This window comes from Geotrypetes seraphini, chromosome 1 (genome assembly GCF_902459505.1).
Source record: "Geotrypetes seraphini chromosome 1, aGeoSer1.1, whole genome shotgun sequence".
NCBI classification, from domain to species: domain Eukaryota; kingdom Metazoa; phylum Chordata; class Amphibia; order Gymnophiona; family Dermophiidae; genus Geotrypetes; species Geotrypetes seraphini.
In genome coordinates this window covers 524,945,952-525,360,827 of record NC_047084.1, presented here as the reverse complement: position 1 = coordinate 525,360,827, position 414,876 = coordinate 524,945,952, and the positions used below count along the sequence as shown (strand labels likewise).

At 43.7% G+C, this 414,876-nt stretch overlaps 1 protein-coding gene across 8 annotated transcripts; it reads left to right on the top strand.

Moving 5' to 3' along the window:
• Positions 1-18,575: 18,575 nt before the first annotated feature.
• On the top strand, positions 18,576-294,817 carry CSNK1G3 (casein kinase 1 gamma 3). Of its 8 annotated transcripts, none has more exons than XM_033928997.1 (14): positions 18,579-19,186; positions 61,976-62,400; positions 76,190-76,230; positions 135,911-135,980; positions 158,772-158,920; positions 182,108-182,342; positions 205,831-205,916; positions 214,856-214,940; positions 220,613-220,761; positions 235,620-235,700; positions 237,702-237,791; positions 262,546-262,652; positions 263,414-263,437; positions 293,515-294,817. In XM_033928997.1, the coding sequence occupies exons 2-14, from the start codon at positions 62,223-62,225 to the stop codon at positions 293,567-293,569; spliced, it is 1,350 nt and encodes a 449-aa protein (XP_033784888.1). In that variant the 5' UTR covers positions 18,579-19,186; positions 61,976-62,222; the 3' UTR covers positions 293,570-294,817. The 8 variants fall into 8 exon arrangements, with proteins under 8 accessions (XP_033784892.1, XP_033784890.1, XP_033784888.1 ...); XM_033928996.1 differs by having other exon boundaries at positions 18,581-19,186; positions 237,702-237,797; XM_033929003.1 differs by lacking the exon at positions 61,976-62,400 and adding an exon at positions 119,769-119,882 and having other exon boundaries at positions 18,583-19,186; positions 237,702-237,797.
• Positions 294,818-414,876: the final 120,059 nt, after the last annotated feature.

Sequence of the window (414,876 nt, the reverse complement as noted above, 5' to 3'; positions counted from 1 at the left end):
TGAAGGGCATAGAGATAGTAGAGAGGGACAGATTCTTCAAACTTTCAGAAAATAAAAAAACAAGAGGGCATTCGGAAAAGTTGAAAGGTGACAGATTCAAAACGAATGCTAAGAAGTTCTTCTTTACCCAACGTGTGGTGGACACCTGGAATGCACTTCCAGAGGACGTTATAGGGCAGCGAACGGTACTGGGGTTTAAGAAAGGATTGGACAATTTCCTGCTGGAAAAGGGAATAGAGGGGTATAGATAAAAGATTACTGCACAGGTCCTGGACCTGATGGGCCGCCGCGTGAGCGGACTGCTGGGCGCGATGGACCTCAAGTCTGACCCAGCGGAGGCATTTCTTATGTTCTTATGTTTTTATGTTATGTAGTAATGTTTGGTATGAGTCAGAAAATATATTTGAATTGAAAACTTCAATAAAAATTATTAAAACAAGAAAATAGCTGCATGCTAATAACAACATTAGTGCATGGCCATTCATGGAAAAAAAAAAGAAAACCATATTTATGGCTGCAGTATACAGGAAAGATCCATGCTATGGCCACTCTTTACTGTAAAAGGACCCCTAAACGTATAATCTGATTCCACTGAAACAGATACCCAGCAATGGCATTTGCACCATATAAACACTGAAAAAAATATTGATTATTTGGTACTCTCACATTCTAATTATTTGGAAAATAAACATCTAGAGGTCAATATTCAAAGTGTTTTAACTGGCCATAAACATCTGCATTGTTAAATTGCTTGTTTGGGGTTATCTGGTCATTTTCAGTGGCATTTAACTGGTTAGTGCTTAAAGCAATAGTGGCTACTTTGGTGGTGTTCCAGGTAGGGTTACCATATGGCTCCAGAAGAAGGAGGATGGATTGAGACATCCAGGTTTTACTTCCATTGAAAGCAATGCCGATGACAGTCAACAAAACACTGAGTACCGTCAGCTGAATATTAACCTAAATGCACAATTTATACAGTTGTGCTTATAAATTTACATACCCCACGCAGAATTTATAAGATGTGTCCCATTTGTGGAAAATATGAGTGATCTTGCAAAACACTATTATTTAATTTAGGAATGTTGATCAGGTAAAGCAACCATCACAGAATTGTGTGTGTCCTTTAGTAATCATAATGATAACTGAACCCACACAGATTGTCCTGATCAAAAAAGGTTTACATACTCTTGAGTGTTTGGGCTAATAATATACACTCAAGCTGACACATACAGGTTGAGATGGCAGTGAAGGGTAAGTATCCACACCTTTGCCTTGTTTGATTGTAATTAGTGTCTGTGTGTAAATAGTCAATGAGTTTCTTAACTCTTGAGAAACTCTTGTGCATTTCATCCAGAGCTGCACTGACTTTGCTGGTTAATAAACAATGGGAAAGCAAAAGAACAGTCAAAGGATCTGCAACAAAAGTAGTTAATGAGGATATACTGTAAAAGATCGTACCCAAAGATATGAAAATGCCAATCTGATCAAGAAGTAGAAAATTATGGGTTCTGTTAATACCAAGCAATGGTCAGACACCCACAAGCAACTTCTACTTGAACAAAAATGGGCTGCATGGTAGAGTTGGCAGAAAAAAAAAAATTGCTGAATCAGCACCACAACACAGCCTGCTTAAAATATGCCAAACAACGCCTACGTAAAACCAACTTTGTAAATAAGCCTCAAAAGTTCTGGAGCAAAATAATTTGAAGTGATGAGACCATAATTTAATTTTATGGTCACAACCATATATGCTGTGTTTGGAGAGGAGTCAACAAGACCTATGAAGAAAAGCATACCATCACTACCGTGAAGCATGTAGGTAGATCTATGCTGTTTTTTTTGAGAGGGTGAACTACAGCAGCATGGGGAATTTAGTCAATATTGATGACAGGATGAATGTAGCATCTTATCAGAAAATACTGGAGGAGAATTTGCATTCGTCAGTCAGGAAGCTGCACATGGGGTGCACTTGGACTTTCCAACCTGACAATGATCTGGCACATAGGCCAACCCTTTCAGTGGCTGCAGCAGAAAAAAGTGAAGGTTCTAGAGTGGCAATAGGTCTCCTGGTCTCAACATCATTAAGCCACTTTGGGAAGAACTCAAATAGGCAGTTCATGCTAGACAACAAAAGATTTTACAGGATCTGGAGGCTTTTGCCATGAAGAATGGGTAGCTTTAATACATGAGAAAATAAAGGACCTCATTCACAACAATCAGAAAAGACTACAAGCTATCATTGATGCAAAAAAGGGCAATACAGGCAGTCCCTGAGTTACAACTCGTACTTAAGGACGTGATTGTGGCTTCATTTGATTTCACTGAGCAGTATTTCCTCTGGCATAGAGTCCTACACTTCTGTAGCAAATTCAGGAATGATGCATGGCCACATTAAGAACAATATGTGGTTGTACATGCTGTACCTTAGAGGGAACACTGGTCCTAGGGACAATTTGTCCTTTTGTCAGCTGGGAGCAGAGGAAAGCACCAAGAATCTTAAAATCTACAAGTTCTGAGTTACATACAAATCCAGCTTAAGATCGTTCTTAACCCGAGGACTTCCTGTACATGATATTAAAAACTAAGGCTATAAAAACTTTTGAAAAACCTCATTTTATTATTCTTTTAATACTATGGTTTGTTTAATGATTTTGCTACTCTGTGATGCATAATAATTTAATCTGAAACACAGTAAAAATAAGGGAAATGATTGTACACATCTTAGACAAATTTTGCCAGGGGTAAGTAAACTTATGAGCACAAATGTAAGTAAAACTAAAAGCCCAATGTAAAATGTCTCATCCTAGATGCTGCACTCAAGTCACATTTTTCTTCTACCAGCCCTTTTATTACCTCATACAGTTCTGGGAAAATCATTGAAGAGTCAAAAAGACTCTACGCCATGTCTAGACAGTCTTGTACAAGTAAGCTTACAAACAATTAAAAGAAAGTTACTAGTTCCTTTTGCATCAATGTTAGGAATGTACAAGGTGAGAGTGTATATATGATAGCTATTAGAAACACTTCCCATGAAACAAATCAATATAAAAATAATGAAGTTGTCTGCCAACAGAACATTTTGGCATCTGCACATAATCACTTAAAAGTATTAGCACTCTTCAGCAATAAAAATGACCTTGTAAGAGACTTTCGGAGAAACATAATCAGAAAAAAAATGTTTGCTTAGAGCAAGAGATTTTTATTTTATAAGAAGTTGTTCTGCTAATTATACAGATGGGCAAGGACAATAATAGACAGCAGCATTAGAAGAAAATTAATTTGTTCTACAATATATCCTGTATACTTGAATATAATTTTTTTTCAAAATCATTTTTATTGAGTAATTATTTTGCCTGTATAGAAGACAGACATTCCAAAATGTTTACCTAGATATTAAAGAGGAAAGTGCTAGAGCTTTAAGTGGCAATATTTGCCCCGAATTGCAATTTAAAGGGCTCTAATGCAGCTTGACTTATTTTACTGTGGCAATATTCCTATAAGCATTGGGAGCAGCACAGAGCAGTGCGCCGGCCTGCGCTAGAAACCAGTTCTGCAGTTTTGTAAAAGGGGGGGAAGGGTTAAAGCAGTTCATTACTATGTAAAATCCCTTATGCAACACCACAAGTCATGTTGTGGCCCATAAATCACAGTAAATCACATCTATTTTACTGTTGTGGCCCAATACTTCCAGGCCAGCAGAGCAACCCCATTACTTACTACTTATCACTTCTATAATGCTTCCTTCCCTACCCCTTCAATGGCTCCAGGATCCCCACTCCCAAGGATTCAGAGCCTCTGAAAGGGTCTACCATTTGGATCATTGGTGGTCCATGGATGATTGAGTAGGAGGAATGCTGAGTCTGGCACTGGTGCAACTACTACTAGAGGTGACATTTTTTATTGATGGCATCAGACTGGGCAGGAGATGTTCCAATCCCTCCTGGCAGAACCCAATACCCGCAAACCCTCCCCCGAACATTGCCGGCAGGAGGGATGCCCAGTCCCTCCTGCCGCCACCAAAGTCCCTCCTGCTGCGATTGTTCGGTAGGGGGATGTTTCGGCAGGAGGGACTGAGTATCCCTCCTGCCAGCGATGTACTGGGGGGGACGGGTTAGCTGATGAAGCAGCAGAAGAAGCTGCCCTGGAATCAGAGGAGGTGACTGTGTACTTTAACCCCTAGAGTACCAGATTGTACAGTCCACTCCTATATTTACAAGTAAAGAGGAGGAAGAACTGACTAAGTTAGGGGCCATTAAAACAAATGAAGGAAATGGGTGTTACCAAATGGAAGACAAATGTTGAACAAACAACTTATGTGGGCAGTATTATCAGTACTACATAAAGGGAGCCATTGGATATGGATGCTAGGGATTTACTTGGTAGCAAAACAGATTTGTAACCGCTGTGTAATTTGTAAAAAGGTAAATAAGAACGTATTGCAGAGGCAACCTTTGGGAGGTCCGGCAGCCAGGACTGCGGCTCTTTCACTGCATCCAGGTATACTTTACTGAACTACTTCCTGTAGGTAGGCTCATGTACATGTTGGTGCTAGCAGATCATTTAACAGGATGAGTGGAGGCCTGTCCCATGGCTACAGCCACAGCAGGAGGGGTGGCCAAAGTTATCTTAGAACAACTTGTTCCACAATATGGTATAGTGGAAAATGTAGATTCAGATCAGAGAATTAATTTCACTTCCCGAGTGCTTCAAAATATCATGACAGGATTAAGTATTTCCTGGGAATTCCATACTCCCTGGAACCCACCCTCTTCAGGATGAGTGGAGCGAATTAATCAGACAATAAAGAGGCAGTTGGCTAAATTAATTATAGAACCCAAATTGCCTTGGACCAAGGGTTTGCCATTGGCCATCTTAAGAATCCAGACAGCTCCATGAAAAGATATAGGTGTGTCTCCTTATGAGATGCTATTTGGTCTACCCTATTTGGGCACTACGGGGTGGGGTCTTCCATTGTTGGAGACAAGTGATCAGTTTCTTAAGAAATATATATTTCCTCAGATCCAAAGGACTTCTGGCCCAGATACCACCCTTGGAGTTCATGGTCCATGGTTTCAAGAATGGGAACTGGATCTTGGTAAAAATATGGAAGGAAACAAAGCTACAGCCTGAGTGGGAAGGCCCATTACAGATATTGCTCACTACAGAGACTTCTGTGAGAACACAAGAAAGAGGATGAACCCATCATACCAGAGTCAAGGGACCAGTTGAGTTAAGCTCCTACTGAGTGGCGTGTGCAGCAATCAGAAGATACTCTTCGTATAACACTGAAGAGACATATGGACTAACAAGCGTGATCCAGCATTCCTTTGGGATATCCTTTGAAAACTGTGATATTTTGAGTACTGCTTTGATTTTCTTGGTTTCTGCTTTAATCCATTTTTGGACACTGTTATTCATTTTGTGCAATTCCTCACTTTCAGTACATATCTGGGACTTGGGGATGTGGAAAGAAAAAGTGGTAATTACTGAAGTGCTCATTTTTATATTAGTGGGGTTAGGCTTATTGATACTCTGTTTGTTTGAAAAAGAGAGATTTTGTGAAAGGCCAAGACTTGAAGAAGATGATGATTGCACTGATGTTGTTTTCCATGCTGGAGTGGAATCAAGCTTGCATTGCTGCTCCAATGTCCATTGCTGCTCCTCTCATAGGAGGGGCCTTAAGCACTTGGGCCAATCATGGCCTTAGGCCCCCATCCCAGTGCATCCTGGGATACACTAGGAGGAGCCTAAGACTATGGTTGGTTAAGGCCCTTCCTATGGGAAGCATCTGTCCTTAGCATATCTGTTGAACTTCCAGGACTGTGTAGGATATTCCCCAATACTATGCCAAAGGTACTTTGTTAATCTCAAGTATTGGTATTTTAATGTCTTTTGTTAAGCCGAATGACCAGGAGCCATTCAGTCTATCTGCACTAACATTCACAGGGTCACATTTGTTTAATATACTAGGGTGAATCAAAAATTAAAGCCAATTATTAAAATACACAATAAACAGAACAGAGCTAGTGAAATGCAACATATGCACTCATACATTGCCTGTTGGATAGTTTGCCCATGCACAGTGCAGTGCTCAGCCTTTAGTCGTGTGGGAGCCATGAGGTCAGAAACATGAACACTCCATTGGAAGATTGCACCATCGAAGAACGTGCTGTAGTGTGCTTTATTTGGGCAGAGGGAATGAAATCTGTGGAAATTCACCATCAGATATTGACTCAGTATGGACATAGCACCATGAATCAACAAAAGGTTTATGAGTGGGTAAAAAGGTTTAAAGCAGGAAGAACAGGTATAACCGACGACGGTCGTTCTGGTTGTCCATCAACATCAAGCACACAAGAGCACATTGATAGGGCAGATGCCTTGATTAGAGAAGACCGATGGATAATAGTGTCTCAATTGGATGCAGTTTTGGATATCAGCTATGGATCTGCAATTGCCATAATGCATGATGACTTGAGATACAGGAAAGTCATTTGCAACCTTACAATGTAGTTGGCATTTTGTGATATATGTGCTGTAAAGAGATGTACATATTTAATTTTGCATCATAGGAAAATCATAATACATAGCAACATTTGTACAATAATTAAGATAATAAGAACACTGAAGACATGATTGGCAGTAAGTGAATATCCAAAGTTCTTAAACAGAGCCATGAGCATCTCAGAGAAAATTTTCCAACAGTTTGTGCAATCTGTGATTCACTTCTTTGGAGGTTCTCTTAAGTTGTTCAATATAAAATGGAATCCTGTAAAGTTCAGCAACTTATGAAATGCCTCAGTCTCCATGTGTTGTGCCTTTGGCCAGGGTATAGCGAACGTAACAGTCTGTATTGAAGCATGCTGCTTCTGATTTTAACTTTGTTTCAACTCTGTTATACCAAGAACATACGTGGGCACATCCTGTACTGTTTCATGTCTGTGTTCAACTTTGTCTCAACTCTGTTATCAAGAGCATATCCTGCTATAGTTGAAACTAAGGACACAGAATCTGAAAACCACCTGCATGTGAGACAGACTTGCAAAACAACTTGTAATTGTAAATTAAGCATTTTTCATGCTATATAATACTGAGTCACATCCTAGACTTTGAATCCAGCTGCAGCCAAGAGAAGCCCGTGTACTGTATCAACCCATCAATCGACTGGGTTCACAATTGTGAGGGCAGACATGGCAGACACGGTGATGTTGTTAAATCTATATATATAAAATCGGAGGTATGTATGTGTGTATGTATGTATGTGTGTGTGTGTGTATGTGCCGCGATCACGCAAAAACGGCTTGACCGATTTGAACGAAACTTGGTATGCATATCCCTCACTACCTGGGGTGATATGTTCTGGGGGTCTCGCGGCCCACCTGCACACGTGGGCGGAGCTACAAACAGAAAATCGGATTTCACCCATTCATGTCAATGGAAAAAATGTAAAAAGCTGCCATTCTCACAGTAATTCAAAAACGACTTGACCGATTTGAACGAAACTTGGTATGCAGATCCCTCACTACCTGGGGTGATATGTTCTGGGGGTCTCGCGGCCCACCTGCACACGTGGGCGGAGCTACAAACATAAAATCAGATTTTAACCATTCATGTCATTGGAAAGGATGTAAAAAGCTGCCATTCTCACAGTAATTCCAACTATAAAACACTTTCTATGACACTGTAACCACTAGGGACATCGTTTCTATTCTACCACGGACACCATACATATAGAGTTTGTATGTTCTAACTGTGTTTGTAACTGTTTCCTTCATGCACCCCAGTTCATAATGTTATTACATTACATGAGTACTCACATATGCTGAACTAGGAACACAGGTTCCATTCTGAACCGGGAAAAAACTGCATGGAGTTTCTTTTCAACCTGAGTTTCCACATATTGAGTTGTTTAAATCAATACTGAAACTTTTGGATGCCACTTATTCCAACAGATCTTCCTTTTCAGTTTACGAGATTGCAAATTCCAGTGAGACTTGCATTCTCTATAACAACCAACAAATCACAGGGACAGACTATTACATACTGTGGAGTGGATTTAAGATCCCCCTGTTTTTCCCATGGACAACTCTATGTTGCTTGCTCAAGGGTGGGTTCACCCAAGAATTTATATGTTCTTGCTCCTGGAGGTGAAACTAAAAATGTTGTTTATAATCAAGTTTTGTGTTAGTTGTATTGTATTCCCTGCATCGAGAGAGGAGCGTGGGAGCCCTGCTCCGCCCCCCTCCCGACACAGAGGAGCCGACTTTTGGACAAACTTTGCCACCGGAGAGCCTGCCTTCTTTCCAGTACTCCCTGCATCGAGAGAGGAGCGTGGGAGCCCTGCTCCGCCCCCCTCCCGACACAGAGGAGCCGACTTTTGGACAAACTTTGCCACCGGGGAGCCTGCCTTCTTTCCAGTACTCCCTGCATCGAGAGAGGAGCGTGGGAGCCCTGCTCCGCCCCCCTCCCGACACAGAGGAGCCGACTTTTGGACAAACTTTGCCACCGGAGAGCCTGCCTTCTTTCCAGTACTCCCTGCATCGAGAGAGGAGCGTGGGAGCCCTGCTCCGCCCCCCTCCCGACACAGAGGAGACGACTTTTGGACAAACTTTGCCACCGGAGAGCCTGCCTTCTTTCCAGTACTCCCTGCATCGAGAGAGGAGCGTGGGAGCCCTGCTCCGCCTCCCTCCCGACACAGAGGAGCCGACTTTTGGACAAACTTTGCCACCGGAGAGCCTGCCTTCTTTCCAGTACTCCCTGCATCGAGAGAGGAGCGTGGGAGCCCTGCTCCGCCCCCTCCCGACACAGAGGAGCCGACTTTTGGACAAACTTTGCCACCGGAGAGCCTGCCTTCCTTCCAGTACTCCTTGCATCGAGAGAGGAGCGTGGGAGCCCTGCTCCGCCCCCCTCCCGACACAGAGGAGCCGACTTTTGGACAAACTTTGCCACCGGAGAGCCTGCCTTCTTTCCAGTACTCCCTGCATCGAGAGAGGAGCGTGGGAGCCCTGCTCCGCCCCCCTCCCGACACAGAGGAGCCGACTTTTGGACAAACTTTGCCACCGGAGAGCCTGCCTTCTTTCCAGTACTCCCTGCATCGAGAGAGGTGCGTGGGAGCCCTGCTCCGCCTCCCTCCCGACACAGAGGAGCCGACTTTTGGACAAACTTTGCCACCGGAGAGCCTGCCTTCTTTCCAGTACTCCCTGCATCGAGAGAGGAGCGTGGGAGTCCTACTCCGCCCCCCTCCCGACACAGAGGAGCCGACTTTTGGACAAACTTTGCCACCGGAGAACCTGCCTTCTTTCCAGTACTCCCTGCATCGAGAGAGGAGCGTGGGAGCCCTGCTCCGCCCCCCTCCCGACACAGAGGAGCTGACTTTTGGACAAACTTTGCCACCGGAGAGCCTGCCTTCTTTCCAGTACTCCCTGCATCGAGAGAGGAGCGTGGGAGCCCTGCTCCGCCCCCCTCCCGACACAGAGGAGCCGACTTTTGGACAAACTTTGCCATCGGAGAGCCTGCCTTCTTTCCAGTACTCCCTGCATCAAGAGAGGAGCGTGGGAGCCCTGCTCCGCCCCCCTCCTGACACAGAGGAGCCGACTTTTGGACAAACTTTGCCACCGGAGAGCCTGCCTTCTTTCCAGTACTCCCTGCATCGAGAGAGGAGCGTGGGAGCCCTGCTCCGCCCCCCTCCCGACACAGAGGAGCCGACTTTTGGACAAACTTTGCCACCGGAGAGCCTGCCTTCTTTCCAGTACTCCCTGCATCGAGAGAGGAGCGTGGGAGCCCTGCTCCGCCCCCCTCCCGACACAGAGGAGCCGACTTTTGGACAAACTTTGCCACCGGAGAGCCTGCCTTCTTTCCAGTACTCCCTGCATCGAGAGAGGAGCGTGGGAGCCCTGCTCTGCCCCCCTCCCGACACAGAGGAGCCAACTTTTGGACAAACTTTGCCACCGGAGAGCCTGCCTTCTTTCCAGTACTCCCTGCATCGAGAGAGGAGCGTGGGAGCCCTGCTCCGCCCCCCTCCCGACACAGAGGAGCCGACTTTTGGACAAACTTTGCCACCGGAGAGCCTGCCTTCTTTCCAGTACTCCCTGCATCGAGAGAGGAGCGTGGGAGCCCTGCTCCGCCCCCCTCCCGACACAGAGGAGCCGACTTTTGGACAAACTTTGCCACCGGAGAGCCTGCCTTCTTTCCAGTACTCCCTGCATCGAGAGAGGAGCGTGGGAGCCCTGCTCCGCCTCCCTCCCGACACAGAGGAGCCGACTTTTGGACAAACTTTGCCACCGGAGAGCCTGCCTTCTTTCCAGTACTCCCTGCATCGAGAGAGGAGCGTGGGAGTCCTACTCCGCCCCCCTCCCGACACAGAGGAGCCGACTTTTGGACAAACTTTGCCACCGGAGAACCTGCCTTCTTTCCAGTACTCCCTGCATCGAGAGAGGAGCGTGGGAGCCCTGCTCCGCCCCCCTCCCGACACAGAGGAGCTGACTTTTGGACAAACTTTGCCACCGGAGAGCCTGCCTTCTTTCCAGTACTCCCTGCATCGAGAGAGGAGCGTGGGAGCCCTGCTCCGCCCCCCTCCCGACACAGAGGAGCCGACTTTTGGACAAACTTTGCCATCGGAGAGCCTGCCTTCTTTCCAGTACTCCCTGCATCAAGAGAGGAGCGTGGGAGCCCTGCTCCGCCCCCCTCCTGACACAGAGGAGCCGACTTTTGGACAAACTTTGCCACCGGAGGGCCTGCCTTCTTTCCAGTACTCCCTGCATCGAGAGAGGAGCGTGGGAGCCCTGCTCCGCCCCCCTCCCGACACAGAGGAGCCGACTTTTGGACAAACTTTGCCACCGGAGAGCCTGCCTTCTTTCCAGTACTCCCTGCATCGAGAGAGGAGCGTGGGAGCCCTGCTCCGCCCCCCTCCCGACACAGAGGAGCCGACTTTTGGACAAACTTTGCCACCGGAGAGCCTGCCTTCTTTCCAGTACTCCCTGCATCGAGAGAGGAGCGTGGGAGCCCTGCTCTGCCCCCCTCCCGACACAGAGGAGCCAACTTTTGGACAAACTTTGCCACCGGAGAGCCTGCCTTCTTTCCAGTACTCCCTGCATCGAGAGAGGAGCGTGGGAGCCCTGCTCCGCCCCCCTCCCGACACAGAGGAGCCGACTTTTGGACAAACTTTGCCACCGGAGAGCCTGCCTTCTTTCCAGTACTCCCTGCATCGAGAGAGGAGCGTGGGAGCCCTGCTCCGCCCCCCTCCCGACACAGAGGAGCCGACTTTTGGACAAGCTTTGCCACCGGAGAGCCTGCCTTCTTTCCAGTACTCCCTGCATCGAGAGAGGAGCGTGGGAGCCCTGCTCCGCCCCCCTCCCGACACAGAGGAGCCGACTTTTGGACAAACTTTGCCACCGGAGAGCCTGCCTTCTTTCCAGTACTCCCTGCATCGAGAGAGGAGCGTGGGAGTCCTGCTCCACCCCCCTCCCGACACAGAGGAGCCAACTTTTGGACAAACTTTGCCACCGGAGAGCCTGCCTTCTTTCCAGTACTCCCTGCATCGAGAGAGGAGCGTGAGAGCCCTGCTCTGCCCCCCTCCCGACACAGAGGAACCGACTTTTGGACAAACTTTGCCACCGGAGAGCCTGCCTTCTTTCCAGTACTCCCTGCATCGAGAGAGGAGCGTGGGAGCCTAACATAACATTTAACATAACATAACATAACATAACAGAAAACTAACATAACATTTAACACAGGAAGGAACTACAACAACCAGCAGACATGAAGCTCTTATTGATTCTATTGATCTATCTATTAAGCAATAACGTTAGGGACGTTATCTCACTCTATCCAAAACCTTACTCCGTTCACTACCCTGACACACCCATTAGGCTGCTAACTAACCAACAGGAAGAAAGAATAAATCATATTAAAATAATCACAAGCAACAGCAGACCTCACCGCACCCTCAAAAAAGGACAAGGGAAATAAAACCCATCAAAATCACTACACACACCTTAACCATCACTACTACCTCTGTTCCCTGCGCCTACCTCAACACCAGATCAGTAAGGAACAAAGCTTTCTTAATCAAAGATTGTATCATCAGCAAGAAGTTAGCCTGCCTCTTTCTAACGGAAACATGGCTACTGTCAGAAGAGGATCCAATACTTAATGACCTAATACCAGATAACTACAAAATTCACATGTTAAATCGTGAAGACAGAAGAGGGGGAGGACTGGCTGTCATCCTTAAGGAAGAACTTGAACTTGAATTAACAGACTCCAAGATAACCAACCAATTAGAAACACTAGCATGCAAAATTAGTAAAAAGGATCTAGAAGAATACCTCTCCTGCATTCTATTTTACGTCCCACCAAAAAGCTGGTCAAAGGCCAGAGAGGACTTCTACGAATTCATCTTACATAACTCAATTACCCCGTCATAATATTATAGCAGGAGACATAAACCTACACTTAGAGAACGAGGACAATCCTGACACAAAAGATTTTAAAAACTTCCTATCCTCACTCAACTACAATCTCCCTTCATCCACACAAACTCATGAGAAAGGCCATCAGTTAGACTTGGTATCTATGTCCTCAAAAGAAATCCTAAATCCCACTATTTCTATATCCGACGGCTTCTGGTACCACGACATCTGGTCCGATCACTTCACCTACTACTTTAACTTAATCTGGAATCAACCAAAAGAAAAAACTCACCCAAAGATAAAAATAAAAGAACATCTCACAAGGGGCCACATTAACCCAGAGGAATACTGGGCACACTACGAATCGCGCGAGGAGATAAATGAAGGGGATGAGTTCTGGGAACAGTGGACAAAAACAAGCACATCCATCTTAGATAAAATAGCCCTAAATGGGCTTCTGGGTCTCAAGGGTGAACAGGATTCCCTTCCTCCTGATCATTCCTGTGTCTCTCTGATACACCATGATACTTCTCCCCGCCCTGACTTGTCCTCTACCCCTCTCCCTGATGCTTCCTCCATTTTTGTTGATGGTTCCTGCTCACGCCCTAATGACAATACCTTCCACACAGGATATGCTGTGGTTGAACTCCCTGACATTATCTATGAGGCCTCTTCCCTTCCCTATCCCTCGGCCCAGGCTGCTGAACTCATTGCCCTTACTCGCGCCTGTCACCTTTTCTCTGGTGAACGCGTTAACATTTACACTGACTCCAAATATGCCTTTGGTGTTGTACACGACCACGGTGTTATCTGGCAACGTCGTGGCTTTGTGGCAGCCGATGGAAAGCCCATTTCCCATTCTTCCCTTGTTTCGGACCTTCTCTCTGCCTTACTCCTGCCTGCTTCAGTTGCTATTCTTCATTGTCGTGCACACACTGGTCTCCAGACTGAAGTTGCCAGAGGTAATGCTCTGGCCGACCGCGCTGCTAAACAAGCTGCTTTGGACCCCCCTCCCTCCTTTGTTCTTCTTCCTCTTCTTTCGCCTCCTGCTATTCCCCCTTCCTCTCTTTTTTCTCAGCTTCAGTCCTTTGTTACCCCCTCTGAACTTGATGCCTGGCATCTGGCCGGTGCCCAAAGCCGCCCTTCGGACGGACTTTGGTGCAAAGAGGGGAAACCCTGTGTACCAGCCACTAGCTCCCCCTTATTCATTGCCCAATATCATGGCATTGGTCACCGCAGTGCTCTCTCGACATTTCAACTTCTTGCCAGTGATTTTTTCATTCTTGACCTTCGCTCCCTGATACAGACATATATAGCTCGATGTCTAACTTGTCTCCGTGCTAATCCTAACATACCCCATAAAGCACCACACCAGCACCTTACTTACCCCACTTCTCCTTTTACACACTTACAGATTGACTTTACTCATATTCCTCATGCCACCGGGACCCGCCAGGATTACGCCCTTGTTATTGTTGACATGTTCTCCCAATGGCCTGAAGTTTTCCCCACTACAAATGAAACTGCTCAGACAGTGGTGAACATTTTACTTCGCGAAATCATCCCTAGGTGGGGATGTCCCACACACATCAACTCAGATAATGGTCCTGCTTTCACTGCCAGAGTATGCAAAGATTTAGCTACCGCACTCTAATTTTGAGTGGAAATTTCATCTCCCATATCATCCACAGAGTTCCGGTATTGTCGAACGCATGAACAGGACTATTAAAGACAAAATCAGGAAAGCCACAGCTGGCACTTTTGTGAATTGGAAAAAATTCCTCCCTATTGTTTTAGCTGAAATTAGGATGCAGCCTCACAGCACTCTCCCTTTGAAATTCTCATGGGACGACCTTTCCCCGCCCCGTGGGTAGACAAACCCTCAATAGTTGAGAGTAGTGATCTCCCCTTGATACAGGAAGAATACGTCCAAAAGCTCATCGAAACTTTAGGGCATGTTGAAAGAAATGTGTCTTGCACTTCTCCTTTCTCTCCACAGATTCCTACCCATTCCTTCCAGCCTGGTGATGAAGTCATCGTCCAGAAGCTTTCCAAGGATAGGAAGCAGACGGATTTCCCCTTTGGCCCTCCCACCATTGTGATCGCTGCGACCAGGACCGCTGTACTCACTGAGGAGTCTCCTGTTTGGATCCACGCAAGTCGCTTGAAGAGGGTTAACTTAAAACCCTAGAAGCAAGTCTTCCCTGCGCAGATTTCACCTCCCCCAGTAGAACAACATGATGACCTCATCGCAGCTTTCTACCAACTTTATCATTCTCCTACTGGCAACGTTGCTGCTAGTTTTTCTTCCTGTATGGATCATTTCCAACTGTGTCTACAGGAATGATGTGTCCTGGGTCCACGACACTTTCTGCCCACACCCATCTGTAAATGACACCCCTGCTATAAGCCACACCCCAGGCACCTCTTTGCGAACACGACTTCAAGCTGGACTTTCTCCCAAGGGCTGCCCTCAATTGGAATCCAGAAAGATAGACAGTATACTACTCTTTGGTATAATTCCAGCAGTGTGCACGTGGCCACTTTCACTTTTGAGTATTGTGACATTGTGGACTGTTCATCAATTGATGTCACATGGCTGTGCCATTGGTCCTCTGAGATTCCTAAAACTAAAGACATATACATATGTGTTACTGATTCACGTTGGGGGGATAAGTGTGCATCCTGGGGAGTGGTAGGGTAGAACACTGGCACTGACTGGGCTTATAAACCAGAAAGTGCTCAGAAAAGAGTGGACCAAAATGGTAAATCTCTGCTTAGCCGTATGACTCTTCGAAAGGTTGGAAACTGTTATAGGAAAAGTGTTCCTGAACAAATTATTAAGCTTTCTCTTACCATTGAAAACCCTAGACCAGGGGTGTCCAATATCGGTCCTCGAGGGCCGCAATCCAGTCGGGTTTTCAGATTTCCCCAATGAATATGCATGAGATATATTAGCATACAATGAAAGCAGTGCATGCAAATAGACCTCATGTATATTAATTGGGGAAATCCTGAAAATGCGACTGGACTGCGGCCCTCGAGGACCGACATTGGACACCCCTGCCCTAGACCTACTGATGAAGGTATGTACGTTATGGGCATGTGGTTTAAGGGTGGGTCTAGCTATCTGCCCCGCCAGTTTTTCTTACGGGATCTATCTACCTCCACTCATCCTCTCCCATCATTTTGTGGGGCCCCAAAAAATACTAATCCACTAGCCCCCAAATTAAATAAACTTACTGACATGATGGCTATTGCCAACCCCACCTTTGAAGATACTATGGCTGTTGAGGTAGGTTTTTCAGAACGTAACCTTTGGTTAGAATGGATGAAATTCACTGCTGATCAACATAATAAGAGTAATTGTTACATATGTGCTCAAGCTAGACCCCATTTAGGAACTGTACCTTTGGACCTCCCTCCTGGTATCCAACCATGCTTTTTTGGGTTATTTACCAATACCTCCTCTAATTTTACCGATCCCCTTTGTACGCTGTGGCATTCCAAATACCCTTTGCTGCCTGGACAGAAAAAGCTTGACATAGCTGTTACCATCTATAAGGGTAATTACACATGTCATGTTTCTAATCTGACACAGGGTAGTTTTTTAGGCAATTTTCCCCCTGTCCTGGATTATAGGTATGCCCCACTGTTGCCGCATCAGATTTTCACTTTAGGTGATATTTACTGGCTCTGTGGAGACCTTCGGCTCCGTGTTAAACTACCCAGCCAGTGCGCTTTAGCTAAGGTTATCATGCCCCTGCATATCCTTTCTGAAGGACACCCTTCCTATTCGCATGCTTCCCATGATTTCTCCTCCCCTTTGCCTAGACATAAACGTGATCTCCTTGGTAATTTTGATCCGCATGTATACATAGATGCTATAGGGGTCCCAGATGAATTCAAGGCCCGAGACCAGGTTAAGGCTGGGTTTGAGCCCCTTATTCCTATCAATAAGAATGTTGATTGGATTAATTACATTTATTATAATCAGCAACGCTTTGTGAATTACTCTAGGGACGCCTTGCAAGGTATTGCTGATCAGTTAGGCCCCACTTCTCAGATGGCTTTCCAAAATCGCATGGCCCTGGATATGATCCTTGCAGAGAAGGGGGGTGTCTGTAAAATTCTCCCCAGTACTTTATTCTGTTGCACCTTTATTCCTGACAATACAGGTCCCACGGGTAAAGTTACTATGGCCATTAAAAAATTAGAAGACCTCTCTGCTGAATTTAAACATAATTCTGGTTTATCTAATCCTTGGGATCTGTATTTTAGTTGGATGCAGGGCTTGGTGAAATACCTTCTTATTGTTATAATCTTTATTATTATCTGCACTCTTGTTGCTTATATAATTTTTAGACTGTTCCTGCGCTGTTTGACTCATCTTACAGCTCCTAAAACCCCTCCTTAAGAGACATATCTAGAATATCTCTCCCTCCACGCTCATGCTGTGCATTTATGATGTCATTTTCATGACGTAAGAGGGGATTGAAAGGACACATTTAAAAGAACACACATATCTTATGTCTTTTGTCTCTGTCTGTGCTGGAGGTAATCAAACGCAGACTGTTCGTGTTTACTCTCTTGATGGTTTGGGAAAAAGTCATTTAATTTTGTTAAAGAAGTTATCTGTTTGAAACAATGGAGGTTTGACTCCCCACCGCCATGTACCGTTTGAGAGTGATAAGGGAAGCTTTTAACACCTTTAGATTTAAACAATGAAGTACATATCCTGCTCATGCACCCCCTCCCCTCTCTTGTTCAACCCCCTTTTCCTGTGATAGTTACCACTGATCCATGTAAAAAGATATATAAATGGATGTACACTGATAATAAAACAGGCAATCTCTTTGGGACTTCTGTGAATCCTTCTCACCTAAGGAAATTGCCTCCAGATATCTGACCAGGCGATAGGGTGTGTGTAGGGCAGTTTTGGGACCAAGAAACAGACCTCATTCATTTCACCTTAGGCACCTGAGCCAATCAGGACCTTAGATGCCCTCTCAGTGCATCCCAGGATACACCGAGAGGGGGAAGGGCTGCCATTTTGAATAGGTGACCCTTCAAGGCAGGAGGGAGTGGGCATCCCTCCTGCTTGATTTTCGACAAAAGGTACGGAATGTTGTCATTGGTGGAGGGTCCTCGAGCTGGGTAGGGGGGTCTGACCCAACCTCACCCCCCTAGGATTTTGTTTTGGGGTGGTGGGAGTGGTCGGGGAAATCAGAAGGGGGGGTGCTTATTGATGGGTGTGTCAGGGGATCCAGTTTTAGGGCCCCCTGCCAGCAGGGCTGCGTGCCAGTGTTGTGTGTGTACACACAACACACGCACAATAGTTACCTGCAGCTCCAGAGCTTCCGGTAATTGGCAACTGGAAATGAGTGTGTGTGTGTGTGTGTGGGGGGGGGGGGATTCCCTTTTGTGCATCGCTCGAACTCATTTAAATACTACTGTAATGAGCTCCTAGCATGCGTGCACATGCATGGTGGGGGTGGGGGGCGTTGAAGTGCGCCTCCGCCCTGGGTGCCCCCTACTCTCGCTATGCCACTCCTCCTGATACAGGTTATGTAGCCGAAACAGGTCCGTTTTTCTAGTTTCACTTCCTACTGGTGACATTTAAAGCTTCAGTTTGAAGAACTGGTCTACTCTGCTTTGTTTATCCATTTAGTTTTGTGCAGAGTTTTGTCTTCTTTTTTGTTTTCGTTTCTATTAAGACTATCAGTACAGATCCGTGGGGTGAGAAACCGCAACAAGTGCAGCGTGCGGTTAAGATCCGTAAAGTCCGAGAGGTTCGCGTTTTATTCAGTCCCATCATTTTTTTCTGCTTTAGATAGGGGGGCCCTGGGCAATTATTCTTTTTCCACAATCCACACATTTCCAGCTAAAAACTTGCTTGTCTCTTACTTGCTCCTGCTCCAACCCTGCAAACGTATGATATCATTAGTTCGAAAAAAACCAAAGAGATTAGATCTGAGAATCCCTTTCTAAAGTGACTGCCTGCATCAGTTCAGCTCGATCACTACAGTTCACAGTGACCAATCCACACACAGCGTCGCTTGCCGTTACGGAGCAACCACAACCACAAACAGCTCATTGGTTGATTCCTGTTCTTAGCTCCACCCAAAATACTTGACTACAGTATTGATATTGCTGGACGTCGAGCTTTGCGTTCCTTGCTGCCCTTTCCTCCAACGCCCAGTCCGGCGCTCTTCCAGGAAGAAAGAGTGAAATGCGAAAGGCTCGGCTGCTGAAGGGGTTCAACTGCTCCGCCCACCGAGTCAATCAACCTAGCCGCGATTGGCTTATTGTGGACGTCAATCAAGGCGACCGTCTCCTGAGTAGCCGTTCCGTCATCCGTCACTTAACCTGTTCCCACCTTCCTCCGAGTCCCTACCACCGCCAGCCTCAGCTGCAGAGGAGGAGGAAGAGGCGGAGGAAAAGGGAGGGCCTCTGCAGAGCCGTCTGCTCTCTTGGCCGCTTGAGGAGGGAGGGGCAGGGCTGGCTTCCGCTCCGGGTTCCCCTCTGACTCGGAACGTTTTCCTGTCTAAACCCTCCCACCTCTGGCCATCTTTACATTCATTTACCACAAGCGGAGAGAGAGCCTGGTGGAAAAGATAAGATAAAATAAAGAACACCTCAGGGAGACAAGAGTGGGCTTCCCGTGTTTATGGTTAAGTGGATACACCGAGGGCTGGCCGCCAGACGGAAGAAGAGAGGCTGAAGCACCTGCTGACGCCGCCGCACTTTGTTTCGGACCTCTTAACACGCTGCAGGTAAATCTGATGAGGGCTGTATAAAGTATCTGAGGACGGGCAGAGCAGAGAGTGGAGCTACAGTTGACGACTGTGTGTCATTATGAGGCGGGAGGCATTGTGTGACCGACCGGCTCCCCAAGCTCCTGCTCATCCTCTTCACTGCCCGTGTAGGCCAGATGTATTGAGTTATTCTCGATTTTGAGTTTGATTTTTATCCATCTCTGTCCTACATGGCAGAGTGGGAGACGAGCCTAATTAAAGCGGCCCTTTGTGTCCCTGGGAAATGCACTTGGTTATATACCTGTGAAATGCACTGTGTATGTATGTGACATTAACTATACGTCTCTGTATGGTTTCATGGCGGTTATGAGTATGCTGGATGTAATATGGCAGTCATCTTTTTTTTTAATAAACATTCTGTGTCATTACGACCTACAGCAGAAGATGACAGGCATACAGCTTTTGTTTTGTTTTTGAAGGCTGCACGTTTTCAATGAGTAATGAATGATAATGAGATACCAGGAAAAGCTGCATGCGGAGGACTTTCTCGGTGTGTACCATAGCATCCTCGGCACTTAACTTTCTGAGGCCCTTTGTTTTTCTGTTGGATTATCTCTGGTCGTTGAAAGTTGTGCTATCCCCGCGGTTAACCAAAGGAAACTGTCTCCATGCCATCCTTTAAGGCAGGGGTCCCCAAAGTTTCTCCAGTCGGGTTTTCAGGATTTCACCGATGAATATGCATGAGATCTATGTGCATGCACTGCTTTCAATGCATATTCGTTGGGGAAATCCTGAAAACCTGACTGTATTCGGCCCTCAAGGAAGGACTTTGGGGACCCCTGCTTTAAGAAGAGAAAGAAGAATCCGAGTATGAATGGGCACAGCCACAGATCCTCAAGCCTTGCATTGAAGAATGCTGGTGTAGTAGGGCTGAGGTTGAGATAGACATTAAAGAATGATACGTGATGCTTTTCGGTGGTTATCCACCGAGACAGGGACAAATTCTGTCTTGTGTCATTCTCTAGGTTTGTTTATGTTTATTTAAAGCTTCTATACCGCTAATTATGACTGGGGAGTCAAGTCAGAGTGGTTTACATGAACCTCTGTAATGGTGTTGCAATACATGAGCTTCTGTAAAGTTGTTAAGTACAGAGTTAGCATTTTCTAAGATGCTTTTCAATACAGACATAGTTATACCATAATCAATCATCCTACTCATATGTGCACATTTATACCATAAAGTTTGCGAATAAGGCCATTCATGAATGTTGCTGGTAGATGTTTTTTTGTTACACATGTCCTTGACAGTTTACTTGGGTTATTATTTGATAGCTCTTTATTTTGCTTGTATTAACTTGAGATAGTCAACATTGACTGTTTCGCTGTGAACACTACCTGACCTTTGAGGGTGATGTTGACCTCGAAGTCTTTCAGTTTTGTTTTATTAGCAGTTACATGTTACCAGGTGCATGATACTTAACGTGACCATTTATTTTTTTCATCAAAAGGGGACATCTATTAATTGTCAGTCTGGTCCCCAATCCTGCCCTAGCCCCCCCCCCCCCAATTTCTTCCATTCATTTTTCATGTACACATTATATCTTATTCATAATGGTAACCATAAAATTTTTTAAAAAACTACAAAGCACACTATACGCAGAGAAAATGTTAATTATCATTTATCTTGGGGGGTTTCAAAGATGTCAAGGCAGATAACTTTAAAATATGCAATGTCACCTCATTAACTATAAAAAATAGACAAATATAGTGAAAATATAGATAGCAGATAAAAATTCTCAAACTGACACATTTTGATCACTAAACTGAAAATAAAATAATTTTTCCTACCTTTGCTGTCTGGTGATTTCATGAGTCTCTGGTTGCGTTTCCTTCTGACTGTGAATCCTTTCTTTCATTTCTTTCTTTCTGCACTCAGGCCCAACAATTGTCCCTTTCTATTCTCTCCTTCCTTCCCATGGCCTTAGTGCCCCCAGTGCCTCCTTCCTATGGCCTTAGTGCCCCCAGTGCCTCCTTCCCATGGCCTTAGTGCCCCCAGTGCCTCCTTCCCGTGGCCTTAGTGCCCCCAGTGCCTCCTTTCCGTGGCCTTAGTGCCCCCAGTGCCTCCTTCCCATGGCCTTAGTGCCCCTTCCCATGGCCTTAGTGCCCCCAGTGCCTCCATCCCGTGTCGTTAGTGCCCCCAGTGCCTCCTTCCCGTGCCCTTAGTGCTCCCAGTGCCTCCTTCCCATGGCCTTAGTGCCCCTTCCCATGGCCTTAGTGTCCTCAGTGCCTCCTTCCCATGGCCTTAGTGCCCCCAGTGCCTCCTTCCCATGTCCCCCTCACTGCCTTTCAGACTTTGTGTCCCCCTCCGAAGCCTGCCTACCTACCTCCTCCCTGCTGCGCCAAAGCCAGCCAGCTTGCCTGCCTCCCTCCTTTCTGCGCGCGCAAAAAAAAAGCATCCCTCCAGGCCCTATTTAAAAAACCCCTGGTCCCCTGCTGCTCTGCTTATCTCTGGGCTGCTAATCACGCCCAGAAGCCTCCCTGATACCAATTTTGATGTCCGAGAGGATGTTCCGGGCTAGCCAGGCAGCGATTGGCTGGCCCGGAATGTCCTCTCCGACGTCAGAATTAACGTCGGGAAGAAGGCTTCTGGGCACGATTAGCAGCAGGGAGGTAAGCAGAGCAGTAGTGGTGGCGGACCGGGGTGGGGGGGGGGTTAAATTGGGCCTGGAGAGAGGCTTTTTTTTTTTTCTGGGTGGCAGGGAGGGACAGGAAGCGATCGCCTGTCCCGTTGTCCCCGCGCACCAGCTTCGGGACGCTGTCCCTAAAAATGGGACATTTTGGTGTCCCGAAGCTGTGTGTGGAGACAATGGGACAGGGGATCCAAAAATGGGACGGTACCATTCAAAATGGTCATCTTAATGATACTTAGCAAATTTCTGAATAAGTCACAGTCCTGTAATTAGTACCTGATCCTGTAATTCTCCTGGAAATGTCCAGCTTACCTCTTTTGTAATCTGCCTAGAACTGCAAGGTTAAGGCTGAATAAAAGTCACTAATGTAATGTAATAAGACTTAAACTAATTGTTGTTCTTCTGCATTTGTGTTTGAAAAATGTGAGTTATGTGAGCTTGTATCCAGGGCTTTATTCACAAAAACTCTTCTCTCAACAGAACTGTAGAGAAAGCCAGGCCTATATGTGAGCTGCACTTCATTTACTTCTTAATTAATGTTGGAGTAAGAGAGTGGTGGTACTTGAATTATAATTTAATAAGGAAAAGTAAAATAAATAGCTTATTTTGTAAAATATCCAGCAATATTAAAACTTTTGGTGCACTGTTAAGTGTTCTATCTTAGTTAACAGAGCGACCAAGATGATATAGGGGATGAAACTCCTCTCATATGAGGAAAGACTAAAGAAGTTATGGCTCTTCAGCTTGGAAAAGAGACAGCTGATGGGAGATATGATTGACATCTACAAAATCGTGTATAGAACGGGTACAAGTAAATCAATTTTTTTTTTTTTACTGTATCAAGATTTTTAAAGACCTGGGAACACTCGATGAAGTTACAGAGTAATACTTTTAAAACCAATAGGAGGAAATATTTTTTCACTCGGAGAATAGTTAAGCTCTGGAATGCATTACCAGAGGGTGTGGTAAGAGTGGTGTTAATGTAAGAAAGGTTTAGACATGTTCCTGGGGGGAAAGTCCATAGTCTGCTGTTGAGACAGATATGGGAGAAGCCATTGCTTGCCCTGAATCAGTGGCATGGAATGTCGCTACTATTTGGGTTTTTGCCTTGTACTTGTGACTTGGATTGACCTCCGTGAAGATGGGATACTGGGCTAGATGGACCATTGGTCTGATCCAGTAAGGCTATTCTTATGTTAACTTCTAGCGATGAGCAAGGCTAATTGGAATTATAGTACAGCCAGGATGTTCACCAGATTTTGCAAACTACAAAGAGAGCTGCTGTTATAGAAAACCAGCTTTTTTTTCTTGTTTAGAAAAAAATATATATATACAGTGGAACCTCGTTTTGCGAGTAACCCGGTTTGTGAGTGTTTTGCAAGATGAGCAAAATATTCCCGCAAACCTTAACTCACAAAACAAGCACTGTCCCGCTAAACGAGCACCCCCCCCCCCACTCAAACCGGCATTGCACCCCCCATGAGAACCGCATCGCACCCCCGTGCTGGAAGCGGCATCTGCCCGCCCACCCAAACAAGCTCCTTGCCCCATCTGCTGCTTGCCGGTGCCAGTTAAGGAAAGATCCCGGAGAGAACGAGAGCCAGAAGGCCTTGAGCATGCGCAGATGCTCAAGACCCAGCCCAGGCAAGAGGCGGGATCTTTCCTTAACTGACACCGGCAAGCAGCAGATGGGGTAAGGAGCTTGTCTGGGTGGGTAGGCGGATGCCGCTTCCAGCACGGGGGTGCGATGCGATTCTCGCGGGGGGGGGGGGGTGTTCACGGGCAGGGGGTGCGATGCCGGTTTGGGGGGGGGGGGTGATGGAGCAGCGCCGGTAGCCTTGGGGGGGGGGAGGAGGAGGTGGAGCGAATCAAAGCGAGTTTCCCTTATTTCCTATGGGAAAACTCGCTTTGATATATGAGCAATTTGTGCTTCTGGAACGAATTATGTTTGTAAACCAAGGTTCCACTGTATATGTATATATGTAAGTATAATTTTGATTCTGGCAAAGGATTGAACAACTTTACAGACTGGTGGTCTCTAGTTTGAGGTGTTAGAACCAATCTCCACATACTCCATTGCATATCAAGTAGTACTGTACAAAAGAAGCTCTGAGGTGTAGAAACTATTCACTAAGGTGCTGATGCAAAAAGCTATCAAAGGCAGCAGCATGTGGTTAAAGTGTGTGTGTGTGTACTCTATGTGGAAAAAAATAGAAATGGGTTCAACAAGGGAGTTAGCTTGTGTAGTAGACATCAGCACACAACATATCAAAATAAATAGTGACTAGGTTATTAGTTATTCCACCCCAATGAGGAGAAGTTTATAAGGGAGCACAATACAAGAAATTTGCTACCAGATCAGAGACAGCGAAGAACAGTTATTTCTACCTCTGTATTATTACTACTACTGCTACTACTATTTATCATTTCTATAGCGCTGAAAGGCGTACGCAGTGCTATACATTTAACATTCAATAGATGGTCCCTGCTCAGAAGAGCTTACAGTCTAATTTGGACAGACAGGATATCTTAGGGTTGGGATGTTTCTAGCAGAAGGAATGATACGATGCGTAAAGATAACTGACAGTGAGTGAGTTAAGAGTTGAAATCTGCTTCAAAAAAGAGGGCTTTTAGTTTGGATTTGAATAGTGCTAGAGACGGAGCATGACGTATTGACATTGGCAGCTTGTTCCAGGCATAAAAGCAAATAGTTGATTCTGGGCTCCCTAGACATTCAATCCTCCGGTCATTCACTTCCTGGCTTCCCTGCCCCCAACTTAAAAAATTAAAAGCTACTAGCTTAGTGCTCTCCCCACCCCAGCATATCTATGAGGCAGGAGTAAATACCCACTTATGCCTCCTTTTCTGCCACCATCTTTGCAGGATGCATTCAACACATTGTTCAGAGTCAGCTTTCTATGTGTAAATCATTTTTATTAAACACCGCAAAGGGTAAACAAAGCGCAACAGGTCACATTGTTATAAACAGAATACAACACCAATCCCCACCCTCCCAACCATCCACCCCCCAACCCCCCCTCCCACCCAGGCAGCAGCGGTAGCAGTAATTCAAACAAAGTGAAAGAATAATGTAAGAGGCAGACTAGTTAAATTTCCCAGATTTGGTTTTGAACGTAAGGAGTAAAAGTCAAATTAAAAGGGTACCAACAATGAGAAAACAAGCGTCCAGCTTTGGTTGACATATCCACAATAGCACGTCGTTCCAATAACATTTGATGTAACATTAATGCCCTCTATTGAGGTATAGTCGGAGGCTGTGGCGATAGCCATTGTGATAGAATACATTTCCGTCTCAGCAACACAGTTTTTTGAAGGAAGGCTGCGCAACCTGGTCTAGGTGTGTGAAAACGAATCTGTAGGGTGAAGAGAAAACTGGGGTGCAATCTCCAAGAACATCGCCAAAGTCGTGCCACCACAGTCACCAATTGTATCCAGAAAGAAGATATCAAGGGGCAAGTCCAGAACATATGTCCAAAAGATGCTCGAGGAGAGGCACACTTCCCACAACAATGTCCCACACTGATCCCCATCACATGCACTCTCTTAGGTGTGTAAAAAGCACGTAACAGGAATTTGTAATTTCTCTCTCTCTCCACTGATGACCAGGTGGAGGCATTTCCCAAACGAATACTTTTACGAATCATATCAGCCGAAATAGGTAACTGGAGATCAGTTGACCACTTCTGGGCCAAGGTGAGAAAATCCAAGTCGCCAGCCTGTTCCTGCAACTACTTATGATAGAATCTGAGTGGTATGGGCTCCTGCGCTGTGAGGGAGAGCGCCTCCTGTAATCTATCCTGATCATCCTCCTGCAACACTGGTGGAGTCAAGGTTTGGAGATAATGTTGAAGTTGTCGGTACGCAAGCCAATCCGTGGGCAAGAGACGGAACTTCATCTGCAGATCATTAAAAGAGACAGCAAGACCAGTATGTTGCACAGCCTGCGACACATATTGAAGGCCCGCACTGGCCCAACGCTGGAACACTCTAGAGCCCAAGCCCGGTAAGAAGTCTCCATTACCAACTATAGGAAGGCAGGGTGTGGTGCGTGGAGAAATCTGTAACATCTTACACAACAGCCTCCAGGCTTTACGCATAGCAGGTAAAAGTGGGTGGGACTGCAAGTGAGGCAAGTCTGGCAGCTGGAGAACATGCAGAAGATAGCTGAAATGGTAAGGCTGAAAATAAAAACATTCAATCTCAGGTAATGAAAAGTCAGTAGTATTACAAAACCAATCATGAATGTGACGTAATTGACATGCAAGGTTGAACCTAGACACACATAAAAGTCCTAACCCCCCCTGAGGAATGGGAAGCATCAACTTAGCCAAAGAAATCCTAGCTCGTTTACCCTGCCACAGATATGCAGATAGATGAGACATATGTAGTGATAGATGATGTGCAGTTAACATAATAGGAAGCATTTGCAATAGATATAGCCATTGGGGCAGTATCAGCATGTTATAAAGAGCTATGCGGCCAGAGAGAGAAATAGGGAATTTGCGCCAGTTATGTAACAGACTTGAAGTTCGATGAAGCAAAGGCAAAATATTAGCTGTATAAAGCCTATTCAAATTTTGGGGAATAATCACCCCTAAATACTTCAACTGAGAGGGGGCCCACTGCAGAGGAAACTCACCAGGCCAAGTCAGTCGCACCTCAGAGATAGTGGGAAGCGCCAAAGACTTCTGCCTGTTGAGGAGTAAACCTGAATAAATGTGAAATTTATCTAAGAGTTCTAAGGCTCGTGGTAATGATCTATGAGGATTGCCCAATGCTAGCAAAAGATCATCTGCAAAGGCTACGGTAGTACTCTTAATTGCAAAGTACCTTCAGATAGACCCATAATCTCATCATCTCTCTGAAGTGTGCGTAAGAATGGATCTAGATATAAAAGAAAAAGAAGAGGGGATAACGGACAGCCCTGTCTAGTCCCTCTACCAATAAAAAAGGAGGGAGATCTCACTCCGTTGACCAACACCGAGGCCGTTGGTCCAGAGTATAGCGCCTGTACCGATGCCAAATAGCTGACTGGCATCCCTATGTATTTTAAAACCTGAAATAAGTAATGCCAGTGAACCTTATCAAAAGCTTTTGCTGCATCCAACCCCACAAGCAGACCAGGGCATTGTGTCTGTTGAGCACGAGAAAAAGCTAGAAGAACCCGTCTAACATTAAGAACCGATTGACGATTCCGAACAAAGCCCACCTGTTCTGGTACAATAATAGAAGGCAAAATTGGGGCCAACCGATCCGCCAAAATTCTAGCAAATATTTTAATATCAACATTCAGTAATGATATCGGTCGATAGGATTCTATGTCAGTTGGAGGTTTAGATGGTTTTGGAATTAATGTAATCAGGGCGTCATTGGAATAACGGGGGAATACCCCTTGTTCCTGAATAGCCAAATAATAGTCTAACAGAGAGTCACCCAGGGAAGAGGATAAGATCTTGTAAAACTCTGGTGAGTAACCGTCCGGTCCCGGGGCAGTGCAAGGTCTCAATTTTTGAATCGCGTGCATCACCTCTTGTAAATGTAAAGGCCTATCTAACAATGATACCTGGGTCGCCGTCAGCCGAGGTAACCCGGCATCCTCTAGGTAATCACAGACATCAGGACCTGTGTAAGGACCAGGGGACTCATAGAAGGCCTTAAAATAAGTCTGAAAGCTAGCCGAGATATCTACTGAAGAAGTTAAAAGCCTCCCCGAGCTTTCCTGTATCATGGAGATATATCTAGATCCTGTCCAGCTTTTAGTTATAGACGCTAGTAATTTACCGGCCTTATTGCCATATTTGTAAAAGTGGAATTTACGAAAAAACAACAGCTTCTTCGTGCGTTCATGAATAAGAGAGTTTAACGCCACCAATACCGCCTTATACGCCTCTCTATTAGCTTCAGAGGGATCATGTAGTAAATCCCGTTTCAATAACCCCAGCTGGCGTTCGAGTTGTACTATGCAATGCGCTATTCGACGGGTTCTAGCAGTCACATAGGCAATGATATCCCCACGTAATACTGCTTTGGCTGTGTCCCAAAACAAGATAGGCTGGTCTACGTGTTGGGCATTGTTACAGCAATACTCCTCCCACTTCTCCGTCAAAAATTTCTGGAAATGAGCATCCTTATGTAAATAGGAGGGAAATCTCCAACCCGATCCCGGGCCTACTGGACCACCCATCGCTACATCAATCCAAATCATGTTGTGGTCCGATATTTCAAGGGGGCCTATTGTGGCTTCAGAGACCCGAGCAAACAATGTTTCAGAAGTTAAAATGTAATCAAGCCTAGAAAAGGAACCATGTGCTCTAGACTGGTGGGTGTAGTCTCATTCGGTGGGATGCAGCAATCTCCAGGGGTCTACTAGCCCCAATGCTCGACAAAGATAAGGAATACCTTTAGTGTGCTTTACCGTCACCACTCCAGAACTCCCAGAGTGATCCACACCGGCATCTAATACTTGATTCAAATCGCCCACCAATATTAATGGGCAATCAACTTCTTGTAGGCAAATATTAACCAAATTCTGAAAAAAAGAATGCTGATAACCATTGGGACCATATCCCACCAACAATCGAAATGTCCCACCAGGTCCAACCACCCTTACTAAAAGGTAACGGCCCTGAGGGTCACGTCGTAAGACCTGTATCTTGCATGGGAAACCTTTGCGAATCAGTATCGCTACCCCAGCCTTCCCTGGTGAAGAGGCATAGTGTAGCTCCCCCACCCAACCTTTCCTAAGTTTCTGATGTTCTAAATCAGTAAGCCTAGTCTCCTGGAGACAAGCTATATCTGCAGAGTGATGTTTCAACTGAGATAGGATTTTAGTACGTTTAACCAGGGACGTGATTCCCGATACATTCCAGGATAGTATACGTATCTTACGATCACCCATAAGGAATCTTGTCGTGACTGCTAAAGCGCTTAATCCGTAGAATAAGAACTGTCCCAGGGCGCCCAGCCTCACCCCAAGACATCACAGACATACTCCATTCATTCCAAGTAAGTAAGTCTATATAGAGAAACCCCAAACAGAAAGCAAAATAAAACACAATATATCCATACCATACCGCTGCTGCCCCCCAAAATAGAACCCCCTCTCAATATTCCCAAACTCCCCCATCTAACCCAATAACCCCCATCCTATGGAGGAAATGTGGTCCAAAAAACATCTTTCCCAGGGCCACCCTAACCATCAAAGAATAATGCCTCAAATGGCCGATTAGACTAATTCCCATCAATAGTGCAATACAGAACTGTCATATCCCACCAACTAACCCCTCAACATAAAGGGGGTCTCATCGGTCAAGTTGCTCCAGATCAAGTTGCTCCGGCAAGCTGTTTAATGTATTCCGCTGCTACCTCCGGGTTCTGAAAGGATTTCCAGACTCCATTACAATGAATGCGTAGCAAAGCTGGGTAATTAAATTGAAAACGCTGTTTAAGTTCGGTTAATTGTGCACAGATGGGGTAAAACGGTCTCCTCCGCTCCTGGAGTGCCACAGAAAAGTCCTGGCTCATACGGATCAAATGTCCATCATATTTTAATCCATCCTTCCTGGCTCGGTATTGTTGCAATAGTTCCATTTTGTGCCTGAAGTTTAAAATCTTCAGGATGACCACCCTCGGACGCGATTCCAGACCAGGGCGAGGGCCCAAACGATGCGCCCGTTCCAGACGCAAAGGCCCCACCGAGGTCGAGAGAGGGAACTCAGCCTGCAGCCAGCGTTCCAATACTTCCAATAAGAGCCGGTCAGCAATCGTTTCTGGGATCCCTATCAAGCGCAGGTTAGAGCGTCTGGACCTGTTCTCCAGATCGTCTAATTTTTCCGCCTGAGCCCGTACCTGCGCTTGCAATGCTTTGAGGTCTGTGCCACGTGTTGTAGAGGAGTCCTCCAAGTCAGAAACTCGTTGCTCTAACTCTGCCGTGCGAGCTGTAGCAGCGGCCAGCAAGAGCTCAATATTTGAGATTTGTGCTGTGAGCGTTTCCATTTTAGGTCCGAGCACTTGCAACAATACCTCCTTGATATCACTGAGCGCGGTCTCAGTAAGGTGGGAGACCGCCGCTGCGGGGCTCGTCGCCATCTTAGTGTCCAGCGGCCGTGCTCGCTCACGATCTTTCCGCGCCGATTTCGGTAACATGTGGTCTCGGGACCTAGTTAAATATCTGTCCATGCAGGTATAATATCTTCACAGTAAATCTCACTCTCGGAGGCAATCGGGAAAAAGTCTGTAAATGTACAAATTAGGCAGGGTAGCCCCGGAGCGAACGAGGAGACGACTTCACTCGTTCATGACATCACATGACTCCCCAGAGTCAGCTTTCTAAATACGAATTTTAGTCTAGGCACACTTGGTGGGGTGGACGGGGTGGACAGCAGGAAGTTAGAGGATGCTCAAGGGGTTTGTGGAGCAGAGTACATTAGAATACTAAGGCTATATTTTAAAAGTGGAAGGGCATGAGGGTTTCAGGAAAGAGAAGGGTTTAAAAAATGTAAAATTATGCCCTACCTGTTAATTTTCTTTCCTTTAGATGCAGCAGATTAATCCAGAGCCCCACCTGGGCTAGATTCTGTGGTTACTCCCCTGGTGGGGAGAGTACTGGGGATTGGTGTTAAATTAGCTATTGTTTTTTGATTGGCATTCTGGTTCTCTTATGGGAAAGTTTTCTTGAGCTGCAGCTGCATTGTCCCAGATACTTGAGCAAAAGCAATACTGATTGACAAGAGGGAGTTCCATCCAGATATACTCCTGAAAATCAGGGCTTTATCTCCACCTGCTGGTAGGTATGTGCTATCCCACTGGTCTCTGGCTTCATCTGCTGCATCTAAAGGAAAGAAAATTAGCAGGTAGGAAATAATTTTGCATTCCTTTGCGCCGGCAGCAGATGATTCCAGAGACCAGTGAGATGTAGCAAAGCCAATTCATACTGGTTGGGACTTAAGATGTGGCCTCTGCAATGACAGAAGCCCCGAAAGATGCCTCTGTCCGCTCAGCCACATCCAACTGGTAATGTCTAGAGAAAGAGCTAGAGGAGGACCATGTGGCCGCCCTGCAAATATCCAGAGAAAAACCTCTGGACTCAGCCCAGGACGTAGCCATTGCCTTGGTCAAGAGAGCATAGAGGACTTCCGGTAGCCGTTTGCCTGCTACCAAATAAGTAGAAGCAATAGCCTCTCGGACCCACTGAGCTACTGAAGCTTTTGAGGCCGCCAGGCCCTTCCTAGGTCCTGAAAATAGAACAAAGAGATGATGTGACTTCCAAAAGTCATTAGTAACTTGAAGATAATGCAAGAGAATTCTAAACACATCCAGCAAATGTAAAGACTGAAATCGCGACCCACACTCTTCTTCCCTAAAAGCCGGAAGGAAGACAGCCTGATTGACATGAAAAGGCGAAACTACCTTAGGAGAAAAGAAGGAATCATCCGAATTGAGACCCCTGATTCCGAAAAACGTAAGAACGGATCCCTGCAAGACAGAGCTTGCAAATTTGACACCCGCCTCGCCGAGGCCACAGCCACCAGAAAAATTGCCTTCATGGTAACATTCTTGATCTTTGCCGTACTCAAAGGTTCAAAAGGAGTTCTATCAACCCCCCCAAGAACCACCTTCAAACTCCAATCGGGACATGGTTTCCGCAGCGGCGGCCTAATCCGGTTTACCCCCTTAATTAACCTCACAACATCTAACTGAGACCCTAAAGAAGAATTAGACACCTTATCTCTGTAAAAGGCAATAGCCGCCACTTGAACTCGAAGGGAATTGCACACTAATCCTTTGGAAACCCCCTTCTTGCAAAAAAGAGAGAATATGAGACAAGGAAGCTTGAAAAGGTGACATCTCCATTTTACAACACCAAGAGTCAAACACTTGCCAGACCCTAGCATAAGCCGTAGAAGTAGACTTTTTCTTTGCCTGCAGAAGAGTAGAAATAACCTGCTCAGAATACCCCTTCCGCCGTAGCCCTGACCTTTCAATAGCTGGGCCATAAGACTAAAGCAGGAGGGATCTTCCATCTGCACTGGGCCTTGTGCAAGTAAGTCTGGTGTCACCGGGAACCGAAGTGGAGGGCCATGCGAAAGCTTCATCAGATCCATATACCACAGACAATGCGGTCAATCCGGGGCAACAAATGCCACTGATCCCGGGAAGTGCGCAATCCGATCTAATACCCGGCCTGTCATCGACCAGGGAGGAAATGCATACAGCAGATTGTGCGGAGGCCATTGAAGAACCAACGCATCTACCCCTTCTGAACTCGGTTCTCTACGTCTACTGAAGAACCTGGGGACTTTGGTGTTGCAGTCCGAGGCCATAAGTCTATCTCTGGGAGCCCCCACTTGTGAACAATGAGCTGGAACGCTTGTCGAGACAGTTTCCATTCCTTGGGATCCAACCGATTCCTGCTGAGGAAGTCTTCCTGAATGTTATCCTTGCCTGCAATATGCACCGCTGCAGCAGCGGAAGAAACATCTCTGCCCAAAGCAGAAGAATATTTACGTCTCAAGCCAACAACCGGCTCCTCGTGCCCCCCCTGTCTGTTTATATAGGCAACAGCTGTGACACTGTCTGACAGGACTCTGGTTAGTTTGCCCTGAATCAGTGGCTGAAACTCCTTCAGAGCCAGCCTGATCGCCCTCAACTCCAGAAGATTGACAAACCAGTGAGCCTCCTCCTGGCTCCAACTGCCCTGCACTGAGGACTGGAGACACCGAGCCCCCCCAATCCGGTCAGGCTGGTATCCATTGTAACTACTATCTAGTCTGGAGATGCCAGCGGCATGCCTTTGAACAGGTGTTCCTCCTGTAGCCACCAATGCATAGCTCCCGAGGCTGAATGGCTCCAGCCTAATCTGCGTTCGTAATCCTGAGACATCGGAGACCACCTGGACAGGATGGACTGCTGTAATGGCCTTAAATGGAACTGAGCCCAAGGAATCACCTCTAGAGTTGCTACCATGGAACCTAAGACCTGAACATAATCCCAAACTTTTGGCTGGGGATTCTGTAATAGAAGACGGACCTGGGCCTGCAATTTCTCGCCCCTGACTCGAGGCAAAAAGACTTTGCCCTGGACCATGTCGAAGAGGACACCAGATGTTCCAACACCTGCAACGGAACCAAGGAACTCTTTGGAAAATTTATCACTCAACCTAGGGACTGCAGAACCGAAATCACTTTCTCTCTGACCCTTAAGCTTTCCTGATGGGATGAAGCCCGAATCAACCAATCATCTAAATATGGGTGAACCTGAATGCCCTCCCTGCGAAGAAATGCCGCCACTATCATCATCACTTTCAAAGATATGCAGGGTGCTATGGCCAAGCCGAAGGCATTGCCCGAAACTAAAAATGTTGCCCTAGAATCGCAAAGCGAAGAAACTGGTGATGATGAGGCCAAATAGGAATATGTAGTTACACCTCCTTGAGGTCTAATGCTGTGAGAAACTCCCCTGGCTGAACGGCTGATATGACTTACCTCACTGCTTCCATTCGGAAATGTCTGACATTGAGAAACTGATTTATTCTCTTGAGGTCTAGCACAGGTCTGACTGTCCCTCCTTTCTTGGGAACCACAAAATAAATGGAATAGTGACCCAGACCCCTTTGCTCCAGAGGCACCGAGACCACTGCCCCCAGCTCTAACAACCCCTGGAGTGAACTTCTTACTGCCTCCATTTTGTCCCCTGAACACCGGGACTCCAAGAAAGAATCTATGACGGGACAGAAGAATTCCAACTTGGAACCTATGCGAATAATGTTGAGGACCCATTGATCTGATGTTATCTTGGCCCATTTCGCCAGGAAGGAGGAAAGCCACCCCCCTATATGACCGATGGAAGGCGCCAACATCCCTTCATTGGCCCGGACGAGAGGACTGAGGACAGGCACCCTGGGAATAAGCGGGCTTGACAGGATGAAAGGACTGCTTTTGAGAATGCCTAGACTTAGAATTATAAGATGCACTAAATGAAGCTTTGTACTCCTTTCCTGGCCTTCATTTCCTGGCATCCCTAAAGCGTAGCCTAGCGGAGGACGATTTACTCACTTCCCTAGGCCTGTCCTCCGGCAACCGCTGGGATTTGACATCACCAAAATCCTTCACCAGTTTATCCAGGTCTGCACCAAACAACATCTGGCCTTTAAAGGGAAGCCTCACTAAACGAGATTAGAGGCGGTGTCTGCTGCCCAATCTCACAGCCACAAATGCCACCTGGAGACTACCAATAGAGCCATTTGTTTAGTTGAGGCCCTGACCATATCATATAAGGCATCTGTCAGATATGCCAGCCCTGACTCCACGTCCGGGAACTCCCAGGGGCAAAGAGTCCCCTGATGCCATCAAACCATCCGTGACCTGGTGGACCCACTGAAGACAAGCCCATGCTGCGTAAGAACTGCACATGGTTGCCTGTAGAGTCAGGGCTGCCACCCCAAAGGATGCCTTCAAGGAAGCTTCAATTCTCTTATCCTGAGGATCTCTAAGTGCCACTCCACCTTCTGCATAAAAGATATTGGGTAGTAAGGCCTTATCTATATATCAACCCTGTATAAGTAATCAAATAGATAAAGGGAAGATAACCTATTAAGTATATGGGATAATTAAATAATTAAATCTATATCATTCAAAATAAAATACAATTGAAAGCCACTATAGCTTATAATTTAATTTAATTCTTATATACCGCTAATAACCGTGAGGTTTCTAAGCGGTTTACAAAAATGAATGCATTAAAAGATACAATAAATAAAAATAAATAAGATAGGTACTCGGAAATTCCTGAACTGTTCCAAAGGCTCACAATCTAACTAAAGTACCTGAAGAGACAATTTATGAAAAATAAAGATAAAATTTAAAGACAGAGATAGAGATAGAAACGAATATTTCACCAAGTAATGAATAAATAAATTTATAGATAATCTGAATAACCTAAATCAAAATAAGAATGAACAAAGTATAATTGGAATCAAATTATAATTCTAATTGAGTATATAAGTGTTTAAAAAGAACCGTGGTGGACATATCATAAATTATACAGACTTCAATCTTTGGAACCTCTTATGATATATACCATTCCAAGTCCCAGTCTTGTATATTGTTGTAATCATCTATGTCCAGCACCTCCTACCAATTAAACATCTTTTTAAATTTATTTAAATACTTTTATATTAATCACATTAAATAATTATAATTACTTAATTTATTGGATTCACTACTGTTATAAATGCTGGTTTTAAGTACTTGTAAATTATTGAAAAATAAAAATCACATGTATGAAAATACTAAGTGGAATTTAAATTTTAATGCCTATTCCAGTTCCCATGCTATAAATATTTAAAAATCTAAAGTGCAAAAAGTGCATATATGTAAAATCTAAATAATTAATTAATTTAAGTAAATTTGATAATTGTGGACAGAACAAAATATATAAATTTGAAGGTTTAAAGTGCGAAGGTGCATATATATGAAGTCCAAATAGTTAAATAAATTAATTTGAGTTAAATTTGATAATTATAAACAAAACTAAAAAGATTCCTAAACCATGCTTATACTTAAATCCTTATTGAAGACTGTGAAAAATAAATTATGAACTGCATAACTAATTTATTGAAAAGGCAACACTTAGCTTGTTGTATGGTGGAGTCTGCCACCGTCAACCTTGATATGATAAACGAACTTCGGACCTGCAGCGCCGGAACCGAGGCATCCCCTTCCCCTTCTCCCTCTTTACCGGAGTTAGTCTTCTGTAACAAAAAGGCTTTGTGCATTACATTGACAAACTCCGGGGAGAAAGGCAGAGAACCAGATTGCCAACCTTCCAACCCCGGTTCGCTCTGCACCTTCCCTCCCCCCACACTATCGGACTCGCTAGGGTTTACCATCATCGCTGAAGAGGCCCGTTCCTGTAATGGAGCTTTGAAATCAGCAGCCACGTCGGACACTGTTATGCCTATGGCCAGGGGGTAACTGAAACTCAACATACTACGTGATATGTCTCCTCAAGTCTGCTTATCTGACCTCCGTGACCTCTTTGACCTAGGGGTTGCCCAAACAACATCAAAAGGACAGTAAAACCAGATGGGAAGCAGGTTTCTGCAACAAGTATCTGCTATCTTGACCTCTTTGACCTGGGGGTTGCCCAAACAACATCAAAAGGACAGTAAAACCAGATGGGAAGCTGGTTTCTGCAACAAGTATCTGCTATCTTGACCTCCTTGACCTGGGTGTTGCCAAAACAAAGAATAAAAGACCAGGACCGGATGTGCCTGAATCGCTGGTTACTGCAGGACCAGCTGTTTAGCTATGAATTCAGCAGCATTCACCCTTTATAAGGACGGAACTCTGCCCCTAACATTAGAATCCAAGACGTCTAAAGGGATAGTCTCCCGTGTCCACCCACCTATCAATTGCAGGGATTCCCAATTGTGAAGGAGGTCGTTGCCTGGGATTGTGGTGAAGCTTTTTTATTCTTATATTCATATATATATATATATATTCTTATATTCATATATATATATATATATAAAATAAAGGATTATTGTTTATGCTTTTATATTGTCTGTGTGCTTTTCTGAGTGTCACTGATCATCCCATCTGACAGAAATAAGTGGCGGAACATATTGGTACCAGAAGTGGGGTGATCAATGTGGTCAGAAAAGCTACCCAGAAAACAAGGGGTTGAGGAGCAGGTTCCCAATCCCTCCATTCCGGATTGGAATGACAGTATAGGTAAATTAATGGCCACTGAGTGGTCTGTAGAAGCAGGATTATGTGAATCCTGTACTTTTGGAAGTGGGGATCCACATGAATTATGTGCCTCCTTACAAAAGGTGAAAATCTTAAAAGGAGAAGAGCAAGAAGGAATTTCTAGACAAGGAAGGATGATTTTGTTAGACTGGAGGAATTTGCATGAAGCTAAACATGAATTACAATTGAAATTAGGAGAGCTGGAAAAGAAAAGGTGTAATCAACTGCATGCCATTAAAATGCTACAATGTCAGAATAAGTTGTTAATGGATAAGGTAGACACCTATCAAAATGTAACAGAATAGACAGCTGTGTGATGTGCACGATATAAAAACAATAAACAGAGGCGGAAAGTGAGTTACAGAAAAGTTAAAATCTTAATTTATCATCTACCGGATGATTGGAATCCAAACAAACGGGATGGGGATATTTGGGATTCAAAATCTAATAACAGTGAGGAGGATATATGTGTTGAAGGAGAACAGGCAGAAAGTTTAGAAGCAAAGCCTGTGAGGAGACAAAGATTACAGGGAAATCTGCAGAGAGGAGAAAATCTGACTAGAAATAATGTTATGGAGGATGTTACTCAACAAGAAGTCATGGATATGATGGCACGCTTTACACAGCAGCCTGGGGAACCACTAATACAATGGGTAATTCGGGTGCAGGAGCTGGGCGCAGCAGGGATTATGTTGGATGCCACAGATGCCCCTAAATTTGTTCAAATTAGTCAAGAAGTAGCAGTACAAAATGCGTTAAGGGAGGATCCTTATCCTGCAAAAAATGCCCAATGGTCTTTATTAGAGATAATTAGTAGGGGTGTCACGAGGCTATATCCACTTGAATCTGATTGGCCCTCAAATGATAAAATTTGGTATACATTAAAAGATGCTCAAATGAGAATTAAGGAGGAGGCTATGAAGGTAACCTTAGTAATAGGTCACGCTGACACATATATGTCATTACCTTTTACAGTGTCCATGAGAAATAAAATTATCAAGTATGCTGCATCGGCATACAAACAGGTAATGATAACTTTGTTGATCAATCAAATAGACAGGACTATTTTGGAAGCCTTAGAAGCGGTCTGACAGTTAGGAGATCTGGGGGACTGGGGACCTCAAAATACTTTTGATAAAAAGAGAAAAGGACAATCCAATTCAAACAGGGCTAATCGGGTGTCTCGGAGGAATATGTTTTTGGCATTAATAAAAGATGGTGTAAAGAGGGAAGAAATAGATGGGAAAGATACAGGGACGTTATGGGAAATGTACAAAAGTAGAGGACTGGGGAAGAAATCTATGTCTCAAGCACAAGTGAACAAAGGAGAGAGGGAGGATATTTTGGTGCCAACGGCTCCTCCTGAGGAAACTGCTTCCATTCTTTATCCTGATTTAAAAGGGTGGAAGTGTTGGGAGGATCAATGATGTGAATGCCAAGCCTCAGTGTTTGCCTGGACCCAGGGGTGTCCAATGTCGGTCCTCGAGGGCCGCAATCCAGTCGGGTTTTCAGGATTTCCCCAATGAATATGCATGAGATCTATTAGCATACAATGAAAGCAGTGCATGCAAATAGACCTCATGTATATTTATTGGGGAAATCCTGAAAATCCGACTGGACTGCGGCCCTCGAGGACCGACATTGGACACCCCTGCCTGGACCAAATTAGAACAGCGTCCGCATGTAGAGATAAATATATATTGGAAATCTGGGGAGCAAAAGGTACAAGCTGTAGTGGACACTGGGGTGGAGGAATATAAATATCAGGGTGGGGGGAAAATTATACAAGCGGGAAGAAAAAAAAAATTTTTTTTACAGATTTTAAAATTGGACAATTACCAATTTGGGAATATACTGTATTGATCAATGAGATTCCTTAAAATATAATAGGGCTAGATATCCTAAAAGGGTTAACATTACAGCTTTCCGATGGAATCTATAGTTTTGGTAAATTGCCAGACATTCCTATGAGATCAGTAGTGGTGGGGAAATTATCCAAACCAATAGTAGTACCGATCTCCACTAAAATTGTAAACATGAACCAATGCATTTTTTTTTTACTATTCCTATAGTGGAGCAATGTCCAGAACAATTTGCATTCACTTGGCAGGGGAGGCAATATACATCTACCAGACTACCACAAAAATACTTACATAGTCCCACTTTCTATCACAAGATTATAGCAGAAAGTGGGCAAAAGGATGCCAAGAGGTGATAGAGAAAGTTAAACAGAAGATTGTAAACTTCCCTTCTCCCCAAAGTAAAAAACAAACTTGGGCCTTTTTGGATTCTGGAGGCAACATATTTCACATCTGGGGTAACATATGGGGTAGGTTGGACAGTAAAAGAGTAGAAATATTGCTAAGTGACCTTTATAATGTGTAAAGTTTTGTTAGATAGTATAAGGAAGTTGCACTCCAAGTGATTTTGCAAATGTGTCTTTTACCTCAAACACTAACATTGTGAACCTGCACGTAAACCTCTCTTGTATGTTTTATAGATTAAAACGTCCCTGCTTGCATTCTCTTATGATTGTGTGACAGAGCTTTGAAATGGAAGAAGATAGAAAGGAGACCAGCAAAACTATAGAGCAATTAACTTAAGTTTCTATCTCTCTTTCTTTTAGAAGCTTAGCATCCAGACATGGTCATGAGAACCAATTTCACTGTGCAATATTTAAAATACTTCCAGCACTGTGACCTGATAGTGGGAATCCAATGGATACCAAATTTGTTTATGACTCTTTTGATTAATAGTGTGCTTATTTACAGATTTAATTCAACCCTGAATCATTGCCGATGGAAGAAAGCATGCCGGAGCTCTGTGTTTGTCTGTTTCTGTTATGTGTTGTCTGTTTTAGCTTATGGGGTACCCCAATAAACATCGCACATTGGCCATTCCCAGAGTTTTTCCACCCCTTCTATTAGTTCAAATGGTACCATATCCCTTTCCAAAAAAAGATTCCCCCACATACAAGAAAGTTTCTTATGAAAACCATGCTCACAATGATTTTATGCTATGGCTCATACAGCCCAATTATAATTTAGTTAGGGGTTATATTATAAGAGGATATCTGAAGAGAAAAAATTAGAAAGCTTTATACCTGGTAAAATGGTGCTCATTGGTATTTGATATTTGCTAAATAAAATAAAAAATGGTCTCTCTTTATTTAACTTACCAGGTATAAACAGTGCAGTGCACATCTCTGACATAAGTTATTTTGGTATTACCATCAGTACTTGTTTATGGTCTCTCTTAAGTGACATAATAATTATGTCCAGAACATAAAAAGGACATTTTCTGAATGTCCTACAGAATACCTTTTAAGTGCATTAGTGTTGTTTCTCTTATCTCAAACAAATACTACCTTACACACCAGTATTGTGTCACATGTTATCACATTCTGTACATAAAGTGGTTTTTCTTCTTTTTCTTATCTTCTCTTATCACTAGGGGTGTTTATTGTAACTAAAGCATTGAAGCTAAACAGTCATGATGAAATATTTTCCTTGGAAAATCACGTACTGGGAAATGTTATTCCGTATAGACTTTCATCCCTTTGTGATAGAATTGGTCAGCTCTGCTCTCTTATTCTTATGATTTGGCTAACATGCTGGGTTAAGAGAAAATTTCACCAGATCGAGAAGATGATGAAACGCAACCAGACATACAGTGCCGTGCCATGACGCTATTATGTGGCACCGACTTGGGAATAGAAGTGAGCCTATATCCTGCCACTTCACATTAGGGCTGGTCTCTGGGGGTGGTGCACTTGACTCTTACGTGAGTGAAGGCATGTGAGTGGCATAGCAAGCCTATTGAAACTGGAGCATAGCCAGACCCTAACCAAAGCTGCTAAGAAAAACGGGATACCAGATAACTGCAGTGATCGATGGTGAATATGAAGCTACCCTAAATGTATGTAAGCCATGAGTAAGAGCACAAATATAATATTAATAAGATTTATAATATTTATAATATTTCCATGATTCCCTATACGTGATTTATAAAATTATAATATTTCCATGATTCCCTATACGTGATACTTTCACGTAAAATGCCTAATTAGCAAGAAATATTAGGGAATGCAAGAATACCAGGTTTAGAACATAAGGAAATAATTTATGAATGGAAAATTAATTTTCCCATTTTACCTTTACCTAAATGTAGAACCTGAGGTATAGTAAATACTATTGTTTCTGAAATACTGGCTGGCAAACAAGCATATTTTGGCTCCAGAGTAGCAGATGTATTTAGATGGGAAGGTGAATGGGTGCCAAATACTGTACATAATCATGAACTAACACTACGATATGATCAGTTAATGTTACATGTCGTCAATGATAACTGTGTTTTGTTTTTTTACCACAAAGAATTAACTTTATCTCATTGATTTAAAACCACGCCCTTAGATAGAAAATGGTGTAATTTTGAAATGAAACAATGTGTCCTTTTACGGTGATACCTTTGACATTGGGACCCCAATTAGGGTTTCCCACTTATCATGGGCAACAAAGAGATGAACAAAATAAAACAAACGTGTCATCTATGAACCATGTTCTTTACAACATACCTACAATTTGTGCCAAAGGACCATTCCACCGCAAGGCTATACCTTTATACAAGAAATATCACATAAAAATGTTTGTGTTGCTAGCAGTACTGTTGAACTTGTGATTCCTGCTATTCAAGCTCCCTTTTCAGTATGTTTATATCAAATGTAAATATTAATTTTTCTTTTGCCGAGGTACTTACTCCAATTATTTTATTGCCATCTATAAAGAAAGCCATGCAAAATATAGCAATTCTAAATAAAGCAAATCAGCAATGTAACCTTACTTTGCTACAGCATAAAATAGATACTGAATTTTGAAACAGATGTTTTTACTAGAGGGAGTGCTATGGCACAAAAGGTGTTTCTTCATTCCTTACACTATATTTTTGTTTAACTATCCTTATGTTAACATTTCTTAATTGTGGGTTTACCTATTGTGTATACAAACGGACACTCTCTCCCTTTATTCGGATGATTTCTTATTGGGAGGTGCAGACTTGAGGATCCAGGGGTGGACTGTTATGCCTATGGCCAGGGGGTAACTGAAACTCAACATACTACGTGATATGTCTCCTCAAGTCTGCTTATCTGACCTCCTTGACCTGGATGTTGCCAAAACAACATCAAAAGGACAGTAAAACCAGATGGGAAGCTGGTTTCTGCAACAAGTATCTGCTATCTTGACCTCTTTGACCTGGGGGTTGCCCAAACAACATCAAAAGGACAGTAAAACCAGATGGGAAGCTGGTTTCTGCAACAAGTATCTGCTATCTTGACCTCCTTGACCTGGGTGTTGCCAAAACAAAGAACAAAAGACCAGGACCGGGTATGCCTGAATCGCTGGTTACTGCAGGACCAGCTGTTTAGCTATGAATTCAGCAGCTTTCACCCTTTATAAGGACGGAACTCTGCCCCTAACATTAGAATCCAAGACGTCTAAAGGGATAGTCTCCCGTGTCCACCCACCTATCAATTGCAGGGATTCCCAATTGTGAAGGAGGTCGTTGCCTGGGATTGCGGTGAAGCTTTTTTATTCTTATATTCATATATATATATAATAAAGGGTTATTGTTTATGCTTTTATATTGTCTGTGTGTCTGCTTTTATATTGTCTGAGTGTCACTGATCATCCCATCTGACAGAAATAAGTGGCGGAACAGACGCACTACCAAACTTAAACCCACATCCCCTGCACAACCAGCCACATAAATTCCCATCAGCATCCTCTGCTTCCCACAGTGGGAACACCTCTTAACTGCTTCTGCTGCCATACGCTCCCCCTTCAGTCAGAAACCCGTTACAAAAAATAACAAGAAATACTCAAATTACTCACGTGCTCCTTATCTTACTGAAAGGCAAAAGGGAGAAGCTTGTGCTGCAGCGGCCAGTGGATCCTGGCACCCAGGGTCGGGGTTTTTTTTTTTTTGGGGGGGGGGGTTGGGTTTTTTTTTTTCTTTATGGGAAAGGAACCTCTGACCCCCCCTTCAGCTTCTCTATAATGATAGGGAGGGTGGGCCAGGGACCCGGGTGGGCCCAGGTGTTGCCCCCAAAGTTGGCCCAGCTCAGCCAACACCCCAAGGCTCAACTGAAGCTGCAGCAACAGGAACAACAAGCCTTCTGTCACCAGGAGCAGGAACCAGAATGATAGCCACCATCCAACCTGATGGAGATAGAGCATACTGATTGGCAAGAGGGAGTTCCATCCAGATATACTCCTGAAAATCAGGGCTTTATCCCCCTGGTTTCTGGATTCATCTGCTGCCGACACTAAGGAAAAATATTAGTGGGGATGGTGGATGCAGACCTTCTGACTTAGAGAAGGGTGCGGCTTTTTTTAAAATAACAATACATCATTTTTGCCAGTTGCTACTCATAAGTTGAAAGGAAGAGGGATACATTTTAGCAATATTTGTGGATTACTGTCGTGATCTTAATGTGGTAGTAATGTGCATGCTCATTAATTTCTGTGTTACTATGGTATATTTTCTCACAAATTTCTTGGTAGAATCAGCATATTCCAGCTATGGCTATGCATCATTTAATGAGGGAGTAATCTCAAGCCTTTTATTCAGGGGTATTTTAATTCTTGATTTTGATAATAACTGCTTTGATATAAGTGGGATATCAAATGCGAATTTATAATCCATAAATTGCACAGTTTTCAAAGGGAAATTGTGTAGATCGTTTCCTTGAAACTATACTGTATATACAGAACATACTTATTCACCTATTTAGCTTGTACAATATATATATTTTAAACTTATGTGCATATACTTAACTGTGTGAAAGTTCAAACTGAAGGTATGCGTGAAGTTGCATAATGTGCACTTTTAGCTGCGTACTTTGTCAGACCTCAGATGCACTCCAAAAGTTCTTGTATACACCTAGTAGTATCAAAGAAATCATACACACACCATCCGAGCAGCGATAACTTTTGTTTATCCAGGTTATCTGATATTCTCACACACTCATAGGAAAGGAGAAATGTTATACAAGAAATATGGAGCAAAAAATAGGGAACAGAAACCCCACGTATAATCAAACAATAGAAGAGCCTTGGGGTAGACAATTTTTTTATTTTTTAAATTTCTTATGTACATCATTTCTATGTAACTTTTTATGCATCTTACTTTCATGCACTTTGCTGTCAACTTCACCACATATAAGGTCTTTTATTTTTAACAATTGTTTGTTTGATAATTCCTTTAATTTCGTTTGCTTCTTTATGATACACAATCTTATATATATATGTATATATTTATGAAATATATTTTAAATGTGGGTCATGTCCCCCTTCATTACAGATATGGTTTTATTTATATATTTGTGCAGTAACTTGTTTTTATAAGCTTTTGTTTTGATCCATTTGTTTATATTATGGTATGGTATTTTACCTTTTTGAGTGTATTTTCATGTATGCGTTCTTGTCCTTCTCACTTTATACTTTCTATGTGCAATGTATTCCTTTAGACCAGGGGTGCCCAACGCGTCGATCGCGATCGACCAGTAGCTCAGGAAGGCAACTCGAGTCGATCGCACTCGTGTTGCCGTCCTGATCTACGGGCCGATCAGCCTTTCTCTCCAGTGTTCTCCCTAGGGCCTTTTAGCTGGGCGGTCCGCCCAGCTGTCATCTGCCGCTGCTGAACATTAAAAAACCCCCAAAAAACCGGCTTGGAGATTTCAGCCCGTAGCGAACTTATGCTCCGGGCTCTAACGTGTGCGTGCCGGCTTCTCTTCTCTTCCTTCCGAAACCGGAAGTTATGTCCAGGGGGGGAGGGGAGAAGGGAAGCCGGCACGCACATGTTGAGAGCCCTGAAGCAAGCGTTCGCTACGGGCTAATGCGGGAGACAGGTTAGTGAAGCATTTGTTCCTGCCGGGTCCTGCCTACTTTCTGTTTCCGCAAAGGCAGGACCCGGCAGCATTTCCCCCAATAGGTTGATCACGATCTTGGGCTGATCAGCCTTCCTCTTCCCGACGGCTGAATTGACGTCGGGGAGAGGAATGCTGGTTGGCCGAAGCAGGGAGAGCTTGGGGCCTGTTATTGGTGGCGTTTGAGTCCTGGTCCCCGATGGTAATGGCAGTGGCAGTGGCTTGGGGGAGGGCAGGGAGAAAGAAAGAAAAAGGGCAGGCAGGGAGACAGAAGGAAAGAAGAGAAACAGAAAAAAAAGAAAGGGAGGCAGAGAGAAAGAAAGGGCAGGGAAGAGGAAGGAAAAGTTGGGGGAAGGAATGAGGTCTGGAGGAGAGGAAGCATACAGGCTAAAAGAAGGGAAGAAAGATTGGATGCACAGTCAGAAGAAGAAAGTGCAACCAGAGACTCGTGAAATCACCAGACAAGGTAGGGAAAATGATTTTATTTTAAATTTAGTGATCAAAATGTGTCTGAATTTATATCTGCTGTCTATATTTTACACTAAGGTCCCCTTTTACTAAACCGCAATAGAGGTTTTTAGCGCAGGGAGCATATGAGTGTCGAGAGCAGCGCTGGGCATTCAGCGCAGCTCCCTGCGCTAAAAACTACTATCGTGGTTTAGTAAAAAGGGAGGGGGTATATTTGTCTATTTTTGTATGGTTGTTACTGAGGTGATAGTGCTTAGAGTCATCTGCTTTGACCTCTTTGAAAAACCCTGGAATAGGAATGATGATTAACATTTTCTATGCATACAGTGTGCTTTGTGTTTTTTTTTAATTTTATTGTTGGTAGATCATTTTGACTTGGTCATTTAAAAAGTAGCTCGCAAGCCCAAAAAGTGTGGGCACCCCTGCTTTAGACCTATATACTATACCCCTGAGGCAGGCCTCCATGCAGAGGCCGAAACATGGACTGTGTCGGGTCGTTGATAACATCATTCAAAACTAGGACTTTTATTTATTTGGACTTTTTAATGTTTATTTTAATGTGTAGTTATGTGCATTATCATTGTGAACTGATTTATATAAATAAAGATTGTCTACCCCAAGGCTGACATGGTCTATCCCACTCCCCACATACAAGAAGTATGAACAATAAGACTTTTATAAAATAAATTCTTATACACAAAGCTCTAAGATAAACAATTACAAATGCAAATATTTATATGCAAGACAGGACAGCACTAACAAAAAACAAACCAGACATTTTTGGGGGAGTCTGCCCTACTGATTGGGCAACATAACCCTTGAAACCAGATTGGGACAGAGTCCAGTTTGCTTGCCTGCATCAGTTCAGCTCGATCATTACAGTTCACAGTGACTAATCCATACACAGCATTGCTTGCCGTTATGAAGCAACCACAAACAGCTCATTGGTTGATTCCTGTTCTTAGCTCCACCCAAACTACTTGACTATTGATACTGATGGACATTGAGCTCAGATTTTATAGGTATTTTGTTGCATATTCCTTAGCTTGTATGACCCAGCAGTCGAGCAATAAACTTTGTTTTGTGCTTTTCATGTCTTTCAAATGTTTCTTTTTCAGTTGGAGTACGTCATATCTTTTAGAAATAACAGCCTTTTTAATTGGATGAAGGAAAATTATTGGCAAGGATATGTATAGCCAGGATAGCAGTAAAAGAAAATATTGTTCACATGATGCTGACCAAGTATTAATTGGAAGGCAAAAGTTTAATTGGAAGACTGTAATTGATTTTTGGCTATAGTATGTTTTTATGTTTCAGATGTCCCCGTACTCAATTTCATATCATGTAACTTCCTGTCAAGGAAAAAAAACAGAAGTGCAGAACCAACGAGACAATGATTTAAACCCATAAGCAATAGCATCTAAGCCCAAACAAGAGGCTTTAGGCAATTATTTCTTAGCAGAGAAAAAGAGGGCTCTCAAAAAAGGAATGCAGGACCTAATTAATGACAATAACAGATTTACAGAGTGGACAGCATAAGAAATAAAAAATAGAAATAAAAAAATACTTATGAAGCCCATATAAATATAAAGTATTCTGTGTTATTCTGCGCGAGAATTAGTTTATTCCGTACCTTCTCATTGCTGCGGCTCGTGTGATTTATTTTTTCTTCACAGTCGCTGCAGTGCGCATTAAAAAAAAAAAAAAAAATGACTTTTAAACTTTTTTCGGTCGTGTCACGGTGGGGCATGCTCAGCGACCTCAGTCTGTGGGCTTCGATTTTAGCCGCGGCCGTTTTCCATTCCATGTCCCGGCTGGTTACAGGGTTCAAGAAATGTAGCCAGTGCCAACGCGCGATTGCTATCACTGACCCACATAAGTGGGGTGTTCAGTGTTTAGGACCGGATCATTGTCCAGAGTCGTGCACTCGCTGTGCTACACTTCAGAATCGAGCCCTTAAACGCTGTCAAGTTCAGATTGAAAAAAATTTTGGGGGGCATGGTTCTCCCTCCAAAAATCTCAACTCTGACCTCGACTGAGGCTTTAAGGACTTAAAGCCTTGGCCTCGCTAAAGCCTCCCTCGATGGGGAACTCTTTATTTTCGGGGAAATCAACAAATTCGTCCGACGGAAGGGCCGCTCTCCTCAGTGTCTCTCTCAGGTAAGTTATCGAAGCCAGCCCTTCAGGAGTTTCAGCCCACTCCAGCAACAGCCTCTGTGGGAACCATTGCTTCGAGGCTTCCCAGGAAGCATGTCTCCAAATCGAGGAAGCACTCGTCTTTGAGGTCGTCTTCCTTGGAGTCTAGCCATACCAATCGTATCAGCTCCAGTGGTCTCGGTGCCGGCTCTGCAGAATAGTTTTATTAGGAGTTTGGTAACATGCTTGCTAAATTGACTCATGCCTCCACTCTGCTTTCTGCAGTCCAGCCTGAGCTTTCAGTATTACAAGGAGTCGAGTCCATGAAAGTGCCTCAAGGTCAATCTGAGCACTCTATACAAGGAGCCGAGTCCTTCCAAGTGTCTCGACCTCGATCTTCAACTGCCAGTCCTACCTCACAGCATAAGGCATTCCTCATTGAGGCTGGATCCATCTCGATCAGTGCCCCGATCTTTGAGGCATTGTCCATCTCCTCACTGTCTCTCGAGGCATTCATCTAGACCCAGGTCTTCTTCCTGAGACAGACCTCGTTCATCGAGGTATCAAGATTCCTCGATGCCTCCAACTCCTTTATCGAGGAAATTGGTTGTGGAACCTCAGATCCGGACTACACAGGTCTCTCGTCAGTAGAGTTCCTCTCCTGCGAGGTTTTCTTTACTAGCTGGTTCTTCCAAAAGAAAATGTCTGCTTCTCCTACTCATTCCAGAAGTGGACTTTCATCTTCATCTTTACCTATGGATTCAGATCTGTGGTACCAATATTCTAGAGAGGCTTCACCTTCTTTCTCTGCTGTAAAAGGTACCTTGAGGGGCTCGTACATCTCAACGATGTCATCCCTCTTCAGATCCGGTATCATTTACTAAGTTCTTATGCCAAATGAGTAAAGATCTCAACATTGTCTTGGAGTCTATTTTTATCTTTATTTTAGTATTTTACTGTAAACTGGCTAGATACTCGTTGATGGTCGGTATATTAAAGCCAATAAACTTGAAACTTGATAAACTTGAGTCTGATTCAAAATACTCTAAGGAGTATTTGGAAGAACTGGGTATGCTTAATCCTCCTAGGGATTCTTTAAAATTACCTATGAATGGCATTCTTTCTCAAACTTTCAAGAGGAGTCTAGATATACCATACTCCATTCCTGTTGTGCCAGCAAAGCTGGAATCTCGATATAAGACGGTTCATTGTAAGGGATTTGAGAAGTCTCAACTATCCCATCAATCTCTTCTCGTGGAGTCTTCTTTAAAAAGAACCAATCCTGCCAAAGTTTATGTCACAATCCCTCCTGGCCGAGAGAGCAGGACTATGGACAAGTTTGGCCGTTAGCTGTATCAAAATTCTATGATGACAAATAGGATTTAAACTATAATTTTGTCTTCACATCATATCTGAAGCATTGGTCAACGCTATGCCTGCTTTTTTTTTCTAAGTATATCTCAAACCATCAGTTATCAGAGTTCCAGCATATGCATTCTACTCTAGGTCAACTTTGCATGCATATGGTTCAAGCTGCGTATGATGCTTTTGAAATGTCCTCCAGGGTCACTGCATTCTCGGTAGCTATGCATCTAGCCTGGATGAAATTGTGAACATGGATCCAAACTTACAAGACCGACTTGCCAACATTCCATGTCAGGGCAATGAGTTGTTTGATGACTCCATTGAGGCAGCCACAAAATGCTTATTTGAGCATGAGAAATCGTTTGCCTCTATAGTTTTGCCGAAGTCTTCCACCGCTAAGAGTTATAGACCTCCTCCATCTTATCGGAGGCGTTATCCTCAGAAGTCAGCACTTTATTCAAGGCCACCTCCTAAGAAACAGAAGCAACAACGGCAGCGTAAACCTCAGGCCCAAGTCCACTCAGCCTTTTTGACCATCTAACACAGAGCATAACATCAATCTTTCTGCCTCTGTCTTCCCCTCTTCCCATTGGAGGTCGTTTTCATCATTTTTATCAACGATGGGAACTGACCTCTGGGTCCTCACAATCATCAGGGAGAGTTACTCTCTTCAATTTCTGCAGGTTCCACCAGATCTTCCTCCAAGAGAGTGTCCAGGCAGATTTTTACAAAATCTATTATGAATTGCCAACACTTCCACTATCCCATTCTGGTTAGCTTGGAGGTCACCCATATAAGAACATAAGCATTGCCTCTGCCGGGTCAGACCAGGGGTCCATCGTGCCCAGCAGTCCGCTCCCGCGGTGGCCCCCCAGGTTCGTGACCTGTAAGTCCTTACCTAAATTCTTTATTCCCTATTCATTAGTACCTGTATAGTTACCCTCTATTTGTACCCTTCAATCCCCTTCTCCTTCAGGAAGTCATCCAATCCATTTTTGAAGCCCAATATTGTACTCTGCCCTATCACCTCCACTGGGAGCGCATTCCAGGTGTCCACTACCCTCTGAATGAAGAAGAACTTCCTAGCATTCGTTTTGAATCTGTCTCCCTTCAATTTTTCTGAATGCGCTCTTGTTTTTGTTGGCCCTGCTAGTCTGAAGAATCTGTCCTTCTCTACCTTCTCTATGCCTTTCATGATTGTATAAGTCTCTATCATGTCCCCTCTAAGTCTCCGCTTCTCCAGGGTAAAGAGCCCCAGCTTCTCCAACCTTTCAGCATATGAAAGGTTTTCCATGCCCTTAATCATCCTTGTCGCTCTTCTCTGGACCCTATCGAGTATCGCCATATCCTTCTTAAGAATATGCTGCCTGCTTGTCCTGAGTTATTTACCGTAACAGGTGTTATCCAGGGACAGCAGGCAGATATTCTCACAACCCACCCACTTCCCCTGGTTGGCTTCATAGCTAGCTATCTGAACTGAGGAGACGTGCACCCTTTGTTGGCGGGAAGGCACTCACGCATGTGCAGTGCGGCATTCACAAACTTTCCAAAAGTTCTTCAAGCAAGTCTGCTTGTGAAGCTGTCCACATCAGGGCTCCATGGTTGACGTCACCCATATTTTGAGAATATCTGCTTGCTGTCCCTGGATAACACCTGTTACGGTAAGTAACTGTGCCGTGTGTCTTTCTAGACAAGCGGGTTATCTCCCTATGGCTGTGAGCAATCTCCAGAATCTGGATTTTTTTCTGTGTCCTTCCTACTTCACTGTGAGCTCTATTGCCACCTGCAGTTTTTTTCCCTTCTGCAAGCGAGCCAGAAGGAGTATTTCTGTTCTCTCTCTTTTTTTTTTTTTTTTCTTATTTTATATGGTGTTTTTGACCTTTATTCGGTGTTTTCCTTACTCGGAGCTTTCACCTTGGTTTTAGCTCTGCCTGTGTAGAGAAGAAGCAGACTCCGGTCTACTGCTGACAAGCCGATCCCAGGTGGTACCTGTTAGCCAGCCTGCACAAGTGTTTTTTGGAGCTCGGGGTTGTCTCCACATTTATTTCTCACCTACTGCTTTGTAGGGGTTTGAATGCATGATGTTAGGCACCCTTAGGAGTCTCAGTGGTATCTCACAGGGTGCCAGCTGTGTTTTTCACCGCTCCCTTATGTAAACACACCCATCGGTCAGTGGGGGTGGAGGTGCTATCAGGCTCTGTCTGGCTGGCAGCCCAAAGATCAGCTTTGGAGAGGCATTCTCAGCTTAAGGCAGTGATTCTTCTTTCCAGCTACTGTAAAGGGCTGAGGCAGGCTGCAGCACTTGTTCAGCACAGGTCACAGTGTGGAAGACTAGTACTACCTGATTCAGGAAAAATATTTTGATTTGATTCAGCCTATTGAATCGATTTTTTTCAATTCGTTTTTCCTGCCCAATTGGGTGTTTTTGTCAAATATCCTAGTGGATTTATTTTATAGCCTCTTCACCCACCCTACCCTCTTTGTCATCTCCTACCCACATTGGCACTGTGGTGTAAACAACCCCCCCCCCAAAAGAATTTTCCTCTCTATTAAATCCTAGTTCACGTTCACGGTGTAATACCAGCTCTGGCAGGATTCGCATTTCAAATCTGACATATTGTAATCACAGAAAACATATCTGACATATTGTAAAAACAGAAAATAAAATTATTTTTTCTGCCTTTTGTTGTCTGGTTATTATTCAAATCATGTTGGTCCCAGGATCTGCGACAAATGTCTTTTGATAACTCGCTTGCCAGGGTCTCCTGCCCATTTGTCGTTTTCTTCTTTCTTCATGCTAACCATCCATCTTCCATCTCTGTCTTCCCCTTCCGTTTCCCTTCCCTCCCCCAGAGGTCTGGCATCTTTCCTTTTTTTCATCTCCATTCCTGCAGCTGCAGCGATGGACCCCACCATCCCCAGATCCACCATCTCTCTTTTTCTCAACTACCGTTTCATTCAGCACATCTCCCTCCTTCCCCACCCTCCCAGGATTCACCAGTCTTTCTTTTTCTTCGGCTGTTCACCACCACCCCTTGCCTGCTCCCCCTGTCCATTCTCCCTTTCTTTTTCTTCGTGGGCGGAGCTACAAACAGAAAATCAGATTTCACCCATTCATGTCAATGGTAAAATTGTAAAAAGCTGCCATTCTCACAGTACTTCAAATACGGCTTGACCGAATTGAACGAAACTTGGTATGCAGATCCCTCACTACCTGGGGTGATATGTTCTGGGGGTCTCGCGTCCCACCTGCACACGTGGGCGGAGCTACAAACAGAAAATGAGATTTCACCAATTCATGTCAATGAAAAGGATGTAAAAAGCTGCCATTCTCACAGTAATTCCAACTATGAAACACTTTCTATGACACTATAACCACTAGGGACATCGTTTCTATTCTACCACGGACACCATACATATAGAGTTTGTATGTTCTAACTGTGTTTGTAACTGTGTTTGTAACTGTGTTTGTAACTGTTTCCTTCATGCACCCCAGTTCATAATGTTATTACATTACATGAGTACTCACATATGCTGAACTAGTTACACAGGTTCCATTCTGAACCGGGAAAAAACTGCATGGAGTTTCTTTTCAACCTGAGTTTCCACATATTGAGTTGTTTAAATCAATACTGAAACTTTTGGATGCCACTTATTCCAACAGATCTTCCTTTTCAGTTTAAGAGATTGCAAATTCCAGTGAGACTTGCATTCTCTATCACAATCAACAAATCACAGGGACAGACTATTACATACTGTGGGGCAGATATTCCCACACATTGGTGAAGTCACCGATGGAGCCCCGCAGCGGACAGCCTCGAAAGCAAGCTTGCTTGAAGATCTTGAGCTTTCGAGTGCTGCACCGCGCATGCCTTCCCGCCCGAACTAGGGGGCGCATCTCCTGTGAGGATCCTCAGTTCAACGTTTTCCGCGGAGCTGAGAAGACTTGTTCCTCTGGCTCTGCAGCGTTGTGCCTTCTCTTCACCGCGGCTGGGATTTTTTTCACAGTTGCTGTGTGCATTTGATTCTTCTTCTTCTTCTTTATTTAAAAAAAAACAAAAAAAACCCCAACTTTTATTTTCTTTTGTGTTTGGCCGGGTTTGGAGGCTTGGGACCTAAGCCTCTCTCCCTACTTCCCAGGACGGACTTTGTATTTTCTATGTCCCGGCCCTTGACCGGGTTTAAGCGTTGCTACCAGTGCAGCAGGACAATTTCTATCACCGACCCTCATAGTCGGTGTATGATCTGTTTGGGGGACAGTCATCGACCCGAGGACTGTGTCCGCTGTCTCACCCTCCAGCCTCGTGCTTATTGCCGCCGCTGTGACAAGTTTCTTGAACTTTTCCCGCTTATGGAGCCGGAGAAAACCTTGACCTCGGTCGAGGCGCCGTCCAAGACCTTGACTTCGGGGGCGTCCTCGAGTGCCAAAACCTCGACCTCGCCTCTGGTGCCGGCCTCGGCCTCGAAGATCTCCAGGTCTTCGGCCTCGAAGGCCTCATCGGTCTCGTCCTCGAAGCCTACGACTGAGGGTAAGTCTCCTGCTTCTTTTTCAGGTGCCATCCCCAAGAAGCCACCAGAGTCTCTGTCCATGCAGCCCGGGGCTCCGGGTCTGACTCCGCCCTCGAGACCGTCTGCTAAACGTGCCTCCAAGTCTCGGGAATACTCTCATTCAAAGTCGCCCTCCTTGGAGCGCACGGGAGCACCTACGAGACTGAGTCCTTTGGTCTCCGTGCCCATGTTTGAAGATATGCTCAAGTCCATCTTGACCACCCAGATTTCTTCTATTGTAGCTCAGTTGGTTCCGTCCTCGACTTTGTCTTCGGGGGCCCAGCCTGAGCAGCAGTCTGCGACCCTCCTGCAGCCTCCACGGGGCAGGTCTCGACAGAGGGTTTCCTCTTCGGACTCCTTACCGGATCTTACTTCGAGAACCTCTTTGCCTCGTCCAAAGCATCGATCGAGACCATCGAAGCACATTTCTTCTAAGAGCTCGAGGCCTTCAGAGCTGTCCTCAGGGCAGACGCCTCGCTCTCACGGCAAGGTCGCCTCCTCGTCTGTATCCTCGAGGCATTCGAGGTCGAGGACTCCTCCCTCGAGGCTTTTGCCCCGAGACTTGTCTCCTCCGATTTCCAGACATTCCACACCTCGGACTCCGAGGACATCGCCGTCGAGGAGTCTCAAGAGGAAACATTCTGTTACCCCGCCACAAACTGGGAGTGAAGCTTCTTCAGTGACAGTGCACTTGGAGTCCGAGCCGGTGTCTCAGTACTCCCGTGAGGCTTCCTCATCTTATTCGGTGGTTCCTCGATCCCGTTCTGCTTCTCCCGAGGAGGCTTCGACTTCGAAGTCCTCTTCATTTGCCAAGTTTGTCTTTGACATGGGGCAGGCTCTTCATCTGGACTTGCACTCAGATTCCAAATACACCCCGGAATGCTTGGCAGACATGGAACTCTCACGTCCTCCCAAGGAGACTTTGCGGTTGCCCATGACTCCAGTCCTTAAACAGACCTTCATGAGAAATATGGAGACTCCTTACTCTGTCACGGCTATTCCATCGAAGTTGGAGTCTAGATATCGCACTGTCCCCTGTCAGGGCTTTGAAAAATCTCAACTCTCCCACCAATCCTTAGTAGTTGAGTCCTCCCTGAAGAAGGCTCACCCATCTAAGATTTCTGCAACAGTTCCCCCTGGCCGAGAGGGTCGAACCATGGACAAATTTGGCCGTAGATTGTACCAAAATTCTATGATGCTAATAGGATTTTGAACTACAACTATGTTTTCACATCTTATTTCAATCATTTCTTGAAACTGTTGCTATCTTTCTATCCAGACTTGTCCAAAGCCCTTCTGCTGGAGTTTAAGCAAATCATTCAAAGTCTGTCCCAGTTGCGGCTTTTCATGTTGCAGGCATCTTATGATGCGTTTGAGCTTTCTTCCAGGGTCTCGGCGTTTGCGGTAGCCATGCGTCGTCTAGCCTGGCTCAGGATCGTTGATATGGACCCTAATTTACAAGACCGTCTGGCCAACTTGCTGTGTCAAGGCAATGAGCTTTTTGACGATTCAATTGAGGCGGCCACGAAGAAGCTCTCTGAACACGAGCGCTCTTTTGCTTCTCTTCTTCGGTCAAAGCCAAAACCTTCTACGACTCGAGCTTACAAGCAACCTGCTCGTCGCTATCCTATGAAAACCACTCCGGTTTTCTCTCGTCGTCCACCTCGGCGTCCTCAATAACAACGCCCTCAGAAGCCTCAGACGTTTGCTTCTGCGAAACCGGCTCTGTCTTTTTGACGGTCCAGTCCTGAGCATTCCAACCTCCTTGCATCCAAATTCTTCCCTGCCCATAGGAGGTCGTCTTTCCCTTTTTTTCTTTCAGTTGGGAAAACATTACATCGGACCTCTGGGTTCTGACCATCATCCACGAGGGATACTCTCTGCGCCTCCTTCAGGTGCCTCCAGATCACCCTCCAAGAGAGTGTCATTCCAGTTCCTCGCAACTCCCCCTTCTTCTTCAGGAGGCTCGGGCGCTTCTTCGCCTTCGAGTGGTGGAGGAGATTCCTCCTTTCCAGCACAATCTGGGGTTCTACTCCAGATATTTCGTGGTGCCAAAAAAGACGGGGGATTTGCGACCCATTCTGGATCTTCGAGCCCTCAACAAATTTCTAGTCAAAGAGAAGTTTCGCATGCTCTCGTTGCTGATCCTATACTCCCTCATGGATCGGGGAGATTGGATGTGCTCACTGGATCTCAAAGAGGCTTATACTCATATCCCTGTTCATCCCAACTTTCGAAAATATCTCAGATTCAAGGTGGGGAATCTTCATCTCCAATACAGGGTTCTTCTCTTCGGTTTGGCAACCTCTCTCAGAGTGTTCACAAAGTGCTTGGTTGTAGTGGCTGCGGCTCTACGGTCTCGAGATCTTCAAGTGTTCCCTTACCTCGACGATTGGCTTATCAAGGCCCCTTCTCTTCCAGAGGTTATTGCAGCGACCCATCAGACTATTACATTTCTTCAAAGTCTGGGTTTCCATGTCAACTTTCCCAAGTCTCAATTGATCCCTGCCCTGTCTCTGCAATTTATTGGCGCAACTCTGGACACTGTCGCCATGAGGGCCTTCCTTCCATTGAATCAACAAGAGACCCTCTTTCGACTCTGCCAACAGGTGTCTTGTCTTTCCACCCTCTTTGCCCGTCAGATGATGATTCTACTCGGTCACATGACTTCCACGGTTTATGTCACTCCTCTTGCCAGACTTCATCTTTGCATTCCTCAGTGGACCCTGGCGTCACAGTGGCAACAGGCACTAGACCCGCCTTCTCGCCGAATAACGGTGACTTCTTTATTGAAGAGTTCTCTCCGCTGGTGGATGCTCTCTTCTAATCTTTCCAGAGGTTTGCGTTTTCACGATCTTCCTCCACAGAAAGTGCTCACGACCGATTCGTCCACTTAAGCGTGGGGAGCACACATAGATGGTCTCCGTACACAAGGGTTGTGGACTTCCACAGATCGCCGGTGTCATATCAATCTGTTGGAACTCAGAGCGATTTTCCTTGCTCTCAAAGCTTTTCGCCATCTTCTTCATGACCAAGTGGTACTTGTTTGGACAGACAATCAAGTAACCATGTATTATGTCAACAAATGGGGAGGGACGGGATTTCACTCCCTTTGTCAGGAGGCTCTTCGATTATGGCATTCGGCGATTTCTCACAACATCTTTCTCAAAGCTGTCTACATTCAGGGTCACCAGAACTGTCTGGCAGACAAACTGAGTTGTCTGCTGCAGCCGCACGAATGGACACTCAATTCCCCCACGCTACGTCAGGTGTTTCTTCGAAGGGGGACTCCTCAGATAGACCTGTTTGCGTCTCCCAACAACTTCAAACTGCCTCTGTTTTGTTCCCGCATTTTCTCGCCTCATCGTCTCGAGGCGGATGCCCTTCTTCTAGACTGGAGGAATCAGTTTCTTTATGCTTTCCCTCCATTTCCTCTGATTCTCAAGACTCTTGTCAAGCTGAAGTCGGAGCATGCCTCTATGATTCTGATAGCTCCTCGGTGGCCCAGGCAGCCATGGTACTCCCTTCTACTTCAACTCAGCACCAGGGAGCCTCTACTTCTACCTCTTTTCCCTTCCCTGCTCACTCAGAGTCAAAGGTCTTTACTTCATCCCAATCTACAGTCTATTCACTTGACAGCTTGGTACCTTTCTACGTAACAGACTCTTCTCAATTTTCTCAATCTATTCAAGATGTTTTCCTTGCTTCCAGGAAGCCGTCCACTCGTCAATGTTACGGTCAGAAATGGACTAGATTTTCTGCTTGGTGTTCCTCTCATCAGCTTCATCCTATGTCTTCCTCTTTACCATCGGTTTTGGACTATTTGCTTCACTTGTCCCAATCGGGTCTTCAATCTACATCTATTCGAGTCCATCTCAGTGCTATTGCTGATTTTCATCAGCCTCTGGATGGGAAACCTCTTTCTGCACATCCCATGGTTTCCCAATTTATGAAAGGGCTTTTTAACCTACATCCACCTCTTAAACTGCCGCCGGTGGTTTGGGATCTTAATGTTGTTCTGGCTCAACTGATGAAACCTCCCTTTGAGCCTATTGACCAGGCTCATCTCAAGTACCTTACTTTGAAAGCTGTTTTCTTAATTGCCCTCACTTCGGCTCGCAGAGTCAGTGAGTTGCAAGCTTTGGTTGCAGATCCACCTTTCACGGTCTTTCATCATGATAAGGTAGTTCTTCATACTCATCCTAAATTCTTGCCTAAAGTTGTTTCGGAATTTCACATCAACCAATCTATTGTTCTGCCAGTCTTTTTTTCCAAGCCGCATTCTCATCCTGGAGAGGCGGCACTGCATACGTTGGATTATAAATCCGCCTTGGCTTTCTGCCTCCAACGCACTCAACCTCACAGAACATCTCCTCAACTCTTCATCTCTTTTGATCCGAATAGGTTGGGGCGTCCTATTTCGAAGCGTACCATCTCCAACTGGATGGCTGCTTGCATCTCTTTCTGCTATGCTCAGGCTGGTCTTCCTCTGCACGGTCGAGTGACGGGCCACAAGGTTCGAGCTATGGCGGCGTCTGTAGCTTTCCTCAGATCAACTCCTATTGAGGAAATCTGCAAGGCTGCCACTTGGTCCTCGGTTCATCCGTTCACCTCTCATTACTGTCTGGATACTTTATCCAGGAGGGATGGCCATTTTGGCCAATCTGTTTTGCTAAATCTTTTTTCTTAAATTGCCAACTTCCCTCCATCCCTTTTTGCTTAGCTTGGAGGTCACCCATGTGTGGGAATATGCTGCCTGCTTGTCCTGGGATAAAGCACAGTTACTTACAGTAACAGTTGTTATCCAGGGACAGCAGGCAGATATTTCCACAACCCTCCCACCTCCCCTGGTTGGCTTCTTGGCTAGGTATCTGAACTGAGGATCCTCACAGGAGATGCGCCCCCTAGTTCGGGCGGGAAGGCACGCGCGCATGCGCGGTGCAGCACTCGAAAGCTCGAGATCTTCAAGCAAGCTTGCTTTCGAGGCTGTCTGCTGCGGGGCTCCATCGGTGACGTCACCAATGTGTGGGAATATCTGCCTGCTGTCCCTGGATAACAACTGTTACAGTAAGTAACTATGCTTTTCCATGTCTTACCTTCCCTTCTATCTCTCTCTTCTTCCGTCCCTATTTCCATGGTCTGACATCTTTCTTTCCTTTCTCTCCTTCCCTCCTTCCTTTCCCCTGGTCTGGCATCTGTCTGCTTCCCTCCCCCAACTTTTTATTTCTTTCACCCTGTCCCCTTCTTTCTTTCTCTCTCTCTCCATGCCCCCTTTCTTTCTTTCTATTTTCTTTCTTCATGCCCTTTCTTTCTGTCTTTCTCTCTCCATGCCCCTTTCTGTCTGTCTTTTTTTCTTTCTGTCTCCCTGTCCCCCATTGGGGAACAGGCCGCCACCGCCACAATTGGGGAACAGGCCAGCGCCGAGGTCTTAGCTCTCCCTGCTTATCTTCCCTGGTGCGGGGCTGACCAATTCTCGCCACCCGACGTCAATTCTAACATCGGAGAGGAAGTTCCGGCCCAGCCAGGCAGCGATTTGTTGGCCCGGAACTTCTCTCCGACGTTAGAATTGATGTCGGGTGGAGAGAATTGGTCGGATCTGAGCTGGGAAAGAAGCAGGGAGAGCTAAGACCTCGGCGCTGGCCTGTTCCCGATTGCGGTGGCTTAGGGGAGGGCAGTGAGACGGGAAGGGAAGCAGATTGGGGACCCCTGCTTTAGGCGAGCCATTTGCCGACATTCCCTCCAGAGAGACTTCTACAAGTCCAATTACAGCAGTTGCGGTCTGTACATGATTGTCCTCCACAATCGGAAAACTTGTGAAGTGGAGAGGACAGTTTGCGGGCTGCAAAATAGTCCCTGGGGGGCCGCGTGTTTGAGACCGCTGGATTATGCCATCCTCCAGCCACTCTATTCTTAGGCTGCTTGTTTTTCTCGTTGACTTATATATATATATATATATATATATATATATATATATATCATCATCAGACTTAAATTAGAATTTTTTAAAGTGCTCTGTGCAATTCATGTGTAAAATTCATTATAAAAAGTCAATCTTGTATATTCAAATTAATGAAGTAAAAAACTTTGTACTTAGTTTCTTAAAATTGATTTTTGATTTTTCAACTAGCTCTTTGAGCCTCGGGTGGGACCTATGGGTTCAACATGTTTCGCCTGAAGGCTTTCTCAAGAACGAGTCCCCCCTTTTAGTTTTCTCCGCAGCATCAGGACAAACTCTCTTTATCTTTAGAGGGAGCTGACTGAAGATGACTGCCACATCGATCACATAGCAGACTGGTGGTTGAAGAACATTATCTTGGGCCCAATGCATGTGCCGGCCCTGTGGACCAGCAGGAAATTTCTTCGGACTGACACCGGCCCACGGACAGGCAGTTGAAGAACACTGCACTAGATAGCAATCCCTAGACTGCATTTGGACCAGCAGACCCCTTAGCTCTATTTCGGGTATCCAGGATCACAGACAAGATCCCTGTCAATCCTAACAATTTGTTCTGAGGTTATTACTGATGTGGAATTACTAGGACTTATAGTTGGAAAAAAAAAAAGAAAAAGGTTAATGTAATTTTTTTGAAAGTGTGAAGCTATTTTCTGGTTGCCTGTATGCTATCTTAATTAGAGCCTCAAATTAAGAATATTGGAGAATATGGTTCAAATAGCAGTTTTAACTGTATACATATTTATTTTGACTACTTTTATTCTTCTTGTGTGTTAAAATTTCCTTATGATTTGAATTTAGTTGTCTATTGACTCAGCTGGTTCCTGTTTTGCTTATCCCTTCTGTGCTCCATGGTAATCCTTTTTTTTAAAATAAAAATTTATCTGAATAAGAACTCAATGAAAACTGTCTTAAATTCTTTATTTTCCTTTTCATCGTTCTGTATGTATATCTTACTGAAAAGTACTAGCACACCATTTATGTAAATTTTATTTATAACTCTACAAACTGATACAATGAACATCCACAACATCCACTATCTTGGTGTCTCTCAAACTTTTTCCACCGTGGCACACTATACTCGAGGTCGTGTCTACAGTGCCTCTGAGCATGCTTGGACATCGACCGGTGATGACATATACATGTGCTTGATGTCATCATGTCTATGTCCATGTATTCTCAGAGGCCCTGTAGACATAACTCTGAGCTCAGAGGCCTTCCAAAACCCGGACAAACTGCACTATCTCCTCCTCTCCCTAAGAGATCCCACATGCAATATCATGCTTTCACATGCTACCTCTACCAGGGGACTATTCCATGCATGTTCCACCCTTTCTGTAAAAAAATTATTTTCGTAGATTATTCCTAAGCCTATCTCCTCTTAACTTCTCATTCCAGAGCTTCCATTCAAATGAAAGAGACTCCTCTCATGCGCATTTATGCCATATAGATATTCAAATATCTCTATCATAGCTCCCCTCTCCTGCCTTTTCCTCCAAAGTATACATATTGAAATCGTTAAGTCTGTCCCCATATGTCATGTTACGAAGACCACCAACCATTTTAGTAGCCTTCCTCTGAACTGATTCCATCCTGTTTATATCTTTTTGAAGGTGCAATCTCCAGAATTGTGCATAATATTCTAAATGAGGTCTCACCAGTCTTATACAGGGCATCATTATCTCCTTTTTCCTACTGGCCGTACCTCTCCCTATGTACCCCTAGTATCCTTCTAGCTTTTGCCATCGCTTTTTCAAATAACTAGAGCAACATAAATAAAATAAAGCCTGGCCTCTAACATCAAAACAAACTTTTCTAAAAAGCCAAAACTACACCTAAAAGCTGATAAATGAACTAATTCCAGGATATGCTTATATATAATATTGCATATGGTAGACCACCATACAATAAACTCTTTTGCTATTTTTCATAGCAGTATCTTGTGAAGTAATCATAATAAGAAACAAGTGATAAAGGTTTCAGAGATGAGTTAGGAGCTTTCTGGTGCTGCATAGCTTTCTGTAAGTAAGAACAGTTCCTTTTTTGGCAGGACACATGGTAGAAAATGACCTTTAGTTTAGGGTAGGATGCTTCTATATTAAAGGGAAAAATCTTAGGGTTTTTTTTTTTTTTTGTGTGTGGTTGCATTCATTTACTGAAGGGCTCTTTCACCAACTGGGGAAAGAGATCAAACATGGTATAGAGAAGGGTCTTGAAATTTAAGGCAATTTTATTGAAACTTTCTAGACAGAGTGAAGGCATTTATTAGGATAGATATTGGTAGTATAACAGTGTATTATAATTTTAGTGACATTTTAGCATTTATTCCTGAAAGCAACATATATAGAGGTCAGTCACTAATTAATCTATTTTATAAAGTGAAAAAACAGTTTCAGTATAGCAGTGGTAACTTATCTTAATTTCTATATTCTCCTTTTCATCGTTCTGTATGTACATCTTATTGAAAAAGTACTAGAATACCATTTATGTAAATTTTTATTTATAACTGTACAAACTGATTCAATGTACATAATACATACAATACTGTATACCATAAACACAACCATGTAAAATGTAAAGTAACCAATTACTAAGAAAACATATAAAAGCGGTGGACACATCATTTAGGAAGGGATGCATGATTTTCATTGATCAGTTAAAAGGGTGTGGGGACCCAAGAAAAGGTTAAGAACCCCTGTCTTAGTTGTTTAGATTAAGTGCTTGCTGAGTGCTGAGTGCTGAGTGCTACATGGTTCATAGGTATAGATTAGGATGTGCACTGTCTGTCAATGCAAGCTAAGATGTGGTGAAAGGGTGCCTAAATGATGATTCTTAGATTATTCTCAACATAATAATATTTAAGATATAATGTATAACAAATCCTGTAGCTTGGTGAACTGTAAGAACATAAGAACATATTCCTTTACTTTTTTCTCTTTTCCTTCTAAGGTTTTACGGCTTCCCTTATATCAGAAAGCCTTGCTGGAAAGGATATCTGCTGAAGATCTAATTTGCTGCAAAGAAGACCAACAAAACATTTTGCGAATGGGATGAATACACTGATGTTCAGCATTTTTCTTTCCTCTGAATAACATCCATCTGGAAAACTTATGTAGTTATGTTTCCATTTCTACAATACCCCATTTAAATTTGCTTGTTTGCAAGATAATTCAAAGTGGAGTACCGCAAACTTGATATGGATAGTAAAAGGAGAGAGAAGGAAAAATTTGATGATAGAATGGCAAGGCCTAGTAGTAGAACGAATCACAACCCACGTGGGTCTGGAACATCGAACTCGGGTGTTTTAATGGTTGGACCTAACTTTAGAGTTGGCAAAAAAATTGGAAGTGGTAATTTTGGAGAGCTCAGATTAGGTAAGATCTATACTTTTTGTGTTTTTCCTACTTGCTGTATTGGTAAATGTGATCATGATCTTCTACATCCTGAATTATAAAATTAGTAACTATTGGAGTTGTTTAACCTAGTTAAAGGCCATGACAAAGCAATATCTTTGCAATGATAAAAGGACATCGAGATGGAATCTTGCTGCTATACTTGAGCAGTGTTCTCCCTAGCGTCTTTTAGCCGAATGCTCCTCCTTGCTAATTTAGGTGAGCACCTTGCTGTCATCTCACATGACATTGCTAGATGACAACCGCAGATCTACAGGCACAGGCATATCTAATGATCTACAGAGATGGCAATGGCAAGGGACGAGCGGGCGGGTGGGCAAATATTTTAGAAGCAGGATCGCAAGTGGTGAGGAGCAAGACAGGGCAGGATGTTGCCGAACACTGGATGCTGAGCAAGCTAATAGCAGGGACAAGGCAGAGCGGAGTTCACAAGCAAAGAGTATGAGGAGGTGGGCAGGTGAGAGGGGGCTGTATATGGTAATAGCGGGGGCAGAGCACCTTAATATAGTAGGAAGGAGTATGGGGAGGTGGGCGGGCGAGAGGGGGCTGTACATGCTAATAGCGGGGGCGGAGAGGCAGTTCACAAGCAAAGAGGATATGGAAGTGGGCGGGCAAGAGGAGGACTGCTGTGATATGTTAATAGAAGGTGTTACAAACCTAAAACACCTATTATTATTCATGATTACAGTGTATGCAGAATCAGTATAAATAATAGATGAAAAGACTAGTGGAACCAGCCTGTCAGATATCAGAAAAAGGGCGCCTGGAAGCGACTTCTCTGTGCTCAGTGTTAGTGCAGTCTGTGTAGTGGTGCTAGGCGTACAGCTGCTCTCTTCTTGTTCAGTACATAGCAAACCAATATACAGTGGTACCTTGGTTTACGAGCATAATCCGTTCCAGGATCATGCTCGTAATCCAAAATGCTCGTTTTTCAAAGCAAAGTTCCCCATAGGCTTTAATGCAAACTCAGAAGATTCGTTCCACAATGGACGTCCTGCGTGCTTGTACGTGGTGAGCGTGTTGTCGGGGGAGCGGCTGCCTTAGGAGAGAAGAAAGAAGTCGCGCGCATGCTCATTCAGGATGGCCAGTTTAGATGGGAGCCGGGAGAGCGCTGACGGACGGCAGAGGCATCGCAGAAGCAGGAGGGCAGCCGTATGGGGACCCGAGGAAGGAAGGCAACACTTGGAATTGCTGTGCAGCACCCGCAGGCAAGTTCTTACCCCTGGGCCACCATTGCTGAGTGCTCATTTATCGGGGCAGTGCTCGGTTTACAAAACAAAAGTTTGCTGAGTGTTTTGCTCTTCTTGCAAAACACTCACAAACCAGTACACTCGTAAACCGAGGTACCACTGTATATACACAGTTGTTTAAGCATTAGATGTGTTCTGTCTGCAAAAATCCTTGTAGCACTTGCTGTGATTCCTGTTAGTGACTCCCTGTCGTTTTTATATTTGCTCATACTGAGGGTTTTGTTAAAGTGACCCTATCTGTTGTTCTTATATTTGCTAATATTTGGACCTGCGTCCATATTGTAAGTGTGTAGAAACCCTTGCAGCACACACTGTTTCTGACCAAAAGGTTTTTTTCTGCATTACAGAGGGTTTTGTTAAAGTGACCCCCTCGTTATAAAATCATCCCTTTTTGTTGCAGGGATAAAAGAGGGGGAGGAGTTGCTATCATACTACAAGAGGATTTTAATTTTAGTATTAAAAAATGACTTGGAAGTTCTATCCTGTACTCTGAATACAAAGGATTTACATGATTCTCTTAATTGTATACTCTGTTATATACCACCTGGTCACTGGACTTTGTCCAAGGAGTCTTTCTATGATTTTATATTTAATAATTCTCTTGTCACCTCCCAAAGTCTATTATTAGGCAACATTAATCATCATTTGGAATTAGAGAATAACCAAGAGTTGAATGATTTTAAGGCTTTTTTAACCTCTTTAGATTATTTGTTGCCACAATTCCCTAAATCTCATATAGGAGGCCACCATTTAGATTTAGTTTCGCTCGCCTCCAAATCTGAAATTGCAACAAAAATCAAGTTGAAGAATGGCAGGTGGCAATGTACTCCTTGGTCAGACCATTTTATTTACTATTTTAATTAGAATTGGGCTAAAAATTCTATTTCTGAGCCTAAATTGACATAACAAGAATTTTCAACAAGAAAAAGATTAGAAACAACTAAATTTTGGAAACATGTAGATTTAACTCCATTGGGTAATGTTAATGAATTTCCAACAGAATGGAAAATTTTATCAAACTCCGTCTTAGATGAAATTGCCCTCAAACATACCATAAAAAGACACTTAGCTGATGGAAATAAATGGTATGATGCTGAATTATTAGAAATGAAACGGAGAGTGAGACAATGTGAAAGAAAATGGTTAAAAATCTAAATTGCAGATAAAGAAATATGGCAAAAGGAGGCAGGAATCTACAAATTAAAAATAAAAGAGAAACAAAGGGTCTACTATTCAAATCAGGTCGACACTACTAACATTAATACTAAATAATTGTTTAACTTAGCCCCTCTTCTACTAAACTGCGCTAGTGGTTTTAGCGCCTGGAGCCGCGCTGCTCCCGACACTCATAAGAACTCTTATGAGCATCGGGAGCAGCATGGGCCATTCAGCGCGGCTCCCTGCGCTAAAACCGCTAGTGTGGTTTAGTAGAAGAGGGGGGTTAGTCAACAAGGTGTTTGATACGACAAAAAATTTACAAATATTTCAAATGTCACTACCGATTGCAAATGACTTGGCAACATTTTTTAGTTCTAAAATCACGGGTCTACGAACCTCATGCCCACCAAGCCTAGGAAGTATAAATAATTATTTGGAGAAAGCACAAGATGAAGTTCCAGTCGACCTAATATGGTCCTCTTTTGACAACCCAGATTGAACAGATTTCTCCAAATTATTTTCCAAATACTCTAAATCTTACTGCATGTTGGATTCTTGCCCTGCTAATCTTGCCATGTTTTGTGCACCTCTGGAATTTAAAATGAAAGTGCTAGAATGGATTACCGACTCTTTAGATAAAGGTATTTTTCCACGAGAAGAGTGTATATAATCATCACAACTATTATTAAAAATAATAAGGAATCACTTTCCCTACCCTCAAACTATAGACCGATAGCGTCCATCCCCTTTTTTACAAAAATCATGGAGGGGATGGTACAAATTCAACTAACAAAATATTTAGAATCCCATTCCCTTTTGCACAATTCTCAATCAGGTTTTAGATCCCACTATAGTACAGAGACGGTATTAGCTACATTATTGGATTATTTGAACAGCCTTTTAAACAAAGGTAGCAACGCACTAGTACTTCAGTTTGATCTGAGCAGCGCTTTTGACTTAGTAGACCACTGCAAATTGTTGGGACTTTTGGATTCTTTGGGATTCCATGGTAAAGTATCTTCATGGTTTAAAGGATTCCTTGAATCAAGGCTCTTATCAGATTAAATTTAAGGATACATTCCACGCCAATCACGATCAAATGGCATTGTGTAAGACTTGCTTGACCCCATTTGATCGTGATTGGCGTGTGTTTGTTACCTTAACCACCATGGACCCCTGAGGAAGGCGTGTTATCCGAAACACGGACCGTTTCGGTTCCCTTGGTTGGCTATAAGGTTGTATATGTTACTGCATTTATTAATAAACAACGCCTGCATCTTGTACATTATCTGCAGTCTGTTCGTTGTTTTCTGCTTGCTGTTGTTTAAGGCAGACTACGTTGGACTTTCTTTCTCCCTTTTGTGCATCGACTTTATTTTTCTGTGCATTTAACTGTTTCCAGGGCCTTCTTGTCCTTTGACTGTTTTTCTCTCCGTCTTCACTTTCTGCCTTGCATCTATCTTTGGCATTAACTTAATATTCAATTTTTCTGCTTTCTTTTCAAAATCTATGTTTCCATGTCATCCCTTCCCTTCTATTTCTCTCTTCTTCTGTCCCTATTTCCATGGTCTGCATCTCTCTCTTTCCTTTCTCTCCATCCCTCCTTCCTTCCTTTCCCCTGGTCTGGCATCTGTCTCCTTCCCTCCCCCAACTTTTTATTTCTTTCACCCTGCCCCCTTCTTTCTTTCTCTCTCTATCCATGCCCCCATTCTTTCTATATGTCTTTCTTTCTCTCTCTCTCCGTGCCCCCTTTCTTTCTTTTTTTCTTTCTCCATGCCCACCCTTTCTCTCTCCATGCCCCTTTCTGTCTGTGTCCCGTTTCCCTTCTTTCTTTCTGTCTCTCTGTCCCCCCCTTTCTTTCTTTACTTCTCCCTGCCCTCCCCCAAGCCGCCACCATTGGGGAACAGGCCGCCACCGCCACAATCGGGGAACAGGCCAGTGGCGAGGTCTTAACTCTCCCTGCATATCTTCTCCAGCACGGGCCAACCAATTCACGCCACCCGACGTCAATTCTAACGTCGGGGAGGAACTTCCGGGCCAGCCAGGCAGCAATTGGCTGGCCCAGAACTTCCTCCCCGACAGAATTGAACGTCGGGTGGCGAGAATTGGTCGGTTCCGAGCTGGGGAAGATATGTAGGGAGAGCTAAGACCTCGGGCGCTGACCTGTTCCCCGATTGCGGTGGCTTGGGGGAGGGCAGTGGGGAAGGGAAGCAGATTGAGAACCCCTGCTTTAGGCAAGGACAGATTGCAGGCCGCAAAATAGTCCCTGGGGGGCCGCATGTGGCCCGAAGCCGCGTGTTTGAGACCGCTGGTATAGAGGTTTAAAAAAGGGAAACGCGTTAATGAAATCATTAGGTTCAATCTAGCCATTTATTTCTGCATGAATTTAAACAACTAAAAAAAAAAGATAAATATAGCTCATCCAGTCATACAAGAAACATCTCTACAGCACCTCTAATAATATTTTGATCACTATATTCCTTCCTGAGGTCTCACTGAGGATATGAAATAGATGCGATCCCCACTTCCAAACCTCTTCCACATAATTTATGGAGAGGTGTTACTGAGCCTTGAAGGAGACCTGTGTGATCGCACTACAGCAAAATTAAAAAGTAGCAGATAAAAATCAAAGTGAGAACTAGGCAAAACAGTTTATGTAAAAATGCAGGTAATAATTAGCAATGTATTAAAAATATTTTATTTTTATTTGCTTATAATGTCATTTGAAAGCAGTTTGATGTTAATACAGCTTTAATTTAATTCATTATAGTGTGTGTGTGGGGGGGGGGACAACACCTACATCAACAGTAAAGTTAGCATAGGGTCATTAAATCCAGTGGCGTACCTAGTATATATTTGACAGCCAGTGCTGATCATTTTTTAATAACCCCCACCTCTATATAAAAAAAGTTATTTTTAGTAATAATCCATGAGTTACACAACAAGGGTGCACCTAGGAAAAGGCAGCATCTTAAACACTGCAGTGAGCACTAGAACACCAACACATGCATTGTAAAACTAAACAAGCCAGATCCTGCACAGTCAATTGATCCTGTACAGTCATTGCTAACAGAAAGCCATGTCCTTTTCAAACACACAGAACAGATACACCCTCGCCTAATATGGAATAATCACAAACTAAAAATAGAAATATGTAGACAAAAGTTAAACTGAAACGCCAATAAACCAGACTCTGCATACAATGCAACACCACAGAAACAGTGACACGTACCCTAATACTGTGCAAAATATAAAGACAGTAGATGTAAATTTGAAAAAACTGCTACATAACAATCACCACTTTACAAATTAACAAATATAAATAAAACAGGGAAGAGAGAAATAAGAAAATACCATTTTATTGGACTAATCCATTTTTCAATTAGTAGTAATTAGGTTTCAGAGGCCAAATCTTTCTTCAAGACAGTACAGTATACTGCTGTTATGGTATCCTGTCCTGACCTGAGGAAAGGGGTTTAGTCCCCAAAAAACTGCCTTATTTCCATTTTCTATTGATAAACTTTAATCAATACAGTTACAATACTACTTGATTCTACGTAAAACAACAACAAAATTTTTTTTCCACCTTTTGTCGTTTCTGCTTTAATCATCTTCTCTTCACTCTCTTTCTATTCAGCATTTGTCCTCGCTCCCTTCCATGCAACATCTGTCCTCTCTCTTTGCCCCTTCCACCCAGCCTCTGCCCTCTCTCTCTCCCCCTTGCATCCACTGTCCACCCTCTCTGCCCTTTCCTCTGCCCCTCTCTGCCAGTGTCCTCCCTCTCTCTGTTCCATATGGCATCTTCCCTCTTTCTATGTCCCTTCAATAAACTGTATATCCTTTGCCCTTTCTCTCCTTTGTACTCTGTGACCTTTGTACTTTGTGCCTTTGTACTCCTGTGCCCTTTCTCTCCATTTCAGCTTCACCCCCTCTCCATTTTTTTTGTCTCCACCACTTCCCCTATGCTCTGGCACCTCTATCCCCTTCTCTCCCCCCATGCCCTGGCATCTCTCTCCTCTCCTTCCATCTCCCCCTTCCACTCCATTATCTGGCATCTCTTCTCCTTCCTTTCTCTCCTTCCTTCCTTCCTTTCACCTGGTCTGGCATCTGTCTCCTCCCCCTTCCCCCATATGCCCTGACATCTCTCCCCCCTCCATGGTCTGGTAGCTCCTTTCCTTTCCCTCCCTCCTATGGTCTTGGCATCTATTTCCTCTCCTCTCCCTTCCCTGGTCTTCCTTCTCCCCTCTCTCTCACCAATTGTGTGCAGCAGCAGCAGCACTTCTCTTCCTCTCCCCCCTCCCCAATTGGATGTTGCAGCAGCATTTCTCTTCCCATCCCTCCCCTCATGCCCTGGAATCTCTCTCCTCTCCTATGTCTCCCTCTGCTTCCTTGCTCTGGCACCTTTCTTTCCTTTCCCTCTGGTCTGGCATTTGTCTCCTTAGTTTCCCTTCCTTCCCCTCCCCCATGCCCTGGCATCTTCACTCCTCTCCCCTACCCCCTCCATTATCTTGCATCTCCACTCCTTCCTTTCTCTCCCTCCTTCCTTCCTTTCCCCTGGTCTGGCATCTGTCTCCTTCTCCCCACCCATAGTCTGGTATCTCCTTTCTTTTCCCTCCCTCCTATGGTCTTGGCATCTCTTTCCTCTCCTCTCCCTGGTCTTCCTCACCCCCCATTGGGTGCAGCAGCAGCATTTCTCTCCCCCCTAATTGGGTGCAGCAGTAACAGCATTTCTCTCCCCCCATCACTTCTCCCCCCCCCCGCCTCGGTCGGCAAATTCGCTACAGGCTAAGGCAGGAGATAGGTCAGCGATGGAGGTAAGCTTACAACTTTGAGCTCTTCCTTGCTTCGGGCCTTCCTCGCTGCTGGGTCCTGCCTTCATGGAAACAGAAAGTAGGCAGGACCCGGCAGTGAGGAAGACCCGAAGCAAGCAAGAACACCAAGTTGTAAGCTTTCCTCCCTGCCCTATCTCCCGCCTTAGCCTGTAGCGAATCTATTTCTCGGACCTACTTCATTTCTCTTAGGTACCTTCTCCCTCCGTTAGCCAGCAGCAGTTACTGAAGCACGCAGCTGCGAGCTTCCGCCTCTCCTCTTTCCGATTGGTTTCGCTTTGTGCAGGAGCGTCTTGTGCGATAAGCTGCAGAACAAAAGTAAACACGACGTCGGGGTTCTTCCTGTTTGTGCACTGGGTCATAATGAGCCTGCAGCCCCTGCCTCCAACTGCGACTGTAAAAATCGACCAGCAGTAGGAAAATTGTTTAAAAAAGCAAAGCGGTGCTTTTAAAAAAAAAAAAAAAAAGTCAGGCGGAGGCGAATTTGCAGCCAAGATGACAGCCGGGTGCTCACCTAATCTAGCTGGGCGGGGCGCCCGGCTGAAAGGCGCTAGGGAGAACACTGCATTCTCAACTATTTGGAAAAACCCGTGTGGAGTCCCGCAAGGCTCCCCACTTTCTCCTACACTTTTTAATGTGTACCTTCTTTCATTAGGCTATTGGATGAGCAAATTGGGTGTGAGGTTGTTAAACTATGCTGACGATATTACAGTAGTCATCCCTTATTGAATCTGTGCTAAACATGATGGAATCCTGGATGCAGGAATTTAAATTAAAATTAAATCTGGAAAAAACAAAATTTTTCCTTGTCATCACAAAAGATCACTTTTGAACCAATAATTAAGATCAATTAAATATCATATACAATAAGCCCTACAATTAAAATCTTGGGGGGAGTTCTTGATCAGTGCTTGACCATGAAAAATCAGATAGACGCAGTGGTTCAAAGGGATTATTATACCTTATGAAAATTACATACCATCAGATTCTATTTCGAAGCCACTTTTATTATTTTAGTGCAGACATTGCTTCTGAATATCCTGGACTATTGTAATATTGTATATTTGACAAGTACTAAAACAAATTTGACTAGATTGACCCTGGTTCAGAATACAGCAGTAAGAATGATTTATGGTCTGAGGAAGTACGACCACGTAACTCCCTATTACTGTGAGCTACATTGGCTTCTGGTTGAGGCCCGGGTGATCTCTAAGTCGAGATGTTTATACTATAAAGTTGCTTTAGGTATTGCCCCATTATATCTTGCCAACAGATTTGTTATTGTGGCACATGAGAATAGTAGAAAATCTAGTAGAAAATCTCATGCCCTATTTACGTTCCCTTCAATGAAGGATTGTAAAAGTAAGAAACATCATGGACATTGTCTTTCCTACCAAGCAGCTTACTATGACAAAGATTTCCGTCCATTATTAATTAGATCTACGTCTTATGAACATTTCAGAAAACTCTTGAAAACTTATCTCTTTAATAAATTTCTGATTAATTAGATTTCTGTTCTGTATATCATATTATTCTTGTATTCTTTCCTAGCATAATCTTTTGTTAACCGCATTGAACTTACGGCTATGCGGTCTAGAAATCTGCTATTATGTCATGTTATCTGACATTCTTATATTTGCTAACTTTTGGACCTGCGTCCATATTGCAAGTGTGCAGAAACCCTTGCAGCACACACTGTTTCCAAGTTGTTGTTTTTTCTGCGTTACTGAGGGTTTTGTTAGTGACCCATCTGCCATTCCTTTTTTGTTCATATTTTGCTCTGCCGTAGTACAAGTGTGCATTGAATATCCAACAGGCTCTCACTTTCCCACTCAAAAGTCTAATTCATAGGTATATTTAATTTTTTCCAAACATTTTACCAACATCTTATATAATAAAACGCTAGCCGCGCATGCACACTCCTATCAGCGTGCTTCCATGATCAGTAGGTCTGTGGCCGCAGGAGTGCGCATGCGCGAATCCCCAGCACCTACCTACACTTGCTGGAAGGACTGGACCCCAGCGCTGGACATCCTGCTCTCCTGTCGGCTCCTCTCACGAGCTGCACCAGCATCGGAGAAGGCTTCTGACGCTGGCGGGGATCGAGAGGAGCTGCGGCGACACCTCAAGGGGCGGGAAGGGAAGCGCCGAAAAAAGATTCCAGCAGCTACTTTCTTCACGGTCCCGACTGCCCCGCACTCGCGGCCCTCTTTGCATTCCAGTGGCAGCAACTGAGTGGTGGAGAGCAGCCCCGCTCCACCCGTGGACCCTCCAAAACCTCCCGGCTCCAGCAGCGTAGGCAGCACTTTAAACACGCTGCTTCGCGCCCTTCTACTGCTGATTTCCTCTGCCGCGTCTCTGATGACATCATCGGAGACAGAAGCGGGAGAGGAAATCGGCAGTAGAAGGCCGCGAAGCAGCGTGTTTAAAGTGCTGCCTACGCAGCTGGAGCCGGGAGGTTTGTCGGCGGTGGGAGGGTCGGATGGGAGGGTCAGGAGCAGGCCAGATCGAGCAGGACAACGCAGTAAAAGAAGGGCGAGGGGACGAACGGAGCAGGCCAGATCACGGTAAGAGAAGGGAAAGGGGGGGTGGAAAATGCTGCTACTGCTACACAGGGACCTGGAGGGGAAGGGAAATACCGCTGCTGCTTCTGCACAGGAAAGGGGGGGGATAGGAGGAAAATGCTGTTGATGCTGCATAGAGAAGTGGGATGGAAATGCTGCGGCACAGGGAAATGGGAAAAAATGAGAGGGAGACAGAAAGAAAGAAAGACACAGGGGCAGGGAGAAGGACAGACAGAGAAAGGGGGCCAGGGAGAGAGAGAGAGAGTCAGCGGGAGGGAGACAGATAGACATATATTCTAGCACCCGTTAATGTAATGGGCTTAATGACTAGATAAAACCCTAAGCAGCGCATGCGCACTCCTACCTGCATGTTCCGTATGTCCGTGGCCGGAAGGAGTGCGCATGTGCACCTACAACTGCCCCACACTCGCGAAGGGAGAAGATACAGAAACAAAGAAAGACTGACAGACAGCCAGGGAGAGAGACAGTAAGACAGGGGGCCAGGGAAGAGACAGACACACAGGGGGACAGAGACAGAAAGAAAGGGGGGCAAGAGAGAGATAAAAAACATAAAGTAAGAAAGAAAGAAACACCTCAGCGACCCATTGTGCTAAAAGTCTACACATCTATTCTAGCACCCGTTAATGTAACGGGCTTAAACACTAGTGAGTAAATAAAGGTGTTCAGAAAACACTGTTCAGTTATTTCAGAAAAGAGGCACCACAAACTAATGATTGTCCAGCTCTCTTCTGTGTTAACTGCCTAGAACAGTGTTCTTCAACCTTTTTACACCTGTGGACCGGCAGAAATAAAATAATTATTTCGTGGACCGGCAAACTACTAAGACTGAAATTTTTTAAAAAAAACCATCGCCGCCCCGTCCCCGCGAGGTCGGTCCCACAAACCATCTGATCCCATCCGCACAAGCCTCAAATAGTTATGATTTTATATTGAACATATTTTATTAAAGTATAAAAAGAAACAATATTCTATACAATTGTCATTTTATAAATACAAATAATACAGGGCAAAGATCAACAAAACCCCTGTCTCCCCTCCCCTTCACATATATCCCCTCTACTATCAAGAAAACTGAATAAGCCAAATTATTACAGAATGCTACACAAATATCAAGTAACAGAATACCACAGTCACACATGACAGGAATGGTGTTAGGGGAGTGGAACTAGGGCAACTGTCCCCTGGTCAGAGAGAGCCCTAAGCCAGCTGGAAGCTAAAGAAGCACTACCTGGGCTTTGCACTCCCCAGTTATGTCTAGCAAGATACATATTTCAAATCTGATATATTTGAATCACAAGATAGAAATAAAATTATTTTTTTCTACCTTTTGTCGTCTCTGGTTTCTGCTTTCATTGCCTTTTCACTCTCTTCCAGCCAGTGTCTGCCCTAAGAACATAAGAATTGCCACTGCTGGGTCAGACCAGAGGTCCATCATGACCAGCAGTCCGCTCACGCGGCGGCCCTCTGGTCTAAGACCAGCACCCTAACTGAGACTAGCCCTACCAGCGCACGTTCTTGTTCAGCAGGAACTTGTCTAACTTTGTCTTGAATCCTTGGAGGGTGTTTTCCCTTATAACAGCCTCTGGAAGAGCGTTCCAGCTTTCTACTACAGAACTTCCTTACGTTTGTACGGAATCTATCCCCTTTCAACTTTAGAGAGTGCCCTCTCATTTTCCCTGCCTTGCAGAGGGTGAACAATCTGTCCTTAGCTACTAAGTCTATTCCCTTCAGTACCTTGAATGTTTCTATCATGTCCCCTTTCAATCTCCTCTGCTCAAGGAAGAAGAGGCCCAGTTTCTCTAATCTTTCGCTGTACGGCAACTCCTCCAGCCCCTTAACCATTTTAGTCGCTCTTCTCTGGACCCTTTCGAGTAGTACCGTGTTCTTCTTCATGTACGATGACCAGTGCTGGACGCAGTACTCCAGGTGAGGGCGTACCATGGCCCAGTACAGCGGCATGATAATCTTCTCTGTCTCTTCAGTCCAGCATCTGCCCCTTCCATTCACTGTCTGTCTTTCCCTGCCATCTCTCCTCTTGACTCCCCCCCCCCCCAATTTGGTCTGGCATCCATCATCTTCCTTCTGTTCCCCTCATGGTCTGGCATCTCTGTCCTTCCCTCCCCCCTGTGGTTTTTAGCATCTCTCTCTTCTCATTTCCTCCACTCAGATCTGATATCGTTCTCTGCTCTCTCTTCCCTTTTCTTCTCTGGTCTTCCTTCTCTATTTTCTGCCTCCATCTAAATTAAATTCTTTCTTACTATTTAGTCCTGTTTCCCTCTTTTCACTGTGTCTACCCACAGCTTGTCACCCCTTTCCCTCACCCCTCCATTATCTTACTATTTTCTTCCCCCTTTATTTATCTCCTCCTTCCATCCAATATGTGTTCTTTTCCCACTTCCATTCAGCATCTGCTCTCCCCTCTCAACTGACATCCATCTGCCTTCTGCTCTCTCTCCCTTCTTCTCACTTCCATCATCTGTCCCCTTCTCTCTCTCATCTCCTCCTTTCCATCATCTGCCCCTTCTCTCTCTCTCTCTCCCCCCCAACTTCCATAATCTGCCCCCCTTCCCTTCACCTTTGCGGGTCACTTTCTTTCCCCTGAGGGTGGCTCATGTCAGAGGGGAAGCTTTGGCTGAGCAGAACCGCTTGCAAGGAATAGTGGAACTTACTTGATTGATGTCGATGCTGGGGCCCGTTGCAGTTTGAAGGAAAAAAAAAGGGACCTGCAAAGGCGAGAAGAAGGGAAACCTCCAGGACAACTGCTCTTTGCCCTCATTCAGCGGCCCAAGAGTCCAGAGCACCAGCGGCAGCTCTGTGTACTTTTAACTTCGGCACAGAGCTGTCCCTAAGCAGTAGTTTAGCGCGGTTTCATGAGGCAGCCTCGGGGCCTTTGCTAGGCTGGCCCGCTTCGATGATGCAATGTGGGCCGACCTAGCAAAGGCCCCGAGGCTGCCTCATGAAACCGCGCTAAACTATTGATTAGGGGCAGCTCTGTGCCGAAGTTAAAAGCACACAGAGCTACCGCTGGTGGTCTGGAGGTGTGGAGACAAGGCAAGATGCAAACGCGGTGGAAGGCAGAAGTCCCGACACAGCGACTGCAACAGGAAGTTGCAAGTCAGCTGACGCCGGCCTTTCGTTGCGGCGGGGACTGAATCCTTTGCGGACCAGCAAGAATTTTTTGCGGACCGGCGGTTGAAGAATTGTGGCCTAGAAATCATTTGATTGTGGCAGTATAAAAGAAAAGTTATGTTATGAAAGTGCAGCGTTAACTCCTGATGTGGCAATTTCAGACAAAGACATTGCAGAGGCTGGTCCATCAGAGGAAATCTCTTCAGCACACACTCTGCCAATTGATAAATCTAAGCACCGCTTATCCGGTTTAAAGATTTTGATTGGCTAATGATAAAAGAAAATGGTATGTGGTGCTCATTGTGCATGAAATATTCAAACAACCCCCCCCCAAGGGTAAATGTGCTTTTACAAGAATTCGAAAAGAAAGCTTGCTGGACCATGAAAAAAGTAAAATGCACATTGAGTCTTCTGCTGACCTAATCAAATCAGTTTATATTTGAGTATATAAGATATTTTTTTTTTTGGGGGGGGGGGGGATTTTTTTTATTAATGGTCATATACTAATGTTAACACTAGTTCACAGCTAGAAATAAACAGGGGGGGGGAACCCTTTTTTATGGCCACTCTAGAAATGAGCTTAGCGCATCCTTAACGTGTTTTTTTTTACCTTCTGCAAAGCTCATTTCTTGGATAACCTAGTAAAAGGGATCTATCATGCCTTCAGCAAATGACCACAGTAGAACTTCATGAATATTTTATGTGAATATAGCCTTATCTAATAATTGTGTATGCCAATGTAGTGCTTCAATATCACTAGCACAGTGTGACTTTATTTTTATTTTTTTCTTTCTTTAAGGAAAAAATTTGTACACAAATGAATATGTGGCAATTAAACTGGTAAGTTTTTTATTTTCTTGCTTTGAGCTTAAATTGCTATGTTTACTTACAATTTTTAATCAAAATTTTTCTAATTCTATAGTTATTCTGCAATAAAATGTCAGGTTTTGTTTGTGAAACCAGCTGAGAAATAATGTGATTTGTAAGTTGGTGATGCATAAATAAAATAAAATTTTTTAAAAAAGTGGAGAAAGCATGTAGTCCAAAACCCTCTGCATGTGTATGTTGGTCTGTGACATGGATGGGAGAGAGGAAGGACAACTTGAGTAGAGTGGTTCTAAAACATTATTTTGATTTGTTTTTTTATAATTCTTTATTCAAGTATTACAAAATACAAAAAATTTAAAATCTTGTTTCGAAACAGTAATACACCTGATTATAGTAACAGCAATTAACCCCTTCCTTCCAAGCTTTTCAGCCAATACCTTATTATAATATCAAACAATAAAAAAGAAAAAAGAGACAAAAGCAAGAAAAATACAACTAAGGTAATCAAAATCACATTCTTTCCTAATATTACTTTGATTTGGAAAGAATAATGAGTCTAACATACCTATTAGATGCTATATCAACAGATTTCAAAGGATGCATTTTACAGTTTGTTTGTTTTTTCCTTTTTAATTTTAATAGCAATACAAAAAGGATATTTTGGTAAATTTCAGAAGATATGGGGACCATTAACAGATTTTTGTAATGAATGATAAACTTTTCCCAAGATAAGATATTTTATTAGAGGGGAAATATGGGGGGGGAGGGTTATTTTTAGTATTTCATAATATATGATTATATCAATAGTTTCATTGTAATGGTACTTGTATGTAATATTGTGATGGGAGGGATGGGAGGGGAGGATTTTCTATTTAATAAGAATAGTTTAAATATTAGGTTTATTACATAATATTCAAAATATTATAGAATATTGATTTGTAATGAAATGTTATACTTAAAGTGTTATATGAGAATTAATCAAGTGTGTATTTATAAGTTCATATGAGTTTATCTGCTACACTTGTAATGTGCAAAAATGAATGAAGAATTTAAAACCTTTTTAATTTGTAAACCGCCAACTGCAGTAGATCAAATGTGATGAATGAATAAATATACTAAGGCAAGAGCACCTTCAGGAGAAGACAGTAGAACAGTAGTAACAAACGAAACAATTTAGTCACGATATTATTCTTCATAACCATTAAGAAAGCTATTTATTTATCATCTAGGCCAATGTTCTTTAACTGCTGGTCCACGGACCGGTCCGGTCAGTCCGCAGAAATTTTCTGCCGGTCCGCGCTCAATACTTGCCTGCAACACCGCCAATAGTGTCAGTGCAGCGATTCGCTTAGGCAGCCTTGGGTCCTTTGATGGATCGTGCTGCCTCTGAGGAAAGAGGAAGTTGCATCATCAGAGGCGGCCCATGACTCGGCAAAAGCCCCAAGGCTGCCTAAGTGAATCACGCTGACGCTACTGGCGCTTCTGCAGGCAAGTACTGAGGGGATTGGAGGGAAGGGGAGGAAGCCATTGTTGGAAGCTGGATAAAGGGAGAGCTGCAACTGGATGTGGAGGGAGGGAGGGAGAAGGAGCGATGCTGTTGGGAGGGGAGGAGGGAAGGGTGGAGAGTTACTGCTGGACAGGGGAGGAGGAAAATAGGAAGGAGACAGCTGGCAGGGAGATTAGAGGAGGGGAAGGGGTCAGGATGGAATGAAGAGGTCAGATGAGGGAAAGGGGAGAGACAGAGGAATGAGAAAGTAGAGAGAGATTGATGCTGGGAAGGGGGTCAGCAGAGAAATAAGGAGAGATGCTAGATCTGGTGTAGGAGAAAGAAAAATGAAGAGAGCAGAATGAATCATGTTAAAGGGAGAGAAGGGGTGCAGGCTGGATGGAAAGGGGAGAGGGACATAGATACCATATGGAAGGGGCAGATGCTGGATTGAAGAGACAGGGCAGATCCTGAAAGGAAGAGAGTTAAAAGAAGATGAAAGCAGAAACCAGAGACAACAAAAGGTAGAAAAAAATCATTTTATTTCTATTTAGTGATTATCAGATTTGAAATGTGTATCCTGCTAGAGCTGTTGTTAGACATAACTGGGAACTGCAAAGCCCAGGCAGTGCTTCTTTAGCTTCCAGCTGGCTTGGGGCTCTCTCTGACAAGGGGGCAGTTGCCCTAGTTGCACTCCCCTAACACTGTTCCTGTCATGTGTGACTGTGATATTCTGTTAGCATGATATTTCTGTGTAGCTTTCTGTAATAATTTGGCTTATTCAGTTTTCTTGATAGTAGAGGGGGATATATGTGAAGGGGAGGGGAGATGAGTTTTGTTGATCCTTGCTTCATATTATTTGTATTTATAAAATTACAATTGTTTCTTTTTATACTTTAATAAAATCAGTTCAATATAAAATCATAACTATTTGAGGCTTGTGCGGATGGGATCAGAAGGTTTGCGGGGACTGAGATCGCGGAGACGGGGTTTTTTATTTCAGTCTTAGTAGTATGCCAGTCCACAAAATAATTATTTTATTTCTGCCGGTTAATAGGTGTAAAAAGGTTGAAGAACACTGATCTAGGCAGTACTATCCTTAAAAAGCAAGTGGTGGTCTTTCCTGCCAGCCGAGGGAGGTAGGAAAACTGATCTTTCCTAGAGACATCCTGATTATAACCTGCTGGTGGTCATATAAATAGTGGAATTTTTCTCTACCTCCAGAAGAGGATAGGATGTTCGATCTTAACTAGGGCTTATTTTGGGGGTAGGGCTTATTAGGACCATCTTTAAAAATCATGCTAGGGCTTATTTTCGGAGAAACAGGGTATTACTACTATTGAACATTTCTATAGCGCTGAAAGGCATACGCTACGCTGTACATTTTGACATTAGATAGACAGTCCATGCTTGGAAGAGCTTACAATCTGGTCTTGGACAATATCATCCACCTGGAATTTAATATCCATGTGAATTAGAGTGTATACCCCTATAATGTGTAGTGAAAATTATTTAGGGCACAGTAATCTCTTCCCCCTATTATTAAAATGTGTTCCTTGTAGATATATAACTTGTAAATTGACTCTAGCAAGTTCTTTTATGTAACAACTCATTTCCTGGGAGAGTTAAGCCCCAAAATATTAAAGGTTCCTACCCTCAATCTCACATCATTTTTATATAAAATACAATAGTATTACAGCTATTTTACATAGTAACATAGTAGATGACGGCAGATAACGACCCAAATGGTCCATCCAGTCTGCCCAACCTGATTCAATTAAAATGTTTTACATTTTTTTCTTCTTAGCTATTTCTGGGCAAGAATCCAAAGCTCTACCTGGTACTGTACTTGGATTCCAACTGCCAAAATCTCCGTCAAAACCTACTCCAGCCCATCTAAACTCTCCCAGCCATTGAAGCTCTCTCCAGCCCATCCTTCCCCAAAAGGCCATATACAGACCGTGCAAGTCTGCTCAGTACTAGCCTTAGTTCAATATTTAATATTATTTTCTGATTCTGGATCCTCTGTGTTCATCCCACGCTTCTTTGAACTCCGTCGCCGTTTTCTTCTCCACCACCTGTCTCGGGAGCGCATTCCAGGCATCCACCACCCTCTCTGTAAAGTAGAATTTCCTAACATTGCTCTTGAATCTACCACTCCTCAACCTCAAATTATGTCCTCTAGTTTACCATTTTCCTTTCTCTGGAAAAGATTTTGTTCTATGTTAATACCCTTCAAGTATTTGAACGTCTGAATCATATTCCCCCTGTCCCTCCTTTCCTCTAAGGAGTGCTTCCAGTCTCTCCTCATACGTCTTCTGGCACAAGCCTCCTATCATTTTCGTCGCCCTCCTCTGGACTGCTTCAAGTCTTCTTACATCCTTCACCAGATACGGTCTCCAAAACTGAACACAATACTCCAAGAGGGGCCTCACCAATGACATGTACAGGGGCATCAACACCTTCTTCCTTCTACTGGCTATGCCTCTCTTTATACAGCCCAGCATCCTTCTGGCAGCAGCCACTGCTTTGTCACACTGTTTTTTCACCTTTAGATCTTCGGACTATCACCCCAAGGTCCCTCTCCCCGTCCATGCATATCAGCTTCTCACCTCCCAGCATATACAGTTGCTTACGATTATTAATCCTCCAATGCATTACTCTGTATTTTTTTTGCATTGAATTTTAGTTGCCAGGCATTAGACCATTCCTTTAACTTTTGCAGATCCTTTTTCATATTTTCCACTCCTTCTTAGGAGTCTACTCTGTTACAAATCTTGGTATCATCTGCAAAAAGGCACACTTTTCCTTCTAACCCTTCAGCATTGTCATTCACAAACATATTGAACAGGATCGGCCCCAGCACCGAAGCCTGAGGGACTCCCACTACTCACCTTTCCTTCCTTCGAGCGACTTCCATTAACCACCACCCTCTGGCATCTGTCCGACAACTAGTTTATAACCCAGTTCACCACTTGGGGTCCTAACTTCAGCCCTTCAAGTTTGTTCAACAGCCTTCTATGAGGAACTGTATCAAAGGCTTTGCTGAAATCTAAGTAAATTACATCTAACATATGTCCTCGATCCAGCTCTCCGGTCACCCAATCAAAAAATTCAATCAGGTTCGTTTGGCACGATTTACCTTTTGTAAAGCCATGTTGCCTCGGATCCTGTAACCCATTAGATTCAAGGAAGTACACTATCCTTTCTTTCAGCAAGACTTCCATTATTTTTCCAACAACCGAAGTGAGGCTCACCAGCCTATAGTTTCCCGCTTCATCCCTGTGACCACTTTTATGAATAGGGACCACATCCACTCTCCTCCAATCCCCGGGAACCACTCCTGTCTCCAGAGATTTGTTGAACAAGTCTTTAATAGGACCCATCAGAACCTCTCTGAGCTCCCTCAGTATCCTGGGATGGATCCCGTCTGGTCCCATCGCTTTGTCCACCTTCAGTTTTTCAAGTTGCTCATAAATACTCTTCTCCGTGAACGGCGCAGAATCTACTCCATTTTCTCATGTAACTTTGCCAGACAATCTCGGTCCTTCTCCAGGATTTTCTTCTTTGAACACAGAACAGAAGTATTTATTTAGTACATTTTACAAATACAGCTGACAGCCTCTCCTCACTAGCAAATACCCTTCCTACCTCCTTCCAACCCAACCAACCTCCCACACACACACACACCTGAGTCACAACTAGTGCTGCTCGATTCAGGGAAAAAATATTTTGTTCGATTTGGCCCATTGAATTGATTGTGCAGGAAAAGTGAATCAAATCGATAAATTGGTTGGGGTTTTTTTTTCCAAATGTCCTGGTGGGTTTATTTTGTAGCCTCTTCCCCTTTTGCCTTCTCCAATCCCATGCCAGCACTGAGGTGTAAACAAAAAAGACTTTTCCTCTCTCTGTTAGAAAGCGAGTGTGAGCTAGGACCTAACACCAGCTCTGGCAGGATCCACATTTCAAATCTGATATACAGTAATCACCAACTAGAAAATAAAATTATTTTTCTACCTTTTATTGTCTGGTCATTTTAATTATTCAAATTATGTTGGCCCCAGGCTTTGTTTTCTGTTTCTGTTAACTCGCTCACCAGGATCTCCTATCCATTTGAAGTTTCTTCTTTCTCCATGCTCATCTTCCATCTCTGTACCTTTCCTTCTACTGCCATATCCAATATTTGTTTCTTTCCCACTGTTTGTCATCTCTCTCTCTGGGTGCCCTCTCTCTCCTCTTATGCCCTGTATCAAACCTCTCTATTCCCCTCCATGCAGTATCTCTCCCTTCCTCCCCTACATTATCATGTGCAACATTTCTTTCTCTCTCCAAGCACCATCTCTCTCTGCCCTTCACTCTATGTCCAACATTTCTCTCTATGTTCTCCATTCACTTCTCCTTCCCTCCCCTCCACCATGTGCAGGATTTTTCCCTCTTGCCCATTTCTTACTCTTGGTTGCATTTCTCCCTTCCTCTCCTCCACCCCATGTCCAACAGCTTTCTATCCATCCTATCCCCCTGTGCAGCACCTCTCAATTGATCCCTTCACTATGAGATCTGACATATGGGCCTCCTAAAGTAGCAGCAGCGGTTGCAGTGGCCGACAGGAAGAGGCAACGCTTGAAAGAGGCTGCTTCTGGCCTGCCCTGCCTGGGCTTCTTTCTGCTGTGTCGTCAATGATGTCATCAGTGATGCGGCAGAGTGAAGGCCTCAGTGGGGCAGGCCAGGAGCAGCCTTTTCTGAGAGCTGCCTTTTCCCGTTGGCTACTGCCATTACTGCTGCAGCTTTAGGAGATCTGGAGGTATGTCGGAACTCACTGAATCAGTGAGTCTCTTTTTATTTTTTTTTTTTTTTAAGTGAATTGATTCAAATCAGCGAATCGGGCAGCACTAGTCACAACCACACAAAGTGGCCTAAATGCCAGAAAGTAGTGGATATTAACTCAGCTATGTAAAAAAAAAAAAAAATCTTCCCTCTAGGTATAACAGTAGAAACAATACAGGCACATTCTACAAAATATTGGTAATTCGTGCAAAAATATTCTCAATTAGACAATACTGTGACTGCTACCAGCTGTATCACTTAATGCAGGGGTGTCCAATGTCAGTCCTCGAGGGCCGCAATCCAGTTGGATTTTCAGGATTTCCCCAATGAATATGCATGAGATCTATTAGCATACAATGAAAGCAGTGCATGCAAATAGACCTCATATATATTCAATGGGGAAATCCTGAAAATCCGACTGGACTGCGGCCCTTGAGGACCGACATTGGACACCCCTGACTTAATGAAACCAAATATAGAGCACAGGTCTCCCATACTAAAAAGGAAAGTACCATATATACTCAAATATAAGCTGAGGTTTTTGGGCCCAAAAATAGCTCAAAAATGGGAGTCTCGGTTTATATTTGAGTCCTCTGATGTGCTCTTCTGTCCCCTTCCTGGACCTGTTGCATGCCTTCTGCGGGCCTGCCTGAAGCCCTGATGGTCCAGCAGTGAGCTGGGATTGGAGCAGTCCTTCCCGTGTCCTGTCCTAGTCTAAACCACCCCACATCCCTCCTGCCTCCCTGATTCTTCTAGACCTTTTCTTTAAAGCCCTGGTGATCTAGTGATGAAGTGGACAGAAGCCATCTTCCTACACTCCTGCCCTGTGAGATCTGCAAAATAAATGGCTGCTGCGAGTTCACAGTCAAGTAGTACCTAATAGTTTTTACCATGATGGACTGATTATGTATTTTAGAGATGAAGGTAGCAGTATCTATTCCTGAGAACCATATTACTTTACATTTGGAGGGATTAAGAAAGAATCCATGATCTAGTCATTGCTTTATATGTTCTCGTTCAAAGGTAGCTGAAAAGCTCTGTCCCATGAATTGTGGGCAACAACTAACTATGGCCCCCTTTTATCAAGCCTTGTTTTTATTGCTGACCACTGTGGTAAAAGCTCCAATGCTCATAGAATTCCTATGAGTGTCGGAGCTTTTACTTCAATGGCCAACAATGAAAAAACCCTAACATGGCTTGATAAAAGGGGGCCTATATCATCTGTAAATAGGTGAGCGTGTATTAGAGAATGACACGGTGGCGGTTTACCCGCGGCTACTGCGTTTAGCCGTGGGTAACCCGCCAAAAACGGGGAATGAAAATTAGCAGCCTCTGCGGGGATGGGGACAAGGCCATCACCGCCCCGTGGAGCGGTGAATGGTCTTGTCACCGCAGTGAGGCATAAAAGATCGTGCGGTCCCCGCACCCCCATCCGCCCACCCGCACGCCGGCTCGATCGTTTAACCAGCTTCCTCTCTCCACCTCACCTTAGTTTGCCGGCTTTCTTTTTCGGCGACCGGAACGCTTTCAAAAGAGCCGCGCACGCGCGGCTGCTCAGTATTCAATCTTCTGCCGGAAACAGGAAGTTGCAGCAGAGCAGAAGATTGAACTTTGAGCTGCTGCGCGTGCGCGGCTCTTTGAAAGCGTGCCGGTCGCCGAAAAAGAAAACCGGCAAACTAAGGAGAGCTGGAGAGCAGTAGCGTACCAAGGGGGGGGGGGGGGGGCGGGAGGGGCTAAAAAGGTAATGGCGCCAGGCCTTGGAGCACCGAGGCAGACCGCTTCTCCCCCCTCCCAGCCGAACCCCCGCTGACCCTCCTATCTCCCCCCCCCAAGTGAACCTTTCCGGCCCTCCCAGCGAAAGCAGCAAACCTCCCTCCAGTAGCGTAGACTTTCTCCTCCCTCTGCCGCATCACTGATGATGTCATCAGTGATGCGGCAGAGGGAGGAGAAAGCCGCGAAGGAGGTTTGCTGCTCTCGCTGGGAGGGTCGGAAAGGTTCACGGGGGGGGGGGGGAGATAGGGGGGGCAGCGGGGATTCGGCTGGGAGGGGGGAGAAGCGGTCTGCCTCGGTGCTCCATTACCTTCTTCGGGCAGCAGCAGCGTTTACAATTCGCTGCTGTTGCTGGCTTCAGGCCTTGTTCTCTGCCGGGTCCTGCCTACTTCCTGTTTTCATGAAGACAGGACCCGACAGAGGAAGGCCTGAAGCGGGCAACATCAGTGAATTGTGAATGCTGCTGCTGCCCGATGAAGTTCAGGACATCAGGACATCGAGGAAGGAGCAGGGTGAAATCGGCTGCTGGCTTGGGGGTGAGGGTAGGGAAAGAATCGTGGAAGTGGAAAAATTGGCACGATGGCTTTGTGGGGGCTAGGGGGAGAGAGAAAGAAAGGAAAAAATAAAGAGGGGGGCAGGGGGAGAGAGAAAGAAAGGCAGAAATAAAGAGGGGTCAGGGGGAGAGAGAAAGAAAGGCAGAAAGAAAGAGGGGGACCAAGGGGAGAGAGAAAGAAAGGCAGAAATAAAGAGGGTGTCAAGAGGGAGAGAAAGAAAGGCAGAAAGAAAGAGGGGAGCCAGGGGGAGAGAGAAAGAAAGAGGGGGGGGGGCAGGAGAAGAAGGATCAGAAGAAGGACCAGAGACTCATGAAATCACCAGACAAAAAGGTAGGAAAAATGATTTTATTTTCAACTTAGTGATCAAAATGTGTCCGTTTTGAGAATTTATATCTGCTGTCTATATTTTGCACTATGGCCCCCTTTTACTAAAACGCAATAGCGGTTTTTAGCGCAGGGAGCCTATGAGCGTCGAGAGCAGCGTGGGGCATTCAGCGCAGCTCCCTGCGCTAAAAACCGCTATCGCAGTTTAGTAAAAAGGGAGGGGGAATATTTGTCTATTTTTGTATAGTTGTTACTGAGGTGACATTGCATAAAGTCATCTGCCTTGACCTCTTTGAAAACCCGCGCAATATAAATGATAATTAACATTTTCTCTGCGTACAGCGTGCTTTGTGTTTTTAAAATTTTATTGTTGGTAGATCATTTTGACTTGGCCACAAAGGTAAAGGGGAGGGAGGGAGGGGAGCTGCTGAAAGACATCTAGTAATCCTTGCAGGCTTGACTGTGCAGGGAATTATTTTTGTAAAATCATGTTTTGTGACTGGCATTATCTAGACTTTAATTTCTATGAATGAATAGAATGAAAATGATATAAAATTACTTGCTTGCGGGGACCGCGTGTTCCGGCTCACACAAGGAAGGAGGGGGTGAAAGGGAAAAAGTTTCTCTTCCTTGGAAATAGATTCTGAAGTGACCTCATCAAAGAAAACCAGCACTAAATGTACAAGAAATCCCTTAAACAATGTCAAAAGAGCCCAAAATAGAAAACTGCTACTGCCTTGAGACTCCATTATTGAAGGAATCAACTTGAAATCACAGAAGAGACAGGAAAAGGTTAAATGCCTCATGGAATCCTCAGGTACAAAACACAAACCAAATTGTGAATGAAATCAGAGCAGACAGTAAGAATTATAAAATTGATGTCATTATCCATCTGGAAAAAAAGGCGTACTAGAAATAATGCCTCAGCAATACAATTTTCAGAAGTTCTATTTGCTCATGGTAAGGGAGAAGAGAGACTGCTAGTGATGGTGGGGGGACTGATAGAAGATATGAAAGAAGGGTGGTAGAAAGGAACAGATGGTAAAGGAGGGAGGGAAGGGTGGTGGTGGAAAGGAATAGAACAGACATTGAAAGAGGGTAGAGAGGAACAGACCCTGAAAGGAAATGTGGAAGGCAGAGTGGGGAGAAGACGCTGGAAGGGAAGAAGACAGATGCCAGACTATGGGGGAGCGGAGGGAAGAAAATGGGTGCTAGACGGGGACGGTGACGGGGCGGTGAATGGGATGGCAGTGGCGGTGACGGGGCGGTGAAAGGAACGGCGGTGACGGGGCGGTGCAGAGGATGGTGGCCGGGGACGGTGCAGTGACGGGGACAGATTTTTTCCCCGTGTCATTCTCTAGCGTGTATGCTAAGTCTTGAATCAGTAATGCCAGAGGGGCAAGAAAAATGTTAAAAAATAATTGGATGGCAGCTGTGTGGTTAGGATAAAATTCTTTTTTAAAAAATTATAGAGTATATAGTAACATTGGAGATAAAGACCTGCATGGTCCATCCAGTCTTTCCAACAAGATAAACTCATAGCATATGTTATAATGTGATATAACTTTTGCCTAATTGATCTTGACTTGTTGGAGCACAGACTATAGAAGTTTGCCTGACAGCGGACTTACTTCCTAACTACTGGAACTTCCATCAAAGCCCCTTCTATAGTTGATACAAATCTGTCTAGCCATAATCAGGGCATAGACCATAGAAGACTGCTCAGCTATGGCATTATTTCCCAATTACTGGAGTTTGTCTAAGCACCACTGTTTATTTTGCTTCCATTCTCTTTCCATATAGAAATCCTTTATTTGTTTATTTACCACCTTCATGAAGAAATTCACCCAAGGTGATGTACAGTAGGTATACTTTAACATAAAACTTACAGTTTTGCTAACAGCATAACGATAGTAAAAAGACCAAATATAAATGCAATGAATAAAGTAGAGTTAAAATCAGTAAATTGAACTTAATAATAGTACTACCATGAAACAGTTTAATTGGGAATTGGTGGATGCTGGATAACTTTTTCAGGTTGACTGAGAGTTACTGTAAAAAAAATACTGTAGCAGCAGGCAGCCTTTCCTGACAACACTCCTCCTTCCCTCTCTCCCTCCCCCAAAGCAGCAGAACTGGTACTGACAACACCCCACTGCCTCCCTCTTGGCCTGATGCAGCAGCAGCATCCAATCCTGCTAACTCCCTATCCTTCTGTTGGCTCCGAAGAAGTGTCAGCCGATCCTGACAGCCCCCCTCTCCCCCTTACTGAATCAGTAGCGGTAGCTGTTGAACAGAAGAAGCACCATAAATGGGCTGCTTCTAGCCAGCTCCGGCAGGGCCTTTCTTCTGTTGTCTTGGAAGTGACATGGCAGAGGAAATGCTCTTCTGGAGCTGGCTGGAAGCAGCCTCTTTACTGTGCTGCTTCTGTTCACCAGCTGACGCTACTGCTTCAGTAATTGAAGGAGGGAGGGGAGTTGTCAGGATCGACTGCCACTGCTGCTTCAGGGCCAAGAGAGGGAGGTGGGGGTTATCAAGATTGGCTGCCGCTGCTGCTTCAGAGCCAAGGGAGGGAGATGGGGGGTTGTCAGAATGGCTGCTGCTGCTTCAGGGGCTGGAGGGAGGGAGATTGTGGCTGCCTGCTGTTTCGGGGGCTTGAGGGAGGGGGGGTTGTTTGGAGGTTGTCTGAGGAGTGCGGAAGACTTTTAAAAAAAATTTTTTTAGCCAGCAATATTTTTGACATTTGATTGAGAGTGCCAGTTAATTGAATGCTGGTTAGCTGAGATTCTACTGTATTAACAGCATGAAAGAAGGTGGAAAGAAAAGGAAACGAGAGCCAGCATGGTTAAAAGGTGAAATGAAAGAGGATATTAGAGCCCAAAAAACATCCTTTAAAGAATGAAAAAAGGATCCGAATGAAGAAAATAAGAGAGACAAGCACTGAAAGTTAGATGCAAAGCATTGATTAAAAAAGCTAAGCGAGAATATGAAGAGAAACTTGCAAAAGAGGCAAAAACTCATAATTTTTAAAGGTAAATCAAAAGCATAAAACCTGTGAGGGAATCTGTGGGACCCTTTGGATGATCAAGGAGCAAAAGGGGCGCTCAGGGAGGATAAGGCCATAGCGGAGAGACTGAATGAATTCTTTGCTTCGGTCTTTACGGAAGAAGATTTAAGAGATCTACCTGAACCGGAAATGGTTTTTGAGGATGATGATGCAGAGGAACTGAAAGAAAGCTCTGAGAATCTGGAAGATATGTACTAAGCCAAATCGACAAGTTAAAAAGTGATAAATCGTCTTAACTGGATGGTATACATCCCAGGGTACTAAAAGAACTCAAACATGAAATTGATGACTTGTCATTAGTGATCTGTAATCTGTTGCTAAAATTGTTATGTTATGCTGATTTTTAAAAGGGTTCCAGGGGCTTCCTGCCTTGACACAATATGCTTGGCTGTTCAAATGTTATTATCGGGTGCTTTTGAGGTGTTATTATTCCCAATGTCAGTTGTATTATAGTGGGGGAATAGCTACAGATGTTTGTGTGAAGTGTGGAAGGGACCGCAATACTTTAAAACAGTGTTCTTCAACCTTTTTACACCTAAGGACCGGCGGAAATAAAAGAATTATTTTGTGGAATGGCAAACTACTAAGAATGAAATTAAAAAAAAACCCATCTCCGCCCCATCCCCGCAGCTCGGTCCCCATCTCCATCCTGTGTAAAGGAAGTGGGGAAAGAGATCCATGGTGCATCTCTCCCACTCCCTCTACTGCCATATCCAACATTTTTCCCTCTCTCATCCCCCGGATCATGTGCAGCATTTTTCACTATTGCCCACCAGCCCCATGCCCAACATTTCTCCTTCTATCACCCCTCTCCAGCACCATGCCACACCTCTCCCCCAATCACTATCCAACATGCCTCCCCCTTGCATCCCCTTCAATCTATCCCTATGTTCCCTCTCCACCACCATATCCAACATTTCTCTCTCATCTTTCTCTTTCTCATGTATCTCTTCCTCACTCTTCTCTCTCTATATGCCCAATAACTTTCCTCTTTCTTCCTTTCCCCTTGTGTACCATCTTTCCCTCTCACTTATACACTCATTCCCAACAATTCTCCCTTTCTATCCCCTCCCTTGTATCCTAAGTTCATGCCTCCTCTCTTCCTTCTGTGTCCCGAGTTCAAGTCCCTCCTCGCTGCCTTCCAACCTTTATCCCAAATTCATGTCCCTCCCATGTCGCAATGCGCTCCTCTCTTCCCCCCCCCATTTTCTCCCTTACTTGTTTAGGACCATCTAGCTTCTCTCCTTTACTTGTTCAGGACTGTCCAGCCTCTGCCAGAGCCAGATCAGTGCCTCTGCAAGCGAGTGCCTGTCTTCCTTCCGGCTTAGCTGCTCCTTTTATTCAGCGCCAGCTGCACTCGTTTGCCGGGACAGCGCGCAGTGACTCTTGCACGTTGCATGCTGTTGACCCGGTTCTAGTTCCGGGTCAGCCATGTACAGCGTGCAAGAGCCAATGTACGCTGTTACAGAAAACAAGTGTAGCTGGCGCTGAAGATAAGGAGCAGCCAAGCCGGAAGGAAGATAGACACGCGCTTGCAGGGGACACTAATTCTTCACGGACCAGCAGGAAATTTTTGTGGACCAGCGGTTGAAGAACACTGCTTTAGAACATGCCTTTTGGCAGTGTCATTGTATTAGAATATATTGGAAACGTATTGTGGAATTTATGTGGAGAACTCTCCGTCATACGGTTGAGGGCAATATATCCCAGTTGGTACTGGATGTCCCAAAAGCCTTTGGGCCTTTGCTTGTGGCTCAGATTCTTTTATATAGGAAAATGAGTCTGGTGGCGCGTAAGTGCATTTTATAATACTGGACATCCAATACTGTGCCGACTTATTGGCATTGGCGCAATTTATTGCATCAAATTAGTAAGCTGGGAAACTAGGTATGTTCGTGGACAATGAAAGGGGAAGAGATTGTATTTAAAGATCTGGGGTCCCTACTTGGCACAATTGCAGCCTAGGGGCCGCAGTCATCTTCTTATTGAGCTTTAATATTTGATTTCTATGCCTTTTGGCAGAATCCTTGTTTATTGTGTGTTTTACTCCTGGATGGGGGATGGAGTTTGGAAGTGGAAGGGGGAGGGTTTGGGATGTGAGGGAAGGTTTCAGCCTTGATAGTGTATACTTTGATGACTTTGTTGTGTGGCATTTTGTATTCAGTTGTATTCAGTTTTATTGTGATTTGTAATCAATAAAAATTGTTTGAACATAAAAGGGTTACAGGGGAGATCTGGGAAATTACACACTAGTAAGCCTGACTTCAGTGCTGGTCAAAATGGTAGAAACAATTATAAAAAATAAAATTGTGGAACATGTAGACAAACATGAATTAATGAGTCAGCAAGGGTTCAGCTGAGGGAGATCTTGCCTCACCAATTTGCTTGACTTCTTTGATGGTGTGAATACACATGTGGATAAAGGTGAGCCGATTGATATAGTGTATCTAGATTTTCAGAAAGCTTTTCACAAAGTTCCTCATGAGAGGCTCCTGAGAAAATTAAAGAGTCATGGGATAGGTGGCAAAGTCCAGTTGTGTATTAGGAATTGGTTATAAGATAGGAGACAGAGGGTAGGTTTAAATGTTAATTTTTCTCAATGGAGAATAAACAGTGGAGTGCCGCAGGGACTGGGACCAGTGCTATTTAACTTATTTATAAATGATCTGAAAATTGGAACGAAGAGTGAGGTGATTAAATTTGCAGATGACACTAAACTAAATTGTGACTCCTAAATATTTTAAAGTTGAGACTAGAGGAGTTCTCTGTCCTAAGATATAAATTTCCTCTTTGGTTGAGGGGAATGACCTGTAATCCAGCAAGATGTACATTTTTTGACATTCAAGATTAACCTCTGATTGTTAAGCCATTCATTGATAAGCACTAAACCATCTGTGATAGGGTTCAGATCTATATAAGATGTTAGTTTTAACCACCAACAAAATATCACCTGCATAACAGTATATTCTGAATCCTAACTCTTGAATAACCGAGATCAGTGGAGAAATTAAGATATTAAATAGTATTGGGGACAAAGCTGATCCCTGTGGTACCCCGCATGACAACTGAAAAGTTCTTAAGATCCCCTTTTTTCCTTTGACTGAAAAAGTCCTAAATTGTAGGTATGATATTTCAACACCGTGGTGGATAACTCAATGTTATGTAGTCTTCTGAATAATAAATCATGATCCACTAGGTCAAATGCTGCTGTCAAGTCTAGCGATGTCACCATTATCCATTATCCAGGATATCCATTATCCAGGATCTCTCTAATGTTTCACTAAGAAAATAAGCCATAAGTGTTTCCGTATTATGGCATTTGCGGAAACCTGCTTGTCTAGGATTGAGTACATTAGTCTTCTCAATGTAATCCAGGAGCTGTCCTACAACTATGTTCTACGATTTTACTTAACAAACAGAAGTTGGTAATTTTTAAGATCTAGACCGGATCCGATTTCTCTGATTTCTGTATAGGTGTTGTATATGAATGGCAACTAAAATTCAATGCAAAGAAATGCAGAGTAATGCATTTGGAGATTAATAATCGGAAGGAGCTGTATATGTTGGGAGGTGAGAGGCTGATATGCACAGAAAGGGAGAGGGACCTTGGGGTGATAGTGTCTGAATATCTAAAGGCAAAAAAACAGTGCGACAAGGCAGTGGCTGTTGCCAGAAGGATGCTGGGCTATATAAAGAGAGGCGTAACCAATAGAAGAACGAAGGTGTTGATGCCCCTGTGAGACTCCACTTGGAGTATTGTGTTCAGTTTTGGAGACCGTATCTGGTGAAGGACACAAAAAGGATTGAAGTGGTCCAGAGGAGGGCGACAAAAATGATAGGAGGTTTGCACCAAAAGACATATGAGGAGAGACTGGAAGCCCTGAATATGTATACCTTATAGGAAAGGAGAGACGGGGGAGATATGATTCAGAAGTTCAGAAACTTGAAAGGTATTAACGTAGAACAAAATCTTTTCCAGAGAAAGAAAAATGGTAAAAACAGAGTACATAATTTGAGGTTGAGCAGTGGTAGACTCAAGAGCAATGTAAGGAGATTCTTCTTTACGGAGAGTGTGGTGGATGCCTGGAATGCGCTCCGGAGAGAGGTGGTGGAGTTCAAAAAAGCATGGGATGAACACAGAGGATCTAGAATCAGAAAATAATAGTAAATATTGAAAAACTAAGGCCAGTACTGGGCAAACTTGCATGGTCTGTGTCTGTATATGGCTATTTGGTGGAGGATGGACTGGGGAGGGCTTCAATGGCTGGGAGGGTGTAGATGGACTGGAGTGAGCTTTGACAAAGACTTCAGAAGTTGGAACCTAAGAATTGTACCAGGCAGAGCTTTGGATTCTTGGTCAGAAATAGCTAAGAAGAAGAAGAAACCCCCCCCCCCAACTAATTTTTAGATTGAATCAGGTTGGGCAGACTAGATGGACCATTTGGGTCTTTATCTGCCGTAATCTACTATGGTACTATGTTACTATCAGGAAATGTTCCCTTCTTTAAACTTTGGTTGACCATTAATAATAATGGTATCAGACAATGATGATCCAACTTAATCCAGGTGAGTGGCATTGGATCGTGTAGAGAGCATACATTCTTGATTTTATTTATCACTTTGGATAAGTTGAATTAATGAACAACAATTAAATGATTCCTTAGATTGTTCCTGAGCCTATCACCTCTTCGCTTCATCCTATGCCCTCTCATTCCAGAGCTTCCTTTCAAATGAAAGAGTCTCTACTCAAGTGCACATCACATAGGTATTTATGTTTAAATGATTTTTATTATTCCAGCAGTAAGAAGCAAATACAAACAGTAGTACCATTCAGGAAATAACATTTTCAACAATATAATCAGTTCTCCTCCCATTCCCCCCCTCCCCTCCCCAAGAATCCATGGCCAGTCCAACAGCTGAGAGTGGGAATAAAATCTTAAAAATTCAAAAGTCTACTGCAAGCACGCGGTGTGAGGTCCTGCCAGAAGTGCTCCCACACCTGACAAAATTTGCGACCCAGGCCAAGAGTCAAGTCTCTCACCATGTGTCTCTCCAGTGTTACGTGCACTATCAATAGGGATCTCCATTGTGCATATGATGGAGGATCACGGGAGAGCCAGTTGGTGAGGATGGCTTTTTTTCCCATCAAAAGGGCTCTGGAGATAAATGCTGACATTCCTCTGGGTTTGGGCGAGGCTATATTATAAAATCCAAATAACGCCCTCGGTTGCGGAAGCCATCGCCTTCCCCAAAGTGATGTGGTATATAGGCCAAGATGTCTCCAAAACTGTTGGATTGTGGGGCAGGCCCAAAACATGTGACTCAAAGATGCGTGAGCCTGATTGCATTTGGGGCAAGAATGTTTCGCAGTAATCCCCATCCGGGCTGCATGTTCCGGTGGAATGTAAAGTCTAAGAACAATTTTCAATTTCATTTCCCAGTGAATAATATTGGATGACACCTTCTGAATGTTCTTCAGGACCCGTTGTAACTGTTGAGCAGTCAACTGGCAATGCAAGTCCTCAGCCCACGCTGTTGCTAATATATCCAGATTCGTACTTGGTTGGCAATCCCGGATCCCCACAATATGAAATCGTAGAGGAATCCTCTGTTGGGCTGAAAGGCTGAAGAGTTCCGAAAGCGCCTCCCTGCAGACTTCAGTAAAGGCAGCCACTGGGAGGGACTGAACATAGTGACGGATCTGGTAATAGGCGAAGAGATCATTAGCCTGTAGGTCAAAAGTTCGTTGCAGCTCGGCAAATGTGACCAGGCTCCCCTCCTCTGAAAACAGGTGAAAAAGATATTGTAGACCTTGTGCTTGCCACCTAAGAAAGGTGGCATTTTGCATGCCCGGCTGGAAAGCTCCATTGCCCTGTATAGGCAAATATAAAGACACCCTAGAAGACAATTTGGCTGTTTTACAGACCCATCTCCATGTCCTTCTGGCCGGCGTAAAAATGGGGTAGTGAGACACCAAAGGACGCATCCTCAGATCCGCCACATGTAGAAAATAGCTCACATGGAACGGAGCCAGCAAAGATAACTCCAGTGTAGAGAGCTGCGCGGGAACGGGGACGACGGGAATCCCACGGGACCCGCGGGCATCCCGCGGGTTCCCCCTTCGGGTCATGGGGATCCCGTGGGGACGCCCCCTAGGGTCGCGGGGATCCCGTGGGGACGCCTCCGAGGTTCGCGGGGTTCCTGCGAGGCTGGATGTACTAAGTCAGGCGGCTTTTCTCCCTACCTGCTCTTCTTGCAGCACAGAGCCGAACGGAAGTCTTCCCGACGTCAGCGGGGAGGGAGGGCTTAAACAAAGCCCTCCCTCCCTCCGACGTCAGCACTGACGTCGGGAAGACTTCCGTTCGGCTCTGTCCTGCAGGCAGGGTAGGTAAGTAGCCTCGCGGCTCGAGTGGCTACCAAGGAGGGGGGCGGTCCGCCCCGCCCCGGGTGCAGCACAGCCGGCCAGGTCCCCTTACTTTTGTGGCATTTCCCCGACCGACCGACAACAGCCCTGGTCCGACAAACCTCCCTGCCCTTAACCGCAAATCTAAATTACCTTCTTACAGCAGCTGTAATTAGTTGTGTTGATAAAAATTTATAAACAAAAGAGGCTCTGGTAGAAACCCGTTTACAAAGTATGTATTCTTCCCAATTAATATTTCCAAATTAATAAAGTCTTTTTGCTTATTTGTAAATGGGTTTCTACCAGAACCTTTAATTCAGTAGCATAATTAAATGAAATAACTATTTCTGAAGTTTATAGGGACGGACGGAGACAGAGGGAAGAGAAACAAGATTCACATAGTAGTATGGCAAACAAAAATGCTATATTGATGACTAGATAAAACCATGACCAAGAACCTGAGGCCACATTTTGGCAATCACTGGCTTCAGAGGTGTAGTGATGTCTGGTAAAACATAAATATAACAATAATAAAATGCAAATGAATTAGATATAAGATGAGAAATTAATTGTCGGTTGAACATATAAACTATATCAAAAACCATACTAGTAAGGATAATAAAACAATGTGTAAATAAAATCAGTGTTGTCATTCTTTTATTTTAGTCTGTGCACAAGCATTAGCTAATAAAACCCCCCAATAAAAAGAAAAAAACTTTGACATACGATGTGTATATTCAGAAAAAACCATGAAACAGCTTTTATCTTGTATAAAATGAAATCTGAGAAAAGGAAAACATAATTGCTCCAAGCACTGTAAGTGAACTAATCAATAAAGTTGTCACAGAAATCTAAACTGAGCAAAAATAACAGTAGTTGTAGAATAACAATAACTAATAATCTTTGGAGCAAGTACACACAGGAAATTAAGTACAATAGCATTTAACTTTAAAAAAGGAGACTATGATAACATGAGGAGAATGGTAAAAAAGAAACTTAAAGGAGTAGCTGCAAAGATCAAATGTTTACATCAGGTATGGATGTTATTCAAAAAGACCATCTTGGAAACCCAGATCAGATAGTCCATGTTTTTAAAAAAGAAGGAAGACCAAATGGCAACCGTTGTGGCTAACAAGTGAAGTGAAAAGCTATCAGAGCTAAAAGAAAATCCTTCAGAAAGTGGAAGAAGGAACCAACTGAGACTAATAGGAAACATTATAAGAGATGGCAAGTCAAATGAAAGGCACCGAAAAGAAAAGCAAAAACAAGATTGAGTTGGAGGCAAAAGCACACAGTAAAAACCTTGATATGCATATTAGAAGCAAGAATCCAAGAAAAGAATTGGTTAATCTTCACTGAGAAAGATGTGGGAAAGATACCAGTGCCTAAAACAAATTTTTGTAACACTAGAATATGTAATAAGGACAATTTGACAAATTGAAGAGTAGCAAATTGCCTGGATCAGATAGTATACATTGCAGAGTTTTGATAGAATTGAAAAATTAACTTGCAGAGCTATTAATAATAATAATAATAACAGTTTATATACCGCAATACCGTTAAGTTCTATGCGGTTTACAAAAGATTAGTAGAGTACAAGTTGAGTTGACGTACAAATTGAGTTAACTTAAGGGATGTGGGAACAATGGGGAGAAAGGGCAAGAGAGGGGAAAGAGGGAAGTGGGTCAGCTGTCTAGGTATTTCAGGAATAGGTGAGTTTTGAGGCGTTTCCTGAATACCTCATAAGTGGTGGGCAATAGGAGTTGTTCTAGGTCTTTACCCATAGAGCAGCCTGATGTGAGAGAAGATGCTCATGGTGTTTTTTTAGTTTGCATCCTCTAACCGGGGGAGAAACGAAGTGAAAGTGGGAGCTTCTCTTGTGTTTGTTGGCTGAGAAGAAGAATAGGTCAGTGATGTATTTAGGGGTTAGACCATAGAAAACTTTAAAACAGAGGCAGGCGAACTTAAACTTTACACGAGCTTCCATCGGCAGCCAGTGTAGCTGTTTGAAGTATGGCGTCACGTGATCGAACTTCTTTAGACCGAAAATAGTCTGACCGCAGTGTTTTGCATTAGTTGTAATCATCGCATATTCTTTTGGGGGATGTTACAGTAGTCGAGTTGACTTAATACGAGGGATTGTACCAAGATTCTGAAGGCAGAGTTATCAAAGTATGCTTTAATGGATTTAAGTTTCCAGAGGGTGTAAAAACTCTTTTTGATTAGCGAGTCCACCTGATCTTTCATGGTGAGGCATTGGTACAGAGTTACACCCAGTATTTTAATGGTGGGCTGTATGGGGTAGCTATGTTTGTTGATGTTTAGTGGGGTTTTGGTGTCAAGAGAGCGCGGTGAAGCAACAAAGAATTTTGTCTTCTCAGTATTGAGCTTGAGTTTGAAGTCTGTCATCCAATGTTTCATCAAGTTTATGGCTTCTGATGCTTTTGGAATTGTTTCCGAGATGGAGTTGACAAATGGGATAATAATTGTGAAGTCATCAGCGTAACTGAATAATTTTATCCCCAGCTGGGTTAATTGGGTAATTAGTAATTTATCTTTAAAATCTACCATGGTACCAGAAGACTGGAGGATAGCCAATGTAACACCAATTTTAAAAGAAAAAGAAAAAAAAAGAGTTCCAGAGGTAATCTAGAAAATGAGAGCAGTGAGTCCGACTTTGGTGCTGGGCAAAATGGTGGATGCTGTAATATGAAGAACAAAATTTACAGAGCATATACATAAGCATGAATTAATGAGACAAAGCCAACATAGATTTAGTCAAGGGAAATCTTGCCTCACCAAGCTACTACTTTCTTTGAAGGAGTGAATGAGCATGTGGATAAAGGCGAGCCAGTTAATATTGTGTATGATTTTCAAAAGGCATTTTACAAAATATCTTATGAAAGACATCTTAGGAAATTAGAAAGTCATGGGATAGGTGTTAATATCCTATTAAGGATTAAGAACTGGCTGAAAGATAGAAACAGAGTAAGATTAAATGGTCAATCTCAATGGAAAAGGGTATCGTGCATTTCTAAGTGAAAAACTCCTAATCCACAAACTCAAGGGACCAAAAATACTCGAATCTCCTCAACCCTTGAAAAATATATAACCCTTCCTGTATAAGGTATTAATTCTACTATTTTCGGCTCACAATAGGTTGTGAGCCAAAGATAGTAGAATTAATACCTTATACAGGAAGAGTTATATATTTTTCAAGGGTTGAGGAGATTTAAATAGTGCATTTCCCTAGCTGTCTGTGCTGGGACTGCTGCTTTTTAACTTATTTATCAATGATCTAGAGATGGGACTGACTAGTGAGATAATTAAACTTATTGATCACACAAAGTTGTTCAAAGACGACTTGTAAGACTAGCCATCAAAATGGCAGATGACATTTAATGTGAGGAAGTGCAAAGTGATGCATGTGGGAAAGAGGAACCCGAACCATAACTGCGTGATGCAGGGTTCCATGTTAGGAGTCTGCGTCCAGGAAGAGGATCTAGGTGTCATAACTGAAAATACATTGAAACCCTTAGCTCAGTGTTCAGCAGCTGCTAAGAAAACAAGTATAATGTTAGGAACTATCAGGAAAGGAATGGAAAACAAAAGATGAGAATGTTGTAATACCCTTGCATCGCTCCATGGTGTGACCACATTTCGAATACTTTGTACAGTTCTGGTCACTGCATCTCAAGAAAGATATAGTGGAAGTGGAATTGGAAAAAGTACAGCGTAAGGTGATGAAATGATTTCTCTATGAGGAAAGGCTAAAGTGACAAATTTTCTTCAGCCTGGAGAAGATGGCCCAGAAAAGATATGATAGCTGTATATAAAATACTGAGTGGAGTGAAACAGGTAGGTATGAATTGCTTGTTTTTCTCTCAAGTTCAAGTTTCAAGTTTTATTATTTTTTGATACCCCATAAATCACAATATGTCTAAGCAGCTTACAATATAAGTTATATAAAATAAAAAATTGTTTATAACTTTACAAAACACAAATGGGTAGAGGCAGCGGCGTACCTAGGGTATGTGGCACCCGGGGCCCATCATTTTTTGACAACCCCCCATGTAAAAAAATATTTTTTGTAATGACCATGAAACGAAATAAATGGTCAGAATAGAAACAGGCAGTGAAAATTTTCTTATATTCCAAACATAACATAACATAAATTATGTCTGAATTGTCATGACATCAGAAGTACATATGGAGTAGTTGCAGGTGATGCTTGGGACAGTTCTGATTGTGTTAGTTCGGTTTTATGTGTTTTTTGAATAGAAGGGTTTTTATTTCTTTTTGAAGGTTTTGCAGTCTGTGGTCGATGTCAATTGGTTGTAGAGTTGGGGGTCGAGTGTTGCAGCTCGAATGGCTAGGAGGTTGTCGAACAGTTTTTTTCTTTTGACGTTTTTGGTTGGAGGGTATGTGAATAGTGCGTGAGTTCTCCTATGTCTGTTTGAAGTGGATTGAATTATTTAGCTGAAGAAATTAGTTACCCCCTCATCCCACACACATTAATTCTCTTACATTTTTATTCCCATTATAAAAAACACTGATAAGTTCCCAGAAAAAAAATACATTAAAATAAGAAGTGAAAACAAAGGCCCCTACAGATGAGAACATAACATAAGAATAGCCTAACTGGGTCAGACCAATGGTCCATCATGCCCAGTAGCCCATTCTCATGGTAGCCAATCCAGGACACTAATACCTGGTCAAAACCCAAAGAGTAGCAACATTCCATGCCACCGATCCAGGGCAAGCAGACACTTCCCCCATGTCTTAATAACAGACTATGGACTTTTCCTCCAGGAATTTGTCCAAACCTTTCTTAAAATCAGCAATGCTATCTGCTTTTACCATAACTTCTGGCCACTTAATTTTTAAGTTTAGATCTTTCCTTTCAAACAGAGACTTTGCTAGATGTCAAATACAGCACAAGGTAACTTCACATGGACTTAACTGTGCAGGAAATGTGAATCTCCTCATACACCCACCATATAGTGCAAAAATGTGCAAAGGTCTGTTTTTTTCTTTCGATCACTACATAGCCTAATGCTACACAAGCAGCGCTGTTACAAACATATTCTGTAGGTCAATGCTAAGGATAACAAAGTTTCCTTCCTTGGACCAGAAGGAGATACTGAGAAACCACTGGAAGAGATCCCAAAACAACACCCAAAGACCTACTCAGTGTGTGAACCAGTTGAGTGGAGTGGACTAACTGGGGGGTGGAAATGGGCCCGGAGTTTGCTCAGCAGAATTTCCCAGACCACCTCTTCCTCTCAACACATTGACACGCTGCCACCACCACCACTAGAAACACCTCACTGGGTAGGCCAGCTATGCTATAAACTTTATAAAACACATTATTATATTTTCTTATAAAGCACATATTTTAACTGAACTCTCTGACATCCTCAGCCTTTCCATTCACAAAAATAGAAGGAAGAAAAGTTCCCATTTCCTGCTGTTTCATGTCCCCGGCCTATACAATATTTTTTTTCTGCAGACCCTTCAAAAGTCTGACCAAATCCTCGTTTCACTTGCATTATAAAGTACTGAGGATGCCATCTCTCCCCAATCCCAGGTCCTAAAGTCTAAGACAGTAGCGCAAACTAATGCTGCCAGATTCAGGAAAAAAAATTTCGATTCGATTCAGCCTATTGAATTGGTTTTTCAATTCGATTTTCCTGCCCAGTTGGGTGATTTTTTTCAAAACTCCTGGTGGGTTTTATAGCTTTTTCACCCCCTTTGGCTTCTCCTAACCAAACTGGCGCTGTGGTGTAAATAAAATAAAGAAACAAAAAGGACTTTTCCTCTCTCTGTTAAATCCTAGCTCACGTTTGCAGTCCAACACCAGCTCTGGCAGGATACACATTTCAAATCTGATATATTATAATCACAAAACAGAAAATAAAATTAATTTTTCTACCTTTTGTTGTCTGGTTATATTTCAAATCTTGTTGGTCCAAGGCTCTGGTTTTCTTCTGATAACTTGCTTGCCAGGGTCTCTTTCTTTCTTCATGCTAACCATCCATCTGCCAACTCTGTCCTCCCTTTCCATTTCACTTCCCTCCCCAGGATGTCTGGTATCTTTTTCCTTTTTTTCATCTCCCTCCACAGATCCACCTTTTCTTAACTACCCTTTCATCCGGCATCTCTCCCTCCTTCCCCACCACCCCAGAGTCCACCATCTCTCCCTTTCTTTTCCCAATTACCCTCCTATCCAGTATCTCTATCCCTCCTCCACACCATCCCTTGTGTCCAATTTCTCTCCCTTTCTGTTCATTTCCTCCCTAAATCCCATGGTCCATCATCTCTCTCCCTCTCCTCTATTTTCAGACCCATTATTTCTCCCCCCCCCCAAAGTTTGGCATATGCACTTCTCTTTGAAAACCCCCTTCCCTTTGTGTACTTCCTAACCAGGGTCCCCCCCCAAAGGCCTGTCCCCCCTTAAAGGTCTGTCTGACCCCCCTTGAAGGCCTGTCCCACCCCCTTGTAGGCCTGTCCCCCCCCCTTGAAGGCCTGCCTGCCTGTCCCCCCCCGAAGGCCTGTCCCCCTTTGAAGGCCTGTCCCACCCCCTTGTAGCCTGTCCCCCCCTTGAAGGCCTGCCTGCCTGTCCCCCCCTTGAAGGCCTGCACCCCCCCAGAAGGCCTGCACCCCCAGAAGGCCTGCACCCCATGAAGGCCTGCACCCCCCAAAGGCCTGCACCCCCCCTTGAAGGCCTGCACCCCCTTGAAGGTCTGCATCCCCCCGAAAGCCTGTCCCACACCCTTGTAGGCCTGTCCCCCCTTTGAAGGCCTGCCTGCCTTTCCCCCCCTTGAAGGCCTGTCCCCCCCTTGAAGGCCTGCAGCACCTTGAAGGTCTGCACCCCTCCGAAGGCCTACACCCCCCCGAAGGCCTGCACCCCCCCGAAGGCCTGCACCCCCCCAAGGCCTGCACCCCCCCTTGTAGGCCTGTCCCACCCCCTTGGAGGCCTGTCCCACCCCCTTGGAGGCCTGTCCCACCCCCTTGGAGGCCTGTCACACCCCCTTGTAGGCCTGTCACACCCCCTTGTAGGCCTGTTACAACCCCCTTGTAGACCTGTCCCCCCCTTGAAGGCCTGCCTGCACCCCTTGAAGGTCTGCACCCCCCCGAAGGCCTGTCCCCCCCCTTGAAGGCCTGCCTGTCCCCTTGAAGGCCTGCCTGTCCCCCCTCCTTTGATGGCCTGTCCCCCCTTGAAGGCCTGCCTGTCACCCCCCTCCCCCTTGAAAGCCTGCCTGCCTGCCCGCCCCACCCTGAAGGCCTGATGCCCCGACCCACCCCGAAGGACCGCTCGCCCCACTGACCTTCCTGCACCACCTATGAAGCAGCCGCAGCAGGATCGCGACGTCAGCGATCCCTGCGCTGCTTCCTGCGCCGCGGTTCCGCCCCTCCTCTGACATCAGAGGAGGGGCGGGACCGCGGCGCAGGAAGCAGCGCCCAAGCAGCTCAGGGATCGCTGACGTCACGATCCTGCTGCGGGCTGCTTCACAGATGGTGCAGGAAGGTCAGTGGGGCGAGCTGTCCTTCGGAGGTGGGGGGGGACTGAACGGCAAGGCCGGGAGCACCCCCTCAGGGCTGGCACCCGGGGCGGACCGCCCCTCCTGCTCCCCCCCCTTGGTATGCCACTGGGTAGAGGGGAGGAACTACAATTTATGATGGGAAGGCAAAAGGGAAGGATAATGCAAAAGGACCAAAATAAATAAAGAGTCTTATTAGTCCCCAGCTGGATTATTGAATGATAAATAAAGGTTTGAAAGGCTGTTATCTATGAAAAGGCATCAGTGAATAAATATGTTTTTATATCTTTCTTGAAAATGTTAAGAGAAGTTTGAAGTCTTAAGATTATGTGGAAGCAGTTTCCATAGTTCAGGACCCTAAACAGAGAATATAGAATTGCGTATAGAATCTAGAAATATCTCTCTAAATGATGGGACTACAAAATGGTTCTGATTAAAAGATCTAAATGCACTAGAGGGAGTATAGGTTGTTAAGAATTTACTAAGAAATAATGGAGTATCTGTAGAATGAATTTTAATAGCTATTAATAGAATTTTATCAGTAATACAGTGAGATATAGGTAGCCAGTGACCTGTTAATTGGTTTTATTGCAATATTTTGGATTAATTGGGGTCTCTTTAGTTGTTTTACCTGTATGCCTTTATATAATAAGTAGCATTAGTCCAGATGACTAATAACAAGAGAATGGACGAGATATTTAAAGCTGAAGGTTGAAGTAAAGATTGGATAGAACTTATCCATCGTAAATTACACTTTTCCCTCCGTATTCGCGGTTTCAGCATTCGTGGTTTCGATTTCACGTTTTTTAGCTTGCTGGCTCCCCCCAAATTACATCAGCTTGCATAGAGAAATTGCTGATTACAAGCGTTTACAGATAAAATTGCTGATTCGCAGCACTTTCTTCACCGTGTTTTGCCTCTTCTTCAGGAACAGGCCAGGTCTCCCAACATGTTATTTGCGGTTTCACCATATTCATGATGGTTTTTAATAGAAAACATCAAATAACATATAAAAAAGTTATTCATGGTTTCTCAGTATTTGCGGTTCTGTTAATCCCCTATCACAGCGAATACAGAGGGAGAAGTGTGTAAAAACTGCGTACAACTTAAGATATCTATGTTGTGTATGAGAGAGAAGAATCCAGTATTATGCCAAAAATACTAGGACTACGGAGCCTGCAATGAAGCTATTAAGTAAAACAAATAGGAAAAAATTTTTCTTCACTCAACATGAAATGGTATGGTGGCCATGTTAGTCCACTCTTCAAGATATTATGTAGAAATAAAACAAAAACATAAGGAAAAAAATACCTTTCTTATTGAACTAGCTTACCCCTTCTTTTACAAATGCATAGTGTGGGTATTAGCGCTGGCAGCGGCGGTAACTGCTTCAACGCTCATAGGAATTCTATGAGCATCGGAGCAGTTGCTGCCAGTGCTAAAACCTGTGCTGTGCGTTTGTAAAAGTGGGGGTTAATATAATTTATCCTATATAATAAAACGCTAGCCGCGCATGCGCACTCAGACCTGCGTGATCTCTAATCCCTGATCCGTAGGTCCGTGGCCAGAGTGTGTATGCGGCGGACAGATCGGGAAAGCACAGCACAGCCGACTACTCCCCCCTCCCGCCCTCACTCACTGCCAAAACCACCACCTCCTCCTCGCCGGCTCACCCGCTTCACTCGCTTTTAAATGAAGAGAAAAGCGCTGCACTGCACTAACGCTGGCTTTGCCGTCTTCTGTCCACTGCGGCCCGCCCTCTCTGACTACTTCCTGTTTCCGCTAGGGTTGGCCGCAGTGGATAGAAGACGCCGAAGCCAGCGGCTGTAGCCGCCGATCTCCGTTCCTCAGGGGGGGGGGGTGTCTGGGAGGAGAGGGATCGCGGCCACTCTGCGCCCCCACCGAGGAGCCCAGCAACTTTTCGCTGGCCGAGACCCGAGTCATTTGCCGACCCCCTTCTTCCCTTACTGCGGGCCTGACTGGCAATTTAAGCAGCATGTGCAGCAGTCTTCACACGCTGCTTCGGGCACTTCTACTGCCCTGATTTGCTCCGGACGTGCCAGAGTAAATCAGGGCAGTAGAAGGACCCGAAGCAGCGTGTGAAGACTGCTGCACACGCTGCATGAATCGCCATGTGTAGTCGGGTCCGCGGGAAAGGAAGGGAAGGGGGGGCGGCAAAAGACTCGGGCCCACGTTTGTAGTCGTGACTGTGGGAAGGGAAAGGGGGGTAGAGGAAACGCTAATGCTGCTGCACAGGGAACTGGTGTGGGGGGAGGGAAATGGAAGGGGGAGGGAATGCTGCTTTGCACAGACAGACAGAGGGAGGAAGGGAGACAGAAAGACAAGAAGAAAGACACAGGGGCAGGTGCACAGGGAACTGATGTGGGGGGAGGGAAATGGAGGGGGAGGGAATGCTACTTTGGACAGACAGACAGACAGAGGGAGGAAGGGAGACAGAAAGACAAGAAGAAAGACACAGGGGCAGGTGCACAGGGAACTGGTGTGGGGGGAGGGAATGCAGCTTCGGACAGACAGACAGAGGGAGGAAGGGAGACAGAAAGAAAAGAAGAAAGACACAGGGGCAGGGAGATATACAGAAAGACAAACAGACAAAGGGGGCCAAGGACAGAGACAGACAGACAGAAAGACAGCGGGAGTCGCGTCAGGAGGGGTGCGGGATGCCGCAGAGGGAACTTTTCCAATGGGTGCAACTGGGCGGCTTTCGGGAGCCTCTGATCAGGGGCAGAGCAAGGTAAATGTATCATAGGGATAAGAAGGAGGAGGGGGGAGAAAAAGGAAGGGACGCCTACTGCTGGACAGGGGGAGAAGGAAAGAGGTGCTGATGGACAGGGGGGGTGTAGAAAAAGGAACGGAGGCCTAATGTTGGACAGGGAGAGAAGGAAGGTGCTGCTGGACAGGGGGGAGGTAAAACAAAGGGAGAAGGGTTGCTGCTACATAAGGAGAGCTGTGAAGGGGTGGTGGTGGACACGGGGGATGTAAAAGGAAGGGAGAATGGACAGAGAGAGCAGGCAAGGGGTGGTGATGGACAGCCAAGGAAAAAGAAAGACAGAAAGAATGAAAGCGGCTAAGGAGAGAGAGAGAGAGAGAGAGAAAGAAATAAAGAGAGACACACACACATATATTCTAGCACCCGTTAATGTAACGGGCTATAAGACTAGTAGTTTATAATTATCTTTTGAAGTAAGCCCTTCTTCCTCAGATCAGAAAACATGTACTTAAATTCAGAATTTGTTGTTAAAGAATGTTATAAAAGCTTATTAGGGTTTAAAAAAAGGTTTGGATAACTTCCTAAAACAAAAGTCCATAAGCCTTTATTAAAGTGGACTTGGGGAAAATTGACTCCTTATTCCTAGGATAAAAGCAGCATAAAATCTTTTACTACTTGGGAGCTAGCTAGGTACTTGGGCCACTGGTGGAAACAGTATACTAGGCTTGATGGACCTTAGGTCTATCTCTGCAAGGCAACTTTGATGTTCTTAAAAGATTAAAAAAATAAATAAATAAATAAATATATATATATATATATATATATATATATATATATATATATATATATAATATACAGCATATACAGTATTTTTTGCTCTATAAGACACACCTGACCATAAGACACACCCTAGATTTAGAGTAGGAAAACAAGAAAAAAACATTCTGAACCAAATTGTGTACTAATATATACCAGGCTCTGCACACAGGCCCCCCCTCACTACCTGCCAGGCTCTGCACCCTGTCTCCCCTTCCCTGCCAGGCTGTGCACCATGTTCCTCTCATTTTCATATACACACAGCAGATATAAATTCTCAAAACTGACACATTATGATCACTAAATTGAAAATAAAATCATTTTTCCTACCTTTGTTGTTTGGTGATTTCATGAGTCTCCTTCCTTCCTTCCTTTCTTCACTCAGGCCCAACAATTGTCCCTTTCTATTCCTTCCCTCCCATGTCCCATGTTCGTGCCTCTTCCCCCTCACTGCCTTCCAAGCCTTTGTCCTTAATCCTCCCTCCCTCCCATGTCCCGAGTTTGTGTCCCCTCCCCCTCACTGCCTTCCAGCCTTTGTACTTCGTCCTCCCTCCCTTCCATGTCCTGAGTTTGTGCTCCCTCCCCCTCACTGCCTTCCAGCCTTTGTCCTATGTGCCCCCTCCCCCTCATTCCTCCCCCTTCCAGCCTTTGTACTTCATCCTCCCTCCCTGCGGTGCCAAAGCCTACCTTCCTCCTTTTCTGCGGTGCCAATTCCTCCTCCCCTGCTCTCGGTCCGCCGCCGCTCACTGCAACTCCAGGAAGGGAAGGGAAGGGCCAGCATGCAGCGATTGCATGTCGCCGGCCCACAAGCCTTCCTCAGTTCTGATGGGGGAAGGCTTATGGGCGGCGACATGCAATCGCTGCATGCTGGCCCTTCCCTATCTGGAATTGCGGCGCAGCGGCAGAGAGCAGTGGCGACAGGCAAGTGGGCAAGAGCAGCAGTGGGGGGGGGAGGGTGGAAGTTAGCCCGCGTACCCCCAACAACAGGACATTTTAAAAGGTAGGTGGGGTATTTTAAAAAATTACCTTCGCTGCATAAGACGCACCGATGTTTCCACCTACTTTTGGGTGGAAAAAAGTGTATCATATGGAGCAAAAAATACGGTATACCGTATGTATGTATGAACTGCAAAATGGGAAAATATAATTTAAATATTAATACTAAAAAAAAACCCTACTAATCCTGTATCCAATTTAAATAATTTTAAATAATAAATAAATGCAGACTAGTGAAAGTCACAAAAACTTAACAATGTAAACAGAATTTCTAAATAAAAACTGAAAGTAAACTAGTGATGTACCAATAACTAAAAAAGTTATAAAACTGAATTAGTTTTTGTTGAAAACAATGAGAAAAATGAATGAAGATTACAAGAGAGATGTGTTCCAAGTGGATTTGACAGCAATTGCAGTAATCGCAAAGCAAAGCACGTGCCAGGCAAACTTGTACAGTGTGTCTTATAAAAGGCTCGGCGAGGTCTCACAAGGTGCCAACTTCGTCGTCGTGTCTCTGGCTGTCCTGGTGCACATCCGTTGGTCAGCAGGATGGAGGTGTAGTCAGACATAGAAGTCTGACTGGCAGCCTGAAGATCAGATTTGCAGAAGCATTCCCAGCATTGTGGCAGTGAATTTTCTTATCCAGCTACTGTGAGAGAGCTGAAAGCAGGCTGCAGCACTGATCTTGTCAGTGCACAGTGAGTACACAGGCTGACAACCTGTGAGAAACATTGGGGGAGGTTGGAAAAGGAGTGTTTTAAAAGTTCTCTGATTTTTCCAAAATCGTGGGGGTTTTTGCTTGGAAAACTGCTGAGATGGAATCTTTAAGCTCTCCTTAAGTGGATTCTTGCCAGAATTGCACAAATTTAGCACTTTTGGAGCGTCCTTGTGCCATGTGGCGCAGCTGGAGGGGGGCTGCAATGCCCAACTTAGCTCCTCCCCTGCAGAAGCAGGTGTCCCAACGCTCCCAAATGCTCAACTAGCCTGGCGTGGCAACAGTTGTTATTTTCGGGGCTTGGCACGGCTGGTAATTTGATCAGCCAGGCTGTGGACTTTTCGCTGCCAAAAAAATGCACGATTATAGCAGGCTATAGGGAACCAACCTCTGAGCTAACTCAGATACAATTACAGTGCCTAACCAAACTTACCTGCTATAGGGCACTAATCTCTGATTGTGAGTTCACTCAGATACATCTACAACACCCACACAATCTGCCTTCTATAGTGATCTAACCACAATGAATTGGTATGTCATAACAATCTTCTGCCTACTGATCAGCTCCAGACGAACCCAAGCCTACTCCACCCCTCCCAACAGAAGATCAGATAACACCTCAGAACACACAGTCTCATCATGGAGTTACCTTATGATAAACTCGCCAGCCACATTCAACGGGTAATCCCAACCTAGATTATCCTGTCTCTTTGTTACTGAAACATGGCTTCTGTCTAACGATGACCCTATCATTGGCAATTTATTCCCCTCTGGTTACAAAATCATTCCATTGTGTCGCAATGGGAAAGAGGGGGAGGGTCAGCCATTATATTAAAGGGTAATTTTGAATTAATTGTTCAGGATTCTAAGATAAATAACCACCTGGAGATCATTTTGTGTAACTTGAATAGAGGTGATTTATTAGAATCTCTGTCTTGCATTTTATTTTGTATTCCTCCAGGAAGCTGGACTAAAACAAGAGACAATTTCTATGAGTTTATTTTGTTTAACTCAATTTCTACACTTCAAGTTTCAAGTTTCAAGTTTATTTATTCTTGATGAATCGCCTATTTAAATTGCTAGGCGATGTACAATAATATTAACATATATTAATAAATGAAACAAGCACAATATTAATGGTGACATAAAAACAAATTTGTTGTTAGTTAAAATTTAACACACTTAAAAACTGAGTGTAAACATAAGTTAAAAATAATTTTGTGGGTAAAACATACAAGACATGTGTGGTTAAGAGGGGGAATAGTTACAATTTTTGATAGAAGAGAAGAAGAAACATAAAAGGGAAAAACAAATAGGGAGGTTATAATGGTTGTTTAAAAAAAAATAAAAACAACTAGAAAACTTGGTAACGGTATAAAGATAATAGATTTTTCTTTATCCTAAGATCCATACGCATCTTTAAAGAGGAAGGTTTTTAACGTTTTTTTAAACAGTGTTAAGTCTTTTAGTTCTCTAATGTATTGTGGTAAAAGATTCCAAGAATGTGGGGCCATAACTGAGAACATGTCTTGTCTTCTAGTTCCTATCATTTTAATAGAAGGCACAGAAAGAAGATTAAATGAAGTAAACTTCACAGTTTACTTTTAGGGGAAATTAATTTACACTTGGAGGAAGATGATAATGCTGATGTGAAGGAACTTAAAACTTTCCTATCTTCTTTAGATTATACTGTTTTGCCATTCTCGCAATCGCATGATAAAGGTCACCAATTAGATCTGATTTCCTTTTCATCAAAAACTGATTTGTCATCAAAAACCTGACTCTTTGGTTTGACCATTTTACTTGCTATTTTAATTTATCATAGTCCTTAAAGCAAATTGATCTTTCTATGTCAAAACAAAAAGTCCTCTCCAGAGGTTCACCTGATCCAATTTAATTTTGGAAATGATTTGAGTTAATTCCAGTAATAGAAGACACGGTAGAATTTTCAAAACATTGGGACAAAGCGTGTAATCTTATTCTTGATGATATAGCACCGAAGCATCCTTTTAAGAAATGTACAGGCAAGTTTAATGAATGTTTTCATACAGAACTTCATATTTTTAAAACAATCAGTCAAATGCTTGGAGAGAAAATGGTTGAAATCCAGAACAAAACTTAATTATGATATTTGGTGTAAAGAAGTTCACAATTATAAATTGTTGTTCAAGGAAAAACGGAAAGTATTTTACACAGCTTAATTAGGGTTTATCTGCAACCAATACAACAAAAATTATTCCAAATAGTTTCCAATGCTCTAATGTGGCCAGACATACACAATCATTACATACTAAGGTGCGCTAGCATTTTTAGCGCATGCACAAAATTACCGCATGCTACACTGCACGGCATGCTTCTAGAATAACGCCAGCTCAATGCTGGCATTAAGATTTAGCGCATGCTATTCTGCATGTTAAGGCCCTAAAGCACTTTAGTAAAAGGAGCCCTAAAATTCCAACAGCAGTTGAACTTGCAAACTATATTAGCTCAAAAACTACTTCTCTGAGATCCTTTTGTAGTCCTTGGGACAACTCTCAAATTTTTTCTTGGGTAAATGATGTCATCCATGCAGAGCTTAGTTGGACATTTTTTGATAAACCAGATTGGAATCATTATATAAAGTTATATAATAAATATATAAAGTCCTACTGTATTTTGGATGATTGTTCACCTACCATTATGAAATCGGCACCACCAAATTTTAAGTTGGATTTATTCAATTGGCTGTCTTACCTCTTGGACAATGGAGAATTCCCATCAAGCGGAAGTCATATTATTATTACACCAATTGTTAAGAACTTCAAAGAATCTATCCCATTTTTCACCAAAATACTAGGACTGGTCCAAATAAAGTTATCACACTATTTGGAGGCTCATTCTTTATTACATGATCCCCAGTCTGGTTTCTGGACTCAGTATAGTACAGAAACAGTACTATCTGCAATTTTGGATTTTCTTCATAAACAATTCAGTAAAGGCAATAATGCCCTTCCTTATTTTGCAATTTAATCTCAGCAGCGTCTTTGATCTGGTAGGTCATTCTAAACTTTTGGAATGCTTGGGTGTATTTGGGATCCAAGGCAAGGTACTGGCCTGGTTTTGGGGATTGTTGGCATCACGTATTTATCAAGTCCATATGGATAATGTTTGTTCAGCTGAGTGGAAAAATCCTTGTGGTCCTTCAGGGGCTCCCCATTGTTCCCTCTTTTATTCAACATATATCTCTCATCACTGGGTACCAGATTAGATAATCTTGGAATAAAGCTATTTAGCTATTCTGATGATATCATTGTAATTATTCCATGTCCATCCTCAGTTCTTAACATTATTGATACCATCGAAGAAGTAATTGGATTGATTGAAGCCTGGTTGAGGGAATTCATCTTAAAACTGAATTCTGATAAGACAAGGTTTTTCTTTGCTTCACCATGCCAGGAACCTTCAGAGGCTTCCATTACCGTAAAAACTCTACAATATCCGAACCACTCCTCTGTCAAAATATTAGGAGTAATTCTTGATCAAACTCTGACTATGCAAAACCAAACCAAGTTAATTCGGTACTACGTAAAGGTTTCCAAATTTTATGGAAACTGCGCACCCTCAGAGCATACTTCGATTTCTTGGCATTTAAGCTATTATTCCAATAACTGGTATTGAGTCATCTTGACTATTGTAATATTGTCTACCTGGCAGGAGTTAAAAAAAACTATCTCCAGACTGCGAATTACCGTATTTTCACATAGATAATGCACACCTGTGTAAAACGCGCACACGGGTATAGCGCGCGGAAAACACAAATCTATGTACAGAAATTTTTATATACCGCACATGCTGCCCGACTCTCCTTTCGCCCGCCCCGACTCTCCTCTGGCCACCCCGACTCTCCTCTCCCCCTTGAAGTCCTGTCCCCACCCTGAAAGCCTGATGTCCCCCCCCAACGGCCGATTCACCCCCCCCCCCGCAGGACCGCTTGCACCCCCACCCCGAAGGACCGCTCGCACGCACTCCCACCCGCACCCCCACAGCCTCCCGACCCCCCCCATCATGTAGAAGCTCCTACCGGTGTCCTGCTGCTTTCTCTTGGCGGTCCCGGCCCTTCCGTGAGCCCTGCGCCTGCGCTGCTTCCTCTTCCAGCGGTTCGCCCTTTCTCTAACGTAAAGCCCTCTTGCCCCGCCGACTCCCCGACACGATCGGGGCAAGAGGGAGCTCAAGCCCTCTTGCCCCAGCCAACCGCGGCACCCCCGACACGATTGGGGCAAGAGGGAGCTCAAGTCCTCTTGCCCCCCCAACTCCTCGGGGCAAAAGGGAGCCCAAGCCCTCTTGCCCCGCCGACTACCCAACTCCCCGACAATATCGGGCCAGGAGGGAGCCCAAACCCTCCTGGCCACGGCGACCCCCTACCCCCACCCCGCACTACATTACGGGCAGGAGGGATCCCAGGCCCTCCTGCCCTCGACGCAAACCCCCCTCTCCCCAACGACCGCCCCCCCAAGAACCTCCGACCGCCCCCCAGCCGACCTGCGACCCCCCTGGCCGACTCCCACGACACCCCCACCCCCCCTTCCCCGTACCTTTGTGTAGTTGGCCGGACAGACGGGAGCCAAACCCGCCTGTCCGGCAGGCAGCCAACGACGGAATGAGGCCAGATTGGTCCATCCGTCCCAAAGCTCCGCCTACTGGTGGGACCTAAGGCGCCTGGGCCAATCAGAATAGGCCCGGGAGCCTTAGGTCCCTCCTGGGGGCGGGGCATTGGGCACATGGTCGGGTTGGGCCCATGTGCCTCAGGCCCCGCCCCCAGGTGGGACCTAAGGCTCCCGGGCCTATTTTGATTGGCCCAGGTGCCTTAGGCCCCACCAGTAGGCGGAGCTTTGGGACGGATGGGCCAATCTGACCTCATTCTGTTGTTGGCTGCCTGCCGGACAGGCGAGTTTGACTCCCGTCTGTCCGGCTAACTACATAAAGGTACGGGGAAGGGGGGTGGGGGTCAGGCAGGGGGGTCGCGGGTCGGCTGGGGGGGCGGTCGGAGGTTCTTGGGGGGGCGGTCGTTGGGGAGAGGGGGGTTTGCATCGAGGGTAGGAGGGCCTGGGATCCCTCCTGCCCGTAATGTAGTGCGGGGTGGGGGTAGGGGGTTGCTGTGGCCAGGAGGGTTTGGGCTCCCTCCTGGCCCGAACAACTAGTGGGGGGGGGAGGTCACCAGGGCCAGGAGGACTTGGGCTCCCTCCTGGCCCGATATTGTCAGGGAGTTGGGGAGTCAGCGGGGCAAGAGGGCTTGGGCTCCCTTTTGCCCCGATCGTGTCGGGGGTGCCACGGTTGGCTGGGGCAAGAGGGCTTGAGCTTCCTCTTGCCCCGATCGTGTCGGCTGTCGGGACCGCCAAGAGGAAGCAGCAGGACACCGGTAGGAGCTTCTACATGATGGGGGGGGGGGTCGGGAGGCTGTGGGGGTGCGAGCGGTCCTTCAGGGTGGGGGTGCGGGTGGGAGTGCATGCGAGCGATCCTTCGGGGTGGGGATGCGGATGCGGGTGCGGGTGCGTGCGAGCAGTCCTTCTGGATGGGGGTGCGAGCGGTCCTGCGGGGGGGGGGGGTGAATCGGACGTCGGGAGGGGGGAACTATGTAAAAAAAATTTGTACAACGCGCTCACGCGTATAACGTGCAAGGTTATGCTCGGTTTGTAAAAACACGTATAACGCGCGCGTTATATGCGTGAAAATACGGTATATAGAATACCATAGTTAGACTTGTATTCGGATTGAATAAGTTTGATCATGTCACTCCCCTGTTAAAGGAATTGCATTGGCTACCGCTCTAGGCACTTATTGTCTTCATGATGTGTTGCATCTATTATAGAGTCCTGATGGGTCAAGCTCCGCTATACTTGATGGATTTATTTTTAGCATCTACTCAAAAATTCTCTCGTAAAACTCATGCCTTATTTCTCTATCCATCAGTGAAGGGTTTCAGGTTTAAAAGATATCATGAACGTATGCTCTCGTATCAGGCTGCCATTTGGATAAAGATTTCAAGCAATTGCTTACCATTTCATTTTTCTATCTATAATTTAGGCGACACTTGAAAACCTGTCTGTTTTCTAGCTTTTTAGGCAACAAATTTCATTCTCATCCCAAATTGTTACATTTTATTAGTCTTTTGTAAACCACATAGAACTGTAAGGTTATGCAGTCTAGAAATTGATTTTATGTTTGTTTAATAGTGAAACAAGAGGATTGTAGATTTGAAGATTGAGTGAAAGTGTTCTGTACCACTTCTATTTTATTTTCGAAGTAGTTTGCCAGGTCTTGAACTAATGGGTGGTGAACTTTCTGACAGCTGACACCCTCCCAGTGGACACCCCCAAGGATCCCCACTCTCACCATCCGTGTTCAACCTTCTAATGAAGGCCTTGTGAAGCCAACCTAGATCTTGCATGAAGAAAATATTTCACCTGTGCAGACAATTATGCTATCTGTTATGGCTGCATTAGCCACCCTCACCACTGTCAAGAAATGTGCTGAGAGTCGAGTCGGTTCAAAGAATGGCCACAAGGATGGTCTCGGGGCTTAGGGATCTCCCGTATGGGGAAAGGCTGAATAAATTGCAGCTGTACTCACTCGAGGAATGTAGAGAGAGAGGAGACATGATTGAGACATTTAAATATATCACAGGCCGTATCGAGGTGAAAGATGATATCTTCTTTCTTAAAGGACCCTCGGCCACAAGAGGGCATCCGCTAAAAACCAGAGGAGGGAAATTTCATGGCGACACCAGGAAGTATTTCTTCACCGAAAGGGGTGGTTGATCATTGGAACGAACTTCCACTGCAGGTGATTGTGGCCAGCAGCGTGCCAGATTTTAAAAATAAATGGGATACACATGTGGGATCTCTAGGGGGGTAAAGTCGAGGGGGTGGGTCATTAGAGTGGGCAGACTTTAGAGAGGCCCTTTTCTGCTGTCATTTTCTATGTTTCACATCATAGAAAACTGGACCTCAACCCACCACTTCAAACTAAATAAGAACAAAACCAAATTCCTTTAACTTGGACCCTCAACTGACCCATGCTATACTCCAAGGATTATAGTAGACGTCACAGACTTTCCATTAGAAATACAACCCTGAATCTTAGGAGTAGAAATTGATAACCACCTATCCATGAAGAGCCATGTACAATCAATAATAAAACAATCTTTCTTAGTGATGAGAAAGCTAAGATCCGTCAGAAAATAGTTTGAAATAGAGGCTTTCTGAATTTTAGTGCTATCCCTAATCCTATTTCAACTAGTTTACTGTAAGGTAACGCTAGTTCTTTGCTCTATCTTGTCTACAACTAGTTCAAAATGCAATAGTAAGACTCCTATAAGGACTATGAAAATTGGAACACCTATAGGCCTATTATATGAAACTACATTGGTTACCCATAACTTCAAGGATCAAGTTTACATTAGGCATCACTGTCTAAGATCCTGAGAGGGAATGCCCCCAACTACCTAACAGAGTTGGCCGTCCTACTCCAGGGTGCCTCCAACAGATATTTCACCAGAAATCTTTTCTAATTAAAATTCCCAGCATGCAACAATATAAATTCTACCATGCAAATTACTTTATCAATCCAATATCAATTAGCAAAATGCTGGAACCAACTACCACTTACACTACGATCTTATGACCACTATCTCAGATTCAGAAAAGTTTTAAAAACATTTCTGTACCAAGATAGGAAACCAACCCTGAAGTAACTGAAATGGTAATTGTAAAAATCCATTTCTAAACTGTAATGCAACTCCTGGGACATAATGAAGAGCCAGCTCTGATCTACTTGAACTTGTAACTGTGTATTTGTAACTATGACCTAACTGTATTAATAACTGTACTGATCTACCTTTATTAGCAATTCTGTTGAATGTCCATGTCAAACTGTCCATTGTAACTTCCTGGATAACTGACCCAACCTCTAGTATTGTAATCTGATCTTGAACTGAATACCGTATATACTCGAATATTAGCCCAGGCAACCTTCCCCCCCCTAAAAAAAAGGAGGTAAAAAAGGTTAGCTTGAATGTAAACCAGGTTGGGGGGAGGAGGTTTAATATTCAAGTACCTTGCCCTGCCAGGCTCTGCACCCAGCCCCCTTCCCTTCCTGTCCTGTCAGGCTCTGCACCTTGCCCTCCCTCCCTTCCTGCCCTCCCAGGCTCTGTACACTGTCCCCCTTCCCTGCTCTGTATCCTCTCCCCTCCTTCCCTCCCAATGCCTTATAGACCTCTACTGTGCCAGTCAGCTGAGACAGGAGGGATCCCACCTGCCTCCTATCCCAGCTGACTGTTAAAACTTTTACCTTTCTTTCCTCCCTGGCAAGATAGTATGTTTCCTAGGCTGCAATGATGAGCAGCAAGGTGTGAATGTCAAATCAGTTTGTTTGAGGCCATTTGAATTCTGCTGTTCCCTATGCTTGCTGCTTCTTCCTTTCTCCCCTATCCTTCCATTTGATACAGTGATGTGAAAAAGTCCCCCCTCTCCTGATTTCTCCTATTATGTATAATAAAGAAAAGAACCCATGAGTTGTTATATGTATTTATATCAACAATGAATTGTTTCTGATCTTTAAATAAAATATATTAGACAAAGAGAAACTGAATAAATACACTTTTTCAAATTTATTACTTCATTTATTTAAGGAACAGTTATCTAACACCTATAGCTCCCATGTGAAAATGTAACTGCATCCTGAACTTAATAACTGGTTGCTCATCTTTGATTACAATTATTGCTGTTAAACATTTCCTATAATTTGATATCAGTTTTTCACATTACTGTTCAGGATATTTAGCCCAAAGAAAACTTCTTTGATTCAAACACATTAATTTCAGGTCCTGCCACAGTATCTCTATAGAGTTCAAGTCAGGATTTTGACTAAACCAATCCAAAACTTTGTTTTTCCTCAGCCATTCATAAGTAGACTCTGTTTTGTGTGGGTAATTGTGTTTTTGCATTGCCAAATTATAGTTCAGCTTCAGCTTGCAGACAGATGACTGGACATTTCCCTTACGAATTTTCTGGTACAGTGCATAATTCATGGTTCCTTCAATAATGACATTTTTTACATCCCGAGGCAACAGGGCATCCGCGTTCCATCACATTACCACTACCATGTTTGACTGACGATATGATGATCTTACTGTGAAATGCTGTATTTGCTTAATGTCAGAAATAATGGGACCAGTGTTGACTCATGGAATGTTATCCCAAACGCTGGAGGATCATCTGGACGTGCTTCTTGTAAATGAGAGAAATGCAAGGATGTTACTGTTGGGAGTTCCTTTCTGGCTTTTAATTTAGTCTTTACACTGCTTTGACCTTTTTGGAAAGGCAGTATAGCAAGTTTTTAAATAAAACAAACAATAGCAGTTAATTCCACCTTGCTACTTTCCTACGAATCCCATTTTTGCCCACTTTTTCTTATTGTGAAGTCATGAACACTGAACTTAGCTGAGGCTAGAGAAATCTGTAGCTCTTTGGATGATAATCTGGGATGTGTTTGGACGTCTGGATTTTGTTATGGCATATTAGCCTCTCCTGGGAAGATTCACCAGTGTTCCAAGTCTTCTCCATTTGGAGAAGTGGCCACCCCATGGTAGTTTGGTGGACTCCCAGAGTTTTAGCAATGGCTTTGTAATTCCTTCCAGACTAATATTACAGTAGAATCTCAGTTAATCAGTACTCGGTTAACCGGCACTCTCACCCAACTAGCAAAAAAAATCACCGGGGAAATAAGGCCCCAAAGTGGCAGTGGGTCCTGTGCTGCGAACCCCCCTCCCTCAAGCCCCAAAGCAGTAGAAGTAGCAGCAACCCTGAGCTGCGAACCCCACCTCCCTCCTGACCTGAAGCACTAACACAGCAGCAGTCCTAAGCCGCAAATCCTCCCACCCTCTTGCCCCGATGCACCAGCGTGACAGCGGTCCTGAGCCGTAAAGCCCCCTCCCTTTTTTAAACCTCGAAGTAGCAGAAGCAGGCAACCCCCTCGCTCCCTGGTCAGCAGAAGGGAGGGAGCGTGGGTGTTCGCTGCCTGCTTCTGCTGCTTTGGGGCTTGAAGGAGGGAGGAAGGCTTTGCAACTCAGAACTGCTGTTGCACTGTTGCTTCGGGTGGGAGGAAGGGAGGGGGAATTGAGATCTGTGTTAGACAAGGTTTCTACCACAGCACTTTCAATCAACCAGAAAAAAAAGTTATCAGGCAATTATCCACCAGTCCCCATAGGTGCTAGATAACTGAGATTCTACTGTACAACATCTTTTTATCTTCTCATCTCTTCTGGAATTTCCTTTGATTGTGGCTTAGCATTCTTGTAGAAACTTTGTGGTGACTACTTGATTCATGTGCTAGATTTTTCAGCTGAATCTAATTATCAATGAAATTTGGCCATTTGGTTGACGAGCAAGGGGGCAAGCACTTTTTCACATGCCTTATGAGTATTGGATAATTTTGATTTTTAAATGAAGCAATAATTTAAAAACTGTTGTATACTAGGTTGCCTTTATCTAATTACCGTATTTTTTGCTCCATAAGATGCACCCTAAACTTAGAGGAGGAAAACAAGAGAAAAAAATATTCTGAACCAAATTCTCCCTGCCAGGCTCTGCACCCAACCCCATACTCCTTGCCAGGCTTTGCACCCTGTCCCCCCTCCCTGCCAGGCTTTGTACCCTGCCCCCCCCTGGTGGTCTAGTGGTAGGCAGGGACAGGGCACAAATGTCAAGGCAGATGACTTTTTTAAAATATGCAATGTCACCTCAGTAAAACTATAGAAAAATAGACAAATATAGTTCAAAATATAGACAGCAGATATAAATTCACAAAACTGACATTTTGATCACTAAATTGAAAATAAAATAATTTTTCCTACCTTTGGTTGTCTGGTGATTTCTTTCTTTCCTTCCTCAGGCCCAACAATTGTCCCTTCCTTCCTTCCTTCCTCCTATGTTCCCTTCACTACCTTCCAGCCTTTGTTCTCCCCCCCCCCCCCCCACACTCAGGCCCAACAATTGTCTCTTCCTTCTTCCTATGTTCCCCTCACTGTCTTCCAGCCTTTGTCCTCTTCCCCCTCCCCCCCCCACTCAGGCCCAACAATTACTGGTATTCCTTCCTCCCTCCCTCCTATGTTTCCCTCACTGCCTTCCAGCCTTTGTCCTCTTCTGCCCCCCCAAGCCCACACACCCGCTGAATTCAATTGCCTCCTGCTGCTGCCGCTGTGAGGATACATCAACGAAGTAGCAGCGGCGGGGGGTTTGGACTCCTGGCTCAGCAGCGGGTCGAGGGAGCTGGCATGGAGCGAATTGCTGGGAAAGGTCAGGCGGGTGCAGCGATTGCATGCCCCCGGCCCAGAAGTCTTACCCCATGTCGGACTGAAGGTCCTCAATCTGACGTCAGAATTGATATCGGGGATAAGGCTTCTCGGCCGGCGGCATGCAATCGCTGCACCCGCCTGGCCTTTCCTGTACTCTACTTACGCGGGCAAGAGTGGTGGCAGGAGCAGCGGCAGTAGGCGGTGGTCGAAATAAAATAACAGCCATGGGGGAGGGGTGGGAGTTGTATTCGCTTCATGGGATGCACCCTTTTTTCCACCCACTTTTTTGGGGGAAAAAAGTGCATCCTATGGAGCGAAAAATATGGTATGTAAGTATCAGAGACCATTTAGTGTAATATGCAACAATAGGGGAACTTTTTTTATTTTTTTTTTTGCATCACTGTACCTGAATTCGATGTTCTATACCTTTAACTTGTCTGGACCTCCCTTTAACTCATGTTAGTAGAAGAGTCTATAAGTTTTACTCTTGAGACAACAAGAGGGTTAAGACTTACTTGCCCAGGATCAACGGTAGAATTTGGACCTTAGCTCTCCTTTTTTTCAGTCTTCTGCTCTTACTAATAGACTACACCTCCACTTCTGTAGATGGAGTTTACCATAATTTCAAATGTTTTGACAACTTTGTTTATTCCCCATAAAAATTTAAATTGCAGGTTACTCAACAATATCATTGTAAACCAGTGGAATCTAAAATAGACATTGCTCTCAAGTTCTGCATTCTTTTCCACTTCATAAACCATGTTCCTCTTGCACAGAGGTGGAGAATTTCACCCCTGAGATATATCTGATGAGGACGTGTGGTGGTTTCTTTTAGTTGTATGTAAAATTATGTGCATAAATTTGAGCTTAGATGCATAATGAATTTAAAAAAAAATTTTTAAAACAATAAAGCAAATTAGGGGCTGCTTGCCTCTGTTAGCCAAATCATTTCTTATGGTTTGACACATTTTTAATATTATTCATATTTTGACAGTTATGACTGGAGATAGGAGAGAAAGTCATAGCATTGATTGGGCAAGGCTTGTTTTGTGAAAACATTTCCAGCTCCGAAAATGAGAATATGGACATGCTGTTTACCAACTTTAAGGTGAGGAACTGGGCTACCAAACCTACAATAGAAGTCTGTTACATAGAAATATAAAGAAGATTGTGGATAAAGACCATATGGCCTCTCTAGTCTACCCATCCAAACCAACTACTAAACTCTATAAACCCTTCCTCTCCCTTTGAGATCCCCTCTGCTTCTTCCTTTTTCTTGAATCTGTATATAGTCCTCTAATTAGGTTCAGTATTGTGGATAAAATGCTGTAAAGACTTAAATGCCGAAAAACTGCTTTGAACTGTATATTGCTGTACTTAAGCCACATAAATATTTTAAGCCAATTGTAGATTTGTTGGCCAACTTATTCCTTACCATATGATGTACTGAGTTTCCAAATCTGAGCAATGCTGACAAATTATGAATGGTCATAGGTAATGTATTCACACCATTTATTGACAAAAATAGGAATCCAGGCAGTGTGAAAATCAGTCTATTGAATAAATTGGTTTCTGGTAATTACTTTTCATAAAGAGTAGCAAGTGTAAGGAAATTATTCAGTAACAGGGTTAGAACAGTTGATGACTTGACAGCTATAGGTTTTATTTGGATTAAATGTATCTTGCTGTGCAGCTTTTTTGCTTCCACTAGTTATCTGTGATCCACCAAGAATTGTAGATTGAAAGGACTATAAATTTCTTATTTATTTATTTAAGTTATTTATAAACCACCTATTAATTGTCTAAGCGGTTTACATTAATATACTTAGTCATTTGGCCTTGTCTGTCCCGGTAGGCTCACAATCTATCTAATGGAGGATTGAGTGCCCTGGGTCACAAGGAGCATCGTGGGCTTGAACCCAACCTCAGGGTGCTGAGGCTGTAGCTCTAACTATTAGGCCACTCCTTCCTCCTTAAGTAAATAATTCCAGGTAGGTAGTACAAATGGGCGATAACCTTTTCCAAACATCAAATTACTCTTTTTCCAGGCTGAGCTTTGTATAGAAGGGCCAATACCTGTGAGCATTTCATCACTTCTAGCTAGATTTTTGCCTGTTGAATAGCATGTTCTACATGGATTCCAAGAGATGCTTTCTCCTGGAGGTAGCAGCTACAGATCCTTTGTGATGTTAGTTAATAGGTGTAGCATGATATGGATCTCACATGTCCAAAATACTGAAAATATGTGTGACATAAATTTTCCTACAACTGAATAATGTATATATTATTATCCCAGGACAAGCAGGCAGGTATTCTCACTAGTGGGTGATGTCATCAGACAGAGCCCCGGTACGGACGTCTCACAAGCACGTGTTGCTTGTAGAAACTTAAAGTTTCTAGATGCCCGCACCGCGCATGCGCCTTCCTACCCGGAGATCCGGGCGTGTCTCCTCAGTTCTTTCTTTTCCGCGGAGCTGAGAAGTTCAACTTCTTCATGCGCTAGCTGAATTCAGTTAAATTTGCCTTCCTTGTCCGCGTTTTCGTTTTCGTTTCTTTTAATTACTTTAACAGTTCTTTTCTTTTTCAAAAAAAAAAAAAGGAGAAGATTATTTCCTCCGGCGGGTCGAACGGGCCGGCCACGTGGCTCAGGCCCACGGGCTTCGACCTCGCGGCAGAGATTTTCCGGCCTATGTCCCGGCCAATCACCGGTTTTAAAAAGTGCAGCAAGTGCCAACGCGCGATTTCACTCACGGACCCTCACTGGCGCTGTTTGCAGTGTTTGGGCCCTGACCACATCCCGAAATCGTGCGGGCCTTGCTCTACCCTTACGGCACGCTCATTCAAGCGGCCCTTACCCCCCCAAAACAAAATGTTTGTTATGACTTCTTCCCATGGACATGAGGTAATCATTATTACATAGAAACTTAGAAACATAAAAGCAGATGAAGGGCAAACGACCCATCCAGTCTGCCCATCCACAACATCCACTATCTCCTCCTCTCCTTAAGAGTTTCCACATGCGTGTCCCATGCTTTCTTGAATTGACGCAATCTTTGTCTCCACCACCTCTACCAGAAAACTATTCCACACATCTACCACCCTTTCTGTAAAAAAATATATTTCCTTACACCTGAGCCTATTGCTCTTAACTTCACCCTCTCATTCTGGAACTTCCTTTCAAATTAAAGAGATTTGCCTCATGCGCATTTATACCATGGAGGTATTTAAACTTCTCTATCATATCTCCTCTCTACCGCCTTTTCTCCAAAGTATACATATTGAGATCTTTGTCCCCACACATCTTATGATAAAGACCACCGACCATTTTAGTTGCCTTCCTCTGGACCGACTCCATCCTGTTTATATGTTTTTGAAGGTGTGGTCTCCAGAATTGTACACAATATTCTAAATGAGGTACCACCAGAGTCTCTTATACAGCGACATAAAATACCTCCTTTTTCCTACTGGCCATAACTCTTCTATGCACCCTACTATCCATTTAGCAAATTGCCTTTTCAACCTGTTTGGCCACCTTAAGATCATACTATCGCATCCAAGTCTCCCTCTTTCGTGCACAAAAGTTCTTCACCCGTAAACTGTACCATTCCCTTAGATTTTTGCAACCCAAATGCATGACCTTGTAGGTATCAAGTTTCAGACCATTTCTCTCAAGCTTCACAAGGTTCTTCCTCATGTTATCCACACCTTAACTGTATCCATGACATCCTGTTTGTCTTGTCTGTTTAGATTGTAAGCTCTTTTGAGCAGGCTCTTTCTTCTTTATGACTTTGTACAGCGCTGCATACGTCTGGGAGCGCTATAGAAATAATTATTAGTAGTATTGCAGATTTTGGTATCATTTGCAAAGAGGCAAATCTTACCTGACAGCCGTTCAGCAATATCGCTTACAAAAATATTAAAAGAACAAGCCTAAGAATCGAACCTTGAGACACACCACTTTTGACATCCTTTTCTTCAGAGAGTTATGACGCAATGACAGAATTCATCACCGTTCCCATCTTCGGATAACCGTGGGAAACAATCCCATGTCATTCTTTAGTGTCTATCTCAACCTCAGTCTTTCTACGCCAGCATTCTTCAATGCAAGGCTTGAGAGTCAGTGGTTTTGCCCATTCATACTCTGATTCTTCCCTCTCTCCTTAAAAAAGGACATGGAGATGGTTTCCCACGGTTATCTGCTGGGACGGGAACGGTGTCAAATTTTATCATCATATCATTCTCTACACCCGTCACCACTAACCTTTTGTCGCCTTCCACTCTACTAGTTCCTTATGCAGTCCGTCACTTTGGGGCCCATCCAGAGGGCACTTAGTTTATTTATTAGACACCTGTGTAGAACACTGTCAAAGGCTTTTTAAAAATCTAAATACAAGTCCTCGTCGACTTATGACCGCAATTGGTTCCGACTGACAGGTCGCAAGTTGATCTGGACGTAAGTCAGCCTATGTTAATACAGTATGTGTATCCCGCACAAAAATAAGGTGATACCCTCTTTTTATCAAACTAACTTAGTATTGTGCAGGATTGGTGGAGTTAAATAATTTATAAAACTAAGTATTTTTTACCCCTCCCCATGTACCTTTTCCCTGGTGGTCCAGCTGTGTATCCTGCACTGAGCCCCTCCTGCCGATGTCAGCGGTCAGAAGCCAGCAGTACACCCAGGCCGGCACGCGCAGGAGCAAGCTTTTGGAGCTCCTGCCTGGCCCTAAGCAGCTTTCTGAATGGCTGCCGCGAGAACCACAAGTCCCTTGAGAACTGTCAGCAGTGTTTCAGTGAGCAGCGCGGGGGGGGGGGGGGGCGAATTTCAAAAGCTCACTCCTGGGTGTGCCAGCCCGGGTGCGCTTCTGACCGCTGACATCGGCAGGGAAGGACTCAGTGTGGGATACACCGCTGGACCACCAGGGACAAGGTACGCAGGAAGGGGTAAAAAATAGTTAGTATGGGCTGGGATGGGAGACGGGGGAAACACATCGTAAAGTCGAACCGTCCTAAGTTGAAGAGGTTGTAAGTCGACGAGGACCTGTACTCCACATCTAGCGCATTTCTTCTACACTATTCTCTGGTCACCCAGTCAAAGAAATTGATCAGATTTGTCTGACAAGACCTGCCTCTAGTGAATCCATGTTGCCTCGGGTCCTGTAATCCACAGGATTCCATAAACATTACTATTCTCTATTTTAAAAGCATTTCCATTAATTTGCTTACCACAGAAGTCAGATTTGCTGGCCTGTAATTCCCTAATTTTTCCTTACTGCCACTTTTGTGGAGAGGGATCACATCCACCCTTCTTCAGTCCTCCGGTACTACTCCCAATTTTCTAGAGAAGTATTGAAAAAGTCAGCCTGTGGAGCTACCAGATCTTCTCCAAGTTCCTTCAGTACCCTCGGATATACACCATCTGGCTCCATCCTTTGTCCACCTTTAGTTTAACTAGCTCCTCACAAAGCAGCCTTCTGAAAATCAATCAGGGTCTACCACAGCTCCATCCCTACTTGCATTTGTCTTCCGAGATTCCACTCCTGGTGCTTCAGCTGTGAACCCAGAACAGAGATATTTGTTAAACAATTCAGCCTTAACAGCTTCTACATATTTCTCCCCTTCACCTTTGAGTCTATCAATGCCATTTCTTCACTTCTTCCTATCACTAATATACCTAAATATGTCTTGTCCCCTGGTTTACTGTGTCGGCTATTTTTTCTTCCATTTACATCTTTGCTTTCCTGACTATTCGACCAACCTCTCAACTTTTCCAAATATTTTAACCTGTCTTCCTCCAACCTCTCAACTTTTCCAGATATTTAAGCCTGTCTTCCTCTTTCTGCGATCTTTTTTAGTTTGAAAGCTAACCTCTTTTCCCTTACCTTTTCATCAACTACTTTTGAGAACCAAATCAGCCTTCTTTTCCTCTTACTTTTACTTACTTTCCTTACAATCACTTTTTTCAGTTTTTCCCACTGCTTTCCTACTTCCAGATGTTCCCATTCAGGCAATAATTCCTTGACATAAGCCCACGTCTGAACAAAGTTACTTTTTTAGTCTAGAACTTTTGAATGGGCCGTCTCTATACCTGTCTTAATATTAAACCACACCATGCAGTGATTACTGGATGCCAAGTGATAACCCACTGTAACATCAGAAACACTTTCCCCATTTGTCAGTACAGAGTAGAATCCCAGTTAACAGGTACTCAACTAACCAGCAATCTAAACTAACTAGCAGAAAAATTGCTGACAAAAAAAAATTGTCTCCTTCGCTCCTCACCCGACAACCTCTAAAGTCGTGTGCTCCAGACCCAACAACCCTCCTCCCTCCCATCAGCGGCAGCCGCAAATCTCCATCCCTCTAGCCTCAGAAGCAGCAGCGGCAGCCACAATCTCCCTTCCTCCAACTACTAAAGCAGCAGCAGCAGCTGGTCCTGACACACCCCTCCCTCCGGCCTCTGAAGCAGCAGGTAGCCAGTGCTAACAATTCCTTCCCTCCCTATGGCCCCCGAAGCAGCAGTTCCTGTACTGATACCCCACCCTCCCTCCCCTAGTTAACTGAAGCAGTAGCGGCAGCCGATGAACAGAGGCAGTGCCGTAAATAAGCTGCTTCTAGCTAGCCCTGGCAGGGCCTTTCCTCTGATGTGTTACTTCCGACATGGCAGAGGAAAGAAGCAGCCTGTTTATGGCACTCTCTTTGTTCACCAGCTGCTGCTAATGCTTTGGATAAGGGAGGGAGGGGGGTATTGTCAGGACTGGCTGCCGTTGCTTCTTTGGGGACTAGAGGGAGGGAGGAAGATTTGTGGCTGCCGTTGATGCTCCAGGAGAGCTGCAGGCAAGTAAGTGGGGCCAGACCTGCGCTGAGGGAGACCCGGCAGGGTTGGACCAAAAGTGGAGGGAAGTGGGGGGGGAGGGACAAGGTTGCTGGACCTGCAGGGTGAAGGGCATGGGAGGGGAGCTGGATGGATGCTGGAACCATAGGGTGGGGTGGGGGGTGGAACGAAAGTGACCTAGACCAGAATGGAGGGTGGGAAGGAAGGAACAAATGCTGGACCTACAAGTGGGGGTGGGGGATGAGAGAGAGGGACCAGAAAGAGGAGGTGGGCAGGGAGATAAAACTGCAGTTGGAATGAAAGAGAGAATGGAGGAGGCTTGAATCTGAGAGGGAAAAGGCAGGAAAGGAATTTCAGGCCTTAGGATAGGGGAATTCTTTGCTTTTATTTACTGCATTTCAATATTAATATCAAAGTCAATACTGAGTTTATGGTATGGTATAGGCTATAGTATTAGTTAGGTTTGTTATTAATGGTAACTTAAGCAACCAGGAATTACATTTATACCACATCTACCAATCCCCATGGGTGCCGGATAACCGAGTCTAAGTCCAGTACTAAGTCCAGTATTGCCCCATCCTGCATGGGTTCCATTACCAACTGCGGATGGCCACTAGGATGATCTCGGGGCTCAAGGGTCTCTCGTACGAAGAAAGACTAAACAAATTGCAGCTCTACACTCTAGAGGAGCGCAGGGAGAGGGGAGACATGATTGAGACATTTAAATACATCACGGGACGTGTCGAGGTGGAAGAAGACATCTTCTTTCTCAGGGGACCCTCGGTCACAAGGGGACATCCATTCAAACTCAGAGGAGGGAAATTCGATAGTGACATAAGGAAGTATTTCTTCACAGAAAGGGTTGTAGATCACTGGAACAAGCTTCCAGAGCAGGTGATCAAGGCCACCAGCGTTATTGACTTTAAGAATAAATGGGATGCCCTAGTAGGATCCTTACGAGGGTCGAGTTAAGGAACTAGGTCATTAGTACTCAGACTTAATGGGGTGGGTCAGTAGAGTGGGCAGACTTGATGGGCTATAGCCCTTTTCTGCCGTCATCTTTCTATGTTTCTATGCTGGAACAGTTCTCCTGCAATAGGGATACCCCAATCAACATCTGGCATGTTAAAATCACCTATTAGTATTCAGCTATATTCTGAATGTCTACTATTAAATCTCTTTCCACTTCTGCCTGTGAAGGAGGCCTGTATATTACACCAATGTAAATACATTTTCCATTCTCTCTTTCAAGACTGACCCACAGTGCCTCTTTCTTACCCTGCAGATCCTGCAATTGTGTGGCTTTAATGTGATCTTTAGCAACAAACCTCTTGCACATGTAGGTACAAGAATAAGTAGAGTTGATGAAATGAATGCTACCAGGTTTATTATAAACATCAAACATAAAATATTAATACAATCAAATGCAACAGATAATGTCAAACAAAAATCAAATAGTCTCTGATAAATGATGGTCCATATGGCAAATGGCCAAAGCTTGTGTTTGGGATACAACCAAAGAGTCCCAAAATGTTGCTGGTCTATAAGGCAATAATGCCTGTATTTGCCAAAATGGTCCTGGGGTGCAGAAAACCAAATATGAAAGTATTCATCTTGCCTCAGCTACAAATTGTGCATTTTTTAAATTTAGTCCCAATATTGTGGAATAGTCTATCTGTGGAATTGAGGAAGGAAGAATCATTTAAAAAAACAACAACAATTAAAGCATATTTTTTTCAATTGGCCTTTTTAAATGGATGAGATCGAACCAGGACTGCAGTCTGCATTTACATTTGCATTTATATATTTCTAAAGTAAGGGCTAGCGGTTTTAACGCACGCACCGGATTAGCTCACGCTAGCTGAAAATCTACCACCTGCTCAAAAGGAGGCTGTTGCGGCTAGCGCACGCGGCAATTTAGCGTGCATTGTTCTACGCGTTAAGGCCCTAGCGCGGCTTTGTAAAAGGAGCCCTAAACTGGTATTAATAATTTTTAATTTTATTATATATTAGAAATTTTGGGCTTTTTTTTCTCTTTTTCTTTCCTATTTTAAAATGGAGTTCCTTTTATATATTTGAAAAAGTTACATTGTAAACCGCTTTGAACCTTTTTGGCTGTATATGCGGTATATAAAGATTTTAATAAACATAAACATACTCTGTGGTGGTGATATGAGGCTGAGATGTAGGTAGGACCCTACATGGTTTGTGTTTTGGCGTGTGAGAATGCCTTCATCAGGGGTCCTGTAAAGAGAGATCTATATGCATATAGAGGGCTGAAAGGAGAAAGTGAAACATGCCTGCCCTGATAAGGGCAATGTTATATTTATTGTGCAAGGGCACTTATATTGGCATTTTAAAGTGATACCAAGGTATGTTATACCAAGGAAAGACTTGGCATGCACATAAAAGAAGTGAAAAAGAATATGAGAGAGGAATGAGTGAGTATAGAGCTTTGGATTGTGCCATAATTTGGATTTTTAGGTCATAAGCCATGCACATGAAAGTGTAGGATATGAAGGGGTGTTGGAGGACATAGAGAGTGAGACCAAACCATCCTGGAGTGTTGTGTGAAAATGTGAATGTTAAGTTGTATGAATATACCATTGTTGAAAGAGAAATGAGCCTGAGACATACATAGCACTACAAGTAAAGAAGAAAATAAAATCAGCATAAAATGTAACAACTTTAAAATAAAAAGTGTCAAAAAATGAATGTAAAAAAAATGAACACCCTTACTCAGTTTGTGGGGATAGATAAGCAGAAGCCTTTAGAAGTATGCTTTAGATTAACTTGGGGGATGGGGGGGTGGGAGGGGGAGAGGTGAGAGGGCAAGAAGCCTGAAAGATATTTGAGGGGGAACAGGGCTCACCTTAGGCATTTAATACTCTTGTACTGGCCTTGACTTAGTAAATTCTTTACAGCCTTGGAAAAATATTAACAGTGGCATTCAGTGGGTTATATTTTTGTAGTCTAGTGGTTTGAGAGATTTTCCATGTTTCAGCTGCGTTTTCTTAGGAAGTACAACAGTAAAATCAAAACACCTATGTATGTATGTATATATAAATGGCTTGAACTTGTTTACAACTTTCAAATGCATCAAAAACAGGAAGAATCAATCTTGTGCCAGTCTCTTCATGACTTCCCTGAGAATATGGAGGAGGTCTTCGGAATAATATTCATTTGTTCTTTTATTTCTTTATTTTAGTGAAAACAATCTGCCATTCCAGTGCTGCAGGGAGTGTTTCATGCACCGGAACTTCACACATCTGTATCATTCAGCCACCACCTGTCTCACATTAAGCAACCAAGTGAATTTGATATATCATCTATCAGTTACTTACATGATTTAAAATAAAATAAGAGTTAACAATAGCTTAAAAAAACACCAAAATAACATAATAAATTAAGCTATGTTAAATTATCTGTAAACAGAGTTGTAAAATTAACTTTAAAACTAGTTACTAGGAAACTGAAGAAGTGGGAATGAAAAGAAACAAGGCTCCATTGCTGTGTATCGGGCAGGCAGTACTCTGCCTGTTAACCCCACTACCGAAGCTAATGCTGAGAGAACACATCTTACGATGCAAAGGCCAACCTCTCATAAGACCTGTACAAGTGTCTGTGCCTCTCTCCAATCTTGTAAACAGTCGCATAAAAAGGCGAAAGTAAAAATTTGTGAACTAAAAACTCTCACTGCAATTTGTAATCTTGATTATAATGTCAGATAATTTCAAAATTTCTGCTTGATTCTATCCTTCCAACTCCTGAGGCAAATTAGAAAAGATCTTCTAGAAAGAGGCTGGATGTAGTTGATATAGTTCCAAGAGTATTATACAATATATATATATTTTACTGTACTTCATAATGGTTTTCTATTATATTTTTGGAGGCATGTTGATGCCCTTTCTTGATACAGGTTTCTATATTTATGCCATAAATAGTCATCCAGATACCAAAAAGGTTTAACAATAGGGAGAAAATATTGGTAAAAAACTAACTGATATGATTGGCCACCATGAGAACGGGCTACTGGGCTTGATGGACCATTGGTCTGGCCCAGTAAGGCTATTCTTATGTTCTTAAATTAAATTGCATATTAAATGGACCCTTTTACAAAGCCGTGATAGCAATGCTACTTTGGTAAATGCACCAAAGCCCAATGAGTGAAAAATGCTCAGTTAGTGTTGTCACTCACAAACTGGTTAGATGACTTCAATATACTGTATATCACCACACTTGTCATATTGCTAATGCAGCAAAGGATCCAAATGTAATCATTCTATATGTGCAATATAAAAAAAAATATAATATTTATCTTTAGAAGAAAAGCTCACTATAGGCAAAATAATTATCAATACAACATAAATCTTTATTTATATACTGCAAAAGCCTTTCGGTTCTACAAAAGAGGTGAGGCTGACCAAAGTCGGCGAACTACAGCATAAATTGGTAGGCAGGTAACAAAGGAATTTACAATATGGTAATAAGCAGATCTTTACAAAGAGGAGGGATTTAGAAAGAGGTAGAGATGACCAATGTTATTGAGTTACAACATAGATTGGAAGGAGCAATAATAATGGTCTGATCCAAAAGCGGCAATTCTTATGTTCTTAGGAGTCCTAGGAAAGACTGCCGAATTTGGAGAAGAGGAGTGTTTTAAGAGCCTTCTAAAGTGCCTATAAGCGGTTGATGCTCTGACAAGTTGGTTCCATTCTGAGTCTCTGAAAGTGGCTTGATAAGAGTCTGTTGATGAATCTTTCTGAGTGTAGCCTTTGAGGAGAAGGTGAAGAATGATTGACACGTCCAGGTCCAATGAATAGGAACTGATTGGTAACCTTGCAGTTCTAAGCGGATTATTCTGTAATCCGCTTAGAACTGCAAGGTACAGGCGGAATAGAAGTCACTAATGTAATGTAATGTAATGTAATGTAGATCAATAATGCTTTTGTAAAAGAGACAGCTGAGTTTGAAGAGCACTCGGCCCTCTTTCGTTAGCCAGTTCAGTTTTTGATAGAATGTAGTTGAATTTTTTTAGATTGAAGATGAGCCTCACTGCAGTATTTTGGATGGCACTTAGGCCCAAATTCTGTAACCACCGCCTAAAGTTAGGCACCTATTTTGGAGGCGCCCACTTAAATAGGTGCCTATCTAAATTGAATAACAAGCTCAATTAAGCTTTTTAATCAGCACTGATTGAAACATAGGTGCCTATCAAGAAAGCGCGATTCTGTAACAAGGCGCCTTAAAAAATTTAGGCGGCCTTAAAAAAAATAGGCACTATGCATGTTGGGCGTGGCTACATGTTAGGCACCTTGTTGCAGAATCACTACTCTTAAGGGTGCTTAAGCGTCAGCTAGGCGCCTAACTTTTAGTTGTACCTAGAGCTGGCCTATTTCTTGGGTACCTCCAAAATAGGTTCCACTCAGCGTGATTCATTAAACAGCACCCAATTTTACTTAAATTGCACTGAACAGTGCCTAATTAGGTACCCAACTTTTGGGCTTCTTATAGAATTTGTCCTTTAGTCTCTGGAAATGTTTGTGTAATCCTGCTAAGTAGACAGTGTTACAGTAGACTAGGATGCTTATGACTAGTGCTCAGACTAGGAGTTGGAATGGCGCCAGTTCAGTATTTTCTTATGGATCTAAGTTTCCAGAGTGTGTTGAAACTTTTGCGTACAACATGGTCCACTTGGGCTGACATGGATAGTTGTTTGTCTAGATGTACACCCAGGATTTTGATTGTAGAGGAAATAGGGAAGTTGTTTCCTTTTAGGTTTAGGGAGTTCGCTGTAAAGTTAGTGGTTGTGGTTATGAAGAATTTTTTTTTTTCGGTATTCACTTTTAATTTGAAGTGGGCCATCCAATCTTCTATGGTGGATAGGATAGGGTCAATTCTATGTGTCTCTGAGCGTCAGGCAGGTAACAGGGAGGACAATCATGGTGTCGTCAGCATAGCTATAGTGGGAGATGTTTTGTCTGCTTAGACGGTCTCCTAGGGAGGCTAGGTAGACATTGTGCATGGCTTGTGCATGCTGCACGTGGCTGACCGGAACTAGAACCAGGTCAGCAGCATGCAACATGTAAGAGCCGCTGTGCGCTGTCCCAGCAAACAAGTGCTGCTGCGCTGAACAAAAGGAGCAGCCAAGCCGGAAGGAAGATTGGCACGCGCTTGCAGGGGACACTGATCGGCTTCAGCAGAGGCTGGACAGTGCTGAACAAATAAGGGAGAGAAGCTGGATGGCCCTAAACAAGTAAGGGAGAAAATGGTGGAGGGGGAGAGGGAGAGGAGCGCGTTGGGACATGAGAGGGGCATGAATTTGGGGTAAAGGTTGGAAGGCAGGGAGGGGGAGACATGAACTTGGGACACAGAAGGCAGGGTGGAGGCATGAACTTGGAACATAAGGGAGGGGATAAAAAGGGAGAATTGTTGGGGATGAGTGTGTAAGTGAGAGGGAAAGATGGTGCACATGTGGAAAGGAAGAAAGAGGAAAATTATTGGGCATAAAGAGAGATAGAAGAGTGAGGAAGAGATACATGGGGAAGAGAAATTTTGGATATGGTGGTGGAGAGAACAGAGGGACAGATTGAAAAGGATGCAAGGGGGAGAAATGTTGGACATAGTGATGGAGGGAGAGGTGTGGCATGGTGCTGGAGAGGGGTGATAGAAGGAGAAATGTAGGGCATGCGGCTGGTGGTCAATAGTGAAAAATGCACATGATCCGGGGGATGAGAGAGGGAAAAATGTTGTATATGCCAGTAGAGGGAGTGGGAGAGATGCACCATGAATCTTTCTCTCTTTCCCCACTTCCTGTACATGGGATGGAGACGGGGACCGAGCTGCAGGGATGGGGCGGAGACGTTTTTTTAAAATTTCAGTCTTAGTAGTTTGCCAGTCCACAAAATAATTATTTTATTCCCGCCGGTCCATAGGTGTAAAAAGGTTGAAGAACACTGGCATACACCAACTCTACTACTCTTTATTGAGTGAGTTTTAGAAAAAGCTATCACCACATCAGACAGACTCGATAACTCTATTCTCATTTATAGAACATGCAGATTTTCCTCTGCATGCAAGGCAAGCTGCTGTGCTAAATGGAGTTTTGTGTTGCTAGGTTTTGAATCCAATTGATAAGAGCATCTCTGATAAGGTACTATAGAATAACTTGTCACTTAGACATTACTAAATCTGTCAGCTGCCATCATATCTACTCTAGGACTTATGTATTTATTATTGTCCATCCCACATCTTGGATTGCTATAATTTTAGGGATAAATCGTCCTCTCTATAGATGCTATCCTCAATGGTAATACAGCATAACAGGTGGAATGCATAACAGATCCATACTATAAGACTGACTTTTCTCTTCATGGTAGTAATTTTGGAAGTATTGCTATCATAGTAACAAGTATGTAGATTTCAATTAGGCAGTTTTGGCTTATGGGAGAGGTATTGGTTTCTACATAAAAAAAATTCACATATGAAACGAGCTTTCTGTCTTCCTCATATGACAAAGTGCTTTCTATGAACAGAAATGCATCTTGGATTCTATTTTAAAAATTGTATAATTTAATGCTGGATGTTGTCTTTCATAAAATGTCTTTATGTTACAATTAGAAATTATTTGAAGGGTGTGACTGATCGGCAATGCTGTCCTACTATAGTTATAGAAGTGGTGTGATGGTCTCTCCTTTTTTGCTCACAACTTTGTCAGTATTGCTGAGATTAGAACAATCTCTAGAAATAATTTGGCTGGCACATTTGCAGCTGGCTTCAATTAGTTGTGTTGGGTGGGTAAAGCAATATCTAAATAAACAACAAAAAACATTTTAACATTTATTTCTGTTGTAGCATTTCATCCATTCAGCATAGATATCGCTTTTCTTATATCTGGTAGCCCAGTTCTTTACCTTAATTTTGGATCATTAATTTTAGATCTATGACTGTTTTGACAAGTATGGCCTTACCTATACCATTTAGTAACTTTGATGTTAATCTTTAGTGTTGCTTTTGAGCATATCATCCATTCATAGTCTGATTATACAACTGATCTAGTTTTGGTGACACTTTTTAACAGATCAAGATAGCTTTTTTTCCCATTAAATGTATTTCTATATAGAATATAGAACAGTAAATAGAAGAGTGGCTGCTCTAAGTCCCACTTTAAAAAAAAAATTATCCCAAACAATTAAGTACCCTCTGTACTTGCCTATCCAGTACACATGATAAGAGACTCTTCAGGTTTCACTTTTGTCATATATATACTGTGTGTATATTTGTATATATATATATGTGTGTGTGTTTGTATGCACTTTTTTAGGAAATGTCAGGTTTCTTGTAAAGCTCTTTTTTTTGTTTAGAGAGGGGGAGGTTAATTATTAGGCTGAGGGCTTTGTTCCTTAATTACTAGACCTAATATTTAAAAGATCTATTCTCTTAGCTTTTGAGAATTATGATCCTGAATTGACCTATTTGAAAATGAGACTAGGACTGAGTACTTGAATCATACTCAGAATCTCACTACTCTTAAATTTAGGAGTATAAAAAGTGGCTGGCAAGAGGGGCAGATTTAGGGTGGCAAAGAAAGCTTAGCACTGATTTTTATTTTTAGCCCCTAGGCCAGTGGTTCCCAAAAGCTTTCTTGGGGAAACCCTAGCCAGTCAGATTTACAGGATACTTGCATAAATATTAACGAGTTAGATTTGCATGCAGTGGAGTCAGTGTATGCTTGTCTAACTCATGGATATTCATTGCAGGTATCAAAACTTGACTGGCTAGGGTTTACCCAGGACAGGTTTGCACACCACTCTCATAGGCTCATAAATTAGTTATATAAATCTAGGCAAAGAAATGTATTCCTAAATTTATAAACGTTACTTTTAAACCCTAAATTTAAGTTGATTTTTCAGCTGAAAATAGGGTACAAATTTAGGAGCTCAACTTTTTTTTTCTTTTTTTTTTTTTGGGGGGGGGGGAACACTGCCTACTGATGTGCCACATGTGGGGAAGAAAAATAAGGGTGAATGGCCCTCGATATTGGCTCAGAGGGGTCTCTTCCTGAAATTAATATAACCTTTTAGCATTCCTTTCTGTGTTCTTTGTACTTGCACAGTCATACACAGTCAAAGGGCTCCTTTTACGAAGCCGCGTTAGTGGTTTAACACGCGTAATAGCGTGCGCTAATTTTCCGGCCGCGCTAGCCGCTACCACCTCCTCTTGAGTAGACAGTAGTTTTTCGGTTATCGCGGGGGTTGCGCGCTAAAAAGGTGCATGTGATAAAGCCACTAACGCGGCTTCATAAAAGGAGCCCAAAGTTTCTGAAAATGACTGTTTTAGGTAAATTGCACATATATATTTTGAAGTGTTGTCACTCTTGTTTAAAATTGGCAATACACAGAAATGAAATGTGGTATTAAATTTTGTCTTTAATTACTTGAGGGGATCTTTTACTAAGCTGCGGTAAAAACAGGTTTTTCCTATGCACTAAGGCAATTTCCACTGAGCAATAAAAATGCTTTTTTTTCTTCCTATTTTTAGCTTTAATGGCCATGTATTAATGGTGCTATTAGCATATGACCATATTTAAATATTACTGTGGGAGCACTTACTGTCTCCTGTTTTGTAGCTGGCGAGGGCTCCTGCATTTTGTGCACTAACCAATTTGCTTACAATACTGTAATTTAGATGTGCCAGCTGATTATTACAGGAGTGCCCACTCTACCCCAACCGTCTAAAAATTTTTTTTAGTGTGCAGTTAATGCACATAGCTTGCAACATTACCACAAAACGCCTGTATCCTGCGATGCTTTATTTTTTACTGCGTTAGTCATAGTTAGCACCTAACTCAGCCTACTAAAAGGGCCCCTGAATTTGGTATGTTGAAAAGTATGAACTTTGCTTGTCTTTTATTTATCACATCTGTTTGAAAGATGGAGGGAGTTAATGCCACATAATTAACCATTTTATGGGTCTAGAAAATTGTTTGAAAAGCATTGTTCTCCCCAGGACCTTTTGAATGGGTGCATCACCCAGCTGATGTTATTGTCCATCCTGCTAATTTAATAGAAGTGTATAATAATAATAATAATAATAATTTTATTCTTATATACCACCAAAGTCACTATACAGTGCCCCCTGCCCCCACTGAGCTGCTCCTTCATACCACTTAGCTGGCAAAATTTCTAGGGAGAACGTGAAAAGAACTTTGATTTGAGATGTTTTGAATTTTAAAAAATTAAAATCTTTTTTTGGGGTGATTTGATTTTTAATTTCAAAATTCTTTTGTTGCTTTACATCAGGAACCAGTGAAGTCTAGAGCACCACAGCTACACCTGGAATACAGATTCTACAAGCAGTTAGCATCTGCAGGTGAAACCTATCCTTTCTTTGGTACTGTAATTTTATAAGAAGTTGGTCCATGTGTTAAGCATTTGTTATTTATAAAACAAATATTGCAACAAAATATAACAGATCTTTATATTATGAAAACTACTTTACATATAACTATCTGAAATTCAAACACAATTACCGAATATAGGCGAATATAAGCTGTGATTTTTGAGCCATAAAAATGGTCCAAAAATGGGGTCTTGGCTTATATTCAGATTGGCGCCTACCCATCTCCCTGCTGGACCTGTTGCAGGCCTCCACCAGGCCTGTCGTAAGACCTGGTGGGCTAGGACAGGAGGGATCCCTCCTACCTCCTGTCCCAGACAACTCAAAAAACTTTTGCCCAGTTTCCTGCCTCCCCCCGCATACCTTTAAAATCCCAGGTGGTCTGGCGGTAGGCTGGGGCAGTAGAGAACTCACGGCAGCCAATCACTAGGGCTCTCCATGGGGCAGGAGTGCAGGAAAGCTGCTTCTACTCCGGTTCACTGCTCAGCCACCGGGGATTGTAAAAGGTACTTGGAAAAGGCAGGAGGGAGGTAAAGGAAGGCACAGTCAGCTGAGACAGGAGACAGAAGGGATCCCTCCTGTCCCGATCCACCGCTGGACCACCAGGGATGTTAAAGGTACGCGGGGGAAGCGGGAGGCTAGGTAAACGTTTTTTGAGTTGGCCAGGACAGGAGACGAGAGGGATCCCTCCTGTCCCAGCTCACCGCTGTCCTAGCAGGTCTTACGGCAGGCCTTCAGAGGCCTGCAAGGTATCTGGAGGGAGGGAGGCAGAGGATACAGGGCAGGGAGAGAAGAAGGGGGGACAGGGTGCAGAGCCAGGCATGGAGGGAGGGGGGCTGAATGCAGAGTCAGGGAGGGAGCTGGGTGCAGAGACTGGCAAGGGCAGGAAGGAAATATAAGAATAGACTTACTGAGCCAGACCAATGGTCCATCAATCCCAGTAGCCCGTTCTCATGGTGGTCAAATCCAGGTCCCTAGTACCTGGCCAAAACCCAAGGAGTAGCAACATTCCATGCTACTGATCCAGGGCAAGCAGTGGCTCCCCCCATGTCTTTCTCAATAACAGACTATGGACTCTTCCTCCAGGAAACTGTCCAAACTTTTCTTAAAACCAGCTATGCTATTCGCTCTTACTACAACCTCTGGCAGTGCGTTCCAGAACTTAACTATTCTCTGAGTGAAAAAAGGGAGGCTGGGTGCAGAACCTGGCAGGGAGGGAGGGGGGGGCTGGATGCAGAGCCAGGCAGGGTACTTGAATATTAACAACCCTCCCCCCTACCGGTTTATATTCGAGTCAACCTTGTTTTCCTCATTTTGGTTGGGGGGAGGGAAAGTTACCTCTGTATATATTCGGGTTGGCTTATATTCAGGTGTATAAAGTATATATTAACTGGTTGTGAGGGCAGACTAAAAATGATCTGTATAGTGGTGACATTCAGCCACTGTACGGATAGGTTACACATTTAGTTTAGGCCTACTGAATGGTATACCCAGATAGATAGTACTGGTGCAGTCACTACACTGTCGGCATATTTAGTGCTACTAATTATATGGATTTAGTTAAATACTGGTGCTGGCACTTAACTTCAGTTGATGACCATCCTATCTCAATTTTGACCCCAAAATTTGCTTTTTCTATGTAAGCAAGTAATTTCAAACTGCAATATTTATTAAACATTTATTCTCTCTCTTGGCATTATTTTTTCTGTAACGCATTTGATTAATTTTTAATGGATATAGGTTTATTTACTTCTTAGAAAACAGCTTAAGGCTTGTTTATTTTGTCAGGCCTATGATTAATATTTGTAGTTTAGTTGTTTTATATTTTAAAATTTTATGTTAGTACAGTGGTACCTTGGATAACGAGCATAATCCGTTCCAGGAGCATGCTCGTAATCCAAAATGCTCGTTTATCAAAGTGAGTTTCCCCATAAGAAATAATGGAAACTCGCTTTGATACGTTCCCACCCCCCAAGGCCAGCGGCGCTGCTCTATCCCCCCCCATGAGAACCGGCATTGCTCCCCTGAAGGCCCCCCCTGCGATCCGGCACCCTCCCCTCCCCGCGATCCGGCACCCCCCCAGCGATCCGGCACCCTCCACCCCGCAATCCGGCACCCTCACGCCACGATCAGGCACCCCCCTGCTGCTGCTTATTGTCATCTGGGCACCGGCACCGCCATGTCCTGTGCGTTGGTGCCTGTGCCCGAAGATCGGCCTCCTCTTCTTGCTGGGCCTTGAGCATCTGCGCATGTTCAAGGCCCAGCAAGAAGAGGAGGCCAATCTTCAGGCACCGGCACCAACGCACAGGACATGCCGGTGCCCAGATGACAGTAAGCAGCGGCGGGGGGGGGGGGGGGTTGCCGGTTAGCGGGGAGAGGGTGCCGGATCGCGGGGGAGGGAGGGTGCTCATAAATCGAGCCATGCTCAGTTTCCGAGATGCCGATTTTGCGAATGTTTTGCTCATCTTGCAAAACACTCACAAACCGGTGCACTCGTAAACCGAGGTACCACTGTATTTACTTTTGTAAACCTCTTAGGGCTTGTGATAGTGCAGTATTTAATGGTTATAAATAATTGAATAAATATATATACAGGTAATAGTTAATTCAGCTTAAGTTATAAGGGTTAAAATAAATAACTTGATAAAGTGAGATGCATGTGTAAGGTGTTTAAAACTGATCAGTTTAGACATATCGTTTTCTGTTAAACAGGATTGATCAGGCATGCATGCAGGTGATATAATCTGAAGGCATGAGGTTGGAACAGCTTGTCCCAGAGCTCAGAACCTGCAATGGCCCTTCCTTTATGCTCCATGTGTGTCAGTTTTGATTCCATCACCCCCTCTTGCTTTGCTAAATGAGATGTAAAAAAATAAACTTTTAATAGTGTGCGTTCCTGACATTTTCATCAGCTCCCCACCCAAAGAAAAGGTTTGTCCTCCTTTTTTTTTTTTTAACATATAAAACATATAGAAACATGACGGCAGATAAAGTCCAAATGGCCCAACTGGTCTTCCCGTCTGCAGCATCCACCATTTCTTCCTCTCCCTAAGAGATCCCCAGAAGAGCCATCCAATCCACCCACCTCCCCTCTCTGCACCCCTGTCCCATACTATCTCATACCCCCACTAAGCTTCTCTCCTAGGCTGACCATTTGAGAAGTGTCTAGAAATGCTTATTATTGTATTTGTAAATCATTAAGGACCAAACCACGCACATGAAGAGAGGTTTTGTATATGTGACTCCTATATTGATCAAAACCAGTTTTTTTACATTTAATTGCAAGCAGGCATCGTGGTCCTCCCACATCATTAAAGCAAGAAATGCATTGCGCTATTGCCAAAAGGATGAGGAGTGAACAAATATCCAGTTCTGCAATGCAGTTTTCCCCCATAATATAAGCCTTAGTTAAAAGAAAATGTCCCTTCATTTATTTATTATTTTAAAAATGTATATCCCGCTGGTTCCACTAAAACATATATAATCAAATTATGACAAAATAAACAACATATTAAGTAAAACTGGAGAGGATCATAATAATCTAGTTTCCCAAATTGTGAGGAAAGTACTAGGTAACTATAAAATATGTTCCCCAAGAATGTCAGTACTTGGCAGGGTGGATAAAAATCAATGATTTAAAAAAATTTGAATTTTTAAAATGTTTTTTTGAGGAAAAATCTATCTAAAATTAGTTTTTGTTTGATACATTAAAGTCCAAAAATTGTTTATCTTAAATAAGGATTAGTTTTTAATTATAGAAACATGACAGCAGGTAAAGGCCAAATTGCCCATCTAGTCTGCCCATCTGCAGTAACCATTATCTCTTTCTCTCTCTGAGAGATCCCACGTGCCTATCCCAGGCCCTCTTGAATTCCGACAATCTCTGTTTTCACCACCTCTTCCAGGAGACTGTTCTACGCATCTACCACCCTTTCCATAAAAAAGTATTTCCTCAGATTACTCCGGAGCCTGTCACCTCTTAACTTAATCCTATGCCCTCGCAGAGTTTCCTTTCAAATGAAAGAGACTCGACTCATGTACATTTATATTATGTAGGTATTTAAATGTCTCTATCATAGCTCCCCTCTCCCGCCTTTTCTCCAAAGTGTACAGATTAAGATCTTTTAAGTCTGTCCCCATAACACTTATCCTGAAGACCACACACCATTTTAGTAGTCTTCCTCTGGACCGACTCTATCCTTTTTATATGTTTTTGAAGGTGCGGCCTCCAGAATTGTACACAATAAATGAAGTCTCACCTAGAGAATGACACGGGGAAAAAATCTGTCCCCGTCACCGCCCCGTCCCCGGCCCACCATCCTCTGCACCGCCCCGTCACCGCCATTCCATTCACCGCCCCGTCACCGCCACTGCCATCCCATTCACCGCCCCGTCACCGTCCCCGCAGCATCCATATAAGCCTTAGTACTCTAATATTTAGCGTATCTTTTGGGATCTTTAACTCATCATCGCTAGGACTCGAATCTGAGTCCGTGGCACCTAACATAGAATGGAATTAGTATGGCAAAGTAATGAAGAATGATCCAGCAGCCCCTACCCTCCCTCCACCTCACCTTATATTCGTTCCGAGTTTGCCGGCTTCCTTTTTCCCTAGCCGCACGCGTTCAAAAAGCCGTGCATTTAGCCAGCTCCCTCCCTCCACCTCACCTTAAATTTCGAGTTTTCCGGCTTCCTTTTTTCCGGGCCGCACGTGTTCAAAAATCCGTGCACGCGCGGCTGCGCGAGTCAATCAAACTTCTCCTCTCCTGCAACTTCCTGTTTCCGGTTGCGTCAGAGGAGAAGATTGATTGACTCGCGCAGCCGCGCATGCATGGATTTTTGAACACGTGCGGCTCGGAAAAAAGGAAGCCGGAAAACTCGAAATTTAAGGTGAGGTGGAGGGAGGGAGCTGGCTAAATGCTACGGGCGGGCGGGCGGTGGCTGCGGGGACCGCGCGATCCTTGATACCTCACTGCGGAGACAAGACCATTCACCGCCCCGCGGGCGGTGAATGGCCTTGTCCCCGTCGCCGCAGCGACTGCTAGTTTTCTTCCCCGTTTTCGGCGGGTGACCCGCGGCTAAAATGCGGTGGCCGCGGGTAAACCGCCACCGTGTCATTCTCTAGTCTCACCAGAGTCTTATACAGAGGCATCAATACCTCCTTTTTCCTACTGGCCATACCTCTCCCTATGCAACCTAGCGTCCTTCTAGCTTTTGCCATCACCTTTTCAACCTGTTTGGCCACCTTAAGCTCATCACATACAATCACAACCAAGTCCCACTCTTTCGTTGCACACATTAAGTTCTTCACCCCCTAAACTGTATCATTCCCTCGGGTTTTTGCAGCCCAAATGCATGACCTTGCATTTTTTAATATTAAATTTTAGCTGCCAAATTTCAGACCATTCTTCAAGCTTCGCCAGGTCTTTCTTCATGTTTTTCACACCATCCGGCGTGTCTACTCTATTGCAGACTTTGGTATCATCTGCAAAGAGGCAAATCTTACCCGACAACCCTTCAGCATTATCATTTATAAAAATGTTTAAAAGAATAGGCCCAAGAACAGAACCTTGAGGCACACCACTTGTAACATCCCTTTCCTCAGAGCATGAGGCTGTATATTCATACAGTGTTTAAATTTTTTGGTAAATGAATCCCATTAATCCATTCATAATGTCACAGGCAATTTTTCTATCTAGAAGATATCACAACTGCTTGGTTTTGCATTTCTCAGAACTGTTAATTTGTGTCTGCGGAGACAACTTGTTTTAAAACAGCGAAGATGTTATAAAATATACAGTGTTGAGAAAAGACCCTAGCCCATTGTTCCTTTGCAAATTGATGTACATAGAATCAACCCCTTACCTCTTAAGTGCTAAATTTATATATCTGCACAAGAAGTTAAGTGTGAGGCGGGAGGGGCAATATAAGTGAAATATTTTGAGCAGAATACTCCACGAATCTTGTGATCTTTTTGTGTATAGCCTGAGGTTTAACATATTCGCTTATTGGAGGAAAAAACCTATAATGGCAGCAGGCCGTAAAAGAGACCAAGTTTGGGAATATTTTAATAAAGTTTCTCTACCTATGGGTAAGGCAGGCATGTGTGCAAAATGCAAACACTGCAACAAAGAAGGCCTGGTGGCCTGAATGAAACATTATGAGAAATGCTTTCATGAAGATGAAAAAGGACCATGTTTGAATAGGCAGGATCTTTAGGTTGGTAAATACTGTGTTTCCCCAAAAATAAGACCTACCTCGAAAATAAGCCCTAGCATGATTTTCGGGGTAGGTCTTTAATATAAGCCCTACCCCTAAAAATAAGCCTTAATTGCTGGCAGCAGCGCCTCCCCCCCCCCCCCGCTGACCCTTCCATCTCTCCCCTGCCAACTGCGAGACCAAAATACCTTGTAACAAATGCAATGTCGGCAGCAATCTAGACAGGCTGCTTTGCGGCCTTCTCTCACCCGGGTGTTCGTGTGCCACTTTGCTGATAACATCAGTGATGCGGCAGAGGAACGCCTGGGTGAGAGAAGGCTGTGAAGCAGCCTGTCTAGTTTGCTGCCGACGTTCCGTTTGTTACATGGTATTTCGGTCTAGTGGTTGGTAGGGAGAGATGGAAGGGTCAGCGGGAGGAGGGGGGTTGAGCGGGGGAATGGTAGAGAAGGATAGAAGCTGCAAGGGTTCTGCTGCACAAGGGATGAACCCAAAACCAGTCCCCCCCTACCCCCCACTCACTCTGCTGCAGATATATAGCGCAGAAAGCATTAATCATGTATCATTGCTCAAATGATTTCCACAGTCTGTTAAATTTACGCCATTTGTGAAGCTTCAGTGTAGTCAATCTATAAAGCATATGCCAATTAATTAATTTATAGATTATCAACCTCCGGTCCGGGATAGTCTGTAAATTCCCAAACTGTGCCGCTACCACTTGAGCAGTCGTCGAGTAATTTAGAAAAGGCCATCTCCCCCTCTTCCCAGGTGTAATCATATAGATGGAGAAAAGTCATTTCCACGGAGGGAGGGGTAGGAGTGCCCAATATATCTGACAAGAACTGGAATACCAAAGCCCAGTATGGGAGAAGTGGTGCACATCTCCACTACATATGAAAGTAAGTGCCAGGTTGCCCACACCTCCTCTAACAATCCCTCTGATCCCCCCTTTTCAATTTAGTAAGAAGGTCCGTACATTCAAGCACTGATATTTTTGATTTGGCCCCCTTTTGTACATTCGGCTCTAAGAGTTGTTTTCCCTTGTATAAGCTCCTGCAGCATCTTGGAAGTGAGAATGTAATGCTCGACTTGTAAGTATGGAAATTAATCCCAAGGATCCAACCCATAAGCGTCCTGTAGTTCCCCAAATGGTCTAATATTTCTCTAGATGTTATCCACCAGATGACTCACACAAATTAATTCCTGTCTAGCCCAACTTGCAAAAAAACCCCTGTCTGTCCCATGGGACAAATTCTTCATTAAATTGAATTTTGGTATACTAGGAATACTTGTGATCCCCCAACAGGCAACCTTGAGTTTCACTCCACATGCACAAAGTAGTGGTGACTGCCTCCAGGCCACTCATAGACCTAGCCCTCCCCTGCAACAATGGTAAATGCATAAAAGGAAGCCCATTCCCTTCCACCTGCTCAATCATAATTCACAGTTTACAATCTTGAGCTTGCAATTCCAATACTGTTTTAAGTTGTGCTGCATAGACAGAACCAGTTTTTTTAAATTATTTTCTCTAGTGTATGCTACAACTTATTTTTTGTTCTTTAATTATTTTTTGTATGTCTTTTGCTAAATAAGAAAATCTCAAAGAGCACACCAAATCTGGAGTTACTCTATCTGTAAGGCCAGCTAGTAATATTACTTTGTTTTTATAACGAGCCTTATTATAACTACCATATATACTCGAATATAGGATGAGATTTTGGGGCAAAAAAAGGCCAAAAAATGGGGGTCTCGTCCTAAATTTGGGTCATCATCCAGTGACCACCTGACACTCTTCTGGACTTGCTACAAGCTTGCTGTTAGGCCAGGACAGGAGGGATCTCTCCCATCTCCCATTCCGGATGATACTAACCATTTTTTATTTCCTCCCTCCCCTGTGTACCTTTTTCCTGGTGGTCCAGCGGTGTATCCTGTGCTGAGCCCCTCCTGCTGATCTCATGGCCAGCAGCTAACGGCGTACCCAGGCCGGCATGCAGGAGCAAGCTTTTTGAGCTCCCGCCTGTCTCTGCACTGCTCCCTGAAAGGCTGCCGCCAGTTCTCGCAGAACTTGGCGAGTCTCACGGCAGCCATTCAGGGAGCGGCGCAGGGTCGGGCAGGAGCTCGAAAAGCTCACTCTTGCATGCCAGCCCGGGTGCGCCACTGGCTGCTGGTCGCAAGATTGGCAGGAGGGGCTCAGCGCTGGACCACAAGGGAAAAGGTACGCGGGGGAGGAGTGTGTGTAAAAAAAAATTGTTAGTATTGTTAGTATGGGAAGCGGGAGGGATCCCTCCTGTCCCGGCTTACCACTAGACAACTAGAGGAGGAAGACGTAGAAGTAGAAGGTGTAGAGCCTGGCAGGGAGGGGGGACAGGGTGTAGAGCCTGGCAGGGAGGGGAGGAGAGGATGCAAAGCCTGGTAGGAGTGAGGGGGGCTGGGTTCAGAGCCTAGTAGGGAAAGGGCTGAGTGCAGAGCCTTGCAGGGCAGGGAGGGAAGGGGGCTGTGTTCAGGGGAGGGTGTGAGGGAGGGGACACTGGGTGCAGATCCTGGTAGGGCATGGCACTTGCATATTAAGCCCCCGTCTTTTATTCAGTCAACCATTTTTCCTCATTTTTGGGAGGGAAAATGGGGGTCTCGACTTATATTCGGATTATATGTCTTTAACCACTGAAACGCAGTTCTTATAAGGAGAGTCCTCCAGGGTGCCATGACCTCTATTGCATCTCCTAGTTTTGATGTTATCAACTCTGTCTCATAAAGCTCTGAAGTCATTGCCCTGAGATTCATATGAGGAGCACAGGTTCTCTACGTGGTCCTTGCAGGCAGCCAGCCTATCCTCCATTTCTTCTTGCTTGGCCCCAATCTCGAAGATCTCTTTTCTTCTTTTTTTATATCAGCAAGTTTAGCTTGCTTGTCCTGCCGCACTAGTTGAAACTCTGATTTGAGGTTGGTAAACCACTTGCACATCTCCCTTCTGATATGTGCATGTTGTTCTCCTTCAAAGTCTAAGGCTGATTCCTCTTCCATTTCCTTATCTTCTTCTGTCGCCGCCATCTTGGCCAGATTGCTTTCTCCAATTCGGTGATTATTATCCACTTTATTACATTGCGAGACAGTGGATTTTCTCATTTCCACTCTGCTTCATGAAACCATATGCTCTGACAAATTCTCGGCCAAGGTGCTCACAGAATGTGCATAATGACTTTGATAAGATGAATTTAAAGACTAATTCCTAAAGGAGCTTCAGCTTCAAGCTGCCATTCCCTTCCTCTCCTGGATAATATTCTATGGAAGACAAGTGAAAAGTGAAATTTTTTGAACACATTTGCCCATTATGTGGTAAAGCAAATACAGCATTCTACAGTACAAATATACCAACAGTCAAACGTGGTGGTGGTATTGTGATGGTATGGAGATGCTTTGTTGCCTAGAGACCTTTAAAATTTGTTGTCTTTGAAGAAACAATTCTGCACTGGATTAGACACTCTTCTTAAGAATTTGCTAGTTATCTGTACATGAGCTGAAGATGAAATGTGATTGGATTATGCAACAAGACAGGGATCTACAACACAAAAACAAGTCTATATCTTGCTGAGGAGACACAAAATTAAAGTTTTTGGATTGACCAAATCAAAGTCCTAATTTGAACCCAATAGTGATGCTGTGGTAGGACCTGAAATAAGTGATTCATGCATAAAAACCTTTATGTATGTCTGAATTAAAGTGGTTCTACGAGAAACTGCCTTGGATACCTAGCTGTTAGCTACCTTTTTTTTCTCTTCAATTGTTCTGTGCTTCAAGCTCCCAGGTGACCTTTGGAGGGCCGCTGCCTTACCTTAGCCCAGATTATCTTTTGCAGTAGTAGCTCCCACCTTGTGGAATGCTCTGCCACAGCTACTCCGATCCAAAAATCAACTCGATAAAATCAAGATAAGTTTGAAGACCTTCCTATTTAGCGATGCTTTCTCCTGTATTTAGATTTTCCTTCAAATACATATAGTTTCTTTTTTTCCTTCTCTCCTTATTTCCTTTCTTCATCTTTTTTCTTCCTTTCTATATTTAACCAACCGCTTTTACAAAGCGATCCCATCCTATTTGTTTTATCCTCTTCCCTCTTTCTCCTTTCTTCTCTTAACATGTAACTTTCCCCCCATCCTTCCCACTTTCCCTCACCTTCAAATTTGTCTAGTTAATGTCCTCAGTGTACAACTCGATTATTCTTAAACTATATATTTATTTTTCCTTCAAATTTTTATTGTAAACCGGCCAGATACTTGCTGATGGTCGGTATATTAAAAGCCAATAAACTTAAAACTTGAAACTTGGCCCTCTGCCCACAGGTGACCTCACTCAGAGGGGTGAGGAGAAAAAGGCCAAGTCAGTACCGGAGGCAATTAGTGCCTCCTTGTCGCGCTGACAAAGGAGCAACAAAAAAGGAGCTCCTTAGGGTGCTCCTTTGGAAGAATTTTGGGAGATTTTGGACTGTATTTTTTTTGTTTGTTTGTTTGTTTTAAATAGTGAAGTGCCCAAGTTCTCTGGGATCCATGATGGTTAAGTATCTGATGCCTGGGAAATCTCATTTAAATATTTTTCTTTGAGGTTGTTTTTTTTTTTTTCTTACTATAATGCTGAAGTGGCTGGGCAGAAGTGCTGCTGGAGCTTCATGGCGCCCTGTACTCGCTGTTTCGGGTTCGTTAGATAATTTTTTGACAAGACTTCAGAATGTTTTATGACGCCAGCAATTAGCGGTGGTACTGCAGATCTCCTTGGGTTTGAAACCACCTCAAGTCCCGATGCCAGAGTTCCTCCTTATCAGCCCTAGATTATCAGCTCCCCGAACCGGGTTCAGGAAGCGCCAAATTGTATGACATTTCCTATCTCGGAGACTCCCATGGTAACAACTGTGGACTTAGATTGTCCCTGAAGTGAGGGATTTCCATTTAAAGAATGTGCAAATTTATCAACTGCTGAATTGGAGCAAAGTCCAAATGGAGGTATTCAGGAATAAGGACAGTGTGGTGAGCAACAAATAACTGTGCAAATGCAAAATTTTCCTTTGAACAAATCCCCTGAAGTTACTCTTGATGCTTTATGAGACTTAGTGGTAAATTTGGGTAAATCATTGTATCCTCAAATCCAGAGTCTTGAAGGAAGAATTAAAAAACAAGAGGATGAAGTGAAAGAATTAAGTGTTGAAATGGGATCTTTAACTCCATGATTGGATAAATTAGATAAAGACTTGGTGAAATATGTCAAAGGAGAAAGGTTGAGGTATTAGAAAATAATGTACAAAATAATTTTGCAGTTTTTAAACAGGTGTTTTTAAAAAGGTGTTTACAGTAACACAGAGGGAAATAATTGAGAAGATATTTCTTAGAATTTCTTTTGGTTCCAGAAGTATCAATTCCTCTTTTCTCCCAGGTCTATTACTTTCCAATAAAAAGCCTACAAGACCAGCCAACTCCTGATAAAAATAAGGGTGGAGAACAGCTGGACATGTCAACTATTTTGGAGACCTCTGATTGCTATACCCTCTTTGTTAGTGGTTTCGGTGGCACTTTTGCCAGATAAAGGGCTCCTTTTATGAAGCCACGGTAGCAGTTTAACGCGCGTAATAGCGCGCGCTAAACTGCCGGCCATGCTAGCCGCTACTGCTTCCTCTTGAGCAGGCGGTAGTTTTTCGGCTAGTGCAGAGGTTAGCGCGTGATTAAAAGTCGCGCACATTAAAGCCGCTACTGCGGCTTTGTAAAAGGAGCCCAAAATGTGAATTATGAAAATGTTCTTCCAAAATAGACATAATGAGTTCTTGGGGTTTAAGATCCAGATTTCCACAGATGTCTCACGAGATACTCAAAAACAAAGACATCAGTTTTTGCTTTTGAAGCCAGGAGTTTTTCTTACAGGAGAGAGTTGCTATTTGAAATATCCATGCAAATGTATAGTGAAATATAAATATTTGAAATATGTTTTCTTTGAACCTTCTTGCCTAACTGCCTTTCTGTCCCTGAAGCGCCTTGAGGGAGTATAAAGTTTGAACTCTTAAAGGGACCTCTTAAAGGGAACTCTTAAAGGGATGGCATCCATCCGAGGGTAATCAAGGAACTGAAAGGGGCTATAGCTGAACTGCTTCAACTAATAGCCTATCTGTCAATCAAATCAGGAAGGATTCCGGAAGACTGGAAAGTAGCAAATGTTACGCTGATCTTCAAGAAAGGTTCAAGGGGAGATCCAGGAAACTACAGACCAGTGAGTCTGACCTCGGTACTGGGAAAGATGGTAGAGGTGCTGATAAAGGACCGCATCATTGATCACCTTGATGGACACAATCTGATGAGGACCAGCCAGCACGACTTCAGCAAAGGAAGATCTTGCTTGATAAACTTGCTGCACTTCTTCGAGGGAGTAAACAGGCAGATCGACAAGGGGGCACTCTCTAAAGTTAAAAGGGGATAGATTCTGTACAAACGTAAGGAAGTTCTTCTTCACCCAGAGAGTGGTAGTAAACTGGAATGCTCTTCTGGAGGCCGTTATAGGGGAAAACATCCTCCGGGGATTCAAGACAAAGTTAGACGAGCTCCTGCTAAACCAGAATGTACACAGTTAGGGCACTGGTCTTTGACCTAAGGGCCGCCGCGTGAGCGGACTGCTGGGCATGATGGACCACTAGTCTGACCCAGCAGCGTCAATTCTTATGTTCTTATGTTAACCTAGGTATTGGAACTGAATTCCTTAAAATTTGTTTTTCTAGGTAATCTAGTAGTATTTTTTCCGCTTATGTAATCATGGATCTATCACTATTATCAATTTGGACTTGAGAAGGATTAGTTTATAAATGTTTCTTAGTAGTATCTTTTATCCCAGGACAAGCAGGCAGCATATTCTTAACGCATGGGTGACGTCACCGACGGAGCCCCGGTACGGACACTTTTAACTAGAAAGTTCTAGTTGGCCGCACCGCGCATGTGCGAGTGCCTTCCCGCCTGACGGAGGAGTGCGTGGTCCCCAGTTTCTTCATTTCCGCGGAGCGAAGAAGTCGCATGTGTTTCAACGGCTGTTGAAAACTTAGTTCTGCCTTCCCGCTCGCGTACTTTTTTCATTTTTTCAGTATTTTTCCTTTCGGATCCCGTTAATTTTCTTTAAAAAAAAAAAAAAAACCTCGTCGAGTTTTCGTTATTTTTTCGGGCCGGCCCAGGTGGGGCCTGTTGCCACCATACAGGCCTCCGGTTTTGATTTTGTGGAGGCCGTGTTTCCCTTCATGCCCCCTCAACCGGGCTTTAAGAAGTGCCAGCGGTGTGCACGCCCGATCTCTCTCACCGACCCGCACAATTGGTGCCTGCAGTGCTTGGGTCCAGAGCATCGGGCTGACACCTGCACCCGCTGTGCTACGCTTAAAAAGCGCACATTAAAAAATAGGCAGATCTAGCAAAATATTCTGTTCGGTACCGGATCTGCCATGGAATCTGCCGCGACGTCGACGGCACCGCAAAAGTCGACACCGACTACTTCGACTCCACCGGATTCTTCTTCGGGGTCGCTGGCCCCAGGTAAGCCGGCTAAGAAGCCTTCCACTTCCCTTGAGTGCCCTCCTGCCACGGTTGCGACACCGGCAACCCCGGCACCGCACCGACCCCGCAAACGCTCCGCTCCGATATCGGTGAGTGCCTCGTCATCGGCCTCCTCATCGCCGGAGCGTAGAGCGGCACCTATGGTACCGTAGAAGAAAAAAGCAGTACCGGTGCCCCCTCTGGTCGACCGCATTGCGGCCATACTCCAAACCCAGTTACAGGAGCAGCTGCAGCAACAACTCCAACAACTGTTGCCGGCGTTACTGGCCCCGCAACTTCCGGTACAGGACCGGTCCGAGCCTCGCACCGTCCCATCGGTGTCGACCCCCTCGGTACCGCTCAACACTTCCATGCCGGTCCTCTCGGCTGAGCCACATCTTTCCCAGCCTGCGGTACAGACCCGCTCCGATGCCGATCCTTCTCGGTACCAGGAACGGCACCGGTCTTCCTCTCCCGGTACCACCTCGGTCCGCTCTGGCAAGTCTCTCTCCAAAACCCGCCATGCCGAGCCCTCCACACCAATGTCCCGCCATGCACACCCCGACATCAGGGACCCAGACTTATCGGAAGAATCCCCACCCGGTACCGAGGAGGACGCTTCCTCGATGGACGAGGAACCTTCAGTGACTGATACCGTTTCAAAACCTGAACAGTCCTCGTTCACCAAATTCCTCAGGGAGATGTCAGCTGCTCTTTCTATTCCCTTAGAGTCCGACTCTAAAAAGTCACAGGCCTTTCTCGATGCCCTAGACTTTGAGCAACCTCCCAAAGAATTCCTTAAGTTACCCGTACATGACATCCTATGGGAAACTTTTTATAAGAACTGGGAGAACCCCCTCACTGTCCCTGGGGCCCCTCGCAAATTGGATAGCTTGTATTGGGTCATTCCCATCCCAGGATTTCACAAGCCTCAATTGCCCCATGAATCTCTCCTGGTGGAGTCCACCTTAAAGAAAACTCAGGGCTCCAGTGTCTATGCCTCCACCCCTCCTGGCAGAGAGGGAAAAACTATGGATAAGTTTGGCAAGCGCCTTTTCCAGAATGCAATGCTGGCCAACAGGGCAAATAATTACACCTTTCACTTTTCCTTCTACATGAAGCATCTGGTGCATCAACTCTCCTCCTTACAAAAATACATCCCTGAACGTAAGGTACCTCTTTTTAAACAACAAATTTCCAGTCTGCTCCAACTCCGCAAATTCATGGTGCGCTCCATTTATGACTCATTTGAGCTGACCTCTCGAGCGTCTGCCATGGCTGTTGCCATGCGGCGTCTGGCCTGGCTGAGAGTTTCTGACCTCGACATTAACCACCAAGACCGCCTGGCTAACGCACCTTGTCTTGGTGATGAACTCTTCGGGGAGTCCCTGGACTCCACAACCCAGAAACTCTCGGCTCACGAGACCAGGTGGGATACTCTAATAAAACCTAAGAAGAAGACTCCACCTGCTCGCCCCTACAGACAGCAGTCTTCCTACCAACGCAGGTTCTCGGCCAGACCTCTCAACCCGCCCCAACAGCAGCCTCGCTGACCTCGTCAACAGCATCAAACTCAGGCTCGCTCACAGTCTCACCAACCTGCCAAGCCTCTCCCTCCGTCAAAACCATCTCAGCCCTTTTGACTTTTTTCTCCAGGGCATAGCCAGTCTCCCACCATCATTGCCTCTTCCTCAGCCTATCGGAGGTCGCCTCCAACTCTTTCTCAGCCGTTGGGAGGTCATCACATCAGACCAATGGGTCCTCAACATCATTCGCCACGGCTACTCTCTCAACTTCCAGACTCTTCCACCAGACAATCCTCCCATAGAGTCTGCTTCTCACTCCTCCCAATCCCCCCTCCTCCTGAGGGAGGTCCAATCCCTCCTTCTTCTCAATGCCATCGAAGAGGTGCCCTCAGACCAAAGGGGTCAGGGATTCTACTCCTGCTACTTCCTGGTTCCCAAGAAGACAGGACACCTCCGTCCCATCCTCGATCTCCGGGACCTCAACAAGTATCTGGTCAAAGAAAGGTTCAGAATGCTCTCCCTTGCCACGCTTTACCCTCTTCTTTCTCAACATGACTGGCTATGTTCCCTGGACCTCAAAGACTTCACGTCGCTACCTACGGTTCCAGATTCAACACCGTCACTATCAGTACAAAGTGCTACCCTTTGGCCTCGCATCATCACCCAGGGTGTTCACCAAGTGCCTTATTGTGGTGGCGGCCTTCCTCAGGTCTCACGACCTCCAGGTGTTCCCCTATTTGGATGATTGGTTGGTGAAAGCGCCTACGTCTCCGCTCGTGCTACAAGCCACTCATCACACCATCTCGCTCCTCCATCTACTGGGATTCGAGATCAACTACCCCAAGTCGCACCTACTTCCCACACAGCGACTTCAATTCATTGGCGCAGTTCTCGACACCACTCTGATGAGGGCGTTTCTCCCCTCCGACCGACACCGGACTCTGCTCCACCTCTGTCGTCAAGTGCTCCTTCATCAAACCATCCCAGCTCGGCAGATGATGGTCCTCCTGGGCCACATGGCCTCCACGGTCCATGTCCTTCCTCTGGCACGACTCCACCTCAGGACACCTCAGTGGACCCTAGCCAACCAATGGTCACAGACCACGGATCCTCTTTCTCATCCCATCTCTGTGACATCGTCTCTTCAACAATCTCTTCAATGGTGGTTGAACTCCTCCAATCTTTCCAGGGGTCTACTCTTCCATCTACCCCCTCACTCCATGATTATAACCACAGATGCCTCCCCCTATGCATGGGGAGCTCACATGGGAGACCTTCGCACCCAGGGACTCTGGACCCCTCAGGAGCGTCAACATCACATCAATTTCCTGGAACTGAGGGCCATGTTCTATGCTCTCAGGGCCTTCCAGCAACTCCTCTACCCGCAGGTTCTTCTCCTGTGCACAGACAACCAGGTCGCCATGTACTACATAAACAAGCAAGGCGGCACCGGATCTCCCCTCCTCTGTCAGGAGGCCATCCGCATCTGGATCTGGGCCACGGCCCACAATCTCTTCCTCAAGGCTGTCTATATCCAGGGCGAACAGAACTCCCTGGCCGACAATCTCAGCCGCATCCTTCAACCTCACGAGTGGACTCTGGATCCTCCCACGCTCCACTCCATCTTTGCTCGGTGGGGTACTCCTCAAGTAGATCTCTTTGCAGCTCCTCACAACCATCAGCTGCCCCAGTTCTGTTCCAGACTCTTCTCCCCTCATCGTCTGGCCCCGAATGCATTCCTGCTCAACTGGACGGATCAGTTCCTCTATGCCTTTCCTCCACTGCCTCTGCTGTTACGGACATTATTCAAACTCCGCAGGGACAGAGCCACCATGATTCTCAACGCCCCTCGGTGGCCTCGCCAACACTGGTTCTCCCTCCTGCTCCAGCTCAGCTCCAGGGAACCCATTCCTCTTCCTGTGTTTCCTACTCTACTTACACAGCAGCATCAGTCTCTACTGCATCCCAATCTGTCTTCGCTCCACCTGATAGCTTGGTTTCTCTCGGGCTGACCTCTCCAGACAACCTGTCTCAGCCTGTCCGTCGTATTTTGGATGCCTCCAGGAAACCGGCCACCCTCCAGTGTTACCATCAGAAGTGGACCCGGTTCTCCTCTTGGTGTCTACTACATCACCACGATCCCACCTCATTGGCGGTGGAAACTGTTCTGGACTATTTGCTCTCTCTGTCCGACGCTGGCCTCAAGTCTACCTCAATCAGAGTCCACCTCAGTGCTATCACTGCGTTTCATGAGCCTATCCTCGGAAAACCTCTCACGGCTCATCCACTGGTTTCCCGGTTCATGAGAGGCCTCTTCAATGTCAAACCACCTCTGAAGCCTCCTCCAGTCGTCTGGGACCTGAATGTGGTTTTATCAGTCCTCATGAAACCTCCTTTTGAGCCTCTTGCCACAAACTCGCTCAAATTTCTTACGTGGAATGTGCTTTTCCTCATTGCCATCACCTCTGCCAGGAGGGTTAGTGAGCTGCATGCACTGGTTGCCGACCCACCTTTCACTGTTTTTCACCATGACAAGGTGGTTCTGCGTACCCATCCTAGATTTCTTCCCAAGGTGGTCTCGGACTTCCACCTCAACCAGTCCATTGTCTTGCCTGTCTTTTTCCCGAAGCCCCATTCTCATCCTGGGGAACAGGCGTTACACACGCTGGACTGTAAGCGTGCCCTTGCATACTACCTTGACCTTGCATACTACCAGGGCTCATCGCTCATCCCCTCAGCTCTTTCTGTCCTTCGACCCCAACCGTCTAGGTCGTCCTGTTTTTAAACGGATGCTTTCCAACTGGCTTGCTGCCTGCATTGCGTTCTGTTATGCTCGGACCGGTCTCTCACTGGAAGGTGCTGTCACGGCCCACAGGGTCAGAGCTATGGCTGCTTCTGTGGCTTTCCTCTGCTCCACGCCCATCGAGGAAATCTACAAGGCTGCCACTTGGTCCTCAGTTCACACGTTCACTACTCACTATTGTCTGGATGCCTTCTCCAGACGGGATGGACACTTCGGCCAATCTGTGTTACAAAATTTATTTTCCTAATGGCCAACCATCCCTCCTCCCCCTCTGTTAGCTTGGAGGTCACCCATGCGTTAAGAATATGCTGCCTGCTTGTCCTGGGATAAAGCACAGTTACTTACCGTAACAGGTGTTATCCAGGGACAGCAGGCAGATATTCTTACGTCCCACCCACCTCCCCGGGTTGGCTTCTTAGCTGGCTTATCTTAACTGGGGACCACGCACTCCTCCGTCGGGCGGGAAGGCACTCGCGCATGCGCGGTGCGGCCAACTAGAACTTTCTAGTTAAAAGTGTCCGTACCGGGGCTCCGTCGGTGACGTCACCCATGCGTTAAGAATATCTGCCTGCTGTCCCTGGATAACACCTGTTACGGTAAGTAACTGTGCTTTCTGTACAAGGCTAACACTTGAAATGTAATTGAAACTTGAATAAAAATTTAAAAAAAGTAGCTCTGCAAAGAGTCCCGCGAGAACTGACAGCAATCATTCAGAGAGCGGCGCAGGCCCAGGCTGGAACGCGAAAAGCTCGCTCCTGCCTTGTGCGCCACTGGCCCCAAGATAATGAGGAGGAATCCATCAAGCGAGGAAGGGGCAGGAGTGCGGAAAGCTCTCTCCTCCCGATACACTGCTGGACCACCAGAATTTAAAGGTGCCGGGGGTGGGGGTGGGGCTGGTACTGCCTAACACTTAGACCTGTCCTGGCCTACCACTAGACCACCAGAGGGGGTACAGAGGGCAGAGTGTGGGGACAGGGTGCAGAGCCTGGCGGGAAAGGGGACTGGGTACAGAGCCTGGGAAGGAGTGTAGGGCTGAGTGCAGGGGCTGGGTGCAGAGCCTGGTATATATTAGTACACAGTTTGGTTCAGAATGTTTTTTTAATTGTTTTCCTCCTCTAAATCTAGGGTGCGTCTTTTGATCAGGTGCGTCTTATAGTGCGTAAAATAAGGTAATTTTCTGTCCTAAATTTAATGGAATTCCTTTTTTATTGCTTTTCCTCTTTTAAAATTACAGTATTTTATAGTGTGAACAGTTTTACTGTCACATATGAGAGGTCGGTATATCAAACAGACTTGGTTTATGGTTTATTATATATATCTCATGGTGAAATCAAAGTATGGGTGAACCAATGAAGTTCCCTCCAAAGTGTGTGTAAACATTTTTTAATTCACTAGACACCAACAACTGAAAGATTTGACATGGACTGGGTTTTCAGGGGTGAGCCACCTGCCTCAGCGGTCACAATACAATGAAGAGATAAGACGATGTGCAAAATCCAAATTCCTATCTAACAAGTAGCTACTAATGGCAAAAGTGAAATGTTCCTATAGTTTCTCATTTGGGTTTTGCACAGTAACAGCCAGTGAACAAAAAGGAACTTATTGAGTTTTATTGCTGTCTGGAACTGTCATCATTTAGGAACAACTCCTGAAGCTGGTACACTCCATGCCAGAGAGATTCTGACAGATAATTGGCCAGCCTTTGTTTTTTTAAGTACTAAGACCCGGATTTTCTAAATGGTGCGTATATTGCGATGGTGTCATTTAGAGCAGTGGTTCTCAACCCTGTCCTGGAGGGATCACCAGGCCAATCGGGTTTTCAGGCTATCCCTAGTGAATATGCATGGAGCGTATTTGCATGCCTGTCACTTCCATTATATGCAAATCTCTCTCATGCATATTCATTAGGGCTAGCCTGAAAACCCGATTGGCCTGGTGATCCCTCCAGGACAGGGTTGGGAACCACTGATTTAGAGAATCACACCTCCGGGAAAGATAGGCTTCAGAAATGACCAGGGTTTTCAAGGCCTACATTTCCAGTGCTTATCTTTGCCATGAATCACGCCTATATAGGTGCTTTACGGTGCCTAACACCACTTCCGGCATTAGATACACCTATAGTGCTGTTAGTCACTGGTAGGTGCCTCTGGAAGCATGCTGATAAGTGCTTTAAATTTGATATTGCTTTCCATTTCAAACGGTGTTTCCCAATTAACTTAGGTGCCGGTAGAGTGCCTAAGTTAATTAACAGGTACCATTTATAGAATTTCTCTTTAAAAGTACAAACTGTTCAAATAGTCCTTTTCAGGGTCACTTCAACAAATAGAAAGTACTGTAATTCTTAGAAGAGATTAAATAATAATAATAATAATAATTTTATTTTATATACCGCCATACCCAGAGAGTTAAAAATCGAAATACAGACATTGTGAATGTTGAAGTTGACAGGTTATAAGCATATAATATAAGAAAAGGGAAAGGAAGTAATTACAGGCCATAAGTGGACGGTTATAACAATCTTAATGGAAGTAGTAATGAGGAAAAGGTAGTAAAGATAGTATAGATAAAATGCATTAAGAATTCAGTCTGTGGAATAATTGTGTTTTGAGCTGCTTTCTGAACTCAAGATAGGAAGAGGCCCCAAGCACAGTTATTTAGCCAGGTATTTAGTTTAGCCGCCTGAAAAGAGAAGGTTTTTTCAAGGAACCTTTTGAAATGGCATAATTTTAATGAGGGAAAAGAAAACAGGTGTATTCTGCGGGAGCTCTTATTGTTGTAATTTAAATTGGAGTGTGGGTTAAGATAATTCGGTAGCATACCAAATACTGTTGTGTAGCAGATGCATGAGAACTTGAACAGGACTCTGGATTCAAATGGTAACCAGTGTAATTCAGTTTGGCTATAGTAGTTATTTAACTGCAGTTCCAATACATTCATGTGTATTACATTACACAAGTCTCCCACCTCCTCTCTCAGAGCAAATAATATCTTAGTTGATGTTATGGTATAAATTTATAATCAGAAAAAATGCACAATTGAATTTTGATAGAATGCATTGCATTGTCTTGAAATTCTGGAAAAGAATTTGCCATACATGCACACAATTCTAGAAAGTTAGTTTTATGACAGTGCTAAAGTGTATGATGATAGATGTGGGAAAATTTTTCAAACACCCTATATTGAGTATACAGGTCTAACTTAATCTGTTTGTTATATTAGAGTTGATTCATGGTATTTACCCTCTTATAAATGATAGATCTATTTGATTTGTTTTATTTTAATTTTATAAATCCAACTATAGTTCTAATGCAGTAGGTAGCATTCTAATTTCTTCTAGTAATGATAAAATTAGTAAAAGGTTGCATATACAAAATATTTTTTCCATAGAATTTTATCTTTTCAAGCTGGATCAAGGGACAAACCCTTTTCTGTCCTGATAACAAACTCCAACTCCTAGTTTTACTTTAGAAAAATGCTAAAGACCTATTCATTTGACAAATTCTTCTGAATGTGATTATAATACATTGTGCTTAGACAGTCTCTTGATTGCTATTAATCACATTGAACTGAGAGGTTACTGCGGTATTTAAATGAATTTGTTGGGTTATGTTAAATAATAATCCTATATAATAAAACCCTAAGTGCGCATGCGCACTTAGGGTTTCGTGTTCCCTGCCGCCTTGATCTCTGTTCCGTGGCCGGATTCTATTTTAGAACCCGGCGGCAGGGAACACTCTGGCGACTCCCCTCCTCCCGCCCTCACTCACCAACCGCTGGAGGAAGTGCAAGCAAGCTCTCTCCCTGTCCGCATCCTCGCTGCCCCGATTGCCTTTTGTGGCTGTATTTGTCGGCTTGAGGCACTTGAAAGGTGGTGCGGAGCGGCGCTGGCAGCGGCTGCCGGGAGGAGGGCTTCGAGCCGCTGAGGGTCAGGCACTGCTCCCATGAGAATCGTGGCTGGCTGTACCAAACTTCACAGGCCGCACAGCACCTCAGTAGAATGTTTCCTCTGACGTGCGCGATCACATCAGAGGGAACGTACTTCCAAGGTGCAGAGCGGCCTACAAGGTTCGCAAAAGCCTGCCGCGATGCTCACAACGCTGCATACTGGACCAGGGGAGCAGGGAAAAGGGACAGGGGGAGCAGGGAAGAGGTGCTGCTGGATGGGGGGGAGCAATGAAGAGGGACAGGGGAAGCAGGGAAGAGATGCTACTGGGCCGGGAGAGCAAGGAAGAGGGACAGAGGGAGCAGGGAAGAGGTGCTACTGGACCGGGGGAGCAGGGAAGAGAGACAGGGGGAGCAGGGAAAAGATGCTACTGGGCCGGGGGAGCAATGAAGAGGGACAGAGGGAGCAGGGAAGAGGTGCTGCTGGACAGGGAAGTAGAGTGGGGATTGAAATGCTGCTGGTGAGAAAAGGGGGCTCGGGCTGAAAGGAGAAGGGGGCTGGGGGGTTAAAAATGGGTTTGGAGCTGGGGCTGAAAATAGGGGACATGTGAGGAAGGAGGCTTTACTAGCACCCGTTAATGTAACGGGCTTAAACACTAGTAGAAGATAAAACAAGAGTCTCTTTATAATATTTTTAAGCATTACAGAAGTGGAATATCTTTCAGCAGTTGTCAGAGTAACTTGCTACTTAATATTTTTCTTACTTTTTCTACTTATATATTGTATTTCTCTTTTTCAGATGGTATACCTCAAATTTACTATTTTGGTCCTTGTGGCAAATACAATGCCATGGTGCTAGAACTTTTGGGACCCAGTTTGGAAGACTTGTTTGACCTCTGTGATAGAACCTTTTCACTTAAAACTGTTCTTATGATAGCCATACAACTGGTAAGTTAATATCTACAGAAAAGGTATTCATAGGAGAGCATCATAGTATATTCTTCTGGTATTTCAAATATGTTTAGATTGCATTTAAATTATTGATTAAATTGGATATCAGTAAAAATCGTTCTTAGGCCAGTCCTCAGTACACTTTGCTTGAGATAGATTTGCTTACAGTGGAGATAATGCATCCATATTCGTTGTGTATATCACAAAATTTTTTAAAATTTCTATACCGTTTAAAACCTAAACGGTTTGCATAATGTTACATACATAATTCTATAAAACAAATAAAATCAGACAAGCATAAACAAATAATCCCCTCAGAAAATCCAACTGACTGAGGTGTACCCAAGGATTGGATTGCAAACAACTATTATAAATAGGGACAGGCATTTAGTGCACTATTAGTTTGACTAATTTTGTTAAAATTTTAAATACAATTACATTTTTTTAACTTTGACCAAAAATTTTAACTTTCTTCCATGGTATGGCAGCTTTTCCCTCACCCCTGCATTTACTTTAACAGGCCTGGCTCTTCATAGAGTTGCTGGCAGAGACAGTAATTCCCACATGCTGTCTGCAGCTGAAAAGGAAATCTTCATATTCCCATTTTTACAGCTTACAGAAAATATCTGAGATTCCATGTTCTGCAGAGACATTCCAGTTTGTGGCACTGTGTTTTTGATTGGCCACTGCCCCAAGCCCCTTCACTAAGGTGATGGTGGTGGTAGCGGCTCACCTTTACAAGAGGGATATACAGGTTCACCCATACCTGGACGATTGGTTTATCAGAGCCCCTTCCAGACAGGAAAGCACACACAGTGGTTGATTTCCTCCAGGCACTTGGGTGGATAGTCAACTTCAGGAATCGTCAGCTATAGGCGACTCAGTGCTTGGAGTATCTGAGAGTGCACTTCGACACAATGAAAGGCCATTTCTTCATTCCCGAGCCACACAAACAGAAACTCAGAAAGCAGATGACAAGAGATCCTAGTGATGCTGAAGCCCATGGCCTGGCACTACCTTCAGGTACTGGGCTCAATGGCGGTCATCCTGGAAGTTGTCCCCTGGGCGAGAGCTCATATATGGCCACTCCAGGATTCCCTCATCTCTAGGTGGTCCCTGCAGCGACATTCTTTTCAGATGCAGCTCCCCTGGTCATGAGAGGCAAGAAGAAGCTTAAGTTTGTGGCTCCAGGAGGCCATTGTATCGAGGGCATGCACCTGAGAATCACCTCATGAGTGACATTCACGACTGACGTCAGCCTGAGTGACTGGGGGGGCCCATTGCTGTGGTCACTCTCCCAGGGTAAGTGGATACCATCGGAAAGCAAGTGTCCATTAATCATCTGGAACTGAGAACCATCGTTTGGCGTTGAAAGTATTGAAGACTTCCCTGGTAGGAAAGATGGTCAGAGTGTTCTCCAGCAATGCCACCATGGTGGCCTATGTGAACAGACAGGGAGGCACCTGAATGCCTCAATGTGCCTGGAGGCACAGATGCTATTCAAGTGAGTGGAAACTCACAGGAGCTCTCCTCAGTGCATGTGGCAGGAATAGAGAACGTCCAGGCCGACTTTCTAAGCCAGCAAACTCTGGAACCAATGGAGTGGTCCCTATCCCAAAGTGTGTTCAACCTTATTGTACAGCGCTGAGGAAGACTTGAGATGGATCTCATGGCCTCAGTCAAAAACATAAAGGTGAATGCTACTGCAGTCGAAGAGCAGAACCAGGAAGTGCAGAACTGGATGCCCTGGTTCAGACTGGCCCACAGAGAGTCTTTTCTATGTGTTTCCACTGCAGGCTATGGTGTGCCAGATCATTTGCATGTGTATTTGGTGTGGCTGCAAAGAGGCAGGTGTCTCAAGCTGCAAGTTCATATAGGGCTCCTCAGTCAGGGCCCAGTTCCTAAGGAGAATCCAGAGCTCTTTGGTTTTGGCTCTTGAGCGCACGACCCTAACTTGTAAGAGTTACTTGACGGTAGTCATGGTGACTTCTTAGATCAAGAAGCCTTCAACGTTTCCAGCTTACACCAAGCTCAGGAAGGCTTTCTAGCTATGGTGCACTAAGGAATAGGTAGAGCCTTAGCAGGCACCAATTTCTGTGATCCTGGCATTTCTGCAAGCCGGGATAGATAAAGGTCTAGCAAGCCGGGCTAGATAAAGGTCTAGCAGTGGCAACTTTCAAAGTTCAGGTGGCAAGGCATCTCGTGCTTTCTGGCTCAGAGAGGTAAGTGGTCATTGGTGTCTCATCCAGATGTCATTCAGTTTTTGAATGGGGTGCTCAGATTGTGTTCTCCATTGTGCCAGCCTTTTCCATCATGGACGTTACTATCATTTTGAAGGGCTTCTCTCAGCCTCGGTACGAGCCTCTGCAACATGCATCTCTTTGGACCTTACAGTCAAGAAAGTATTTTTGATGGACATAGTGTCTGTGAGGCAGATTTTGGAATTACTGGTGTTTCACTACGGTACCTTCCTTTCTGCTGAAAGTGGTGTCAGCCTTTCACATCATTCAAGAGTTTTGTTTGCCCGCTTTTCATCCTATGGGTTCAGCTAAACAGGACAGAATTTTGCAGAGGCTGGATGTGCTCAGTTTTATTTTTCTACCTGGAAAGGACCAATGATTTACGTTTTTCTGACCATCTTTTTATGCTGACCAGTCAATCAAGACAAAGCAGACCAGCTTTAAAGGCTTTGATTGCCAGATATGATGCAACAATACAATACAATACAGTGTCTTATATATAGCACAATGTTCTACAAGGAATCTGGAGATTCACATGGCAATTTCTTCTTCCTGTATTGCTTACAGCAAACAGCCACCTATCTCTCTCACTGCACATTTGCTGCCTCTTGGGCAGAGTCCCAGGCTGTTTTACCAGATGAGAGCTATAGAGTAGCTACTTGGTCTACTCTCCATACTTTTATGAGGTTCTACAGTGTGGATGTGGTGGCTTGAGATGATGCTGCATTTGGGTCCTCTGTGCTGTGGGCAAGCTCATCTGCGAATGTTACGCCGATCTTCAAAAAAGGTTCGAGGGGAGATCCAGGAAACTACAGACCGGTGAGTCTGACCTCGGTACTGGGAAAGATGGTACAAGCGCTGATAAAGGACCGCATCATTGATCACCTTGACGGACACGATCTGATGAGGACCAGCCAGCATGGTTTCAGTAAAGGCAGATCTTACCTGACGAACTTGCTGCACTTCTTCAAGGGAGTAAACAGGAAGATAGACAAGGGCGACCCAGTTGATATTGTATATCTGGATTTTCAGAAGGCGTTCGACAAAGTTCCACATGAACGACTACTTTGGAAAATTGCATATCATGGAATCGAGGGTGAAATACTAATGTGGATTAAAAACTGGCTGGAGCATAGGAAACAGAGTGAGGGTAAATGGACAATTCTCAGACTGGAAGAGCGTCACCAGTGGGGTGCCGCAGGGCTCAGTGCTTGGACCTGTGCTCTTCAACATCTTTATAAATGATCTGGACATTGGTGCGACGAGCGAGATGATTAACTTTGCGGACAATACGAAGTTATACAGAGTAGTGAAGACACAGGGGGATCGCGAAGATCTGCAATGGGACATAATCAAACTCGAGAAATGGGCATCGACATGGCAAATGAGGTTCAATGTGGATAAGTGTAAAGTGATGCATGTCGGGAACAAAAATCTCATGCATGAATACAGGATGTCCAGGGCGGTACTTGGAGAGACCTCCCAGGAAAGGGACTTGGGAGTTCTGATCGACAAGTCCATGAAGCCATCTGCACAATGTGCTACAGCGGCAAAAAGGGCGAACAGAATGCTAGGAAAGATCAAGAATAGGATCACAAACAGATTCGAGAAGGTTATCATGCCACTGTACCAGGCAATGGTGCACCCTCACCTGGAGTACCGTATTTTCACGCATATAACGCGCGCGTTATACGCGTTTTTACCTACCGCGCATACCCCTCGCGCGTTATATGCGTGAGCGCGGTATACAAAAGTTTTAAAACATAGTTCCCACCCCGCCCGACGCCCGATTCACCCCCCCCCAGCAGGACCGCTCGCACCCCCACCCCGAACGACCGCTCGCACGCGCTCCCACCCGCACCCGCATCCACGATCGGAGCAAGAGGGAGCCCAAGCCCTCTTGCCCGGCCGACTCCCCGACGTCCGATACATCCCCCCCCCCCGGCAGGACCACTCGCACCCCCACCCCGAACGACCGCTCGCACGCGCTCCCACCCGCACCCGCATCCACGATCGGAGCAAGAGGGAGCCCAAGCCCTCTTGCCCGGCCGACTCCCCGACGTCCGATACATCCCCCCCCCCCCGGCAGGACCACTCGCACCCCCACCCCGAAGGACCGCCGACTTCCCGACAATATCGGGCCAGAAGGGAGCCCAAACCCTCCTGGCCACGGCGACCCCCTAACCCCACCCCGCACTACATTACGGGCAGGAGGGATCCCAGGCCCTCCTGCCCTCGACGCAAACCCCCCCCCCCCCCAACGACCGCCCCCCCCAAGACCCTCCGACCGCCCCCCAGCCGACTCGCGATCCCCCTGGCGACCCCCACGACCCCCCCACCCCCCTTCCCCGTACCTTTGGTAGTTGGCCGGACAGACGGGAGCCAAACCCGCCTGTCCGGCAGGCAGCCAACGAAGGAATGAGGCCGGATTGGCCCATCCATCCTAAAGCTCCGCCTACTGGTGGGGCCTAAGGCGCGTGGGCCAATCAGAATAGGCCCTGGAGCCTTAGGTCCCACCTGGGGGCGCGGCCTGAGGCACATGGGCCCAACCCGACCATGTGCCTCAGGCCGCGCCCCCAGGTGGGACCTAAGGCTCCAGGGCCTATTCTGATTGGCCCACGCGCCTTAGGCCCCACCAGTAGGCGGAGCTTTAGGATGGATGGGCCAATCCGGCCTCATTCCTTCGTTGGCTGCCTGCCGGACAGGCGGGTTTGGCTCCCGTCTGTCTGGCCAACTACCAAAGGTACGGGGAAGGGGGGTGGGGGGGTCGTGGGGGTCGCCAGGGGGGTCGCGGGTCGGCTGGGGGAGCGGTCGGAGGTTCTTGGGGGGGGCGGTCGTTGGGGGGGAGGGGGGTTTGCGTCGAGGGCAGGAGGGCCTGGGATCCCTCCTGCCCGTAATGTAGTGCGGGGTGGGGTTAGGGGGTCGCCGTGGCCAGGAGGGTTTGGGCTCCCTTCTGGCCCAACTACCAAAGGTACGGGGAAGGGGGGTGGGGGGGTCGTGGGGGTCGCCAGGGGGGGTCGCGGGTCAGCTGGGGGAGCGGTCGGAGGTTCTTGGGGGGGACGGTCGTTGGGGGGGAGGGGGGTTTGCGTCGAGGGCAGGAGGGCCTGGGATCCCTCCTGCCCGTAATGTAGTGCGGGGTGGGGTTAGGGGGTCGCCGTGGCCAGGAGGATTTGGGCTCCCTCCTGGCCCGATATTGTTGGGGAGTCGGCGGTCCTTCGGGGGGAGGGATGTATCGGACGTCGGGGGGGGGGCATCAGGGTTTCAGGATGGGGACAGACCTTCAAGGGGGGACAGTGCACGGAAGTCAGGGGGGGGTGAACGGAGAGTCGGAAAGTCAGGGCGGGCGAAAGGAGCGTCGGGCAGCATGCGCGGTATACCCGTGAGCGCGGTATACCAAAGTTTTTGTACATATCATCGTGATTTCTGCGCACTATACCCGTGTGCGCGTTTTATACGGGTGCGCGTTATTTGCGTGAAAATACGGTACTGCTTCCAGCACTGGTCCCCGTACATGAAGAAGGATATGGTACTACTCGAAATGGTTCAGAGAAGGGTGACTAAAATGGTTAAGGGGCTGGAGGAGTTGCCATACAGCGAGAGATTAGAGAAATTGGTCCTCTTCTCCCTTGAAAAGAGGAGACTGCGAGGGGACATGATCAAAACATTCAAAATACTGAAGGGAATAGACTTGGTAGAGAAAGACAGACTGTTCACCCTCTCCAAGGTAGGGAGAACGAGAAGACACTCTCTAAAGTTGAAAGGGGATAGATTCCGTACAAACGTAAGGAAATTCTTCTTCACCCAGAGAGTGGTAGAAAACTGGAATGCTTTTATGGAGTCTGTTATAGGGGAAAACACCCTCAATGGTTTCAAGACAAAGTTGGACAAGTTCATGCTAAACTGGTGAGACTGGATTCATTTGGAGCACTGGTCTTGACCTTGGGGCCGCCCCGTGAGTGGACTGCTGGGCAGGATGGACCATTGGTCTGACCCAGCAGCGACAATGTCCCTCCCTAGATGTTTGGCATGTCTTTGGTACACCAGCTTCCCGAAAGAATGCTATGTCTTTGTAACAGAATGGATTCTTATCTTGGTAATCTTCTTTCTGTTATAAGACTGATGTGTTGCTTTGCCGCAAATGAGCCTGGGGGTGGCAGCCTATTAAAAATGGACAGGTATGTGGTGGAATGGGCAAGCATGAAATAAAAAAATAGCCACTATACTTTCTTACCATGGCTCAGGATTTATTAGTTAGGGATTGATTGATAAGATAAGGACTTACCGTATTTTCTCGCATATAACGCGCGCGTTATACGTGGTTTTTACGTACCGTGCATACCCTTGCGCGTTATACGCGTGAGCACGTTGTACAAAATTTTTTTTACATAGTTTCCCCCCCCGACGTCCGATTCCCCCCCCCCCCGTAGGACCGCTCACACCCCCACCCCGAAGGACCGCTCGCACGCACCCGCACCTCCACCCCGAAGGACTGCTCACACGCACTCCCACCCGCACCCCCACTCTGAAGGACCGCTCGCACCCCCACAGCCTCCCGACCCCCCCCCATCATGTAGAAGCTCCTACCGGTGTCCTGCTGCTTACTCTTGGCGGTCCCGACACCCAACACGATCGGGACAAGAGGGAGCTCAAGCCCTCTTGCCCCAGCCAACCGCGGCACCCTCGACACGATCGGGGCAAGAGGGAGCTCATGCCCTCTTGCCCCCCCCAACTCCCCGACACGATTGGGACAAAAGGGAGCCCAAGCCCTCTTGCCCAGCCAACTCCCCGACAATATCGCGCCAGGAGGGAGCCCAAGTCCTCCCGGCCCTAGCGACCCCCCCGCTAGTTGTTCGGGCCAGTAGGGAGCCCAAACCCTCCTGGCCACGGCGACCCCCTACCCCCACCCCGCACTGCATTATGGGCAGGAGGGATCCCAGGCTCTCCTGCCCTCGACGCAAACCCCCCTCCCCCCAACGACCGCCCCCCCCAAGAACCTCCGACCGCCCCCCCAGCCGACCCGTGACCCCCCTGGCCGACCCCCACGACACCCCCACCCCCCTTCCCCGTACCTTTTGTAGTTGGCTGGACAGACGGGAGCCAAACCCGCCTGTCCGGCAGGCAGCCAACAACGGAATGAGGCCGGATTGGCCCATCCGTCCCAAAGCTCCGTCTACTGGTGGGGCCTAAGGCGCCTGGGCCAATCATAATAGGCCCGGGAGCCTTAGGTCCCACCTGGGGGCGGGGCCTGAGGCACATGGGCCCAACCCGACCATGTGCCCAAGGCCCCGCCCCTAGGAGGGACCTAAGGCTCCCGGGCCTATTCTGATTGACATAAGCGCCTTAGGCCCCACCAGTAGGCGGAGCTTTGGGACGGATGGGCCAATCCGGCCTCATTCCGTCGTTGGCTGCCTGCCGGACAGGTGGGTTTGGCTCCCGTCTGTCCGGCCAACTACACAAAGGTACGGGGAAGGGGGGTGGGGGTGTCGTGAGGGTCGGCCAGGGGGGTCGCGGGTCGGCTGGGGGGGCGGTCGGAGGTTCTTGGGGGGCGGTCGTTGGGGGGAGGGGGGTTAACGTCGAGGGCAGGAGGGCCTGGGATCCCTCCTGCCCGTAATGTAGTGCGGGGTGGGGGTAGGGGGTCGCCGTGGCCAGGAGGGTTTGGGCTCCCTCCTGGCCCGAACAACTAGCGGGGGGGGGGGGGGGTCGCCAGGGCCAGGAGGACTTGGGCTTCCTCCTGGCCCGATATTGTTGGGGAGTCGGGGGGCAAGAGGGCTTGAGCTCCCTCTTGTCCCGATCGTGTCGGGGGTGCCGCGGTTGGCTGGGGCAAGAGGGCTTGAGCTCCCTCTTGCCCCGATCGTGTCGGGGAGTCGGGACCGCCAAGAGGAAGCAGCAGGACACTGGTAGGAGCTTCTACATGATGGAGGGGTCGGGAGGCTGTGGGGGTGCGAGCGGTCCTTCAGGGTGGGGGTGCGGGTGGGAGTGCGTGCGAGCGGTCCTTCGGGGTGGGGGTGCGTGTGCGTGCGAGCGGTCCTTCGGGGTGGGGGTGCGAGCAGTCCTGTGGGGGGGGGTGAATCGGACGTCGGGGGGGGGAGCATCAGGCTTTCAGGGTGGGGACAGGACTTCAAGGGGGAGAGGAGAGTCGGGGCAGGCGAAAGGAGAGTCGGGGTGGCCAGAGGAGAGTCGGGGCGGGAGAAAGGAGAGTCGGCCAGCATGCGCGGTATACGCGTGTGCGCGGTATATAAAAACTTCTGTACATAAATTTGTGTTTTTCGCGCGCTATACCCGTGTGTGCGTTTTACACGGGTGCGCATTATCTACGTGAAAATACGGTAATCCAAGAGCTGAGGAGAAGGTTTTATGAGTGGCTATATAAAATCACAATTGGATAAACCAGAACACAAACCAGGTAGACAAATATGGGATTGGATGTGAATGAGGAGTGTGGAGCATCGCTGGAAGCGGTTTGGGAGGGGTTAAAGGCTACCCTTAGGGGCAGATTGATTGCTCTGGCTTCTGCCCGGCAGCGCAAACGGAGGGAAGATGCGGCGGCTTTGCTGATTTTGATTGGCAGGTTGGAGAGGTTACATAAGCGTAGCCCTTGGGATATAGAGCTGCGTGAGCGATTGTTTCAAGCACGCCGTGATCTCCAAGCTTTAGACTTGGAGCGTTTGCGACTTAATCTGCAGCTCCTACAACAGAGATATTTTGAGTTTTCTAATAAAGCTAGTCGATTGGTGGCCCATCGTCTGAAAGTGCGGCCGACGCGCAATCAGATTCTGTCGATTTGGGCGGCTTCTGGAGAGTTGCTGCGGAAAGAAGATGCTATTCGTGCACGTTTTGTGGAGTTCTACTCCCATCTCTACACTCCGGAAGCTCCTGGGTCCTTGCAGGACCTGGATGACTATTTAACTTCGGCGGCACTGCCCAAGATTGCGCAGGATGATGTGGCGCGGTTGGACCGTCCTCTCACGTTGGTTGAGGCGCGGGGAGCGCTGCGCTCTATGAAGCTTGGTAAATCGCCTGGACTGGATGGCTTTACTGTTCGGTATTATAAACGCTTTCAGGATCTTTTGTTGCCTCCTTTGTTGCGCTTTCTTAATTCTTTGCAAGATAATAGTGCCCTTCCCTTCTTCATGCGATTGGCGGGTGTTACGGTGTTGGCTAAGGAGGGAAAGAATCCCCTTCAGTGTGCTTCCTATAGGCCGATTTTGCTGTTGGGGGTTGACGCTAAGATCTTCACGAGGATTTTGGCGGATAGATTGATGAGCTGGATTCCCCGGTTGATACATCCTGATCAGTCGGGTTTTGTAGTGGGTAGGCAAGTGGGTGATAATACTCGTCGGGTCTGTAACTTGTTTGAGCGGGCTGGGGGGGGGGGGGAGCGGGAAACGGTATTTCTATCTATCGCTGAGAAGGCTTTTGATAGGGTCTCCTGGCCTTTTCTGTTTCGGGTCTTGGATTCTGTGGGTTTGGGTACGCGCATGCGGGACTGGATTCGGGTTCTGTATACTAGTCCTCTCAGTTGTATTAAGGTGAATGGGGGTTATTCGGAGACCTTTTCTCTAGCACGGGGAACTCATCAGGGGTGTCCTCTTTCCCCGCTCCTCTTTGCCCTGACGGTAGAACCCCCTGGCGCAGCGGGTGCGGATGAATCGGGATATTAGGGGGGTTGCTGTACCGGGTGGGGACTATAAGTTGGCTCTGTTCGCGGATGATCTTTTGTTTACGGTGGAGGATCCTGAGAGTTCTTTGCCTGCTATATTACGGGAGTTGGATGATTTTGGTAAGGTGTCGGGGTTCCGCGTTAATGTGGGGAAATCTGAGCTCCTTAATATTAACTTGTCCATAGACAAAGTGACTTACCTCCGGGACCGGTTTTCGTTTCGGTGGGTTCAGCATTCTCTACGTTACCTCGGGGTTTATTTTGGACCGCCGGGAGTGGATCTTTATGATCTTAATTTCCCTCCGCTTTTTCGTCGCATTCGCCAGGATTTGGTTACTTGGAAAGATCTGTACTTCTCATGGTTGGGAAGGATGGAAATTGTGAAGATGATGATCTTACCTCGTCTCTTGTTTTTATTTCAGGTGTTGCCGCTCTGAGTGAGCAGGCGCACGTTAGAGGGAGTTCAACGGCATATTTTTGATTTCATTTGGGCCGGCCGGAGACCTCGAGTGAGCAGGAAGGTCTTATGTATGGGGAGGAGTGATGGGGGGCTGGGGGTTCCCAATGTGGTAAAATATTATCAGGCGGCTCAGTTGCGGGCTCTCTTAGAGTGGCAGACGCAGGTATCGAAACCGTGGGTGGAGATGGAGCAAAGTTTAACTGATGGGGTGCCTTTGTTACACTGGCCATGGTTGCCTGGCAAGGTGCGGCCGGTGGGTGAGTTGTCTTCAGTTGGAACTTCTTTAAGGGTTTGGAATCAGACCCGAGGGGGTTTATTGTTGGGCAGATGCCATTCCTGGTATACTCCGTTGAGACATAATCCGGATTTTATACCGAGAAGGGGTGAGGGAGTGTTTGCTATTTGGGAATCTCGTGGCTTGGTTTGTGTGGGCCAATTGTGGGACCCGGTTTTGGGCCGTATTCGACCCTTTGCAGAGCTCAGGGGCAAGTTTGGCTTTGAGGTACGGGATCTGTTTCCTTACCTACAAGTGGTTCATTATATCCGGACCTCGGGCCATCTGGGGGACTTAAGGGGTGGCAAGACTCCTTTTGAGCTGTTGTTGGGTCCGGTACTCCGGAAGAGAGCTTTGTCTGCTCTATATAGGTGCTTTAATTGTCGGGGGGCCCCGCATCCCTATATGATGGCTTGGGAGGGGGATTGGGGTTCTGCTATTTCCTGGGACACCTGGGGGGATATCTGGAAGGAAGTTTCCTCGGCGGGTATTGCTGCTTTGTTGATTGAGAATGGATATAAGGTCCTTTTTCGTTGGTACTATACTCCTCAGGCAGTGGCTCGTTGGCAGGGGGGTGCGAGTGTTCTTTGTTGGAGGGGCTGTGGGGAGGTGGGTACCTACCTGCATATGTGGTGGCAGTGTAGGCAGGTGCGTGGGTTCTGGACTAGGGTTTTCTCTCAGGTGTCCCAGATCCTTGATTTCCAGATTCCTGTTGATTGGCGACATGCCCTATTATATTGGCACCAATTAGACCTAGCCTGGGGAGATTCTTTGTTTTGTAAGTTGGCATTCACAGCTGCCAGGTTGGCTTTAGCCTCCTTATGGAACCAAGTGCTCCCTCCCACGTGGGCAATGGTGGAGCAGCGCTTGCTTACCTGGCAACTTCTTTACTACTTCACGGCCTTACGGCATGGCAAACAACATGGCTATGCTCGTATTTGGCGTTGATTTTGGGCTTCTGTGGGGGTTTGTAGTAGAGGGGGAATGGGGCTTTGAGTTGAGTTTAGGGCTGGACTGGGGGAGCTTGGATTGGGGGGACCCTATTACCGTATTCCCCTTCCATTCTTTTCTTTGTATGGGGTTGGATGGTTCTCAACCTTATCGGGTGCTGTGGTTCTTGTATTTCGGCCCTGGAGGGAGGGAGGTGGGGTGTTTGGGCTGTGTTTTGGTGGGTATTGTAGTTTACTATTGTTAGTATATCGGGATTGCACAGGTCTTTTCTAGTTGGCAGCATTTCTGCTGTTCTCTTGAGTGCACTGAATTGCTCTTTGTTTTACTGTTGCTGCATTTCATGTGTATATTTTGTACTTGGTGTATATCTCAATAAAAGCTTTTATTTGAAAAAAAAAAAAACCTAGGCTTTTCTTCTACCCTCACTTCACAAAAGGGGTAACAAGTTACACTCTTCAGGTATACTATATACTCAAATTGTTATCAGCATTAATGTTGTTTGAAAGGTTAATCAAAAATCTCCAAGTCACATATTACTCATATCTTAATAGAAATTAGTTTTATTTCTTGCTCTTAATTAGTACTTTAATCCCTTCAATTAAAACTACTAAGCAAGCATTTTTCTACACAACAGATATGCAAAATATGTTCTTAAACCTGAAAAGATATGCTAAATCACTGTATTCTCCAATAATAGATGAGGAAGTATATTGAGCTACACTCACAAAAGGAATCTGACCAGGATCTTCGATATCACATAAGAGTAACTACCTACTCTTTATTTTCAGAACAAATAAAAGAAAAACAGGGTTGCAATCTTGGTAGGTTTTGCTTTTTCTACCAAGAGGTTCAAAAAGCTCTTTAGTTACAGTATGGGTAAGAAACATCATGGTTCCAAAGATGCTAACTCTGCTGCTTCCATTACAGCTTTTGGATCAGTGCATACTGAATGCTTCATCCAAGATTGAGGGACTAGTTTCATGTGCAATTTGTATTCATATTGAATCTCTCATGAAATAATTACAAGAACTAAGAGATGAGGTGGGAAGACTAAGAGACATCTGTGATAATCAGAATTCCATTCCGATATGCATTTTGATGCATCGGGGATCTCCAATAAAGGGGATGGAGACATTGGGCTAAAAGAGGATGGCTATGTGCAGATCACCAGACCCTGCAAAGTGAACCTCACTGCTTGATCTTCTGTTGAACTGAAGAACCAGTTTTCAGCCCTGGAGTTTACTCGGAGGAAAACAATGTTTTAGTGGATTGCTGCAGGGATCTGTCCTTGGGCCAGCTCTTTTTTTAACAGTTTTGTGAGTGATATTGCAGAAGGATAGTCTGGTAAAATTTGTATTTTTGCAGATAATACCGAGCACTGTAATAGGGTAGACACCCCGGAGGATATGAATAACATGAGGTAGGATCTAGCAAAGCTTGAAGAATTGTCTGCTAATTGACAACTAAGATTTAATGAACTAGATCAATTCTGGTCTCAAACTTTGACAGACCTTACCTCAGAACACCTGTGCCTACTAACCAGTTCTTCTACCATTCACTGCAGATATGTTAATACCTATTCGTGGCTCTATGATTTATTTTCTTAGATTCTGCAAAGCATATGTTCTTAGATTCTCTATAAGTTGTAAGTTATTGATTCTATAGCTTTGTGCTTTGATCCTGTAGCATGTTATTGACTGTAATGTACGTATCTCTGTTCCTGAAAACTTTGTATATGTATTCTTGTAACACGTTCTGGGCTCCTGGGGAGGACGGGCATTAAAAATGAATAAATAATGCTAAAAAAATGTAGGGTCATGTACTTGGGCTGCAAAAATCAGAGCGGTATAGTTTGGGAGGCAAAGTATTGGGTATGAAAGAAGAGCGGGACTTGGGGGTACCATATTTTTCACACTATAAGATGCACCCTAGATTTAGAGGAGGAAAACAAGAAAAAAAACATTCTGAATCAAATTGTGTATTAATATATACCAGGCTCTGTACCCAGCCTCCCTTGCTCCCTGCCAGGCTCTGTACCCAGTCCCCCTGCTCCCTGCCAGGCTCTGTCCCAGCCCCCCTCGCTCCCTGCCAGGCTCTGTACCCTGTCCCCCCTTCCCTGCCCTCCCACCTCACCTAGTGGTAGGCTGGGACAGGAGGGATCCGTCCCAACCAATTAACAATTTTTTCTTCCCCCCCCCCCCTCGGTACCTTTTTAAATCATCCCCCCTGTACCTTTTTAAAACACCCCCGTACCTTTTTTAATGCCCCTTATAGCCTGGTAGTTCAGCGGTGTATTGGCTGGCAGGAGCGAGATTTCCACGCTCCTGCCTGGGCCTGCGCCGCTTTCTGAATGGCTGCCCTCACTTCTCGCAAAGCGGCGTGGACCCAGGCAGGAGCACAGAAAGCTCGCTCCTGCCGGCTGATACACCACTGAACCACCAAGCTATAAGAAGCATTTAAAAAGGTACGGGGGTGTTTTAAAAAGGTACAGGGTTGTTATGATATGCAGTATTTTCCTTATCAGGTATTCAAAGAAGACAAATTCTCCTTCAGCTGGAATAACAACTGCAGACTACCCCAGGGCTTTTTGTTATCTCCGACCCTATTCAACATCTACCTCATCTCATTGGGACACCTGCTACAAAGCCTAAATCTCTACTTCCACATTTACGCTGACGATATCACTGTTGTGCTACCACTATCCGGTCTGTCGCCAGACTTCATTAATCTCCTATCCAATACCCTAAATCAGATAGAGCTTTGGATGAAGGTCTTCAAACTAAAACTGAACACAGAAAAAACTAAATTTTTCCTGGCATCTCCTAATGAAAAGATAAAAGACAACACGATTCACGTGAATGGCCGAGATTACGAAATTGACCAAACTATAAAAATACTAGGAGTTACCTAACCCTGGAAAAGCATACAGATCTAATGTTCAAAAAAAGTGTTTCAGCCCTATGGAAGCTCCGCACTATCAAAAAAAATTATTTGATGAATCTTCCTTTCGATTACTTGTACAATCATCCATCTTGAGCACACTGGACTACTGCAACATTATATATCTGGGAGCTTATAAAAAGACACTTCACAAGCTAAAATTAATCCAAAATACCTAACCCTGGAAAAGCATACAGATCTAATGTTCAAAAAAAGTGTTTCAGCCCTATGGAAGCTCCGCACTATCAAAAAAAATTATTTGATGAATCTTCCTTTCGATTACTTGTACAATCATCCATCTTGAGCACGCTGGACTACTGCAACATTATATATCTGGGAGCTTATAAAAAGACACTTCACAAGCTAAAATTAATCCAAAACACTGCAGTCCGACTCATCTTTGGATTAAAAAAATGGGAACATATCACCCCATACTTCCAAATACTCCACTGGTTGCCGGTGGAATCCAGAATACTCTTCAAGCTTGCCTGCATCAGCTACAAAGCGGTCTTTGGGATGCTACCAACTTACCTCACCTCCCAATTCTTCCTCAACTGCCCTAATAACAGCTCTCGCAGAATAAATCTCTTTAATTACCCATCTCTGAAATCATGTCACTACAAGAAGTTCCTTGACAGAATGCTATCATTCCAGGCAGCCAAACTGAACACATGGCTAGTAAAACCCATACTCGAGGCCGCGTCATACGTCGACTTCAGAAAATCACTGAAGACTCGCCTCTTTAACCCAATTTGAGTTTTCTACCATTGACAATTCTGTATCCCTGAAAGTTCTTTCTCTTCCCATCACCCCCCTTATCCCCATTGCATGTATATTGTTGTAAACCCATTCTCATCACTTGCATTTTCTCTTAAACTGCCCCGAGCTCATGTATCCTGTTGTAAACCGCTCTGTACTTCTGTATCCGGCTGTAATCATTGGTTTGTAAACATCTCGTATTCTCATTGCATATACCTTTTGGAATTCTCCTCTGACTGATAAATTCTATGAAATATCTATGGGTGACTCTAGATTTCCAGCTTTCTTTTAATCCACATATTTCCACAGTTGTAAAGTCCTGTTTCGCCTCTTTCCACTATTCACTTGTTGTGTTGCTGCCTACATGACAATGCTTGTGTTACAATTCTATACTCGCATATAACATCTTGGCTTGATTCTCTGTTTTCCACGGTGGTGTTCTAAAATGCCTAAAAGTGTCCAAAAACATTGCAGTTTGGCTTCTCTCCCATATCCATTAGTTTGACCAAGTTAGCCCCACCCCTCTCTATTTATGCCCTATTACCTTTCTGAAATGATATGAGTTGCATCAGGGAAGAGAGTTCTAAACTCTGCACACAAATCTCACGTTGGCACAGTATTGAAGATATTTCTGAAACAGCAGATGAAGGAAAGCTTTGCAAAGAAAGCCCAGCCCTATACCCGGCAAGGCCTTGAGTACCAGTGCATGCACTTGGACATAAGCATGTGTCAACATGCAGTACAGAAGAAAAGACTCTTAGTATCGAAGCACTTTGCTTCCACCTCCTTCTACCATCCAGGGTAAATGGCTGTCGATCTGTTGAGCTTTCTAAGTGGTCCTTATTTGCTGCCCTATTCTCTTCCCTAATAGGGACAATGCAGCTCTACTTTGCTGTATAGTTTTACAATTGTATCCTGTTAAATATGTTATGGTGGTCTGTATTACAGGTCTCTCTCCATGTAATTATTATGGAACACTTGCGAATAACCAAAGTAGTGAATGCTGAACCCATGAATATGGAGGGAGACCTGTAATCTTTGCATTACTGGGGGGAGGGGGATGCAGAAAGCTATCATGAGCCTAACCATGTGGTTACAATGGGGGGGGGGGGGGGGGGCTGTGGCGGCGGCATGCAGAAAGCTACCATGAGTCTAACCATGTGGTTACTATGGTGGTGGGGTATGCAGGGAGGGCTTGAGCACGTGAGCTAACTCGCACAGAAGATATGGTCATATGCTGTATTCAAATGCATAGTAAATTGCTCATTCATCAATCCTTACTGTATTACATCCTTTAGGCAGCTGTTTTTGGATATTTACAGACACTCTAGTTTTTCTATAATGGCTCCAACTCTCTGGAACTCCTTCCCACTATATTTGCAAACAGAAAAATCCCTGAAGTCATTTAAGTCTCACTTAAAGGCTTATTATTTCAAAATGACATTTGAACCTAGTTCTTAATAGTTTGTTACTTTGCAACTTTTGCCATGACTTGAGACTAGGGAGTCTTTATCTCTGCAATATTTCCCCATAATTCTGACTAGGTAGTTAATTTTCTTGTAATGTTTTCATATTACTTGTGATCAGGTAGTCACTGTCTTACACTTATCTTTTCTTTTTCTTATTCTTTCTATATCCTACCCTCTTGTTCCTATCCTGCTTGGTTCTTTTCCTTAAGATATTGTAAACCTTTCCTGCCTTTTTGTCCTTTTGTTTCTAGTTTGGTTAATTTGTTTGTATACTTTCCCCCTTGTTATGTTTTTATTTTAAATATTGCTTTGTTTTTATTTACTGTACATCTCTTTGATTGCCCATTGTTTTTATTAATTTTTATACCGCTTTGATTTGACTTTTTGTTAAAAATGGTGGTATATCAAATAAAATAACTGTATAACTGTATTATCCCAGGACAAGCAGGCAGGTATTCTCACTAGTGGGTGATGTCATCCGACAGAGCCCCGATGCGGACGTCTCACAAGCAAACTTGCCTGAAGAAACTTCAGAAGTTTTGAGATGCCCGCACCGCGCATGCGCGAGTGCCTTCCCGCCCGATGCACCGGGCGTGTCTCCTCAGTTCTTTTCTTTCCGCGGAGCTGAGAAGTTTGCTTCAACTCTCTGCGCTGAGTGAACCTGTGTTCTTGCCTTCTAGTGCCGTGGTTTTGAGTTTAATTTCTCTTAATCGTGTGTTTTCTTCTGTCGTTTTATTGTTTTAAAAAAATAAAAAAATTTTTTCCGAAGATTCGACCGGGTCGGCTGCGTGGCTGGGGCCCCGCTCCTTTGATCTAGCGGCGGAGCTTTTTCGGCCTATGTCCCGGCCTATTACCGGTTTTAAGAAGTGTATCAAGTGCCAGCGTGCGATTTCGTTGACGCTGTTTGCAGTGTCTCGGGCCTGAACATCTTCCGAAATCGTGCCAGCCTTGTTCCACTCTAACAGCACGTGCTTTCAAGCGTCCACTCTAACAGCACGCGCTTTCAAGCGTCACTGTTTCCTGTGGGAGTCGATGTTCGCGATGGAAGCTTCCAAGGAATCTTCGACTTCGACCAGCGTTTCGCCTTTACCTGCGAAGTCATCATCTACTCCTTCTGCATCGGGTCTTTTGATGCCGGCCTCCTTCGTTCTGGCTTCGACCCCGCCTCCTGCTACGGTGCCTTCTTCGGTCTCCTCAGATCAGGTACCTCCTCAGACCGTTCCCCCGGTGGTTCTTAAGGTGCCTAAGGCTTCTAAAGCTAAGCACTCGACCACACAGGTCTGTACAGGGGGTCCCACTTCGAGTGCGGCTCCCCCCTTGTCGGCTTCGCTGCGGTCGATCATGGAGGCCCAATTCCTTGAGATCATGACTACCATGGGGCCCAAGTGGCTTGCCACAATCCAGCATGGGCATGCGGAACCTCCTCGTGGGGTCGAGCCGCCCCCTCCTCCGCCTCGCCGCTCGCTCTCACTGCTAGGGGAGGAGGAGCAGCGCTTGGCCACCAGTTCATCGAGGCGTGCTTCGTTTAGTGAGATGCCGCCTCTGGAACCCATCCTCGTCCCGGGCGAGGACAATTGGGATTTGCCTTCGCGTAGTCTGAGCCCTGGGCGTCGTCAGGAGGACTTCTTCCGGAGCCCCTTCCCTGCCAAGCCATCTCTCGTCCCATGAAATGCTGCTCGAGAGGCATCGGCCCATCCTCCTCTTCGCTCTACGGCCTCCAGCCCCATCTATTCATTGGAGGCCTCTGCGGAGCCATCTGGGTGTCGCCGTTCCAGATCTCCTTCGAGGCGAAGGGAGGGGCACCGTTCCAGGCATTCTTCGAGACATTCGTCTAGGCATTCTACATTCTCGCCTCAGAAGAAGCTTCCTCGTGTGGGGTATTCATCTTCGGATATCTCCCCTCCTCCGGGCCTGGAGTTCGAGGATGCCTACAGGTCGTTCTCTCTTTGTAGATCCCATGTCTCCTTGGATCAGGAGGCCTCGACTTCATCAAGTCCGTTTCAGCGTCCTGTCTTGGCGGACCAGCTGCCTTTTTCATCTTTTCTACGGCAGATGGCGGATGATCTCGACATCACCTTGGACTCGGGTTCCCGCTACTCCAAGGAGTACCTTGATACCATGTATCTGCCTCATCCTCCTGCTGAGTCTCTTCGCCTGCCTCTCCACAAGCTCCTCAACCAAACCTTCATGCGTTGTTTTGAAACTCCATACTCCATTCCTGCAGTTCCTGGCAAATTGGATGCCCGGTATCGCACGGTGCATCCTGAAGAAGTTTGAGGGCTCCCAGCTCTCCCATCAGTCACTGTTGGTCGAGTCCTCCCTCAAGCGATCTCATCCATCCCAGGTGTATGCCTCGGTGCCACCGGGCCGAGAGGGAAGGACCATGGATAAGTTCGGGAGGCGCATCTACCAGAACTCGATGATGGCTTCCCGAGTTCTCAATTACACCTTCCATTTTGCCACCTATTTGGAGTTCTTCCTTCCAGTGCTTTGGAGGTTTATGCCTTACATCGAATCTCAAGCTCGTTTTGAATTCGAGGAGGTCGTCACCTCTGCGTCTTCAATTGATGCAATCCTCATATGATGCATTTGAGCACTCGGCACGGGCTGCCGCCTTTTCCGTGGCCATGCGTCGCTTGGCATGGCTTCGAACCATTGACATGGACCTGAACCTCCAGGACAGGCTGGCCAACGTCCCATGTGCAGGTGCGGATTTGTTTGATGAGTCTATTGAGACCGTGATGAAGAAGCAGTCGGACCATGAAAAGTCATTCCAGTCCATCCTTTGTCCCAAGCCTAAACCTGCTCAGTCTCGACCTTCTCGACCGCCCTTGATATATCAGCGGCGTTACACTCCCAGGCAGGCTCCTGCTGCGAGGCAACCAGCGAAGAGACAGCCGCCGCAGAAGTCTCAACAAAAACTTCAGCCTTCTGCTGTTCCCAAGGCTCCTCAGCCTTTTTGACTCTCTTGTCGGGAGCATAACCAATACCGTTCTGCTTTCCCCTGTCTTTCCAATTGGGGGTCGCCTCCATCATTTTTACCATCGATGGATGGCTATAACCACTGACCTTTGGGTCCTTACCATCATCAGGGAAGGATACTCTCTTCAGTTCCATCGGGTCCCCCCGGACCATCCTCCAAGAGTGTATCCTTCCAACTTGACCCAGACCGCCCTTCTTCTTCAGGAAGCTCAGGCTTTGCTCCGGCTCCGGGCCATCGAGCCGGTCCCTGTGGACCAACACAACCGGGGGTTTTACTCCCGGTACTTCCTTGTTCCGAAGAAGACGGGCAACCTGCGTCCAATTCTGGACCTCAGGGTGCTCAACAAGTTCCTGGTCAAGGAGAGATTTCACATGCTGACCCTAGCTTCTCTCTACCCCCTCCTCGAGCAGAACGACTGGTTATGCTCTCTGGATCTCAAGGAGGCCTACACTCACATTCCCATTCATCCGGCCTCTCGCAAATTCCTCAGATTTCGGGTGGGACATCTGCATCTGCAGTATCGAGTGCTTCCCTTCGGCCTGTCCTCGTCTCCCAGAGTCTTCACAAAGTGTCTGATGGTGGTGGCACTCCGGAACCATGGTCTTCAGGTGTTTCCCTACCTCAACGACTGGCTCATCAAAGCCGCCTCGGCTCCAGGGGTCATCTTGGCGACCCAAAGGACTATTTGGTTCCTGCAGAGTCTGGGGTTCGAGATCAACTTCCCAAAATCTCATCTGCAACCGACCCAGTCTCTTCCCTTCATCGGGGTGGTTCTCGATACTATTCAACTCGGAGCATTCCTTCCTCCTCAGCGCCTGGATGCTCTGCTTCATCTCTGCCAGTCAGTGTTTTCTCACCAGTCCATCTCAGCGAGACACATGATGGTTCTCCTAGGCCACATGGCCTCTATCGTTCATATGACTCCTTTTGCCAGACTTCACCTCAGAATTCCTCAGTGGACCCTGGCTTCTCAATGGACACAGGTGTCAGATCCTTTGACTCGTCACATCCTGGTCACTCCTGCTCTTCAGCAGTCTCTACGTTGGTGGATGATCTCTTCAAATCTATCCAGAGGTTTGCTGTTTCACACTCCTCCCCACCAGAAGGTTCTCACGACCGATTCCTCGACCTATGCATGTGGGGCTCATCTGGATGGTCTTTGCACTCAAGGCTTCTGGACCAGTGCGGACCGGCTGTGCCATATCAATCTTCTGGAACTCAGGGCGATTTCCAATGCTCTTCAGGCTTTTCAACATCTGCTTCATGACCTGGTGGTCCTCATTCGCACGGACAATCAGGTCGCCATGTTTTATGTCAACAAGCAGGGGGGCATGGGATCGGCCTCCCTCTGCCCGGAAGCTCTCAGAGTCTGGGATTGGGCGATTCGCCACAACACCTTATTCAAAGCTGTCTACATTCAGGGGGCGGACAATGCCTTGGCGGACAACTTAAGTCGTCTCCTCCAGCCTCACGAATGGACCCTCCATTTCAAGCCCCTTCATCAGATCTTCTCTCAGTGGGGGACGCCTCAGATAGACCTCTTTGCGGCTCCCCACAACTTCAAACTGCCTCAATTCTGCTCCAGGATCTACACTCCTCATCGCCTCGAGGCAGATGCCTTTCTTCTGGACTGGAGGAATCTCTTTCTATATGCGTTTCCTCCGTTTCCTCTCATTCAAAAGACTCTGGTCAAGCTGAAGTCAGACCATGCCACCATGATTCTGATAGCTCCTCGGTGGCCCAGACAGCCTTGGTACTCCCTTCTACTTCAACTCAGCAGCAGGGAGCCATTCCTTCTTCCAGTGTTTCCTTCACTGCTTACTCAGCATCAAGGATCTCTGCTCCATCCCAACCTGCAGTCTCTCCACCTGACAGCTTGGTTCTTCTCATCGTAACTCCCCTCCAGTTTTCCAAAGCAGTGAGGGATGTGTTGGAGGCTTCCAGGAAGCCTGCTACTAGACAATGCTACTCCCAAAAATGGACTAGATTTTCTACCTGGTGTGTTTCTAATCGTAAGGAGCCTCAACGAGCCTCCCTATCTTCTGTATTGGACTATCTTCTACACCTGTCTCATTCTGGCCTCAAGTCTACATCGATACGAGTCCATCTGAGTGCAATTGCGGCTTTCCATCAGCCTCTGCAAGGGAAACCTCTCTCTGCTCATCCTGTGGTTTCCAGATTTATGAAAGGACTTTTCCATGTCAATCCTCCTCTCAAACCTCCTCCAGTGGTTTGGGATCTCAATGTTGTCCTTTCTCAACTTATGAAACCTCCTTTTGAGCCTCTCAACAAGGCTCCGCTGAAGTTTCTCACTTGGAAAGTGGGTTTTCTTGTTGCCCTCACTTCTGCCCGCAGAGTCAGTGAGCTTCAGGCCTTGGTGGCGGATCCACCTTTCACAGTATTCCATCATGACAAGGTGGTCCTTCGCACTCATCCGAAATTCCTAAAGTGGTCTCAGAATTTCATCTCAACCAATCCATAGTTCTTCCTGTGTTTTTTCCAAAGCCTCATTCTCACCCTGGAGAATCAGCTCTTCACACTCTGGACTGTAAACGTGCTTTGGCTTTCTACCTGGATCGCACCAAGCCACTCAGAACTGCTCCTCAACTTTTTGTCTCCTTTGATCCGAACAAGTTGGGACGCCCTGTCTCGAAGCATACCATCTCCAACTGGATGGCGGCTTGCATCTCTTTCTGCTATGCCCAGGCTGGATTACCCCTTCCCTGTAAAGTCACAGCCCATAAGGTCAGAGCAATGGCGTAACCTTCCTCAGATCGACACCGATTGAGGAGATTTGTAAGGCTGCCACTTGGTCCTCGGTTCATACCTTCACCTCTCACTATTGTCTGGATACTTTGGCCAAACAGTATTACAAAATTTATTCTCCTAAGTTGCCAACTCTCCCATTGAGGTTAGCTTGGAGGTCACCCACTAGTGAGAATACCTGCCTGCTTGTCCTGGGATAAAGCAATGTTACTTACTGTAACAGTTGTTATCCAGGGACAGCAGGCAGCTATTCTCACGTCCCACCTACCTCCCCTGGGTTGGCTTCTCTGCTAGCTATCTGAACTGAGGAGACACGCCCGGTGCATCGGGCGGGAAGGCACTCGTGCATGCGCGGTGCGGGCATCTCGAAACTTCTGAAATTTCTTCAAGCAGGTATGCTTGTGAGACGACCGCATCGGGGCTCTGTCGGATGACATTACCCACTAGTGAGAATAGCTGCCTGCTGTCCCTGGATAACAACTGTTACGGTAAGTAACATTGCTTTCTGTGCAAGGCAAAGAGGATTCTACTCGGTGCAGACAACTTTTGCACAATGTGAGAATTTTTTACAAAATATTTATTTAGCTTATAGTTTGCTATGAGATAGTGTCCATCTAGTATGTTTTCTTGTGATGGCTTTCCTTAAACCTTAACTTTTTTATTTTTTATTTTTAAATTAAAGATCTCTCGTATGGAATATGTACACTCGAAGAACTTGATATACAGAGATGTAAAACCTGAGAACTTCTTAATTGGACGACCAGGAATCAAAACCCAGCAAGTTATTCATATAATAGATTTTGGCTTGGCAAAAGAATATATAGATCCAGAGACCAAGAAGCACATACCATATCGAGAACATAAGAGCCTTACAGGAACAGCTAGATACATGAGTATAAACACACACTTAGGAAAAGGTATGTGTGTATTTCAATGAGTTTTTTTTTAATTTGTTATTTTATTTAGGGTCTAAAATAAATAATGCTATATTTAAGTGCTTTTTAAATTAACCTGTTTATCATACTAGATGTTTGTGTTGAGGTTAATTGTAAATAATGTGTTTTGTCTGTTTAGTTTTGTAGAGGCAGTAAACACATGCTTAATCTAAAGTGGGTTTTTAAGACCATACCATCAACTGCATGGCAGTGCTAAATGCTACAATGCAGTTGATTTTGGGCTTTGATTGCCAGTTTTTGATATTAAGGTTACTGTCAATTGTATGATGAAAATGAGAATTTTCAGTCCAGTAAGAGCTTGAATGTTTACTGTTTTCATGTCAGTTACTTGTCAGCTTAGGTAGCACTGAATCACAGGAATCTGCATTGGTATCTGGTCTTATGCCTAGAAATAAGGGAAGATTGACCAGAGGCAGAATATAGGGTCTTAATTGGGCTAAACTTCGAAATGAGCTGAACTTCGAAATGAGCTGCAGTGGAATTAGAACAGGGCTCTCCTAATTCTCAGTCTGTTGCTCTAACCATAAATTAAAATAATGGTTCTATCTGAGAAGAAAACACAAATGGAAAAAAATCATGCATATGATAAACACTACTATCTTCTACTTGATTATTGCCTCATTCTATGCTGTTGCTCCTGCTCCTTCTATCATCACTGCTCAAGAGCTCTCATTAAGTCATACTGATTTTATACTCCTGTGCTTTTCTCATAGCTGTGAAAACACAGGAGTAACATTCATATTCAGACACATGATGAACAGTAGCACATTTATTAGAACAAGAGTAGGAAGGCAGAATGAGCAAGAGCACTGGGTGAGGAGTATAGAGAGATGGAGTGGAAACAGATTATAAAGTCTACAGTTTTGAGAGTCTCACATCTTCATGAAATTCTAAATTGCCATATATACTCGAATATAAGTCGAGACTCCCATTTTCCCCCTCAAAAAGGAGGACAAATTGTTGACTCGAATATGACGGGCTTAATATTCAAGTGCCCTGCCAGGATCTGCACCCAGTGCCCACTCCTTGCCCTGCGGCCTTGAACGGAGCAGGAGAGCCCGAAGATCACTCCGGCTCTGTGAACACTGCACCAGCTGGCTACTTGGGAACCGAAAGGAACGCGGGGAAGTGGAATCAGCCAGTGGCCTCGAATGGAGCAGAACGTCAGGAAGATCGCTCCTGCTCCATGCACTGGCTGGCTACGTGGGACCTGAAATGTACGTGGGGAAGGTGGGAGGAAGGCGTGGATGTCCAATTTTGGCAAGCATAGGAGGCAGAAGGGATTCCTCCTGTAACGTCCACAGCGAGACTGTCGGGGGAGGGGGTATGTGCACGAGGGGTGCGCAGGTGAGGTGGGGGTTTGAATTCAGCCATGTCGGGAGGGGGGCGGGTAGGTGATGACCGAATATAAACAAAGACCCCAATTTTTGGGCCCAAAATTCTCAGCTTATATTTGAGTATATATGGTAGTTAATAAAATATAAACACCAGAAGACAAGTTTGTAATAAATCTTTTCAAAAATACATTATAAGCACAAAGCCTATTGAAGAGGCCTGGGTTGGCGTATACTACGCAAAAGTGTTAGCAGGGCGTGACAGAGACCTCCCTAGTTCTGATCAGAGGGTCTTATATACATGCAAACACATTTAAAACTTTGAAAAAGTCAGGATAATTAACAAGATACCAGGAAATCGGTGTGTAGCGTAGGAAAATGGGAATTTCATATTTATGTGAATTGTTCGGTTAAGCCAGATCATAAAGGAAATCAGGATATATATAATAGATGGAGGTATGAAACTGCCTCCATGATTTTTTCTTCCTCTCTCTAGCTCTCTCTCTGTCTGGTTCTTTGTTTAGCTTGCCACCTTTAAACCTCGTGGTTCTAATTGATACCAGATGTGCCTTAGGCTGGTTAGGAAGAACATATTCGTTTCTATATTCCAAACTGAGATATAACATGTATTAAGTGTGTTGGATGGATGAAGGGGCCCCGACCGAATGAATGAAGGAATGATTGATATATGAAAGAATGGTGTGTACTTAATTTCTAATATTTTATATATTTTAAACCTGAAAGAACATTAAGGAAAAATCCTAAGGCAACATCTGGAAATAATTAGTCAGAAACTGCTGTACCAGTCTCCAGCAAAGGAAGGTTTCTGAATCTGGGTGTCAGTGTAACTTGAAATTGTCAGTTTCTGTAAAGCTCAGCGCAGGAGGGGGGGAACAGCCCCTCCTTTTTATGGTACTAATAGGGACATGAAGTTTTTTAGCACTTCAAATGCAGGTTCTTTGGAAACAGATAAGCAGTTTTAGATTTAACGTTTCTTTGGCTATGTTATAAAATGTTAATGTATATTCAAGGATGAATGTAAACAAAAAATATGGTTTGTGGAACTTTTATTCCATGTTAAAGAGAAGTAATTTGTCCAAATTTAAGGACAACCTCTTTTAATGGATTGGCTGACAGCCAATGATGTCATGCAGGACAAAAGGTATATATTGGGGAGCAACGAATTATCGAGTTGAGATCTTTATCAGAAGGCCAGCGTTTTGGCACTGTAAAGATTTCCCAAATGACACAACTAATCTTTTGAGGTCCATGATGGAAATAATAAAGGCAATAATTATTTTGATATAATACTTGCGTCATGTGTCATTTTCCATGTATTTTATTTTTTTACACACCTTGAGTGAAAGCTAGCAGTTCAATTGGCAGCAGCTGCATAAAGAGTACGCTGGCATCCACTTATCCATGCTCACTGTGTAGTGCCAGTAGGTCCATTGGATACTCAGGAATATGAAAGGGGTCATTGTAGTAACTCTCCAATTTACTGATCTCGACCGCAGACTACAAAACCGTCAAAAAAGAAATAAAAACCGCTATTCCAAAACTACATAAAGACAAACTGACACAGCAAGATCCATCTCAAGCCCGATTTGCAATCCACTTCACCTTTTAGCATCTCTGAAAATGTCCAGACAACTCATAATGTACTCCTAAATGTCCTGACAACTCATATGTAATCTGTCTTGAACCGCAAGGTAATGGCGGAATAGAAATCACTAATGTAATGTAAATAAGACTATAGCAAAGATGACTGAATTATTTGATTTGCTGTCCGTTATGAGCAAGGGACATCGACGCCTTTGTGAAAGCTTCAGGTTTGAAAATAATAATACATGCAAAATGACACCAGCACAAGGTTTTTTAAATTATAACCAAGATTTATTGAATTATTGTTTCTATTTTTCCATTATGAGATCAAAAGCGTCAGCATAATTATTGCTTAACAGTTGCGCTAATGGGAGATCGTCATAGTGGCCAAATGCTGGCCTTCTCATAACGGATTCGAACTCATATCTCTGGTCATTCTATTATATAACTTTTGGCTTAGTGACATCATCAAGTTTGACAACCAATAACAATTCACCAAAGAGGTGGTCTTAAAAGTTTATACAAAGAAAAATAAATCCCTCCATGTTTCCATGTTTAAAAGTTTAAAACAGTACATTTGATTTCTGAATTAACATTATAACGTATTCAAGAGAATCTACAATTATTAACATGGTGCTGAGAAATTCTCAGCCCTTTCATGCTGACAAGTTCTTAGCCTTAAAGGAAAAAACTCTCGGGCTGCCTGAGCTGACAGTCTCACACACAAAGAGCAGGAGTAGTCTCTGACCTAATCACTCCCAGATGTTGCCTCAGGATTTCTCTAGGCAAATATATTTTATGTTTTTCAAACCCTATGCTTTTGTTCAACACAGTCATACATAAATCACTCCAGTCATATTCATTTATACTTTGCTTGGCCAAGCCTCCCATATATCCATTCATTCAAAACTATATTTAATTCAGTTTATCTTTCTTTACCAGTCTAAAGCAAGCACATGTGGTATTAATTAATACCATGAGGCTGGGAGCGGGAAAACTCAGAGAGGACAAAGAAGACAGAATACTATTCACTGGCACAAGATGGTGTCCAAAGACAGGACAGATATAGTACAAACAGAGAACCCAAAATGGATTCCATGTAATCATGTAATCATGATTTCCACCATGATTTGGCTCAACCTCAAGTACATAAACAGATATTATTATGCTTTCCCTTATATTAATCCTTAGTGTGTTTTTTCTTCTGGCCTTAGCTACATTTTATTTAGATTTTTATTATTCACCCGTTTTTCCGTACACTTCTATTTGGGCGTGGTCCTTAACTGACACAGATGTATCTAACTAGAATTACCCAGAATCATACAAAAAACAGGCGCTTTTGTAGAAAAAACTCCACAAAAAAAATACTGCACTTATCATGTCCTGACATCCATTCCCATTACCGTCCCATAAAAAGCACCCCCTGCTGGCCACAAGCCATTACTCCTCAGTTATGAAGGTTGTTTTAGGAGGGGTCTTATTTCCAAACCAGAAATGTCATTCTTGGAGGATAAATCTGTTGCATGTTTTTATTCAAGTTGTAATAGCATATAACTAAGAACAAGTGCTATTTTTAAAGAAATTTAAGTATCATATTGAATTTCTGCATTGAACTAAATGTAAGTTATCACTAAAACAGCTAGAGTAGCATTTATTACTCCTGGCGGAATGCTATGCAAAAATTTTGAAAATTCTGCGCACAATATTTCAAAATTCTGCAAAGTTTATTTGTAGTGTTTTGTGTAGAATTCTCCTATCCTGAGGCCTGAAATTCCTTCCTGCCTTTTCCTTCATCAGGTTCCAGCCTCCTCATTTCCCTCTCTCATTCCAACTGCAGTTCTGTCTTCCTCTAAATCTCACCACTCACTACCAATGTTTCCTCTAAGGATTGATGAGGTGTGTGCATGAGCGACAAATTAAATACTCCACAAATTTATGAGTAGGTGCGGAGGACGCATTTTTAAACAAATGTAGTTTATCCTTGTACTCCTTATGTATTTTTAATCATCTATGGATATGTTTATTGTTCAAATGGTTTTATTTATTTCCCCAAATTTATTTTTGTTATACGCATTGAAAATATTTGATATTGCGTTTAAATCAAAATCTCAGTAAACTTGAAACGAGTGCCCGTGAGATTGTGGGAGGGTTAAATACTCAAAACTTAGAAGAATAACAATATACTTAAAGTTTTTGCTTCGCCAGCTTTCTGGTATCTTTAGATACAGTGGCATACCTAGCATATGTAACACCCAGGGCCCATCATTTTTTGGCACCCCCCCCCCCATCTCTACGAAAAACATGATTTTTAGTAACAAGCCACGTCACACATGAGTACCTAGGAAAAGGCAGCATCTTACATATTGCAGTGAGCAGTACATCAATACACCCATTGTAAAACTAAACAAGCCAGACCAGCACAGATCAATCCTACACCGTCAATCCTAACAGAAAACCATGTCTTTCGAACACACAGAACAGAGAAAACACCTTCGCCTAGTATGGAATATGTCTTCACAAACGAACCCCTCCCCTTTTTACAAAACTGTAGTGTGGATTTTAGCCACGGTGGTAACAGCTCTGACGCTCATAGAATTCTGAGCATCAGAGCTGCTACCACGGCTGGCGCTAAAAAACGCTCCACAGTTTTGTAAAAGGGGGGATAAAATAGAAATACACAGCTTCAACGCTCTAGCTCACAGGTGCCCAAACTTTTTGGGCTTGCGAGCTACTTTAAAATGACCAAGTCAAAATGATCTTCAGCAAATATGCAACCTATCCCTAAAAACAGGAGAGATCCTGGAGGACTGGAAAATAGCTAATGTCACGCCCATCTTCAAGAAGGGTTCAAGGGGCGACCCGGGAAACTATAGGCCGGTAAGCCTCACATCGGTCCCGGGAAAGATGATGGAGGCGCTGATTAAGGACAGCATCTGTGATCATATCGAAAAAAATGGACAGCTAAGGTCGAGCCAGCATGGGTTCTGCAAGGGTAGGTCGTGCCTCACAAACTTGTTGTACTTCTTTGAGGGGGTAAATAACCAGGTGGACAAAGGTGAACCCATAGACATAATTTACCTAGACTTCCAGAAAGCCTTCGATAAGGTACCACATGAGCGGTTGCTCAGGAAGCTATGGAATCACGGGGTGCGAGGAGAGGTCCACCGATGGATCAAAAACTGGCTGGCAGACAGGAAGCAGAGGGTTGGTGTAAAGGGCCACTACTCGGACTGGCAAGGGGTCACGAGCGGGGTTCCTCAAGGGTCAGTGCTGGGACCGCTCCTGTTTAACATATTCATTGACGACCTGGAGGCGGGAACAAAATGCGAGGTCATCAAATTCGCAGATGACACCAAACTATTCAGCAAGGTTGAAACCACGGTAGATTGCGAGGATCTCCAAAGGGATCTTACGACACTGGAAGAATGGGCGAAAAAGTGGCAAATGAGCTTCAATGTAGGGAAATGCAAGGTCATGCATATAGGGAGAAGGAACCCGATGTTCACTTACAAAATGGGGGGATCAATGCTAGGGGTCAGTAAGCTGGAAAGAGACCTGGGAGTGATGGTGGACATGACATTGAAGGCGTCGGCACAATGTGCCACAGCCTCGAGGAAAGCAAACCAAATGTTAGGTATCATTAAGAAGGGTATCTCGACCAGAACGAAGGAAGTCATCCTGCCACTGTACCGGGCTATGGTGCGCCCGCATCTGGAATACTGTGTACAGTACTGGTCACCGTACCTCAAAAAGGACATGGCAATGCTTGAGGGAGTCCAGAGAAGAGCAACTAAACTGATTAAGGGTATGGAAAACCTTACATACACTGACAGACTGAAGAAGCTGGGGCTGTTCTCCCTGGAAAAGCGGAGACTCAGAGGAGATATGATAGAGACCTTCAAGATCCTGAGGGGCATCGAAAAGGTTGACAAGGACAGATTTTTCAATTTGAAAGAAACCACAAGAACAAGGGGTCACTCGATGAAATTGAAGGGGGACAGGTTTAAAACAAACGCAAGGAAATTCTTTTTCACACAGAGGGTGGTGGACACATGGAACACCCTTCCGGAGGCCGTGATAAGAAATAGCACAGTACAGGGTTTCAAGGAAGACCTGGACAGGTTCCTGGAGGACAAAGGGATTGAGGGGTACAGATAAGAACAGTGGAAGATTTAGAGATAAGTGTAGAGGTAGGTATAAAATTAGTCAGGGACCGCTGCTCAGGCAATATGCCTGATGGGCCGCCGCGTGAGCGGACCACTGGGCTGGATGGACCTCTGGTCTGCCCCGGCGGAGGCGACTACTTATGTACTTATGTACTTATCTACCAACAATAAAATAAAAAAACACAAAGCATACTATACGCTGAGAAAATGTTAATTATCTTTCCTATTCTGGGTTTTTTTCAAAGAGGTCAAAGCAGATGACTCTATGCATTGTCACCTCAGTAACAACCATACAAAAATAGACAAATATACCCCCTTTCCTTTTTATTAAACCACGATAGCAGTTTTTAGCGCAGGGAATTGCGCTAAATGCCCAGCTCTGCTCTCGACGCTCAGAGGCTCCCTGCGCTAAAAAACACTATTGCGGTTTAGTAAAAGGGGGTCATAGTGCAAAATATAGACAGCATATATAAATTCAGCCACTAAATTGAAAATAAAATCATTTTTCCTACCTTGTCTGGTGATTTCATGAGTCTCTGGTTGCACTTTCATCTTCTGACTGTGCATCCAATCTTTCTTCCCTTCTTTCAGCCTGTATGCTTCCTCTCCTCCAGACCTCATTCCCTCCCCCAACTTTTTCTTCCTCTCTCCTTGCCCTTTCTTTCTTTTTTTTCCTCTTGATGCCCCCTTTCTTTTTTTCTGTTTCCCTTCTGTCTCCCTGCCTGCCCCCTTTCTTGCTCCCTACCCTCCACAAAGCCACTGCTGCCACCATCGAGGGAAACAGGCCCCAAAGCCACCGCCGCGGCTGGCCCAAGCTCTCTCTGCTTCCCCCGATGTCAATTCTGCCGTCGAAGAGGAAGTTCCGCCCAGCAAGGCAGTGATTGGCTGGCCCGAACTTCCTCTCCGACTGCAGCCTTAGGGGATGTGCACAGCCGGAGTGGACCGCCCCCCCCCCCCCCCTTGGTAGCCACTGAAGACGTGGCAGCGGCTCCTCTCACGAAGTCCGATGCAGTCGGGGATCTTGAGAGGAGCCGCCGCTGCATCTTTCAACTTTGGAAAATGCTGCTGCTGCCGCCGCTTCCTCTCACCTCCCTCGAGTGAGCGACAGGGGAAAGCGTATGAGCGACGCCACTGAAAATAGTGAGCGATCGCTCATGCGCTCACCTTAGAGGGAACACTGCTTGAATTCCTTCCTTGGCTCCCATAGTCTGGCATTTCTCTCTCCTCTCTCCACTGGTTAAGAATCTCTCCCTTCCCATCCCATCCCTTTTCTGGTCTTGGTCACTCTCTCTTCCATTCCCCCACTCCCGCTTGCAGGTCTAGCATCAATGTTCCCTCACCCCACCTACCACCTCTCTCACTTGCACCTTGAATCTCTTCCCTATTCTCCATGGTCTGGCATTTCTCTCTCCCGCTGCATCCATATCCTCTCCTCCCCCCCCCCCCACTTGCAGTCCAGGATACATGTCTCCTCTACTTCCCCCCACACTTGCAGTTCAGGATCTATGTCTCCTCCTCTCCCTCCCACCCCTACTTGCAGTCCAAGATTCATGTCTTGTCCTATCCCCCCTCCCCACTTGCAGACCCATGATGCATGTCTTTTCCTTCCCTCCTCCCCATTTGTTGTTGGGGGAGTTATTACTGTTGAAGTTATCAAATCTTGGTGTCCGTGGTTTTCTTCCTATTTGTTAGGACGATCCTTTTGTGATTGTAATGGTCAATTGGTATCTGAAAGAAAGATAATGAAAAAAGGTATCCCCCCAAGGATCTGTGCTATCTGTGTTGCTATTTAACATTTACATAGCTACATTAGGAAAAAGATTTTGAAATTTAGGCATAGATTATAGGTTGTACATGGACGATATTTTGTTCTTTTTTTCTATGAAGAGGCACTACCAAGAAGTAGAGATAGATTTGAATAACTACATGAGAAGTGAATGCTTGGATGCATGATCATGGTTTGCAATTGAATGTTGGTAAGACTGAGATTATGATTGTGAGTGGTGAAGACTAGAGAATGACACGGGGAAAAAATCTGTCCCCGTCACCGCCCCGTCACCGGCCCACCATCCTCTGCACCGCCCCGTCACCGCCGTTCCCTTCACCGCCCTGTCACCGTCACCGCCATCCCTTTCACCGCCCCGTCACCGCCACTGCCATCCCATTCACCGCCCCGTCACCGTCCCCGCTGCATCCATATAAGCCTTAGTACTGTAATATTTAGCTTATTCCTTTCTTATAAATCAAAGTTCCTGCTGCTGAACTAGAGAAAGAGATGTTCAGCTGGCAGGGCTTTGTTTATAAATTTTTATCAACACAACTAATATACTATTTTATCCTAAAGCAAAAAATAAATAAATAAATATAATTTTTTTTCTACCTTTGTTGTCTGGTTTCTGCTTTCCACATCTTCTCATTGAATTCCTTCCATCCACTGTGTGTCTTCTCTCTGCGTCTTCCATTTGCTGTTACTGTGCCTCTCCCTTAACCCCCCCCCCCAATTGGTCTAGCACCCATCTTCTTCCCTCCGCTCCCGCATAGTCTGGCATCTGTCTTCTTCCCACTCTGTCTTCCACATTTCCCTTGGGGGTCTGTTCCTCTCCACCCTCCTTCAATGTCTGTTCTATTCCTTTCCACCACCACCCTTCCCTCCCTCCTTTACCATCTGTTCCTTTCTACTACCCTTCAGCTCCTCTCGCGTGGCCTATCTACCTTCCTTCCTCTTATTTTCATGGCACGTTACAATGTAATTTGTGCAAGCCACTGGAGCCTGCAAGCTCGGTCCCTGTCCCATCCCCACAAACCATCTCGCTTCTGTGCTCCTATTTTCTCCATTTCTAATATCTCCCCTATGTATCTGTCATTGCCCCCCCCCCCCCCCCTGTGTCCATATACCATCCCCATGGCATGTCCCCTTTATGTCTCTGTCCCTATTCCCCATGCACATAATTTCCCCTCTTTCTGTTACCTTCCTGTGTCCAGATTTCCCCTATCTTCCTCTTCCATACCAGTGTGTCTCTTCTTTTCAACCCCATCTAGCTTTTTTCCCTCTTTCTTCCCCCCCCCCCCCCTGCTTCTAGCATCTGGCTCACCTGCCAATCCTTCCCTTTCTTTCCTGCTGTGGGTTTTTCTTTCCGACTTCATCCCCTTGGCCCAGAATCCTTTTCCCTTTCACTCCCTCCTTCCAATTTGAGCCGGGAACACTAGCGATCGCACGGTCCCCGCAACCACCACCCGCCTGCCCAATCGATCCTAGTGTTTAGCCAGCTCTCTCCCTTCTCCTCACCTTAGTTTATAGGTTTTCTTTTTCGGCGACCTGCACGCTTTCCCAAAGAGCCGCGCACGCGCGGCTGCTCAGTGTTCAATCTTCTGCTCTGCTGCAACTTCCTGTTTCCGGTTGCGTCAGAGCAGGAGATCGAAACTGAGCAGCAGCGGGTGCGCGGCTCTCTGATAGCGTGCGGGTCGCCGAAAAAGAAAATCTACAAACTAAGGTGAGGAGAAGGGAGAGAGCTGGCTAAACACTAGAATCGATTGGGCAGGCGGGTGTGAGCTGCGGGGACCGCGCGATCCTTCATGCCTCACTGCGGGGACAAGACCATTCACCGCCCCGCGGGCGGTGAATGGCCTTGTCCCCGTCGCCGCAGCGACTGCTAGTTTTCTTCCCCGTTTTCGGCGGGTGACCCGCGGCTAAAATGCGGTGGCCGCGGGTAAACCGCCACCGTGTCATTCTCTAGTGAAGACCATGAGAGATTTCCTGAAAGATTTACTGCTATGGGAACACAATTAATGGTGAGGAAAGATGACAATCCTGGGTATTTGCTTGGATTCTTCTCTCTTAATGGGGAAGCAAATCCTTAAGGTTGTTCAGGGAGGGTATGCACAATTGCATATTCTATACAGACTGAAATCAATGCTCTCATTATGTGATTTTTTAATCTGTGGTTCAAGCATTGATATGGACTAGATTGGATTATTGTAACATGCTTTACCTTGGTTTGACAAAGACAAAATCCAAGACTTTGCAGTAATTGATGAATTCTGCTACAAGGTTGATTGCTGGTATTTCTAAGACAGCACACATCATTCCAGTTTTGAAACAATTACACTGGCTCCCACTGCAACAGTGAATATATTACAAAGTGCTTTCGACTGTGCACCAAGTTATAGATTGGTCTGTCCCATCATGTTTTCAAAATCTCTGGAAAATCTATCAATCAGGTAGAAAGTTGAGGTCCAATGGAGGGATGAAATTGGTTACCGATAAGGAGGATAGAGTTCATTATGTAAGATCGAGAGCTTCTATGTTTTCTATAGCTGGAATAAAACTATGGAATTCTCTTTCCCAGAACCATGAGACTAAGCATGGATCACTTGACCTTTAAGAAACTGTTGAAAACTCAATTATTTGTGGACGCTTTCATGTAATATATGATGGGAGGACATTGATCTTGATATGGTGACCTTGTAATTATAAGATTTTGTTAGATGTAAAGAAAGGGAAGACTTTGATTTTGATATAGTAACTTTAAATCATGTTAATGAGAAATGTAAAGCATTACTGTAATTGATATAACCTGTGCTATATGTAATCAAGTTTCAAGTTCAAGTTTTATTAGTGCTTGATAAATTTCTTATTGAATATCTAAGCGATGTACAATTCAAATAAAATAGAAAGACAAATACAATGACTTTGAATAACAACATACTGGGTTAACATACATGAATCGTGAAGAATGGGGGGGAAGTTACAATATGTTTGTAGAAGAAAAATACATTAAAGGGAAAATAAGGACGGGGGGGAAAAAAATAACTGTTTTAACATTATGTATGTTCTTATGTAAATCACTTAGACTTAAGCAGTCTATAAATTTTTGAAAATAAATTTGCGCAGTTAGAAAGTACTCAGACACCCAGATGGGCTGATAGCATCTTTGTGGCAAACTTGCCCAGATCACGACCCAAAATGCGGGTTTCATATTATTTTGGGTAGCCGCTCAGTTTGGGAAGCTGAGTTAGAAGTTTAGAAGATTAACAATATAACAAACACTGTTTAAAAAAAATATATTCTGGAGAGAAGTACTGGCAAATCTAACGTGTGTAAATTAGTTTATTCTAACTTAATTTGTAGTTAAAAAATTAACAAGTCTCATAGGGAAATATATGTTGAATAGGGATTAACAGGGCTTTGGTAATGGGAAGGTTTGCTTCATTAGTGTTGGTATTTTATATCTGTACGTAGATATAGAAGTTAGATCTAATATAGAACCTACAAGTGTGTTCATTCTGTTGCCCTTCAATATCTCTCCTCGCTTCTCTCTCCTTATATACCTCCCAGAGAACTCCGTTCCTCATAGAAACATAGAAAATGACGGCAGAAAAGGGCCACGACCCATCAAGTCTGCCCACTCTAATGACCCACCCCCCTAACTTCTTCCCCTAAGAGATCCCACATGCCTATCCCATTTTTCTTAAAATCTGGCACGCTGCTTGCCTCAATTACCTGCAGTGGAAGTTCATTCCAATGATCAACCACCATTTCGGTGAAGAAATACTTCCTGGTGTCGCCATGAAATTTCCCACCCCTGATTTTCAGTGGATGCCCTCTTGTGGTCGTGGGTCCTTTAAGAAAAAAGATATCATCTTCCACCTCAATACGGCCCGTGATATATTTGAACGTCTCAATCATGTCTCCCCTCTCTGTACTTTCCTCAAGTTAGTATAGCTGCAGTTTACTCATATGGGAGATCCTTGAGTCCCGAGACCATCCTGGTGGCCATTCGCTGAACTGATTCAGCTCTCAGCACATCTTTTTGGTAATGTGGCCTCCAGAATTGTACACAATATTCCAGATGAGGTCTCACCATGGATCTGTACAACGGCATTATGACTTCGGGCTTTCAGCTGACGAAACTTCTACGGATACAACCCATCATTTGTCTAGCCTTGGATGAAGCTTTCTCCACTTGATTGACAGTTTTCATGTCTTCACTAATGATCACTCTAAATCACGTTCTGCTGCAGTCCTAGCTAAGGTCTCACCATTTAGGGTGTAAGTTCTGCACGGATTTCTGCTGCCAATGTGCATGACCTTACACTTTTGGGCATTGAAGCTTAGTTGCCAAGTCGAGGACCAATGTTCCAGTAAGAGTAGGTCCCGTGTCATACTGTCAGGCAATGTGCTTTGCCTACTATGTTGCATAGTTTGGCGTCATCGGCGAATAATGTTATTTTACCTTGAAGTCCCTGAGTCAGGTCCCTAACGAATATGTTAAATAGGATCGGGCCCAAGACTGAGCCCTGCGGCATTCCACTGATCACCTCCGATGTTTCGGAGAGGGTACCGTTAACCACCACCCTCTGAAGTCGACCGCTTAGCCAGTCTTTGACCCATGCAGTTAATGTTTCTCCTAATCCCATCGAACTCATCTTGTTCAATAACCTGCAGTGTGGGACGCTATCAAAAGTTTTACTGAAGTTCAAGTACACGACGTCCAGGGACTCTCCCATATCCAGCTTTCTTGTTACCCAGTCAAAGATGCTGATTATATTGGATTACAAAGGCGTACAGGGACTCATATATATAAACACTAGTCAGTAAAATAGTTATGATATTAATAAGAGACTGACTATAATAGTAATAATTACCAGTAGGGAGAGAGCAAATGACTTCTAGAAAAATGCTCAGAGAAGTGAAACTCTGAAGGAGAGGTGGAAACCTCCCCTTAGGGAAAGAGTTTACCGTCCAGTCATTGCATTTACTTTACAAAACGTCACTCTCTGACCACTGGTAAAAACTTAGTTGTTTGAATAGTACTTGAAAAATCAACATAAAATGTTCAAAATTGTTATGCACAAGGATCTCTTGCTAGTTGGAAAAAAGATACCATACACTTATCTGTGCAAACTTTTAAGGCTTGTGGTTGTTAGGACTCTTTGGGGTCTCAACGTGGCCCCGTTTCGAATATCTGCTTCAGGAGACCCAATTCTCCACCCTTTTTAACCCTCTGTGCAATCGTATCATTCCAAGAGATGATCGTTTACCAAATTCAAAGATTCCAAACGACCAAACGTCATTTGGAATCTTTGAATTCGGTAAACGATCATCTCTTGGAATGATACGATTGCACAGAGGGTTAAAAAGGGTGGAGTATTGGGTCTCCTGAAGCAGATATTCGAAACTGGGCCACGTTGAGACCCCCAAGAGTCCTAACAACCACAAGCCTTAAAAGTTTGCACAGATAAGTGTATGGTATCTTTTTTCCAATGAGCAAGAGATCCTTGTGCATAACAATTTTGAACATTTTATGTTGATTTTTCAAGTACTATTCAAACAACTAAGTTTTTACCAGTGGTCAGAGAGTGACGTTTTGTAAAGTAAATGCAATGACTGGACGGTAAACTCTTTCCCTAAGGGGAGGTTTCCACCTCCTCTTCAGAGTTTCACTTCTCTGAGCATTTTTCTAGAAGTCATTTGCTCTCTCCCTACTGGTAATTATTACTATTATAGTCAGTCTCTTATTAATATCGATTATATTGGATTGGCAGGACCTTCCCTTTGTAAATCCATGTTGATGGGGATCAAGTAGATTCTCCTCGTTCAGAATCGTATCTAATTTATGTTTAATTAGTGTTTCCATAAGTTTACTCACTATTGATGTGAGACTCACCGGTCTGTAATTCGCAGCCTCTGTCCTGCATCCCTTTTTGTGGAGTGGAATGACGTTAGCTGTTTTCCAGTCCAACGGGACTCTTCCAGTATTTAGGGAAAGATTGAAGAGTGCTGATAACGGTTCCGCCAGGACATCACTCAACTCTCTAAGCACCCTGAGGTGTAGATTGTCTGGTCCCATGTCTTTGTTCACTTTGAGTCTTGATAGTTCACAGTAGACGCTGCCGGGCGTAAACTCAAAATTCAGAAATGGGTCTTCCGAGCTTTCCCTTGTGGACTGGACCCCGGTGCCTCGCAGGTAAAGATGGAGCAGAAGTATTCATTTAGTAGTTCGGCTTTATCGGAATCCGATTCTACATAATTCCTGTCTGATTTCCTAAGGCGGACTATACCATCTGTGTTTCTTTTTCTGTCACTAATATACCTGAAGAAGGATTTATCCCCCTTCTTAATGTTCTTTGCTAGATTATCTTCTATTTGGAGTTTGGCCTCTCTGACTGATGTTTTGACAGCTTTAGATTTGGCCAGATAGTCTTCTTTTGTCTCCCTTTTTCCTGATTGTTTGCAGGAGATAAATGCTTTTTTCTTCTTTTTAACAAGGTCCGAATTCTCCGCAGTGAACCACTGAGGTTTATTGTTTCTCCGCTGTTCACTCTTAGCGTTACCCTTCTCCTCCACTGCCAATTCCATATTTCATTCCTTTCATCTAGCTGTCCCCTATGCCTGGAATAAATTACTTGAGTTTGTCCATCAAGCCCCTTCCCTTGTTTAAAAGCAGACTGAAAACCCACCTTTTTCATATAGCTTTCAATCCTTAACCCTACTCCTCTGCCCTCCAACCTAACCCTACTCCTCTGCCCTCCAACCTAACCCACTGATTAACCGTTCCCCTTAACTGTATCCATGACATCCTGTTTGTCTGTTTAGACTGTTTAGATTGTAAGCTCTTTTGAGCAGGGACTGTTTTCTTACTCTTTGTGACTGTGCAGCGCTGTGTGTGTCTGGTAGCGCTATAGAAATAATTAATAATAGTAGTAGTAATTCTAACATTCTTTCAAGAAACTTCTAATAGATTTGTTACAAAAACTCTCTATGAAAGTAAGAGGATAATTTTATAATAGGGCACGTGGGCACGCCATCCCTCGGAATGCCTATGTGTATATTGTATATAATTATTTGAATATATAAAGCCCATTCTACATGCTGAAGTCCCTTATAGAATTATCCCTAAATTGTCATGAGCTAGGAAAAAGCTATTGCACAAATATACATCTGGTTGAAAGATAGGAAAGAGCAAAGAATGTTAAAGTTAAGAAAAACAATCCCAGTAAGCTGTATTTGAAAGTATATTCACAGAGTTCATCATTAGAATAGCATTTAACTTTTAAAAAAATGGAGGCCTTAATAACATGAGGAGAATGGTAAAAAAGTTTTTTAGAGGAGCAGAAGCAAAGGTAAAAAATTTAGATTGGGCATGGATATTATTAAAAATACCATTCTGGAAGCCCAGACCAGATATGTTCCATATATTAAAAAAAGAGAAAGGAAGTCCAAACAGTAGCTGGCATAGTTGACAAGTGAGGTGAAGGAAACTATGTTATTTGATCATGCATTGGAGCTTTTACTGCTTGCCATACAACAATCTCAGGGTATTCAAGGCATTTGCTATGAAGATAATCAGTATACATTTTCTGACCAAACCAGATATTACACTCCCTAACCTGCTTAAGATCATTGCCAAATTTAGTAGTTTCTCAGGATACAAGATAAATTGGTCTAAATCTGAAATACTTCCATTAAATAAGTTCACTCACAAAGTCAAGGTATTAAATATTTAGGCTTGAAGCTACTTCCCTTGTTTAAAGAAACAATTACTATTAATCAGCAAATTGTAATAACCAAAGTTAAAGAATTATGTCAGAAATGGAAACCGAAGTGGCTCTCATGGTGAAGCAGACTAGAAATTATCAAAATGTCTATTGTATGCTCCTATGCTTTTTTCAACACTCATTCTATAAAACATTACATAAAATTATTCCACTTCTTGTGAAATGGCAAATCTCACAAAATAGCGAAAGTAAAATTATTTCAACCTAATGAGTATGGAGGGGTTAACTTTCCTAATTTATATTGTGACCGGGCCGGTTCCAGAGTAGGTGGGAAGCCAGGCTCGGACCACAGGCAGATTTATTGTAGCGCCTTTTATATGGCTGGGTGAAAGAAAAACCCGGATGATGGATTTTCTAGGAACTGGATGCAGGTTTATTAAAGTTTTCAAAAACAAAGCTTGTTGGAACATATAATTAGTTCTTCACATTCTCTCCCCTAGCATAACATGTGCTCCAGTCCTTGTGCCCCGCCTGGAGCTTCCAGGTCCAGTAAACCGAGCAAGTTGATACACAAACCCAAAACAAAAACAAAAGGTTTGTAGTCCAAATCCCCCATATACAGGATGTGTCCTTAGTAGCTGGCCGTAGCCAGGCACCACCTGGGCTAACTTCCAGGGGTTTCTTACACCAGTTCTCCAGAGGTCAGGCAACTCAAAACCTCTGGCAATGACTTTTCTCAATTGTGCAGGCAGGCCCCGGCCCTGCCCCAAGCTCTGCTTGTGTCCAGGGTTTCAATTAACCTGGACTGGATTTCTGGGAGGATTGGCAAGACCTCTTATACCTCATTCTCCCTTATCCATGTCTTCCTCGGGCCCGCTCTCCCCAGGAAAGCTGGGCATCTCCCAGTCATTGGACTCATGGCCCAGGCTGCCTCTCCACCCGTTAACCTCAAGTGGCTCTTCCCAGCCCCCTCCTTGCCTGTGGGTTAGCTCCTTGCTAATATGTCCTCTCCAAGGCCAGTCATTTGTTTCACCCTCCCAGGGTTTGTCTGCCAGGGCAAGATAGCGTCCAGGGATTCCAATTTCCCTCCGGCTGGCCTGCCTCCTCAGTAGCCTACGGGACTGGGGCACCGGAGCTCCTTGGAAGCTGCACTCCCTGCTGGTGGCTGGCTGATTGTGATTAGCACCAGCTGAGCTCCTTTGCTGACTCTCCCTGTTTCTTATTTGAGGCTGTCTGACCTGCACACCCTGAGTGCTAACTCCACCCACTCCTGGGTGGGTTCTAGGTTTCAGAGCTGGAGGAAAGGAGTAATAGGGGGAAGAATTAGGTTCTAGTGCCCTCCCCTTCTGGCTCTTGGGCCTTTTCCTTTCCCTTCCTAGCTGTGCTGGCTGCCCGGGTTCCAGACCAGGTTTTCCAGGGACCAGGACCAGGTGCTTGCTGGGTTTAGTAGTCCTTTTAGCTGGAACAGGAGCTTCCCTGCCACAATATACAGTGTTTCTTTGAAAATAAGACCTATCCTGAAAATAATCCTTAGCATGATTTTTAAAAATGCACCTAATATAAGCCTTACCCCAAAACAAAGCCATAGTTAAGCCCTGAAGCCCCTCCCCCCAAATGTCCCTGACTCCATCCCTGCATGATTCACTGAAAAAAATTGGACTTGTCGATTCAGCAACCCCCACCCCGGTGAGACCTGACATACCTCCACTCTTAAAGCAGCAATGGCGGTAACGCTCTGAACGGGCTGCTTTGCGGCCTTCCCACTGGGACGTTCCCTCTGCCGCGTCACTGAAGTAGTGAAGTATGAAGATAAACTTGAGAACAGGTCCGGAAGAAATAACTTGAAAATAGTAGGGTTATTGGAATCACTGGGGAGGAATTGCTGCAGGGCTTTCTGGAGTACTGGCTAGTTCAATCACTTCAGCTCTCAAACCGTTTAGGTCTCCTAAAAGTGGAAAGAACCCAACAGGTGAGTGTACATTAGAATAGCCTTACTGGTTCAGACCAATGGTCCATCTAGCCCAGTATTCTGTCTTCACGGAGGCCAATCCAAGCCACAACTACCTGGCAAAAATCCAAATAGTAGCAGCTTTCCATGCTACCGTCCCATGTCTATCTCAACAGCAGACTATGGACTTCTCCTCCAGAAACTTATACAAACCTTTTTTAAAACCAGCTACACTAACTGCTCTTACCACATTCTCTGGCAACGCGCTCCAGAGCTTAACTAGTCTCTGAGTGAAAAATATTTCCTCCTATTGGTTTTAAAAGTATTACTCTGTAATTTCATTGAGTGTCCACCTAGTCATGTAAATCTTGATGCAGTAAAAAATCGATCCACTTGTACCCATTCTACACCACTCAGGATTTTGTAGACTTCAATCATGTCTCCCCTCAGCCATCTCTTTTCCAAGCTGTAGAGCCCTAACCTCTTTAGTCTTTCCTCATGCGAGCCATAAAGCCTAGAGTTATTATCTTTAAAGTATTAAACTTTGCTCGCAAAGCTGCCATTCTGTTAAGTCCCTTCTGGATTCCATATGCTAGGTGTTCAATCCCAACACGCAGTCTGGGTATTGCAGAAATCAACAACTTTTATGAACACATGCTCCACCCCCCTTAGCCTGAGAGCTAGGAAACAAATCCAGTTACAATTTCTGCAAGCAGTCCATGCAGAAATTTTTTTGCGGTAGCTCTCCTTGTTTTTATTTTACTATTAAAGTTCATTTCTCGGTGGCTTCAGTGCCATGAGAACCCTCCCTGGTGGTCCTCTGTTAGAGAAAAGGACACAGTCCTGTGGTGCCAGACTGCAGCTTCAAAGAGAAACTCTAGAGTCTAGAGCAGGGGTGCCCAATACGTCGATCGCGATAGACCGGTAGCTTAGGAAGGCAACTTGAGTCGATCGCTAGACTCGTGTTGCCGTCCTGATCTACCGGGCCGATCAGCCTTCCTCTGTGTTCTCCCTAGGGCCCAGATGTCATCTGCTGCTGCCGCCGCTGCTGAACATTAAAAAAAAACCTGGCTTGGAGATTTCAGCCCCGTAGCGAACTTATGCTCCGGGTTCTAACGTGTGCGTGCCGGCTTCTCTTCTCTTCCCTCCGAAACCGGAAGTTATGTCCGGGGGGGGGGAAGAAGGGAAGCCGGCACGCACATGTTGAGAGCCCTGAAGCAAGCGTTCGCTACGGGCTAAGGCGGGAGACAGGTTAGTGAAGCATTTCTTCTTCTTGCTGCCGGGTCCTGCCTACTTTCTGTTTCCACGAAGGCAGGACCCGGCAGCATTTCCCCCAATAGGTCGATCGCGATGCTGGTCAGCAGGGAGAACTTGGGGCGCGTCGGCTTTCAGGCCTGTTATTGATAGCGGTTTGGGTCTTGGTCCCCGAAGGCAGAGGCTTGGGGGGAGGGCAAGGAGAAAGAAAGAAAAAGGGCAGGCAGGGAGACAGAAGGAAAGAAGAGAAACAGAAAAAAAGAAAGGGAGGCAGAGAGAAAGAAAGGGCAGGGAGAGAGGAAGGAAAAGTTGGGGGAGAGAATGAGGTCTGGAGGAGAGGAAGCATACAGGCTAAAAGAAGGGAAGAAAGATTGGATGCACAGTCAGAAGAAGAAAGTGAAACTAGAGACTCATGAAATCACCAGACAAGGTAGGAAAAATGATTTTATTTTAAATTTAGTGATCAAAATGTGCCTGAATTTATATCTGCTGTATATATTTTACTCTAAGGTCCCCTTTTACTAAACCGCAATAGAGGTTTTTAGCGCAGGGAGCCTATGAGCGTCGAGAGCAGCGCTGGGCATTCAGCGCAGCTCCCTGCGCTAAAAACTGCTATTGTGGTTTAGTAAAAAGGGAGGGGGTATATTTGTCTATTTTTGTATGGTTGTTACTGAGGTGATAGTGCATAGAGTCATCTGCTTTGACCTCTTTGAAAAACCCTGGAATAGGAATGATAATTAACATTTTCTATGCGTACAGTGTGCTTTGTTTTTTTTTTAAATTTTATTGTTGGTAGATCATTTTGACTTGGTCATTTTAAGCTCGCAAGCCCAAAAAGTGTGGGCACCCCTGGTCTAGAGGATCTGTGGAGCTAGCCTGCTGTGTGCCGCCTTCTTGCCGTGGGAGTCTGCTGGCTGGTGACCCTGTCACAGGTTTCTAGTGCAGGCTGTGTACATTTGGATGGAAGCCCACTTGGGTTTCAAAGTGCATGATGCTTTTCCCGCCCCCGACTGAGTGGCTGAGAATCCATGGGGGGCTGGCTGACAGTCCGAAGATCTTCCATTCTATGCATCTTGGGCTGGGGAGTTGGCCTGGGTCCATGCATTCCGAAGAAAATCTTGTCAAGAGGCTGTTCTGGAGTCTAGCATAGCACATCTGCATTCTGAATCTGGGGACTCTTGATGCGATACATGTACCTCAACAGAGCCCTGCCATGGTTACAAAGAGGGCCTTTTCACCAGATTTTATTCAGCTCCTCTGAACAGCGTATCCTCAGACCCCGCACGTTTGACGCAGTCGGTGGGCGCGTCAGGGCTTTTTCGGTCTGTGATGAAGCTCTCGTCTGGCTGTGCCAGACCTTGATTGCAGTAGTTTCCATATAGATTTTATGGTACTGTCTCCTGCCACTGTTTTTTTAATTTGGATCTGGCTGATGCTTTTGTTGCGACTGGTCTCCTCGGCCACCCTGAGCATCTGGATTTGGAGGTGCTGATTCTTCTTCACATTTTAAGCAGGCTTCTGTCCACCTCTTTCCAGATGATATCCTGACAGAGTTCCATTTGGATTTTGTGCAGCTATCGTCATTATAGGTGTGATTGTTCAGCACAAAGAGGCATGATTCTCCCCCCCCCCCCCGAAATAGTAGCCCCTGCAGTACCATCACAAAATGTTAATGTAGTAAAAAGTTATTAGAAATTAAATAATTATTTTCCATAATGAAAGAAGCATGATCATAGATTTTTTTTTTTTTAATGCAACTTATATTTAGTTGTGCCCTATCTTAATGGATATATATTAAGGAGGGAAGTTCCTCAGTCACAGTCAAATGTGTAATTTTACTGTAGCTTAGTATACCAAAGGAGTCACTAAATTATAGTACCGTATTTGCCGGCGTATAAGACGACTTTTCAGTACCTTAAAATCCTCCCCAAAGTCGGGGGTCGTCTTATACGCCGGGTACTGTTTACATGCCCTTACTTTACATGCCCTAACATCTCCTTCCTTACCTCCTTACGGTGCTTACGGTACTAGTAAACCTGCCGGGACATCAGCGGGGCCATGGCGGGACATCAGTGTGACAAGGGTGCCAGCTCCTTCATCCTGCGCAGCGGGAAGCAACGGCGCCCTGGCCCCACCCCTTTTCTCTTTACTACGTCTCTCGCACATGCGGCCGTGTGTGGAGTCTAGCCCTTAAGGAAGTTGCGGGGGCGAACAGGAGGCTTTTGAAGGCTTTTAAAGGGAAACTGTCATGCCAGCAAACTTGCTAGGGACTTGCCCGGCACTTGCTCTCTCCCTCTATGTGTTATCTTCCTTCTATCATTGACAGTTTCAGTTTGGTTAACAGTTTAGAAAACAAATAGCATGGCAGCTCCCATGGGTTTATTGTTCTATTCAGCTTTAGTGAATTAATTAAAATTGTTGAAATAAATTCTGATGTTCTTTTAAGTTTTATTTGTTGTGCAGAAGGTGTGCGGAAGAAGGGGTAGTCTTATACGGCGAGTATATAACAAACTATATTTTAACTGTAAAAGTTGGGGGGTCATCTTATACGCCCAGTCGTCTTATACGCCGGCAAATACGGTAACTTGCTACCTCAAGTTAGTGATTCCTGTAGTAAATGAATAATGCAACTTGTGATCAACTTCATAAAGGGGCTGAAGCTTTTCAAAATGAACAGTGCCTCCCTCCTGAAGACACCCCTCCCAATATATATATGGCAGTTAAATGGTACCATCACTTTTAGTGGTAGTGTTGCAAAAGTACTGCAAGACTACCACTATGGATCATTGGTACTATTTTAAACCTAGTTCCAGTAGGGATAGGCAGTAGCATAGCAAGGGTGAGAGGGGCTAGGGGTAGTGGTGCTCCTCCCCCACCCTCTCCTCCACCCTCTGCTCCTACCTGTACCTCTTTTAATTTCCCTGGCTCGTGCAGCAATTCCAACCTGCTGCTCGCACCAATGTTGGCTTTCCCTCTGACCTCATTTTCTAGGCACGGGACCCGGAAGTGATATCAGAGGGAGAACCGATGCTGATGAAGAGATAGAATTACGGTGGGTGTGGAAGTGAAGGTGCATACATGGTGGGGAGAGGAATCGGAAAGAGCAGGGTTCAGAGAGGAGGAGAGATGCTGACGCCCTCACAAAGATGGCTCCCCCCCTTTTACTATGCCACTGGCGGTAAGAATGACTGAAATTGCTCCGGCTCCAAAATCCTCAACTAACATGGATTGGTAGAGGGTGAGGGAAGAAGCACTGTTACTTTGGAAAAGCTCTGGCCCCTTTAAGATGGCGTTGAGGAGTTACCAGGAGGCTGATGTTACTAGCTGGCATTATTTTTCCACAAATAATGAAGCTTATGTAGTTCAACACAAGCTGTTGTTTAATTTGCATAATAATAAGGTGCTTTGAAGCAATTGCATGCTTTCCCTCTTATTTTACAACCCACATTGTAGCACATATTAGTATAACAATATGGTTTTCCTATTTAACACACATTACCTGGCAAAACTCATGTGTTGCTCTCTTAGCCCACAATAGAAACAGTTGTATTGCTTTCTTAGAAGTGATAGCACAGATCTTAGAGGATTATTTTGAAAAAAAATAATGCATTTTTATTTTAAAAACATTATCTTTCACATTGCAGAACAAAGTAGAAGAGATGATTTGGAAGCTTTAGGTCATATGTTCATGTATTTTCTAAGAGGCAGCCTTCCTTGGCAGGGCTTAAAGGTATAGTATTTTTATATCTTCTTTAAAAATGACTTTTTCTAGAAGAACTTCTTTTGTTGGGGATGTTTTTAATTGAGTGGTTAGAGCAGGGAAATATTAGCCAGGATTTCTATACATTGTTCTTGATGTTTAATTTTACTTTTATGGAATGGGTTTCTTGAGTGAGTACATTTTTTGATTGATAGTGTTTGTAGATGTAATTAAAAACTAACTGGGAAGAATATTTTTTTCTATAAGGTAAATGACTGTAAAAGAGCAGAAGGAAAAGCAGACTTGGCAAAGGATATGTGTGCTTCTATAATTATAATGAAACATCAGGTTTCTAACAGTATGGGCTCATTTTACAAAGGTGCGCTAGCTTTTTAAGCGCACGCACCAGATTAGTGCGTGCTACCTGATAAACTACCGCCTGTTCAAGAAGAGGTGGTAGCGGCTAGCGCGTGCTATTCCGCACGTTAAGGCCTTAACGCACCTTTGTAAAAGGAGCTCAATATATAAGACATTATATAAAATAGTGTTGTGAACCGCTACTGAATTTTTTACCTCCTTAATAGACTGTGAGAGTTTTTTTGTTGTTAGGTGCCTTCAGCTCATGCTCGCGTCCTAGTGACTTCATGAATTGTGGATTTAAAATGAAATTAGTTTTGTGCTGGTCCGAAAAGGTCCTCCAGCGTCACGTGAGGATCTTACATGATTACAGCAAGAAGGCATATGAATTATTTTATTAAGCTGCATTAGGAGCTACTGTGTGTCTAACAAAGCAAAAAAATGGAGTACTGAGGGATATGCTTAGGTGTTCTGCAGTAACTTCAAAATGTGTAAGTGCTAAAATATTTTTCTGGGGGTGTTTTAGGGGGCATGTCAGGGGCAGAGAGTAGGTGTTCTTGCTCACCAGTGAACAAATCTACATTATTGTGCACTAATAACTGGTTAGCACAGGGATAATACATACACCCTTCTTACTTACAAAATAGGTGGTGGTAAGTGCTCACATGGTTATTTTTTTTTTTTTTTTTAATGGCCACAGGCTGGCAACATTAGCATTTGGCCATTAACACAAATAATAAAAAAATTGGCTACTTCAGAACAGTTTTTAAAAATGGTTTTAGCATGTGGGAAAGACCTGTGCAAGTTGAAGATATTTTTCTGATCTGCATTAAGTTTATTATTTTGGGGGGTTTTATTATCCACTTTTCAGAGGCCTTTCAATGCTGTAGAGGTCTAAGTTATCTGGATCAGTTCTGCCAGGGTGGAGACACAGACTCTATGTCTAAGATCTACATAGTAACATAGTAGATGATGGTCCATCCAGTCTATCCAACCTGATTCAATTAAAAAATTTTTTTAATTTTTTTTCTTCTTAACTATTTCTGGCCAAGAATCCAAAGCTCTACTCGGTACTGTGCTTGGGTTCCAATTGCCAAAATCTCAGTTAAAACCTACTTCAGCCCATCTACACCCTCCCAGACATTGAAGCACTCCCCAGCCCATCCTCCACCAAACGGCCATATACAGACACAGACCGTGCAAGTCTGCCCAGAACTGGCCTTAGTTTAATTTTTAATATTATTTTCTGATTCTAGATCCTCTGTGTTCATCCCACGTTTCTTTGAACTCAGTCACAGTTTTACTCTCCACCACCTGTCTCGGGAGCGCATTCCAGGCATCCACTACCCTCACCGTAAAGTAGAATTTCCTAACATTGCCTTTGAATCTACCACCCGTCAACCTCAAATTATGTCCACTGCTTTTACTGTTTTCCTTTCTCTGGAAAAGATTTTGTTCTACGTTAATACTCTTCAAGTATTTGAACATCTGAATCATATCTCCCTCGTCTCTCCTTTCCTCTAGGGCAGGGGTGTCAAAGTCCCTCCTTGAGGGCCGTAATCCAGTCAGGTTTTCAGGATTTCCCCAATGAATATGCCTGAGATCTATTTGCATGCACTGTTTTCAATACATATTCATTGGGGAAATCCTGAAAACCCGACTGGATTGCGGCCCTTGAGGAGGGACTTTGACACCTGTGCTCTAGGGTATACATATTCAGGGCTTCCAGTCTCTCCTCATACGTCTTCTGGTGCAAGCTTCCTATTATTTTCATCGCCCTCCTCTGGACCGCTTCAAGTCTTCTTAAGTCCTTCGCCAGATACGGTCTCCAAAACTGAACACAATACTCCAAGTGGGGCCTTACCAATGACCTGTACAGGGCATCAACACCTTCTTCCTTCTACTGGCTCCGCCTCTCTTTATACAGCCCAGCAAACTTCTGGCAGCAGCCACTACCTTGTCACACTGTTTTTTTGCCTTTAGATCTTCGGACAATATAACCCCAAGGTCCCTCTACCCATCTGTACATATCAGCTTCTCACCTCCCAACATATACGATTCCTTCTGATTATTAATTCCCAAATGCATTACTCTGCATTTCTTTGCATTGAATTTTAGTTGCCAGGCATTAGACCATTCCTTTAACTTTTGCAGATCCTTTTTCATATTTTCCACTCCCTCTTCGGTGTCTACTCTGTTACAAATCTTGGTATCATTTGCAAAAAGGCACACTTTTCCTTCTAACCCTTCAACAATGTCACTCACAAACATATTAACAGGATCGGCCCCAGCACCGAACCCTGAGGGACTCCACTACTCACCTTTTCTTCCTCCGAGCGACTTCCATTAACCACCACCCTCTGGCGTCTGTCAGACAGCCAGTTTCTAACCCAGTTCACCACTTTGGGTCCTAACTTTAGCCCTTCAAGTTTGTTCAACAGCCTCCTATGAGGAACTGTATCAAAGGCTTTGCTGAAATCCAAGTAAATTACATCTAGCATATGTCCTCGATCCAGCTCTCCGGTCACCCAATCAAAAAATTCAGTCAGGTTCGTTTGGCACGATATACCTTTTGTAAAGCCATGTTGCCTTGGATCCTGTAACCCATTAGATTCAAGGAAGTACACTATCCTTTCTTTCAGCAGCACTTCCATTATTTTTCCAATAACTGAAGTGAGGTTCACCGGTCTGTAGTTTCCTGCTTCATCCCTGTGACCACTTTTATGAATAGAGACCACATCCGCTCTCCTCCAATCCTCAGGAATCACTCCCGTCTCCAGAGATTTGTTGAACAAGTCTTTAATAGGACTCGCCAGAACCTCTCTGAGCTCCCTTAGTATCCTGGGATGGGTCCCGTCTGGTCCCATTGCTTTGTCCACCTTCAGTTTTTCAAGTTGCTCATAAACACTCTCCTCCGTGAACGGTGCAGAATCTACTCCATTTTCTCTTGTAACTTTGCCAGACAATCTCGGTCCTTTTCCATGATTTCCTTCTGTGAACACAGAACAGAAGTATTTGTTTAGAACATTTGCTTTTTCCTCATCACTCTCCACATATCGGTTCCCAGCATCTTTTAGTTTAGCAATTCCAGTTTTCGTCTTCCTCCTTTCATTAATATATCAGAAAAAAATTTGTCTCCCTTTTTTACATTTTTAGCCATTTGTTCTTCCACCTGTGCTTTCACCAGATGTATCTCTCTCTTGGCTTCTTTCAGTTTCACCCTGTAGTCCTTTCTGCACTCCTCTTCTTGGGTTTTTTTATATTTCACGAACGCCAACTCTTTCACATTTAATTTCTCCGTCACTAGTTTGGAGAACCATATCGGCTTCTTTTTTCTCTTGTTTTTATTGATTTTCTTCACATAAAGGTCCTTAGCCATTTTTATCGCTCCTTTCAGCTTTCACTGTCTTTCCACTTCTCTTATGTCCTCCCATCCTAACAGCTCTTTCTTCAGGTACTCTCCCATTGCATTAAAGTCCGTACTTTTGAAATCTAGGTCTTTAAGTAACGTGCGGCCGCTCTCCACTTTAGCTGTTATATCAAACCAAACCGTTTGATGATCGCTACTTCCCAGGTGAGCACCCACTTGAACATTAGAGATACTCTCTCCATTTGTGAGGACCAGATCCAATATCTCTTTTTCCCTTATGGGTTCCGTCACCATTTGTCTGAGCAGAGCCTCTTGAAAGGCATCCACAGTCTCCCTACTTCTTTCTGATTCTGCAGCTGGGAGGTACATCCAGTTACAGGGCACATTCCTAACCAACTTGCATTAACACTTTTGTGGCTAGGGGACCGTTTCCCTTGTAGTGGAGCTTGCTCCTGGTTAATACCAGAGCTTGAGCATAGGCTGTTTGGCGTCTGTGTTAGTCCCTGGAAATTTATCAGTTGCTGGCTACCTCCCCCTCCCCTTGAAGAGGTGTGAGGAACTGTAGGCGTCTTTATATTCAGGTTCTAACCTCTTGTCTGAGGTAATAAGTCTTCACCAGCTTCTTTTTAAGCTGAATCGGGCATAGCAGCATAGTGAGTACTGACCATTGTAGCCTTTGGGACACATTGGAGAAGGGGGTGTCTTTAATTGCTGTTTTGGCGGTTTCTGATTTTGGATTTAGGCTCCTTACCTCCAAAAACCCCTTTCCCATATTTTTTGCACTTTTATTTAGTTGTTCCGGGCCATGTTGCACCAAAATGCTGCTTTGGTGGCCATCTTGGATTTTCAATCTGTGTTTAAAAGCCTCTATTTTCCTCAGAAACTCAATTTTTATTAAGATTGATAGATATGAACTCCTCAGGCTGTTTTACCCCTAATTCATGCCAGATTTGCCCTGCATGGCCATCTGAGGAGTGTCCTTTTTCCACGTGCTATGGAGCACATGAGAGGGGTGGGTATAGTGAGCATAGTGCTCTCTGGTCCTAAGTAGCTCAGCTTTTGGGGAAAACCCTGTCCCTGGTGCTCTCGGACAGTGACTCTGCATCATCTGCAAAGTTTCTAGGCCCACAAGAAGGGGAGTCCCTGGAGGTTAACTGAAGTTCTCCTGTTCTGGGATTTACCCCTGATTTTTTCAGGCTTATGTTTGAAGCCTATAAAGGCTATCGGGGCTCATCTTTCCCATCTGTGGTCACGCCAATTGGCTTGCACAGAGGTTTTCCTCACAGAACATAGCTATCCCCCCCCCCAGGAGTTCAGCATCAGAAATCAAAGGTCTAGTCAGAGAGAGACCGGGATGGCTTGGGGGGTCTGAGTTCATTCCCCTTACTCAAGGGTAATCCTTGATTTTAGAGGATGCAGTGGAGCCCCTGCAGACCTCCACTGCTCAGCATTTAGTTATGAGCAGTTCCAAGCCCCAGCCCACTTTCTTTCCTTTGTATCCGGACATTACTATGATACAAAAGGAGCACTGGGAGTCTCCAGAAGGTCCTTTGAGGGTTAAATTTTCAGGAGCTATTTGTCCTACCTAAGGTGGATTCCTTGGTTGTACAGGTTACCAAATGCACCTCTCTGCTTAGTGAAGGCAGGGTGATTCTAAAGGATGTGCCGGACTGCAGGGTGGATTTGGTCCTAAAACAACAATTTGAAGCTTTGGCACTGGGGTTGAAGGTGGTGGAAGCAGCTTCCTTTGTAGCATGCATTTGTCATACGATACTGTGTCAGGCTCCTACAACAGGAGGTGGATTATATAGCCAATGCTCTCTATGATATGTTGAGGGTCATGAGCAATGTCTCGGCCTTCTCAATTTCCGCCCATTAGATGCTCTGGATTAGACAATGGGCTGGAGATTTTACATCTAAGGTTACTATGAGTAGCTAGCTACCTTTCAAGGATCACCTGCTCCTTGGTAAGGAATTAGATGATCTTATGGCCATTGTGACGGATTGTCAACATAAGTCTTTCCCAGACAGATGACCACATATCCCTGGAGGGGTGGGTCATGGTTCTTTTTGCGGGTCTTGACGTTTTCATCTGAACTCCACTGTGTTTTCCACTCAGAGGTTGTTTCAAGGCTCTAAACAGGGTTTCTTGGCTCCAGGCAAGCTCAGCCCCCAGCTTTGCACCCTGCAGCAGCCTCCGTTAGAGGTTCCATGTATTGGATCAGCATTTTCTGTTCTCGGCACTCCCATTTGATCTAGCAATGGTGTCTTGCACCTTTACAAAGGTTATGGTCATTGCGGCTGCACATCTGGATTGGCTGTTCAGAACGCTGTCTAAGGCAGACTGAGACATGACAGAAGACTGTGTTTCTCTATCAGAGTTACACAAACTGCAGCTCAGAAGCCAGATCATAACGATGCAAGCTCCCACTGCTTGGCACTATCTTAAAGTGCTATGGTCAACGGTGGCATCCATAGAGGTTGTCCCTTAGGCAAAGGCTCACCTCCATCGCCTGCAGGATGTGCTTCTGTCTCACTAGTCTCCATAGATGGATTCTTTCCAGATTCCGCTGGCATTGATGTTGGAGGAGCACCGAAGCCCGCTTTTGTGGCTCTGGCTGGAGTCCCTGTCAATGGGCTTATCTCTGCATTTCCTTCTGGGTGATCCTGACGACGGATGCCAGTCTCTTCAGCTGGGGGTGGGGGTGGGGGACATTGCAACAGCCACCTGTTTCAGGGCTGCTGGTAGCCCCCTCAATAGAAATAGATTGGAGTTGTGCGCCATTCATCAGTAAGGTAAAGCAGTTGAGGTATTCTTGGACAATGCTACAGCGGTAGCATATGTCAAAAGGTGTGTGTGTGTGTGGAGGCACCAAGAGTGCTCCATTAGCACAGGAAGCCTAATTGTTTTGTTGGCCAAAGTCCACCTGCAAGCACTGTCTGCAGCACACATGGCAGAGGTGGAGGATGTGTAGGCTGACTTTCTCAGCAGGCAGCCACTGAATCTGGAGGAGTGGTATCTCTCCTGGAAGGCTTTTGACATCATTGTGAGCTGGTGGGTATCCCCCGATGTTCAATCTGATGGTGTCTGTGTGCAGCAAGAAAGCATGTCACTTCTTCAGCTGAAGATCCAAGCCTGGAAGTGCCGGTGTCTAGTCTAGTACAACCTTAGTCCCAGAAGGAGCTGCGCTATATCCCCCCCCCCCTCTTTCTTGACCTATGGTAGGCAGAGTCATTCAAAGAATAGCAGATAATCTGGGGTTGGTGATCCTGGTTGCCCCAAGCTGGCCTTGTGTCCATGGAACACAGATCTAGTGCATCTCCAGAGGGACTGACGAATCAAGCTGCCTTTTCATATGAATCTTCTTTTGCAGGGCCCAGTGGCCCTAGAGGATCCAGAATGCTTTGGGCTTAAGTCATGACTCTTGAGCAAGTCACTTAATCCTCTATTGCCCCAGGTACAAAACAAGTACCCGTATATATGTAAACTGCTTTGAATGTATAGCCCCAAAAATCAGTATTCAAGTCCCATTCCCATTGGACGCATGGCCTTAGCACGCAAGGGCTATTCAGAGGTAGTCATGGCCACTCCAAAGATCTAAGAAGCTGGCAACAGTTTCTGCCTATGCTAAGGCTTAGAAGTCATTTGTGTTGCTGCTCAAAGGAAAATGTGGAGCCAATTTATGCCCCACTTTTGGTGGTCCCAGTTTTTCTTCAGGACGGACTAGTGAAAGTTCTAGTAGTTGATTCCCTCAGGGTACTGGTAGCAGGCTTCTCATGCTTTAGGGCTCAATTGAAGGAACTCTCCCTGGCTTCCCATCTTGATTTTGTCAGATTTTTGCATCCATCAGTGCAGCAACCTTTACCATCTTAAATCCTACAACTTTGTCCTGCATTCTCTGAGTAAGGCTCCATTTCAGCCTTTGTAGGAAGCAATCCTGATGGATCTTACTATCAAGATTGTATTTCTGGTGATTATCACCTCAGCAAGGAGGGTTCTAGAGCTTCAAGCTCTGTTCTGCAGAGAACTGTTCCTCAAGTTCATGGAGGCCTGCGCCCAGTTCCCTCTTTCCTGCCGAAGGTGGTCTTGGTTTTCCACTTGAATCAGGAAGTTAGGCTCCTAGCATTCCATTCCACATAGCCGTAGAAAATAGACATCTTGGCATCACTGGATGTTCAAAGAGCTCTTATCCGTTACCTCGAGGTGACAAATGATTTTCGAATATCAGATCATCTCTTTGTGTTAACAAATCCTAGCCAATTGGATAAGCTGACCTCTAAGGCTTCCATTGCACAATGAAAGCAGCCACTGATTATATTAAGGGCACACGCTAACAGGGTTTGGCTTCTTTATGGGTGAAGTCCCTGGTGGTGCTGGCTGAGGAGATTTGTAGAGCAGTTACTTTGTTCACCCTTCATACTTTAATGAAATTCTACAGGGTGAACATTGTGGCGCATACGGACGCTGCCTTGGTTCCCCTGTATTAACAGCAGGCTCATATGCATCGCCTTAGGCTTGGGAGACTGCTTTGGTTCCACGGTTCAAGACTCGTACACTTTTTGCACTAGAAGAGAAGATTAGGTTTTTACCTCATTAATCTTCTTTCTAGTAGAAAGGCCTATCAGTCTTGATGGCCCTCCCTGTCAGATGTTGTTTTTGCCTGTTCAATGTCTCAGACGTTTATTTTATTTTTTTTTCTTAAGCTTGACCTGCTGTCAAAAGGTCTGAAGAGTGATGAATACCTGGAAGTTTTCTACAAGGTCCAAGGATGAGCCTCCTAGAGGGGAGGCACCATGTGATTGACTTTCTTCTGATTTAAAAAAAAAAAAAAAGTGTTCATACTGGAAGTTACGGGAGTCACATCATTGTTAGTGCTGGTTGCCCTCAGATAGTTGGCATGTTCAGTTCTTAGTTACATGTTTGATAATTGTTTAATTTGAAGTCAGAACAGACTGGGGCTAAGTAGGGGAGTTCCCCATCCCCCTTCTTATTTTTCTATTTGTAATGCTTCTCAACTGCTTTGGTACAAACTGAGGGGCACAGAGGAGGGGAAGCTGAAAAATGTAGATGGCACCTTCCATACAGATTTGCAAGTAGAGGCACATAACCCACTGGTTAAAGACTCATGCCTTTCCAATAGAAAGAAGATTATTGAGGTGAGAACCTAATCTTCCCATTCTGTTGCATTTTGTTACAAATGCGCTTTTGAACCTGAAACAGTCGTATATTTTTCTCTCCTAGGCTGACACACTAAAAGAAAGGTATCAGAAAATTGGAGACACAAAACGATCTACTCCAATAGATGTACTATGTGAAAACTTTCCAGGTAACAACTGCTTTTTGTGACAATATGAAGCTTACTGTAAGTGAGCCTGAAAATCCAGTTATATGCAAAACTTTAGATACCCTTGGTCAAATTGTATTTAACTTCCTGAATTCACATATAAATGACAGCATGCAAATAGTACCAGGTAACTTTTCCAAAGAAGAGGACCAGCTGCAGACAAAATGTTATCAGAAGAATCAGTGGATCAAATGAGCAGATAAACATTTTAGTTATGGAATAGCAACATAAATGTTTGTGTGCCAGAACATAAGCATCATCATTTTGCTTTTGAGGGAGGCATCATCCTACTGGTAGTTTGAGAAAGCACCTTTCCTGAATCCTTCCAGTGGAGCGCTGCTCAATACAAGCACTTTCTGAAACCTGGATGTTGCAAGTAGCAGGTGTACAGTCTATTTGGACATAAATGTACATGCCCCTTTTTAAATGGGGAATGCATGGTTTTGTTTTTTGTTTTTTTTTGTTTGCTTTTTTTAGGCCTGCCCAAGGTACGCCTAGAGCACGCCCCCTTGCTAGATATATATTTTTTAGTTTTAGACATGTTTAGTCCAGATTTATAAAATCAGTATTTAGACATTTATGCAATATACACATTTACATTGTGCACATCTAAAGCCTAAATAGTGCTTTTGAAATTGTCAGTTTGTAATTTAAAAATTTTGCCTTAAACATAGACTACCCTATATTTGCTGAGAAAATAATTTTTTTTCTGGTATAATTGAGATGCAACAGTTAAAATGGTTTTGTTTACTTGTAACCCGTTCTAAGCTCTCTTGGGGGGATGGGATATAAAACCAAATAAATAAATAATAAAATAATTACAAGGGATCCAAACAATAGCAGGTTGGTTCCTAATGCTTTTCATTGTAACAACATAAAAATGAGAAAAATTGTATGTTATGAGGTTTTACATAGTAAAGCAGATAAAGACCTGAATGGTCCATCCAGTCTGCCTAACCCTACATGCTCCATAAAAATCAATCATTTAATTAAAATTATCCTTTTTCTTAGATATTTCTGGGCCAGAGACCCAGAGCCCTACCCGGTAGTGTGCTTAGGTTCTATGCCTGGTAGTGTGCTTAGGAGCATATGCTCTTGATCCAGTTCTCCGGTCACCCAATTAAAAAATTCAATCAGATTTGTTTGGCACGACTTAACTTTAGTAAAACCATGTTGGCTTGAATCGTGTAACCCATTTGATTCAAGGAATTTCACTATCCTTTCTTTCAGCAACGCTTCCATTATTTTTCCAATAACTGAAGTGAGGTGTACCGGTCTGTAGTTTCCTACTTCATCTCTGCAACCACTTTAGTGAATTGGCACCACATCTGCTCTTCTCCAATCCCTAGGAACCACTCCCGTTTCTACAAGATTTGTTGAACAGATTTTTAATAGAACCCGCCAGAACCTCTCTGAGCTTCCTCAATATCCTGGGATGGATTCCGTCCAATCCCATCGCTTTGTCCACTTTAATAAAAACATAAGAATTGCCGCTGCTGGGTCAGACCGCTCACGCTGCGGCCCTTAGGTCAAAGACCAGTGCTCTAAATTAATCCACCCTCACCTGCGTACGTTCCAGTTTAGCAGGAACCTGTCCAACTTTGTCTTGAATCCCTGGAGGGTGTTTTCCCCTATAACAGATTCCAGAAGAGTGTTCCAGTTGTCTACCACTCTCTGGGTGAAGAAGAACTTCCTTACGTTTGTACAGAATCTATCCCCTTTCAGCTTCAGAGAGTGCCCTCTCGTTCTCCCTTGGAGAGGGTGAACAATCTGTCTTTATCTACTAAGTCTATTCCCTTCAGTATCTTGAATGTTTCGATCATGTCCCCTCTGTCTCCTCTTTTCAAGAGAGAAGAGGCCCAGTTTCTCCAATCTCTCACTCTTCCAGCCCCTTAACCATTTTAGTCGCTCTTTTCTGGACCCTTTCGAGAAGTACCGTGTCCTTCTTCATGTATGACGACCAGTGCTGGATGCAGTACTCCAGGTGAGGGCGCACCATAGCCTGGTATAGCAGCATGATAATCTTCTCCGATCTATTCGTGATCCCCTTCTTTATTATTCCTAGCATTCTGTTCACCCTTTTCGCCTCCACCGCACATTGCACGGACAGCTTTATCGACTTGTCAATCAGAACTCCCAAATCTCTTTCCTGGGAGGTCTCTCCAAGTACCGCCCCGGACATCCTGTATTCGTGCATGAGATTTTTGTTACCAACATGCATCACTTTACACTTATCCACGTTGAACCTCATTTGCCATGTCGTTGCCCATTTCTCGAGCTTGATTATGTCACATTGCAGATCTTCGCAATCCCCCTGTGACTTCACTATCAGATATGAATATTTTGGGTGGGTTTTTTTTTTCCAGTTTTGCGACATACATAAAAGCTCAGATAAGGTCTTATAATTCATGAATTTGGAAATATTATGTCTCATGGTTTTATGTCCTACATCAAAAAATCTGATGTCATTCTGAGAGCAAGACTTAACTTGCTCTTCTCCAAAGAGGAGGACTATTAGATCTAACTATCAGTTTTGATTAGCACATAAGAACATATGCGTTGTCATAGTGGGATAGACCGAAGCCCAGTATCCTGTATCCCAGTGTTTCTCAACTTATGGTACGTGTTCCCTTGGGGGTATGCGGGACACTTGTTGAGGGTAAGCAGCATGGCAACTGCAGAGAATATTCCCTGCCTGCCCGTCTGTTGGGGATCCCTCCTTCATGCCCATCCCACCAGCTGAACCTGCTGCCGGGGATCCCTGGATCTGGGTTGGAGGGCGAGGTTCCCAGTTACCTTCTTGCCACACACTCCTACCTTTAGCAGCTTATTAGGGGGATGCGCAGCCAGCAGCTGTTCACACACTGCACGTAGCTGACCCGGAAACCTTCTCTCTGACATCAGAGCTGACATTGGAAGAAAGGCTTGTGGGTCAACCACATGCAGTGTGTGAATCGCTGCCTGAGCATCCCTGCCAACAAGCTGCTGAAGGCAGATGGAGCGAGGGTGGATTGACCCAAGTAAGGGGACATGATCTTTCTGAGACAAAGGAAGAAAAGAGGTGGCGAGGAAGGAGCATATTGGGGAATTGGAGGGGCACGATTCTGGGATAATGCTGGAAGGCAGGGAGGGGGCATGAACTCGACTCAGAAGGAAGGGAGGTGGCATGAACACGAGACACAGAAGGGAGGGAGGAAGGGGGCACTAACTTGGAACACAGGAGGGAGGGAATAGAAAGGGAGAATTGTTGGGCGTGTTTGTGTGAGTGAGAGGGAAAAAGATAGTGGCACATGGGGAAAGGAAGAAAGAGGAAAATTAGGCATAGAGAGAGGAGAGAGGTAGAGATGCATGGGGAAGAGAAGGATGAGAGGAAGAAATGTTGGATATGGTGGTAGAGAGGGACAGATTGATGGGAATGTAAGGGGGAGGAATGTTGGACATAGTGATGGAGAGAGATGTGGCATGGTGCTGGAGAGGGGTGATAGAAGGAGAAATGGGCATGGGGCTGGTAGGCAGAGGTGAAAAGTGCTGCACCGATCCGGGTATGAGAGGGAGAAATGTTGGACTCATGGAGGGACAGAGAGAAAGATGTTGGTTGGGGAAGGGAATGAGGTCTGGAGGAGAGGAACCAAAGAAGGAGGCAGAAAGAAAGAAATTTTTGGATGTACAGTCAGAAGGAAGTGCAACCAGGGATTCGAGACTCATGAAATCACCAACCAACAAAGGTAGGAAAAATGATTTTATTTTCAATTTAGTGATTGAAAAGTTTTGAGAATTTATATCTGCTGTCTATATATTCCACTATATTTTTCTGTTTTCTATAGTTGTTACTGAGATGTCATTGCATATTTTAAATATACCTCTAATGGCTATACATGAAAACTGGATTTACTTCGTAGATTAAATATCAAAAAACATCCGGTTGAAATAATCTTCACACACTCATAAATAGGTGCTCATAAAGGAAATACTTTGATACTCGATCCTCAGAGGGTAAATCTCCCGTTGGCTCAAATGGACAAAGCCCACCGAACCCGATCTTCATAGGATCTCATAGGATCAAAATATATCACGTATTTTTTGTCTACTCTTTTTTTATATATCTATAAATTCAATAGTTTGCATATAAATAGTGAATATAAAACTTTCACTTAGCTTGTGAATTTTATTTTAAAGAGGGGAGCGCCTCCACCAACATGTCCATGTTTCACATGCTTTCCTCAGGGTCGAGGCTCCCTTAATATATCTGCAAAATATTTAACATATTTAAATATCAAGCATTCACCCATACCCATTAATTTTAACCATTTAATAAAATACTTTCAACGGCTAACCAAGCTCCTATGATATTATTAACTTTCAGCTTACTGTGTTACTCCACCGAAAACGCTCCATTTGTTGTGCTATCATACTGATTTTAGAGCGTCTGTCGTATATATATATCAGAGTAGTACTTAAGATTGTATAAATTAAAGATTCATAAATATAACAGAAAATTGATCCTGTGACGATTGAGGTTTATGTTATATTTTGCATAACCTACAAAAGCATACGAAGAGACCACTGAGGATCTACAGAAATATAATTAATACGCATGTGGCACATCTTTCAACTGAGTGGAAATTCCAGAGAGAGAGGGCATGAGATGAAGAGGCGATAGACTCAGGAGTAATCTAAGAAAATACTTTTTTACAGAAAGAATGGTAGATACGTGGAACCGTCTCCCAGTAGTGGTGGTAGAGACAGACTGTGTCCGAATTCAGGAAAGCGTAGGACAGGCACATGGATCTCTTAGGGAGAGGAGGAGATAGTGGATTCTGCAGATGGGCAGACTGGATGGGCCATCTGTCATCATGTTTTTATGTTTATGCCCACATTTCCTTATATGTATTCTTAACGCTTCTCTATGCATATCTCACATATGATCAAATTCAATCGGATTTGAATTCTATCAGTCATATATTAATCTTTCCATAAAGAAGTATTTCCTCTGAGCCTTTCTTCATCTTCTCCAACTTAATTTCATGACCTTCTCTGGAAAATTATAGTGCCTTATACTTTTGAAACCTGCTAAGATCTTGGACACTGGCAGATGTTTTTATTTTGCTTACTGTTTAGCTGTTTTTTATATTTGGTATTTATGAATGAATAAAAACATAAATAGTGAGTAAAGCAAATTGAGGGAAAAATTTACCTTCATCAGTAATACCTTCTCATGTAAGATTGACAATAAAACATTATCTTATTTTTGCAGTTTTTCTGAATGAGAAAACACTTTAGCGCTGCTCAGTAATATACACAGATATTTTTAAAGAATGAAAACTGGCTGAATTGCTAGAAAACACAAATTTCCTATCCAGGATAGAACGTAGGACTTGTCATGTATTTTTATGTTGCTACCTAAGGGTTTTTTTTTTACTAAGGCGCTCTAGCCAATATAGCATATGCTAAATGCTAACGTGCCCATTATATTCTATATTAGCATTTAGCGCGCTCTAAATCAGCTAGCGTGCCTTAGTAAAAGACCCCCTAAGTGTAGTACTGTAAAGCCATAGTTCATCTGTAAAACACTGAGAGATTGGGCAAGTTTGTAATTGATATTTTATCCTAATGAAAAAGAAATGTAATTGTCATGAAACGTCTTGTTTATGTAGAAGAAATGGCTGCATATCTACGCTATGTAAGGAGGCTAGACTTTTTTGAAAAACCAGACTATGACTACTTAAAGAAGCTGCTCACGGATTTGTTTGATCGAAAAGGCTATATGTTTGATTATGAATATGACTGGATTGGCAAACAACTGGTAAGTACAATTACTGTAAGACTTTGTCAGAAAAAAATGAATTAACTGGGTTTTTTTTTTCTAAATTACAACAACAAAACAAAAAGGAAGACCCAATGTTCTACAGTAAAAACAATCCAAAGATAGAAACCAAAGACTGTGGATGTTCTGAAAGATGATTTATTATTCGCTCTTCACAATAAAAATACAATTAAAAGTCTGAATTAATAATACACGTATGATTGTCCTGACGGACCCTACACAGTCCGTATTTTGACGAGACCGCCTTCCTCAGGGGACCGTATGATGTAGGGTACACAGATAAAAATATGAGCTAAAAACAATGTACGTTGTTTCAAGCCATTTTCTGCTCAAAGACACGTACATTATTTTTAGCTCATATTTTTATCTTGCGGGACCTGGTGGCAGCCATTCAACTGGTGGCGCAGGGCTGCGCGGGAGCTCGAGAAGCTCGCTTCTGCATACCTGTGTGTCACAAGCCCCGATTGGCAAGTCCTGAGCCCAGAAGGAGGTATGCAAGGCAGGAGCATATATCTCTAGATCACCAGGAATAACTGACAAGGTACGCCGGGGGGGGGGGGGGAAGGGTAGGAAAAAAAAGATTTTTATCGGCCGGGACGGGAGACAGAAGGGATCTCTCCTGTCCCGGCCTACCACTATACCACCAGAAGTGAAGAGTAGGTGGGACAGGGTGCAGTGCAGAGCCTGGCAGGGAGGGAGGACAGGGTGCAGTGCAGAGCCTGGCAAGTAGTGAGGGGCAGGGAGGGAAGGGGCTGGCTGCAGAACCTGGCAAGGAGGGGGGCTGATTGCAGAGCCTGGCAGGGAAGGGCGTGAGGGAGAGATCACTGGATGCAGATCCTAGCAGGGTATGGCACTTAAATATTAAGCCCCCATCTTATATTCGAGTCAACCATTTTTCCTCCTTTTTGGGGGGAAAAATGGGGGTCTCAACTTGTATTCAGATCGACTTATATTCGAGTATATACAGTATGTCGTGAAAGGTAAGGCAGAAGAAACAATGGGAATAAGGTCAGAGTGAAACTGATTAGTAAAACTTTGTGATTTTAGGAACTAAAGGAAATGAGAGCAGTTTTAGAAAAACTTTCTAGATACAAGACCTAGTTTTACATGTAGAAAGCAAACAATGCAGAGTTTACTACCCAGTTTAACTGTATAAGCAGAAACTGTGTCTAAAGTAAACAATTCCAAAGCAGAGTTTAGATTTTCTAAGGGTAACTTTTATAGAGTAATTTTTGTGCGTATATGGCTTGCTATAAAAGTCTGATCAGTATAAAGAGTACACATTGACACAGTGGCATGTATGTGATTGGTAGGTATGAACAAGGACAGTTGCAAATTACATGCCTAGATTATAAAATACACTAATTTTATGTGTGTATTTAGATAATCTAGGCATACTGTAGATGTCTATACCTGCTCTTCAGCAAATTGTTTAATGTCCACATTTGCAGTGTAGGTATGATTTTTATCACTTATGCTAGTAACATAGTAAATGTTGACAGCCAAATACCTGCACAGTCCATACAATCTGTCCATCAGACTGGCCAGAGTTGAATCTGGCACTCTGCACAGGTTTCACTTCATGATTTTATAAAGACACACAGGAGCCTATGTTTTTATAAAGCTGAGATTTTTGTGCCAAAAATGGGGGTCTCTGCTTATATTCGGATCAGCATCCACCTGCTGTAAGACCAGTGTTGGGCCAGGACTGAGAGATCCCTCCTGCCTCCTTTGCCAGCCAACTCAAAAAACTTTTACCCAGCCTCCTGCCTCTCCCTTGAGTCATCTCCATCCTCACACCCCGTGTAATATTTCTCTTGCTTCCTCCTTTCTTTCTGTCCCCTCCCAGTCCAACATTTCTCCCTCCTTTCCCTCCACCAGTCCAACATTTCTTTCTTTCTGCCTCCTGCACATTTCCTCTCCTCTGGTCCATATTCCCTCCCCCAGCGAACATCTCTCTCTCTCCCTCCATGAGTCCAACTTTTCATTCTCTGCCCTCTCACCCTTCCTCTGAGTGCAACATTTCTCCTTCCCTCCTTTCTGCCCTCCCCATCCAACATCTCTCCCTCTCTCTTTCCATGAGTCCAACACTTTCTGCCTCCTGCACACTTTCTTTCTCCTCACCCCTTCCCTCGAGTGTGACATCCCTTCTTCCTACCCCCAGTCCATATTTCTCCAATCCCACTCACAACTAACTCTCTCTCTTCATGTACCATTTCTCAGTCTCCTCCACTCCATGTCCATTTCTCCCTCTCATTACTCACCCCTCCTGCAACAATTTGCCTTCCTTCTTTACCCTCAAACCCACTCACAACTAATGTGCTCTATCCCCATGCACCATCTCACCCTCCCCTCCAGCAAACAGCACCTCTCCCTTCCCTCCTTTTCTCCTTCAAGTCCAGGAGCACCTTTTCCTTCCCTTCCCCTTCTGCCAGGTCCAGCAGCACCTTTTCTCCCTTTCCTTTTCCTCCCCCTATGTCCAGCAGTACCTCTTTTCTTTTCCCTTTCCCTCTTCCCCTGTCCAGCAGTACCTATCCCATGTCAAGCAATATCTCTTCTCCCCCTAGCAGCAGCTCACTCTGTGCTTTTAACTTCCCAACACAGTTGCTGCTAGCATTAATTTAGCCATGGTTCCATCAAGCAGCCTCGAGGCCTTTGCTAGGCCAGTCTGCCTGTGATGATGCAACTTTCTCTTTTGTCGCAGCAGGCCAGCCTGGCTGCTTGATAGAATCGTTGGCTAAACTAATGCTAGCGTCAGCTGTGTGAGGAAGTTAAAAGCACACAGTGAGCTGCTGCTGCTAGTCCGGGAGATGGAGGGGGGTTGCTGGGAGAGAAAATGAGATATGTGATACAGAAGAAGGCATACAGTGCCGACGCTGCATACCCTCTGGGGTACGCATATCACATGTCGAGAGCCTCTGCTTTAAATAATCTTTTCTTAAAGGTCTTATTTTAATAGCCATGTATTACAAATTTTCCCTAAGAGCATATATTCTGTCACAGCAAAAAGAAGTTGAGGAAGGGGGAACCACTACCTTACTCTCTAGTGTGTGCAATCAAGAGAGACAGGTGCGTGCGACAAAAAACATTGCTAAAGCAGCTTTGGTTTCTAAGGCAGCTGCATCAAAGTTTCCTGAGGACCACATCCACATGGTGTTCCTGCATATCCTTTAGCACCACACCACTCTCACTGGGTAGAGAGGTGTGTTTAGATACCTGCACCACCAAAGAATCTACCCAGGGCTGACCCAAAAGCTGCTGACATTCCTGTGCTAGGAGATACAAGCGTGACATTGCTCTAGCAATTTTAAAAGCATCCTCCAGAGAGCCAAACTGCTGCAAGACCAGAACGCTCATATCAAGCTGCCAGGGAAAGGTAGCAGACTGCGAGCGCCATCACAAAGCCAGGAGGAAGAAATGGACAGAGCCGGCTGAGTGACAAAGTTCAGCTCCTGCAAAGATTTAGAAATAAGGTCCGGCAGAGATGCAAACTTAAATAAATTCAGGACAGTAGGATCATCCCCAGAATCCAAGACCCCAGAGAAATCCACAGATCCAGCACACAGCCCCCCTGATCGTCAGTTCCGGGAAGCGCTGTACCTACAAACAAAGAATCAGCAAGCAAAACATCTGCATCAGGGCCTCTCCCCCCCCCCCAGATCAGGGTCAGATAGTGTGAAAGCAACAGCAGGCTGGACATGTCCAAAGGTACACCACCACTAAGACATGCTGTAGAGGCGGATTGGGACTGCTCAGGGGGAAAACACCTGTTCTGAAACTCGGATAACAAAAATGTTATAAATTTGGAAAAAGTGTCCAGCTCCTGGGGCATAGTTACCCTTAGATGAATTAAATTTGTGTTTCTTAGGCTTCGGGGGGTCCACAACCAGGCGAACGGAACTACCAGCCGAGCCAAGCTCCAAAAACAATGACGGCCACCCTGCTGGGCTAACAGAATGTTTGATCACCTGCTTCAGCACAGCAGATGGTAATTTGTAACAACAAGACAGAACATCTTGAGCAGCGTACTATTAAAACAGGATATTTAGGGAGTCCCGGTAGAGAGATTCCAATAATGGTGAAAGAAAGCCAGGAGGGTTTAAGAGGAAGGCAGAGTAAAAGACTCAAATTTTCCCTGTCTTCTCAACAGCCTGTAGTTGCAAGGAAAAAGCACAATTTTAAGTGTTTGTATGCAAATGCTAGAAGCCTAAAAAATAAAATAGGAGAGAGTTAGTCAGTTGCAGCACAGTGAAAGCGAAGAGAGATCAAGTCGTCCCCCTTCACTGCACTGAAGGGCAGATCGTGTTTTGGCGGGAAATCCCACCCCCAGCAGCCGTTTCTTCACTTGGCCTGCCTTCCAGCCTTCTTAAGGGCTCAGCGAACCAGGCCAATCCCTCGTTACCCGGTCCGCCTCCCAGCCCTCTTAAGGGATCAGCGGTCAAGGCCACCCCCCTTTCTCCCGGCTCACCTTCCAGCCCTCCTAAGGGCTCAGCAGACCAGGCCGCCCCCTAAAAAACAAAAGCTTACTCCTAATCAGCTCCTTAGCCAGCGCCCCTACCCTACTTTTTACCGGTCTATTTACCTTTCTGTTATCTAGCAGCTTCAGATCAGTCCCTGTGGTTTCCGTTAATTTTCAACATGAAGCCACCCCCTTAGTTCCTTTTTCTCTTACTCTGTTCATTTCTCAATACTACTCACTTCATAAAACCTCTTTCCCCCAATTTATTTGACTCCACTAGTGATAGTGAAATCTGTCTTGGCCTCAGAATCCCCGTGCTGGTGCACACCAGAAATTACTAACCCTATCCCAGTAGACAGATTTGGGACAGTCTTTGAGCATGTATCCGAAGCTCAGGTTTCAAAATTGTGCCACAAATTTAAGATCTAATCTAATCTTTGATTTATATATGGGTCATCTCCCAGTGGAGCTCGATTCGGTTCACATATAATTAAGACTAGAGTACATAGCAGAAAACATAAGAGAAGGAAGTACTAATTAAAAACTAAAGTACATAAGAAAAGCATAAGAAAAATAACTATAATATGATTTTGTTGAGGCTGTAGTTAAACCATTAAAAAAATTGCGAGAACAAAGTTTTCAGGAATTTATGAAATAATTGCAGCTGACCTAAAAGCCTAATGAAGTCAGGAAGTTCATTCCAGATCTGTACAAACTTGAAAACAAAAGATCTTGCAACTGTGACCTGGACCCGTTTCCTTTTTACCTATATGAGAAAATTCCCACGCAGGCTATTTCATCTCTCACCAGACTTATAAACTCTGCCCTACTATCAGACCTATTTTCTGTAGAAATGGGACACATCGCCCTGACCCCATTACTGAAAAAAGCCGATCTAGACCCATCTTCACCATCTAGCTATCGTCCTATAGCGAATATTCCTCTCCTGACCAAAATGCTAGAGTCTATCATATTTACTAAGCTCTCATCTTATTTAGAAAGATTCTCCATTCTTTTACTTTGCCAATATGGCTTCAGACCCAATTTCAGCATCGAATATCTACTGGTCTCATTAATTCAAAGGTTCAACAATTACACTCTTGTAATAAGTTTGCAATCATAAGAACATAAGAATTGCCGCTGCTGGGTCAGACCAGTGGTCCATTATGCCCAGCAGTCCGCTCACGTGGCGGCTCTCTGGTCAAAGACCAGCACCCTAACTGAGACAAGCCCTACCTGCGCACGTTCTTGTTCAGCAGGAACTTGTTATAGGGAAAACACCCTCCAGGGATTCAAGACAAAGTTAGACAAGTTCCTGCTGAACGCAGGTAAGGCTAGTCTCAGTTAGGGCACTGGTCTTTGACCGCGTGAGTGGACTGCTTTGCACGATGGACCACTGGTCTGACCCAGCAGTGGCAATTCTTATGTTCTCTCCTTCCCATAGCCTGGAATCTCTTCCTCTCCTATGGTCTGGCATCTCTCTCCTTCCCTCCCTCTTTCCGAGGTCTAACATCTCTCTCCTTATCTCCTTTCTGTGGTCTGGCATCTCTCTCTCTTTCCCTACCTCTTCCCAAGGTCTAACATCTCTCTCCTCTCTTTTCTGTGGTCTGGCATCTCTCCTCCCTGCAGTCTGGCATCTCTCTCTCCCCTCCTTCCCTTCCACTCCATGATCTGGCATCTCTCCTTCCCATTCCTGTAGTTTTACATCTCTCTCTTCCCTATGCATCTCTCTACTTCACTCCTCTCCCACCACCATGTCCAATAATTCTCTCTCCCTCCCTCTCTCTGCCCAACAATTCTCCTTTTTCTTCATCTCCTCATGTGTACCATCTCTGTTTCTCTCTCTGACACCCAATTCTCCCTTTCTATTCCCTCTCTCACCTCAGCATCTCTTTCCCTCACTCTCTCCCTCCTTCCATTCTATGGCTCTCTTTCCTGCCATTCTATGGCTCTCCCTCCTTTCATTCTATGGCTCTCCCTCCTTTCATTCTATGGCTCTCCCTCCTTCCATTCTATGTCCCAAGTTCAATCTTCCCTCCCTTCTATTATTTGTCCGAAGTTTGTGCTCCCTCTTTCTTGAGTCCCAACACGCCTTTTTCCCTCCCTCCCATTCTGTGCCTCAACTAGGTGCCTCCCTCCGGCGGGTGTCTTACATTTTCATTGCTGCCCCTTAGTGTTTTTATCTTCTGGCCATCTCCCTCCTCCTCACTGCCACAGTGTGCACAAAGACGTGGGCGGCAGCGGCTCCTACGCCTGAACCAGAAGCCTTCTTTCTGACATCATAATGTCAGAGAGAATGCTTCTGGATGAGGCATGGGACACACTGCGAAATGAGGAGGACTTCAAATTATAACAGTTGTGATTGAGAGATTTTCTTCATGTGGAAGTAAATGATGGTCAATAAATACTTTATAGAAGTTGAGAAAAAGAGGGAAACATGAAATTTATTATAGTTGTCAAAGTATCTGTGCCCTCTGAAACAATCATTGTTCCTATACAGAAAATGAAGGATGTAAAGTAAAGAACTAAGGGCAGTATTGGACAGACCTGCATGGTCTGTGTTCTATATATGGTGAATCAATGTAGGATGTACTGGGGTGGGCATCAATGTGAACTCCACTAATATGGAACAGGAGGATGTTACTGGTCAGACTTTACGGTAGATGTCCTGCAAACAAAGGGATGGTTGGAAAGGCTGGAGTGAGCTTGGATGGCAACTTCAGCATTTGGAACCTAGGACAATACCAGACTTTATCCCAGGACAAGGAGGCAGCATATTCTCACACATGGGTGATGTCACTGACAGAGCCCCGGTACAGACACTTGAAAAGTGAATCGCAACTTTAAGTTAGAAAGTTCGAGATCAGCCCGCACCATGCATGCATGAGTGCCTTCCTGCCCGAAGTAGGCGCGCAGTCCCTTCAGTTTCTTAGTTTCCGCGGAGCTAAGAAGTCACGTTCAATGTTCATTTAAGGTTTTTTTTCTCTTTTTCGTTGCCTTCCTGCTCTCGCGGTTTTGTGACTCTTGTTACTTTTTTCTCTTCCTTCTTTAGTTCTTTAAAAAAAAAAAGAAGAATTTCCCTTTATTTTTTCTTTTGCCATTGCAGGCTTTCAGCCCAGCAGGGCCTTCTGAATTCTTTCAATCATCAAATTCAATTTTTCAATGGCAGTCTTCCTGTCCATGTCCCGCCCACTGATGGGCTTCAAAAAGTGTGGTCGCTGTGCTCGGGCTGTCTCTTGTCACCGACTCTCACCCTGGTGTCTCCAGTGTCTGGGGCCCGAATCTTGCTCGCGCTGCTCTTCCCTCCAGAACTGCACCTTAAAGACCCACTTAACGTCAACAAAAGTAACAATGGAAGTGGAGCCGTCTTCATCTCCGACATTGCCCGCGCCGACCAAGACCACACCGAGACCTTCAACTACGGTGTCACAATTCACCATATCTCTAGGTAAGCCGGCTAAGAAGCCTTCCACTTCCTCCTTCGGGATGCAGGTCAAAGCTGCATTGAGCCAAGTCATGCTGACCTCGCGTAAGTCCTGCAAACGCACAGCTCTGATGTCAGTGAATGCCTCTACTTCAGCCGCCTCATACCCGGACCGTGCTGTTAAGCCAACCATACTGGCTAAAAAGCAAATGGTACTGGCCATCTCCCTTAAGCAGAAGATTGACAATCTGCTATGGGAAGAACTAGGGGAGCATTTTCACCTGTTGGTAGCATCCCCGCTTGTGCAGCTGTCGGTATTGACTCTCCAGGAACCGGTCTGGTCTGAGTTGCTCATGGCACCAACCACTCCTGTTACTACTACTCTCCTGGTGCGGACATCCTCGACACAGTAGTCGGAACATTCCACAACTTTGGCACCGGTCCTCCTCAGCTACATCTCGGGAGGCTACACCGGCATGGTCAGGCAAGGTTTCACACAAGTCTAAATGTCTTGAGACCTTGACACCGAGTCATCAGCACTGTTCATCTTCTCTGTTAAGAGATTCTGATCTTTTGGGAGATTCTGACCCAGACCCCCATCCACTACAGAAGAGAATTCTTCTGCTTCTGGTTCCCCTAGATGTTCACCTACCAGAGCTTCATCTCCTTCAGAGAAGATTTCCTTCTCCAGATTTATGTGCAAGATGGCAACAGACGTGGATATCCCTTTGGAGGCAGATTCCAAATATAGCAAAGAATATTTGGAAACTCTGGATTATGACCTTCCTCCTAAGGAAGTGGTGATAAAGCTTCCTCTCCATGCCATTTTTCGAGAAACTTTCTATAAGAACTTTGAGATTTCTCTCTCTGTGCCAGTAGCTCCCAAAAAGCTGGAATCTCTTTACAAGATGGTGCCATTATCGGGCTTTGATAAGCCTCAATTGCCCCATGAATCGCTAGTGGTGGAGTCTACATTAAAAAAAAGTCCTTTGGGGGTAGTGTGTATGCATCCATTCCTCCAGGCAGGGAGGAAATAACAATGGATAAGTTTGGCAGGCGCCTATACCAAAACGCCATGTTGACAAACAGGGCAGGAAATTATATCTTCTTTTCCTGCTACCTGAAACACCTGGTCAAGCAAATTTTATCTTTCCAAAATTACATTCCTTTACATAAAGCCAAGAATTTTCAATATCTTGTTGCTACTATTTTCCAGCTTCATAAATATATGGTGAGATCCGCTTATGACACTTTTTAACTCACCTCTTAAGCGGCTGCTATGTTAGTGGCTATGAGACGTCTTGCGTGGTTGCGTGTTTCAGACCTCGACGCTAACCACCAAGACCGTCTAGCCCAGTGGTTCCCAACCCTGTCCTGGAGGAACACCAGGCCAGTTGGGTTTTCAGGCTAGCCCTAATGAATATGCATGAAGCAAATTTGCATGCCTATCACTTCCATCATATGCAAATCTCTCTCATGCATATTCATTAGGGTTAGCCTGAAAACCCGATTGGCCTGGTGTTCCTCCAGGACAGGGTTGGGAATCACTGGTCTAACCAACGCTCTGCCTTGGTGACGAGCTGTTTAGAGACTCCACCGACATTGCCACACAAAAGCTCTATGCTTACAAAGCCAGGTGGGATGTACTGTTGAAGCCTAAAAAGAAGCCTGCTCCTGCTTGCCCTTTTAAACCTTCTTCTTACCAGAGGAGATATATTGCAAAGCCTACTGCCCCAGCTCCTCCTCCACCTCGTAGATGCCACATCAACAACCTAAGCAACCAACTGCTCCTCAAAAGCCTGCTCAGCCTTTTGACATGTTCCTTCAGAGCATAGCCACTATTCCTCTGCTCCAATATCTGCCTCAGCCAATAGGGGACAACTTCAGATTTATATCAATCGCTGGGATCTCATTACATCAGATCTTTGGGTCCTCAACATCATTCGTCAGGGTTATGTCCTCCATTTTCACACCCTTCCTCTCGATCATCCTTCAAGAGAGTCTGCTTTAAACACGCCACAGTCCTCTCTACTACTCTAAGAGGTTCAATCCCTCCTTCTCAATGCCATCAAGGAAATCCCTCCTTCTCAGCATGATCAAGGATTTTACTCCGGATACTTCTTGGTTCCCAAGAAGACGGGAGGACTACGACCCATTCTGGATCTCCGAGCTCTCAACAAATATCTCGTCGAGAAATTCTGAATTCTCTCTCTTGCCTTTCTCTATCCCCTATTGGCTCAGAACAAATGGCTATGATCTCTGGACCTCGAGGAAGCCTATACACATGTTCCAATCCATCCGGCTTCCAGGAAATACCTTTGATTCCAAATCAGTCACTGTCACTACCAGTACAAAGTCTTTCCATTCAGCCTGGCATCTTCTCCCAGAGTCTTCATAAACTGCTTAATTGTAGTGGCAGCAGCCCTCCAATCCCAAGGTTTCCAGGTGTTTCCTTATCTGGACGACTGGTTGATCAAGGCTTCATCATCTCAGGAGGTGGCTCTGGCGATGACTCACACCATTTCTTTCCTTCAAGTCTTGGGCTTCGAAATCAATTTCCCAAAGTCCAACCTGCATTCATCGGGGCTATTCTGGATACTATTCTCATGAGGGCGTTTCTTCCTTCAGATTGCCTAACCACTTTACTGCATCTCTGTCAACAGATGTTTCAGCTCCAAACAATCTCTGTGAGGCGCATGAGGGTTCTCCTAGGCCACATAGCCTCAACAGTTCATGTCACCCCACTTGCCAGACTACATCTTCGCACTCCTCAGTGGGCCCTCGCTTCTCAGTGGTCTCAGACGACAGATAAACTCTCACAGCATATCTCTGTAACCTCATCTCTTCTGAAGTCACTCCATTGGTGGATTACCTCCAATCTATCCAGAGGTCTCCTTTTCCATCTACCTCATCATCATTAGGTGCTTATGACAGATGCTTCTCCGTACGCCTGGGGGGGCTCACATGAACGGTCTTCAGACGCAAGATCATTCGTCTTCCACAGAGCGCACATTTCACATCAATTTGATAGAGCTCAGAGCAATGTATTATGCACTGAAAGCTTTCCAACATCTTCTGAGCAATCAAGTCCTCCTTCGCACAGATAATCAAGTAGCAATGTATTACATAAACAAGCAAGGAGGCACGGGCTCTCTTCATCTTTGACAAGAGGCTCAAAAGATTTGGCTTTGGGCAACCATCCGCAATCTTTTCCTGAGGGCAGTCTACATACAGGGCAAGCAGAATTCCTTGACAGACAACCTCAGAAGAATTCTTCAGCCTCACGAATGAACACTCAGTTCGACAACTCTTCAGGCCATCTTCTTACAGTGGGGCACTCCTCAAGTGAACTTGTTTGCAGCTCCCCACAATTACAAGTTGCCCAGTTATGCTCCAGACTTTACTCTCCTCACCATCTGGAAGCAGATGCGTTTCTTCTAAATTGGACATGAATGTTTCTCTATGCGTTTTCTCCCACTCCTCTCATCTTGAAAACTTTGTTCAAACTCAATCAGGAATCAGCCACCATGATTCTCATAGCTCCTGGGTGGCCCAGACAGCATTGGTTCTCCCTTCTACTTCAACTCAGCACCAGGGAGCCCATACTTTTTCCAATATTTCCTACTCTGCTTACACAGAATCAAGGAACTCTTCTTCATTCCAACCTGCAATCGTTTCACCTGACATCTTGGTATCTCTAAGGCTAACTTCATTGCATCTTCCTCAGCCCGTGCACAATATTATTGATGCCTCCAGGAAACCGACCACTCAACAATGTTACCAACAAAAGTGGACTTGGTTTTCTTCCTGGTGTCTCCGTCAGGATCCAACTTCCTTGTCAGTGGAGTTGGTGTTAGATTATCTACTATACAGTGGTACCCCGGAATCCAAATGCACCAGAACTCGAATAACTTGGAATCTGAACTTTTTTTTTAAAGTAAATTTTGTCTTGGAATCCTAACGCTGCTTTGGAATCCGAACTTGTGAGAGAACCCAGAATACAGCAGAGGAGCGAGAACCGGCAGATTTCGGTACTTCCTTTCCGTGAAACTCCTCAGCAGCTCCTGATCGCCTGTACACATGGGGAAAAGCCGGCTCCTCTGTGCTGTTTTGCGGGCGGCGAAAGAGAAATTAAAAGTGGCAAATGCTAGTTCGCCGGTAATAGTCGCCCCCTCCGGTCTCCTGTGTAAGCCATGCTGCTGGAGAGGTGGGGATGGTAAAAGTTTTGTGGGGGGGTGGGGTGGAGAGGGAAACTGGATCTGCTGAGGCTGGGGGTCTCCCTGCAGCTGCCGATCGGGCTCCTCCAGCCCCTACTCGCCATGCCTTCTCCTCCTGTCTCCAGAAACCCCCCTAGACATCCCGGCGATCCCTAACACTGCCCCTCCCACCCACCTCCGTTCTCCATTTTTGTTTTGAAGCACTTCCGATATCTGATCCTAATTTTTTTTTTTTTTTTTTTTTGGGCTGTACCTTTATTCTACCTCTCGGGCTGAAAATCTGTCAAATTGCTTGGAGGGGAGGGTTTCTTATTTTTCTTCCTTTTTCACTTTGCAAGGTTTTCCTATTCCATTTCATTTCTGCCCTTCCCCCATCTGAGAGAGCAAAACACAAAAATAGGAGGCACTTGCCTTTAAAGGGCTGCTCTATAAACTAGTAGCTGCGTGGGGGATGGATTGCATGTAAAAGTAGCAAAATCTCATGGCTAGACTGTAAAAATAAATAAATAAACAAAACATCAAAGTGATTCTATTGTGCTGTCAATCTGAGTCTGTGAGACCAAGGAATGGATTAATCCAGTTTCTATTATTTTCAATGGGGAAAATTGCCTTGGAACTCGAACGTTTTGGAACTCGAACTGAATTCGGGAATGGATTAAGTTCAGATTCCAAGGTACCACTGTATCTCTCTGAATCTGGTCTCAAGTCTATGTCTATCAGAGTCCATCTCCGTACTATTACAGCTTTTCACACGCCATTCAAGGGAAAGCCTCTTATTGCCCATCCTTTGGCCTCCAGATTCATGAAAGGACTTTTCAATGTTAAACCACCTCTCAAACCTCCTCCTGTCATCTGGGACCTTAATGTAGTTCTTTCCAGGTTAATGAAGCCTCCATTTGAACCAATGGCCACAGCTCATCTCAAATTTCTCACCTGGAAAGTTGTTTTCCTTATCTCGCTCACAACTGCCAGGAGGGTCAGTGAGCTACAAGCGTTGGTCGCAGATCCACCCTTCACAGTTTTTCACCATGATAAAGTGGTTCTACACCCGCATCCTAAGTTTTTACCAAAAGTTGTCACGGAGTTTCATCTCAATCAGTCGATTGTTTTGCCAGTGTTTTTCCTTAAGCTTCTCACTCATACTGGAGAAACGGCGCTACACACTCTGGACTAGTGCTGCCCGATTCAGGGGAAAAATTTTCGATTCGATTCAGCCTATTGAATCGATTTTTTTTATTCGATTTTCCTGCCCAATTGGTGGGTTTATTTTATAGCCTCTTCACCCCTTTTATAGCCTCTTCACCCCCTTTGCTTTCTCCTAAACACACTGGCACTGTGGTGTAAACAAACAAAAAAGACTTTCCTCTCTCTGATAAATCCTAGCTCACGTTTGCGGTCTAACACCAGCTCTGGCAGCTCTGCCTTCTCTCTGCCACGGTCCGCCCCTCCTCTGACGTCAGAGGAGGGGCGGACCGCAGCAGAGAGAAGGCAGCTTGGAAGACCTATGGCACCTTGCAAAGATCGCTAGCACTAGCGATCTTATGCAGGCTACTGAAATTAGGTAAATTGATGCCGGGAGACCAGGGGGGAAGCCGGACAGAAGCACTTACCGACTGACACTCCCCACTCGCCCTCTAAAGCAGGAGCAGCAGCGGCCCACCAGCAAGAGGCAGCACTGCCGATCCTGCTTTAGGGGGCGAGGGGGGAGGGTCAGTCGCCGAATCGGGAGGCTGATTTTTTTTGTTTTTGAATCGATTCGAACCAATTCACCCGAAATGAATCTGTGAATCGATTCGAATCGTGAATCGGGCAGCACTACTCTGTACTGTAAACGTGCTTTGGTCTATTATATTGACAGGACAAAGCCACATAGAACATCTCCCCAACTATTCCTCTCTTGATCCTAACAAGTTGGGGCATCCTGTTTCCAAACGAACTCTTTCCAACTGGTTAGCTGCCTGTATACATTCTGCTACCTCTGGAGAGTCGTGTCACAGATCACAAAGTACAAGCTATAGCAGCTTCTGTTGCTTTCCTTAGAACCACTCCTATTGAGGAAATCTGTAAAGCTGCTACCTGGTCCTTAGTTCATACATTCACTTTATTTTACTGTCTGGAAACTTTTTACAGAAGGGATGGGCACTTCGGCCACTCAGTATTGCAAAATTTATTTTCTTAAAGACCAACTCTCCCACCAACCCTTTCTAGTTAGCTTTGAGGTCACCCATGTGTAAGAATATGCTGCCTACTTGTCCTGGGATAAAGCACAGTTACTTACCATAACAGGTGTTATCCAGGGACAGCAGGCAGATATTCCCACAACCCACCCACCTCCCCTAGTTGGCTTCTTAGCTGGCAGGAAGGCACTTGCGCATGCGCAGTGTGGGCTGATCGCAAACTTTCTAACTTTTCAGCCATATGTGAGATTATCTGCCTGCTGTCCCTAGATAACACCTGTTCGGTAAGTAACTGTGCTTTACAGTCTATGGTCCAGAAATATCAAAGAAGAGACAAATTAATCTAATCATGTATTTTTAAATTAGTATAACTATGTTACTAGTTTTTGTGATGTTTTTCTTCCATTATGTGTTCTAGTGAATAACCAGAATGAAAAATTATTTGTGCATATTACTGTTTAATATTGGCTGTCAGATTCCACATTTATTTAAATATAAATCTAGAAACACTTAATGTAACTTTTTTTCTCAGTTTGGTACATAAATATGTTGTGTTGTAGCCTACTCCATTGGGTTCAATTCATCTAGATCCTTCACTGTCAACCAGCAGAGACGTACACCACCATCAAGCCAAAAATCAGGTATGTTTTTGCAAGAATGAATTATCTACTCCATTTCTGTTCCTGCATTTATTTACAAATTGTTTTACTTTACCTCTTAAGTTAAAATATGATCTCAGTTTTCTTGTCTATTTAATATAGCATCAACAGAGCATTTATTATGTTGAAAAGAATTGTGTGGTTGTTCTGTTCTCTTGGTCAAAATATTTTCCTCTAAAACAATTTGTAGCTCATCTTTATAGTATAATACTAGGGGGTCCTTTTACAAAGCCACGCTAGCGGTTTTATCGCACGCACCGGATTAGTGCGTGCTAGCCGGAAATCTACCGCCTGCTCAAAAGGAGGTAGTAGCGACTAGCGTGTGAGGCAATCTAGTGTGTACTATTCCGCGCGTTGAGGCCCTAGCGAGGCTTAGTAAAAGGAGCCCTAGGTGTTGAACATAAACAGAAAAGCAAGAAAATTCACAAGCAATACAAATTGAAAACAAGGAAGTGTGTAGACTGTATGCCATTTCCAGTTTTTCATACTGATGCATCCTAGTTTTCATAGAAACAATCTGATTCATTTTTATATTTGATGATCCAGTCAGCTGTGCAAAAATTATAATAGAGATTGATGACCAGAGAAAGCTTAAGTTGCTTAGCGTAAAAGTTGTCATGAACGATTATATAATAAAATGCTTAAAAAATCCACAAAAGTCAAGTTGAATCTATTTAATTTAACACAAATTGTTACATTTCTTCATCAATTGTATTTTTCTGCATCTCTCCTCTTGTATGCCTACAAAGTCTTGATCCTTTGATTGTTTTTATTAAATTAACATTAAACTGATATGTAGATCTGAATTAGGTCTATTGACTAATTTGTTCAACTGCATATTTGCCTTATTCTACCATTGATTTCCTAGTCATGCAATAGTTTGAGTATTGTTTTTGAGACTTTGGAGCTGGAAGATATGTTTCCTTTTAGCTATGTGCTATTTATTTTGAATTCGAGTTGAACAAAGACAAAATCCAACAAATCTGCAGTGAGGGCACAAACGATCCACCTTTTTAACAGATCATGGGGTGGTCAAAAAGGCTCGCAACAAATTTTGCCTGATTCTTTGAAGTCCAGAAAAGCGTCTCACTGCAGTTTTTGCACCCTGAGGTTTGGGTTCAAATCCTATGCTGCTCCTTGTGACCCTGGGCAAGTCACTTAATCCCCCCATTGCCCCCAGGTACATTAGATAGAGTGTGTAAGGGAAAATGCTTGAGTACCTGAATGTACACCACTTAGTTATAAACATAAATAAACATAACATAAATAGTGCTTTCCATTTTCAAATAAAGGATTGCCTGAAGTGTGATTCTCTGTATGCATGTGGTATCCTAAAAGAATCTGAAAGTTATCTACATATACCCTCCAATGTGTTTTTATCATATAGCTCTTGGCATTGTGAGGTTAAGAATATTGTGCCTCATTTAAAAAATAAGGAACAGGTTGATTATATAGTTTGCAAATTTAGCAAGAGTAACAACATTGTTCTGATCAAACAGTTTTCAAGAGATATATATTATAAGCCTTACAATTTGATGTTCATCTTGTTAGATATGACGGGACAATCATTGTATTACGTAGTGCAGCATGACACATGAGTTTGGACTGCTGCAGTTTATACCTAACTTTTCCTTGCAATGTTAGTATTGTCTTGTTTTTTTTTTCATTTTCCTTTTTTTTTTTTTTTTTACCATGTGCTTTTCTCATGTTTCCCCAAAAAACAAGACACTTGAAATATTGTACTTTAGCCACAGTTTTGAAAGTGGCTTGTGAAACTGAGTTTTTTGTTTTCTGTTATTGCTTTACTTTAGACTTCTAAAGGTATTTGGCTTATTCAGATTTGATTTGTGTGCGCAGATGCATTTAGTGTTCCATTTTGCAATTTTATTTCACGTATTATAATACAGGCATGAGGTGTTAAATATGTTTTGGATTTCTCTCCCTCCTCTTCCATGCATGCTTTATGCATTATATAATTGGCAGTCAACAGACCACAGGGCAGCTTGGGACTCCCAGCAGGCCAATCCCCATCACTTGAGAGCTCACCTAGCAGCAGACAGACATGGTGGCTCGGTACAGGTATTTTCTGCTTCTTTGCATGCCTGACTATTTCCACATCCTGTAACTGTTTCCCTTTTCAGAAACAATGGCATGCTTTCTGTTTTTAGTTGAAAGCAAGTGTCCTAGTTTTCTCCATAATTTCATTCCCATGTTTCTTGTTACCTAACAACTAGCAAACTAAAATACACCCTTTTTTGTGTAAAGAGTTTTTGACACATGATACCATTAATCTGTGTTTACAGCTGTTTTGCAAAAATTTCTGTCATATTTTACTAATCTGTGTAAAAATAACTTTCTGACCATAATCATTGTTCTTTTGCATTACATGCGGAATATCCATACAATCTTGGCAACTGAACGGGAACTAGTCCTGTAGATCTTCCCATCTCTTCATTGTCTTTTGGTGTTAGCTCACACCTTTCAAGTTCTAGAGAATTAAGTTTTTGAAATTAGCAGTATTTATTTCAGTGATTCACTAATGTTTGTTAGCACATTCTTAATGCTATATAATGCTTACAAATTAATAAATTGTTCTAACTTCATTTTTAAAAGCACTTGTAACTAAGTGGAATAACAGTACAGTGGTGCCTCACACAACGAACTTAATCCGTTCCAGGAGCAAGTTTGTTATGTGAAACGTTCGTTGTGTGAAACGCGTTTTCCCATAACAATACATGTTAAAAAAAATAATTCGTTCTGTAGCATAAAATATGCTAAGATGACATAAAAAAAGATAAATTTTTGGTTATTATTTTTATTTAGATACATCTAAAAACATAATTGTTTTTTAAAACAACACACATTTTTTAAATTTAAAGACAGACTAAGTAGAGTCTAATTTTACAGTGAGAGGGCAGAGTCTCAGCGGCAAAAACTGGGACTTAACTGTTCATTTTTTTTTTTTTCTACCGTGTTTCCTCGATGATAAGGCAGGGCCATCAAATAAGACAGCCCCCCCTTTTTAGAAAAAAATGTAAAATAAGGCACCCCCCCCCGCAAATAAGCCACCCACCGATACCTGCGCTTACCCGAATCGGGTGGTACGGTGGGTGACTCCGTGTAGTCCCTGGCACCCCCGACACGATCGGGGCAAGAGGGAGCTCAAGCCCTCTTGCCCCCCCGACTCCCCGACACGATCGGGGCAAGAGGGAGCTCAAGCCCACTTGCCCCCCCCCGACTCCCCGACACGATCGGGGCAAGAGGGAGCTCAAGCCCTCTTGCCCCCCCGACTCCCCGACACGATCGGGGCAAGAGGGAGCTCAAGCCCTCTTGCCCCCCCGACTCCCCGACACGATCGGGGCAAAAGGGAGCTCAAACCCTCTTGCCCCCCCGACTCCCCGACACGATCGGGGCAAGAGGGAGCTCAAGCCCTCTTGCCCCCCCGACTCCCCGACACGATCGGGGCAAAAGGGAGCTCAAGCCCTCTTGCCCCCCCGACTCCCCGACACGATCGGGGCAAAAGGGAGCCCAAGCCCTCTTGCCCCGCCGATTCCCCAACTCCCCGACAATATCGGGCCAGGAGGGAGCCCAAGTCCTCCTGGCCACGGCGACCCCCTACCCCCACCCTGCACTACATTACGGGCAGGAGGGATCCCAGGCCCTCCTGCCCTCGACGCAAACCCCCCCTCCCCCCAACGACCGCCCCCCCCCAAGAGCCTCCGACCGACCCCCAGCCGACCCGCGGCCCCCCTGGCCGACCCCCACGACACCCCCAACCCCCTTCCCCGTACCTTTCTGTAGTTGGCCGGACAGACGGGAGCCAAACCCGCCTGTCCGGCAGGCAGCCATCGACGGAATGAGGCCGGATTGGCCCATCCGTCCCAAAGCTCCGCCTACTGGTGGGGCCTAAGGCGCCTGGGCCAATCAGAATAGGCCCGGGAGCCTTAGGTCCCTCCTGGGGGCAGGGCCTGAGGCACATGGTCGGGTTGGGCCCATGTGCCTCAGGCCCCGCCCCCAGGAGGGACCTAAGGCTCCCGGGCCTATTCTGATTGGCCCAGGCGCCTTAGGCCCCACCAGTAGGCGGAGCTTTGGGACGGATGGGCCAATCCGGCCTCATTCCGTCGATGGCTGCCTGCCGGACAGGCGGGTTTGGCTCCCGTCTGTCCGGCCAACTACAGAAAGGTACGGGGAAGGGGGTTGGGGGTGTCGTGGGGGTCGGCCAGGGGGGTCGCGGTTCGGCTGGGGGTCGGTCGGAGGTTCTTGGGGGGGGCGGTCGTTGGGGGGAGGGGGAGTTTGCGTCGAGGGCAGGAGGGCCTGGGATCCCTCCTGCCCGTAATGTAGTGCAGGGTGGGGTTAGGGGGTCGCCGTGGCCAGAAGGACTTGGGCTCCCTCCTGGCCCGATATTGTCGGGGAGTTGGGGAATCGGCGGGGCAAGAGGGCTTGGGCTCCCTTTTGCCCCGATCGTGTCGGGGAATCGGCGGGGCAAGAGGGCTTGAGCTCCCTCTTGCCCCGATCGTGTCGGGGAGTCGGGGGGGGCAAGAGGGCTTGAGCTCCCTCTTGCCCCGATCGTGTCGGGGAGTCGGGGGGGGGGCAAGAGGGCTTGAGCTCCCTCTTGCCCCGATCGTGTCGGGGAGTCGGGGGGGCAAGAGGGCTTGAGCTCCCTCTTGCCCCGATCGTGTCGGGGGGGCAAGAGGGCTTGAGCTCCCTCTTGCCCCGATCGTGTCGGGGAGTCGGGGGGGCAAGAGGGAACCAGGCGGAGAGAGGGCAGTTAAGCGCAGTGCCTGCGCGGAAGGATGCAGCTCGGGCGACTTCGTTGTGTGAAACGAAGTTCGTTGTACGGATCAAGACATAAAGTTCGTTGTGCGCAGCGTTCGCTGTGCGAGGCGTCCGTTATGCGAGGCACCACTGTACATTACCTGGGTTTTGTATTTTACATATAATCCATATAAATCCACATAGTTACTTAAGAACATAAGTGTTGCCATACTGGGAGAGACCAAAGGTTCATCAAGCCCAGTATTCTGTTTCCAACAGTAGCCAATCGGTTCATAAGTAAGATCCCAAAGAGTAAAATAGATTTTATTCTGCTTATTGTAGGAATAAGCAGTGGATTTTCCAAGTAGTTAATGGTGAATAAATTTTGTGTCTCTCTTGTTAGTTTTACCTGTGTGTTAGTTTTACCCTTCTAGTTGCAGTAAAGGGCTCTGCATGACATACCTGACTCTCATCTTGAACAATTTACTTCTTATGGTATTTTGACAGTTTAAATCAACATACTTAACAGCATCAAAATATGTGCTGCATATGATGCTCTATGACACGAGCAGTGGCAATAAATTTGTTTTAAAGTAGTTTTCCATTCAGCGACAAGGGTGTTTGGTTGTAAACATTTTGGTGCTTTAATTTGCTTCTTTTCAACAGCCTTTTCTGTAATAATATTCTCCTACCTTAATCATATTTATCCCAGGACAAGTAGGCAGATATTCTCACTGATGGGTGACGTCACCGACGGAGCCCAGCTACGGACACTTCAAGAACTTGAAAAAGCTGTTGACGCCCGCACCGCGCATGCGCGAGTGCCTTTCCGCCCAATGTAGGCGCGCGGTCCCTCAGTTTCTTAGTTTCCGCGGAGCTAAGAAGTCACGTTTCAACAGCTGTTGAAAATTTTTTCTTTTGCTGCTTTCCCGCTCTCGCGTTTTACTGACTTTTTGTCAGTTTCTTCTTTTATTTCTTTTTTAAGTTCTTTCTAGTAAAAAAAAAAAAATTGGCCTTCTGAGGCCTTATGGATCGCCATTTTAGTTTTTCCCCTCTACCTGGGTCTTGTCCTGGGCTGGTTTTCCTGCCCAATCTTCCTCCACACAGTTATTTTGTGGTGTAACTTGTCTTCACTGACATCCTCCGGTGATTTTAGCAATCTCGGGACCTCGACCTTGTCATTTTTTTCTTCCCTTGCTTTTTTCTTCTTCAGCGCATGTTCATATATTGTCTCCAGAAGCAGTTTCCCGTCGACCCTGCCAGCAATCTGGCATCAGTTGACACCAGTAATTTGGTACCAGGAATCCAGCACCAGGTGACACCAAATTGCAGCTCTACACTCTTGAAGAGCGTAGGGAGAGGGGAGACATGATTGAGACATTTAAGTACATCACGGGACTGGTCGAGGTGGAAGAGGATATCTTTCTTCTCAGGGGACCCTCGACCACAAGAGGACATCCGCTCAAACTCAGGGGAGGGAAGTTTCGTGGAGATGCAAGGAAGTACTTCTTCACGGAGAGAGTGATCGAGCATTGGAACAAGCTTCCAGTGCAGGTGGTCGAGGCACGCAGCATCCCAGACTTCAAGAACAAATGGGATACCCATGTGGGATCCCTACGGGGTCATGCCAAGGATAGGGTCACTAGGACTTGAATGAGCGGGTCAGTAGAGTGACAGTATAATTACAATTATACTTAAGGGGTCAGAAGACTTAAGGGGGTGGGTAAATAGTGTGGGCAGACTTGATGGGCTATATGGCCCTTATCTGCCATCATCTTTCTATGTTTCTATGTTTCTACTTCCGACATCGCTTGCCTGGTCTGCACCGCCTGCGATGCTTCTTCTTTGGTAAGTTGGTTTTTTTTCTTTAGACTTCAGCTTATCCTAGAGGTGAGTCTAATCATCCAAGCTTGGTCATTGTAGCAGTGAGTCAAGTCCTGCTGACCTTTTGTTTCAGTCCTATCTCTGGCTCCACTTCAATGTCGATGACTGTCTTGATATGGGCATGTTCATCTTGGAAGCGTGGAGCGACATTAATGGTACTGATCATGAGACAAGGGTACCGGTGTTTTTTCTATTCTACAGCCACACCTATGGTACCGGTCATCGACCAAGGGTACCAGTGTTCTTTTCTTCTATTTTACAGCCACACCTATGGTACCGGTCATTGACCAAGGGTACCGATGTTCTGTTCTTCCTGCTCTGGAACAACACCATTGATACCGGTCAGAGATCATTGGGTACTGGTGTTTTTTCTTTCTCCTCCAGGAGGGGCACCGATGGTACCAGTCATGGGTCCTGGGTGCCGGTGCTTTTTTCTTTCTACTCCACAATGACACCATGGGTACCGGTCATGGACCAACGGTACCAGTGTCCTTTTCTCTCTCCTTGACAATAACACCATGGGTACCAGTCATGGACAACGGTACTGGTGTTTTTTTTTCTCTCTGCTTGGGAATGACACTATCGGTACTGGTCAGAGGGACCAGTGGTACCAGTGGTTTTTTCACTCTGCTTGGCCATGGTTACCGGTCATGGACCAACAGTGCCGGTGCCTTTTTTCTCTCTCCTTGGGACTGACACCATCGGTACCGAGTCATGGACCAATGGTACTGGTGTCCTTTCCCGTCTGCTCCAGTGGTGCTGTGTGCCTTCATACCGGCTTTTTTCATCTCGGGAGTGTTGACCCTTGGTATTGATATTCTATTCATTGGTACCGGTTCTCTCTTTTTAACAGTGTTCTCTTTCATGCCCACGATTTCGATCGGCGTCAGCATGTTTTCACTGTTCCTTTGGGTGATGTCGACGTTTCTAATGGGTGTCGACCTCCCTGCTCGATGTCGACTTCTCTATCAAAGCCATGTTATTGTCATCAGTTCTGATCGATGTCGCAGTCCATATCGATATCCAGGTCGAGGTCGGACTTTCTTATCGACATGTTCTGTTGTGCTCCGGTTTGAGTTCTCAGCCCTATATACACAGCCTCCTCTAGTGCTGCCTGGTTCAGTTTGTTGATTCTGGGGACATTTTCATGTGAGTCTTCTCTGCTTTTGTTGATTCCTATCCCGTGACACCAGTTGTTCTTGCAGTTTCCGGTGTCGGTTTGTATTAATTCCTTCATGGTCTTGGTTTTGACTGGTTGAAAGGCTTGGGGTGTCTTTTCGAACTACGCCCCATCTCTCTCTGAACTGGTGGGTGCTTCTTATCACATGTGCTTTTTTCCCTTGAATGGGGTTTGCAAAGCCTTCATGTTTGCATGACATGTTATTTTTTTACAGATTCATTAGCAAAATTTCTGTAAATGCATTCCTTTGGGATTTGACTTTGTACAGTAATTTCTTTTCCTACGGAATGTTTTTTTCCTTCCTTGTACTTATCTCAAGGGTCTTTTACTTCCCTTCCTTGACCTTTGAAGCAGTTAACATGTTTCCCCCCTGGTGGAGTTCATCCTCACAGTTAGTGTGTAGGCTTCTGTCTTTCTGTGCACAGTGGACAAGGCTGGAGACCGGTTTGCCAAATGGGCTTTCTAGAATTCTTTCTTGTCTGAATGGTTTAACTTGGCATACATTTGTATACTCATTCCATGTAATCGCTTTTCCATTTTAGTTCCTGTTTTTGCAGATCTGATTTTTATGGATCTGGTCTGCATATGAGTGTCTCTTTTTATCTTTACTCAGCAGGACTTGTTATTGCATAAGTCTCTTTTGGGGAGGTGTTCCTGGGTCTGTGCTGGAACTTGTTTCCTCTCCATTATGGACCTGGTGAGTTTCTATGGCAGCATCTGTGTAGCATTTTTCACTTTCACAGCGGTTGTCTTATCAGTTTTCATATACTCCTACGAGCCTAGGCTCTCTGAGTTCTCTTCGTGTGAAGGCTTTATCCACTTAATCTTTTCACCCTGTTCTCCGACTCGGTGTTCTTTTGAGAGTCTATGTGGGATCTTAGGCAGTCCTTCCTGGGCTTCTCCTGCTAATTCTCCTTCTTTGTTTCCTGGTTTTTCTCTTAATTGTCAAGGCTGAATGACGGTGTTTTTTTCTGGATCTCAGACCTCATGGCCTGCTTCCTGATTTTCCAGGCAGCTGCTACAGGCTCCAATTCATACGGCTTTCGAGCTATGTTTTTCAACCGTTCTCCTTACCAGTTTTAGTTTTTTTTCTCCCAGATTATTGTGCTGGCCACATCTATTCGATTACAGGGCCTTCTTGTTTTTCCATTTTTGAGCATCCGTTTTTTTTACCTGGTTGTTTTTTCCCTGAGAGATGATTTTTGCCGTTTTTCTCACTCATTTCACTTTCTTTAGCTTTTCATTTTCCATACTCGTATTTATGTCTTTGTTCCTTTGGGGTACTTCTTGACTCAACTCTTTGAAGATTGTTTTCTTTTTTTCAGATTGTTTTCAATCTTACACATGTTGTTTCTTTTCAGCAACAGGCTTTTTTCTGTTCCTGTTATGCCACGTGTCGGACTACATTCTTGTCCTCCTCAGTAGTCTTTTGTTTTCCACTGGTACCAAGCGAGGGCTTGACTCTCAAAGCTTGTATATCTTTGATATCCTCTAGTCTCTTCGGAGGTTCCCTTTTCTATTTGTTACCTCCTTGCATGATCTTCATGCTTGCTGAATAGTTCTAATAAGAGTACTCGTAGAATAAACCTATTTAATTACCCTTCTTTTAAATCATGTCAATACAAGAAGTTTTTTGACAGAATTTTATCATTCTGGGCCGCCAAACTGAACACATGGCTTGGAAAATTAATACTTGAGGCCACTTCTTGCCTTGATTTTAGAAAATCACTAAAAACACGCCGGTTTGACATGTTTTCCTCTTCGTCATGTTACTGCCAAATCTAGCATGAATTCTTATCAGTTTTTTACATCTTAATTGTGCTATTGTCTTAACTTTTATTGATTTTAACAGATGTATCCTTTTATTGACTGTTTTTATTTTGTATTTAAATATTGATTGTCTATTCTGTGTTTTAGATATTGGCTGTATGTAACTTTTGTTGTGAACCGCTTTGAACTTCTGGTATAGCGGTATACAAGAAATAAAATTATTATTATTATTAAATTATTATTAATTTCTTCTATGGCCTCAGGGTTTTTCGTCTGCCAGGCATCGGATTTTTCTCATTTTTTCCCTAATTTTTTCTAATGATATTTTTTGGACCTCATGATTTTCATCATCTAATAATAATAATAATAATAACTTTATTTTTGTATACCGCAGTACCAGAATAGCCAATTCAGGGGTTTTCCACTACATGTAATTGAGCAAGGAGTCTAGGGCTCTCTCCTGTTATGTCAGGAGGCCCTGTTTTTGTGACCTTGGCTTCTGCTCTTGCTGCTATTCATGGGGAGCTAAATTTTCTAGCAGCCAATTTTCAGCAGGATTCTTTAATTCTTTTACTCCAGGATTTTTCTTTGTCTGACAACCGTTATTTTTCTCCTGGATTGGGCAAGCATATTTTTATATGCATTCCCTTCATTTCTTCTCCTGTTGAGCTTTTCATCAAGCTCACGAGAGCTGTTACCACCATGATGCATGGTGACCTAGTCAACATGGGTTCTCCCTTCTTCGTCAACTCAAATTTTGGGAGCCCTTTCTTCTTCTCATTTTCCTACTCGGTTCTCTCCGACTCAGGAATCTTTGATTTCTTCCAATCTTCATTGGTTTTTTTCTTTGAGCTGCGTCCATTTCATTTACATCTTTCTCAGCCCATTTGTGCCAGGACACCAGCCACTAGCCCTTGTTGATATCAAAAGTGGTTTTGTTTCCTTTCCTGGTGTCTTTTTCTCTACCTGGTTCCACCTTCCTAACCGGTGGTATTTTTTATTTTTTGATTCTAGTCTCAAGTCTATGGCTCTCAGACTTCTTTTTAATGCTATTGCATTTTCTTCCCTTGATTTGTCAAGGAGCACCCTCTTTCTGATTTCTTCTTTGGTTCCCAGGCTCATGACAGAGTTTTTTTCATGTGTGTACCTTAGTAAAAGGAGCCCAAAGTCTTGGCAAATCTAAAATTCTTTTATAAAATTTATTCATTAGCTTTCCTCATTATTTATGTTGTCTTCATTAAACTATTAATATCGATAATGCTTGCATTCTTCCCTTGACACGGCAATAAATTTGTTTTAAGTAGTTTTCCGTTCAATGACAAGTGTTTGGTTGTAAACGTTTAGGTGTTTTAATAGGCTTCTTTTTCAATAGCCTTCTGTAAACAACATTCTCCTTGCTTAATTATCGTGATACCTCCACACAGATGATAATCTTAAATGTCAGTGATTACTATTATAATTTTTGAGTTTTATTATGTCTTTTTCTAACAACATCCAACGTAATGATATGCTTCCACTTCACCACAATTCCTATGATGCTTGCGGATAAGTCACTTTATTTTAGTTTCACTATCCCTCATAGGATTGGTAAAAAAGTTTTGGTATATAATATAGGTGAGACGCTGTTAGATACTACAATTGCGCATATGCTGATACCTCTTTAAAGAAAATTAGCAACTTCTGGTGAGATATAGATATATCTCTCTATATGATCATATTGCATACAGATGTGGCGAAAAATCCACACACTATTGTTACGCGTATGTTCAACATATGTCTCTTGATTTCATCATCACAAGGTTATATTATTACAGTGAACCATAACATCCAATGGTGGTTTTAAATAAATATGGATTTTAAATAAATATTTATTACAATTTAAATATTTATTATATTTCAAATATATATTACATTTTATTTAATGATGTAGCATAAAACTCATCAATAAGACTAGTGTTTTGTCAGTATGAAATGCAGACAATGTATTATTACTTATTTCTTATATAGCAAATTAATAATTTTTTCTTCATTGATATTCATTTCATGTTTTTCCATTCAGACAAATGTTTTTTTTTCTAGTTTCATCTTATTTTTCTTTTTTAATTTCACTCCAAGAATAATAGTAAGAAGATATATAATTTATCTTTTTTCTTTTATTTCTTCTTTCCCCTTTTTTTGTTTGTCCCCTTATTTTTCTTTGTCCCTTTTTCCTTGGTACCATTTTTCTTCTTCTTTCCTTTTCTTTTTTTTTCTCCTTGTTTTTTTTTCCGTTTCTCTCCTTTATTTCTTTTTTCCCCTTTTTTTCTCATTTTCTTTCCCCCTTTTTTCCTTTTCTTTCTTATCTAGGTTAATAACATAGGTGACATTAATTTCTTGTATAAAGTTCAAGTTTCAGGTATGTTTTGCTTCATAAAATACACTATTTTATGAAGAAAGGATCCAAGATGACGTTGGGGATGCACGTGAAGCACAGAGCTCTCCCTTAACTCCTTTCTGTTTGGCCCTTTTCACCTTATCTGTGTCATTTACTTGAGAGCATTTCCTTTTGAAGTGCTGTTGCTGATTCAGTGCAATGGGGAAAAGGAAGGGAGCTACCCGGACAATTTCTCCAGTGTCCGGGGGCTCCAAAAATCTAATTCAGATGACAATTGATGGAAAAGACCCCACGTCAACTTAAGGAAACACATCCAACTACAGGAGGTATGCCAAGTTTATCAGCGACCAACAACAATACACTCCGGATATGCCGAAAAAATCCTAAAATAGTGAAAACAAAAAGGCAACCGAGTTTATCAGCGAGCCTTAGTTTAGATTGGGTTTCTCTTAGCCTGATTCAGGGACAGGCTCCTCTCCAACTCGGAAGAGAGAGTTCCACTGAAGGAATTGCAATGCAGTTTGCTCAAGGAGACGAGCAACTGCTAAACCCTGGAGGAGAAGTGGGTGGTGAATTGGAGAAAGGAGAGGATTTCACTAGAACCCAGATATTGGCCCTTACCGTGGAGCCTGGAGAGGCTTTATCCTTCAGGTGAAGAACTGAACAGTTTGGAGAGTTGGTTAAGCCTGCTGTGGTCAATGTGGACAAACTGTGGAGAGCTATTGAAGTTATGGACTCTAACCTCAGAAAGGCATTGACTATGGTAAGAACTGATTCCCAGGTGAATGCCCATGGAGAAATGTTACAAAAGCAAAGTGAGACTTTAATGCAACATGAAGACCAAATTAATCAAATTAAAACCTTAGAAGTGGATATTGTCAAAGAAAGAGCTTATATAAAAAATAAAAGTTGGAGTATATGGAGAATAAACAGAGAAGGAATAATTTGAGAATGTTAAATTTTTCTAAATCTCCAATATTGTCAGCATTTGAAATGGTTCAGAGATATCTGAAAGTGAATTTGTTAATACCAACGAAAAGTTTACCACACTATCATTAAAGCTTAATATATTTCTTTGGGCAAGAAACATAAGAGCATAGCATAACAAGTATTGCCTCTGCTGGGTCAGACCAGGGGTCCATCGCGCCCAGCAGCCCGCTCCCGTGGTGGCCCTCCAGGTCCTTGATCTGTAAGTTCCCACCACCTGAATTGTTTATGCCCTAATTCTGAAGTACCTTGTATAGTACCCTTCTATCTATACCCTGTAATCCCTTTCTCCTTCAAGAAGTCATCCAAGCCCTTTTTGAAACCCATTATTGTACTCTGTCCTATCACCTCTCCTGGAAGCGCATTCCAGGTGTCCACCACCCTCTGAGTGAAGAAGTACTTCCGAGCATTCGTCTTGAATCTGTCTCCTTTCAGTTTTTCTGAGTGCCCTCTTGTTTTTGATGTCCCTGCTAGCCTGAAGAATCTGTCCCTCTCTACCTTCTCTATACCTTTCATGATTTTATATGTCTCAATCATGTCCCCTCTAAGTCTCCGCTTCTCCAGGGTAAAGAGCCCCAGCTTCTCCAGCCTTTCTGTATAAGCAAGGTTTTTCATGCCCTTAATCATTTTTGTTGCTCTCCTCTGGTCCCTCTCGAGCATCACCATATCCTTCTTAAGGTGCTGCAACCAGTATTGCACGCAGTACTCCAGATGCGGGCGCACCATCGCTCGATACAGCGGCAGAATAACTTCCTTCGTTCTGGTAGTGATACCTTTTTTGATAATGCCCAACATTCTGTTTGCCTTTTTTGAGGCCGCTGCACATTGTGCCGCTGGCTTCATCGTTGTATCCACCAATACCCCCAAGTCTTTTTCAAGGTTGCCTTCCCCCAATACCTTCCCTCCCATCGTATAGCTGTACATCGGGTTCCCTTTCCCTATGTGCAAGACTTTACATTTCTCTACATTGAAGCTCATCTGCCATCTATTTGCCCACTCACCCAGCTTGTTCAGGTCACTTTGTAGATCTTTGCATTCCTTAACTGTTCTGACCCTACTGGAGAGTTTTGTGTCGTCTGCGAATTTTATAACTTCGCACTTCGTCCCTGTTTCTGGATCTATAATGAATATATTGAACAGCAACGGTCCCAGCACTGACCCCTGTGGGACACCACTTGTGATCCCTTTCCAGTCATAGTAGTGTCTCTTTACTCCTACCCTCTGCTTCCTGTCTGCCAGCCAATTTTTGACCCATCTGTGCACGTCCCCTTCCACCCCGTGGCTCCACAGCTTCCTTAGTAGGCGCTCGTGGGATACCTTGTCAAAAGCTTTTTGGAAATCCAGATATACGATGTCTATAGGGTCACCTTTGTCCAGTTGTTTGCTTATCCCCTCAAAGAAATGCAGTAGGTTTGTTTGGCATGATCTTCCTTTATAGAAACCATGTTCATTGATACTTTCCTTGATCAATGATTGGGCCATCTTCCTCGGAACTGAGGTTAAGCTCACCGGTCTGTAGTTCCCCGGGTCCCCTCTCGATCCTTTTTTGAAGATAGGCATATAGTGGGGATAGAATGTGGTAAAATGAATTTGACTAATTTTTGGGAGAATTCACTGGAAGTAATAACTGAAAGAACTACTTCATAGTGTCATTTGCCTTGGAGTTTGACAAGAGATTTAATACTTGGGACTTATTTTAGACATATGAATGATAAATTTTTTGACTCTACAATTCAATTGTTCCCAGATATATCAAACTACACAAAGGAGAAGAAAAGATTTCTTGGTTTATAGACCAAGGGCTCCTTTTATCAAGGTGCGCTAGCGGGGTTAGCGTGTCAGACATTTCATCATGCGCTAACCCCCGCGGCAAGCCAAAAAACTAACGCTTTGTCAGTGGCGGCGTTAGCGACTACCGCAGCTTGATAAAAGGAGCCCCAAGGGTTCAAGCCCTGGGAGCTTCCTTCATTTTGAAATTTGGGAAAATTTATCTATGTTTTTTTTTTTTGAGCCAAAACAATTATTAAAATTTATTGTGGCTAAAGAGGGAGGGGGAGTGACTATTGGCCAAATAACATCTAATGCTGTCCTTTAGATTTACTTTCTTTTCTTTTTCCAATGTTTGGATCTCTAAATTAGTGGACTAAATAATGAATATAATTTCCTAAAAATTTTCTTTTTCTTTATATTTCACATTTTGTGAATTTGAATTTCTAAATCTATTCAAGTAAAGTTTGCTTGTTTGAAATTTGAAAGTTCAATAAATAATTTAAAACAAAACACTATTTTACAATTCTTAACTTCCCCGTTTACAAAACCATAGTACAGTTTTTAGCACCAGCCGCAGAGAGTGGTAGAAAACTGGAACACTCTTCTGGAGTCTGTTGTAGGGGGAAACACCCTACAGGGATTCAAGACAAAGCTGGACAAGTTCCTGCTCAATTGGAAAGTACGCAGGTGAGGCTAGGCTCATTTACAGCACTGGTCTTTGACCTAAGGGCCGCCGCATGAGCGGACTGCTGGGCACAGTGGACCACTGGTCTGACCCAGCAGCGGCAATTCTTATGTTCTTATGTTCTCCCATGCTCATAGAATTCTTATGACCATCGGAGCTGTTTCTGCCGCGGCTGGCACTAAAAACTGCGCAACGGTTTTATAAAAGGGAGGGTTATTAAAACATATTAGCCCCCTAAAAATATATGTTATACGACATCAATTACTTGAGTTAACAATATCTATACACATATGCACTGAATGGTTTTCTAGTGTTTTGATTTATTATTATTTCAATTCCTCATATATTAAATTGGGTATAAGGATCTATAATCTGGTAGACCAAAAGTTTTCATACTAAAATATTTTTTATTTTTATTTTTCCAAAATATGTTTACATTATTTTTACATATAGTATGTATCACCTATTACATTTTTTGTTATTAATTATTCTATGGACATGATGATTTGACCAATAATTTTACATTTTTAATATCAAACCTTTATGTAATATATATATATATATATATATATATATACACACACACACACACATATGTACTTTGTCTTCTGGACCACACTCCGCCATGGTCTTCAAGAAGTCCCAATGATAGACTTCCACAGATAGGAGGAAAGTTAATGGAGTTCTGGGAGGCATGGGTGTGTATCAATTTGGACCACTGAGTGCTGGACATAATCCAAGAAGGATACCAGTTCAAATTTAACTACCCCTTTGCAGATTGTTTTGTTGATTTATTTTGGCCGCTAGACCAGAAAAAGTAGTCAAAGTCGGAGCAATGGTAGATAAGTGTTAGCTATTCAGTCCATAGAACCCATTCTTCCCGTAGAGTTAGGTTTGGGCAGGCACTCCATATATAACATAGTGCCCCAAAAAAAGACTCAGAAGAATGGTGACTGATCTTGGATCTGAAGTTGTTTATTTATATAAGCATTTATATACCATTTATAGTCTAAGTGGTCTACATTCAGGTACTCAAGCATTATCCAAGGACAAGCAGGCAGCCTATTCTCACATATGGGTGATGTCATCCATGGAGCCTGGATACAGACAGCCTCGCAAGCATACTTGCTTATAGAAAACTTCAGAAGTTTCGAGTCAGCCACACCGCACATGTGCCAGTGCCTTCCTGCCTAGCACAGGGTGAGTCTCCTCAGTTCTCAGTTTTCCGCGGAGCCGATAAGTCTGTACTTTGACACTCTGCGTTGAACTTTGTTTACTTCGTGCCTTCTCTCACTGCGGTTTGTGTTCTTTTTAGTCGTGAATCGCTGTTATTTTCTTTATATTTAAAAAAAAAAAAAAGAAGACTTTGTTTTCTTCGTCGACTGACAGGTGGGGCAAGCCGCACAGCCGCAGCCTGTGGGCTTCGACTTCGCAGCGGTTATCTTCCCTCCTATGTTCCGGCCAGTCAAGGGCTTCAAAAAGTGTAGCCACTACCAGCGTGCGATTTCTCTCACGGACCCACACTGCTGGTGTCTTAAGCGCCTCGGGCCTGACCATAGTTCTAAGTCGTGCGAGCGCTGTGCTACTCATCAACCTCGAGCCCTAAAATGTCATTGGGTTTTAGTGGAAAAACTCTTCAGGATGGACTCTTCAGTGACACCCTTGACCTCGAGTGCTGCCTCGGTCCCACCTTCCACCAAGGGTCCTCCTGCTTCCACGACTCCGACCTCGAGTCTCATTAGACCTTCCTCGTTTGGATCATCTGTAGCCTCGAGTACACCTGCTTTATCTTCTTCTGAGTTCCCCTCAGGTCAGATACCTAAGCAGAAAGTTCCGGCGGTGGTCCTCAAGCTCTCCAAGACCTTCAAGTCGAAGCACATATCCACTACCACCTTGGAGCCCTTAGCCTCAACAAGTGGTCCGGTTTCAGATGCAGATCCACATTTGCAGGCTTCTCTCCAGACCATGTTGGAGCAGCAATTTGTTCAGTTACTGAGCAAATATGGTTCTGCCTCGACTCTGCCTCCTGTAATCCAGTCTGGGCAATCAGCAGTCTCCCGCGAGGTCGAGTCTCTGCTTGTGCCTCGAACTGAAGCTTCACACTCTATGCAAGGAGCCGAGTCTTTGCGAGTGTCTAGTCTGGCATCTACACACTCTATGGAAAGGAGTAGATTCTTTGTGAGTGTCTCGATAGGAATCCTTACACTCCATACAAAGAGCAGAATCATTGGGAGCGCTTCGAGATTTCTCGGTCCAAACCACTGAATTTCGATCTACAGCTTCTATCCCTATTCATTCACCAGCAGCATTGCCTGTTTCCATACATAGGATGAAGTCTCCTCGATCCTACTCGAGACCTGCTTCCAGACACCACTGTCATTGTCAATCGAGGCATCCATCGGGGCGCAGGTCTTCTTCCAAAAAGCAGCCTTCCTCGTCTAAGCCTCATTCCAGACCTTCCAGCTCTTCGAGGCCTCCAACTCCTCGATCGAGGTCATCACTTCCAGACCCTGAGGAATCAGCTGCTTCCATAGTCTCCTCCAAGTCTCCATATTCTTTGGATTGCCACTGCTCCAGAACGGCTTCGCCTTCGTTCTCCACCCGAGATGCCTCGAGGTCATTGAGCCCCTCTAGAGGCAGGTCCTTGGCAGATCAGCTGTCTTTCTCTTTCTTCCTTCGTCAGATGGCTGATGACCTAGAAATTAAATTAGATGCTGGTTCTAAAGAATACCTAGAGGTGATGCATCTGCCTCAACCTCCTGCAGAGTCACTTAAGCTTCCTCTTAACTGGCTTTTGTCAAACTTTCAAACTATGCCTGGAGACTCCTTATGCTATACCTGCTGTTCCAGACAAATTGGACTTGAGATATAGAACTCTACATTGCAAAGGGTTTGAGAATTCATAGTTATCTCACCAATCTCTCCTTGTGGAGTCACCGTTGAAAAGAACCAATCCTTTCAGGGTCTATGCTGCAGTTCCTCCTGGAAGAGAGGGTAAGACCATGGACAAGTTTGGACGTCGTCTTTATTAAAATGCTATGATGTCCTCCAAAGTTCTCAACTACAATTTTGTCTTCATTACTTATCTCAAGTTTCTCACTGATATCCTGTTATCACTTGATTCTCTGATATGTAATTCTTATAATTGAATCCTCTACCACACCATGTAAAGTACATGAATCACTGTTATGTAATTTCTCTAGATAATCTTTGTTACGCAGTTCTCTCGGTAATGTCCAGATCTCTTATAATTTGTAATCCGCCTAGAACCGCGGAATAGAAATCACTAATGTAATGTAATGTAATGATATTCTTCCAGGTTTTCTGAAGAACCTGGATCAACATAGGCATTTCGAGTTCCAAGAAGTCACTGCTACTCTGTCACAACTCAAATTACATCTTCTCCAGTCATCTTATGATACCTTTGAACTCTCCGCTAGGGCCACTGCTTTCTCTGAAGCGATGCCACTTGGCCTAGCTTCGCACCATTGACATGGACCCTAATCTTCAGGACTGTCTAGCTAACATTCCTTGTGATGGCAATGACCTCTTTGATGAATCCATAGTGTCTGCCACTATGAAATTGTCTGAACATGAAAAATCTTTTGCTTCTATTGTCAGACCAAAGCCAAAGCCAGCTTCTGCAAAATCTTCTTTGAGGGAGTAAATAGACAGGTGGATAGGGGGGAATCTATTGACATCATTTACCTTGACTTTCAAAAAGCCTTTGACAAGGTACCGCATGAAAGATTGCTTAAAAAACTGTGGAGACACGGGGTGCAAGGGGAGGTCCACCGATGGATCAAAAACTGGCTGGCAGACAGGAAACAGAGGGTTGGAGTGAAGGGCCATTACTCAGACTGGCATGGGGTCACGAGCGGAGTTCCGCAGGGGTCGGTGCTGGGACCGCTCCTGTTCAATATATTTATTAATGACCTGGAGGCGGGAACAAATTGCGAAGTTATTAAATTTGCGGATGACACCAAACTCTACCGCAGGGTTGAAACCATGGAAGACTGCGAAGATCTGCAAAGGGACCTAACGACGCTAGAAGAATGGGCCAAAAAATGGCAAATGAACTTTAATGTAGGGAAATGCAAGGTCATGCATGTAGGGAAAAAGAACCCGATGTTCAGCTACAAAATGGGAGGATCACTGCTAGGGGTAAGTAACCTTGAAAGAGACCTGGGAGTGATGGTGGACACGTCTTTAAAGGCGTCGGCACAGTGCGCCACAGCCTCAAGAAAAGCAAACAAAATGTTGGGTATCATTAAGAAAGGTATCACGACCAGGACAAAGGAGGTCATCCTGCCACTGTATCGTGCAATGGTGCGACCGCATCTGGAGTACTGTGTCCAATATTGGTCGCCATACCTCAAAAAGGACATGGCGGTACTTGAGGGAGTCCAGAGAAGAGCAACTAAACTGATAAGAGGTATGGAAAACCTCTCATATACTGACAGACTGAAAAAGCTGGGGCTGTTCTCCCTGGAAAAGCGGAGACTTAGAGGAGACATGATAGAAACCTTCATGATCCTGAAGGGTATAGAAAAAGTAGACAGGGACAGATTTTTCAGATTACGGGGAACCACAAGTACAAGGGGGCACTCGGAAAAATTAAAAGGAGACAGGTTTAAAACAAATGCCAGAAAGTTCTTTTTCACCCAGAGGGTGGTGGACACATGGAACGCGCTCCCGGAGGCTGTGATAGGCCGGAGCACGTTACAAGGCTTCAAAGAAGGTTTGGATAGGTTCCTAGAGGATAAAGGAATTGAAGGGTACAGATAAGAGTAGCGGTAGGTTATAGGGATAGTCTGGGACCATTGCTCAGGCAATGGGCCTGATGGGCCGCCGCGGGAGCGGACCGCTGGGCGAGATGGACCTCTGGTCTGCCTCAGCGGAGGCAACTTCTTATGTTCTTATGTTCACACCCTCCTCCAGTTTTCCAGAGGCATTATACTCCAAGGGCGGCCCCTTACACTCGGCCACCTCCCAAGAAACCACAGTAGCAGAAGCAACAGAAACCTCAGCCTTCCTCTGCGCCTAAGGCTGCACAGCCTTTTTGACTGTTTAACACAGAGCATAACCTCCATCATTCTGCCTTTGTCTTCCCTTCTTTTCATAGGCGGTCGCCTCCATCATTTTTACCATCGATGGGAGACCATTACATCTGACCTCTGGGTGCTGTCAATCATCAGGGAAGGATATTCTCTTCATTTCACTCAGGCTCCACCAGAGCTTCCTCCAAGAGAGTATCCTTCCAATCCATTCCAGACTACCCTCCTTCTTCTGGAAGCTCAGGCTCTGCTTCATCTCCGTGCTATCGAAGAAGTTCCTCTGAAACAGCAGAGCAGGGGTTTTATTCCTGTTACTTCCTAGTTCCGAAGAAGATGGTCGATCTGTGACCCATTCTGGATCTCAGGGCTTTCAAAAAATTTTTACTCAAAGAAAAATTTTGCATGTTGTCCCTGGTGTCCCTTTACCTCCTTCTAGATCAGAATGATTGGTTATGTTCTCTAGATCTCAAGGAGGCTTATACTCATATCCCCATTCATCCGACCTCCCGTCAGTACCTCAGATTTCAGGTGGGGAATCTGCATTACCAATACAGAGTGCTACCATTTGGCCTGGTTTCATCTCCAAGAGTGTTCACCAAGTGCCTGGTAGTGGTAGCAGCAGCTCTAAGGAACCATGGTCTTCAGGTCTTTCCTTACCTAGACAACTGGCTCATCAAAGATTCAACATCTCAGGGGGTTATTGTAGCGACCCAGCGGACTACGTGGTTCCTACAAAGCTTGGGATTCGAATTCAAAATCAACTTTCCCAAATTCCAACTTCAGCTGCCACCTGGTCCTCGGTTCATACTTTCACCTCTCATTATTGTCTGAATGTTTTCTCCAGATGGGATGGCCATTTTAGCCAGAGAGTATTACAAAATTTATTTTCCTAAGTTGCCAACGTTCCCACCATCCCATTCTGGTTAGCTTGGAGGTCACAGTTACTTACCGTAACAGTTGTTATCCCAGGACAAGCAGGCAGCCTATTCTCACATATGGGTGACATCACTGATGGAGCCTCGATGCGGAAGCCTCGCAAGCAGACTTGCTTGAAGAAACTAGAAGTTTCGAGTCAGCCGCACCGCGCATGCGCGAGTTCCTTCCCGCCCAGCACAGGGCGTGTCTCCTCAGTTCTCAGTTTTCCGCTGAGCCGGGAAAGTCTGTCTTTGACTCTCTGCGTTTAACTTTCTCACTCCGTGCCTTTTCTCACCGCGGTTTGTTATTTTTCCTCACGAATCGCTATACTTACTTTATTTTATTTCTAGTTGTTTTTTTAAAAAAATGTATTTCTTTCGTTCGGCTGCCGGGGCAGGCCGCTCAGCCGCAGGCCAGGGGCTTCGACTTTGCAGCGACTGTTTTTCATTATATGTCCCGGCCAGAGACAAGGTTCAAGAAGTGTAGCCAGTGTCAGCGTGCGATTTCTCTCACGGACCCACACAACAGGTGCCTCAAGTGTCTTGGGCCACAACATCATCCAAAGTTGTGCGAGCGCTGTGCTACTCTTCAAGCTCGAGCCCTTAAACGTTGTCTACTTTCAGTGGAGAAGCTCTTCCAGATAGATTCGACCATTTCCTCGACTCCAAAGCCGACTTCGGTGTCTCCTGCCTCCACTGCTTCAATCTCGAGCCTTATCAGACCTTCCTCGTTTGCAGCGGCTCTTTCCTCGATGATATCTGCTGTATCTTCCCCTGTATCCTCAGGTCAGATAGCTCAGCAGACAGTTCCACCGGTGGTGCTTAAGGTGCCTAAGACTTCTTAGTTGAAGCACATTTCCACTGCCTCGGTGGAACCTCAAGCCAAGGCAGGTGGTCCGGTTTCAGATGTGGATCCATCCTTGCCGGCTTCTTTCCAGACCATGTTAGAGCAGCAATTTATTCAGTTCCTTACAAAAATGGAACTGAAGCTAGCTACTCTAATCTAGCCTGGGCATTCTGCAGACTCCCGCGAGGTTGAGCCTCTTCCTATGCCTCAGTCTGTGCCTACACACTCTATGCAGGGAGCAGAGTCTCTGCGAGTGTCTGGTCTGGCATCTAAGCACGTGAAGCAAGGAGCAGATTCTTTGCAAGTGCCTCGGCAGGAATCCTCACACTCCATACAAGGAGCAGAGTCTTTTTGCCATCCAGCCTTAGTACAATGTTTTGGCATGATAAAGACTGATATTAATCACCGTAAATGTCTGTAGCATAAAAAAACAAAGACAACTGTCATTAACCCTCCTTAAACATTTATCATATAAACGCATGATATCACCCAAATAACATTTATAATTATAAATAACGAGCCTTATTGCAAAAATGTGATGTGCTAGTGAAAAACTAAACAGATTTGAAATCAGCATGAAAAATACTATAAAACCCACCCAACATTAACTCTTGAAAATGATGTGTTAACCTGTGTTATCGAAGGTTAAAACTTAATCTTCCATTTGAATCTCTCTCTATTTCTTCTCTCAAGCCCCTTGTTTAGAAAGTGGAATTCCTCATAGCCCTTACATCTGCAAGCCGGGTCAGTGAACTTCAAGCGCATGTGTCAGATCCACCCTATATAAGGTTCTACCATGACAGGCTGGTTCTTCGCACACATCCAAATTTCCTCCCGAATGTCAACTCTCTGAATTTCAACTCAACCAGTCCATAGTTCTACCTGTCATCTTCCCGAGACCACATTCTCATTATACTCTCCATTGATTGGACTATAAACATACACTGGCTTACAACTTGGATTGCTCCAAGCCTCATAGAACTATCACTCAACTCTGTGTCATTTGACCCTAACAGACTTGGAGATCCTGTCACCAAGAAAATCATCTCCACATGATTGGCAAACGATTTCACACGTATTTCTTTTGCATATGCTTGGGCTGGACTGACACTTGAAGACTGTGTCATTACTCATAAAATTTGAGCTATGACAACTTCAGTAGCCCGTCTTTGTTCCATACCCAATGAGAACATCTATAAGGCAGCCAGTTGGCCCTCAATCCATACCTTCATTTCCCATTACTGTTTGAAGAATCATTCCAGATGACAGTTGATTTGAGCAAATAGTTCTGCAAAATTTATTCTCCGGGGCTCTAATGTGGGCATGCCAGCTTCCCTTCTCTTCCTTCCCCCCCCCACGGGATGCAACTTCCGGTTTCGGAGGGAAGAGAAGGGAAGCCAGCACGCACACGATAGAGCCCCAGAGGGAAGCTTACGACTTACTGCTTTTACTTCCTTCAGGCCTTCCTCGCTGCCGGGTCCTGCCTTCGTGGAAACAGAAAGTAGGCAGGACTCAGCAACGAGGAAGGCCCGAAGCAAGTAAAAGCAGCAAGTTGTAAGCTTCCCTCCGTCGCTGATCTATGAAAGATAGGTCAGCGATGGAGTGAAGCTTACAACTTCCCTAGCGACTCTGCCAACGGGTTTGTGAGCTGGGAGGGATGGGAAGAGAAATGCTGCTGCTGTACCGAATAGGGGAGGGGAGGGGGGAAGAGAAATATTCTGCTGCTGCACCCATTTTGGAGGGAAGGGAAGAGAAATGTTGCTGCTGCACCCAATTTTTATGAGGGGAGGGGGAAGAGAAAAGCTGTGCACCCAATAATGGGGGGAAGAGAAAAGCTGTTGCTGCACCCAATTGGGGAGGGGGGAGGGGAAGAGAAGTGCTGCTGCACCCAATTGGAGAGGGGAAAGAAAAGTGCTGCAGCAGCACCCAATTGGGGAGGGGGATGAGAAGTGCTGCTGCAGCAGCACCCAATTGGGGGGAGAGAGGGGAGAAGGAAGACCAGGGAAGGAAGAGGAGAGACAAGAGACACAAAGAACAATGTGAATTAGTGCTCTCCTCCAAGAAAATCGTGTTAACCTTCTTTTGGGACATGAAAGGGTCTATTCTGGTGCATTTCCAAGTGCACGGACAAACAATGAACAGTGAAAATTGCTGTGCACTGCTGTAAAATGAACTTAAACCTGCAATTTGCAGCAAATGAAGTTGTCCAAACAGTCTTGCTACACCATGACAATTCATGTCCTCATACAAGAGCAGCAACAGAAGAGTCAACGCAACAGCGCATCCTCCTTTCAACCTGGATCTGATGCCTAGCTATTATCACATCTTTAGTTCATTGAAAGAGATGCAAGGAAGAACTTCTATGGCGTTAAAATCTCCAGATCCAGCAACTAGAGTAGTACACTGTTTAACATCTGGCGCTCCTTAACCTCTAAAAACAACTCCACTATTCCCCCCCTCCTCCCCATCAGCAGACGACCTAGCAAAATTCTTCAACAAAAAGATCACTACCATAAGAAGCTCCCCACCAGCAGTCTCTTACAATTCTCTGGGTCCTAGCGACTCTAGCCCTATCCCAACCAACTCTAACCCCACCTCAGCTGACAGATCCTGGACTGTCATTGAGCATGTATCCGAATCCCAGATCTCCAAACTCTGCCTCAAACTGAAATCCTGCAAATGTACCCTGGACCCATTCCCTTCCTACCTATACGAGAAAATTCCTGCACAGGCCATCTTATCCCTCACCAGACTTATAAACTCTGCTTTACTATCGGGCTTATTTTCTGTAGAAATGGGATATATTGCCTTGACCCCATTACTGAAAAAAGCCAATCTTGACTCTTCCTCACCTTCTAACTATTGTCCCATAGCAAATATCCATCTCCTGGCCATCATATCTACCCAACTCTCATCTTACCTAGAGAGATTCTCCATTCTCTTACCTTACCAATATGGCTTCAGACCCAACTTCAGCACCGAATTCGTACTGGCCTCATTAATTTCAAAAGTGCAACAATTACATTCTCATAATAAGTCTGCTGTCCTATTATAATTTGATCTTTCTGCATCTTTTGATGTTGTCCACCATGATATTCTAATTTATCAACTTTCCGAGATAGACATTGACTCCACAGTTTTAGAGTGGTTCTCGAAATTCTTACGATCTCGCTCCTACACTGTTAACACAAATGGCACCACGTCCTCTCCTTGGAAACTGATTTGCAGAGTCCTGCAGGGATCACCTCTATCCCCTATTCTCTTCAACATCTATATGTCTTCCCTGAAACTCTTCCATCTATCCTCCCTTGAAACACTCTACACATATGCTGATGACATCCTTGTCCTTCTCGAGACAGACTCGAACCTCACCAACCTCCTCTGAGAACATAACAGCATGCATAATGAAAAACTCACATCCTGGTCCCTCACAGTTCAAGTGAAACTGAACGAGTACAAAACGAAACTACTCTGGCTCGGCCCAAAATTAGAACAGCTACCCACCCTCATTTCACTACCTTCTGGTGACACACTGCAACTTGAGTTCTCAAGCAAAGTTCTAGGCATCATTATTGACTCTTCTCTTTCCTTCAACGACCATCTTAACTCCTTGGTAAAGTCATGCTTTTTTAGTCTCCACATGCTGAGGAAAGTGAGATCCTGTTTCCACCAACAACATTTTGCTGTCCTTGTACAATCTATCATCCTCTCCAGACTAGACTACTGTAACTCCATCTATTTAAGTCTAACCAAAAAAGTCTTCAAAGACTTCCGCGGATTCAGAACACTGTGGCCAAGCTGATCTTCGCAAAAAGTAAATTTGATCATGTTTCCCCACTTTTGTCCAAACTTTACTGGCTTCCAGTAATTTCCAAGGTCCATTTTAAATGCGCCTGCCTAGCTTTTAAGATCCTGCACAGCATCCTCCCTACCCTAATTCCACTATCTTGCAATTCTTTGAGTCCTGATACCACCAAATCCACCCATAAACTTAAACTATCCTTCCCCTCGCTAAAAGGTATCCTCTATGCGGGAAAATTAGGGCAATCTCTCTTCTTCAGAATCACTGAGCTTTGGAATAACCTTACTGCCCCACTACGGAATCTAGGCTCCTTCCAACTATTCTGAAAGCATCTGAAAACTAGACTGTTCACAAAAATGTAATGCTCTCTTCCCTCCTATACTCAACCTCCAACCCCATTATGCTGTTCCTTCCTTCCACTAAGCTCTTGTAAACCATGCCAAGTTCTATAATTGTGGCGAGGATGTGGTATATAAACTTAAGGTTTAGTTTAGTTTAGAGATGTTGCGAGGTTGCAGATTCACCTCTGATGATGAAGTAAAGGAAGTGGTGTTCACTAGGCTTTGGGAGCAGCCAAAAAACTTCTCTGCAGGAATGCGGAAGTTAGTTGAACAATACAACAAATGTGTCGTCTTGCATAGAGACTATATGGAAAAGTGATATGTTCAATTGCGTACAGTTACTTTTAAAGCTGTTAAATGTATTTGCCTTTACTTTTTGATTTACCCTCGTAGATTCTAGTAGTATGAGTGTATTCAGTTATTTAGTATATTTCCATATTATTTCTGGTATATATTTGCAGGTTGTAAGTTCAACGAATGGAGAGCTGAACACAGATGACCCAACTGCGGGGCATTCAAATGCACCTATCACAGCTCAGACAGAAGTGGAAATCATGGATGAAACAAAGTATGTATCATCGCAATGTTTAAAAATCTTACAAATAAAGAAACAAGTACACATTGTGGTTGCTTGTCAATATTGAGAATAAGCTATTTTTTCTATAATTAGTTGATGAAGCATTTGAAACTTACCTGTTAATTGTTATAGTGTGAGTAGCGGAAGGTGTTTTGAGTTTGGATATAATAATAATTTATTCCTGAAGCTTATGATGGGTGCCAATCTAAACAAGGAACTTAAATCTACTAAAACATTCCTGAAATTGCTTCTTTTTAGTGAATGTGATATTGTTTGTTCATATTGAATTTTTATAGTGTCAGACCTAGTAATAAATGCCAAGATAATTATCTTGATTATGCTTAAGCATTGAATCAGTTAATCTAATTGAGAAGCTCAGGTATTATGTATATGCAAGCTATACCACACATTTGGGCTCAGACTGACCGATAATTACAAGTTGCATAATTTCTATTATTGACTGTCATGATGATCTTAATTTGTAATATAGGAACACTTCAGTTTTCATAGGCTGCAGCCTAACCAGGTTTTCTGGATTGTGACAGTAACTATACATGACTTCAGTTTTCATACACTGCCTGCATTGTAAGAAACAGATCTCATTCACTGTAGAAATTCTGAAAACCTGACTGGGTTGTAGCCCTGAAGGACAGAGGTTGTGCAATATTAATGCTAGAATAATGTTCACACTTTGATTGAATAATCATGTTTTCTATTTCTGATTTTCCCCCCTTTTGTTTTCCTGTGCTTAGCTGCCAGAAAATATTGAACATGTGGTGAGTTACTCCAGAGTGTAGGCAGTTGGAAATAGCTCCATCCATCAATAACTACTCTGGTTTCCATCATTGTTTATGTGGGTTTTTTGAACACAGTAAAATAAACCAACTAAATTTGCAAATTACAGTTGGAAAACCTACCTTAACCCTTTATTTGGCATTGTTGCTCAGAAGCAACATGTGTCTTCTATGGCTCTTATGGGAGATCTGTATCTCCAAATGCCTGTTTACTTGGTCTGTTTACTTGTTCAACATCAAGTTACGTAAAGCAGCCGTTTGTCCATCTGCCAGTTAAAGAGTTAAATTATCTTACTTAAACGGGAGAAACTCAAATGATGTATGGAGGAGCTTTTTTTTCCAGCTGTTGTTTATTGGTTGCAATGGTATTCTATGCTGTGCACTTTATAATTGTTTTGCACTTTATTTTACAATTTTTTTTTCTGACCTGACGTGGAATATTTTTACTACTGTATTTGAATTTGGTATTAAACCTTATCCCAGGACAAGCAGGCAGCCTATTCTCACATATGGGTGACGTCACCGACGGAGCCCGGATGCGAAAGCCTCGCAAGCAGAATTGCTTGTAGAAACTAGAAGATTCGAGTCAGCCGCACCACGCATGTGCGAGTGCCTTCCTGCCCAGCGCAGGGCGCATCTCCTCAGTTCTCAATTTTCCTTGGAGCTGAGAAGAGTGTCTTTGACTCTCTGCTTTTAACTTTGTTACCTCTCTCACCACGGTTTGTGTTAATTTTCTTTATGAATTGCTGTTTTCTTTTATTTCTAGTTTAAAAAAAAAGAAAAGAAATTATTTTCTTCCGGTCGACTGGAGGGGCAGGCTGCTCGGCCACAGCCCAGGGGCTTCTACTTTGCGGCAGCTGTTTTTCCTCCTATGTCCCGGCCAGCGGTGGGCTTCATGAAGTGTAGCCACTGCCAGTGAACGATTTCCCTCATGGACCCACATCGTTGTTGTCTCAACTGCCTTAGGCCAGGCCATCAACCGAAGTTGTGCAAGCACTGTGCTACTCTTCAACCTCGTGCCCATAAAACGTCGTCAAATTTTAGTGGAGAAGCTTTTCGGGATGGACTCTTCAGTCACACCTTCATCTTCGAAGGAGGCCTCGAATCCACCTTCTGCCGAGGGTCCTCCTGCCTCCATGACTCTGACTGACCTCGAGCATCATCAAGCCTTCCTCGTTTGCGGCAGCTCTTGCTTCCAGTACATCTGCTGTATCTTCCCCTGGTTCCTCAGGTCAGATAGCTCAGCAGAAAGTTCCAACGGTGGTTATCAAGGTTGCTAAGACTTCCAAGTCAAAGCACATTTCCACTGCCACTTTGGAACCTCCAGCCAAGGCAAGTGGTCCGGTTTCAGACGCGGATCCATCCTTGCCGGCTTCTTTCCAGACCATGTTAGAGAAGCAATTTATTCAGTTCCTTACTAATATGGGACCGAAGCTCGCTACTCTAATCCAGCCTGGGCATTCTGCAGATTCCCGCAAGGTCGAGCCTCTCCCAATGCCTCCGGCTGAAGCTACACACTCTATTCAGGGAGCAGAGTTTCTGTGAGTGTCTGGTCTGGCATCTCTGCACTCAAAGCAAAGAGTAGATTATTTGCAAATGCCTCGACAGGAATCTTCACACTCCATACAAGGAGCAGAGTCTTTGAGAGTGCATTGAGATTCCTCCACCAAGTCTCTTGAGCTTCGATCTACAGCTTCTAGTCCCATCCATTCCTTGGTGGCAACATCTGCTTCCATCTCCGAAGCCAAGTCTCCTCAATCCTCAAGACCTGTTTCCAGGCACCATTCTCGACGTCGATCGAGACTTTCTCGATGCATACTTACAGACATAGTTCTTCTTCTAAGGAGTGTCCTTCTTCGACTAAGCCTTGATCATCACCTGCCAGCTCTATTAGACCTTTGACTCCCTGATCGAGGTCCCTGCTTCCAGACCTCGAGGACTCAGCGGCTTCTCTTGCTTCGTCCAAGTCTCCTTATTCTTTTGATGCCTATTTTCCTGCCAAAGCTTCATCTTCGACCCAGGCTTCCTCGAGGTCCTCGAGTCCCTCTCGAGGCAAGGCATTGACGGATCAGCTATCTTTCTCTTCTTTTCTTCGTCAGATGGCTGCTGACTTGGATCTTCAGTTAGATGCTGGTTCTAAATACTCTAAGGAGTACCTCAAAGTCATGCATTTTCCCCAACCTCCTGCAGAGTCACTTAAGCTTCCCCTTCATAAGCTTCTGTCTCAGACTTTTACACGATGCCTGGAGACCCCTTATGCAATTCCTGCTGTTCCAGGCAAGTTGGACTCCAGGTATAAAACTCTACATTGCAAGGGATTTGAGAATTCGCAGTTGTCTCATCAGTCTCTGCCTGCGGAGTCCTCTTTGAAGAGATCCCATCCTTCCAGAGTTTATGCTACCGTTCCTCCTGGAAGGGAAGGGAAAACCATGGACAAGTTTGGACGTCGCCTTTACCAAAATGCCATGATGTCATCCAAAGTCCTCAATTATAATTTTCATTTTGTCACTTATTTCAAGTTCCTCATTGATCTTCTTCCAAAATTTCTCAGCTATTTAGATACTCAGAAGCACTTCGAGTTTCAAGAAGTCATAGCTACTCTGACTCAACTCAGATTACATCTTCTCCAGACTTCTTATAATGCCTTTGAATTGCCCGCCAGGGTGACTGCTTGTTCTGTAGCAATGCATCGCCTAGCCTGGCTTCACACCATTGACATGGAACCTAATCTTCAGGACCGCTTGGCTAATATTCCTTGGCTGATATTCCTTGAATCTATCGAGGCAGCCACCAAGAAATTGTCTGAACATGAAAAATCCTTTGCTTCTATTGTCAGACTAAAACCTAAGCCAGCTCCTGCCAAGCCTGCACGACCTCCTCCAATTTTCCAGAGGTGTTTTGCTCAAAGAGCGGCTCTTTACACTCGTCCGCCTCCTAAGAAACAGCAGAATTGGAAGCAACAGAAATCTCAACCTTCTACTGCATCTAAGGCTACGCAGCCTTTTTGACTGTTTAAAACAGAGCATAACCTCCGTCGTTCTGTCTCTGTCCGCTCTTCCCCCCATTGGAGGTCGTCTCCATCATTTTTATCACTGATGGGAGACAATTACCTCCGACCTCTGGGTGCTGTCATTCATCAGGGAAGGATACTCTCTTCATTTCACTCAGGTTCCACCAGAGCTTCCTCCAAGAGAGTATCCTTCCAGTCCATCCCAGACCGCCCTTCTTCTTCAGGAAGCTCAAGCTCTGCTTCGTCTCCATGCCATCGAACCAGTTCCTTTGGGACAACAGAACAGGGGTTTTTACTCCCGTTACTTCCTTGTTCCGAAGAAGACGGGCGATCTGTGACCCATCCTGGATCTCAGGGCTCTCAACAAATTTTTAGTCAAATAAAAATTTCAAATGTTGTTCCTGGCATCCCTTTATCCCCTTCTGAATCAGAACGACTGGTTATGCTCTCTGGGAAAGGGGAAATATACAAAAGAAAATAAAAATATTAAGAAATAGAGCAGCTAGATCTTATCCTATCCAAAAAATAATTTCCCCTTTCCCGATGGGTTTTATTTTCATCTTGTCTCTTCTCCTCAGATTGTGGACTGTATTAGATGATTTATTATGGATGTTTAAATTTAAGTTATTAGTTTGTGTTAAGACTAAGAGAGTATTATATTTCTGTATTTTCCTTTAAACATCTTTGTATATAGGATGTATTAAAATGATAAATAAATAATTAAAAAAAAAAAATGCTCTCTGGATCTCAAGGAGGCCTATACTCATATTCCCATTCATCCAGCCTCCCGTCAGTACCTCAGATTTCGGGTAGGGAATCTGCATTACCAATACAGAGTGCTGCCCTTTGGCCTGGCTTCATCTCCCAGAGTGTTCACCAAGTACCTAGTAGTGGTAGCAGCAGCTCTAAGGAACCATGGTCTTCAGGTTTTTCCCTACCTCAACGACTGGCTCATCAAAGATTCAACATCTCAGGGGGTTATTGTAGCGACCCAACGGACTACGTGGTTCCTACTGATTACACCTATCCCCAAAGATCAGAAAAACTCAACAGTACTGATATCCAATTACAGACCCATAGCAAGCATTCCCCTTTTCACAGTTACAGGAAGGACTTGTCAACCTACAACTAGTAAACTACCTAGACAAATTTAACATCCTCAGTGAACACCAATCAGGTTTCAGGAAAGGATACAGCACAGAAACTGTCATAGCTTCCATACTAAACCACCTCTATGATCTTATTCAGCAAAGGCAAAAGCGCACTGATCCTGCAATTAGACCTCAGCAGTGCGTTCGACCTAGTAGACCACGAAATCATACTACTGTGCCTTGATGCAATGGGAATCTTGGGAAAGGTAAAGAAATGGTTCCAAGAATTCCTAACAAACAGATCCTACCGAGTAACCAGCAATGGAAATTACTCCAACCCATGGAAAAACCCGTCGGGGGGTCCCCCAAGGCTCCCCACTATCACCCACATTGTTCAACATCTACATCGCATCCTTAGGTCACCTACTACAAAAATTAAACTTAAAGCACTATATATACACTGATGATATATCCATCCTAATCCCCTTAAATGACATCACAAATGAAATTATAGATAACCTCTCATACACAATGATAGAAATTGAAAAATGGACCACCAACTTCAAACTGAAACTAAACACAGAAAAACCAAGTCTTTTTGACAAGCCCCAATGACAAATTAACGAGAACATCGTTAAAAATAAACGACCACAAATATCCAATATCCAAAACCATAGAAATACTGGGTATCACACTAGATACACACCTAACCATGGCTGACCACACAAACTTACTGGTGAAGAAATGCTTTTACACGCTATGGAAGCTAAGGACTATCAAAAAAATACTTTGACACAACATCCTTTAGGTTACTGGTGCAGTCGCTGATCCTATCTATCCTGGAGTACTGCAACATCATCTACCTAGGTATCCCACAAAAAAACAGTAAAAAAAATTGAGATTAGTACAGAACAGTGCGGTTCGCTTAATCTTCGGACTGAGAAAAAAAGACCACATTAGCCCCTATTACAAAAAACTACACTGGCTACCAATGGAAGCGCGAATACTATTCAAATTTGCATGTATCTGTTTCAAACAAGTCTGGGATCTAGCACCTTCCTACCTGCAAACACACTTCATTCTACACAACCCCACACAAAAAAACAGAAACAAAAACATCTTTGCATACCCAAAGATCACAGGCTGCAAATACAAATCCTTCCTGGACAGAACCTTCATGTACCAAGCAAACAGACAGCAATCCTGGCTGGGAAACTGCATAAATGAAGCCAAACAGCACTACAACACATTCCGAAAATCAATTAAAACCACTCTATTCGACAAATTTATTACCTAAACAGATGACCTTCTCTCACTATGTTATTTCCCCGCTGCAATCCCTGATGAAATCTCTCAGGTAACTCCAATCTCTCATATTTTCCTTCCCCATGTAACTCCATTCTCTTATGTAACATTTCCTCTGCATGCATTCTGTAATTCACTGATTGTCCAGCCTTCTTTCAATGTGAACTGCATAGAAATCGTTTGATTATGGCGGTATAGAAAAATAAAGTTATTATTATTATTACAAAGTTTGGGATTCGAAATCAACTTTCTCAAATCACAACCTCAGCCCTCTCAGAATCTACAATTCATCAGAGCTGTTCTTGACACTATTCACCTCAGAGCATTCCTTCCGCAACGTCTTCCCACTCTTCAATCTCAGTGAGACACATGATGGTACTATTAGGTCACATGGCCTCCACAGTACACGTGACTCGTTTTGCCAGACTTCACCTCCGCATTCCTCAGTGGATTCTGGCATCTCAGTGGACGCAGACTTGCGACCACTTTTTCGACACATTTACTGTCACTGAACAATTGCTTGGCGGACAACTTGAGTCGTCTTCTGCAACCTCACGAATGGACACTCCATTCTTCGCCCCTTCATCACTTCTTTTCAAAGTGGGGAATGCCTCAGATAGATCTCTTTGCAGCTCCCCACAACTACAAACTGCCTCAGTTCTGCTCCAGGATATATTCTCCTCATCGCCTCGAGGCAGATGCTTTCTTACTGGAATGGGCGAATCTCTTCCTGTATGCATTCCCTCCATTCCCTCTCATTCTCAAGACTCTTGTCAAGTTGAAGAACACTCATGCCACCATGATTCTGATTGCTCCTCAGTGACCGAGACAACCTTGGTACTCCCTTCTACAACTCAGCAGCAGGGAGCCATATCTTCTACCAGTTTTTCCATCTCTGCTTACACAGAGTCAGGGATCTCTGCTTCATCCCAACCTGCAGTCTCTACACCTGACAGCTTGGTACCTCTCAACATAACTTCAGTTTTCTCAACCTGTAAGAGACTTTTTAGAGGATTCTAGAAAGCCTGCCACTAGGCAATGCTACAAAAATGGACTAGATTTGCTACGTGGTGTTTTTTCTCACGATAAGGAGCCTCAGGGTTCCTCCTTATCTTCTGTTCTGGATTATCTTTTACAGTTATCCACCTCTGGCCTCAAGTCTACATTGATACGAGTCCATCAGCCTATTGAAGGGAAACCCCTCTCTGCTCATCCGGTGGTTTCCAGATTCATGAAAAGACTTTTCAATGTCAAACCTCCTCTCAAACTGCCTCCACTGATTTGGGACCTCAATTTTGTTCTTGCTCAATTGATGAAGCCTCCATTTGAACCAATGTCTACGGCTCATCTGAAGTATCTCAGAAGTGGTGTTTCTCATTGCCTTCACTTCTCGAAGAGTCAGTGAGCTGCAAGCTTTAGTTGCTGATCCACCTTTCACTGTGTTCCATCATGACAAGGTGGTCCTCCGTACTCATCCTAAATTCCTCCCTAAAGTGGTTTCAGAATTTCATCTGAACCAATCCATTGTTCTTCCAGTGTTCTTTCTAAAGCCTCATTCTCATCCTGGAGAATCCGCTCTTCATACTGTAAACGTGCTTTGGCCTTCTATTGGAATGCACCAAACCACACAGAACTGTTCCTCAACTTTTTGTCTCCTTTGATCCAAAAAAGTTGGGACATCTAATCTCTAAGCATACCATCTCCAACTGGATGGCTGCTTGTATCTAATTCTGCTATGCCCAGGCTGGATTACACCTACAGAATAGAGTCACAGCCCATAAAGTCAGAGCAATGGCATCTTCAGTAGCTTTCCTCAGATCTACACCTATTGAGGAAATTTGCAAAGCTGTTACCTGATTCGTATTTTCACTTCTCACTATTGTCTGGATGTTTTCTCATTTTGGCCAGAGAGTATTATAAAATTTATTCTCCTAATTTTCCAATGCTCCCACCATCTCATTCTGGTTAGTTTAGAGGTCACCCATTTGTGAGAATAGGCTGCCTGCTTGTCCTGGGATAAAGCACAGTTACTTACCGTAACGGGTGTTATCCAGGGACAGCAGGCAGCTATTCTCACAACCCACCCACCTCCCCTGGTTGGCTTCTCTGCTAGCTATCTGAACTGAGGAGATGCGCCATGCGCTGGGCGGGAAGGCATTCGCACATCCGCGGTGCGGCTGACTCGAAACTTCTAGTTTCTACAAGCAAGTCTGCTTGCGAGGCTTCTGCATCCGGGCTGTGTCGGTGATGTCACCCATATGTGAGAATAGCTGCCTTCTTTCCCTGGATAACACCCGTTACTGTAAGTAACTGTGCTTTATAGAGTAAGACTTCCTAAGCCTGTTCAGGGGACTTTATAGCCAGTCGATTTTCAGGATATATAGTATGGATATGCATAAAATAAATTTGCATACACTGTATATCATGCATGTTCTTTGTTAATCTCCTGAAAATTGACTAGCTGTGGGTTTAGTTTCATGGTTTTAGGGCCCTACACAATAACTCACACATTTTGCCTATCCACAGATTTTGACTATAGTATCTTAAATGTAATAGTTCTGGTAATACAAATGGCCTTAAATTAACATTTTAATTGTACAGTAAATTATAAAGCAAAACAAATTGCAGATAAGAACTTCCTCATTTTTGTACATAAATTGAGCACATATGTGTGGAAGAAGTCATTAGTATGTAAAATACCAACACTAGAAAAAGCAGAATTCCCAAATTAGATATATGCAGTTTTAATGCACTCAATGAAATGCATTATCTTTTGCAGCCAGCCAAAAGAAAATAGTGATTTGCTATAGCAGTACTAATGTATAGAAAACCTGTAACTTACTGATAATCTTTGATGATTCAGCACAGTTGCCTTACAAAGATATGTGAATGGCAGTAAGATGGTTATTGGCTCAGATATGATTTGTGGGAAGTAATTCACTTCTCCTGCAGGTGAAGATCCAAGTTTCCAAGTTTATTAAAATTTGATATACCGCTTATAATAGTTGTCTAAGCGGTGTACAAGGTTACAATATAAAAAGTTTAAAATTTCAGGGGATAAAAACAGACATATGATGGTTACCATCAGGTTAAAATTGTTGTATACCACTTCACTTAATTTCTAAATTAGTTATCAACAAGGGCTACTATTAAGTTGGGTTATTTTACCATAGGTCAGGTTATTTTTGCAAATGGTGCCGGTGCCCAAAGATCCTCCCTTTTGCTTGGGCTGGGCCTTGAGCATCTGTGCATGCTCAAGACCTTCTAGTTTTCGCTCTCTCTGAGATTCTCGGAAATCTCCAAGGATCTCGGAGAGAGCAAGAATTAGAAGGCCTTGAGCATGCGCAGATGCTCAAGGCCCAGCCCAAGCAAGAGGGAGAATCTTCGGGCACCGGCATGTCCTGTACATTGGTATTGGTGTCAGATCGGAGTAAGAGATTGTGTTTGGGTGGGTGGGTGGGTGAGTGTGGGATGCCGGATCGTGAAGGGGGGATGCCAGATCACGGGGGTGTGGAGCAGCACCGGTGGCCTCGAGGGTGGGGGGGTAAGGTGGAGCAGCACCGGTGGCCTCGGGGGGGGGGGGGGAACGAATCAAGTGAGTTTCCCTTACTTCCTATGGGGAAACTTGCTTTGATATACGAGTAAATTGGTTTATGAGCATGCTTCTGGAACGAATATGCTCGAAAACCAAGGTTCCACTATATATATGATACTTTTAAATTGTAATGTCATGCTATACCAAGTGAGCACTTACTCTAAAGAAAAAGTTAAGTATGGGCAAAAGTTAAAATTAAGATGCTCTTGTTAAATTAATTAAGCTCCCTTTGTCATCCAGTTGAAATTTAAGCCTATCTAAGATTAAGTAACTCAGTTGGAATTATTGAGAACTCAAATCAATATGTATACCTAAAGGAGTAGCTGAATTTTTAATGTGGTATCTAGAGAAAAGGTGTGTGTTTTAATACTTATTGACATATTGAGTTATTTATGCACATATGTTGCCATTAAAATGCATATATGATTAAAATATCAACAAATATAAAAACACACACTTTTTCTCTGGCAGATGCTTTCACTATGGACGGTGTGAACAAGTACAGTGTATTCTCTCTCTTCACTGGGGTTAGGTTATTAGAAAACCCTGTGAATACCGAAAATGCGAATATGGGGAAAAGGTTATGTGTGAACCTGCATATTGTACATTTTTGCTGCATAACACTATAAATTCATCATTTCATGTACCCTTCTTATAAAGAACAGCTTGTTTATTATATTCTGCATTTTGTAAATGTATTTTATACACACTTTTTTTTTTTTTTTTGTAAAAACAATTTCGGATGTAACAATACTCATGCACAGCTCTACGAATATCTTTAGCATCATGGGAACACACTCTGCAGGACCGTGAATAAGTGAAAATGCCAGTGAATAGTGAAAATGAGTTACTCTGTTTCTCAATAATAAGCGGATTTGTTAATACAGAAAATATGAATAATGACTTACTGTAGCATATTTTAATATTGCATAATGTAAGCATAGTTATTCACACCAGCAATAGGCCTTGTGCAAGGATCACACCTTAAAAGAATATTCCATCAGCTTGTTAAGTACAATATTCAATTTTTGTGCAATACCATTATTTGCCAAATTATTGTCATAGTTATTCACACCTGCTTTCTTGACTCCTGCCCAGCAATGATGATACAGCTAACAATCATAAGCCTCATTGAGGGGGTTTCTAAAAGTAATTTCTCTTGTATGAAACAGCAGTTGTTAACAACACTAAAAAGGGCTGTGGTGTACCTCCTGCTGAATGTGAGCCTATTAACCAGGAAAAGCTTGAAAACTAATCTTACATAGAAACATTGAAATATGATGGCAGATAAAGGCCAAATGGCCCCTTCAGTCTGCCCATCCACTTTCTCTTCCTTTCCCTAAGAGATCCCACATGCCTGTCCTACCTTTTCTTGAATTCAGACTCAATTTTGGTCTCTACCACCTCTACCGGAAGCCTATTCCACACATCTACCACCCTTTCTGTAAAAAATGTATTTTCTTAGATTATTCCTGAGCTTTTCTCTTTTAACTTCATCCTATGTCCTCTCATTCCGGAGCATCCTTTCAAATGAAAAGAGACTTGCCTCATGCACATTTATGCCATTTAGGTATTTAAATGTCTCTCTCATATCTCCCCTCTCCTCCAAAGTATACATATTGAGATATTTGTCTGTCCCCAAGCACCTCTTGTTTTATGTATAATGATTCTTGAATCTCTCTGTCTTGTTGTTTTATGAATTTCTGCTTTTAATTCTTTTCACAAAATTTCATTGTAAATTGCTTTGACTTGCTTGGCACGATAGAGGTAGTATTCAAATGTAATAAATGCCAACTACTGGCATGTCTCTACATCCCTTTCCTGGTAAAATGTATAGAACAAATGGTCTCCATGTGAATCAGTGATTGGCTAATTGAAACTCTACTGTGACAGACGCTTTATTCCTGAAACTTCAGGTACTCAACCCCTTCTCGTGAGAATTCTTGTAGAGAGCCTCATTAGCATTCTTTTGCTTCACCTCCCATCCCTCTGAGCTGTCCTCCAATTCCTCAGTTGTCTCTCTACAAGCAAGATGGTAGGAGTCTGTCTTTTCTGCTTGTGTTTATTTTTCAATTAAATTTTGTTTTTGCTTACTGTTTGTGAGGCTTTTTTGGTGCTGCAGAGGATCCCATCTTGGGATCGCTCTGCAGTGCACCCACTTGGACAGCCTGCACTAACAGTGTGGGGACTCAGGGACCGATTTCTTAGGAACAAGGTTCATTCCAGGTTCTGTTCACATTTGGCTTGAGCACAGACTGAGTGGCTCCATGGTGGTTTTTCCAGGATATGGACCCACCGGCTCGATGGGGCCTGAGAGGCAGTTCAAAGAGACAAACAGTCTAGGTTCCAGGCTTGTTGAGGCAGAAGTTCTCCCTGTAATCTGTCTGCAGTTTCAGCACATCAGCTTCCAGCACACAGCATGGCACAGTGAGTACCAGGCTGACAGCTTGAAAAACAAAATCGGGGGAGATTTTAAAAGCATATTTTGGGGGGGTTCGAAGGTTAGAGCCAGGATCTCTCATGCCTAAAATTGCTAGATTTTGGACCCCAATGTAGGTCTCCCGGACCATTGTTGTCATGATAGCCACTTTGGATTTCCCAATTTGAAATTAAAAGCCTCTGTTTGCCTCAAAACACCTCAATTTTGTTCAGAGGTATGATGAACTCCTCAATCCAAGATACATTGGATTCATGTCAGATTTGCACTGGATTGCAATCTAAGGATCATCTGTGTCCCACATGCTGCACGTCACATGGGGGGAAGGGGGTTGGGAGCCACTGGCTTAGCTTCCTCTAGTCCCTCAGGGACTGTTAGTGCCCAGATGGTGCGAGGAACAGGGAAAAAAGTCCAGGTTTGAGCTGGGGAGCAGCACAAGTGCAGCTGTGCCACTCCCGCAAACCCCAGAAAGGAGCTCATAAACGTCTACAGGGGGCGGATGGATGTCCTAGATAGGGGTTTCCTCCTGAATTTATCAATATGATGTTTGAAGCTTACATGATTAATAAGGGCCGCATGGAACCCTCAAGGATCACAGCCATGCTGGCATCGGAGGCTCCTTGTCCCCCACCCGAAGAATGCAATTTCTGAGCAACAGTGCCATGTGCAAGATGGAGAGGTCCAGTCTGAGTAAGACTGGGATGAAGAGGGCTTTATAGCAATGCCTTTACTGTCCCAGTTGGGGTCCTCTGTAGCAGGAGATATTGCTTTATCTATAGGATACTATGGATCAGACAGTGGGGAGGGGATTCCTCCTCCAAGGTAACTTTGAGTAAATTACCATTTAAAGTACATTTACTCTTGAGGAAAGGTCTGGATAATATGGCCAGTGTGCAGGATCGCAAGCTGAAGTCTTTACCAGACAGCATACCTCGATTCCCTAGTGGGTCAGGGTGCAGTAATTTTTGGACCTCCAGACAATATCGCCAGTTCTCAGGTGGGCCTTCAGGCCAGAGATCATTTCAAAGCTCCAGACAAAGATTCAGAGAGGCCAGCCACCCCCAGTCTTCAGGATCCTGCTCCTCCACAGCTCCCAGGAAGCAGTTATGATGCCAAGCCTCCATGTATTAGATTGAGATTATCAGCCTATTGGGTAGAGATCACTACAGACTGCTGGGTGCTGGACATTATACAGGAGAGGATATAAGCTCGAGTTACTTTGTCCCCTCTTGAACCTTTTTTCTTGACTTTCCAGCTGGGAAACTTAAAAAAAAAGGCAATCAAAGTCTGAGTTACAGTTCAAAGGCTGCTAGATCTGGAAGCCATAGAACTCATACCAGAGGAAGGCTGTGGCAGATATTCTATATACTTCATAGTGCACAGGAGAGGCTCAGAAGACTGGAGGCCTATTCTGGATCTCAAGTTGGTAGATGGTTTCAAGTTTCAAGTTTATTTAATCTTTGATGAATCGCCTATTACATTTTCTAGGCGATGTACATATTATAATTAAGATAGAAGAGACTTTACAAAATAAATTCAAATAACAAAATTAAACAATACAGTCATGAGTTTAAGGGGTGTGGTTAAAAGTTACAATATTTGGGTATGGTTAGAAAAAGGAAAAAACAAAAGGGAGGGAATCATAGTACCAATGCACAATATAGTATAGTATTTGATTAAATAAAAAGAACTAATGTTAAGATTCATAGGCATCTTTAAATAAGTGGGTTTTTAACAGTTTTTTAAATTTTACAATATCTTGTTCAGTTCGAATAAACTGAGGTAGGGTATTCCACCATTGTGGGCCCATAACGGAGAACATATCTGATCTTCTGGTCCCAATAATCTTCAAAGACGGCACCGATAGTAGATTTTGATCAGATGATCGTAGGGAACGTTTAGGTTTGTAAGGAATCAATAATCTGGAAATAAACTGTGGCTCATTAAATGCCAATGTCTTCAAAATAAGTAACAAAATTTTATACAGGATCCTGTGGCCAATAGGTATCCAGTGGGCATCTATTAAGAGCGGGGAAACATGGTCAAATTTTTTTGCTTTATAAATTAATTTTATGGCTGTGTTCTGAATAATTTGAATGGTGGTCCTCAAGATACCTTGTTTCCGGATGGAGACGATGAGATCAGTAATTGCTTCAGTAGCGCTTGGGGAATTTCTTGCCTTGCTAGATTTAACAGAGACCTATCTGCACATTCCCATTTTTCCAGAGCACAGGAAGTTCTTGTTTTTCCATGTGCTGGAGAAGCACTTCCAGTTTGGAACCTTACCCTTTGGATTGGCCACAGCACCATAGACCTTCACCAAGGTGATTGTTGTTAGAACACAATTGTGCAGAATGGGTATACAAGTACATCTGTATCAGGATGATTGGCTGCTAAGAGCCCAGTCCAAATCCGAAGGCAAGGCCAGATTTTCAAAGAGTGATTCAGCTGGTCTCCTTCTCAGAGAAATCAACTTCTTGGCATCCTCCTGGCACTTCAGGCATTCAGGAGCATGCTGAAGAGCAAAGTGATTCGAGTTTTCTTGGACAACGCAACAGCGGTAGCCTATGTCAATTGCTAAGGGGGAACTAAGAGTGCTACTCTTTGCTTGGAAGCCCAGATACTATTTTGATGGGTGGGGACCCATCTCTTGGTAGCACATGTGATAGGAGTGGACAGTGTACAAGTGGATTTCCTCAGCTGGAAGATCCTAGATCCCAGGGAGTAGTCACTGTTTCGGGATGACTTCACCTGCATTGTGAGTTTTGGGGGCGCCTGACATTCGCCAGATTCTTGAAGAGTGCTTTGCGCCTTTGTCCTCCAGTGCAATAACCAACACGGAGTGTTACTCTGGTCCTATGGACGCTAGCTAGAGCGCCCTATGAACCTCTAGAGCACTGTATCTCAAACTTTCTTGAGCCAGGGCACACTAAAGATAGTGGCTACAGCTTGAGGCACCCAGAAGTGCGCAGACATCACCGTGATGCATGCCATCACGTTGACGTCCACGCATGTGCAGAGGCCCTCCAGATGGGCCCTGAGACACCAGTAGAGGGTGCCAAGAGGGAAGAGGGCCTGAGAAGAGAGGCACTGGTGCTAGCTGATTGCCTACAGCAGTGTTTCTCAACTACTTCAAGCTAAGTACCCCCTAAGTCTAACAAATATCAACCGAGTACCCAAACCACAGACCTCCCTAGGTCCACCCAAGCTCTGTCCCAGATCCCATCCCCTTTATTAATTGTAATTCAGTTTTTTCCATTCATTTTTCATATACACACATCAGATATAAATTCTCAAAACTGACACATTTCAATCACTATATTGAAAATTAAATCATTTTACCTACCAGCGATCCTCTGCAGGCTGCTGTAATTAGCTTTAAAGGTGAGGCCAGCGGGGAAGCCGGAGGATGCTAGAGAGAAGGGGGAAACATGTAGGCCTTCGGTGAATCGGGCAGCGCTGGCGCTGTACCGTGTAGGGAAGTCAGCTGGCAAGCGCCTCTTATTCCTTAGTGTGCCGCAGCACACTTGGAATCTCAGGAGGCACAGTAGTGTGCCTCGGCAAACAGTTTGAGATACACTGCTCTAGAGCAAGCTTCTCTGAGAGATCTTACATTCAAAATGGTGCTTTTTGTGGCAATTACCTCAGCCTGATGAGTGTCAGAACTCCAAATATTGTCATGCAGAGATCCCTTCATCAGAATTTTGGATTCAGACGTGGTCTTGCACACCGTCCCATCTTACTTACTGAAAGTGTGTTTCCAGCTTTCATATCAATCAAGAATTATGGATTGCCTGTCTTCACTCCCTCAGGTTCAAGGAAGAGCAATAAGGTACTGAAATTGTATTAATAGTGTATCTGGAGATTATGAATGATTTTCAACTGGTGGAACATCTTTTCGTACTGGCAGGTGCTGTCCGTAAAGGCTGACCAACCTTGAAACCAACCATTTCAAGATGGATCCGTTTGGCCATTTCTTCAGCCTATATTGGAAGAGGAAAACATCAACCTATATCCATAAAGGTGCACTTCTCTAGAAGTGTGGCTCCCTCATGGGCAGAATCTTCCGCAGTGTCTAAGGAATCAATCAGTAGAACGGCCAGAAGGTCCTCGCTCCATACGTTCATGAAGTTTTACAGGGTGGCTGTAGGAGTCAAAATGGTCTCCACTTTCAGATCCATCCATACTATCAGCAGGCTCATCTGCCCCGCCCTAGATTCTGGAGGCTGCCTTGATAAATCCTGAAGGTTCATGAAAGATTAGGCTCTTATCATGGTAATCTTTCTAGTAGACAGACACTTTATTCCTGAAGGCCCGCCCTGTCAGATGTTTATTTGCCTGCATACTGCCTCGAATGTGCCAGGGAATCTTGTTTCTTTCCTAGGGGGTATCTGTAGAATCTCCCTCACTCTTAGTGCAGTTTGTGCTAAAGTTGTTTGTTTTCACCTTGTTATATATTGCAAATAGTAAGTTTTTGATTCACATGTTATATATTAATAATTTGGGCAGAACAGACATGTTTCTCGGGAAGCATTCCCAAACCCCTACCTATTCTATTTCCTCTCCAGGGCTGATCATCTCCTTTGGTATGAACTGAGGAATTGGAGGAAAGCCAAGACGGATCAGGTAGAGCAAGAGAATGCTGATGAAGCTTTCTATGAGAATACTCGCGAGATGGGGTTGACTACCTTAAGGTTCAGGAATAAAGTGTCTCTACTAGAAAGAAGATTACCGAGGTAAGAACCTAATTTTTCTGTAAATGGCTAGATCCATGTCAGTCTGACTTCAGACCATGGTACGGAGCGGAGATGGTTCTTGTGTTTCTCTTTGATCTCCACAAAAACCATGATGGGATATGCCTCAGTACTAGTGTAGCTGAATTTCTCAGCAGCCTTCAACACAGGATCACAATATCAGTCTTGGAAAGCTGGCAGAAATAGGTATCGGTGGAACAGGATACATATGGTTCAAATCCTGTTTTCTTGGAAAGATAACAATCACTTGTCCTCACTTGTTCATGTCCTGAACTCACCAGTGTACCATCAAGGCTTGTAAAGGTAGATGCTACAGGGGAAAGTCTACCTTGGTTGGGCAGCTAGGGGGTACTTTGGAGATGGGAGGGAAGCCAGTACCAGGAAGGTACTTTAAAAGCGGGGGAGGGGGGGGGAGCAGATAAAGGCCAAATGGCCCATCCACAGCATCTACTATCTCTTCCTCTCTCTAAGATTCCTCTCTCTAAGAGATTCCACACTAAATTGAATTTAGATGTCTCCACCACCTCTAACTGGAGACTATTCCAGACAACTACCATCCTTACATAAGAATAGCCTTACTGGATCAGACCAATGGTCCATCTAGCCCAATAGCCCATCCTCACAGTGGCCAATCCAGGTCACTAGTACCTGGCAAAAACTTAAATAGTAGTAACATTGCATGCTACCAATCCAGGGCAAGCAGTGGCATCCCCCATGTCTGTTTCAATAACAACGTAAGGACTTTTCCTCCAGGAAATTGTCCAAACCTTTTTTCAAACCAGCTACGTTAACCGCTCTTACCACAACCTCTGGCAACGTGTTCCAGAGCTTAACTATATTCTGAGTGAAAAAATATTTCCTCCTATTGGTTTTAAAAGTATTTCTCTAACTTTAAGAGCCCCCTAGTCTTTGTAATTTTTGATGGAGTAAAAATTCAATCCACTTCTGCCCATTCTACACCATTCAGGATTTTATAGACTTCAATCATATCTCCCCTCAGCCATCTCTTTTTTAGGCTGAAGAGCCCTAACCAGTCTTTCCTCATACGAGAGTAGTTCCATCCCCTTTATCATCTTGATCACTCTTCTTTGAACCTTTTCTAGCACCACTATATCTTTCTTGAGATAAGGAGACCAGAACTGAATGCAATAAGGTTACAAATAGGAGTGATACAGAGGCATTATAACATTCTTAGTCTGGTTAATCATCTCTTTTTTTTAATAATTCCTAGCATTTTGTTTGCTTTTTTGGCACATATTGGGTGGAAGGATTCATCGTATTATCTACAATGACACCCAGATTTTTTTCTTGGGTGCTAACCCCCCAAGGTTGTCCCTAACATCTGGTAACTATGATTTGGGTTATTCTTCCCATTGTGCATCACTTTGCATTTGTCCACATTAAATTTAATCTGCCATCTGGGACGCCCAGTCTTCTAATTTCCTAAAATCCGCTTACAATTTTTCAAAGCCTGCATGTATTTTAAGAACTTTGAACAGTTTAGTATTATATGCAAATTTAATCACCTCACTCATCATTCCACCGGTCCTTGTACAGATCCCTTTGGCACACCACTATTTACCCTCCTCCATTGAGAAGGATGGCCATTTAACCCTACCCTCTCTTTTCTATCCGATAACCAATTCCTAATCCACAACTGAACTTTGCCTTCTATTCCATGATTCTTTAATTTTCTCAGAAGCCTTTCATGAGGAACTTTGTCAAAAGCTTTCTGAAAATCTAGTTACACTATATCAACCAGCTCACCTTTATCCTCACCTTCAAACAAATTGGTGAGACAAGATCTCCCTCAGCTGAATCCACGCTGACTCTGTTCCATTCGTGTTCCACAATTTAATTTTTTATAATTGTTTCTAATATTTTTCCCGGCACTGAAGTCATGCTTACCGGTCTGTAATTTCCCAGATCTCCCCGGAACCCTTTTTAAAAATCAGTGTAATATTACCTACCTTCCAATCTTGAGGTACTAAGGACTATTATAGCGACAAGTTACAGATCATTAACAGCAGGCCAGCAATTTCATGTTTGAGTTCTTTTAGTACCTTGGGATGTATACCATCTAATCCAGGTGATTTATCATTTTTTAACTTGTCGATTTGGCTTAGTAAATCTTCTAGATTCATGGCGATTTTTTTCAGTTTATCTACATCGTCATAACTCTCTTTAAAACTATTTCCAGTTCAGGTAGATCTTTTATATCTTCTTCCATAAACATCGAAGCAAACAATTCATTCAGTCTCTTCGCTACAACTTTATCCTCCCCGAATACCCCTTTCGCTCCTTAATCATCCAACAGTCCCACAGATTCCTTCACAGGTTTTCTGCTTCTGATGTACCTAAAAATTGTTACTATGAGTTTTTGCCTCTTTGGCAACTTTCTCTTCATATTCTTTCTTAGCTTTCTTTTATCAATTAACAGAAGTGTTTGTAAAACAGTGCAATAATGAAAGGTACTCGTATATTAATGGCATGTCTCATTCAGCATTCACCTTGCTTAGTGATTTTTTGTTAAAAAAAAGAATGCTTAGAGAAATAGTATAGATAGATGTAGATATATATAATGGATCATATCTAACTGAAAGGTGATTTAAACCAGGTTGAAAATTAGCAATATATTTGGTAATATAGTAGTTTTTAAATTGTGGTAGAATGCAGGGATTAAATATATAACTGTTTAGTCTGTGTTCTAGATTTTGTATATTTCTATGTATACTTAGATCTGCTCTTTTATGGAAGGATTTCTGATTTTTGCCAACATTTGTATATTCTGTTGCAAAGACTGTTGCAAATATGGTTCTGTACTATAGCTGTTGTCTCCCCGTAGTTGCGAACTTTGCAGAAGGGTGTCACTCAAAACTCTCAACTCCTTCCCTTCATCATTGAAGAGCAGCTCTCCCTTCAGTTTTTCCTTCTGAAAGCAAACTGAGAAAGTATGTTCTGATCTGATCTGCTCTGCTTTCTTTTTATTATTTTTGAATATTTTTGCTTTCAATTCCTTTTACTGCATGACATCAGTGCTTGGAGGTTCCCCTTTCGGGTTTACTCTGCCAAGGAAAGGATGCAGACTGCAAGGGCAGGTTGCTGTTTGCAGGACAATCTCTTTGCATTCCTGTGGAGCCAGCCTTCTTTGTGGTCATCAGCCAGATTTCCAGCAGTGAATTAGTTTCTGGTATTTTCTGAGGCAAAAATCCTTTCCCTGCAGGCAGGTTGCTGCAAGCTGACAGGTATCAAAATTTACAGTGAGTACTCCCATTATTTCCTATGGAGAAAATAGGAAGGGTGGAGAGTCTGAAAAAGGCAGATCTGAGGATTTCTGGGCTTAGAGTTAAGTTTCCCCCACCTCCAAAACCTCTGTTTCAATATTTTTCCATTTTTCAGAAAAACGTTTTTTTATCCCAGGACAAGCAGGCAGCATATTCTTAACGTATGGGTGACGTCACCGACGGAGCCCCGGTACGGACCTTTTTAACTAGAAAGTTCTAGTTGGCCGCACCGCGCATGCGCGGGTGCCTTCCCGCCCGACGGAGGAGTGCGTGGTCTCCAGTTTCTTCGTTTCCGCGGAGCGAAGAAGACGCATGTGCTTTTCAACGGCCGTTGAAAACTCTCAATTTGCCTTCCCGCTCGCGATTTTTGATCCAATTTTGGTTCTATTTTTGTCTTTCGACTTTTTCTTCTAAAAAAAAAAAAAAAAAAAAATTTCTTTTCGTGTCTTTTTCCTTATTTTTGCAGCCGGCCCCGGCGGGGCCTGTTGTAATCATCCAAGCCTCCGGGTTTGATTTCGCGGAGGCCGTGTTTCCCTTCATGCCCCCTCAACCGGGCTTCAAGAAGTGCCAGCGGTGTGCACGCCCGATCTCTTTAACTGACCCACACAACTGGTGCCTTCAGTGTTTGGGTCCAGAGCATCGGGCTGACACCTGCACCCGCTGTGCTACTCTCAAGAAACGCACTCTTAAGAACCGGCAAATACAACAAAATATTCTTTTCGGTACCGGTTCTACCATGGATCAGGCCCCGACGTCGACGGCACCGCCTAAATCGGCACCGACCACATCGACACCGCCTGATCCTCCTTCGGGGTCAATAGCGCCAGGTAAGCCGGCTAAGAAGCCTTCCACTTCCCTTGAGCGACCTCCAGCTACAGCGGTGACCCCGGTTCTTCCGACGTCCCGCCGCTCCCGTAAACGCTCCGCTCCGATCACGGTGAGTGCCTCGTCATCGGCCTCCTCATCGCCGGAGCGTCGAGCAGCACCTATGGTACCGAAGAAATCTAAAGCGGTACCGGTGCCCCCATTGGAGGACCGAATCTCGGCCATCCTCCAGGACAAGCTTCAGGAGCAGCTACAGAAGCAACTCCAACAGCTCCTTCCAACCTTACTGGCACCGCTCCTTCCGGTACCGGTCCAGCCCGAGCTTCGTACCGCTCCACCGGTATCCACCCCCTCGGTACCGTTGAACACATCCATGCCGGTCTTATCTGCACTTCAGACTTGCTCGGCAGAGAACCCTTCCCAGGCCCCAGATCGACGCCGGTCGTCTCGGGATCGGGATGGGCACCATTCCTCCAGGGACAGAGATCGACGCCGGTCTTCATCCCCCGGCACCGTATCCATGCGATCTGGCAAGTCCCTTTCTAAAACCCGCCATACTGAACCGGCTATCAGGGACCCAGACCTATGGGAACAATCCCCACTCGGTACCGAGGAGGATGCCTCTTCTACAGATGAGGAACCCTCCATGGCTGAAACCACTTCTAAGCCTGAGCAATCCTCCTTCACGAAGTTCCTTCGGGAGATGTCAGCGGCTCTCTCCATCCCCCTTGAGTCCGACTCTAAGAAGTCCCAGGCCTTTTTAGAAGCTTTGGACTTCGACCAACCTCCCAAGGAGTTTCTTAAACTTCCCGTACATGATATCCTCCGGGAAACATTTTATAAAAATTTGGAGACTCCATTGACTGTTCCAGGTGCCCCTAAAAAACTGGACAGCTTATACCGGGTCATCCCTATTCCGGGATTTGACAAACCCCAATTGCCCCATGAGAGCCTCCTTGTAGAGTCCACTCTCAAAAAATCTCAAGGCTCCAGCGTTTATGCCTCCACCCCTCCTGGCAGAGAGGGAAAGACAATGGACAAATTTGGAAAGCGCCTGTACCAGAATGCCATGCTGGCTAACAGAGCCAACAATTACACCTTTCATTTTTCATTTTATATGAAACACCTGGTCCAACAACTTTCGGCTCTAGAAAAATATATACCTGAGCGTAAGGTCCCACTCTTCCAACAGCAGATTTCCAACCTCCTTCAGCTCAGAAAGTTCATGGTGCGCTCGATTTACGACTCCTTCGAGCTTACTTCACGGGCCTCCGCACTGGCTGTGGCCATGCGACGCCTAGCCTGGCTGAGGGTGTCTGACCTTGATGTAAACCACCAGGACCATCTCGCCAACGCGCCCTGTCTTGGTGACGAACTTTTTGGGGAGTCTCTTGATACCACAACACAAAAACTTTCGGCCCATGAGACCAGATGGGACACCCTCATTAAACCCAAAAAGAAAACTCCACCGGCACGACCATACAGGCCTCAGTCCTCTTATCAACGTCGATTCTCTGCCAGGCCGCTGAATCCTCCTCAGCAGCAATCTCGCCGTCCTCGCCAACAACAGCACACTCAGGCTCGCTCTCAGTCTCACCAGGCGACCAAGCCTCTCCCTCAGACTAAACCTCCTCAGCCCTTTTGACTCCTTTCTCCAGGGCATAGCCAGTCTCCACCCTTCGATGCCTCTTCCTCAACCTATCGGAGGCCGCCTCACCATCTTTCTCCAACGCTGGGAGGCCATCACATCAGACCTGTGGGTTCTCAACATCATCCGCCACGGATACTCACTAAGGTTCCAGACTCTTCCCATAGATCATCCTCCCGTAGAGTCTGCTTCTCACTCCTCCCAAACTCCTCTCCTCCTCAGGGAGGTCCAATCCCTCCTCCTCCTCAATGCCATCGAAGAAGTTCCTCCAGACCAAAAGGGTCAGGGATTCTACTCCCGATACTTCCTGGTACCCAAGAAAACGGGAGATCTTCGGCCCATCTTGGACCTCAGGAACCTCAACAAGTGTTTGGTCAAAGAAAAGTTCAGAATGCTCTCCCTGGCCACGCTTTATCCTCTTCTATCTCAACACGACTGGCTATGTTCCCTGGACCTCAAGGAGGCCTACACTCACATCCCAATCCATCAGGCTTCGCGTCGCTACCTCCGATTTCAGATACAAAATCACCACTATCAGTACAAGGTGCTGCCCTTTGGTCTCGCATCATCACCCAGGGTGTTCACCAAGTGCCTGATTGTGGTAGCGGCCTTTCTCAGGTCCCACAACCTACAAGTGTTCCCATACTTGGACGATTGGTTGGTGAAAGCACCTACATCTCCGCTTGTGCTGCAAGCCACTCATCAAACCATCTCTTTCCTCCATCTCTTGGGGTTCGAGATCAATTATCCCAAGTCACATCTGCTTCCTACGCAGCGCCTGCAGTTCATCGGAGCAGTTCTCGATACCAATCAGATGAGGGCGTTCCTTCCTGCCGACCGGCACCGGACGCTACTTCACCTTTGCCGGCAGGTGCTCCTTCATCCATCCATCCCTGCTCGCCAGATGATGGTCCTTCTAGGCCACATGGCCTCAACAGTCCATGTGACTCCTCTGGCACGACTCCACCTCAGGATACCTCAATGGACCCTTGCCAACCAATGGTCACAGACCACGAATCTTCTTTCTCATCCCATCTCTGTGACATCGTCTCTTCAGCAATCTCTTCAATGGTGGTTGAACTCCTCAAATCTCTCCAGGGGACTTCTCTTCCATCCGCCTCCTCATTCCATGGTCATAACCACGGATGCTTCCCCCTATGCCTGGGGGGCCCACTTGGGCGATCTCCGCACCCAGGGACTTTGGACCCCTCAGGAGCGTCAACATCACATCAACTTCCTGGAGCTCAGAGCCATGTTTTATGCTCTCAAGGCTTTCCAGCATCTCCTCCACCCTCAGGTTCTTCTCCTGTGCACGGACAACCAAGTCGCCATGTACTACATCAACAAGCAAGGCGGCACCGGATCTCGTCCCCTTTGTCAGGAGGCCCTCCGAATCTGGACCTGGGCCATAGCCCACAATCTGTCCCTCAGGGCTGTCTATATCCAGGGCGAACAGAACTCCCTGGCCGACCAGCTCAGCCGCATCCTACAACCTCACGAGTGGACCCTGGACCCTCCTACTCTCCACTCCATTTTTGCTCGCTGGGGCACCCCGCAAGTGGACCTATTTGCAGCTCCTCACAACCATCAGCTGCCCCAGTTCTGCTCCAGACTCTTCTCTCCGCATCGTCTGACCCCAGATGCATTCCTACTCGACTGGACGGATCGGTTCCTCTATGCCTTTCCTCCACTCCCTCTGATGTCGCGGACCTTATTCAAGCTCCGCAAGGACAGGGCCACCATGATTCTCATCGCCCCCCGGTGGCCCCGACAGCACTGGTTCTCCCTCCTGCTCCAGCTCAGCTCCAGGGAGCCCATTCCTCTTCCTGTGTTTCCTACTCTGCTTACACAGCAGCATCAGTCTCTACTGCACCCCAATCTGTCTTCCCTCCACCTGACTGCTTGGTTTCTCTCGGGCTGACCTCTCCAGATACCCTGTCTCAGCCTGTCCGTCGCATTCTGGATGCCTCCAGGAAACCCTCCACGCTCCAATGTTACCATCAAAAGTGGACCCGGTTTTCCTCTTGGTGCCTCCTGCATCATCACAATCCCACCTCATTGGCGGTAGAGACCATTCTGGACTATCTGCTCTCTCTTTCCGAGGCTGGTCTCAAGTCTACCTCAATCAGAGTCCACCTCAGTGCCATCACTGCGTTTCATGAGCCTATCCTCGGAAAACCTCTCACGGCTCACCCTCTGGTTTCCCGCTTCATGAGAGGCCTCTTCAACATCAAACCACCTCTACAGCCTCCTCCGGTCGTCTGGGACCTAAATGTGGTTTTGTCAGCCCTCATGAAACCTCCTTTTGAGCCTCTTGCTACTACTTCGCTCAAACTTCTCACATGGAAGGTGCTTTTCCTCATTGCCATCACCTCTGCCAGGAGGGTCAGTGAGCTGCATGCGCTGGTCGCCGATCCACCGTTCACTGTTTTTCACCATGACAAGGTGGTTCTGCGTACCCATCCTAAATTCCTTCCCAAGGTGGTTTCGGCTTTTCACCTCAACCAATCTATTGTTTTGCCTGTCTTCTTTCCAAAACCCCACTCTCATCCTGGGGAACAGGCGTTACACACGCTGGATTGTAAACGTGCCCTTGCATACTACCTTGACCGTACCAGGGCTCACCGATCCTCTCCTCAACTTTTTCTGACCTTCGATCCCAACCGTCTGGGTCGTCCTGTCTCTAAACGAACGCTGTCCAATTGGCTTGCTGCCTGTATTGCGTTCTGTTATGCTCGGGCCGGCCTGTCACTGGAAGGAGCTGTCACGGCCCACAGGGTCAGAGCTATGGCTGCTTCTGTGGCTTTCCTCCGTTCCACGCCTATTGAGGAAATCTGCAAGGCGGCCACTTGGTCTTCAGTTCACACGTTCACTACTCACTACTGTCTGGATACCTTCTCCAGACGGGATGGACACTTCGGCCAATCTGTGTTACAAAATTTATTTTCCTAATGGCCAACCATCCCTCCTCCCTCTCTGTTAGCTTAGAGGTCACCCATACGTTAAGAATATGCTGCCTGCTTGTCCTGGGATAAAGCACAGTTACTTACCGTAACAGGTGTTATCCAGGGACAGCAGGCAGATATTCTTACGACCCACCCACCTCCCCGGGTTGGCTTCTTAGCTGGCTTATCTTAACTGGAGACCACGCACTCCTCCGTCGGGCGGGAAGGCACCCGCGCATGCGCGGTGCGGCCAACTAGAACTTTCTAGTTAAAAAGGTCCGTACCGGGGCTCCGTCGGTGACGTCACCCATACGTTAAGAATATCTGCCTGCTGTCCCTGGATAACACCTGTTACGGTAAGTAACTGTGCTTTCTGTGGCAGTCATCTTTGATTTTTATCAATCTTTTTTTCAAGTTTTTTTCTGCCTCAAAACCCCTCTTTTTGCCCAGGGATCAAATGCAATGAATTCTCTAGGACATTCTGCCCCTAATTCATGTATTTTTTTGTGCAGATTTGCCAGCTGACGAGCAGCCGTGTTCTATGTGCCGCAGGGCACTGGAGAAAGTGAGGGAGCTTTGGGCTCAGCCTCTCTAGAGTCCACCAGTGTGATATAACCAGAAGAACCCAGCCATTGGGGAAAAGACCCCATCCAAAGGGTGTGAAACACAAGCATGTGGGGGTGGAAGAGATCCTAACACCCCAGTCAGGGGTCTTTAGGGCTTCTTGTCCAGGGATTCTCAGACTTTTTTAGTCTCCTGTGGAAAGACTACTTAATGAGCCTGGGAAGTGCTGTGCTTCCTGCGAGTGAGTCAGCTCCGATACAAAGAGATTTACACCCAATGCAGGCTTCTCCGGCTCAGAACACACCCACTCCAAGTGTCAGTTTCTAGTCAGAGCAGAACTCCTCTAGATCTATTCATTTATTTCCCAGCAGGTTGGCCAGAAAAGGAGGCTAGAGTCTGAGTGACAGTACAACAACTCTTGGAGATACATGCCATAGAACCAGTTCCTGAAGATGAATTGGACTCCAGCAGTTTAGAGGGTAAGATGTCAATCATTCATTGGGGCAACAATGACGTCTGTGGCAGGCGCTAAACTTTGGCATGCCCTGCCTGGTATTCTGCGATTTTGTGCTGGGAGGATTAATTTTAAGAAAATGTTGAAAACACAACTATTTGTTAATGCCTTCCTGTGTTAATGCCTTTCTCTGGTATTACCTCATTGCATTTGATAACGCTTTCCTGGAATTTTATGATATAATTTTCAAGAACATTTTGAAAATGCATATAGCTACTAATGTCTTCCTGCTTTAATCTTGTTGAAATCTGACCGGCTATTGTTTGTTCATGTTTTCCTGGAATTTTAAGATACAGTGTGGGGAGGATGAAATCTAAGAATACGCTAAGAATGCGTTGGTTTATTATTGTCTCCGTTGTTATTTGTTTCTATTGTTTGTACATGGATTTTAAGATGATTTGTATGTAATTTGTAAACTGCATAGTTAATATGCAGTATATAAATTTTTAAATAAATAAATAGTGTCCAAGAAAGGCACAGAAGATTGGAGACCTATATTGGACCTAAAATCCATAAACAAGGCTCTGAGAGTTCTTGCTTCTGCATGGAGTCAATCCACTCTTTCATCACAGTGGTTGCGTTGGAGAAATTCCTTGTCTTCTTGGCTTTAACTGAGGCATATCTTTACATTCCTATTTTTCCAGATCACAGAAAATATCTAAGATGCTGTGTTCTTCAGCATCACTTCCAATTTATGGCACTGCCTTTCAAACTGACCACTGCTCCGTGCACATTTACCAAGGTGATGGTGGTGGTTGTGGCTCCCTTCTGCAGAATGGGTATACAGGTTCACCCTTACCTGGATGAGTGATTAAGAGCTCCCTCACAATGGGAAGGCATGCACACTGTACAGCAAGTGGTGGATCTTCCCTAGAGACTTGGCTGGATAGTCAACTTCCGGAAAAGTTGGCTGAAGCCAACTCATTGCCTGGAATATCTGGGAGTCTGCTTTGACACAGCACAAGGCTGTGTTTTTCTTCCCAAGTCATGCAAACAGAAGTTCAGGATGCAGATCACAGAGATCTTAGCATTAATGAGCCTCATAGCATAGCATTACCTTCAAGTGCTGAGCTCTATGGTGATATCCCTGGAAGTTGTTCCCTGGGCAAGAGTACATAAGCATCCACTCCAGGACTCTCTCTTCTCCAGGTGGTTCCCACAAAGCCACATTTGCAACTCCCTTGGTCATGGGAGGCAAGTCACAGCTTTTGTTGGTGGCTCCAGGGGGTGCCTTATCGATAGGCATACCCCTCAGAATCACCTCATGGGTGACACAACCAATGCCAGCCTGAGTGGCTAGGGAACCCACTGCTGCATTCGCCCTCTTCAGAGAAAATGAACCTCATCGGAAAGCAAATCTTTTGAAACTGAGGGCCGTTCATTTGGTGCTGAAAGAGTTGCAGATTTTCCTGTCAGGAAAAGCAGTCAGGGTATTCTCAGACAATGACACCGCAGTAGCTTATGTGAACTGACAGACACCAGAAGCACTCCTCTATGCCTAGAAGCGCAAATGTTCAAGTGGGTGGAAGTTCATTTAAAGGCTCTCTCAGCTGCTCACTTGGTAGGAGTAGAGAATATCCAGGATGACTTTCTCATCAGACATATTCTGGATCCAGAGGAGTAGTAACTGTCCCAGAAAGCATTCAACCTCATAGTGGAGCGCTAGGGAAGACTGGAACTGGATCTCATGGCCTTGACCAAGAACACAAAGGCAGATTGCTTCTACAGTCAAAGAGCTGAACTGGGAAGCGCAGTGCTAGACTCCTGTCTCAGCTTCTCCGTGTTCCCACCATGAGCCATGGTAGGCCAGATTGTCCGCAGAGTCGTGAGCCACCATGATCTTGTGATACTGGTGCTTCCAGACTGGCCTCATCAGCCTTGGTGTGAGAATCTGATGTGACTACAAAGAGGCAAATATCTCAAGCTGCTAGTTCATCTAGGACTCCTCAACCAGGGCCCAGTTCCCATGGAGAATCTAGAATTCTTTGGTCTTACGGCATGTCCCTAACTGATAGAGGTTACTCGGAGGTAGTCATTGTGACCCTTCTGAGAGTGAAGAAACCTGCAGTGTTTGTGACTTATGTGAAGACCTGGAAGGCTGTCCAGTTATGTTGTGCCAAGGAGCAGGTGGAGCCTTATCAGGCTTCCATTCCAGTGATCCTGGCATTTCTGCAGGCTGGACTAGAAAAAGGCCTAGCAGTTTTGTCTTTCAAGGTACCAGGTGAGTGGCTTCTCATGCTTTAGAAGAGGTAAGCATTCACTGGTATCTCATCAAGAAATCATTAGATTTTTTTGTGGGAGGTGCTCAGATTGTATCCTCCAGTGCGTTGTGCCATTTCCATCTTGGAACCTTAATGTCGTTCTAAAAGGTCTATCTCGGACTCCGTATGAGTCTCTGTCAGGCATGTCCCTCTTGGATCTCTGGTTGCTATAGTCACGGTGAAACAAATTTCAGAGTTACAGGCTCTCTTCTTTAGAGAGCCGTTCCTCAGGTTTACAGAATCTGGTGTTTCTCTGCAGACTTACCTTCCTTTCTACCAAAGGTGATTTCAGCTTTCCACATCAATCAAGAGATTTGTTTACCTGCCTTTCACCCTACGGGTTTGATGAAACATGACATGATTTTGTGGATGCTGGATGTGCATAGAGTCGTACTTCATTACCTGGAGAGGACTAATGAGTTCCAGCTATCTGACCACCTTTTGGTGCTGACCAGCCAATCAAGATGAGGCAAGCCAGTTTCCAAGGCTTTGATTGACAGATGGATTCGTATGGCAATTTCTTCTTCCTACATTGCCTCAATTGCATCATATTTGACTAGAAGTGTGGCTGCTTCCTGGGTGGAGTCTCAGGCTGTTTCACCCAATAAAATATGTAGAGCAGCTACTTGGTCTAAACCAGGGCTGCCCAAGTCCAGTCCTCGAGATCTACTGGCACTCCAGGTTTTCTGGATATCTACAATGAACATGCATGAGAGAGATTTGCATACTAAGAAGGCAGTGCAGGCAAATCTCTCATGTATATTCATTGTGGATATCCAGAAAACCTGGCCTGCCAGTAGATCTCGAGGACCGGACTGGGGCAGCCCTGGTCTAAACCTTCTAAACATGGTCTACTTTCCACACCTTTACGTAATTCTATAGAGTGGATGTGGTGGCTCGAGAGGATACCACATTTGGGTCCTCGGTACTGTGAGCAGGCTCATCTGTCCCCCGCTAGACATCTGGCACTGCTCTGGTATGTCAGCTACAGTATAGAATCCTATGTCTTTGCAACAGAATGGAAGATTAGGGTCTTACCTCGGTAATCTGTTATAAGACATAGGATTCTGTACGGCCCGTCCTATGTACACATTTGATTCACCTGATTTCTGTCTCAGACATTGTTGGTGTCCATCATGGGACAACTCCTGTCATTTAAGATTCAGAAGCAGCAAGACTATAGGAGCATGAATGTTCATATTCCCTTTAGCCTTGGGGGGGGTTTTATGGGGCTGTTCTAGTTGCACTTAGCAGGTTGGTTCCTGGCTACTCCTAAGTTCTAATTCCTGTTTCTTTTTGTCGTTATTGTTCATTGTTGTTGATATTGTTCTTTGTCATGAGATAACAGAGCAGAACAGAATGTGGTTTGTCTCTGGGGAATTTCCCTGTGCCCCTCCCTTTCTTCTGTTTCAGTGGAGTTTTTGATTGCTTTGGCACTAACTGAAGGAGGAGCTGTTCTTTACTGCTGAAGGGGGAGGAGTTAAGAGTTTTGAGTGACACCATTCTGCAAAGTTCATGACTATGAAGAGACAACAGCTACAGTACAGAATCCTATAACTTATAACAGAAAGATTACTGAGGTAAGAATCTAATCTTCCATTTGTTGTCAGTTACAGTTAAAATAAACATACAGCAGTTGCAGCTCTTTAAAAAGGAAAATAAATCGAAGAAAGCCTCAGAATTTGGCTGTCAGAAAAAAATTACTATTGTTTATTTAAAATGTGCTTTAGTGTCACTTCCAGGTTTAAAACTTCAAGAAGATTTGATCAGGAGGTTTTCTTTTTTTCTTGTAAATTGTGACATAGTATTTCCTTTCTCATTTGCAGGTGCTGCTGTTTTTTCAAGAGAAGGAAAAGGAAAAGCATTGAGCGCCACAAATGAACTGTGGAAGCAGGCAGATCCTGTGGAATTCCTTATTTGTTTATCTGCTGTCTTGTGAAAAATCTCATCTCTGCAGTGACCACAAATGTTTTTCAAGATCCTTTCATAAAAAGTATCATGCTCCCATATTTTTTGGTTTGGTTGTCATGCATTCATATTTAATTTTTTTTCATCCTGCTCTTTGAAGCTTTAATGATTTTTGCAAACTATGACTACTGCTTCAACTATTGATAAATGGACCAATGAAGTCATACTAATGAAGATTACTGTCTTCTGCCAAAGCTCAGGAGCATTTTTCCCTTAGCATGCATTATGCTTATCAGGATGGAGACCACTCTGTTTGGTATCTGAGCTGTTACAGGTTTGAAGCAATCTTTTCAAGTGGATGAGGCAGAAGTCTTTTACTTTTACTTTATCTGTGACATTTGCAATTATTTTTCAATATTACTGACAATGGTACTGCATTAATGATTTCTTAGTATTATCTGCTCTCCATATTGTCATGGTACAGTCACTGCAAGAGGTACTGATGAAGAAACCAAATAGGATCCAGCTGAGGTCAGCAGCCTGCACTCTGCTTGCAAATGAACAAGGTGCCAGTAGTTCTGTGTTTGATATATCTCCTTTCAGTATATCTCTGAAGGAGGTGCAGTTTAATAGATCAGAAGCTGTGCTTTGTACAAAAACACAGGATGTTAAAAGTGTAACTTGTGTTTCCTGCCAGCATTGTTAGGCAAGGGATCAATGCATTCAAAAAAGAAGAGAAGAGATTTAGGCATTATACTGTAAAACACTACAATGAGGAGACTGGGATACAGCAGATAGGATAAATATGAATCCGGTAGCAGCTTATCAGGATGTGAAGTATAGAGTAGAGAATGACACGGGGAAAAAAATCTGTCCCTGTCACTGCCCCGTCACCAGACCACCGTCCCCTTCTCCGCCCCGTCCCTTCACTGCCCCGTCTTCTCAGCATCCACCCTTCCCTCTCGCCACCTCACTGCCCTTCGGCACCTCTCGCGTGGTCCATGTATCTCCCTCCCTCCTCCTTACCTTCGCGGCAGAAGTTGTGTCAGAGGAGAAGCTTCTGCCCACACACACACGCGACTCCACTTACGCTTCGGCGGCTTTCAACCATGTCTCAGACCTTAAAATGCGCCGCGAAGGTAAGGGGAGGGAGGGAGATAGATTTGGGTAGGTAGGAAGGAGGGAAGGGGGCCACGCGCGATCGGTGACCGCACGCATTCCCTCCCTTAACTGCGGGGACAAGGCCATTCACCGCTCCACGGGGCGGTGGATGGCCTTGTCCCTGTACCTGTGGTGAGCACCTTTCCCCCCTCCACCGTTTTGGCGGGTTACCTGCGGCTAGCCGCGGGTAACATCCACCGTGTCATTCTCTAGTATAGAGTCAACTGACATCTGTTAATTAAAACTAGTAGGGGGGGTTGTCAGTAGGCTGGTGTGAGAGCAGTGAGCTCGTTACTCTGCTTTTTAGTAAAAAGCATTAGAAATGGGTCAGGTTATGGTGTCTTTAGTGTGTAACAGCAGTGAATCTCAAAACACTGCTCTGATTTTCTGAACTATTCTTACTTTTCAGTGTACTCTTGCAACTGTTGTAAGGTGTTTTTGAAAGGAGAGGCCTGGTACTTACGCAGCTCTTTCCCAAGTCATTTGAAGTGCCTGCACTGTGAACAAACCAACTGTGGAAAAGACAGCATATTTCCCATTTTTCACTCTGTATTTAAAGCCATAATGACAGAGGTGTGATGGTTAAGCAATTAAGGACATCAAAAAGATGGCATTAAAGAAATGAAGTCACTAGAAAAGTTTCATTGACCAAAATTCAAATTATATTAGTTATTTTTTTTTTTTATACCCAAGAAAAGCTTCTTGGGGCTAACTTGTAGTACATATTTTTCTCTTAGCACACTGTGGATAATTTATTTTTCATGTTGGATTGTGGTAGCATTCAGAAAGTTTATTGAACAGGCAATGCACATCTTTTGAGATCATTATTGCCTTTGCAGGGATTTTAATTGTATTTTGTAATTTATTTTTCTTAACATGGAGTGCAGTGCATTCTTTTGATGGATTATACTGAAATAAAAACAGAATCCTGCAAGCTACATTGGTGGTATTCTAATATCACTCTTAAATGGTCTTTTTGTATTTGTTAAAAGAACTGTATTTAGCCTACAAAATCATTTTACTGTATTGTTTGGTCATAAGTTTTCACTCTGCCTATTGATTTTACTGGTTAATAATGTCTTAGACTCAAGGAATGATATATTTTTCTTTTCTTTGGAGCTGAAAAGGTGGAAGGTTAACTGTGACCATGCTAATGTGAAACCATTTCTTTCTCTGCAGTATTTGACCAATTGTTTTGTTCTACATATGTAAATACATCAAATGTCTGTATTTGTGATCATTCAAGTTAGTTTTGTGTCTAAGTAGGAATTTTGTTTCAAAGGGGAAGTGACTTGGCCTGTATAGTGTTTATATGATCTGAGCTCATCACACATAAAGAGTGTGTTTATTATTTCAATTATGAACTTAAATATAAAACCCTTTATTTGCTGCAAAGACCAGTATGTAGACCTTTGCTTTCTAGCAATATTTTAAAGTGCTAACTTTTGATGTCCGGGAAGAGATTCTTTCCAGCAGCACAAACTGGTCAATAATAGATAAAGCAGGTATGTTCAGGTTAAGCCAACAAAGTTTTGCTTTTATATGCTTTTTGCCTGTCTACACTAATGAAGTCAACATTGCCTGAATGTTTAAATAATGAAATACATCCCTGTTTGAAAGTATGTAACTAAAGATTAGATAAAAGAATAAAGATCTTTTTTAAAAAAAAAATTTGCCACTTTTCTTTTTCCTCTGATTTTCATTAACTCTTGGTAATTTAGAGATCTATGAATGGAAACGGCAAAAATTCTACTTATAAACATAAATTTATGATTATTTTTGAAGCAAGTTTGTGTATTAAGATCAGCTAGTGATACTGCACAGTGATAGTTTGTTTTCCAATGCAAAAAAAAAAAGCATGTCCACCAATACAAACATTTGGTATAAAATAAACAATATAAACATAGAAGCCGGTGGCACTAACACATTTATTATAGCATGACAGTTTTAAAGAATCCACTTTGTCAGATTTATGAAATGTAGGTCAGGAGCTAGGTAAGTATTCATGTGAGTGGAATGGATGTGACATGAGGAAGAAGACACTAAGGAGTGTAGAGCACGGTGTGAAAAAGAAATGTGACAGTATCAGCATAGTTAGTTATTAGCAACTGTGGTGAATGAGAGAAAATAATGACAGGGTAATCTCAGCACAGTTAGTCATTCACATATTTGTAATGGACAATAAAACCATGGAGGGGCATTAAGTTTCCACAAGGATGTCCAAAAGTCGGGTTGAGAAAACAACCATTTCCTGTGCAAACAGCATACTATTCCTTATGGATAGGTTGTGTACCCCAGCTTGCGAGTTGGTACAGAAGTGTACCAATTGGATTTCTCAAGTATGTGCACCCCTTTACTTGTGAAGACTTTTTCACAATAAACTGCTTTTCAAGATCATCATTACCACAGTGCTGTTTTGTTTTTGCGTGTCTTCTTTTTACTGTGGAACCATCTGGTGATTTTTCTTGGTTTCCTTCTCCATATGGCATGCGGCCATATGCAGATAACCCACTTGTCTAGAATGTCTCACTTATCTATTGGAAAAGATATTATCTTTATGGCCTACACCATCTATTAGAAAAGATAATCTTTTTATAGCCTACACAAAACTTCCAACAAACACAGAGGGGAAGTATTTACATCTGTCTGTGTAAGCCTTGTATCCAACAGAACAGTGCTGCTGCAATATAGATCCTGATATCTGGGAGATTGAGGCATCCTTATTCTGTGTCCAAAATTAGCTTATAACTTTTGAGAACCTTGAATTTTTTAATTATCAATTTTATATTTTTTTTTCCTTGAGATCCACTGTGGCATTATCTGCAATGAATATAGCTGGTGGCAATATCAGAATTTTCACCAAAGCTACTTTGTTTAATAATAGTGATAAGTCCCACCACTGCATTCAAAGCCTCATGATCTTGTCTGTTATCTATGAAATTTCACTTGTACATCTGCAGATGTACGCTAAAGTATATTTTCAAATATCAGTATTAAATGAAAATTAATGCCATCAGCTCCATAGTTCGACAAATGGCAGCACTGATACACTACATGTGTCACTTGTTCTTTGAAATCTCTTCATTTCAGTTAACAAGACGTATCTGTGAAGAGGCTTTTTTATTATTGCTTGTGAAATAGAGGTATGCAGATAGCACTGTGATTTAAGAAACATGCTGTGATAAATTTCTTTTTTTTTTTTTAGTTCAAATTTTTTATTGTAATTTTGAGCAACAAAAAAAGAAACCAAAATATATCCCTGAATACAATCTTCACAGAGAAAATATCACAATGCATAACAAGAAAAAGATAATGACGACTGAAAATGGAAAAGTGGGAGAGAAAGTAAAAAGGGAGAATATAGAATAGAAGTAAAATCTGAACTATGGAATGGGCTGAGAGGAAAACGATTGGAACCTATCAAGAAATTTCCAAGATGATAGAGGTGGGAGAGAAGGCAATTTTGAAATATGACATTTCTCAATAGCATACTGTTCATGTTTACTATATAAACACAAAGAGTTCCTCCAAAAAGTATGGTCCAAATGTGAAGCTGACTTCCAATTCTTGAGAACATGCATAATTGCAGTGACCAACATAGTGTCTATCAGCTTTGGAGGGCAGTCCATGGTGGCAAAACAAGGGTGCTGAGAACGGATCATAATGTCAAATGTGATATCCGATTGGATGGCAGTAATAGATTTGATAGTTTTCCATATACTGTTCCAGAATGGTCGAATGGCAGTGCAGTGAAACAGCATATGATCCAAAGTGCCTTCAGAAGTCTGACAGTGCCAACAAGAAGAATCAGATCTCAGTCCAGCTTTCCACATGCGATGAGGAGTCCAAATAGCCTGCCAGATGATGAAGTACAAGGATTGAGATATTCTAGAAGACAGGAGTGGGCAATTGGTCTTTGTCCAATATAGGGTCCAATTGATGTCAGAAATAGGAAACGTCAACATCGATTTCCATTGTGTCAAATCATGCGGCGAGAATGAGTATTTGTAATCTCGCATGATTTTATAAAATACTGATACAGCTTTCCCTTGTGTTATAACTAAATCACTCCACTGTTGGAAAAAAATCACATTTGTTGAAGGAGCAAGAGAAGATAATACGGAGTTAATGGCTGAAGATAAAAGTATCCACTGAGAATAGGAATTCGCTGTGAGAGGAAATTGAGAACAGAGAGAGGCAAAAGGGATTAACTTATTGTCACATAGAAGTTGTTTCACATACCAGATTCCGGCATTTTGCCATCTTTTCCAGAAAAACATTTTACCATTATGTTTCAATTTCGGATTATTCCAAATGGACATTCTCACAGTGTTATACAATGGGTATTCCGCCTTAGCATCCAGATGGCGAATGGCTTGCTGTGTCGCACTCAGAAGGCCGTATTGTTTTAAGTGTGAGGGGATAGACATGGTGCAAAAGGCACAGAGAGAATATGGATGGTATATTTACAATTCTAATTCTAACCAGAGAGGCAAAACGAGGGGTGGTTGAGTTGATGTCCAATAAGCCCTATACTTGAGCAGTAAAGCTAAATAATAGAAGTGGAAATCTGGAAAATTCATACCTCCATTTTCTTTTGAAGCTCTCAATTTAGCGAGGGCAATGCAGGGTTTTTTGTTATCCCAAAGAAAGTGTGATAATTTCTTATCAATCCATGAAAATACTGAGGATCTGCAAGGAGCAGGAAGCAAAGACAATATGTAAGTGATTCTAGGCGTCAGATTCATTTTAATCGAGGCGAGGAGGCCCCACCAAGACAAAAATAAAGGAGACCATTTGGTGAGAGTATGTTGTGTAAGGGATTTAATTTTGGACATCTTTAGATCCATAATGTGGGAGGAGTCTTTATGTATCATAATACCTAGATATTTAACTGCTCCGTTGGACCAATGAAATGGGAGGTGAGACAGATCCAACTGAGAGATCCTATTGTTCAGTGGGGAAGATCTCAGATTTTTTCCAATTCACCAAGTATCCCGATAGTGTTGAATATTCAGTGATGAGTGCAACTAGAGCTGGGAGAGATGTTATAGGATTGCGAATAAATAGAAGGACGTCATCGGCATAAGCCGCTAATTTAATTTTTCTATGTGTAGAATGGATACCCTCAACAAGATTAGATTGACGGTTGGCTGAAAGAAGGGGTTCTAGAGCTAGATTAAATAGCAGGGGAGAGAGGGGACAACCCTGTCTGGACCCTCAATGCAGGGGGAATATGTTAGAAAGGGAATTGTTGATAAGAATCCGCGATGACGGTTGCCAGTACAGTGTTTTAATCCAGTTAGTAAAGTAATCACCGAAGTTATACCACTGCAGAACCCGTAATAGGAAAGGCCATTCCACTCGGTCGAAAGCCTTTTCAGCATCAATGGCCAATCCTACCACGGGTTCCGAAATAGATTTAGCATAAGCATTAATGTGATGGAAGAGTCGCAAATTATCTCCAATATAGCGATGTGGAATGAATCCGACCTGATCAACATGAACCAGATCAGCGATGACCGTGTTTAATCTGATGGAGAGAATTTTAGCCATAATTTTATAGTACAAATTCAATAGAGAAATGGGGCGATAATTTTTCACCAGAGTGTGGTCTCTGTCAGGTTTTGGAAACACTACAATGGTAGCTTCCGCAAAATTATATTGTTTGTCTGGTGACTGATGAAGGAAGTTGTAATATGTTAAGAGATGGGGGGCCAGAATGGTAGTGAATTTTTTGTAGAATTCGTTGGTAATCCCATCGGGACCCGGGGCTTTGTTTTTTGCTAAGCTGGACACCGCAGATATAATTTCAACTATAGATATAGGGGCTTCCAGTGTCAGTTTAGCGGAGGGAGTCAATTGTGGATGCTGAACTTTATCCAGAAAGGAGCTAAAATCGGGAACCTGCGACGGGAGTTCAGATTTATATAAGTTTATGTAAAATAGTTCAAATTGAGATTTAATTGTATCGGTGGAAGTGAGAAGCTGGCCGGAGAGTGAACGAATAGATATGATATTAAATCTTTTGGATTTTGTTTTAAGATAATTGGCGAGAGGCTTTCCCATAACATTGTCTCCCATATAGTGACCTGAGGCCAGCAGGAAGAGATCCTGCCTAGATTTATAGGAGGTTAAGGAATTATATTCATATTTGAGTTTGAGTAGTTGGTGATAGGTAGAAGGATCATGGACATGATCCGCCATATGTTGAAGCTCTAGTTGCTTAATAGATGATTCCAACTGTTTCTCTTTTTGTAAGGAGCATTTATTTTTCCAGGAGGAAAGTTTAATTAGTTCTCCTCTCAAGGTGGTTTTGTACGCCTCCCAAACAATAGAGGAGCTTATATCAGCGTCTCTGGAGTTAATGTCAAAGAATTCAGCAGTGAAGAGGCTTATTTTCTCAACTATTTCATCATTTAGTGGGAGATGATTGTTCAAACGCCAGGTGTGATGGGTGTGTGATTGAGTAAAGCTGTAGATGACTATGGAGGTTGATGCATGATCCGTAAGGCTGATGGGGTGAATGACAGTGTTAGTTAACAGAGGAGCTAGATGAGAAGAGATAAGGAAGTAGTCAATTCTTGTGTATGTGTTGTGTGGAGGGGAAAAATGTATGTATTCTTTGCCGTTGGGATTGAGCAATCGCCAAGGATCAATTAGATTGTAGTTATCTATAAGATTATGGAGTTCTTGGTAAGTCTTAGATTGAGACGGTTTGCAGGAGGAGGATCTATCCAAAACAATATTTGTATTTGATTGAAGTCTCCCCCAAGAATCATTGTTTTGGTAGAGAATTCAAGAAGTACAGATTGAAGATCTTGAAAAAAATTCTGAATGATCTAACACTGGGGCATAGACATTCAAAAAATCATATTCCACTGAGTGCAGCACAGCGTGAACCAGACACCACTTTTCCTCCGTATCCGCTTTTTGTGAAAGAATGGTAATAGGGATACCATTCTTGAAAAGAATGGAGACCCCATTCCGCTTTTTATTAGGAGCAGGCGAAAATATGTGAGTGGAGTATCCCTGAATTGTTAGTTTAAGAGCAGGCGCAGAGGGAAGGTGAGTCTCTTGAAGGAAAATGACATCCGGATGCTTAAGAGCGATATAATTGGCTATTTTTTTTCTCTTTATGGGGTGGTTGAGCCCATTGACATTATAAGATAGTATATGAAGGTTAGCCATTGCAGGTTAACAGAAAAAGAAAAAATGTGAAGTGAATCAGTGTAGACTGTATAAGAAAGTCAGCAGCCCATTCCATTTGAGAAGAACATAGGGAGAAAAAGGAAAAACATGAAAAAAGAGCAAAAAAGGATCAGCATAACACACAGAATGCATGCACATGTGTACAATGAAAACAGCAGTGTACGGGTGAACCTGGTATGTCCAGGAAGAGAACTCATGGAGCAATGAACCGCTCCACACCAACATAGAAAGTGAACCTTAAATTATTCCTTTAACATATAAACAAAGAGGCTTTATGACCAAAGGTAAGAAAGATGAAAACCAAGTCAGGTCATAGCAGTGGGAATAGAATCCAGAAAGGATTTTAGTTCCGATGGTTCCACATAAGAAGTGGTATGGTTGTTGTATGTTACTTTCATTCAGGCCGGGTACATGAGCCCATATTTAGCCCCGATATCCTTTAGCTGTTGGCGGTAAGACAAAAATTCCTTCCGTTTTAGGGCCTTGGTCTTGGCGAGATCGGGGACAATAAAATACTTATTGCCCTGATATAGGAGTTGGGGATGTGCTTTCGCCGCATTGATAATCTGTAAGGTATGTTGAAATCGCAAAATCTTCGCCACTATAGGCCTCACCTTTGTAGAATGTAGTGGCGAATACGAGGGAACACAATGTGCCCGCTCAATCTCCAGCGGGGCTGCAAAAGAGAGGCCTAGTGACTTCGGCAGGAATTCCGTTAGAAAAGCGATGATGTCAGAGGCCTCCGGAATTCCAATACGGATGTTGCTCCTTCTGCCGCGGTTCGAGAGGTCCTCCGAGTCCCGCTGCAGCGAGGTGATGAGTTTATCATGTGTGTTGATCAGTGAGCATTTAGCTTGGAAGGCCTCTGCCTTTTCCTCAAGGGCGTCCAAACAGTGTCTAGCGTCCACAAATTTATCGTTGAGAGCTTCTATTTCCGCTCTCACAAGTTTGGTTTCATTCACTTGCTCCTGCATAATGCATTTAAAAGATCGCATTTCTTTTATGAGAGTTTCAATTTGCGATTCCTCTGTTTGTGCCGCCATTTTGTCTGGCGAGCCGGAATCCGTTTTGGGGCACTTACCGTTGGGCTGTGTCGGAGTTGAGTCTCCTTTTGCAGCTTTTGGTGGTGACCTGTAGGAATATCGGTTAGCCTCTTAAACTTACACAGAGGGAAGGAATGGATAAGCAAAGGAATAATGTACTAATATCTGGCAATTCGGTGTCCCTGTTGCTAGCAGGCTCCGCCCCCCGCTGTGATAAATTTCTGACTATGGAAGGAGTCCTTCCAACTGAAATTCACTGCCACATGCAGGTTGTTTGTGGTGATATCTGTTGATGTGACTGAGTGTTCTTGGGCCAAAAATATGCAGATTGTGGACCAAGAAGGGCTGATTTGTGTGATCAAAAATGAAGTAGATGACCCAATAGATTAGTTTCATACAAGAAAGGTTGATGAACTTGGAAAGGACAACCTGAGTATCACTCAAAGTGTTACATTGCAACTCTGAAAACTTTTAAAGAATGATTGAGAAGAGTTTGAAAGCACTAGAAGATAATTTTAATGCCACATGATGTTGCTAGGCCTCATGGTGGATGATGCACTACCATTGCAATTGTGCAAATAGGTCTGTCTTACCCTATCTGTCATACAGCCATATTTAGCACTATGCAATTTCCATCTTTTACCAAAACTGAAAGAATACCTTTAGGTGAATCTATTTGACTCAAATGAAATGAATCTATTAGACTCAAATGAACTGTACAACTGGCCACTACCCTCTTTCACCTTCTACTCAACCAGATCCTGACCCAGTTCATCACCGAGGGCACTCAGTTTATTTATTAGATGCCTGTGTGTAACATTGTCAAAAGCTTTGCTAAAATATAATTACACTACATCTAGTGCACGCCCTCTATCCAATTCTCTGGTCACCCAGTCAAAGAAATTGATCAGATTTGTCTGACAAGACCTGCCTCTAGTGAATCCATGTTGCCTGTAATTGTAATCTGTAATTGTAAGTGTAAGGGCAATGTTTGAACCAAAAAGATAGTTTTTGTGGTTTGAAAATAGCCATGGTAAAAGCGGATAGCGTAGCTGGTTTTAAGAAAGGTTTGGACAATTTCCTGGAGGAAAAGTCCATAGTCTCTTATTGAGAAATACATGGGGGATGCCACTGCTTGCCCTGAATCAGTAGCATGGAATATTGCTACTCCTTGGGTTTTGGCCAGGTACTAGTGACCTGGATTGGCCACCATGAGAACGGGCTACTAGGCTTGAACCATTGGTCTGACCCAGTAAGGCTATTCTTATGTTCTTACACTGGATTTTTTGCAAAACATCCAACGTCAGATTTGGATTTCATATAAAAAATGCCCCTTATATTGTAGATTTTTATATACTACCTTTCTGTTTACACATTGCATTTAAGCACTTTCTGTCCTTAGCAGCTTACAATCTAAATTTTGTACCTGGGTCAATGGAGAGATAAGTGACTTGCACAGGCTCATAAGGGGCTGCAGTTGGAACTGAGCCCATTAGGATGCTAAACCTCACCAAACATTTCCATAAATGTACTCCATTGGCACAGAAATAGGTGAATTTAAGAAAATCAGACTTGTCTCGGGCCATTCCCATTAAGACCAGGACACTAATCAAATCATTCCCACTTTATACCATGGGTTCAACTTTTCAAAATTATTGGGGGTGCTAAAATTCAATTAAAATTACTCATTCCTGGGCACAGTAAAATAGTTCAGTGTTGGATAAGCTCAATCACCTACTGGATCCACAGAGTTTGAACATATGCCTTATACACCTTCCATAGCTCTTAGGGATAGACGCACCCCTTCAGTCTTTCAAATACCCAGGACAGTAGAGACTGGGTTAATATATTTAATCCAGAAATAAACATTTTTATTTTATTATATACTGCTTGCAAGCCATTGAAGCAGTATTCATTGAGGTATGGCAGGTTTTTTTTGTTCCTGTAGGACTCACAGTCTGGGTTTGTACCTCAGGCAATAGAGAGTTCAGTGACTTTCCAAATATCACAAGAAGCTGCCGTGAGAATTAACTCGGGGCTGGACTGGTTCTCAACTCATTGCTCTAACCATTAGACTACTCCTTAATATGGATATTCTCTTACTCTCTCATAACTATATTGAAGCGGAGTTGCCTAGTAGTTAGAGTTGCTGCCTCAGCATCCTGAGGTTGTGAGTTTGATCCCAGCCTTTTCAGGTGACTCTGGACAAGTCATTTACCGTAACCTTCCATTGCCCCAGATACCACAGTCAATTGTGAGCCTGCCGCAACAATTAGGGATAATACTTAAACTTGAGTACCTGATTACTATTCAATGTATTATGGGTGAATCTCTTTGTGAAAAGGTGGTTAATAACCAGATAATAGTAAATAAATTATATAAAGAGACTCATTTTCAAAGTACTTAGATATATAAAGTACCCTAGGCTTCTGTGTACTTTGTGTGTCTAAGTGCTTTGAAAATGAGCTCCATAGTACACTGGTACATATTTCTTTGACTTGGCTTAGTAGATATTAATGGCATCCATGAGGCAGATTTTGTAGCCATTTGTCAGATGAATACAATGGGAGTCCAGTATCAATCATGCAATTTCAAAGGAAACAGCTTGAGTAGCAGAGAGCTCAATTAATGTATTAGTTTGGCAACACATGTACAATTGTCATGCCAATAAAGTTATTGGAATATGGCAATTGATTCATTAATTTGGCTGTTAACAGCCTTGGAACAATTAGTTCAGTTTCTGGAGAAGGATTCAAGAATATGTGGGATGTTAGAATCAGAACATTTCATTCTGGTAATAGTGTTTGAGACGCAATTTAAGACCAACAAAACACGCCTTCAGGTTCTATCAAAGAGCATCCAATTTAAGGAGTTGAAACAGGGAAACTGCATGCCAACTTCAAAACTGCATGCCAACTTCAAAACTGCTAAAGCTACTGTTGTCATTCACTAACAGGACAATTCTATAAAGAATGCACTAACAGTTACCTGCTCGTTATACATATAATTTGTTAGCATAATGGTATATATGTGTGTAGGTATATACACATATCTCATTATTTTATAATGTGAGCACTTAAATAAGCACCATTCGCACCCTCAGATTATACAATGCTAGCACCGTGTCAATATTACAGATTTGCTTAGTGGATGCTAAATGGTATTCTGTAATCTTAGTGCACAACTTGCAATATGTTATTAAAGCAGTATAAACATTCAAATAACAGTACATAGTTTTCTGTTTCCAATGTCAATAAAACATCTTAATAGCACGGGATAAGCAGTCCTGGGATGTATGGACAGGTAAGATAAAGCAGAGAAGTTTATATAGAAGATAAGTGTGACTAACTTCACATGGCATTATAAAAGATCAATGTGTCATAAACAAATTTTAGTCTAGCTGATGTTAGTCCTTGAGTATGAGAGTGTCTTAATTAGTTCCTTCTACCAAGGCTTCTACTTGCTTCCTGAAGTAGAGAGAGTATTGCATTAGCCAAAGTTTTTCAGGGAATGCATTCCAGAGTGTGGGAGATACTCTGGAGAAGGCTGCTTGGTGGGTGTCACTTCATGTGATGACCTTTTGAAAGGGTGAAGTTAGGGAATACTCCTTGGGATGACCTTAGCGACCTTGGATGTGCATAGGAGAATCCTGTTCTTCAAGTTCCTCGGGCCCATTTCCTTTAAGCGCCTTGAAGATCAGACATAGAATTTTACCTGTATTGAACTGGTAGCCAGTAGAGTTTTGTCCCCATAAAGAAAATAAAATTAAACACCTGAAAATTAATAAAAGGAAATATTTTTCTTTCTATAGTGTTAATAGCTTGAGCTTATAGTGCCAGAGCAGTAAATGCATAATAAGCTATTGCTGTGCCCTGTGCAAATGCACACCATGGTGCCCCCCCCCCCCACCCCTGAACATAGTGCCTTCCTGTTTTCTCTCCCCACCCAAACACACAGCAATCTCCATATGTCTCTTTCCTACCCCTGGAATACACCTCTCTGTAAACCTTCCATTTGGGGGTAAAAAATCATGTTCAGCAAGCACAGCAATGCTCTAGAGAGCCTCCCACTCAAGCTTGTTCCAGGCAACTTCTGGGTTCTGACTGTACAACAGCAGGAAGTGTGTGTCAGTATGTGAAATTTGCACAAGACTGAAATGATGTTTTTAGGGCATGACGATGTTACTCCTGAATGTAAAGGAGGTGCAAGTAAGCGATGTGAAATTTCCAATTTTGCCACATATGAGAATTTTGGGGGTATTGTTGGAAACAAGACTTGCTATGTAGGTCTATTTATGCAGGTGATTAAGGGAGCTTTTTTTCCCAGCTGCGAGTACTGTCAAGATTAAAAATCTATGATGGCTGTGTCCAATTTTCAGACAGTAGTGCAGAGTCTGGTGATTATAAAACTTGATTTCTGTATTTCATTGCTTTTAGGTATTAGTAAAATACAGCGTGAAAGCTCTGCAGGTTGTGCAAAATACAGCAACACTTCTTCCCTCCTTATTCCGCGGTTTCAGCACTCGCGGTTTCACTTGTTTGTGATTTTTTCGCAATGCTGACTCCTCCCCCCAAAATTACGTCGTGAATAAAGTACTGTACCGATAAAAGAGTTTGACGCTTACCAGCTTTCACCCTGAAAATCACTGCTTCCAAGCATTCACAATCGCTGCTTCCCAGCAATGTACAGAGGAAAACATTGTTATTTGCGATTTCAATATATTAAAGGATGGCTGTTAAAAAAAACAAACACCCGTGAATAACATATAAAAAATTATTTGCATTTTTTCCGTATTCGCAGTCATATTCTGCCCCTAATCACAGCAAATACAGAGGGAAAAGTGTACACTGGTTTACCAATGGGAGATTAGGATTGAATATAAAGTTTTGACAATTGTGCATCAAACAATCTATGGCATATCATCTTGGTATTTAACACATGCACTGGGGAAGTACCCTGCCAACACTTTTTTAAAGATCTGAAACAGCGATGCAATTGTCAACTGAGTCAGTTGAGGAGACCCTTCATAAAAGGACGCAGACAAAGCAATTTCAGTTGCAGGCCCACGATTGTGGAACTAGTTGCTAGGTCATTTGAGATTATGTAGGGAGTCAAAATATTTTAAAAAGAATTGAAAACTTACTTATTTGTACTAGCTTTTTTCTAGAGTGAAAAGTTGTGAAATATTCCTTTTTCATTGAATTGTCTTTGTGAAATTTTATATTTGAAATTTTAGAAGAGGGAATGATGTAGTAGGGTTACCTCTTGCAGTTTGTTATGTGAAATATTCTGTATTTGTTTTATTGTAATCCACCTAGGTTGTAGGTGAGAAGACATTTTTAAAATAGATAAATAAATACCTGAAAACACATTTGAGCAGGAGAATCTGTAGAGCATTTCTGTGCTTGCTGAACATAGTATTTTATCTGAACCTGGAAATTTTGAATAGAGGGGGATTCTGGGAAGGAGGAGATAGGAAAAGGACAGTTGAAGATGCTGCACTGTGTGTTGAGGGAAAGGGGCAGGAGGGAGGTAGGAAGGACTCTATGCTGCAGCCTACACCCACTAAGGGGGTGCAGTTTTAGTGCCCTGTATGACCACACTGTCCGCACATGCCACTGCTTGTTGTGCCTTTTCCTACTTTTGGTATCTTGGACAGTTCATGCCAATCTAGTTGCTGTTGCATTTTTCTCTACCATTCTTTTATTTCCACAGTGACCTTCTGTTCATTATGGGAGGGGTGGCTGCTGGGGTATTTCTTTCCCTTTTACCTCTTGTAATCATTAGTTCCATAATATCTATATGTACATTTATATTGACTTGTTAATGACTAATCAGTGTTCTCCCTAGGGCTTTTTAGCTGGGTGCTCCGCCTGGCTAATTTAGATGACCGCCTGGCTATCATCGTGAATTCTGCTGCTGCCGCTGCTGCTCAACATTTAAAAAAAAAATGGCTTGGAGATTTCACGCCTTAGCCCATAGCAAACTTATGTTCCGGGGCTCTAGTGTGCGTGCCGGCTTCCCTTCTCTTCCCTCCGAAACCGGAAGTTATGTCCGGAGGGGGGGTGGAAGAGAAGGGAAGCCGGCACACACATGTTAGAGCCCCGGAGCATGCGTTCGCTACTGGCTAAGGCGGAAGACAGGTCAGTGAAGCTTACAATTTGCTGTTCTTGCTGCCGGGTCATGCCTACTTTCTGTTTCCGCGAAGGCAGGACCCGGCAGCATTTCTTTAGAACAGGGGTGCCCAATAGGTTGATCGCGATCTACCGAACCGATCAGCCTTCCTCTCCCTGACGTCAATTCTACCGTCGGAGAGGAAGTTTTGGCCAGCCAATCGCTGCCTGGCTGGGCCGGAACTTCCTCTCCGACGGCAGAATTGACGTAGGGAGAGGAATGCTGGTCGGTCCGACGCAGGGAAGCAGGGAGAGCTTGGGGTGGCGGCAGCTTTGGGGCCTGTAATCCGGCAGCGGCTTGGGGGCCTGTTCCCCAATGGCAGTGGCTTGGGGGAGGGCAGGGAGAAAGAAAGAAAGAGGGCAGGCAGGGAGACAGAAGGAAAGAAGAGAAACATAAAAAAAGAAAGGGGGCATGAAAGAAAAAAAGGGAGGCAGGGAGAGAGGAAGAAAAAGTTGGGGATGGAATGAGGTCTGGAGGAGAGGAAGCATACATGCTGAAAGACAGGAAGAAAGATTGGATGCACAGTCAGAAGAAGAAAATGCAACCAGAGACTCATGAAATCATCAGACAACAAAGGTAGGAAAAATGATTTTATTTTAAATTTAGTGATCAAAATTTGTCTGAATTTATATCTGCTGTCTATATTTTACACTATGGTCCCCTTGTACTAAACCGCAATAGTGGATTTAATGCAGGGAGCCTAATGAGCGTCAAAAGCAGCCGCTGGGCATTCAGCGCAGCTCCCTGCGCTTAAAAACTGCTATCGTGGTTTAGTAAAAAGGGAGGGGGGGTATTTGTCTATTGTTACTGAGGTGACAGTGCATAGAGTCATCTGCTTTGACCTCTTTGAAAAAAACCCGGAATAGGAATGATAATTAATATTTTCTATGCGTACAGTGTGCTTTGTGGTTTTTTTTTTAATTTTATTGTTGGTAAATCATTTTGACTTGGTCATTTTAAAAGTAGCTAGCCTCGCAATGCCCAAAAAGTGTGGGCACCCTGCGCTAGATCATTGATCCTTAGTTTTATCAAGTGGTGCAGTGAGGGGCCAGCACTTTACATCTTATCAACCTCATTCTTTCTTTTTTCTCCTCAGGTACAGCATGGTTTCTTTATTCTAAGCAGCTCTGGCACTAACAGTACTATGGGTGCCTTATGCTACTTTCACTACCACTTGCAGTTAGGTTCGCCATTTTATCATGGTTTTGGGTTTTTTTATTTAGTTTTTCATCAGTATTTTCATTTGTTTATTAAAGCAGCCTTTTTAACAGCCCGATGCCCTCCCCTATCCAGTGTGCATCCAATCCACTGCCGACACTTTTTTGACACCTCTTTCAACGGATCAAATATCATAGCCCACTGTCGCGTGGTTCACATTATTCTGATTACGAGTTTATCTCATCAGTGCAGAGACCTTTTCGGTAAGTCCATTTTACTCTCCCTTTTTTACTTTCCCGAGTGGTGGTGGGTTTATTCTTTGGTTTTAATAGAAGCTCATTTGAACAATAATTTTAGATCTTTCCAGGTTTCACTTTTCATCTACCCAGTTGGCTTGTCTTTGAGCTACTATCGGCATATGTTTCAAGATTACACTCTGTATTATCAGCTTATTCATTTCCCATAGGTTTACTTTTTGCCCTGTTTAGGTCTATATAGTCTAGGCATACTGCTTGTAACCAGCCATCTTTTTAAGTATGTATATGCCCTATTTTAGGGGGGGTTAAGTTCTTTTAGCATGTTATTTTATTAATTCTGAGTTCGGTGTTACAATATATTGTTCTTGGTTTTTAGTTTGCACATTATTTATTCTTTTCTGTGACATGCTTGCATCGCAATTTTACTCAAAAGTATAAATAGGTATCCATATTTCCATTCAAATTTCATCACGGTGCTCTGGTTTTGGCTCCAGTATTTATCACTTCCGTCCACCAGGTCTGGCTATCCGTTACCGTCTCATATTTTAAAGACTCACTCGTTATAATTAGCAGTGATCCACACGTCTCTTCATAATGGATTTTAGCATTTGAATCTTAGTACTATGGGTTTGGTCTTTTCTGGTTTCCTTTCTGTAGTCTGCTTTTCGTCTGGAGTCTTTTGAGTTTAGAATTACATTTTATGGCATTTTTTGTGGTTATAATTGTATGACATGTCTAAATCGGTCAAGTTATCCATTCTTTTTATTATTTTTTGCCCCCTCATACAATGGAAGACCGTCCCGGGTGCCAGCCCTAGGGGGGTACATAGCCGGCTGGATCCAGAACTTTCTGAGCTGCTCTAAATGGCACCTGCACCTCAGCGCGACTGCCGTACTTATTCCGAAACAGAGTCGGCAGCCGCACTGAATTGCAGGAAGGTCCCGCGATGACTGCATTTGCCGCCTTTGCCTCCGGAAGACGTAAGTGACGTCGGAAGGGGTGGACCGGCAGCTGCAATCATTGTGGAACTTTGTCGCAACTCCCTGCGTCTGCCGGACCACCCCCTCCAACGTCACTTACATCTTCCGGAGGCAGAGGCAACAGAAGCAGTCATCCTGGGACCTTGCTGGTTTGGAGGGAGAGAGGAGTATAGAAGAGTGGTGGAGGGAGAAAAAGGGGGTCAGGCTGGTATGGAAGGGTGGTGGGGGGGAGAGAAAGGGGGCAGATGCTGATGGAATTGGTGTGCAGGGAAAGGAGAGAGAAATAAGGGGGAAGGATACTGGATGGAATTGGGTTGGAGAGAAAGAAAGGGGGCAGATGCTGATGGAAGTGGGGGGGGGGAAGGGAGAGGAGAGAGTGAAATGCCAGACCATGGGGATGTGGGAGAGGGAAGGGAAGAAGAGGAGAGAGATGCCAGACCATTGGAGGAGGAAAGGGAAGAAGATGGATGCCAGACTAATATGGATGAAGGGAGAGATGGAAGGGGAATACAAGGAGAGAAGATGCCATATAGAAGGGGCAGAGAGAGGGTAGACAGTGGATGAAAGGAAGAGAGTGACAAGACTATGAGGAAAGCAGAAACCAGAGAAGACAATGTAGAAAAAAATTATATTTATTTTTTTGCTTTAGGGGAGATGCATCACTGTTTCTGTGGTGTTGCATTGTATGCAGAGTCCAGATTCTTGGTGGTTCAATTTAACCTTTGTCTATGTTTTTCTATTTTATCCCCCCTTTTACAAAACTGTAGAGCGTTTTTTTAGCACCGGCCATGGTGGTAATTGCTCAAAATTCTATGAGAGTCTGAGCTGTTACCACCATGGCTAAAAACCACATTACAGTTTTGTAAAAGGGAGAGGGGTTAGTTTGTGATTACATATTCCATACTAAGCAAAGGTGTTTTCTGTGTTCTGTGTGTCCGAAAGACATGGTTTTCAGTTAGGATTGACTATGTAGGATTGATCTGTATTAGTCTGACTTGTTTAGTTTTACAATGGGTGTATTGATGTACTCCTCACTGCAGTATGTAAGATGCTGCCTTTTCCTAGGTACACTCTTGTGTGATGTGTGATTGTTACTAAAAATCATGTTTTTCATACAGATGGGGTGGATGTCAAAAAATAATGGGCCTCGGGTGCCTGAAAAAATGGGAACACATCACCCCATTCTACCACAAACTCCACTGGCTTCCACTAGAATCCAGAATCCTATTTAAATTTGCCTGCTTTTGCTACAAAACAGTATTTGGTTTATCCCCAAGCTACATCACCCCTCACTTCACCCTGAATCACTGCATCAAAAACTTCCGCAAAACTCAACTTTTCGCCTTCCCCTCCCTAAAACTATGCCACTTAAAAAAATACTTCTTAAATTTAATAAAAATATTATGGAACAAGTGTCAAACCTTAAGAAAACAGTCATATTGAGCACTGGAAAATAATAATAATTAACACAAATAGTACACATTTAGGGCTCCTTTTACTAAGCTGTGATAGCAGTTTTACCACGTGCTTAGCTCGCGCAGAATTGCCGCATGTGCTAGAGGCTAACGCCAGCATTGAACTGGCGTTAGTTCTAGCCGTGTAGCACGGAAATTCTGCATGCACTAAAAACGCTATTGTGGCTTAGTAAAAGGAGCCCTTAATTTTCCCCACCACCAAATTTCCCCATCCCGCCCCACCCGGCTAGTTTTTCATGCCACCCAGCTGGAAAAAATTTCTGGGGAGAACCCTGGACTAATGTTTGTATATCCCCCATTTTTTATAATTTTATTACTCTAAACTGCTTAGAAATCTGATAAGCGGGATAACAAATTTTAATAAAACTGGGAAATTCTCAGTTGAGAGGGCTTGAGTCCTGGAATTTAAAGAAGCCATAAAACTGAAGAATAGTTAAATATCCTCATACCAGCTCTACTTAAATGGCTAATGCAGAAATCTCTGTATCACTCTACAGATGTGATGTACTCTTTAGCACAACAACCTGGCCTGCAGTGGCTACCAGGGGTAGGGAACTCAGTCCTCGAGAGCCGTATTCCAGTCGGGTTTTCAGGATTTCCCCAATGAATATGCATGAGATCTATGTGCTTGCACTGCTTTCAGTGCATATTCATTGGGGAAATCCTGAAAACCCGACTGGAATATGGCTCTCGAGGACCGGAGTTCCCTACCCCTGGGCTAAGCTTTTTCAAGAAGGGCAATGATATAAAGCTTTTAGAGCACCTGCTTCCAATACTCATAAAAAGGAAACATTCTTCTTCATTTACTTGTGCAATTTATTACAGTGGTCATTGCCAGCTCTGCCCTGGAACAGGAAGGTGATGTCAAAGAGTGTCAGGATCAGCAACTGTGCATATGCTTTGGCTTTACCTTGACTTGCTACTCGTGGTCTGGGGAAGTAGCAGCAGGGGTGACAGCAGGAAGGAAGTGAGGAAGGTCTTGGCGAGTCTGCTGCACAGCAGTTTAAGGTGCATGGAAGTGGAGCTTAGATGGAATATTGGTCATGGTATTTGGGTGCTAAAGATAGTATTGTGGCTGTTCATGCCTGAGAAATAACAAGACATAGGGAGAAAGATCTTCCTTCCCTGCAGTCCCACTCTTCTTCCAGTTAACTGGAGTAATAATACTACCTGACCACAATGTAGGAAGACAAAGAGGCTAGAATGATAACAAATGCACTTATTAATTTTCCTATCTGTTAAAAGTCACAGATAGGAATTCACAATGCTAATAGCTTCACATATTTTTCTCCAAGTACCTTTGAATCAAGGAAACTGTTGTGGATTACAGACCCAGAGACAACATGGATTCACTAAAGGTGTAGGTCTTGTCAGACAAATCTGATCAATTTCTTTGACTGGGTCACCAGAGAATTGGAGAGAGGATGTGTGCTAGATGTGGTGTATTTAGATTTTAGCAAAGCCTTTGACAATGTTCCACACAGATGTCTAATAAATAAACCGAGTGCCCTCGGGATGGATCCCAAAATGACGTGCTGGGTCAAGAATGGTTGAGTAGAAGGTGACAGAGGGTAGTGATCAATGGAGATAGCTCTGAGGAAAGGGATGTTACCAGTGGTGTGCCTCAAGGTTCTGTTCTTGGGCCTGTTCGTTTTAACATTTTTATAAACGATATTGTTGAAGGGTTGTTGGGTAAGATTTGCCTCTTTGCAGATGATACAAAAATCTGCAATAGAGTAGACACCTCAGATGGTGTGAATAATATGAAGAAAGACCTGGCGAAGCTTGAAGAATGGCCTGAAATTTGGCAGCTAAAATTTAATGCTAAGAAATGCAAGGTCATACATTTGGGCTGCAAAAACCCGAGGAAATGGTACAGATTAGGGAGTGAAAAGCTTATGTGCATGACAGAAGAGCGGGACTTGGTTGTGATTGTATGTGATGATCTTAAGGTGGCCAAACAGGTTGAAAAGGTTACGGTGAAAGCTAGAAGGATGCTAGGATACATAGGGAGAGGTATGGCTAGTAGAAAAAAGACCTCATTTAGAATATTGTGTAGAATTCTGGAGGCCGCACCTTCAGAAAGATATAAAAAAGATGGAGTCGGTCCAGAGGAAGGCTACTAAAATGGTATGTGGTCTTCATCATAAGGCATATGGGGACAGACTTAAAGATCTCAATCTGTATACTTTGGATGAAAGACGGGAGAGGGGAGATTATGATAGAGATGTTTAAATACCTATGTAATGTAAATGCGCATGAATCAAGTCTTTAATTTGAAAGGAAACTGCAATGAGAGGGAATAGGATGAAGTTAAGAGGTGATAGGCTCTGAAGTAATCTAAGGAAATACTTTTTTTGTAGAAAGGGTGGTAGATGCATGGAACAGTCTCCCAGAAGAGGTGGTGGAGACAGAGACTGTGTCTGAATTCAAAATATAGGCACGTGGGATCTCTTGGAGAGAGAAAGAGATAATGGGTTATTGTGGATGGGCAGACTAGATGGACCATTTGGACTTTATCTGCCATCATGTTTCTATTTTTCAATATATACAAATTCATCTTTCTGCTACAACTTTTAATTCTGGCATGGTTATAAAGTGAAGTGAAAGAGGATATTAGAGCCAAAAGAACATTGTTTAATGAATGGAAAAAGGATCCAAATTAAGAAGCAACATAAGCACTTGCAAGTTAGATGCAGAAGAGAAACTTGCCAAAGAGGCAAAATAGTAACAACTTTTTCAGGTACATCAGAAGCAGAAAACATGTGAGGGAATTTGTGAGACTGTTGGATCATCAAGGAACAAAAGGGGTACTTAGGTAGAATAAGGCCATAGTGGAGAGAGATAATGAATTATTTGCTTCAGTCTTTACGGAAGAGAATGTAAGAGATCTATCTGAACCAGAAATGGGGTTTTCAAGGGTGATTATGCAGAAGAACTGATAGAAATCTCGGTGAACCCGGAAGACCAACCAGGGAAACGAAGAAACATGATGGTAGATAAAGGCCAAATGGCCCATGCAGTCTGCCCTTCCACTGTCTTCTCTCTAAGAGATCCCACTTGCCTGTCCCATGCTCTCTTGAATTCAGATAGTCTTCATCTCACCACCTCCACCGGGAGACTATTCCATGCATCTACCACCCTTTCTGTAAAGAAGTACTTTTTGCATTACTCCTGAGCCTATCACCTCTTCATCCTATGCCCTGTCCTTCCGGAGTTTTCCTTCATTTGAAAAATACTCACCTCCTGTACATTAATGCCACAGAGATTAATGTCTATCGTTCCCCTCCTGCCTTTCTTCCAGAGTATATATATTAAGATCTCTAAGTCTGTCCCCATATGATTTATGACAAAAACCACTAACCAATTTTGTAGCAGCCCTCTGGACCAACTCCATCCTATTTTTATCTTTTTGAAGGTAAGGTCTCCAAAACTGCTCACATTATTCCAAATGGGGCCTCACCAAAAACTTATACAACAGCATTATCACCTTCCTTTTCCTACTGGCCATTCCTCTCCTTATGCACCCAAGCATCTTCCTGGCTTTGACTATCACATTTTCTATCTGTTTTGCCACCCTGAGATCATCAGACGGAATCACCCCCAAGTCCCGCTCTTCTTCCGCACACAGAAGTTCTTTGTGTCTTATACTGTACCGTTCTCCTAGATTTTTGCAGTCCCAAGTACATGACTGCATTTTTTAGCATTAAATCTTAGTTGCCAATTGCCTGACTATTCTTCAAGCTTTGCCAGATCTACTATCCCCTCCCCTAGATATCCAGCAGGGATTTTAAGAAGCTCACCACATAAAAGGGGCCTTTGAAAATTGCCTTCTCCCTCATTGCTGGAAACAATTGCATATTTATATCTGTGGGACTATGGGTGAGAAAGTCAGAGGAGGAAGGCATGTGTGGGGATTTCATTTCAACATCCATGCCTAGGAGTGAGTTCTGTGGATGCCAGTGGTGCTGAGGATCTCCAATATTGAGCAAGCTCCTTCATTATGTCGCAGAAATGGTAATTTTGTTTTAGCACTAAAATTATTTTGAAATGCTGGTGCATGTGATTCTATGCACTTAATTTCATGCAGGTGCTTTGCTCCTTTGAATCGGGTATAAAGTCTACATATTTAAATGACATCTCCATGGGAAGTGGAGGCAGGCATAGACCATATAAAAACTGTCTAGGCCACCAAAGTTATGGATACCAAAGATATGAGCCGAATAGAAACCTGATTCTATTTGTTATATTATTTCTGGAGAAGAAACCTCCTCTTTTCTCAGTCCTGCTCCTACATATGGGTCCCAACATCTTAAATCTGGTCAAGGGGATGAGGAATTAAAAGATTTAAAAAATGAGCTTGAATCTTCTGCAGGCAGGCTCAGCATTGCCCAACATATATAGAGATAAATTTTAGCAAGGAAGAATTAGGAAACACATGAAGGGACCTGGATGGCAGAGTGCAAATCAAATAATGCTTCCTAAATATATATTGTTTTAAAAGTAATAAATGGTACTCTTCATTCTTGTGTTAAATAATCCAGTAAATTAAACACATTGGATTGCATAGATTAGAAATAAAGGTCATGGACCTCAGAGGCATGAAAGGTGATAACTTTATGCTTCAATGAAGCTAATTGCTTGCAGGCTTTTAGCTAGACATTTCTTTCTGCTGTTTTAGTTCTTAAGAGCTCTGTCTGAAGAATGAATTATAGTCATGTGAAAGGAGCCTGGCTCAACCATATTGTCATATCTCCTGAAACATAACTGTAGGTGGTGTACGAATTGAGTTAACAGCTACTTAAAAGATGACTCACACATGGGCATATGGCGTTCCATTTACATTTCTGGTTAGTTAGTTTATTTAACATCTATGTTTCTATGCTATATCTGTTATCACCTATTAAACTAATATTGAAATTCTACACAGCTAAACTCTCCAAACAGAATGAGAAAATAATCTGCAGCTAATTGGATAACATAAAAGATGAATTCTCCATGAAACATGCCTAACGCTAAAAAAAGTAATAGTTGTAAGATTTTGCTATTATTTTTCTCAAGCTAGTGTGTAATACAGTACATTATGATATACAGGTTGCTATGTGAACAAGGGGTTCTGTATAGTGACATATAAAGGGAATTTGATGAGTTCTGAAGAGCAGCTGGAGGTAGCAAAGGGGGCTGTACTGTGTTCCAAGGAAAGCAATAGCCTTTTCTTTCCATTTGGAGCGAATTGCCATCTATCTATTGGAGAGCGGTAAGGGAAGACTCAATGAAGCATGGCGTAGGAAGGTGAATATTTCTAAGCCAGAGGAGTAAGTGTTGAATCCTAGTTGAATTTTTCTGAAGCAGGCCCCTTAGTAGACCATAATCCATGGTGGCTCCAAGGGCTACAGAGAATTTTGGGTCAGTATTGAAAAATTGAAGTAGCAGTTACTCAGATACAGTCTACTATTCTCTGGATGTGTGTGAGCTATTCTGCTGGCTCCCTGACTAACTGTTGGGGTGGTTTGAGGCATTCTAGGGGCTTGATCACAGGGTGTATGGATACTGCTGATTTAACACTGTGCCAACATAGGTTTTGGGGCATGAATTGTAATGGGTGATCTATAGTGATTTGGGGGTCACTGAATTCAAAACTGACCTTCATTTTTCAGTATAACCCTTAGATTTTTTGGGCAAAAGAGCATTATAATGTAAAAAGGAACATTTTCTCTATATTTTCTAATTCTTGGAGTAAACAGTTTGCCTCAAATTAGATTTTAAGGTAAAGAATTTTAATCTATAATAATAAAACCCTAGAGCGCGCATGCGCTCTTGAAACTCCGTGATTCCTGGCGCCGTGAGGTGTGCTTCCATGCCGAACTCGATTTTCGAACACGGAGGCAGGCCAGAACACGGAGCAACTCCCCACTCGCCGTCACTCACCGCCAGAGTGCCGCCTTACTGCTGCTGCTGATTCGGAGGGGGGGCACAGGCGCACCTGCCAGCATCTTCCCTCTTGCCTGCTCACCCGCCCGCCGCAGCTCCTCTCTCCAACGGGCCAGGGACCAGGGCGGGCGGCCGGCAGACAGGAGGCTGCCAAAACGCATCAAGCTTCATCGGGGGAGGGGGGGACGGCAAGCGACGGCGAGGAGGGAGTTGGAGCAGGCCGCAGAGGCTGTCGGTGCCTGCAGGCCGCGGCGGCTTCAGGCGGCTTTCAGCGGAGGGCAGACGCGAACGGAGATAAGTTTGAGACCGCTGTTACAAGGGAACTAACATCCCTCCTCCCCCTTCTCTGTGATTGGATCATTAAACCTCCTGGGTAGAGAAAGGAAGCCCAACTCACTGGAACACTCAATCCCCTTTAAGTAGACTCCCTTCTATTATCATAGGTTCTATTGGGCTATTCAAAGCCTTTACAATATGGAGGTACCATCCTAGGTTTTCTTTCCCTCCTAAGCTCTAATCCCGCTCCTGAAACTCACTTATACTAGCCAAGTGGGGAAGAGGGAAATGAGTTCACCAAGATAACCTAACACCACACAAAACAAGTACAGAAAACAGTAAAGAAAACAAAAGGTATGAAAGAGATTATAAGTATAGTAAAATAGACACAATATAGTTTAATAGAACTATAAAAGATAGTTTCCACCTTTGGAATACTGTAATATAAAATAACTGAATATAAAAACTACTTAACTTTTATGCAAAAAAATTTAAAAAGGAACCTAAATTTTTGTAATGTCAGTTATTTCATTTATTCTCATTGCCTCTTCTGGACAGGGGGAGTAGGAAAGAGGTGCTGATGGACAGGTGGGGAAGAAAAACGAAGGGAGGCGTACTGCTGGACAGGGGGAGCAGGAAAGAGGTGCTGCTGGACAGGGGAAGAGGTGCTGATGGACGGGGGGGAGCAGAAAAAGAAAGGGAGGACCTACTGCTGGACAGGGGGAACAGAAAAGAGGTACTGCTGGACAGGGGTAGAGGTGCTGATGGACTGGGGAGGCAATAAAAGGAAGGGAGGCCTACTGCTGGATAGGGGAAGTAGAAAAGAGGTGCTGGCTGGACAGGGGGGGCAGGAAAAGGAAGGAGGCCTACTGCTGGACAGGGGGAACAGAAAAGAGGTACTGCTGGACAGGGGAAGAGGTGCTGATGGACGGGGGAGGCAAAAAAAAGGATGGGAGGCCTGCTGCTGGACAGGGGAGTAGAAAAGAGGTGCTGATGGACAGGGGCGGCAGAAAAAGGAAGGGAGGCCTACTGCTGGACAAGGAGAGCAGGAAAGAGGTGCTGCGGGACAGGGGGGAGTTAAAACAAAGGGAGAGGGGCTGCTGCTGGATAAGGGGAGCAGTGAAGGGGTGGAAGGGAGAATGGACAGGGGGAGCAGGCAAGGGGTGGTGGTGGACAGCCAAGGAAAAAGACAGAAAGAAAGAAATACAGTAATAGGCTAAGGAGAGAGAGAGAAAGAAAGAAATACAGGACACACACATATTCTAGCACCCGTTTATGTAACGGGCTTAAAGACTAGTTTATGTAATAATGTGCTATATAATTTAAATGATTGTGGGTGAGAAGGCGGAGGCTGGAATATGCAGTTCTCTGTAGGCCTATTGCAATCATCAGCAATTTTCAAGTTTCATCAGCACCGTTGAAATTAAATCATTGATTTTTATATCAGGGTTTTGCTTCTTAGTTATCAAGTTTGTTGCTTTTGAAACATTTTTGTGGTTTTTGTTAGTATAATTAAACTTGCATCATAATATTCTAAATATAATACCAGTCATTATAAGATTTTTTAAAAATGTGCTCAGACCTACAACCTACAGTGTTCAAGTGTATAAAACAGAACACAGGCTGCCATCAGACCATCATAGCAACATTTATGTCTGTACCACCTCATAAATTCTAACCAATCTATATAAATAATAATTCCATAACTTATCCTTGTTAATGTCAAGAAAGTGTGCGAACCCACCCTGATGTCTTATGTTACGTGTGTGTGTGGGGGGCAGTATATAGTTAAGTCTCAGAAGAGATATATGACTCCACTCATAAGGAAAGCCTATGAGCTCTATTTTGGCTGCAAAATTGAAGATCAATATAAGATTTGGGCACCTTGCCATGTGTTGTAAATCTTGTGCCAACAAACCTTGGAGCATAGCTGAAAGGTTGTTCGTCCCATCAAATGCCATTTGCTGTTGCAATGGTTTGGATAAGAACAGAAGGACCATTGCACAGATTATTTCTGGTCTGCTTAACAAAAGCGTCTGGATTTTTTTCGAAAACAAAGTCAAATTCAATATCCTAATCTTGAATCTGCACTACAATCTGTGCCTTATAATGACCAATCTTCCAATTCTGAAACCAGCTGGAACTTATACATTGGATTTGGAAGAAGGCTTTGAAGCATGTGCTGATGACTCTATGGAACTGGAATTTGGAAATGATCCTGAGTTCTTGATTTCAAGTTCAGGTGAGCCTCACTTAATAACTCAGGCTGAATTAAATGACCTCATTGAGATCTTACTTTATCTAAGAGTCAAGCCGAAACCTTAGGCTCCAGGCTTTGTCAGTAGAATCACTTGACATCTGAGACCCAACATCTCCTGGTTCTGAAATCAATCACAAGGCACTCATGGAACATTTCTCTGACAAATTCATTGACATTTTGCCATGACATAAATGGATTATTCCACGCATTTGGTCAAAATCATGACCCTAATGAATGGCGCTTGTTCATTGATGTGTCAAAATTAAGTCTAAAGGCAGTGTTTTTGCATAACGGAAATGTATATCCATCTATTCCTATTGGTCACATTGTCCACATGAAGGAAACATGAAAATTTGCAGATCCTCTTAGATCATATTAAGTACAGAGAGTACAAGTGGCAGATTTGTGCTGATCTGAAGGTCATCGCATTGTTACTTGGTCTGCAGTTGAGCTACACAAAGTACTGCTCTTTTATCTGTGAGTGGGATAACCGAGACAGAGGATCCCATTACATCATTAAAGACTGGCCACTTTGTAATAATTTGGAACCTGCTGGAAGAAAAAATGTAATTCACCATCCTCTTGTCAATCTGAAACAAGTACTACTGCCACCTCTTCACATAAAGCTAGGACTTATGAAAAACTTTGTTAAGGCTATGAACAAAGAAGGTGAAGGATTTCACTATTTACATGAAAAATGTCATAAGAGCTCAGAAGTTAAAGGAAGGCATTTTTGTGGAGCCACAAATAAGAGAATTGTTGAGAAATAAGCACTTTGAAGGCTTGCAATGACGTGAGAAAAGTCTATGGATAGCATTGAAGAATGTAATTGAGAATTTTCTGGGAATAAGAAGGCAGCAGACTATGTCCAAATGGTGGTGGTGATGCTTAAAGCATTCTGTGATCTCAGATTCAACATGTCACTAAAAATTCATTTTCTCTACTCTTATCTGGATTTTTTCCCCAATAGTCTTGGTAGTGTTAGTGATGAGCACAGAGAAAGGTTTCACCAGGACATTACTACAATGGAGAAATGATAAGGCAGATGGAATTCATCAATGCTGGCTGATTATTGTTGGACATTAATTAGAGATGCTCTTTAATCTAATTTAGAAACGCACTTTGATAGCAAAACGATTCTAGAAATTAATATTTATAGGAACTTTTAAATTGGCGCAATGCGTTAATTATGACTTCTCATGCTATAAATATTTGTGATTTGCTAAAAAGCTATACGTGATAGGAGAAAACTGAGACTATTTTCATACACAGGCGGTCAAATTCTATAAAGTAAACCTCATTTTCTTCTTGCCCCAGAAAAAAAGTTAAAATTTGTTGTGTATGTGTAATTTTCAGCATTGTGGCAGTAGTCAATTGATGATGTTTATTCAGGTATAATTTAGGCCATTTTTGGATTTATTTTTTTTTTTCTTGCAGTGCTTTGAATATCCTGGGATAATTTTAATGCACTCAAGCACAGCTCTTACCAGAATCAGGTCATATGTATTTGATGTCCCAGGCAAGCCTTCAGCCATGCCCCCACTCCCCTCTGCGGTCCAACATCTCCCTTTCCCTACGCATTTCCCCTAGGTGGCCAACATCTTCCCTTCTCTAGCCCCCAGTGCTTCCAAAATCTCATTTCACTTTCCCTACCCTCCTGTGTTCAGCAACTCATCTCTTCTTACTCTCTTCCTGGTTCAGAATTAAATCTCTCCTCCATATCCTCTTTTCTCCCTCCCCCCTCCCTCCACATGTTCACTGTGTCTTTCACATCTCATTCCTTTGTAAGTCCTGCTCCCTCGTTTCTTCTACTGCTACTGCCATGTTTTCCTGGACTGCCCTGGAAACTCATTCAAAGTGGCATGGGCCTCTGAAGGCAGGTACATATTCACATTTTGCTGGGTTCCCACTCTCTTCATTAGGAAGTTTGTGTCAGAGGAAGCAGGATTCACCAAACCTTGAGCAAATACCTGCAGTTTAAGTGGGGTAGAGAGTCCATTGAAGATGGCCTTCACCCTGGGCGGCCTGTGAAAGCAATTTCCACAAGAAAGTCGAGGATTTAATTTTGTCAGGCAAATTAAGGTTTCCCAAATGGGCATCTCGGCAGGTACAGTTTGGAAAATAATTCATAAAAAGTTGGGCATGTCCAAGGTTAGTGCAAGATGGGTTCAAAGAATGTCGACGCCATGTCAGAAGGCCACAAAGTTCCAGTGCTATCAGGAGAACTTGGAGATGCTCCGTGAAGACCAAGTCAATTTTTTTTTTTTGTCATTTGGAGATGAAACTTGGGTCTATCACAGAGATCATAAGACCAAAATGGAGTCAATGCAGTGAAAGCACAAGTCATCCCCCACCCCAAAAAAGTTCAAGACAAAAAAATCTGCAGGCCAAAGTCATGGCAACTATCTTCTGGGATGATGAAGGACTTGCATCTGGAGTTCCTGCACAGACAACCATAACTGTGGCGAGTTATGCCAACACAATGATCGCTTTGCAGGAGTCAATCAAAGAGAAAAGACAAGGAAAATTCACAGCAAGTGTGCTGTTTCTTCACAATGCACTGGTGCACATGTCACGACAATCGCAGGCTGCCATCCAAGATTGTGGGTTTCAGCAGCTAAACCATCCACCCTACAGCCCTGACCTGGCTCTCTTGGATTATTTCCTGTTCTAAGGTTTGAAGAAATCTCTCTGTAATGGAGACATCAAGGAAGCTGTGACATTCTGGTTTGAAAGTAAAACAAATAAATCTTTCTAAAGGGGTGAAAGTCATTTCTGGAAAAGTGGACAAATGTATGAAGCTATCAGGGGACTATATTGAAAAAACAAATCTTTTTGAAAACTCTCTTCTTTCCTACTGAGGCAGATAAATTATTGAACACTCATCGTATATTCTAATGTAGTCCATCATTATCTGAGCATTGTCTGACATTATTCAAAGATATCATAACATAACATAAATTTTTATTTGTATATTGCAAAAGCCTTTCAGCTCTATGCAATTTACAAAAGAGGTGGACTGAGCAAACATTGGTGAGCTCCAACAGAACTTAGATATTTAACCAGTTAACAGTAGAGAGAGATATTCATAACTATGCAGTTACCCCATATTCTATATATGGTGCATTTCTGAGATAAGCATACAATTTTGACTAATGAGCTGTTAAGCATCAATAATTGGATGCTAAAATCCAATAATTGATGTAATTGGTACCAAGTAGGATTTGCATGCGCATTTGATTGTGCACTATTCTATAATGGGTGCCTAAATCCCATAGCATGCAACCCCAAAGGGAGCATGGCCATGGGAAGGGCAGTATTATAGAATAAGAGGTCTCAGTCCCAGCTTGGGTGCTGGGATTTACACAAACTTTCAACAGGCACTATGTCTGGCACCCAGAATTTGATATGGGAATTGGCACTACATTCTATTCTAGAAGGGACGTGTGCTCTTTATATAATAGAACTAAGCATTATTCTTTCAAAGGTGCTTGGCCTTTATAGAACAGTACTTGGGGGTGGGGGGTGGAAGGAATGCCATAAAAGGTGCCTAAAGATAGGCACCTAACTTAATTAGTAAATTGGCTTCAATTATTGAGCTTTAACATGCTCATAACTGAAAAAAATAAACCTTAATTGGGTGATAGGCACCTATTACATGGCACCTAAAGGCACCTAACTCCAAAAAATAGGCGTGTTTAGGAGTGGAGAAAGACTTAGGCACTGCTAGGTGTGATTCTCTAAAAGACTTAAGTGCCAATAATGTAAGGCTTTAAAACCTTGGTCTACATTACTGGCGCCTAAGTTTTAAGTTAGGCATGAATCTGTAATAGGCACCTAAGTGTGATTGACGAGATGGGGGCCTATCTTTTTAGATGCCATTTCCCCCTTAGCGCCAAACTTAGAATTTCCCCCTTGTACAGAGCAATATTCAATGTAAATTGGCCAGCTCTCCGGGCCAATCCTTTATGATCTGCAGAATCTATCAATGTTACCTTTACTGAGGTGACAGACAAATTTAGCATAATTATTTTGTATATTGAGTTGTAAAGTGGCATAAAAGAATTAATTCTTATTCGCTTTAGTACTTGATTGATTAGCTGTGATGTTTCTATGTGTTCTTTGCTTCCTACACAATATTCTTGTGTATTTATATATAAATCGCAATAGATATAAAATAAGAAAAGAAGATTATAAGGAATTATTTACCAGTGTTATTAATAGAGATTGAAAATACATTTATTTGTCATAAAATAAACGTGAAGGATATTTGCTAAATAATGGTAATTAGTTTGTCAAAACATCAGATGGGGTTTTAAACATATTGCAGGTTGAGATGTTTGCCTTTATAGCAGACATGTTTCATGTCAAGTTTAAATTAAATTATGGGAGACTGCCTCTTGAGACATCTTTAAATATAAATTAATTGTTTCCATAGGTATATATGTGGTTTAGCTTAGGTTAAGTACTTGAAATGATTGAGTTTAAAATATGTAAAGTGTCACTCACAATGCATGATTGCTGTTGAATACTGTTTACCTAGGTATTATTTGTCAGTAGCAACGTAACTAAGACATATACCACCCATTGTTAACCTTGTCTCTGCCCCTTCACCTCTCCCCGAAAAAAAATCAGCCCAAATACACTTCTGCTGGAGAGGTGAAATATAGGGTTACCATATGGCTCTAGAAAAAGGAAGATGGATTGAGACATAACAGGTTTTACTTCCATTGAAAGCAATGGAAATAAAACCTGGTTGTCTTAATCCGTCCTCCTTTTTCTGGAGCCATATGGTAACCCTAGGTGCGAGTGTGAGAGAGAGTCAATTCTGGGAGGGATAGGGGGGCAAAGAGTGCCAGGAAAGGAAAGGAGGAAGAGAAGAGAGAGTGAGTGTCTGGAGGAGGGAAATGAGAGAAAGGGAGAGGAAGGAGAGAGATAAGAGGGAAAGGTGTGGTCAGGATTAGGAAAGAAAGATGGGGAAGAGAGATGGAAAAAGGCAAGAGGAAATAGAGGATGAGGAAGGTGGAAAGAAGAGATTAAAGGAGGGGTGAACAGAATTGATAAGTGAAAAAACTATGTTGATAAACATTCTAGAATAAAATGAAATCGGTTAAAACTATATTAGGCAAAGCAATCAAAACCTACATGGTTTAGTTCTTCACTTGAACACACACATAAAATTACCTGATCAATTCTGTTCCCCTTCTTCTATATGTGCACAATGACAGAAAACATTATAAGTAGATTTGCTGTTTTTGTTTTGTTTTGTCTATATGCATAAAACATGTCCCCCAACCAAGGTACCATGATAACAGTATCTTTATTTCACTACCACACAACAAAACTGTCTGTAATGTTCATACATGTGTGTGTATTATAGTTAAAATGTTTAAAGATATTATCTGGGAGACATATAAATTTGGTGCATCACCTGTGGTTTCACCACTGTTAATATACACTATGAACCAGAAAAAAACACACCAAAATGTTTGTTGTATCTTCCACAGAACTCAGCCAGTTCTTATGAAATTTAGTGTGTCGTATCCTCTAGGAAGTTGATGTAAATATTTCCCACTATCTTGTGAAAATGAAGTGTGAACTGACTAGAAACTCATCAAAAAGTTTTATGGCATATCTTGCACATAAATCTGAAGTCAAACAGTAATGTTCAATTAATCAGATGTTCAAAGTGTGCTCCCTTTGCACAAAGGCATGTCCTCAGCCTTGGTCGGTGTATTTGAGGCTCTATATAAAGATCGATATCCAAGCAACCGAAATGCAAAGGATCTGGGGAGAGGAAGAAGCAATATGGATTGCTCTGAAAAGAGAAGATGGAACTTCTATCTATGTGGGTGTAGTATACAGACCTCTGGACTCAATCACAAGAAATGATAAGGATCTGATTGTTGATATCCAAAAGTTTGGAAGTAAAGCGGTGGTGCTGCTGTTGGGAGATTTCAACCTGCCGGATGTGGATAGGAATGTTCTGTCTGCAGAATCGGAAAGAAGTAGGGAGATTGTGGATGCCTTTCAAGAGGCTCTGCTCAGAAAAATAGTGATGGAACCCATGAGAAAAAAGCGATATTGGATCTGGTCCTCACAAATGGAGAGAATATCTCTAATGTTCCAGTGAGTGCTCAAACGGTTTGATATAACGGCTAAAGTGGAGAGCGGACGCACAATACTTAAAGTCCTAGATTTCAAACATACGGACTTTAATGAAATGGGAGAGTACCTGAAGAAAGAGCTGTTAGGATGGGAGGACATAAGAGAAGTGGTCTAAGCTGAAAGCGATAAAAATGGCTCCGGACCTTTATGTGAAGAAAATAAATAAAAACAAGAGAAAAAGGAAACCGATATGGTTCTCCAAACTAATGGCGGAGAAAATAAAGGCGAAAGAGTTGGCGTTCGTGAAATATAAAAATACCCAAGAAGAGGAGTACAGAAAAGGACTACAGGGTGAAACTGAAAGATGCCAAGAGAGATATGTCTGGCGAAAGCATAGACGGAAGAAGAAATGGCTAAAAATGTAAAAAAGGGAGACAAATTTTTTTTTCAGATATATTAGTGAAAGGAGGAAGATGAAAAATGGAATTGCTAAACTAAAAGATGCTGGGAACCGATATGTAGTGATGAGGAAAAAGCAAATGTGCTAAACAAATACTTCTGTTCTGTGTTCACAGAAGAAAATCCTGGAGAAGGACTGAGATTGTCTGGCAAAGTAACACGAGAAAATGGAGTAGATTCTGCGCCATTCAAGGAGGAGAGTGTTTATGAGCACTTGAAAAATTGAAGGTGGAAAAAGCGATGGGACCGGACGGGATCCATCCCAGGTTACTGAGGGAGCTCAGAGAGGTTCTGGCGGGTCCCTATTAAAGACTTGTTCAACAAATCTCTGGAGATGGGAGTGGTTCCCGGGGATTGGAGGAGAGTGAATCTGGTCCCTATTCACAAAAGTGGTCTACAGGAATGAAGTGGGAAACTACAGGCTGCTGAGCCTCACTTCGGTTGTTGGAAAAATAATGGAAGTCTTGCTGAAAGAAAGGATAGTGTACTTCCTTGAATCTAATGAGTTACAAGATCCGAGGCAACATGGCTTTACAAAAGGTAAAATCATGCCAAACGAACCTGATTGAATTTTTTGATTGGGTGACTGGAGAGCTGGATTTCAGCAAAGCCTTTGATACGGTTCCTCATAGGAGACTTCTGAATAAACTTGATGGGCTGAAGTTAGGACCCCAAGTGGTGAACTGGGTTAGAAACTGGCTGTTGGACAGACGCCAGAGGGTGGTGGTTAATGGAAGTCGCTTGAGGAAAGGAAGGTGAGTAGTGGAGTCCCTCAGGGTTCGGTGCTGGGGCCGATCCTGTTTCAATATGTTTGTGAGTAACCATTGCTGAAGGGTTAGAAGGAAAAGTTTGCCTTTTTGGCAGATGATACCAAGATTTGTAACAGAGTAGACACCTGAAAAGGGAGTGGAAAATATGAAAAAGGATCTGCAAAAGTTAGAGGAATGATCTAATATCTGGCAACTAAAATTCAGTGCAAAGAAATGCAGAGTAAATGTATTTGGGGATTAGTAATCGGAAGGAGCCATATGTGCTGAGGAGAGAGATGTTGATATGCACGGAGGGGAGAGAAGGACCTTTGGGTGATAGTGTCTGAAGATCTAAAGGCTAAAAACAGTGTGACAAGGCAGTAGCTACTGCCAGAAGGATGCGGGCTGTATAAAGAGAAGTAGCCAGTAGAAGGAAGAAGTGCTGATGCCCCTATACAGGTTGTTGGTAAGGCCCCTCTTCGAGTATTCTGCTCAGTTTTGGAGGACTGTATCTGGCGAAGGATGTAAGTAAGACTTGAAGCAGGTCCAGAGGATGGCAACGAAAATGATAGGAGGCTTGCACCAGAAGACGTGTGAGGAAAGACTGGAAGCCCTGAATATGTATACCCTAGAGGAAAGGAGGTACAGGGGAGATATGATTCAGACATTCAAATACTTGAAGGGTATTAACGTAGAACAAAATCTTTTCTAGAGAAAGGAAAATGGTAAAACCAGAGGCCATAATTTGAGGTCGAGGGGTGGTAGATTCAAGAGCAATGTTAGGAAATTCTACTTTATGGAGAGGGTGGTAGATGCCTGGAATGCGCTCCCGAGAGAAGTGGTGGAGAGGAAAATGGTGACTGAGTTCAAAGAAGTGTGGGATGAACACAGAGGATCTAGAATCAGAAAATAATATTAAATATTGAACTAAAGCTAGTACTGGGCAGACATGCACAGTCTGTGTCTGTATATGGCCATTTGGGAGAGGATGGGCTGGAGAGGGCTTCAATGGCTGGGAGGGTGTAGATGGGCTGGAGTAGGTTTTGACAGAGATTTCGGCAGTTGTAACCCAAGCATAGTACCGGGTAGAGCTTTGGATTCTTACCCAGAAATAGCTAAGAAGAAAAAATTTAAATTGAATCAGATTGGGCAGACTGGATGGACCATTCGGGTCTTTATCTGCCGTCATCTACTATGTTACTGTGTTACTATGTCCTCCTGGCTCAGTACAAGATTTGTACAAGGTCAATGTGCTCTTGTGTGTGCATTGAGTGAGGTCATCCACTGCCTGGCTTACGATCCACAGTGTCCATTGCTCGGATCTTGCGTAGCAGCACATCAAGGCCAGTTTTGTTCCAACCCTTTTGTGGGACCTCTTTCAACAATCTTTTACTGCCATAACCTTTGAGCAGTAACAAGTTCTTTATCAGAATTCGGTCCTCTGCAGTGAAAACCATTTTGATACAGATTGTTTGCAAATTATCACCTGCTTCTGCATGAATCCCATAAAGCAATGCATTTACAAAAGGCAGTGTTGTGGTATAGTGAGAAATATTTATATCATTTTACATCAACTTCCCTCATGATACGGCACACTAAATTTCATAAGAATCAGTTGAGCTCTGTGGAAAATACGACAGAAAACGTTTTGTTGTGTTTTTGATTTTTTTTAGTTAAGTCTTCAGATGTATGTTTATGCAAATAAATCTTTTAAATGTGTTTATTAAAAATTTATATCCTGCACTACCTTGCAGCCTAGATGTCAATAAAATGTAAGAGATTATGCTGAAATGAAGATCAAAATGAAAAGGTCAGTCCTACATGCGGGAGACTGTGCTAGGCAATCTATTGATTTACATAAGATAATTCCAATCTCATATGAAAACCTGGAAACAATTTGCTTTCTACATTCATATATCTTCACTGAATTAAACAACATGGCACATTCTTAGTGAATGTACATACCATGGACGTTCGTTGACCTTGAAATCTAACTGGAATATTTTAAAATGTAATTAAGAATTTTATACAATACTGTTTATAAATGCACTTGACGTTGAGTCTCTAAAAAGTAAGGCTGGCCTAGGGTAGTCAACTACTTTGAATCCTTGGTCTGGCCTTTTGTTTCCCATGGCGGTGGAGGCTGGGTATATTATAGAGGTTGTACTCACCGTTACAAAGAATGAGAAGACATAGTCCCAGTCATGGTGTGGTAGTGATGCCTAGCGATCAGACTCGAAGTTTACTTCTGCGGGGTTCCAGTGAAACCTGGGTCCATGGCTGTCCAGGAGGCTACTTTACTTCCCATGTTGACTAGGCTAGGTGAGCTGGAAGAAAAGTAAATAAAGAATAATAGGGGAAAACTCCCCAGTTAGTTGCAAAGAGTGCTCATGATTTTGTAGCCAGTATCAATTGGGAGCAAGAAGAAACTGTTTAACCAAAAAATATAATAAAACTAGCCATAGAAAAATCACTTCCTCTTTTAAGCCATGTTAATCACTTTAATTTGCTATTAACAGACCACTTTTTAATTTATGGTGAAACTCAACAGCAAATAAATTTGAGCAGTAATTTGGATAATACAGGTGTGACTAGAGCAATTTTAAGTCATTTTTGTGTGCTATTACATATTTTATGCTTAGAACTAGATAATTATATTGAAATTATTTTATTGATTTTATAAATATACCATTCCAATATATGAGAAAAAAGAGAGATTGACAGACAATTAAACAGGAAACAAAATCAAAAAGTAAAAAACTCCTTATGGATTTAACAATCTCTCTAACAAAGCCCACAATATGGGAGAAGCAATTCACATTCCATCATGGGAATTGATAGATATCAAGGAAATATACAATACAACTATGTATATAAAGCAGTGTTAAATCTTCTACATTATTAAGGACTAAGTCCGCGTGGGATTACTGGGAGGAACTACTCCTTTCCCCTCTAGGAAAAACCGTAACTGAACAGGATAAAAAAAATATATGAATGTTGATCCAAAAGGATCAAACATTTACAAGGATACCTAAGCTGAAATTTAGCACCCAAAGACAGTACGGATTGTCTCAACTGCAGGAACGCTTTCCTTCTAGTCTGAGTTAGTTTTGAAACATCTGGGAACATGGAGATCTTAGAGTCCATAAAGGACCCCTCTTTAAGCCTAAAAAACAGCCTAAGAAGTGCCTCTTTGTCTTGTTGAAAGACAAAAGTCACCAGAAGTGTAGAGTACGAGATGGCTTCGTCCACTGAGGTTTCCAATATTCTTGTTAAGTCCATTAAACTCACTGGATCAGGTAATTCCTCAGGTTGTGAAACCTTCTTTGATACTGGAAGGAAATATATTTTATGTAGAGGTGGAAGTCCCGAATCAGGATATTTAAATACTTCTTTAAGAAATTTATTAAATAAATCTCGAGGAGACATTGCCAGTACTTTGGGAATAGAACTAGACAATTATAAAAATGTACTAGGGGCACCAATGTTTATATTTATTTAAGATTTAATATACCGCTCCTGCATTTTACTGACCTAAGCGGTTTACAATGTATCAAACTAAAATGAAATTAGGTACCCTATCTGACCTGAAGGCCCACAATATATCTAAGGTACATGATTAAAATAAAAATATGTAATACATTTCCAAGATCAAAAATCAAAGAAAAAGAAAATAGAAATAATGAAAGAAGATAAAAAATTAAAAATAAATTAAAACAACTTTAAGAGAGAGAAAGTCTCTGAAGCAGCCTGATAGCAAACAGTCATATTTTAGTGCAGGTCTTAATACAACTCCCGGCATAGCACACTTTACAGATTCGTCAATGGCACAGCTTGAGAGCATCAAAGAAATTAACATTTCTAAAACATATCCACTAAAACTGTTATATGAAATAAATAAACCCAAATCAACACGAAATCAATACAAATTAAGACAGATTGCAGTCCCCATTCCATTATTCAATTTGGGAGAGCCATTTGAAAAAAAATGTGCTTTTAGATGTCTCTTAAAATTTTGAAATGATTCTTCCTTCCTTAACTCTACTGGTAAATTGTTCCACAATATTGGAACCAAGTAGAAAAATGCACCATTTCTGGTTTAGGCAAGTCGCCTTTGAGATATGGGGAACAGCTACTCTATTGTCATTTAAAGATCTCAACAAGCGACTAGGTGTGTAAAATAACACTAGATTAGAGAGATATGATTGTAACTCAAATAATGCCCTATGTGCCAGCATCAGGATTTTAAATTTAATTCTAGATTCCATTGATAACCAATGGAATTTCAAATATAATGGAGTTACATGATCATAGATGTGTGCGCGACCTAACAGCCGAATTGCCACATTTTGTACTGACTATAAACTGTCTGTTATTCCTGCATATAAAAAGTTGCCATAATCCAATTTAGATGTTACATACTGAAGGGACACGTATCATGTCCTTAGGCCATGTTTTCAAGCTGTAAGAAAGCCAGACCCTGTTTGTCTTTCCCTCTTTGAAAATACTACAAGGACATTTATGTTTGAACAGAGATGTTCTTAACTTGTTGTGAAGTGACTTCAATTGTTTTTATAAGCCGTATTTGCAAACAGATTTAGATTAGGGGCTCTGCTGGTTAAGGCTTTTTCTGACCTTTTGGACTTCAGTCTCCAGATAGAAAAAATGCTGATGTCTTTAAAGTTTCATGTGACCTGTGTCCATATATGGTTTGTGTTTACGTCACATGCTGACAACACTGATTCATGAATGATATAAAAGATGTAAAGCTCATAATAAAAATTGGACATGTTTTGGAGATCATTTCTTGCCTCTACAATATGTCCCCGGGTGCACCTGTCTTCCAAATGACAGAGAAAGAATGGGGCAGGAATTGGGACCTAATCCTTTTCAGTTGGGGGACACGTCCGCGATGGGCAGATGATATCACCAATATTTTGTGAGTATTTCTGAATTTTTTCTGTTCTTTAATAGTCACTGGGTAGTGGTGACCTGTACCCACCCCTTATTTTAAGTTCAAGCTTTGGGTTCTATTATGGAGTTTTTTTTGGAAAAATCTCGGAGTACTTTCGGTAAGCGCCCCTCGTGAATATAAGCAGCTGCCATTCTTTCAGGAAGAATGAAATTATGTATAGAACCCCCCTGCCCACTCTGTCATTTGTAAGGTTAAAACTCTTATAGAGTATAAGATTTTATTGTCTCTTATTACTGTACCTCGCTTATAAGGTAAGATAAGCGAATATTTTTGCATTGTTATATTGTTTTTGTAATGAGTCATAAAGGCACTTAGGATTCTCCTAGACAAATGAGACTTGTACGGCTGTGTGTGTATGACATTCTTCCTTCAGCTCACATCTTTCTGTGTCATCAATCCTTTCCCGTATATGTTTGCACTGTTTATATGAACACTGAGGTAGGACATGCTGTTATGTGGAATGAATTGCAAGCGCTGTTTGAATCAGTCTAAGATCTTTCCCTTGTAGTTTGTACACAAGCACTATTTCTTGTCTTCCTTTTGATCCTGACTAATTTTGTGCGTTTCTTCTACGGCTGCTTCCTTTGTGTTCTGTGCTGGATCATAAAAAAAAAAAAGAAAAAAAAAATTCCGTTTTAGAGGCTTTCTTTCTTGTGCGGAGCAAAGCTAATGTTTTTTTTTTCACTGACCATCTGGCTGGCTACCAAAGACAGATTTGCACGTTCTGTTCTTTGCTTTCATTATCAGGGTCCGTGCATGAATGCTTTTGCCCCTTCCCCCAGACTTCTCAGTTTGGGCTTACACTGACCCCCTATAGTGCTTCTTTGAAGTTACTCATTCTTGTTTTTATCAAGCAGTATGGTGAGAATCATAACAGTAACTGCTTGTTACTGTTGTCAAAGCTGATGGCATTCCCCGTTTCGTCCTAGATTTTAGGGCTGTTTTCTTATGTTTCTTCCTCTCCTCCATTCCACCGGCAGCCAATGTTTTTTTTCTGTCATTGTCCTAAAGAATGTTTTATTTTTGTCCCTGTTGGTGAGGCTTTTCAGCTCTTTTTTGCCTTCACATTTAAGCAACAGTATACCTGGTGTGGAATGCCCCAGGGCTATGTTGACTCCATTGTCCTTCGGGCTATTCTACAGTCATGCACTGCCCCTCATGGTCCTGTCCTCATGTTTTACCTCTTTTTGTGTTCCATAATTCAGGAGACCTGTCAAGCTGATAGTTTGCATCTTTTATAATGGTTGTCTGTGTGTGGTCACAAGGTGTCACGAAATAAACTGCACTGGTATAAATCTGAAGTGAAATACCTGGGTTTTGTCCTGTCTCATGGTCAGTGGAAAATCTGCACTTTCCGCACTGCTGCTGTTCTGGGTCTGCCCCGCCCAGCTACCAAGAAAGACATGCTTATTTTTCTTGCTATGATTGGTCACTGCCGCCAATGGATCTCTGCTTGTTCCTTCTATGACCAGATTCTGAGACAGACCCTGGTTTCTGAAATGACTGCTCTTATCAGATGGACCAATGAAATGTGCTTTGGTTTCTAGCTCAGGTTTGGGTTCTCCTGCTTATGCCCACATGTTTTATCTCTTTGTTTGGGACTATTGTAACACCATGAAGGGAGAACATGGCGGTAAGTTACGCTCTGTTGCCTTTTTTTCTGTAGTCACTCCTGTTCAAGAAAGTCCTGGCTGCTTGTACTATGGTGGTAGAGATAGTTACTCCTCTGACCCTTGGTCACCCCATTACCCTTCACACTTTTCACGATGTCCAAGCCCTTCTTTTAAATGGGCTCCTGAGTCTCACGGGTGAACAGGATTCTCTTCCCTTCTAGTCCTTTGTTACCCCCCCCCCTCTGAACTTGATGCCTGGCGTTTGGCAGGTGCCCAAAGCCGCCCTTTTGGACGGACTTTGGTGCAAAGAGGGGAAACCCTGGATACCAGCTGCTAGCTCTCCCTTATTCAATTGCCCAATATCATGGTATTGGTTATCGTAGTGCTCGCTCGACATTTTAACTTCTTGCTAGTGATATTTTCATTCTTGACCTTTTGCTCCTTGATACAGATATATATAGCTCGATAATTACAGCTGGCACGTTTGTGACTTGAAAACAAATTGGAAAACACAATTCCTTTCTATTGTTTTAGCTGAAATTAGGATGTTGCTAATTTAAAATGTTTTTTCCGGATGTATACATAGCCATCCCAGATCAGTTTTGGCACAGATATTTCTAATGTTTTCCAAGGGTCCTCTTTATCACTGCAAAGATAGAGACGCTCCAAAGAGACATTAGCTTTATGCCTTTTTCCCAAATATGAGATGGTTATGATATACATTATTTGTAGTTTTGGTTTTTTATATCAATGTGTTAATTCGCAGAGTTAAATTCAGCCCTGCACACTTGACAGATGGAGTAATAGCTCCACGCTTAAAACTTTATGTGTTGTCTGTGTCATGTCTACTTGTTTTAGTTTAGTGGGTATCCCAGGATACATAATATTGGCCATTTCTAGAGCTCTTTTTCCACTTCTTACTAGTCTAACTGCGCAATGTTCTTTTACTTATAGCTTTTATATTCTGAATATAGTTTAGTTAGGGGTTATATGTTTAAGAAAAAGCTTTACTTTATACAGCGTTTATTTTGTGGTGTTCCCTACATATGATCCATTCAATATACATTTCTGAATTCATTCAGTACATCAGTATGGTCTCTCTGAAGTGCATAATAGTTATATGCAGCACGCAAAAACATATCCTTTTGGATTGTTCAATTAAGAACCGTAAGTAACAGAGTAATGTCTCTCTTTTGCCATAGCTATATCAAGTAAATGAATTGGTATTGTTACATGTTGCCACATTCAGTACAGGCAACATGGTTTCTCTTGTTTTCTATCTCTTATTTGGATCACATTGGAGTACAGCTGCTGAATGATATTTGGAATGATTTTCAAGCATTTCTTTTCAAGTATTTCTTTCTGTATGCAGAGACATCTGGCTGCTCTTCCTTTGAGATTCTCACGGGATGACCTTTCCCCGCCCCATGGGTAGATTTTCCCTTAATACAGGAGGAATACGTCCAAAAGCTAATTGAAATATTAGGGCTTGTTCAAAGAAACGTGTCTTGCACTTCTCCTTTCTCTCCACAGATTCCTACCCATTTTTTCCAGCCTGGTGATTATCCAGCAGCTTTCCAAGGATCGGAAGCAGACGCATTTCCCCTTTGGCCTTCCCACTACTGTGATCGCTGTGACCAGGCCCGCTGCACTCACTGAGGAGTCTCCTGTTTGGATCCACGCAAGTCGCTTGAAGAGGGTTAACCTAAAACCCCAGAAGCAAGTCTTCCCTGCGCAGATTTCACCTCTTCCAGTGGAACAACATGATGATCTCATTGCAGCATTCTACCAACTTTATCATTCTCTTACTGGCAACGCTGCTGCTAGTTTTTCTCCCTGTATGGATCATTTCTAACTGGATCTACAGGGATGATGTGTTCTGGGTCCATGACTCTTTCTGCCCATACCCATCTGTAAATGACACCCCTGCTGTAAACAGCACCCCCGGCATCTCTTTGCGAACATACGTCAAGCTGGACTACTCCCTCGCAAAGGCTGTCCTTCAATTGGAATCCAGAAAAGACCGACAGTATGCTACCTTTTGGTATAATTCCAGCAGTGTGCAAGTTGCCACCTTCTCCTTTGAGTATTGTGACATTGTGGACTGTTCATCAATTGATATCCCAAGGCTGTGCCATTGGTCCTCAGAGATTCCTAAAAACTAAAGACATATGTACATATATGTGTTACTGACTCACGTTGGGGGGGATAAGTGTGCATTCTGGGGAGCGGTAGGGTGGAATATTGATACTGACTGGGCTTATAAACTAGAAAATACTCTGAAAAAAGGTGGACCAAAATGGTAAATCACTGCTTACTTGTATGACCCTTCATAAGGTTGGAAATTGTTATAGGAAAAGTGTTCCTGCACAAATTATTAAGCTTTCTCTTACTATTGACAACCCTAGACCTATTGATGAAGGTATGTACATTATGGACATGTGGTTTAAAAGTGGGTCTAGCTATCCGACCCATCAGTTTTCTTATGGGATCTATCTACCTCCTCTAATTTTACCTATCCCCTTTGTGCACTGTAGTGTTCTAAATACCCTACAGCTTGATATTGCCGTTACCATCTATAAGGGCAATTACACATGTCATGTTTCTAATCTGACACAGGGTAGTTTTGTAGGTAATTTACCCCCAGGTTATTGTTCTGTCTTGGCTCATAGGTATGCCCTATTGTTGCAACATCATATTTTCACCCTAGGTGATATTTACTGGCTCTATGGAGACTTTTGGCTCCCTGTTAAGCTACCCAGCCAGTGGATAGGCCAGTGCACTTTAGCTAAGGTTACCATGCTCCTGCATATTTTTCTGAAAGGCATCCTTCCTATTCACATGGTGAGTCGTGGCGCGTGGCGCGTGGCGCGTGGCCAACGTGCTGTTTATGGTACGATGCAATGGATGTCAGAAGCATGATAGTGCAGTATTTTTGTAGCGCCAGTTTTTCGTATGATTCTGGGTAATTCTAGTTAGACAAACATCTGTGTTAGTTAAGGACCGCGCCCAAATAGAAGCGTACGAAAAATAGGTGAATAAAACATTTAAATATAATGTAGCTAAGGCCAGAAGAAAAAAACACACTAAAGATTAATATAAGGAAAAGAATGGTGTTTTTTTGTGTACTTTGCTGTTGAGCTAAATCATGGTGGAAATCATGATTACATGATTACATGGAGGTTCTTTTGTATGTGCTATAACTGTCCTGTCTTAGGCCACCATCTTGTGCCAGTGAATAGTTTCTGTTCTTTGTTCAGCTTCCCGCCTTTAGCCTCGTGGTTCTAATTGTTAACAGATGTGCTCAGGCCAGTTAGGAAAAGCATACACCATATTCCAAACTGAGATATAAAATGTATGAAGTATGAATGGCCAAGATATGAATGAAATTATGAATGTTTGGGGCCCCTGAATGTGATATGTGGTGATATGAATGTGATATATAAATGGTTTATAAGAAAAAAAAAACACTAAGCACAACATCTGGAAGTGATTAGAGTCAGTCTCAAGAATAGGGAGAAGGGGGGCATTGGAAGCCCACGCTTCAGGAAGAGGAGAGGGGGATTTAACCCCCCTTTTTCTCCTGAGTAAGATTTCTGTGTAAGGCTGTGCAATTTGAATCTGTCAGCTTAGGAGTTTTTTTCCTTTAAGGCTCAGAACTTGTCAGCATGGAAGGACTGAGAATTTACCATGTTAATAATTGTGAATTCTCTTGAATGTTATAATGTTAATTCAGAAATCAAAAGTAATTTTCTGAAAACTTTGTATAACTTTTAAACATGGAGGAATGTTTCTTTGTCTAAACTTTGAGACCACCCATAGAAATGTTATTGGTCGTCAAACTTGATGATGTCACTAAACCAAAAGTTATATAATAGACTGTAATGAGATAGAAAGACGAGACCATTGTGAGAAGGCCAGTCTTTGGCCACGATGATGATCTCCCATGAGCGCAACGTAAGCAATTATGCTGTTCTTTTGATCTAATAATGGGAAAATAGAACCAATAATTCAATAAATCCTGGTTATAATTTTAAAACCTTGCGCTGGTGTCATTTTGCATGTAGAATTATTTTCAAACCTGAAGCTTTCACAAATGGCGTCAATGCCCCATGCTCAATGGGTATTCCTCTTTTCTGTCTCGATATAAATTTGATCCACATGTATACATAGATGCTATAGGGGTCCCAAGAGGGGTCCCAGATGAATTTACGGCCCCGAGCTCAGGTTAAGGCTGGGTTTGAGTTCCTTATTCCCTTTATTACTATTAATAAGAATGTTGATTGGATTAATTAAATTTATTATAATCAGTAACGCTTTGTGAACTACTCTAGGGGCGCCTTGCAAGGTATTACTGATCAATTTGGCCATACTTCTCAGATGGTTTTTAAAATCATATGGCCCTAGCTATGATTCTAGCTGAAAAATTCTCCTCAGTACTTTAAGCTGTTGTACTTTTCTTTCTGATAATATAGGTCCTACTATGGCCATTCAGAAATTAGCAGACCTCTTTGCTGAGCTCAAATGTAACTCTGATTTATCTAATTCTTGGGATCAGCACTTTAGTTGAATGCAGGGTTGGGTAAAAGACCTTTTTATTGTTATAATCTCTATTATTATCTGCACTCTTGTCTTGACTGCTCATGTACTGTGTTATTCGTATTACAGCTCCTAAAAAAAACCCTCCTCGAGAGACATATCTAGAGTATCACTCCCTTCCAGCTCATGCTGTGTATTTATGACGTCATTTTCATGACTTAAGAGGGGATTGAAGGGACACGTATCATGTCCTTAGGCCATGTTTTCAAGCTGTAAGAAAGCCAGACCCTGTTTGTCTTTCCCTCTTTGAAAATACTACAAGGACATTTATGTTTGAATAGAGATGTTCTTAACTTGTTGTGAAGTGACTTCAATTGTTTTTATAAGCCGTATTTGCAAACAGATTTAGATTAGGGGCTCTGCTGGTCAAGGCTTTTTCTGACCTTTTGGACTTCAGTCTCCAGATAGAAAAAATGCTGATGTCTTTAAAGTTTCATGTGACCTGTGTCCATATATGGTTTGTGTTTACGTCACATGCTGACAACACTGATTCATGAATGATATAAAAGATGTGAAGCTCATAATAAAAATTGGACATGTTTTGGAGATCATTTCTTGCCTCTACAATATGTCCCCGGGTGCACCTGTCTTCCAAATGACAGAGAAAGAATGGGGCAGGAATTGGGACCTAATCCTTTTCACATACTTTAATCCAAGCTTTTGTTCTGATCCAGGAAATCTTGAATAGCTCTAAGTTGTCATAATGCCCCAAATCCTTTCGCAACTGTAGATGAAACCTGCTTCTCAAAATTCAAATGACAGTCAATTATAATTCCCAAATATTTAAACCAATGTCTAGTTATACCGCTTATCCTATCAGGGCACCCAGTTGGAAGGCACCTCGTTGTAGAATTGCCCCCCATTGTGCATAAATTAAACCCCAAACTTTGTGCTTGGTAAAAAAAAATGCATGCATAACATAAGTACAAAAATTCCACAGGGGAGAGTGTGGCGCAGTGGTTAAAGCTACAGCCTCAGCACCCTGGAGTTGTGGGTTCAAACCCATGCTGCTCCTTGTGACCCTGGGCAAGTCATTTAATCCCCCCATTGCTTCAAGTACATTAGATAGATTGTGAGCCCGCTGGGGCAGACAGGGAAAAATGCTTCAGTGCCTGAATAAACTCATGTAAACTGTTCTGAGCTCTCCTGGGAGAACAGTATAGAAAATTGAATAAATATAAATAGGTACATAATTGCATTTTGAAAATTTACCTAGCTAGGCTTTCTTAGATAAATAGAACTGAGTAGCCATTCAGAAGTGGCGCCTGCACAAGCAGCAGCACGCTTGTGCCCTGGCCCCGATGTGCCGGTAATCAGCAGGCAGCAACCCTTCAAGGCACCAGTGACCGGTCCAAATAGGGAAGTGTCCGGGCCCAGGCACTTGTGCGCTGCGGATCCCGACAAGCAGCAGGCAGCCATCCACTGACCTCCAACATTTAAAGGCACTGCCAGGGTTGGGGTTTTATTTGTTTTGTATATTCGCTTCATAAGATGCACCCTTATTTTCACCCACTTTTATGGGGGGAAAAAAGTGCGTCTTATGGAGCGAAAAATATGGTATACTCAAAAGTATTTCCCACCCTGGACGTATATTTTCAAAGGGCAAATCAATAATCACTCCTTACAGAATCTTGTCAATGGCTCCCAAACATCCTTAAATTTCCTATAATGTCCCTGCTGTATGGCAATCATACGTTCCATTTTAAAAATGTGCCATAAAGATTCCCACCAGAAATTATAATTTAACCCATCCCAGTTTTTCCAGTTCTTCAAAATGAGTTGTATGGCAACTCCCGTCATAATAAAGAGAAGTTTATTATTTTGGGAAGATATTGTGCTTTTAGCCCTCTTTAACGTGCCAAATAGCACGGTATCATACGTCAATACCACTGGATTTTCCAATATTTTATTTACTTGACCCCAAATGGATCTCCAAAATTTAAGTATCAAGGGACAAAAGAACAGTAGATGGTCCAATGTCCCTACATCGAGATAACAGTGCCAGCATCTGTTAGACTGAGAACTATCCAATTTCTGTAAACAAACAGGAATCCAAAAAGATCTATGTAACAAGAAAAACCATGTTTGTCTCATAGATGCAGACGCCGTACATCACATCCTCCAAGTCCAAATTCGTAGCCATTTAGATGCAAAAATCTGCTGCTTTATTTCAATGCTCCAAATGTCACGAAGACCAGTCTTTGGTTTCTTATTCAAAAATTCAGATACTAATTTGTACCACTGGGTGGCCTGATACACTAGGAAATCTGTCTGGAAACATAGGATCAGCAAACTATACTGATTTTAAGATTTCGCCAATCAGGGAACCCCTTTGGAATGGCTTGCTTCAACTGCAACCACTTATAATTTTGAGACTTAGCAATACCAACTGTTTGTTGTAGTCGTGAAAAGTCAAGCAGCTTTCTATCTGATACTACATCATCCAGAGTACTTATGCCCACCTTCATCCAATGCTTCCAGATGATCAAGGCTTCTTAAAATTGAAACCTCTCAGGAGACTTTAATTTCCATACAAAAGTCCTAGTGGCTCCGCTGGCTGACCTTTGCAATGCTTCTTTAGAGTCGAGAGTGGTACCAGAGGACTGGAGAAGGGCAGATGTGGTCCCTCTCCACATAAGTGAATATAAGAAGTAGGGAACTACAGGCCCGTAAGTCTGACTTCTGTGGAAAATAAATGAAAAGAAACATTTTTAAAACAGAGAATAGTGAAGTTTCTGGAATCCAGTGGCTTACAGGACCTGAGGCAACATGGATTCACTAGAGGCAGGTCTTGTTAGACAAATCTGATCAATTTCTTTGATTGGGTAACCAGAGAATTGGACAGAGAGAGTGTACTAGATGTGGTAAACTTAGATTTTATCAAAGCCTTTGACAGTGTACCACACAGACATCTAATAAATAAAAATGAGTGCTCTTGGGATAGGCCCCAAAGTGATGGGCTGGGTTGGGAACTGGTTGAGTGGAAGGCGACAGAGGGTAGTGGTCTATGGACATTGCTCTGAGGAAAAGGATGTTAACCAATTGTGTGCCTCGGGGTTCAGTTCTTGGGCCTGTTCTTTGTAACATTTTTTTTAAGCGATATTGCTGAAGGACTGTCTGGTAAGATTTGCCTCTTTGCAGATGACACAAAAATCTGCAATAGAGAGATGCCCCAGACAAAGGTTCCTGTGGGTTCAAAATTCAACTGCATTATGCCAGCAACTCAGAAGAAACCCAGAAGAACAGACTTATGGAAGAATCTCTACCATCAACCAGAGATACCTGTATACATTTAATTCAATGCCTATCAATGAGCCAGTTTCACTTTTTTTTTATCAGTGTAGGGTTACCAGATGTCTGGGGAAACCCAGACATGTCTTCTTTATAGAGAACTGTCTGGGTGCCCGGTAGTTTGTCTGGGTTTTGGAAATCCTTGACCTCTGGCTGCGTCTGGAGGGCCTCTGAACATGCACGGATGATATCGCTTGCATCCACGCATGTTCAGATGTCCTCCAGATGTGGCCTGTAGGTTGGAGAAGAAAGATGAGGCTATATGGGGGCCAGGGCTAGAGGCGGAATAGGGTGGGGCTAGAAGTGGAATGGGGCAGGGCCATGTGTCTGGGTTTCTAAGTTGGAAAATTTGGTAACCTTGTGTGAGTGATATGGCCTGGACTGCTCCTCAGTCCTATACCAGACCAACAAGCTGAGGATTCTGTTGTGTTTGAAACTAATTTGAATACAGTGGTACCTTGGTTTGCGAGTGCACTGGTTTGCGAGTGTTTTGCAAGACGAGCAAAACATTCGCAAAATCGGCACCTTGGAAACTGAGCGTGCCTTGATTTACGAGCGCACTCCCCCCCCACGATCCGGCACCCTCCGCTCGCGTCACACCCCCTCCCACCACGATCCGGCATCAAAAAGGCACCCAAAGCTGTGTGTGGTGACAACGGGACAGGAGGTCTGAAAACAGGACCTATGGTCACCTTAATCTTGCCGGCCCTGCGCGGACCGGCAGAATTTCCTGCGCGGACCGGCGGTTGAAGAACAGTGAACTAGATAAGCCACTAGAGGAAGAACAGTATCTCTAGTTTTAGCTAAAGCTGAGAAAGGTAGCTTATCCAAGACATCTGGAATGCAGATATTACAATGCTTTTGATACTTCAAAATCAGAGACAGTTGAACTTTTCCCATTTAGGGACTTCAACCACAGTCTTACTCTGAACTCCACAATCTTTAACCATTGATGGAGTTTTAAATTTATCACTAACCTCTAAATCTAAACAGTTAACACTAATCCCCTTAGTAGGCACATTTTGCCCATTTGTGGAATCAATCAAATCAACTTTCTTTTTAAAAAATATTTCAAAGCCGGAGGCTGTCAAAGTAGAATCCAGATTAGTGGTTTAATAGTTAATTCATCTATCTAAACACTAAAACACTTTTTATAAAAAACCTTAACAGAGACTTTAAAGGCTGAACTATTCCAGTTTCAAAACAATGTATAGTAAAACCTTGAATTGCACGCAACTTAGTTTGCAAGACAATCAAAACATTTTATTAAATTTTAACTTGATATACAAGCAATATCTTGCAATACAAGTACATACAGTATACACTTCCCCCTCCCCATTTGCGGTTCCTGCACTCACGGTTTCATATAATCGTGATTTTTTCTGGGGAGGGAGAAAATAAAAAAAACAGTCTTAATGTAAAAAAAATCCATCTTTTTTTCCTCCCTGCCGCCTTCCCGTGTTACAGTTGGTGTTACTTTTTGCCTTGATGGTATATCCTTTGTTGGGAACCACCCAAGTGCTACCCTCTATAGTTTTATTGCACCATTGACATCGGCCGCAGCCGGTGTGTAGATAAGTATCTTCCCCCCTATAACTACTCTTATTGAGATGTAGCCTTTGACCTATCGTCTTACCTCTGGTGTAAGCTACCATTGGAAATTGTTTCAGAGGGGGGTATAGATCCAGGACATGCCGGTACTTCCTCATGATCTGAATAAATTGTCCTGCTGTTGGAGAATATGGAATAACACATACTAGACTATCCTGAGCATTCTCCTCCTCCCCTTCTCTTTTGTGTAATAAGAGTTCACGCTGCGCAAAGCGTGCTCTCAAAAATGCCAATCTAATGGATTTCTTAGGGTAACCCCATTTTCGAAAACGCTTCTCCAGTGACCTGGCTTGGATTTTGTATTCGTCAAGGGTGGAACACAACCTGCGTATTCTTAAAAATTGATTGACTGGCAGGTTGAACTTCAATTTATGGGGGTGAAAACTGTCAAAATGTAAAAAGGTGTTCCTCGTAACTGGTTTTCTATAAAGCGTGGTAGAAAAACCTCCCTCACCCAAATATATGGACAGATCCAAAAATTCAGTACATTCACGGCTGGAGGCCATATAAATTGGACTTGTCTATCTCTAGCATTTAGATATTCAACAAATTCCAACACCTCCTGATGGGTGCCTTGCCACAAAAAGAATACGTCATCCAAAAATCTGGTCCATAATAATACCTTTTCAAAGTATTTTGCAGTGTATACATGCTGTTCCTCATATTTAGCCATAAAGAGGGTTGCCACCGAAGGCGCCAAAGTGGCCCCCATGGCCACCCTCTGGACTTGTTTAAAAAAAGTCCCCTTGATATTGAAAATAATTTTCACAAATGACCAGTTCGGCCAACTTCATAAGAAACTCAGTAGATATACGTTGGGAAATAGTTCTATTGTCAAGGGTGGAGAGAATGACCTCAAGAGCCCGGTCCTGTGGTTTTTGAGTGTACAGAGATGTGACTTCTAATGTCACCATCCATAATTCTTGGGCCGGAATCACCACTGATTGTAATGTAAGCAAAAAATGCGAAGTGTCTTTTAAGTAAGATTTAACCTTAACAGCTTCCTTGTTTAGAAAAACATCAATGAATTTAGATAGAGGTTCCAGTATAGATTGTCTAGTATTTACGATGGGCCTCCCGGGTGGATTATAGAGGGTTTTATGTACCTTCAGAACAAACTGAATAGTGGGGGTTCTTGGATATCTCTCAATAAGAAACACACGTTCTTTTTTTGTGATCATCCCCTGTTTATAGTGGTCATGTACCCATTGTGTGATGTTCTGTTTTAACCTTTCTATGGGGTTGCTCACCAGTGGTTCATAGGCCACTCTATCCTGTAACTGTCTTCTTGCCTCTTGATCATAATCTTTCATGTCCATAATAATCATCGTGCCCCCCCTTATCTGCTTTAGCTATCATAATGTCCTTATTATTTGCTAGGTCCAACATGCCTTGATATTGTGACCGTGTGATATTGGCTTTATAGTCTTTGGAGGTCTCACCCTCTTCAATCATTTGTACTTCTCTCAACACCAAATCCCTAAAGGGTGGAGGAGGTGTACCTGAGGTCACATTTTGTTACATTTGAAATATATGAGAGTATGTTTAACAATTTGTAATTCTACTGAGGGGAATGCTGGATATTTTGGAGGTTGGGTAAAAAATTGGAGAGTTGTGTAACATGATTCCCAACCATAAATGAAATAGATTTAAATAGTGCCATCTTTAGTGTGAGTGTACTGTATACACGCGTCACATCATCACAACTGAGCCGATGGTTCTTCTCTCTCTGACACTGCAAGAGTGTAATGACTGTTCTAAATGAGCAAAGTCTTGCAATACGAGTACATACAATATACATGTGTCACATCACAACTGAGCCGATGGTTCTTCTCTCTCTGACACTGCAAGAGTGTAATGACTGTTCTAAATGAGCAAAGTCTTGCAATACGAGTACATACAATATACATGTGTCACATCACAACTGAGCCGATGGTTCTTCTCTCTTTGACGCTGCAGGAGTGTAATGACTGTTCTAAATGAGTGAGGTCTTGGAATACAAGTATGTATAGTATTTTGTTTCAAGTTTTTGGGTTGTGGAACAAATCATCTGAATTTCCATTATTTCCTATGGGGAAATCCGCTTTGATATATGAGTGTTTTGGATTACAAACAAGTTTTCGGAATGAATTATGCTTGTAAATCAAGGTTTTACTCTACTTTGTTTTGTGTAGTTATACTATGGCATTGAAAAGCAGTCTGAAATCACTGGTATGTGTGGCCATGGTAATTTTCAAAAGTATTGGTGAACTATGCACCAAAGTGGGTGGATTAAAAAATTTCACAAAAATACTTCTCTGTCACACTTTAAATGACTTCAAAAATGGAAAAAGTGAGAAGTATTCTTTCGTTAAACTTATCTCAGACAATCTTAGTCCGTAAAGAATACTCTATGCAGAGGAGGGGCCTCAGATCCCCGCGCATTGTCGGTAAGTTATCTCAACAACTGTACTGGACAGGGAAATAACCTCATCGGCCCCTATCCCCCTCCTGCCTAGCAATTCACCAGTGCTGCGTCAGGGTGGTGGACTCTCGGCGATTCAAATTTATTTGTGCGTGAATAGAATCGCCAAGAGTCCCCTGCCCTGACGCAGCTATACAGCAAAATGTCAGCTAGCTTCAGATTGGTGGGAGTGGACCAGCAAAGATTAGCAGAAATTTCATCATGAAAATATTCCCTGCCTAAGCTAAGTTCTACATGTTACTCCTTTGAACATTTAGTTATAAGAGCACCAGTGAATTGCTAGGCAGGAGGGGGATAGGGGCCGATGAGGTTATTTTCCTGTCTAGTGCAGTTGTTGAGATAACTTACCGACAACACGCGGGGATCTGAGGCCCTCCTCTGCATAGAGTATTCTTTACGGACTAAGATTGTCTGAGATAAGTCTAATGAAAGAATATTTCTCACTTTTTCCATTTTTGAAGTCATTTAAAGTGTGACAGAAAGGTATTTTTGTGAGATTATTGATTGACCTCTCTGCATTCTATATATTTTTTGATGGATTAAAAAATTTCCCTGGTGAAGGGTAAGTTATAACAGGTCACTTTGGTCAGGAAACCAAGGTGCTCATTTTCAAAGCATTGTAAATGAGTCCATCCTCTACTCACTCCTCTGTTTGCTCATCTGATCCTTCATATGATCACAGTCTGGCTGGCTCTGCTAATTCAAGATCCAGACACAAATCTCTCCTCTACTCTTAAGGACTCACTAGCAATGAAGTCCTATTTCCTGGCCCACTGTACACTCAGGGTGAGTAGTCAGTCTATTTCTGAAGGTCATCCGCAACCACTCAACAGTCTTGTGGAGGTCTATATCCACTTCCCCACTTTTGGCCCCCCAAAGGGCTTTTCTCCTTTCTGGACAGTCTTATTTCTTATATCTCTATCCCATGTTCTTATGTTCCATGCAAATAATATCTTTTTAGTTTATGTGTTGGGCACTACTAAGTCCTTTCTAATGATCAGGGAATTCTGATGCCAGGGATTTGAGAGATAGCCCATCTCTGCCACCTCCCATGTAACTTTCCCTGTCAAATTACTTCCTCTTGCTGGCAGGGTCCCCACTATTTACCCTGACTTTACAAAGGGGGTTAGGGGATTACCCTTGGACCCAGGTTGTTCTCTTGGGAGATTTTTCCTGGTGACACTTTACTCCCTGTGATAGGACATACACCCCGTCACAAGCACATAGACTTTTGGGGGGGGCATTTTGAGATGTGTTCCAAAAATATCCAAATAGCAAAGGGGCATTTGGGGGTGGGAAGGAGGTTTATTTTGTGTGGGACTAGGAAGGGCTCAAAATCAGGATGTCTGACAACAATATTGAATAGGAAGAAATATCCAAGTCTTTGATTTAGTATGTCCTAATATAGACCTGTTTTAATCACATCCAGGATAAAAAAAAAATAAAGTTGATCTGATTAAGTAGCTGAACACTGCAGGAATTAAGGTGTTACCCCTCCATATTAATTCTCCAGTGGTAAGTCCCCTAGATATCCTGGTTCAAATTCCACCTTAACTTTTTTTTAAATTGTAAGCTAGTCAGAAGTGCCTATTCATTTTCTTTTGCTGTTCATAAAATGGACATTTCATTTTGAAAAATGGTTATTCATTTTGGATGTTCTCAGCATTAAAATGTCCCTCTCACAGTCATTTTCAGACATTCTGGAGGTTTTTCCTGTTTGAAATTGGCTCTGAGACATTATGGGCATGACATCCCAATTTTGACTTGGACAACTTTTTGAAAATGCCCCTCCATGTGTAAGAGTATATGTATTTATTAAATACCAGCAGACAGACAAAATTGCAGCTAAAATAAAGCTGTGTGCATTCATATGTGCTTCAGGTTTATAAAATATGATTGTCCCCAGCATATCAAAGAGCTTCCGCAATCATCATTCCACTGAGATATCACTCATCAGTTCAGTTTTCTATACCAAATAACTGTGGGGTCCTTTTACTAAGGTGCCCTAGAAGTTTTAAGCGTGCGCTAATAAATACTAATGCGTCCTTTATAGTCTATGGATGTATTAGCATTTAGTGTGCGCTAAAATGGCTAGTGCACTTTAATTGTACTTAAAGTAACACAATAAAATTAGTCTGAAGGGACTTCTCTGGCTTCCAGATTGGTAGTGTTATTTATATAATTGTGCTTTTCTAATAATATATGTAAAGTTCCACAACAAAAGAATCCACAATGAAAATTAGCACGTACATTCAAATTCTAGGAGGAAATGATTTCAGTGGGTACCAACACAGATTATCTATATAACTCTCCATGGAAATTTTAGTACCCCTTCACTAATCAGAAAAACCGCCTAAAAAATGTCCATTGGCTTATTTGTTATATTACATATTTAGCCGCTGTGCCTAGTGCTCATGCTCCACTGTGCGGGTTGTTCCTGCTTCCACATCTCAGCACCACTACAAAGATCGTTTTGAATACTACTTTTTCAGATAAGTGATGGTATTTTGATGTATTATTAAGGATTGTGATAATCAATATTGTATTTCCACTTATCTTGGAGTTTTGACCAAGGATGTGTCTGCTGGTCTCAAAGTTGGTATTTTGAGACGGGCTTGTCTATATGGGAAGTTTTTTGTTACCCCTATTAGGCCTTTACTCCATTTTTTATGTATTGATGTATGGATGTTTGTAGTGCTGGATGTAATTGGATGTTGGTTGGAGATATATCATTTTTTGGACATCCTTTCTTGATTGGGATTTTTTTTTTGTAAATATTACATATTCATACATATTTATGTTCATATTCATAATCTTCTTTCACAATCCATTAGAGCAAAAATCAATTTCAACTTATCTTAAATATCAGCAGTGACTCAGGCAGATAGCAATGTTCAATAGAGCATCCGTTTCACAACTGCTTCATCAGAAGCTACTTACTGCCCAAATGTTTTTCACTCTGTATAAAAAACTTTCACGGCATTCCCTGTCCACACAGCATTATTAAAGATATTTCATCTCAAAAACCTTACCATGCTGCTTGTCCCAATTCATGTGTGCTCTCTGCTTCACTGTTCTTACTAGTCTTGTGCTAGCATTTCACATGATCTTAATGGCAGCTTTGAAAAAAACGTTCTGCTTTGGAGGCCCATAGGGCTCAAACTACTGCAGTTTCTCAAAGCTCCTGGATTTTTAAGGCTTCAGGATTTTTAAAACCTCCATGATTTTCAAACCTTCAGAATTTTTAATCTATAACACCTGATGACTTAGTGCTTCAAAATACAGTATCTTATTTCATCCTAGATATTATCCAATTCATATATATAAAAAAAGCTTTCCATTCCATATTCATATTTAAACCTGTAGGATGTAAACTGTTAAGAGTAAAAATCCAGCCTTCCCCTTCCCTGGTGCATACTGGGATGCACCAGGGAGGGGCCTAAGGCCCTGATTGACACCTGTGCCAATCGGAGTCTTGGGCCTCCTTCCCAGTGCACCCTGTACCTGAAAGGGGAAGGCCCGCCATTATGGAGTGTCGGCATCCCTCTGTCCACACTTTCTACTACAGAGATATGGGGGATGGTAGGGGTGTGTGGTATTTTAATGGGACTTGGGGGTGCTGGGGGAGTCCATAGGTTTAGGGAAGTGTAGGGGGCAGGGGGGGGTGTCTAGAGAGTCTGTCACTAGTTGGGGGGTATAGGAACTTCTGGGGGGGGGGTGGCGGTAAGAGGGAGAAGGCATCCCTTGTGCCAGGGGACTTCTTGGGGGGCAGGAGGGAGTGAGCACCCTCCTGCTGGGTGACTTTTTTGAGGGGGGTCAGTGGTTCCGGCAGAAGGAAGTAGGCATCCTGCCTGATGTGGGACTTCACAGCCACTCAGCTGATTGCGACAGGTGGATTCCCTTGCCACGATCAGTTGATGGCAAGGGATCCCTCAGGTGTGATTTTCTAACCAGCACCTGTAATATGGGCACCGGTTAGAGAACTGGGGTGGTTAGGCAGGGTTAGGCATCTATCTGTAAGGGCAAACGTAATTCTGTATAGAATGTCAGTGTGCGATTCTCAGTTGCTTCTTAGTCGGCTGCTGAGACCGGAGTCTTATACAGAATTTCCCCTTAAAATCCTTAGGTACACTCCATGTAGGCCAGGGCTTTCTTGGCCTAAATAAATGTGCCTAACTCAATCCAAGCCCAAACTCCACCCTGAATCCTCCCCTAACCACACCTACATGCTGTTTCCAAGTTTATTAAAATTGTGATATACCGCCATATCGTAATTCAAAGTGGTTTTACAGAATTTAAAATGATAAAATACGAGACAATGTCCATTAAAGCAAAAGACAATCAAATAAACCTGACTTACTGGAACGAGAGGAGATGGGGAGGAACCTACTTGCAGACTAATTATTTAATTGGTTTTTAATGGTGCTTTCAATTATCAGCGCCAATTAAGCTAATTTATTGAATGCGAGTCAATTTTTGTTATTTTGGTAGATATCCAGGGAAGGGGGAGGTGGTGTTATTTCTGCTATAAATTAATTTTTAAATATTTACACGTGGGGTGGGTGGGAATATATCAGTATTTTGAATGGGGTAAGGTTTTTGCGGTAATATGTTTTTGTGTTTTATTGAATAATCATTGGGTGGGGGAGAAATGGTTGATTATGAACATGTGTAAGTTGAATGTGCCTTTATTGTATAATTATAAGTTACATTTGCTATATTGCACTATTGAAGGTTTGAAAATTAATAAAATAAAAAATAAAAAAATAATAAAAAGTTGTTAGGTGCCTAGCTCAGCTAGGTGCGCCAATCTAGGCACCTAACTTTAGGCATTTTTTATAGACTCAGGGTCTTATTGAGTATATTCCAACAAATAAATAAAAAGTCCCTCCTAGTGCACACTAAACTTTAGAATGCATTTGATAATTAGAAAGCTTGACTAGGATTCTCATTCCAATTCCATTCTATAACTTCCCTGAAGTACATAACTCTCTCTCTTCCTATTGTTTTGTTCCCATAACTATCTTATCTACTATCAACAATTTGTATTTCTCTTCCCATTCTTTCCTCATTTTAATCTTTAATATGTTTTGTAAGGTTTAGTTCTTCGTTTGTTTTGTTGCCCCCCTCAATTTTTGTAATTTTATTGATGTGTACATCGCTTAGAATTTTGAATAAGCGATCAATCAAATTTATAATAAAACTTGAAACTATAATAATAAACTTAAACTTGAAAAGAGTCCCTTAATTAGTTAACTTTTTGGCTTCTAAGAATTATTGAGACCCTCCTTTACAAAGCCACACTAGCGTTTTTAGTGCTGACTGTGGTGGTTGGATCTCTGACATTTATGAGAGTCGGAGTTCCTACCACCGCAGCTGACGCTAAAAACACTAGTGCGGCTTTGTAAAGGAGGGAGTTAGTTTTTACCTGTAAGTCTTATTATTTATGTAGGCATTGCTACCACTTATATGGTTAATTCCCCTCACAAATATGGTCACCATAACAATTTAATTGCAGGGGACCAAAGTGAAGTCAAATCTCTAGCTCATTGAAGTGAAATTGCTAATTTGCCGCTTGTCCATATATGATAATTGCTCAAACTTGTCAGTCACAGTTCGGCTGCAACAGCAAATCCATTGTAGGCCCTGTAAACTCTGCGTGCCACCACTTGATGGCAGCATTTACCGTGCTTTATGTTTTATCCTTGTCTGTGTTGGTCCAGTGCAGTAAGGTTCAGCTTTGTTTAACATTGGTTCCAGAAAGACAGATAGCAATGCAAATGTATTTGTAACCACTGGGGATAGCCACCTTCCACCCCAATTAGCCTTCACATTGATTTAAGGGGAAAAAACATCCTATTACTGAAAAAAAAAGAGTTTTATTTAGTGCTATATTTTTTTTCACTTTTAAAAAATAGACTTGCAGTCAGACACCTAAATATAATAATGATGTAAATCTATATTCTCCATGACAGTAACATTGTTTTTTCACTGCTTAGAAAACATTAACTATTAGAACAACTGCACTGGATTTCTGAAACATTAGACCAGCTTAAAGTATTTTTACCTATTATGTTGTTTTAAAAGGGATTTATTCACCTGGAACTGCATAGACTGAAGCAATTTAGAAGTGCGTCTGGTAGCACTATAGAAATGATAAGTAGTAGTAGGAGGAAATTTGCCCCTCCAGACTGGCAGAAGGCAATTATGTTTGAAATCAAAGGCTGATTTTTTTAACTATTTGTTTGCATGTAACATGAACAACCTTCAGGGTTCTCCTGAAAATAGGCAGTGCCCGCTTTTATGTCTATAGGAGACATATTGTAATTCTTTAGTGTCTTGATTGATTGTTTTTATTTAAAACACTTTGTATCTCTAAGTATACCAGTAGCCTTATGTGATGGAGGAGGTTTAGTAAGAGAGAAATTTGATGTTTGAAACAGATGCATGATTTATAATAAAGCATCTACAGTAGAGTCATTTAATCAATCAGATTGCTTCATTGGTTTTTCTCTTCCCCCATTTCTGCCTTACATTTTCTGTCAACATATGCAAAATAGCAGACTTGTTCCATTGCAGGCTGTAGGGGAACATTTCCAATGGATTGCTTTTGAAAATAAAAACTGAGGGGCTGAAATTCATGGCAGTCAGTGTTTGTGAAAACTCCAGCTGCTTCAGTTAAATTTAAACTAAGTTTCCAAGTTTTATTATTGTCTGATATACCGCATTTCATGGTAATGCCAATGTATAAAGACAGAGTAAGAGAAAAAAAGAGAAGAGGGTGAATTACTGATAGTCCCTGGGTTAAGAACGAGTTATGTTTTTAAAACTGTTCTTAAGTTGGATTTGTAGGTAACTCTGAACTTATAGATTTTAAGATTCTTGTTGCTAAACTCTGCTCTCAGCTGACAAAAGGGCCAACTGTCCCAGTGTTCCCTCTAAGGTACAGCATAAATAACCTCACACTGTTCTTAATGTGGCCATGCATCATTCCTGAATCTGCTGCAGGAGAAGTGTAGGAGTCTGTGCCACTGGAAATACTGCTCAGTGAAAACAAATGAAGCCACGACCGCGTTCTTAAGTGAGTCGTACTTAAGTCAGGTATCTGTAAGTCGGGACTGCCTGTATAATATTTGATAGAAAAGAAGTGCACAGAAAAGTAAAAGGGGAAAATAAAAAAGAAGACTAAATTCTAATGCTTGTCTGCATTATACATTCAGAGTGGGAAAGGAAGAGAAATTAGGAGTTGTATGCCTCTGAAAAGGAAAGCTTTGCGACTGGCTTTAAATTTTTCTAGAGAGGGTTCTAATCTGAATTCAGAAGGAAGTGTGTTGCACAGTGAGGGACCAATGACTGAAAAAATAGTGGAACATGTGAAGTCGTAAGCAATGAGGCTTATTTTCAAAAACGATAGATGTCTAAACGACAGAATAATCCAGCACTTGAAAGTCTTACTAGTCAAAATATCCAAGTGGGCATTCTCAAAATAGACTTTCCAGATGTCTTTCTGGTTGCTTTGTCTCCAGTGTGTCTAAATCATATGGAGGCATGTTATAGGCATGTTTTGGGTGGGCTAAGGACTTGGACATCTCACAGGGTTAATCAAACTTTTAACAAAACGTCCATGCCACCATTTAGACATTGAGGCTAGACCTGTTTTAAAAAAGAATAAGGATCAAGAAGGTGCCCAAACTGACCAAATGACCACTGGAAGGATTAAGGCACCCTTATTCCCCCAGTGGTCACTGACCCACCTCTCACCACCCAATGTCAACAAAACCCCCAAGTACTTTCCAGCATCTATGTCAGATTCACCTGGCTCGCATACATCTGCACAGTAGAGCAAAGGGGCACTGTAAGGGTTACTGCAGTGAATGTCACATTAAAAGTCCCAGGTACAGATGTCCCCATAACTTGCTTATATTGTATGATGAACCCATGAAAACCTAATGCATCTACACAGCGATGCCACCTGCAGGCATAAGGGCTATTGTTTTTGTGTACAGATGGATACAGTAAGTTTTTGTGGATTTTGGAGGGCTCACTACACAATATAAGCGGGTTATAGTTATATATGTACCTGGGATCTTTTATGTGTCATGCACTGCAGTACCTCTTAAGAGTGTCTACTCTACAGCTGTCTGTGAGCAGTTTGCTAAGAATGCTGACTGCTTGGAAGTTAAAGCTTGCTTTTGTGCGTTTTTCATGTGAATGTCTTTATATTTGAGAATGGCCAAAAAGTCTAGATAAGTTATTAAAAACATAGTAACATAGTAAATGACAGCAGATAAAGACCCAAATGATCCATCCAGTCTGCCCAACTGCACCTGCTCTTTAAAAACTGATTTAATTTAAATTGGCCTTTTTCCTAGTTATTTCTGAGCCAGGAACCCCAAGCTCTGCCCAGTATTGCACTTAGATTCCATCTACTGAGGTCTCAGTCAAAGCTCACTCCAGCCCATCTAAACCATCCCAGCTGTTGAAGCCCTCCCCAGCCCATCCTCAACCAAATGGTCATAAACGAACACAGACCATGCAAGTCTGCCCATACTGGCCTTATTTCTTCAATATGTACCATTATTTTCTGATTAGAGATCCTCTGTGTTCATCACACGCTTTTTTTAAACTCTGTTACCACTTCCCTTGGGAGAGCATTCCAGGCATCAACCATCCTCTCCGTAAATAATTTCCTAACAATACTCTTGAGTCTACCACCCTTCAATTTCAAATTATGTTAATACCTTTCAAGTATTTGAACAACTGAATCATATCTCCCTGATCCTCCTTTCCTCTAGGGCAGTGGTTCCCAACGCTGTCCTGGACGACCACCAAGCCAATCGGGTTTTCAGGCTAGCCCTAATGAATATGCATGGATCAGATTTGCATGTCTCTCACTTCCATTATATGCAAATCTCTCTCATGCATATTCATTAGGGCTAGCCTGAAAACCCGATTGGCCTGGTGGTCCTTCAGGACAGGGTTGGGAACCACTGCTCTAGGATATACATATTCAGGGCTTCCAGTCTCTCTTCATATGTCTTTTGGTGCAAACCTTCCATTTTTGTCACCTTCCTCTGGACCCCATCAAGTCTTCTTATGTCATTTGCCAGATACTGTCTCCAAAACTGAGCACAATACTCTAAGGGCTAGATTCACTAACCCTAGAGTCTATCAGCGATCCGTTCCCGATTGCATACAGGCTGATGAATTCACAAAAGGCATGTTCACATGAATTCACAAAAGGATTGTTGGCATGCCCCCCACCCACTGCCAGGATTGCTAGAGAGCGATCCTGGAGCATGCTCAAATTCTGACAATAGTGTCAGGAGAAGCTCAATCCCTCCTGCTCTGTAGTAACTTGGTGTGCAGTCCTGTGGACTGCAGAGAAGGGGCCCCAGGCCCATATCCCACCCTAACTAGTACACGTGTGGTGGAAACTGTGAGCCCACCAAACTCCACTGTACTGCAGTCATAAAAGCTATTGAGGTGTTAAGATAGTGGATACAGTAGGTTTTGGGGCAATTTTTGAGGGCTCAGCATATCATGTTTGTGGGTTATGGTAAGATGTGTACCTGGCACCCTTAATGTGAAGTTCATAGCCCCCCCCTAGTGTGCCCCACTGCTCTAAAGGCATGTCTGTGTGGCCAGTCCATTAAAAATGCTGGCCCATCCTACATGCAAATGGCTTACTTTGAACATTTTTCATTTGGACAGTCTTTATCTTTTTGATAATGACAAAAAAAATAATTAAAAAAATTAGATATCTAGCTGGACAAAACATCTAGTTGGGCCATTCCCCCCACCCCTCCCCAAAAAAAAAGAAAGAAAGAAAGAAAAACATCTTGCAGGTTCAAAAACGGACATATTTTCCATCCGATTTTTGGACGTTTTTCTCAAAACATCCGAAGTCAGACTTAAAAGTCCTATCGAAAATACCCCTCTATATTTCTAAATTTACACCACCTGTTCAATTGCCTAGATTTAAGAACCTAATACAGGTGCTTAAAATTAAGAGGAAAATGTAAAACCCCCTAATGCAATTACATTACAATTTAATTATTACAGCTAAATGTATGAGATGTTATAATCACTAATATCTTCCTAAAAATAGGCTAATGCTAGACCAAGAAATTCATATACATGAAATTAAATTAACCTAGAGACTTTGGATCTCAAGTGCCCGCAGTTATTTTTGCCGATAGAACAAGTCTTGGCCCATAACTTTCTTGCGAGCCATCATCGATCCATTAGTCTCTTGTATACTTTTTAATTTGTTTTATATAAAAGCATTTTCTTTATTTAATTATATAATTCATTTTGTGATTCATTTTCTTAAACTCATTTTTTTTCCTTCTTGGATTTCAATTATTATCATTATAGTTCTTAGCTCGGGTGTGTGTTTTTCTACCCGGCCTTCTATAAACAGACGATGGAAGATCTCCGTTTCGCTCTCACTATAAACAAAAGAGCTTCTTCAGGAACAGAGCATTTTGTGTTTGCCAGCACTATAAGATCAAACAATAAGGAGAAAATATGATTACATATATGTACATGCTTTATATTATTTGATTATTTTTAACCCCCAAACTTTCCCGTTCTTGCCATGAATGAAGACTCTGGGGAACCACCTCCAGCTAATTTGACTTATTTCAATCTAACTTCATTACATTTTTATGAATTTAATTAATTTAAATAATTTAGAATTATCAACCTTAAAAGTTTTACCTATTGTAAATAATCAATTGTTACTACAGACTAATTTCTATCGATCTGTATATTTATATAAATACATGTTATTGTTCAGGCTCTTTTTAAATAGAGCAGCCTCTCGTGCTGCCTTCAGATGGTAATATAACCATTCAAAATAAAAAAAAACCTTTCACGTTAGCTTTAACTGCAGCTAGTTATTAAAAATGTTGCAGGTCAGTTAAACATACCTGTCTATTTTTCAATGCCTCCTTGGTATATTCCAATCTTTAATGGAGATCTTTTAAATTTCAAACGGATTAAACCCTGTTTGTTCTGGATTTTAAAGGCATCTTTCGTCACTTTTGGAACTTTTTTTTACCGGAAATGGCGTAGTGGTTACATGTTTTGTTATTTTATTGCCAGTCTGAACACGTTGAAGGTTTGGAAAATATTTTCAAATGAAAGAATTCTACAACTAATTCAAATGACTCTAAAGAACAAATCCAACACTATCCCTTTTTGATCATCTCCTAAAAGGTACAATAAGGCTTAACCTGCCTGTACTTATATGGCACCCTGACGGATTTCTGCATCCTACAAGATGTTTCTTTGTAATTATTTACTCATTCCCTATCATTTCATTTTTGTAATAGAAATTTATCACTGCTTTGTAATAACCTCACAACAACAACACAATTGCTGTATCAAAGGTATATTTTTAATAGTAAGAAATCAATAGTCAGCTTACATAATTGGCATCAGAAAATGATTACACAGCAATTGTGCCAAGCGGAGGAGACTGCCAGCGGCTATCAATCTGGGCAAGCCCCAGTCCACTCTGAGTCCATCTCCTTGTGCTGAGTCTTTTTATCCTTTATCCTACATTGTCTTTCTGATATTTTGATTGGGAGTTACTTTAATATTCTGATTGGTTGTTGTACAGGTTATATTAGGTCATTACAAGCTTGGGTGTTGTCTGAAAAACAACTTTCTTATCTCCTCTGACAAGTTGTCCTTGGTGCTGACCACAAGATCCTCTGGACATGCACCCCACCCTTCTCAGTGGTCCCCTCCTTCTTCTTGGGTGCTGCGGTTTCTAAGTAGGTGCATAGTGTTATAAACTCAAGACATTTCAGTTATTTCCAGTCACTGCTCTGTGACTAACTTTCCATGGTACAGTACGTACTTCTGCTTTTAGTCCTTATCTGTGAGCAGCACTGCTTTTAGGGCATTTCCGAGTAACTGCATAGGTATTGTCATCTTCTTAAAAGTTGTCTGCAGCTAAGTATCAAAGATGAGAGTTTATAAAATCATAGAATCCATTTTGTGCTTGGCCTGTTTTTTCTTTTCTAGGCTTTTGTCCCTCAGTCCTGTATCTCAGGGCCCTCAGTTGATGGATCGTCTCTCAACCCCATTTGATTTTCAGAGGGTTATGTTTGTGAAGAGCTAGCTAAATTAAAGGTAGACAAAACGATGCGGCTGGATAGAGTACATCCGAGGGTGCTGAAGGAACTTAGGGAAGTTCTGGTGGCTCCACTGACTGACCTTTTCAATGCTTCTCTAGAGTCAGGTGTGGTACCAGGGGACTGGAGAAGGGCAGATGTGGCCCCTGTACACAAAAGTGAAAGTAAAGAAGAAGTAGGGAATTACAGGCCAGTAAGTCTGACTTCTGTGGTAAGCAAATTAATGGAAACACTTTTAAAAAAGAGAATGTTAAAGTTTCTGGAATCTGATTCAGGACCAGAGGCAACATGGATTCACTAGAGGTAGGTCTTGTCAGACAAATCTGATCAATTTTGTTGACTGGGTGACCAGAGAATTGGATAGAGGGAGTGTGCTAGATGTGCTGTATTTTGATTTTAACAAAGCCTTTGATAGTGTACCACACAGACGACTAATAAATAAACTGAGTGCTTTTGGGATGGTCCACAAAGTGAGGGCTGGGTCAGGAATGGTTGAGTGGAAGACGACAGAGGGTAGTGGTTGAGATTGCTCTGAGGAAAGGGATGTTACCAGTGGTGTGCTTCAAGGTTCTGTTCTTGGGCCTGTTCTTTTTAACATTTGTATAAGCGATATTGTTGAATGGCTGTCGGGTAAGATTTTCCTCTTTGCGGATGATACCAAAATTTGCAATAGAGTAGACACCTCGGATGGTGTGAATGACACGAAGTCCTAGCGAAGCTTGAAGAATGGTCATGCATTTGGACTGCAAAAACCTGAAAGAATGGTACAGATTAGGGGGTGATGAAATTTTGTGCACGACAGAAAAGCGGGACTTGGATGTGATTGTATGTGATGATCTTAAGGTGGTCAAACAGGTTGAAAAAGTGACGGCGAAAGCTAGAAGAATGCTAGGGTTCATAGGAAGAGGTATGACCATTAGGAAAAAGGAGGTATGATGCCCCTGTATAAGACTGTCGGAGAATCTCGGAGAGAGCAAGAACCAGAAGGCCTTGAGCAGGGAGGACAAGCGGGATGGGGGACGATGCCAGTTCATGCGGGGGGTGCTCGCTAATCGAGTCAACGCTCGGTTTGCGAGACAAGATTTACGAGAATGTTTTGCTCATCTTGCAAAACACTCGCAAACTGCTATACTCGCAAACCGAGGTTTGACTGTATTTAAAAAACACCTGTTTTCACCGGTATCACTGCTTTCCTGTGCTAGGTACCACTGAGTTGCTATCCAGTCTCATGTCTGGAACCAGAAACTTTTCTAATGATTTGGATGTTTGCTTCTATCCTATCTGTAAACAAATGAAAGGAAACAAAACCTTAACTTCCCTGGATGAATGCAGTCTAAAGTCAACATTTTCTTAGGCTAAGGCAATGTATTTTTAACTACATGTGGAAAAGAACAGATAATTATTTTATCCATAAGCTGACTCTCCTATGAAAACAAAACAAAAATGCTTCCAATGTAAAATCAGCTCTGAGTTTCAACACACACATTCACACAATATCTGAGCAACCTTGGCTTTATCTGTATATCCAAGTATCTTTGATTCAGAAATAATGAAATCCTCAGTAATTATCTCACAGTCCCAAAGAGCCTGCCAGTACATCAGGATTACTAACTGGAAACAGCTCTGCACCACAGAATCTCTCGGAATTCCAAGAAAAGAGACCGCTCTTAAAATTTTAGGCCTTCAGTTCCCAGAACATTTAGCTTTCAAAAAAAGTTTCAGATTCTCCAAACTTCACACAATGGTGTATACTGATTAAGGACCCAGAAGATTAGCAATCAGAAAAGACTGCAGAAATGCACTCCAGCAGAAAAACAGCTGAATACTAAATTAAATACAAAACATTTGCCTTAAACATCAATAATATTAGGCAATCTGATCTGAATCACTGGTCTTACACAGTGAAGGAATTAAGACTATCTATTTACCAGTACTAAATACTTCTTTTTAGCAACTGGAGTCACAAAAATACTGTTTAAATTATGAAACACACTTTAAAAGTTCTTATCAATTTTCCTTTGAAATATAACTCCAAAACTTAATTCAGAAATCTCAATAAATTATGAGAACCAGCAGGTATCGGACCTGCCCACTCATCTTCGGCACTTGGGATTGCTATCGCATCAGGAGAGATAGCCAATCTCTCCTGCCGCGATCCCCCCTCCGATCAGATCAGGCAGGAGGGAGCCCAGGACCTCCTACCCAGCAACTCCCCACCCCTCCTGACACAGTCGGGGCAGGAGGGAGCCCAAGCCCTCCTGCCCTGGCAAAACCCCCTACCCCCACCCCCTCTAAGATATGGGCAGGAGGGATCCCCCTGAACCCCCTCTCGGCCCTCCAAACCCCTCGGACCCCTCCCACCCTATGGCCCCCACCCCCTACACCCTCCTGGTACCTTAAGAAAGTTGGCCGGATGGACTGGTTCCAAGCCCAGCCGGCCCGCCATCCTCAGAATGGCGGGCCTTAGGTCCTGATTGGCCCAGGCGCCTCAAACCCCGCCCACAGGTGGGGCCTGAAGTGCATGGGCCAACCGAAATATGTCCAGTTGCCTTAGGCCCCCCTGTGGGTGGGACCTTATGCACATGGGCTGGGCTGGAAGTTGATCTGGGTTACAATTAATAGGATATTGGGTACCTCTGTCTTACGCTGTTGTTCTCTTTGGAACTATACTGCAACCCAAGTCCCTAATTTCTGCAGCTGAGAATAAATTACTTCTTGTAATGACTGGGATTGCTATACAAATGATCACAAAAAACTGGAAGAATTGCGATAGACTGGATCACATCTATTGGTGGGAATACCTATGCTTGTGTTATCGATACGAACGTATGAATTCAGAAATAAAGGGTTATGGTAAAAATTTTAATAAGATTTGAGGCCCTTTAGCAAATTTTGTATCCACCAATCAATAGTTCAAGCCTTCCATTTTATTGAGTTTTACACACATTGGGATTGGGAGGGAGGGATGGGGGTGTGTGTGGTGGGGGGAAAAGTGGTTATATTATTACTGTTAGTAATAAGTGCTGTTTGGTGCCAATTGTATTTTTGTATGCACTTTGTATGTTATTAAAATGAATAAAGACATAGAAAAAAATATGACTTATGGACTTTTAGGAAATTAGCCAATCCTTTTTTAAACCCTGTTAAGCTAACTGCTTTCATCAATTCTCTGGCAACGAATTTCAGAGTTTAATTACACATTGAATGAAGAAAATATTTTCTTCAGTTTATTTTAAATCTACTATTTAGTAGCTTCAACGCATGCCCCCCTAGTCCTAATATTTTTGGAAAGAGCAAGCAATTCACATCTACCTGTTCCACTCTACTCAGTATTTTGTAGAGTTGATGGAAATACTTTTGTCTAAATTCAGAAGCTACACAAATAATTTATAGTATTCTATAAATACATAAATAAATGACACGTAAATAAGTGACCTGCTCATACCCCACTCAGATTCCACCCTTGTAAATGCCCACCTTCCACTTGTGTACTAAAGGGAATATATGCATAGTTATAGAGTAGCATATATGACTTCTTAAGGCTCCTTTTACAAGAATGCGCTAGCGTTTTTAGCAAACGCACCGAAAAACTACCGTCTGCTCTGGAGGAGGTGGCTAGCGCATGCTATTCCACGCATTAAAGCCCTAACGCACCTTTGTAAAAGGAGCCCTTAGTGTAGGAGCTTTCTTTATAGAATTGCCCTTAGTGACCATGGGGTCATATACAGTATATATACCTCTATTAATGCAAAGTGTGCAGTTATTTAAATCTATTAAAGTATCCACCAAAGTAATACTCGCATAATAATTTTATTTGTATACCTCAATACACTGTGAAGCTTGATGTCATTAACAGAAGTTAACTGAAAAATCATACATGAGAGTTGAGGATACAAGTAACATAGGAGTACAAATAGCAATGGATCATAGTAAGGTCGGAGTTGAATACAATAGAAGTAAAGCAATACAAGGTGACCTCAAGTGAACAGAGTTAGAGTCTCGGTACAAGTGGTAAGAGAAGAAAGAGTCTTTACCTAGGGCTCTTCCTTTAGAGGAGCGTGAGAGACTCGCAAAGAGGGTGCAGGGTTTAGTGATCTATTAGGAATTTGTTGAACAAGTATGTTTTTAAACTTCTGAAATGCATGAATGAAGAAGAGGAATGGGGAGTAATTCCCGGCTGTAGTGAGCTGCTTGATAGGATAGTAGTTTTGTCACATAAGCTTTCTTAGGTTTTCCTTGCAGGAAGGGGTAGGCGAAGATAGAGATGGAGCACAAAAGGTAGGTCAAGGGTAAACTCAAATATGTTAGTTGTGTAGTTTGGTAGGAGGCCATAGAGAGCCTTGTACATGAAGCAACCCAGTTTGAATAGTGATTGGGCCTCGATAGGGAGTTGCTTGTAGTAAAGCATGACGTGGTCTGTTTTCCATATGCCAAAGATAAGGTGCACCACTGTGTGCTGAATCGGAGTCTGTTGAAGTGTTTCTTGGAGCATGAGATGTAAATGATGTTGCCATAGGGTTGTGCCCCTGAACACAATATTTTCCTTGAGGTTTGAGGGGCTTGTGAGGAAGAACTTGTTTTTTTAGGATTTAGTTTAAGTTTGCAATTTGTCATTCAGTCTTCCATTGTTTGGATAACCCCTTTGAGTTACTTGGATTCCTTTGAGGGCAGAGTGAGTATAGGGAGGAAGACCATGATGCCATCAATGTAACTATAGCTCATAAGTCCTGATGAGGCTAGGTGGTGCCCCAGTGAGCATAAGTATATGTTGGGGAGCCTTGCAGGATTCCACAGGGAGAGGTCCAGACAGGTGACAGTTTGTCATCGCAGAAGACTTGGTATGGAAAACCAGACCTTCATGCTATTGAAAAGATTGAAACATGCTAGTGAACACCTATGAATTGAGACATTTCAGGAGAGGGCATCTGTTGTATTCATGTGAAGCAACCCAACAATAAACAACTTTTAGAAAGATGAGAAGGAGCTAATTCCTTAAAGACTTGAAACAAAAATACTGGGATGGCAAACAATTTGTAATACAGTAGAATCTTAATTCATCAGTATTCAAATAACTGACACTCTCAACCAACTGGCAAAAAAATTGTCTTCTGTGCTCCTAAAACAATGTCCAAAGTGATGCTCCTGACCCAATAAATTCCCTCCAACCCCAGAGGCATCAGAAACAGTCACAAATCTACCTCCAGCTCCCGAAGCATTGTGGCAGCCACCAATCTCCCCCCCCCCTTCCTCTGTTCCTGAAGCAGTGGAGCCAGTCCTGACAACTCCCTCCCTCCCTGAAGCAGCAGAACTGGTCTTGACAACTCTCCTCCCCCACTCACGCGATTCTGTAGTGGCATCTGGTGAGCAGAGGAAGCACTGGTAAACAGGCAACTTCTGGCCAGCCCCAGCAGGGCCTTTCCTCAGCTGCATCACTTCTGACATGGCAGAGGAAAGGCCCTGCCAGGGCTGGCTAGAAGTTGCCTGTTTATTGGCACTTCCTATGCTTGCCAGCTGCTGCTACAATGTCAGTTGAGTGAGGGAGGAGGGTGGGAGGGGAATTGTCAGGACTGACTCTGCTGCTTCAGGGAGGGAGGGGGTTGTCAGGACCAGTTCTACTGCTTTGGGTAAGGGAGGGAGGGAGGGGGGAAGAGAAAGTGGGAAAGAAGGGGGAGAGAAAGGGAAGAAGATGCTGGACCTTCAAATGGGGATGGAGGGATGATAGAGAGGTGGGAAAGGAGACACAACTATTTTTACATTAACTCTCAAATAACCAGAAACTACAGTTATCCGGCATCTACCAATCTCCATGGGTGCCAGATAACAGATTCTACTGTAAAACATATAAAGTTGTGATGCTGGAAAATAGTTCTATCTGGCAAAACTGGTTAATACATAGAAGGGAACAGTGACAACCAAGAAGAGCAGCAAAAGATTCCAGAGTCCAGTCTAATTGCAATAAGTTATGCCAGTGTCTAAGTGTAAATCAAACAGATTATTTTTCTATAGAGCAGATCTATAGCCCTATTGGTCTTGGGGAAAACTGGTGTCAAAAGTAGGTTGGGATATTTAATACAGAATCAACAAAAATTGATGTTAGAATGCTTGAACTTTCAAGACTACACAGGTCTCCTCTTCAAATATGTCTGACTATAGGGCTGCAAGAAGAAAGTTCCCATCTCTTTGCATGATACTATCCTAATTATTAATTTTCCCAAATGTCTCTGTTACTTAATTCAGTTTTTTTGGGGAGGTCCCTTGGCCCTTCTTTCATCTGACAACCAAGTCAAAACACAAACACTAGACTCCGCAGGTTCCGTTATATTTCAACAAGATAATTGTTAAATCAATCAGCAGAGAAAACTTAAAAGTCAGATAAGCACTCATTATGCATATGCATTTTTTAATGTTAAGTTTTCAGTATAACCTTAGATCTACAATGTAGGTTAAATTTCTCCGGCTGATTTGAAAGTCTAATGCAAACCCTAGACACAGTTAATGACATTGCGATGTAAAACTGTTCTGCTGCAAGCTAAGGCCTTGCTTAGCGCTCCAAAGGTCTGGGCTCATTTCAATGCACTCATTCAGGAAATATACTGAGATTATGCATTTATTGTATTTTTTTCATGAATACATGAATGGATAATAAGTTAAACAAACAAGCGTTTCCTGCTGGGTATGTCAAGCAAATTATTCTATAAAATGCTCAGAATTTCAATCAGTTATTCTTTAAATCTCATATGTTTTGTCTTATATCTCTCTTCTAACAAAATCAATATAAACGAAACTGAATGTAAGGACCAATATGTCAAAATTGAAAAGCAGGATAGCAGGACATGTGCGAATTTTATAAAATTAGCATCCAACCCACCCTCCACCTCCCTAAACTATTTGCCAGGTTGATGATGGGAAGTTGTCCACGGTCTATAGCAAAATACTGTAGAGTTTTGAAATAAAAGGACTCTGTCATTAAATTGACTGGCGTTTTTTCTTTTTCTTTAAAGGAATTCAGTAGTAGCTCATAATTTCTGAAAATCTGGATTTCAGAAAAGAAAATAAGATTGTATTGTTCAATATCTTCATAAATGACCTGGAAGAGAAAACAACAAGTAATATAATCAAGTTTGCAGATGACACGAAACTATGCTGGACAGTTGGGTCACTAATGGACACTGAAGAACTCCAAAGAGATTTGAACCAGCTAGAGAAATGGGCGGAAAAATGGCAGATGAAGTTTAATATAGAGAAATGCAAAGTGATGCACCTGGGAAGGAAAAACAAGGAACATGAATATAAAATGTTAGGTGTGACATTGGGCAAGAGCAAACAAGAAAGGGATCTGGGGATACTGATTGACAGGACCCTGAAGCCGTCAGTGCAGTGCGCATCGGCGGCAAAGAAGGCAAACAGAATGTTGGGCATGATAAAGAAGGGAATCACGATTAGATCGGCAGACGTCATAATGCCGCTTTACAGAGCAATGGTCAGACCACACCTGGAGTACTGTGTCCAGCATTGGTCTCCCTACCTAAAGAAGGATGTGACCCTGCTGGAGAGGGTGCAGAGGCGAGCTACGAAGCTAGTAGAAGCAGTGGCGTACCAAGGGGGGGGCGGTGCGCCCCGGGTGCCAGCCCTAAGGGGGTGCTCCCGGCCTTGCCGTTCAGTCCCACCCCCACCCCCGAAGGACCGCTCGCCCCACTGACCTTCCTGCATCACCTGTGAAGCAGCCCGCAGCAGGATCGCGAAGTCAGCGTCAGTGATCCCTGCGCTGCTTAGGCGCTGCTTCCTGCGCAGCGATCCCGCCCCTCCTCTGATGTCAGAGGAGGGGCGGGACCGTGGCGTAGGAAGCAGCGCAGGGATCGCTGACGCTGACTTCGCGATCCTGCTGCGGCTGCTTCATAGGTGGTGTGGGGAGGCCAGGGGGCGAGCGGTCCTTCGGGGTGGGGCGGGGCATCAGGCATTCAGGGTGGGGCGGGCAGGCAGGCAGGCAGGCTTTCAAGGGGGAGGGGGTGACAGGCAGGCAGGCAGGCCTTCAAAGGGGGACAGGCCTTCGGGGGGGTGCAGGCCTTCAAGGGGGGGCAGGCAGGCCTTCAGGGGGGGTGCAGGCCTTCGGGGGGGGTGTAGGCCTTTGGGGGGGTGCAGACCTTCAAGGGGGTGCAGGCCTTCAAGGGGGGGACAGACCTTCAAGGGGGGAAAGGCAGGCAGGCCTTCAAGGGGGGGACAGGCCTTCAAGGGGGGGACAGGCCTTCGGGGGGGGGTGCAGACCTTCAAGGGAGTGCAGGCCTTCAAGGGGGGGTGCAGTCCTTCAAGGGGGAGACAGGCCTTCAAGGGGGGGAAAGGCAGGCAGGCAGGCCTTCAAGGGGGGACAGGCCTACAAGGGGGGACAGGCCTACAAGGGGGTGGGACAGGCCTTCAAGGGGGGTGCAGGCCTTCAAGGGGGGACAGGCAGACCTTTAAGGGGGGACAGGCCTTTGGGGGGGACCATGATTTAGAAGTACACGGAGGGAAGGGGGTGTTCAAAGAGACGTGCATATGCCAAACTTTGGGGGGGGGGGGAAGAAATAATGGGTCTGAAAATAGAGGAGAGGGAGAGAGATGATGGACCATGGGATTTAGGGAGGGAAGGAACAGAAAGGGAGAGAAATTGGACACAAGGGATGGTGTGGAGGAGGGATAGAGATACTGGATAGGAGGGTAATTAGGAAAAGAAAGGGAGAGATGGTGGACTCTGGGGTGGTGGGGAAGGAGGGAGAGATGCCGGATGAAAGGGTATTTAAGAAAAGGTGGATCTGTGGAGGGAGATGAAAGATACCAGACTTCCTGGGAAGGGAAGGGAAATGGAAAGGGAGGACAGAGTTGGCAGATGGATGTTAGCATGCAGAAAGAAGGAGACCCTGGCAAGCAAGTTATCAGAAGAAAACCAGAGCCTTGGACCAACAAGATTTGAAATATAACCAGACAACAAAAGGTAGAAAAATTAATTTTATTTTCTGTTTTGTGATTATAATATGTCAGATTTGAAATGTGTATCCTGCCAGAGCTGGTGTTGGACTGCAAACGTGAGCTAGGATTTAACAGAGAGAGGAAAAGTCCTTTTTGTTTCTTTATTTTATTTACACCACAGCGCCAGTGTGGTTAGGAGAAGCCAAAGGGGGTGAAAAAGCTATAAAACCCACCAGGAGTTTTGAAAAAAATCACCCAACTGGGCAGGAAAATCGAATTGAAAAACCAATTCAATATAGGCTGAATCGAATCCAAAAATTTTTTCCTGAATCTGGCAGCATTAGTTTGCGCTCCTGTCTTAGACTTTAGGATCTGGGATTGGGGAGAGATGGCATCCTCAGTACTTTATAATGCAAGTGAAACGAGGATTTGGTCAGACTTTTGAAGGGTCTGCAGAAAAAAAATATTGTATAGGCCGGGGACATGAGACAGCAGGAAATGGGAACTTTTCTTCCTTCTATTTTTGTGAATGGAAAGGCTGAGAATGTCAGAGAGTTCAGTTAAAATATGTGCTTTATAAGAAAATATAATAATGTGTTTTATAAAGTTTATAGCATAGCTGGCCTACCCAGTGAGGTGTTCCTAGTGGTGATGGTGGCAGCGTGTCAATGTGTTGAGAGGAAGAGGTGGTCTGGGAAATTCTGCTGAGCAAACTCCGGGCCCATTTCCACCCCCCAGTTAGTCCACTCCACTCAACTGGTTCACACACTGAGTGGGTCTTTGGGTGTTGTTTTGGGATCTCTTCCAGTGGTTTATCTCCTTCTGGTCCAAGGAAGGAAACTTTGTTATCCTTAGCATTGATCTACAGAATATGTTTGTAACAGCGCTGCTTGTGTGGCATTAGGCTATGTAGTGATCGAAAGAAAAAAACAGACCTTTGCACATTTTTGCACTATATGGTGGGTGTATGAGGAGATTCACATTTCCTGCACAGCTAAGTCCATGTGAAGTTACCTTGTGCTGTATTTGACATCTAGCAAGGTCTCTGTTTGAAAGGAAAGATCTAAACTTAAAAATGAAGTGGCCAGAAGTTATGGTAAAAGCAGATAGTGTAGCTGGTTTTAAGAAAGATTTGGACAAATTCCTGGAGGAAAAGTCCATAATCTGCTATTAAGACATGGGGGAAGTGTCTGCTTGCCCTGGATCGGTAGCATGGAATGTTGCTACTCTTTGGGTTTTGACCAGGTATTAGTGTCCTGGATTGGCTACCATGAGAATGGGCTACTGGGCATGATGGACCATTGGTCTGACCCAGTTAGGCTATTCTTATGTTATGTTCTCATCTGTAGGGGCCTTTGTTTTCACTTCTTATTTTAATGTATTTTTTTTCTGGGAACTTATCAGTGTTTTTTATAATGGGAACAAAAATGGAAGAGAATTAATGTGTGTGGGATGAGGGGGTAACTAATTTCTTCAGCTAAATAATTCAATCCACTTCAAACAGACATAGGAGAACTCACGCACCATTCACACACCCTCCAACCAAAAACGTCAAAAGAAAAAAACTGTTCGACAACCTCCTAGCCATTCGAGCTGCAACACTCGACCCCCAACTCTACAACCAATTGACATCGACCACAGACTGCAAAACCTTCAAAAAGAAATAAAAACCCTTCTATTCAAAAAACACATAAAACCGAACTAACACAATCAGAACTGTCCCAAGCATCACTTGCAACTACTCCATATGTACTTCTGATGTCATGACAATTCAGACATAATTTATGTTATGTTATGTTTGGAATATAAGAAAATTTTCACTGCCTGTTTCTATTATGACCATTTATTCTGTTTCATGGTCATTACAAAAAATATTTTTTTACATAGGGGGGGGGGGGTGTCAAAAAATGATGGGCCCCGGGTGCCACATACCCTAGGTACGCCACTGAGTAGAAGGTATGGAAAATTTGAGCTACAAAGAATGCCTCAGAAAACTGGGCTTATTCACCCTTGAGAAGAGAAGACTGTGAGGGGATATGATAGAGACTTATAAAATAATAAAAGGATTCGACAAAATAGAGCGAGAAGCATCGTTATTCACGTTGTCAAATGTGAATCAGACAAGAGGCCATGGACTGAAGTTGAGAGGCGACAGGCTCAGGACAAATACCAGGAAGTTCTGTTTCACACAGCGTGTGGTGGACACTTGGAATGCTCTCCCGGAGGAGGTTGTGACAGAAACCACCATTCTGGGTTTCAAGGGCAAGTTGGATGCACACCTTCTTGCAAATCACATTGATGGATACGGATAAACAGGTCTTCATCGGGGAACACCTTGGCTTGGCCTCCGCGTGTGCGGGTCACCGGACTGGATGGACCAAAGATCTGATTCGGTGAAGGCGTTTCTTATGTTCACAAAGTGAAATGCTCATGAAAGGATTGTAACAAGGAGATAATCTTCCATTAAATATATATTTGTTTCCAAACATTGCTTCCTAACTCTCAGAACAAATGTTTTAGATATGTATCAAAGTTTGTCAGATTGGATATGCTTCCTAAGTCCTTCTCCTCTACATAAATCTTAGAATATATTTGTGGTGCAGAGGCAGCCATACTAACCAGAACAGAATTTAAACTTTGTGAGGAGTTAGTGGCAGAAGTTCAAATTAAGGGCCCTGAGCACTTTACAAGAAACTACACAGCTAGAATTCTTCGCCCTATCCCAAAGCTATGAAATTTGAATGTGCGTGAAGAATAGCAGTATTTTTGTTTTGATTTCACAGTTTTGCCGTTTTTTTTCTTTTGGATTACAATCCGTAACATGGCTTCTTTCTTGCAGGCTTTACCCTCCCTATCCCTGAAGCAGCCGCGGGGTGAAATACTTTGGCCATCGTTGGTTGGGGCGGGATTTCTGCCTGAAAACGCCAAAAGATAAGTGATGTTTGAAGACTGCTTTCACCATTTTCTAACAGCGTTTAATACTCTGGGCTCCTTTTACTAAGCTGCAATAGCAGTTTTAGCACGCGCTAGACCTTAACGCCAGCATTGAGCTGGCATTAGTTCTAGCTGTGTAGCGCAGGTTTAGCGCACGCTAAAATCCTGCGTGCACTAAAAACGCTTTCGGAGCTTAGTAAAAGGAGCCCTCTATCTTTGTTTTCCTTAGATGATTATTGAGAGTTTTGTACTGCTAACATTGCTACTACCCTTTCTCATTTTTAAGTTCTTGTAAACCGTGCCGAGCTCTACTTCCATGGAGATGATGCGGTATATAAACTTAAGGTTTAGTTTAGTTTAGTTTAATAGCATTAACAGAGCTAACACTAAGGATTAACACTGACATTAACCCTTTCAGGACCATAAGGATCGTAGGCCAATTTTTGTGGTTTTGACGACATTTTTATGGTAAAAAGGGCTTGCAGATGCCAAAAAATTGATTTTTTTTGTGAAATATCATTATTTTTTTTTTAAAAAAATCAAACTTCTGGCTTATGGACAGTGTGGCAAGTGAATCTTCTCGTCAATCTGGCAACGACGCTAATGAATGAATGTCGGAACCAGTTTGTTTACATAAAGGCAGTATCATATGGAATCCGTACATATCAAATTTAGAACTGTAGACTATCCCAATCAAAATTTATAGGATTTTAAAGTTATGGGACAAATATGTCCCTTGGTCCTGAAAGGGTTAATGACATCAGCTATAACAGAAGTTTTACAGGAGGTTTTTGTGCCGATGACGTTACTTACCCTCTCCAGTTGGAGGAGAGTGTCTTCCTTAATGGGGTTCCGAGGCTTTTCCTCCTGTAGCTAAGTGTTATATGCTGCCAGTTATTTTTCACTGATTTGTTCACAGCTTTTGGATAGAGGAAAGGCTGTAATTCCCTGCCCAACAGGATGGTACACCATCTAATTCGATGTGTGCGCATTTGACTGAGTGCATTTGTCTGTGCGCATATGTCTTGCGCGCATTTGACGGGTCACCCAACAGGACACCCCCAACTCAAGAATTTGTATAAATATATACATTTTCAACTGAAAATATTTATTCACTATTTATCAAAAGTCAATTAATTACAAATGCAGCCTTTCCATACAGTTCCAATATAGTTTGTACAAAGGAGATGTCTCACAGAGTTTCAAGTCATGTGACTCTGTCCAGAGGTCTCAGCTTTACTCTGGCTTCTCATCTTCTTTTATACTGTTTTGTGGCTAAATGATGTCAGCTCACAGGCTCCACACCATTGGTCAAAAATATTTCCATTCTACTACATAGGGCATTCTTTTTGCAGTTTGTTCTATATAATACAATTAAGTGTGAATAACAGCAGTTTTTTGTTTAACTCATTAAACTTAAATGTTTGATTATACACCAAACAACCCAATAAAATATAAAAGGATCACAATATAGTATACGCTGGAATTTAACATCAAAATTAATCCTGCATTTTTCTGGTTGTGCCTTAGTAGTAAAAAAAAAAAAAAAAATCCCCTCTGAGGCAGGCGCATGCACTATAGACATTTTTTGCGGTTAAGGGAGATGTGTCATAACACTTAATCTCTCACAAGGCTGGGCGTGGTTTCACCCAGAAGTGGCCTTGGGCGAGCTTAAGCAGCCTAGGCGTCTCCCTAGGGCTGTGACAGATGCCTGAAATGTAGGCTTGCTCAATGGTAGCAACACCCCTGGCGCTGATACCTCTATTATCAATGCTATTCTCGTGTCTTTGTCCACTGATATGCCCTATTTTCTTTTATCGTTTGGAATGAAAATGTTCAAAATGATCACAATCTCTTCATTCTCCATAATTCTCTTAGGAAAATTATTCCACTGCTGTTCTGGTACAATGATACTATAGTGCAGGGGTAGGGAACTCCGGTCCTCGAGAGCCGTATTCCAGTCGGGTTTCCAGTGCATGCAAATAGATCTCATGCATGAGATCTATTTGCATGCAGTGCTTTCAATGCATATTCATTGAGGAAATCCTGAAAACCCGACTGGAATACGGTTCTCGAGGACCGGAGTTCCCTACTCCTGCTATAGTGTGTTGAAAATTGTCAGTGGATAAGACATGCTACCTTATTGTGGCTTTCTGCTCCCATCAGGACATCACAATTCATTTTGCCAATTTTTTTCCTGTGCTTCCTATGAAACATCTCATCATCCATAATAGTCAGGGAGGCCCAGGTACTTATTGGGAGGATTGGAACAGGTGGCGCTGGATAGGGGACCTGAACATGTTGGGAAGCAGGGGTGCAGGCAGATATTCAGAAGCTATGTGGGTGCTGATCAATATTCAGTGCCAGTACCTGCATAGCTGAATGACCAAGTTAGGACAGTCTTCTGTAGTGACTCTATGTGGATGCTTAATTATGTGGGCACTAGCACTGAATATTATTGGCACCTGCATTATTCCTAGCTCCTTACTAACTGCACCGCTGCTTCATGCAGCCCTCTCTTGCCTGCAATTAAGATGATTGGTTAATTCCAGTATTCAGTGGCACTGCCCAGTTTAGTGCTGCTGAATTTCAACAGCCAGTCTGCTGACTGCAATTTAAGCAGGCAGAAGCCTCTCCTATGTACTTAAATTGCTTTGAATATCAGGTTCATAAACGTATAATTTATAAACAGCTAAGAATAGAAATCCTAGTCTTAATGGAAGATTAGGTTCTTGCCTGGATATTCTCCTTTCTGTTCAAGGACATTGGAGTATGTAAAATTTGGACCCATAGACCCACCACCCAGATCCACACATCCATGCCCATGCCTCACCCCAGCCACCCCTAACCCTGCCCACTCAACCTGCTTGTCTATGTCGGGAGGGCATCCACACATGCACGGATGCTCCTCCTGACGCGATTTGCTTTTCAAAACCCGGACAAAGTGCCGGAATTTGAAAAGCCGTACAGACATCCGGACATGCCCTCTAAAAAGAGAACATTTCCAGGTAAATCCGGACGTCTGGTAACCCTAGTCTGTACTCTCAGTGAATTACCTCTGGTTGTGAGCTGCTGCATAAGGATGTCAATCACATCTTTCAGCGCCGCCTCTTTCACCAGTGGAATATAATGCCTTCTTCAGTTTGTACCAAAGCAATCAATATCCACTATAACAGAAGAAAGCAGAAGGAGGGGCATGGGGAACTTCCCTGAAAAAATTGTACATTTCTGTTCTGTTCTGTAATGCATGAAAAAACAATAATTAACATGAACTAATAATATAGGTGTATGAATGAACCACCCAGCTGTGTGCAATTAACACAAACACATATGGAGCACAGGAACTCAACAACATATTGCTTTATTAGCCATTTATAACTACATGTTCTTCCAAATGACAGGAGAAAAACTCCTGTTCTGGACTATAGATTGATCTGAGGCAGGAAGCAAGGGCATTGAAAACTGACAGGGTGGGCCGTACAAACTCCTATGTGTTTTAAAAGAAAGAAAATTATCCAGCTAAGAACCTAATCTTCCATTTTGTAGCAAGGACATAGGAGTATGCACTCTAGGGGGAAGTACCAAAGCAGTTGCAGACACCTAGGGTGGGACAGGTGAGCCTGCTCACAAAACCGAGGACTGAAAAGTGGCATCCTCCCGAGCTGCTACATCCATTCTGTAGAATCTTGTAAAGATATGGAAGTCAGATCTCTTTGGGCAGCACTGCCCTGGTCTCTGCCCAGGAAGCCGCAACACTTCTAGTCAAATGAGCTTTGAGAGAAATAAGTGGCTGTTTTCCCCAGGCAATGTACGTTGACAAAATTGCCATACACACTCATCTGGCAATAAATGCTTTGAAGCTGATCTTCCTCGTCTTGACTGGGTGATTAGAACAAAAAGACAATCAGAAAGACAAAAGTCATTGGTCCGTTCCAAATGGTGGGCAGTGGGGTTTTGCATAACTAGGAGATCTGCTATCTGCTTCCTGAGCTTCTGTTTGTATGGCTTGGGAAGAAAGATGCAGCCCTTCTCCATGCTGAAGCAGACTCAAAAATACTCCAAGCATTGGGTCAGTTCTAGATGATTCTTCTTAAAGTTGACTATCCAGCCAAGATCCTGTATGAGATTCACAATTTGCCTCACTGCTTGATCTCCTTCCAGTTTTGATGGGGCTCTGACCAGCCAATTTTCAAAGTATGGGTGAACCTGCAGTTCTACACTCAACCTAAGGAAAAGGGTATAAACATTAAACAATCACCTCAAAATATACCCCCAAATGGAACAGCCGGGGTCTCTCGGGACACTGCAAGGCCACACCCATACTGGCCGCAAGTATACCATTGAATGTGGAGGATGTGAAGTGATCTTGCTTGGAGGGTCATATTACCTTGGAGGTTAGAAGATTACACCACTGATGCAGCGAGAGCGAAATGGAAATTTCCCCGATGGATGGGCTGACTGGCTCTGAAGTCTGTGCAACGGTGCTGGCATGTGAACAAGCATGGTTGGAAGCAGCTGAGACTTCAGATGTAGCTAAGTCATTTTTTCTAACTTCCTAACTCAAGTTGCAATGCTTATGACTTTTTTTTTTGTTATGCAAGAACTTTTCCACTGTCATCAGCACTCTTAGAGCAAGCGGCCCAGGAATGCTGGGACAGTAATTATACCCTTGTGACCTGAGGTAGGATTCACAAGGAATGTCAGGATACACACTTAGCGTTTAAGGATTTTTACCTAAAAGTCAGAGGAGTCAGAATGAAAATCCGGACTGGATTTATTAAGTTCCACAACAGGAAAATGCCAGCACACTTTGTTCAGGATTCTTTAAATAAATCAAGAAGCTTTCACAAAAGAAAGAAAAACAGCCTTAATGTTCTTGTCACATACTGTAAAGTCTTAAATCCAAACGGCCAAAAGAAAGTAAAAGAAAAACTCTGCACTCCTGAGTCTTATCTTTAAAGTTCTTAGCTGCAATAAGCAGGAAACACAAACAGTCTTTTTGTCTTTGAAAAAAAACGAAGTTTGTTCAAAAGGAGCAGTGTCACCGCACTGCACTATTTCAGCCGGTAGTAAGGCTGGCCAGGTGGTGTGCTCCACGTGCTGTAATATGCCACATAAAGAGCCCTCAATCCCACCTCAAACGTGGGGCTAAATTCCCCCACCACACTGGCAAAACAAACAAAAGAAAAAGTCCCAAAACAATTCAGTATCCCCAAAGTCAAATGGAATTGCTGTACCTCTTAGGCAGGCAGGGAACTGCTTTGGAGACGTTTATATCCATGGGTTGTTCTTCCAGGATTGGTTCAACTCCCAATTCCATGGCCTGTGGACTCTCAGAGCAACTGGGAGACAGAACAGCATCGGCTTCTCCAAGCTCCATACCTTCAGGCCATTGAGGGTTCTGCAGAGCTCCTAGTCCTGAGCTAGCCAGAGGGAACTGTTCCTGGGACTGGTTTCCTCCTCTCCAGCCCTCCCTCTCCCTTACTAACTGTTCAGACCTTAGGTTCAGGAGTTTACAGCCCCGCCCAACCTCCCCAGCTGAAATACATTTCCGGTTGGAAACCTTGGGCAGGAAAGGGGGAGGGGAAGTCTGGAATTCTACCCCCACGCTCCCTCTGCTGGAATTAGAGGAAATGTCAGGCAAAAAGCTATCTTGGGGTTTAAACTGATGAGGAAGGGAATTATCTGTTCTAGCCACCGGCTTTGGGCTAGGATCAACCCTAGCTGGCATACCCTGCATATCACATACCCCCCCCCTTAAATGCCTGCTAGGGGAGGGCCTATGCCTAAGGGTATCTTTCTCTCCAATTCGTGAGAGAGCATCTGCATTGTTATGTAACCGCCCTGGCCTATGTAAGGTCTTATAACGGAAGGTTTGCAGAGCTAGGTACCATCTAGTGAGCCTAGCGTTATTGTTCCGCATTCGGTTAAGCCAAATCAAGGCTGCGTGATCCGTTACTAATGTGAACTCCTGTCCCTCTAAATAGTGTTCCAGATTCTGTATGGCCCATTTGGCCGCTAGGCATTCCAGTTCTACCGTAGCGTAATGTTTCTCATTGTCATGTAACTTTCGACTTAAATATAGAACTGGATGCTCTAGCCCTTCGACTTCCTGGCTTATTACCGCTCCCAGCCCGGTTTGAGAAGCATCCGTTTGTAATATGAACGGCTTCTTGAAGTTGACCGAAGCTAAGACTGGCTCCGAACATAAACAGGACTTTAGCTGTTCAACGGCTTCCTGCCCTTCCTCCTTCCACTGCAGTTTGTCTGGTTTATTCTTTTTCAACATTTCTGTCAAAGGTGTAGCTTTGGTGGCGAAATGAGGAATGAAACGGCGGTAATATCCTATCAACCCAAGGAACCCCCTGAGTTGTTTTTTTGTTTCCGGTATGGGGTATTCCCGAATGCATTGGACCTTATCCAGTAGGGGTTTCACTACGCCCCTCCCTACCTGGTACCCTAAATATTTGACCTCCCTTTTCCCCATACAACATTTCTTCGGATTGATCGTGAGGCCGGCCTCCCTCAGCGCCTGGAGCACAGCTCGCACTTGTTTTATATGCTCTGACCAATCTTGAGAATGAATGATAATGTCATCCAAATAGGCGGACGCATACTCCTGGTGCCCTCTTAGCACCTGGTCCATCAAGCGCTGGCATGAAGCCGCAGCATTATGGAGTCCAAAAGGCATTCTAGTGAACTGAAACAGCCCTTGGGGGGAGATAAAAGCTGTCTTAGCCCTGGCAGCCTTCGTTAACGGGATCTGCCAGTACCCTTTGGTGAGATCTAAAGTAGTCAGGTACTGGGACTGTCCCAGTCTATCCAGGAGTTCCTCCACCCGGGGCATGGGAAAAGCGTCAAATTGTGAGATAGTATTTAGCTGGCGAAAATCAATACAAAACCTGGGTGATCCGTCAGCCTTGGGGACAATTACGATCGGGCTTGCCCAGGGACTCTGTGATGGCTCAATGACTCCAAGAGCCAACATCTCCTCGACTAATTCCTGCACTAACATCTTCTTCTCCTCCGATAGGCGATAGGGTTTAACCCTTACTATCTTCCCTGGTGGGGTCAAAATGTTGTGGGACACGACTGTCGTGCTGCCCGGAATGGGAGAAAATACATCCTTGAATTCCCCTACTAGGCTTTCTACCTCCCTCTGTTGAAGTGGGGAAAGATCTTCGCCCATATTGACCGCAGCCTTTACATTAAATTCTCCTATTTGAGGCCCAAACTCATCTTCCTCATACCTCTGAGCGATGAGTGCCAATACCTGGCGATCCTTCCATGGTTTCAGCAGATTAATATGATAGACCTGTTCCTTGCCCTTACCATCACGGACCTTATAGTCTACTTCATTAATCTGCTGTACCACGGTACTGGGTCCCTTCCACTGGGCGAGGAACTTGTGCGGATCAGTGGGTACTAACACAAGGACTTGTTCCCCCACTCTCAAATGTCTTTCCTGCGTTTTTCTATCATAGTAAGCTTTCTGCTTACTTTGACTCTTCTCAATTCCGGTGCGCCCCTTCTCTACCAGATCCCTAAATTTTTGTTTCAGGTCCTTTAAATAGGATATGATGTTGGTCCTACATTCCGAAGGGGGGTCCCATTGGTCTTTCAAAATGTCAAGTAAACCCCTAGGTTTCCGACCAAATAACATTTCGAAAGGGCTAACTCCCAATGAGACCTGCACTTTCTCGCAACTCGCATATAGAACCCAAGGTATCATGAGATCCCAATCGGACAGCTCAGGACCGGCGACCTTTCTAAGCATCAACTTAAGGGTTTGATTGAACCTTTCTACTAACCCGTTCCCCTGGGGGTGGTAGGCAGCAGTCTTTATATGGCGGATACCGAACCTCTGCCAAAAAGCCTCCATCTCACGGGAAACGAAGTTACTACCTTGGTCCGTGAGCACCTCTTTGGGAAATCCCACCGAGCAGAATAATTCCACTAATTCCCTAGCTATGTTGTGGGATGTGGTCTTCCTCATTGGAAAGGCCCACGGGAAGCGAGTAGCGACGTCAATCACTACCAATATGTATTGGTGGCCCCGTGGGGTTTTCTCCAGGGGTCCTATCATGTCCATAGCCCACCTCCCTAGAGGTTCCTCCACCCAGGGAATAGGAATTAGGGGTGCCCTTAAAGGTTTTTGAATAGACAGTTTTTGGCAAACGGGACATGAGGCACAGAATTGAATCAACTCCTGCCGCAATCCCGGCCAAAAAAACCTTTGTAAAACCTGTGTCTCCGTGGCATCCACCCCCTTATGACCGGCCAAAGGGTGGTCATGAGCCATTTGTAAAACTAATGTCCTGAAGCCTTGGGGAACTACTAATTGCTCGCCCCTATCACCCTTTCCTCCCTCAGACTTAACCCGATACAGTAAACCTCGCCTCAGCTTCATATTGCCGCCCCCCTTATGGGTAGTCCCTACTTGTTGCCACGCGGCTCGTAAAGTGGGGTCTGCTCTCTGTTCTACCTGAAAGGAAGGGAAAGTTTGGATCACCTGATCGGGTATAGAGGGGACCTCTCTCTGACGAGCAGTGTGGGTGAGGGCCTGGCTTCTTTGCCACTTTTGCCGCTTTACTTGAGCCTTAGATGGCCGTGGCCCTCGAGAGTTACCTTCCTGGAAGATTTCCCCCAGGAAGGGGAACGTCTGCCCTAAATTCTCTCCGGAAGTTCCCTCCTTCTGACTCTGGGCCCGAGTACTCACTAGGGCTTGCTCCGTGTTCCATACACCGGTCCAGCCCTCCCAGTCCCGTCCTAGGATCATGTCATAAGGAGCTCCCGGGACCACCGCTACCAGGAGGGGGTCCTCCCGGGCTTCAAACTGCACCTGAGTCCAGTGTGTAGTATAGTCATGGATATCCCCGTGAACACATCGGATAGAGACCTTAGGTCCGTCTAAGCTCCCCTCTCCCTTTTCTCTCCGGATGGTGTCCCAGACTTGAGCTTTTATCATTGACTGGGAAGCCCCACTATCTAGAAAAGCGACCACCGGTTGTCCCTCTACCAGTACCACTACCTGATATCCCTTATGAGTATAGTCAGTGGGGCATTGGTCTCCTACGAGATCTACCTGCCCACCTCCCTTACCACCCGAAGTGGTAAAAGTCAGTTTTACGTTACATTGTTTTTGCCTGTGCCCAGCCTTCCCACATCTAAAACAGGTGATGGGGCTCTTCCCGGGCATTGGAGTACCGGGTACCTTCCTCAGGGACATCGGGCTACCCTCACAGGCTTTATTTAAAGGCCTCCCTTGCTCTCCCTGGCCCCTACGTGGCCACCTGCTTCCCTGGGCCTCCCCCCCAGTTGCAGTGGTGTACAGGGAATCCAAATAAGCTTCGGCCAGGTCAATTACCTGTGACAAAGATCGATTACCCTGTCTCTGGATCCAGGCCTTTAACCCCTTAGGCACCGCTTCAAGAAACTGCTCATGCAGAATTTCGGTGAGTAAGGCCTGGGCATCCCCGAGACAGGGTTGCAGCCACCTCTCGGCTAACTTCCTCAATCTATGGAAAAGAGCCTTGGGCCTTTCCTTTTCCCCCATTAGGGCGCCCCTAAATTCCTGACGATAGTGTTCCCTGGTAAATCCTAGATAATCCAATATATGATTTTTTATGGCTCTATAGTTACTGGCCAGCTCAGGACTAAGAGTCTGATAGGCAGCCAATGCTGCACCAGCAAGGCACGGTATCAGCCTCGTAGCCCATTGGTGCTCAGGCCAGCCCGCTGCCACAGCCATTCTTTCAAACGCATGTAAAAAGTCATCAGGAGCATCTGTGGGCCCCATTTTACATACTTGCATGGAGTGTAGACTTTGAGCTACCATCGAAGCTCCCATAGTTGCGGGCGCTCCTGCTGTAGTCCCTCCAATAGCTCCCTGGAATAGCTGTGCCATGGTCCTTGTCTGGTCCTCCATAGACTTGACCAATTCCTCGTGCCACCGTCCAGTCTCGGCTTGGCTTGCCCGCCAGAGTTCCTGGTTGCTTTGCAGCACGACTTTTAAGTCCTCCGTTTGCTTCTGTCTCTCCGAAGCCAAGAGGGTAAATAGTTGCTGGAGATCCATCGTGGGGCTGTAAAAGAAGCACAAAGAAAAGAAACCCAAGTGCGGCCTTTTTTCCTCCTTTTTTTTTTTTTTTTTTTTTCCCGGCCCACTCCCGCAAGCTACCCCCAGCCGATGTCTCCCGGTCCCTTTACCACACCCAAATCCTCACTCAGCTGCCCAGGGTACTCTTACCGGACAGACTGACGAGTCTGAGCCTTAGGGTAGTGATATCTGGAAACGGAACACAGGAACACCGCTGGGCTCACTCCGGCTTGGCTTCTTCCTCTTTTTCCAGACCCCTCACTGGTACGGACTCTCCCACCGGTCGCTGTTACTTGACTGCTGCCGGTGCACTTGTCAATTCCCTCTTATCCAGATGAATTACTCACACCAACTTTTCAGCTTTTGGCTTTAGGCTTAATCCTACACAGTCTCTCATGGAGAAGTAAAAACAGATCAAAATCCCACTTCTGATACCACGTTGTCACCAGCACTCTTAGAGCAAGCGGCCCAGGAATGCTGGGACAGTAATTATACCCTTGTGACCTGAGGTAGGATTCACAAGGAATGTCAGGATACACACTTAGCGTTTAAGGATTTTTACCTAAAAGTCAGAGGAGTCAGAATGAAAATCCGGACTGGATTTATTAAGTTCCACAACAGGAAAATGCCAGCACACTTTGTTCAGGATTCTTTAAATAAATCAAGAAGCTTTCACAAAAGAAAGAAAAACAGCCTTAATGTTCTTGTCACATACTGTAAAGTCTTAAATCCAAACGGCCAAAAGAAAGTAAAAGAAAAACTCTGCACTCCTGAGTCTTATCTTTAAAGTTCTTAGCTGCAATAAGCAGGAAACACAAACAGTCTTTTTGTCTTTGAAAAAAAACGAAGTTTGTTCAAAAGGAGCAGTGTCACCGCACTGCACTATTTCAGCCGGTAGTAAGGCTGGCCAGGTGGTGTGCTCCACGTGCTGTAATATGCCACATAAAGAGCCCTCAATCCCACCTCAAACGTGGGGCTAAATTCCCCCACCACACTGGCAAAACAAACAAAAGAAAAAGTCCCAAAACAATTCAGTATCCCCAAAGTCAAATGGAATTGCTGTACCTCTTAGTCAGGCAGGCAGGGAACTGCTTTGGAGACGTTTATATCCATGGGTTGTTCTTCCAGGATTGGTTCAACTCCCAATTCCATGGCCTGTGGACTCTCAGAGCAACTGGGAGACAGAACAGCATCGGCTTCTCCAAGCTCCATACCTTCAGGCCATTGAGGGTTCTGCAGAGCTCCTAGTCCTGAGCTAGCCAGAGGGAACTGTTCCTGGGACTGGTTTCCTCCTCTCCAGCCCTCCCTCTCCCTTACTAACTGTTCAGACCTTAGGTTCAGGAGTTTACAGCCCCGCCCAACCTCCCCAGCTGAAATACATTTCCGGTTGGAAACCTTGGGCAGGAAAGGGGGAGGGGAAGTCTGGAATTCTACCCCCACGCTCCCTCTGCTGGAATTAGAGGAAATGTCAGGCAAAAAGCTATCTTGGGGTTTAAACTGATGAGGAAGGGAATTATCTGTTCTAGCCACTGGCTTTGGGCTAGGATCAACCCTAGCTGGCATACCCTGCATATCACACCACACAATGATTTGTTGATTTTTGTGGCGTGCTTTTGCATGGTTTTTTGGGGGGCTACTACTGTGCCTCATTTTTTCACCACAGTTTTTTGAAACATCTAAAACACAAAAGTGGAGTGTTTTGCCATATGAAGCTTAACTGAGGCTTTTTCTCCACTTTTAATTTGTGTCTTGGTTATGTCGAGTTTTTTCTGAACTTTCAGATTGTGGTTGGGTGTGTGTGTGTGTGGCCTTGCAGTGTCTCGAGAGACCCTGGTTGTTCCATTTGGGGGTATATTTTGATGTACCTGCAGTTCCCCATCCTGCGGAGATGAGCTGTGACTACCACCACCTGAAGAATAGAGCTGCAAACTGGAAATGCCTTTCCAGGACATGCAATCTCAAATATCTCCTAAGGGCTGGGGAAATGGGGATCTGAAGGTTATGCCTCCATCAGATCTAGGGAGGTTAGGAACTCCCTTGGGCCACCACCACAATTACTGAACAGACCGTCTCCATGTGGAAGCGCGATACTTTCAGTGTCACATTTACAGATTTCAGGTTCGGAATCGGTCTCCAGTCTTCGGTGCCTTTTTGGGGTACTATGAAGTATATGGAGTATCTGTCAGAGCTCTTCTTCATCGGAGACTGTTTCTATGGCTTAAATGTCTATCAGCCTTTGTACCATTGCTCTCACCCTGGCTTTCTTTTCCGGGAGCGCAATAGAACTTGATTTTGTGACCCTCCCGAATAAGATCTAGATCTAGAACTAAATTAAACTAAAACTTAACTTTATATACCGGATCTTCAACCAATGGCAGCTTGACGTGGTTAACAATAAATTAAAAAAATAAAGTAAACTGAAATACAAGAGAGTTAGTTTTCAAAATGTTTAGTGAATAAAAAAGTTTTTAGAAGTTTACGGAAGAGTTGGAAGGAACTGGGACACCTCAAAATTAGGGGAAGTTCATTCCATAGTTGGGGAAATTTAAATGCCAGAGAGCTGCTAAAATTCTTAACTCCTTGAATTCCTTTCCTAGAAGGAAGAGAAAGTTTAAATCGATGAATACCTCTCGCATATGAAAATCTATAAACATTCCATAGCAGAGGAACAAGAGGAGCAAAGATACCATATAAAAATCTTAAAAACAATACATAAACACTTAAACTGAATTCTAAAATAAACCGGGAGCCAATGGAGAGAGAAAAGCAAAGGAGTCACATGGTCGAATTTGCTCTTTCCATAGATCAACTTCAAGGCGGTATTCTGAATCAATTGTAGTCTTTGAAGGCAGTTCATAGTGATGCCAAAATAAATGGCGTTAAAATAATCTAACCGAGAAAGTTTACTCCCATGCCCTCCAGAATGCTGACAGCCTCCTGCAGTGTGTGGGAGCACGACTGTCACCTTGGCGCCATTGTTTCTTCTTGGAGATTGCTGACGTCTGGAGCTACCAAATCTCTTGATCCCTGATAAGATCGTTGAGTGGAAGTATCTGTGTAATACTGGGGGGAAGATCATGAGGAATAAAAATTGCCCCTGTCTCCCCTGGTGGGTTGGTGAGGTCTGCTGTCTGGCAGAGACTTAGGACAGTTATGCACCATCCTGACCTTACTAAATTACAGCTGCCCTTTAAAAGGCAGTCTTCTTGAGGTGGCCTTGTAGACTGAATCGCCCTCCCATTGCTTTATCCAGAGCATCCTGCAGGTGGAAATGGCATACGCTGACACCTTGCTCATGACTCTGATGATGTCATAGAGAGTATCCACAACATAATCTACCCCCTCCAGCACCAGCTGGGGGCATATGTCCTCTGTTGCAGGACTCCACTGCAATCTGGTGTGGCAGGCATGTGTCATAAATGAGGCTGCAATTGCAGTTTTTATCCCTAAAACTAGTGCTTCAATATGCCTCCTAAGAACCATGTCCAACTTGCGATCCTGTGCATCCTTTAACATCATGCCTTTCATGCTAGGAAGAGAGGAATGCTTTGTTACTTTAGACACCACGGAGTCCACCATCAGCTGACTAAACAGTTGTTCAAATTCCGAAGTCTTAGGGCAAAGTTTGTACATAGTCTTGGCTACACTTAGGGAACCTTCCAGAGACTGCCATTGCTCAGTTACTAGCAAGGTGATTTCCAGGTGCATGGGAAAAAAGGTAGTCTGAGCATTTATGCCTCTCATGACCATGCATTGTGAGATCGATGGCTGTTGTGGTTCCATCTTTAATTCCCTGAGTACATCTGTAATAATGTGAAGCACTGTAACTGACTTATAAATCCACTGCACAGAGGGATCATCTCCATGGTCAAGTGGGGCTATCACCTCCTGACTTCTGGTCCCTGCAAGGGAACCAGAGTCCCCCAGGCAAGAAACTGTGCTTGGGGACAATAAAAGCCTGGCGTCCTATCTCCAATCCTCTCAGTACTGGTCCACCTGGTCATTCAGGCTGGGCGTTGGATTCCTTAATGGTGGGGAGGTCTCCTGGAATTGAAACTTTCCCCATTCCAAAGCCAACACGTGGAATCTGCATCCTCTCCCAGGTAGAGCTACCCCGAATTGGGGGTCTCTAGGCACTGAAGTCTCACAAAATGGATAAAAATACCAGAAAATAATAAAAACCAAACAGAGCAGATCAAAGCACACCTTCTCAGCTTGCTTGCACAAGGAAAATCTGAAGAGGGCACTATACTCCACTAGTGAAGGAAGAGGATCTGAAAGATATGATTGACATCCTGCAAGTAGCTCGTGACCAGAGGTAACTCACCTAGAGTATAGAGTCCTATGTCCTTGTTACTGAATAAATGTTGTTAAAAAGGCCCCTGAATTTTGTACCTACAGTCTGTGCATCCTGGGATTGATATTCAGTAGTGACAATTAGGTTAGTGATATCTAGATAAACTTTTATGTTTTATTATTTATAGCAAGGGTGTCCACACTTTTGGGCTTGCGAGCTACTTTTAAAATGACCAAGTCAAAATGATCTACCAACAATAAAATTTTTTAAAAAAACACAAAGCACACTGTATGCTGAGAAAATGTTAATTATCATTCCTATTCCAGAGTTTTTTCAAAGAGGTCAAGGCAGATGACTATATGCACTGTCACCTCAGTGACAACCATACAAAAATAGACAAATATACCCCCCTCCCTTTTTACTAAACCACAATAGCAGTTTTTAGCGCAGGGAGCTGTGCTGAATGCCCAGCGCTGCTCTCGACGCTCATAGGCTCCCTGCTCTAAAAACCGCTATTGTGGTTTAGTAAAAGGGGGGCCATAGTGCAAAATATAGACAGCAGATACAAATTCTCAAAACGGACACATTTAGATCACTAAATTGAAAATAAAATCATTTTCTACCTTTGTTGTCTGGTGATTTCATGAGTCTCTGGTTGCACTTTCTTCTTCTCACTGTGCATCCAATCTTTCTTCCCTGCTTTTAGCCTGTATGCTTCCTCTCCTCCAGATCTCATTCCCTCCCCCAACTTTTTTTTCCTCTCTCCCTGCTCTTTCTTTCTTTCTGTTTCCATTCTTTCCTTCTGCCCCCTTTCTTTCTTTCTCCCTGCCCTCCACCAAGCCACTGCTGCCACCATTGGGGAACAGGCCTCCAAGCCGCCACCGCCCCAAGCTCTCCCTGCTTCCCTGCGTCGGGCCAACCAGCATTCCTCTCCCCGACGTCAATTCTGCTGTCAGAGAGGAAGTTCCGGTCCAGCCAGGCAGCGATTGGCTGGTCCGAACTTCCTCTCCAACGGCAGAATTGACATCGGAGAGAGGAAGCTGATCGGCCTGGTAGATCGTCAAGGCAAAGTGAGTCTATCACAGAGCCCGGGATGGGCTCTGCGATTGACTCACTTTGCCTTGGCAATCTACCGGTGGATCGCGATCGACCTATTGGGCACCCCTGATTTATAGCCTACCTATATTCAAGGCAGATAACAAAGCAACATATAAAAAAATATAACCAACAAACAAAAGGACAGTGAGAAAAAGTCAGTGGATATCCAGACATTTGAATAGGATTTTCAGTTAGATATCCAGGTGTTCTAAAACTGTTAGAATACCTGGATATCTAACTGAAAATCCCATTAAAATATACAGATATTTTTTATCTGGATATCTTAGGCTTGCTATAACTGTGGCAATTTATCCAGCTAAAGTATATTGGCCATTGGTTGTATGTCACTATAATCTGACTAAATTGTTGGCCTGTTCCTAGTATACATCTGTTCCTGCCTCACTGCAGCTAATTATCTTTTGGCCAGATGGGGTAGCTGGTCAAAAGTTAAATAGTCAGCATAGTCAAAATATGAAAACATGTCATTTATTTGGGTAACTGCTGTAATCATCTGGATAACCGACTTGAATATCCACCCACTAGCCCTGTGGCTAGGTTTTAGCCAGAGTTAGAATGATTTTCAGTTAAAATTGAGTTAACTGGAGTTGGTCTAAAAATCGGTTTAACTTAGCAGGACAAAATGTGGCTAAGGTCTCTATCTACTAAGATGTGTATTAATACATTAATTTGCTGGTTACACACTCATATAAACCCCCTGGTGGTGGAACTAACCCTCTCTTTTACGAAACTGCGATAGCAGTTTCTAGTGCATAGAGCTGCACCGAATGTCCTGCGCTTCTCCCAACGCTCATAGGAACTCTATGAGCATCGGGAGCAGTGCAGGCCATTCAGCGCGGCTTCCCGCGCTAGAAACCGCTATTGCAGTTTCAGAAAAGGAGGCCTAAGTATTATGCTTGATAATAAAATTGGTGTTAGTGAGTCAGGCCAATAATATGGGCTTTCTAGAAAAACTCAACATCAACCAGGAGATTTAACATTAAAATTCAATTTATTATAACTTTTATAGTTAAATTTTCAGATATTAAGAATTCATATTTATTTTCTCACCAACCAAATGTTAAAATGCCTATACATTCTGTTTTCAGGGTTTTAGCATTGTGGTACAAAATTACATCACAGAAAACAGTTTCAAATGACTATAAACATTAGACATTAACTTTCTATCCACTAGAGGAATTGAATGGGCTGTGATGCATTTACTGTGGCTTTGTAAAAGGGGCTCTAAATTTGTAGTCCCAAGCAAATTCCCTTGTTACAGGATTCTAGACAGGTAGATAGATTCTTTTCTGTCCTCCCTCTGTATTTCCATGTATTGTCTGATCTTAAGTGTGCACACTTTGGTTAAAATAATTAGTCACTTAGCTCTAATTGTCCAATTCTTTGTTGGCAGGAATAGTGTTGCCTGGCTTTGAAGATCTCCAGAACATCTTGGGGTAAGAATCTTCTTCTTTCCTGTCAAATGTTTGTAGTTCCTTTCAATATTCTAATTTTAGCATTTTATTGCTTGTAAAGTGCTGAGAAAGTTTGCTCATGAGCAGAATATCAAGACCTAAACAAACTTGAGTCTTCCTTTTCTTTTCCCTTTTACTCTGACTTTAACCAAATCAGTGAAACAAACCAAATCTGTCTTCCTAGTTGCGTGTCCTAGTACACTTTTCAATGTAACCTGCTTTTTTTTCAGCACATCTTTTATTTGGGGTTTTTTTCTAGCTACCATTTGAAATAAACAAATAATTGTGAGTCCCTAATTATCTTAGCCCGCCGTATTTCCCAAATGTTTGTAAAGTCTCATGATCACACTCCCCTTAATTCCTATCTAAAGAATTAAAAATTAAGGCCCTCTTTTACTAATCTGCAATAGAAGTTTCTATGACGCTGCTCTGACGCTCATAGGAATTCTGTGAGCGTCGGAGCATTTAGCGCTCTGGGCTGTGATAGAAACCTCTACGGCGGCTTAGGAAACGGGGAGGTGGATAGGTGGCTAAGAGAAACCCTTCCCTACCAGTAACATCAGTCACTCGGGGCCTTAAAACCGCAGTAGCCTTTTCAAACAGCAGCATTCTCTGGAGCCAAAAATACCCACAGGCTCCTAAGTATAACTCTTACACTGCCTCCGTTTCACTTCACTCACCAAAGACAGAACTATTCTTAAAACTAATTTTAAACTGGTCACTCACATAACCAAACATCCTGCACACATAGGGCTCCTTTTACTATGCTGCAATAGCGTTTTTAGCACGCACAGAATTTTAGCGCCCGCTCAACCCGCGCTACGCGGCTAAAACTAACGCCAGCTCACTGCTGGCGTTAGCGTCTATTACGAGTGGCAATTTAGCGTGCACTAAGCGCACGCTAAAACCACTATTGCAGCTTAGTAAAAGGAGCCCATAGTGTTATCTGCCTCTTCAGAAGCAACAGTATTCATCAACATTTGAACGTTTCCCCTGAATCTAAGCAACCGCAAATCATGTGTCTGCCTCTATCCTCTTTATGTCTCTTCTACCTCTGTACTAATGTTTTATTCCAGTGGAGAGCAATCCAGTTTGATTTTATTTTTGATATAAATTATTTGGTTTGGGAATTGCATTTGGCTTTTGGGGAAAGTTGTGATCAATAGCCCCAACTAGATTTTGGGCTCTTTGAAGTTCTTGCCATCTGTTTCACATATGAACATGTTTGGTTGCTATAATGATATAAGCTGGCATTCATTAGTGCAAATTGGTTTTTATTTGGGACCCTTTACACCCTTCTCACATGTATTTAATTTTTCACTTCCCTTTCCTGAGTGTCATGTATACATCTCTGACACTTTAGTCTGTTTGTTAATCTTTATTTGATTTGATTTTGGGAGTGTGGTGCAATGGTTAAAGCTATAGCCTCTGCACCCTGAGGTTGTGGGTTCAAACTCACGCTGTTCCTTGTGACCCTTGGCAAGTCACTTAATCCCCCCATTGCCCCAGGTACATTAGATAGATTGTGAGCCTGCTAGGAAAGACAGAGAAAAATGCTTGAGCACCTGAATAATAATAATAATAATAACTTTATTCTTGTATACCGCAATACCATAGAAGTTCAATGCGGTTAACAATAGAAGAGACTGTACATTTACAGAGATGTTACATAAATAGCAGTAATAAAAAGGCATAAACTAAAGAAGAGACTGTACGTATACAGCGATGCTACATGTTATAGCGGTGGTACATTTACAGTGATGTTAAATGTGAGGCAATGAAAAGGCAGGGCAATTAGATAAAACAGAGATTGAGAAAGAGAGGCCATAGTGGCTTGGGAGGGGGGCGTAGTCAGAGGGAAAGGAGGCATGTCGAGATCAGGAGGGTGCAGGGAAGGAGGGAAGGCAGCGTTAGCGGAATAAATGAATGTAAACTGTTCCGAGATCCCTTGGGAGAACGGTATAGAAATTGAATAAATTTCTACGATTGATTATTTATTATTACTAATATCACAGTTTGCTTTTTAATTTGTATGTTTCAAATTAACAGCCCTAGCCCTGATGCAGCCTGTTGAGGTAAAATGTGGCCACATAGGGTACTTTATTTGAATAAATTACACTTTTCTACTATTGGTCTACTTTGTATTGTCTTCTGCTGTGGTTGCTTGCAGATCATTACCTCTCTATACCTAATTGGCATATATACATCCATGTCTCCATGTATCTTAAAACAAGTTCTATCCTGTCAGATACAGATCTAAAGTACTAGTAGAATTTGGCATGTAGGGGTGGGAAGGTCATTATGTACTCTTGTGCCTCACTTTGAGTTCTCTTTTGCTATTTTGTGTTGCTGTAGCCCCTAAACCAGATGCCCATAGTGCAGGGGGTATTGAGCAAGATCTAATCTATATATCTTAGTTCCCCTCTCCACACACATAAAATGGGTCTTTCAGTGGCATAATGAGGGTAGGAGGTGCCTGGGGTTGTGGCGCCCTCCCCCGCGCTCTCTTCTCCATCCCCGTTCCTTCTGCTCCCTTCATTCCTTCCTCACCCCTGTGCCGTGCTCACACCCTCCCTTCCCCTCCGTATCTCTTTAAATCTTTGCCAGCCTGAGCAACTTTCTCCAGCCTGCTGCTTGCGCCAGTGTTGGCTTTCCCTCTGACATCACTTCTGGCCTTGTGACCAGGAAGTATTTTCAGAGGGGAAATTGTTCGCGCTGGTGAAGATTTAAAGAAGTACGGGGAGAAGGGAGGGCGTGAGCATGGCGTGGGGAAGCAGAGAGATGCTGGTGCCTCCATCAAGATGGCGCCTGGGCATGTGATTGTGATCCAAGACAGTCTCGGACGCTGAGTAGCACGCCGGAGGAGACTGCTTGAAAATATTTTCTTTCGGAATGAATTACCTACTTGAGATGCCGAAGAGGAGAGGCCGCAGCGCCGCTGGAGCCTCGCGGCATTCAGCAGTCCCCTCATTCGGCAATATTGAAGAACTCCTGCGTCGGATGCAGGATATCCCGGCAACGTCGGCACCCCCACTGGAGACGCCTCAGAGGGGCGGAAATGAGGTGATCTCCTTGGGGCTAGAGACTACGCTGAGCCCCGACGCTAGGGCACCTCCCCCACCTCCTCAGATTACCTGCTCCCCACGAGTGGAGGAGCTGCCTGAAGAAGGCAAGCACCTACCCTCGGAGGCTAGGAAGAACAGAGAGAAGAGCGTGGAGATGGACTCCCTGAGTTTTCAGGTGAGTCCAAGAAGCACCGAGGACTTGGAAACATCAGGGATTATTTCAGCCCAGCAGAAGGATTGCCAGGAACAGCTGATAACTGGTGAGACTATTCAAACTTCTAATCTCTCATATGTTATTGAAAAACCCAGAGAAGTAACACTGGACTCCATCTGGGATTTAGTTGCTGACCTAGCCAAGTCTGTTAAGCCCCAGCTTTTGCAGCTGGAAAATAAAATTACTTTTCAAGAAACTGAGATAAAAAATATAAAAGTTGAAATTGATGAATCCAAGAATTCTATTGTGAATATACAACAGGAGTTAAAAGCATCAAAACAGCTTAGTGATGCAATAGTAAAAGATAACACAAATTTGCGTAGAAAACTGGAAACTTTGGAGAACTTTTCTCGTAATAATAATCTCCGACTGATTAATTTTCCTAGGATAGCCTCGGTGACACCTAGGGATATGTTGAAACGTTATATGTTGGAGATTTTGGGTATTCCAGAGGATACATTACCACCACTTACTCAAGTATATTACCTACCAATGAAAGCTATTAAATCACCATCTAAACAACAGGAGGATAATCAACCACTTAATGTTTCAGCAATTTTGGAACTTTCGGATAGAGAGCTTGCATTTCCGGCAACATTGCTTCTTACTGTGGCTCTTGCACCAGATAAAAACTGGTTGCTTAGATTGTTCTTTAGAAATAAAATGAAAGAATTTCTTGGACATAAAATATTAATGTTTCCAGATTTGGCACGGGACACTCAGAGAAGAAGGCGAGAGTTTCTGTTGATGAAGCCAGGTGTTACATCTCTTGGAGGGACTTTTTTTCTACGACACCCTTGTAAATGTGTAATACAATACCATATGAAGAAATATGTATTCTTTGAACCATTCCAGTTGACAGCCTTTCTGGCAGGAACTCGACTGGATGAAGGGAAATCAAAGTGAAGTGCAATTGAATAAATGATATCCTTCCTCAGCCAAGGGATCTTGTTTTCCTAATATTTGAATTGATATTTGTTAGCATTTGTTAATATGTCCGCCTAATCCTTCTTGGATCTAATTAGAGGACTTGAGCTGAATTTAAGCTAAACATTTATTTCATTTTATTTGATTACTATGTATTTTACCTTTGACTATTATTTTCTTGCTTTTCTTCAACTTTCTGTACAAGTGGATACTTGATTTATAAAATGTAAAATTTGATAAATTAAAAAAAAAAAAAAAAGATGGCGCCTGGGACGGTCCGCCCTCCCCCCACCCTCCCCCCCGTTACCATGCCACTGGTATCTTTTGATGTCTTTGGAAAGCAACCAATCTATCTCATCTTGCTGAGTGAAATGTTATGATGTGTGGCTTGCAGACTTATCTTTCTGAATTGGATTCCTCACAAATGCTTACTGATTGAAATAAGTTTAAGTGCCTGTAATGTGTGGCATTATGAGGCTTGTATTTGTTTTGCTTTTTAACTATTGTAGCAAGCTCTATGGTGAGGACACAGGATTTTACCTGAAGGCTGATATATAGCAGTGGTCTCAAACCCGCAATCCCGGGGGGCCACATGCGGCCCACCAGGTACTCCTCAGTATGTTTATCATAATCACAAAAGTAAAATAAAAAAGTTTCTTGATCACATGTCTCTTTAGCTATAAATTACAATATTATTATTAAGACTTAGCTAAAAGGAAAGATTTATAAACCATAAGAGTTTTACCTCATGCAAAATTGTTTTGTCTTTAATAAGACATTAACTATTTTTTCTGAGGCCCTCCAAGTACCTACAAATCCAAAATGTGGCCCTGCAAAGAGTTTGGGTTTGAGACCACTGATATATAGTCAGGGCCATCCCAAGGGTTGTGCAAGTGGTGTGGCTGTACAGGGTACAAAGGAGACTGGGGTGCAAAAAGTTGCTCACTACCCATGGGGCAGCGGGTGGGGCAGGGGCACTAGGATGGTGTATCACATAGAGCACGATTCCAGCTCGGGTCATGCCTGTATGTAGTGACCTTTGACTCAACTGAAGAATTAATTTTCTTGCTAAATGTTACATCATTTCTTGATTTAAGGATTGCTATGGTGTGCACATTTCCTTTTAGGGACTGCAGGGAACACAGCAATCTGGTTGGGTAATGGTTCTACAAAAGCAGAAAAATGCACTTGATTGTGCATGCAGTGAAAAGAAAGTAGCTTAAAAAATGTTCAGTTCAGAAAACGACCTTGGAGACTTCAAAAGAAGAATCTTTCAGAACAAAACCCCTTGTGACACTTTTCCCTTAGGTTCTATATATGGCACAGCTTAATTGAGTAATAAGCCCTTAACGGTCATTAATTGAGTGCTAATAATTGGATATTAATTGGCACTCATTAAAATGTGCACATGCATCTGGTTGCATGCTATTCTGTAAGGCATGGCGCCAAATTATAACAGTGCGTAACTCAAAAGGAGCTTGTCAGGAGCTCGTATTTATAGAATATGGCCTCCATATGCTTAAGCTGGGTGCCATCATGTACACCTTTCAGCATGTTTACGTCTGGCATCTAAAGTTAGGTATGGAAAACAGTGCTATCACGGTTAGCACTGGGTTTTTTTTTCTGTTGCCAAATTTTGAGCACCATTTACTGAACCCAACGGTGTGTAGTAAGGAGTGGGGGGCACGGACTGCATTGAGCACCATCTTGGTGGGGGCGCCGGCTCCTCTCCTCTGGCCCTTCCCCCACCCCTTCCTTGCCGCATGCGCACCTTCCCTTCCCCACTACCTTTGACTCTTTGCCAGCGTGAGCAGCACCTCGAACCTGCTGCTCGCCCGGTCTCGGCTCTCCCTCTGGCATCCCTGGTCTTGGGCAGAGGGAGAGCTGAGTCCGGCGCAGGCAGCAGGTTGGAGATGCTGCTTGTGCCATGAAGTTTAAGAGGCATGGGGAAAGGGAAAGCACCCGAGTGGCGGGGTGGGGGATGGGAGGACTAGGGGAGAAGAGAGGAGAAGAGGAGCCGGTGCCCCCACCAAGACGGTGCTTGGGGCAGTCCGTGAGGTTGGGAGGGGTGGTGGAGAAGACAGGGGAGCGCCACCGCCTCAGGTCCCTCCTACCCTCGCTACGCCACAGATTGAATCCAGTCCTTCTTGTGTAAACAAGGAGACAGGGCTTACTGTGCTTTAAAATAAGACCCTGCAGTGAAAAAAAACCTGGCTGATTTGTAAAGAATTTATCTCCCTATTCTTCTCAAGGTAGGCACTCTTCCATCCTGCACTGTTCATTACATTCCACTTCCCTGGGCTCAACATAATACATATTTATTTGTTTATTTGAGAGGTTTGCAAAAATCTTGCAATGGCTGTTCTCATCTGAAAAGGCTCATATCATAATACCCTGCAGTCTCTGTGTTAAATTGGTGTTCAAATTGGGATAGAAGTAGGAACCCTGGCAGTTTAGATAATTTGATTCATCTGGTGGCCAGCCATGTTAACAATCGCATCATATACCGACACTTATGTCTGATGAAAGGAGCCCCTGGAGCACCGCGACTGCATTTTATAAGTTGAGTGAAAATACAGTTATAGTTCTCTGTTTTCATCATTTTATTTCATAAAAGAGTAAATTATTTCAACTGGAAACTTGAAGTGTTCGTAGAATGATTTGAAGGTTACCTTTTTAGTGGTGTTTTCTTTCTGAGCTGAGCCAGAGTGCTGATTGGTATTCTGGGCTGAAAGCGCACGGTACAATGCCAGCCAATTGTGCACCGAAACATAACACGGTGACACCGTTAGCATATGAATAACATCAAAGGCTGAGCTGCAAGATAAACCTTGGTCTCATAAAATAAAGTGTGTGCCCTTTTCCTCACGTCCGTAAGTGCTTTTTCTCGTAATGGTGTGCATACTTGAACTCAACAGCATCCTGCTGCACAGCATATTGAGCTCAATTTCCGAATAAAACTGTTAATGCATGACTGCACATGCCATTTTTCATGGGAACATTTTTTTTTTTTAACATATAACTGATTTCCCTACAGCTAGGAACAAAGTGCGTTTGAAGGGCTAGGAGGCAGAAGTAACACAAGGGCTTGGAAAAGGTTACATTTAAGAACAAGCAGGAAATATTTGCCTGAGCAGGCCCCAGAAGAAGCTGGGCACCTTCCTTTATTACGTACAGAGCCAGAGGCTGATCTGGGGAAAAGAATAAAGCAAGCAAGATGAATAAGCATAAACACACACAAGCATGTCAGGCCTACAGTTCAGCGGATCTAATGTGGCCTAATCAAATCTATATGTTACTGTTTCTGGGAAGCATTGTGTAGTCAAGGAGCTCTGACCCTACGATGAACCAGATGTATATCCCCCTGCAATGAAGGTCCTATGAGATACCACTTACCTTTTAAATGACATTGGTTACTGTTCTCTCAGGAACCACCTCTACATCTAGGCTTACCCCACTTTCACTCACTGTACTTCATCCTGGGTTTGGCTCTAGTGCGACACTATTTCTTATTCTGACATACTCTCATGGTACACTACATTAGTGTCTTTTATTCCGCCAATACCTTGCAGTTCTAGGCGGATTACAATAAAAGGAGATTCTGGTCATATCCAGAAGATTACAAGATAGCTATTTGGTTGGAACATTTAGGATCTGGAGATAGATTGAGGTAACCAGTTATATCATGAGCTTGTCTTGATAAATTTCCTAAATAACATGGTTTTGATTTCTCTTCTGAAGGTTTTGTAGTTTTGTGCTGAGGTCAGCAAATCGGCAAGGTTGTTGTCTAGTTTCGCTACTTGCATGGCAAGTAGCCCATCGTGCATTTTCTTTCGCTGTATGCCTTTTATTGTGGGGAGTCTGTGCTCTCCTTGGTCTGGATGAGTTGTTTCGAATTAGGCAATTGATTAAGTAGGCTGGTCCATTGATATTTAGGGCTACAGTAGAATTTGAAAAGTATTCGCGCTTGTACTGGGAGCCAGTGAGAGTCTAGGTAGGCCATGGTGATGTGGTCATACTTCTTCAGTGAGTAGATCAGTATGAGAGTTGTGTTTTGCACTGTTTCTAGTTGTTTTATTGTGGTGGTGGGGCAGGGTAGGTACAGGATGTTGTAGTAATCTAGGAGTCCTAATATTAGGGCCTAGACCAGGAGTCTGAATTGTGTTTTATCGAAGTATTTTCGGATACGTCATAGGTTTTGCATGACTGCAAAGGCTTTCTAGACTGTTTTGTTGATTTGTAGTTGCATGGTACAACCTCTGTCTAGCGTCCCCCCTACAAGTTGTAGTTGGGGTTGTAATGGGTATGAGATGGAGTTTATTTCTAAGTTTGTTATGGTTGGAGCTTTGGAGTTTTCTAGAAGTACGACTTCTGCTTCTTTCTCATAAACTCCAGCATCTTTTATACCATGTTTATTCTCTGTCATGGGTATTGAGGTGGTGTATTGTTTTCTTTTCAAAGTAGAAACATAAAAACATGATTGCAGATAAAGGCCAAACGGCCCATCTAGTCTGCCCATCTGCAGTAACTGTTATCTCTTTCTCTCTCGGAGAGATCCCACGTGCCTATTCCATGCCCTTTTGAATTCAGACACGGTCTCTGTCTCCACCACCTCTTCTAGGAGACTATTCCATGCATCTACTACCCTTTCTGTAAAAAGGTATTTCCTTAGATTACTCCGGAGCCTATCACCTCTTAACTTCATCCTATGCCCTCTCATTGCAGAGTTTCCTTTCAAATTAAAGAGACTCGACTCATGCGCATTTACATGACGTAGGTATTTAAACGTTTCTATCATATCTCCCCTCTCCCACCTTTCCTCCAAAGTATACAGATTGAGATCTTTAAGTCTGTCCCATACGCCTTATGATGAAGACCACATACCATTTTAATTGCCTTCCTCTGGACCGACTCCATTCTTTTGATATCGTTTTGAAGGTGCGGCCTCCAGAATTGTACACAATATTCTAATATAGTAATATTTTCACAGTTATAATTTAATATTAATGGTGTTACCATCCCTCTATTACTTTAAATAATATAGTGAAGTGCTCAGACCAAGTAACCTAAAATATAGTGATGTCACTACATTGAGGTTAACATGGGGACCATCATCGCCTTCACCTGTCCCCTGCCCTCCCTTAATGACCACAAATACTTTCAAATAAACTTGGTGTACTTATCTGAATAGGGAGGTAATCGTTTTTCGTTAATCCTCAATGATGACTATGTGCTAATAAATTTCATGTGCTCCGTTAAAATCCTAGAACTGTTCATTCATTCGTCCAATCCCGTCCCCCGACTCGAGTTTCACCTCTTCATCAGGGAGGGACACTATTGAAAAAAATCAAAGCCAAGTTTAAAATTCACAACTCAAACTCCTCATTACATTTATAATAAATTTATCAAATCAACCCTGATATTTCTGAGTACCATATACTAGATACCTATATACTCGCTTACTCTTAGAACTCTTAAAAACCTTATTTACCTGGTAATGGACACAATATTCTAAAACATAAGGATCTACACAGTGTATGAGGCAACTAATGTATAAAAGAAAAGGAACCACAGGGACACAAGTATGGTGAAATTCAACAAACAACTAGTTTATAACTCTTTCACTTGAAACGTGCTAGGTATGAAACATGGAGTATTTGATGCAGCATACCAAATTCACACAGGCTTATTTAGCGTTCCATCAAAAAGGCAGCATGAATTGTGAAGCGCTAGCCATCATCAGTATGCTGATCTTTTGGAAGAGATAAGTTGTTTTTTCTATCTTGTTATTGTTATAATATTATATCTCACTGAGTGTTTTTCATCAACAGAGGAAGGTCTTTTTTTTAAAAATGCCAGTGAGGTTAGTACCCTTGACATCTTTAGTCGCATCTTTTGAATGGTAAGGGTTGGGTTCTGAGGCTTTTTCCTCCTCTAAGTTTTTGAATAAGCCTGTGCAAATTTGTTATGTTGCATTAAATACTTGATGGACCATTGGTTTGACCCAGTAAGGCTATTCTTATGTTATATTCCAGCAATTGGTAATAGAACCTATGCAGGATGGGACCCTACTGGACTTAGTGATTACAAATGGGGAAGGTCTTTCTGATGTTATAGTAAGTGATTGTCTGGCATCCAGTGATTACCTCATGGTGTGGTTTAATATGGCGTAGAGAGAGCTCATTCAAAAATAAAGAGGTATAGAGAGAGCTCATTAAAAAATAAAGTTCTAGATTTTTTAAAAAACTAACTTTGTTCAGTTGGGAGATTACATCAAAGAATTGTTGTCTGGATGGGAACATCTGGAAGAAGTAGGAAAGCAGTGGGTAAAACTGAAAGGAACTATTATAAGGGCAACAAACCATTTTGTAAGGAAAGTGAGTAACTGCCTAAATCCCTACGGCATGCTCCATCTCTGGTAGTGTTGAAGTCCAAGTTAAAAGTCCACCATGCTTTCAACTCCTAACTCCACTCACCTTGGGTTCTGTATCCCCAACCTTATATGTCACGTCTGTTTGTCCAAATTAGATTGTAAAAACTTCCAAGTAGGGACCGTCTATTAAATGTCAAAATATACAGCGCTGCGTACTACAGAATGACACAGGGAAAAAATTTGTCCCTGTCACTGCCCCATCCCTGCGACCACTGTCCCCGCCCCGTCCCCGCAACCACTGTCCCCGCCTCATCTCCGTGACCACTGTCCCCACCTCGTCCCCGCAACTATTATCTCCGCAGCATCCATACAAGCCTCAGTACTGCAATATTTAGCTTATTCCTTCCTTATAAATCAAAGTTCTGGCTGCTGAACTAGAGAAAGAGATGTTCAGCTGGCAAGGCTTTGCTTATAAATTTTTATAAACACAAGTAATATACTACTTTATCCTAAAGCAAAAAAAGAAAATAAATAAATAGAAATTTTTTTTCTACCTTTCTTGTCTGGTTTCTGCTTTCCTCACCTTCTCATTCAATTCCTTTCATCCACTGTCTATCTCTTCTCTGTGTCTTTCATTTGCTCTGTTACTGTGCCTCTCCATTCACACACCCCAATTGGTCTGGCACCCATCTTCTTCCCTCCGCTCCCCCATAGTCTGGCATCTCTGTCTTCTTCTTTTCCAGCATCTTCTCCCCACTCTCTCTTCCCCATTCCCTTCAGCACTTCTCACCACTGTGTCATCCCCATTTCCCTTCAGCGTCTTCTCCCCACTCTCTGTTCCCCATTTCCCTTCAGCGTCTTCTCCCCATTCTGTCTTCCCCATTTCCCTTTAGCGTCTTCTCCCCCATTTCCCTTCAGCGTCTTTTGCCCACTCTGTCTTCCCCATTTCCCTTCAGCATCTTCTTCCCCCATTTCCCTTCAGCGTCTTCTTCCCCCATTTCCCTTCAGCGTCTTCTCCCCCATTTCCCTTCAGCATCTTCTGCCCACTCTGTCTTCCCCACTCTGTCTTCCCCATGTCCTTTCAGTGTCTTCTCCCCACTGTCTGTTCCCCATTTCCTTTCAGTGTCTGTTCCTTTCCTTCACCGCCCTTCCCTCTCGCCACCTCACCACCCTTCGGCACCCTTCACGAGGCCCCTCCCTCCTTCCTACCTACCCAAATCTATCTCCCTCCCTCACTCCCCTTTACCTTTGCGGCGTGTTTTGAGTAACTTCTTCAAAGCCGTCAGAGCCTGCAAGCAGTAGCGTGCGTGTGTGGGTGGAAGCTTCTCTTCTGATGCAACCGGAAGTTGCGTTAGAGGCGAAGCTTCCGCCCACACATGCAAAATGTGCCATGAAGGTAAGGGGAAGGGAGGGAGATAGATAGATAGATAGATTCGGGTAGGTAGGAAGGAGGAAGGGGGCCACGCGTGATTGGTGACTGCATGTTACCTCCCTTAACTGCGGGGACAAGGTCATTCACTGCTCCACGGGGCGGTGGATGGCTTTGTCCCTGTACCCGCAGTGAGCACTTTTTCTCCCCTCACCGTTTCAGTGGGTCCTGCGGCTAGCTGCAGGTAACAACCACCATGTCATTATCTACTCCATACACCTTTCAGCACTATAGTAACATAAAACATAGTAGATGACAGCAAATAAAGACCCAAATGGTCCATCCAGTCTGTCCATCCTTACCCTCTATTTAAATTACTGATTTAATTTAAATTTTTCTTCTTTGCTATTTCTGGGCCAGAACCCAAAGCTCTGCCTGTTATTGTACTTAGGTTTCTATCTACTGAATTCTCCATCAAAGCTCATTACAGCCTTTCTAAACCATCTCACCTGTCGAAGCTCTCCCCAGCCCATCCTCAACTAAATGGCCAGTACTAGCCTTAGTTCTTCAATATATACCATTATTTTCTGATTCAGGATCCTCTGTGTTCATTCCACGCTTTTTTGAATTGTCACCATTTTCCTCTTCACCACCTCCCTTGGGAGCATATTCCAGGCATTAGCCACCCTCTCCGTAAAGAAGAATTTCCATACGTTACGCTTGGGTCTACCACCCCTCAACCTCAAATCATGTCCTCTGGTGTTACCATTTTCCTTTCTCTGGAAAATATTTTGTTCTACTTTAATATCTTTCAAGTATTTGAATGCCTGAATCATATCTCCCCATCCCTTCTTTCCTCTAGGGTAAGGGTAGGCAATTCCGGTCCTCGAGAGCCGGAGCCAGGTCAGTTTTCAGGATATCCACAATTAATATGTATGAAATGGATTTGCATGCACTGCCTCCTTGAGATGCAAATCTATCTCATGCATATTTATTGTGGATATCCTGAAAACCTGACCTGGCTCTGGCTCTCGAGGACCGGAATTGCCTACCCCTGCTCTAGAGTATACATATTCAGGGCTTCCAGTCTCTTCTCGTATGTCTTTTGGTGCAAACCTCCTACCATTTTCGTCGGCCTCATCTGGACCCCACTACAAGTTGTTATGTCCTTTGCCAGATACAGTTTCCAAAACTGAACACAATACTCCAAGTGAGGCCTCACTAATGACCTGTACAGAGGCATCAACACCTTCTTTCTTCCATTGGTTATGCCTCTCTTTATACAGCCCAGCATCCTTCTGGCAGCAGCCACTGCCTTGTCACACTGGGTTTTTTTTACCTTTAGATCTTCAGACACTATCACCCCAAGGTCCTTCTTTCCATCTGTGCATATCAGCCTCTCATCTCCCAGCACATATGGCTCCTTCCGATTACTAATCCCCAAATACATTACTCTGCATTTCTTTGCATTGAATTCTAGTTGCCAGATATTAGATCATTCATCTAACTTTTGCCGATCCTTTTTCATGTTTTCCACTCCCTCCTCGGTGTCTACTCTGTTACAAATCTTGGTATCATCTACATAAAGGCAAACCTTTCCTTCTAACCCTTCAGCAATGTCACTCACCAACATATTGAACAGTGATAAATAGTAGTAGGAAAAGTAAGTGGAAAAGAAGGCCGCTTTGGTTCTCAAAAGTAGTAGCTGAAAAGGTAAGGGAAAAGAGGTTAGCTTTCATTAACTATATTCTACAGATGATACCAAAACTTTTTCCTCTGGCATTTTATAAACAATTAGATAGATTGTTGACTTCTTTCCTTTGGAAATCCAAAAAGCCTAGAATTTCATTAAAGAAACTAAAATTGGAAACAGAGTTGGGGGAAATTTTAGTCCCAGATTTTTTGATGTATCATAAGGCTTTTATAACGCACCAAGGATTGCATTGGTTTTATGAGCATCATGAATATATTCCTACATGGTACACTTTAGAGCAGTGTATAACCTCTCCACTTCCAGTGAGAATGACATTATTATCCTCTTATGTGAACAATGAGGTACTTTCTGCAACAACTTCTTGTTACATAACATAATAGCAGATTTCTAGACCACATAACCATTAGTTAAATGTGGTTAACAAAAAGATTATGCTATGAGAAAATACAGAGATAATATGATGCACCGAAATTTAGCTAGCCAAAAATTTGGAGAAAAGAAAAGTCTTGAAAAGTTTTCTGTAATGTTTATAAGATATAGATCTAATCGACAATGGACGGAAATCTTTGTCATAAGAATCAGCCTGATAAGAAAGACAATGCCCATGGTGTTTCTTACTTTTGTAGCTCTTTGCTAAAGAGAACATAAATAGGGCATGAGATTTTCTACTCCTCTCATATGTCATGATAAATCTATCAACAAGATATAAAGGAGCAGCACCAAAAGCTACTTTATAATATAAGCATCCCAACTTGAAAATCACCCGGGCCTCTATTGGGAGCCAATGCAACTCACAATAATAAGGAGTGGCATGATCGTATTTCTTCAGGCCATAAATCATTCATACAGCTATATTTTGGACCAAGGCCAGGCTAGTCAAATTTTTCTTAGTACTTGTCAAGTATATAATATTACAGTAATCTAAAATACTCAAAAGTAATGTCTGAACTAAGAGTGTAAAAGCGGTAGCAACAAAGTAAGATCTGATGGTACGGAGTTTCCATAGGGCATAATAACTCTTCTGAACTACTGCATCTATCTGAGTTTTCATAGTTAGACATTGATCAAAGACATTGATCAAATTTTAATTGTGGAGCTTATTGTAAATGATACTGAATTGATCTTAATTGTTAGTTCAAAGATAATCTTTTGGGAGGATACAAAAAAAAATTTAGTCTTTTCCTGATTTAGTTTCAGCTTGAATTATTGCATCCAGGATTACATCGTATGTAGCATAGACTCAATAAATTGACTACTGTTTGATTTCTTTAGACAAAAATTTAAAATACCAGTTTTGTAATTCCGTTCAGGCTACTCCCTGGTTCATTTTGGAAGTTTTAATTTAACAAGAAACCTTTTTTGTGGAAGGAATGGTTTGATAAAGGAATAGTTACATTTAAAGGCATTTTGAGTTCTCAAAATTCACTAATGTCATTTCATGAGTTCATAGAACATTTTTCATTGCCTTCTCATTCACAATTTAAATGGATGCAATTACATCATTGTTTAAAGAATAATCAATATGTCTGAGCCTTAAAGGACCACATTCCAGATATATTTAATTTAGCTACAACCTTACTAATAAAAGGTCATAAAGCATCACAATTATATAAAATAATTATTCCCTCATCTTCAACATATACTTCAGCTCTTCAGCATATTTGGGAACAAGATTGTGGACATGTACTTGATGATGCAAGCTGGCTCCTTTTGTGGAGCAAAACAATGAGGCCTCGTTCGTCAACAAATTCTATTCAACCCTTGTTTTTTCTATATCATAAGTTAGTGTGGATTCTGCACAAACTTTCAGCGGCTGGTCCAGTGTCGTCTAATGTATGTTGGAATTGTAAACAATTACCTGGTTCACTTATACACATGATGTATGAATGTTCTCTTATTAATTCCTTCTGGAAAGAAATTTGGGCAATTATACAAAAGGTATTTGACATTTTGTCCCAGATATCTTTATCAATTGTATTCAAATCACATTCTCCAGACGTTAGTGTTTCTGCCAAGAACAGGAAATTGTTTGATATTTTAATCACAATTGCCCAGAAATGAATCTTTTTCAATTAGAAAACTTTGCATCTTCTTAATACAGTGTTTGGTGGAATTAAATCCTTTCCTGGTCATATTGGTAGCAGAGAAGCAAAATGGCGATAGCAGAAAAACTTGGAACATCTAGAACAGTTTACAAATATTGGTCCCTTTTAATCTACATTTTGTGACCTTTCTCTAACACAACAAAATTAACCTTGCAGTCCTTATGGAATACACTGAATTCTTCTTTTTATGAAGTGGTGTGTAATCTATTTTTTTCTTCTATATGCACTGTGCTTCCATATTTTTTATTATTTATTGTAATATTATCTTATATGTATTTAGGTTCAAATATATTACTGAAATACCCATATTTTTTGCTCTATAAGACGCACTGTTTTCCACCCAAAAGTGGGTGGAAATCTCGGTGCGTCTTATGAAGGAAAGGTACAAATTTTTGTTACCCCGCCGCACCACCTTTATTTTAAAACACACATCCCCCTGCCTGCCCGCCCGCTGCTGCCACTGCCACCGCCACTGCCATGTACCAATTTTTTAAAATACTCCACCTGCCCACTGCTGCCACACCAATTTTTATAACCCCCCCCTTCCATCATCGTTGTCCCCCCTTTTTAACCTGGTGGTCCAGCATGTATCCTTCACTTTTTTTTCCAGCCTGCGGAACAGAGATCAGAAGCACGGACATCAGGAGCAAGCTTTACGCTCTCCTGTTCAGCCCTGTGCTGCTGTTCGAATGGCTGCCATAGGTTCTCGTGGGACTCGCGAGAACTTACAGCAGCCATTCGGAAAGCAGCGCGGGGCTGAGCAGGAGAGTGTAAAGCTTTCTCCTGACATCCGTGCTGCTGATCTCTGCGCCGCACTTGGTAGTGAAACATGTTGGCAAAGTTATCCCAACAAAGAAATGAAAAACCTTTTATCTCTTTTACTTATAATAGTCTAAATCCAGCTAAACTGTCCCCTAACATTTTAAGATCATCTACATCCTTCCACCAGGGATTAATCTTATTTACCTTAAGTGAGCTCTGCGCTACTCCACTCAACCACAGTGTGTATTAACATGGTCGCCGCATTTTTGAAAGGCTCTTAAATTAACCTCCGGTGGAGCGATGTCACCAGTGATGTCATTATGTCAACGGAGAATAGCACCCCAAGAGGAGACCTTATTCTTTTATTAAAAAGGGAATTTTTCAAATTATAATTTGCACTGTGGGTTAGTTAATTGAGATGAAGAGGAGTCCCTTACACACTTTCATTAAAGTAATGAAGCCCATTCCAATTCTAAATTTAATCCATTTGGGATTACTGTATTAAGACGGTATATCCACCTCTGTTCCATGTAGTTCAATCTCTCCTCCCAGGTTCTGGGAGTTTCTGGAAGGAGAGATTGAACTACATGGAACAGAGGTGGATGTAAGTCTCTGTTGAGACCTCATTTAGAATACTGTGTACAATTCTGGAGACCGCACCTTTAAGAAGATGTATACAAAATGGAGCTGGTCCTGAGGAAGGCTACTAAAATGGTCAGTGGTCTTTGTCATAAGGCTTATGGGGACAGACTTAAAGATCTCAATATGTTTACTTTGGAGGAAAGGCGGGAGAGGGGAGATATGATAGAGATGTTTAAATATCTACATGGAATAAATGCACATGAGGTATGTCTTTAATTTGAAAGGAAGCTCCAGAATCAAAGGATATAGGATGACGTTAAAAGGTGATAGGCTCAGGAGTAATCTAAGAAAATACTTTTTTACTGAAGGGTGGTAGATGCATGGAACAGTCTCCTGCTATAGGTGGTGGAGACAAAGACTGTATCTGAATTCAAGAAAGTGTAGGATAGGCATGAAGGATCTCTTATGGGGGGAAGGAAGAGGAGGAGATAGTGGATGCTGTGGATGGGCAGACTGGATGAGCCATTTGATCTTTATCTGCCATCATATTTCTATGTTTACTTTCAACTTTATGCCAAATAGGTATTTAAATGTCTCTAGCAGTGGAAAGTGGATGTCAAAGCTAAAAAGCCTGTTGGAAATAAGTCTGTAAGAGAGATTTGAATTTGGGAAAGGATTCTTTGCTACCAATATGACCAGGAAAGTTTTTCCAGAGCTTAGGAGCCAGCTAGAAAAAGGCAGACTGATGTGTGGAATCATAATGAGTCTGTCTGTTGTCTGTAGAAACTAATCGATTAGCATTGACTGAATGGAGGGTACACAACGGTGTATAGGGAATATTTAAGACCAAAACATAAGAAAGGTCCCCAGTACGGGCAGGTCTTGTGATCAAGCATGAGGATCTTTAAGAGCAAGTATAAACAGGAAAGTAATGGAGAAGCATGATCAAACTTCATGGCTTAACAAAGAAAATGAGCTGCACAATTCTGGAATGTTGGAGCTGCCTAATTTGAGTGAACGAAAGGCCAGCATAAGTTGTGTTACGATAGTTTAGCCGAGAGGTATGTAAGGCATGTAAGGCTATATGCAAAGAGTCATAATCCAAAAGAGGACAAACTGAACAAAGAAGACAGTGCTGAGAAACAGTTTAGTTCAGAAATTTGTTTAGTAAAGGATAATGGCGAGTAGAACTAGACTCCCAAATAATGGAAGGGTAGACAGTGGCTGAGATTTGCATACCGCTTTGGTTATGGAGATGATACTTTGCTGGACAGGGCGACCTGATGCATACAGTATGACTGGAAGTGTTTTTGTGGAAGAGGGAAGGTTTTTTTTTTTTAGCTCACACCTTTCATTATAGGCACAAAATCCTTTATCTGAAATTCCCCAAACCGAAAAGCTTCAAAAACTGAAATTTGATGCACAAGTAGGGTTTGGAGACGGAGAGTGGGCATACCCTGCGTAAGTGGTTAGTGCAGCTACACCTTTATATGCTAACGGATTAGCTCATTGTTAGTACGTGACTCCTTACCATCTAGTAAATAGGGGGTGGTAAGGGCAAACATGGCAATAGCCATGCGCTAATTGAGAAATTAGTGCTTGGTCATTAATAGGAAAAATGGGAAATATGGGCATTCTACCGCTGGGCTAAAAGTGGCTTCAGCTACAGGAAACCCCTGTCACTTTTTAGTGCACCTTAGTAAAAAAGCCCTTAAATATTTCTGAGATCCCTTTTCCATAGCTGAGCGAATGAGAAAAATATGGAGACCGAGCTCTATTACAACCTGCTTTCCCTACAAAAAGCTACCCATTGAAGTTATTACAGTTGCTCTTGCTCCTTTGGGATGCACTATATTATTTCAAGTAATTTGAAATATCTCATGGTGTTGCACTCAGAAGTAACTTAATTTTCATGTGTTGATATTAAGTCTCAGCTAAACCAATTTCTGCTCTGGGATTGCAGTTTCTGGCTTGTAATTTTGCAAAGCTGCACATGAGAGCAGGTACAAGCTAACAGTATTTTGCTTGAAAACATGTGATAGGCAATGAAATTCCAATTAGTTGGCTGGTCTTTTTTTTTAGCATAATATTGGTTAGATTGTAATGCAAAGTTCAATTTCAAATTGTAATATTGGAATCACAATGCTTCTGCTTATAGCATTCTACAGTATGCTGACACAATATTTTATAAATTACAGTCATGGCAGGGACTGAGTTTTTAAATCTCATCTGACATGTCTCACTAAACAAAATCTTATGTAGACTCTTGAAGAAATTTCATGATGTTCTCTGCAGCAGCAGTTTTCAGTCCTGTCCTCAAGTGCTCCCAGCCATTCAGGTTTTCAGGACATGCAGAAAACAGATTTGCAAGCATTTCCTCTTCCATTTTACATAAATCTGTCTCATGCGTATTCATTGTGGATATTCTGAAAACTCCAGCAAATCTGTTTGTTTAATTTATTTGATTACATATTACAATAGAAATTTTTTTTTTTAAAAGTCACATGCTACGTTATAGAAAGTATAGAGCTGATTCACCTATTTAGAGGTCAGAAAAGAGACTGCAAGAACATAAGATGTACCATTAAAGAGTCAGACCAAAGACTCCACTATGCCCAGTATCCTGTTTCCAACAGTGACCAATCTGGGTCCCCAAAATCAAACAGGAAACTAAGAAATAGATCTATTCTTTCTTGTTCATATCCAGAGAGAAGTACTAGCTTTCATAAAACTGCATGGCTAGAAGCGAGATTCATTTTTAAATTTGCTTGCTTATGTTATATAACACTGTTTGGTTTTGCTCCAAGTTATCTTCTAAAACACTTTGAATTGAGTCTTTCATTTGAAAGAAAGCTCTGGAATGAGGGCATAGGATGAAGTTAAGAGGTGATAGGCTCAGGAGTAATCTAAGGAAATTCTTTTTTACAGAAAGGGTGGTAGATGCGTGGAACAGTCTCCCAGAAGTGATGGAGATAAGATACCGTGTCTGAATTCATGAAGGCATTGAATAGGCACGTGGGATCTCTTAGAGAGAGGAAAAGATAATGGTTACTGCAGATGGGCAGACTGGTGTCAGGTCAAAAGCGCGCCGGGACAAAGGCGCACCCAGACAATTGAGCGCAGCGCGGAGGCGCGCACCGCTCTAAATTACTGTTTTTAGGGCTCCGACGGGGGGGCGTGGGGGGGAACCCCCCCACTTTACTTAATAGACATCGCGCCGCGTTGTGGGAGCATTGTGGAGGGTGTGGGGGGTTGTAACCCCCCACATTTTACTGAAAACTTCACTTTTTCCCTGTTTTTTAGGGAAAAAGTTAAGTTTACAGTAAAATATGGAGGGTTACAACCCCCCAAACCCCCCATAACGCCGGCGCGATGTCTATTAAGTAAAGTGGGGGGGGGTTCCCCCCCACACACCCCCGTCGGAGCCCTAAAAACAGTAATTTAGAGCGGTGTGCGCTTCCGCGCTGCGCTCAATTGTCCGGGCGCGCCTTTGTCTTTCGCGCCGTTGTCTATGAACTGGGCAGACTAGATGGACCATTCGGCCTTTATCTGCCATCATGTTTCTATGTTTTGATACAACATTCTTACTAGCACACAATGTGTTAGTCTTTGCTCTAATATGAATTTTTAGTTTGATAGTTCACCCATATAGGTCCTTCCAAAATAGATGTGCACCATTGTCACCTTCAACAAGCTTTATGAGTTGATTCTTGAACCCCCCCAAACCTAATTTATTAAATCTCGGGCATATAAAATGTTCACCAATAGTTGTCCCTCTTTGATATGCTATTACCGGAAACTCATTGAAACTTGGGTATAGTTGCAACATATGCCAATGCAATCTAATAATTGATACGAAATGGTAAGCCATTTGAGAACAGGAGTACACATACTATTTGATGCTCAGCCAATGTAGATTCTTCCTACAACAGCAGATCACACTCAGCATTTTGCGCTCTTAGATAAGCTTGTTGAACCAATTTTTGAGGTTATACTCTGTTGAGAAAACGATCACTTATAACCCTTGCTTGTTCCAAATTGTTCGAGTAGTACAACATAACATAACAAACTCATTTATATACCGCAGTTCAATGCGGTTAACAACAATAAGCACAGTGTATTATAATCATATTCAGAAGAATTTGTCAAATAAGTAGGTCTTTAGCATTTTTCTAAAGGAAAGGTAGGAGTTAGAGTCTGTTATCATGATAGAAATGGATCCAGCTTGAAAAGATAAAATTCTATGGAAAAATCTTTTGTATATGCAATATTTTACAGTAGGAAATGTAAATAATCTAAAATGCCAAGAAAAACGTTTTCTGTCAGTAAATTTAGTCATCAATAATATAATCAGGTATAAGGCCAAACAATGTCTTGTAACAAGTACAACCTAACTTGAATAATATTTTTGCCTCAGCTGTGAGCCAATATAGCTTCTGATAGAATTTAGCTACATGATCAAATTTTTCTTGGTCATATTTAAAATGATGCCATTTACTCACATATGTGTACACATGCTTCGGTTTCAGCTGAAAAAAACCACTGGAAATCTTGTCTTAAGTTATTGGCATCGATGTGTTTTTATAATCAGACACATAACATACTAAATAATTTACCGTATTTTTCGCTCTATAAGATGCACTTTTTCCACTCCCAAAAAGGGGTGGAAATGTAAGTGCGTCTTATGAAGTGAAGATACAAATTTGTTAAGCCCACTGCTGCATCTTTTAACCCCCCCCCCCCCACCGCCGTAACAACATACAGTGGTACCTTGGATTACGAGCATAATCCGTTCCAGGAGCATGCTCGTAATCCAAAATGCTCGTTATCAAAGCGAGTTTCCCCATAGGAAATAATGGAAACTCGCTTTAATGCGTTCCCTCCCCCCACGAGAAACGGCATTGCTCCCCCCGAAGGCCCCCCCTGTGATCCGAACGACCCCACGATTCCGCACCCCCCCCACGATCCGACACCCCTCCCACGCTATTGGGCACCCCCCGCCATGATCCGGCACCACCCGCCGCGATTGGGCACCCCCCGCCACGATCCGGCACCCCCCGACGCGATTGGGCACCCCTCCGCTACGATCCGGCATCCCCCCAACGCTTCTTACCCTCATCTGGGCACCGGCACCGGCATGTCCTGTGCTTGGTGCCGGTGCCCGAAGATTGGCCTCCTCTTCTGCTAGGCCTTGAGCATCTGATCATGCTCAAGGCCTGCGAGTTCACGCAAACCGGTGCACTCGTAAACCGAGGTACCACTGTATTTCTAACCTCCCCCCTGCCGCCACTGCATATATTTTTTAAAACAAAACCCTGCCACCGCTGAATCTTTAAAACCCACCTGCCTGCCTGCTTGCTGCCGTTGTACCTGGTGGTCCAGTGTATTTCCCGGCCAGCGGCGCCACAGGTCAGAAGTGCAGAGATCAGGAGCAAGCCCTCTGTGCTTCCACCTGGGCCTGCTCCGATCTCCGAATGGCTTCAGTCAGCTCTCGTGAGACCCGCAAGACTTGTGGGACTTGTGAGAACTGACTGCAGCAATTTGGATATCGGCGTGGGTCCAGGCGAGAGCACTGAGAGCTTGCTCCTGATCTCTGCACTTCTGGCCTGTGGCACCGCTGGCTGGGAAAGATGAGAGCCTTCTAAGGAGGGAAGAATTTAAATAGGTATCGAGGGGGTATGATTAAAGGTATGGGGGGATGATTAAAAAAGGTACTGGGGATGATTTAAGGTACTGCGGGGCATGTGGTTATATGGGGGGATGATTTAAGGTACTGGGGGGCACGTGGGGGTATGGGGATGATTTAAGGTACGGTGGTGTACCTAGCATATGTGACACCCGGGGCCCATCATTTTTTTGACACCCCCCCATCTGTATGAAAACATGATTTTTAGTAACAATCCACACGTCACACATGAGTACCTAGGAAAAGGCAGCATCTTACATACTGCAATGAGCAGTACAACATCAATACACCCATTGTAAAACTAAACAAGCCAGACTAGCACAGATCAATCCTGCAGTCAATCCTAACAAAAAACTATGTCTTTCGAACACACAAAACACCTTCGCCTAGAATGGAATATGTAATCACAAACTAGCCCCTCCCTCTTTTACAAAACTGTAGTGTGGATTTTAGCCACGGAGGTAACAGCTCTGATGTTCATAGAATTCTGAGCATCAGAGCTGCTACCACCACGGCTGGCGCAAAAAAATGCTCCACAGTTTTGTAAAAGGGGGGATAAAATAGAAATACATAGACAAAGGTTAAATTGAACCAGCAAGAAGCTGGACTCTGCATACAATGCACCGTAGAAACAGTGACACATGTCTCCTAAAGCAATAAATAAATAGAATTTTTTTTTCTACCTTTGTCTTCTGTGGTTTCTGCTTTCCTCATCTTCTTGTAACTCTCTTCCTTCCATCTACTGTCTGCCATCTCTCTTCCCCTATATTGCATCTTCTCTCCTTCTATGCCCCTTCCAGAAACTGTATGCCTCCCCCTTCCATCTCTCCTTTCACCCCCATTGGTCTGGCATCTATCTCCTCTCCTTCCCTCTCCCACACCTCTCCTCTGCAATTCCTTTCCATTTTTTTCTCTCATTTTCCTTTTCAATTTATTTTCTGCATCTGTCTAGATTACGTTCTTACTACCCTCTCATCAATTTCCTTTATTACTGTCTATCTAAAGCTTGCCACCTCTTTCCCTCACCCCTCCAGTGTTTCCCTAACTCAATCCCTCCTTCCATCATGTACCCTCTTTCTCTAACCCTTCCATCTAGTACCTTCTCCTCTCTCTGTCCACTTCCATCCAGCATCTGCTCCCCTCTTTTTCTCCTCCCATTTCCATCCTGCATTTGCTCCCTTATCTCTCTCATCTGCACTTCCATCCAGCATAGGCTCCCCATTACCATCCAATGTCTGCCCTTTCTCTTTCCATCCACCCCTCTTCAATCAGCATCTGCCCCTTTTCTTTCCATCCAATATCCTTCCCCCTTATGTCTCTACCCTTTCTCTGTACATCAATTCCATCAGTACCACCCTTCCATACCACCCTGCCCCCTTTCTTTCCCTCCACCACTCGTCCATTCCACCAGTCCTGCTCCTTTCTCTCTCTTCATGGAGCAAGGTCCCTTAGTTGCCGGCTGCCAGTCCGCCCCACTCCAACGTACTTGCTCTGGAGCGGACTCGGCAGCTGCATGTTGGAAGGTCCCACGATGACTCGTCTGCTGGCTCTACTCCGGAAGAAGTAAGTTACGTCGGAGGGAGTGGACCCGGCAGATGCAGGGAGTTGTGGAAAAGTCCCGCAATGACTCCTTCTGCCGGGTCCACCCCCTCCGACGTAACCTACTTCTTCTGGAGCAGAGCCAGCAGACAAGTTATCGCGGGACCTTCCTGCACCTCAGCGCGGCTGCTAACTCTGCAGAGAAAGTAAGTCAGAGGTAACATGACCATTTATTTTTTTCATCAAAAGGGGACATCTATAAATTGACTGTGTATCCTTTCTTTCATTTCTTTCTTTCTGCACTCAGGCCCAACAATTGTCCCTATTCTATTCCCTCCCTCCTTCCTTCCCATGTCCTTAGTGTCCCCAGTGCCTCTGTCCTGTGTCCTTAGTGCCCCCAGTGCCTCCTTCCCGTGTCCTTAGTGCCCACAGTGCCTCCGTCCTGTGTCCTTAGTGCCCCCTTCCCGTGTCCTTAGTGCCCCCAGTGCCTCCTTCCTGTGTCTTTAGTGCTGCCAGTGCCTCCGTCCCGTGTCTTTAGTGCCGCCAGTGCCTCCGTCCCGTGTCTTTAGTGCCCACAGTGCCTCCATCCTGTGTCCATAGTGCCCCCAGTGCCTCCTTCCTGTGTCCTTAGAGCCCCCAGTGCCTCCATCCTGTGTCCTTAGTGCCCCAGTGTCTCCTTCTCGTGTCCTTAGTGCCCCCAGTGCCTCCTTATGTCCCCCACTGCCTTCTAGATTTTGTCCACCCCCAAAGCCAGCCTGCCTATCTATCTCCCTCCCTCCCTCCCTCCCTGCTGCGCTAAAGCCAGTCAGCTTGCCAGTCTACATCCTTCTCTCCCTGCCGTGGAAAAAAAAAAGCCTCTCTCCTTTCTTTCCCCCGGTCCGCATCGCTGCAGTCTTACCTCCCTGCTGCTGCTGCTAATCACCGACAAGAAGTCTTCTTTCTGACATCAATTCTGATGTCAGAGAGGACGTTCCAGGCCAGCCAGCCAGTGATTGGCTGGCCTGGAACATCCTCTCCGATGTCAGAATTGACGTCAGAAAGAAGACTTCTTGTCGGCGATTAGCAGTAGCAGCGGGGAGGTAAGACTGCAGTGGCGCGGACCGGGGAAAAGGAAGGAGATGCAGGTCCATTTGCACAGTAGGGCAGGAGGACCCATACCTGGCCGGCTGTCCACCCCCCCCAAGGCGTGCACCTGGGGCGGACCACCCCCGCCCCCCTTGGTACGCCACTGCTGGGGGCACATGGTTGTATGGGGATGATTTAAGGTATTAGGGGGCACATGGGGGTATGGGGAGATGATTTAAGGTACTGGGGGAGTATGGGGCCAGCCTGCCAGCCAGCCACTAGGCCTGCCTGCCTGTCACTAGGCCACTAGGCTTGCCTGCTCTGTGCCCTGTCCCGGCCTACAACTAGACCACCAGAGGGGGGGGGGGGGGGGGGAGACAGGGTCCAGAGCCTAGAGGGAAAATTCGGTTCAGAATGGGTTTTTTTCTTGTTTTCCTCCTCTAAATCTAGGGTGTGTCTTATGGTCAGTTGCGTCTCATGGAGCGAAAAATACGGTAAACATAGAATACATTTAGAGTTAGAAACATTAATAAAAGAGTTAAATTGTGCCTGTCCTGTAATGTGCCCATTTTGCTTACGAAAGGAACTAGTTGAGCTACTTAATGAGAATATTTTCTCCTTGAGAATGCCACTTATCTTTGTACTCTTTCACCTTTTATATCCTCCACTCAGGTTTTATGCCTTTTCTGAGCTGACAGCCTGCCCACCAGTGACACAAATGTGCATATTTTATTAGCAATAGTACACATACATAAAAACTTAGATTTATTTTTGGATGCTCACAGAATCTCTAATTAGTTGAAAAATAAACACCTAAGGATGGAAACCCATGTTGTTATTTATTGGTGTATTTTTTTTTGTTATATGATATAAAGTGCTTTGGGCCCCCTTGTGTAGGAATAAGAAGCTATTCATGCTCAACAATAAGACAGGATGTTTTGCAGTCAAAGAGATATGTACATACAAATAGCCATACTAGGTCAGACAACTGGTCCATATAGCCCAGTATCCTGCTTCCAACAGTGGCCAAGCTGGGTCACATGTATCTGGCAGAAACTCAAATAGTAGCAAAATGTCATGCTACCGATCCCAGG

What these genes read in the sequence shown, in the direction of transcription:
- CSNK1G3 (XM_033928996.1), top strand. Translation starts at nt 62,223, where the DNA reads ATGGATAGTAAAAGGAGAGAGAAGGAAAAATTTGATGATAGAATGGCA. An exon ending in TTTTGGAGAGCTCAGATTAG is followed by an intron (nt 62,401 to 76,189) that starts GTAAGATCTATA and finishes TCTTTCTTTAAG; the next exon opens with GAAAAAATTTGTACACAAAT. An exon ending in ACCATCAAGCCAAAAATCAG is followed by an intron (nt 235,701 to 237,701) that starts GTATGTTTTTGC and finishes TATAATTGGCAG; the next exon opens with TCAACAGACCACAGGGCAGC.